Source organism: Chlorocebus sabaeus, chromosome 15 (assembly GCF_047675955.1).
Source record: "Chlorocebus sabaeus isolate Y175 chromosome 15, mChlSab1.0.hap1, whole genome shotgun sequence".
NCBI classification, from domain to species: Eukaryota; Metazoa; Chordata; class Mammalia; order Primates; family Cercopithecidae; genus Chlorocebus; species Chlorocebus sabaeus.
This window is the reverse complement of record NC_132918.1, coordinates 3066886-3583167: the sequence shown is the minus strand read 5'-3', so window position 1 is coordinate 3583167 and position 516282 is coordinate 3066886. Positions and strand designations below refer to the sequence as shown.

The 516282-nt window shown below is 43.3% G+C and overlaps 2 protein-coding genes and 3 long non-coding RNA genes across 18 annotated transcripts; 2 read left to right on the top strand and 3 right to left on the bottom strand.

Annotated features, from left to right (window-relative positions):
* Positions 1–75969: 75969 nt before the first annotated feature.
* On the bottom strand, positions 75970–138615 carry ETV5 (ETS variant transcription factor 5). Of its 2 annotated transcripts, none has more exons than XM_007971836.3 (13): positions 138466–138615; positions 135341–135459; positions 135118–135205; positions 134941–134988; positions 134797–134847; positions 110593–110722; positions 109365–109652; positions 95356–95615; positions 93971–94030; positions 87109–87177; positions 86761–86930; positions 81721–81822; positions 75970–78501 (listed from the first exon to the last, which is right to left on the bottom strand). In XM_007971836.3, the coding sequence occupies exons 2-13, from the start codon at positions 135383–135385 to the stop codon at positions 78280–78282; spliced, it is 1533 nt and encodes a 510-aa protein (XP_007970027.2). In that variant the 5' UTR covers positions 135386–135459; positions 138466–138615; the 3' UTR covers positions 75970–78279. The 2 variants fall into 2 exon arrangements, with proteins under 2 accessions (XP_007970027.2, XP_007970026.3); XM_007971835.3 differs by lacking the exon at positions 138466–138615 and adding an exon at positions 137983–138076.
* Positions 138616–165134: 26519 nt separating this feature from the next.
* DGKG (diacylglycerol kinase gamma) lies at positions 165135–392452 on the bottom strand. 12 transcript variants are annotated; one of them, XR_012095538.1, is made up of 26 exons: positions 391425–392441; positions 349831–350145; positions 337773–337849; positions 329146–329311; positions 328506–328568; positions 319753–319923; positions 315735–315784; positions 311748–311822; positions 310936–311058; positions 306159–306276; positions 302897–302985; positions 299463–299579; positions 298344–298436; positions 295862–295921; positions 292270–292349; positions 291045–291119; positions 288457–288542; positions 283715–283804; positions 282385–282545; positions 273105–273169; positions 242541–242631; positions 219124–219301; positions 195473–195593; positions 192173–192233; positions 166250–166394; positions 165135–166150 (listed from the first exon to the last, which is right to left on the bottom strand). XR_012095538.1 is itself a non-coding variant. In XM_073023373.1 (25 exons), exons 2-25 carry the CDS (start codon positions 349895–349897, stop codon positions 166368–166370), a joined length of 2304 nt encoding a protein of 767 aa, XP_072879474.1. In that variant the 5' UTR covers positions 349898–350145; positions 391425–392441; the 3' UTR covers positions 165135–166367. The 12 variants fall into 12 exon arrangements, 10 of the variants coding, with proteins under 10 accessions (XP_072879474.1, XP_007970018.3, XP_037844405.2 ...); XM_073023373.1 differs by having other exon boundaries at positions 165135–166394; XM_007971827.3 differs by lacking the exons at positions 165135–166150; positions 166250–166394 and adding an exon at positions 174586–180745 and having other exon boundaries at positions 391425–392437.
* Positions 390923–443607, top strand: LOC140713462 (uncharacterized). Its single transcript, XR_012095539.1, has 3 exons — positions 390923–391084; positions 420098–420172; positions 443329–443607. It is a non-coding gene; the product is annotated as an uncharacterized lncRNA (long non-coding RNA).
* Positions 443608–459198: 15591 nt separating this feature from the next.
* LOC103221099 (uncharacterized) lies at positions 459199–465356 on the top strand. 2 transcript variants are annotated; one of them, XR_005237294.1, is made up of 4 exons: positions 459199–459302; positions 459852–459992; positions 460711–460946; positions 465023–465356. It is a non-coding gene; the product is annotated as an uncharacterized lncRNA (long non-coding RNA). The 2 variants fall into 2 exon arrangements; XR_005237295.2 differs by lacking the exon at positions 460711–460946 and having other exon boundaries at positions 459852–460049.
* A 9859-nt stretch (positions 465357–475215) lies between these two features.
* Positions 475216–516057, bottom strand: LOC119620698 (uncharacterized). Its single transcript, XR_005237243.2, has 8 exons — positions 515494–516057; positions 514499–514677; positions 498351–498589; positions 477664–477948; positions 476488–476927; positions 476272–476329; positions 475729–476065; positions 475216–475468 (listed from the first exon to the last, which is right to left on the bottom strand). It is a non-coding gene; the product is annotated as an uncharacterized lncRNA (long non-coding RNA).
* Positions 516058–516282: the final 225 nt, after the last annotated feature.

Here is a 516282-nt window from a genome sequence, read left to right as displayed (position 1 = left end):
AGTGAGCCGTGATCATGCCACTGCACTCCAGCCTGGGTGACAGAGTAAGAACCTGTCTCTAAATAAGTAAATAAATAAACAGGTGCATTGCTTGTGTGTATTGGGGGTGTGGTTCTTACTCCCCCAACAGAACTAGCAACTGCTACTTTTTAAGGGCAAGAGATTGGGCTCTTCTGAGAATTGAGGATCCCCCACTATCCAACGTGTGATGATAGAAGCCCCTGAGCAAGGACAGAGATGGTGGAGCCTGTGTGAGAGCCCTTGGCCTGGAATCTCACTCAGGAGAAGGAGACTTGGTGGTGGCAAAAGACAGCCTTTTCTATTTTAGAGCTCCAAGCGATATGTGTTGAATAAATGATGTTGAAGTTGTTGCAGACAAATTTTGATTCTTGGGGGGCAATCACAATTGAAGTGCATTTGAGGACCAACCCCTCTCCTTTTCAAAATACCAAGCCCCCAGCAATCAATTCAGTGCAACTTAAGTGCTCAGTCCTGGGAAATGGGCCTGGATAAATTTCTAAACAGGGAAAAGAAAAAGAAAAACAAAACCCTAAACTAAAAATAGGTGACTTATTACTCATCTGGGTGGGCCAGATGGGAAGAATGACTGCTGTTCCCTAAATAAACCTCAGGGTCCCCCATGTGGAGAGTGACTACAGGCCTAAGGGTCCCCTGGACTTTTTGTGTGTTTGCTGGGATGGCAGGTTGCTTCTTTTGGACCAGGATAGCTGGGCATGGTGACTCACACCTGCAATCCCAGGACTTTGGGAGGCCAAGGTGGGAGGATTGTTTGAGGCCAGAAATTTGAGACCAGACTGGGCAACATAGCCAGACCCTATTTCTAAAAAACAAACAAACAAACAAACTCAGCCAGGCATAGTAGTGTATGCCTGTAGCCCCAGCTACTTGGGAAGATGAGGCAGGGGAATCGCTTGAGCCCAGAAGTTTGAGGCTTCAGTGACCTGTGATCATGCCACTGCATTCCAGACAGAGTGAGACCTTCCTTCTCTCTCTCTCTCTCTCTTTTTTTTTTTTTTTTTTTTGAGACAGGGTCTAACACTGTCACCCAGGCTGGAGTGCAGTGGTGCAGTCACGGCTCACTATAGCCTAAAACTTCGGAGCTCAAGCGATCCTCCTGCCTCTACCTTCTGAGTAGCTGGGACTACAGGCACACAGTACCATGCCTGGCTAATTTTTTTTTGTATTTTTGTAGGGACAAGGTCTAGCTATATTGCCCAGCCTGGTCTCAAACTTCTGGCCTCAAGCGATCTGCCTGCCTCAGTCTCCCAAAGTGTTGGGATTACAGGCATGAGCCACCATGCCCGGCCTACCCTGTCTCTTAAAAAAAAAACGGGAAGAAAGAAAAGAAAAAAAGAAGACTGAGACAGGCCAGGGCTGCATAGCCATGGATCAGTCCCAACAATTGTTTCTGGAAAGCATGAGAAGTCCTTCCAGGATTTAGAACCAGACTTTACAGTGGCTGATCTGAAATGAGACTGTGCACTTTAGGCACCTCAATCTCACATAACAAAGAAGAGAAAAGAACTTCCAATTAGTCTGAGACATTTAATATTTGTTGACATTTTAATATTTAATAATAGTGGACAAAAGATTCCACCACTATCCTCTCCCATTCCTACCCAACAGTCTCCAGGCCAAGGGAAGGAAAGGATTCCCTTTGCAGTTGTTGAGGGTAGAGACCTGGAGACCCAAGAGAGGCACAGAAGGTGGAAATGGGGCCGTGCATCTCAGTGAACAAGAGCACCCTCTGTTGTCCAAGAGTAGATTAGGGTTGGGGGTGTGGGCGATGGAATAGAAAGGATGCAGATCTCTCCCTGTGATTCCAGGAATGACCCTAGAAATCCAAGCTACAAAGTCAGATAATCCTAGATTTGATTGCCTCTGCCACTGACAAGTTGTGTGAACTTGGTCAAGTTACTTGATTTCTGAGCTTGGTCTCCCCATCCTCACTGGGGACTGCTGGGAGGACTAAAAGATTGAAAGCATGAGAGGCAGTTTGTATAGTCTTTGCCAGGTAGTAAGTGCTCAAGAAACAGCTGTAATTATTCTCTCTCTGTCTCTTTTTTTTGAGGTTCTTATTGCCTAGGCTGGAGGGCAATGGCGCGATCTTGGCTCACCGCAACCTCCGCCTCCTGAATTCAAGAGATTCTCTCCTGTCTCAGCCTCCCGAGTAGGTGGGCTTGCAGGCGCGTGCTGCCACGCCCAGCTAATTTTGTATTTTTAGTGGAGACAGGGTTTCTCCATGTTGGTCAGGTTGGTCTCAAACTCCCGACCTCAGGTGATCAGCCCGCCTCGGCCTCCCAAAGTATTGGGACTAAAGGCGTGAGCCACCGCGCCCAACCAAGAAACAGCTAGAATTATTCTTGAGCATAATTCCTCCCCTTGCCTCCTTCATATGCCTCCCAAAGTTCTGAGGTGCCTCCTGGGCGGTTCCCGGTGTCTGACCTTGACCTCCTGGACTGCAGGTTCATCATGCTCTAACCGCCCCTGCCAGGTGTCCTGTCCCTTCCCATCTCCCTTCTCCCACCACTAGATGGCAGGATGAGTCCAGCGTAAGAAAGGATCGCTCCAGCCTCATCCCAGGTGATTTTTCCCAGGGCTTTTTTGGGAAAAAAAGCCAAAGGAGATAGTTACGCGGCGCATCTTAAAGCCTTGTCGGTTACCCTCCGTGGCCATTTCGACAGACATGCGCTGGTCACCTTCTCTGGAGTGAAGTGCCTTCTCCGTGCTGGATTTGAGATTAAGGGAAGAAACGGAGAACCAAGGGATTATCCAAAGGCTCCAGCACTGGCTCGCTCCACGGCAGAGAAAGGCCTTCAGGCTGAGGGTGAGTCTTCCGCATAGAGGGGTCCCAGGCCCTGCTCCAGGAGTGCAGAGCACAGGGCCTGCCCTTTCTCCGCCTGGCAGCTGGGGCCGAACCTTGCTGGATGCTGGTGTTCCTGCTGCTGGCTTCTCCGCCGGTCACACTGCTTGTCATCCTCTCTCCGACCCAAGGGACCTTTGCAACTCTGAAGCCCCATCAAGACTACACAAGGGGCAGAGACGGTTCACTAAAAGGAAACTGGGGCACTGTTAGGAAGTGCACACTGAACGGCTCTCAAACATTGTCCATTCTCCCAAGTAACAGAGCAGAACACTCTGGCAACGTAGTCCTGTCTTGGACTCCTCATGGGAGTGAGCAGGAAGGCAATAACATGAATTTTAAACCATCTCGGAGTAGAAGTTGCTATAACATTTCTCTCTCTCTCTCTCTCTCTCTCTCTCTCTCTCTCTCTCTCTCTCTCTCCTTCCTTCCTTCCTTCCTTCCTTCCTTCCTTCCTTCCTTCCTTCCTTCATTCCTTCCTTCCTTCCTTCCTTCCTTCCTTCCTTCCTTCCTTCCTTCTTCTCTTTCTCTTTCTCTTTCTCTCTCTCTTTCTCTCTCTCTTTTTTTTTTTTTGAGATGGAGTCTTGCTCTGTCACCCAGGCTGGAGTGCAGTGGCACAATCTGGGCTCACTGCAAGCTCCGCCTCCCAGTTCAAGTGATTCTCCTGCCTCAGCCTCCTGAGTAGCTGGGATTATAGGGACCTGCCACCACACCCGGTTAATTTTTGTATTTTCAGTAGAGACGGGGTTTCACTATGTTGGCCAGGCTGGTCTCAAACTCTTGACCTCGTGATCTGCCTGTCTCGGCCTCCCAAAGTGCTGGGATTACAGGCATGAGCCACCGTGCCTTGGTGCCGTAGCATTTCTGACGGGCTGCCCGGCTGAGTGTTGCAAGAGGATTAAAAATGTACACACCCTTTACTTGGCAAAACTCCTAAGAAACCATCTTAAGTAAATAAACACAAATATAGATAAAATATAGTTTTGAAGATTTTATTTGAAAGCATTTTTTTTATGAGAGCAAAAAAAAACACATAGAAGTAAGCAAAATGTTCAGCATTTAAGAAATGGATAATTAAATTACTGAAGTTTAAAAATTCCTTTAAATTGTAAGTTCTTTAGAACTAGCATTTGTAAAGAATTTTTACTGAGACAAATTATGTTTTAAGTGAAAAATATTGGATTATGTCCAGCATTATATCTAGCCTAATCCCAACTGTGTAAACTACATATATGTAGTAAAACATTGGAAGGAAAAAAATGCCAAAATGTTAATAAAGGTTTTCACTGAGGAAAAATTTTGGTTGATTTCTAGTTTCCTTAAGTTTCTTCTTTCCCCTAGTTTTCCATAATACAAATTGTTACTTTTGGCTGGGTGCGGTGGCTCATGCGTGTAATCCCAGCACTTTGGGAGGCTGAGGCGGGCGGATCACTTGAGGTCAGGAGCTCGAGACCAGCCTGGCCAACATGGTGAAACCCCATCTCTACTAAAAATACAAAAATTAGCTGGGTGTGGCAGTACGTGCGTGTAGTCCCAGCTACTAGGGAGGCTGAGGCATGAGAATTGCTTGAACCTGGATGGTGGAGGTTGCGCCACTGCACTCCAGCCTGAGCGATAGAACAAGATTCGGTCTCAAAAAAAAAAAACAAAACAAACAAACAAACAAACAAAAAAAGTGTTACTTTTATGTTGAACTTGTACGTAAACAAGAGTTATTTAAAAAATTTAACAAATATTATTTATCGATTGTCCTGTCTTCCTTATAACAAATATAATAATTATTTATGAGTGTCTATTATGTCCTAGCCACTCTGAGAGCTGAAGGCATACACTTTCGTTGAATCTTATATCAACACTTTAAGAAAGATTATCTTCTCATTTTACAGATAAAGAAATATACTTCACAGAGTTTAGGTAACTTGCTCAAAGTCACACAGGTATTACACAGGTGGTGGAGTCAGGATTTAAATCTAAGTCTGTCTGCCTCCAAAGTCCATGAGCTTTTCATCACACTAGGACTTCGATCCTGCCTCCTAACCAAGGGATGCTTGCAGCTCTGAAGTCCCATCAAGGACCACACAAGGGCAGACTTCTCAAGTTATAAAGGGATTGGGTCATCAGATTCATTCAGAATTCAGTTGTTTGGAATTTGGACATATTCTCCTCGGAAACAATGTATAAATGCTAATGTGCAACACTGTATAAAGATCAACTCTAAAAGTTGGTGAAACCCATCTACCCATATGCTGTGAAACCACAACTTTCCATAGGATATTGCTTGTTAACCCTGTCTCCCAGATGCACACACACGAGAATAACGAACTAACACTGGGGTGAGGACAAGGCAGTGCTTGGCGGAGCGGGGAGGGGCTCAAAATTCACGCATGTGCAGAAAGAGAAAGCAGAGCCACTGTGTGCTCAGGCTACCAGCAAAGTCGTGGATCCTTGTGGCTAACGGGAGGGGGGGGGGGGCAAGACAGAGGTCATGGGGTTGAGTATGGAAGCTCTGCGTGGAAACCGAGGGAGCCTTCAGGAGGTCTTGGGGGATCAAACCCAAAGGTTTCCAAGAGCCAGGCTGGTAGATGAAGGAAGCAAGCCAGATGTAACACAGAAGGGAGTGGTGGCGACTGTGCCAATAGGAGACCATGCGGCTCACCTAAAGGCAATAAAAATAAATTTAAATAGAAACATATTGACAGTCAAATGTAACTTGTGGCTGGGTGCAGTGGCTTATGCCTGTAATCTCAGCACTTTGGGAGGCTGAGGCGGGCGGATCAGTTGAGGTCAGGCGTTCCAAACCAGCCTGGCCATCGTGGTGAAACCCCGTCTCTGCTAAAAATACACAGATTAGCCAGGCATGGTGGCGGGCGCCTGTAATCCCAGCTACTTGGGAGGCTGAGTGAGGCAGGAGAATCACTTGAACCTGGGAGGCGGAGGTTGCAGTGAGCAGAGATCAGGTTACTGTACTCCAGCCTGGGCGACAGAGCGAGACTGTGTCACAAACAAACAAAAAAAACCCCAAAAAACCCCAAATGTAACTTGTGTCGGTTATTACTAAATGGTGGTTTTCTGACTTTAGGATTAATTCCCGAACCCTCTGATTTTGTGGAAGGGCTGGGAGTTGGTGAAGCTGCAGGTATTGTGAGTGGCTGCATGATCACGAGAGGAAGGATCACCCACAGAATGACAGTGTCCTCCTCTTTGGCAGTGGGGAACTATTGGGTGTTATTACAACAGCTATCATCACCTTAATCAGTATAGTATTTTTATGCCCATTTTTATAGAGAAGTAAACTGAGGCTCAGAGAGCCGAGTGGGTGATGGCTGTGGGGTGAAGGGGTTGAGGAGCTTGTCGGCAGGCCCCTCTTATCTGTATTATTACAAATAAAGCATTCCCTCATTGCTTCTGGCAAATGATTGGCCATGGGGAAAAGAAAGAAGCAAGTAACCAACATTTGTTGAAAACTGTACTGTTTCACAGTCATCATTTTATTTTTTTTGATTTATGTACTTATTTTGGAGACAGGGTCTTCCTTTGTCATCCACACTAGAGTGCAGTGGCATGATCACAGCTCACTGCAGTCTTGACCCCACAGACTCAAGCGATCCTCTAGCCTCAGCCTCCAGAGTAGCTGGGACTACAGGTGTGCACCACCACGCCTGGGTAATTTATTATTATTATTATTTTTTTAGCAGAGGCAGTGTTTTACCATGTTTCCCAGGCTGGTCTTGAACTCCTGGGTTCAAAGGATCCTCTCACGTTAGCCTCCCAAAGTGCTGGGATTACAGGCATGAGCCACTGCCTGGCCTCATTGTCACTGTTTTATTTAAGCCTATTATCTCCCTGAAAAGTTGGTGGATGTGGCAAAGACTAGCTAGATGTTTACTAATTTTGTTTCCTTTTCTTCTTTGTTACACAGCTGGATCTCATTTCTCAGTGTTTTTTTTTTGCAATTACTACAGCTGTAGGACTGTTCTAGACATTGGCATGTGAGTGGAAGTGGTGTGTGACACTTCTAGGCCTGGCATAAAACTCTTTCACTTGCCACAGTCCTCTATCATCTTCCCCTCACCTTTGGACTGATGTCCATGTTAATGACCTTGGTGGAGCCCAGCCACCTAAATTCCCTCTTAGAGGAGAGTGGCTCATACATAGATTAGGAACACCTGTTTTCAACTTTATGTGAACAAGAAATAAACTTCCATAATATTAGAGGCAATTGACATTTTTGAGGGTGTTTGTTTATTATAGCAGCTATCATCACTTTAATTAGAACAGTATTTTAATGCCCATTTTATAGAGAAGTAAACTGAGGCTCAGAGAGTCGAGTGACTTGCCCAAGGTCACACAGCTGAAAAGTAATGAATTTGAACTCAGATTTATCTAGCTTTTTTTTTTTGGAGATGGAGTCTTGCTCTGTCACCCAGGATGGAGTGCAGTGGTGCAATCTCGGATCACTGCAAGCTCTGCCTCCTGGGTTCACGTTGTTCTCCTGCCTCAGCCTCCCAAGTCGCTGGGACTACAGGCACCCGCCACCACACCCAGCTAATTTTTTTTTTTTTGTATTTTCAGTAGAGACGGGGTTTCACCGTGTTAGCCAGGATGATCTCTCAATCTTGTGACCTTGAGATCTGGCCACCTCAGCCTCCCATAATGCTGGGATTACAGGCGTGAGCCGCCGCACCTGGCAGATTTATCTAGCTCTTAAACCCAGGATCTTTTTACAATGACACACTGCCTCTAAACTCAACAACACATTCTGTAGTGCCTAGTTGGTGCTTTTCGTATTCTATTGGAAACCCCACCCCACTCACATCTGATGGAGCCTCCAAAACATAAGCAAACGAGAGAGAAGAGCTGGGGTAATGGGGGGCTGAATTATCTAGATTTCAATTTAATATCAAGTTGCTTAGGGGGAAATCCACAGGCAGCTCCCAAGTCCTTCTGAAAGCCAGGTGGGGGCTGCTGGCAGAGAAAAATGGGGCCTGTAATTTCCCTGCCTGCCATCAGGGACCTGAAAATCCTAGGGGAGTTTTTAATTCCCAGTGGCACTCTTGCTGGTCCTCTTGTTCATTAACATCTGTGTCCCTCCAATTTGGGCTCTGGCTTGAACTCTATGAACTGCTCAAAGAGGCTCTTGCTACCTCTTTGTTCAAACAGACAATGGCTGCAATAACAAAGAGGAAAATCAGATGCAGGTGAAAGTTTATTTTTAACATTTCCGAGGCCAAATGAGGATTTAACATGAAAATCAGAGCCCTCACTTCCGCCTGCGCTCTCCAAAAGTGGCTGGGGTACTTTTGGCTGGCCCAGACTCCAACATGCTTGGATCGCTTCCAAATGAGTACACCACTGATGAGGTAGACAGTTTAGTCTTTCTGAGCCTTCTTTTGTCAAGAAATAGACATTTTGTTTGGAGATGAGGTTAAACTTGAACCTGTACATTGTGATTAGCTTAGGAAACCAGGCTGCCCTGGCCACCCCAAATATGTGAGGTTGTCTTTATGTGTTTTTTATTTTATTTTTTTTTGGGACAGAGTCTCGTTCTGTTGCCCAGGCTAGAGTGCAGTGGCACAATCTCAGCTCACTGCAACCTCTGCCTCCCGGGTTCAAGCAATTCTCCTCCCTCAGCCTCCTGAGTAGCTGGGATTACACGCCTGCGCCACCATACCTGGTTAATTTTTGTACTTTTAGTAGAGACAGGGTTTTGCCATGTTGGCCAGGCTGGTCTCGAACTCTTGGACTCAAGTGATCTGCCCGCCTTGGCCTCCCAAAGTGTTGGGATTACAAGCAGGAGCCACTGTGCCCGGCCTGTCTTTACATTTTAGTCAAATCAGACTGAAGCCTGAACAAAGGTGTAATAAAGTGAAAATTCTTTGAAACCATGAGTCTGAAAGCTCCCTTCGGGATGAGCTCCTAGCCTGCCTGTCTTCTGTGGCTCCTCTGAAGCTTGCAGACAGCAGAGGCCTGTGAGGTTCCTGTGAGAAACCGCAAGAATTACCAGGAGCTGGTGTGCCTGGAGCACCTGCATTGTGCAAAGTACTTAACCCCATTATCTAGTCATCATAACCATCTCCTGAGGTCAGAATCATTATCAGCAGTGTTTGAGGGAACCGGCCCAGAAAGGTGCAGAGTCAGCCCATTCCTTGCAGAGCATACCTAAGATTTTTTGGCTCCAAGGCCAATTTTCTTTCCATTGTACCACAGTGTGAATGAGCATTAGTTTTCTTTTCCCTGATTTCCCACCTACCAGCAGGAAGCAGAAAAGTGCAGAAATGGTCCTGTTTCTTCCTCCTGAGAACCCAACAGTTGTAGTTTTCCTGCAGAAACTCAGAAAGGTGGAATTAGGGGTTCATGATCACCATGATTATTATAAAATGGTTCCAGAAAACAAACCAACAACAACAGCAACAAAAACTGAAATGGCTTGCCCTTCTTCTTATCCTTCACTTTAAGCTCAATCGGCTTTCTGATATAAAATGGCCTTCCTTTCTGTTTCAATTCTTCCATTGGCAAGTCTTGAGCAAAGGGTGGATTGACGAAGAAAGGAAAAAGGGAGCAAATGGTCCTAAGGGCTAAGAGTTGCCCTTCTTTTTTTAAGACACCTGGTGAATATTCCCTCCTCTCGCTTGCGTTTTATTTCAGCCTGTCTGCCCTAGGGCTCCTCCATGGTTCTGATCGATCAGCCCCACCACTATCCTGGTTCTTACCCTTTTTCCAGAAAAAGAGATATTCCTTGAGGTTACCAAATCGGTTCTCCTCAACTCTCCATCTCCAGCCAACACCTGTCACCCAACGCTGCCCTGTGTTACCCCATTTACCACCAGTAACTTTTTTTTTTTTTTTTTTTTTCCTGAGACAGAGTCTTACACTGTCTCCTAGGCTGGAGTGCAATGGTGTGATCTCAGCTCACCGCAACCTCTGCCTCTGGGGTTCAAGCGATTCTCCTGTCTCAACCTCCTAAGTAGCTGGGATTACAGGCCCCCACCACCACAGCTGGCTAATTTTTGTATTTTTAGTAGAGATGGGATTTCACCATGTTGGTCAGGCTGATCTTGAACTCCTGACCTCAAGTGATCCACCCGCCTCGGCCTCCCAAAGTGCTGGGATTACAGAAGTGAGCTACTACCAGTAACTTCTATAAAGCTCAACAAGGGTAAAGTCAAGGGCAAATTTTCTCCCTCAAACCAACTTCTTTCTTTCTTCTCATCTTTAATAGGTCCACTGCCAGCATCCAGGAGCCCAGGCTTACAGTCAACGACTCTTCCTTTCCCGTTAACTCCCATAGTCTGTCATTCATAAATTCCTATTTGTCCTTTCTTCCAAATGCCTCTTGCATTTCTTACTTTTCTATCACTCTCTCAGACGTCATCCTAGCCCAGAGCCTGCCCCTGGGCTGGTCTCCCTATAGACTTTTCCTTTTCTAAACTATCATTCTACTCCATTCATCTATGCCTTCATTCATCAGAAGAGCATTTGTGGAGCACTTAGTGCCAGACACTGCACTAGACACTAGATGCACCCGTAACACAGACATGGTCCTGCTAGGGAGGCAGGTAATTGACAAGCACCTACAGTGTCTTGGGGTGAGTGTGATGATGGAGGAAGCCCTTAGCTGGGACCGTAATCCAGATGGGGAGACGTGTTAGGGGAGGCCTACGTACTCCTACTGGTTTCATTGTCCTAAACACCTTTATCCTGTTTCAACTAAAATTGGCCTTCTCTTACTTTTGTTCCTTTGGGTTCAAACTTTGTAACCTGAGATTCTAAGGCCTTCCTTGTCAACCCAGCCCCATTTTCAGGACCTCTAGTGGAAGAGTTAGTAGTAATAATGATAGTAATGACAGCAAACCTTCATTAAGCTTATTTATCTTAAATAATAGGCCCTCTTCTAAGTACTTTTCTTATGTTAACTCTCCACAACATTCTCTATGAAGGAGGCACAGGTACTATGATTAGCACCACTTACAGAAGGGGAAACCGAGGCATGAGTGCTAAAAGGCACAATCTGGGTTCAAATCCAGGTGATATGGCTCCCAGGCTGGCATGTGACGATGACACCATTGTGTGTCAGTGTAACCTGGCCATGTGGACTTCAGACTCTCTACCATACACCTTAAGTTCTCCCCAAAGACCTTTTTTTTTTGTGGTCCCCTCTCCCCTGAGAACGCCCTTCTCTTTCTTATCAAACGCTATAGAAGGCTTTGTTTACATATAAAAATAGAGCCGCCTTCTGTGGAAAAGGAACTTGGTCTGGACTCAGTTTGATGTTCAAATCTTGTTTCTGGCTGCCAAATCCCTTCTTCTCCCTGACTCTCAATTCTTCCATCTCTGCAGTGGGAATATTACTATTCTCCTCACACAGCCATTCTGAGTATGACGTGAGAATAATGCAAGCGAGTGTGCTTGGAAAACTGTAGTCCCATACAAATGTACAGGAATCAACATCATTTTTTTCCTCTGGCTTCTCAAAATAAGAATGTTGTTATACAGTCTGAATATCACTACAGCAAAGTTTGCTTATACATTCCATTGGGCATATGACTATCTTTCTATACCTCAGCTTCATCATCTAGGAAATGGGCATAATACCAGCTGCTTTATTGAAAACGTTTGGGAATTTAATGAATTTTCTTTCTTTTTTTTTTTTTTTTTTTGAGACAGAGTCTCACTCTGTTGCCCAGACTGGAGTGCAACGGTGTGACCTTGGCTCACTGCAGCCTCTGCCTCCTGGGTTCAAGTGATTCCCCTGCCTCAGTCTCCTTTGTAGCTGGGATTACAGATATGAGCCACCATGCCCGACTAATTTTTGTGTTTTTAGTAGAAACAAGGCTTCACCACGTTGGCCAGGCAGGTCTCAAACTCCTGGCCTCAAGAGATCTGCCCGCCTTGGCCTCCCAAGTGCTGGGATTACAGGCGTAGGCCACCACGCCCCGCCAACAATAGTGTTTTAAAAGAATTAGATGCATAATAAGCATTGAAGAATGTGTGTTGCCTGTCTCCCCCAAACCTTGGCTTTTCTCTAGCTGCTGGGGATGAATCAGTTTTGATTCTCATTAGAAGGGGCCCGTCCAGAATCATGCCTTCTCTCTTCTTCCATTCTTTTAATAAATGAATGACACCTGTATTCTTGGAGCTTCTGATTTAATTCAGCATCAACACTGAAATATTTGTTTACCAAAGAAAAATACTTTCCAAGCTCCTTTGACTGTGTCATCCACATGTGCCACCACCAGCAGCCCAAAGCCAGTTCTGAAGCAGCAGAACATTTTTCGAGCATAACAGCACTCTGTGACCCTCGGAGTGCTTGTTCAGCTGAAATTACTTGTGTCTGGCACAGACCTTCTCTTTTGATTTTGGCAGGACTTCAGGGAGTGAAAAAGCTGGGTTAGTGTTAGGGCTGGGATTAGAATTTGGTACTCAACAGATCATACTGTTAACACTTCTCCTCTTTGCTAACTTTATGAAGTTCAAGAAAAGCTTTCTGGGGAATGGCACCAATTTATTTGCCAAAGCTGAGATGGGCCAAGGAAGATGTAGTCAGCATTTGGAATCTCCTTGCCTTAGGGTTTAACAGCCAAGGAGGGAAGAAGGATGTGCTGGGGAGCTGGGGAATAGGGGCCATGTGGGTAGTGCTGGAAGGATTTGGGATGCTGAACAGGCTTGGCTCCTTGCAGTTCCACCCCCACAACATCTCTCAAGCCATGCGCTGTCCTCTGCTCTAGCACAGCACCCTGTCCTGATCCTTATCATCCTCACCAACTATAGCAATACTCTCTGTTACGCCTCCTTGCCCCCTTGTCTCTCCTGAGCACTGCTGCCAGTTTTTTTATTCTTATGCTTAGAAACATTCAAGGCTCCCCAGTGCTTGTCAAATAACAGCCTCATCTTTTAGCACAATGCTCAAGGCTCCCCACAAGCAGGTCCCAAGCTCCACTTCTGCCCTTGTTTCTTCCTTCACCTTCCACGAAGCCTCTGACACCTACCAGCTAGACATGTGCCATCCCCCAGACATGCCATGTCCATACCAGTCTGTGAGCCTTTGCACGGACTGGTCCCTCAGCCTAGATTCTCCTCCCCTAGTTCCCATCTTTGCCTAGTAGATTCTTTCTCATCCTCGAGGGCCCAGGTCAAATATTGCTTCTTCTGTGAGGCTTCTCTCAACTCTTCCAGGCAAAGCTGATGTTTCAAGCTCATCCATGGGACTTGTGTACTGCACTCATTTGTGTCTGCCACGAGGGGACCTTGCGGATAGAACAATGCCTTATTTATAATTATGTGTCTTCTACACCACATCAAGTGCCTTGTTCAGTGTCTGTTACTTTATCTGAGTTTTTGAAAGCAGATGGGACAATCTCCGTTGATACCAGGGAGACACCTGCTCAGTTTTTGGCTGTGTCAGGTTGACTGGTTCTGCTTTCTTTATTTTTATCTTTAATATTTTTGAGACAGGATCTTCTCTGTCGCCCAGGCTAGAGTACAGTGGTGCAATCTCGGCTCACTGCAACCTCCACCTCCCAGGCTCAAGAGATCCTCCCACCTCAGCCTCTGGAGTAGCTGGGACCACAGACGCACACCACCACACTTGGCTGGCTAATTTTATTTACTTTTAGTAAAGAAGGGGTTTCACCATGTTGCCCAGGCTTGCTTTCTTTTCTTTTCTTTCTTCTCTTTTTCTTTTTCTTTTTCTGAGACAAAGTATGACTCTGTCACCCACGCTGGAGTGCAGTGGCGCAATCTCGGCTCACTGTAACCTCCACCTCCCGGGTTCAAGCAATTCTTCTGTCTCAGCCTCCTGAGTAGCTGGGATTATAGGCGTGCACCACCATGCCTGGCTAATTTTTGTATTTTTAATAGAGACGGGATTTCACCATATTAGTCAGGCTGGTTTCAAACTCCTGACCTCAGGTGATCTACCCACCTCGGCCTCCCAAAGTGCTGGAATTACAAGCGTGAGACACTGTGCCTGGCTTCAGGCTTGCTTTCTTTAATCTCCAGAATAAAGCAGTGCACTGGGTAATGGGTCCTGGATAAACATCTCCTTGTTGGCCACAGGTAACTGCTCCCTACAAATACGTCATCTCTGAGAAGATGTCCCAACTGGCAAGGATTTTTGGCTCAGTTGAGCTCCCAAGGGTTATCCCCATTATGTGGCAGACCTTCTGTTAGGTTCTGCAGAGGTATGCATAATTGTGAGACTCTGTCCCTGCCATGGATGTCCTCACAGCTTAGTGAGGAAGACACACACACACACACACACATACACACACAAGGCATGAACCTTGATGGGGTTCTCAGCTAAGCCTGGGAGCAACAGGGTAGGTTTCTTGGAGGAGGTGAAAACTGAACTGAATATTAAAGGTTGTATAGGAGTTAGATGGACAAAGGCAGTAAGTATAACCAATATAGCTTCAAGCTACCATTAGCATTCAGAACTGAAAGATTATGGTGGTGTAGGGAAGGGGATCAGTTGAAGAAAGATAGAGATATTGATAGAGAAGATGATATATGAGCTGGGCTTTGAAAGATGAGAGGGCTTTGGATAGATAGAGATATGAATAGGATACAGGTTGAAAGACAATCTGGGCAAAGGAACAGTATAAACAAAGGCATAGAGGAGGGATGCAGCTTGCTTTAAGTGATCAGCTCCAAAACAGTTATCACTGGAACATGAGCTGAGAGATGAATCATGATGAGAGATGGGGCTGGAGAGAGGCAAGGGTCTAGGTTATGAAGGGTCTAAATGTCTCCAGAGTAACTTAGGGTGATGTGATGAGCATACTTTTTAGCTAGATTCTGATGATCTCCTATTAACAGTGGTGTCTGCAGAACTGGGAGATAGAGGGCCTGAGGAATTGGTCAGCTCTAATATTAACCAGCAAGACTGCTGCAGGTTAATCACTTCTTCTTTCATCTTCTCTGTTCTTACACTGAGATCATTAAGCTGACTCACCTGTTGGTAGCCGAGTCAATATTAAAGCAACCCAGGGCCCTGCAATGCTGCAATGCTGTCCAAGGACAAAGCATGAACCTCTCTCTCAAAAAATAATCAGTTAAACATCTCTCCCCTGAAAGAACAGCCCCAGCACTCCTTTCCAGGCTAGTTTGTTCTTAGAAAGTAAAGTTCCCCATGTCAAACATTTCTGATGGGTCAGAGACACGTTGGGAATCGAGAGGCCCCCGGAGCCTCCTACACATGGGCTACAGGAGTCTTAGGCCAGAGCCCAAAGGAGAGGGATGTGATATTGTCCTTTGGTCTTGGAGGAAACTCAAGTTGTTCCAGGAATTCTCTCTGCTCTAAGCCCCAGGCTCTGTCAGAAATGAAGATCTATTGGAATGTGGGAATCCTGACAGGGTCTGGCAAACAAGGTGCATGGCAGTCGTGGGGTCCTTGACTTTGGGTTTAATATTGAGCTCCTACGCAAAACATATAAGAAAAGCCTCCTGCTTAGCTGCAAAATAAATAGCTCTTGTGAAAACTGCCGCCTTTCAAGGCCTATTTTCGGTGAGTGTGGGAATTCAGATGGGTGAACCTGGCCTCTATAGGTGCAACTGGAATCTTCAAGTTTAACACTCATTGATAACCCACACTGAGCTTCCCTCATTACCAAAACCTGTGCATCTCTGATGATAACCCAGAGGAAGAGTCCTGGCCTTGCATCAGTAACTGCCTAGGGCAGGCACAAAGGTTCTCCTAGCTACCCCAAGCTCTGGGGCCTGATTAGAAATGCCTTCTGGACTCCGCCTCAAGTTCATCCAAGAAATTCTGCTTCAGTGCCTACTGTGTGCTGAGCACCAATATGACTGTGGAGAAATGCAACTGCAGACAAGATCTAGTCTCTGCTTTCAAAAAGCATACTATCTAATTGCCACAAGAGAGGTGGGGAAAAGGACTTCTCGGTTGTAACTCTTGTCTTTGTACATGCTGAAAATTCTGCCTCCGTACGACTTAAACAAAGAAAGAGGCATCGATAGGCACAACAGGGGCCAGTGGCCAGGGGCTAGCGGCTCAGGACCTAGGTCTTCTCTTTCTGGGTTGATGCCATTCTCAGACAGGCTTTACCCTTGTGGTTGCAAGATGATTCCTAGCAGCTACTGCACTACCTCTCTGGCTCATGTGTAATGGAAAATAGAGAATTTCTGAATGGCTCTGATTGGTGTGGCAGAATAGCTTTCCCAGTTCTTTCCTGGGATTATTGGCAAAAGCTTAATAATGCATCACTAGCTCTAACCAGGCCATGTGCCCATTTCTCAACCAAACATTGTACTGGTTGGGGAGAGAAGATGATGTGCTGACGAGCTTAGGTCTAGGTTACATGCTCCATCTTTGAACCAAGGATAGGATCCCAGCTGAAGCCATGGGCTGAAGACTGGGAAGGAGAATAGGGTTGCGGTTAACTAAAGGGTGAATGGAAACTGGTGGCAAAACATGAGATACTCCAAGGTATACTTTGATATTGGGACTCTGAGGACAATGAACAGCAACCCAATGAAAGTGGAGAGACCCAGAGAATAAAAGGAAAGGTACTAGAGGAGTCATAAGATCAAGTGAAGAGTTGAGTGACAGATTTTCCAGGATAGTCCCTGGATTCTATGGAGATCTTTGTGAATGATTCCGCAACACAGCTCGGGGCTGTGTTGGTTATACTCACTGTCTTTGCCTGTCTAACTCTCGCATGCCCATTAATGTTCTACCCCACTGACTAGACTAAGCCAATCATAATATCCAAATATAAGGGCAGAGTGATGGGAAAAAACCCAGGTCTTTGGTGACATCCTTCAGTGGCTGTGTTAGACAGCCCTGGAACCCAGTTTATTTCAGGTTGTGTGAGGCATTTAATTTTCTTAGAATTTTATTTTTATTTTATTCATGGTTTGAGTTCAGTATCTGCTACTTTCATCTCAAAGAATCCAAATTGGTACAGGCTCAAACAAACACCTTTGGGGCTCTGTATTTTGTCTGAGTCTCTTTCTACCTGCTGGCTTCATTCCACTACAGAAAGGCTCATAAGTGGCCAGCTCCATGCATATAGCTTTCTTTTTCTTTTCTTTTCTTTTTTTTTTTTTTTGAGACAAGACAGAGTCTTGCACTGTCACCCAGGCTGGAGGGCAGTGGCCCAATCTTGGTTCACTGCAACCTCTGCTTCCCGGGTTCAAGTGGTTCTTGTGTCTCAGCCTCCCAAGTAGCTGGGATTACAGGGTAATTTTTGTATTTTTGGTAGAGATGGAGTTTCGCCATGTTGGCCAGGCTGGTCTTGAACTTCTGGCCTCAAGTGATCTACCTACCTTGGCCTCCCAAAGTGCTGGGATTATAGGCGTGAGTTGCTGCACCCAACTCCAGGCATACATCTTAATGTCTCTGAAAGATCATGGGAAAGGGCTCTGATTGGTCTGGGAGCGTTGGACTTTTGGACCAGCTGTCTGCCCAGGGACACACATTTGGAATGGTACATTTTAGGTTAATTATCTCTACTCTTGGACTAATTGACCACGGGCAAAAGTTAAAGGAGGAAGATAATAGACATTAGTCCTGGGGGTGAGTATCCTACTGCATAGTAGGATACCCAGAGTAGCAATGTCTGCATCACTAGGGAAATTGTTAGAAATGCAAATTATTGGACCCTACCCTGGATCTCCTGAATCAGAGACTCTGGAGGTGAGGCTCAGCAATCACCTCTACGTGTTACAATGCACACTAAAGTTTGAGAACCATTGCATCACCATCACACAACAACTAAAACCAAGTATCACGGTGGTTCAAAGAAGCAATAATGTCTGGTCAGAAGATGAGGAAAGTCTTAAAAAAAGAGGAAGTCTCTGAGACAGGTTTTCAAGATTGGGTAGATGACCTGAAATGAATATTATTTCACAAACAATATTGTAATTGCAATAAAGAATTTTCAAAAATCCTTCACACAGACAAATCAACTGTTTCTTTTTACCCATGGTTCTTTTCATTCTTGGTCAAACATATATATGTATTTGTAACTAACATAGATAACATTTTCTATTTTACTTTTTTCACTTAACATTTTTCTGCATAATACTCCACAGTTTCCATTACATATACATTTTAACTATTTACAATAAATTTGAGGAAACTAATTAAAGAAGATTTTAGAAGTTATCTGTGGACCCACCACCCTAGCCCAATAATTATTATAATTTCCTTGTCTTTTTCTTATGTAGATTATTTTTATAATTAGGATAACAGTAGACATATATTATACATATATACTTAACATTATAGTACAAGCAATCCTCTCCATTACTGAACAGTTTTCATGGCCATAAATTTCATTGTGTATAAGAAGTCAGCAAATAAACATCATGATTTATTTCACCAGTCTCTTATTATTAATCATTTTGGTTGTTTCCAGTTTCTGCTGTGATAAATATCTTCGAGTATGAAGTGTCTTTTCCCACATTTTGAGTTATTTCTGTAGAATAGATTTCCAGAAGAGAAATTACAGGGTCACAGGATACACACTTTTTTATAGTTCTTGATACATTTTGCCAGATTTCTTCCAAAACGTTTGTACCACTTTACATCGCCACCAGCAATGTGTGAGAGTACCAGCTTTCCCACACCCTTGGCAGTTTTGGGCCTTTTAATAAAAAAATTTCTTTTTGGCCAATTTAACAGGAAAAGAACTTTACTTTCTTATAATTTGCATTTTTATTACTTTACCTAATATTACCTAATAAATTTTTTCCCCATATTTCTTCAAAGTTCTTAATAAACTCTTTTATGATTGCCAAGCACTTTTATGGTTGAGATTTGATGAGTGAACATTACAGGTAGGGCAATCCAGTAAGAGACCACCAGGCTGGGCGCGGTGGCTCACGCATGTAATCCCAGCACTTTGGGAGGCTGAGGCGGGCGGATCACGAGGTCGGGAGGAGATCAAGACCATCCTGGGTAACATGGTGAAACCCTGTCTCTACTAAAAATACAAAAAATTAGCTGGGCGTGGTGGCATGTGCCTTTAGTCCCAGCTACTCAGGAGGCTGAGGCAGGAGAATCGCTTGAACCCAGGAGAAGGAGGTTGCAGTGAACCGAGATCGCGCCGCTGCACTCCAGCCTGGGCGACAGAGCAAGACTCCCTCTCAAAAAAAAAAAAAAAAAAAAAAAAAAGAGAGAGACCACCATGAGCAGCAAGCAGCACAGGGTCAGAAAAGCTCAAACACAGCCTGTGAGGAGCTGAACTCATTGTTTCCAGCAGCCTCCTCTTCCTGGGCCTCCCATCCTAGGGAATAGCACCCCTAGCCATCTAATAGTTCACACCCAGACCTGGGTGTCACTGTGGACACCTCCCTGCTCTGCATCACCTATATCCACCAAGCCTCCCAAGCTGCTCTTGAAGCTGTATCTCCATCTTTACTGCTACTACCTTAGTTCAGGCCATATCAGCTTTTCCCTAAACAATTGCACGTGCTTCCTGCTGGGTCTTGTTTTCCTCCAAATCATGCTTCACATTGCAGGCAGACCTATCTTTAAAAAACCTAATATGACTCAAGTTTTTTTTTTTTTTTTTTTTTTAAAACAACTTTCAACAGTTTTTAGGATGAAGTCCCCAAATTCCTTAATCCATTTTGCAAGCCCTCTATGATCTGAACTCTTCCCTACTCTTTTCTGAGTAGTGCAATCGGAACGTTGCATATTTCTGTTTTCCCATGAACCAGACGGTGACTGTGCCCCCACACCTTTGGGGACTACAACCACGTTTTCAAAATGGCCGTCTAGGGCTGGGGTTCAATGATGGGAAGCATTACCCAGTTACATGAGTGGCCATATTAAACTTCCCTGTATCCAAACCAACCATCTGGGTGGTGCTTTGCCCCAGAACTCTTTAAAGCAGCTGGTTAGTCTGTGAAATACTTGTTACTGGTACAAGATGGAGTGAATACAGGAATAGGAAGCAGGCGTTTAGAAATAGTTACAGCAACTTAATAAAGAAATTTTGTGTTTAATATCTAATCCTAAAATGAATTTGTATTTTCTATCTTTTAAAATTTCATTTGTTGGCTGGGTGCAGTGGCTCATGCCTGTAATCCCAGCACTTTGGGAGGCCAAGGCAGGCAGATAACCTGAGGTCAGGAGTTCGAGACCAGCCTGGTCAACATGGTAAAAGCTCATCTCTACTAAAAATACAAAAATTAGCCAGGTGTGGTGGTGTGCACCTGTAATTCCAGCTACTCAGGAGGCTGAGGCAGGAGAACAGCTTGAACCTGGGAGGCAGAGGTTGCAGTGAGTCGAGATTAAATCACTAAACTCCAGCCTGGCTGACAGAGTGAGACTCCATCTCAAAAAAAATTTAATTAATTAAAAAATAAAAATAAAAATAAAATTTCATTTGTCTAATAATTAAAAAAATTTTTCTAACATTTAATTTTGTGGGTACATAGCAGGTATATATATTTAGAGGGTATGTGAGATATTTTGATATAAGTGTGCAATACATAATAATCACATCATGGAAAATGGGGTATTAACCCCCTCAAATATTTATCCTTGTATTACAAACAATCCAATTCTTCTCTTCTAGTTATTTAAAAATGTACAATTAAATGAGTATTGACTATAGTCACCCTGATGTGCTATGAAAGACTAGGTCTTATTCATTCTTTCTATTATTTGGTGCCCATTAACCATCCACCCCAACCCCCACTACCATTCCCAGCCTCTGGTAACCTTTGTTCTATTCTCTATCGCCATGAGTTCAGTTGTTTTGATTTTTAGATGCCATGTCTGTCTTTCTGTACCTGTGTATAATAATTTCATTCTATTGTATTTTATCAAAGTATTGGTATACAATGCAATGAATTGGAAATTTTAACATAAAAGCTCTTTGAGCACAGATAGTTTGACTTGCGTTCTCTTGAAAAAGTTCAGTCTGGAATATCTTGCCATAAGTTTATAAATGCACTTTCTGGAGTAAAAAGATGTTTGAATCCCCAGCTGAGAGTGTGTGCTGCAAAAATGGAATAGAATCATAAAAAGAAATCACAACTTTAATTTATATCTTAACGGTTCATGATTTTCATGGAGTAACTGGTTAAAATAGAAATTTCTGGCTTCTGACCACGAAGTCCAGATGTAACAGTATGTACTTGATATACTGAACAGGACAGTAACTTGGAACATTTAAGAGGGGGAATTGGTTTCAAGCACTTCCTCATTTTCTTGGTCTGTAAAATGAAGAGGTGAGACCAAAAAAAAAAAAAAACTTTCAATGTTCTTTTCAGATCAGTATAAAACTGCATATTTTTATAATTCTGTAATTGACTATTAAGTTTAAACTTTTCTAATAAAGATATCTGCTGGTATATGACAAGGAATAACAACAGGTCTTTGAAATAAGTAGAGGGATAGTCATTATTATTAGTCATTGCTATTATTTTTTACTTTCTACAAATGCAACGAATTTTTAGTGTATGGAACTGCCAAATACTGAGTTATTTATCACAGATTTGGTTTCTTTACCATTAACTAGCTGTGTGACTGAGGATATATGACTTCACTTGTTTGTGCCCTCTACTTTGGATGAGGAGATTAAATTCTGTTGCCAGCGTCCCTAAAATGTCAAGGGGTGCTGGGGAGAAGGATGGAGGGCTAAGCAGGTTGGGTACTTCTTGGGAGTTAACCCCATCCTCAGCCAAAACAGTTTCTTTTTTGTGTTTAGAGATGGGTGATATGGTTTGACTCTGTGTCCCCACCCAAATCTCATCTCAAATTGTAATCTCTGCGTGTTGAGGGGGGAACCTGTAATCCACATGTGTTGAGGGAGGAAGGTGATTGGATCATGGGGGTGGTTCCCCCATGCTGTTCTCGTGATAGTGAGTGAGTTCTCACGAGATCTGATGGTTTCATAAGTGTTTGCAAGTTCCTCCTTTGTTCTTCTCTCTCCTACCACCATGTGAAAAGGTCTTTGCTTTCCCTTCACTTTCTGCCATGATTGTAAGTTTCCTGAGCTCTCCCCAGCTATGTGGAACTGTGATTCAATTACACCTCTTTCCTTTATAAATTGCCCTGTCTCAGATATTTCTTTACAGCAGTGTGAAAGCGGACTAATACAGTGGACCTTTGAGTAACATTTTGTTAGAAGAAATACTCGACTCCCGTAAAAAGGTTGGGAAAACTGTTGGGCCATATGATTGCCAATGTCTTTGCTAGCCTTATGTTTGCCTATTGGCATTGTACCATTTAGTGGCAGATGCCTGAATTGCAGGTATATTGTCTAGGTTTGGGGGTTAAAAACTCAAACATATAGAAGACAGGCAAACTATGTAAGTGAATGAAGAGGGCTGGATATAAGCCCAACAGGGAGCAGTGGGGATGTGGTGAATTAGGAAGCACATGCCCTGTCTAAAGGGAACCTCAAAATTCAGCTCCTGCCCATTGTTGCCATGAGGGGACGTGAGCACTGCCTTAGGGGCCATGCATCCACTATGTATTCTGGGAGTTAAATGTGATTCACCTGCCCCCAAACTGTGGTTGACCTGAAATTCTTAGATTTTTTTTTTTTTTTTTTTTAAGCTAAGTAACTAACACACATGATAGCAGGCTAGTAGGCCTAATCATCTTTCCAATTGCTTAGCATGGTATTTGGTGCATGGTAAACAGACTATGGATGTTAGCTCTCATTATTATCATCATCATCATTATTACCTAATAATGATGTAGCAGACTTGGATCTGCTAATAATTGCAATGGAATTGTAAGATAATTATACAATTTTGTGCTATTCAAATTTAATTCCCTTAAAAGCCATATCATAAAACTGGAACATTTTGCAGAATTACTGACAACAGGAGAAAAGAAATAAATGAAGCCTCACTGTGAACTTGAGTCCTAGCCAAGGTAGGTCCTCTGCTGCTCTGCCAAGTGTGACCCTTCCGACTCACTGTGGTTCACAATGAAAAACGTGTGGGTGTCCAGCACCATCGCACACTTCGGTGTGCTTGCTCTGTGTCTGACAGTCAGACCTACTCCAGTGATAATAAAACAACACAGTCACACTGAATGTGAAGGTGTCTGAATGTTTGGCTTCTTTCTCACCCACATGATTATTGCAACTTTAAAAGAAGTTAGAATATCTACAGAATAAGGTCTCTTTTCTTACTTTTTTCTAAAAATGTTTTATCTTGTCTTAATGCCAGATAAACTTGCTTACTTATATGCAATGTAAATGCCCAGAGACTGATTTCAGATACTACTGTGAAATCCTGTCTGAGAATTGACTCTACCTTTAAAAAAGGCTGTAAAACAAAACATAGAAAGAAAATTTTAAAATGCTCTCTCAGTTCCACCAGCCTAACAAAAGCATGATCATTTCTCTGCATTCTCTCTCATACATGCTTTTACATTAAATAAACTAAATAAATCCTGACTTTATTGAACTTGTTAGAGGCTGGTTAAGGGGTGGGTGGTTACAAAAATGAGTTTTCTTATTTTCTGATAGTTTCATAGTTCTCATAGTTTCTACTCTCTGGGGGGTAGGGAGACACTGAGAGGTAAAGGAGAATCTTAAAATGGAATAAAGAGAGAAGAGGATGACAAGTGGGGGTGTCTAGGAAGAAGGAAGCACGAAGGGGAAGGCCTGATTAATACAGACTGTGGAATTCTCCAGTCTCGAGGTTCCAAAACCCCTTTGAAACCTGTTCTCGCTGAGGGTTTCTTTTTTAAAGCAGTTTTTTTTTTTTTTTTACTTCTTTTCTTTTAACTTTTATTTTAGGTTGAGGGGTACATGTGCAGGTGTGTTATGCAGGTAAATTTATGTCACGGGGGTTTGTTGTATGGATTATTTCACCACCCAGGAACTAAGTTTTGTACCCAATAGTTATTTTTCTCTGTTCCTCTCCCTCCTCCCAACCTTCACCCTTAAGGAGGCCCTAGTGTCTGTTGTTCCCCTCTATGTGTCCATGTGTTCTCATTATTTAGCTCCCACTTATAAGTGATAACATGCGGTATTTGGTTTTCTGTTCCTGCGTTAGTTTGCTAAGGATAATGGCCTTCACCTCCATACATGTTCCTGCAAAGGACACGATCTTGTGCTTTTTATGGCTGCATAGTATTCCATGGTGTATATGTACCACATTTTCTTTGCCTAATCGGTCATTGATTGGCATTTAGGCTGATTCCATGTCTTTGCTATTGTGAATAGTGCTGCGAACATTCACGTGCCTGTGTCTTTATGGCCCAATAATTTATATTCCTTTGGGTATATATCAAATAATGAGATTGCTGGATCGAATAGTAGTTCTGTTTTTAGTTCTTTGAATAATTGTCACACTGCTTTCCACAATGGTTGAGCTAACTTACACTCCTACCGACAGTGCATAAGTGTGCTCTTTTCTTCACAATCTTGCTAACATCTGTTATTTTTTGACTTTCAAATAATTTGCTAAGGACTTCTAATGCTGGAGACTCTACTAGATCTGAGGGCTTGAGTTATATGTGTATACATTTCTGTTTTCCTTTGATGAAATTTTATGTTAAGAAGCAGAACATTTATTGTGTTGCTACAGAAAGCCTTCATAATTATTTTTTGTAATCTACTGAAATGTTTTCCTTGTGTTAGGTATGTATGTTAGATCCAGTTTATCACAAATATAAATAACACTGTGACCAATATCTTGATACATACAATTTGTTTTCTTCATTACAGTTATTTCTTTAGGATAAATTCTGTGAATTTTGGAATGTTGAGTTTAAAGAGATTATTATTGTGAGTTGTGTCATATTGACCCATTGTCTTCCTACAGGTTGTACGAATTCACATTGCTACCAGATTAAGTGGGAATTTCAGTTTTCCTGCAGACTTCTGAGAACTGGACTTTATGGATTTTTGTTTTCATTGTTTTAATTTTTGTTTTAATCTTGGAAGGTTAATAGAGCAGAAGATCTTTAAAAACTGCTTGTTGATTATTATTATTACTACTTTTTTTTTTTTTTTGAGACAGAGTCTTGCTCTGTTGCCCAGGCTGGAGTTCGGTGGTATGATCTCAGCTCACTGCAACCTCTGTCTCCTGGGTTCAAGTAATTCGCCTACCTCAGTCTTCTGAGTAGCTGGGATTACAGGTGCCCACTGCCATGCCTCGCTAATTTTTGTATTTTTAGTAGAGACAGGGTTTCACCATGTTGTCCAGGCTGGTCTCGAACTCCTGACCTCAGGTCATCCGCCTGCATTGGCCTCTCAAAGTGCTGGGATTACAGGCATGAGTCACTGTGCCCGGCCTGATTATGATTATTTTTTAATAGAGACAGAGTCTGCCTTGCCCAGGTTGCAGTGCAGTTGTGCCATCATTGACTCACTTGCAGTCTCAACCTCCCAGTCTCAAGCAATCCTCCTGACTCAGCCTCCCGAGTAGCTGGGACCACAAGCTAATGCCACCACAAATAAAAGATAAATTTGATGAATATATAGAAATATATCAACCTAAATTTTTTATTTTTATTTTTTAATTTTTGTAGAGACAGGATCTTGTCATGTTGCCCAGGCTGGTCTCAAACTCCTAGGCTCAAGCAATCCTCCTGCCTTGGCCTCCCCAAAATGTTGGGATTACAGATGTGAGCCATCGCACCCAGCTTTGTTTATTATTTTTATTTTTTTTGTGTGTTAATTGCCTACTTATGTCTTTCACCATTTTGTCTTCTGGGATTGAGGTAATGCTCTCGTATATATATTTACCTACTTTTATATGGTATAAGTAGTAACTTTTTGACAATTAAAAAAAATTATACTGGTCAGGTGTTTCTCCTTTTAAATCTCGGTTTAGTTAGGTTTGTGCTAATCTGACCCAGGCTGCCATGTACTTTGTTCATATCTCACTATGCTACTCATAAGGTTGTGCTGTAATTACTGGTTTATTTGTCTTCTCCTATGGAGCTATGAGCTTGTTTCTATATACCCAGCATCTTCCATAGGGTCTGGTACGTAATATTTGCTCAAAATTGCTTGTTGAGGTTTTACAGGAAAAAAAAAATACATTTGAGCAAAAGAATGAAATGAAAGAGTGTGCTGCAGTGATACCACCATTTTCAATTTCAAGAACTAGAGGGAGACCTGAATTTTCTTCCTTCAACCAGGAGGCCATAGGAAAACCTCTGGCTGACCCTGTAGGGAAGTTGGAGAGCAGGACTTCCTCTCTCCCCTGGGGCCTCACCCAGGACTCTGAGGCCTTACTTGGAGAGCCCCTGGGGGTCTGGGTGGGTAGCTGCTTTCCTTTGGCACCACTTTCTGGGCAAAAGCTTCCAGTGTTTGGATTTTATTAGCCAATAAAATTAGGGGGAAAATGCTGGAAAAAAATCACAGCACACTGTTTTACTCTTGTGAATGAATAACATAACTGGCAACTACACTGTTAATGTCTAAATGGATTTTCTGTGCTCCAAGCCAAAACACATTTCATAAAGTTACACAGAGATGGATAGTATCCCAGTTAATAAAAACAGTTGTGCGTGAAGGATACATGGTCCAACAGAAGGGGCACTGATTGATGCTAGGTTGCTGGAAGTTTTGCATTTAGCTGCGATTTTATTTTTTAGTTTATTTATTTTTTGAGATGGAGTCTCACTCTGTCACCAGGCTGGAATGCAAATGGTGTAATCTTGGCTCACTACAACCTCTGCCTCCCGGGTTCAAGCGATTCTCCTGCCTCAGCCTCCCTAGTAGCTGGGATTATAGGCGCGTGCCACCATGCCCAGCTAATTTTTATATTTTTAGTAGAGTCAGGGTTTTACCATGTGGGCCAGGATGGTCTCGATCTCTTGACCTCATGATCCGCCCACCTTGGCCTCCCAAAGTGCTGGGATTACAGGCATGAGCCACCATTCCAGGCCAATTTTATTTTTAAAAAGTAAACATTCTATTAAATAGTTGAACTTAAATATTATTACCAAATCCTAACTTTAAAAAGTATATTTATTGAGCAAGAGTTTGGAGATACAAACATGTAGGTGGAACTTTAGGAGTTATCTTGGATAATTTCCAACATTGTATTATCAACTACTTGAAATTCGCTTGAAATTGCAGCCACCTCTTCCAACAGGGCTATTTGTAACAATGGCTAGGAAATATGTGGTGCAGGACACAACCTGCTTGGACAAAGTAGATAGCATCCTACATGTATTTAATATATATAGGCCGGATGCAGTGGCTCACACCTGTAATCCCAGCACTTTGGGAGGCCGTGGCAGGTGGATCATGAGGTCGGGAGTCTGAGACCAGCCTGATCAACATAGTGAAACCCCGTCTCTACTAAAAATGCAAAAAATTAGCTGGGCGTGGTGGCACGTGCCTGTAATCTCAGCTACTCAGGAGACTGAGGCAAGAGAATCGCTTGAACCTGGGAGGCAGAGGTTGCGGAGAACCGAGATCTTGCCACTGCACTCCAGCCTGAGTGATAGAGCCAGACTTGGTCTCAAAAAATATATATATATTTAAATATATATTATTAAATATATATTAAATCATTAAATTAAACATTAAATAATCAAATACATATTTATTTAAATATATAAATTTTAATATATTTATATATTATATATATTTAACTTAAATATTTTTAAGTTAAATATATACATTTATATATATTTAAATATATATATCTATAAATATGTATATATAAATAGTAGTCCCTTTATCACACATTAGTACAGACTTGTGTACTGGGTTTCAGATTTGCTTGGGACCCATGACTCCTTTGTTTCCTTTTTTCTTTCTTTTGGAATGGAAGTGTCTATTCTATGCCTGTCCATCATTGTATTTTGTAAGCAGATAATTTGTTTTTTGATTTCACAGGTTCACAGATAGAATTTTTCCCAGTATGTAAAATACCCCAAATCTCACTCATAACTGATTTAGATGATGAAATTTGGGACTTTTAAAGTTGATTTTTTTTTTTGAGGCTGAATCTCGCACTCTATTGCCTAGGCTGGAGTGCAATGGCACGATCTCGGCTCACTGCAACCGCTGCCTCCTGAGTTCAAGCGATTCTCGTGCCTCAGCCTCCTGAGTAGCTGGGGTTAGAGACACCTGCCACCATGCCTAAATAAGTCTTGTGTTTTTTAGTAAAGACAGGGTTTCACCATGTTGGCCAGGTTGGTCTTGAACTCCTGACCTCAAGTGATCCTCCTTCCTTGGCCTCCCAAAGTGCTGGGATTACAGGCGTGAGCTACCTCGCCTCGCCTAAAAGTTGATATTTAGATGTGATTTTGAACTTGGAGTTGATAGTGGAATGGCTTAAAATTTTGGGATCAGGCGGCCAGGTGCGGTGGCTCACACTTGTAATCCCAGCACTTTGGGAGGCCAAGGTGGGCGGATCACGAGGTCAGGAGATCGAGACCATCCTAGCTAATATGGTGAAACCCCGTCTTGACTAAAAATACAAAAAATTAGCCGGGCATAGTGGCGGGCGCCTGTAGTCCCAGCTACTCGGGAGGCTGAGTCAGGAGAATGGCGTAAGTAAACCCGGGAAGCGGAGCTTGCAACGAGCCTAGATTGCACCACTGCACTCCAGCCTGGGCGACTGAGTGAGACTTCATCTCAAAAAAAATTTGGGATCAGGTGAATGTATTTTTGCATGAGATGAACATGAATTTTGTGGTGCCCTGGGGCAGACTATACCAGGTTAGTGAGTGTTCCCCCACACAAATTTGTGTCCTTTCTGGAACCTTGGAATGTGATTTATTTGGAAATAGGGTAGTTGTAGATACAGCTAAGATGTAAGTTAAGATGAGGTCATATTGGAGTAGTGTCGGCCTTAATCCAATATGACCAGCATCCTTATAAGAAGAGGAGAATGACCGGGTGCAGTGGCTCATCCCTATAATCCCAACACTTTGGGAGGATGAGGTGGGTGGATCATCTGAGGTCAGGAGTTTGAGACCAGCCTGGCCAACATGGTGAAACCACATCTCTAGTAAAAATACAAAAAAATTAGCCAGGTGTGGTGAAACATGCCTGTAATTCCAGCTACTCAGGAGGCTGAGGCAGGAGAATTGCTTGACCCTGGGAGGCAGAGGTTACAGTGGGCCAAGATCGGGCCACTGCACTACAGCCTGGGCAACAGAGTGAGACTCTGTCTCAAAAAAAAAAAAAAAAAAAAAAAGAAGAGGAGAAGGCAAACAGAGAGTGATACCCTACCCAGGGAGAAGGCTACGTGACAACAAAGCAGGGACTGGAGTGATGTGTCTACAAGCCAAGGAACACCAAGAATTGCTGGCAACACCAGGAGCCAGGAGAAAAGCATGAAATAGATCCTTCCCTAGAGCCTTCAAAGAGAGCATGGCCCTGTGACACCTTGACTTTGGACTTCAAACTGTGAGACAATAAATTTCTGTTGTTTCAAGCCATGCAGTTTGTGGTGCTTTGTTTTGCAGCCTTAAGAGATGAATACAACTTGTATATGTGCTATTATATTGATATGTATATTATAAAGCATATACCTTTATAATATTGATATTGATATTGAAAAATGCATAAAGATAAATAAACCAATATTTGAAAAATTTTTATCTTGTTTATCTATAGTATATAAAAGAGTTTTGAGAGCAATAATCTTGAATATGTGCTATTTTAAAATAAACTTTAAATTTTGGAATAATTTTATATTTCTAGAAAAGCTGTAAAGATAGTGCAGAAAATTCTCCTGCGCCTTTCCTTGTGGCGTGTGCATGGCGGGGGTGCGGCAACCAGATGGTGCTTCCCAGATCGATAGCATCTGTGATACCCAGGAGAAAGTATTGACCTACTCTCAACATCAAAGCCCAGCTTTGCTTCCACCATCTTCCTGCCTCAGTTTCCTCATCTGGAAACAGGGATGAAATTGTTGTGAAGATGAGTAGATCCTGCTCTGTGCTATGCTAACTAAATGACCCTGTTTCAGGTACAGTTTCCTCCTCTGTAAAGTAGAGAGAGTCATACCTTCCTCACAAGGGTGTAAGAAGAGGGGTAGTTGTTCAGCTCTAGGCCACTGGTCGTCTGATCTTCCCTTTCTTTATTCCTTACCCCATGTTTTCCAGGTTTCTCCTTAGCTCTGTTCTTGTTTGTGACTGTAAAAATGCCAAAAGACAGATCAAATACCCACACGGTATGTTCAGATGCACCATGGAAACTTGCTCTAAATGCACAGCTCACAACGTGTGCATTCGTGTGACCTTGTCTCTGTGTGTGTGCATGTGTGAGACAGAGAGAGAGAGAGAGAGAGAGAGAAAGAGAGAGAGATTGGTGACCCCTTACAGACCTTCCAGTCTTGAGATTCTTTGTATCAAGATAGGCAGAATCTAGGCTTGATGCTTTTTATGCTGGAAGTTGTCTTCAGTGCTGTAGTCCTCTGGAAAATTCCAGGAGGAGGCTTCTTCAGTACATATGTCTGAGAAACGCTGATTTGTTCTAAAACGAGCAAGTGTGTGGGTTGCTACGCACTGCTCCTCAGCACACTCCCCTCGCCCCCACTTCTGCCAGCACCAGCCTTGCCTTCAGCTGAGGAACCTCTGCAACCATGGCTCCTTTCTCTCCAGACTCCCTGGGTGGGGGGAGGGGACACGCCCCACGGTCTGGTCCTCAGCCCTTTTCTCCTCTTGTTGCATGATGACAAAGATCCCAGAACACCCGTTTTAGAGTCAGCTGTTCTTAGATCATTTTGTCAATGTGTCTCAGTCCTGGCTACATTCTGGAATCTCTTGGGGGAGCTTTTAACACATACAGATTTCTGGGTTCCACCCTTGGAGATTTTCACGTAATTGGCCTGGGGAGAGGCCCAGGCACTGGTATGTTTTTAAAGCTCCCCTGGTGATCCTAAAGTTCTACCACGATTAAGAACAATTTCCTCAGTCTAGGATTTTGCAGACCACCTCTTATAGAAAGCAGGGATGTCTCTCTTGTTCAGCACTGTTTCCCCCAGCAATGCAAGTATTTGTTGAATGAATGATCAGACTCACTCCTCAAAGCCCTGGGGAGTCCCTGACCTGGGGAGTGTGGTGATTCTACACAAGAGAACAGGGGCCATGTCTTCTGATGCAGCAGAATGGCCTGAAGAACAAGAATTCCTGTGATAAAATTTCAACGCATGATCATTCGTGAGTAAAGTTATGTAGCTTAAGAATAATTTCATTATACAATTATAGAGTTCAATATGTTACAGCCATTTTTCATAATAGCCTTTATTTTTTAGAATAGTTTCAGATTTACAGAATAGTTGAGATGACAGTACAGAGTTTCCATATACCCTGCACCCAGTTTTTCCCTACTACTACCACCTTATATCAGTAAGGTACATTTGTTACAGTTAAAGAACCAAGATGGATACATTATCATTAACTAAAGTTCATACTCTGTTCAGATTTCCTTACTTTTTGCCTAATGTTCTTTTTCTGTCTCAGGCTCTCATCCAAAATATCACATTATATTTGTAGTTGACATGTATCCTTAAGCTCTTCTTAATTATGGCAATCTCTCAGACTTTCATTTTTTTTATGACGACCAGTTTTGAGGAGTACTGGTCAAGTTTTGAAGAATGTCCCTGTATTGGAATTTGCTTTTCTCATGGTTTAACTGGGTTTATGGGTTTTTGGGAGGAAGTCTGCAGAGGTAAAGTGCCATTTTCTTAGCATCATGTCAATCTATTAATATAGTTTGTCACCGTTAATGTTGACCTTGATCTGCTGGCTGAGGTAACGTTTGTCAGGTTTCTCCACGGTAAAGCTACTTTTCCCATCTCCCCTTGACCTAACTGTGCCCTTTAGAATGAAGTCACTGTGCACAGCCCACACTTTAGGAGTGGGGAGTTACATAACCCTCCTCGAGTGGGCAGCATCTGTGTACATTATTTGAAATTCTTCTCCATGGAAGATTCTTCCTTCCTTCCTTCCTTCCTTCCTTCCTTCCTTCCTTCCTTCCTTCCTTCCTTCCTTCCTTCCTTCCTTTCCTTCTTCCTTCCTTCCTTCCTTCCTTCCTTCCTTCCTTCCTTCCTTCCTTCTTTCCTTCCTTTCTTCCTTCCTTCCTTCTTTCCTCCTTCCTTTCTCCCTTCCTTCCTTCCTTCCATCATTTATGTCAGTGTGAACTCTGGATATTTATTTTATATTTTGGTTTGCAATCCAATACAGGAATACCTCAAAGATATTGTGAGTTCAGTTCCAGACCACTACAATAAAATAAATATCACAATAAAGCAAGTCACGTAATTTTTTTTGGTTTCCTGGAGTGTATAAAGTTTTGTTTACACTATACACATTTATAGTCTAATAGGTGTGCAATACCATTAGGTCTAAAAAATGCACATACTTTAATTAAAATTACTTTGTTGCTAAAAACGTCAGTGATCACCCAAGTCTTCAGTAAGTCATAATATTTGTGCCGGTGGAGGGTCTTACCTTGATATTGATGACTGTGATTAGTCAAAGGTGGTGGTTGCTGCAGGTTGAGGAAGCTGTGGTGATCTTGGGTCACTGCAGCTTCAACCTTCTGGGCTCAGATGATCCTCCCACCTCAGCCTCCCAAGTAGCTGAGACTACAGGCATGCACCACCATGCCTGGCTAATTTTTTGTATTTTTAATAGAGATGGGATTTCATCATGTTGCCCAGGCTGGTCTTGAACTCCTGGAATTAAGAAATCCACCCACTTCAGCCTCTCAAAGTGCTGGGATTACAGGCACGAACCACCACTCCCGGCCAACAATTTTTTTTTTTTTTTTAAATTATACTTTAAGTTCTAGGGTACATGTGAATAACGTGCAGGTTTGTTACATATGTTTACTTGTGCCATGTTGGTGTGCTGCACCCATCAACTCGTCAGCACCCATCAACTCGTCATTTACATCAGGTATAACTCCCAGTGCAAACCCTCCCCCCTTCCCCCTCCCCATAATAGGCCCCGGTGTGTGATGTTCCCCTTCCCGAGTCCAAGTGATCTCATTGTTCAATTCCCACCTACGAGTGAGAACATGCAGTGTTTGGTTTTCTGTTCTTGCGATAGTTTGCTGAGAATGATGGTTTCCAGCTGCATCCATGTCCCTACAAAGGACATAAACTCATCCTTTTTTTATGGCTGCATAGTATTCCATGGTGTATATGTGCCACATTTTCTTAATCCAGTCTGTCACTGATGGACATTTGGGTTTATTCCAAGTCTTTGCTATTGTGAATAGTGCTGCAATGAACATACGTGTGCATGTCTTTATAGCAGCATGATTTATAATCCTTTGGGTATATACCCAGTGATGGGATGGCTGGGTCATATGGTACTTCCAGTTCTAGATCCTTGAGGAATCACCATACTGTTTTCCATAATGCTTGAACTAGTTTACAATCCCACCAACAGTGTAAAAGTGTTCTTATTTCTCCACATCCTCTCCAGCACCTGTTGTTTCCTCACTTTTTAATAATTGCCATTCTAACTGGTGTGAGATGGTATCTCATTGTGGTTTTGATTTGCATTTCTCTGATGGCCGGTGATGACGAGCATTTCTTCATGTGTCTGTTGGCTGTATGCATGTCTTCTTTCAAGAAATGTCTGTTCATATCCTTTGCCCACTTTTTGATGGGGTTGTTTGTTTTTTTTTCTTGTAAATTTGTTTGAGTTCTTTGTAGGCTCTGGATATTAGCCCTTTGCCAGATGAGTAGTTTGCAAAAATTTTCTCCCATTCTGTAGGTTGCCTATTCACTCTGATGGTAGTTTCTTTTGCTGTGCAGAAGCTCTTTAGTTTAATCAGATCCCATTTGTCAATTTTGGCTTTTGTTGCTGTTGCTTTTGGTGTTTTAGACACCAAGTCCTTGCCCATGCCTATGTCCTGAACGGTATTACCTAGGTTTTCTTTTAGGGTTTTTACGATATTAGGTCTAACATTTAAGTGTCTAATCCATCTTGAATTAATTTTCGTATAAGGAGTAAGGAAAGGATCCAGTTTCAGCTTTCTACTTATGGCTAGCCAGTTTTCCCAGCACCATTTATTAAATAGGGAATCCTTTCCCCATTTCTTGTTTTTCTCAGGTTTGTCAAAGATCAGATGGTTGTAGATGTGTGGTATTATTTCTGAGGGCTCTGTTCTGTTCCATTGGTCTATATCTCTGTTTTGGTACCAGTACCATGCTGTTTTGGTTACTGTAGCCTTGTAGTGTAGTTTGAAGTCAGGTAGCGTGATGCCTCCAGCTTTGTTCTTTTGGCTTAGGATTGTCTTGGCAACGTGGGCTCTTTTTTGGTTCCATATGAACTTTAAAGTAGTCTTTTCCAATTCCGTGAAGAAATTCATTGGTAGCTTGATGGGGATGGCATTAAATCTGTAAATTACCTTGGGCAGTATGGCCATTTTCATGATATTGATTCTTCCTATCCATGAGCATGGTATGTTCTTCCATTTGTTTGTGTCCTCTTTGATTTCACTGAGCAGTGGTTTGTAGTTCTCCTTGAAGAGGTCCTTTACATGCCTTGTAAGTTGGATTCCTAGGTATTTTATTCTCTTTGAAGCAATTGTGAATGGAAGTTAATTCATGATTTGGCTCTCTGTTTGTCTGTTACTGCTGTATAAGAATGCTTGTGATTTTTGCACATTGATTTTGTATCCTGAGACTTTGCTGAAGTTGCTTATCAGCTTAAGGAGATTTTGAGCTGAGATGATGGGGTTTTCTAAATATACAATCATGTCATCTGCAAACAGGGACAATTTGACTTCTTCTTTTCCTAACTGAATCCCCTTGATTTCTTTCTCTTGCCTGATTGCCCTAGCCAGAACTTCCAACACTATGTTGAATAGGAGTGGTGAGAGAGGGCATCCCTGTCTTGTGCCAGTTTTCAAAGGGAATGCTTCCAGTTTTTGCCCATTCAGTATGATATTGGCTGTGGGTTTGATAAATAGCTCTGATTATTTTGAGATACGTTCCATCAATACCGAATTTATTGAGAGTTTTTAGCATGAAGGGCTGTTGAATTTTTGTCAAAGGCCTTTTCTGCATCTATTGAGATAATCATGTGGTTTTTGTCCTTGGTTCTGTGTATATGCTGGATTACGTTTATTGATTTGTGTGTGTTGAACTAGCCTTGCATCCCAGGGATGAAGCCCACTTGATCATGGCGGATAAGCTTTTTGATGTGCTGCTGGATTCGGTTTGCCAGTATTTTATTGAGGATTTTTGCATCGATGTTCATCAGGGATATTGGTCTAAAATTCTCTTTTTTTGTTGTGTCTCTGCCAGGCTTTGGTATCAGGATGATGCTGGCCTCATAAAATGAGTTAGGGAGGATTCCTTCTTTTTCTATTGATTGGAATAGTTTCAGAAGGAATGGTACCAGCTCCTCCTTGTACCTCTGGTAGAATTCAGCTGTGAATCCATCTGGTCCTGGACTTTTTTTGGTTGGTAGGCTATTAATTATTGCCTCAGTTTCAGAGCCTGCTATTGGTCTATTTAGGGATTCAACTTCTTCCTGGTTTAGTCTTGGGAGAGTGTAAGTGTCCCGGAAATTATCCATTTCTTCTAGATTTTCTAGTTTATTTGCGTAGAGGTGTTTATAGTATTCTCTGATGGTAGTTTGTATTTCTGCAGGGTCAGTGGTGATATCCCCTTTATCATTTTTTATTGCATCTATTTGATTCGTCTCTCTTTTCTTCTTTATTAGTCTTGCTAGCGGTCTATCAATTTTGTTGATCTTTTCAAAAATCCAGCTCCTGGATTCATTGATTTTTTGGAGGGTTTTTGTGACTCTATCTCCTTCAGTTCTACTCTGATCTTAGTTATTTCTTGCCTTCTGCTAGCTTTTGAACGTGTTTGCTCTTGCTTCTCTAGTTCTTTTAATTGTGTGTCAATTTTAGATCTTTCCAGCTTTCTCTTGTGGGCATTTAGTGCTATAAATTTTCCTCTACACACTGCTTTAAATGTGTCCCAGAGACTCTGGTATGTTGTGTCTTTGTTCTCATTGGTTTCAAAGAATATCTTTATTTCTGCCTTCATTTCATTATGTACCCAGTAGTCATTCAGGAACAGGTTGTTCAGTTTCCATGTAGTTGAGCGGTTTTGATTGAGTTTCTTAGTCCTGAGTTCTAGTTTGATTGCACTGTGGTCTGAGAGACAGTTTGTTATAATTTCTGTTCTTATACATTTGCTGAGGAGTGCTTTACTTCCAATTATGTGGTCAATTTTGGAATAAGTGCCATGTGGTGCTGAGAAGAATGTATATTCTGTTGATTTGGGGTGGAGAGTTCTGTAGATGTCTATTAGGTCTGTTTAGTGCAGAGATGAGTTCAATTCCTGGATGTCTTTGTTAAGTTTCTGTCTCATTGATCTGTCTAATGTTGACAGTGGGGTGTTGAAGTCTCCCATTATTATTGTATGGGAGTCTAAGTCTCTTTGTAAGTCTCTAAGGACTTGCTTTATGAATCTGGGTGTTTCTGTATTGAGCGCATATATATTTAGGAAACTTAGCTCTTCCTGTTGAATTGATCTCTTTACCATTATGTAATGGCCTTCTTTATCTCTTTTGATCTTTGATGGTGTAAAGTCTGTTGTATCAGAGACTAGGATTGCAACCCCTGCTTTTTTTTGCCTCCATCTGCTTGGTGGATCTTCCTCCATCCCTTTATGTTGAGCCTATGTGTGTCTCTGCATGTGAGATGGGTCTCCTGAATACAGCAAACTGATAGGTCTTGACTCTATCCAGTTTGCCAGTCTGTGTCTTTTAATTAGACCATTTAGCCCATTTACATTTAAGGTTAATATTGTTATGTGTGAACTTGATCCTGTCATTATGATATTAACTGGTTATTTTGCTTGTTAGTTGATGCAGTTTCTTCCTAGCATTGATGGTCTTTACATTTTGGCATGTTTTTGCAATGGCTGGTACCGGTTGTTCCTTTCCATGTTTAGTGCTTCTTTCAGGGTCTCTTGTAGGGCAGGCCTGGTGGTGACAAAATCTCTAAGTATTTGCTTATCTGTAAAGGATTTTATTTCTCCTTCACTTATGAAACTTAGTTTGGCTGGATATGAAATTCTGGGTTGAAAATTCTTTTCTTTAAGAATGTTGAATATTGGCCCCCACTCTCTTCTGGCTTGTAGAGTTTCTGCTGAGAGATCTGCTGTTAGTCTGATGGGCTTCCCTTTGTGGGTAACCCGACCTTTCTCTTTGGCTGCCCTTAACAGTTTTTCCTTCATTTCAACTTTGGTGAATCTGACAATTATGTGTCTTGGAGTTGCTCTTCTCGTGGAGTATCTTTGTGGTGGTCTCTGTATTTCCTGAATTTGAATGTTTGCCTGCCTTACTAGGTTGGGGAAGTTCTCCTGCATGATACCCTGAAGAGTGTTTTCCAACTTGGTTCCATTTTTCCCCTCACTTTCAGGCACCCCAATCAGATGTAGATATGGTCTTTTCACATAATCCCATACTTCTTGAAGGCTTTGTTCATTTCTTTTTCCTCTTTTTTCTTTAGACTTCTCTTCTCGCTTCATTTCATTCATTTGATCCTCAATCGCTGATACTCTTTCTTCCAGTTGATCGAGTCGGTTACTGAAGCTTGTGCATTTGTCACGTATTTCTCGTGTCATGGTTTTTTATCTCTGTCAGTTTGTTTATGGCCTTCTCTGCACTGATTATTCTAGTTATCCATTCTTCCATTCTTTTTTCCAGATTTTTAATTTCTTTGCGCTGGTTATGTAATTACTCCTTTAGCTCTGAGAAGTTTGATGGACTGAAGCCTTCTTCTCTCAACTTGTCAAAGTCATTCTCCATTCAGCTTTGATCCATTGCTGGCGATGAGCTGCGTTCCTTTGCAGGGGGAGATGCGCTCTTATTTTTTGAATTTCCAGCTTTTCTGCCCTGCTTTTTCCCCATCTTTGTTGTTTTATCTGCCTTTGGTCTTTGATGATGGTGACTTACTGATGGGGTTTTGGTGTGGGTGTCCTTCCTGTTTGTTAGTTTTTCTTCTAACAGTCAGGACCCTCAGCTGTAGGTCTGTTGGAGATTGCTTGAGGTCCACTCCGGACCCTGTTTGCCTGGGTATCAGCAGCAGAGGCTGTAGAAGACAGAATATTGCTGAACAGCGAGTGTACCTGTCTGATTCTTGCTTTGGAGGCTTCGTCTCAGGGGTGTACCCCGCCATGTGAGGTGTGGGGTGTCGGTCTTCCCCTAGTGGGGCATGTCTCCCAGTTAGGCTACTCAGGGGTCAGGGGCCCACTTGAGCAGGCAGTCTGTCCATTCTCAGATCTCAAATTCCGTGTTGGGAGATCCACTGCTGTCTTCAATGCTGTCAGACAGGGTTGTTTGTGTATGCAGAGGTTTCTGCTGCTTTTTTTGTTGTTGTTGTTTAGCTGTGCCCTGTCCCCAGAGATGGAGTCTACAGGGACAGGTAGGCCTTCTTGAGCTGCTGTGGGCTCCACCCAGTTTGAGCTTCCCAGCGGCTTTGCTTACCTACTTAAGCCTCAGCAATGGCAGGTGCCCCTCCCCCAGCCTCTCTGCTGCCTTGCCCTTAGATAGCAGACTGCTATGCTAGCAATGAGGGAGTCTCCGAGGGCGTGGGACCCTCCAAACCAGGTGTGGGATATAATCTCCTGGTGTGCCCTTTGCTAAGACCCTTGGTAAAGCGCAGTATTGGGGTGGGAGTTACCCAATTTTCCAGGTGTTTTGTGTCTCAGTTCCCCTGGCTAGGAAAAGGGATTCCCTTCCCCCTTGCGCTTCCCAGGTGAGGTGATGCCTCGCCCTGCTTCAGCTCTCACTGGTCGGGCTGCAGCAGCTGACCAGCACCAATTGTCCGGCACTCCCTAGTGAGATGAACCCGGTACCTCAGTTGAAAATGCAGAAATCACCCATCTTCTGTGTCACTCATGCTGGGAGCTGGAGACTGGAGCTGTTCCTATTTGGCCATCTTGCTCTGCCCTCCTCGACTGTCGACAATTTCTTAAAATAAGACAACAGTGAAGTTTGCTGCATCGATTGACTCTTCCTTCCATGGAAGATTTCTCAATAGCACCCAATGCTGTTTGATAACATTTTACCCAGAGTAAAATGTTAAATGCCTTCAAAACTGGAGGCAAATGCTCTCAAACCTTGCTGCTGCTTCACCAACTACGTTTACATAATATTCTAAGGCCTTTGTTGTTATTTCAATGATGTTCATAACATCTTCACTGGGAGTAGTTTCCGTCTCAAGAAACCACTTTCTTTGCTCATCCATAAGAAGCAACTCCTCATCTGTTCAAGTTTGATCATGAGATTGCAGCAATTCAGTCACATCTTCAGGCTCCACTTCTAATTCTAGTTCTCTTGCTATTTCTACCAGTAACTGTAGATTACTTTCTCCACTGAAGTCTTGAACTCCTCAAAGTCATCCATGAGGGTTGGAATCAACTTCTTCCAAATGCCTGTTAATGTAGATATTTTGAGATCCTTCCATGAATCATGAATGTTATTAATGGCATCTAAAATGGTGAATCCTTTCCAGAAGGTTTTCAATTTACTTTGCCCAGTTCCATCAGAGGAATCACTATCTATGACAGCTATAGCCTTCAAAAGATTTATTTTTTTTAAATAATAAGACTTGAAAGTCAAAATTACTCTTTGATCCATGGATGCAGAATGGATATTGTGTTAGCAGATATGGATACAACATTAATCTCCTTGTACATCTCCATCAGAGCTCTTGGGTTACCAGGTGCATTGTCAATGAGCAGTAATATTTTGAAAAGAAATCTTTTTTTTTATGAGCAGTAGGTCTCAACAATGGGCTTAAAATATTCCATAAACCAAGCTGTAAACAGATGTGCTGTCATCCAGTCTTTGTTGTTCCATTTCTAGAGCACAGGCAGAGTCGATTTAGCATCATTCTAAAGGGCTCTAGGATTTTTGGAATTGTAAATGAGTATTGGCTTCAATTTAAAGTCACCAGCTGCATTAGCCCCTAACAAGAGAGTATGTCTGTCCTTTGAAGCTTTGAAGCCTTGAAGCCAGGCATTGACTTCTCTCTAGTTGTTAAAGTTCTAGGCCAGGCTTGGTGGCTCATGCCTGTAATCCCAACTCTTGGGGAGTCTGAGGCAGGAGGACTGCCTGAGCCCAGAAGTCAGACACCAGCCTGAGCAACATAGTGAAACTTCATCTCTAAAAAAGAATAAAAATTAGCCAGGTGATGGCTTGTGCCAGGAGTCCCTGCTACTAGGGAGGCTCCTAGGTGACAGGATCGCTTGTGCCAGTAGTCCCAGCTACTAGGGAGCTACTAGGTGAGAGCATCACTTGAGCCTGGGAGGTGGAAGTTGCAGAGAGTCAAAATCGCACCACTGCATTACAGCTTAGGTGACAGAGTAAGACTCTGTCAAAAAAAAAAAAAAAAAAAAAAAAGAAAAAAAAAGAAAAGAAAAAGAAAGAAAAAGAAAAGATGGCATATTCTTCAAACAGGAGGCTTGGGAGGCCGAGGCAGGCAAATCACCTGAAGTCAGGAGTTGGAGACCAGCCTAGCCAACATGGTGAAACCCTCATCTCTATAAAAATACAAAAATTAGCCAAGCATGGTGGCAGGCACCTGTAGTCCCAGCTACTTGGGAGGCTAAGGCAGGAGAATCTCTTGAGCCCGGGATGGGGAGGTTGTAGTGAGCAGAGATCACGCCACTGCACTCCAGCCTGGGTGACAGAACGAGACTCCATTTCAAAAAAAAAAACAAAGAAAGAAAATCTGTTGGTTAGTGTAGCCACCTTCACCAACAATCTTAGCTGGATCTTCTGGATAAGCAGCTTCTCCATCAGCACTTGCTACTTCACCTTGCGCTTGTATGTTATAGAGACGGCATCTTTCCTTAAACCTCATGAACCAACCTCTGCCAGCGTCCAAATTTTCTTTTGCAGCTTCCTCACCTCTCTTAGCCTTCATAGAACTGAAGAGAGTTAATCCAATTGCTCTGGATTAGACTTCGGCTTAAGGGAATGTTGTGACTGGTTTTGATCTTCTAACCAGACCATTCAAACTTTGTCCATATCAGCAAAAAGGCTGTTTTGCTTTCTTATCATTCATATGTTCTCCGGAGTAGCACTTTTAATTTCCTTCAAGAACTTTTCCTTTGCATTTATCACTTGGCTAACTATTTGGTGCAAGAGGTCTAGCTTTTGGCCTATCTTGCCTTTCAATATGCCTTCCTCACTAAGTTTACTCATTTCTAGCTTTTGATTTGAAGTGAGAGATGTGTGACTCTTTCTTTCACTTCAACACTCAGAGGCCATTGTAGGGTTTTTAATTGGCTTAATTTCAATATTGTTGTGTCTCAGGGAATAGGGAGGGGAGAGAAAAAGAGAGAGAGAGACAGAGAGAGAAAGAGAGAGATTGAAAGACAGGGAACAACAAGCTGGTGGAGCAGTAAGAGCGCACATATTTATCGATTAGGTTTGCCATATGGGCACAGTTTGTGATGCTCTGAAACAATTACAATAGTAGCATCAAAAATCACTGATCACATGGCCAGGCACGGTGGCTCACACCTGTAATCCCAGCACTTTGGGAAGCTGAGGCGGGCGGATCACTTGAGGTCAGGAATTCGAGACCAGCCTGATCAACCTGGTGAAACCCCGTCTCTACTAAAAATACAAAAATAGCTGGGCGTGGTGGTGGGTGCCTGTAGTCTCAGCTAATGGAGAGGCTGAGGCAGGAGAATCGCTTGAACCCAGGAGGCAGATGTTGCAGTGAGCCGAGATTGCACCATTGCACTCCAGCCTGGGCGACAGAGTGAGACTCCATCTTAAAAAAAAAAAAAAAAAAAAAAATTCACTGATCACAGAACACTGCAATAGATATAAAAATAATGCAAAGGAACTGAGTATTAAAATATTGTGAGAATCACCAAAATGCAACACAGAGACACAAAGTGAGCACTTGCTCTTAGAAAAATGGCACCAATAGACTTGTTTGATGCAGGTTTGTCACAACCCTTCAATCTGTAAAAAACAAAACAAAACACATACATACATATACAATGTATGTGAAGCACTGGAAAGTGAAGCACGTGGGATAACCAGCTACCCATATGCATCACATTGAAACTGGATCCATTCCTTACGCCATATACAAAAATCAATTCAAGATGATTTAAAGACTTAAATGTAAAACGCCAAACCATAAAACCCTAGAAGAAACCTAGGCAACACCATACCATCAGGAGCCAGGCACGGGCAAAGACTTCATGAGAAAGGTGCCAAAAGCAACTGCAACAAAAGCAAAAATCGACAAATGGGATCTAGTTAAACTAAAGAGGTTCTGCTAATTTCAGTAAGAAATTAGTGACAGAGTAAACAGACGACCTACAGAATGGAAGAAAATGTTTGCAAACTATGCATCTGACAATGGTCTAAAATCCACCATCTATAAGGAACTTAAACAAATTTATAAGAAAAAAACCCAAACAACCCTATTAAAAAGTGGGCAGAGAACATGAACAGACACTTCTCAGAAGAAGACATACGTGTGCACAACAAACATCTGAGAAAAAACTCAACATCGCTGATCATTAGAGAAATGCAAATTAAAACCACAGTGAGACACCATCTCACACCAGCCAGAATGGCTATTATTGAAAAGTTTAAAAAAAAAAAAAAAAAAAAAAAGAAAAGAAAAAGAAAAAAATAGATGCTGGTGAGGTTGTGGAGAAAAAGAAACACTTTTACACTTTGGTAGGAGTGTAAATTAAACCATTGTGGAAGACAGTGTGGCAATTCCTCAAAGACTAGAGACAGAAATACATTCCACCCAGCAATTTCATTACTGGGTAAATACCCAAAGGAATATAAATCATTCTACCATAAAGACACATGCACAAATATTTTCATTGCAGCACTATTCACAGTAGCAAAGATGCAGAATCAATCAAAATACCTATCAGTGATAGACTGGATAGAGAAAATGTGGTACATATACACCATGGAATACTATGCAGCCATAAAAAGAATGAGATCATGTCCTTTGTGGGCACATGGATGGAGCTGGAGGCCATTATCCTTAACAAACTAACGCAGGAACAGAAAAGCAAATAGTGCATGTTCTTATTTCCAAGTGGGAGCTAAATGATAAAACACATGGACACATAAAGGGGAACAACACACATTGGGCCCACTGGAGGGCGAAAGGTGGGAGGAGGGAGAGGATCAGGAAAAATAACTAATGGGTATTATTAATACCTGAATGATGAAATTAATAGGTACTACAAACCGCTGTGACACACATTTACCTATATAACAAACCTGCACATCCTGCACATGTACCCCTGAACTTAAAAGTTAAAAAAAAAAAGTGAGGCACAATACAATGAGATATTCCTGTACTTGTTAATTTTGTTGCTTAAGTTGTTCCAGCTTTGGCCATTGGGAATTCTTTCACTTAGTTCTTGTTCCTTTGAAATATGACCACCAATTTTTTAACATTTATTTATTTTTTAGCATTTCCTTACTTTCTGGCACTGCAAGATGCTACAGTCTTGTGTTTATTTCCTGCCCCAGATTGTAGCCATTTACTTGTATTGTTCTTTTGTACTTCTTAATTACAGGCTAACGTTGTATTTTTTCCCTCAGAATAGCTGAAAAATTTAAAAAAATATTAGAATGGTGTGTCAGATAGTTAGGGTCTTGCGATATGGGCCAGCTTTAAAGATTTGTAAGTTGTTTTGATTTATTTTCTTGGTTGAAGTAAACTTTTTTTTTGAGATAGAGTCTCTCTCTGTTGCCCAGGGTGGAGTGCAGTGGCATGATCTCAGCTCACTGCAACCTCCGCCCCCTGGTTCAAACGATTCTCCTGCCTCAGCCTCTTGAGCAGCGAGGATTACAGGCATGTGCTACCATGCCCAGCTAATTTCTGTATTTTTGGTAGATATTGGATTTCACCATGCTGGCCAGTTTGGTCTCGAACTCCTGACCTCATGATCTGCCTGCCTCGGTCTCCCAAAGCATTGAGATTACAGGCGTGAGCCACTGCACCCGGCCGAAACAAACATTTTCATACCAAATTTGGTATTCATGATTTTATATATATTTTCATTTATTTATTTTTGAGACAGAGTCTCGCTCTTGTTGCCCAGGCTGGAGTGCAGTGGTGCAATCTCTGCTCACCGCAACCTCCGTCTCCTGGGTTCAAGCTATTCTCCTGCTTCAGCCTCTCAAGTAGCCGGGATTACAGTTGCCTGCCACCATGCCTGGCTAATTTTTTATATTTTTAGGAGAGACGGTGTTTCACCTTGTTGGCCAGGCTGGTCTCAAACTCCTGACCTCAGGTGATCTGCTTGCCTTGGCCTCTCAAAGTTCTGAGATTACAGGCATGAGACACCACACCCAGCCATACAGATTTTCCTTTAAAAGAGACCTTTCCGGCCGGGCTCGGTAGCTCATGCCTGTAATCTCAGTACTTTGGGAGGTCAAGGCAGGTGGATCACCTGAGGTCAGGAGTTCGAGACCAGCCTGGCCAATATGGTGAAACCCCATCTCTACTAAAGATACAAAAAATTAGTCGGGCATTGTGGCGGGCACCTGTAATCCCAGCTACTCAGGAGGCTGAGGCAGCAGAATCGCTTGAACTCGGGAGGCAGAGGTTGTGGTGGGCCGAGATCGCGCCACTGCACTGCAGCCTGGGCGAGAGAGTGACTCTGTCACATATACACACAAAAATAATAAATAAATAAATAAATGAGACCTTTCCTTTGTTCTTATGACTTGGATGTTTGTTGCAAGAGACCTAAAACTTTTATACGGTTATAACTGTATAACTGTATAAACTGTGTAACTTTTATAACTGTGTAAAAGTTTTGGGCTGTAGATATTTCCCTGTGAGCCTCTGCTGCCCCTTGGCTGCCTAAAGTGAGCCACGGCACCAAGGAACGAAGTCTAGGCTTTCAACAGTCATAGTCAAGAGAGAGAGTGACAAAATCGGGACATGGAGAAAAAGCTGGCCCAGCCCATGGGCCAGGACAGCTGAGCCATCCCTTAAGCTGGCTGCTGACCACCGGCCTTTGTTAACAGCCCTTCTTTGCCAATAATGTAACTTCAGTTGTTGTATTTATTATTTTACTAACCATGTGGTACTGGTGATTCACTCAATAAGTGTTCAGCGAGAACATCTGCTATGTGTTAGGCATCTCCCTGGGCATGGCTGGAGATAATAAGCGAGACAGGAAACTAGGAAGCTAGGAAGCAACTCCTAGAAACTTAAAGTGCAGAGGAAGAGGTAAGATAGGAAGGTATATGGATAATTACAAATGGAATGTAACCGGTACTCTGGAGCCATATAGTTCTCTAGGATAGTCTTATTCTCTTTTGGGGTATCAGGGAAAACCCCATAGAGCAGGGGATATTTGGATTGGGTCTTGACAAATGAGTAGAAGTTTGCCAGGCAGAGAAAGGATCACTTCAAGTTGGGAAAGTTTCACCCTAAACTTGTGAAAAGTCCCGCCAGGCACATCAGGAACCCTAGAGAGGTCAGCAAACCCAAAATGTAATAACGATTTAGTATTCTTTCCTAGATTAACAGTTCCTGTGGCAGATTCATCTTCATAACTCTAGCACCCAGACAGAACAGTAGGCACTCCCCAGCATTTGTTGAGTGAATAAAAGAAAACATGCAACACGCATTCTAAGTTGACTTCTTCAATGTATGCGAATATTTGACTATAAAGACATGCAGCATAACATTACATACAACAATAAAAACCTCAATAGACCTTACGCTTTCAGGTTGGTTAGAAAAAGTGGGCTATGTTCACAAGTACAACAGAATTTGATGTAGCCAATAACAATAAATATTACATTTATGAATATGGAAGATTATTTAAATATATTGTTGAGTGGGAGTAAGAGGTTACAAAAACAAAATGTACAATATGAATAAGGTTTGCAATTACATATTGTGTATGTAGATTTATATACACACATATAAGTATATATACACACACATATATATGTATATATATGAACTATCTGAAAGGATTTTTGCAAATAAACTATGGATTATTTTGATTTCTATTTTTGGTTTATTATTTTTCCTAATTTTTCTATAATGCATATACATTAGATATGTAATAGGAAAACTGCTTTTAGAAAATTAAAATTTTGAGGAAAAGTGTTTACTCTTAAATGTTTGGTTCTCAGAAGTAACCAAAAAAGTTACCTATTAAAATGCAAACATGTGTGTGTGTGTGTGAGTTTAGGAATGGTGTAGCTAGATTGATATTTTAACACCTTGTTGTCTCATGCTGAATGATGGTTTCCTAACTGTTGTCTCATTGAATTCTCACTACAGCCCTGGGTTAGAGGCGAAACTGGCATTACTATGAGTGAGAAGTGTTAGTACTGGGAACTGAGGCTCAGAGCCTAAATTCGGCCTTGCCTAAATTCTCACATCTGCTAACTGACTGAGCTGGAAGTCATCCACAGACCTCTCCACTCCAAGGGCCAGCACATTCTTCTTTTCTATTTCAGAGTATCCTGGGGGAGGCAGAAAACAGCCACAGCAGTATTCCAGGGCTTTTTCCAGACATTGCAGCTTTTGAAGATGATACTCTGGAAGAATATTTGAAAACATGCAAAGAGGTCTACAAACAATTTTTAAGTAAAAAAAAAAGCAAGTTACAGAAGTATGATCCCATTTCAGTAAAAACTAATGTTCGCACAAATGTATAAAATAAAAAGCAATAGAATATATTGTGAAGTCAAAAAGCTGAATGCAATGTATGTGATGTGCTACCTTTTGTAGTAAGACAGGTGTAAAATAAGAATTTATGTTTGTACTTGTATTTGCATTAGACAACATTAGGAGGATGTAAAAACAATCAGAGTTTACCTGAGAAGGTGGGAGTGGGTGGGAAACGATGGAGGGGGAAGGGGTAGGGGCAACGCTTCTCAAGGAATATCTTTTTAATGCCACTTTGATTTTGAACCATGCCAAAACCAAAAATTAAAACAATTTTAAATGTGGTAGACATAGCAAAATGCTTATTTTTGGGTAGGAGAGAAACAGAGAATATGTATTCCTTTCTCTTGGTGCATCTATATTTTCTCAATGTTTTACATGTGTAGGAAAGGAGTTATTTTGAAACATTTTATTCTAAACTTATTAAAGTCTTTGTACCCATGGTTGAAAAGAGGAGTTGAAGGAGATTTCAGAAGGATTTCAGGGGAAAAAAAAAGCATCCTGTAGGATACTGTAAAAAGGAATCCTTTTTTTTCACCTGAATCTGTTTATCCCTTCAGCCTGCCAGGCTGCAAAGATGCATTCTGGACCTGGTTTCCATTTTAGGAATAGTCCCTAGAGTTCCCTCTGGAATGGCATTCAGGACACTGCTTGGCTGAAAGGTGATTTCTCACTACAAGGCTAGTCCTCCTCAACCCCAATGTTGATTCAGATAATGCTCAAAAAAGAATCCCACACCACCTACTTTCAGGGAAATGGAAGACGTCCAGTCCAAATATATTCTCTGGGCCTTTAGCATTTTTGATTGATTGTGAATTTAAAGTATTTTTAACTCAATTCAAGTGCTTCTCTCTCCAGAGACTGCTCCTCCTCTGCTTCTCGGCTGTGTTATCTGAGTTGTATTCGGTGAAGTTTGGCTGGGTGTTTGTTGACACATTTTCTGGGCAAGGCTATTTGAGAAACATTGACATTTCCCCTAACTTCCTCTCCAGGCATCAACCCAGTTTGTCTCCTCATCCCTGTTGGTGCTCCAAGTCTCTTTCTTGGAAGCGAAGAATCTGCTTTCGTCTTCACAATCACTTTCAGATTTTTTCTTCTCTCTTTCTTTATTTCCTTCTCCAGACTTGTCTCTATTCCCTCAGCTTGGGCCTCTGCCCAGTCAGCTTCCGAAACATGCTGTCTCCCTAAGCACACAGTCCCTCTGCTCTCAAATTTGGAAAGGTCCTTGGAAATCTTTTTAGTTTTGCAAAATAATCAGGAATCTCCTCTACCACATCTTGGCCAGATGGTCATCCAATGTCTTCTTGAATGCCCCTAATGACAGAGAGCTCACTCTCTTTCAAACCGTTGTTGGTGTTTCCTAAGGAAGCCGAGAGCAAGCTTGAGGTCCACTTGCTTGCTCTTTAGTTAGTGTCCATCTGAGTGAAGAGAATGGCCTGAGGGAAGGAGGAGGATGGAAAAGAGAAGAGATCATTGCCCAGTCGGGACTAAAGGGAGCAGGTCTGAGACTGGCATTTCCCCCAAAGGCAATGAGGTAGCCTAGAAAGAGCTCTGCATTTGGCCTCAGAAGACAGGGCCTCTTCCCGGCTCCATCTTTCACTTACTGACCCAGTAATCTGGGTCATTTGTACTGAGTCTAGCTTCTCTTATTGATAAAATTGGAGGTGTAATTACATCATAGGACTAATGGGAGTGTTGAATGAAATAATGCAGGTCGAGATGCTTTGTAACTAGAAAGAGTCTTACAAACAACAGCATAGTTATCATCTAAGATGCTAGATGCCTAGCTTGGTAAATCTGAACTAGCTCAGCCCAAGGAGGTTACAAAGTGGAGAGTTTGTGGATTTACTCTGCCTGTACCTATGTGTCATTGGCAGAGTCAGCTTGTGGCCACCGTGGCCTCCTCTGAGGGGAAAACTGCAATGTGATGACAGAATCTGGGCAAGTCGGAGGCTGAGGATGTGAGTTCTCATCTGGAATAAAATGCTCATTTTCAAGATGAATAAGATGGGTTGGCGACTTGCCCAGTCCTGTGGCTCACTACGTTGGGCTGGACCGTGACCCTAGAAGCCTGATTTCTAGGCACAGCTGCTGCGAGGCTTCTGACAGAGGTGCAGTTGTTATGTCGGATAGTATAATCTTCATTGTGCAGGACTTCCTGGATCACTGTTGCAAGTTTAACATCCCTGGTCCTCATCCACTAAATGGCAGTTGCAGTCCCTTGTCTTAAGGCTATTAAAAAGGCTCCCATATACCTGCGATTGCTTTTGGGGGCAGTACTTCCCCTGGTTGACAACCACTGGGAACTTTAGTGATACGTCCAGTAAAGTGGAAAGAATATTGGATCAGGAGTTAGAAAATAATGTCTGCCCTTAACCAGCTCTGTGATCTAAAGAAAATGATTTCATGGCTCTAAGCATTAGTTTCCCCATCTATGGAACGAGGGAGCACATCCAGAGGCTCTCTGAGGGTTCTTCCACGCATCTGTGTCCCAGGCCTTCCTCTCTGGACTGCCTGCACCCAAAATGCCTTTATCAGTGAGCTTTCATGTTAGGTCTTGATATGATAGGTGATTTAGGTTCTTTTATACACACCTTTCGATATTTTCTAAATGTTACACATTGAACATATATTGTTTTTCATAGTCACAAATTGATATGGTTTGACTGTGTTCCCACCTAAATTTAATCTTGAATTGTAGCTCCCATAATTCCCATGTGTTATGGGAGGGACCTGGTGGGAGGTAATTGAATCATGGGGGCAGGTTTTTATTGTGCTGTTCTCGTGATGGTGAATCCGTCTCACGAGATCTGATGGTTTTATAAAGGGCAGTTCCCCTGCACATGCTCTCTTGCCTGCTGCCATGTAAGACATGGCTTTGCTCCTCCTTCGCCTCTTGCCATGATTGTGAGTCCTTCCCAGCCATGTGGAACAGTGAGTCCATTAAACCTCTTTCCTTTATGAATTACCTAGTCTCGGGTATGTCTTATTAGCAGTGTGAAAATGGACTGATACACAAATAGTTCCTCATCTGTCTATTCTCGCACTCTTGTTCTCATTCTCACTCTTGTGGACTAGCCTCCCCGCAATCCCCTGTCATTCCTCACCCTCTCCCCTCTATCAGCGGGGATTGTTCCTTTGCTAGTCAAGCTTCTTTCACTAAAGAAACAAGACCAAAAACCTTTGACCAACATATCTCTCTTTTCGTCATTACAATCGCAGCTGTTTTAAAAATTATGTGCCATTTAAAAAATTTTTTTTATTTTTCCATAATTTCATACTTACAGAAATTCGCAAGACTAGTACAAAGAATTCCCACATAACTTTCACCCAGATTTCCCCAACATTTACATTCTACCATATTGCTTTAACTATCTCCCTATCTCTCTCCCTCTCTTTTTTTTTGAGACAGAGTCTCGCTGTGTTGCCCAGGTTGGAGTGCAGTGGCACAATGTTGGCTCACTGCCACTTCCATCTCCTGGATTCAAGTGATTCACCTGCCTCAGCCTCCTGAGTAGCTGGTATTACAGGGATCTGCCAGCATGCCTGGCTAATTTTTGTATTTTTAGTAGAGACAGGGTTTCACCATGTTGGCCAGGCTGGTCTTGAACTGCTGACCTCAGGTGATCCGCCTGCCTCAGCATCCCAAAGTGCTGGGATTATGGGCATGAGCGACTGCGCCCGGCCCCTATCTATCTCTATCCATATAGTTTAACATAAACATATAAATATATATGTATTTTTTCCTGGACTGTTGCAAACAAGTTTCGTCTTTGTCCCTAAATACTTCAGTGTGTGTTTCGTATAAACATAAGTACAATGATCAAAATCAGGAAGCTAACATTAATATAATATTCTCCAGACCTTCTTTCTGACTTGTCATGTGTTCCAGTAATGTTCTTTATAGCAAAGAAGCATTCGGGATCATGCTTTACATTCAGTTGTCACATTTCCTTAGCTGTTTTTGATCTAGAACAGTTTCTGTTTTTTTCTTTGTGTTTCATGACATTGACATTTTTTAAAGAGTAGAGGCTTGTTTTTTTTTTTTTTTTTTGTAGAAAATTCCTCAATTTTAATTTGTCTTATGTTTCCTCATGATTCGAATAAAGTTATGCTGCTTCGGCAGAACACCACAGAAGCGATGCTGTTTCTCTCAATGTCACATCTTGAGCACATAATGTTGATCTGTCCTGCCACTAGTGTTATAGACTGAATGTTTGTGCTCCCCCCAAATTCATATGTTGAAATCCTAACCCCCAGTGTGTGGGGCCTTCGGGAGGTGATTAGGTCATGAGAGTAGAGCCCTCATGCATGGGATTAGTGCCCTTATTAAAGAGACCCCAGGGAGCTCTCTCATCTTCTTTCCATCCATGAGAATACAAGGAGAAGATGGCAATCTCAACCCAGCAGATAGTCCTCGCCAGAACCTGATCATGCTGGCGTTCTGGTCTCAGACTTCCCGCCTCCAGAACTGGAAGACTTCAATTTCTGTTATTTGTAAGCTACCCCGTCAATGGCATTTTTTTTTGTAGCAGCCTGAACTAAGACAACTAGTCATGTTAATTGTGATCACTTTGTGGTGTTAGCCAGATTTTTTCACTGTCAAGTTACTATTGCTTCCATTGCAGTTAATAAGTATCTGTAAGGAGGTACTCTGAGATTATGCAAATATCCTGTTAGTCCTCAAATTTTTCACCTACTAATTTCCATTAATAATACTTAGCTTGAATGAATTATATTATTATGATGATTGAATTATAAATAAATTGTATTATTATATTATAAATGAATTATATTATGATATTATTATGACTTACTAATTCCTTCTACTTTTTAAAAATTATTATACTTTAAGTTCTAGGGTACATGTGCACAACGTGCAGGTTTGTTACACATGTATGCATGTGCCATGTTGGTGTGCTGCATCCATTAACTCGTCATTTACATTAGGTATATCTCCTAATGCTCCCCAACGTCCCCACGACAGGCCCCAGTGTGTGATGTTCCCCACCCTGTGTCCAAGTGTTCTCATTGTTCAATTCCCACCTATGAGTGAGAACATGTGGTGTTTGGTTTTCTGTCCTTGTGATAGTTTGCTCAGAATGATGGTTTCCAACTTCATCCATGTCCCTACAAAGGACATGAACTCATCCTTTTTTATGGCCGCATAGTTTTACATGGTGTATATGTGCCACGTTTTCTTAATCCAGTCTATCATTGATGGACATTTGGGTTGGTTCCAAGTCTTCGCTATTGTGAATAGTACCACAGTAAACATATGTGTGCATGTGTCTTTATAGCAGCATGATTTATAATCCTCTGGGCATATACCCAGCAATGGGATGGCTGGGTCAAATGGTATTTCTAGTTCTAGATCCTTGAGGAATTGCCACACTGTCTTCCACAATGGTTGAACTAGTTTACAGTCCCACCAACAGTGTAAAAGTGTTCCTATTTTTCCACATCCTCTCCAGCACCTGTTGTTTCCTGACTTTTTAATGATTGCCATTCTAACTGGTGTGAGATGGTATCTCATTGTGGTTTTGATTTGCATTTCTCTGATGACCGGTGATGATGAGCATTTTTTCATGTGTCTGTCGACTGCATAAATGTCTTCTTTTGAGAAGTGTCTGTTCATATCCTTTGCCCACTTTTTGATGGGGTTGTTTGTTTTTTTCTTGTAAATTTGTTTAAGCTCTTTGTAGATTCTGGATATTAGCCCTTGGTCAGACAGGTAGATTATAAAAATTTTCTCCCATTCTGTAGGTTGCCTATTTACTCTGATGGTAGTTACTTCTGCTGTGCAGAAGCTCTTTAGTTTAATTAGATCACATTTGCCAATTTTGGCTTTTGTTGCCGTTGCTTTTGGTGTTTTAGTCATGAAGTCCTTGCCCATGCCTATGTCCTGAATGGTATTGCCTAGGTTTTCTTCTAGAGTTTTTATGGTTTTAGGTCTAACATTTAAGTCTTTAATCCATCTTGAATTAATTTTCATATAAGGAGTGAGGAAAGGATCCCATTTCAGCTTTCTACATATGGCTAGCCAGTTTTCCCAGCACCATTTATTAAATAGGAAATCCTTTCCCCATTTCTTTTTTTGTCAAGTTTGTCAAAGATCAGATGGTTGTAGATGTGTGGTATTATTTCTGAGGGCTCTGTTCTGTTCCATTGGTCTATATCTCTGTTTTGGTACCAGTACCATGCTGTTTTGGTGACTGTTGCCTTGTACTGTAGTTTGAAGTCAGGTAGCGTGATGCCTCCAGCTTTGTTCTTTTGACTTAGGATTGTCTTGGCAATGCGGGCTCTTTTTTGGTTCCATATGAACTTTAAAGTAGTCTTTTCCAATTCTGTGAAGAAAGTCATTGGTAGCTTGATGGGGATAGCATTGAATCTATAAATTACCTTGGGCAGTATGGCCATTTTCATGATATTGATTCTTCCTATCTGTGAGCATGGAATGTTCTTCCTTTTGTTTGTGTCCTCTTTTATTTCGTTGAGCAGTGGTTTGTAGTTCTCCTTGAAGAGGTCCTTCACATCCCTTGTAAGTTGGATTCCTAGGTATTTTATTCTCTTTGAAGCAATTGTGAATGGGAGTTCACTCATGATTTGGCTCTGTTTGTCTGTTATTGGTGTATAGGAATGCTTGTGATTTTTGCACATTGATTTTGTATCCTGAGACTTTGCTGAAGTTGCTTATCTGCTTAAGGAGATTCTGGGCTGAGACAATGGGGTTTTCTAAATATACAGTCATGTCATCTGCAAACAGGGACAATTTGACTTCCTCTTTTCCTAATTGAATACCCTTTAATTTTTTCTCCTGCCTGATTGTCTTGGCCAGAATTTCCAACACTATGTTGAATAGGAGTAGTGAGAGAGGGCATCCCCATCTTGTGCCAGTTTTCAAAGGAAATGCTTCCAGTTTTTGCCCATTCAGTATGATATTGGCTGTGGGTTTGTCATAAGTAGCTCTGATTATTTTGAGATATGTCCCATCAATACATAGTTTATTGAGAGATTTTAGCATGAAGGGCTGTTGAATTTTGTCAAAGGCCTTTTCTGCATCTATTGAGATAATCATGTGGTTTTTGTCTTTGGTTCTGTTTATATGATGGATTATGTTTATTGATTTGCATATGTTGAACCAGACTTGCCTCCCAGGGATGAAGCCCACTTGATCATGTTGGATAAGCTTTTTGATATGCTGCTGGATTCGGTTTGCCAGTATTTTATTGAGGATTTTTGCATCGATGTTCATCAGGGATATTGGTATAAAATTCTCTTTTTTTGTTGTGTCTCTGCCAGACTTTGGTATCAGGATGATACTGGCCTCAATAAAATAGGTTAGGGAGGATTCCCTCTTTTTCTATTTATTGGAATAGTTTCAGAAGGAATGGTACCAGCTCCTCTTTGTACCTCTGGTAGAATTCGGCTGTGAATCCATCTGGTCCTGGACTTTTTTTGGTTGGTACGCTATTAATTATTGCCTCAGTTTCAGAGCCTGCTGTTGGTCTATTCAGGGATTCAACTTCTTCTTGGTTTAGTCTTGGGAGAGTGTAAGCGTCCCGGAAATTATCCATTTCTTCTAGATTTTCTAGTTTATTTGCGTAGAGGTGTTTATAGTATTCTCTGATGGTAGTTTGTATTTCTGCGGGGTCAGTGGTGATATCCCCTTTATCATTTTTTATTGCGTCTATTTGATTCATCTCTCTTTTCTTCTTTATTAGTCTTGCTAGCGGTCTACCAATTTGGTTGATCTTTTCAAAAATCCAGCTCCTGGATTCATTGATTTTTTTGAAGTTTTTTTGGTATCTCTATCTCCTTCAGTTGTGCTCTGATCTAAGTTATTTCTTGCTTTGTGCTAGCATTTTAATTTGTTTGCTCTTGCTTCTCTAGTTCTTTTAATTGTGATGTTAGGGTGTCAATTGTAGATCTTTCCAGCTTTCTCTTGTGGGCATTTAGTGCTATAAATTTCCCTCTACACACTGCTTTAAATGTGTCCCAGAGATTCTGGTATGTTGTATCTTTGTTCTCATTGGTTTCAAAGAACATCTTTATTTCTGCCTTCATTTCGTTATGTATCCAGTAGTCATTCAGGAGCAGGTTGTTCAGTTTCCATGTAGTTGAGTGGTTTTGAGTGAGTCTCTTAATCCTGAGTTCTAGTTTGATTGCACTGTGGCCTGCGAGACAGTTTGTTATAATTTCTGTTCTTGTACATTTGCTAAGGAGTGCTTTACTTCCAACTATGTGGCCAATTTTGGAGTAAGTTCAATGTGGAGCTGAGAAGAATGTATGTTCTGTTGATTTGGGGTGGAGAGTTCTATAGATGTCTATTAGTTCTGATTGGTGCAGAGCTGAGTTCAATTCCTGGATATCCTTGTTAACTTTCTGTCTCGTTGATCTGTCTAACGTTGACAGTGGGGTGTTAAAGTCTCCCATTATTATTGCGTGGGAGTCTAAGTGTCTTTGTAGGTCTTTGAGGGCTTGCTTTATGAAATCTGGGTGCTCCTGTATTGGGTGTGTATATATTTAGGATAGTTAGCTCTTCTTGTTGAATTAATCCCTTTACCATTATGTAATGGCCTTCTTTGTCTCTTTTGATCTTTGTTGCCTAAAGTCTGTTTTATCAGAGACTAGGATTGCAACCCCTGCTTTTTTTTGTTTTCCATTTGCTTGGTAGAACTTTCTCCATCCCTTTATTTTGAGCCTGTGTGTGTCTCTGCATGTGAGATGGGTCTCCTGAGAACACTACACTGATGGGTCTTGACTCTTTATCCAGTTTGCCAGTCTGTGTCTTTTAATTGGAGCATTTAGCCCATTCGCATTTAAGGTTAATGTTGTTATGTGTGAATTTGATCCTGTCATTATGATGTTAGCTGGTTATTTTGCTCGTTAGTTGATGCAGCTGACCTAGCATCAATGGTCTTTACAATTTGGCATGTTTTTGCAGTGGCTGGTACTGGTTGTTCCTTTCCATATTTAGTGCTTCCTTCAGGAGCTCTTTTAAGGCAGGCCTGGTGATGACAAAATCTCTCAGCATTTGTTTGTCTGTAAAGGATTTTATTTCTCCTTCACTTATGAAGCTTAGTTTGGCTGGATATGAAATTCTGGGTTGAAAATTCTTTTCTTTAAGAATGTTGAATCTTGGCCCCCACTCTCTTCTGGCTTGTAGAGTTTCTGCCGAGAGACCTGCTGTTAGTTGGATGGGCTTCCCTTTGTGGGTAACCCGACCTTTCTCTCTGGCTGCCCTTAACATTTTTTCCTTCATTTCAACTTTGGTGACTCTGATAATTATGTGTCTTGCAGTTGCTCTTCTCGAGGAGTATCTTTTTTTTTTTTTGAGATGGAGTCTCGCTCTATCTCCCAGCCTGGAGTGCAGTGGCACGATCTTGGTTCACTGCAAGCTCTGCCTCCCGGGCTCACGCCATTCTCCTGCCTCAGCCTCCCAAGTAGCTGGGACTACAGGCACCCGCCACCATTCCCAGCTAATTTATTGTATTTTTAGTAGAGACAGGGTTTCACCGTGTTAGCCAGGATGGTTTCAATCTCCTGACCTCATGATCCACCTGCCTCAGCCTCCCAAAGTTCTGGGATTACAGGCGTGAGCCACCACACCTGGGCCTCGAGGAGCATCTTTGTGGTGTTCTATTTCCTGAATTTGAATATTGGCTTGCCTTGTTAGGTTGGGGAAGTTCTCCTGGATTACATCCTGAAGAGTGTTTTCCAACTTGGTTCCATTCTCCCTGTCACTTTCAGGTACACCAATCAGATGTAGATTTGGTCTTTTCACATAGTCCCATATTTCTTGGAGGCTTTGTTTGTTTCTTTTTACTCTTTTTTCTTTAAACTTCTCTTCTCGCTTCATTTCATTCATTTGATCTTCAATCACTGATACCCTTTCTTCCATTTGATCAAATCAGCTACTGAAACTTGTGCATGCATCACATAGTTCTCGTGCCATGATTTTCAGCTCCATCAGGTCATTTATTTCTTCTCTACCCTGTTTATTCTAGTTAGCCATTCATCTAATCTTTTTTTCAAGGTTTTTAGCTTCTTTGCGATGGGTTTGAACATCTTATTTTAGCTTGGAGAAGTTTGTGTTATCAATCCTCTGAAGCCTTCTTCTCTCAACTTGTCAAAGTCAATCTCTGTCCAGCTTTGTTCCATTGCTGGCGAGGAGCTGCATTCCTTTGGAGCAGAAGAGGTGCTCTGATTTTTAGAATTTTCAGCTTTTCTGCTCTGGTTTCTCCCCATCTTGGTGGTTTTATCTACCTTTGGTCTTTGATGATGGTGACGTACAGATGGGGTTTTGGTGTGGATGTCCTTTCTGGTTGTTAGTTTTCCTTCTAACAGTCAGGACCCTCAGCTGCAGTTCTGTTGGAGTTTGTTGGAGGTCCACTCCAGACCCTGTTTGCCTGGGTATCACCAGCAGAGGCTGCAGAACAGCAAATATTGCAGAATGGTAAACGTTGCTGCCTCATCTTTCCTCTGGAAGCTTCATCTTAGAGGGGCACCCGGATGTATGAGGTGTCAGTAGGCCCCTACTAGGAGGTGTCTGCCAGTTAGGCTAGTCGGGGGTCAGGGACCACTTGAGGAGGCAGTCTGTCTGTTCTCAGATCTCAAATTCCATGCTGGGAGAACCACTATTCTCTTCAAAGGTGTCAGACAGGGACGTTTAAGTCTGCAGAAGTTTCTGCTGCCTTTTGTTCAGCTATGCCCTGCTCCCAGAGGTGGAGTCTACAGAGGCAGGCAGGCCTCCTTGAGCTGTGGTGGGCTCCACCCAGTTCGAGCTTCCAGGCGCCTTTGTTTACCTACTCAAGCCTCAGCAATGGTGGACGCCCCTCCCCCAGCCTTGCTGATGCCTTGCAGTTCGATCTCAGACTGCTGTGCTAGCAGTGAGCAAGGCTCTGTGGTGTGGGACCCTCCGAGCCAGGCGTGGGATCTAATCTCCTGGTGTGCCATTTGCTAAGACTGTTGGAGAAGTGCAGTACTAGGGTGGGAGTGTCCCAATTTTCCAGGTACCATCTGTCACAGCTTCCCTTGGCTAGGAAAGGTAATTCCCTGACCCCTTGTGCTTCCTGGGTGAGGCGATGCCCTGCCCTGCTCCATGGGCTGCACCCACTGTCTGACAAGCCCCAGTGAGATGAACCCAGTACCTCAGCTGGAAATGCAGAAATCACCCATCTTCTGCATCACTCATGCTGGGAGTTGTAGACTGGAGCTGTTCCTATTTGGCCATCTTGGATCCTCTCCTTCCTTCTACATTTATTGATGACTTACATACATGCTCTTTTTATTTTGTCAAATGCCTTTTCAGTGTTATAAAAATGGTCATTTTTTCTTTTAGATCTATTAATATGGATTATACTGATAAAATTGCTAATATTGGACCATCCCCGCATTCTTAAACTTTAAAGTCATTACTTTTTTTTTCTTGTTTCTTTTTTTAAAACATTTTATGTTTTGCAGAGATGGGGTCTGGCTATGTTGTCCAGGTTGGTCTTGAAGTCCTGGGCTCAAGCAATTCTCCTGCCTCAGTCTCCCAAAGTGCTAGGATTACAGATGTGAACCACCATGACTGGCCTCTTTTTTTTTTTTTTTTAGATGAAGTCTTTCTTTGTGGGAGTACAGTGGCTATTCATCGGCAGAATTATAGTGAGCTGCAGCCTTGAACTCCTGGCCTCAAGCAATACTTCAGCGTCAATTTCCTGAGTAGCTGAGACTACAGGCATGTACTGCCATGCCTGGTTTATTATTATTATTACTATTTTTTAAATGCAGCTGAGGTCTATTTTTATTAGGATTTATTAGAATTTTTTGCATCCATGTTTATAAATTAGATTGATTTATAGTTTTTGTATGTGAAAGCTTTGTTATTTATCAGTATAAATGCTATATTCTCTTTATAAACAGATATTTGCAGGGTTACCTTTTTTTCTAAGCTATGGAACAATTTAAATGGCATCAGCATTATCAAATCTAGAAATTATGGTAAAAAAAAATCCCTGTGACACTGTCTGGGCCTGCTGCTTTTGGGGGGCCTCTGATACATTTTTTAGCTTTCTTTTTTTTTTAATAGAAATTGGTCTATTTTTATTTTCTACCTATTTTGGGATTGGTTTGGGGGAATTATATTTTCCTAGAAACTCACCCATTTTACTCAGGTTTTCTTTTTTGTTTGTTTGTATTCTGGTAACTGGTATGCAGCTAGCATTCAGATATTCAAAGTTACTTGCACAGAGTTAGTAAAGTAACATAATGATTTTTTATTTTCTCTAATTCTAGGTTTGCTTCTTCCTTGTCATTTCTTCTTTTGTAAGGTTAATCCTTGTATTAATTTTCTGTTGCTGCGGCTTAGTCTTAGTAGCTTAAACAATACACATTTATTATCTCACATTTCCTTAGGTCAGAAGTCTAACCAGGTGTCACCAGGCTAAAGTCAAAGTATTGGCGGGGCTGTGTTCCTTTCTGGAGGCTCTAGGACAGTATCTTTCCTTGCCTTTTCCAGTTTCTAAAGGCCGTCTGTGTTCCTTGGCTTACAGCCTTCTGTTTTTCATCTTCAAGCCAGCCATGGCAGGTCAGATTCTCACATCACATCTCTCTAACCTCAGCCAGGAAAGATTTCCTAATTTTAAGGGCTCACGTGATTAGATTGAGCCCACGTGGATAATTGAGGGTACTCTTCCCATCTCAAGATCCTGTATCTTAATCACATCTGCAGAGTCCTTTGGCCACATAAGGTATTGTACTCAAAGATTCCAGGAATGAGAGTGTAGACATCTTTGCAGGAGCCACTGTTCTGCCCTTTTTTTCTTTATAAAGTTAGCTAATCTTTTTTTCTTGGAGTGCAATGGTTTGGACTTAGCTCACTGCAACCTCCACCTCCCGGGTTCAAGCAATTCTCCTGTCTCAGCCTCCTAAGTAGCTGGGATTACAGGCACGTGCCACCACACCCGGCTAATTTTTGCATTTCTGGTAGAGACAGGGTTTCACCATGTTGGACAGGCTGGTCTCGAACTCCTGACTGCAGGTGATCCACCCACCTCGGCCTCTCAAAGTGCTGGGATTACAGGCATGAGCCACTGTGCTTGGCCTTAAGGTTAGCTAAATTTTTATCTGAAATAAAAACATTTCATTTTTTTCCTTTAATTTATTCATTGTCTTGGTTTATTCTTATTTCTACTATTTTTCTGCTTTCTAATGCACTAATTTATGCTTTTCTTTCTACTTTAGTTAATTTTGTTGTTCTTTTTCTGAGTTTGGAGTTAGACAATTTGTTTTTCTTCCTTCTTCTTTATTAGTATAAAGATAAAGTTTTCTCTGTACACTGCTTTAGTTCCTTGTTGTCGTTGTCTTCATTATGATTGATTCGAGATATAGTACAATTTGTTTTATTTCCTAAACCCAAGAAGAGTTTAAGACAGAATTTTAATATTCTTTTTATTTTCTGAAGGTAGAAGCGTCGTCTGAAGTTATAGGAACGTCTCTTTACTTTCTGATTTTCTTATTAGTACTGGTTTAATTGTGTTTTGGTCTGAGAATGCTTTTCTGTGACCCAATATTTGGTTAAGTTTCATGAATGTTTTATGAGCCCTTGTGGTGTGGGGAATGTAGTCTGTATTTTCACAGGACAGGACTGAAATTTCATCTATCTGAACTTCCTTGCTAATCATTATGTGTGTGTGTGTATATATATATATATATAGTCTTACCTAGCCTTGCCTATTCGTCCACTTTACCTGTCATGGACTAAAGGAGGTGAATTAGTCTCTTACTAACATGTTTCTATTTCTCATTGTATTTTGTCTAATTTATAGTATATAATGGTTATTGTTATATTACTTGGTGTATAGATTTCCATAATTATTATATCTTGATTGTAGATCTTTCTTATCTCATTTGGTATGGTATTTTTTAATGTACAAAAGCTTTTAGGCCAGGAGTGGTGGCTCACGCCTTGATGCTAGCACTCTGGGAGGCTGAGGTGGGCAGATCACCTGAGGTCAGGAGTTCGAGACCAGACTGACCAACATGGTGAAACCCTGTCTCTACTAAGACTACAAAAATTAGCCGAGCATGGTGGCAGGCACCTGTAATCCTAGCTACTCAGGAGGCTGAGGCAGGAGAATCATTTGAACCCGGGAGGCAGAGATTGCAGTGAGCCAAGATGGTGCCATTGCACTCCAGCCTGGGTGACAATGCTAGACTCCATCGCAAAACAAAATAAAACAAAACAGAAAAACTTTTAAGGTTTTATGTGGTCAAATTTTATCAATATCATCCTTTATGGTTTCTGTGTTTTGCTTAAAGAGGCTTTCTCTACTCCCAGCTTTTAAAAATTATTCAGTCACGCTTCCTTCCAGTACTTTTGTGGTTTTGCTTTTTACATTAAAAACTTTTAAACAATCTGGAATTAATTTTAATGTAAAGAATGAGTAGGTGCCCACTTCATTCCCCAACCTGTTCAAATGGCTTATCAGGTGCCTAAACATCTTTACTGAGTAATTAGTTACAGGAGACATCTGGTGTTTTTGCCTCCTGCCCAGCATCCCTTGCCTCTTCTTTTAATAGTAGCTCCTTTATTTCCCTAGGGGAACCACCTCTCATTATATATGGTTTGTTTGGAACTAACAATAGCTCCTGCTCCAGGCTTGGATATGTAAATCAACCTTGGTATCATTTCCCTGGCCATAGGGATAGGGCATGACCCAAGCTAAACCAATCAGAGTCAAGGAGACTAAGTTCTAAGACCTTTATTGGGATTATTTCAGAAGAGAGAGTCTTTTCCTGTTGGACTTGAAGCTGTAAAAGTATAAGTGTGGGCTTCCAGAGGCTGCTACCATGGGTGTCTCAAGAATAAAACCAACACAGTGAAAAGCAGAGCCTTGTGTGATAAAACGAGACTAGGTGCTGATAAAATTATTTGAGCCTCTGGATCTGACTATGTCCTGCCCTTGGATGTATTGGTAATGTGTGCCAATTTATCTATCGATCATCTATCTATGTAATGTCAGGGGTCCCCCAACCCTCGGGCTGCAGACTGGTACTGGGCACTGGCCTGTTAGGAACTGGGCTGCACAGTAGGAGGTGAGCCTCAGGCAAGTCAACTAATCCCTGCCTGAGCTCCGCCTCCTGTCAGATCAGTGGTGGCATTCGATGCTCACAGAGGCTCTAACCCTATCGTGAACTGTGCATGTGAGGGATCTAGGCTGCGCACTCCTTCTGAGAAGCTAATGCCTGATGATTTGGGGTGGAACAGTTTCATCCTGAAACCATCTGCGCCCCAACAATTTCACACATCCACAGAAAAACTGTCTTCCACAATACCAGCCCCCGATGCCAAAAATGTTGGGAACTGTTGATAGAGTTTTTTACTTGCAAGCAAAAGACCCTTGACTTAAAATAATCCATTGATTTGGAATAATGCTTTTATCATATATAAAATTCTGATATGAACTTGTCCCTCTTATCTGTCCCATTGATCCTTTTATCTATTCCAAGGGTCATAAACTAGAGGAAGTTGTTTTTCAGATGTCTTTTGTTTGGCTAGCTCACTTAAAAACATTCTGAATTTGAATGTTGCTGTGAGTAATGGTCAGTAACAGTACCCAGTTATCCCCCTTCTTCAGAGAATTGCTCTTGGTGAAACAGGAGCCCTCCAGGAACCCCCAAACTCTGCTAGCAACTGAATTCCATGGGGTCCAAAAAGGCCAATCCTCTTGTCTTAAAGGGAGACTAACTGTGTTTCAGAGCATTCTTGCTTCGCTTTTCCTGCTGGCTGGAGTACCGCCTTTACTCCCTGTCTCTTAAGAGCACTTCTCAATAAGCCATTTGAGCAAGAATCCCAGTCGCAGGTTCTGCTTCTAAGGAGCCTGAACTAAGCGAGAAAGGAATTCTTTTCAGGTGGTCATAACACTCATCCCTAAGAGCTGTCACTAACTGGAAGAAGTAGCCCCTCTAACAACAGAAGCAATGTGGACTAAAGATGTTGATTCTTTTAAATGTTTCTGCTTAGTTTCCTGGATCCAAGATATATCAGATAATCAACACTGGGCAACTATCAATGTGTAGTTTTCTTTGGGTAAGAAGATCATCAGTGGGTGCTAAGACCATTGGGTGAAATTTAGTTGGGAAATGGGTTATTATTAATCACATAAGAAAAATAGACTTTTATAATCAAAAGAATTGGCATTACTACCTTAACAAAGTGATCAAACTCAGCATCAGTAATATTGAAGCAAGCCAACATTAGGTGCCTCTCAGAGGGATGATAGGAAATACACAGTAACACTTAAGTAGTATTCCTGCCAGAAATATTTCACCTGAATCCAATCATGAGAAAATATCAAATCAATTCAGCTTGTGAGACATTCTACTAGACAATGGGCCTAGAGAATGTCCTTGTGCTTGGGAGCTGAAGTTCATTAAAAAGTGTATAAATAGGGCCGGGTGCGGTGGCTCACACCTGTAATCCCAGCACTTTGGGAGGCCGAGGCAGGTGGATCACAAGGTCAGGAGCTCAAGACCAGCCTGGCCAAGATGGTGAAACACCATCTCTACTAAAAATACGAAAAAGAATTAGCTGGGCATGGTGGTGGGTGCCTGTAATCACAGCTACTCAGGAGGTTGAGGCAGATAATTGCTTGAACCTGGGAGGTGGAGGTTGCAGTGAGTCAAGATGGCGCCACTGCCCTCCAGCCTGGGTGACAGAGCGAGACTCTGTCTCCAAAAAAAAAAAAAAAAAAAGTTTTTAAATAGATGGGATAGATGAGTTTAAGTAAAGTGTTTACACATGTTCATCATACTATTCTTTCTACTTTTCACAGGTTTGAAATTTTTCAAAAACAAATTTGCAAAAAAATACAGTATTCTTTATAAAGGCACACAAAATATACACTATATAAAACTCTCATGTATTTTCAAATTTGGTGTGTGTCATTCAGTGAAAAACTATTTTATCAAATCATATTATGAAATGTGCATTACAATTATAGTCAATGCTCCTCTTATTTCAGCTTATAATAAGGTTTCATACCTCCTATTAATAAAAAATAAAATTATATGCTAGCTGCTGGACCAATTGGTTTCTTTTTCATTAAATACATGGGAAATTTAATTTTAAGGTCTAATGAAATTAATGGAGCTATTTTGGCCTTTTTAATGCATTACTTAATTGCATTATCCCCAAAAACTGTCTACCAGAATTCAATACTTACATGAACACATATTTACTAAAGGAGTACCTTGCCTTCTGTGATACCCATCACATTAATAATAATTAATAATTTTATCCACACATCACACTACATAATTATAAAATAACGAGAACTTATGTTATCTTCTTGTTTAGGTAACTTGGATGTGACGACTTACATTAGATCCACATGAATTTAATCTTGACCTGGCTGCTTTAGTAATATTTCTTGCAATATAGGCTCCAAAATGCATCATTTCAAGTTTTAAAAATATTATTCCTTACAATTTGTGTTAACACATATATAATATATATTTTTTGAGGCACAGTCTCACTCTGTCACCCAGGCTGGAGTGCAGCAGCGCAATCATGACTCACTGCAGCCTACACCTCCTAGGCTCAAGCCATCCTCCCACCTCAGCCTTCAAAGTAGCTGGGACTATGGGCGCACACCACCACACCCAGATAATTTGTATTTTTTGTAGAAGAGGGTTTTGCCATGTTGCCCAGGCTGGTCTTGAACTCCTGGGCTCACGCGATCCCTCTGCCTTGGCCTCCCAAAGTGTTGGAATTAGAGGCATGAACCCCCGCACGCAGCCGACACTTTATTTGAATTGAAAAATGACATCAGACTCTTTCTGATAGAAATTAAGTCAGAGTTCGATTTGGCTGATTGGTTTGATAATGAGACCCAGCTCTGCCAAAAATGTTCTAGCAAACGTTTCTCAGAATGCTTATTACTGAACGATCTAAATGGAATCTCTGAAGTTTTGGTAAAATAAAGGATGCAATAAAACAAAAGCATTTAAATAAAAAATATTGGGTGATATGGCAGAAGGATTCTAAACTGGCTCCCACAATCCTTGCTTCCTGGTATTCTTGCCTTTGTGTAATCCCCTCCCTTTGAGTGTGGATGGAACCTTGGACTTGCTTCTAACCAAGGGAACACAGCAAGAATGATGGAATCAATGTGATAATGTGATATAAGATTGTAATGCCAGTTTTGTTAGGAGAGTCTCCCTTTCTGGCTTCGAAAAAGCGTGGCCATGCTGGGAAGACCCACGTGGCAAAGAGCTGAGGATGTCCTCCAGCTGACAACCAGCAAAGAACTGAATACTGCCAACAGCCATGTGAACTTAGATGAATCCACTCCCAGCCATGCCTCAGAGGAGACTGCTGTCCCAGCCAACACCTTGACTGCAGCCTCATGAGACCCTGAAGCAGAGAACTCAGCCAAGTCATGCCTGGACTCCTGACCTACAGAAATGTATGTTGTTTTAAGCCACTAGTAATATTAGCACTAATGGATACTAATTAGTAATATTGTGCACTAATGGATGACTAATACAAAATGGCAAAGGTAGGTTGAAATTAATATTTCAATATTTGAACCTCTTTGGAACTGAGCCCTATTAAACGGGGGAGTCCAGATGAAAGAGTTGCAGGTGTACCATAGAGCAGTGGTTCACAGACGAGCAGGCACCAGAATCACTCAAAAGGCATGTTGGCAAAACCCCGATTGCAGGGTCCCACCCCCAGAGTTTCTGATTCAGTAGGTCTGGGGTGGGTTCTGAGAATCTGCATTTTTTTTCTTTCTTTTTTTTTTTTTTTTTTTTTTTTTGAGACGGAGTCTAACTCTGTTGCCCAGGCTGGAGTGTAATGGCACGATCTCAGTTCACTACAACCTCCTCCTCCTGGGCTCAAGAGATTTTCCTGTGTCGGCCTTCTGAGTAGCTGGGATTACAGGCACACGCCACCACACCCAGCTAATTTTTGTATTTTTAGTAGAGACAGGGTTTCACTATGTTGGCCAGGATGGTCTCAATCTCCTGACCTCGTGATCCACCTGCCTTGGCCTCCCAAAGTGCTGGGATTACACATGTGAGCCACCACGCCAAGCCAAGGATTTGCATTTCTAACAATCTGCCAGGGGAAGCCGATGCTGCTTGTCTGGAATTCACACTTTGAGAGCCACTGTGTGGAGTCATCCAGTAGCTAAGTATTAGTAAAGGTTTTCTGGTGTACTGAGTCATTGAGAAAATGATTAGATCGTAATAACTGGTAACAAATCCTTTTGCAAGTTAAATTGTTTTCGATCTTTTATTTTCAATAAAATTAAAGGGGGACCCAATAGAGTTGTCAATTGATAAATCATTACAAATAATTTTTGATGAAAGAATACGTGAATTTTAACAAGTAAACTTGTTGAAAGTTGGAAAGACTTTCAAGAATGGAGTGGCATTTCCATTCAAAACTCTCACACGCAACTCCTTCTATTCCTAAGTGCTTAGTGAACAACGTATATTAGAGTAGGTTAAATTGCTGTTACAAATAGACCCAAACATGGTTCAAACATGAAGTTTATTTCCTAATTGGCAAGTGTTCTCCTGCATGTGGTGAACCAGACACCCAGGTTTCTTCCATCTGTGGCTCCACCATCCCCCCAGGGTCTTGCCATCATCTACACCCAACTAGAAGAACGCACAGAGGAGTGCCTGCTCTCTTAATAGTCCTAGCCCAGAAACAGCGTGTTTTATTTCTGTTTACCTTTAATTAGATTGTATCCATCTGGGTCCAATCAGCAGAGAGAAACCATATAGTAATTTGAATAGAGGAAGTTTAATAGTAAGAATTGTTAACTGTAAGAGGGGATTGGAGTCACAAGGGATTGGCAGTTCAGAAGTGAAGGGATAACATTTATAAAAAGTGGATACTGTCCCTAAAGCTGAGCAAGAGCACTCCCACCTCCTTCTCTTTCATCAGGGCTGAGAGTCATGTTTCATTGAAGAGGTGTATTTGAGGGCCCCAATATTATCCTTAGGTTTAGTGATATGTGAGGACTCAGAATTCAAAAAAGCTTTTATACTCAGGGTTATGCTTTGTTATAATGAAAAGAGAGTTAACATCAGCAAAAAGAAAAGGCACATAGGGCAGAGGCTGGGACAGACCAGATGCAAACTTCCAGTTGTCTTTTCTCGGTGGAGTCATATGGACAGTACTTAATTCTTTCAGCAATGATGTGTGAAAACACTCATAAATTATTGCCAACTAGGGAAGCTCACCCAAGCCTTGGTGTCCAGGATTCGTATCAGGGGTTAGTTGATCCCATAGGCATGGCTGATTGTGCTCACAGCTGACCGTAGTTATTCAAGTCTTCAGCTCTTCCAGAGGCCAGTTGATACCAAGACCCCCACCATAAATCACACCATTAGCATAGACTACCTGGCGTGGTCTAAGGTCCTAGGTAAACAAAGACACTCCTATCAGGCAGGATATTCCAATACTTTTCTTTTTTCCTTTTTTTTTTTTTTCAACATATAGGGCTTGGACAATGTGAACTGAGTTAATCCTTTACCGCACAGCAGGGTATGGCTATTGTTCACTGAAGGGTACGGAAGTGCCTTGCTGGTTGCACTTGCTGGAAATCTAACCTATTGGGTCCAGGGAAAGCTGCTCAATCCACTCTGCTACAGAACTGCCTGGAGGGGTGGGACCAAAAGAAGCTGCAGGCTGCTAGGTGCTGCTGACTACTGTGCACTGCAGTAGATGGACCCTGGAGAGGCTGTGATCCTTGGAGGAGGCTGCACACGGGAACCAGGAAGAAAAACGCTTTTCTCTTTCAGTATCACTCTAGCACCCCAAAGCTTCAGTGCCAGCCACCAAAGGAAAAATGTTTAAAGGTCCCAGAACAACTTTATGGAGCAAACAGACAAGGGTGAATTTGAGCTGAGAGACAATATAACAGGCACAGCCACATTGTGAGGAAATGCTGGGAAATATAGCTCACCCACGTATTTACCTAACAATCTTATTACTAAAAGAGAAGAAAAATGATTTTGGTGGACAGGTAGCACTCTGTGCCACATATTTCTTAGACTTAAAATGGAAAATAGGAATAGAGATGCTAAGCCCATCTCATTCTTGCAGTGAACTAGTGGGAAAAAACAAGAACACTCCCATCTAGCTCATTCAGAGATTCAATTCAGACAGATTTTTACTTTCTATGTTTAGTAAGTATATATCAGATTTGGTGATCTATTTATGTTTTCTGATCAATTGTGAACTAATACTTATAATTGCTCAATACAGAATAATTTTTAACATATATAGCTTTATTGTCAAAGGAAATTATTTAAAATAATTTGCTGTATACAAGTATGATAGAGTAAAAAAAAATTTTTTTTTTTTTTTTTTTTTTGGGATGGAGTTTCTCTCTTGCTGCCCAGGCTGGAATGCAATGGCACAATATCAGCTCACTGCAACCTCCACCTCCTGGGTTCAAGCGATTCTCCAGCCTTGCCTCCTGAGTAGCTGGGATTACAGGCGCCTGCCACCACGCCCAGCTAATTTTGTATTTTTAATAGAGATGGGGTCTTGCCATGTTGGCCAGGCCGGTCTCAAACTCCTGACCTCAGGTGATCCACCCACCTCGGCCTCCCAAAGGGCTGAGATTACAGGTATGAGCCCCTGCATCTGGCTGATAGAGTAAAATTTAAAAGTAGGATAAAGCCTGGCACAGTGGCCCACACCTGTAATCCTGGCACTTTGGTAGGCTGAGGCAGGTAGATCACTTGAGGTCAGGAGTTTGAGACCAGCCTGGCCAACAAGGCAAGACCCTCTCTCTACCAAAAATACAAAAATTAGCTGGGCATGGTGGTGGGTGCCTGTAAACCCAGCTACTCGGGAGGCTGAGTCAGGAGAGTCGCTTGAACCTGGGAAGCGAAGGTTGCAATGCACCAAGATTGTGCACTTCAGCCTGGGGACGGAGTGAGACTTTGTCTCAAAAAAAAAGAAGAAAGAAAAAAGAAAAAAAAGTAGGGTAAAGACTTCCAAGTATAAAAATATATCAGGATAAAATACTTTTGGGGATATACATGGAAATATGGATTCAGGGATAAAAAAAGAATGATATAAAAGTCTGTTAAAGAAGAGATTGTGTATTTTGGTGGTAATTAATGGTGATAATTTGGTGATTGTGGTAATTAAATTGCTATTGTATACAGAATCCGTTGCTAAATTATAATATTTTAATTTAATTAAATTAATTAATTTATTTGAGACAGAGTCTCGCTCTAATGCCCAGGCTGGAGTTCTGTGGCATGATTTCAGCTCACTGTAACGTCTGCCTCCTGGGTTCAAGCGATTCTCATGCCTCAACCTCCCCAGTAGCTAGGATTACAGGTGTGCACCACCACGCCTGGCTAATTTTTATATTTTTGGTAGAGACTAACCATGTTGGCCAGGCTGGTCTTGAACTCCTGACCTCAAGTGATCTGCCTGCCTTGGCCTCCCAAAGTGCTGGGATTTCAGGCATGAGCTGCTGCACCTGGCCATTAAATTGTGATAATATTTTTAAATGTCAGAATTTGTAATAAGTGGGAAATTATTTTTATAATATGGTGGAAATTATTAAGGGTCAACTTAAAATAGTGTTAAAGGGTACCTAGATTTTCAAAATTCTTTTAGAGCGAATGTAAGGAAAAAATGTGAAAACTACTGATCTAATTTATCATTTGTCCTCAACATCTGGCTCAGAACATGGTGCATAATAAGTGCTCAATAAATATTATTTGAATAAAGATAAGAAAGAATGAATGGTAAACAGAGGTGTACATATAAATAATGCCCAATGTAGACAAAAGTTATAAGAACCTTGGCAAAAGAAGTTGCAGGATATTAGTAAAGGTACAAATCCCACACAATCTTTTCTGGAAGGCTCTTTGCAGTTTATATAAATAGCTTTAAAATTTGCCTCCCTTTTGACCAAATCATGTATCTTCTAGGAATTTATCCTGGAAGTCGTAAGTGAACAAAGATACTCATAACTGCATTCAGTCAGTCAATACATATTTCTTAATCACTTACTCTGTATTGTAGATAAAGCAGTTAGGTATGGTCCTGCCTTCATAAAATCTGTTTACTGGAGAAGGCCAAGTAACTAATCTTGCAAATGAAAGGTTAAAAATTGTGAGAAATTCTATAAAAAAATAGATAGCAAGCACGGAAAGAGTATTAAAATGGTGTTGGAGGGGAATGAGAGTAAATCTAGGAAGGCTTGGAAAATGAAATTATTCATCTATTTGAAAGATAAACTGATTGTTTTCCCTGGGGTGCTCTTAGAAATGAGGGTAAAGAGTGTGTGGAGGGTAAGCTGCTTGGAGGCTAGGGATGGATTCAGGGGCAGTATAACATTTCAGCTCCAGGAACAGCTCATGTCAAGGCTGAAACAGGAGGGAGCAAGGTATGGCGGAGACACTGGAAGAAGGCGAGGGGCCGTGGAACACATGTTATAGGGGAGAGGATGGTGCACGGTGAGGCTGAAGAGGTATTGGCTTGGTAAGGCCAAGTTCAGGATTTTGATTTTATCTCAAACAATGACTATAAGTATTTTCAGAGGAATAATTAACATAAAATAAAATGCACACACTTCAGGTGTTCAGTTCAATGAATGTTAACAAACATATACGTATAACTACCACCCAAACCAAGATATAGACAATTTCTATCAATTACCCCAGCATGTTCCCTCTACCCCTTTCCAACCAATACCTGTCCACCCATCCCTTGCTACCACTTTCTATCACCATAGGTTAGTTTTGGCTATTCTGGAATTTCATCTGTTATAGAATCACACAGTATGTATTCTTTTGTGTTATTATTTAGTTTAACATAATGTTTTTGAGATTCATCCATACTGCTATGTGTATCTGTAGTTCATTTTCTTTTATTGCTGAGTAGTATTCTGTTGTATGGATACCATGACTTGTTTATTTGTTCTCTGGTTGATGGGCATTTGGGTTGTTTTTAGTGGCTGTTATAAATAAAGTTTCTAGAAATGTTCTTGCATATGTCTTTTTGTAATACATGTTTATATCTCTTTTTGGCAAATACTTAGAATTGGAATTGCTGGATCATAGAGTAGATGTATGTTTACCTTTGTAATAAACTGCCAAATAATTTTCCAAAGTTGGTTGTGTCATTTAATACTCCTGCCTGCGTTGTATACTTGCCAACATTTGGTGTTGCTGGTCTTTTTTATTTTAGCCACTCCAGTGGGTATCGCTGAAAAGTCTCAAGTAGGGGAGTAACTTGTGCTTAAAAACAAATCACGCTGACTACATCATGGAGAAGGGGCAGGGGTGGGGCAAGAGTAGATGTGGTGAGAACCGTTAAGTGGTGACTGCAACAGTCCGGGTGAGAGATATTGGGAGATTTATGGTACTGATGATGGAGATGGATTTTAGAGATATTTAGAAGGTAAAATTAATAGGAGTCGGTTACTAATTAAAACAATAGAAAAGACCAAATTATTATTTGCCATTTGTTTGATTTTGGGCTGGGGGGAGTGTAGATTACTTGGTTTGGTGGGCATGGGCACATCATATTTGTGGTCCCTTTAACTCCAGCAAAGGGGACTGCTTAAATATATGACGTTACATATCTACTATGGAATCACATGCTGTCGTTAAAAATGGTGTAAAAGAATTTTTCTTGATAGGGAAAGATGTTCAAAATACAATGCTTAAAATAAGTTTAAAGACTTCGTAAAGTGTACAGCATGACCATTTTTAATATTTAAAATACAGTATAGAGAAAAGCCATCTGGGAAGATGTAAAGTGTTAACTGTGATCTCTAGGTTGAGTTTTCAGAAAAGTTTTTAATTTGGGCTATGATTTTTTTCTGGTTTTCTACAAAGAACATATGCTAATTGTGTAATATGAAAAAAGTTTTTTTAAAACACATTTAAAAACACTTAACATTTCAAAAATAGAAATTTATTTTAAGAGCACAAAATGAGAATAAATAGAGCCCCAAGGGGATGGGAAAGGTAGTGATAACAGGATCTTGCTCCTTCTTCCTCTATCCTCAGATACTCTTTCCCACCCTGTATCTTCTGGTCCGGCTACCTGGCAGGGGTTCCTAGCCTTTTTCAGCCTTTGAGGGTCTGAGAGTAGAAGGGCTAGTCAGAGAGGCTGAGCTGAACTCAAATCCAGGATTTTGAAATCCATGGAATCTTCTCTGATCCCTGTCCCCAACCGAGGGTACATTCAAACCTCCTTTGGATTCCAGTAGTATTGATCAGTTCTACTGCCTCTGCCACTCTGGAAATGGCTTCTGCAAGTCATACATGGCCTCCACATTGCTAATCCAGCCACAGTCCTCACCATACTGGACACATCAGAAGCACTGGCCATTGTCGCTCTCTCCTGCCTCCTGGAGACACCCTCCTGGTTATCCCCTATGTCACTGGCCACTCTTTTTCAGCCTCCTTTGCAGGTTCTTCTTTGTCTCTCTAGCCTCTTAATCTTGGATTGTCCAAAGGCTCAGTCCTTGGAACTTTTCTTCTATTTATACTTACTCCCTTAATCATTTCATCCAGTTTTAGCTTTAGATACTCTCTTGCACACTGACAATTCCTAATTGCTATCTGCAGCCTGGATCTCTCCCCTAAACTACAGACTTATATAACCTAATGTGTTCCCATCTGGATTTCTCAAAGGCATGTGAAAGTTAATATGCCCCCTAAAGAATACCTTTTCTTCCCCCACCTCTCTCCAAATTGTTCCTCCTCAGTCTTCTCCCTCTCGGTAAATGGCAACATCAACCTTCCTTGGGCTGAGGCCACAAACCTTGGAGCCATAATTGACTTCTCTTTCGTTTCTCACCTTCCATGTCCAAAACCTACTGGCTCTGTCTTACAAATGTACTCATATATGCTCTCTGTATGCCCTGACCCATGCCACCATCTCACCCCACCTGGATTACTGCAGCCTCCTACAACTTGGTCTTCTTCCTTCCTTCCTTGTTCCCTACGGTCTATATTCAATTTAGCAGTCAGAGTGATCTTTCAAAATACACATCAGATGATGTCACTTCTTAGCTCAAAAAACTTAAACAGCTAGACATAAACAGAGTAAACGCCAGAGTCCTTAAAAAGCCTACCCGGCCCCAGATGATACAACCCGTTACTTTTCTTTTAACCATATTCTGTCTGACTCCTGGATCCAGTTTCACAGTCCTTGTTATTCCATAAATATTCCAAGCATGTTCAAAGCTTCAGGGTCTTGCACTTGCTCTTCCCCCTGCAGGGAATGCTTTTCCTTCCAATATCCATCTGGTAGCTACTTTTTTTGGTCTTTGCTCAACTGAGACCTTCCCTGACCTACCTCCCTACTTAAAATTGCAACCCTCCACTCCCACTACTCACCATTTCCTTTCCCTGATTTATTTTTTCCCATAGTACTTAATACCTAACAAATTCTATCATTTTTTTCCTCCCTTGCCCAGATGTAAGATCCTTGAAAGCAGAGATTTATTTCGCTCCACTAATCCTAGAGCAGTACCTGGCATAAACTAGGCACTATTTATTGGATGAGTAATACTCAGTATGTTATACCTTGTATTCTAGTTTCACCTGGAGGAATGTTTCTCCCACTAGATTGCTGGGTGCTGAAGGAGAGGGCAGGCTTCATTATGACTCCCTTATCTCCACCTGCAAAGTGTCTATTACAGTGTCTTACACATCATAGATGATTGATACATGATAACTCAATGATGAAAGCACAGACTCACCCTTGTTTCACTCTAGGAAACAGGTCATCCAGGAGAGTCCGGCTAATCGTTAAAGGTAGGTGTCACAGACATCACTGATGCCAGCTCCATGTACCCGCAACCCCCTGAGCTAACTGCATCTGAAAACAGTTCCTAGCACACTGATTATCTGAGTCTACTCTCTTCTCTTCCTGATAGGATATATATTGAAGAGTTAACATCTCTGGGGATAACCTCCAACCAATAGGGGCAGGAGTTGGAGGATAAATGCCCCAGCCTCCCCAGCTACTGGTCAACATGGTCTGGATAAGATGGTGTCAGTAGTGTTTAAGTATGACCTGGAAAGTATAGCATTTAAACATGTAAGAGGTTGTCACACAATTACTATATTACAAACAGGGCTTTCGCTTGAAAATGCCGTGTAACTCATTTATGTTTAGCATCCAGCAGTGCCTGGCACCTAGCAGGTAGGTGCTCAGTGGATGACTGAAAATGAAGAAACATGCCCTTAATGGTGGAACTGAGCCATCTTCAGAGCTTGCTTAAAAATGGTGACTTGAGAATGGTGGTTCTTAACTAGTTGTTAACTCTCCTACACACGCACAACCCCCCTTGACTTCCCTAGGAAACTCCTTTCTTTCTCCCTTACTGCCTATGAGATCGGGGGAGTAGTACTTCATCAGTGCCCTCAACGAACCTGGGAGGTTAGGCCAGATGGCCCTTGAGACCGTCTAGTTAAACCCAGTCAACCACTGAACTGGGGCCAGAACCCAAATGTCTATATAGCCTCCATGGGACCAGTCCTCTTTCCACAGTAGCCACTGTGAAAATTCCAAAAAAGAAATTAATTTTGGAGGCTAACAGCCATGGCATCTTCAGACTCAATTTCAACAGTATTACTGTTTAAGAAAGGCTGCCAAAAAGATAATGGAGATGAAAAAGTGCTCTGTAAACTGTAAAGTGCTACCCGAAAGGTTATCTGACTGCCAAGGTCAACAAACCCAGGCTTGGGTGTAGAGCCAGCGCTTAAAACTGGAGGAGCTGAGGCTGGTCATTCAAAGGGCCCCTTCTGAATGGGACACCAGTGTACTCGCTGGGATCAAAAGGACATAGCTGCTCGCCTGGTACCACCCTCACACCCTCCCCCTATTTTAAGTACAATACACTTATGCTGAATAGAATACTTAGACTATGTATTTGTACTAAACAATACTTACACTATGCATTTGTATTAAACTGATGATCTTTTGGACTTCTTTCCTTTCGTTTGTATTTCAGAGGCCACACATTGAGCAGCAGCCACCTGCACCGCTGGGCAATGAACTGCCTCTCCAAAGTTTCCAACCGTCTGGGTGCATTAGTGTTTTTCTTCCACATTAGTTTACATTTGTCCCAGCTGCATTAGAATTTAGATTCTGCACAACCTCTGGCTCTCAAAACCACATTCTTCTGTGCTCACACTACCTCTTTGTCATCTAACAACTGAATACGCATTGTTCCCCTGGCTTGGCTCATGAAAGGGGACCCTGATGAAGAGTAAACTGCCCATTTTCTGGGCTTCCTTATCCTAGCGCCCAACACTAGAAGGGCGGCAGTGTTTGGTGACCTCCTGCGTTAGGTTAACGATCTGGGTCTGGGCCCAGGCTGGATAACGAGCCCGTCAATAATGGGGAGCGGATTGTTAAAGCCTTATCATGGTGAAGCTGAGAGGCAGAGACGGCTTTTTCCTGCGCACTCCTGCCCCTTCTCCCCAAGCATCTTTTCTTAATCTGTCGAAGCTAATGGGGTTTATGTGGCAGACATTCATTCCTCACAAGTTCCAATTCAAGCGGCGGTGCACCGATTCAGTCTCAATGTTTCTACACTTAGAGGCTTGTAAAACAGTAAAGAAAGATAGCAGATAAACCGACAGAAAGCCTTCTGTTCTAGGCTTGAAAAAAGGCTCTACTTTATTTCTCCACTGTAATAGGAGTCTTGAAAAGGCCAAATTAGAGGTGCAGAAACAGGGTGAAATTAAGAGCACTAAAAGCCATAATAATACTGCATCCAACCCAGCGAACTTTATTTTCTTCCACGTATTTCCTGAGTGGTATATATTTCACGAGAAAAAGACAAACTTGGAAGAAAGGTTTTTACTGCTGCATGGCCAGAAACAAACATAGTGGGCAAAACGTTCCTGAGCTTTTTTTGTTATTTATCAACCATTAATTGAATTTTTACTTGTCAAGAGCAAAACTTATTGGGGAAAAATTAGAAAATGAATGGTTTTAAGTTCTTATTGGTTTTCAAAGTATTCACATAAGGGGCTGAGAATAATCCTGGGACTCAAAAGTCCTAGACTACTTTGTCATCTTTTCACACAACCCAAAGCCAAACATGGGCTATACTTTAAAATAAAATAAAAAAAAAAGTTACTAAGAATTGGTGGCTCGGTGGGCTCAAGGGGATGAGGCGATCTCAGCTTACCATTGGCTGGGAAGAGGATCTCTTGACTTTCTACCTCTTTGGATTACATTTTTAGCTGGAGTTTAAGAGCAGTTGTCTATGTCTATTTCCAGGTAACAGAGTTTCCTAAACTGCCCTCAATTCCACTGTCCACTGGTAAGGTTATATTGTTGAGAGGGCTAGGGTGGGGGTGGAGAGAAAGCCAGGGGGCTTTTGCCTGCTTTAAAATTAGACCAATGAGGGCAAGAAAGAGGCAAGTTCAGGTGCTTGGTAAACGAAAAGCAAACTTCTTTATTGTACACAGTACAGAATATAACGCAGCTTGGCAGGATGCATACGGCCCTGCGCAGGGGAAAGTATTTCAAATCAACTGGCAGGTTAAAGCCTTTCTGCACTGTAGACTTTCCACACTCTGGAAAAGAAGCAAACCAACCAACCCCAAAGAACCCCCGAAAAAACCCAAAACCATCCGGGAGGTGCATGAGTCCGATGGGAATGCAATGGTGATGCTGCTGTCCTATGCCCGGTGACAGCACAGGCCACGTAAGTTACAGCGGGGGGGGGGGGGGGGGTAGCTCAGGCTACAGAGGATTATTTTCATATTGCTAAGACAGCATAAATCCATTCAAAAAAAAAAAAAATCCAAACCGGGGTAAGTAAAGAAAGGAAAACCAAATCTATACAGCATTTACAACAAATAAATCTCTAGCCAGCTGGGGGTAAAATATGCATCTATGTATAGACTATGTGTAGGTTAAGAAAGCTATAAATATGGTTTAGAAAGAGTCCTTTGATTAGAGTACAACGCTAATTAAGGCCCAAGCTACAGGTTTACCACCTTTGTGGGCCAATTAGCTTCCAATAGAGGAGAATCTCACGTTTCCATAGCTATAAAGTGCACCCCTTATCCCTGTGAACCTCTTCACAAATGTGCTGTCGGTCATAAGGGGGACAGTTTGAGACTATGGAGTGCTCCATTGATAGAAAAGCAGTTCAAACATGTGTTTCACACTCACGGAGTCAGCACTGCCTCCTTCACATACGAGGAACAGTGCAGTCCTCCTTAATGTGCTAAATGTCATGGGGAGCACAGAATTCTACCAGCAGAGCAGGCAGCAAGGTACCACCAGTAATTTTTTCCTCTACTTTGAGCTCAGCTTTCACGTAGCTTTAGCTTGGTTGTTTAAAACTTTTCCAATATAATACAGCAATGAGAATGATTTCTTTTTTAAAAAAGGCAGGAATCTAGAATGCTAGCACTGTTGCTTACCTGTCAGTTACACACGTAAGTCTCAAACCCTACTGAATCACACAGGTAGGGTCTAAAGTCCAAGATTTAAAGAAAAAAGAAAACAGAACGAACTGATGAAATGGAAATTGTCATCAGTCATGCCCAGGGAAGAATCCCAAGGGCTCTCACCAGGTGACCAGGCTTCCAAAGGACATGACACGTTATATACATATGCTTTCCAGAGAGGGCATGTCAGTGAGCACGGGGAACTATACACAGAGAATCTAAGCTTGTGTCCAGGCTGCCCTGCACACTTCAAAAATGTACAACTCAGGTGCAAATGTTCCATCCGGTTGTCTGGTGCAGAAAGCACAAAGCAGGCAACACGGCAGGCTTTCACATGGCCAAGGGGAAGCCTCAGCAAAGCCCCTCTCAAGCTGCAGTGTCTTCATAAGTGGGCACGGCCCTGGCTAAAGGACACAGTGCACAGTTACCAAAAGGTTTGTTTTTGTTTTTTGTTTTTTTGCTTTAAATACCAAAACTACAAAAATCAGTTTATAAACTGTTTTTCCAAAACAACCACCAAAACAAAACAATCCCCCAAATCAAGGCAAAACAAAATACTGTCAAAAGTGTTAATCGCCCTTCTCCTAAAAGAAAAGTCATCCACACTCAGCCATGTGATTGGGAAGAGAAAGGGTGCTTGCTCTGCTTGGCGACCACATGGCTGATGGTTCCCAAGAGTAGCCATGGTTTAGGATTTTGAGAACCACGGAGTGGGCTACAGCTGTTCTAACTGCCCCCCCTTTTTCTAGACAAGGGGTAGTATTTCAGATTCAGCTAGAAGAGCTTTCCAATGTGTAAGATATATTTTTAACCCTTAATGGTTTGAGCCTCCCCAACTTAGCCTACTTACTTTTCTATGGGTTTGTGATTTTTCGACAAATTGTGCAAATCAGAGCCCTTCTATGTAAAGGCATTTAGTAGTCCATGATCGATGCAGATTGTCACATACTGTGTCCCGTTTTGCGGGTACTAACCTGAACAAGATATTGCTTTGCATATATTGTCCATGGTAAGGAGACTCCATTTTGATCTCTTCCCAGAAACCTCATCAGAATCAGAGTTGAGGCACCAGCCTTTTGGTGGTTTTTTGCCCCTCCCTGTTCCCACTCCCCAGCCAATGTATCTGTCTTTAAGGGTGCCAATCCAGAGACGACTTGGGTTCTCCAGATAATACTCAAAGGGCAAGCTTTAGGAACAGTCAAAAACACAAACAAAACCACTGCCCTCGTTTGCCTGAATGGGAACTGCTAGCTCTAGGGTTTGGCCACTCTGCCACTCAGAAACTTAGTAAGCAAAGCCTTCGGCATAGGGGAGGCTGCTGCAGCGGTCCATGTCCAGGAGGTAAGCAGGGCTGTCTTCAAAGTGGGTCAGCGGCAGGGTGTCCTCCTCGCTGAGGTGGCACTCGGACTCTGCCTTCAGGAACGGACGCTGGTTATCCGGGAAAGCCATGGAGAAGAGGGCATCTGGGTCACAGACAAATTTGTAGACGTATCGTTCTCCAGCCACCTGAGGGAGAAAACACACCTTACAGGGCCCAGTTGGAACAGGGCATGGGATCAGGGGAAGAGAACAAGGTATTCATAAGTCACAAAGCCAGGGACCAAAGGAGCAGCTGATTATCTCCATCACTCAGACTTATTTTTAGAAATCCTGGGAACCTATTATCTGCCAAGTATTTTACTGACAATACAGCAATCAAAAAAGAAGGTATCTGAATTTTGAATTCACACTAGATGGACTCTTAAAAGAAAATTCCCACTTTCTGTCCTCTAGTGACAGCTTTGAAAGCATGGTTATACTGAGCCTGGAGTTTGGTGTTCCAAAAAGGTGTAAGGACTGACAGGTGCAAGGCAGAAGCCTGACCATATTTTTGGTCACCTCCGGAGTTTACAGTCTTCGCAGTATGGCCTTGTTATTTGAAAGGTTAGAAATCTGATGAGAGAGAGCCTGTGCAGAAGCCTTAAGTATGTTCCGAAGCAGAAAAGAATTGCTTTTGGCTTATGCTGCAGTTTTAAATGACTCATCGCATGGCTCTGTCACACTGAGGGAACCGCTAACTACCTTTCTATGGGTTTTCTGCATTATAATATTAGAACCAGAAGGTCTTGGTTATTCAAGGGCCTCATGGTATGTGGCTGATGAGCCATCTGTGTCAATGGGATCACCTTCTCTCTGCTGGTGGTTTAGCAACAGTACAAGAGGCACCTAATACCGAAAATCAAACCCAGTAATTGGCTTCTGTCTGGAGACGCAGAGGGGCAAGGGAAGGCAGCCAAAATTACTGATAAGATAAACATTTTAGATTTAAAAATTCAAACTGTTGAGTTTAATCTTGCCCTTCAGTCATTCTGCTGTGATTCTAAAATCTTTTTTTTTTTAATTGAACAAGTATAGCTCTGCTTCCAAATCTCTATCAATCAACCATCTCTAGTTAGTGTTGTATGCCAGTTTTACCTTAAAGCCCAACCCTGAAAATTAGTTTGTGTGGAAGAGTGCGGCAGAAGAGCACAGTGGAAATAATCCTAGATCAGAAGCCGGGAGCTGCCAGCTTCCAGTCCTGGTTTAGTCACTAATGAGTCTTAACCTCTGTGAACCTCAATTTTCCCTTCAAAAATGGAGGGTATGGCACTATAGCTTTTCTAAGTCTCTCTACACACTGACGGGCTATCATTCGCCTTTTAATCAGCTCTCATTTACTCGTGAGTCATATAACAAAATACAATAATAACCCCTTCCTTACATTGGATGGCACATTATTATTTCTGAAATATTTTCAAATATATTACCCTGTGGGATTAAAGCAAGAATTATTATCTACATTTTTATTAGAAATAGAGGCTTTGGGAGATTAAGTGACTATCTACATTTTTATTAGAAATAGAGGCTCTGGGAGATTAGGTGAGTTTTCTCAAATCATACAGCCAACAAATTGAAGTGTTAGGATCTGAGCCCACGAAGCCTCATTCCTGGGCCTTCCTGTACTCTTTGCCTATTTATTCTCAGAAACGAAGTTCTCTTCTACTCCCTTAGAAAACACAGAAGCTAGTCATAAGGACAGCTCATTTCCATTGGTTCAAGTTACTGCGTCCTGGGTTGCATCTCCCCGTGTTGGATGTGGAGTTGGGAACAGCAAAGGAATGATGGTGGCTCTCCCACCTGAACTTAGGATTTGACCTGATGATGTCAACTCTAAGGAGGACAGGGGACAATGTGGGGTGGCTGCTGATGGCTATGGTTTTTCTTTTTGGGGTGATAAAACGTTCTAAAATTGATTGTGGTAATGGTTGTACAGCTCTGTGAAACCGTCTACTTTAAAAAAAGGAGGGGTAGGGTAGCGGACCACCTGTCCTACAGCATTTAACTCTGTGTCAAGCACTGAAGTTAAACCTCAATTTCTAACCCAAGGGAGCTCATACTCCAGTGGGGGGTAGCAACAAGGAAGGAGTTATTTGAGACACAGTGAGAAGACCAGTGGTAGGAACAAGTACTGGTGCCATCAGAAGCAGCAAAGGGGACCACCTAACCCAATCTGAAATGGAAGGGTGATGACTGAGACAGAAAACAAGGAGGGGTTGGCCAGGTACTGAGAGCATTAGGAATGTTCTAGGTCTTAAGGAGGATGTAGTTTAACAGGTGTTTTCCATTTTATGGTATTCGTGATAATGTACATGTATGTAACATGTATTCTCTGGCAAACAAATACTGCATTAAAGTAAAAGGTGGCTACGCTAGTGAAAGCCGTCAAGTTTGAGTGAAGAAACGAGAGCTGGGTGGTGACCAGAGTGGGAATAGCCTCAGAGGTTGTATGAAGCACTAACAAGTCTAGAGTTTATCTAGAAAATCACAACGAGCTGTTGAGTATTTTTTAAGGTGGCGAGGAGAATATAGGGTCACATTACTACCCACCTATGAGAAAGAGGAATCTGGCTTCTTGTAGACAAGTTCTCAGCAGTTTTGCCCATATGCTTCTGCCAAGTTCATCTCATTGGCTACTGCCAGGTAGACTGCCTCAACATATAAATGCCAGGATCTGGGCAACTGTACATTACGAATCTGGTAGCTAAGAAAGACTTGCCATTCCCATCTTCTACTTCTCCATGGGATGCTGAGACTGTGGCCCTCACTACCTATCCCACTAAGATTTTTGTACTGATTTCCTCAAAATATGCTTCATCCTTTATTCCACAAAGAGCAACCTGCTACCAGGTGACTCTGCTGCCATTCTACAAACTTTGGGTTTTTAACTTGAGTTCCAGTTTCTGTAAGTCTGAAAGAAAAATCAGATGTTCTTATTCCTCTAACACTTCTGAGTGTATCAAACTAACAGATTTGGAAGTCTAGGTGTTTTAACAACTAAAGACTTCAACCAAGCTGTTGAAGTAGAGACCTTCAAGCTGATTCCCTGGAGTCCCTTTTGGATACAACAGTTGGCCTAAGTTTCTGGGAATTCTCATAGATAGAGGCAGTTTCGGGAAAGCAGAGGAGCCTAATTTTCCACTGGGTGTTCTACATGCAACTTCTAGTTTCCACATGCCCAAGAGCATGAAACGTACCCTATATCTCATTTGATTCTTGTCTCAAGTTTGTCTTCTCAAGATTGTTTCCTACCACAGAATCACAGGGCTAACATTTTCTCCTAGTGAGGACCACCAGTCTCACTATAGAAGCGCTGGACTTTTTCCTTAAGAGACCAGAGTGGGCTAAGGGTCTTGTATAATGGCTCACCTTCTGCATGATGCCCTTTTCATAGTAATAGCGGAGAGAGCGGCTCAGCTTGTCATAGTTCATGGCTGGCCGGTTCTTCTGGATGCCCCAGCGCCGAGCAACCTGAAGAGACAGTAAAGTGAAGAGCAACGAAAACGCATTCCCTGGGCCCTGTGTTCTCTCCCAATCCCAGCAGAGCCAGTTCTGTAACCTGATTGCTTTGGTCAATGATCCACTACTCTGACCTGAAAGGGAAGGCATTTAGCTCCTTCCAGACCAAACGTTCAACAAAGGCGATGACTCAGTGACGACTACTAAGAGGTGAGACCTAGAGGTGGAAGAATCCTGGCACTTTAAGATTGCAGAGGGCTTGGCTAACATCCCAGAGGATGCAGGCCCTCTACTGTTTCTCCACGTATGAATTATTGACCAATACCCATAGACCATTAACATGTTGCCATTAAGTGCTATGGTTTCTGTAGCAGTCAATAAGGAATAATTAGAATGGTCATTCCTGAAACATTAGAAACACACTAGTGAGTTGCTAATGGGCCAGCAGAGCAAAAGTTCAATTCTAATAAGATTGGAGGGGGGCTGGGAGATGTTTACTTACTGCAGCTCACGGACTAAGGGGGAATCAGATCATTTCAGCCTGCTGCCATCCAATCCCACGCTCCCAGCAGACTTGCAGAATGGACATTAAAGCATGTAGCACCATTATCCACTTAATGAAAAATTAACAGGGCTTTCCAAACAGTTCTGAAATGCATTATATCCAACCCAGTCCACCTGAGGTGTGCTGATAGGGCAATATAATTGGAGCGCTGGGTAAAGAAGCCTTATATAGCAGGAAAACTTCCTAGTAGAGTTTACCCAATTATCACGGCAGCCAAGCAATTTCTGTACTCAAGCATATCAACTTCCAAAATCCTACTCATGAGAATGGCTGTCAAGGTAGGAGAATAACCCTGAAAATGTGAGTTTTACTCGGAGGTTTTCAAATGTATGCAAACCGTGGGTCGGGGTCATGTTTTGAGCATTTTAGGTCAGTTTTGGAAACTTTAAAAAAAACCCAAAAACAAAAAACTATATTCCTTCGATATTTTATTTTTATCTCGTGAGATGGAGTCTCACTCTGTTGCCCAGGCTGGAGTGCAGTGGCACGATCACAGCTCACTGCAACCTCTGCCTCCCAGGCTCAAGTGATTCTCCGGCCTCAGCCTCCCGAGCAGCTGGGATTACAGGTGTCCGTCGTCATGCCCGGTTAATTTTTGTATTTTTAGTAGAGATGGGGTTTCACCATGTTGGCCAGGCTGGTCACAAAGTCCTGACCTCAAGTGATCCACCTGCCTCAGCCTCCCAAAGTGCTGGGATTATAGGCATGAGCCACTGCGCCTGGCCCCTTCGATATTTTAAAAGCCAAATGTTAGACACGGAGTAGGAGGCAGAGAGAAAACAGCATTTCACATAAACCTTTTCCTTAAAATATCTGGGCAGAATGAAAGCAACACCTTCTAAATTCAGGATTCTAAAATGACCTTTAATAAAAACCAAAAATTATCTGACAAGAATGCATCTCTCTTAATTACAATAATAGCAATGATTCTACTCTGCCTTGCAAGAAGCCCTATGGAAGTTCAATTTCCATTCAATTGCTTCATGTCCCCACAGCAGACACCATGTCTTGGGTCTCCTCTTTTCTCCATATGGTACCCACTCAACTCTACCTTTGAAACAGCCGAAAAGGCAAAATTAACCAAAAATTACATTCTGGTTAGAGAAGATAAACATTTAAAACCAATAGAAATAATGATAAGAAGAGAAATCTGCTAACCTAATAACACACGTCATTGTACACCCTGTTCAGAAATGCTTTATAAACTAATCTTTAACTGCTGTCTGCCACAAGTGACACAGGAAAATTTCAAAGAAGCCCAGCCTCATCATTTTACTATGTTAAGGGGTGGAAAACAATCTTTGAATATTCTTCAACTTCAGCGGCCACCTCTCAGCTGTCACTTGCATATGCAATTGCTTACTGGAGAAAGGTTTGGTATATGCACAGATTTCAAAGCAGCTCTGGTAGCCATAGTTACTGACTCATCCTCTCGGGCCAGAGCCCTGTGATTCTGTAGCCCTCACCACGGCTGTTCCTTCTACAGTAATGCATGGTGCGGCTCAGCTCCAGAGCAGCTGGGAATTAGGGCTGCCCCTCTTCTGGGATTGGGGAGGCAGGCAATAGCTTGTCATCAGATCTTTCTTCTCTCTCATTAGTTACTTTGGTAGCACATATCTTGAGGACTGAGGCTGAAGGAGTTAACGGATCTACCTATTCCTCTTCCCCTTTAAAGAGAGAGCAGCCACAGCCCAGGGAGTGGCTCTTTCTAGCAGCCCATCCCTTCAAACCTCCCAGCAGCAGTTATCTACCACATGTTCAACAAACAACCCTACCCCCCAAAATATTCATTAATGCAGATTCACAGTTAAAATGGCTCCAGATTAAAGCCGAGTCAGTCATAATTGAGAGGGTGCTAAGCTGGATGACTATCAAAAGACATTTGATTAGGGGGCCTGCCAAAACGCAGTTCTAAAACCACAATTTCCATGCATAGTGTAATGGATATTATGGATAATTACCCAGAGTGCACTACTCAGCCACACAGCTGCCTACAATTACGTCCCCAACAGCTTCCTCCTCCGCTTCACCCTTCAAGCTCCCCCATGACGACTTCTTACAGCTTTTTCCAGAAGCTGGTATCTTCCTGACATTAACAAGAACAGGGCCCTCACAGGTATACAAGGAGGGGCGGGGGGGAGGGGGGGAGCTCAGCAAATGTCACCTGTCCTGAGGCTAACATGCACATGTGGCATCCAACTGATCCTGGGTGAAGAGAAAGGAACATCTGGAGCTTAGGGAAAGCTTGGGGACTTCAAGGTGGGGTGGAAAGCACCATTTCCTGAAGAAACAAAGCTGCCCGGTCAACCGAGGGAGGCTCAAGGACACCACAGGCTTCTCACATGACTTGGCTGCCTGGCACTTATGAGCATTCTGTATTAATATTAGTTTCTTTATTAAGTAAGAAAGCAGGGGCCCTCTGCCATCTGTTCATCATTCTCTATGCCACTGGTAGGAGCGCAGAAGATTCAATAACAGCTTTACCAAGGGTCATAACCAGGTTTACCTGCAGCTGGACGGCCTGTGCTTAGGCCCGAGGCAGTGGCAATAAAATAATAAAAGCTCCCGTTTGTGAAACAAGATAGATCAATAAAGGCTGCCCACATGACAGAACGACTTTCAGAAAGCCTCAGTGAACCTAGGTGACATGCTTTTCTCAAACTTCACATAAACCAGGCCACGTTATTTGGAAAGCAGGGAGCAGAGGCATGGGTCCACGTGGGGTGGATGGCTCTCTAGGGGTGCTGGAAGCCTGAAGCATGGCTGTTTCTTCATAGCAGGAAAAAACCACGTAGGCACTAAACTAACACAGAGGCACTCAACTCCAGCTCTGAAGGTAGACTGAACCAAATAGAAGCTGTTTAATTAGTCCATCTAGAGATGCTGACACATTTCCATTCTCGTGAGTGAATATAAAACAGGGAACACATATGCGTATCTTGTTTTCTAATTGCCTTTAATGAAGTCTGCCTTCTATCAATCAGGATTCTTCATAAATTTCCAATCCATACATTCTCCTCCTTTTCCTATTTGAACCGTTAGACCACTTTCTTCTTCCAAACCAAGTCTCAGGTTGCTACCTCCTCCTGTTAACCCCATGCCAACGTATTTCTTTGGTGTGCTAAAGCGAGCCCTAGAGTTAACTGAACACTGAAAACAGCAATTCTCGTTCAAATGCTTTCTAAGAGTGTCTAAGACTGTTGTTCCCAATTTAATTATACCCAACCCAAAGATGCCTTTTGATCTGCTGGTTTAATTTATATGCCTAAGAACATGCTACTAAAAGAAGCATATGTCAGTTTTTTTGGGCAGTTATTTCTGTTCCATTTATAATCTCTCTAGATTCTAAATCAAACAGAAATTAAAAATCAACCCCTTTAGAATATGCTATACTGAGAGCCTGATTTAATTTACTTTGTTATGTGATATTCAGGAAAGGGATTCTAGGGTGTGTCTTCTCCATTGAAGAAATGGTACTGGTTCTGTCAACAGAGTTATTTCCGTTCTGGGCACAAACACAGTAACAACGTTTTCATCCTATTAAAATAATGGAGGTTTGTATCATCTCTCAACTACTCTATTATGACGTCACATAACACACTTTTATTTTATTTTTTTGGACACAGGGTCTTGTTCTGTCACCCAGGCTCAATCGATCCTCCCTGCCTCAGCCTCCCAAGTAGTTGGGACTATAGGCACACACCACCATGCCTAGCTAATTTTTTTTGTATTTTTTGTAGAGATAAGGTTTTGCCATGTTACCCAGGCTGGTCTCAAACTCCTGGGCTCAAGCAATATTGTTGCTTCAGCCTCCCAAAATGTTGGGATTACAGGTGTGAGCCACTGCGCCCGGCCATAACACACCTTTAAAAAAAAAAAATCTAAGCTCATTAAGATTGAGTCACCTCTGATAAATTTCTCTAGGCCACAGCCATTTGTAATACACTGTGGGTAGCTGTATCCTGTAATATATTGTCAAAATGTCATACAATATGTTCATGTAGCCTCAGAGACAGACTATGGCCTACAGGGGCTAAGACCAAAACAAGTCCGTATCATTGAAACAATACTTGAAAAAGACTTTCCAAGAGGGACACCATATCCTATTTGAATATAAGACTTCATGATCTTGCTCCCTAGATTTTGCAGAAGTGTTACAAATACTTTTAATGTATTCTACAGTGGAGAACTCTGCCTGTGCATGCATTATAAACTGTCCCATTAATAGGAGGGATACTGCCAAGCCCAGTGGCCAGGCCAGAATATGAATGAGAAGGAAAAGCAGACTTGACACAATACGAAGCCTCAATGGAAATCTAAACAAAAAACACCATCATCAACAACAACAAATCAAAATCCATCTGAGTTCAGCATCCAGTGCATACCTCTTCCGGTTCTATCAGCTTGAACTCCATGCCTCGGCCTGTCCAGGCAATGAAGTGGGCATTGGCTGGGTCATCAAGAAGGGTGACCAGGAACTGCCACAGCTGAAGGGAACCTCGCCTCTGGTAAGGGGGCCCCTCTCGATACATGGTAGGCTCCTGTTTGACTTTGCCTGTTTAGGACAAGGACACATCACACAATAGCTTAGTCCTAAGTTTCTCAGGTGGTTGGGACAAAAAGGAGTTGTTCATGCTGATTTAATCACTGGACTTGGGAAGAGAGTCATGGCTGAGGTGTTCTGACATCTGCCAACCTCTACCTGGCAACAAACCTTGGATGGGGCTACTTACCTTCCAGTCTCTCAGGCACAACACAAGTGTCGTCAAAGTATAATCGGGGATCTTTTTCATATGAAAAACCTGAAAGAGAATTTAAAAAGAAAGACTACATTGCTTAACAAATTCTGTGTTGTACTAAAAAACTATGGATTTAAGGACTAGAGTGGGATCCTGTCATTTCAGACCCTAAGTCCTACTGCTGTGTCTATGACAGACAGAATTTTCAGGGACTTCGAGAGGGCTCAGGCATTCCGATTCTGATATAATCACCTGCGCCTCAGTCAGAGCCGCATCAATTCCTGCTTTTACAGCTAAGGCTGCGGGGAAGTGCTGAGTCACCAGGACGTTCCTTCACATTTTGCTTCTGAGGTCTGCCTGGATCAATGTTGCTCTGACTAAGCCTTTACATCTGAAAACACATCTCTATTTCGGTTGGCCTAGCTGGATGGATTTGGTTCATCTGTACACAGACCTGCCATTTTCCTTTTAGCTAAAATTAATTTCAACCTTTCCTATAAAGTCATCCAAGCTACTCACATACCTCATTCAATTACGAAAGAGCTTGAAGGGTAAAGAATGTTGCCAAAATGAATAAAGACTTGGGCCTGTAGAGGATTTCGAAAGCAGTATTGGAGGTATTATTACCAGACACAATGGAGAGGATCTGAAAAGACTTTCTAGCAATGAAACAAATTCATTGTATAGATGACAAAACAGAGGTCAAGAAGGAGGAACTGGCCCAACAACACATGCAAAGGAAATAAAAGGCAAGGCAAAAAGTTAAAGGGCTCAAGAAGGAAGGATGGCCTGACAATTTTCCTCCACAAACCCCTAATATACATTCAGTGCCAACCACCATGTCACTACGCACCCTGTCAAGATTAGTTTAAATCAAAGCCAGGTAACAGGTAACTTTGATGGGGGTCCCATCCCTCCTTGTAGTTTAGCCTGTCTCAAGGTGTAAGGTCTCCAGTGTATATTCCTTTACCAGCACACATCTTAGGAGAATGCCCCAGGGCTCCTGTCTGATAAGCGGTGCTTCCCTGTGCTCTGTTTTCCCTTCAGTTCGCCTGGCTCATAGTACAGGTCTATGCGTGTTGGATATGCAGTAGGGGCAGGTAGGTGAAAAGGCTCTGCAATGAAGGACTTTCATTAGAGTCTGAGAAGGATTCACTATGACTTGAAAAATCCGCAAGGCTGGGCATGGTGGTGAGCAATTATAATTACAATTCCATGCGCAATTATAAGGATGACTGCACCTGTGAAGGTTCAAGGGTTCTGAATGAGGATAGGCATAATAACAAGTGCTATGTGGCTTATGGAGGAGTAGGCAATAAGTGATTTTAGATAGGTTTGTTGAAGACAAATAGTCTGTAATCCCAGCACTTTGGGAGGCCGAGGTGGGTGGATCATGTGAGGTCAGGAGTTCGAGACCAGCCTGGCCAACATGGTGAAACCCTGTCTCTAGTAAAAATACAAAAAATTAGCCGGGCATATTGGTGGGCGCCTGTAATCCCAGCTACCTGGGAGGCTGAGGCAGGAGAATTGCTTGGATCTGGGAGGCGGAGGTTGCAGTGGGTGGAGATCACGCTATTGTACTCCAGCCTGGGCAACAGAGAGAGGCTCTGTCTCAAAAGAAAAAAAAAAAAAGAAAAAAAAAAGAAAAAAAAGAAAGAAGGAAAAATCCATGAGTAAAGGTGCCAAGATATAATTTTGCCATTCTTTGTTTCTTCAGTCAACCCAGATCAAGCAGCTTCTTGGCAGGACCAGCACCATTTTTAAGAGGCCTGGGACTGAAGAAACTCTGCACAACTGAGACTGTTTTGAGGTTTATTATTCATTTTTGTTTTCTTAGCCCTAAGCATTAGTTCTCTGTTGCTTAAGGACATCAAAGGAAGTCTATTTTATTGACATTTATATATTATTTAATCCACTAAGTATTTATGCCAGGCATTGTGCTAGAAGGGAGTCAGTAGCCAGGCGAATATAGACTTGGTCCTTGTTCTCATGGAGCCTGTATCTCAACTGGGGGAGACAGACAATAAAGGAGAAAAAGAAACAAGAGGTGGCACAGCACTGATGGACCCCAGTCAGCTGTGCGATCTTGAATAAATTAATCTCTGTACTCTAGTGTCCTCATTGCAGGAGATAATTCCTACCTTATGGTGTTGCTATGAGAGTTTAATTGAGTTAGTATCATTCAACTGATCTATTTCTCTATCTTCATACCAGAGTGCCAAGAGTAGCTCCTGGTACATAAGTGTGTAATAAATGATAGTTAAAAAAATAAACAGTCGTTGTACATTGTGTTGAGTGCTATTAAGAAATTAACTGAATAATGTGAGAGCTTGATCTTATATCCTCCATGAAAGATTCTAAATTCCTTGAGGATAAGGATCATATCTTGGTATCTTAGTGTCCTCATGGCACCTTACACATAAGTACTAAATCAATATTTGAATGAGAGGTTTTATAGTCTTCATTAAAAAATATTAAGAATATAATGCTAACTTTCAAGTCAGGGATTCAATGACTCCTGATAAATTTATTTTCCAATTTGGCACTCAACTGACTTTTATGACAAACTGGTATACTCTGTATTACCAAAAAGACTTTCATAATCCACTATGCTTCAAATATTTTGCCTTGTCTGCCAGAAAGCTATGTATTTCCCGATCTTCCATATGTATTTTGATATTCTGGTGATGTTTTAATGGTCTTATTATAAAGTCATTACAAGTGAACTACTTCAAAGTTTACGTATCTGTCAAACTTGCCATGTTATTTTTAGAGTTCTTCTCCTCTAAGGTAATCACAGTATGTAGAAAAAAAATACAACCAGCTACATCTAGATGACATTCTCGGTTTGGTTTTCAAAACTAATCAGATAAAGGCCTGCCTATAAGAAGTATCACTTTGGCGTATTTTGTGGTTTCTAGTCATCGCCACATGGGGTCCTCTACACCATCTGGAAGATACTATTGGTTTCAGTGAAATTTAAGTCAGTTGAATTTGAGCCAGCAGTTATATCAGTTGTGGCCACAATCATCTCACTCAAATAAAGGTGGCAGGAAGGAAGACCTGTTTGAGGAGCAAACTAGAAACGAATGACTCAAAACGTTATTATGCAAGGACTCCAGGTGAACACTTAAGGCAGGATGGCTATCTTAGCAATCACAGATGCCAATCAGAAACACTTGTTTCATTAACTGTTCCACAGGCATCTGTGGTCAAGCCTGTATAAGGATAGGAAAAGCATGTCAGGGTAATTTACAACAATTAAAAATGCTGGATTCTTTGAAACTAACTGCTTTGATGTGTGTGAAGTCAGGGAAAGGAATGGGAAAGGGTGGAGGGAAAACGCACACAAATGCACCAGATAGTCTGTGTGTAGTAAGCAACCCAATGCCTTGCTAAAAATATTTCCCTTAAGAGCATGCTCTTTCCTAAATGTTGTAATTATGCAAAATGTTTTCCTCCCTCTCTTCCCCGACTCCCTCCTAGTTTGCCTGCTGCAGACATCAACTGCTTTTGTAGAAACATTCAGGAACCTTAGAGAGCCCCAAGCAGCTGTGCCCATCACAGCCAGTGTCCGGGAGACAGCTCTTCCTTTCCAGGGCTAGACACTCACTCAGAACATCACAGGGTACCCAGGGAAACAACACTCGGTCTCCCATCTAACCAAGTAAGTGCGAAGCAGCTACCCATAAAAACGACTCTTATGAACCAATCACTTATAAAAGCCACACAGTGCTTCATGAGTATCAGCTCCTTTGACTTGCATTTAAAATGACAGACCAGTGGTTCCCAACCTTGGATGCACACTGGAATCACCAAGGGAGCTTTAAAAACTACTAAAGCCTGGGTCCCACCCCAGAATTTCTTATTTAATTGCTCTGGATGAAGCCTGGAAGTCAACATTTTTAGAAGCTCCTCAGGTAATTCCTATGTTTGACCAAACTTGAGAACCGTTACTACTCAGTAGTTCTCAAACTTGAAGCTGCATCAGCATCTCCTGCAGGACTTGTGAAAACAACAGACTGCCGGGCCCCACCCCTGGGGGCTCTGATTCAGTAGGCCTGGGATGGGTCCCGAGAATGTACATTTCTAAAAAGTCCCAGGTGACGCTGTTGCCACAGGTTTTGGGAATCACACTGCTTTAAATCTTTAGGGAGAAATGTATTTGAGAAAAAGAAGACATACATCTGGGGAAGGTGTTATACAAAAACTTCCCTGTTTCAATGTTTAGAAGGGAACTCCTCAATCCACCATCCCAAGTTAGCCTTTGCCCAGAAGGGTAACTTTAAGCTCTGAGCCCACCTCTCCAGGCCTTTCATGCCCCGCAAGCATGATCTCAGTCCCTACCAGGGCCCCTTTCCGTCAAATGAGCCCATTGATTTGCTACTGTCATTCATTTATGCAGGAGATTAAAAGCCCAATTATCCTCCCCCAACAAAAGGCTCCCTTCTTCCTTCTGATTCACATCTAATGACTTCTTTAGAGAAATCCTAAAATTAAAAAATCTGTGACAATACGCTAAAAACAACAAAACAGACCCTCACAAAAACCAGCAGCAGATGCCTTAAAAAATGTCATACCCCCTTTTACCCAGAAATTTCAGAAACTTAGCTTCAAGAATCAAGAGAACAAGAAAACAGCTAGATGAATGTTCATAGAATTTCAGAATAATCTGGAAGTACCCACTTTTCAGCAACAGGTGATTAGCTAAATGCATACTCATGCAATAAGTACTGTGCAGCCATTAACGAGGAAATCTCAGGGGAATGTTGGGTGCTATAGAGATGACATTGGCTGTGGAGTACGGAAGGAGATGAAGAGTATGGGCTCTGGAGCCACACGGCTTGGCTTAGAGATCTGGCTCTACTCTTACAGCCACATGCCCTTAGGCACATCTTTTATCCTCTCTGAGCCTCAGTTTCATTACCCTATGGAGCAAATAGAAATATCTATCCCTTGAGAGGTCGAGGAGGGCGGATCACGAGGTCAAGAGATTGAGACCATCCTGGCCAACATGGTTGAAACCCCATCTCTACTAAAAATACAAAAAATTAGCCGGGTGTGGTGGCGCGCGCCTGTAATTCCAGCTACTTGGGAGGCCGAGGCATGAGAATCACTTGAACCCGGGAGGTGGAGGTTGCAATGAGCTGAGATCGCGCCACTGCACTCCAGCCTGGCAACAGGGCGACACTCCGTCTCAAAAAAAAAAAAAAAAAAAACAAACAACAAACAACACCAGAAACATCTATCCTATAGGGCTGCTATGAGAATTAAACAACTGAATTTATGCATGTAAAGAACACAGAACAGTGTCTGAAACATAGTAAGTGTTCAATTTGAGTTAATGACTATTGTTAAAAAAAAAGACTATAAAACAAGGATGTTTTGATGTATGATCTGTATAATTCTATATTTACATATGCACAGCAAAGACTGAAAGACTATGTAGCAAGTTAATGGTTATCTCTGGGTAGCGAGATTTAATTTTAATCTTTTTGCCTGTTTGTATTTTCTGAATTTTGTGTAATTAGTATTTGTTGCTTGTGCTAAGAATAAGCTACAAAAGTTTGTATTTTAAAGAAAACTAGGCCGGGCGCAGTGGCTCACGCTTGTAATCCCAGCACTTTGGGAGGCTGAGGTGGGCGGATCATGAGGTCAGGAGATGGAGACCCATGCTGGCTAACACAGTGAAACCCCGTCTCTAGTAAAAATTTAAAAAATTAGCTGGGCGTGGTGGCGGGCGCCTGTAGTCCCAGCTACTTGAGAGGCCAAGGCAGGAGAATGGCGAGAACCCAGGAGGTAGAGCTTGCAGTGAGCAGAGATCACGCCACTGCACTCCAGTTTGGGTGACAGAGCGAGACGACGTCTCAAAAAAAAAAAAAAACCAAAAAAAAAAACCAAAAAACAAAACAAAACAAAACACAGAAACTAGCTCAAAAGCAAGCTCCTCCAAGAAACTGACATTCTAGCTCCATTCTGACTACTTCCTTGAAGCCATATGCTATGGAACACTTATGCATCTTATTTGTTCCCAATTACTTTCACCCTAATTAGTAGGTCAGCACTAATAAAGGCAAAGTCACAGGCTCAACCTTGCCCACTGCTCCTGCTCCTCATTAGAGTGAGATTATCTCAGAGACTTACTGAACTGAGTTGGTCCCAAAGGGATTGGGCACAAGAACTTGAGCAGACAACATACACCCTTGATATAAAATGATCATTTTCACATAAAAGTAAATGTTAGGATATGTGTCAAGGTTGGTGAACAATACCTTCAATTTCCCTCCCATGTTAAAAGTGGCAAACATTTATCATATAATAATAATTACAATGAAGAGTTACCCATCCCGAGCACTCAAACTAAGTAAAAAACCTAGAGACACATTTTTAAAACTCTAAGACATCCTTGGACCCTCACTGACATAACTATAAAATGTATAAAAACCACTCTCACTGACATAACTCCTAAATTCCAGTTTAAGCTGATATTGTTATATAAGCATAACCTCCATTTCTGGAAATGTGGAAATATGGTGGGTTTGTTTTTTCTCCAAATTGTCCTATCCTCTTAAAAAGCTGGGGTCATTGCTAATGAAAATGGCAGCCCTCACAGGGCTCAGGGGCATGCCTTAAACCCTGCCTGCAAAATAATTGAAGATGGCAACCAATTGGCTCTTACATTCATGAGCTAAGCAAGGTTTAATCTATGATCTCAAATCTTAGCCTGGAAACTGAGCGATTTTAAGCTTGAGTATTATTCAAGGAAAGAAAGAAAGAGGAAGGAAGAAAGGTAGGAGAAAGAAAGAGAAAAAGAAAGGAAGGAAGGAGAGGAGAGGAAAGAAAGCAGGCTCCTTACCTTCATGGCTGCTGGCGAAATAACCCCCTCTCATGTAGGATGACTGACAGTTAGGCACTTCTGAAAGGAAAGCAAAGGTGGACACAATCCTGTCAATAGTTTCTGCAGCAGATGCAGCACATTGGTCAACCGCAGCTCTGTGGTAAAGCCCCTAAATGCTCTGGGGTCATGTCTTTTTGGCTTTGTCCTGGGAAAGAGGTGCCACACCACTAAGCAAGATGGCAAACACCACAACCCACCATCTGAAAGGCGGGCTCTCCTAATCAAGAGTCACGGGAGGAAAAAAAAAGATGTTTCACTCTCGTTGTTCACTCATTTTAGCAATTAGTTAACACCAAATCTGGTGAAAGAGCCAATGACAGTGGAAAAAATATTAGCTTTCAAAAGGCCAAGCCTGGCCTCTTGCCCCATGCTGACTCCTGGGTGTTAGGGTGGGAAAGGGAAGATGACTGCTTTAGAACTTTCCCAATTTGCTCCCCTTTACTCCTGGTGGTCACATCCAATTCTGCTCCAAGAGGTGGGAGTATTTTTAGGCCAAAGGAATGAGCAGACCTGAAGTTAGGAAGCCAGGACCAGCATGGGAAGGGGGGTAGAGGATTGCAGTTTGGTCCATTTTTGCCACGCTGGGACTGTCACATTGAAACCAAACCACACTCAAGTGATCTCTTCTTCAAGCTCATGTTATCAGTGTCCATCGAGAGGAAAGACAGTAAGTTGAGTTGTGTCCATGCGGGATGAGCCATCACCCTGGTAACACAACTCAGATCAAAGAATTACAGATACGGTAACATCTGTTGAGTGTCTTGCTTTAAGGGAGTGGAATGGGGCGCAAAACCCATCAGGACAGATCGAAATGTCAGTCTTAAAGGAAAAAACGTTGCTGTTCATGCTACTCCTGAGAAAAATACATCAAAGCTCTCAGCTGATGGAAATGTTTACACACAATCACTACCTCACACTTGGTAATTTTTCTGTCATAAAGGAACAGGTCTCTCCCTTCTGCCTATTCCCCAGCATTTCCCATAACCGACTGCTGCCTGAATAGATCAATCTATGTATTATCTCAGAGAAGGTCAAGAGCAAATTCCATCCGAAACTGAACCCCAACACTCTTCAAGCTTGGACTCAGAGATGTACTTCATACCACTTCTGAACGCCTACTGCACTTCCTACCACTTACATACCTTTTCCGTTTTGTTTTGTATTCCGTTGTGCATAAACACATCAGCTCTACTAGCTCCTAAATTATTTGAGGGCAATTCTTATAAAAATTACAAAAAATTCTTATAAAAATTCCTGTCCCCAAGGCCCTGCATGTATGACACTGAATAACAAGACAGAAGAAAGCAAGAATGAAGCAACGAATAGCACAATTTGAGGCTGACCTGAATCGACGCAGTAATCCCGAGGCTCCTGCTTGATTCCCATGGGTGACTGGAACCCGTGTGCTGGGGGCCCTGGCATGCCCGGGACCCCATGTTCATAGAGTGGGTCATGGTATTCTTGTTTGAATCCCTGAGGGGGCGGGGGAGCTGCAGGGACAATAGGCTCTGACATTTGCCGATGGTAACTGGGGCGATTATCTCCAGGAACTCCTGGCTGAGGAGGGAAGGGGTGGCAGGGTTCAGACAGTTGTCTCTGAAATCTGTAAGAAGAAAGAGGTTTTCGTGGTGAACAAAGACTTGATGAATACCTACTATGATCGAGCACTGGGGACTAGAAGAAGTTCCAATTAATGAAATTATTTCCAAGATACTTAATAATGCTTATTTCTGGACATTTTTACCTTCTTCCCAAAATTACATTGTGTATTCGAAGCCCTTTTGTCAGGAAGTGGCAAAAAAAAAAAAAAAAAAAAAAAAAAATCACAGCAATGATGTGGTAGCCTCTTTATCTTTCATGTCTGTACACTGTATGCACAGTCTATCTGTACAGATGGGCCAGACTATGTATGTGAATATATGAGACCAATTATTTGCAAATAGCACTAACATATACATAAATATTTGTTCACTAGTTCATCCATTCTCTCACCTACAGATAGAAGGAATTTTTAAAGACTGAATACAAACTAATCAGTTAGAAAATGTAGTTAAAAAGAAAAGAGAATCCCATTCACAGTAGCAATAAAAACCATAACATTCCTAGGAATAATCAGGAAACGTATAGGCCATATAAGAATAAAATCTTAAAATTGTTTTCTGAGGAAAAGAAAGAAAAAAGATCTAAGAGAAGATATTTAGGACTTTGAAGCTATTGATTCACTGAAAATTAATCTGTGAAAGCAAATGCCTTCCCAACTGACTTGACCAAATGATTCTAAACTTTATTTTGAAAGGACAAAAGGACCCACTAGCTATTGACATATGTCATACAACGATACTAATTAAAACAGTAATACAAGGAATTGAGAGAGAGGCAGATCAAAGGAATTTAGTGGCAAGCCAAAAACTGTCAAGTATATTTCAAAATTTACTACTTGTTAAGGTTAGCATTTCAAATTAGTTGGGGAAAAAGACCCCATTTTATACAGATACCAAAATAAATTTCACATGGATTAAAGGTTCCAATATAAAAAGTGAAACCAGGCCAGGAATTATGGCTCATGCCAGTAACCCCAGCACTTTGGGAGGCCGAGGTGGGCAGATTGCTTGAGGTCAGGAGTTCAAGACCAACCTGGCCAACATGACAAAATCCCATGTCTACTAAAGTACAAAAAAAATTGGCCAGGCATGGTGGTGGCTCACGCCTGTAATCCCAGCAATTTGGGAGGCCAAGGCAGGCAGATCAGGAGGTCAAGAGATTGAGACCGTCCTGGCCAACACAGTGAAAACCGTCTCTACTAAAAATACAAAAATTAGCTGGGTGTGGTGGCACGTGCCTGTAGTCCCAGCTACCCGGGAGGCTGAGGCAGGAGAATCGCTTGAACCCAGGAGGCGGAGTTTGCTGTGAGCTGAGATTACGCCACTGTACACCAGCCTGGTGACAGAGCAAGACTCCTTTTCAAAATAAACAACAAAAAAAATCCCCAAAAATTAGCCAGGCGTGGTGTTGTGCACCTATAATCCCAGCTACTAAGGAGACTGCAGCATAAGGATCACCTGAACCCGGGAGGCGAAGGTTGCAGTGGGCCCAGATCGCGCCACTGCACTCTAGCCTGGGCGACAGAGAAAGACTGTCTCAAAAAAAAAAAAAAAAAAAAAAAAAAAGTGAAACCATAATATGAAAGTAAATATATATGAAAACTTACAAAACTTAGGAGTGAGGAAAAACCTAAGTATCATACCAACAGCAGAAATCATCAAGATAAATCTGGATATACCTCACTGTATATAAATTTCTGTAACTTAAAAAGACACCAGAAACGAAACAAAACCAAAAGAAACACCTCAAACCAAGGGGAAAAAAACACATCAAACCAAATGCCAGAAACAAAACCAAAAGTAAAACTGAGGAAAAATCTCCACAGATACAGCAATCTCATTGTTGACATAAAGAGCTTTTAGAAATTAACAAAAGATGAATATCTCAAGAGGAAAAAAATGGGCAAAGGACATAGGAATATCCTTACAGAATAGGAATGGTCATAAACAAAAAGTTTAACTCATTAGTAATTAAAAAAGTAACAAAGTCAAAAGAGAAGTATTTTTTTCCTTTTAGCTTGGAAGATGAGCAGGCAGTTAATAATTCTGTGCCAGGTACCTAAACAGCACTTCAATCACAGATGATGTGTAACTACAAAGATGGTCACCAATGCAGCTGTCTAACAAGGAAATCGGCTATATATATTGTGATACAGTCATATAGTTGAAAGCAACCATTAGAAATTACATAATATGTAAATATATAAGGGCTTGGAAAGGTATTTTTGACATATTCAGGAAGGTTGCTAAACAGTAGAGTATCAAAGCTTAGCAAAAATAAAAGTAGTAGTATGGTGTCATATAAAACCACAGAAAGACTGACATTTAAATATTAACACTGCCTATCTGTGGAGTGGTTATAATTTTAGGTGAATTTCTTTTTTTGCTCATCTATAGTTTGATAATAAATATGCACTGTTTTTATAACAAGATAAAACAATAAAAACCTGTTGCTATTATTTGAGTTTCCTTAACACTCTTCAGTTGTCAGATAGATCCAGATGCATGCCAGCTGCCCTTTCCCTGTTGGGTGTGCAGTGTAGAAGGGAAAGCCTGCCATCCCTTAGTAGGGAAGTGACCAAAGGCAAAGTTTCTTGGCTTTGTTTGCTTATCTGTGACATAGGGATGTATTATCCTCCAAATGCTTCTGAAATGGTGAAATACAATCATGTGTGTAAAGGATGGTTTCTGCCACAGCCATAATTGACAGACTGGGATAGAGTTTAGGAAGGTGGCTGTGGAAGGTTAGAGATGTGTGACCCTCAGTCCATGAAATACACAGGAAGCACTAATCTATGTGTATAAAGAAAAGCATTTATGAATATATACTCTCAGGTAGAAAGTAGGAGCCAGGGTTCAAGGGAAAATAATACGATCCTATACTATTAAGATCTTATTCTCTACTTTTAGCTTACATTCTATTAATTCATAGGGTTCTTGAATAGCTTTAATAAAATAGTTCGAATTTGATTTGAATCAATCTGTGGGAACAGGTGGCCAGCAGATTTCTAGAACATCAAGATTTACAATCTTAAACTGAAGAGATCTGTGGGCAGATAGGACACTGTTTACAGCAGGGTATAGCATAGCACAACATGCTCTGTCTTTACTACTCTACCTAAAGCAGCACGGTAAGATCATTTCATAATATGAAAACTACTGGGAAATTTACATATACTTATCCTTTTATCCCAGACATCAAAAGCCTCAGAATCCACCTGGCCAATGTCTTAAACAAGTTTTACCAACTACTGAAGGTTCAGTGGGCTGACAGCCTTTCACGGGTCACTGAACGCCCTGCAGCAGAACTTCTTCAGGTTGCTGTTACTTAAAGAAACTTTAAAATGGTTTTTAAAGAAGTGTAAATTCCCAACTCAGGTTTACACTTGACTTGACATTTAGAACATAGGCACTGGGTACCGTGTCGCAAACCTAAAGGGAATTCTTTCAGAAAAGAAAGATGAAGTTTTTTTTTGTTTTTTTTGTTTTTTTAAAGACAGAGTCTTGCTCTGTCACCCAGGCTGGAGTGCAGTGACTCGAGTGACTTGATCTCAGTTCACTGCAACCTCTGCCTCCTGGGATCAAGCGATTCTCCTGCCGCAGCCTCCCAAGTAGCTGGGATTTTTAGTAGAAACGGGGTTTCACCATATTGGCCAGGTTGCTTGAATTCCTGGATTCAATGATCTGCCTCTTTCAGCCTCTCAAAAGTTTGCTGGGATTACAGGCGAAAGTCACAGTGCCTGGCCAATGAAGATACTCTTTTTATTTATTTTTTTTGAGATGGAGTCTCACTCTGTCATTCAGGCTGGAGTGCAGTGGCATAATCTTGGCTCACTGCAACCTCTGCCTCTCAGGTTCAAGCAATTCTCCTGTCTCAGCCTCCCAAGTAGCTGGGATTACAGGTGCCTGCCATCATGCCTGGCTGATTTTGTTTGTATTTTTAGTAGAGATGGGGTTTCACCACATTGGCCAGGCTGCTTTCGAACTCCTGACCTCAAGTGATCTGCCCGCCTCAGCCTCCCAAACTGCTAGGATTATAGGTGTGAGCCACCGCGCCCGGCTGAAGATATTCTTAAGGCCTTAGTTTTGTAAAGTGCCCAACTCTTGTGCTACTTGAAAGGAATGGTAAAAACACCTTCCATTTTCTCTCCCTTTCCCCTCTGCCACTATTCCAGCACCTTCGAAGGTGACCTCCATAAATCAGTTCCTTTGATAGCTCCGAGTCGGCATGTGCTGCTCAGTTCTGTAACCAGAGCCTCTGCAGCTGGCAGGCCAATGGCCTCACTTCCGCTTAGTGCTCATCTTCTCACCTTCCACAATGAAACTTTAGAGTTGGCCTAGTATGGTCTCCTCAGGAAAAGGTACTTCCACATGGGCACTAGCCAGCAACCTCATCCCCTCCCCGCGGCATAACTTTAAGGATGCGCAAAGCTTAGAGGCCTGTGATCTGCAGAACGGATTCTATAATTGGGATTGTTCCGTACTGGTTTGTTTTGAGAGAGCGGGAGTGGCCGAGGGGGATCTCAGGGGTAGGTCACAAAGCCAGTGTATTTGGAAGAAAGATTCTCAGAGCTTTCTGCTGATAATGTCTTTTATGTGCAGAGATTAGTAAAGTCATTCAGTCCTTGTCCTCAAAATACATCCTGTGAACTTTACTCACTGACCTTCATTTGAACCCCCCTCCCTTCTCCAGTCCTTTTGAAGTATGTGAGAACGTGTTGTATACATAATACAACCACGACAAAGATGCCTCTAATTTACCAAGGCAGGCAACCACTTTCAGTGAAGGCACAGCCTGGTTCCTACCAAACCTCTTCTTCCTCCCCTCCCTCCACTCCCACCATTAGCCCAGCAGAGCACACGTGTAGGGAACTCACATTTGGTGAGCAAAGGGAGACTTCTGACTCTGAAAAAGCCTAAATTCAATAGGTCACAGTTTAAGGCTTTTTCGGTGCAAGTTTATTTAAAGAACCAGTTATTTATTTATTTGTCAGATTTATATAGCGCCTTTCCTCCCACGAGCTCACCCACACTCCCAACATTTGGTTTACGTTATGAAAACCGTTAGATGCTTTTTCTGCATTTCCTTTTTGGTTTCTGCTGCCAGCACACAGAGTAAACAAAATGCTTACAGGAAAACAAAAAAAAGGAGAAAAGGATCTCACAAAGGCTATATGGTGATTACGGGTGCCAGGTGAAGCAGTGACCGTTTAAAGGCCGGCTGAGAAATGATACATAAAATCTGCCAAGAAATCAACATCATGCACTTAGTACTTCCGTTAAGGCTCAGAGAAGATGGAAAATCGAGAAGCAGCATAGCTGGGTAAGAGGCTCTGGCTGTGAAGTCAGAATATCCTGGGCCGAAATCCAACCTTTACCACTTAGTAGCTGTGTGACCTTGTATGAGTTATCTAACTGCTCTGAAGCCTCAGTTTCCTCTCCAAAAAACTAAGGACAGCCAGGATACCTTGTAAAGATGATGTAAGATAATGTATATTATGAGGCCCAGCCCTGTTACAACACTGGTAAGTTCTCAATAAACATTATCTTCAACTGCCCCACCTTCTCCCCACAACTCCCAAGCTAAAATCAGAAGATATGCAAATATGGCCGGGCATGGTGGCTCAGGCCTGTAATCCCAGCACTTTGGGAGGCCAAGGTGGGCAGATTACCTTGTGAGTTCCTTACATGAAGTTGGGAGTTTTGAGACCAGCCTGGCCAACACGGTGAACTGAAACCTGTAGCCGTTTCACTGTTGACATGGAGTCTCGCTCAGTCATCCAGGCTGGAGTTCAGTGGCACCATCTCGGCTCACTGCAACCTCCGCCTCTCAGGTTCAAGCAATTCTCCTAATTCAGCCTCCCAAGTAGCTGGGATTACAGGCACCTGCCATCACACACGGCTAATTTTTTTGTATTTTTAGTAGAGACAGGGTTTCACCACGTTGGCCAGGCTGGTTTCAAACTCCTGACCTCAAGTGATCCACACACCTTGGCCTCCCAAAGTGCTAGGACTACAGGCATGAGCCTGTTGCAGTGGCTCAGGCCTGTAATCCCAGCACTTTGGGAGGCTGAGGCGGGCAGATCACCATGTGAGTTCCCTACATGAGGTCGGGAGTTTGAGACTAGTCTGGCCAACACGGTGAAACCCCATCTCTAGTCTCTACTAAAAACACACAAAAATTAGCCAGGTGCAGTGTCAAATGCCTGTAAACCCAGGTACTCGGGAGGCTGAGGCAGGAAAATTGCTTGAACCTGAGAGGTGGAGGCTGCGATCGCGCCACTGCACTCCAGACTGGGTGATAGAGCGAGACTCCATCTCAAAAAAAAAAAAAGCAAATAAAAGAGAAGATCTTAAGGAACTGGGAGACTATGACACACACAAGCCACACACAAATCAAAGGAACCCACTGTTTGCCTTTTCAATATCCATTCTCTTTTTCAGAAAGAGAATGGTGATTTTTGTCGGAGGTGGCAATGTGCCAACTTCACAATAATGTTTATTTTCCTGAGATACAATGAAGAGCCAGACACCGTCCTTAAACACACACCAAAGAATTCTGAAACAACTCCATAAGGCCTGCCAACACTGCTGAGACTCAAATGGGCCCATTTAAACTGTGAGAAGACATTGAGAGATAAGGAACAAAAAGCATGTCCTTTCTAGGCCTACATGTTCGTCTGACTTCTCAAGATCAAATATGGGAGAGGGATGGTGATGAAACTAAGACATGTCCCCAGGATATCAGATAGTGAAAGCATTAGTTGTAGATATAACATTAATAACTTTGGCCGGGCGTGGTGGTTCACACCTGTAATCCCAGCACTTTGGGAGGCCAAGGCAGGCAGATCACCTGAGGTCAGGAGTTCGAGACCAGCCTGGCCAACATGGTGACACCCCGCCTCTACTAAAAATACAAAAATTAGCCTGGCGTGGTGGTGTGCTCCTGTAATCCCAGCTACTAGGGAGGCTAAGGCAGGAGAATCGTTTGAACCCGGGATGGGGAGGTTTTAGTAAGCCAAGATCCCATCACTGCACTCCAGCCTGTGAGACGGAGTGAGACTCCATCTCAAAACAAAACAAAAAATATTAGTGTGATGATGAAAGATTAGGGATAAAGGGAACATTACATTTTAAAAACTTAACGTTGAACAATGAAGTTTCTCAGTTTGCGGTATCTACTTCATTTAAGGAAGCGTCCTTTAGTATAGTTTGTGTAAAATAAAAGTGATTTTATTTAAAAAGTAGAATTGTCATAGAAGCTAACATTTACTGAACACCTTCTCTATCCAAGCGTGATTTTATTTAATCCACCCAATGCTTCTATGTGGTGTCTATTATCCTATTTTCAGATGAAGAAACCAAAGTTTGGAGAAGGTGAGTGCCTGCCTAAGGTCACACAATAGCAGAGCAGCAATTCAGCCGCAGATGTGTCAGTCTGTCCCACTCCAGAACCACTGGTCTACAGTATTTCTACAATCATTTTAAAATACTCTCTGGAGGAGATTTAAATAAAAATCATATAGTCCAGGCAGCCAGAAAAATCCCATATGTTTAGAAATTAAGAAACATATCTATAAAGAACTCCAAGGTTGAAAGAAATAATAGAAAATACTTGGAGCTGAATTTTTTAAATACTGCAAATCAGAACTTGTGCAATGTATCTAAAGCAGAACTTGGATAGGGAGATCAAATAACTGATTGTCCAAACCAGGATCCTTTGGAGAGTACAAGAAGCAGCTATTAGCAATCACTTCTAGACAAGGCATAGACAGACCATAAGTGACTTGGCAAACTTCCATGTACAGTCACCCCAGCCTTAACAGAAATTTTATATGGTTTTGTGCTTATATATTATAAAGAAAAAGGACTAAAAATTAGTGAGCTAATCACACAACAAAAGAAGTTGGAAAAACAGAATAAACCCAAAGAAAACAAAGAATAAAGTATTTTAGTGAGAGCAGAAATCAATGAAACAGAAAACACCCGAGAGAGAATAAGTAAGGCCAAAAGCAGATTTGTTGAAAAGGCAATATATTGTCTGCCAAGACTAAGAAAAAAAAAAGGTCTATATAAATAATATCAAAAATGAAAAAGACAACTACAGATGCTATAGAGATTTTTAGAAAGGGCACCATGAATAACTTTATGTCAATTAATTTTAAAACTCACACAAAATGGACAACTTAGAAAAATTTATTTATTTATTCAACTAAATAGAAATCCAGGGCAAAACTGTAAAATGTGAAGACACTGAGCCAGTAATTAAAAATCTTCCTACAAACAAAATGTGAGGCCCATATGGTGTTACCAGTAAATTCTTCAAAAAGTTCAAGGAATAAAGACTTCCAATTTCCCATGAGATATTCTAAAATACAGAAAAGGGAAGACACCCTCTACTCATTTGATGAATATAACCTCAATGCTAAAACCTAGCAAGGACAATATAAGAAAGAAAAATTGTGTACTTTCTCAATCATGAAGACAGATGTGGAAGTCTTACATATTTATATCAGAAAACCCAAATTCAAGGGCCACGTGTGGTGGCTCATGCCTGTAATCCCAGCACTTTGGGAGGATGGGGTGGGTGGATCACCTGAGGTCAGGAGTTTGAGAGCAGCCTGGCCAACAAGGCGAAACGCTGTCTCTACTAAAAAATACAAAAATTAGCTGGGCATGGTGGCACCCGCCTATAATCCCGGCTACTAGGAAGGCTAAGGCAGGAGAATTGTTTGAACCTGGGAAGTGGAGGCTGCAGTGAGCCCAGATGGCCACTGCACTCCAGCCTTGGCCCTTGGCGACAGAGTAAGACTCTGTCTCCAAAAAAAAAAAAAAAAAAAAAAAAAACCAAGTTAACTTTGTCACAAGAATGCAAGGTTGGTTTCATATAAATCAATGTAACTCACCATATTAAGAAATTAAAGGAGAAAATTATTTGATCATCCCAATAGGGGCAGTAAAAATGTTTAATGAATTTCAACCTCTATTCATGTTAAAAACTTTCAGTAAACTGGGGATAAAAGGAAGTGTCCTTTAGCTTGTTAAAAGGTAATAAGAAGCCTACTGTAAACATGAAATGCTAAAAACAAACCCTCTTAAGACTCAGAACTAAGAAAACCTCTGCACTCTAACCATTGCAAGAACATTATTCAGTCTGTCAAAGAAGGTTCCATTAAGCATCCACGAAACTCAGTTTCAGATCCCAAAGTGAATTTGTGCTGCATACACAACATGTTATTAACAGGCGCTTGGAGAAGAGATGCATCAGACACATTCACTTTATTCCAGGCCAGGCTACAAATGTGACTCACAGTTAAGTTCATTCCTCTCTAAAAATTATTGTACTACAAAATCTGAAGGACAAAAATGAATAGCAATTTACTTTAAGGGTAATGAACTTTAAGAGAGGAAGAAAAAACAAGGAAAAACAAGTATATTAAATCTCTTAATTTATCTAGCATCCTTAAGGAATTGGTAGTTTTTGTTAAATCAAAATTCCAGAAAACTTAGCCCATCCCTTTAAGCTTTGAATCCTCAATAATAACCACTGAGGGAGACGTTCTTGACATTCTCAAACAGCTTAGGCCGTTTCCCCCTTCAGAAGACACTACCCAGTTGACCTTTTCCTGATGACTCCAGCATGGCACATTATGTTCTGTCAATGTACAGCGTGCTAGCCTACCACAATACTGATGCCCTTAGGGGCTATCCAGAAGCAGAGGATTCTTCTACTACAAGAGCATTTTCTTAAATGTTGCTGCTTCTTGGGTTTTAACCTCTTTTGTTGATGTCAAGTAAATGACAAAGCAATGTGTTCCAAAATTCTTAGAGATACATTTTTCTTAGTGGAGCTTCTTCAGTTGAATTGTAGGGCTTTCCTCAACACAAGATATAATGAGATACAGTTTAATAAAAGCCAAAAATATATGCGGCCAGTACTACAGGCGTAACATAGGAATATTTTTCCACCCAGCACATGTAAACATCATAAATAATACAATGAGAAAACTCTCAAGATTGGGAAGGCTGAAGGAAAAAATATTTCTCCTCTTCCAGGAGCAGCTAGTCTTTCAGGATAAGTGGAACATGTCTGAACATGTCAAATTACATATCTTTTCCCCTCTCCTTGCGGGGAGGAAATCACCAGTATAAATCATGGCTTTCAAACACAGTATTTATCTTCTAAAAATAAATTGAATTGTGAAGAATTATATGCTAAGACTATATAAAACATTAAGAATGTACTTTTTTCTTTCTTCATTATTTTCTTAGAGATGGGAGTCTCACTATGTTGCCCAGGCTGGAGAGCAGTGGCACAGTGAGATCATGGGAGTTTTGACCTGCTCTGTTTCTGACCCCTGGGCCAGTTCACCTCTGCTTAGGCAACTTGGTGGTCTCCACTCCCAGGAGGTCACCATATTGTTGCTAAACTTAGTGTGGACACCTGATAGATCGGCATAGTGTACTACAGAGCCCAGGACTCCCGGGGTCAAGTGATCCTCCCGCCTCAGCCTCTCGAGTAACTGAGATTACAGGTGTGTGCCACCATGTGCGGCAAGGATGTACTTTTGACTAGATTACATTTTAGTTATTTACGGCACAATTTAGCAAATTTCCATCGCTATCAATAAACATATGGAGGACAAATAAGATACAGGGCTAAATATGGCCTAAAGAAGGGAGCCTAAATCACATTTTTTTATCCTCAAAGAGCTTACTCTATTCAACTGAACAGATACGGCACACCCAGCGAAACAAAAAAGACACATGTTAAGCACATGGGTTTGGATTAAATGATATAGGAATTTATTAAGATTTTGTAGTTGAAGAGATAAGATAGAACTTAAAGTATAATAAAAAAAAGAGATCATGTTCAAGGTCAAAACAAATTTATCAAGGTCAATTACGCAGTTTTTATAGTAGACATTAGTGGATGTCAGCAGCCCAAATAAAATCATAACTGAAACAAATGGCATAATTATACGTCATAAAAGTTTTTGGTTGCTGAATGTAGGACCCTGTATTTGGCTATGTGAGCTTTAGAAAGTCCCTTAACTGTGCTGAGGCCTGATTTCTAATCTGCAAAATGGTTTTTTTTTTTACTCTGCCTGTGTCACAGGGCTGTTAAAAGTTTCAAATGAGACTCTATTTACTTCTATCATGCAAAATACCATGTATTTGTATTAGGGATTTCGTTTTGAAGTAATAGTCCCTCTAATTTTAAGTTCTAAGCCAAGAGACAACCTAGTCACCAATAAAAGTAATCTGTCCCACTTTTCAGCAGGCATAAAAGTTATTAAATGTATGATTATTAAGCTTGATATTATCCATGACTGTAATTTCTATTACTTTTACAAAAATCAAACCAGGGATTTTAGTCTGTCTCATTTTCTGTGTACTATCCAGTATCTAAAAGCAAAATCAGTCATGTTTTTGATGCGCTTTATGTCACACAGATATCACGTGGATGACCATATTAGTAGACAAAGGCAGTAGAAACAAAATTTGGTAATATATGCTTTAAATAAAGGTGGGGTGGAATAAGGATGAGGGTAGAGAGAGCTGCATCACAATTTCTCAAAGTGTGACAAGACTATATCCAAGCCCCACCCCAGGCCCACCGACTCTACCTCTGAATGTTAACAAGGAATCTGCATTGAAAATACCCCCTCCATACTCCCATGGGGACTCCTGAGCACTTTCAACTTTGAGAGGACAGCACTCTTATGTAGAAACCCAAGTGCCCAGTGTTGTTTTTAATTGATTTGGTAGCCTACAGAATACCTCCCCCTTTACCTCAATTATCTCCAGGATAGTGTGTGTGAGAACTTTGAATTTTAGACCCATCAGTTCTAAAGGCAGAGTATAAGAAGAAGTCAGTCCAAAATGCACAGGCAGACTTCAAGGAGGAATCACCCCAAAAAGAAATATCTGCATTCTGGTTCCCTCCTCTCTTCCTTTCAACACCCAAGGGCAAATAACTCATCAATCCCAGGAATCCAAACCTCCTTCCTTCTCAGGAGGCTGGGTGGACTGGAGACAGGCTTATTTCACAGCTGAGACTGGGGCTACCGTCTCCAAATTCTCCAGGAGAACTAGGATACTTGTCTCCCAACTCAGTTAACTGTTAATACAGTATGTTACATAAGCCCCTCGGATAAAGAACAAGGATTGAGGGGGAAATATTAGATAAAGGAATTTTCTTTTATACTTCATGGTACAACAAATAGAAGTTTGCTAAGAATTTTAAATACTGAATATATACCCGACCCCACCCCTCCTCCCCAGTTTCCCCATAACCCTTGCAGAAAATGAGCAAGATGTTGTTTAAAAACACCAAAAAACCATTGAAATAAAAATGATATCTAGGCCAGAGTTCACAAATTGGCAGGCCTGCGGGGTGATTTTGCCCAGAGAAGTTTTGTTTAGTCTGCAGAGTGATGTTGTTTTTAATTTGAATTAGTTGCCAACTTGAAAAAAAAATCTACAATTTTTACACAAAAAACCAAGTATCCAAACTCTCCTGCATAAGTACAGGTTGTTAGTACAAGGTAACAACTGCCAAAAGCTCAGAGGCAGCTGTGTATTCCAGATGAGCCCCGGGTGGCAACAGAGGCCCACTCCTGAGCCAGCCCCCCACCAACTCCATCAGTGCTCACCCCTTGAGCCCTGTGTATAACACGAGTGTTCATGTCCCTTGGCCTAACCAAGGAACAAACAGCAACTAGCCATATTCTGCTGTTCTTAATGGTGACTTTCAGAGCAAAATGGGAAGTGGATCAGAACCAGACAAAGGGACCGTATTTTTTTCCCTGCATTTCATCTAGAAATAAAGTGATCTCCAAGTAAATACTGGCAGGCATCTGGAATGGACCAGGCCTGGGAAAGGTACACTCATGTATTTTCCCTACTCCTGCCCCATTGCCGCCCCCCCACACCATCTTGCATCCTTTGGTAATATTGTTGACAACTACCCACCATGGTTATCTCCTTATCCCAAAGAAACTTGAAATAAAAAAAGGCCCCCAGCACATCTTCTATAAAAGAAGGCCACAAGCATCAGAGATTCTAGAATGCCACAGATAATAAACTTAGAAGGCTGGGACTTTAAGAGGTCAGGTTTGGAGTGCACAGAGAAGGTTCCCTTTACACACTTTTTTGATAAATGAATGACTCTGGACAAGTTACTCCTGATGCCTCAATGTCTGTAGAAATATAAAAACCACCTGCAGTGTAACCAGGAGATTTCTATCTCAAAAGCAGATGTATAAACAAGGTCCTCAGCTAATCTCCTACTGTTAAAACATGTTAAAGTCAGATGAGTAATACTACCTTGTATAACTCAGCAATCGTCCCTTATATGTAAGTGAAATGTTAATAACCAAAGTTCGATTCTATTAATAGTAGGCAGCATCCAATGAGGAGTCAGGAACCTGCCCTCAGTGAGGGACAAGACTATCCTGGCAAGTCATTCTTCCTCTAGTTCTGTGAGAAGGGAGAATACCAGTTACCTCTCCCTTACCCACTTCATGAGGATATCGTAGTCCATCAACCATCTGGTGTACCTTGGGAACAGGGTAGTATATAAACAGTCATATTCATATTGCTATTAGTCTTGCCTCACAAGCTGCCTCAGTGCAATCACAACTTTTTAGGAACCTAGTAAACAAGAAAAACTGCTTCCCTTCTCCCACTAAGAAAGGACAGGGATGAGGGAGGCAGGTAAGGAAGAAGGCCAGATCAACACCCACCTCTGTTCTGATGGATACTGGTTTTCAGGCATCATCTTTGGCATCTGCAGGGGTTGATGTGGTGGTCGGGGGACCGCAAATGTTTGCTGCTGTGGTCCAGGCTCTGGAAGCGAATGGGGGGCGGGGGCGGGGCCCACACCTTGAACAGGGCCAGCTGCAGGGGCGTGCGCTGAGGTGGGCAGAGTTGCCTGAGGTGGGGGAAATAGGGGATTCTGATGGGTGGGTGAGAGGGGGGTTGTAGGAGGGGTTAATGGCTTGAACCCAGAGGGAGGCTTCCTATCATAGGCACTGTAAACAGAAAAAGAGAAGGAACCATTAAGCTGAAATGAAGCCATTAGCATGGTTACCAGGTCCAGCAGAAAGCTAGTTTGCAGCCCATTGTTGCCAGGAAATAACAGCATTAACATAGTTAAATCGCTCGTAGCCCTGAGGGGATATTTGTACCTCCGAAAAGTGACAAACACACTGCGTCACAGGGACTTGTTTAACACTTCTAGTGATTTTTCTCAAGGATAATTTTAGCCTCTGCTTCCGGTTTCCTTTCTCCCTCCTTCTAAAAGAATTCTCCGTGTATGCCTGTGTAGGGTGGGTGGGTGAGGGGAGAATTTACGCTTTGCCAGGTGTTCTCTGGTCCCCTCTCCTAACTATTCCAGGGTTCCCAGGAATTAGTCAGAATCTGTGTTGAAGGTACGTCTGTGCTGTGACATCATTTGAATTAACAACTCTTCTCCTCCCCCTTTCAGGCAAATCTATGTTTATCTTCTAGAGCAAAGAATGATTTAAAATTAAAGCTTCATTCCTGGGGCCTGGATATTCTTAAGTAAAGGGCACAAGCTTCAAGACTTTTTCATATATTCTGATTTGGAGATTACTTCTTTGGTGCTTAAAGTTCACATTAACATATGATAGACATGAAGAAGTATATATTACCTGCCTCAAAGCCACAGATCAAATATCCCAGGATTGAGACTCTTTCCCTAGAAGGACTGGGTACCCTATGAACTTAGTGCCCTGCGGAGCCACAAGGCTTTAACGGTTTTCTTTCGTGTGCAGTACAATGATCCCAAGGGGACTATGCTACACCTGGAGGATGACACTGCCATGAAAGGAGGATGTGTTCTACCCCAGGGTCTGCTGGGTAAGTAACACTGGGAAGGAACATTCAGGTTGATGGCTACTTCCAGAGCCTTTCTGGGCAGCCTTTCTTTGACTCCACTTGCCCACTTACCAATAGTTGTAGAGGCACTTTTCTCCATAGTTAGCACCAAGAGCCTGCTCATGGCTACAAGACGACAGCTCAGAGGAGGGGCTGTGCAGCTCCCGTTTGATCTTGGTTGGAGGTGGGGCATGAAGCACCACTGAAATCAGAAGAGGGATTGGGGGGGAATAGAGAGAGAACAGCTGATTAACAGGGAACACAATGCTTCCTTCTGCAAACCTTCTAACTAGCTGATTGTTCTTGGAACTCATGTCAAGTCACATGTCAGAAAAAGCAAAACGATTAAACACACAACCTCCCATCTAAAGCCAATTAAATGCTTCAAAGTCAGAAGTCATCATCTGACACTTTTAATTAGCCAAGTCTGTTTTCCCAAATTTCTTTGGTCATGGGTCTTGGTTTCCAGAAGCTGCAAAACCGTTAAAAACCTTGCAGGTAATGGGTCTCCACCAAAAATGCAAGTGGCTGCAGACATGAAGAATTTTGTTTCCAAAAAGGACGAAACGACCAAAAATGTGTTGGTAGACATTACCAACACATTTAAGCTTATCAAAGGCTTAAAATTGCTGTGGCAAATACATTTCTTATTCAGATGCATATTTACAAATTAAATATAGAATTTTTAAAAAGTCCTTCCTCAAGTAACTTTAAATATCAGCTCTCAGCAAGAAATATTCAACTTTAGAGGCATTCCAAAAATTTTAAAAGCAAAGGAATAAAACAACAGACCAATCCACTACCTAGAAAAGGCTAATGAATACAGAAAGCAGAAAGCCTGGCTACCTTTGTGCTTACATCTGCTCCAGGCCTGTCTCAGTGACTGACCAGCAAAGGTGGGTTTGTATAACCAGTCCTTTCATAGATGGTACAGTGAATGTTCCTGAATTCATGGAATAAATGCATGGAGCTACTGCTTTTGGTTTGGAAGCCAACTACATATTCCACGTAGGATCCTGAGAGGGCAGAGTAACAAGAATTTTTCAAATCAAGGTGATTTACATGTAGTGGCCAAAAAAAACCAAAAACAAACACAAAAAAAACCCAAAGAACAAAAAACCGAGTTTGCCTTTTCTGTCTTCTCTAGGAGCTAAATTGTTGCAGAGACAGCATTTTAACCAAACTGGAAAGATGCATTTCACGCTATAAGGGCTGCCTTCTAGTTGAGTTAGAACAGTTACTCCTTGTCTAGCTACCTTGGAAGGTGGGGAAGGAGAGCAAGTTAAGCTTCTGTGCTGGCCACTGGCCACTGTATCAAAGGTCTCATTAAATAGCTGACTACAGTCAGTGGTCTCGTGACCCAATAACATTTTCAGTTTGACTCAATGTTTAAACCTGAAACATCTTTAGGAGTTAGGTTAATTCTTAGTAATTATACTCGGTAGAACTAGCTAAACAAATCATCACTTCTCTCTCTCTTTTTTTTTCTGAGAGGGAGTCTCACTCTGTTGCTTAGGCTGGAGTGCAATGGTGCGATCACCGCAATATCTGCCTCCTGGGTTCAAATGATTCTCCTGCCTCAGGCTGCTGAGTAGCTGGGATTACAGGCGCCCGCCACCACGCCCAGCTAATTTTTGTATTTTTAGTAGAGACAGGGTTTCACCATGTTGGCCAGGCTGGTCTCGAACTACTGACCTCCTGATCCGCCCACCTCGGCCTCCCAAAGTGCTAGGATTACAGGCGTGAGCCACCGCGCCCAGCCTAAACAATCATCTCTTTTCTATTAATATCTGATAAGACCGAACAATCTACCAGCCAACTGGCCTCTCAGGTGCCTCTATAATCCCAAATTCTGAACTCAGGAGTGAGTACGAGACAGATGACTCTATCACAGATGACAAGGTTATAAAGCAATGTTGCTGCAAAGCCCTGCCAGTGACTGACTTGAAAGGACAGGTTTTCATAATTCCTTTCTTACATAATGCCAACTGCTTTTCCTGAATACATAAAATAAGCTGAGAACTAGCAGATTGTATTTAGAAGTCATTAGAGTTTCTCTCGTGATTTTTTGATGGTGACATCATGGCAGCCAACACTCAATTGTTATCAATTGTTTCAAATATTCAGACACAGAAAATAGTGAAGCTTGTTTGAATGTTGGTAGTAAATGAGAATTTGACACAGAAATCCCTTTCTCCAACGCAGCAGATAGTCTGGCAGTTCTCAGCACTGCCCCTTGGTCACTGCCTTTCCTCTCACCAGTCTTCTGCTATAAAAGTTTTGGCAAAATAATGAGGAAAGGTAATGATGACCCAATTTAAACAAAAGCTACATGTCCTTGAAAGGTCTACCTTTCTTGCTTTATCTAAAGACAGTCATTTGCAATCACTTTACCTAATTGTTTGGAAAGAAAACAATTAGTGTATTATTCAATGGTCTGATTTCAGGTTTTAGAAGTGTCTTGACATTGTCACAATATTATTATAACAGTTACCAATTCTGCTGACAAGTCTAACACCAGAGGGTAAGCCAAAGTTGCCCAGAAAGAAACATTTTGTATTTGTTTTGGGAACTGCACATATCTAAAAGGATCTAAATTGCCAGCGAATTCTGATGTCTTGATTTCTTCAAATCTAGACAGTACTTAGTGTGTACCACATCATTTTGGCTCTAAATTATATAGTACCTTCTACCCCAAAATGTCTTGTATGTGGAATAGTATACTCTTTATACAAAGGGGGAGTTCAAAAAGTATTTGCGTGAACAAATGGATTGTATTTCCAATTTGTTCTTACCCTTGAAGGCAGGGACCACATCTACCCTACAAGGCTGGGTACAATGTTAGTTATACATACTTTCCCTACCCAGGATAAAACACGGCAGGAACGAGAACGGAAAAAGTTTCACAGATCTACACTGACAGGAAAGCCACGAGGGGCCCTATGAGTGGTGAGGAACAAGGCTCAGCTCCTTAAAGGTCTGTAGGACTAGAGGATGTGTGAAGGAGCCTAATTCTGGCATGTGTTAGTCAGAGATAGTGGTGTATTTAAAGCAGGAACTCAGAAGCCCAAGGAATGCTCCTTGCTTTCAGTCTGTTTCTCCATTTGTAAAATGAGGTATGCGATGCTGCCTTGAGAAATAAAGAAAAGGGCACAGCACCTTGCAGATGGTGCTATGATGTTGTGTAATTATACCCTGTGCTTTCAAAAATAGTATTTACCTTTGCACAGCTGACTTACTAGATGATGACAGAGACCCAGGACTATAAAGGATGGCAACAAATTGGAATTGAAAAGGGATCATGAACTCTTGAGGAAGTCTGAAAAGAAATGCTAAAAAAAAAAAAAGAGTTGACATTTGAGCTAATGAACATCTTCTGCAATTAGAAACTTTGAGTTTAAATTCAGAATTGTAGAAGAGGGCCCACAAAGTCAGGGGTGTTCTGACAATAATTCTTGCTGAATGGGGACTACCCTCTTTGTCATGAAGATCTTTCTTTCCTTCATCATTCATTCATTCATTCATTCATTCACAGAGTATGTTCGATGGGCCAGGTATTCTGGATGTCAGGGGTGTATGATGCTAAGCAAAACAGACATGGTCCTTTGCTTATGGCCTGCAAAATTTAGTAAGGCATCTGACTTTTAGCATCTTCTCAACGATGCAATTAGAGATAGATTAGGGCCTCAGTATGCTGAATTCAAGTCCTTACATTTATAGATAAGGATCCTGAGGCCCAAAGGAACTAAAGGTCTTAGGCTGCTGCTATTCGAGGGGAGAAAAGGCAAGGGCCCCTGCACCGTCACTGTAGTCATCTTCTACCACACTGACAGAAATGCTAGATATTCCGCTCGCTCACTTTGTACATTCAAAATAGAAGGCATAAGCCTTTTTTTTCAACTAAACAAAAATACCACTTACACCTGGTTAAGAGAAAATGCTCTAGAACAAAGGGAAAATAGTTGAGAAGAACTAACACCTCTGGGAAAGAACAGAGAAGGGCGATCAAGAAAGAAGCAGCCAGCCAGACCCCTTACCATTTCCTTTATGCCTAGTTGCCCTTATACACCTAATTTCATTACATCTTCCCAATTTAATGAGAAGGCTATTAATGCTTCCACTGTCTTCATTTTACAAACATGAAAACAAGGCTCAAAGTCACTTGCCACGGTTTCACAGCTGGTCAGTGGCCAGGATTCCTACCTATGCCGTTCTTAGTCTTTTCATTCTATTGGCTCCCAGAAGGAATCTGAGAGAAACAAGACCAATCAAAGAGGGAATAAAAGAAAAAGGGAAAGAGAGAAGGAAGACAGTACAGGAGAAGAAAACAGAAGGATACTTTTTTCCAGCTCTCAGGGCTGTATCCTCATGTTTACCCTACACTCCCCAGTGCGAGCCACACCTCATACCCCTAAATCCACTCAAGGACTTACGCCTTTGTCTGGCTCTAAGATACCAAAATTAACCAGGATCTTTCACCTCCGTTGTCACAGGCAATCACATCCCCGACTCCAGTAGCCTTCTTTTTTTTTTTTTTTTGAGACGGAGTTTCACCCTTGTTGCCCAGACTGGAGTGCAATGGCGCAATCTCGGCTCACTGCCACCTCCGCCTCCCGGGTTCAAGTGATTTTCTTGCCTCAGCCTCTCGAGTAGCTGGGATTCCAGGCGTGCACCACCACAACTGGCTAATTTTTTGTATTTTTAGTAGAGACGGGGGTTTCACCATGTTGGTCAGGCTAGTCTTGAACTCCTGACCTCTGGTGATCCGCCTGCCTCGGCCTCTCAAAGTGCTGGGATTATAGGTGTGAGCCACCGCGCCTGGCAGCCTTCACTTTTTGTAATCCTTGCCTCCCATTCTAGCATTCCATCTAAAAGGTCTCACTCTCCCTTCTGTAGTTAAGCTGATCAAAACCTTCTGCTCATTCAGACAGCTGCCAGCACTTCAGAAGACCTGGTGTCTTCTAGAGCCAGTCACTACTACCCAGACTCTGCACTGCAGCCATGGATGCCGTCTCTCTCCCCAGAAGCCCTGCCCCGCCCTGAAACTGCTTCTGGACAATTGTCCTACTACCACCACTGAGGCAGGAAGACCTTGAGTGAGCTGTCTGGACCCCGATTTGACTATAAGAACTCTGCTAAGGATCTATGCGCAAATATATGTATGACAGTCTTAGCTCGTCAGGGGTAGGAAAAAGAAGGGCAGCTAGCTGATAAGATGTAATTAAGTCCATATCTGTGGGTATGCACAATCAAGTATATGTATTGCCTTGCAGACAACCGTAACACCATTTTAAATTTAGATGTGACGCTCACAAGTCAATCAACTTCATAGTTGTTTTTCTTATTAGACTGGGGAACTCCTTAGATTTTTCTGTCTGATACAGGGATCAAAATCCAAGCCTGGTCCTAGCCAGTGCAATAAGGCAAGAATAATAAACACAAGGCAAATTAGAAAGAAGGAAAGAAATCTGTCATTATTAACAGGTGGCCTGGTTGAGTACATAGAAAATACAAAAATGACCACAAAGTATAAGAATCAGTAAGCAAAGTCATTGGCTATGAGGTCAACATGTTAAAAAAACTTTCAATATACAGTAACTAAAACAATGTGAAATTAAAAGCATACACAATATCAACAAAATCATCAAATATCTAGGAAAATGTCTAATAAAAGATATATAAGATGTCTACACTGGGCCAGGCATGGTGGCTCATGCCTGTAATCCCAGCACTTTGGGAGGCTAAGGCAGGGCAGATCGCTTGAGCCCAGGAATTTGAGCCCAGCCTGGGCAACATTAACAAAATCCCGTCTCCACAAAAAAATACAGAAAAAAAAAAAAAAAAATCAGCCGGGACTGTAGTGTGTACCTGTGGTCCCAGCTATGAGGGAGGGTGAGGTGGAAGGGTCACCTGAGGCCGCGAGGCTGAGGCTACTGTGAGCTGTGATCATGCCACTGCACTCCAGACTGGGCAACAGAGTGAGACCCCATCTCAAGAAAAAACAAAGAAAAAAGATACCTACACTGAAATCCACAAAACACTAAGGAAAATTAAAGAACTCTCAATAAATGGGAAGGATAGATCATGCTGGTGGACTGGAATGCTTCACATTATAAAGATACCATTTCTTCCCAAATTTATCTATAAGTTCAGTGTAACCCCCAACAAAATCTCAGCATTAAACAGAAGGGAGAATGAAGAAATTGCAATTATGCTTAACAACATGGATGAATCTCACAAATATGCTGAGCTAAAAGAAGTCAGGCACAAAAGGGTACCTGCCATGTAAGTCCATTTATATAAAGTTCAAAAAAAGACAAAACTAATCTATGGTGTTTGAAAGTCAGGAGGGAGGTTACTCTCAATGGGGTGGTGCCTGTTAAGGGGGCACAGGAGTCTTCTTATAGTCTGGTAAGTTCCATTTTCTGATCTAAATGCTTACACTGTTTGTGAGAATACATCATGCAGCTGTACTCTTGTGATTTCTGTATGTTACTTTGATTACATTTCTACTTTTAAAAAAAGCAGCCTGGTCCTCATCACATAGCACCACAGAGTTAATACTAAGATTTATCAAATTTTAGAAAATCTTTCTTCTGTGATGGTCTAGAAACAGTCTTCCAAAGAAACAACTCAGTTGTTTTAAAATAGAAAAAATAAACTGGTCCATTCAAGAGAAATAATAATTCCCTCTGCTGACAAAATCTGTTTCCTGCCCACGAGTACAGGCCTGTGGACTGTTCAAGGCAGCCACCCCATGCCCACTGCTAACGGTAAACCTCACTGTTACAGCCCAAGGATCAAGACGTAGGAAAACACTTTCGTTGGATGTTATGATGAGCGACAGTTCCATTCAAAAGGATTTTTTTTTTTTTTTAAAGACAAAACCCATCTTGTCTAATAAGGCTTTCTTTGGTGTTTCATAATCATCAAAGTTTCAGTTTGCCACAGACTTTGTTGTGAATACATAAAACATTTATGTAGCTGCTGAGTGTTAAAGAAATTGCCATTTAGTTACCCTGCGGTTTCAAGGGGAGAAGGACTAAGCACATCCGGATTTCTCCTACTTCACACACAGGCTTTGACCGCCTTCCACCAGTTGCCATGTTTCAGGTTCTGTTTTGGGGTTTTCCTTCTCCCTTCTTCAGTTTCATTTACCTTCATCTGGGCCAGACTCATCTTTCCCAAATAAGGAAGACCTTATTTGGTCACACGCTATAGCCATGATCCTCTTACTTCACATGGAAAGTTGTGTCTCATGACAGAAGTTGACCAGAGCACTGACACGTGCTTCTGAATGGTGTGTCCATGAGGCTGCAGCTCAGGGGGCTGGCCTAGGTCTCCAGAACCTCCCATTACACTTGAACAGATATGATGTGGAATATACACAAATAGTAGTGACCACACACTGCTCAGGGTTCCAGAGCCACCATCCTGAAATGAAGGCCTTCTCCTAAGTCTCCTGGCCACCAGCTTTTTGGGTCACTGCTCCTCTCTCTGACCACTGCCATCTCACCTCCTTTCCCTCTAGAGGAAGAATTACATACTGTGTAGTCCAAGAATGGGGGTGGGAGGGGAGAGAAGTCCGAGACACCTGCCCATACTATTAATATTCTATGGTTGTGGGAGTGAATAGAACACAGGGAAAGGCAGAGGAAAAGATGATCAAGAAGAGGGACCTGGAAATATAACAAGGACACTGGCAAAACAGAACCGAAAAACCCACCAGGGAAGAGCAAGTGTGACCTCTTTTTCCTTGATTTACCCTTAACTTGTCTGAGGACTCCACTGGCAAAGACCAGAGGGCTTTGAGTCACCAGAGGGAGTGTACCTTGTGCTTCCAACATAGTGCTGTCTACTCTTAGCTCTTGCCTTTTTTGATGAATTTTGAGACAAAGCTCAAATACTTAGTTAGCAGGAAAAAAGATGTAGATAGGGTAAGACCTTTTTTTTAAGTTCTACTATATTACTAGAGAGGGTCAGAAATATTTATTTTAGGACTGAGCAGATTAAAAACTCATTTCACACATAAAACCTATTATACCTCAATATTCTTTGTAATTGCTCTAACAGCACTAGTGAACGTCTCTAATAGTAGATAATACGCTGTTCTGGGAAACAAGAAGGTTCACAAGGAGATAAGGTTAAGTGGACAGGTTCTGGCACTTAAAAAAGAACATCTGGAAAAGGAGATGTCTGGATTTCCAAACCAAGTAAGAGGCATGCTCAAACTTGTTTAACATTGATCCTGCCTGGCAACAGTTTCCAAAAATAAAAATCGACAATGTTATCAAATTTAGTTAGGGGACACAAGTTCTAAAAGCAGAACTGGAGTAGGTATGGAAGAATGTGCCGTTTTTCTTTAATATCTCAGACAGCTAACCTGTGTAAGGATAAATTCTCGAATTTAATATGTGAAAAATCACCCACACATAGTAAAATCAACCATCGAGCAAACTGTGCTAAAAACTCTTTAATGAGTCCCCCAAAAGCCCTCTCCTCAAACATGCACAAACCATCTCTGACCCAATTCTCTCCATCTGTGTCACTCTGTTCTTTCACCACTGTTTTAAGGCCAACACAAACACATGAATGTGAGAAGTGAGAGAATCAACAACATTGGAGATTTCTAAGCCTAAGGGCAGCATTTCTGGATGCTATCTGCATTTCTATATATTCTTTAAAAATGGACCGTAAAAAAGTCAATGACTGGCCAAGACTTCAAAAAAGTCACTGTTACAGGGAAAATAAAAAAGCTAGGGAGACTGTTGCATATTAAAGAGGATAAATGGAGCATAAACATAAATGCAATGTGTGATTTTAAACTGAATCCTAGATCAAAACCATTATCAACATTGCTAAAAAGATATCTGGAGACAATTGGGAAATTCTAAATATTACTGAATAAAGGTTTTCTTAGGCTATGTAGCAGAATGTCAATCTGTGGAGATGCACACCAGAGTATTTGGGGTGAAATGTTATAATGCGTGAAACTTGCTTTCAAATGGTTAAGAAAAAACTACACATACACAGAGATGAAGCAAATGTAGCAATACGTTTTAAAAATAAATAAATAAAACAGTGATTCCGTCCCATTTCCTCTGAGATATCTGGAGAAAAAAATCCTTTATCTTATGGTTGACTAACATATCAAAAGTAGAAATGCTAAGAACTTCGAAACCATACGTCGACACATAAAGAAAGCCACCCTTGGCCTATTACTGAATTGGAAGGATAATACACCCCTGGGAATCTAGCCTTACACAAGGATAAACGCTGGTCACACCAATGTCTACGCCAGTGGTTCTCAAACATTTTGTTGGCTTTGGCCCACTTAGAAAGGACAAGGGAACACTCCAGAGACAGCAAAATAAAAACAGCCACTGCTGTTACTGTGACTACTGCCTGCTGCTAATACTTCCACCAAACTGCTTGGGTAGAAAGACAGCAGTTACACAAATGCAAAATGATTAAAATAACACCTATCAGCAACTCTATATTCATATTAATGCATATGTAACAGGAATTAAAATATATGCCCAAGTCAACCACAACCATTCTTGAGAAAAAAATGGAGAATTTCCACTCCTTGTGAATTTATATGTAAAACAGGTTTAGGACAATAGGTTGTCCAGAACAGCTGGACAATCCATTCGATTTCATCCCCAGGGTCTTCAAGAGAGTGCAAGGCAGCTATCATCAACCTTGGAAGGTTGGCAGAATTAAAGTTCTCTTTCTTATGGTTCTCCTTCATTTTCTTCCCTCATAAGCAGCTGGGTTAGCCCCTTCTACCCCTAAACGCTGAGCAGGGCTGGGATCAGGATGAGAGGAAGCTGGAAATAGGTGGCCTAGGCTTTTGCTGCTCTGAGCCTAGGGGCTCCCACTGTTCAGCCTAGTTTACCAGGCTAGATAAAAAGGAATATGGGGCTGAAGACCTAAACTGTATTAAAGTAAGTACACTGCTTTGGAAAATCCCCTATGCATTTATGTCTTAGGAACCAAGAATGGCAGTTGGACCTTAGTGTGGAATCAAGGCCCTCCATACGACTCACGGGGGACATGACAAACACCTGATAAGCCAACAACTGGCTGGCCATACCACATGCCAGGGCTGAGATTTCAGGGCAGGCTCGTTCTGCAAGAACAGCTGCATTTGTCCTGGGCAAAGTCCCACATGAAGAAAGTAAGACTTGTGCTTTGTGCTTGTGCTTTGGGATAGGGTTTGCTATTAGCAGGTACAGGCAAAGAAGCTTCAGAACTGGCACAGCTGTATAGTATTCAGGACTTTAGATTAGCAATTAATCACGGTGGTGGAAGGGGGTTATGATGTTGATGACTCTGGGGTATGTCTGCGATTTGTCCTATTTCTCAGCAAGAACCAAAGGACTGACTGTCACCCTGGTGGTATATTTCAGAGCTCCAGGGTATCAGATCAACCATGAGGTAGCAGAATTCATCAATGAACAGTTATAGAATAGAATCCCTTCCTATAAGGCCAATTATCATCTTCTGTACAATAAATAACGCAAGAGCCAAATTAGGGAGTGGTAAAGCTAGTTCCTGGAACACTTGGCTTCAGGAATCAGATTTCTCCCATGCTGTGGGAAAAAACTACAGTCAGCAGAAGAGAGGCTTCAGGAACTGGTGTGTGGACAAAAACAAAACAAAACAAAAAAACAACAAAACACTCTACTCTTCCTGATTTAGACCTAGAAACTTGGGGTAATACAATCAGCTAAAAATAAAAGGCTTTGAATGTATTATCATGACATGGACTACGGCAAAGACAGATCCAAAAAATGGGGTTAGGGTTACATTGGTATAGGAATAAGACCAACCTAAGACCCAGATTCAAGTTTCTGAAGTTTTGATGGCCTTGCATGAAAATGGCTAGAAATGCCAAGATGAAATAGCAGCCAATGAAATTAAAGCCAGGTCTTGCCACAGTGGGAAAGGAAGTGAGGGAAGGAGACACCTTTCTTGCTCCTGAGAATAGATGAGGTTGTATCAAGTGTCTGGAAATTCAAGAGCCAAGACCTTTTGGGGAAGATTTTTGAAATGCAAGCTGAGGAATTTTGCTGGTGAGTGCTATGTTAAAAAATGCTAGGCACCTTGCTTGAAAGATAGCATAGAGACTATCTCCAGAGAGCTCACTCTCAGTTCCTAAGGGTGGTGGTAGAAACACAATTATTAAGGACACTGGAAGATTACTCTAGAATTCTGAAAATGGCCTTGAGTATAACAGAAACTAAAGGGAAGAAAAGGAGCTTAGAAAAGAACTGAACCAACTTTGAAAATGTATAAATAGCATTAGTAGACAATGGTATCTGAAACATCTCTAAGAGGTTGCCTGCAAAAATAGTGGAATTTCTCCCAGAATACAGGAATTAAGAGTTATTGATAAAATTTCCCCCACCTGGGTTTCATTTTATCTTTGTTTGTTTGTTTTTTTAGAGGCAGGGTCTTGCTCTGTGACCCAGGCTAGAGAGCAATGGCGCAATCATAGCTCACTGCAAACTTCTGGGCTCAAGTGACCTTCTTGCCTCAGCCTCCTGAGTAGGTGGGACCACAGGCGCCTGCCACCACATCCAGCTGATTTTTTTTTTTTTTTTTTTTTTTTTAAGAGACAGGGTCTCACTATGTTGCCCAGACAGGTCTCAATCTCCCGGCGTCATGTGATCCTCTAGTCTCAGCCCCTCAAAGTGTTGGGATTACAGGCTTGAGCCACTGCACCCAGCCTCAAAACTGGGTTTTAAAATAGATGATAGAACTGGTACCGAGAAGCAGTTAAAACCATGAGGCCATTCTCTGTAAGTCTCTCCTCCATTGCTTGTTTACCTCAGATAACCCTAAGCCTCTGCTATGCCCTCGAGCGGACAATAGCAACGTGGGTCTAGGTTGTGACACATATTATGTATTGGGCTTGTAGAACATTGCTTTCTCTGGGGAAATGCTGGCTGTATATAGAATTGGTGCTTGAAGACAAGATCCTGCAGAGTTCTGGAGAGTCAAGTGTTTATGTAAGACCAGTGTTATGATATTTTATGCCCTTATTGCTCCTTGGAATGTGGGCTATATGAGATACAGGATAGATTCAACAACGGAGAAATCCAGCGTATCAGCAACTCCAGCTTAGGGGACCCACAGGTTGTAGCTTCTAGTAGACCCCAGAACAAAGCCCGTCTGGTTAGGGTTTTGTAAAAGCAGGGAAAGATGAAAATGGTGATTTTACACTTACAAAGGAATTTTAATTTCTTTGTGGGAAGGGGGAATGACTTGATAAGGAGGTTACACTTAACAGAAAAGGGCTTTAGTTGGGAGCATTCTCACGCTGTGAAAAATCTTATTATTTGAACTATAAGGTTTATATTATCTAGTGGCTTCATATAACCTTGGGGAAGGGGAGGTGGTTTAAAGGTTTGCTTCCGCTAAGCCTGGCTCAATGATTGCAACATTCAGCAAACAATTGCTTCCCTCCCCTCCCCCGTTTCCCATGGCCGCTTATAGCAATGGTAGCAGCTAGACAGCAGAACCAGCACAGGGTATCTGGCAATCAAATCCCCAACTGAAATACAATTGGTTAGAAGACAAAAACTAAATTCTGCCCATGAAAGTCAGCTTGGGAGGTTACTGTCTAACATAAAATTGTAACCCACAGGTTGGACAGTACAACTCAGGCTGAGCGGCCAAAGTGTGGGGGGCACTCCAAAATCCAGGGGGAGCTCAAGACTTGCCCTACCTCTGTACTCCTTCCAGAGAGAAGAAAAGTGATCCAGTCTAAGATGACACGCAGGTCCTCAAGGACAGACGGGGGAAAGATGGGGTGGGGTGATAGTTTTGGCTAGAAAGAGCAAATGTCATCCTGAACATTGTCTACCTTTTCTGCTGCATGAGGCCGAAAGCTGCTCCCACTCTCCAAAGGCTGAGAAGGCCCAGGGAAGAGCTCAAGGCAATGGGCCTATTGCAGGCCTTCAGAGTAAAAGAGTCATCAAAGGTGACCTATGGGGCACTAGCAAGTTTGCCAAGGTAGAGAAGTTGGCAAGTCATGCCTTTGGTCATCAACTAGGAGAGCTGGCTTTTGGGATACTGGTCTTGTCCTTTCTTCACTTCTATCAGTGAATGACATGGGTGATTTGTAAAGGTTTCTATTCTAACTCTGGCTAAAATACAAGGAAAGAAATTCTTTGTATTAATGCTTCGTCACTCCTCCTCCTCCCAAAAGAAGTGGTCAGGCATGGGAGGAGAGCCTTCCATCCACGGGTGTAAAGTACTAAATCAGCAATGTCCTAATTCATAGATGGTGACCTGTGGGTAAGAACGATTATCTATCACTGAATAGCTGCATCTTATTCTCAGGACAAAAATGCCTCTTTCAGACAGACAGTCATTTCCAAACAGAAAACCTCTGTTATCAAATAAAGAAGAAAACTGAATGCCAATGGTAGTAGAGTGATTTTTTTTGACCCAGATGAACTAGTTTCAGATTTACTTCCTTTAAGCTCATATTCTTTCTACACTTCAGCATTTTTCTTGAAACAGCTTGGATTTGTACAGTTCCTTTTCTTCAAAGGACTCATTTAGCCTAACAATTTAGGACTGTTACTTTAGAACTCCAAAAATGGAAACCTAGATGGCTTGAATGTAAGCGTTAGAAATTAAAGGTCAGTAAAGGAGACTAGAAAAGAATGAGACCAACTTCGATTGAGGTAGGGCTCAAGTATTAGTAGATATGGGGCTCTTCCATTAAAAACATTTTGTACGGGATGAATATTTCTAATTGCGTAAGTGTCGCATCTCAGAATTTGTGGGATGTGGAGAAACCAAAGCATTTAACAGTCAAGTAACATGCTTGTGAGTACAGAGCTGACTCCAGGAGAGTCAAGATAAAAAACAAGAGGTTCTTCTGACTTCTAATGCACCGCCCCCTTTCGACTACCATAGGCTGGGTTCTTTTAGACCTACAGCCACAGAGCTGGCATGTTGGTTACTTTTATGCTTAAGAGACCAGCAGGATACAAATGTGAGGGACTGGCCTGATTACACCAAAGGAGGATCTGAGCATTATTCGAACCAGTGTTCTGCTACTTTCCTTGGGCAGCTAGCTGTTCAAAGAATTTTAATAGTCAACCTGTAGAAATATGATAGACAACTATTGGTTTTACTTTCAAGATTGAGAAAGAGGTCTAAGGAAACCCTTGTTCTCCCAACTCATTAGAGATGACAGGGCGGCTTCCTCTACTGTGCCCTTACATCGATCACAGTGGATTTTACCATGAAGGGCTGCTCTCAGTGGATCACGCAATCAGGATAAGGGGAAACAGGACATTTTTCCTGAAAGGAAAAAAAATTGCAAAACTAAACCTTAAGCTTTAACATTCCTTCTATAATTTACTCCCAACTTACATAATTCTCATCTACACTGGCACTAAAGTGAAATGTTAACAGTACTTGAAATAGGATTTAAGCACTGTCGAAAATCTTATCTTTAATTTCAAATTGAAAATTCATCCGTAAAATCTGACAGAAGAAAATCCAAACCCTAGGGAAATGAGTTTCTTCCCCCAGAACCATTCCCTTCTATCTATAGCCCCACTTCTCCTAAAAGCAGAAACTCAGCAAGTACGTCAAGGGTGCCTAAACTGTGACTTGCACTCTAGCACATGCAGTCTTACTGGGAAACATAGCATTAGCTGCTCAAAGTCTAAATGCAGCCTAGCAACACTTGGCTAGTGTATGTGTTTAAAAGAGGAAACAGAAAATGAGAAATAGCCCTAACTAGCTTTTGTTCTATTTATCTAGAAGGTCATCCCAAGGACTCAGAACTCTGGGTTTGAGACCCTTTACAGTGTTACTTCCCCACCAGCTGGAGGCTGGGGCAGCTGGGATGGGAAGGGCCTGTGGTAGGGAATGCAGTGGTGTGCGGGCTGTATGCGCCAGGTGTCCACAGTGTGCAGAGCAGGCGCTGTGGCCGAGGCGGACATAAACACGTGACAGGGCTCCTCTGCTTTTGCAGACACTCAGAGCCTAAGAAACGTGATTTGTTTCCTGTTTCAATAGGAATAAAAATTGGGAAGCAGGGACTATGATTATTAGTTTTCAAAATACTAAATACTTCTCAAAGCCCTATGCTGTTTCCACCTTCTTCTGCAAGAAATAAAATTCCATGGCTGCTGGGGAAGAAAAAAATGAAGATGGAGTTGAGAAGCAGAAATTTTTCGAGTCAAGATATCCCTCAGCACAGCCAAGTTATCCCCCCTCAATTACTCTCTATTAAAATTCAGATGAGGAAACTAGGGGTAGGCTCCAGGATCTGGCCTTTACTGTGGGTGACCATGTGGAAGAGACATCCCCTCCTCTTCTATTCTACCTTTTCTATGGAAAAAGTATAAAAGACCCTCATTAAGTGCTCTTGCAGGCCATTACAAAGCATTTCCAGGCACTCAGCTGAAAGTGTTTATGTAAGCGAAGTCCTTCTCAGTCCCTCTGGAGAAACACACATATCAGCATCCTCCTACACAGCTGATACCTAGTGTTACCTCCTGAGAGGTTTCAAACTCTCTCACAAAAGGACAATCTGCCCAGGCCTGCTCTTTTTTAATAGGGAAGGGAAGGCATGCTTGCAAGGCCAATTTACAGCAAGGTAAAAAAAATCCTTGAGGCAAAACACAAGTGCAAACTGCCTTATTAAGGTTGTGAGGATGAAGAGTAGGAACTAAGAAAAGCTCTTTAAAATCCTGAGGAAGCTGCTCTGGATCATTACGATTATGTTTTGTTTTGCCTTTTAACTGATTGTCCTTTTTATGCTCATCATACATCCCTGGGCTATCCCACAGAGCACACTGGACATGTATCTGTGAGCTGCCGGTGAGCTACCGGGTAAGATGTTGGAGGATGTTTAAGTGTGGAAGCAGGTGGGTGTGGTGGTTCGAACCTGTAATCCCAGCTATGTGGGAAGATTGCTTGAGGCCAGGAGTTCCAGACCAGCCTGGGCAACACAGCAAGACTACCCCCACCCCACCTCCTTGGCCAATGAATCCCCTTGGCCAATCAATCAATCAATCAAGGGTGGATGCTAGTTTGAGGCACGTGCACCCTTAAAACCTGGCCTAGTTTTGGCATGATGAGGCTACTTTGGTTTGGGGGTTGCTCAGAGGCTGGGTTTTTCTGGTACTTCCAAGGATGTTCATTTTGGGAGGTTTTGCATTTGATTAGTGTCCAGTGGAAGAGTTTACAGCCATAGTGAGATTCCCTCATTGCTCAGTACCAGAGTTTGAGTACGGTCGTTTAAAAAATGATACTTACCTGACCACAGTGGAAAATTAAACAGGAGTGAAGGCAAAGGAGTAGAGAAACTACAACTTTGTCTCCCCCATGTTAAAACTGTAAGCCTAAGCAAGAAGTGTCTGTGTCGCGGCAGGCAAACACCTGGGCTACTCAGGCCTGGAGTAGACTGGAGGTCAGAGGAGAAGAGCAGGCAGGAATCCTCAATGGGGAGCTAAAGCCACAACCCCACGTGAAGGAGATAAAAGGGTAACAGCCTCAGATCAAGTCTCAACACCTCCCTCTCCAGGGGAAGCTAAACCAGCCTCTCCTCTATTATCACTCCCTTTAGACAGCTACCGTCTAAAATGAGAGACAAAGAAAGGGGAGTGGGCTTCACTGGCTTTGTAGGTCAGCAGCAGCTCTTCCCCAGAAACCCAGGCCATCAGCCCGGCAGTTTAAGGGTTAAAGTGAGCACTTAAAAGAAAACTCAAACCCCATTAAGCCCAGGCTTGGAGAACAGGGGAGCAGCAGGGAAGCCAAAGGAAACTAATTTTGGAGGCTCTCCAAGCTGCCAATCACAAGCATATTTCTAACAGTCCCAGTGTTGTTTGAGTTGGTTGTTTTTCCACAGGCTGCACAATGGGGTCTGGTTATTCATTGAAAAAGTCTGCAAGTGAGCCCCGCCCTCCATTCACAACCAATTTGGAATGCTCCATTCAGGCAAGAGGGGGAATCTGCAGCTCTGCTAGCTGGGGCAGACCTAATAGTGCTCAGCGCCCAGCTGTCGCCACAGGGACGCTTGCTCGCTCAGTACGCTGTGTTTATGTAAGAAATTCAGACACGGCAGGGGCTCTTGCCTGCTGTGCACCCTTCCTAGGATTCAAATAGCCAAGACCCTTGTGGAAATCTGAAAGGGTGTGCAAAAGTCCGCTAGAAGTAAGGTCAGAAAGTGCCCTCTGGCAAAAGGGGAAAGGCAAAAGAAAAACTATCATGTGCCACTCGGTTCAGAATCTGGCTGTAGCCACCAGCTGAGAGAAAGAGACTTCAGTGGTATTTCTCCTGCCCCAGGGTAAGCTGGTTTGCATTAGGGGACAGCTTTCTCTGGAAGCCTGCCTCTCCAGACTTTCTTTCCCATTCACTGCTGGTAGCTGCGCCGGGAGCCACCTGGCTTCCTCCCCAGGGGAGGAGGGCTCTGGAGACACTACTAGATTTTCTGGCTGCAGAGGAGGGGACAAGCTACCTATTACAATTTCACAGTTCCTTTTTTAGCTTTGGATCCAGCCTGAAGAGTTCGGAATGCCCTCCTGAATGCTCGTGAGACATCAAAAGGGAAGAATGTGGAGATCTAAGGTTGGAAGGTGAAATCTACACCGAGACTTTGCAAAGTACAAGGCAAAAAAACTGGTTTTGTTTCTTAGGTATTTTTTCCAAACCTTCAATAATCACCCTGAGGGAAAGCTGATGGAGCCGGTCTAACAACCAGACTTTATTTCAAGGAAAAGCATACTTCTTTATGAAAAGCAAATGCAGGGGACACATTTGAGCTCATGGTCGTTTCCTTTTTTTCATCACATATTTGACTCTTTTCAAATGTCTTATGTATACTTCTCACTGCCTGCCCTCATGTCCCCTCCAGTGAGCTCAGTGCCACTGGAAGCATTTCTCTGAAGTTCTTCTGACCACAGAATCCCCAATCCATGCCTTGGCTCTTGAGATCTGCCTCAAACTCCTGGCCTTTTAATAACTAGATCTTATCCTGCTCCCTGGAATCTTGCACTCTCTGCTTCAATTTTTCCCTGGATGTTTCTTTCTTTTTAAACAAGGGAGCGCCCTTTATTTTCTATGCAGAGTCCTCTTATGTGGAATTCTTTTCCCTTTAACATCTGAGTTGCTAGCCCACTGTCATTTGCCTGCCAGGCCCAAAGGTGTACTTACATTATGGTTATAATTTATACATACACCCTTTAACTAGTGTGGGCACATACTAGGGGCCTGGTATCTTGCCACTCCTTTAAGCCAAGTCTAGAGGGACAGGACAATGATAGAAACTGACGACCAAAGCCTCTGTTAAATGAGCTTGATGAGTTCACAAAATGAATTTTTAAAAAAGCAACCTAATCCGGTAATGGCATCAGCATGCCTGGCACTTGTCCAAGAGCTGGGAGCTGCAACATGACAAGCCTCTGAGCTCCTTGGATTCCAAGTGGAGAAGCACTGTGTGCCAGGGCACAGATGGGGCCCAAGCTGCCTCAAGGGCAGCCGTATGCCCGAGAGGGGGCTGTCAGCCTCTGAGGCTGGATGTACTTTACCACCACTAAAACCCAAGAAATGTGTGGAGGGAACAGTTTCTCCGCAGAGAATCACACACCCCACCCCACAAGAAACTTTTTTTTCTGGGGCTGAAATTAAAACAATGATACTACTAGATGGTAGAAATGGGAGACAGTACACATTTTCGGCTTCATTATGCTACCCATGTCTTACTCTTGTAAAACTGAAGAATGCTGAAAGAGGAGGGGATAAATGGTAATTTCTTGATGGATGCCAGGATTTTGTTACTTCTGGCACCTACACAAGTGATCTTGACACAGATGTAACTCCCCATCCCAAGTCTTTCTCACCAAATACAAAGGACTGGTAAGCCTACTGGGTTTTGTTAGATGGCTAATAGCACAGAGACACAGAAGGGTAAGAGAAAAATTCAGTTTAAATAAGTCTAACTGAATTAAAGGTAGACGAAAGCAGATTTTGTAAAACAGATGGCTCCTTTAAGTAAATGGGTACTGTAGGTCTGGGGTCCTTGAGAATACTGAGTCTAGGAATCTTTGAGGCTATCAAAACAGGAAGGATTTCAAATCATTTAGCACCCTCCCAGCAGTAAGGTACTGGGCTAGCTAACAAAGACTTTGAAAGTAACACTGTAAAACCTGGAGTCAGAGAATCTCTCCTCCATGTTTTCCTCAGACTTTCTTCAGCATTCTTTTCTACCTTCAGAACTACTGACTCCTGAAAAGTATAAACCGATGGCCTTGTTTTCCCTCAAACCTCTTATTTTTAAAAGCCCACTGTTTTCTTTCTTACCTTGCCAAACAAAAAGACTTTAGGATGATCCTTTCGAATAAGGTGGCCCAAGCAGGAAAATGTGTTTTGCTACACCACACCTAGGACCAAAGACCAAAATGATGTACCCTGTCCAAAGGAAAGGCACTGCCTCTACTACACTAACCTCACACATTAATAAAGAAATCCAGCTGAATAATCTCATCGTGAAACAGGATTAAGATCAATGTGTTTTAGGCTCAAGGGCTGTCATTAACAGTTAATCCTATTTCCCCAGCCGTCTATTGCAATGTATTTATGAAAAGTCGATTTTATCAGTTAATTAGCTGGTCCTTAGGAAATTACTTGTACTTCCTCCAGTTGTTCCATTCTTTTTGAAACACAGATCTTAAAAGAACACTTCAAGGGGAAAACGGGGTCATCTGGATCTTAAAACAATTCTCTAGGCTATATTTGGTATAGAGGCCATGATTTTGAAATAAGATTTTTATCATGCTCTCTACTCAGCATAAAATATCTTATTCAAGATGCTAACAGGTATATATTGACAATATCATAACTGAAATAAATAAGTGAGATTAAAAATCAGACCCGAAATGTTTATTAAAAAAACTGCTATTTATATATACTAAAATCGAGTAGTACACTCTTTAAGTACCCAAAGAGTTCAGAAAAATGAATGGAACACATCACCTTACCCCCACTTTGAAACATTCTTGAGTTCCAGTCTTATCCAAGGCATAGTTAGTTCTATGAAAATGTGTAGTAAAGATGTACACACATCTATGCACTGACCCAGATTCCCTGGTTTAGTAGCTCTATGTGTTAAGGTACACATTTAGCTACATACACACTTACGTAGATATACACACATGCACAAACACTTCTTCATATGTAGGACATATGTACACAGTTTTATCTGTATACACACTAAAGGTGTCTTCTAGGAAACATGGCAGTTTTTTTTGTTTTTGTTTTTTAGAGATAGGGTCTTGCTCTGGTACCTAGGCTGGGGTACAGTGGTGTGATCACTACTTGCTGCAACTGTAACCTTGAATTCCTAGGCTTAAGTGATCCTCCCGACTTGGCCTCCCAAAGCACTGAGGTTACAGGTGTGAGCCTAAATGTCAGTTTTTTAATAATTTTTTTCTTTTATAATTGTTCTCTCTCTTCCAAATCCTAGACAGAAAAACTCAAAGCATCAAGGTATTGAGTAACTTTCTCAGGATCATAGAAGGAAGAGAAGTGACTGCTGAATTGGACAACCAGAGGTCTACCTGATGCTTTCCTGAACGCCATCTCTAGATATCTGAAATAATGGAGAGCCCTGAATACACTTGAACATGCCCCTACTCCCTGGCTCTGCAGCTTTGTGAGAGCTTCTTTAAGAATATTTATCTTTTTCTTACGTCACCTAACCCTTCCCATTTGCCTCCACTACTGGTCAGTCTCTCCAGCTATTTGGAAATAGTTGTGAAAGGAGGGGGCTGGGCAAGACTGTCTCTACAAGGGACATCCAACTCAAGCAATCTGAGATCTTCAGGGTTACTTCTTAGGACCAAAGGAAAATGAGGTACACTGGTAGAATCCCTATGATCTATAGATTTCTATTCTAATCCCTTGAATTTGACCTTTAGGAGTTTCCATGCTTTACTGATATCTATATGTGTGAGGTAGAGGTGAAATCTGTACAGCTAGAAGTAAGCTGGGCATTTCTATAATATATAAAAGCAATGGTTTCTTTCACTCAAATCAGACTTAAGGATGTATCCCTATGGGCAGGAAACCCAATTCTGAGAAACTTACAAAACATAATCTCTTTAGAAGTTGAACTTTTAGTGTTTAGAGAAAAAAAAAAGGCCATAATCTTTAAAACTGACATTCCAAAATAAAAATATTACCTACATTTCTATTCTCTTTCTTTTATGTTTACAATAAATTTATACCTATACAATGGAAAATTATCAAATCATTATTAATAGGAAAGTCTATTACCAGTGGCCACTAGTAAGAATATTTGTTACAGGCCAGGCACAGTGGCTCACACCTGTAATTCCAGCACTCTGGGAGGCTGAGGTGGGCGGATCACCGGAGGTCAGGAGTTCAAGACCAGCCTGGAAATCATGGTGAAACCCCGTCTCTACTAAAAATACAAAAATTAGCCAAGTGTGGTGGTAGGTGCCTGTAATCCTAGCTACTTGGGAGGCTGAGGCAGAAGAAATGATTGAACCCGGGAGGCGGACATCGCAGTGAGTGAGCTGAGATTGCGCCATTGTACTCCAGCCTGGGTGACAAGAGCAAAACTCTCTCTCAAAAAAAAAAAAAAAGGTTTGCTTTCCCCTGGCAAATCTAAGTTTGGCTTATATTCATTGGTTAAGTAAGTCAAACCAACTCATAAGGTTTCATTAAATTTGAATGAGTTTTTTCCCTCCCCTGAAAAAAATCATGGGCTCTTCCAGAAAATGACTGGAGTGAAGCTGGTCCTGAACTCGAGGCTGTGGAAAGTGCTCATGGAAAAGTAAGTGCATGCAGCCGGCTGTGGGCTCTGCCAGCTCCTCCTCATGCTTCTGGCTGTCAGTCTGAACTACAGGAAAACATAACAGCAAGAATGAATGGCTCAAATATGCACCACCCACATTTGTGTTCTTGCCTCGCTTCTTAGGCAAGTTATTCTACTTGAATCTATCCCTTCTTGAAGCTCTACCTCAAGAAATAAAGTCAGAGGGAAAGAACCATTAGAAGACCTTTTCTAGGCTAGTCAACCATCTTTTATATCCTTAAAAGATAGAAAGGCTCAACCTTAGGCAGTTAAAACAAAAAGTAAGCAAAGTAAAAAAAAATCATACTTGGTAAGCAGAAACATCTCCCAAATTACCTCCATTTAAGGTACAGAATTTTAATTAAAGAACTTAGAACATTCTATTTGCTGAGCAGAAATTATTTCTAAAGAGCTAAAACACATTTATTGATTTCTTCACTTTAGCCTATTCCCACAGATAAAAATCTCTCCAAATATAAATCCTGCTTGCTGACAAAGAACATACCCTTGCTTCAGCACATGCAATCAATCTGAATGCAGCCATCTCATCTCCCTTTTAACTCTTTTGGGTTACAGAGAAACAAACAAAAGTGTCATAAAAGCATTTCAAAGAACCTCTGCCAAGAAAGCCACCTCCCAAACAGACTGCAGTTTATGCTGCTTTGAGCAAGAACTGGAAAGGCTGGGCCAAATTGTCAACACAGAACAAAGTTGGATTACAAACCCTGTCTTTCATCTTGCAAACACACACACACACATACACACACACACAAAATTTGGGTTATCTTTATTTAGTCTTTCAGTGGCAGGCTTCCCCATCACTTGAAAGCAATCAAAGGGCAATAATTAACATGCATTTACTCTCCTATAGAACACATCCACAGCAAGCTGTGACAAAGCTAAGGTAACCATGCATGTGTGTGTTACAGTTTATTCCCTTTTACAGTTTCATGGCATTGTGCCTTGGACATGAGGCCTATCATTAAGGAATGTTTAGTTGCTACCTCTGTTCTTACATTTAAAAGATTTGGAATACCCAGCTTTTTACTTAGAGACAGACCGAAGATACTGTCTCTCCAGTGGCATTTTTACACACATACACCCACCTACCCAGAGATAAAACAAAGCTGGGAAGAATCTGTTGGTCCAAAATGAGAAATTGAGTCCTTGCATGGCTCAGGTGCTTGCTATTATAAACTATGACTAAGAGACATGAATTTCTCTATGATGCAACTCTCAAGAGAGGCAGCATTTTCTCCAGGCCTCTCTTAAACCTGCTCATTCGCCAGTGACTAATGCTCTCTAGAGCAGCCCTGTGCTGCTCAAATTTCATCAGCCAGCTTTGTCCTTGATAACTCCGCCTAGACCATAAAAGCTCCCAAACCTGTTGAAGACAGCCCCAAATGATCAGTGCAAAGTAACCATGCCCCTGCCAGTGCTGAAAACCATCTTTTGAGCTTCCCACTGCATTTTATCTCTAGTAATGAGCGCTTAGTGGCCATTTTAAGGAAAAGTTTCTCTTCTCTGAACAGAAAAGCCACAGCAACTACATGAAAAGTAAGAGTAAATCAGGCCACTCTGTGACCACCCCTTGTCAGCTTAGGAGTAGAGACAAAATTGACAACTGTTGGATGAAGCCAAAGTTAACTGGAGTTTTCCATTAACTATTTTCTGCACCTTTAAGAAAAAGAGAAATATCAGGTTCATGATTCACATCAAGGACTTAATTTATAAAACAAACCCCCAAAAAGCCACAAAACAATGTGTGATTAATAGATGCTTGGCCCAACACCATACATATTACGTCAGTTAATTTGTAATTTTGAGCTTAAAACTTTGCAATATTCTTTTTTTTTTTTTTTTTTTTTTTGAGATGGAGCCTTGCTCTGTTGCCCAGGCTGGAGTGCAGTGACGCGATCTCAGCTCACTGCAACCTCCGCCTTCTGGATTTAAGTGATTCTCCTGCCTCAGCCTCCTGAGTAGCTTGGATTATAGGTGCCTGCCACCAAGCCTGGCTAATTTTTGTATTTTCAGTAGAGATGGGCTTTCCCCATGTTGGCCAGGCTGGTCTTGAATGCCTGACCTCAAGTGATCTGCCCTCCTCGGCCTCCCAAAGTCCTGAGATTACAGGCGTGAGCCACTGCGCCCAGTCAGCTTTACAATATTCTTAAGGAAAAATAAATTTAGAATAAAATTATGTTCAGTAAGTCTTACCTGCAATACAGTAGAAACACTTTAGAAATAATTTTAATAAGAAATAAAAGTTTTCAGGGTTAATTCTGAATTATTAGAAGAAACTAAATGCATACTACTGTCTAAATCTGGCCATAGCTGAAAAAAGCATATTCTAGACATGGATGATCCAAGACCAAACAATTTCAGAACAAATGTGCTATCACCAGAAAGGTACTTACAGTTATCAGACTGAAAATCTGGGACAAACTGTTCATCATCAGGAACTTGTGCTGGAAAATAGATTTTTATTTTAGACCTTTAAGTTTTATTAAAAAGCACAGTAAAATGTTTTATATGGAAAATAGGACATCCATGAAACTTGCCTTCAGCTAACCAAGCCTCTTGAAGTTGACTGAGATCCTGAAACAGCTCTGAAATTGAAAACAGAAGACCCCAGAATGAGGATATTTCTTCTGCTAGGGAGAAGTCAGGGAAGAATCTACATGCTACTGTCACTGGGAGCAGGGAAGCTACAACATAGGCAGGGAAAGCTTTACTACCTTCGGAGTCGTGAGCCAGATCTGTGTCCAAAAACTTCCTCTTTCTGTCAATCACAGGCCGCCCTCTACATTCCTCAGATCGAGATTTCTGAAAGAGGCCAACAGAAAGTGAAGGCTCAAGTGTAGTAAAGAGGTCCAAAGGGGGTCGACTCACTAAACCAACAGGGGGAAGAGTCATATTGGAGAGGGAGGACAAAACAAACCAAAAGCCACATAAACTTACCCCTGGGACCATAAAGGGGACTTGCTGATCATAAAACCCATCCATGGTGCTTTCAGCGTCTCTAATATCACTTTGAGAGGTTTCAGCATTGAGTAATTTCTGGGGGAAAAGGGATCCTCCTGCAATATGAATTTGGGAGATTTTAACTAAGAGGGGGGGAAAACAATTTTAGATTGCCTTTTTTTAGGGCCTGTGCAAAGTTATTACCCTTCTGCGAAGTACTTAAAACTTACTCAAGGTGCAAGCTTTACAGACCAAAGACGGGCTTGATTAATGGTATCAGAGGTACATGATGTACTTCGTGCCAAATCCATTTACCCAGTCATCATTTTTTCTTTGTTTTTTAAATTATTAAAATTACAGATTTGCTACTGTCTGTCCTCTACCAAAACAAAACAAAACAAAAGCCCTTATTTTCATTATAAAAGGGTGATTTCAAGATTCTGTCATATACTCCAGGGCATTTGTAGTAGAGTTTTTAAAAAAGAGATAATTTAATTTTTAACAGAACAGTGTCAGGAAGCAGAGAAATTGGGTTTAAGTATTCCAAATTATTGGCAATTAAACACTTGACATACATGGTGTTTCTAAAAGCATTTTGTAGGTCAGTGTTAAAACACTATATATAGTTCGTAGAATAAATTGATCAGAGGTATATTTATCTTCACACACAACTCTTTATTTAAAAGAGGTCTAAACAGATATAGCAATCTGTAATGTCACAAATATCTCCCTGGTTACTTACAGAGATATTTGTGACATCTCCAACTTCTAAAAGAATAAAATGCCTATGAAAAGTAATGGATTAAAAAAACTAATTCCACTGCATGTGGTACAATGCATCTCTACCAAAGGTCTTTTAAAACTTAGGCTGTTTCTTACAGTGGAGTCATTTTTTCTAGACATACCCCTCACCCCACCCCCAAATGAAACTCATTTCAGGACTGGTTAAGTGTTGAGTCTGGGGAAAAAGGGGTGGGGGGGGTTAGAAGGGAGAAAACTTCTAACGTGAGTGGAATAAAGTAACAATTTTAGGAAGGTACCATCTTCCTAAACACTTTTATTCTCCAAATAAAAACATCGCTAAGTCAACAAAAGGTGGAAAAACATTAATTTCACTTACTCCAGCTCTAAGCAATTCAAAATGCTTAAAGGCTAATTTCTTTTGTTTAACATATACACAAATTTTAAACAGGAAACTTTTCCCCGGTAAGCAATTCCATCCAATTTGTTTTTCACACTATGTGTAGCATATCAAATTTTTCATAAGTGAGCAGGATACAAGGAAACCCTTCACAGCCAGCCTCCTCCTCAGCACTTTGACCCAAGGAATCAGATTATTTTCAAAGTCAAAGGAAAGAGAGGAGCAAAATAGCACCCAGTTCGTAACTTCCTAGAAGAACACTCGCGCCAGCCTGCCTGCGTGCCCCGTCCAAACAGCACAAGAAACGTTCAGAATAATACCTCTCTCAAATGCCACCAAACAGTATACAAAATTTGAGAAACCTCAGCAGTGAGTTGAGGGGGCATGAAAGAGTGTGCTCTGTCGCTTATGAATATCTGTCAGATTAAATCGTGGCCTTAAACATTTTGTGAATGTTTACTAGGGGGAAGGGGACAACCAGTAGGAGACGGGAGGGGGAGATATTTTTCAGTCTCATGATGAAATACTTCACCCGGAAGAGCAAAAAAAATTCGAAAAAAATTAAAAGAAATAAACTGCCATAAACGAACCGAAAAGAGACATTCCAACGTTAGAAAAATTGTATTCCAAGTATAATTTTTTAAAAAGCCTGAAGGAAAGGCTCGAGTTCATCCAGGAGTTTAAACCACTTCCTTTGCCCCCCCCAACCACCCGCGCCCCGGGTGCCCCCAGGAAAACTTTAGCACAGCGCAGCGGCGCGATCCAGGCCCCTCCCCTGTGGCGCGCAGCGGGCCCGGTTTTATGAATGGGAGAGCGAGCCGCGGCCGCCACATCAGGTAGAGGCTGTAACTGGATCTCTCGCGCTGGGCCCCATTCACAAAATAAGACACACTTCCACCCAATTCCCAGCCTTCCCCATTCATGAAAACTCCTTCAGCTGCGCCCCCGCCCCCACTTCCAACGCACGCCCAGCCTCCGACGCAGGCCCCTCACCCCAGCGTTTTAGGAAGAAAGCTCAATGCTTCATTCACAAAAAGGGAAGAAAAAAAAAAAGCCGCAGGGAGCAGCGAGCCAACGAAAGAAACCCGCTTCATTCATAAAGTCACCCACATTCATAAAAACGAGGTGCTGCGGCCGGCGCTACCAACCGCTTCCAATCCCTCCCACCCCCAACATCTCTCCTTGGCACCCCCTCCTCGACCAGGAGTTCAGTTCCCCGCCCCGAGTTTTCTCCACCTTCTGAAAATGCGGCCAGAACCCTAACCCACCGCGAGGCTCCAGCATCTTTCGGTGCTGCCCCCTCCACACCCGTGTTATCCCCACCACCCCCAGGCCGCTGTTCCGGTACTCCCCGATTTTTCTCGAGTCGCAGCACAGCCCGACGCCCTCAGCCTGCTAGGTGGGAGCAGGGCGACTGCATGTCCACTTTCCACTACCTGAAACTTGCAAGGCCTGCGTAAGTTCCTAGTCGACCCCCGCCCCCGCAGGCTGCACTTGCCTGTGTCATTTACCCCCTCCCGGTGCTCTGGGGGGCAGCGCCTCTCAGACATTCGCCTCAAACTGCTTCCCGCCCCCTCCTCCCAACTGCGGAGCTCCGCCAAGCGTCTCTTCTCGCGAGCCTCCAAGTCCCCTCGGGGCTCTCGAATCTCCAGAGACTGTGAAAGCCTCGCAACTCCGCGATCCCCCATCCACTCGGGAGCCCCCGCACTCGCGCTCCCGCGCGCCTCCCCCACGACGTGTGGAAAGCCGCTCTCCCCGCGCTCCGGAACCGTTAGCCGCACCCGCCCGGCGCCTCCCAGGAACCAAACTGGACCGAGCCGCGGGGGGAGGGGGCGGTCAACCCGGGGGGGGTCACCCCAGGTACTGCACCCCGACTTTGAAGATTCTGAATCAACCCGTGAACTCTAGCCAGCTGGGCCTGTCGGACCCGTGGCCGGACGCCCCTTCGGATCTCCCTCCTGCCCCCGCAAAGCCCCCTCACCTGAGGCGGCCGCTCTCCTCCCCTTGCAGCGGCCCCGGCGGCGCAGGCGCGCTCACGCACGCGCGCACCGGGCCTGGGCGCCTGGGCAAAAGGCTGGGCCGAACCGCTCCGAAGACGGTGAACCGCTCCGCACACCAGCGGCTGGACTCTGCGCCGCAGCTGCCAACCAGGCTGGAGCGCTGGCCCGGCCCCCCGCGGCCCGCTGCTCCGCCCGCCGCCATTGGCCCGCGGCCCTAGCCCAGCCTTTTTCCCATTGGCCCGAGGCCGTTCCCGCGGCTGTCCATCACCTCTTGTTTACCCTGTCTGCGGGCAAATCCAACCAAGCCGCCCCATTAACTCCGGCCCCCATTGGCCAACGATGCATCTCTCTCCACCCCCTCAGGGGTCTGTTTTACATAATTTATGCACCGGGGGCCATTGGCCAATCAGCACAGGCTTGTTTATATAATGAATGTAAGGACGTTTTTCATTCATAAAAAACGCGACCTGAGGGGGAAGCTTAGCTGAGTCAGTGAAGCACTTAAAGGGGCCGAGGCCGGGATGAGCCGCCGTTACTTCCCTTCTCGCCGCTCTGCCGACTTTTCACCGAGGCATGACTCTTCCCCCTTACCCACTCACCCCCACTTCTCCATCCAGCAAAGCCCCGACCAGAATTGGGTCGCTTGGAGCCAGACGTTCGCAGCTGCAGCACCAAGCAAAGTTATCATTTTAGAATTCAGGGGAGAGGAATTCGTCATTCCACACAGAGAAACTCGCTGACCGACCTGGGCGTTTAGCCCACAGAAACACAGAAAACGGAAACGGAGCCCTCTAATCTTAGTTACCTTTAAGAGAGGCCTTAATTTCTTTTAACCAGGTTTCCAGTGGGAAGAATAAGCAGCATCTCCTTTTAAAATCTCAGCTCCCAAACAGATTTTAGTTACTATTTTGTACTGGCAAGGCCTAAGGCCCAACCAAATCCCGTTTTCTCTTTAATTGCGGCTCGTAACCTCCACCAGAGTGGGTTCTGTAGTCGAGGTGAGACAGGGTTCGGGCTCTAAGAAATCCTCTCCGGGGACAGCAGCAGCCAGTCCACCGACCTGGAAACCTAAATCCCTCCGAAACGGGCATGCAGAGTTAGACTTTTTGCTTCCCTCCCCGGGCTGCTTGTTTTCCATTTAAGTATTGAATGCAAGATGGTGTATTTGCGAATTAGATCCCGTGCAGCTGGGAACGACGAGAAGCGGCTCTGCTTGCCAAACGATAGGGCACTAACTGCAATTGCTGAGATTCTTAACAGGGTGTTCCAGGAAACAAATAAACAAACAACCCTCTCCCCTCTCCGCCCCCTTACCCCCTCCTGTGAAGGCCGCCGGGCGGCTCTATCTTCTCCCCGGGGATGCTGGGGCCTGTGACGGAGCTCTGTTCTCGTCCTGCTGGAGTGCCCTGCCATTCACGCCGCATGCCATCGGTGGGGAGGAAAGATACTAAGTGATAAAGAGAGCCCCTAGCAATGGGGGTCCTAGGGTGGCCAACTCTGGGGCCACCCCCACATTTAAGTCAAAGGTTGCCTACCTTCTTTCTTATCTCCACTTGTGTCTCTTAAACAGAGTGGACACTTGGTCTGTCGTTTACAGTCTTTGAAATGTTGGCGTGCACCTAAGCAACCTGCAGCACAGGTGTTGAGTCCTGGGCTCAGCACTGACCAGGCACGCTGGAGCTGTTGACTTGGAAAGACTGAAATGGGCATGAGTTGATGGATGGAAAGTGCTCTAAACATGTAACTAGCGGTTCCTTGAGATCTAGTTTCCCGGTAGAACATTTTGCTTCTGACTCCAGTTTTCCCTTAGTGCCCTTTTTCTTTCTCCAGGTGGTACCGTTTCTGTTTGGTGGCTGGAGATTTTACACTATTACAGTTGTGCTCCGAGCTTATTGCTGACGTTCCTGAGAGCTCTATCTCCCTAGCTAGATGAAGGGCTCAGGTAAGCTCCCAGATCCTCCTCCTCCCCAACTTTGTCTACCCCCACTCCCACTCCTCCCCTATCCCATCCCATGACATCCTGCTCTCTAAACTCATTTTTCCAAAGGGGCTTTCTTACTCCTATTCCCTTAAGTCTCTCAGGCCCCAGCCCTCCGGAAGGCTTACAGCCCACAGAGCCACATATCCTCACCATCTAAACCGTAACACATCAATCACACTTTATAACTTTGGCTACAGGAAAACAGTGCAGCATGCTTCACAGCAACTTCCTCACAGGGTTGGACCTGATGCCTGGAGTTTGGCTCTTGTGACCTTTGCCTCAAGCCAAGTCTCTCCATTCCACCTTGGAAAGTAAAGTGGGATAGTTCTGGGTTGAGTAGTAACAAATAGTGGCTCAGTTGGGGCAGGGGAGGATTGGGTGATAGATTTTCTTCAGAAAAGCTTGTCTTGAACGCGTGATCATGTGTAGGGATTTACACCAGAATAGAGTAATTGTCAATTAATTATTTAGATTATTTAGTCATCCAGTAAACATTTATCTGGTACCAAATATTCAGCCAGGTCTCGTGCCAGGCAAAAAAGTTGCAGAGATGAATAAGATCCAGTCTTTGCCTTGGAGGAGCCCACAGTCAACTGTGTATCTTCAGTATCTGAAGTTTACTCAGCACTTTATATATGACTTGTTCATGTTATATACAATTCTTCACAGATTATCTCCTTTAATTCTCATAATAATAGTACCAAAGTGGTCGGGTCAGACTATTAATATCTCCATTCTATAATATATAGTTGAGAAACTAAGGCTGAGAGAGATTAAGTAGTTTGCTAGTGGTCACAGTGCTTGAAAGTCAGTTGCTGAACTTGGATAGGAAACAAGGTGGTCACATTCCAGAGCCCACATATGGGAGACCTACCATGTGCCTCTCTTCATCGACCACCAGGAAACATCATTTCAACCCAGAGTGGTAAAAGACAGAGCTGGTCAAAGTGAAAGCAGGCAGATTTTAGCTCCGAATAGGGTTAGGAAGGACTCTGGGATGTCTGGAGTGGTCCAACAAAGGAAGACTGTATCTGGCCATGAGTCTCCCATCACAGGAAGCGTTTATGCAGAAAGATTTAGGGATAGGGTAGAGGGACTAACGCATTTTCCAGGACAGAAGAACTCCGAGGATTGTTGCATCTCTCAGAGTCTCTGATTCTGGGAATTTGGAGCTTTGTGCTGGACAAGGGGTACAACTCTTGGCACAGCCATCTTGGCCGAAGCATTAAAAGTCAGAGTACAACCTGTGATGACCTGAGCCAGCTCCTGGGCCCAGGGTGGGTTCCTCATTGTTAAATATTTACTGATATCTTCTCTCCACTCTTCTTCCTTCTTCTCTTTGCTTCTCTTTATGATTTACTTCCCCGGCTCCTCTTCTTCTCTTGTTATCTTTGCCTTTATAAGAGTTAAGGGTTTAGAAGTTCTTTGTCTCTTACATTGAGTCTTCCCTCCTAGGAACATTGCTTACATGGGAGGTTTTGTCGAACAAGCATGTGTTCTCATTATCATTCCCTCTCCTCCAGGAGAGAAACAGGATTGGAAAAGAAAACAAAAAGAGAGACCAGTCCTCTGGAACATTGATCTAATGTCAATCTAGCCTTTGTCCTCTGGCAGTAGCAAAACTCAATCACAGCATGATAATCAGACCCTTGTTCTTTAAACTCAATTTGCAATGTGTCTAGAGGGAAACAGTGTAGAAGAATAGAAAAGAAAGACCTTGCCCCACGCCTGAGAACTGTTACCCTTTAGAGGACTGCTTTTAGAATTTTCCCCTAAAATGCCAGAAACAAGTTACCGTATAAGGCAGGCAACCCTGTCTTGAGCTGATCACCAAAATGATGATAGGAAATATGGAAGCATCATGATCCTGGTCTCTCATACTGGGAAAATGCCTCCTCTTTCTCTGTTAGAAATGCTGGGGTGAGTGTAGGCCTGCCTAGAGGTTGGGGTGTGGGCTACAATGTTCCTGGAGTCCTTTCCCATTCTTGTGTGGGGGGAAGGAAGGGATTTGAGGAAAGGGTCAAAAAGGTACTGAAATGTTGACCATACGTGGTGGCTCACGCCTGTATTCCCAGCACTTTGAGAGGCCCAGGTAGGCGGATCACCTGAGGTCAGGATTTTGAGAGCAGCCTGGCCAACATGGTGAAACCGTGTCTCACCTAAAAATACAAAAATTGTCCAGGCATCGTGGTGCATGTCTGGAATCCCAGCTACTCGGGAGACTGAGGCAGAAGAATCGCTTGAACTTGGGAGATGGAGGTTGCAGTGAGCTAAGATCATGCCACTGCACTCCAGCCTGGGAGACAGAGTGAGATTTCGTTTCAAAAAAAAAAAAAAAAAGGTACTGAAATGTGTTTATTTAAGGGAGACATAAAGAATCCTATCTTCCCTTCTAAAATTCAGAAATAAAGGCCCTAGAAACTTAAGGGGGAAAAGAACATCTGTTAGCTTCAATGTCTCTTTAAAAAATAGGGCCATATTGCCTTCAGGGTTCTTCTAGCTGGGGAATAGTAATAGCTGACATTTACTGAGTACTTAATATGAGCCAGACACTTTGCTAAACACTCCACATGCCTTGGCACAGTTAGTCCCAACAACAGCCCTCTGAGGGAGGTACTATTATCATCACCTCCACTTTTCATAGATGAGAAAGTTTAGGTAGAGAAAGGTTCAATCAGTTGTTCCAGGCCACATAGCTAGCACACAGTAAAAAAGGGAGTGTGCCCAAGCAGTAGAGCCTGCTCCCCTAGGGCCTGCCCAGTAGCCACTCTGCTGCCCTGCGGAAGCTGTGTGTGCTTAATGACAGCAGCCAGCACTGCAAGAACACTTCCCTGTGCCAGGCTCTGTTTAGGGGCTTTGCTTATATTAACCCACTTGGTCATCCTAATAACCCTGTGATGCAGATATCATTATTCTCCTCATTTATAGATGAAAGTGAGGCACAGAGAGGTTAGGTAAATTGCCCAAGGTCACACAGCTAGTAAGAGTTGGAGTTAGGCACCGAATGTAGATCTTGAACAGAGTCCTTGCTCTTATTCGCTCTGCTCTGTTGCCTTAGTTCCTGCAATCTCTCACTTTGTTGTCTTGCCCCTCACCTTGCCCTCAGGGCTTTGGCTGCTTGCTTGCCACTCCAATGAGACCTGCTGTGCTTCCTTAGGGACCTGCTTCAGCAACTCCAGCCAGACTTCTGAATTACTGTCCTGGGCTGGCAAGGATTTGTCTTCATGAAAGCCACTTTAGAAAGAGAATGGAAATGATGTTTACTGAGCATCTCCAATATGCCAGGCTCTGTGCTAGACACTTTACATACTACAGTGTTTCATTTAATATGCCCCATCTCTTTTAGAGGTGGTAATAATACCCAGTTTGCCGATATGAAAACTGAGTTTCAAAGTGAGAGGTTTAAAACCATGTCTGAGTTTTCTCAGTTAGAAAGGAGCAAGTCAGGTCTCTGACAGAATGCATGTTCTTGACCCTCAGATCCAGCCAGCCTGGGGGACCTTATTCCTCTCCTGGCTCTTGACTGAGCTTGAAGACATCCTTTCTCCTGTCTCCTTCTGACTTTCAATTCTTACGAAACAGCCACTATCAAGAAAACCTGGAAGAGCATGTCCTATTTAGATTTCTGATGGCTGACAGGTTTATTTCTTAAGCCCACAACTTTAAAAAGATACAACTGGCCGCGCACGGTGGCTCACACCTGTAATCCCAGCACTTTGGGAGGCTGAGGCAGGCTGATCACTTGAGGTCAGGGGTTCGAGACCAGCCTGGTCAACATGGTGAAACCCCATCTCTACTAAAAACACAAAAATTGGCCAGGCATGATGGCGTGCACCTGTAATCCCAGCTACTTGGGAGGCTGAGGCAGGAGAATCACTTGAACTGAGGCGGAGGCTGCAGTGAGCCAAGATCATGCTACTGCACTCCAGCCTGGGAGACAGAGCGAGACTCCACCTCAAGAAAGAAAGAAAGAAAGAAAGAGAGAGAGAGAGGGAGGGAGGGAGGGAGAGAAAGAGGTGGAAATCTTAGGAAACTTCCCATGGCTTCTCCTTGACTTCAAAACTGAGTCCAGCTCTGCAGCAGAATCTTCGCAGCACCCATGGGACCCTGCAATCCCTCCCAGGCCTCCTGAGTCCTTTGGTCTCACCATGCAGGGAAGAGCTCCTAGAGCCAGTCACATGCCTGCATCCTTCCGTACCTCTGAGAAATTTGAAGGACTGCCTGTCCCCCATGAAAGAGCCTCGGGCTACTGGACTTTTGGTGGATCCTGTGTTGGATCTTCCGATTTTTCCTGCTCCCTTTTCAATGTCAGGTTGTTAATCAGAACATCACAATGCATTCAGCACATGCTTCTCTAGCCCCTCACATCTGTTGTAATTTTCTGCCTGTGATCTGCCATGGGCGTGGAAACCAGCAAACCAAGTATGTTTGCAATGGGCATAGAGAAAGAGTCCACAGGTTCTGAGTGGCAGCAAAAGCATCCCCTCCAATGAGGAAGTGGACAAACTTGGATGTGTAGACTTGGCAAAATCTATTTTGACTGCTCAGAGTCCTCTTTTTGCTTCCTTTTATGCCCTTGGTGGTGAGTTTTATGTGACCAGGGGTTAACCCCTTCGGTGCCCTCCTTGGACTTCGGCGCCTACAGCAGGAACAGGCTGACTCAGAACTTGCCTGTCTCAAGCTACGAAAGGCCTTGCTTCAGCCTCTCCCGCAGCTCCACTGGAAGAGACTAAGGGGCTGGCAGGGCTGGAGCGGGGCTTCTTCGTGGGCCTGCTTCAACGTGGCAGCTGGAGAGCGGGTGGTAAGGCGGGTGGTTCTTTCAGCTCTTGGCTTGGTCTGTAGACGCCCACCTCTGCTGAGGCTCTGCTGGGCCTGTGGAGTGGGCTGTATTTATTTTGAGTTGGACAAAGGGAAGATCAACCATGGCCAACTGACAATTGAGCCCCCAGAACAAATGTCCCGTCAGTGGATTTGATCGCTTGGCTTCAAATGGAGGGTCCAGTCTGCCCTTTTCGCCTGAGGCATCTTCCCACTCATGGCCATGTCAAACCAGATAACCACAGTGAGTGTTTAAACGGAAGTATACATCCTCTTCCCTCCTCTCCCCATCATGTTTCTTGCTAATAGTCTGTCTTGCCTGCCTCTTGGCTCTGGGGCAGGAGGCAGCCTCAATTTAAACCAGACCCATCTGAAAACCTCGTCTCATCCCCGCTCCTCTCCCTTCTCTGCCTTCTTTCCTCTCAAGAGGCCAAACTATATGCCTAAAGATATATAATAGGAGAGCAGCATCCCATCCCAGGACAGCCCTGAAGGCATCCAGGTTCTCTGTCTGTTCCTTCCTGCCCTAAGGCTCTACTTGGGTGCAAGACACTAGCACTCATGAAATGATCAGGGGGCACAGTTTCACTGCCATCTCCCTGCTGACCTGTATTTATTTCTAGGAGGCTGGAAGATCAGCATCCAGCTCTCAAGAGGGATTATCAGCTTGATGTAAGGGAATGTTCAGCCATCTCAATCTGGGCCTATTTTGCATGTTTACTTTTTAATTGAAGTATAACATATACAGGAAAATACACAAATTGTAAATATGTAACTCTATGAGTTTTCACAAAGTAAGCACCTATGTGCATTCAATACCAATATTAAGAAACAGAACACTCCCGGCTCCCTTCCTCATCCCACCAAAAGCCACCTTCGTAGCCCTTACCGATTGCTAAATCCCTTTCCCCATGAGGACAGCCACCATCTTGGCTTCTGACATCACCACTCAGTTTTGCCTGTTTTTGTACTTTATATACATAGAATCATACAGTGTATAATGTGGTGTCTGGCTTCTTTTCTTCAACATTAGGTTTGGGTTATTCATTCATTTTGTAGTATGTAGTTATATTTCATTCATTCTCATTGCTGTATAGTATTCCATTGTATGAGTATATTACAACTCATTTACCCATTTTACTGTTAGTGAACATTTGGGCAGTTTCCAGTTTTAGCTATTTTTAATGATGCTGCTATGAACATTGTAGTGAGACTCTAGCACATCTTTTGGTAAACATCAACCTAATTTTAGTTGGTTCACTTAAGATGCAGTCACAGGAATTGTTTTAATCTCTTATTTCTTCGAAAAGTGTCAGAGACTCATGACAGAAATTTCAGCATCACAGAAAGGTGTAGAATGAAAAATCAAAGCCCGTACATAACCTCCTAGCCTGTATCCATTTTCATGCATGATTAACAGTTTCTTGTGTATCATTCTGTTTTCTATTGCCTAAACAACTATATCTATGTGTTACAACCTTTTAAAAATATAAATTAAATTTTATTGTACTGTATTTCTGCCCTTAGGTCCCCTCCACCCCACCCCATAACACTATAGAGTCCCAGCAATAAGTGGGTGAGTGTATCTGACCATGGAAAGTGACTGGTCCTTCCTTCTATCAGATAAGGCTGGGCAATCACTTTTTATTTATTTATTTTTTTTTGAGATGGAGTCTCACACTGTCACCTAGGCTGGGGTGCAATGGCATGATCATGGCTCACTGCAACCTCTGTCTCCCAGGTTCAAGTGATTCTCCCATGTCAACCTCCCAAGTAGCTGGGATTACAGGTGCCCGCCACCACACCCTGCTAATTTTTCTATCTTTAGTGGAGACAGGGTTTCACCATGTTGGCCAGGCTGGTCTTGAACTCCTGACCTCAGGTGATCCGCCTGCCTTGGCCTCCCAAAGTGCTGGGATTACAGGCATGAGCCACGGGGCCTGGCCTGGGCAATCACCTTTAATGGGTTCTTATTAAGGTAAGACACATAGGAGTTTGCACAGCAGTAAATTTCATTTTCACTTCTAGAAGCATTTGTTGAGTTGCTGGTGTCCTCAGCTTAGGACTTGTCTGAGAAAAGGTCACAGTCTAGTGGGAGGTGGAAGAAGGGCACAGGAACAAATAGCTATTGTACAATGTTTACAGGTGTCGTAATAGAGCCCTGTAAATGGGTTCTGGGAGTACAAATGAAGGAGCAGTGAGTACTTCCTGTGAGGGTCAAGGAAGGCTTTAGAGAGGGTTGACATTTGGGACAGCCCTTGAATGATTAATTACTCAACTTTGCTTTGCAGAGCAACTAGCTTTCCAGGCAGAGGGAACAGCACACACAAACATATGGGGGCTTGGCAATAGCTGACGCATCTAGGGACTGTCGATTCCTTATGTGTGTCTAAACTGTAGAATGTTAGGTTGGAGGGAGATATGACTGAGAAAGGGCTAGAATGGGTATTTTAGGGACAGGACATCAAGGGTCTTAGGTAATCATTAAAGGAGTGACAATTCACATTTTGGAATCATTTAATACATCTCTTAGGTACTTAAAAACAATCAACCAGGCTGAGCGTGGTGGCTCACACCTGTAATCCCAGTACTCTAGGAGACCAAGGTGGGTGGATGGCTTGAACCCAGGAGTTCAAGACCAGCCTGGGCAACATGGCGACACCTCATCTCTACAAAAAATTGCAAAAATTAGCCAGGTATGGTGGTGTGCGCCTGTAGTCCCAGCTACTTAGGGGGGCTGAGGTGGAAGGATCACTTGATCTAAGGAAGTAGTGGTTGCAGTGAGCTGAGATTGTGCACCACTGCACTCCATCCTGGGCGACAGAGCAAGACCCTGACTCAAAAAACAAACAAACAAATACCAAACAAACCAAACAAAAAACAAAACAAAAAACCAATCAACCAAAAGATAAAAACCTCTTCAAACATCATAGCCTTTGTGATGTCTTCAATTAAAGCACAGATCACATTATTTGTGCATCTGTATTTCCTGTGACACAAATTCCTCTTACAGGGAACCTCTCAGACTCTTGTCTGAATCCTTCAGCCCCAAATACAGCACCTGGCACTTAGGAGGTGGTCACTAAAGGATGAATGAAAATGTGAATGAGCAAATGAGCAAGTGATTTCTACTGCACAGCAAAACACTGTGCCTGAGAAAGGGGGTGGCTGGGTTACCTTCTCTTTGTGGACGTAAGTTTTACAGGTGTGCAGCTTCTGCCTTGCTCACATGGTGGAAGAGAAATGAGGAACTGGTAACCTGGTCTCTGCAATAGCTCAGAGTGTGTGTGGAGGGAAGCACCGCATTTCCTTAGCAGCAGTACCTGGACCCTGGGACACAGAATTTCATTTTGGTCAGATTAGGAATGGCATGAAGCTCAGTGGGACTCTAGGGTCTCATCTTAGCATTTAGCAACCCAGAAGGAGTTCATACTGCACCCAAATTCCCAAGTCTCCCATTTGCATGTCCTCATTTAAGTCTTGTTCAGAAGGAGGACTTCTACCTCCTCATTGACTCATTCCACCTACATCCCTTTCCCTCCCTTGCAGGTGCCCCTTTATCCACTGGGACTGGGCAATAGTGATCAGGTTGGAAGAACCACTTTCCACTTCTCCTCTGGTCTGGGAAGACTGGGAGGCTTCAGTGTCCCCCCTAAAAAGAGTGTCTCACTCACCCCTGGTGTTCCTGGTCCTCACCATTGTTGCCAGTTTCCTTGTGATACACTCCCTTGCATCTGGAGGGTCTTTAGGCAGCCAAGAAAAATCAACATTCCGAGGCTTTCCTTTCTGCCTGACCATCAAGGAATTTTCTTCATCAAGTAGCATCCTGGTTGGGAGAATTTTGTATACCTTTGACTTGAACTACCTTTGAAATCTTTCTTCACTCTTCTTGCTCCATAACCTAATTGCTTTGTATATTTATCTGGGTTTCATCTAGATCTTCTCACCTAGGAATGTTCATCTTGAACCTGTGAGCTGACCTTAGGCCTGCTCCAACAGGGTCTGTCTCCGTCACAGGGGAATATACCAGCTAAATATGGACTTCCCCTTCCTCCCTATTAGTTAAACTGCTTTCAATGACAAGATGCAATTTTTCATTACAGGATCCATGTTTTACCCATTCCAACCCACACATTCCTGACTGGAATGCGAGTAGCATTCATTTACAACTATGTGTACACCTTGTAAATGTAAATGGTAACTAGGTAATCCATATGGTAATATGGTAATAGCTCTATAGACTCTCGTTTGGAAGAAGCTCTTTATTTATCCAAAGATCTTCAGTGGCGTAAACCACCTCCCCCTGCTTCCCGGATGTACTGTTTTCTCTCAAAGCTACTAAATTATTGCTGTGCTTCCTTGTGGCAGCTGGGGTATGGTGAAAAGATCATGAACTTGGAACCAAACCCTCATATCCTATCTCACCTCTATCATCACTGATTAGGGGACTGTGGGTTCAGGCTATTTTATTTCTCTGCATATGAATCTCCTATCTGAAAAACGGGAATAACTCCTCCTGTCTTATAGGGCTGTTTGACTGTTCAATGAGATAATGTATGTGAGGATGTCCAGTGCCAGGTAGATGTGGGCAGTGGAAACGGGTTTCCATCTTGTGAAGTGGATGAATTTGAGCAAATAATTTAATCTCTCTGAGCCTCAGTTTTATCATTTGTAAAACAGGGATAATAATGCAAACCTTAAAGTTTCCAAAAGGAATAAATAGAATATTTGAAAAGCATCTAGCAGAGTATCTGGAATAGAGTAGAAATGTAATACATTGTGCTGTCTCCCAACTTTTCTGAATGAATCTTGTCGCTAGGAGCTCACCTTTCATGACCACCAGTGACCTTTTCAGTAAGATCCACAATGGTCTTCTCTGGGGTAAATTAAATAGTTCCCACACCTTCCTTCTCAATGTGATATTTCCTCCTTTGTAGATTTCACTTAGTGTTTTCTTCTTTACTACTTTTCTCTGATGTCGAGTGTTTCTGTCTTCCTCACTGATTTCCAAAGAAATGAAAGGGATTCTAGTGGATCTCAGGACAGAAATGAGAAAGCTTTCTTGGAGGATGGGACCTCGCAGAATGCCCAGGTATTCTTTGGCAGAAAAGGGGTCATGGAGACCATAAGAAGAATGGTATGATGAAGGCATAAATGTGTATGAATCTGATATGTTGGAAGAAGAAGAGTGTGTCTGAGGCAATACTTTGTATAGTCACTGAGATGTCCCGGCTCTCAGCAATCACAATTTTCTTAGTAGAACATTATGACTTTTTTTTTTTCTAAAAAAAAAAAGACTATCAGAAAAGTATGTGGTATATAATTCTATCGTATGAACCAAAACAATTTTATTAGTAGAAAATGGGAATTTATTTTATGTGTACATGTAAGATCACAACCATGAGCACGTGTCTGAAATAAACAAGCTGTTGAAGGACATATGATGGGCTGCTCCTGAGGCTTTTCCATGATTATTCACACGGGACTTGTTCCTTCGCCTTGCCATCTGTGGGCTCTCACTAGAGATAGGCAGAACTGTGAGTGCCAAAGGTTTAACAAAAATTGATGGGAAAAACTTAACATTGAGAAAATTGTATCTTTGAGCATAATTTGGACAAGCTTCCACTATTCTATTTTAGTGCAGGAACATTTCTTTCCAACTTCGGAGTGCCACTGAAGTTCAGTCTGCAGGGAGAGCTGGGTTGGGTGCTGGGGGTGGGGTGGGAGTTAGGTGGGATGGGGTGGGGGTGAGGGTAGTCTGGCAGAGGGAGGTGAGTTTGGAGGAAGTTGGGTGGGGGCTGTATATTGGGGATCTGAGGAATTTGGGTCTGATTCTTCAAGCCATGGTAAGTTGTAGAGTAAAGGAGTGACAAATGGAAGGGGGAAATTTGGGAATGACAAACCTGATGAGGGTGAATGGTGGGTTGAAGCGCATCAGAACAGAGAGGTGAAAGAGAGCACAGACCTGGCTGAAGAGATGGGGGATCAGAAAAAGCATTCTTCAGATGCCTTCTTGTCCCGGCTCAGAACACCCCAAAGCTCAGAGGAGCAGGACTGGGTTCACAAGGAAGAACAGGGAAGGCTGTCTGGGCTATCAACACTCTGAGTGTCTTGGAATCAACCCAGCACGTCCTGCTGCTGCTGCTTTCTGCCTCTGCTAGCTTGGATCCGGTAGGAAGAACAGAGTTTTACATTCCTTCAGTGAGTAATTGACTAAGCTCCACACCAGGTGTGAGTGGGGGGCTGGGGAAGTTCATATTTGCTCCTCCCCTGACTTCTTCTCCACCCTCCCTCCCCCTAGGCACACCAGGGATTTGTTCATCAGGGCTGATCTTGAATGGTAGAGATAGATTCAAGCCATTTTGAGCCCAGTTCCAGGGTAAACAAGTAACAGAATCCTGTAGGCTGTTACATTTGTTGTTTTAAAAAGACTTGGTACATTATTTGTAAGGGAGTGCTGTGGGAAGTAAAATAGTTCTTTCAACTGGTAGGCATGCCTATCTGTCATGATACTTAAAAAAATTAAACTTATGGCCTAATTCCAATCAGAGAGGTTTCAGATATTTAATAATCTCACTTGTTACAGTTTCTCCAAAAGCATTTGTTTTTGTTAAGTTTTAAAATCAATCTTCTCAATTCACCCAAATTGGGAGTTATAAAGACACTTTAAATTGTAAAATCATTCTATATCCATTGTATACAATTAGGGAAATATAAAAAAATTAAAAATAAACTAAACATCCATCATTCTAGACATGAATACTGTTAACATTTAAACATATTTCCTCCCTGTCTTTTTTCCTTGCTGTTTTACATAATGGAGATTTTAAAAGATAAAAAGTTTTGTATTTTTTCCCAGTATTATGTCATAGGACTGGCTCTAGGTTATTAAACATTCTTCAGAAACTCAATTTTTAAGGTTTGCATAATATACCTTCTTATAGTTATAATATGATTTGCTTGTTTCCCCAATGTTGAGTATTAGGCTGTTTCCAATTTTTTGAGGTTAAACAACAACACTACCATGAATATCTTTGTGTGTGTGTGTGTGTGTGTGTGTGTGTATGTTTTAGTATAGGTATGACAGCAGGAGATCTGGCTACATTCTGTTGCCTATTTTAGATGGGGATGGGACTGCCCCCTTGCCATTATGAATGAGAGCTGTCAGCCAAAGGGAGGGCTGCACTAGAGACTGTCAGTCCGGCTCCTGGGGGAAGGGATAACACTCAGCACAGGAATGTTGTAAACACATTAGGGAGGTCTTGCGTCCACTTTGAAATGGAGGAAGCTAAAATACAATCCATTTTCAGATGCGGTCGGGTTTGTTCAGGGTGGTATGGCCATAGACAGCAATCCATTTTCAAAGGAAACAGAGGTTTTCAAAAAGCCTTTTGAATGGACTTGACTAGTATTGTGTGATTTTTAAATTAAATTACACATGTTAAAAAATGGGGGATCTAATGAAGTAGAGAATAGAAGTTACTTTGAATGATAAACTAGTGGGAATAGTATTCGTGAAGTTCCAGGCAGGCTGACTTCCTTGATGAGTTCACCAGGGTAACAGGAGGAGTGTTGGAGTTGGAAAAGCAGAATTCTGACACTAGCTGGGCCATATTGGGCAACTTGCTTGGTGTCTCTGAGCCTCAGATTCCCCACTAACAAAATGAAGTGGATAATGACACTAATATTTCTAACCTGCAGTTTGTTGTTAAGAGGATTTAAACACCAAGGAAGGATTAGTAAATGGCAACTAAGGCTGTGCCTAAGGGATGGCTGAGGCTTGTTCTTAACCTAGAATTCAAAATAGGCCTGCCTGACCTCAGGACAGCACAACACGGGAGACTCGCACGTACAGAACATGGATGTAAAGATGGAGTCCTGGGTTATAGTTTCAGAATCTACTGTAGGGATCTTAAACCTTCTCTCTTCAGGCCTTGAATAAATGATTTAATTTGCACACTGGACAGTTCAACACTATTGTTTTTTCTTTTTTTGCCCCAGCCTGTGAAAAGGGACGGGGTTGGGCTAAGGCAAGGTTGAAACGTTGCATTCCTCTGTCAGAAGCTTAAAAACCCTGCAATCAAACCCGAGGCCCTATTCGGAAACCAGTGTATCCGATGACAGCTTATTATGGAAGGTTCTGAACTTCTAAGAATTCCTTAGTAGGAAACAAACAAAATACAAAGATATCCTCCTAATTTTCTGCTACTGGGAATTTTTGTTTTTTCTTCCTCACTTCTCCCATCCATTCAGCATGTTTGTTAAAATGTAGGCACACAGGGTCTATGGTGTGTGATACTTGGGTGGGCAGAAGGCTAGTTCAGCCAGCCAGCAAGGCAGACAAGATGTGCTTCAACACACACATTGCTGGGAGCTGGAACTTCTCCCTCATTAGTTAAACATGGGCATGGAGTAAAGATTTCTGGTGTGTGTGCCTGTGTGTTTTCAAACGGCAGGTTCGGTGCTTCTAAGTACATAGCATGATAGGAAAGCGAAGCCTGTAATCACCTCTCTTGTCTGGGGTCCTGACGGGCCCACAGCAGGTTTGATTTACATATCTTCAAGCGGGAGACTTGTCATCCAGCCTTCATTCGCCCTTCTCTCTGGGCAGGAAAGAGCTCCATTTTTCCCGCTCCACAGAGGACATTTTATTTTTGCAGTTCTTTGAACTGCCCTCAGAGATCTAAGCACCAGGCTGAAGGCAGCTCTGTGTATCTTTGCAACAGATTAGAACATATTCACAATTTATTTGCTCACAGAACAAATATTTCCCTTGGAATGAGACCGAGGCAGTGGAGCAGGACCAGGCAGGACCAGCCACCAAAGACGGCCCCCAGGCCCCACGCTGGGCCTGCTCAGCGCCTGCACAATTGGTTCCACATAATTGCTTCTCTGCACTCACCTCATTTAGGCCTTATAGACACCTATGGGCAGATTAGTTGAGTCATTTATTGACTCAGGAATATTTGTTGAGCCCCAACGATATACCAAACACTATGCTGGTTACAGAAATAAAGAGAGAAACACATTCTGTCCTCAAGGGGCTCCTAATCAAGTAGGGGAGAGAAGCAGTATCTGTATATTAATAAATCAAATCAAGGTGACAAAGATAAGCTTCAGAACCCAGGAGACGAAGTGTTTGAGGTAGGTCATTATTCTGTCTGTGTGTTGTGGGGTATGTGGGCAAGGGTGAGGTGTGTGGGGTGGTGTGGATATGGTGTGTATGGGCCTCTGTGTGTGTAGGTTATGTGTATGTGGTGTGGGGAGTATGTTTGTGTATGGGAGTATGTGGTGACAGTGGTGAATATGTGTGTGGGTATGGTAGTGATGGTCATGGGTGGTGTTCAGTGTGTGTCATGTGAGAAGTGTGTGTGGGTATAGGGATGTGTGTGTGTGTGTGTAGTGGTGATGGTGGTGTTTGTGTGGTGTGGGGGTGTGTGTGTGGTGCAGGAGAGTATGTGTATGGGAGTGTGTGTGTGGTGACTGGTGGTGAATGTGTGTGTGTAGTGGTGGTGGTGTTTGTGTGGTGTGGGGTGTGTGTGTGTTTGGTGGAGGAGAGTGTGTGTGTGTGGTGAGTGGTGGTGGTGAATGTGTGTGTGTAGTGGTGATGGTGTTTGTGTGGTGTGTGTGGTGTGGGCTGTGTGTGTGTGGTGAGTGGTGGTGTTGAATGTGTGTGGTGAGTGGTGGTGGTGAATGTGTGTGTGTAGTGGTGATGGTATGTTTGTGTGGTGTGTGTGTGTGTGTAGTGGTGGTATGTTTGTGTGGTGTGTGTGTGGTGAGTCGTGGTGTTGAATGTGTGTGGTGTGTGGTGAGTGGTGGTGGTGAATGTGTGTGTGTAGTGGTGATGGTATGTTTGTGTGGTGGGGTGTGTGTGTGTGGTGGTGATGGTATGTTTGTGTGGTGGTGTGTGTGTGTGTGGTGGTGATGGTATGTTTGTGTGGTGGTGTGTGTGTGTGTGGTGGTGGTATGTTTGTGTGGTGGGGTGTGTGTGTGTCTGGTGGTGATGGTATGTGTGTGTGGTGGTGTGTGTGTGTGTGGTGGTGATGGTATGTTTGTGTGGTGGTGTGTGTGTGTGTGGTGGTGATGGTATGTTTGTGTGGTGGTGTGTGTGTGTGTGGTGGTGATGGTATGTGTGTGTGGTGGTGTGTGTGTGTGTGGTGGTGATGGTATGTTTGTGTGGTGGGGTGTGTGTGTGTGGTGGTGATGGTTGTGTGTGGTGTGTGTGTGTGTGTGTGTGTGGTGGTGATGGTATGTTTGTGTGATGGGGTGTGTGTGTGTGTGTGGTGATGGTATGTTTGTGTGGTGTGTGTGTGGTGGTGATGGTATGTTTGTGTGGTGGGGTGTGTGTGTGTGTGGTGGTGATGGTATGTTTGTGTGGTGGTATGTGTGTGTGTGGTGGTGATGGTATGTTTGTGTGGTGGGGTGTGTGTGTGTGTGGTGGTGATGGTATGTTTGTGTGGTGTGTGTGTGTGTGTGGGGTGAGTGGTGGTGTTGAATGTGTGTAGTGGTGGTGATGGTATGTTTGTGTGGTGTAGGTGTGTGTGTGTGGTGAGTGGTGGTGGTGAATGTGTGTGTGTAGTGGTGGTGATGGTATGTTTGTGTGGTGGGGGTGTGTGTGTGGTGAGTGATGGTGTTGAATGTGTGTAGTGGTGGTGATGGTATGTTTGTGGGGGTGTGTGTGTGTGGTGAGTGGTGGTGGTAAATGTGTGTGGTGGTGATGGTATGTTCGTGTGGGGTGTGTGTGTGTGGTGAGTGGTGGTGTTGAATGTGTGTAGTGGTGGTGATGGTATGTTTGTGGGGGTGTGTGTAGTGAGTGGTGGTGTTGAATGTGTGTGGTGGTGATGGTATGTTTGTGTGGTGTGTGTGTGTGTGTGGTGAGTGGTGGTCGTGAATTGTGTGTAGTGGTGATGGTGGTGTTTGTGTGGTGTGGAGGGTGTGTGTGTGTGGTGAGTGGTGGTGGTGAATGTGTGTGTGTAGTGGTGATGGTATGTTTGTGTGGTGTGTGTGTGTGTGTAGTGGTGGTATGTTTGTGTGGTGTGTGTGTGGTGAGTCGTGGTGTTGAATGTGTGTGGTGTGTGGTGAGTGGTGGTGGTGTGTGTGTGTGTGTGTGGTGGTGATGGTATGTTTGTGTGGTGGTGTGTGTGTGTGGTGGTGATGGTATGTTTGTGTGGTGGTGTGTGTGTGTGGTGGTGATGGTATGTTTGTGTGGTGGGGTGTGTGTGTGTGTGGTGGTGATGGTATGTGTGTGTGTTGTGTGTGTGTGTGTGTGGTGGTGATGGTATGTTTGTGTGGTGGTGTGTGTGTGTGGTGGTGATGGTATGTTTGTGTGGTGGTGTGTGTGTGTGGTGGTGATGGTATGTTTGTGTGGTGGGGTGTGTGTGTGTGGTGGTGATGGTATGTGTGTGTGGTGTGTGTGTGTGTGTGTGGTGGTGATGGTATGTTTGTGTGGTGGGGTGTGTGTGTGTGTGGTGGTGATGGTATGTTTGTGTGGTGGGGTGTGTGTGTGTGTGTGGTGGTGATGGTATGTTTGTGTGGTGGGGTGTGTGTGTGTGTGTGGTGGTGATGGTATGTTTGTGTGGTGTGTGTGTGTGTGTGTGGTGAGTGATGGTGTTGAATGTGTGTAGTGGTGGTGATGGTATGTTTGTGTGGTGTGTGTATGTGTGTGGTGAGTGGTGGTGTTGCATGTGTGTAGTGGTGGTGATGGTATGTGGGGGTGTGTGTAGTGAGTGGTGGTGTTGAATGTGTGTGGTGGTGATGGTATGTTTGTGTAGTGTGTGTGTGTGGTGAGTGGTGGTCGTGAATTGTGTGTAGTGGTGATGGTGGTGTTTGTGTGGTGTGGAGGGTGTGTGTGTGGTGAGTGATGGTGTTGAATGTGTGTAGTGGTGGTGATGGTATGTTTGTGTGGTGTGTGTGTGTGTGTGGTGAGTGGTGGTGGTGAATGTGTATGTGTGGTGGTGATGGTATGTTTGTGTGGTGTGTGTGTGTGTGTGGTGAGTGGTGGTGTTGAATGTGTGTAGTGGTGGTGATGGTATGTTTGTGTGCTGGGGGTGTGTGTGTGGTGAGTGGTGGTGTTGAATGTGTGTAGTGGTGATGGTATGTTTGTGTGCTGGGGGTGTGTGTGTGGGGTGAGTGGTGGTGGTGAATTGTGTGTAGTGGTGATGGTGGTGTTTGTGTGGTGTGTGGTGTGTGTGTGTGTGGTGGAGGAGAGTGTGTATGGGAGTATGTGTGTAATGAGTGGTGGTGGTGAATGTGTGTGTGGTAGTGATGGGGGAGGGTGGTGTGTGTACACGTATACGTGGGTCCAGATGGAGGCAGAAATGAGGTCCTAGATCTTCCTGACAGCGATGAAGGGGAAGAGTTGTGGTCACAGGGCGTGACGGGGGACCGCAGGCAGAGGGCTGAGCCTGTGAAGGCATGGTGATGAGACAACTCCAGAGGGTATGTGCAAGGGGAGGTGAGTGGTGGGAGGTGAGCTAGGAAGGCATTTTTACTGTTGACCCTTACTTTCTAATCAAGACACTAACAGTTTTGCAGCTGTTCCTTTTCCTAAACTCATGTGAGGATTTTGGGTTAGAATTGCTGTGTTCTTCTCTGTCGGCCAAAGCTCACTAGCACTGGGGCCTCCATTCTGGGAAGTGACCTGTAGGTGAATCTCTGAGTGTTTACTGGGCTCCTTCTCTACCTGGGCTGCTGCACCCAGAACAGTTCTTAGAGTTTCCAGCCTCTTGAGCAGAATAGCAAAGGTGGGTTCTATTGGACTTGGGGCAGAGGAGGTTTAAATATGACGATCCCTGAGGCAAGTGTTAGAAGAAAGGGCAGTGCGGCAGTGCAGGGGATCTCCAGCTCTCTTACAATGCATGGCTGCCCTGGCTAGATCTGCGCTGTGTGGAGCTGTTTAAAGAAGGAACAAGGGGCCAGGCACGGTGGCTCATGCCTGTAATCCCAGTACTTTGGGAGGCCAAGGCGGGAAGGATCACCTGAGGTCAGGAGTTTGAGACCAGCCTGGCCAATGTGGTAAAACCGTGTCTCTACTAAAAATACAAAAAGCAGCTTGGCTTGGTGGCGCATGCCTGTAATCCCAGCTACTTGGGAGGCTGAGGCAGGAGAATCACTTGAACCCGGGAGGCGGAGGTTGCAACGAGCCGAGATTGCGCCATAGCACTCCAGCCTGGGCGATAAGAGTGAGATTCTGTCTCAGAAAAGAAAACAACAACGACAACAAACGAATAAGGAGGCAGATGGCAGGAGCTGGCTTTCTTCCTCAAATTTTGGTTTGCTTTTTATTACTTTCCCCTTACTGAATAGGGTCAAAGCTGCCTCATGATTAAGTTGGCTAGATAAGAATGATTTATTTCCATTTTACTAGACAGGAGCTGGAAACCCTTACAGAAAGTCTAAAGTTTGCAAGATACTGGTCATATTGTCTCAGCTCATTTTCGTGGTTACCTGCGAGGTAAATGTTTTCTGGTATCATCCCCATTTTACAAATGGGGAAATTAGGGCTAAGAGAGGTAAAGTCACTGGGACAAAACCACTCAATCTCTCCGTGAGTTCCTCATCATGGATCGTCTCACTGAAATTTGAACCCAAGTCTGTTTGGCACCAAAGACCATGTTTTTTCCATAATGCTTCCTGAAGTTTATGAGGCAGCATGGTTTGGCTAAATGATGGTGTTTTTGTTTTTGTTTTTGTTTTTGTTTTTTTGAGATGGAGTTTTGCTCTTGTTGCCCAGGCTGGAGTGCAGTGGCACCATCTCAGCTCATTGCAACCTCCGCCTCCTGGGTTCAAGCGATTCTCATGCCTCAGCCTCCTGAATAGCTGGGATTACAGGCATATGCCACCACGCCCAGCTAATTTTGTATTTTTAGTAGACACGGGGTTTCTCCATGTTGATCAGTCTGGTCTCAAACTTCTGACCTCAGGCGGTCCACCCGCCTTGGCCTCTCAAAGTGCTGGGATTACAGGCGTGAGCCACTGTGACCGGCCGATGGTGGGTTTTATCATTACATAGGAATGGGTTTAAACCCAAGTTCGCCTCTGTGCTGGTTAGGTATGTGACCTTGCATTCTTTTCTTCCTTGCTCCCTTGTGAAGTGTTAATTGAGGCCTATTATATCCGTGTCAAGCACTCTGCTGGGGTCTAACTTCACAGTCCTTGCCCATCCAGGGCTTCCAGTCAGATGAATAATTCAGACAATGAAATAGGCAAGTACAATGAAGTTTGAGAAGTGCTATGATGGGAAGCCTCAGGTACTCTCTGTCCAATACAATAGCTGCTAACCACAGCCCAGTGCTATCAGTGTAAAATGCCTGCAGGATTTTGAAGACCTAGTGCAAAAAAATAATGTTAAGCACTTCATTAATAATGTCTTATATTGATTACATGTTGAAATGATTATTTATGGGATATGCTGAGTTTAAAACTACTTTATTCAAATTCAAATTGATTTCACCTGTTCCTTTTTAAGTCTTTGTATGTAGCTATTAGAAAATTTAAACTTAGGCCGGGCATGGTGGCTTATGCCTATAATCTCAGCACTTTGAGAGGCTGAGGCGGGTGGATCATTTGAGGTCTGGAGTTTGAGACCAGCCTGACCAACATGGAGAGACCCCATCTCTACTAAAAATACAAAAAAATTAGCCAGGTGTGGTAGCGCATGCCTGTAGTCCCAGATACTCGGGAGGATGGGGCAGGAGAATTGCTTGAACACGGGAGGTGGAGGTTGCAATGAGCCGAGATCACACCACTGCCCTCCAGCCTGGGCGACAGAGTGAGACTCCATCTCAAAAAAAAAAAAAAAAAAAAAAAAAGGAAAAACAAAATTTAAACTTACATACGTGGCTCACATTGTATTTCTAAGGGACAGCGCTGCTGTGGAAGAATAAAGGCATGCAGATATTTCCTATCTTAATGCAACAATCAAAGAACATTTATCCTGTGACCTCCCCAGGAAGGCACACAAGAGATGCTTAACGAGTAGGAGCTTCTGTCCCTCCACACATGGTTTAAGAGGCTGTTGTTTATTGTGGAACGCTCAGTCCTCTGGTACTTGGAGAAGGTATCAGGTGACATGGCTGCAGAGCTTTAGAGCTTGTTCAGTCCCCTCGAGGATTCCTCTGGGTCCTGTATCTTGAGAAGTAGCTGTCGTAACCCATCTCCCCCATGCCCCCCGAAAAACCCATGACTGACAGTCAGATGAAATAAATGTTGCTTGTTGCCATGGCCCCTAGGTATCTTTGCTTTTCTTTATTTTAGCAAAAGGAAGTCATGTTAAATATTTCAGGAGAGTCTGATTTTCAATATCTTTGTTGGATTGAAAAAGACAAGGCACATTAGGTTAATGATAAGGCCTTATCTGCCCATTAGATTCAAAGAACTGGGAAGGGTCTTGGGAATTGATTAGTCCCACTTCTGACCCTCCTTCTCAGAAAGTGAAGCTCAGAGAGGCTAAGGGGCTTGCCTAGGGTAACAGAGCCAACCAAGGTGCTCAGCGACTGGAACACAGTCTTTCCATCCCCCGCTTCCACATGCAGCCATCATTCCGCACTGCCTGTTCTATTCTGAGATGCTCCGTTTTCTGCTCCTACCTCCCAAAGTCTCCTCCTGTTTGTCCCTATCCTCTTCTGCTGCCTTCTCTCTCTCTGACCCAGTGTCTTTAATATAACAGGCAACAGAAACAGGTGTCAAAAAGAGATAGGCGCCGGGCGTGGTGGCTCACGCCTGTAATCCCAGCACTTTGGGAGGCCGAGGCGGGTAGATCACGAAATCAGGAGATCAAGACCATCTTGGCCGTGGTGAAACCTGTCTCTACTAAAAGTACAAAAATTAGCTGGGTATGGTATGGTGGCACATGTCTGTAGTTCCACTACTTGGGAGGCTAAGGCAAGAGAATAGCTTAAACCAGGGAGTCAGAGGTTGCAGTGAGCCGAAATCGCGCCACTGCACTCCAGCCTGGCAATAGAGCAAGACTCCATCTCAAAAAAAAAAAAAAAAAAAAAAAAAAAAAAAAAAAAAAGGACACCAACAAATGAAGCCAGGGAGATTTTCGGTGGCCTTAACAGTGGTTCAGGGCTGGGCGTGGTGGCTCATGCCTGTAATCCCAACACTTTGGGAGGTTGAGGCAGGTGGATCACCTGAGGTCAGGAGTTCGAGACCAGCCTGGTCAACATGGTGAAACCCTGTCTGTACTAAAAATACAAAAAATCAGCTGGGTGTGGTGGCCGGTGCCTGTAATACCAGCTACTAAGGAGGCTGAAGCAGGAGAATTGCCTGAACCCAGAAGGTGGATGTTTCAGTGAGCTGAGAGCATGTCATTGCACTCTAGCCTGGGCAACAAAAGCAAAAGTCTCAATAAATAAATACATAAATAAATAATCATTGTTCAGGTGAAAAGGCAGCCTGGGTGTGTTTGGAGGAGCGTAGATTTGGAATCACAGGCTCAGGGCTTGAGGGCTGGCCATGAGGCCTTGGAAAACCATAGTTTCCTTCTGTTTAATCAACTTCACTGGGTTGTCATGAGGGGCAAATAGGAGCATGTTTCTGAAAAGGTTTTGTCATCTCTGAGACGTCATACGAGTGGTGGTTATTATCATTCAAACGATGCTAGGAGATTTTGTTGGCTGTGACAGCAGGATGAAATAGCAGAGTGATATGGTTGCCAAAGAAAGCTAATGTGGTATCGAGAGTAAGGGATGCGACTCTCCACTTGACCATCCGTTTCTGGGACACTGTGCTGTGTTCAGTTCCGGGAATTGCCTTTTAAAAGGGACTTTGGCAAACTGTTGTTGTTCCAGAGAAAATCGCAAGAATAGCTTAGGGTTTGAGAGTTATGACATATAAGGGATGATTTAAGGATATGGAGGATGTTTAGTCTGGAGGAAAAAAAAATAAAGACTTAGCTAGAATGAGGTAGGTCTTTCCAAGTATCTGCAAGTTTCCTACGGAAGAGAGGAAAGATTCATTCTGTGTTGCTAGTGGCCAAGCCAGGGCCCAATGATGGGAGTTAATAGGAGGCAGATCTGGGTGCCATTGGAGCCTATCTAAAACTCAGAAAGTTGTTCCCAGATGAACTTCCTGGGAAAGTAGTGAGCTGTCCATAAGTGGAAGTCTTCAAGCAAAGGGGGCTGTTTATGGGGACAGGGTGCTGTGAAGAGAAGTCCTGCTCTGGCTGAGAGGTTGAACCAAGTATTCTCTGTGATCCCTCCAATTCTGAGACCACGATTATCTCCTTCTGCTCTCTCAGATCTTTCTTGCTGATCTGCTTCCCTCACCGTTTTTGATGTCTTTGTTGACTGTCTGCTCCTTCTGAGAATGTTTTAGGGTTTTAGATTCAGAAATATTTCTGTAATCGTTGATAGTCCAGTGTAACGGAAAGTAGGAAGGAGGAACATTTAAGAACAAAGGCAGTGTTGTTACTTTGATGGACACACAGTAACCTGTTAAGTGGGGGTAGAAGCAGAAACATGGTGGTGTGTGTTTGGGAGTCTTGTAAATACTACAGCAAACGAATAGGCATCCCTTATTCTTAGCTATTGTTTAAAATGCAAGCACAACTGCTAAAGGCCTTTGTTCTTGAATGGACCAGCATTCTCCTTGTTTATACAATTCTTTTGTTAGCTGCAGAGATTCAAGAAAATTCTCACTATAAGAATTCTAGATCATAAACTGCTTTGCAGACTCATAATTTAAGTGCTTTGCTGATTTGGTTATATCAAATTCTGTACAGGAGGTGTTTTCATGATTTCTCGACTTCAGAAAAGCCATTTTCTTGAAAATATTTTTTCACGCATAGTTAGTGTTGCAGCTGGGAGAGTAAGAGGCTAGCTGAATCTCTACAGTTGAGTGGGCAGCTGAGCTATTTCCAGGATTTTGTTCTGCCCCCAAGTAGCAATTATGCATCTGTCTCACAGTGCTCCACCTCAGACATCCCAACCGTCATTTCAGAAACCTCCACCTAGACTCTAAGGCACAAAATAGAACTCAGCAGATCCAGGTGGAAGGAGGAGGGCATGGTTAGGAACATTTTGGTCAGGTTCCCTGAGGTCAGAGTGTTTGCCCAGCCCCGAGAATGACAGCAGAGACATAGAGAAAATTGTGGATCAGGACGCGAGTTCCAATACTTTGGGAGCCTTGTTGGTCCACTGTGGCAGGAAGAGCCTGGAGAGACAACAGTAATGGTTCTTCAAATGCGGGAGACTGGCCAGTTGGGCCAGGCTGGGCAGGGTGGTGGGGTGCTGAAGAGGCAGCAGCAATCTGTAGGAGCTGCAGTGTCCATGGTCATCCTCTGAGACTGCTACCCTATTGCAGACCCAGTCTCTGAGGCTGCTGTGTTGAACCCACATCCTGTTGCCTTAGCTCCACTTCAGTGTGCCCTTGAACCCTGGGCTCAGGACAGCCTCAGCCTGGAGACCACCAGGTGGATTTGCTCTTGGATCTGCATTCTGGACAGAGAGACCAGCCAACTCTGATTGAAGCCCACAGCCTTACTCCCCACTCATTCTTTTTTTTTTTTTTTTTTTTTTTTTTGAGACAGAGTCTTGCTCTGTCACCCAGGCTAGAGTACAGTGGCACGATCTTGGCTCATTGCAACCTCCACCTCCAGGGTTTAAGTGATTCTCTTGCCTCAGCCTCCTGAGCAGCTGGAATTACAGGTGCCCACCACCATGCCTGGCTAATTTTTGTATTTTTAGTAGAGATGGAGTTTCATCATGTTTGCCAGGCTGGTGTCAAACTCCTGACCTCAGGTGATCCACCCGCCTCAGCCTCCCAAAATGCTGGGATTACAGGCGCGAGCCACCATGCCTGGCCCCCACTCGTTCTTTTATTCCAGACCTGCTTCCTCACCAGTCTCTTACGTCTAGGGGTGCTCTTCTATAAACTCTGGTTTCTGAGCTTATAGAAGTCTGGGAAAATGGAGTCTGGGAATGGAAGGGACTTCGTACCAAGTCATTTTAAAACCCTGACTTGTCTCTGTCCTTCCAAAGTAGTCCTGCTTTCCCTGAATGGAGTGATGCAATGGTTCTCAAACTTCTGTGGGAATGAGACAGCCCCAGCTTTTAAAATATCAGATGTCAGAGGTCCATTCTCAGAGATCGTGATGAGGGAGATCCAGGTGGGCCCCGGGAATCTAGAACCCAGGTGTTTCTGATGTAAGCAGTCCCTGGGCCATACTTAGAGAAACATTAGAGGAAAGAACATGAATTTTGGGGTCTGAGAGAGACAGAACTGGGTTACTTATTGTGTTATGTGTTGAGCAAGTTAATCACCATTTTTGAGCCTCCTGTTTTCATCATGTATAAATGCTGGCCACGTCTCAGGGGAGATGTCGGTGTGAAGATGTACATACAGTGTTTAGCTGGGGCTTTTAAAAAATTTTATTTTACTTTAAGTTCTGGGATACATGTGCAGAAGGTGCAGGCTTGTTACATAGGTACACATGTGCCATGGTGGTTTGCTGCACCTATCAACCCATCATCTAGGTTTTAAGCCCCACATGCATTAGGTATTTGTCCTAATGCTCTCCCTCTCCTTGCCCCCCACCACTCAACAGGCCCCGATGTGTGATATTCCTCTCCCTGTGTCCACGTGTTTTCATTGTTCAACTTGCTGGGGCTTATTAAATAGGGCTTTTGGCTCTCTCTCCCCTTCGTTCAGCACCAGGGAATTGGCAACAAAGAATTTCAATCCCTCCTAGACATGACACATTAGTGGTGCCTTTCTAGCAGTGTGCACCTGTGGAATGGTCACAGAAGTGTCTGGAGGAGCACGCACATCCCCAGTGCTCTGTGCCTGGACAGCCAATCCTGATTTCATAAACAATGGCATGAAAAGAAATGACCAGGAGGTCAGAGGTCAGCCACCTGCTGTCATTTTTATTTGCAGTAAACCACAGAGTCAGAACATACACAATATACAGTGCATTGCAGAGCAAGTCCACGGCACTCTATGCAGGCAGATGAGCAGGCTGGAGCAGGCGACCAGTGTTACAGAATAACACATCTAGGGTCGGGGAGGCAGTGGAAGTGGAAGAGCAAGGAAGAAAGGATCTGGATCCTGGTCCTGTGCTTCTAGTTAGCTACTGCCCCAGTCATGGCTGGTAAACTCTGCATTTCTGCACTGCAGTTGAGGTGTGTTAGGACCTTTAGCTTCAACCTGTGCCCAGGGTCATCCCTAAACACTGAAGTTTAGCTGAGTTCCGTAAGTGGAAGCAGTGCTTTTCTACGGTGGGACTGAATTCTCTCCCAGCACACTGGCAATTCAAGAGGGCAAAAGAGGTTTGATACATGGAAGGGAAAATACTTACATTTCAGGGTTCATGTATGTATCTGTGTCAGTGTATGTGTATGAGTGTGTGTAGAGGTGGAGAGTTTACCTAAGCGTTTCTTTGTAGTGTTTCTTTCATGTTGGACGCCTCCTACCCCCAAAATTGGCTGATTTCTGAGCAGGATCAATCATTGAGGGAAGGAAAGTAGATTCTTGGCAGAGGGGCTAGGAGTTGCCCTCCTGGCTCAGCAAGGCTTGGAGAAGCCTTGGGCCTGGTGGGAGACCCATGAGGACAAAGACCCTACCTCCTCTCTTATGGCTGCAGCATTTACCCAAGGTGAAGCAAGATCGCTACAGCAGGAAGGTCTTTAGAGCACCACCTTGTTTGACAGATGGAGAAAAACAGGTCCCAGAAACCGATAGGATGTGTGTCCAAGACCATGTAAATGAGACAGGACTGAAGCCCACTCCCTGTGCCGCTCTTATTTACCCAGGCAGGGTTTCAGGCCTTATCCTAACATGGGATGTGGAATGATTCCCTTCCACAGCAGCCTCTATGGAGCATTTGCCAGACTTCCCCAAGATAGAAGGTTCTTACTTGTTTTCTACAGAGAGAGAAAATAATCCATCAGAAACCCCTTAGCAAGTGACTTCTTGGAATTATGACTACTTGCTAATAATAACACTTTCTGTGAGATACCCACCGAACTTTGAGGTCGACGGTACAGAGAAGCATAAAAGCATAAAACTTCTTCCCATTCTATGGAAGAGGACAGCTGTGCTGTAAACTGGGTCAGCAACTTGCTGTGAATCCTCTTCTCTTTAGTTGAGTTGTCTGCCTCTTGCCATCTGAAGGAGGAAGCAAGAAAATGCGGCAGGTTTTGAAATCTGCCTTCTTGTTGAGTGACCTACACACTAGACCACACTGTCTCTATTAAGACTGTAGACTACCTCGGCAGGTTAGCACAGACCAAAAAGGGTAACATCTGGAGCAGCAGGCCCTGTCCAGGTGAACACCTGCCTTGCCTCCTATCCAGGGTCCTGGGAGAGTTGCTTTGAAGAAATTTTTTATATGCTGATGGAAGAACCAGTACCAAATGACCGCCATTCGTTATTCAACTATAATCAACAGAGATAGACTTTGTGCTATGCAGGCTGCCAACTCTGCATAAAAAGTTGGACTTGATAACATCTAATGAAGGGCCTTTCCAACCTAAGGGGGCTATGATTTTAGAATTCCTTGCTTCGTGGACTTTTCATGTTAATTGAGATAGTTTGCTAGAAACTGTGAGTCCAGTAGGGTTGTGCTTGTTGGTTTTTGCTTATTTGTTCTGTCTTTGTTGATTTTACAGAAGCCCAATCCACCTAACTGCCATAGCCTCTAGCCCATTCTGTGTTCCTGAATCTGTTTTTACATTGAAACTATGATCGTTATGGCCTGGGATGTTCCACTATGTCATTGTGGGTTAAACTTCCCAACAGTTCTGTCTCACAAAGGTGCTTTATGTCTGTGATGAGACTCCAGAGGTGAGGAGAAAAAGGAGAGTAGTATTGAACGGAGAGGTTTAAGTTAGACATTGAGGCCATTTTTTTTTATGGGAGAAGTTGTGAGACGCTGGAGTACATCCTGACATTGGGCTTGGAGTATGCCCTCTGATCTTTCCTGGGCCTTTTAAGCACAGGTTTGCCTGGAGGTAACAAAGTGGGCAGATGGCCCCTTAAAACCCTTTTCTAATCCTCTGATTTTATGTATGAACATTCTAAAAATAGAACCATGCTGGGGTGGGGGAGGGTGCAGAGAGTGAAGAAAAATATCATGAGAATAAAAGAAAAAAGCAGAAGAAGCAGGCTCTGGGTGTGGGTAGAGGTTGAGAAAAGCAGAATGTGATGGGAAAAGACGGAGAAAAAGTAAGAGAACTGCATTGCGACATATTAAGAGATTAGGGTGCAGTCCCAGACAGATCGATATTTTTTTTTTTTTTTTTTTTTTTTTTTTTAAGATGGAGTCTTTCTGTTGCTCAGGCTTGAGTGCAGTGGCAAGACCTTGGCTCACTGCAACCTCTGCCTCTTGGGCTCAGACGATTCTCCTGCCTCAGCCTCCTGAGTAGCTGGGATTACAGGCACACATCACCACACCCAGCTAATTTTTGTATTTTTAGTAGAGATGATATTTTACTATGTTGGCCAGGCTGGTCTTGAACTCCTGACCTCAGGTAATCCTCCTGCCTCAGCCTCCCAAAATGCTAGGATTACAGGCATGAGCCACTGTGCCCAGCCCAAATCGACATTCTTTTTTTTTTTTTGAGATGGAGTCTCGCTCTGTCACCCAGGCTGGAGTGCAGTGGCACGATCTCAGCTCACTGCAAGCTCCACCTCCCGGGTTCACTCCATTCTCCTGCCTCAGCCTATCATAGCTGGGATTACAGGTGTGTGTCACCACACCCAGCTAATTTTTGCATTTTTAGTAGAGGTGGGGTTTCACCATGTTGGCCAGGCTGGTCTTGAACACCTGACCTCAGGTGATCCTCTCACCTCAGCCTCCCGAAGTGCTAGGATTACAGGCATGAGCCACTGCACCCAGCCCAGATAGACATTCTTTAAAAACAAAATATTTACTGATGAATCCATTAGTAAGTGTGTGAATCACCCTATCCAGCCCCATTTTACACGTGGGGAAAGTGAGCTGTAATATGACTTGCCTACGTCCCTATTGCCAGTTGGTATCAAGGGAGGCACCGGAGTTGGCCGTGTGGGAGAAGGCCAATGCTGAGCGGAGGAGGCAGAGCACATTTTCCCGGCCGAGGATGTGTGGATAGGAAGTGCCCTCAGGACGCGGCTTCGAAGCTCAGGAAAGAGAATAAGAATGGGCATAGCTAAGGCCTGCGTCTTCCTTCCCTGGCCCTGCCTCAGAGCCCCAGACTTGGAGTGACTGAGGCGGCAGAAGGGAGCCGGACACTGCAAAGGGCCTCATGCCTTGCCTTGCCTTGGCCTTGGCCTTGCCTTGCCTTTCGTCAGTGGCAATAGGAGAACCAAATCCTATCATACAACCGTCCCTTCTCCTCTTGGGAGCCATGCAAAATATCCACTGAATTTGGAAGTTGGGCTCATGCATGGCTTTTCCTTGCTTTTTCTCTTTCCTTGTTTCTCTGAGTTCCTGAGTACAGTCTCCAGAAGTTTCTTTCCTCCTTTAAGAAAATGGAGTCTGGGAATGGATGGGACTTCTCACCAAGTCAGTCGGAGGCAGGATGGATTTCTTGCAGATGACTTACCTTTGAGACTTACCTGACAGATTTCCCTGAATGTCCTTTTATTTCCCCTTTGGGGGAAGATGGGAACTCTCATTGATTAGGTTGGTGCGAAGGTAATTGCGGTTTTTTCCATTAAAAATATAAGCAAAACAGCAATTACTTTTGCTCCAACCTAATATTTTGTCTCTCCCTCTGCCCTAGTCCCTGCTCACAAACATCTCAGAAGGGACCTTCGAGCTGGAGTCCTCTGAAATGTCACAGAGGTGTGGCCCCCAGCTCCCACTCTGTTTCCATCCTTGCTCCCCTGTGGTGACCCATAGCAGTGTGGCCCCATCACAGAAAACAGCCAAGTGAAGGGGGCTCAGCACACTCAAGTGAGCTTTGGCTTTGGAATTCTTACTTTCCCCCTTAGGAAGCTGGGCCACTTTTAATCAGTGGGAAATAGGAAGAAACTTTGTGCTTCCTCTTCCCTACTACAAAACGACTGATGAACAGTAGTACAAATAGGCCTCTCTGTTCTGAGGAGATAGAGAAACAAAAAATCATGTTGCCTAGGCAAGGCAAGCGCAAGTGTGCAGAGACCTAGCCCAGCATCCGTCTCTGGGAACGCCTGCCAAGAGCTCTTATATAAGCTGCAGTGAGCTGATGTGTTTGATCAGCAGATCCTGGGCTTCAGGGCCAGGGGTTAGGCTGGAGGAGGGAGCTTAGAAGAGACTGTGTTCTTCCAAAGAGGGGGCGATCTGGGAAGAAAACATGTTCCTATACTCAGAGTGATGGAGGCAATTTTCATCTCTGTGCCAGTCAACATAGACTTCCATTTCTCGTGGTGTCAATATCAGGAGAAGAGAAGGTGATGTTTGGTGTTATGAACTCCATGGTGTGAGGAAAGGGGTGGCGAAGGGAGGGGTGGTGTTTAATGATTCAAAGGCGGGCAGATGTGCACTTGGGGTATGGATAAGAAAGCTTTCCTCTTGATGTGTAGGAAGTCAGGTAGGTGCCCATTTAGCTCCACCATGCACAGGCTGGGAATCTATCGGACCTTGGTTTCTAGTTGTTGCTTCTCCCTTAGGGCGTGCTTAAAATGGGAAACTCATTTTGCTCATTGACTGAGACAGGCTGAATATTCTGGCACCTGCTGTCACTCATTTTTGCCTGCTTTTCTTTTGTTTGGCATAATCACTGAGCTGATAGACCTTTGCAAGCGAACTCACCACCCACCTTGCCCACCATCTTGTCCGGAACATGTGCAGTCAGCCCACCCTGATCCCAGCAGCTAAGCACAGAGCAAGTGGAATGATACCTGCTTTCCATACATTTTGCCTATTGAAAATTATCTCTCACCCTACGTAAATGAGCCAAAGCTTTTCAACCAGGCTTCCCAGATGTTCTCTCGGGGGTTGACACACTTCCAGATCAGTCCTGCCCTAGTGGAGGGGGGTATCTGAACATCACAGCAGCCTACCCCCTCCCTGAGTCTAGCTTCCTATTCTTCACATGATGCGGTAATAACTATAACTGTTCTTTAGCTGAACAGATAAATCTGCAGACATGATGTTCTATTGTTTTACCTGTTCAAAATAATGTGCCCAGCCACTCTGTAACTACTAATGCTTTAAACAGTCTTTTTATTTCAGAATTAAGAACATGCATTTTTCAGGTGAATTTCTTTTTCTTTTTCTTTTTCTTTTTTTTTTTTTTGAGACGAAGTTTTGCTCTCAGGCTGGAGTGCAGTGGCACGATCTCGGCTCACTGCAACCTCTGCCGCCCGGGTTCAAGGGATTCTCCTGCCTCAGCCTCCTGAGTAGCTGGGATTACAGACGCGCGCCACCACGCCTGGCTAATTTTTTTGTGTTTTTTTCAGTAGAGACGGAGTTTCGCCGTATTGGGGACAGGTTGGTCTCGAACTCCTGACCTCAAGTGATCCGCCTGCCTTGGCCTCCCAAAGTGCTGGGATTACAGGCGTGAGCCACCGCGCCCTGCCTTTCAGGTGAATGTCTAACTCATCCAAGTGTTTTGCATTTTCTCTTTGGCATCATTAGTGCTTACAGCACTTTCCAATTTAGTGTCTTTTGAGAATTTAGTTCATGGGCTGTTTGCTTTCCTGTTTCCAGAAGAATCAGAAATGTTTCAAATATAGCTAAGACCGTCTTTGGTTCCACCCAACACTTTCTCCTCATGAGTGATGGTAAATGTCCTGATGAATTTCTGCTTGGGAACAACTGGACTCAGTCAGTTGAGAAATAACAGAGCTCATATGCACAACACCTTGAAGCCTTCCTTCAGCAATGTGGATGATACACACAACCTTCAACACTTCAGAGAGAATCCTCCGTGATGATGTCGGCTCAGGTATTTTGGTGTGAGATGTCATGATAACTTACTTATAACAAATTCGGCCAGAAAAAGATGAAACAGGGCAAAATGTTAACAACTGTTAAATCTAAGTGATGGGCACATGGTTGCTCATTATACTCATGGCTGCAGTTTTTTTGTATGTTTGAGCATTTTCATCATAAAAGTAATTTATTCCCAGATGTTCTAATTTCAGGAGGCATATTTAACCTGTGGGGGCTTTGGGAGGCTGACAGGCAGCAGATGGGAGGCAGGAATTGCTTAGTTCTCCTAGGTCTATTATCATTACCTTAATGTCTGCTAGTAGCAGAGTACGACAATAGCAAACCCCAAACAGCAATTCCGTGACACCCTCTGTTATTAACACCTTCCATGCAAGCACAGTTCTCTGAGTTAAAAGATGTAGTTCTCAATCCCTTTACCTCAAGGATGTTGGGGAGAGAGGAAATATTCACCAGGAAAGCTTTTCTTTTCTTGAAGATCATGCCATTTTCTGGTAACCAATTGGTACCAGTTTTCTTAAAAAAATAAAAAACACAAAACAATTTCATTCATTACTTTGAAAATACTGTTGTTTAGTCCCTCAACAGAAAATGCAAACTTTCTGGAATCTTCTTCCGGATTGCCAGTTATATTGCGGGGTTTTAAAATTCATTTCAATTTCTATTTTCTAGGGTACAAATACATTATTATTTTTATTATTCCTCACCTTGTAATTCCTCTTAAGATTTCATTTTAAAAAGATTTTTGCTTTTTGGAGAGTTAAAAATGCTCAATTTTTTTTTTGCATTACTCTAGGCAGTATATATTTTTTTTTTGTAAAAGTGTTTTTTAATCTTGGCAAAATAATAAAATTATATTTCACAATTTGCACAGAATCTAACTAAAGGGCAGAGGCATATTACCCTCAGAGTTTAGAATAAAGCCAGATTTTTCAGGCCCAGTTCCACTGTAGAGTTAGTATGCGCTGCAATCCCAAACATTTTCTTGTTCCCTCTAAAGCTAGGGCCAATTTCATTTCAAATGGAGGTTAGAGTAAAAAAATCACTTTTGTGTTTTACCACCTTCTCTAGGCATAATCCCAAATTATGATTCACCCGAAAGGTTTTTAAAAGGCCACTTCAAATCTCCACTCCACCTTTAGAGACGTTACTAAATTCTGATATTTGACTACCTGACCTTATTTCTTTTGCCCCTGATCTTTACTATGGTCTCTGCATATGTTTTAGTAGCACCTTTAATACTATGTGAATACTGTGATCTGGGTGAGTTCTTCACCAGGTATCCACCGTTGTCCATCCTTCTCAAGTAGTGCCTTAGGATATTGCCCAGCTGGTGCCTGGGAGCAAGGACCTGGGAAGGTAGGAGGAGGTTGACATGGACCTCCTGCTGCTCAGGGGTGCTGCCCCACCTCAGTGCGCCCCTGCATCCAGACACATGAATGCTATTTCCACTCCAGCTCTGCAAAAGAGGGAGGAGAGGGACTTGGGTTTCCAGTTTGAGAAGGGAATAAGTCCTACACAGGGGATTAGTTTTGGGGTAGTAAATCCCTGTCCATTCCTGCGACTCGGAGGAATTGGTAATGGCACTGCAGGCACAAATGTGGACTTTGAAGGCAGGTACTGACAGGTCTGACTCCTGGATCTGTCACTGTGAGCTTTGCTCTGTTTCTCAGTTTTCCTCACTTGTCAAATAGAGAACATACAGGTTTTTGCGAAGTTCAAAAGTGTTCGTAAAAATAGTAAGCTTTGGACTAGATAATAAATGATGTTGTTATTTAGTAACAATTTCATTAATGCCTGGGGATTTCTATTTTATCATTTACTTGGCTTTAGGCTTAAATTTTTTTTTGAGGATTTCTCAGTTTTTCCTTCTATTTTTGGGCTATAGTGTTCATGCCCACCTCCCTTGCCCAAATCAATCTGCCAAAAAATCCAGTTCTCTATCTCTTTTCATCTTATGAACCTGAATCTTATTATGCTGATCTCTTACTATGTTGTAACTCTACTTCTGTGCTGCCCTTTTATTCTTTGTCAGTTCTGACCTTATCTCTAAGAAGTGAATTGCAAATATTTCTGTCTTTCTGTCCAAGTCGAATTTCATATTTTCTGAATCACGTAGCTGCCCTCCATGTGACCTAGAAAGCCCTTTGATGATCCATATTTAGCTGTATCCATCACTCAACAGATGTCTGGGTAGTTAAAGGCCCCCATGAGCTCCCTCTACATCCTGTGGTTTCAAGTTCCTGAGTTGTTAGTTAAAAAGCTTTCATCCCCCTGCCCCCACCCATTCCAGAGTAGAAGTACAGATACCCACTTTAGCTGTTCATTCATTTATTCATTTGACAAATACCTACTCATTACCTACTGCATGCTTGATACTGAGTTAGATGTTATCCTCTTTGTTCCAAATTGCATTTTCTTAATCTGACCCATTTAGAGTAGTCCTCCAGGTTTTCTGATGATTTCTCTGGAATCAGCATTGAGCATCCAATTAAGCCGTCTCCTCTACCTGCAGGGTTTCCTGACCCCTGGGAGACTTGGAAGCTTAATCGTAAACTCTGATGTCTTGCTATAATATACCTGCTATTCCATGCACAGATATCAGACTTACAAAGGTTCACCACAGCTCTATCTAGGGGAGTTTAGTTCGCAGATGAGGTTGCAAGGCTCTGCTTGTCGTCCTGCACCTTGGACATGAAGAATGAAGTGGCAGCAAGGGTAGAACGCCTAGCAAGTTAAGTAGCTAATTTCCAAAACCCCTTGGTTTTCTGTGCCCCTGGTTTCCCACACAGATGCCTATGAGGAAAGATGCTTCTCTGCTTTTTGAGCTCTCTGGATCTTCCCATTAGATAGCATCTCTTGGCATCTGAAAGGCAGCTTGCTATTCTGTTCTCCTGTGGAACACAGATGGCCCAGCCCACGCCTATCACTAATGAGGACTGCATACAGAGCCTCCTTGCTGGAGGCTCCCTTCAGCAACCCCAGTGCTCCTTCCCTTTGCTGGCCAGTCACTGTTGACCATGGCATTTAAATCTGAGAAGGCTGTTTGCTGCTCTCCCACTCACAGAGCTGAACAAAAAAATCTATTAGGTGTAGGTCCTGGGAAATGAGTTGCATTCAGCTAGAACATGAAGACATTGAGGATTGAGGAAGGGATGGCTGCTGATTTGATTGCCAGGATTTTGGGATCCAGCTGTCCATGGAAGCTATTGAGTTTAAATATGAACAAGCACTGGAAGTTCTTCAGTAGGAACATGATTAGCTAGCTATACAGAGGTTAAACAGATGGGATATCAATTTGTCAATGTCATATTATTTCAAGTAGAATACTAGTATGGTTGGAAACAATTAGAATAGAATTTTAAAGGCACTAAAATATAGTGGGAAAAGCGTAGATTTTCTTTCTTTTTCTTTTCTCTCTCTCTCTCTCTCTCTTTCTTTCTTTTTTGAGACGGGATTTTCATTCTTTCACCCAGGCTGGAGTGCAGTGGCATGATCCTGGCTCACTGCAACCTCTGCCTCCCAAGTTCAAGCGATTCTCCTGCCTCAGCCTCCCAAGTAGCTAGGATTACAGGTGTGTGCCACCACACCTGGCTAATTTTGTATTTTTGGTAGAGATGGGGTTTCACCATGTTGGCCAGGCTGCTCTCAAACTCCTGAACTGAGGTGATCCACCCGCCTCGGCCTCCCAAAGTGCTGGCATTGAAGGAGTGAACCACTGCGCCTGGCTGAGCATAGATTTTCATATGAGACAGACCCGTGTCAAGTCCTGGTTCTATCACTTGCTATCTGTTGGACAAAGTACTTCACCTTTCTATGCATGAATTTCTATATCTGTAAAAAAGTACAATGCCAATATCTTAGGCTGTTCTGAAGATCAAAAGGGAAAGCACATGAAAAGACCTTGACACCGTGCCTGGCGCCTAGTAAGCAATGAATGGAAATTTCCTTTCTTTTTTTTTTCTTTTTTTTTTTTTTGAGACAGAGTCTTGCTCTGTCACCCAGGTTGGAGTGCAGTAACGCGATCGCGGCTTACTGCAACCTTCCACTCTCGGGTTCAAGCGATTCTCCTGCCTCAGCCTCCTGAGTAGCTGGGACTACAGGCATGCACCACCAAGCCCAGCTAATTTTTGTATTTTTAGTAGAGACGGAGTTTCACCATGTTGTTCAGGCTGGTCTCGAACTCCTGACCTCGTGACCCGCCCACCTCGGCCTTCTAAAGTGCTGGGATTACAGGCATGAGCCACCGCACCCGGCTGGGAGTTTCCTTTCTTATCTCCCTTTCCTGTTTTCTCTTTATAGCAGAAAGTTGAAAGATGCACTCTAATATGGTAGAACATCAAGTTGAGCTAAACTCAATGGCTCCATGTGAAAGTTTGTACAATTCTGCTCTCCTGTTTTATTTAAAACTTGTTTGAATTTGAGATGTAGGATAGTTTCTTTTTCCTTGCTATTGCAAGTCTGATACAGGTCTGATATTTACGATTAGAAGTTCCAAACTGCTAATATGGACCTCAGTAGAAAGGCAAAATCTGTTTGACTTTAATACTATAATCCATTTTTTTAAGTTCTCAGAGCTACTAAGGAGCAATCACAACCACCATTAGCGACCCCTGAGGGTGCCAGTGAGTCAGGTCAATCCTGCCATGTCCAAGACTGGTCTAAATGGTCAGTACTCCCAATCCAGAAATTGCTCTTGGAGTCATTTTTCATTCTTTCAGAAAATAAGGGACACCAAGAAATGCCGTTCAAAAGGAATTAATAGATTTACTGATTTAACATTAATGCCTACGAAAACAGTTTAAATAGCTTTTGGGGTAAGGTAGATTAGTTACTGTTGGTTTCCCATCCAACCAGGTCAAAGCTTTTTCCTATAACTGCAGGTGCATGTTTATTCCCGCACATGGCAGTCCTTTCCATATTAGAGCAGCTCCAGGAGCAGTTATTAAAATGAATAGAAGTTAACCTGTTTACAACTGTGTTTTTCAGACCTGATTCTGTTCTCTGGAGTTACACAGATGAAGTCTGATCTCTATCCGCTATCATGCCTACCCTTTTATTTTTTCTTCTCTTCAATCCCCTTTCCAGTCCCTTCCCAACTCAGGAAACAAAGGGCCTAGATCATTGATTCTTGCTTGAAGATGGGTAGAGGGGAACAATAAAAATAGACAAACAATCTCATAAAGAAACAAGAAAAGGTGTCTTAAGAATGGAGACTTGGCTGGGTGCGGTGGCTCACGCCTGTAATCCCAGCACTTTGGGAAGCTGAGGCAGGTGGGTCACCTGAGGTCAGGAATTCGAGACCAGCCTGGCCAACATGGTGAAACCCCGTCTCTACTAAAAATACAAAAATTAGCTGGGCATGGTGGCACACGCCTGTAATCCAAGCTACTCAAGAGAGGCAGGAGAATCGCTTGAACCGGGGAGGCAGAGGTTGCAGTTAGCTGAGACTGCGCCATTGCACTCCAGCCTGGACAACAAGAGCAAAACTCCATCCCCTACCCCAGCAAAAAAAAAAAAAAAAAAAAAAAAGGAATGGAGACTTCTTGTTCTAGAAATAGCACTTTTTGAGATATTATTGTAGAGGATGGTTACTTGCTTGTTTCCACCTCCACTGAGAACAACAACAAAATAAATGGTGGTCTGAAGGCAGTGTTTTCTAATCTATAGATGTTGACAAATAAAGGACTCTATGGTTCTTTACTAGGAGTTCTCAGAGACTCTCTATGTACTTCCCAGAAAAGATTTAGCACTTGACCACAGAACTCTTTTTTTCATGAAACATTTGATGGATACTTGTGTTTTGGGAGACACATCTTAGGAAGTTATGGTTTCAGATATGCTGTGGGGACTCAGACTGAACATTTGAAATAATTTCTTGATTGATTACTGTTAGATCCTGGAGCTGGTGGCCAAGGAAGACTGTGAAGTTTCCTTCCTTGGAAGGTTGGTAGACTCTTCCTCCTTCCCCCAACTCCCCCTCTTTTAATACTAGAATTAGGCATGCACCTGCCTGGGAGTGCTGAGGTGTAGGCCTGACATATAGGGGATCTGAGCATCTAGATCCTTCCCATCCCCATGATTCTATTTTTGTGGATCCCAATTGTGTAGTGTTGCACGGAAGGCACAGACTAGCTGGGACAGGAGGTAACTGAGAGTTTTGGCCAAGAGAAGAGGGGGCTAGAGATGGGAAAAGTTGATGCAATTATTTTTGGCAGGAGTTGGAACCAAAGCAGCAGAAGAGAGTAAGTTTTAAGACTCTCTGGCAAAGTAACTTCCTAATCTGTCACTGAGTATGTGTAAAAAAGTGATTAGTGGGTCTCTATATTTATCATGATTACTCACAAATATGTAATTTACATAATATATACAGCACATTAAGTACTATGTCACCTTATATAATGTGCATATGTATAATGTATATGCATGTTATGTAACGCCAGTCTGGAGGCTCTTCCAGGTTCTGCCAAGTATTTCCTAATTTATTTGGCAATTTTAACGTATCTTTTCCATCTGTGGAAAGAACTCTCTTGAGAGGAGCTGGTCTCTGACCTGAATATAATCATCCTACTAGGTCTATCTCCACTCTCAACACACTGGGGAAACTCCAAAAAGACTAAGCCATAATGGAACACAATTCCTAGCTCATCAGTTTAGGGACAACACAATGTACTAAAGAGTTCCTGCTTTACAGTTTTTATTGCTATTGGGGTAGAAGCATGGGGGGCAGGTGAGAACATGTTTGTAGCATGGCCAGAATCAGAATAAGAAATAAGGGACTAGGTTCTCCCCTGACTAACCACTAAACCTCTTCTCATTGAGATTGAGATAATAATACCTTCTCGGCTAACCTCAGAGGTTGTTATGAGGGTCACTATGATGAGGGACTCCACAAAAAGAAACCACAGTCATATTGTTTAAAGGATGATTTGCAAGTCACGATTAAACAACACAAGATTTACTAAGGTTACCAAATTGGAAGTGCAATTCCACTGAAGTTGTTATACTCCATGCCTCTAAGAAGGACTTGGGATATGTCTCTCAAGCAACATTGCAAGTCCTGTGCACTAGGGTACAGCAGGTAAGGGCCATTTTCTGCACAGCCCCTTCATGAGACTTGTGAGTCTCTGAGAATCAATTTCACCTGTTGATAGTGCCATGTCTCAATAGTCTCAATCTTGGGGGAACTTGACTGAAACACATGCCTGAACTTCTGTAAATGTCTTAGAATCAGTGACCCCAAACCTGAACCTGCCTCAGTTTCAGAATCAAGTGGCTTCCAAGATAGTACCTGTAGTAATTCTGGAGCTTGTTGGTCCCATCACCAAGAATACCATCATTAAAGATATACTTCAGGTGGCCTGGTTTTCCCCTTAGTCAGCATTCTGCACTATTAGGTTGAGCAGAATGGTCTTAGATCTTGCTCCTAGATGGTCCTTCACAGTTAAGTGCCATTTGTACACACAATCTTAATATTCCCTTCCTTGTCCAAAGCTCCTGTCCAATGCAAGGAGATTAGAGGCAGCTCAGTGGAGTGCTATTAAATGGGTCCAAGTTTCCACTGAGAAATCTCAGAGAGGGATGGAGGCCCAGTGAAGCGCTGAGCGGCCTTGCCTTTGGGAAAGGATGGTAATGCTGGCACTTGCTGAATGAGGCCCACTGAGCTCTGCTGAGACCCCTCTGTCCTGGCTGGCAGTATCTTGCAGAAGATGCCTCAGTCCTCCTTGCGACTCTCCACTGAGGTCATCCCTGCAGCCAAGGTTGTTTCCAAACTAAGAGACTATGATGACCATGATGAGGTGACATGTGGAGAGTTCAATCTGATGATCTGTTTAGTACCTTTGACCTCAGACCAACTTCTTTTCCATTCAGGCCAGAGAGAACCTCTGGGAAGCAGCATGAGGCACTCATTTTCTTGTGTGGGCATATCCCGTCCACGCATGTGCTGTACGTTTGTTCCTCCCTGGCAACCTGGATCCAAGTGGAATCACTTTTCAGTGACCGGAGATGACCCTACTCTGAGATGCATGGGTTCTTTTCTCCATTAAATATCTTTGTAACGGCACCTACTCTCAAGCTGCATTAGCCAAGACACCATGGAAAAGTCTCTGAACTTTTCTGAGACTCAATTTTCTTATCTGACAAATGGCAGAGTAAATCCAGCCCAGCAAGTCTTTCATGTTTGTTTTGAAGATCCAGAATAGGAGCTCTCAGTCTCTTCATGAAAGTAGGGAGCTACTTTCATTCCTCTTAACCCTTGTGATCACCGCAGGGAGATGCGTCCTGATAATGAAACAGTGGAGTGGGGGAGTAAGAACCTTTTTTTTCCTTACCACTTTCTGTCTCATACTACCTCTGTTATTTTTTCCAATCAGGAAAAGTCCGTCAGTAAATAAATATTTATATATATAAATATATATAGGCTAAACATATATATACATACACACGTAAGACCATCAGAAGGTCCTTCAGGTCATACTCTGGGAGTGGTGAGTGCAAAGAAGCAGGAGGGAACCATCTCCCGGTTTCCCCAGCAAAGTTCCTTCCTTCCCATCTTTTCTGCCTTCAGGAATAGTCTGCCACCAGGGCTTGGAACTCAAACAGGAAACACGCTTTGGCTTGAAAAAGAAAGAAGCTGGGGGTGGTTTTTTTTTTTTCTTCCCTTTTTACACAATATTATGACACCAATTTGAAAAATAAATCCCAGTTTCTCTGCTTTCCCTCCCAGGTGTTCACAGAACTAAGAAAATAAATACCACATCTAAGGTGTGCTGTGCAGGCAGCTCTGGGAGCTCTTGGAGCCACCTCTAAACAAACATACAGCCACCAGGAGAAGGCTCCGGGAACATAACAAGTGCCCACTGATGGTGCAGAAACCCCGGAATGGAAATACAGCCTTCCGCGGCCTTTCTGCCTCCTCAGCAGGCTGAGGGAGAAGTTATCACTCAAAGGACGACCAAGAAACCAACGTGCGCCTGCTGAGCCCTGCCAAGGATTATGCTCTGAGAGCTGGAGGCTGTTTTGTCTCTGTACAGAGGGACCTTTGTGCAAATTCTCTGGAACCAGAGCTCTTTCCCTTGGCCACATCCGATCTCACTATAGGCAGGAAACCTGCAGCCTGCCCCTCGCAAGCGTCCATGAGGAAACTTGCAGGGCTGGTAGAAAGAAAGGGGGATTTCTCTTCAGTCTCAGAAAATTCTACTCGAGGCCTGTGGGAATGTGGAGGTTGCTGCATGAGCCCTCACGGGCCCTAAGTCCATTCAAAATGTTTTGTTGGCACTGGCTCTGTTAGGGGTGTACCCACTGTTGAAATAGAATCTATGGCAAGGTGACGTTTTCTTCCCGAAGGGTGGCTTTGCTTCCACTGGTTAGAGAAGAGTGTGTATGTGTGCGTGTGTGTGCGTGTGTGTGCATGTGAGTGTGCACATAAATGTGTGTGTGAGTGTGCATTATAGTTTCTTGTTTTCTCTCTTGGTTTAGCTGGTGTTTGGCACACTGTTTAGTCTTTTGAACGGCTCTTCCTCCTCAATGAGAAGAAGCTGCTCTTCTGGGGAGGCCCCATCATCATGGGCGCTTGGTTCTTGTGAGTAATTTTAATCTAAAAGCAAAGAGGCAGAAATGAATTAGTGGCATGCAAATCTCAGTAGCCTAAGGGAGAGTAAGCCACAGAGAAAGGAAAGGCCAGCTTCAGGCTGGAAGGAGCCCCACGCAGAAGGACAACTGTCCTTGAACGGCTTCAAAATTGGCAACTTGACCCTGACTGGGCCTGGAGTTTGGCACTGCTGGGAGTGAGGGGCGGAAGCACTGGAGAGACAGGTGTGAGCTTCCCACGTGGTGATCAGCTCACACCTGTCTCGTGTCCTTGGTATTCACAGACTCTCAGAATGTCACAGCCAGAGGAGACCTCAGGGACTCAATCGACCCCTCTGCAGGAGCCCGTTAGACTAGCCTAAGTTCACAAACAGAGCAGCAGAACAATTAGAGCCCAGTTTTTCAGATTCCCAGCCTCCATTGCTCCTGGTCATTCCTGCCAAGGCAGTGCTGAGCTGTCAATCAAGTGACCGCGACTTTGGTCTGACCTCTGACTAAGCAACATCATGTGGAGAGTTCCCAAGTGAGTGCCTTAGGTATTTCCTCTTTTCTTGGCCTTCTAGGGAAGAGCCTCAATTCTTTTTAAAACTTTGTTTTCTTCAAATTTTAGGGTTTATAAGTGTTTTCTCCTGTAAACTTTAAGTCAATTGGAAGTGAAAGACACCGATGTATTCTCATTTTTGCCTTTCTTCCCAACCTTATCCTCAGGTCATGACTTTGAAATCGTTAATTCCCACTTGAGTGTGGCCTTGCAACCTTAATAATCTACATTATCAGTCCATCCACAATATTTATTAAGTATGATAACGCTCAGAGTAGGATGATGATGTGGGAACAGGAAGCACTTAGAATTCAAAGACCTGGGTTTGAGTCCAGACACTTCCACTTCTTTGCTGTGAAAATTCAGACGAATCATTGAATCTTCAGAGCCAGTGCTTACTGAACTGCAAATGAGGAGGATAACATTTGTCTTATTTTCCTCACAAAGATCAAATAATAGATTGTCAATGAAAGCCCACTGTAAACTGTAAAATGGAAAGTAACAGTTAGTGAAATCCTTGTCTTATGGAGAAAGAGAAAGAGAAAGATGGAGGTCAAAAGAAACAGAACCTATGAATTCATTCTTGCGGTTTTTACCACATTGTAGGAAATGACAGTGTGACCACAGGGAACAACAGAAGAACTCTTGAACACAGAGACCATCAACGAGTTTAAATTAATCTCGGCTAAACCAAGTGGCGTCCAAAACAAGGTGGGCATGGAATGAGAAAAGTCTGATGGGAACAAGGAGGAAAGAATTTTAAAATTTGAAGGAAGGAAAGGAAATGTGTTGGTGAAAAGGGCGTGGGTAGAGAAGTCACAGATGAGCAGGTTGAGTTCAGAGCAAACTATGAGAAATGTGGTCATTGACACAGGTGGGGCAGCTGGTGTGGGGTTTTAAAGGGAGGCAGAAAGACTGGGTTCACATGAAGAAACGAGGAAGCGTGAGAGATGGCATTCTACACTGCTGAATAACATGACAAAAAAAAGAGTTTGAGGGAAATTATTTAACAGCTGTTGTCAAGGTGAGCTGGGGTGGTGAGTGCCCGGCTAAGAGGGTACTACTGTAAGCCAGGTTGACATTGAAAGGGCTCCAGGAACTGTAATCACTGCACTTTGGGAGGCTGAGATGGGTGGATCACTTGAGGCCAGGAGTTTGAGACCAGCCTGGCCAACATGGTGAAACTCCGTCTCTACTAAAAATACAGAAATTAGTTGGAGGTGGTGGCAGGCACCTGTAATCCTAGCTACTTGGGAGGCTGAGGCAGAAGAATCACTTGAACCCGGGAGGCGGAGGTTGCAGTGAGCCAAGATCGCACCACTGCACTCCAGCCTGGGTGACAAGAGAGAGACTCCATCTCAAAAAATTAAAATTAAAATAAAGGGCTCCAGGAAATGGAAAGGAAGGATGGGACCAAAAGACACTGTGGACAATTAGCATAAACTGGTGCTAAAAGCTGAAAATGACCCTTATGTTGGCTTCCACCAGCCTGGAGACCTAAAAGGGGAGAGAGTCACTGTTTTGTGATAGTCATCAGAGGAGAAAACCGAAAATGCATCAACATCATTTTGTGCTGTGTGTCTTATTGTGGGCATTATGTTTATCCTAGAATGCACAGAAGTGAGGCATAGGCTGCAGACTGGAGACTCGGACAGCAATTATCTGTGGCATGCAATGTAGCATTCTTTGTGGCATGTTCCCCGGTGGTCAGCCATCTCTCAGTCCTGATCTCCCATGCCCATGAGGGGAAGGACTTCAGCTTCTTCACCATGGTACTCTCTGAGCCAGTGCAGTGCCTGTTCAGGGTACAACACATTGTGGAAGTACTGACTGATAAGCTGTACATGCTGGCAGTGGAGATGGCTATGTTTGAGGCAGAGGTTGGTAGCTGGTGCCTACCTTTCCTGCTGGTAGAGCACCCCCCCTTTTTTTTTTAGATAGAGTCTTACTCTATTGCCTAGGGTGGAGTGCAGTGGCGTAATCTCGGCTCATTGCAACCTCTGCCTCCCAGGTTCAAGCGACTCTCCTGACTCAGCCTCCTGAGTAGCTAGGACTACAGGCACTTGCCACCATGCCTGGCTAATTTTTGTATTTTTTAGTAGAGACGGGGTTTCACCACATCGGTCAGGATGGTCTTGAACTCCTGATCTCATGATCCGCCCACGTCGGCCTCCCAAAGTGCTGGGATTATAGGCATGAGCCACCGTGCCCGGCCTTGTTTTTTTTTTTTTAAGATGATACAGGACCCTCGCTTCTCTTTTTTCTCCCTTTAGCTGAGCTATTTATTCACTAGTTAGTACCTCTAGGGCACAGAAGAGGAAGTAAAACTCAAATCTCTCCTGCATGTTTTTCAGCAGCTCTGACAAAGGTCTTGATAGGGTAGGAGTTTGGGGCTCCTGGGTAACATAATATTTTGGGCAGCTTTGTGGATTCTATTACTATAGAACCGAAAGAAGTATGAAATCATATCCTCATTTCCAGTCAAAGAGATATCAGTCCCTTACCCTTAAATTAGGGGCTAGCAGGTAAAATAGTTATGATCCTATTTTAGGAGGTAGTTGGATGTGGCTAAGCCTGCCTTTTCAATCCCTGATAGAAAGAGGTCATCCCACATTTCTGTAGTTAGCACCCAAGCTTCTTTGGTAATTGGGTAAGTCAGGCAATTAACTAAAGTCTCTATGATTTTCTTAAAAACTATTCACAACACTGACAGCACCTGGCCACGTACTAAGATCAGGAGCTTAGTGCATAGTTTTCTGCTCGATCACAGAGAGAATTGATACACTAGACTCTTGCATGATAGTTCGAAGTTCACAAAACTACTGCAGCATGTAATTTCCCCTTTAAAATAGAATAAAAATGTGAACTTCACTAGTGCTGGCAATTGACTTTGTTTGGGGGCTGTTTTCTGCAAACCAACACATTTTTATTACTTCAAGAGAAGCAAGAGATTGAGGGACTTCTCAGGGCGAGTAATTCAGATGATGCCTAGTAAAATGGCCAATAACTTTAAGTGTGAACCCTTCCCAAACCATTTGAAAGGTGTCTGAGGGGTCAGGCACGGTGGCTCACACCTGTAATCCCAGTACTTTGAGAAGCCCAGGTGGGCAGATCGCTTGAGCGCAGAAGTTCAAGACCAGCCTGGGGAACATGGTGAAACTTCGTCTCTACAAAAAATACAAAAATTAGCTAGAAGTGAAGGGGCACCCTTAGCTACTTGGAAGGCTGAGGTGAGAGGATTGCTTGAGCCTGGGAGGTCGAGGCGGCAGTGGGCCATGTTCTCGCCACTGCACTCCAGCCTGGGTGACAAAGTGAGACCTTGTCTCAACAACAAGACAACAAAAAAGAAAAGTGTCTGAGATCTGCTGTAATTTTAACTGGAGATGCATAGAAAGGCACAAATCTGAAAGGTCTCAAATAGTCTCTGTGATATTTTAAAAGTTAAAGAAAACTATGCTTTAAGCAGGAATCTGCTTAAAGTGAGCCTAAGGGAGGGGGGAAGGTTTCCATGGTTTTCAGGTCTTAGCTGTTTCTGGGCCCTCCAAGATCCTAGAATGCTCTGCTTCATGACAGTGTTTCCTGCCATCAGAGGCCTTTGAATGTGACTGGACAAGGCCAGGCGCGGTGGCTCACACCTGTAATCCTGGCACTTTGGGAGGCCGAGGTAGGCAGATCACCTGAGGTCAGGAGTTCGAGACCAGCCTCGCCAACATGGTGAAATCCCGTCTCTACTAAAAAGTACAGAAATTAGCCAGGTGTGGTAGTGGGCGCCTGGAATCCCAGCTACTTGGGAGGCCAAGGCAGGAGAGTCACTTGAACCTGAGAGGCACTGGTTGCAGTGAGCCGAGATTGCGCCATGGCACTCCAGCCTGGGCAACAAAGTGAGACTCTGTCTCAAAACAAACAAACAAACAAACAAACAAACAAACTCAAAAAAATAAAAGAATGTAACTGGACAATGAATCAGATTTTGATTTATTGATGAGTTGGGAAGTTCAACTACATCATTGGTTCTCAAAGTGTGGCTCATAGGCCAGCAGCATCAGCATCACCTTGGAACTTGTGAGAAATGAAAACTCTCTGGCATCCAGACTTACTGAACCAGAAAATCTGGGATGTGGCCCAGCAATATGTGTTTCAGAACCCCTGTAGGTTGTTTAGATGCATACTCAAGTCTGAGAATCACCAGACTAGATAACTAGGATCATCTTTGACTTTGAGATTTTGCTATCATCTAACTCTGGGAGAAGATTCTGAATTTTGAGGCTCAAACTATGCCACCTAACTGTGATGGTGAAGCATGAAAGATCATCTTACAGTGTTACAATAATGAGACAAGTTTTCTTAATAAATATATATATACTTTTGTATATACATATATAAACAAATATGGGCTTCTGTTTTGTTTTGTTTTTGTTTTTGTTTTGTTTTGTTTTGTTTTTGTTTTGAGATGGAGTCTTGCACTATCGCCCAGGCTGGAGTGCAGTGGCACGATCTCTGCTCACTGTAACCTCCACCTCCAGGGTTCAAGTGATTCTCCCACCTCAGCCTCCTGAGTAGCTGGGATTACAGGTGCCCACCACCATGCCTGGCTAATTTTTTGTATCTTCAGTAGAGATGGGGTTTCACTATGTTGGCCAGGCTGGTTTTGAACTCCTGACCTTGTCATCCACCTGCCTCGGCCTCCCAAAGTACTGGGATTACAGGCGTGAGCCACTGTGCCCAGCTGAAACCTTTCCCTAAATGTTAGGCTTTTTAAGGAAATTTTTAGGAAATTTCCAACTTTTTGCAATGATGAGTAATATAGACGTGACATTTTTATATATCAATCTCTCTGTATTTCTGGTAATCTGTATTTTACTTAGAATAAATTCCTAGAAGTATATGAACAATTTTTAAAAGTGAAAGTAAATGAACTAGATCAATGTATATTGATATTTATAACAACAGTTCTTGATACATGGGTCTGCATGCTTTTCAGAATGGCTGTAACTGTCGATGCTCTTGCCTCACTGTATGAGTGTACTGGTCTCCCCATACCTTTGACAGCAATGAATATTAAGACAAACAAAAAAGCTGTGCTCATTGGTAAGTGAAACATGGCATAGCTTTCTCACTGTTTTAATTCAAAAATCTTTTAGTCCTTTTTAAAAAACTTGTGATATTAAATATTATTTCATAGATTTATTAGCCCATGGTACTACTTCTATGAATTCTCTGTTCACTCTTGCATTGTTAGTATTTTTTTTCCACTGGATTCTAATAGCTCTTTTTTTATACCTTGTGAGAATTAACCTGATCTTTGGAATAGCGCTTGCAAACATCTTGTCCTTAGTCTTTTAAAAATTCCATATTGATTTTTTGACTTGTAGAAATTAAAATTGGTTAATAGTCAAATATGCCACTTTTTCCTTAGAAAATCCCTGCCCACAGTGTAATTATGATCATCTACTTTTTTCTGGTAGCTAGGAACATTTAATTCTGTAATTGAATTGGAGGGGTTTTTTTGTTTTGGTTTTGTTTTTGGAATATAGTTTGAGGTGAGAGGTTCTATATAATGACATTTTCTGAAACGCAATTTCTTGGATATTGTATACTAAACTGTTCATTCCTATCTAATTAGTTTATAATCTTTGTCTTTCCTTCATTAGTTTTTATGTATACTAGGGTTTCTCAAGGCTTGCTTCTGTACTATTGATTTATCTATTCAATATCATGCCAATAGCATGTTACTCAAATTATTGTGGCTTTATAATTATTTTAATATCTTGTGAGAAGTTATTTCTCAGCATTCTTTTATAAAACATCCTAGAAATTGCATTGTTTGTAGAGTTAAAAAAACAATTGCATTGGAATTTGGGAATCCCTGTTCAGGAACGTGGGATGTTCTGTGTTAAATCCTTTTTTTTTTCTTTATTGGTTAAATCTTATAGTCATCTTTATTTTACACAGTTCAGTTTAGTATTTTATGTCTTTTGTTGCTTATATAATGATATTTCAAGCTTTTAATTATATTATTTGAATTGATTATTGCCAGTATATAGGAAAACTACTAATATTTGTCCATTTTCCTATAGGGTTTTATTGAAGTAATTTATCCTTTGAGATTTTCAGTTTATTCTATTAGCTTTTAATGTACATAATCTTACCACCTACAACTAATGACAGTTTTGACTCTTTTCTAAATAATTATATTTCTTTTCTGCTTCAAGTATATATTGCATTGGCTAAAATTTCCAATGTTAAAAGTACATGTCTGTTCATGATTTTAGTGAAAATTCCTCTAGTGTTTTACTATTAAGTAAAATATCGGTTATGGTTTAACATATATTTAACAAAGGTGTTCACTAGTGGGGGAGAAGCCTTCTGATCTTAGTTTTCAAGAGTTTTTATCTTTAAAAATCAGAAATGTTGAATGTAATTGAATACTTTTGGGTCATCTATTTTATCATGTAATTTTTCTATTTAAAGTAATATTAGAAGACTTTCTTTTGTTCCTTTGATATGCTCAGAGGGGTGAATGATTCTTTTAATACATTGTTCAATTCTACCTTCCAATACTTTTAACTATAATTCTTATGTCATATTTATATTTGGGAGTGGTCTATAGTTTTCTATTTTTAAGTGTAATTTTTGTTAGGTTATTGCATGTCTTCATTTCACAAAATGGATTCAGTAGCTTTCCATCATTGTCTATACTATGAAATAGTTTACCTAAGTATGTATTTCCTAGTAGTATGGAAGATCTCCCCAATAAGGCCACCTGTTTTAAGATCATTTAGTATGTAATTCTTCGAAATAATTTGATTTCATTAATGGTTACCAGGATTTTCACTCATCTTCTTAAGATGTTCAAGTTCATTAGAATCAAGATGATTATGTATTTTGTTATATATATATACATACATATATATATATATATAAAAATTTTTTTTTTTTTTTTTTTTGAGACAGAGTCTCACTCCATCACCCAGGCTGGAGTGCAGTAGCGTGATCTTGGTTCACTGCAACCTCTGCCTCTGGGTTCAAGCAATTCTCATGCCTCAGCCTCCCAAGTAGCTGGAATTACAGGGATGGGCCACCATGCCTGGCTAATTTTTGTATTTTTGGTACAGATGGAGTTTAGCCATGTTGGTCAGGCTGGTCTCAAACTCCTGACCTCAAGGTAATCCTCGTGCCTCAGCCTCCCATAGTGCTGGGATTATAGGCGTGAGCCACCACACCCAGCCTTGTTTTATCTTTAAATAAAGCCATGGAAACAGTTATATTTATATTACATTTATGTTTTTTACATTTTAATATCTTTGATTCCTTTCTCTTTTAAAAATTAGGTTTTCAAACATTTGACATATTTTAAGAACTAGTTCTAGAGTTTCCTGTTTTCATTATTTAATTTCTACTTTTATCTTTATTATTTTCTTCCTTCTGCTTCTCCTAAGATTGTTTTATTATTGCTCTTCTAATTTTAGTATTATTCATTACATTTTATTTCTTTTTTATATGATGGAAGATTATGAGGCTTTGAATTTACTTCCAAACATAGTTTAGGTTATATTCTATAATTTTTAAACTGGAGTCTTCTTATTTTTATAATTTTTTGAGTAATCAACCATGGTGGCTTTGATCTCCTCATAAATCTCTTGTTTAGGAGAATTTTTAAGTCTCCAAGTGACTAAATTTTGTTTATTCACTTAATCTTCTATTAGTAATTTCTAGTTTTATTACTTTGTGGTCAAAGAAAATGACCTTTATAATTTCTGCAACTGGGTTTTATGGTGCTTTTTGCCTTGTAAACTAGTTTCTGATCTATTTTAGTAAATATGAATGCTTGAACAAATATGATATTTAATTTCTTTATGAGTTATAGAGTTATTTCATCCAAGCCTTTTTTTTTTTTTTTTTTTTTTTTTTTTTGGCTACTGAGCCTCAAAGATGGAAACAAATATTTTAAAGCTTCTCAATATCTGTCTGTCAACTTCTTCTATATCAACCTTTTCTCAGAATATATATTGATATTTTTTCACAGTATATATTTTTATTCTGTTATTAAATATCTAACATTTTATGACCACTATATCTCATAATTGAGTGTACTTTTTATCAAATAAAAAATGCATTTACTTATTCTGCTTTATGCTTTAGGCACATGGGAAGGTTAGTTTGTCTAAAATTAGCACAATTAACATTACTATTTCTTCCTTTTAATTTCTCTGTACCTGATAAAGGATAAAATAAGAAGATATACATTATATATACATACGTATAACCTTTCATTTTAGATGTATCTTTTGTAAGCAGCATATACTTGGATTTTCATTTTTAACTCAATATGAGAGTATTGGTCTTTTAATAGGGAACTTTAACTCATCTATTTTTCTTTTATATATGTGTAATATATGTGTGTATATATATGTATATGTGTATATATATGTGTGTGTGTGTATATATAGTCTTAACATCATTTGACTTGATTCAAAAAATGTTTAAATGTTGGCTCATTTTTTGCTTTCTATCCTGTGCTACATTAATAGAGTTTATATATTTTGAATTCTTCCAGATTTGAAAGGCGTGCGCCCTATTTTTAGTTTCACTAGTGATTGTCTACCTATTAAAATTGTCTTCTGATTTATATGTTTTATCATCAAAGTGAAGAGAGACAATGAGAAACTTCACGTATCTTTACTATTCCTTCAGCAGTGTCTCCTGCGTTTTTGGCCTTTGTTAACATAATCTTAGGTTTGGGATACAGGTTATTAATGTTCACATGATATGTCTTCACTTTCAAAGAATGATTTTTGCCATTAGCATTTAGTTGCATAACCATATTTAGCAGGTTTTTGGAAACTTCATTCTAATTTCAGTGGTTTCCATTTTTACCAAAAGTTCTTTTGGGCTGCGATAGTCCATTCTTAAGGCTTTAATTTTGAATCACTTCTTAGTTGGTGTATACCTTCAAGAAGATGTTTCAACAAGAGGTACATGGGTTTTAACCCTTGCAAGTTTAAGAATGATTTTCTGTTACCTTCTGTTATGGACTAAATTGTGTTCCCCCAAATTCATATGTTGAATCCCTAACCCCCAATGTGACTATATCTGTATATAGGGCCTTCAAGGAGGTAATTAAGGTTAAATGAGGTCACAAGGGTGGGGCCCTAATCCATTAGAACTGGTGTTCCTTTAAGAAGAGAAAGGAGTGTGCAAACACAGAGGAAAAGCCATGTGACGATATAACAAGAAGGCGGCCATTGGAAGTCAGGAAGAGAGGCTTCCCCAGAAACCAGCCCTTCTGGCACCTTGGTCTTGTGTTGTCAGCCTCCAGAACTGTGAGAAAATAATTTCTGTTGTTTAAGCTGTCAGTCTGTGGTATTCTATTATGGCAGTCAAAGCAGATGAATATACCTTTACATATGGATTTCTGGACCTCACACTATGAAATCATTGGTTCACAAATTTTTTCATAGTGAGTTGCAATCTCTAAAGGCTGGTGTGGAGGAAGGGTGGGTGTGGGCATAGGGAGAAGTATTTAGCTACTTCAAAATCCAGTGCTTGAATTTATAGGAATAGCAATCCAGTTTTCAGCTAGGACTGAACCAGGTAGGACAGCATTTGATTTCTTCCACCTTTTTTTTTGTAGGGGGGTCGGAGATAGGAGGAGCTTGGATAGATTCTTCTCAATTCAGTTCCATCAAATGATAAACAGTAGAAACTCCCTCCGTCCGTCCTAACTTCAGCAGGGTGGAAAGCCATTATTTGATAGAGTGTGTTTTCATTTTTTTCTTAGTCTTCATAAGATCGAGGTAAGATTTTTGCAGAGAAATTTCTGTTTTTGATAACCTTTATAGAAGATGCTACCTTTTCTCAGCAGGTTCAGGAAACCCTCTCTCTAGTAGAAGACAACTTGATGTTCTAAAGGGCTCAAAATAGCAGGTGATCAAAGTATCTGAATACTCCACTAGAGTGAGGAAGCTTAGAAACTCCACTTTATCTTTTGAAATTTGCATAGCTGCAATCTTATTGAGGGTATTACACATGTAGTATCCCAGCAGAGGCCCTGAAAACCAGAACAATGATTGCTCTTCACCACAGAAATTCTAGCTGCTTTTCTAACTGAGGACAAACTCTAAGAAGGAAGGATGCATGGCTCCGGTACTGGTGTTAAAAGGAGAGCTAACGAATACAGTAAGTCTGGGAATGGAGATACTCTATTTTTGTTGGTTCATTTGTTCAATCTTTTATTCATCATTTGACATATATTATTGTGCAACTGTTACAAACCAGGCACTGTTCTACGTTCTGGGTGATAGTGCCATAAACAAAATAGATAACCCGTGTGTTGACTCATTCAGTGGAATTTTCAAGTAGGTTATCAGGGCTGTGGGTGCACTGGTTGGGAGGCATGTCTGTGCTCTGCGAGGAATTTTCTCCCGGGAGCTCCAGCAGTCAGAGGAGCTACCCTACCAAATTCTAGGTAAGGTAAGTGTGTAGATTTGGCTTCCACATAAGGAAGCAATTTGACTTGTTCATCAGCAGAACAGTCTTCCTCTTGAGGTACTAAATTCCTTGCCATTGACATGATTCAAGCTGAGGCTGTCCAGGATACAGTAGGCGAAGTCTCAGAATTCACTGACTAGAACTGTGAACTCCTCGAAGTCAGTTCTATGTCTCATTCAGTTTTGTGGCCGGTGCCTCACAGTGTCTGGCATATAGCAGGTGTTTGATAGGAGCTGGTAGGTAAATGAGTGGGTGGATAAACAAAGTGGAAGAGGGGTTGCACTAGATAGTCTTCCACGATCCCTGCAACTCTGAGATTCAGTGATTTCATATTAAGTCAGTGCCCAAAAGAGCTCAAAAATAAGGCTGCTCATCCCCGTCTCAAAGATTGGCAAGACTCACCGTGCAACATGGCTGCATCCAGGGTTCTCCATCCACTTGCATTGGCAGCAGCTTGTTTGTCCTGGAACCCAGAACACCAAGAGAACACAGTGAGCTTTTACAAGTGAGAGAATCAAGGTTGTTCCCACCAGGAAAACAGAAGTAGGAAAACCTTATCTGCCCACCTAAGAGTGGTTCTCTAAGACTCTTTTGGAGAACTTGTTAAAAATAGATTTCTGAGACCACCTCAGGGAGTCTAACTTGGCAGGTCTGGAGCCAGGCCCAGTGGTCTGTGTTTCTGTGTGTGTGTGTGTGTGTGTGTGTGTGTGTGTGTGTGTTTTGTTTTGTTTTGTTTTTTTGAGATGGAGTTCTGCTCTTGTTGCCCAGGCTGGAGTGCAATGGCACTATCTTGGCTCGCTACCGGGTTCAAGCAATTCTCCTGCTTCAGCCTCCCAAGTAGCTGGGATTACAGGCATGCACCACCACACCTGGCTAATTTTTTGTATTTTTAGTAGAGACGGGGTTTCTCCATGTTGGTCAAGCTGGTCTCGAACTCCCGACCTCAGGTGATCTGCCTGCCTCAGCCTCCCAAAAATGCTGGGATTACAGGCGTGAGCTACCGTGCTCGGCCAGGTCTGTGTTTTAATAAGCACTATGGGGGATTCTACTGCCTTGGTCCTCAGACCCCAGTTTGAGAAATACTGCTGTGGATGAGCAGTGAAATCCACAGAAGTCTGGGACACAGTGACCAGTGAGCATGGCAGCACCACCACTGAGCAGATGCTCCTCAAACAATCAGCTAGAAGGCCCGGAGTGCATGCCAAAAACTCCACTCTGAAAGGGGAACTGGCCTGGTCTCTATGTTGAGTGAGAGGTTGCATCATGTCAATGAGGTAATGTCTCCAATTTATACAACATACAGCTCAGGTCTGAGTGTGTCTTGCCTTGCAATCTATTCTAACCTCAATCCTGTTTTTTGTTTTGTTTTGTTTTTGAGATGGAGTCTCGCTCTGCCGCCCAGGCTGGAGTGCAGTGGTGCCATCTTGGCTCACTGCAAGCTCCGCCTCCTGGGTTCACGCCATTCTCCTGCCTCAGCCTCCCAAGTAGCTGGGACTACAAGTGCCTGCCACCATGCCCAGCTAATTTTTTTGTATTTTTAGTGGAGACGGGGTTTCACCGTGTTGGGCAGGATGGTCTCGATTTCCTGACCTCGTGATCTGCCCCGCCTTGTCCTCCCAAAGTGCTGGGATTATAGGCGTGAGCCACCGCGCCCGGCCCAACCTCAATTCTTTCAAAAAATCTCCTGAACAAGTACACTCTGGGGTTGCATGGATTGTGGGCCTGGCTTACCTGGGAAACGGGGTCATCCAGGAATACTCTCCCCAGAGGAGAGGTAAAAGTGTTGCCTTCTTGCTTGAGACAAGGCTTTTCTGGCCTTGGTATATGGATTTTTTAAAAAGCGACAGAGTGTCACTCTGTTTCTCAGGCTGGAGTACCGTCATGTGATCATAGCTCACTACAGCCTTGACCTCTTGGGCTCAAGCAATCCTCCTACCTCGGCCTCCTGAATAGCTAGGACTACAGGTGCACATCACCACACCTGGTTAATTTAAAAATCTTTTGTAGAAGGGGGTCTTGCTATGTTGCCCCCATTGGTCTTGAACTCCTGGCCTCAAGCAATCTTCCTTCCTCAGCTTCCCAAAGTGTTGGGATTAAAGGTGTGAGCCACCACACCCTGCCATAGATTTTAAAAGGAGAGAGATGAAGTTTTCTGATGTCCCTCTGCAGAAGAGTTATGAATTCATACTACGTTGCCTTTGGAAGAAAAGGCAGGCTCTTTTGGAGGCCTCTGGTCTGGGTGAGCAGGGAACAGTTATCACCCATTGACATGGAAGCCCTCACCTGGGTTTGGCAACTATTCTGTTCTTGAAATTATAAAATGGGAGGGAAAAGCTGTCTTCTGATGTGATGATTCTCTGATCAACCCTGAGGGTATTTAATAATAAAAACAATAAATCTACTAACAAAAACAAGAGTAAAGAGTGGCATTTTGATTCTTGAGGCTGGGGATGGTATTCAGGAAATGGCCAGGAGGATGGGGCTCCTGGCTCACCCCCTCTGTTTCTATTTGGAAATAGAGCTACTGAATGTGAAGAAAAAGTCCTCCTCCTTATATATGGCTTTTGGATTCCTCAAGGATCAGGATATTCTGTTCTCTGTGGTTTTCATAAGTTATGGCTTAGATGTGTTAACAGACTAGACCTACTCAGTATTAGAGTCCTGGAGAATGGACAGGACTCAAGAATTAATCTGGAAAACAGGGACTGCATCAGGACAACAGCTCAGAAAGAAAGGAGAGCAAAGCTTTGGAGAATAGAAAAGACAGAAAACAAAAAGAGGAAATGAAGAAAAGGGGTCAATGGAGCAGACCTTCAGCTAAGAGACCTCAGGGAATCTGCTGTGGGGACCTTTCTGAGGAATGCAATGTAGTGCCAAGGGCAGAGTTTCTTCCAATGTGCTCTGATAATACTTGCCCATGGGAGAAAAGGATTCTGTGGTCAAATACCTTTGGGAAACCCAGCATCCTGTGGACTCCTCTAGGCGATCCCCAAGGCGTGTTAATAGATTTGGTCCATAGTAATTCAGTGAAAAAGGAAAGGAATAAAGACTTCTGACATAATCAGGTGGGAGAAGAATCTCAGACAAAGTGTGATGAGCTGCATTCATTAATCAGAGGCAACTGAAATCAGAGGATCCTCTCGATTAGACGTCATCTCTTCCAGGAGCCTGCAGTGGCTAACCTGTGTGGTCCATATCCTAGAGTTGTCATCCTCTCTGTCAATTATGCCAGTTTTGCTGATGTTGATGGCTTAGCATACAAAGACATATAGGAAATAGCATTTCTCAGGTCACTGTCTGAGAAAGAGCAGAGCAGAGCAGAGACATCGTTTTTTCATCAGTGTTCCCTCTGGCATCCCTCTGCCATCTATCTAACATTTTAATTTGCAAATATAAAAATGCCAAGGAGTTGGACCTTTGGTCTCTGGACCATTTAATCTTATACTCCTGTTTAGAGAACTTCACCAGGTCAGTTTAATAGAACAGCAAACTGGTTGTGGCGGGTCCTCCAGTTGATGTTTTAGATGGGCGCATTACATCCTGTTTGGGAAATGGTCTACAAAGACGTTCTTTACAAACATCATCAAGCTTTTGTGCTGCACTCTCCCTGCCCTCAAATCCAAAGATGGCTTCTTAGTTGTCTGCACGAATGTGTAGGGAGATGGGGAGATGCAGAGGCTGTTTGGTGACAAAGAGGCATACCTGATGGTGACAGAGGAGCACTGGGCCAGCCTCCTGCCTGCACTCTTCAGGCCGGTGTAGATCTGCCCCATCTCCATGGCTCCTTCTAGCCCCACCACTTCAAGGAGTTGGTCACTGAGGTCTGCAAAGTGAGACAGCAAAAGTAGTGCATATACATCTCTCTGTTCCTCAGACAAGTTCTGGCCAGAAAGTCTGGTCCCCAGATGGCCAATGTCTGTATCCCTTCATCTCCCACCAAACACCTTTTTCATACTCACTCTGAATAGGGTGTTTCCCCAAAGATCAATAAATGTACCTTTTCATGAGGAGATGGTCAGTTTTAGTGAAAAAAGATTTTGATTCAGATATCATATATATCTAATAAATAGGTTACCATATCAAGAAGCCTCTTCAAATGTAGAGTGACATAAATGACAAACCAGCTATTTCTGATCATTTTCAACCTCCCAGTGCAGCTAAAGATATATTGGTTTGGAACTAGGATAGGAAGGAATGTTGATGAGGGCCATTACCCAAAGCTGGACCAAGTCTCTTTTCTCTGAATGTCTGAATAACATTTGGCCCCACTGACAACGACTGATGGTTAATTAACCTCAAATTTGGCCTGTGGTAAGTCACTGGTGAGCCAACCTCCTTGGATATCCTCAGGAAAACCAGTGACCTCTTTCAGGACACCAGGTGCCTAATCTAAGCCAAGGAAAAGAACATTTCACCAACATCAGAGTCTGTGAGCCCACAGTAGAAAAGGAGGGGCAGGAAGTTGGAGGCTTAGGCTCAGAGTCACTCAGGACCAATGGTCTCCCACAGCGGGATTTGCTTCTCATTCAGAACTTAGATGAGGTCCTTTTCTTCAGCATTGCTGAGGCTTGGATGGTGGCTCCCCAGTTGCTTGTGAAAGCAATAGCAGCATTAATGTTTGATGTTGGGCTCAAAACTCGCTTTTCCAGCACAACTTTCATTTACTTAAAACAGAAGCAAAATAAAAAGGCAGATTTTTAAAAAGCTTCCATTCCTCTGCCTACCAAGACAAAAGTAGCTTTCTCATAAGTTGTGGCTAATCACTAACATCCCCTTAATATCTACAAACTAGAAAACTGTGTCTATGTTAATGCTGTTGCTTATTTAACAGGTGATTTCTATCTTGTAAAGTGCCTCCTGGTATAGTATAACAGTGTTAAGATTGGCAAGGAGATATTTGAGTTTGTCGTTACTCTTGTTTAGAAGGCTAACTATTGTTTAAAAAACAGTCTCTTGACGGATGTATTCCTAGTGAAGACAGTTAAACAAACCATTGGGCTGACCACAAATGTGTTAACATTGCTAGTCTAAATTACTGACGATCACTAATGGACATTAGCTGCCAACAGATACACGGCTTGCATCAGTCTTTCTGTGACAGGCACATAGCTTTTCCCCTCTACCTCTATTGACAATCACATTCTCCCCTCATACTCCTTTCTTCATGTTTGTGAAAAGATACTGTTTCTCCTTAAACACTCCATCTCATTTGGACTTGGAATAAGAATCCATGAAAGGGTAATGTTTGTTTAGGAGAATGCTCCAGGCTCTCTGGAGTTTGGACCTAATAAACAGTGAATGTCTAAACCTCTAGTCACTTAATTAGCCTCCTTCTTACCAAAGAGGGTTGAATAACGTTGGATGGTCTAGCTCACTGTGTCATTCCAATAGTGTCTGTGAAAACATGGGCTATGAATGTGCGTGTGTGTGTTTGTGTGTGTGTGTGTGTAAGGTAGAGAGAGAAGGAGGATGAAGAGGAAAACAGGGAGGAGGAGGAGGAGAGAAAGGTATAGAGTATGTCTAGGGGTGAGGGGGGTTGAGGGTTGATGTTGGGCTAGGAGAGAGGGGGAGAAAAGAGAAGCAGAACTTTTCAGAAGTCTCTTGAGTGGCAGAGACAGATGTCTTGTAAAATGTTGTTCTTTGTACCAGGCTTTGGTATCTGATGGTGCTGTGATAGTTCAATGTTTTCCCTCCTTAAAACATTCCCTGGTAACAAAATGTTCTAAGAAGCAGGGAGCTTAATAGACTCAAGTGTTTCAGCTTTACAATGTCTTGGTCTTTTAACAAATTTTCCCGTTGAATGGCTTTAACTCCAAAGTTGTTATCACTTCCCACACATTACCTTGCAGCTATCACTTCCCACACATTACCTTGCTTCCTGGCTCTAGAAGAGAAGTAATGAAGGCTGATCTCATCAGCATGGTGGGTGGGTGGGGGCAGGGGCTTACACAGATGTGGGACTGAGGAGATTTGTAGGGAAAGGGGCTAGGATCTTGGCATACTGTTTGCCATCCTGCCTTTGAGTTTTCCCTGGCAGAGAGAGGCTGGGATGACTACAACTGAGGCAAGACCTGATTGCTCTTTTAATTCTCTACCATTGCCTAACTGATCTTTCCTTCTACTTCCGAGAATGCCTACAGAGAGGTCTTGAGGTAAAGAAATCTATGTAACGTTGTTTCCCAAAGTTATAAGACCACAAGACCCTTTTCTTGTGTGTGATGCCTATGAACAATCCACAGCTTCCATTTTTTTAGGAATGTATTTTGGGAAATTCTGGTATCACTTAATCCCTTTTACTTCCTCTATCACAGAGATACTCAGGTACAACTTAAATTTGGAATTAAAATGAAAGAGAACAGAATGCAAGTCAGTGTCTAGGCACACAGAACAATTAATGTTTAGATGGAGACATCTGGTATACCGGGTGTCTGTTTTACCTTAAGCATCAATGATTCAGGGTGTGATGTTGGCAATTCATGTCATCTCCATATTGCCTTTACACTCTTCAACTCACCAGTATTTAAGATGGAATGTGTATGCATGCACCTTAGTAAAACAGGAATTCATTCACTCACTCACTCACTCATTCAACAGTTACTGAGTAACAACTCGGTGCCAGACACTGTCTTGTAAGAGTTGGGATGCAAAATGTTCTATTGTTGAAGGGCTCTTAGCCAAGAGGGAGAAACCAAGTTAGGTGTAGAAAATGCTGTAATTGGACTGCAGGATCAAGGAAACCTGAGTGACTGATTCTGCTGGGGCAAGGTACAGAAGGCAGGTGTTCCAGAGCTCTAAAAGAGGTCTTGAAGGATGAATGAGCACCAAGGTAATTTTTGGTTTGAAAAGAGGAAGGAAGAAGGACATTCCAGGCACAGGGATGATCATGGGTGGGGCTGGAAGGTCACAGGATGAAGAAAAAAAAATAATTAAGCAATAAACCCACTTGGCAATTTCATTGTGAAATATAAAATGTATTATTTCCTCAGGAGAATTACTGTCCAGAGACTCTTTTTGGCCAGAGCTAGAGGAAGAGGGTCTCTGGGCCAGCATGAGCTTGTCGCATCCATAGAGCTAGGACTTTCAGTGCTGCTCTCATTTATTTCTTGGTAGCAAAGCCTTGTACAGTGTTTTGCGTGTAGTGAACACATAATATAAGCGCTCCAAGAAAAGAGGATGATAACAAATGGGAAAATAGAAAAAGGAGAATGTGGAGGCAAGGGAGGAAAAGCAAGGACGACAGTAGGGGTTCCAATCTGGCCCATTCAGTTCAGCCTCCAGGAAATGCAAATCTGATTATGTCATCCACATATGAAAAATCCTCAGTGGCACCCGTTATAATACCAAGGGCTGGCCGGGCGCGGTGGCTCCCGCCTGTAATCCCAGCACTTTGGGAGGCTGAGGCAGGCGGATCATCTGAGGTCAGGAGTTCAAGGCTAGCTTGGCCAATATGGTGAAACCCTGTCTCCACCAAAAATGCAAAAAAATAAAAATAAAAAATAATAAGCCGGGTGTGGTGGTGGGTGCCTGTAATCCCAGCTATTTGGGAGGCTGAGACAGGAGAATCGCTTGAACCCGGGAGGCAGAGATTGCAGTGAGCCAAGATCGCACCACTGCACTCCAGCCTGGGCGACAGAGCAAGACTCTGTCACAAACAAACAAACAAACAAACAAACAGAAAACACCAAGTGCTGGAGAAGGGAACATGCAGTGTGCATACTTTCACACTGAAAACGTAAACTGGTAGGAAGGAAAAAATTTGGCCAATTTTACTGAGTATAAAACTTCCTTGCTGCTTGATCCATTAATTTCTTTCTTGGTATTGATCATGAAAATCACTGATAGAAACTAACTTCATACAAATATGTACATTGAGGCATCATTTGCAACAGGAAATCTCCCTGCCTCCATTTCTTCCTGTACAGGAATAGTTAAATAAGTGATACGGTATCTATGTGATGAAATTTTTTTGCTGACATTAAAATATTTATGAAGTTTCAATAACATTAAATATTGTTTATGTTAAAATGTTAAGTGTAAAGGCAAGATATAAACTTACTTGTATAGCATTCTTTCAACTAGGTAAGAATATGCATAAAAGAAAAGGACAAATCCCAACAAAATCTTAACAGTGGTGAGTTCTGGGTAATTAAATGAAAGGTTATTATTTTCTTCTTTATGCTTTTTGGTATTTCTTATTTTCCATAAGTATGCATTAATGTTATAACAAAAGTCATGTACAAAAACGTATCAACTGCTCTTCACAGTTATAAAAATAATGCTCACATTCTCCGGTTTAATGCCCAAGGTCCAATTCCCATCTGGCAAGGGGCTGCCTCTGCAGTTTTACTTCCTGTCTTTGTGGGGCTAGATGCCTGCTGCAGACATACACAACATGTCATTCCCCAGGCAAACCCTACTGTTTCCTCCTCTGTGCTTTTACATATACTCTACATATGCTTTCTCCCACTTTCATTTGTCTATCAAAACTCAGGTCAAGTGTCATCAACTTCCAGAAGTTTAAAAGGAACTTCAAATTCCTGTGCCTGCAGTTTGGATGCTCCTCCTCAAACTCTCCCAGGCAGATATAGTCAAAGAAAGAACAAGGAAGACAAGGGCATTGATGATATTGGCTGTGGGCAGGAGATGGCTGCAGTAATTACTGTGCCACAGGGTCTAGGTTGAATAGGAAAGGAGATGGACTGAATGAAAAGGGAGAAGGTGAGTAAGAGACTTAAGGAGTTCTAGAAACAGCTGTTCTGAGACAGTGAAAGAGAGGGTTGGGGAGAGGTGCTGTGAATAGCACTAGCTGATGACAAATTCCACCTGTAGTCCCAGTGGTGGGCAGCTGAAATGGATGGTGGAGGGTGGGATTAGAGTCAAGGAGAAATAAGGCTAGGCCAGTGGTTCCTAAACTTTGCTGAGTGTTAGAATGACCTAGGGAGCTTTTAAAATCAACAATACCAGGTTGCACCCTATACCAATTAAATCAGAACGTGTGAGCATAGGAGCTAGGCATCAGTCTTTGTTTTTAAATATTTCCAGGCGATTGAAAAATGCAGCACAGTTTGGGAACCGCTGGGCTAAGTTATTGGGTGGATCATTCCCATTGGTCAGTGGTTCTCAAAGTCTGGTTCTGGACCCGCAGCCTCAGCATCACCTGGGAACTTGATAGAAATGCAAATTCTTAGGCCACACCCCAGACCTACCCAATCAGACAGTCTGGAGTTTGGGCCCAGCAGTCTGTGTTCTGACAAGCCCTCTGGAAGATTCTGAGGCATGCTTAAGTTTGAGAACTTGGGCCTTAGGCAATAAAATTGCCCAAAATATATACAGAAGTTGGAGTGCAGAAGAATGTCAACAAGTTATTTCATGACTGCTTTGATCTATTGCTATTTCAATGGAAAATTTGAAATAATAATATTGACCTCAAAATGGGGTTATGAGATTTAAATGGCGGATCTGTATGTGAAAGTGGCTGGCACAGAGTGAGCACTCAAAATACGTTAGTTTCACTTTCCTTTTTCTCCACGTTCACCCTGACAACTCCCAATGGTCAGTCTATCTACCTTGTTAGAGCTGTGTACAAGAGTCCCTAGGCCATAATATTAAGGCTAAAAACATTTTCTTAAATCTTCAATGTTCCTCATAGTTTTACGCTTCCTGTAAAGGTCGGAACTCCAGATGAGCTTAATACGGATGAGTAAAGGCTAGCAGAACACTCTGGGGCACGTCTGACATGTCCAGTCTTTCTTTGGGAACATCTGGAAGCCAAAACAAACAATAAAAACAAAAAACAAAAACAATGTTCAAGTTCCTTAGCTAGGTGTGCAAATATCCCTCTGCTTGGACAACTCCGGTTTAGCCTCCTGGCATGCCCCAGGCACCATGATAGTAGTTCCTTCTTCTGTGCTTAGATAGTGGATCTCACCCAACAACTGGCTCTGTACGTATCACTCTCTCAGCTCCATTGCAGACTGTGTTCTTGTTTTGTTTATCTTTGTATCTCTAGCAACTAGACCAGCCTTTGGCATATAGAAGGCTCTTGATATATGTTTGTTGAATAAACTGAATAATATAGATGCTTTAGAGCCAAAGACTTTGACAAGTTTGGCTAGAAGAAGAAAAGAGATAATAATCGATAATAATAATAACTATAGTTGCCTGCGGTTATCAATGGGGGATTGGTTTTAGGACCCCTGCAAATACTAAAACAGATGCTCAAGTCCCCGATATAAAATAGTGTAGTATTTGCATATAACCAGTGCACATGCTCCTGTTACTTTAAATCATCTCTAGATTATGTATAATACCTAATACAATGCAAATGCTCTGTAAACGGTTGTTATACTGTATTGTTTAGAGAATAGTGACAAGAAAAAATGTCTACACGTGTTCAGTACAGGCATAACCATCCATTTAGGAAAAAAAACCTTTGATCTGCTATTGCTTGAAGCCACAAATGCAGAACCCATGAATATAGAAACCTGACTGCACTTGCCCAGATTGTACTGGATAACAGGTTTTCCATGAATTAACTCATGTAATCTGCATATAACAGTCAATTTCTACCCAGCCTGGTTTTTGCCTCTCTCCTTTATTGCATAATTTTTCTGTCCATTCTCATCCTAGTTGCTTTTTTCTTTTCTTTTCTTTCTTTCTTTCTTTCTTTTTTTTTTTTTTTTCTGAGATGGAGTCTTGCTCTGTCGCCCAGGCTGGAGTGCAATGGCATGATCTCGGCTCACCACAACCTCTGCCTCCCAGGTTCAAGAGATTCTCCCACCTCAGCCTCCTGAGTATCTGGGATTACAGGCACCCACCATCATGCCCAGCTAATTTTTACAGAGATGGGGTTTCACCATGTTGGCCAGGCTGGTCTTGAACTCCTGATTTCAGGTGATCTGCCTGCCTTGGCTTCCCAAAGTGCTGGGATTACAGGTGTGAGCCACTGCGCCCGGCCCCTGGTTGCTTTTTTGCATTAGTGAAAATTCAGTCATTTAAGAGGCAGGGGAATCTCTGGGTGTCCTGATTTGGGCTCTTCTTTTACAGTGCCTTTGGGAAGTGTGGGATATCCTTAGCTTAAGAGGATGCTTTGCTACCCTCAATCCCACTCCTACTCCACTTCCCCTTCCATCAGCACATGAGGGTTCAGGTCTTGGGGCTGCCATGGAGCAGTCCGGGGAATCAAACAAACCTGAAAGGAGGTGCAGGGCGCCTGACTATGTATGGAGCCAACAGAGTTTCTAAACCATACCGCCATAGTGGCAAGGAAGCCTGCCCCATACCTTAGAGCATCTGTGTCATGTGATAAAACCTGTGGGCCCTGTTCGTTTACCTGGGTTACAGCAGCACTGGCATGCTAAGATGTTAGGTGCTATTGTTTGGGCTGCAATCCTGTCAGTTCAGTGGATAACACTAGTTAACCAATGCTCATGTTGAGCTCTGACTGGCAGGGGTATGCATCTGATTCATTAGAAATGCAAACAGGAATTTGTCACTACTTAATACATGGCCGCTGATAGAAAAACTGGAGTCACAGAGGTACAGAAAAAAGCTGGGAAACTCTACACTAAGTTCTTGAGGATGGGACTAATGGCTTAATTGCTGTGTCATTTAGGGTAAGTCATTTGTTGTCTCTGAGCCTGTTTTCACATCTCGAAAACAGGGGCTGCATTAGTCTGACCAGGCTTGCATAAACAAGCAGCCACAGGCTGGAGGGCTTAGAAGGCAGAAATGTATTTTCTCACAGTTCTGGAGGCTGGAAGTCCAAGGTCAAAGTGCCAGCAGGGTGGGTTTCCTCTGAGACCCCTCCCTTTGGCTGGCAGTTGGCTGCCCTCTGGCTGCCTCTTTACAGGGCTGTTCCTCCATATGCATATGGCCCTTGGTGTTTCTCTGTGTGTCCAAATCTCTTCTTATAAGGACACCAGTCAGACTGGATTAGGGCCCACCCGAATAAACTCATTTTAACTTAATCACCTCATTAAGGCTCTGTCTCCAAATACAGTCACACTCTGAGGTGCTGGGGGTTAGGGCTTCTTTGATGCTTGAAGTTTTGGAGGACACAATTCTGCCCATACAGGGATAATCATAAACCCTACTTCGTGGGTTATTCTGAGAACAAAAGAGATAAAGAATATCAAGGTGTTCTATGAAAAGCCATGTCCCTTATCATTGTGCTACTGAGAAGCTGACAAGTGCTGTGTGTGTGGGGGATCTTCTTACCCTCCTCAGAAAGAAAGGACACAAGCCCAGTTTTGCTTGCAGTGGGGCCAGGTTCAGTCCCCACAGTCTAGACAGGTGCGTGGGAGCTGGCAGGCCTCTTTGCAGACTTAGCCCGCTAAGGCTGCGGCAGGCATGTCCTCGGGCTCCTCTCCTGCTTCCAAATTTCCATGGAGATGGGCATGTGTCCTTGGTGGCTCGGGCACTCAAAGCTCAACAAAGCTGGGCACTGCTCAGCTCCTCTGAACCTCCCAGTTGGACTGGTCTGCACAGATGAAACACTGCTCCTGGCAAAAGAGCTTCAAAGCACAGCTCAAAGGCAATGTAGCCTGAAAAAGGCCTAGGGGTGGGGAAATGGAAAGAATCCTGAAAGACTGTTTCCTGATCTTCTACAGGGGAAGGGGACTGGGGTTCCCCGGGAACAAACCAATGAGTAAGAAAGGAAAGCTCTAACTGGTCAATCTCCATTCCCACGTTCCCGCCTGGCCTCTCAAATCACCAGGCCTTCAGGCATCCCGACCATAACTAAGCTGAAGAATACTCTATGATTAATGCTTTCCCCAGAGAAACTGACCCTGCCATAAAGAGAGAGGCAGAGGGCTTATTCTTTGGTCTTCCATGAACCCAGCACAGAGAATGTACCCTCGTGACAGGTTGTGAAACAGCATGAGCTTCGGACAGAGTTGGGTCTGATCCTGTCACTTGGAAGAAGGCTCTTAACTTTTCTGAGTCTGCCTTTTATCTGGAAAATGTATTAATAGATACAATAAGTCACTGGCAGGGTTGTCTCGAAGTTTAGAAGGGATGCCCTCAAGTACCTTGTATGATTAGGATGGGATCAGAGCAGCACACAGAGGGCCCTGAAGAAACACTTGCTCTTACTGCAATTTTATGTTTCTTTACAAAGGGATATCCTCGGGAAGTTCCATCTTTGCCACACAGTAAGTGCATGGCCTTGTGTAGATGGTAATTCATGTAACTTAGAGAAGGTTATGGAGGAAGAGAAGGAGATGAGAGGGAGGGAGGGGAAGGATAGGTGAAAAAAAGGAGAAGGGAGGGGCGGGGAGGATTCTGAGTAAGAGAAAGGCAGAGAGATGGTAAAGAGCAGAGATATTATGACCTTGAGAATTTAGGGTGACTTGCCCTCTGGCAAGTGAAGCATCTCTATTCCTTTTTTTCTTTTTACTCCAAAACAGGGGGGAAACTCACCCTTTTATTTGAAAATGAACTCCCCTCCTTTCCCTGTGGCTGTGTGTGTGTGTGTGTGTGTGACGCAATCCCACAACCATCCTGGTTGCCTTCTCTTGTTCCTGGGCTGAGCAAGGTGGGAGCAGAGCAGGTTCTAGACATCTTTAAGGCATGGGTTGGATACTCTTAGGCCAGTTGGGTACCCCGCTCCTTTGTGCCATGCCCTTGTCACACTGGTTTGTGGGTTTCTGCTCCTCTCAGGGCTCTGTAAGCCCCATCAAGGCATACAAGTGGCCAGAGGGCATCGAGTGGCCTTTGAGTCTGGATAATCCCATTGGGAAGGGGTAGGAAGCAGAAGCAGGGAGAGCCACTGCTTTCTGACAGGCAGAGGGCCAGCAGAGCCTCAGGGAGAAGCGACGTGTGGGCCCAGCAGGCAGGACTGGAATTGTGTCTGTTCTGGCTCTGTCTACTTGTGTGACCTGGGAAAATCACTTCCCTCCTCAGGGCCTCAGTTTCCCCCAATTGAGGGTGGAGGCATCCTATCCCTAAGGTCTATTTGCACTTTTTCAGCCAAGATGGATGCTGGATTTCTTGATGGTCTGAGTCAAGGGCAGATGGGTAGGAGACCTCACCTGTCCTCACACTGTGCAGAAGACGGAACATTCAGTACAGCCCTACACTGAGGCAAGAGAAAGTGTGAGGGCCTGCACACAATGGCCATTGTTGTTGGTTCCTGAAAACCTGCTTATGTGGTGGGCGGGGCAGGAAAAATATGTCCTCCATTCTGTGTGGCTTTATCTTCTGGGATTCCCCAGGGCTCCAATGAAGGTGCTGTATGTTGGGGGAGGTGGGCTTTGAAAGCTCTGTGCATGAGGGTCAGGTGCTTCAGAGTGGGAGGCAGTGCACTGGCAGAGCTGTAGGGTGGGAAATGTCCCAATGGCTCTGAAGCAAGGGTCTGACATGAGCATGGCCCTAAGAGAAGCCAAGGGTGGGGATGTCCTTTAAGGCCTGGGAGCCATCAGAGCTATGGAATCTTGATCTGGTGGTCCCAGTGAGGTCCAGTGCTGGGCACAGACTCCACAGCCTAGACCTTTACAAAGGACAAAAGCAGGAATTGACACATGGGATCTAATTAAACTAAAGAGCTTCCGCACAGCAAAATAAATGATCAACAGAGTTAACAGACAGCTTACAGAATGGGAGAAAAATGTTGGAAACTCTGCATCCAACAAAGGTTTTTCTTTCAATCCTCGTGGCAACTCCGTTAAAAACTACTATCCCAACATAAACAACAACAACAACAAGCCCTTCAGGCTCAGAGGCTAAGAAACTTGCCTAATATCAGAGAGCTGGCATACCATAAAGCTGGAATTCAAACCAAGGCCCGATTCAAAAAACAAGCTCATTTGAAAGGACGCAAGGCAGAGACAAAGTACCTTGGAGTGACAGGGTGTCTGAAGGCAGGGAGGTGAGCTTGGGTGGGGGTGAGCCTCTTCTCATCTCCTCTTAGGGAAACTTTGGCTACATGATCTTATTAAATGAAATGCTGAATTCTTTGGCTTGAAGGTAAAATACTAGTTGCTATATTATCTGGCATTACTTTACCCACTGAGCTCAGGAATCTCATTCAGGGTACACTGTATATAATAAAATAAATCAATTAGTGGTAAGATTTTCCAGCTTAAATCAATCCTGATTCTCAGGCGTGGCATATATAAGGTACATTCCAGAGATCTGCACTGGCCAAACTAATCACAGCTCGACGGGCTGCATACAGCACCTACTATTGAGAGATCATCTCAGAAAGATCTTATAAAGGAACTAATCACATTCACTAAGATCATCTCAGATTCTCCAGAAAGGCAAAGTTGGAGGAAGGGCACGACAGAGAGGGCCTTTTTCTGGTGGTTGGGTCAGGGTTGGCCAGAAAGGGGGAGGTGTGGGAGGGCATTGGGTGTGTGTGGAAAGAATCCTGTTTGGAATACTAGGATTTGGGCTCTAGTCCCAGATCCACCAGCTAACACAGTCTTGGATAGGTCAATTAACCTCCCTGGGCCTTGTTTTTCTAATCTATAAAGTATTCCTCAGGGGTGCTGTAGGGGATTAAAATGAGATGATGAATGTAAAATATTCCTGGCATCTAGTGCTAGATCCAAGTAAGTGCTTAACACATGCTGGGTGAATAGACCTGAAGATGAAAAGAGATGGGTGCTGGCCTCACGCCAGAGGTGCTAAGGGGCAAAGGTCTCTGCTGATGTCTCTGTTCTGCTAACAGAAGCCCCTGTTGGTGGGGAGAGGTTTGAGTGTGGAGGCAGGCAGGAAGAGGCTGAGCTTGTTGGGAGAAGGAGCAGGGGTCCTGCTGGGTGGTTTGTGGGGAGGGAGGAATCACCTGTGTGGCAGTGTCCTCTGTCCACCCCTTACTTACTCTTGGCTCTGTCCATTCTTCCCTTTGGGCTACTAACTCTCAGTTTGAGGTCCTGGAGCTGGAAGCCCGCATTCTGCATTAGTCTCCTTACTGGCCTCGTTGCCACCAGGTTCTTTCCCTTCCTTGCCTCGTTGCCACCAGGTTCTTTCCCTTCCTTCTAATCCAAACTGCACGTGACTCTCAGATCCTATTGCTCCTGGGAAAAACCTTCATCTCTTCTTATTATTCAAAGGATCATGTTCAAACTACATGAACGGTCTCCATCTTCTAGTCTTTGCTTTGCTACTTCTGTGTTTCAGTGCCCAACCCATGTTGCCTTTCTTTTACTTACTATCTTTTCAAATCTTTTCGAGCTGCCAGGACTAACACACATGCATTTCATCTTGTTCATTCATTTGTTCATCAAACATTTGTTGATCACCTACTAGGTGCACTGCATGGTGCTGGGCAGCTGGGGCACATGTTCTGAAGGGGAGGCCTCCTTGCCTCCCACACTCTTTTTTTTTTTTGAGACAGAGTCTCTCTCTGTTGCCCAGACTGGAGTGCAGTGGCACAATCTTGGCTCACTGCAAGCTCTGCCTCCCGGGTTCATGCCATTCTCCTGCCTCAGCCTCCCAAGTAGCTGGGACTATAGGTGCCCGCCACCATGCCTGGCTCACTTTTTTGTATTTTTAGTAGAGACGGGGTTTCACCATGTTAGCCAGGATGGTCTTGAGCTCCTGACCTCTTGATCTGCCCGTCTTGGCCTCCCAAAGTGTTGGGGTTACAGGCGTGAGCCACCACACTCGGCCACCTCCCACTCTCTTACAAACTCGTGTCTTCCATTCCATGGTGCTTGCCCATTATGCCAATATTAACATGATTGTTCTACAGATATTTCTTACATATAAATAGTAGATTGTCAACTACTCGAGGCCTGGACCACATTGCATTTTTGTCCCCTCCTCTGCAGACTTGGAGCACCTTAGATACTTGAAGACGGGTTTGAGTTCAAGCTCTATCACGTGTTATCTGTGTGATTTTGGCCCAGTCACTTAATCCCACTGAGCTTCAGTTATGTCCTGAGACACAAAATGGATTAAATAATTATGCAATGGTTTTGTCCCATAAGTAGGTATTCAATAAATAACAGCCCAACATATATTTGCTGATTAAGAAGATTAAACACTGCTATGGACTGAATGTTTGTGTTCCCCTCCCCCCATATTCATATGTTGAAGCCCTAATTTCCAATATGATGGTATTTGGAGGTGGGGCCTTAGGAACATAATCATATTATGAGGGTGGAGTCCTTGTGAATGTGATTAGTTCCTTTATAAGAAGAGATTGGGAGAGATGATCTCTCCACACGAGGATACAGCAGGAAGCGTCCATCTGCAAACCAGGAAGAGGACTCTCACCAGGAACCAAGTGTGCTTGTGGCTTGATCTTGGACTTCCCAGCCTCCAGAACTGTGGGAGATCAATTTCTGTAGTTTAAACCACACAGTCCATGGTATTCTGTTACAGAAGCCCAACTCACTAAGAAAAACACTTCTTGCACCAAATAGAAACAGACCAAAGAGAATACCAACATTCAGGCTGTGCAGAGCATGTGGCCAGGATGGACTTTTGCTGTGGGATGGATCTTAGGTGGTGCCCAATATTAAATGGTCTATGAATTTCTGCAGGGGAACAGAGACCAGTTTGGGGGTCAAGATGGGCAAGTGCAAGAGGGAAAAACTAAGGTGTCTAGTCCTGCCAAAGAGCCTAGCCTAGAATTTTCTTCTGTATGTGAAAAGTGAAAGGTTCCTTGGTTCTGTGGTTCTATTTTGAGCAGCAAACCTCCTGAGGCAGGAATTCAGTTGGAGTTCAACTCCAGCTCGAACCTGTGTGAGCAAGTTTTTCCTCTGCAGATGCTGAGCAGCCTCCTGAGGCACGTTTCCACCTCTCCAGGCCCTCCCAGGTCTTGGAGAAGGGAGTGGGAGAGGGGAGGAGACACAGCTGGAGTCAGTCTTCCTCATTCAGACATCAGCTGAGAAAGAGTGAATGATTACTTCACTTGAATTTCCAGTGAATTTGAGTTGGGTCAGGACCAGCCAGAAACTGGGAGGCTGGGGTGGGGTTGGGGTGGTTACTCTGGGGTTTGTAGAAAGAATTGTACGTTTGGAATACTAGGACTTGGGTCCAGTACCAGATGCACCAATTAGTGTGACCTTTGATAGATCAATTAACCTCCCTGGGCTTCCTTTTTCTAATTTATGAAGTTTATTCTTGGTATTTGTTGGAGGAGAAACCAGACCTACTAGCGCAGTGCTTCTCAAAAACTTCAGTGTACGTGTGATCGCCAGCAGATCTTGTTGAAATGCAGATTCTCCTTCAGCAGGCCTGGTGTGGGACTTGAGAGTCTGTGCTTCTGACACACACTCATGCAAGGCCAGGGCTCCTGGTTCATGGACCACATGGTGTTCTAGTGCAGGGATTGACTAACCATGGTTTGAGGATCAAATCCAACCTACTGTTTGCTTTTGTAAATAAAGTTTTATCAGAACACAGCCATGCCCGTTCATTTAAATATTGCATATGGTGGTTTTCATGCTAAGTGGACAGAGCTGAGTAGTTGCATCAGAGACTGTATAATGCACACAGCCTAATTATTTTAATAGTTACAACATGGCCCTTTACAGAGAAGGTTTGCCAACCCCTGCTGTAGAGGACTGAGGATTGGTCTGTGTGAGCCAGAAGGTCTGCATTTCTATCTGGGTTTGGCCAAGGGCAAGCCACTTCACCTTGCTGGTACTCACTTTCCTTATCCAGGGAACAAAATAATATCTACGCTTCCTTATCCAGGGAACAAAATAATATCTACATTTCTAGGCAGCCTGTGATTCTGGGATTTCAATATTACATAGAAAACATCATAGTTTCTATAGAAACAGGCATCTGAGAACCACGTTGAATGGCCTGCATTTGGAAGCTGCAAAAACATACCTGGCCTAACCCCGCAGAGTCTAGCAAGGCAGATCCCATCAGATGCCATGAGAGGTCTATGGAAACAGACCACAGCTACTCTCTGATGTTGAGTCAGCTGGGAATAGAAATGGGCTTGAGAGGAGGGAAGAGTGAGAATTGGAGGCTGGCCTCCTGAGCTCCAGTACAGGTGCATGCTGGCAGAGGGGCTCTGGCACAGCGCATGCCAGCATCACTCACACAAAGTCATTCTTGCTGAGAGACCAACTCAAAAACAATTCCCTAACTCACTGCTCCATGTGCTCCTGACTGGGTGCATTTGGTCAACCAATATTAACAAGCCCTTTCGAGGCCTCCGAGACTCTGCAAGGCACAGGGATACAGAAGGGTTTATGACATCTGGGGCCTCCTGGGGGCCTCGCAGTCTGATGGGAGAAACACCATGTAAATAAATAATTATATGAGAGTTCCTCAAGCCAGCCGTGAAGGGAAACACGTGACTCTGGGTCTCCAGCTTGGGCAACAGGTGAGACATCAATAAGGCAGGGAACATGGGTACGGGAAGAGGCAGTGTTTTTAAAAGGGGGAAGGATGTGTAAAGATGGGGAAGATAATGACTAGTTTGGGGCATGTTGATTTCAACGTGGGCTGCTTGAAGGACTAAATGACAAAGCTGTGAATTCCTATGAAAAGCAAAACAGCGTCTCTGTAGGCCTGCAAATGTTGAACGGGAGTGACATATATGTTGCCATGGTTACTTCCCAGAGCTGAGAAGAGTCCCAGTGCACACACCCATAGTACTTCTGGGGCTCTCTGGGGGTTACCTGCCTTGCTCTGTCTCGGCCCACAGGAGAGACCTGGGCCAGAGAGGATCTCTGTTAAATGCAAACTTTTTAGGAACATTTTTATTTTCTCTCAACTCGGAAGAGTGGTGGCTGATCATTTCTCACTGTGACTGTCAAATCTCCACTGAATGGGAAAATTGGGAATCTACAGACCTGGACAGCTCCTGAGCCCCTGAGGCCACATTCTGGTACGGCTTCATAAAGGTGAAAAGAAAGCCATGAGAAACAGTGAACTCGTGCTCACGATTATTTTGGTGTCTCAATTGATCTCTAGTTCCTCACCTGGGAGAATGAATCTGAGATGGCTGGATGGCATCCCATTCCTTTGCTTTGGGATTCAGAGCATAATCCATACAATTAGTGAGAAACCACACAGGTACAGTGCTCAGACAGAGTGAACCATATGTGCTTGCAAAGTAGCAGAGCCAAGGTATTGCCCTTCTCAGGTAAATTGTCCACATCTAGGAGGGCAGATCTGATGACTGCACATATTTGCCTGAAGAGTGCTTGTGCCTGCTCTGCTCAGTTGGTTTGAGTGCAGGCTAGTGAGGCCACATGAGCTACACACTGGCTTGCTGGCCTTGCTTGGGTTCTTTCTGGGTAGATCAGCAATTCTTAGCACTTAGCACAGTTCCTAATTATATGCCTGTCTATGGGATTATTTTATTGAGGCCTGGCTCCCCCACTCCCAATGGCTATAAAGACTATGTTTGTTTTTGGTTTTGTTCACCATTGTACCATGGTGCCTGGCACTTGGTGGGGGCTTTGTTAAGTATGTGTTGAATAAACTGACAGGAAGCCTGTCTCCACTGCTGGGAAAATGACTCAAAGTAAACACTACCGAGGGTATCTGTCTCCCTGTCTTTGTTTACCAAGAATTGCAAAAAGTATTATCTAGTGAGATGCTGGGGAGATTTTGTGCTACCCATTTATAACCTTCTCTAGGGGCTGGGCGCAGTGGCTCACACCTGTAATCCCAGCACTTTTGGAGGCTGAGGCAGGCGGATCACCTGAGGTCAGGAGTTTGAAGCCAGTCTGGCCAACATGGCAAAACCCAGTCTTTACTAAAAATACAAAAATTAGCCAGGCATGGCGGCAGACGCCTGTAAGCCCGGCTACTTGGGAGGCTCAGGCAGGAGAAACACTTGAACCTGGGAGGCAGAGGTTGCAGTGAGCCAAGACTGCGCCATTGTACTCCAGCCTGGGCAAAAAGAGAGAAACTACGTCTCAAAACAATAAAATAAAACAAAATATAAAATAAAATAAAATAAATAAAATAAAACCTTTTATAGGACACACCATTTGTAGTTCAAATAAGATTGACCAAGAAATCACTGAAAGGAAAGTTGCTTTAGTATCAGACAGCCAGAGGGGCCAGGTGTGGATAACACAGGCTCAAGACCACCGCTGGCTTGAAACTGAAGGCTGGATAGGAGCGGGTATGAGGATCAGTGAAGAGGCTGAGAAAATATGCAGGAAGCCTCTGCCTTTATATTTTAGGCTGGGGCCAGAGAGAAACAATGGCATAGCTCCCCAGGACTTTGCTCCTCAACCCCAGGGGGACCGACCCAGCCTTGTGCCATGCCCTTGGTGCTTCCCCAGGATCCAAGACTGGGCACCCTCTCCCTCCCCTTGCTTCACTGGACAGCCAGCTCAGGTGGAACTCCACATGGGCAACAACAGCCAAACGTGTAGGCACAGAGCTGATACACAGCCCTAGAATTACAGGTTGTTAGAGCCACAGGCAATTTAAAAACAATAGATCAAATCCTGAAGCCGTAGTCAAGAGAGTGAAATTCTAAATTTGGCCCCTTTCTTATAATGTTCTAAATACCTTCCCCCACACCTAACAATAATTCTGATTACTGCTGACCAAGTGCTCACCAAGTTCCAGGCACTCTGCTGAGTCTCTACATGGATGATCTCTTTTAACCCTCAAAACAAGGCTGAGGGAGGGAGACCATACTTGTTTCCATCTTGTAAGCATTGAAATGGAGGCTGGAGATGTCCAGCGGCTCATCGAATCCATGGCTGGTGGTGAGAAGCTCTGGGTCTTCTGAATTCTAGTTCAATGGTGAGTACCTACTCTACCCTCTCTCAATTGCAAGTCCTCTAAGCTATATTTGAATTACCTATTTAAAGATGGCCAGCACATCTTACTTATCAAATGAGTTTATAATAGCTCCATGAAATTGAATTCTCAGCCTCAAAAATACTCACATGTAACTCTAAGATTTTTTTTTCTTAAGACTTTTCCACTAAGTGCCTGTTCCTGTCCTGCTCCAGAATCTACTGCCCACTGGCAAACCGGAGGCAAGATTCCTTACCCTCTCTGCCCTCTTCCAACAAATGTTTCTGTAGAACACATGTGCATCAGGCAGGGTAGAAGGCTTTGAAGGGGATACAAAGATAAAAAACACATGATCCTCATTTTCCAGGTAGTGGCAGGGAAAACATATGATGAGAACACACATGCCCCTGACACAGGCCAACTTCGATTAGTGTACTGATGAGATAGAAGGCAAAATTAAGTGCTCAGGGAAATCACAGGCTGGGCTCGCTTCCAGCAGGGAGATGGTCATTAGGTAGGCCTTGCAGAGGGAGCAGAATTTCAACAAGTAGTTGTGGAGCCTCTCCTTGGACTAGGATTAAATACTTACTATTTCCTGAGTGCGAGGCTTATGCAAGACACAGAGTAGGCTCCCTAACACATTTTCTGAACACTAGCCGCTTGGGCTAGGCTAGGAGTCATGGGCTTGAATTTTGGTTCTGATGCCACCACTGAATGTAAATTGTATAAATCCTACCCTTTCTCTGGGCCTTTTATTTTCCCCAACTATGAAATAGGAATATGGAGGAGGCTGGATATATCCTTGCTCATGGGTTTCTGGTTAGGATTATACTAAGTGAATACATGCAAAATTATTTTCAAGCCAAAATGAAATAGAAATACAAGAGACTGTTTCTCACTATTCTTATTGTTGTTACAAAGACTAAAAAATAACAAATTCCGTATGCTTCTCATGTAGCTAAAAGCCTTTTTTGGAGTGGGTAGGGCAACTACTTGAGGCCAGGCACAGGGGATACAAAGATTAATAACACCCAGCCTCTATCCTTGGAATCTGGAAGGTCTAGGAAAGGAGATAGTAGGTACAATTGGTAATATAAGTTTAATGTGCTACTACAAAGGCTGGGCTAGAGTTTGGCAGGAACTCTGCTCTTTCTTTTTTTTTTTTTTTTGAGATGAAGTTTCATTCTTGTTGCCCAGGCTGGAGTGCAATGGTGCGATCTCGGCTCACTGCAACCTCTGCCTTCTGGGTTTAAGCGATTGTCCTGCCTCAGCCTCCCGAGTAGCTGGGATTACAGGCATGCACCACCATGCCCAGCTAATTTTGTATTTTTAGTAGAGATGTGGTTTCTCCATGTTGGTCAGTCTGGTCTCGAACTCCCAACCTCAGGCGATCCACCTGCTTCGGCCTCCCAATGTGTTGGGATTACAGGTGTGAGCCACCGTGCCTGGCCGAGCTCTGCTCTTAGTGGTAGTGCAGGTGGATAGTAATGCTTAGGACAAGAACTTCAAATGTGAATCAACTGGCATTCTCCAACACAAAATAGAATTAAAGGCATAGGGACTTTTTTTTTTAAAGTTTGAGCTTATTATACTATGTTCCAGGCACTTTCACATCCATCATCTTCCTAATAAGCCATGTATTATTATGCCAGTTTTACAGATGAGGAAGCTGAGACTCAGGGTGGTTGGGTAATTTCCAAGATCTATAAAACTAGAAGCATAAAGGCAAAATTTAAACCCAGATTATCTAACTGTAAGCATGGGGCTTTTCCCAATACCCCTTGTTGCTTTCTTATCAGCCAATGTTTCTATAGAACCCATTCCATGCTAACCTTGAATGACCTTCTTACTCGGATTGCTTTTCCCAGGAGAAAGACTAATCTTTGATAGAGTGCAGTGGTGTGATCTCAGTTCACTGCAACCTCCATCCACTGTGTTCAAGCAATTCTCCTGCCTCAGCCTCCCTAGTAGCTGGGATTACAGGCATGTGCTACCATGCCTGGCTAATTTTTGTAGTTTTAGTAGAGATGGGGTTTCACCATTTTGGCCAGGCTGGTCTCAAACCCCTGACCTCAAGTGATTCGCCTGCCTTGGCCCCCCAAAGTGCTGGAATTACAGGTGTGAGACACTGCGCCCGGCCTGATGAGAGAGATTTTACAGTAACCCCTCCCATCATCATTTCCTCTTCCACTTCCTATGATAAACTAATTCCCTCCTACTGTGCTCTCCTGACTTCTCCCTCTCCTCCAACCCCAGCGAAACTGCCAAGGAGTTAAGAATCACAATACATGAGGAGGCTGCAGAGAGAGCACCCTGCCTCCTCAGCCATTAGCCTACAAATCTCAGGACAAAATACACTGAGAGAAGGGAGAAATTTGAATACAATTCTGTCTAAGAAAGAGTTCACATAGACCAAAATCTGACTATGCCTTAATTTTGCAGAACTGTAAGGAATCTTAAAATATAATTATCAGACTTGCTTATTTTACAGATTCAGAAAACTGAGACTCAAGAAGGGGAAAGGACTTGCCTCAAGTCACACACTAGCAATAGGCAGAGTCTGGACTGGAACTCCAGTCCTCTGACTCCCAGGCGAATGCTTTTTCACTAAAATACATTGCCTCTTTAGCTTTTCCCATTAACAACTCAACTTACATGAGATCATAGCCCTTTCAAGAAGAAAGCTCAGTACTGGTATCTCTGCAAAGCCCAGAAGTCAGTGCCCCACTCTGATCAGCTGATGTGCTCATCTAAAGAACAGGAAGTGGTTTCACTTCTAGCTCTGAAAGCACATTGTAGGGGTGAGAAAGGGGGATTTGGGGAAGAGAGTTCCTGTACATGATAGTCAAAAGCAATCAGCAGACACTTTGGTCTTGCTTGAAGAAGGGGAAGATATAAGGTCAGACATGTAAGGGGAAGATAAAGGTTGTCCTTGATCAGCACATGATTTCATCAAGAGCTTCCCCCAGCCGCAGGGTGGTGGAGAGTGGAAGTGGGGAGGGGGGAGGGTGGTGGTGGGGATTCGGCTCTGCTCATTCCCTTCTCTGCTCTGAGGGAGCTAGATACCAGAGTGGGGGCTGAGATAGGAGCACCAGGGTAGGAAAATTTGCAGGAACTTGATACAACCTTCAATGTTTCCTCCACCCTCCCTTAGCACCCATAACTTCCCCTGTCAAGAGAGGAAGAAAGAACACATTATTCAGCTTTACACACTGAAAAGTTTACTGTGTGAAATAAAGGAGACTTAAGAGGTCAACAGAAGCTGGGCACGGTAGGTCACACCTGTAATCCCAGCACTTTGGGAGGCTGAGGCGGGTGGATCACCTGAGGGCAGGAGTTTGACACCAGCCTTGTCAACATGGAGAAACCCCATCTCTATTACAAATAGAGAAAAAGTATCCGGGCATGGTGGCGCACACCTGTAATCCCAGCTACTCAGGAGGCTGAGGCATGAGAATTGCTTGAACCTGAAAGGAGGAGGTTACAGTGAGCCATCATGCACCACTGCACTCTAGCCTGGGTGACCGAGTGAGACGCTGTCTCAAAAAAAAAAAAAAAAAAAAAAAAAGAGGTCAGCAATTCCTGAATCCTCTCTTAAAGGACAGAGGTGTGGAGATGATGTTTCCTGATGACCTGGCCTGGAATATAACAATCTGATTGTCAAATAGATGGGTGTGAAACAAGAGAATAACCTCCCCAACCCCCGCATTGATGTCAGGGGAGTTTTGTTTTCTTCTAGTGGCAGGATCACATCCCACCTTAGTACTAACAGCCTGGGACATCAAAGCACACAGACACAGAGCCATGGAATGCCAGGCACGGGAGAGACTGCGGGCATTTGCCTGTAGCAATGGTGCTCCAACCTGGCAGCCCATCAGAGTCATCTGGGGAGCTCATCAAAATTGAGATTCCCAGGAACCAGCCCAGAGATTGATTAGGTAAATCTGGGCTGGGGTACACAAATCTTCATTTTCAACAAGCAGCTGGTTTAAGAACCAAGGATCTGGTTCAACCCCATCCATCCACCTATCAAAACTTTGATACAAGATACTGCTTTTACAGTAAAGAAAACTGAGGTGCCAAAAATAGGTTAGTAGCGGGACTTGAACTAGAATTTGTTCCTCTTCCTGCTGGTATGGTGTCTCTGCCAGTGCTCTTACACCTGGCTTTCTCTTCCAGCCCACATGTCCATTGAGGACCTGTGAGGACCCGTGAGCCCACAGGGGAATCAGCTGCCAGGAGCTTTGATTGAATCTCTCCATTTAGATCACTGGTGGAAAATGGCTACTTTTGAGGCTGGGGTAGAGGTGGTTTTAAGGACATTCTCAGAAAGCTGTGTTCTGTATTCTGGTGAGTTAAAAGTGGAAGGCCCAGCTGGTGGCCTCTAAAGCATACTACCCAGTTGTTCCAGACAGAAAGAATAGTTGGTTCATGGGAGCAGCCTGCTGTGTTGGAGGAACCAGAGTGGCAGAGGCAGAGTGAGCAATGGAGAGAGTGGCAGAAGAGGAGGTCTGGGAGGTAATGGGAAGCCAAAACATACGGGACCCTCTAGGCCACGTGATCTTTGGCTTTTTCTCCAAGCCACTGCAGAATTTTGAGAAGAGGAGTGTCATAACCTGACTGCTCTGATGTGGTGGTGAGAACAGGTTACCTACGGCAGTGGGATAGAAGCAAGGAACCCAGTGAGGAAGCTTTGCAGTAATTCAGGAGACAGAGGATGGCGGCTCAGATCAAGATGGCAGGAATACAGGTAGTGAGACATGGTTGAATCCTGGATGTTTTTTAAAAGTAGAGTTAACGGATTTTCTGATGGACTGGCTATGAGATGTGAGATAAAAAGGGGAGTCAAGGATGATGCCAAGCATTTGGCTCTAGTGATGGGAAGGCTGGAGTTACCAACTGAAAGGAAGAAGACTGTAGGTGGAGAAGGTTTGGGGGAGGGACAGCAGAGCTCTGCATTGGACATACCAAGTTTGAGGTGTCTGCTAAACACACAAGGGAAGTACCGCACAGGCTGCTGGACACAGGAGCCTGGAGCTCAGGGAAGACTCGAGACAGGCTAGAGGCATCATTGAGTATACACATGGTATTTAAATAAAGTCTTATGACTGGATGAGGTGATCAAGGGATTAAGTACAGGCAGTGAAGAAAAGAGGGTCAAGGACCCTGCCTGGAGACCCTCCAGTATCAAGAGGTCAGAGAGAAATGAGACCGAGAAGGAGTGAGGGAGGAGGAGGGAGGGAGGAGGAAAACGATGAGCAAGTCAAGTCCTAGAAGCCAAGTGGACCAAGCGTTTCCAGGAAGAGGGAGTGATCAGCTGGGTCACATGCCACTGACAGCTGTGGCAAGATGAGGGTTAGGAACTGACGATTGGATTTAGCTATTGGAGAACTGGTAACCTTGACAGAGGTAGCAGTTGACTCTGAACCTCATGGAGCCCCACAGTTTGACAACTGACTGTCATTGAAGACACCCTTATTGTGAATTTTTGTCTTCTGGATTAAGTTGTAAACTTTGCAACATCGGATGACGAGTCAGCATATGCGCAGAGCACAGAGTCCTTGCTGGGCTGTGGGGCCTTATGAAGCCCGTTGACACCCACCTGAGGGCTCCTACCACTGGGCATTGACCTGAAGCAATTATCCTCATTCCTGGCTTACCTTGAACGCAGAATTTCAGTTCTTTGGGGTCAGTGACACCCTTCCTGCTTTCCCGGATCACGGCCCGGTTCTTCTTGTTTTCTCCCCAGAGATTGGTGCCTCCGTACATGCTGGGAATGTTGAGAATGGCAATGCCTTCCAGGAAGATGTTGCTCAGGTCCACCCCAACCCCATCACACTGGAGGACAGAGAGAAAAGGCCATCTGTTAGTGTCCTCAGTGTGTCACAACCCAAGGTGCTCTGTGTGTGTGTGTGTGTGTGTGTGTGGTGGGTACTCTCTTAAAGGATGTGACAGGTCCTCAGCCACCACCCTGCCACTGTAAGAGGAGAAGTCATGGGCAAAGTCGCTCAGACTTAATGCTTTGACCACTGCAGTGAGACAAGAGATCCAGTCCTGGTCAGCTCTGGGGAAGACAGCACAAGGCTCCAGGGGTCATCTTTAGGTCTAGAAGTGCTTTAGGGCTGGTTCTCAAGTCAATTGTCAAACTGTTCTCCAGTCTAATCTCATTATCATCAATCTTGCCCCTTCCTAACCATTAGAAGATTTAGTGGAACTGAATTCAGAACCTAACAAATGACAGAATTTTTTTTTTTTTTTTTTTTTTTAGATGGAGTCTCACTCTGTCACCCTGGCTGGAGTGCAGTGACACAATCTTGGCTCACTACAACCTCCACCTTCTGGTTTCAAGTGATTCTCCTGCCTCAGCCTCCCAAGTAGCTGTGATTACAGGCACCCACCATCACGCCTGGCTAGTTTTTGTATTTTTAGTAGAGACGGGGTTTCACTATGTTGGCCAGGCTGGTCTCAAACTCCTGACCTCATGATCTGCCTGCCTCGGCCTACCAAAGTGCTGGGGTTACAGGAGTGAGCCACCACGCCTGGTCAGAAATTTTTTGTTTTACCCCCTCCTATTTTATCTCTCTGTGAGAAGCACAAGACTTTAAGCTTTGGAAGGCTTTCAGAATCTGCCTGTCTCCTGTATCTGTATCATAAGTGCAATTTTGGCATACGTGTTTGCTGAAGGAGCAGAGTTTCTTTATCCAATCTCCACAACTTGCAATCCCCACCAGGTATGAAAAGTCAGAAGGCTTGAATTTTCATCTCGCATGTCTATAAAGTCAGCCCACTTTGGCATCGTGCTTACCAACACAGCAAGAAATATCAGCTCTGATCCTTGTTCCTCAGGATAGTAGGTAGTTTATTTCACTTACAGAAGCAAACACTGGACCCAGAGAGTTGAGCTAAGTTATCCAAGATTGCACAGCTAATAAATAACAGAGCAGGGGTTCAAAGTTGGGGGCTTTGACTACAAAGTACATGGTCTTTATCTTGTTTATTGTGAGAAAGAAAAAACCAAATGCATACAATAAAAACCCACTGTCTCTGAGGTTATGTACAAACCCAAACTTCCAGAGACTTATCAATAGAGGAGGACTAGAAAGGCATTGTTGCCATCAGAGGAGGACTCGAAGGCTTGTTGCCATTCATAGTGACTCATCTCCTGATTTCTTCGCAGGTCTTACATTATGTTATCTTGTTTCCCCAACTACAAGATGGAATACACTGAGCATCTCTGGTAACTGGGAACTCATTTTTTCACTGAGAAGTTCTGATAATTTGAGAGGTCTCTTTATGTTGATCTGGATTCTCTCTCACTCTTGTTTCCACCGGTTGGTCCTGTTCTCTCTTCTGAACTCATACAGACCGACCCTCCTTCCTCCTCCATGGGCCACCCCCAAGACATATGATGATGATGATGATGATGACGATGATGATGATCACCATCGTGCACATGTATTAAGCACTGCCATCTACCACACACAATTTTATACACATCTCATTGATTATCTTCGTAATAATCCTATAAGTTAGTTACTATGACTATCCTCTTTCTACACTGGGGAAACTGAGGCACAGAGGAGGTTAAATAACTTGCCCAAAGTTCACAACTTACAAGTGGAAGTACATGGATTTAAGGGCAGGCAGTCAGAGCCCAAGTCTTTTATTTCTCCTCCCTCTCACACTACCAGGTTGTGCCACCTCTGGACTGTCAACTCTCTTCATCTTCTCCCATGGGACTTGGTTTTCAGATCTTTTCCCATCCTGGCTGCCCTATTTTGCACACACTGTAGTTTGTTACCCTGCTATTTGGCAAGGTCCCTAGCATTGAAAACAACACCAATGATGGGATCTGATGGGGGCAGGTGGCTACCACACCAGTACTTCTTGTGGCTGAAATTTTATGATACTATCCTGCCCCAGAAATGAGATGACGTGCAAAGCTCATGTAAGAGTTCAGCACGTTATCCATTATCATTATCCTTATCCTTATTATTCAATATGATCAAGGTTGCACTGGCCCTTTTGTTAGCGACTAGATGACAACATCACTTCAGCTTAAATGGGTGGTCATCTTTGTTGCCCAGACCATCTCATGATCCTATTTTTCATCCAATTCTTTGCCATTCTGAACCTGTGTAGATTTAAAAAAATAACATAGACATAAAACTTTACATTTATGTTAATTAATTGCATCTGACTTTCAGCCCAAATTTCCTCTAGTCTACCCAGTTTACTTCCAATCTTCATTCTGTGACCTTCTGTCATAGCGTTCCCATCATTTGGGGATTAAGTCATTAATATGTGTGCATAAAAGGAAAAAACAGTGATCAAGCCCTCTCCTTGGTCAGTTTAACACCAAACATTATGCGTTAACATCCCTAGGGGTATGGCTGCCCTATCGGAGCTGCATCTTCTGGACTGGACTGTCACCCAGCCTACTTTTTATTATAAGACAGACTGATGGAATTCAGAGATGAGAGGCACATAAGGGAAGATGCCGCTCATCTTTCATGCCTCATCTTTCATAAATGAGCCCCAGTGAGGTTAAGAAACTTCCCCGTGGTCATCTAACTTATTAATGGTAGAACTAGATATGTGTCCAGGTCTCCAGACCTCAATCTTGTGTTCTTTCCACGAAAACATAAAACACTGTGCCGAGATCAAACAGCGTTTCCTAAATGACCACCCTGCAACCTCTATCAGAAAAGGAATAAGAAAACTCAATTAAGTCACCAATATCTCTGTGCAAAGCCTAAATACTTGGTTACTAATCTACTCTAGAATCTTGCCAGGGATCAGAATAAAGTGTATCAGTCTGTGGTTTCCAGAATGTACCCTATTCTTATTTTTTGAACACTGAAGCCATATTTGTCTGCCTCTTATTGGCTAGAACCTACTCTGTTTTCTGGATTTGTCAAAGCGGCCCCTAAATGACATCTACAGGCTTGTCCGGCAACTTGGATTCAAATGTGTGTGTGTTTTTCAAAGCCAGTTAGTTCTCCACTGATCTACCTTGGGCTCTAGTATCCACCTTTGGCATCTCTTCTTCCATTTTTAGTTTAAGGCCACTCTCTTTGGAAAAGATGAAAACTCTTCCAGAATGGCAAAGTCCTGTTGAGCTATACTTTCTAGGTTCTTTTTTGCTTCAAATGTTGTCTAGCGTTCAGCTTGGCCTTCAGTGAGCCTGAAGCCAGGCTCGTAGCTCTGAGTTGCTTTTGTGTGTTCCTACCTGGTTGCATGCCCAGGCTCTGCCTTTGTGTGTATGTGCACAGTTCCCTGAAAGCATGGGCTCAACCAGCTCTCTCTGTTGCTGTCACATTGATTGAAAAACAAAAACCAACTCCTTTTTCTTTTCTTTTCAATGTGATTCATGACTTCTTAGAAACTTATTTTGGAATGTCTTCTACCCTCCTATCCTTCATACACACATTCCTAATTAGGGATTTAGGCTGGAGTCCCATTGGATCACACTTTCTTTTCTTCTTTTTTTTTTTTTTGAGACAGAGTTTTGCTCTTGTTGCCCAGGGTGGAGTGTGGTAGCGTGATCTTGGCTCACTGCAACCTCCGCCTCCTGGGTTCAAGCGATTTTCCTGCCTTGGCCTTCTGAAGTAGCTGTGATTACAGGCACCTGCCACCATGCCCAGCTAATTTTTTTTGTATTTTTAGTTGAGATGGGGTTTCACAATATTGGCCAGCCTGGTCTGGAACTCCTGACCTCAGGTGATCCACCCCCCTTGGCCTCCCGGCCTGACCTACACTTTCTTTTATTCTTGTCACCCTCAAGATGAAGCGGCCACTTTCCCCGTCTTGGTTGTAGTTGCTTCTACATCATCTCAATTTATTCATTGTTGGTCAAAACATCCCTTTCCCTTCTAAGCAGTAATAATAATAATATTAGCAACTCATGCTAGTTGAGAGCTTCCTAGGGCACTGTGCTGGGATTCACCCACAGCATCTCTTGGGATCTTTACATGAACATGATGAGGGAGGCAGCATTGCTACCCCCAACTGACAGGGCCTCTTAGGGGTTAAGATGCTTGCTCAAGGCGCCATAGCTTCCCACTCTACAAGATGGCAGAGCCAGGATGCAAACCCAGGAAGGCAGATGCCAGATCCTACGCTGGAGATGAGTCAGTGAGGCAAATCGGGATTTTTGCTGATGCTAGGCTTATAGCAAAATTAAACTTCCAGCTGTTTGAATAATTGAGATCTCCCACTACTGCTCTATCTTATTGAGTGCTTAGAGCAATGCCTGGCACATCAATGTTGGATATTAATATTATTATATCTTGCCTCCACACCAGGTTTGTTTTTTAAAAAAGTACATCACCAGCACAGTCCTTGACAAACAGTATTCCACAAAGTCACCTTTCTTCCGTACTATAGTTTTAAGTGCACTCTGTCCCTCCATCTCTATCCATAGCCAGCTAAGTGTGTTTGCTATTACCTTGGTAAACGTTTACTGCTTCCTGGAACAGCAGACAATCCTCACTCTGCTTTCTAGGTTGTCCCCTTCCCCTATTACCGCAGTGCGTCCCATGTAGATAGGGCAAGTAGAGGAGGTGGGAGAAGCCTGGGGTCTGCTGGACGCTGATGTCCTCTCCTCTTGGAATGCACCTACTTGGAAAGTGAAAGCCAATATAGTGTCTTGGAAAGAACGTGCTTGCCTGGGCTTGGAGGCAGAGAGACATGGGTTTAAATCTTGGCTCTGTCACTTGCCAGCGGTGTGATTCCAGGTTGTTTCCTTACCCCTCTGAGGTTTAACTCGTCATCTGTAAAATGGAGGATGGGGGAATAACATCTGCTTTAAGGGGCTGATTGGCGTCTGGAAAGCAGTCACACTCTGTAACTGCATTATTATCACAGGTTCCCCAACCTCTGTGCCAAGAGGCATTTATCTTCCTGAATTCACTCCCCGCACCTGAGGCTTTGCTGGAAGCATCTTGATGGCCTCTTGGCCCGAGCCAGGCTGGTAAGAGCTTTGGCAAGCGCACGCCTGCGCGCCCATTCTCCAGAGTTCCTGGCCTCGCGATCGTGCCCTGATTTCCTTCAGAACCCCAGGCCCGCTCTGGAAGTGGAAGGTAGCCGTGCTGTCTGGGAAAGTGGAGCCGAGCAAGGGACGCTGTCGGCCTAAATGGAACACCGGCCCCGGGGCCCGCTCCCCGGCGGGTTCCGGAGCTAAATCCTCCAACTGTTCCGTGACGTCATCGGGCCCCCTCCCCCTGCTCCGGCCGGAGCGTCCCCGGCGTGGCGCGAAGGAGGGTGGCGTCCCCGCGCGCACCGTGGGCCATCCCTAACCCAGGACCTGGCTAGCAGGCTGCCCTCCGAGCCCAGGCTGCGCTGGGCGGAACCACGGATTTATAGCCCGGAATGGGGCTGAAACAGCTCCTGGCCAGAGCAGAGAACTTGCGCACGCTTGAAATCGTGCTCCCTGGTGCGCCGGCGGCCAGGCGCCCGAGGTCGGGCTTGGAAGCAGGGCGGGAGTCCGTCCGAACCCAGGCCCGGGAGACCAGCGGCTGCCGCTCACGTTCGACTGTGTCCCCCTTGGGAGGGCAATCCCCCCAGTTCTGGTTTCTTCCTGAGCCACGGGTGGTTGGTTGGTTTGGTGGAAGGCCAGTGCACAGGTAACAGAGACTGGGTGAGGAGGCAGAGCGCATTTATGTGCAAATGAAACGCGCGGGGAACCCGTATTCCTCTCCGCCTCCCCGCCCTTGACGTCTCGATCCCTACAGTCAGAGAATTCTAGGCAGAGGCAGCCGGCTTCTCCGCCCTCGCCGACAGGGACCTGGAGCACCGAAGCTTCCCAACCGGTGCCGGCGTTTCCGCGCCCTCCTGCTGTCCTGCGCCGCGACCTCAAAAGGGCGGCGGGTGGGGGCCCCTCCACTCCAGCCCCGTCGATCCTATTTCGGAAGGGCCTCAGGGAAGGAGATTCCACAATTTATTTGATGACCTGTTTCAGCTTTTAGCAACTAGGAAATTCCCCCTTCTTCTAACCTCGATTCACTGTGCCACAGATTTGGTTTGGAGGCAGATGGTTCTGTTTATAGGCCTGCCACTCGGCTTTGTCTGCTCTCAGGAGTGACCTCCGCCAGGCCAGATCGGAGGTGGAAGCCAGGACTCGGTAGCTCCGGAGGCATATGTCCCCTTCCTGCTGGAAATTTTCTCTTTCTTGGATACCCTGCCACTGAGTTATTGTCCCCCCCATCTTCCACGACTCCTTCTTGGTCTTTCAAAATAAATAAATAAATAAATAAATAAATAAATAAATAAATAAATAAAGGCCGGGCACTGTGGCTCACGCCTGTAATCGCAGCACTTTGTGAGGTAGTTGGATTACCTGAGGTCAGGAGTTCAAGACCAGTCTGGCCAACATGGCGAAACCCCATCTCTACTAAAGATACAAAAAATTAGCCGGGTGTGATGGGGGGCGCCTGTAATCTCAGCTAGTCTGGAGGCTGAGGCAGGAGAATCGCTTGAACCCAGGAGGTGGAGGTTGCAGTGAGCTGAGATGGCACCACTGCACTCCAGCCTAGGGGACAGAGCGAGACTCCGTATAAAAACAACAACAACAACAAATTATGGTTATTTTCAAACATGCAGGGAAAGTATAGAGAATAATAAACCCCTGTGTACCCCAAAACTCAGTTTGGGTAATTAGCACCTCTAGCAACTGGCAGCTAATCTTGTTTTAACTCTACCCCAGTTCACTTTATCACCTCCAGATCAAACTAGTTTATAGCAAATTCTTGAGATTCTATCATTTTATCCATAAATACTTGACTATGTGCCTTTAATAACTCAAAGAAAATTACAATACTATTATTACTCTTTAAAAAATTCTTTAAAAAAGATCCAGTAGTTGTTCAAATTTCCTTGATAGTATCATTTTTTTAAAAAATTGTTAGCTTGCCTGAAAAGTCTTCACATTGCATTTATTGATATATATCTGTGAGGTCTCTTTGGATCTATAGACTCCTGTTCTTTTTTATCCTTGTCTTTTGTTTATTGAAGAAATGGGTCATTTGTCCTTAGAGTAGTGCTTCTCAAACTTTAACGTGCATGCAGATCACTCCAGGGTCTTATTAAAATGCAGATTCTGATTCGGGAGGTCTGGGTGAGGCCCGAGACTGCATTTCTGACCCCTCCTTGGTGATGCTGACGCTGCAGGTCAGTGGACCACACTTTGAGTAGTAAGGCTGTAGTGCTGTGCAGATTCTGGATTTTGCCAACCGCATCTCTGGGGTGTCTTTGAAACATAGTCTATCCCTTGTATTTTCACTAAATTGGTATTTTTAGATCTAGAGGCTTGACTAGATTTAGGGTTAGCTTTTTGGCAAGATTACTTCATTAGTGGGGCTGTATATTTCCTATTGCATCTCATTAGGAAGCACATAATTTGGTTGTCTCTTTTTTGTGATTTTTAGACTGATCAGTGGATTCAGGTGTTGTCAGACTGCACCTTCTATTATACAGTTCTTGTCTAGACCGATTACTGTAGTCCCCTAATGGTAGGATACCCTTGAGGATACCCTAGCACCCTCCCTGTACTTTTCATCCAAATCTCTACAGATGCTATTTTCTCCATAAAGTATTTCCCGTATAGTCTTTTAAAAGGATCTTTCTCTCTTTTTCTTTTCTTTTCCTTTTTTTTTTTTTTAAGACTGAGTCTCACTCTGTTGTCCAGGCTAGAGTGCAGTGGTATGATCTCGGCTCACTGTAACCTCCACCTCCCAAGTTCAAGTGATTCTTCTGCCTCAGCCTCCCAAGTGGCTAGGACTAGAGGCGCCCATCACCACACCCAGCTAATTTTTTGTGTTTTTAGTAGAGACAGGGTTTCATCCTGTTGGTCAGGCTGGTTTTGAACTCCTGACCACAGGTGATCCACCCGCCTTGGCCTCCCAAAGTGTTGGGATTACAGGTGTGAGCCACTGCACCTAGTCTCTCTTTTTCTCTTCTCTGCATCTGTACTCTCATGGAATCAAAGACCTGAAGGGCTTGAAAAGTCACCCAGTCCAAATACTTCACTTTATAGATGAGAAAACTGAGGCTAAAGAAGTTTAGGGAATGGCCCAGTGTTACTTAGCTAATTAGAGTGAGCTGATCCAGAATTAGACCTGTGATTGCTTGGACTGACAACCAAGAAGCCATGAGTGACTTTACAAAGAGGAATTTTGGCTATTGGATGAGGGCTGAAGCATGGAGTCTTAGAATGGGAAAGCAACATGGGACATTAGAGATCATTCCTAATTACCAAAATGAGAACAGTGAGGCCTAAAGTTGTAAGTTGACCTTCCCAGATGACACAGCTCTCTCCTGGGAGAGATAAGGGCTTAACCAGGGACTCTGGGATGAGTCAGGTGGTGGTAGTGAGGGAACAGAGTCAGAGTCTATGTGGTTTGGTGGCACATGGGCTGGAGAGGGAAGATGGGATCTAAAAGGATAATGTGATTGAGGAAAAGGTTTTTTTGTGGATGTTTGAGGCAGAGAAGATACTCAATACATCTTGTTGGATGAATGAATGAGAAGAGGAAGTTGGGATGCCTAGGATGGGAAGTAGATGGAGTGGAAGAGAAGATGCTGAACAGAGTGCTGGGACATTGATCTGGGGATGATACCAGGGTCCTTCCTTTCTCAGTGAGTGAGAGAGTTGGCCAGGGGGTAGGTCTTTTGAAGATGGAAGTAGTAAATGCTGGGCCACGTCCAGGGAAAATAGTACTTCAGTTGTAGTCAGAAGGAAGAGAGAGGGCTGAGGAAGAGGTGGGCAGTATTCTGACACACTTGAATAGGGGTTCTGGTGGGTTGAGAGGGGCATGAGCAGGAGGTGATGGTGGCCTCCCTTGATGCCTGGGCTCCATATCAGAGCCCTAGATACACTAAAAGGCAGAGGGTAGCTGACCTATACCTGAGTGAAATCCCCCACCACCCCACACAGTGCCTCTTTTTTAAGAGAACAGGACACTGGCAGGCAATAGGGAAAGAGAAAGCACCAACAAGCCACCCTGTGCACCTGTGCAGCCCCTGGGGGTCCTGTGGGACCTAGGTAAGAACGAGGCAATGGTGCTCATTTACAGCGAGAGAATTTCTGCTACCATAGGAGGGGAGCAGGCTCTCTCTGTGAATTAGCTTGGCAGGTTGGAATGTAAGTCAGACTATGAGGAAGGCTGGATGCCATAGGGTCTCCTTTGGTTTGGACACAGGAGAGTAGCTGAGGGAGAGGGTTAGCTGACTCTTAGTAAATGTCAGTTGTAGTAGCCTGAATTCTGCATAGAGGCCACAAAGTTGGGGACTTACCTTTTTTTTCTGCTGTCCTAAATTGTCCATCAGCTCTTTTATGCCTGTTAAAAAACCCTTGCAGCTCAAAAGCCTTCTCCCTATGAGGTTCTCCCCAATGCTCTTGCTAGAAATGAATCTTCCTTTTCTCTGAATTTTCACTGCCTTGTTTTCTCCTCTTATATGGATGTATATTCTGCCATGCATTTTGCATATTTGTCTGTCCCCAAAAGACTTCAAACTTATGGAAGGTGGGGACCATATCGGACAGCTCTGTGTTCTTCATAGTACCTGGCATGTCTTACCCATATCAGGTGTCCAATGTAACCATTTGTGAGTTGAAAGAAATAATGTGTGCAAAAATCCTAAAATGGAAACCCAGGTGTTCTTTGAAGAAACATGATAAGGTTTCTTTGCTTCCAGATGAGTTCCCCCAACCTCTCTGGATGAATATATGTGAACAAAAAAAGCGGACCAAATTTCCAGGATAGGGAGAGACATGAAAGGTTAATCCAAGTCTCCATCAAGCAGTCCTCTGATCATAGGTGCAGGAAATCCATACCTGAACACCTGAATAGGCAACAAGAGTAGGGCACATGAGGCATGTTTTACATGAGAGAGACATTAACAGGCAGGAGAAAGGAGTACTCACTGATCCATCAAGAATGATGAGAACCTACTTATTCTGTGCTAGACTCTAGGGATGGAGCAGAAATGGGACACAGTCCCTGTCCTCAAGGTACTTCCAGTGGGTCAATACTAGAAGCAATGGTGTACTGCTAAATGCTTAACAGCAGCCTCCCCTGGAGGAAAAAAAAAGCCTTTGTTATTGTGTTCCATGGTGGTATAAATATTCCTACTATGGCCAAGTTCAAGTGACCATGATGACATCACCGAAAGGCAAGTTGAGAAGAGATACACCAGCAAGCAAGCTTGCTCTAGCACACCTCTGGCTGGAGGCAATGGGGAAGAAAAGGAAGTAGTTATCTGCATGTCTGCAGGGCCTATGGCCATAATAGAGAAATGTACTGGGAGTGAAAGAAAAACAGGGCAAACAACAATATCTGTTTTCCCTAGAGAAAAACTAGAGAGACTGTTTTTATTGTCAATAATCTGATGTGGCTCAGAAGGGAAGAAGAGGTGATATATTGAGTGGCGCTGATGAGTGGCGACAACATTATTGGAAAGACAGTCTAGTATTTTTTTTTTTTTAAGACAGAGTTTTGCTCTTGTCACCCAGGCTGGAGTGCAATGGCGCGATCTCAGCTCAGTGCAACCTCTGCCTCCTGAGTTCAAGGTATTCTCCTGCCTCAGCCTCCCGTGTAGCTGGGACTACAGGCGCATGACACCACGCCAGCTAATTTTTGTATTCTTTTTTAGTAGAGACAGAGTTTCATCATGTTGGCCAGGATGATCTCAATCTCTTGACCTCGTGATCCACCCGCCTCAGCCTCTTAAAGTGCTGGGATTATAGGCGTGAGCCACCTCACCCAACTTTTAAGACAATCCAGTATTATCCACATACACAAACTGGCCTGGCCTGTAGCAACTCTTACAGAACAGTGGCTTCTTCTGCATTCAGAGGTGCTGGTTTATATCATTTTAGGAGCTGATGTCTATTGTGGGCAGTTAGATAAAGATATTAATCCACACATATGTTATATATTATTAATATATATCATTTATTGAGTAACTATTATGAACCAGCACTTTATATATTTTATGTCTAATCTTCACAACCTTACAATGTCAGTATTTGTATTCTCCCCTCTTTTTTTTTTGAGACAGAGTCTTGCTCTGTAGCACAGGCTGGGGTACAATAGCATGATCTCACCTCACCGCAAACTCCACCTCCTGGGTTCAAGTGATTCTCCTGCCTCAGCCTCCTGAGTAGCTGTGATTACAGGTGCACACCACCACATCCGGCTAATTTTTGTATTCTTAGTAGGGATGGGGTTTCACCATTTTGGCCAGGCTAGTCTTGAACTCCCGACCTCAGGCGATCTGCCTGCCTCACCCTCCCACAGTGCTGGAATTACAGGCGTGAGCCACTGCGCCCGGCCTTGTATTCCCATTTTTACAGATGAGGAAACATTGACTCAGTGACACTAAGGAAGGAATATCTTTCTAAATTTGTCAAGGCTCATGATAGTCGTCATGAACCTGCAGGTTTCCTACATGAGATGCAAGTGATGAGATCAAGCAGTCAGCCCAACTTACAGAGTGCACGCACCCGATGCCTCTTACTCTTGTGCTTTGTTACCTATGAGATCACATTTAGAGTATCATAGAACAGGAATTTGATTTTTCATTTTAAGGCGGACCCTGAAAAAAATGGAGTACATCAAGAGAAGAGTGGTCCAGGATATTTATGGGTCCATAAATCAAGTCATCTAAGGAACTGAGGCTGTTTAGCTCAGTGAAGATGAAGAGGAGACACCATGAAGGTACACCTCCAGCCCTATGAAAGGCAGTCACGTGGAGGAGTGCAAAGGATGCTGTGTGCGCCCCTGGAGGGTGAAAAGGGGCCCAGTGGATGGTGAATTCAGTCATGCACTCCGTAAACACTTATTGTGCGCCGATTTTGCTCCAAGTATTGTGCTAAGTGCTATCTAGGGAAGAAGATGACAAGGAATGGGACACACAATCCTTGTTCAACATCAGGAAGAACTTTCTGAAAATCAGAGCTGTCCAGTAGCGCAGCAGGCTTCTTGAAAAGTAGTGAGCTTCCTGTCTTTGGAGTATTCAGGAGGAGGCTGGGTGCCCACTCATCAGAATGTGCTGGGATGAGTCTTTTGTGGAGTGGTAAGTGGAAGTAAATCCCCTTCCAGTTCCAGAATTCCATATCCACGTTCAGCTTTGTTTTGGCAGACTAGCGTGCGCTGTGCTGAAAGAGTGCCATCCTGACCCCCACTTCCACCCAGGCTTGTCCGCCCTGCTGTGTGCTGGCAGTGCTCTGACAGCGAGCCGAGGTGGGCCAGTTAGACTGGAAAGTGGCTGCATCTGTGACAGGGATGATGGAGTTCTGGCGGGTTTGTGTGGGCTCAAGGAATGTGGCATTGAAGCCATGTACACACAACCTGCTTAAGAACATCCCATGGGCAGAAAATGTTTTCTTCCTCTTTAGCCCTCCTCTGTTGCCGTGCCAGGCGGGCACAATGGTGCCTTTGAGAGGGGCAGCTGGAAGGGGGTGTTGGCAGGCAGACTGGAAGTAGAATATTGCAGCTGGGGGTGGGGGTGCCCAAATCCATTTCCAGGAGTGAGCCGGCACTGGGTGCCAGTTTCCAAAACAAAACTGCTGTTTCTCAGAGTTCACAGTGGTGGGTTGCTTCAGAGCTGGACAGAAGGCAAAGCTGTTTCCTATCCGCTGCTCCACCCTGCCCAAGTGTTTTGTTTTGTTTTTTTTTTTTTAACTGGTGTGTTAAGGGATTCTTGCTCTGGATGTAGATTAATAGGCTTTGCTGTCTGTCTGGGAAGCTAAGGCCAACCTGGAGTGGATGGGGCTTTTTGAGGGATCACACTTTCCTGCAGACAAAGCAGGGTTTGATGGCCTGGGGGCCAGCAGGGATCATGGGCAGGTAGGCTTCTGAGCCACATGAGAAGGCTCAGAATGGGGATCCTTTCTGCCCTGCAGGGTGATTTCCACCCTACAGCCACCCGGCACCCTCACTGCCACATGGGCTCTGCCCACTCACTGTCTTAACTCTGTTGGGTGGGAAAGAGGTGGGAGAATGTTGGCATTTCCTGTCCTGGTTCACACTTGTCCCGGACCCTCTGCTACTATCAAAGATACCACCAATAGCTTCCTAGAGATGGGCGTGGGAGGCCTTCTCACTCACCGCGCAGTTAGGAGAAGGCCTGAGTGCCCGCCATCTTCCCCTTTGTGTTACAAATGCAGCAAGGTGGGCCCCTTTTCCTGGTAGCTTCCAAGAAAAAGGCGTGACTTGAGGCTGGTCAAGTGATCATTTCTAATGTTCACACCAATTGTGGAATTTCCTATACTTGGTTCAATTTTACAATCAACAAATAACTACTGAGGAATTAGTTCATTTTAGGCATTGTGCTAAGTCCAGGGGTATAGAATGAATAAGATAAAGTCCTTGCTTCAGAAAGCTGACTGCCTGATAGATATGCCAAGTCCTGAATGGGAGCCCCTTTATCAACGAAATGGACACATGACTTTTCTAAAAGCAGGAGGGTAATGCAGAGGTCATCTCCTACTGCAGGTCCTGGGGCATTGTGAAGGGCATATGGGCCGGGGATCACAGATTGAGGCTTGAAACTCATCTGATCTTGGGAATACTTACTTATTTTGTGAGATGCAGTTTCCTTGGGTAAATAATGGGAATAATACACAACCATGCAGAGCTGTTATAAAGATGAAATAAGACAGAGCTTGCCACGTGGTAAGTACTCAGTAAGTTGCTGCGATGGTTATTCATTTGTTTATCCTAAAGGGCTTGAGATATAACATGTGTGTGTGCACAGTGGTATTTATCCAATCCCTTGTAGATTCTATGACCTTCTTTAAAGATTCAATTCTTCTACCTTCTTAATTCCTCTTCTAGTGAAGACTAAGATTAGTCAGTTTAGGACCTCACAGGATAAGTTAGAAAAACAGACATATCCACTATAGCCAACAAGACATATTTGTATATAATATTCTGTTGAATAACCTGTGATTGTAGAGGAAGAAAAGGGTTGTAATGTTTCTCTTCTCTGAGGCTCCCAAATCTCCTGGGTGTGGTGATGAAGATCATGAATTCCTCTGAATATTCTAAAAAGCCTAGGTCATTTCCCACTGACGGGGCCTCAGAGTTTATTGTTACTTAAAAGATGCATTTGTTTGGTAGACATTGCTTGGGGAAAGTTAATTCTTTTAGTAAGGGACCTTGGTGGTAGAAGACTTATACTTCCTGGGGCTGGGACAGAGGTTGGCTGAGACAATCTTCCTGAAAAAAATGTATTGTGGGAGCACATTCTGACCCAGCATGCTGAATCACATGACTCCCAACTTCGGTCTCCTGAGACTTTCTTGGGCCCCATCTATTAAACATGCTGCATATCCCCCAACAATTACTTTGGGAAAATGTAGGCATAAAACGTAATCTTTAAAAGTTATTCCCAAGTCCACGGAAGACACAAAGTAGATAGAGCCAGGAGTCTGAAGACAAAAGAAAATCAAAGCAATTCACAAAGAACAAAAGAAATGGAAAAGAACAGGAAAATAAAAGCATATGAATGAATAGAGGCTTGAAGTGAACTGTAGGGTGCGCATTAGTATGAAATAAAAAAGAGGGTCATTTAAGAAAGAGAAAAAGTTTTATGTGCCAGAAACTGCAAGCAAACAATGGAATTCTGTAAGGGAAAGTTGACGGAAACAGTTTTTCCTTGGTAAGCTGAACGATTCTAAGCATCGGTGAAGGAAACTTGTAGTCGGCGCGTGATTGAAAGAGACAGAGATGGGGGTGATGGAGCTGCATTTAAAAATGAATAAAGATGTAATAAGCCAAAGAATCATAGAGGTCCTCAAGAGGCCTGATGTTAAAGAAACAAGGGTTGATGTTAAGACTGAAACGAGGCCAGTGTTGTAAGAGTGCTAATTCCTGGTTGGTGGGATTGGGGGTTATTTTCTTTTTTGCTCCTCTATATTTTAAAATGTTCTACCATGAATTTGGATTACATTTGTAATCAGGAAAAGAGGTTAGCACACATATTAGGAGTAGCAGAAAGAAACCAATTAGGAGGAAGCAGAAAGAAACCAAGTGGTGAGAACTGGTGAATGGGCAAGAAGAAGCAACCAGAACTGGCAGGAGCTGCCTTGGATGGTCTCACAGTGAAGGTGGTGCTGGAATGAGGGAGCTGCTGGACTGGATTGAGGAAGGGAATAAACTAGAAGGAGGAGCTCTCTCAGGACCATTCTAGCCTTACTTTTGACTTCAGGGTTTGCTATGTAATCAGGTTGGCCCTCTTATTTTCCACGAACTCAAAATCCCTTCTAATGCTCTTCTCAACTTTCCCTTCCCCATGCATGTTTCCATTTCTGCCACTGTGGCTGCATGGACGGGCTGCCCGTCAGTCAATTCCCACCTTCCTTACTCCAGCGAAAGGCTCTACCTCTGGTAGCTGAGAAGAAGGTTCAGATCATATCAGGAGAGACCAAGACTTGAAGACCTCTTTCCGTCTAGTTTAAGAGTATGCAGCACTGCAGGTGGATGCTAAGACAGAGTAGAGAATGCCCACAGCTGGAGCTTATGAGCTGTGAATTCTCTTCTGCACATACTGGTTTGGGTGAACTTAGTCAAGGTACCTAACCTGTGAAGTCCTTGATGTCTCTCTTTTAAAAATAATGGCACTGGCCAGGTGCGGTGGCTTATGCCTATAATCCCAGCACTTTGGAAGGCTGAGGCAGCTGGATCACTTGAGGTCAGGAGTTTGAGATCAGCCTGGCCAACATGGCAAAACTCCATCTCTACAAATACAAACATTAGCCAGGCGTTGTGGTGTGTGCCTGTAATCCCAGCTACTCAGGAGGCTGAGGTAGGAGAGTCACTTGAACCTGGGAGGCAGAGGTTGCAGTAAGCTGAGATTGCGCCACTGCACTCCATCCTGGGTGACAGAGCAGACTAGTGTGCTTATTAAAAATTTTAAAATTTAACCATTTTAAAGTGTCAGTGGCATTTAGTACGTTCACTCACACTGCCTTTTTAAAGTGTTAGAATAACATAGTCATTTGGGTTGGTTCCATTTTGCCGTAATAAAAAAATGTTGCATTGCACCTCCATGCTCTTGTGTGAGAAACTCTCTAGATCAATGTCAAGAAGAACTTGCTGGGTCATATAGGCTATAAATGCATTTTTGGCTTGGTGTGTATTGACGAACCGCCCTCCAAAGTGGCTTATTCCCACCAGCAGGGTCTATCTAAGAGTTCCCATTTCTGCTCCTTCTCACAGATAGCGGCTGGGTTTTCATGCAACACCATAGAGCAGTTAAAAGTGACCAACCAGGCCGGGTGCAGTGGCTCATGCATGTAATCCCAGGACTTTCAGAGGCCAAAGTGGGCTGATCACTTGAGGTCAGAAGTTCAAGACCGACCTGGCCAACTTGGCGAAACCCTGTCTCTACTAAAAATACAAAAATTAACTGGGCATGGTGGTGGGCGCCTGTAATTCCAGCTACTTGGAACACTGAAGTGGGAGAATCACTTGAATCCGGAAGGCGAAGCTTGCAGTGAGCCGAGATTGTGACATTGCACTTCAACCTGGGTGACAAGAGTGAAACTCCTCCTCAAAAAAAAAAAAAAAAAAAAAAGTGACCAACCTGCTCTATCAGCACTAGCACGGAGTGCTCTCAAGAACATAAAGGTGAGTGAAAAGGTAAGTTTGGAGAATGAAGAGACTGGGGGCTTCAGCTTTATCTGTAGTATTTTATTTCTTCTGTTGAAAAATAGTTGAAGGGGCTGGGCGCGGTGGCTCATGCCTGTAATCCCAGCACTTTGGGAGGCCGAGGTGGGTGGGTCACCTGAGTTTAGGAGTTCAAGACCAGACTGGCAAACATGGCAAAGCCCTGTGTCTACTAACAATACAAAAATTAACTGGGTGTGGTGGCGGGCACCTATAATCCCAGCTACTCAGGAGACTGAGGCAGGAGGATCACTTGAACCCAGGAGGAAAGGGTTTCAGTGAGCTAAGATCACGCCACTGCACTCCAGCCTGGGTGACAGTGTGAGCTCCATCTCAAAAAACAAAACAAAACAACAATCACAACAACAAGAAAAGGAAAAATAGTTGAAGGAAATAAGACAAAATGATGACAATATCAATTCTGAGTGAGGGGGAGTTGGGAGTATTTGATATACTATTCTCAAGACTTTTCTGTATTCAAAAAAACCCTCAACTAAAAGGAGCAATTGATGTGCAGAGATGCCCAAAATATACTGGATAACCAGATTTTTTTTTTTTTTTTTTTTTTTTGAGCAGCTTCCAGATTTGGACTTACTTCCCCTCCATCAAAGTTTATATTAGTTCATATTAGTGGAGCTGGCTGGCCTTCCCTTGTGAATATTGTTTTAAAGATTGGATTAAATATCAAGGAATTGGACCGGACACAGTGGCTCATGCCTGTAATCCCAGCACTTTGGGACACTGAGGCAGGTGGATCACAAGGTCAGGAGATTGAGACCATCCTGGTCAACATGGTGAAATCCCGTCTCTACTAAAAATGCAAAAATTAGCCGGGCATGGTGGTGCACGCCTGTAGTCCTAGCTACTTGGTAGGCTGAGGGAGGAGAATCACTTGAACCTGGGAGGCGGAGGTTGCAGTGAGCCAAGATCACACTACTGCACTCCAGCCTGGTGACAGAGCAAGACTTTGTCAAAAAAAAAAAAAAAAAAAAAAAAAAAAATCAAGGAATTTTGGAAGTTCTTATTTTTAGCCAGTAAAATGAAACATCTCTACAAAATGTAAAATAAGTGCTCGAGTTGAAGCCTGTCTGGTTTGCTCTACCTAACTATGATCCCATCCAGAAAGCTCTGTAAGGTTATTCTGGGCCTGGGGTGGGGGAGGTGACTCACTGTGTGCCCCCCTCACCCCACCCCCCACCTGCTTAATCAGGTGAAATCAGGTTAGAATGAATATTAAGAGCCTCTGGAGGGGAAGAGATGTCAGAGAGGAGCACCCTGAGAGACTGCCTTAGACCAGGGCTGGTGAGGGTGGGGTGCGGGTGACATGCTGGCTTCTTTTTTTTTTTTTTTTTGAGACAGAGTTTTGCTTTTGTCACCCAGGCCGGAATGCAACAGCACGGTCTCAGCTCACAGCAACCTCCGCTTCCCGGGTTCAAGAGATTCTCCTACCTCAGTCCCCCGAGTAGCTGGGATTACAGGCATGTGCCACCACACCCGGCTAATTTTGTGTTTTTAGTAGAGATGAGGTGTCACCATGTTGGCCAGGCTGGTCTCGAACTCCTGACCTCAGGCGATCTACCCACCTCAGTCTGCCAGAGTGCTGGGATTACAGGCATGAGCCACCACACCCGGCCGACAGGCTGGCTTCTTAATGAGAGCCCACGACGATTTATGGAGCACCCAGTTTCCAGGTACAGCACTCAGGCTCACAGACCTTCCTTTGTGGCCTCATAGAAGAAGCATCTAGGGTGAATGTTTGCCATTTTTTTTTTATGCTCCCGTTTTGACAAATGGAAAGAATTAATTCCTGCTTTTAACGTTATCTGAAATGTTAAAATAAAGACTGTGAATGATAAGGAGATTGGATATGCCCAAACCTGGTTAAGAGTCTCTGCTCTAGACTGAGCTTCTCAAGTGCCAGTACTGCCCAAAACTCTCAGGTGTCTGGCAAATCTGGATTTGAAGCCTGACCTGATCGCTCGCAGGTTATGGACCTCAGGTGAGCTTCTTACCTTCTCTCAGCCTCTGTCCCCCTTCTCTGGAAAGGTGATTATGACACCTGCCACTTAGGGCTGCTTTGCAGATTCCGTGAGGCACTTAGCACCACTGCCAGTTACATAAAAAAACAAAAACAAAAAGCCCTGAAAACTTTAATCCTAATAATGGCCTTAGGAGGTAGACTAACCCCTATGCCCCCCATTTTTTAGATGACAATACTGAGGCTCAGATATACAGTTCAATAAGTTGCTTAACCTAAGCACAGACCAGGGCTCACTGCCAGGCCTTGTGACTCCAAGTCAGGGCCCTGGCCAAGTGTCTGCAGGTGAGCAGGAGATTTAGAGTCACCTTCTCCTCCACCTGAGTCACAAGGCCCTAAAAAACAGGGTCAGGGGTGATTTGACTCATGTGGCTCTGCAGGACTTTCTGGATCTAGTTTCCTTAGCACTAGTTAAGCAAGTGCCATATTGAACAGCTTTTGTGTGTTCTGTGGACTCCCTTCAGTTTCTCTCTTGTCCAGTTGGCCCAGTTGGCCACAAGCTTTATTTCAGAGATGAGACCAAGTCTCTTATTCCTTCTCAAACAGCCACTAGCCTCAGAGAAATCACCTGCATATCACATGAATGGCTTTCTTTTCTTTTTTTTTTTTGAGACGGAGTCTGGCTCTGTCCCCCAGGCTGGAGTGCAGTGGCACAATCTCGGCTCACTGCAACCTCTACCTCCGAGGCTCAAGCCATCCTCCTGCCTCAGCCTCCCAAGTAGCTGGTATTACAAGCCTGCACCACCACACCCGGCTAATTTTTGTAGTTTTAGTAGAGACAGGGTTTCACCATGTTGGCCAGGCTGGCCTCAAACTCCTGACCTCAGGTGATCTGCCCACCTTGGCTTCTCAACGTGCTGGGATCACAGGTGTGAGACACCACGCTTCGCCCCACGAATGGCTTTTAATGGAGACCTTCCCTGCAGTCTCTCATTTGAGCTTTAAGTTTCACCATCCAACTTTTTACCACATTGGCAGAAAAAAAAAAAAAAAAAAAAAAAAAAAGAAAAAGAAAAAAAAAGGAAGAACTGAAATAGACTTCACTGTCTGTTCCCCTAAGTTCCTTACAGTTGTGCCCTTCCTGTAATCGCTGAACCCGTCATCCTCAGTTCCCTCATCCGTAAAGTGAGGACATTAATATTGGCCCTGCCTGTTTTGTGCATCAAAATAAATGAGACGCTGTGTGGGAAGACCTTTTGCAAACTTTAAGGCAGTTTTCCTCCTCTCTGACTCTCTCTCCTATGATGCAGCCTGAATTGATTCCTTCCTCAAATGATAAGTAGGACTGAGTCTTCTGTTCTTTGCAAAGCATTTCTCAGCACACCTGCCCAGCTGCATGAGCTGAGAGGAAATCAGCATATTAAGGAGGAAGAAACAGTGCCTCCTGCTGAAGACTTTACCGCTTCTAGCACCTGTTAGGTAAATCTCTATTTATTGGGTTCCAAGCTAAATTCACTCTAAAAGACCTTGAATCTTCTCTCTTATCAGTTTTCAGCAATGAAGTTTTGGTTGAGAAACTGAATGCACCTGAGCCTCATTTTTAAAATGTGACAATACTTGCCTCGCTGTGTGGTCATGGCGTATCAGGACATGCTATGGTTGGCAGTCAAAGCACGTGACTTTTTCTTGTCCCACTGGACTTTTCTCTCCCTTCAGTTTACCCTTTTTTTTTTTTTTTTTTAATTTAAGACGGTGTCCTGCTCTGTCTTGCCCAGGCTGGAGTACAGTGGCATGATCTCGGCTCACTGCAGCCTCTGCCTCCTGGGTTCAAGCGATTCTCCTGTCTCAGCATCCGGAGGAGCTGGGACTACAGGCACCCACCACCGTACCTGGCTAATTTTTGTACTTTTAGTAGAAACAGTGTTTTACCATGTTGGCCAGGTTGGTCTCGAACTCCTGACCTCTGGTGATCCACCTGCCTCGGCCTCCCAAAGTGCTAGGGATTACAAGTGTGAGCCACTGCACCTGGCCCAGTTTACCCTTCTAAATCTCTGTGCCTCAGCTTGCTTCTCCATAAAATGGGGATAATAATCTCTGGACTACTTAGTTCACAGGGTTGGTTGTGTGACTTTGAAATAAAGGCTGTGGTGGGGAACTGAAGATGGTGAAATGTAGTAGCAGTGCCTCAGTGAGGTTATTAGATGGCCTTGGCCTGGTGGGTCATGTGCCGGTTCTCAAAGGCCTGGCCTGTTGTCTGCGGCAACCACATTTAGAAGGTCCCTTAGTATAGCTGCTCTTACCAGCTCCTCCTGAGGCCCCTGACACTCTCCCATCTCCCTGCAAGGCTCTGCAGTCTCCTTACACCTGTTAACCCCATGCCTCACCCCCGTCTGTCTCTCTCAGTCCCCCTCTGGATCACAAGGCACAAAACCATCCACCACTATTCTCTGGATGCAGAAATGGTGCCTGCCCCAATCCTGAGGGCTGTCAGAAGCTGCCCATCACATGACATGCTCAGCCCCACTCCCCCAGCTAACCCTCATGAATAAATACTAAAAAGACTCATTATGGAGAGATAAGGAAAACAGGAAGTGCTTCTGAAAGCTCCCAACAACACTCCCCCCCCAGACCAGTGAGCAACCCCACCCCCTCCAGAGGCCACCAGTGTCTTTAGCAAGGAGGCCCCCTCTGCAGTTGAGGAAGAGCCTCTGTCTTTCAAACCCAGAGGGGACTGTGGGGCCTGGAGCCGGGAGGGCAGGCCAGAGGCAGGGGAGCTAAGTTGCTGTATTCTGGGCACAATTTCAAGGCCAGCTGCAGGGAGAACAAGCAGTCGCTGTGCGCCTGCAGCTGGCTGTGGTTAGGCCAGGGCTGTCCCTCACTTGTGGTATATTTAAAGAGACCCCACCAGACTGCCGTGCCAAGGGGAAAAAATGCACACATAACCCTGTTAGCCACACTCGGTTCCCCTGCCAAGGCCTCTCCTCCTTCCTCAGCTCCCAGCACTGCGTTCACACATCAAGAGAGGAGGACCGTCTTCTCAGACTCTCTGTGTACCACCTGGGGACACACACCCTGGCGCCTGGCCTCTCTGCCCTCTTACCAAGCTGGCCAAAAGTTCAGGGGATCAGCCAGATCGGCGCCTCCCACCCTGGCGTTGGTCACCCAGCAACCGAAGGGGAGAGGCAGGCAGATGAGTCAAAGGCAGCCGCACAGAACCTCTGGCTTCGTGTTTTGTTTGTGAAAACTCCCTGTGAGTGAGGAGCACAGGGGCCCTTCCGGCAGGGAGCGGCAGGGCTTTCCTACACTGCTCCGGGCCACATGTGCCTCCTCCAAGGGAGGCCCAGGCCCCACTGGATTGCAGTGCAGGTTTAGAGGCCAAGCTGGTGGGCCAACAGGAGCCCACCCTGGCTGAACTCTCTGGCTGCCTCTTCCACTTGTTTTCCTCGAGTGAAAACAAGACTACAGGCCTAAATCTCATGGGAAGGTAGGCCCGGTAGCAAGAACTCTGGACAAGAGAACCCATGGGCGTAAAGTCCCACGGAGCAGGTGTGCATAGAAGTTTGGACTTTCAGGTGGCCAGAGACCAAGGAGCTATCCTCAGAGCAATCAATGAGATGGCTTCCGGAGCGAAGCCCAGCCAATGTGGGGTGAGAGGGTGGGAAGTGGGCAGCTTATCAACCAGGGGAGGGGAGCCAGCAGGCAGACTGTCTGAGGCAGGCCCCTACAAGTGCCGGAAGAGTGAGTGAAACACAAGTGCACCAACAGGATTGGCTACATAATTGGTGGGGCCTAGTTCAAAATGAAAATGCCAGGTTCTTTGTTAGAAAATTATCAAGGATTGCAAGAGAGTGACAGAATAGCATGAAACCAAGGGCCCTTCTAAGCACAGGGACATTTTGTGACCACAAAGGTTGCATACCCACAAAACTGACCCTGGGTAACTGTGAGTCAGCTCCTTGAAGCAGATGTGAAAATCAAGGCAGGTCAGCTGGGGGATGTCTGGCTGCAGCTCCTATACTCCCCACCCCTGCTGCCCTGTAACACCAGTTCTCAGACTTTTACCAGGCTTGGGACATTGTCTCTTCGATAGCAGCCCCTCTCCCTGTGCTGACGGCAATGGAGACTTTACCTCTCAGAAAAGAGGCAATCGCAAGGCCATGGAAGGAGGGCTGAGGGCTGGAATGAAGTGTGGCTCAGGGGTATTGGGGCCTCTGAGTTCCAGAGCCCCCCAGGGATTCTCTAGACAGGTCATTGGAGCCTTCTGAGTGAGGGTATGGAGGTGTTTTGGAACAGGATGGAGAAACAACACAGACTACGCTGTGGGTCACCTCTTAAGGTCCCGAGAGGATACATCCTGTGCATGTGTGACCATCCAGGAGCGGAACCAAGATCCAGGAAGCCTTCTCCCCACTTGGGAACTTACCTCCAACTCAATGTGGTCATGCAGTTTCTTGCAGGTCGCTGCAAAAGTCTCCGAGGTACCAAATTCAAAGTACCACAGCTTGTTCTTCATCCTGGACCACAAAGCAGAGAGATGCCTCAATATTCCATACTTGAAATGGTCATGTAAAATAACTACGTTCTTTGGATTGGGAGGTCCGAGCCTTCAGCAATTTCCCCAATCTTACATTTTCTGCACTTGTTAATCAGATGATCAAGGAATAGAAATTTTTACCAACTGTTCTTGCTCAGAACTTAGAGAAAATCCACTTATTTCTTAGACATCACGGCAACCCTGGGTGAACTACCAACTGCTCCCCGAGCTTCCTGGTCCGAACAGGAAGAAGGTCTCTGTAGCTGCATTAAGGAAAGAGTTCTATGAGAAGTCAAGCCAGAGGTGGCAAATATCGATACAGTGCTCTGGTCACTGTCCTTTCCATTACTCAGGCAGAATTCTCTTTTGGGTATGTTTGGGGTGTAAAGGGAAGATTCTTCTAAGACTTGAGGGATGTGCAGTCTTAGGACAGAGGAGGGATAGCCCCACACTAACCCAGCTAAAATGCGTGTTGCATTGTCCAGGCTGTGATTGGGGGAAGCAGAGTGGCAAGAGTTAGATACAGATTTGCAGCCAAGAAAAAAAGAAGGGTTGATTGGTGGTAATAATCACCTCCCCCCTTCCTCAAATGTATTTGCTTAGGCCATGGCAATCCTTCAGTTAAGAGCAAGCCTTGTCATATTTGCTTCATAGTAAGAGTTCACTACTTTAAGCTTTAAAAATTTTCAGCCTTTTCCTTAAGAGAGAGAAAAAAAAATCAATCAATGGGGTTCTCATGTAGCTGGGGGCTTTGCAAAATCAGATGGTGTGTCCTGACACTTGGTGCTTTGGATCAGATGGTCTCACTAGGAAATGTTTCTGAAGGTATTCCATTCCTTCCACCCCAACTGTTACCCCATTATCAGAGGTTGGCTAAGAGAAGGGACACCTGTCCAGTTTATGAGCTGACAGATTTTGCTAAGGAAGGATTAAACAAAATCACATTCTTCTTGGCACTCAGAAGAGAGGATGCCACCTTGCATGGTGCTAATCCTTTCTCCTCAGGTTTGCAGACGAAGGGGAAAGGAGCAGTCTTCAGAGGGAAGAGGGCTCTTATTTTTTCCTCATCTTCCTTAGGTTGTAGCAGATGACTCTCCAGAATAGTAGACACAACTCTTTTCTGCAGATTTTCCCAAGAGTCTACCTAGAACTTGAAGATGAGACTGTGTTTTTCCATTGTATGAAGACTTCTGAGATCTAGTTGGTTGGGAAATAACTTTTCTGACTCTTAGTATGCATGAAAAGAACTAATCAATGATGAAGAGAGTAAGAGTAAGCAAGCTGTGGGAATTATGTCTCATGAACAAAGTTAGAAGAGTTGGGTATACTGTAAGCAGACCAGTGCTTCTCAACCCATGTGCTGTGTGTGGCACAGGCATACTTGGGATGTCAATCTCCTCAGCCTGCAGAGTGGCCAGGTGGGATCTGGGACAGGCTGAGCCCCAACGCCATGGCAAACATTCTCATTTGTATTCCCAGTGCACCATACGTAGATTTTCATTTTCTGTGCACGCCACGATGATGGGAATAATTGCAGGAAACATTGTTCTAGATCACTGATTCTCTGTGTGCACAGTAATGTGAATGTCTAATCACTTGGGGATTTTATGAAGACGCACATTCTGATTCAGTGGTTTAGGGTTAGGGCCCAAGATTCCTCATTTTCAGTGCTGCTGGTCCAGGGGATACTGTGAGTCATGTGGACCTGGAGACTGTGCCTGTGGTTCTCAAACATTGGTATTTGTAAGAATTACCTGGGAAATATGATTAAAATGCTGCTTCCAGGACTCCAATCTATAGAGATTCTATGAGATAGTTGGGGAACGGGGCCCAGGATTGTGCATTTTTGTGTGTGTCCAAGTGATCATTATGCAAACGGTCAGTGGACAGGACTGAGAAACACTGCTGTAGATCCCAGTGAAATGAAAACGTGGAAAAGGACAGAACCAGTTAAACCTGAAGGAGAGGATTCTCCAGGGAGGACAGAATGAGGGTCAGTGCCTTTCCACAGTCAATGATGGCAAAAGACTAAGGAACAGGAAAAACACAGATTGTCATAAATACCAAAGCTGAGCATTCCTTTTTGGCAGCAAGAGGATCTCTGGAGCCAGGAGACTTGCTTGTGATTCCATTTTCAAATATCACTGCTGGCCTGAATCATGACTTTTGAAAGTTATTGCCAGGAGATTTAGAGTTTTAATAAAAGTTTCCGGAAGCCACAGCTATTTTCGCCCAGTAGTAGCTCTTCTGATGAGCTAATAAAGGTTAAGAGGTCATGGTTAGGTCAGCATCGCAGAATAACTGAGAAGATCAAATGGACTACTCATTCACTGCTGGCTGTGTACCTTTGACAAGTGATTTAACATTTTTAAGCCTCAGTTTCCTCATCTCTAAAATAGAGGTAAGAAAAATATCTGCTTCAAGAGGTAGTTGAAAAGTTAAATGAGATGACAGCAAAGGACTTCACATAGGCTTGCTGTATAGAAGGCTCGTCAAGAATGCCAGCTACTTACTTATTAGCTATTATTATTTCAGTGTCTTGAGCTAGCATATTTGGATAACATAGTGAGGCAAAGATGACAGATAAGGATGTGTAGCTACAGATATTATATATTAATATTTTTCTGGGCAAGAAAAATGTGATCATATTTATTACATTATGTGCCTTGACTTTTGGTGAAAAAAAATATGCTCCCCATATGTCTAGTTTAATAGATTTTTTCAGAATCATAGCACACCCTAATCCTTGATTAATTATCTTGACTGGTCACACAATTGGCCAAAGTGATGTTAATTGCTAATATACTTCTGAGAAAGTGCAGGTTTGGTGTGAGACGAAGTATTCATCAATTCAACAGACATTCATCGTGCCAGGGACTAGAGAAGGTGTGCTAGGTACAACAAAGAACAAAATAGCATTCCATGCATTGGACATCTGGGAAAGACAGACAGGAAGCAGACCACAGTGTGGTCAGCCAAGAACCAGGCACCGGGGTTCGTAGCGAGAGAGACACCCAGTTCTTAGAAGGATGTAGAAGGCAAACATGGAAGGTGGAGAAAAAGCATTTCAGGCAGACAAAGAAGCTAGGCCATGGGACAGGCAAGAGAGAGAATAGTCTTGCCGGAGGGGACACAGAACTTAAGGTAGGGCTTGGCCAGGTAAGGCTGGAGGCAGACAGGAGCAAGACTGTGAAGGATGGGCATGCCACACTTAGGGGTTTGTGCTTTATCTTAAAATCTGGTGGGGCGTGACGGCTCATGCCTGTAATCCCAGTGCTTTGGGAGGCAGAGGCAGGTGGATCACCTGAGGTCAGGAGTTCAAGACCAGCCTGGCCAACATGATGAAACCCCGTCTCTACTAAAAATGCAAAAATTAGCCAGGTATGGTGGCAGGCACCGATAATCCCACCAGCTTGGGAGGCTGAGGTGGGAGAATTGCTTGAACCTGGGAGGCAGAGGCTGCAGTGAGCTGAGAATGCACCACTGCACTCCAGCCTAGGTGATAGAGTAAGACCCCCATCTCAAAAAAAAAAAATTCTATTGGGAGTCATGGACCGTCCTCAAGTGGTATGGGAGGGGGAGGTGGTGACAGTATTGACCTGATCAGATTTAGGTTTTTAAAAGATCATTCTGTTCCAGTTGTGGAGAAGGGACTGGAAAGGGAGGTACAGACTGCAAGTTTGGAAAATAGTTTGGAGGTGGTGTAGAAATCCAGGAGATAGCTGGGAAGGGCCTGAACAAGGGTCATGACAATAGTATTAGAAGAGAAGAGCAGGGGAGAGTCACAAGCTAAAATTTAGGAGTTATTTTAGCTTACGGAACAAAAAAGAGGGGTCATAGTGATGGCCAAGTTTTGTCTTAGACAGCATGATAGATGGCAGGTGTCATTTCCTGACAGAGGGGCACAGGATATTGATTCTCCTGTGGCAGTCATCTTTGTAACCGAAAGACAACACTTTTGTGTTTGGTTAATCTTTTCATTCATCCATCCATCCATTGAACATTTATGGACCCCTACTATGGGCCAGGTGCCCCTACTATGGGCCAGGAGATAAGTGATGAATAAGACAAGCAAGACCCCGCCCCCACCACCCCCCCTTTTTTTGAGACAGAGTTTCATTCTGCCTCCCAGGCTGGAGTGCAATGGAACAATCTTGACTCACTGCAACCTCTGCCTCCCGGGTTCAAGCGATTCTCATGCCTCAGCCTCCTGAGTAGCTGGGATTACAGGCATGTGCCACTATGCCCAGCTAGTTTTTATATTTTTAGTAGAGACGGGGTTTCATCATGTTGGCCAGGTTGGTCTTGAACTCCTGGACTTACGTGATCTGTCCACCTTGGCTTCCCAAAGTACTGGGATTACAGGCATGAGCCACCATGCCCGGCTGAGCCTATACGCTTTTAATAGCTTCACCAAGACCTAACATTGAACCTCTGGCCCATGAGGGACGTGGCTTTTACATATGTTCAAAATGGAAATGCTTCTGTTTCTCCTTTTTCAATGCAGGCACTTTTTGGCTAGAAGTGAATGCATTCTATTCCCATGGCCCTTTGTTTTGAACTCTGCTAAACATTTTACACACACCATCTCCTTCTCTGAGAACCTACCAGTTCTCAGAAGAAGCTTACTGGTAGGTTACTCTAGGATTTCCTTATTGCTACAAACAAGGACATTCACAGATGGAAGTGAATTCTTCTCTGCCTCATCTTCCTTTTGCTTTATCATCACCAGCACACCACCATCACCACCCATTTCCAAAGCCTTTAGGAAAAGCCTATAGACATGTGGTACCCTGCAGTTTGAGCTGGGAGATGCAGTCCCCACTCTCCCTGACCACCAGAGAGCCTGAGTGCAATGTTCCTTCTTCTCTTTTGAAGATGTCTCCCCAGCTACTTTACTCTTAGCCCTTGTAGGAGGACCATTGCTGCAAAATGTGGCACTGAGTGTCTGTTTCATCTTCTATTGTACAAGAATATGGCATCTGAGAGCTGAGAGGCTAGGGTTCATGACTGGCTTTGCCACTCACTGGCTGGGCAAGTTATTTAAATTCTTTGAACCTTCACTTCTTCTACAAAATGGGAACATTATTTTCTACTCATAAAGTTGTGAGGCTTATGTGGCAAATGCAAAGTACCAAGCAGGTGTTTAATGCATAGTAAGTGCTCAGTAGCTCTCCTTCCTTGTTGCTAGGAGACACAATCACTGGAAGAAGACGCATTCCCCAAAGGCTGCAGGGGTAAGGGCGGGTCTACTGTGGGGAGTCTATCGTAGGTGGCCGATATTTTTTGAAGAAAATAAAACTAACAATGTTTTAATGGCTGCTGGAATGCTTTTTCTGCATCTCTCTTCCTAAGTTGTCTTTGGCCCACCATTTTTTCCCCTCTTATAATCACCTTTCAGCTGGAAATGACTAATCCTGAACCAGCTGTTCTGAGGCTGATTTCCTGTTCCATGAAACTCCTAGGTTCATTGTCAGGCTCTGAACTACCCAGATGAACCCATTCTTGAGGCAGAAGATTCTCCTGTGTGCTCCAAGGGACTCTCAGCCACATGGAGAAATGGCAAATACAAATAGTGACACCATGGCTCAACTCTGTTTCTGCGTTTTCTTAATTGCCCCCTGGCTTATAAGAAAACAACATCAATTGCACACTAGCTAGTTGAATCTTTTCATTAGACAGATGAGAGAAAAAATGAGACTAACTAAAAATGTTCTTTTATGTTTGTCAGCAATTTAGGGCTGGAATCCATCATCCTGACAGCTATGAATAGCCTGTTTTCAAGGATGTCCACAGTGAAACCCAGCTAGCTGCTGGCCATTCACTTTACCAGCAGAGGCTACGTACTCAGCTTCCTATACCACCCCAAGCTTCTGGGGACCCTTTCCTGAGAATCAAGGAAGTTTTAAGGGCAACGGGCTTTTGAAGTTGTCAAAACATGAAAACATTTATTTGGGCTTAGAAGTCTACACAGAGAACACTACAGTTATTTCTAGAAATAGAAGCCCTTGAAGTGAAGGTATTCCTTTTTGTGGTTTGGACTTTGATAATCAGGTTCTCGGAGTGACTCATGCCTCACATAGTTACTTAGGCCTTGGGTGTCAGTTAGCATTAGGTTGGGAGGCCTGGTGAAACAGATGCCACCCACAAGATGGTGTTCTGTGTTGCACGCAGGGAGGGCAGAATGATTTAGTGGAGACCATGCTGCACCAGCGGGGAAAGCTGCCTCCCAAACCCCGTTACCAAACACACCAGCACCTGAGTTCATGAGAGTCACTCAGCATCCCCAGGCCTCAGATTCCTCATCTTAAAAATGAAGGGCTTGGGGCCGGGCACAGGGGCTCACGCCTGTAATCTCAGCACTTTGGGAGGCTGAGGCAGGTGGATCATGAGGTCAGGAGATCGACACCATCCTGGCCAACATGGTGAAACTCAGTCTCTACTAAAAATACAAAAAATTAGCTGGGCGTGGTGGTGCATGCCTGTAATCCTAGCTACTCGGGAAGCTGAGGCAGGAGAATCGCTTGAACCAGGGAGATGGAGGTTGCAGTGAGCTGAGATCGCGCCACTGCACTCCAGCCTGGCGACAGAGCGAGACTCCGTCTGAAAAAAAAAAAAAAAAAAAAATGAAGGACTCGGACCAACTGCTTTCCAAGGTTTCTCCAAGCTCCCCAGACACAACTTGAGATGACACAATTCAGAACAGGATGGGAGGACTCACGTGTTCCACAACTGCTGCCATGTAGGAGTGTGGGCCCAAGTATTGTCAGAGCTGACATTTTTGAAAGAGAATCCAGAAATATATTTTCATGTAAAATCTGATTATTGGAATTGGCAACTAATTCAAGTTTTTAAGAACCTAAGCCAAAAACTACACATTTGGGAAAACTGTAGCTAGCCAACAGGACATTTCTGTATATGAATTATAAATTTTCATCAGGTTCATCTCAATTAAAAAACAAAACAAATGATCTCAATCCCATTTGGGATTTTCTGGGTTATTAGTGGTGTTATTGCTACTACTACTGAAGATAATAGACTAGCATTGGATTACTAAGGTAAATAATAATTTAGCAAATCAGGTATAACAGAAATGCAGAACAGTCAAATGCAACAAGAGTTGAATTATAATTGACTAATAAATATTAGTAATAATATTGACAGTACTTTGCCTGTTAACATTTTACATTACTTGAATCTCGAATACCTTTGGAAGCTTAGTAACTATGTTAGCCAAAGTTTACATCAAGAGTTAAAAAAACAAACAAACAAAAAAAGCAAAGGCAGGTGGGGTTTGCTCTAAGGCCAGGATGTCAAGTCCTATAAGGGGCCCATGACTGTCACCTCACAGGTGCTGCAGAGGCCATCTGTGTCACCCGCACACCCAGCTGCCTTGGCCCATGAGAGAGTGTGTCACCACATCTAATCCACCCTGCATGCTGTCCCCAGCTCTCACTGCTCATCAGAACAGGCACTCAGTGATCCTCAGGCACGGAGCTGTGGATGGAATCATCTTTTCCAAGAGGGGGCAGTGGCCCCTTTGGTTCAAGGGAAAGTGAACACCCAGCAATCAGGAAGGAGGCTTTATAAATAGCTGTTTTTGTACTCTGAATGTGACTCTTGTGCCTGCTGTTCCTGCCAACAGATTTGTGTTGGCTCGATGTGTTTCAGCTTCAAGGGGCAAGGTATTCCCTGGCTTTTTTCCATACTTGGGACAAGACTGGTGTTCATGGCACTCAGAAAAATCTTGGGTGGTGAATGATGGGAAGACTGGAGGCCAGAGACCAGAAAGGGTGGGCAGAGAGATGGAGAACAGGAAAGGGGAGATCTCAAGAAGGGGCTCAGGAAAATAAAAAGACTGAGGAAGGAGGGAGAAACTTGCATAGGATGTATTTTATTGTATAACTATGGAATCCTCTTAATAACCTCTAAAGACACTTCTTGAGTCATTTTCATATGTGAGAAATTAACTGTAAAACCACAGATGACATACTGTTTGCAATTAAAAGGTCTTCAGGGTTCAGGGACTTATAGCTGGGGGATCACAGGTTCCAAAGAGTCTTCCAAAGTATGAATGGAGTCCATGAGCTGCTGTTAATATTTCTTAATGTAAAATAGTATTTGTGCATTTAATCATAATAAAGACAGCATAGACTAACTAGTGGGTTAAATGATAATTTTTTTGATGGGCAATGGAATTAAATCAGTTATATCAGTTACTGCTTGGTAACCAGAGACACGGATTGAATGGCAATTGAATCCTGAATAATAAAAATGGGGAAACAAATGATTACTTAGAACAGCTTTATGGCTGACAAAAGTCTTATTCAATATGGCACCCATGGTGGGAGGCAGTGGGAGAATGAATAAAAATAGTGCACTATTCCACAGTACAAGGGTACATGTAAAATTACTACTCTATACCAGGGATGCATAGTGGTTCTCTTCTAAGCTATGGCAGCCTTCTCATGGTACAGCTTAGGAAACCAAGATCAGTTCTTGATGATGCAGCTGGGAGGTATGGAGCTGGAATACAAACCCCGTCTTCCAGCTCATACTCCTTACTGGTTTACTCTCCCTGGCTCCTGTTGCTATGCCCCAGAGGCACCTGAGAGAAACGGAAAAGTCAACCAAAGTCACCAGAGCTAGTGACTGCAAAGCTGTGAGTCATTCTCATTCATGCTTGTGGGCTGGGTTTACTCACATCTACCACATGGGCCACCTATATGGCTGTAGGATTCCAGCTTGAGGTAGGCTGGGACCCTGACACTCTTTAGCAGAGTCAGTGATCTGGACCTCCCCATTGGTCTCCAGTCTCCACTCTTGTCCCAGACTAACAAAGGGCCAAACTCATGAGCCTCGTGTATAGAGCAGCCTCCATACCCCTTCAAGGGTAATTCTGGGTCCCTAAGAATCTACTGCCTCTGAACAGTGACCCTTCTCTTCCATATAAGAGAGTGTGTTTCTGTGGACCAAGGACACATTCTCCTTTGATAGGATCTCCGAATTCTGTCTGGCACCTGACAGTATCTCCTCCTAAGGGCAGGACTCCAAGCACAAAGACTGCCAAAGTCTGAAATCGGATCCTTTCCCAGTGTAGCACACAAGGACACACGTGTGCACGTGCGGGCACACACACAGGCCATAACAAGAAGGTTTCTCTGAGACTCATGATCCACTGTTACCAAATGTGCTCGCAGACACTGCCCCTCTGAGGCCAGAGAGTCTCTCCAAAGGCCCAGCATCCTGACTGGACAACGGCCTGCTGTGTGCTGTGAAAGGCACCACTTTGGGGGTGGCCCTCAGGGGAGAATGCTGAGGGAAAGGCAAGGCCAGGACCATGTTGTCAGGGGTTTCCTTTCCTGATGGCCTGGGTCTCCAGGGTGATTGTCCAGTTAGTATCTGTCCTTGCCAAGAGAAAATAGCTCCTTTCCCTCATCCAAAAAGAAAAAGGAAAGAAAGAAAAAACCCTCACAGTTTGGCTGCTGCTTAGCAATCCTTTCTCCCTTTGAAGAGTTATTCGTGGAAAGAAAATCCCCTTCAGGCCGATTTGGCGGAGGCTGGAGGGCACGGAATAAGCTTGCTCTTGGCAGTTATCAGAGAGCAAAGTCAAATACTGGGACAAAAAGAAATCCCTGCCTGGAGGGACGGGGAAAAGGCGGACAGGAATGCTCACTGCTGAGGTTCTGTAGTGATTCCTTAGCTGTGCTTTCCAGCATTTACACATCCATCAGCCCTGGGAACTGGTATCTGAAGGCGAAGGGGACAGTGAAGACACAGGTGGGTGAGGCCTCGTGTTAGAACTTGAGCCTTGAAGGCTTAGAGAAGGTAGCTGCCCTGCTGGAGCTGAGCCTCTCGCTGTGGAAGGCGACTTCCTGGGTCCCGATCAACCAAGACTAAAATGTGGAACTGTCTGGAGGAGCAGAGGCAAACTCTGGAAGCAGGTCCACACCCTCACAGTACCGTGACCGCCAGGTGGGTCCTGAGGGAGCCAGCTGAGTTCTGCCAACCCCCAGCTGTTGGGAGGAATCTCACTTCCCACTTCACAAATGTTGACTGTGGGTTTGACCTGCACTGGCTGCTTTCTACACTCATAGGTCCTGCTCTTTTGATCCTCACATCTACCCCCTGCGGTAGGTACTACGGTGGCTATTTGTAGATGCGTGAGATGGTTGTTCCTTGGCAAACCTACAGCTAGACTGGAATGGGATTGCAGAGTCTGAGGGGATGCAGGCTGGCTGATCCTGTTCTCCCCTCTTGCTCCCCCGCCAGTCTTTCTGAACACGAGGCAGTGCCTGCTTTATGATAGGTCGGGTTACAAAAGTTCCTTGGTTAAACCAGTTGTTTGTCACTCTGAGCACATTTCCCCATAGAAACAATGTTATGTTGAGGTTGGATTCCCAGGCTAACCCACAAGAGTCAATTAACCCATCAGATACCCAAAATACAATGTCTTGTTTTGGAGAGAGCTTACTGGAGTGAAGGAGCTGTGGTGAGAAGGCAGAAAGGCCTGGGTTCAAGCCACAGTTCAGTCATTTACTTGCCATGTGCCCTTGGGGAAATCATTTAGTCTGTCTCTTTATTTCTATATTTTTGAATTGACACAATATGACCTACCTTGCAGGGGTTGCTGGGAATATTAATTAAGAATACACACACATGGTTGGGCATGGTGGCTCAAGCCTGTAATCCCACCACTTTGGGAGAGTGAGGCGGGTGGATCACTTGAGGTCAGGAGACAGATGACACCCTCTCTTTACTAAAAATGCAAAAATTAGGCCGAGCATGGTGGGTCCTGCCTATAATCCCAGCACTTTGGGAGGCCGAGGCAGGTGGATCATGAGGTCTAGGAGTTTGAGACCAGCCTGGCCAATACAGTGACACCCCATCTCTACTAAAAATACAAAAATTAGCCAGGCATGGTGGTGGGCACCTGTAATCTGAGCTACTTGGGAGGCTGAGGCAGGAGAATCACTTGAACCTGGGAGGCAGAGGTTGCAGTGAGCCAAGATCATGCCACTGCACTCCTGCCTGGGCAACAGAGTGAGACTCTGTCTCAGGAAAACAAACAAACAACAACAACAACAACAAAAAAGCACAAAAGAATACACACACATGTATGTCTCATGATATACACTCCAATAAAGGCACAGTAGAACTCCAATGCTGTATATAAAACTGGTTTTGTGGCCTCATGATTCTGAGTTCCAACTTAAAGTACAGGGAGCACATCTTTTCTGCTGAATTTGGATTGGGGATCTTTGCTTTCCTCAACTTCCTGGGAAAGAAACCTGGAGACTCTTCTACCCTACATCCCTGGTGGTGACCCTGAAGTCTGGGCTGGAGTTCTACTTAGGAAGGGAATGGAGATGCCAGAGGGAGACTGTGAAGTAGCAAAAGTGGAAAGGGTAGCAGAGAGCACACACTGAAGTATGTGTCCTGTGTCTTTCTTTTGCGATCATAAAACTCCAGGTTGGTCTGTTTATTTCCGCCTATGTTTCCTGTGCCTTCCACACCATCGGCCGGTTAGAGGCATCTTGTCTAGAATTAAGTCCACAGTAAGTCATTCCCTCATTGTTTTCCTTACCTTTCCCATTATGGAATTGCTAGCAAGGCAAGTCAAAAATGCACTTGATAGGGCAGATGCCTGGATAAATACCCCCCTTCTCTTCCCTATTCCATCTTCTTCCTGTGCCAGTTTAAAAAATCTTAAATAGAAAAGCATGAGCCAGAGCCTCGCTCTGCCTGAGAAGACTGTGGTAGACCCTGCCAGCAAAATCCTTTCTATTTCATCCTTTTGAAAATCTCATCCATATGCTCTCTACTTTGCTTCCACTCTGACGTTTGTGACTTCTTATTCTTGTGTATACATCTTTGCCACCCATTTCAGAGACTACAATTTATGTGAACTTGTCATCCTCACCTGGCCTGATGGTCTGCTGTGCGTCCTGCCCCACCATGTCTCTGTCTGCAATCTCTAAGGTCGTGCTCCTCTCCCCTAAACAACACGACTAATTCAGTTTGGCCCTCTCACTATGCGGTTGGCAAATGCGTCCCAGTTGTAGGTGTGGCCCCAGTGGTCCTCCCTGCCAGTTCCTTGGGAGAGCTGTTTGGCATCACCTTAGCCATGCCTCTTAATTGTAGCTTGCACCTGCTGCCCTTCTGCGGGCTGTGATTTTAGAGTTTAATTTGAACACTCTACTTTATCCTACTTAAATCTCATTTTAAAGCTCTTCTGTTTGGTCTTCAAGTATCTGGCCAAAAATATTCCTCTTGGTTTATGTGATAAGCTCCCAGTTCCTTGCCAGGGTCCTCTCATTCCAGCATCAAAATCCATGGTCCAGAAGAACAGTCGTTTTCAGATGAGCTACAGAGCAGCTCTGTGTTCCCCATATGTGCCTGTTTCTTCTAAAATTATGACTCATGGCTGAGGAAGAGACTAAAGCATTGCCTTTGCCCGTGTCCCTTGGCTTCCTACCCAAGACATCAAAGGTCACTAGAGATACTAATCAGGATTCTTCCAAATGTGTCATTTGCCACCATGCCCGCAGGCAGACAGGAGAAAGAGTCTGTAAGTTATATGAATATGTACACTTGAATGCAGGGGCTTTCACCAATGTGAATTCAGTAAAATATTGGTCTCAAGAGGCTCTGGGGTAAGGGGATGCTGTGGTCAGGTAAATTTGGGAAATGAAATAGTTTCTCTTGCTTTTGTGTGATCTCAGCAGGTTAGAATCTACGTTAAAAGCTCTACAATATCAAACAGAAAAGAATTATGTTTAACTCAATTTTCTAAGTGTATTCAATGACTGACACCCCCCCCTCCATATTCTTGTGAATTTCCTTTTAACATCCTGTGGAATGCATTTTAACCAATGCTACATACTTTAATACATGCTGGAAGAAGACAATCTGGGTAGCTACCTCTGCAGGCTCATCAGGAGTTGAACCTCATGATAAGTCTGTTAGCTGCTCTGTCTCCCTTCTCCAGAAGGTCCAAATTTATCTTCCTTGTGCAGAGACTATACTTTTAGTTTTTTATCCAAACAGGAATTAGGCATTTCCTCTTTATTTCTATATCTATTTATTAATCAGAGCGACTTTTCTTTATGTTCTCTTTGCTTTCCTGAGTACCTTTTCTTTCTGAATCATTTCTTTCTTTCTTTTTTTTAAGTGTATTTTATTTACTTATTTTTTTGAGGCAGGGTCTCACTCCATTGCCCAGGCCGCAGTGCAAGTGCTACGATTATATTAATAGTTCCCTGCAGCTCTGAAATCCTGGGCTGAAACAATTCTCCCCTCTCAGCCTCCCAAAGTGCAGGGATTACAGGCATGAGCCACTGCGCCTGGCCCTGAATCACTTTTTTAAATGACATCTAGGAACCCTTTGTCAATGTTTTTAAATTCTCCTCAAGCCCATTCATTCTCTCCTTCGGCAGAAGACCAGTTCACATTTACAGCACCAATAATTTGTGACCAAGGTCAAGAAAGAAAAATAAACAATTGGCCCCCATCACAACCCTAAGATTATATTTCCTGGGCATCCACGTGACAACTTGGAGGGCCAAGGCTCTTATGGGGCCTGGCAATGTGTTTATTTGGCTTGCACAGTGGTGTTTAAAATTGGAAAATTTTACATACACACCTGAAGCCCAGCTTCTCCTGAGAAATCAGATCTGTTAATACTGGATTGCTTTCCAACCTGGCAACAATCGACTGCCACTGAGAACTGGCTGCTCCCTTTACACAGGTCTCAGGCTAGAGTTCTCACCACTCCCTAGAGCCTCACATCTACCCACTTCTCTCATTTACACGAACTGCCTGCCTCTGCACGCGTTTGGATTTGTGACCCCTCATATAGACCTCTGTAGTTTTCCCCTGGGAATTTTCCTGGAAGATGCTTCAAAAGTGTCTATGCTACTTTCTTCCTCAGAGCCTTCCTGTCTGAGCTGCTGGTGTCTTTGGTCATGAGTCCTAATACATGTCTGATTTCAAGGGTTGACCAGCTGCAGCAGGGTGAGAGATGAGTCATATTGGCATTTGCAAAGATCACGTGCACAGAAATAAAATATCATCCAAATCTACCTCTTCCAGGAAATAATATTGCAGTGGCTCTGTGTTTGGAAGTTAGGGCACAACCTGGTAGATAGATCAACTATTCCACAATTATGGAACACTGAGAAATGAACTTGACTCTAACTATTAGAAAAGTAGCCTAAGCTCACATTTCTCTTTTCCCTGAACTCACTACTTTGTACAAACCATGATTATTGTGAATTTTAAGATTATACCACGAAGTCTTGATTATTAAGGGACAAGTTCTTTAGTAAGTAGATTATCCAATCCTTCAAATTTCTTCTTTTCTCACCCTTTGGCTGTTAACCATTTCATTTTTCTTCAGTGCAATTTTTATCAGTTGTAGAGATGGGGCCAGAGGGGGAAATGAGTACAAAGCATGAACCAGAATGTCAGCTCAAATCAGAGGGCATCCTGTGGTGTCATCTCCACCCCAACCCTGCATATACCCACAGAAACCGTGATTAAGAGCAGCCGCTCCCCCTCTCCCCATCCAAGTTCAGGGGCAAGGTGGTACAGAAGAGGAAAGGGGGAACCTGACTAATTACAACACTGTGTTGAGAGCTCCAATAAAAGTTTCACTGAGATCAACAGTTTGCGGTTTTCATTTACCCAGGACTTTCTCACTCCCTCTTACTCTATGGTAACCCAAAACTGGAGATTACGGACCCACTTTCAGCTTATTGAGTTCAAAGGCAAGAAAGGGTACTTGGCCTGATTGGCAGTTTGGAATGCTCTCCAAACAGGCCCACTTTCAGGATTAAAGGGACACTCCATTGAACAGAATAGAAAACATCTTGTTACTAGACAGTGAAGAATTTCAATCTAAGTGTAGGTTCAATAAACATGAATATTCAGCAATTACGTAAGTCCCTGCTGTGTTAGTAATTTGAAGGTATAAGTACATTCTTGAAGTGAGAAGAGCCCCTCTTTCATTGAAGAGCATTAGAAGATTGGGAAAATGCCTTCTTAGTAAAATGTGAAGTGGTAAGTACCCCCTACCCCCTTCAAATTTAAACACTCCTACAATCTTCAAAGTAGAGATCTATAGTCTTCAAAGTAGAGATTTGATGACCCCCTTTGGAGGAGCGTTTATAGAGGGGATGCTTATACTGAGAAGGGGGTTGAAATCTAAAGTCCTATCCAAATCTAGGAGTCTATAAGTTACTATTACAGACAGGAACCATGACAGCGTGCACTAAAATCAGAGATTCTACAATGGATTCTCATATACTGCTACATGTTCTCCTTACAAATCCCCATAGTAATCAATAGCTTCATACCAATGCCTGATAAACTTCAAATCCATTGACTTATCTACTCTAATTCTTACAGGCACCTTGTCAGGCAGTTGTACTTTCCATTTTACACATCAGAACATTAGGAATCAGAGAAGCGAGTAACCTTCCCAATGGCACACAGTAAGTAAGAGGCAGAATAAGGGCTGAAACTGAGTTCTTTTGATGTTGAATGCAATGAAACTCAGGAATTTGCATCTGTATTTCACATGACGGTGACACGACCTGGTGTAACAGAGTTGTAAAGCCATTTGTTCAGGGTTTCTGTGAAAAACTTACTTATTTCATGGAAGACAGTTACTGCGTTTCCTAAGTACAGTGAAAGCTTGCTTTCGAAATTTCCTTTGGCCCAATAATAAGTGCATTACAGCTTTTTTTTTAGTAAATGCTGATTTAAATGGGGAATTAAAATTAATCATTCGAATCTTTTCTGAGAACATGTATTACCTTTTTGCCTTGTTTTTTAATTTCTTCATAATAAAATGGATGCAATTATGAAAAGTTTAAAGAAAATATGGAGGACTGAATATGCTAATCATATCAGCTCTAAATACAGATATGGACTCTGTTGTATCACCAAAATACCCTTATGCAAAAGGGCAACAATTTTCTGAAGTTTTAATTAGTAAAGTACAATAGAAGGCTAATAAACTCTGACAGTATTTTTTTCTGGATATAAAAACAAAGAGACATGTTAAACTAAGTTTAAAAGCCTCCTAAGTTGCCCTCTCCCTGAAGGCATCTGAAACCGTGGTGGTGAGGAAGAGAGAAAGACGTGGAATCTTTTTTTCAGTATGGATTGCTACTTCACAACCAAATAGCATGCTTTAAAGCTCAGGGTTTATAAGAAAGCTCTGTCGCTGGTTTCCAGTTTTCCTTGCCCTGATGTGTACTGACTTCTCCAGAGCAGCAGAGCTGGCTCCTTCATCTCTCTCCTGATGCCCCTCTTCCTTCTGTCTCCCCACAGGGATTGCCTCTTTTCTGGGTCTTTCTGACTAACACTCTGTCTGTACTATTCTAACATTTCAGCAAGGTTCAGTATCTTAAAGTCCCAGTGTTTCTAGGAGCCCTGAAAGTTTTGCTCTAGAAATACTTTGAAAGGTAAGCCACTCCTTCATTAATCTATTCAAAAAGCACTTACTGATGGATACCCTCACTATCCACTCACCCATTCCCAGGATAAGATGCAAACTCTCGTACGGACCACCGAGATCTGCTGCAACTGCTCCCTGCTGCCTTTTTACTCCACCTGGGAACCTCCGGCCTCTCCACTAGTGTGATGATGGAGGCAAAGATTGGTGTGATTGATACATCTACAAGCTAAGGATGTCAGACTGCTGGCAACCACTGGAAGCAAGGAGAGAGGCACAGAAATCATTCTATCTCAGAGCCTGGGGAAGGAGTCAACCCTGCTGACATCTTTCAGACTTGTAGCTTTTTTTTTCTTTTTTTAAGACAGAGTCTCATTCTGTCACCCAGGTTGCAGTGCAGTGGCATGATATTGGCTCACTGCAACCTCCGCCTCCTGGGTTCAAGCGATTCTCATGCCTCAGCCTCCCGAGTAGCTGGGATTACAGGAGCCCGCCACCACGCCCAGCTAATTTTTGTATTTTTAGTAGAGACGGGATTTCACCATGTTGGCCAGGCTGGTCTTGAACACCTGACCTCAAGTGATTCGCCCACCTCGGACTCCCAAAGTGCTGGGATTACAGGCCTGAGCCATCACGCCAGGCCAGACATGCAGTTTTTAGAACCACAAGCAAATAAATTCCTGCTATTCTAAGCCACCCAGTTGTGGTGTATTGTTATGGCAGCCCAGCACACTGATACAGTTGGTATTAACTTCTGTATGTGCTCATCTTCCCAGCTACACCCACGAACTCCTGAAAAGCAGGGGCTGTGGTGCTCCATCGTCCCTCTCAGACCTAGCATGATGCTAACACAAATAGATGCTCAATGCATTTTGGCTGAATGAAGAAACATGCTTGGCACCACCCTTCTGGATTTAGTTCAGTGGATCCCGAAGAGAGTCAGACTCCTCTCCAAGTGAGAAAGCTTATGAACAAGTTGGAGACATAACAGTAGTTTAGCATCCCAAACAATAAATTATAGAAGACAAAGAGGGTGCAGCAAAGTGGGACAGAATGTGTCAGAAACATTGAAGATGGGCCGGGCGCAGTGGCTCACGCCTGTAATCCCTGTGCTTTGGGAGGCCGAGGCGGGTGGATCACGAGGTCAGGAGATCAAAACCATTCTGGCCAACATGGTGAAATCCCGTCTCTACTAAAAATGAAAAAATGTGTTGGGAGTGGTGGCAGGCGCCTGTAGTCCAGCTACTTGGGAGGCTGAGGCAGGAGGATTACTTGAACCTGGGAGGTGGAGGCTGCAGTGAGCTGAGATCATACCATTGCACTCCAGCCTGGGCGACAGAGCGAGACTCCATCTCAAAAACAAACAAACAAAACAACAACAAAAGAACATTGGAGGTGGAGTCTAAGAGAAAGTGGAGTACAAAATGGGTTGGTCAAGTAGGTTGGTTCAGAATATTCTGTGCTGCATTTTGAAACAAGTGATGACTAGGCCACAAGAGGAGATGTCGTCTAGGTTGAGGGATTGAGGGCCTGAGAGCAGCGGTGTGGGGAAGGTGAGAGTAACGGAGCATGCAAGCAAGAACTGAGGCTGGTGTTTGAAGAGGAGAATGTTACAAAGGGCGCTAAATGCAAGCATGGGATGTAACACGGGATGGGGCTGGGGGAAGTAGGTGTTTGTGTGGCAGCAACAGGACCACAAACGTATCCCAGGGAGACTAACGGGCAGCTCCAGGCAGGGTGGGCCTGAGTGGGAAGGGCTTCGAGATGGGCCAGAGGGTGGCTGAGGAAATCATGAGGGTGGGACATCTTCGGGACCAATTGGGAACCGAGGAGCACAGGGGGCAAGCGGTCTCACAAGTAAAGAAAATTGTGCAGTTAAACAGTGCAGCTTGGTCAGTTGTGGAATGGGAGGCAGAAAGCTCCCATCTGGGTAGCGACCTGGTGGGTGCAATGAGTCCACCCCTGGGCTCAGAGAAGGTGGTGTGTTTTCATCCCAGATGAATGGAACTCTCTGTTTCTGGAAGCCTTTGCAAGAGATTCCAAAGCTACTCTCAATAACTCATTTCAGTCTTTAATATGTCTCCAGGCCAGAAGATTCCTGCTCCCATCCAAAAGACAATTCTTTAATTTTAGAGCACATTTTTTCCCTCTCTCATTCTTTCCTGAACTTGGATGAAGAGTAAGGAGGTGTAGTCACTATTTCCTGTTGTGAATCCTTCACACACTTGAGGCCCATTCCCAGCACATTCGCTGTTTCTCCCCAGGAAAAGTGATTTTGGATGACTTGTGGCTTTCTCATTGACCCTATAATCATATCTGTGGCTCTTTTCTAGTCTTTTTTTTGGGTGCATCTTTGGTCATGGGGCACAAAACTGGGCACATGGAGAGGCAGGGAAGTGTGGCAGGGCAAGAGGAGTTGTGGAGTAGACAGGCCTAGATGCGAATGGCAGCTTCCCTAGTAACTAGTGTGGTCTGGAGCAAGTTCCATCTTCTCTATGAGCCTCACTTTTCTCATCTATAAGATGGATCAATAATACTTACACTTGGTGAGTTGTGCCAGTTAAAAATAATGTACATGAGATCCTTGAAAGCTCCCAATAAATGATGGCTACTATTGTTGGTATGGGTTGGAGCAGAACAACTGATTACAGTGGGAAAACCACCTTTCTAAGCACTTTAATAAATGACATGGTTATTCATGCTTTAAAAACTATACTAGGCCGGATGCGGTGGCTCACGCCTGTAATCCCAGCACTTTGGGAGGCCGAGGTGATTGGATCACCTGAGGTCAGGAGTTTGAGAGAAGCCTGGCCAACATGATGAAACCCTCTCTCTAATAAAAATACAAAAAAATTAGCGGGGCGTGGTGGCGCATGCCTGTAATTCCAGCTACTCAGGAGGCTGAGGCAGTAGAGTTGCTTGAACCCTGGAGGCGGCCATGTCAGTGAGCTAATATTGTGCCACTGATTCCAGCCTGGGTGACAGAGAGAGACTCCATCTCAAAAAAACAAAAATGAAAACAAAAACGATGTTACTGCATAGTTCAGAAGGCAACTCTTGCTATCTGTGATGGTCAGATAAAACACAAACTGGTTCTTTTGAGATACAGCAAAACTATGGACAGGACCCAGAATCGTGTTGAAAGGATAAAATATTTTTCATTACCCTGTGCAATAGTAGAGCTGCATAACATATGAAATAGTTATTTCAACTGTGAAGGGACTTGGATAATGTTATCTTTAAAGCACTCAATGACTGAACCAAAGCATTGGGACTTTTTACTTAGAAAAGACCAATAAAACTCCTACAGCCGATGAACTCACTCCATTCAGTTCCTTTCTATCATCTTCCCTTCATAACCTATAAATGCTACTATGTTAATAATGTTTTAAACTAGTGTTTACAGCGTGATCTCAAGTCAATAAAATTGTGCAATTAAAGTGTTGAAAGAAAATATGTTATAGTGCTGAGTGTTTATTTTTTGGAGGAGGGGATGAAAAACATGATTTTTTTTTACAATGAGCCTCAATGACTTATATAAAGAAAAATTATTTTAAAAATGGTATGTATAGCTTTATAAAAACACTTTATCATAAATATTTTAAGGTATATATATCAAGTTAACTGCTATAATGCACCAAAATGGCAATATTGTGTTTCTCCATGATGGGACTATGAGTGACTGGTTTTTTTTTCTTACTTTAACTTTTCTGAACATTCCAAATTATTTATAATGATATTGCAATGTGCTCTATAATAATACTTATGATGTATTATTAAATCGCATAATGATAAATATATTGATATTTTATTGAAAAACTTTTAATTAAGAGAAATGACGAGAAAAATAATTCCATATATTTCTACATTGATGACTCACACCCTATTTAATATTAAATAGATTTTTATCTGCCTATATTAGATAATCACCAACATTCAGAGTTTTAAGGGCTTCTGAATCATCTAACGTGATTATTATCTGATATAGGATCTCTTTTTAATAAGAATATTAATAACAGTCATAATAGCTACCACTGATGTGCCCGACTCTGTAATAAACACTTTAAGTGCATCGTTCCACTAGATCCTCGAAATAAGCCTATGAGGTTAGCAGGCAGAACAATGCCCTGAAGATGTCCACGTTCTGATCCCCAGAGCCTGTGAGTATGCTAGGTTACGTGGCAAAGGGGGAATTTAGGTTGCAGATGGAGTTTAAGTTGCCAGTCAACTGACCTTGAGATGGGGAGATGATCTTGAATAATCTGGGTGGGTTCAGTGCAATCAGCGTTCTCATAAGTGGAAGAGGGAGGCAGGAGAAAGAATGTCAGAGGGATGCCATATGAGAAGGGCTCGACTGGCCACTGCTGGCTTCAACAATGGGAGGGGGCCAGGAGCCAAAGAGTGGTGATGCCTGGAAAAGGCAAGGAAACAGCTTTTTCCCCAGACCCTCCAGAAAGGAATGTAGCCCTGATACACCTTGATTTTAGCCCGGTGACACCTATTTCAGACTTCCGACCTCCAGAACTGTAATACAGTAGTGCTAGTTTTGTTGTTGTTGTTGTTGTTGTTGTTTTTGAGATGCACTCTCCCTCTGTTGCCCAGGCTGGAGTGCAGTGATGTGATCTCGGCTCACTGCAAGCTCCACCTCCCAGGTTCACGCCATTCTCTCGCCTCAGCCTCCCGAGTAGCTGGGACTACAGGCGCCCACCACCACACCCGGCAAATTTTGTTTTTGTATTTTTAGTAGAGACGGGTTTTCACCGTGTTAGCCAGGTTGGTCTTGATCTCCTGACCTCGAGACCCGCTTGCCTCGGCTTCCCAAAGTGTTGGGATTACAGGCGTGAGCCATTGCGCCCGGCCAGTAGTGTTGTTTTAAGTCACTAAGTTTGTGGCAGCTCATTACAGCAACAATAGGAAACTCATATAATATTATACTCCAGTTTTACAGGTGAGCAGACTGAGGTTTAGGAAGAGTAACTTGGTCAAGGTCACACATGGTGGTTAATGAGGACTCCTGGATTTGAATCCAGGTTGTCTGATCATGGAACCTCTCCTATTGGGCACTTGCTTCCAAAATGATCGCCAGCATGGGCTTGAACGCAAAACATGAAAACTCATCACCTTCCCCAATAGCTCACTGCACTTGAGGATGCCTCTGACCGGTAGAATTGATGTCCTATTTGGGGCTCAACCCAGTCTTGCATTCCAGTCACCTTTTCATTGATTTATTGTGCAAAATAACCCAATTCCTGCTTTATAAGAAAAGCCTTTTAAATATTTGAGGCCAATAATCACTCCTGTCTAAGGCTTCTCTTCTTTGGGTGAAACAATCCCAGATTCAGCCTTTTCTTCGAAGACATCTAAAGTTCTAGCACCTTCTCAACCACTCCCTTCTGGAAAGTATCCAGACTGTCAACTCTCACGTTAGGATCCAGTCCGTTCCTACCTTACTTTGAATTTGTGTGCTTTGATTTTCTTCCATAAGGTTATCGTGCTAGCCTCAACTCTTGTGAACTTGATTACATACTACATCTTGAGCTCTTCGATGGAAATATTTCTAGAAATCAATCAGTCAGTAAATACTGATAACTTTGGGATTATCTGGCCTATAGTCTTGAAAACATAGCGTGCTTTCAAGTTCCTTCTGGTATGATCACAAACTGATTCTACTCTTTGTTGACATGAATAAGACTTTTCCTGTTCTAGCCTGGCAGGGGCTAGAAGAAAAGCTCATTAAGTTACAGAAAGAAACGGTTCTGGCCAGTGGGTAACCTTGTAGGGAGGCTTGAGACGCCACAGGCTGCTGCTGTGCAACAGTTGAGAGGTTGTGCTGCCTGTTCCCATGCGGACTGGGGACCCAGGAGGAAAATGAAGGGATTGTTTTTTTTTTTTTTTTTTTTTTTTTTTTTTGAGACGGAGTCTCGCTCTGTCGCCCAGGCTGGAGTGCAGTGGCGCAATCTCGGCTCACTGCAAGCTCCGCCTCCCGGGTTCACGCCATTCTCCTACCTCAGCCTCCCGAGTAGCTGGGACTACAGGCGCCCGCCACTGCGCCCGGCTAATTTTTTTCTATTTTTTAATAGAGACGGGGTTTCACCATGGTCTCGATCTCCTGACCTTGTGATCCGCCCGCCTCGGCCTCCCAAAGTGCTGGGATTACAGGCGTGAGCCACCGCGCCCGGCCGGAAAATGAAGGGATTGTTAAGAGTCAATGTGATTTCATCATATTATTTAAAATACTGTGAACGTTAGGGCAGAGAGAACTGCACACAAATATTAATAACAGAGTCCCAAAATCTTTGATCATCTACCACTTTAGATGATCCACGTGGTTGCTCCCTTATTTCTGCGAATAAACAAGGCTTAACTATAAACAATCATCGTCATCAACAACAACAACAACAACAACAACAAAAACCCTGGACTTCTGCAGTTGTGTAATGAGCATCTGATGAAAAAAACATGAACCCATATTTCATTCATTTTACTCTCTGCATCTCTCCCAAAGAGGGGTGGGGAGGGTGGGGGACAAAACATTTTTGTGGCTTAGTATCTAAACATTCAAGTAATTAAGTCAGTTGCTCTGTCAGAATTGACTTGAAAGTCAAAGGTTCTTGAGCACAAAACATAAGGTTTGCATTTCTTTATACGTACCTACAGGAATAAGAAAAAACATAGAAAACGCCACAATTAAATTCATTTGGGGCTTTTCTGAATCCCAGATATTTAAGAAAAATAGTTTGCTATATTGAGGGAAGCAGGTGCAGACAGTCTGGACCTCTGGCTACCTACAGCAGGTCTCTTTTGAGGTGCCAAATATTAGATGAAGAGAGGCAAAGCCCAATTCAGGGCACAGAATGAAGACTTTGATGGCAAGGATTTTTAACTTTGCTATATTTGCTGCTGTTGAACCTTTATGCCTTGAGAAAGTCACACATCTGGGTTGTAATAGTGGGCTACCTCACAGGGCGCCAGGAAAGAACAACTTAGAAGGGTTTCATTTTTAGATATAAGAAGAAAATCTTATGTAAATCGTGATATATTTTATGCTTGTGACGGCAGAGCATACCGCAGGTATTCAAGACAGGAAACCCTTCCTTTCATTTTCAGAACTGTATGACTTGAGCTTTGTCAGTTTCTATTTGGTTTCCCACAGAACATCTCTGTCTTTATCTGAGGTCAGGGTTGGGGAGAGGTACGTGGTGGGTGAGGGGAAAGAAGTATCCGTGAGGGAGGGGTAGTCATATCCCCAGCATCTGACCACAGGGCCACTTGCCTACCTGTCATGCAGTCCATGACCTCTGCTAGTAAGCCAGAAGCACCCAGAGAGCACATGGAATCTGTCTTGCCACTATCCTTTACTCACTCCTGCCCTGTTCCTCCCTGGGGTCTGTGACCCCCTCCCTTGATCCTACTAGCCCGGACTTGGCACTGGACTTCGAATCTCTAGTGTTCAGATCCCCAACCTCCGCCTCTCGGACCTCCATGGAGCCAGTGAAGGAGATTTCCTCTAGAGCTTCTGTCCTGCAGAATCCAAACCAACCAAACTGGTGCCATATTCCCAACCCCAAGAGAAGGATTTGGGCAGATTCAATGCATCACTGCTGGGGCCTCCTCCAACTTTTCAGGTTAAAGGCCATGTCAATGGAGCATTGATTCTACGATAACTGAATCCCATTTGCCACTCCATTAAAAAAAACCCATTTATTGTCAATACTTTATTGTCAATTTAAGGCAATGCTTGTTATTTAATGATATTCAACAACAAATGTTTATGGCGAACCTACTATGTACTATGAAAACTTAGGTATTATGTCACTAAATACTTATAGCAACATTGCAAGATTTTCAAAAGAGGCAGCAAAGGATTAAGAAGATTAACTTGCCCAAGGTCACATAGCTAATAAGTGGCAAAGCCAAGTTTTGATGCCAACTTACTCTATACCCTGCTGCCTTCTTCTATAAATAGTTGCTAAGTGCTTGGTTATTTACAAGGTATATTTCCAACCTCTTAAAAACTCAAGCTACATTAGGGCTTCTGGGGAGCCCCTCATCAGTGACTCCATGGGACCTGCTCCAAGAAAGCTAATATTTCAGAACCTGTTAATTACTCAAGGGCTTTTGAGAAAGGTGGTCAGCTTCTAGTAGGAATGAAGCACTGCTTCGGTCCCTTTGAAGAGTCTAACAGGAAATAACTTGCTTCAGCCTCAACTGCTGAGAGACATAGTCAAGTGGATACACTCAACAGGCTTAGAATAACACATTCCTCAAGTACTCTGAGTTTCTAACCAACAATGAAAACATTCCATGCTTAGACTTCTCTTTCTAGACACTCACTGACAGTGACATTAGAATTAGGTGGTTTTTATGTATAGATTTCGTATGGCAAAACTCTTCATGGAGACTTAATCTGGAAACTTCATGGTGGGCTGGGGTTTGGCTATCTGGAAGACTTTGATGGGATTCTTGGCTCCTCTGCTAGTACTGACTGCTGCCTGTTTGTGGGACTGTCCCTCTCCTTCTCTCTAAGTTGAAACCCTCTTTCCTCCATTCTTTTGACTTTATTGCAAACACCCTACTCCATGACTACTGGAAAATGTGTCTTCTTTTTATTAATTCCTCTCTCCTTGCCAGGCAGGGCCAGCTCACAGGTGTGAGATGTGGACCCCGGGGCCCCACACTTAAGAGGGCTCAGTGCTTAGTTTAATGCTTGGCTGTCACTGGCTTGAAATTCATAATAATTTTTGAAGAAGGGGCCTCACCTTTTTACTTTTGCACTGGGCCACACAGATCATATAACCAGTCCTGCTCCTTGCTGTGGACATGGAAACAGGGAGGATACTCACACCATACAATGTATGACTGGATGGTATACCTGTTCTCCTCCCCTCTGGAACTGGGCAGGCATTTTCCCATAGAGACAATCCATAAAGGCAGATGATGCCAACCATAACTCCATCCTCCTCAGCCTCAGTTCCTTCATTTCTAAAATGGGGACCGTGGCACTCACCCTTGCATGTTATTGTGAGCAATGAGTGGGATGATGTATAAAGTACTTATCAGAGTGTCTGGTATACATCAGTGCTTGCTCAATGAAATCCACAGGAGATAGCAGTTGCAGGAAACAGAGCTTGAACTCTGGAGTGAAGAGCTAGGTCAGAAATTAAATTAGCCCCACTGCCTAAAAAATACATGACTTTTGTTAGTTGACTCGGTTTCTTCCAGCGTCAGTTCCTTTATCTGTAAATGGGAATACTAATGTTTATCTTGTAAGGTTGTTTTGTGATTTAAATAATTTAATGTATTTAAAGACCCTAGTTCACCACTTGGCATCTAGGAGGAGCTAAAAAATGAAACAGTTCTTAGTCAGGTTTCCCTTTAACAATATTGCTAGGAGGAGCTAAAAAAATTATAACAGTTCTTAGTTAGGTGCCCCTTTAACACTATTGCTACACTTAAAACAACCAATTTGGCCAGGAGTGGTGGCTCACACCTGTAATCCCAGCACTTTGGGAGGCCAAGGCAGGTAAATCACTTGAGGTCAGGAGTTCAAGACCAGGCTTAACAACATGGTGAAACCCCATCTTTACTAAAAATATGAAAAAAAATTAGCCAGGCATGGTGGTGCATGCCTTTAATCCCACCTACTCGGGAGGCTGTGGTAGGAAAATCACCTGAACCCGAGAGGCAAAGGTTGCATTGAGCCAAGATCACATCACTGCACTCCAGCCTGGGCGACAGAATGACTCTTCCTAAAAAACAAAAAAACAAAAAAACAAAAAAACAAAAAACACGACCAAAAATACCCCCCAAAAAGAAAACAATTCATTTGCAAATGATGTTTGGGATATGACCATTAATAAGTTCTTATATATTATACAACTTCCTGTATACTGTATCACCTGTGAAATGTAACCACCTTGTATGTTAAAATAATTTTGTAAAAAATATTTGAGCACTATTTTTCCTTTTCTTTTGCTAGACTATGAGTTCCTTGAAGGCAGGGGCCATGTCTTATGTGCCCTTTATTCCAGATCACTTTCAAACACTTCAGAATCTCAGTTGAATCGAATTTCTCTTTTGTTCTTTATGCCAACAGTGAGATGATAATCTCCCTAACATTCCTCAATTAGCAATTAATAATTAGCCAATTGATAATTAGGAGGTAGACAGGGCAAAAAATAACCCCATCTCTGCCCTGAAAGGTCTTTTCTTTTTTGTCCATCACACATGGCTCATATTCCTGCCTCCTCGGTTCTGGTTCTTGCTCCGTTAACGAAACTATTCCATCAGGGAACATAACTTGGTTTTCTGGAATCTACTGTCCTCCCTGGTAACAACCTATATAGAGAGGCCATGGAGGAAGAATTTCCTGAAACCCCAACATTTGAGCCATAATTTGATGCCTCTTAGGATTCAAAGAGGCCTCAGACCTGTGACTTTTAAACATTTGGGGAGTATAGGATCCTTTAAGAATCTTCTGATAGTTACGGACATTCTCTGCAGAAAAATACATTCAATACCTTAGTACAATTTCAAGGTGTTCTCAAAACCCCTGAAGCCCTTGGGTCCCAGATTAAGAATTCTTGTTAGAATAGCCAAGAAAAGGGAATCAGCAATGTGAATGATTCCGGTTTCCTGGTAAGTTCCAGCCCTGACTAGTCACTCTCCCTTGCTGAAAACAAAACAAAACAAAACAAAACAGAACAAAACACAGCAATGACAACTCCCAAGATTTAACCTCAAGGTTATCCCTGAGAGTCCAAACCTGGGCAGTAATGGCAAAGGGCTTCCAGCCAAGCAGTAACTACTCTTTGGAGAACCTAAGTTAAGCTGAGTAAAATAAGCCTTGTTTGATAATACCGTTTACATTTCCAAATCCTGGGTATCAAGCTTTCTTCCTATCCCTTGCGGCCCTTCCTAAGTTTAGCCGCTGGTGTAATGGGGTAACCATGGCAACAACCACCTGCCTATTTAAAACCATCTCCAATGCTAAATAAGGAAGCCTGAAGAAAATGGCTGCTTGCCTGCCTCTCAGTGGACAAATTGGGCACTCCTGGGTATTTTAGACACGGGCGAATAGGCAGGGTAGAAGCAGTATGTATGCAAAGCTCCTCATAGGAAGCATTTGGTGACCTGGTGAAATAGGTGCTACTTCAGCCCTTCTGTCTTCAGATGTTAGGCAAGCACACAGGTTTATGTGCAAATCCGTGTGCCTGTCACCACGTCACCCATGCTACCTTGACCTCAATCAGGTGAAGAGTGAGGTGAGAACCTACCCTCAAAGAGTAGTCTTGTTTATGGGATCTTGGAAGGGAGAAGGAAAAACAGTTCTACAGATCACAGTGAATTCGTTCATACTTTGCATTAAAATGCACACTACAATCTGTTTTTTTTTTTTCTGACTGATGTGTCTTTCTAATTGTACTTAATCATGTGGGTGATGGATGATTGCTCTATTTATGTCATATGTTGGCCTGCCTATTGATTTTTGGCATATGGAAAAATTTCTCCCTCCCTCTGCTTCCTTGCTTTCTGGGAATTACAGAGGTTTGGTTTCTTTCCCCTGCCGAGACCATACAACTGATCACGCTGAACATCTTGCTCTTCCACAGTATACTGTACCCTCTCACTCCTTCGTATCTTTTCGTACATTTGCTTCCTTCTCCCTGTGTTGCCCTCCTCTTTTTCTGTGTCTTGGTTCAGTCATCTCTGTCACTGGAAAACCCTCCATGCCATGTTTCATGTCCTTGGTTTTTGCTCCCACAGGTCACTTCTAGTCACATCCCTTAACACAAACCATTCTGCACATCTGCTTGCCAGCCTGTTTCCAGCACCGGGCTGAGTCCCCTACATGGGTCTGTCCAAAACGCCTGTAGAACAGTGCCTGGTGTGCATTACGTTTTCAAAAGATCTGTTGAATGAATGGATGAATGAATGAACAGAGCCCCACGGCTTTCACAAGTGTATGGTACATGTGCATGAGTACGTACAAGGCTACTTGTGTGAGGCCGGGTGCGGTGGCTCAAGTCTGTAATTCCAGCACTTTGGGAGCCTGAGGTGGGCAGATCACTTGAGGTCAGGAGTTCGAGACCAGCCTGACCAAGATGGTGAAACCCTGTCTCTACTAAAAATACAAAAATCAGCCAGGTCTGGTAGCGGGCGCCTGTAATCCCAGCTAGTTGGGAGGCTGAGACGGGAGAATCACTTGACTCAGGAGGTGGAGGTTGCAGTGAGCCGAGATTGCCCCACGGCACTCCAGGCTGAGCAACAGAGTGAGATGCCACTGGGAAAAAAAAAAAAAAAAAAAAAGGCACTTGTGTGGAAAGAGGACTTTAAAAGTCTGAGGAATGAGTCGGAGAGGAGTACTTTTTAAAAAAGTGGTTTGTGTATATCTGGGAGTGCAAAAGACTGTTAGAGGAGATCACCTGAACTGTACGTTTGTGACTACAGTGTCAGGGGCTGGAAGTACACATGTTCCTAGCGTGCAGTGAGTGTGTAGAGTCTGTGCGTGTGACAGCAAGAAGACACTGTGATAGGATGCACTTCCTAAAAGGTTCATTCAGCTACTATCACATCTCATAGATCACTCTTCCTGAAGCTGCAGTGTTCAATATCTGACCTCTGAAAAGACCTCCTTCTTATTGGTTGACCTCTCAGGCTGTGGGGTCAGGACAAAGAGTAGGAGTGAAAATGGCAAGTGCTGAAAATGATGGATATAGGCTTTAAATGAATGTCTTCAGTGAACGCTCTAACCTCTCTTTTAAAGACAATTCTTGCTCGTAATCCCAGCACTCTGGGAGGCCGAGGAGGGCAGGTCACTTGAGGTCAGGGGTTTGAGACCAGCCTGGCCAACATAGTGAAACCCCATCTCTACTAAAAATACAAAAGTTAGCCGGGCATGATGGCACACGCCTGTAGTCCCAGCTACTCAGGAGGCTGAGGCAGGAGAAAGGTTTGAACCTGGGAGGAGGAGGTTGCAGTGAGACAAGATTGTGCCACTGCACTCTGGCCTGGGTGACGGAGTGAGATTCTGTCTCATAGATAAAAAATAAAATAAATAAATAAATAAATAAAGACAATTCTCTGGGCTAAACAAAAGTCAACATCTTCAGGTTCAAAGACAAAGTCCAAATCATTATCCATCCTCCTCCTCACCTACCTAGGGCTGGGGTGGGAACAGTGCCGAAATAGTGGTCATCTTGAAATAGTACAGCAAAGAAAAAGAAAGAATGAAAATTAACCAATGAGAAGAAAGAGAGAAAGAAGGAAGAAGGGAGAAAGGGGTAGCTATATGTCAGTCACAACTCAGTTCTGGCAAATTTTCTCCTACAAGGAAGAAGGGTTTGCTTTCGTTTGCAAATGACCTCGTTTCCTCTTTCCTTTCATTTCTGAACCTAACTTGGCAACTTCACAGAGTGCCCAGGCTGAGGCTGGGACTTGGTGGGTTCCGGGTCTCCGGCCTTTGCAGGTACCTCTCTGCTACTGCCCTCTGCTGTCGGGGGAGGCCAAGGAGACGCCCTTCTGGTCCTCCTGGTCCAAGCCCCGGAGCTGCCACCTCCTCCCATTCAAGACCAACAGAAGTTAGGGTCTCTTCTAGCCTCCCCACCCTTCCACAAAAGAATCATGAGGGGCTGGGATTGGAAGCACTGTACTAGGAAGCAGAAGAGACTCAGGAGGGGGTTCCAGTTAGCCAAGGGCAGATACCCTCCCACCTCCTCCCCTGCAAAAGCAGGCCCTTCATACCCACCTCCTGCTTCCCAGCCCCTCCCTTTGCACAGATCTTTTGGGAGAGGACAGGCAGTTAGCCTGTGCCAAGTTGCTGAAATTTTTTTTTTCTTGGAAATGGAAACCCTCCTTCCGGCAATGTGGCAGGAAGGCCAAGTCCCTGGAGGCCCTGGCTGGGAACATTTCCGGAGAGCAGGTGAAAGGCCTCTGTTCCGCCAGGGCCACACTGGGTGGGTGGCAGTGCAGCCGGGCCTGCAACTTACCTGCTGTTGAATTTTTCAGGGTGTTTCTCTCTCATGACGTGGAATCTGTGTGCAATGGAAGCGTCCTGAAAGTGAAAGAGACAAAGCAGATCCTTGGTGAGTGGTCATGACAGTGCAGTGTGGAGGGAAGGGACACACACATGCCCTCGCTGAGTCATGCCAACCCTGGGACTCTATCGCATGGTGGGGCTCCAGGTCACATCCGCGGCACCAATAGAGGCTCAACACTGCCTCCAAGGGGATGAGCTAGCATCATCATACTCTTACAGCCTGTGCCAGTAGACTCTAGAGTCCTTGCTATTTCACTCTAGCCCAGGCCCGCCGAGAACAGATAGTTCAGGGGTGAGTGGAGGGGAAAGACTTTGCCCTTTGGGGAGACTGAGAGTCTGTGAGCACAGGACCCTGTGTCTGGGGCTGAGCATGAGTCTCTGGAAATGACTTTCCATAATAATTCTTTTTAAAATAGTTTTTACTTTGGAATATTTTGACTCACAGTAAGTTCCAAAAATAGCATGGAGTTCCTAGGTCCCTTTCACTCAGCTTCCCTCAATAATAACATTTTATATAACTATAGAATATTGTCAAAACTAGAAACCTGACATTGGTAGATGCTATTAGATATTAAGTCCTAACCATCCACACCAATAGAAATAATTAGTGGCGTTGGATAACATGCTTAATAGATAATAAAAGAAAACGAAACTCTGGCTTCTGCTTCTTGATCACTTCACTCGAAGGACTCTCTCCAAGACCAGTAAGAGTCATTACTATACAGTGTGGACACTGCCCTCCTATGAGCACATCCCTTTGCCACACTAGCGGCCCCCTTCACTCCAGCACTCACAGTTAGGAGGCTGTCATGACACTGTACCCCTGGGCTCTCCATCCTCTGACCACAACTTCCTAACCCTGGGTTCTACCTGTGGCCCCCACTCCACACTGTGGCCATCTCGTGAGTTCTCGCAGCTGTTATCAGCATCTGAATGGTGATAGCTTCAAAGTCTCAATCTCTAGAGCCAACCCTAAGCCTCAAACCTGAAACGGAACTCGTCTTTCCTCCTCAAACTCGATCTTCCACCCTTGACACTGGTCTCATTTCCCAGCAGAAGAATGTGTAACACCCCTTCACCGCTCACACCCCATGCTGGCACTTTGGGTGCAGGTGCTGGGTTTCAGAAATAAACAGGCTAATTGGACTGGAGATGGGGGGTGACACAGAAATCAGGGAGCTGACTAGATTTGTTTTGCAACGAAAAATATAGAAATCCATTTACTGGAATACATGGCTACAAGACACCAGAAATTCCATGCAGTGAATTTTCATCAAATGCATATTAATTCTGTTTCTTATATAAAAATTTCTGTGTGTTTGGTTTTTTAAAATTTTAAAAATTTTTTAATTTTTAAATTTTTTTTTTTGAGATAGAGTTTCACTCTTGTCACCCAGGCTGGAGTGCAGTGGCGCGATCTCGTCTCACTGCAACCTCTGCCTCCCAGGTTCAAGCAATTCTTCTGGCTCAGCCTCCCGAGTAGCTGGGATTGCAGGTGCCCACCACCACACCCAGCTAATTTTTGTATTTTTAGTAGAGGCAGGGCTTTGCCATGTTGGCCAGGCTGGTCTCAAACCTCAGGTGATCTTCCCTGCCTCGGTCTCCCAAAGTACTGGGACTATAAATGTGAGCCACTGCACGCAGCCTCTGTGTGCGTTTTTAAGCATCAAGAGGTATAGTTCTATGAAGAAGCTTTTTGAGCATGAACTCTGTGTGGTGAGGTGCACCAGGCACAGGAGTCCAGCAGCCCACATCTGAAAGGTGGCAAGGTAAGAGGAGAAGATGGGCTTATTTTGTGATTGGCAAACATTCTCTGCTAAAATGATGTTTTGAGAATTTAAAATTTAAACTTTAGCTTTTTTTTTTTTTTTTGAGATAGAGTCTCACTCTGTCACCCAAGTTGGAGTTCAGTGGCACAATCTTGGCTCACTGCAACCTTCGCCTCTCGGGTTCAAGAGATTCTTCCGCCTCAGCCTCCTGAGTAGCTGGGATTACAGGCGCCTGTCACTATGTCTGGCTAATTTTTTTTTGTATTTTTAGTAGAGACAGTGTTTCACCGTGTTGGCCAGGCTGGTCTCAAACTCCTGGCTTCAGGTAATCCACCCACCTTGGCCTCCCAAAGTGCTGAGATTACAGGCGTTAGCCACCATGCCTGGCTGATTTATTTTTTAGTTTAAGATATATTAAGAGTTTAAGGTCTTGGAGAGGCATCCCCATGGGTGCACAGGTGAGATGTGCGGACCCCAGGGAGGCCTCTGTCCCCAAGGCCTGCCCGTCCTGCACCGCTTCCCTGGGCAGCAGCACTTCATGCTCCCAGACTGTGCCCACCTCCCACTCTCTCAGCAAATTCCAGTGAACACCCTCAATAAGATTCATATGGTATTTGTCAAATACTTCTCTAAAATTCAAGAAAATATTCCATCTACTTCTGTTCCTTTGAAGCACTAATTTTCTTCTGTCAGGAAAAAAAGAGCGGGGAGGGAAGAAAAAAGCAATCACATGTTGCCTGGCACAATTTGTACTTCACTATCCCCAACCCCCAGTACTGCTGACTGACTCCCAGCTCTTTTATTCTCTGGGATACACGTACAGGCCCCCTCCTTCCGTAGAGTTCTGGCTGTCCTTGGTTTTTCCATAACTACGTTTTGCAAAGCTGCTTTTCACAAAGACCAGCCTTTAAAACATTATTAGTGAAGCACGTGGTCCCTAATTTGACAATGTAATCCCTTGGCAAATACACAAAGTAGCAAGGGAGAGTAGAGCAGCTCCTTTTCTAAGTCTTAAAAAGGCTATGACGGTAAAGACTCTGAACACGTTTCTCTACCTGGGGATTAAAAAGAGAGTCGAGATTCACTTTCACTCTCTGGAGCTTCTATGTCAGGCAATGACCTGAGCCTATTTACAATCAGTAGTGACTTCATTTAAATTTGGGAAACCAGGGCTACGATGGTTCAAACCCTTTCTTGGTTATTAAGGTATAAACCCTTTCTTGATGATAATTAAGGCAAAGCGAGACTTCTGTTCTGAAGGCGGGAGATGAGAATTACAAATCCACGGAAGTGATGATAGCATTTTTCACAGCCTTGCTATCTGAGGTCTTTCTTTCAGGTGTGGAGTGAAGAGGAGACGGTGGAAGGTATGGACATAGGGCCTCTTTCCTGAACTCCAAGCACATGGGTGAACAAAGAAATTTGGGCCCCTTCCAAGTACATGTAGCAGTCATTTGGACTCTGAGATATTGGAATGTCTAGGCCAGTGCTATCCAATAGAAATATAGAGTAAGCTACATATGTAAATGTAACTTAACATTTTCTAGTAGCCACATAAAAAAGTTAAAAAAAAAAGATGAAGTTAATTTTTAAAAATTTTTTAAATTTTTTATTTTTTTGAGATGGAGTCTCACTCCACTGCCCAGGCTGGAGGGCAGTGGCATGATCTCAGCTCACTGCACGCTCTGCCTCCTGGGTTCAAGTGATTCTCCTGCCTCAGCCTCCCGAGTAGCTGGGATTACTGGCGCCCGCCACCATGCCCGGCTAATTTTCATACTTTTAGTACAGACGGGGTTTCACCACATTGGCGAGGCTGGTCTCAAACTCCTGACCTCAGGTGATCCACCTGCCTCAGCCTCCCAAAGTGCTGGGTTTACAGGTGTGAGTCACCATGCCTGGCCTGAAATTAATTTTAACTGTATATTTTCATTAACCCAATAAGCCCTGAATATTATCACATGGAATTAATAGAAACATTATTGAGACATTAAATTTTTATATCACATTTTTGAAATGTATTGTGTATTTTATACTTACAGCTCACTTGACATCTTAATTAAGACAAGCCCCATTTCAAGCATGTCATACCACACGTGGCTGATGGCTATTATATTGGATGACGCAGGTCTAAGTCACTTTGGCAATTTATGGAGATAAAAAGATCGAAAGGAGACCATAAGACAGATTATTTGAATTTGGGTTGGTCTGAAAATTATGGGAGATTGGGGAATGGAAAAGGGTGTAGACCCTTGTCCGTGTCCCTCTGGGGAGTCCCACTGTATTAGTATCTTCATGGCTCTCACAGGTGACAAATAAGAACTTGGTGCCGGCAGAATCCATGAATCTCCAGGAAAAATTATGTCTTGTTGAGAAATTCCCTATGTGTAGGATGCTTATCATGGGGAGAAGCTTGTCTAGTGATAGCTAGGAATGATCTGCAAAGTGGAAAATGGTGTGTGGGTCAGTGCGACCACTGTGGCCTCTCCTTGGCCCCTGGGCTCCCCTAGCATCAGAAATAGATTTCACTGAATCAAGGGATTAGCTGTTTACCCGTCCTGTTAAGGCTCATGAAAGCAGAGCTTGTGAGGAGTTCAGAGTTACACATACCTTGGGAATTATTCTGTAGTCTCAAACTTCCTGTCACTGATACCTGGCCATCCTGACATTTTCTGCTAATCCAAAAATAAAGAACAGGGAGGAGCAGGCCAGAGAAGTCAGAGGAAGTGGCATCCTGAATGACTGTGTTTAAAATCTCCTGCCAGTAGATATTGTCGGTTAGAAGGACTGATAAGGCCAACTATCTTAGCTTCTCACTGTTGAGAATCTGATGTGTGGATGGCGCTCTCGAAGCAATGAGAGCACAGTCACTCCTTGGAGAGGCCAGGAGACCCTGCCTTATTTATTGCCTTATCTGTTAAGTGGGTTCTATTGGCATCAACGGGTCCCAGTAAACTCATCAGAGAAAATTCTATCCACAGCACCAAGGGGCACTGTGTCAGGGGTCATTGTCATCATCTTTATAAATACAAAGCAACAGACATTTGATATCATAAGATATTCTAAGTCCTTCAAAAGAGGCAAAGACCTTGCAAGGCTCTCTTTGCCAATGGAGTCCACCTCTATTTGATCATCATAAGGAAGTAAAACTTCCTTGGTTTACACACCTACTTCTCTTACAAAGTTTGGGAAGTCAAATAGGGAGCAAGACCTTCTGCAAATGTCAGCCCCAGACTCTGTTAGGGTTGCGTGTTGGTTACTTGTTTTCTCAAGAATTTCTCTTTTCAACTTTTAAAGAGCGAGCATACAAACCCTGCAAACATTTTATTGAGAGAAAGCCAAGGGCACACCAATGAGATGAGAACAGCCCTGGTTTCTCATTCTTCTGCAATATAATATTAAACATGGATAAGCTAAAGGTGTATGAAAAAAATCAAGAAAAAGATACTGTGAAGTTGTTCATAATTGGAAAGATGAATAGATTGGGTTATTATAAGTCAGTCCAGGGTAGGTAAATTATCTTGACCACTGAGAGTGATGGAGAATCTGTTTATATGCATTTCCTTGGGGACAATTAATTAGCCAGCCAGCAGGCCTTCCTTCCTTCTTACCTCCCTTCTTACCTCCCTTCTTTCCTTCCTTTCTTTCTTTCCTCTTTCCTTTTTTCCTTCCTTCCTTCCTTCCTTCCTTCCTTCCTTCCTTCCTTCCTTCCTTCCTTCCTTCCTTCCTTCTTTCCTTCCTTCCTTTCTTCCTTCCTTCCTTCCTTCCTTCCTTTTTTCCTGCTTTTTTGCTAGAATAAATTAAAACCATGATTACTGAATAGTCTTGGCTCTTGGGTTTAGGGCTTGGCTATTTAGTTGAGGGAAGGCTGTCCATTCCTCTTCATGTGTTAATCCATTTGGTCAGCAGATACTAAGGAGGACCATCTTATTACAGGGCACTGTGTTGAGACAGGGAGGTGTCAGGAACCATGTTTTTGTCAGCCAGAGCAGGGTGTGTTATAAAGGGAAGAGGTGGGGCTGAAGCTTCTGCAGGCAGCTGCGCTGTAACCTGTTGTCTAGAAGTTCCCAGGCAGCTCTGCCAGTCTTGCTCCTCAGCTCTGACTTCCAGCCCATTGCTTAGAAGGGCTAGTTCTCCCCTCCTTCCCTGCTTCCCTTTCCATTTATTTCAGTTTCGGCTTCCGTGCCAGTGAAGAGCCACTTCCTTTGACCATTCTCTGCTCTAGTAGGTTGTCTTCGCTCCCTAAGAACTTGGTCGGGACCATCTGCATCAGAATGATCTCGGGGCTTGTTAAAAATGCCAGTTGCCGGACCTCACCCAGACCAACTGAGTTGGAATACGAATCAGCATCTGTTGTGGGGTTGGAAGTTACATTTCTGATAAGAGGTGGTGGTGAGCCACCATAACTAAATTTTGAGATTCCCCTCTCTCAAACCATGTTACATTTGGCAACATGAAGATGGAGGGGGCTTCAAAGAGGCACAAAGCTCAGTGGTCCACAGCTCAGTTGGCTTTAGAGCTCAACTATTATGATTTCAAGCTCTGCCACTCACCAGCCTGAACTTGTTTCTGTACCTCTCTAAGCTATGGTTCCTTCTTACAAAACACAAATGGATAATGCCTGCATCCACTGGCAGGGAAACTATGTCTGGTGTGCAGTAGGTACTCAATAAATGTTAGCAAGTTGTGTTCTGGTCACTACAGGAACTGTAATGATGGGAAGCCCACGCTCCAGAACCCTGGACCTGTCAGTCACATCTAATTTGCAGGAGCTGAAGGCTGCATATGTTCCTGCTGGGGGAAGTGGAGCCTCAGCAGCCGGTCCAAAAAGGAGAGGGGCCTTTGAGCAGCAAGAGGAGGGAGGGCATCTGCATGGGCCACTGGAGGGGCACCTGGAAGAGGTCTAGGGAAAGCTTCCCCTCAGCTGAGGCTGGGGATCCAGTGGGATGAATCAGATTGGGGCACTTGCTCCCAGTCCACCACCTCCACCCTCTCAGAACCTCATCATGGGCTCAGCAATGCTTCCCTCTTCTGCTTTAGTAACAGAAAAAGAGCACTGGATTCGGAGTCAGAAAATGAAGGCAAATCCCTTAATCTGAGTCTCTGTTTTCTTAACTCATAAAATAGAGATAATAACGCCCTTCAGAATATATCTGTGAATATGGTAAATTTTAAATCCTTCTGTAAATATAAGGGATTATTATTTTTAATCCTTTCTTCTCCCATGGTTCTCTTTTTAGCCTTCTTATTAAAAAAGGAAAACCTAGGTTGGGCACGGTGGCTCATGCTTGTAATCCCAGCACTTTGGGAGGCTGAGGCAGGTGGATCGTTTGAGGTCAGGAGTTTGAGACCAGCCTGGCCGATATGGTGAAAACCCGTCTCTACTAAAAATACAAAAATTAGCTGGGTGTGGTGGTGCATGCTTGTATCCCCAACTCCTGAGGCAGTAGAATTGCTTGAACCCTAGAGGCGGAGGTTGCAGTGAGCTGAGATCATGCCATTGCACTCCAGCCTGGGTGACAGAGCGAGACTTTTGTCTCAAAAACAAAACAAAACAAAACAAAACCAAACAACCTTTCACTTAAACTTGCTATCCCCTCAAGCCACCTATCATTTCTCCTTCTTTTTCCTTTTTAAAAAAATTAAAATACCAAAATTTCAAAACAAACACAGCTGAGCAAGGTTGAGGAGTGCAGGTATCACAGAGTCTGGGGCAGAGAATTGGTCTGTTTCATATTCATGTGAAACGAGGCAGCACAACTCCAAAGACAGGGGAAGACAGCAGAGAGAACCTGGCTCCAGAGCAAGGCACTGCCATGCGAGTCAAGGGTCCTGAAGCCTCATCTGTAGAGTGAGATAAGCGGGATAATGATAGCTGCAGGACTACTGTGAGGACTGGACTATGTACAGCCTAGCACTGCAGAGAGCATACAGGTACTCAATAAATGCTAGTGTCTGTTCTTACTTATAAGTGGGAGCTGAACGATGAGAACACATGGACACAAGGGGCAAAACAACACACACTGGGGCCTGTGGGGATGTGGCGGGAGGGCGAGCATCAGGGAGAACAGCTAGTGGATGCTGGGCTTAGTATCTAGGTGATGGGATGATCTGTGCAACAAACCACCATGGCACACGTTTACCCACATAACAGACCTGCACATCCTGCACATGTACCCCTGAACTTAAAATAAAAGTTTAGGGAAAAAAATTTGATAAATATTTGTTGAAAAAAAGAATAAATAGTTCAATAATTCTGTCACTATTATTATTATTTTTTTTTTTGAGACAGAGCCTCGCTCTGTCACCCAGGCTCAAGTTCAGTGGTATGATCTCAGCTCACTGCAACCTCCACCTTCCAGGTTCAAGCAGTTCTGCCTCAGCCTCCCGAGTAGCTGGGATTACAGGTGCCCCCCACTACACTTAGCTAATTTTTGTATGTTTAGTAGAGATGGGGTTTCACCATGTTGGCCAGGCTGGTCTTGAACTCCTGGCCTCAGGTGATCTGCCCGCCTCAGCCTCCCAAAGTGTTGGGATTACAGGTGTGAGCCACCGCGCCTGGCCAATTCTGTCATTCTTGAAGAAAGTAAATTTCTTTGTTGCACCCCCACCCCCTCCCAACCCCCAGCTTCATTTATAGAAATGATTGATCTCTCCCCTCCCGTTCCCATCCTGTTCACAGCAGCCTGGGAAGCAGTGCCCACCCCAATCCTCTTTGGACCAGAAGTTGAGCTACACTAGATGTGCTGGGGCTAGTGGATGAAAAAGGAACAGAGTGCTGTCCTTGCACTGCGGGAGTGTATGTGTGTGCGTGGGAGTAGGGGGTACCATATAAGTACATTAAACCAATTCCTTCAATCTAATGCAGAGTGTGCATGAAGGGGGTGAGCATAAGGGCTGTGGGAGCATCAGGGAGGCTCATGACATTCAGCCTAAGGGGTCAGTTGGGAGGAGACGCCCCTAGAGGTTTATGAAGCACATGGAGGGAGTGGAATGGGTTGAGAGAAGAGAGAATAGGAGAGAAGGATATCTGAGTGCTAAGCCAGCCAAGGCAGCTTGGGACCACAAGGTCCTCCTTTGAGGATCAGAATTCCCAGTTCCTGAAGCTCATGTGAGAGTTTCCTACCAGTCTTTTCCCCTGGTTATTTCTTGGTGTTGCTTTTCTATGACTGCTACAGATTACAGAAGGAGTAAATATGTCTTTTGAAAAATTTTCAGTCTTTTCCTGTGTTAGTTAAAATGACAGAGGAAAGAACTTCCTTCCTAAATAAGAGATGGGGAATAAAGTGGGGTGCAATCAGGGTGTCCACACTCAGGCCAAATTTCAGAATGCTTGGACCCAAGTCAGGGCTGGGGGGCAGGTAAGACAGGTAGACACTAGGGACCCAGAGGGGACCACAGAAGGCTGGAACCCTTCCTGGGCATTTCTCTTCCTTGCAGAAAGGTGATCCTTGACCAACTCACCACACCAATGGAGAAATAGTTGTTCATGATGCTGTATGGGACCTGGTCCCCGTTTTCCACTTCCTCTCTGGGGATGACTTCCAGATGCCAGCGGTCCAGCATCACCAAGGGGCTCTGCTCAATGTCCTTCAGGATTTTTGTCAAGCTGCCCCCTTCATAACCTGTGGAGGACAGCACTGCTTTTGCCACCACAGCAGAAAGGCAGTGTTCTTGCTAATGCACAGGTAGTTGTCAGGGGAGGTAAGCCCAGGGCATCTGTGACTAGGGGACTCCTCACTGTGTCTGTGGGCTGGAGACAGTAATGTTCCCTGAACCACAGATAAGGGGGGACAATTGAAAATACCAAGATGCTGGGGGCAGGGCAGGGAGTGGGTGCTGGCTAAAGGTTGCAGGCTTGTGTAGCTGAAGCAAACCCTGGAGAAGCGGTGGGCTGGATGGCTGGGAGTCTCTGCATGGGAGAACAGCAGATGTCATGTAGGAGACTGTGTCATGTAGGAGATGGACAGTGTGGCAGGCAGAATTTTAAGATGGCCCCTAGGCCTGGGTCCTGCTTGCTCTGACACTGCCCACCAAGCATGGCCGATCATTGAACACTGACCGTTGCACTGCCTGGTCTTGACTCATTCTCTGAATTATCAGCCATCTGGAGTTCCCACCCTTTTCCTGGCTGGCAGCCTGATCTGTCTGCTCCATGTGTTGAGCTGAACTTCTCCACTTTCTGGCGCATGCCCAACTCCATGGGGGCTACTGCAGTTTGCAAAGTTCTCTGCCCCTTGCCTTATAAACTGGTCATCACTCTGTTTCCTCTTAGGGAAATTTCAAAATGAAGGCCCATGGCCATGGGGCTTAGGATAATCTGAATGCTTCCAGTGACACTAAGTAACTGGAGACGGAGCATTTTGGTCCTCAGTTTTAGTCCTTATTCAGAAGATCAGCCATTTGTGGGAGAGGGAATTTCACACAGAAAACATCTAAGTGAGCATTTTCTCAGATGGGACTCTGGGGATGGGACACATGAGACTTTGTCTTTACTCTGGAGTTGATTGCTTTCTACTGGGGAAAGCAGGCTCTAAGTTGATAGTTTCAGGATGACATTAAACATGGGGGTGAGGGAGCAAAAACTCCCAGAGCCCCGAAGAGGGGCTTTTCTTCTAGATTCAGCATGGGATGGAGGGCAGAGAAAGGGTCATGGGCTTGACATGACTACAGAGTTGAGTATTATGCTGCGGAATGTGATCCACAAAAGGGTAAGTTCAGCTTGGCTCTGTAGAGCATCTCTGTCAACAGGAACACCTGTTCCCAGGGTAGCACCACTAGCATGCAAACTCACCTCCTCCCCAGCGGAGACAGCGGGCAAGGTCATTTCCTGTTCCAAGAGGCAGGACAGCCACTGGTGGATGCTTTGCAAAGTTGGCCTTATCTGCAAGACACACAGAGGAACAGAGAACCATATGGGACCATAGAATGTTTAAGTTGTCTTTTTATCCCCAATCTGATGCTTGAACCCCTCCATAGCATTCTTTGTTTGAATACCACCCTGATGGGAAACACACTACTTCCTAAAGCCATCTATCCCATCTGCAGCATGTTAACCACCACTAATTGAGTTAAATCTGTCCATTTGTGTTTTATATTCAGCTAAATCTGTATCCCTGCAACTTGCACATGTTTATTCAAATTTCATCCTAAATCTGTCCTTTAGGGTGGCAGCATACACCCCAAAACATTAAGTTGCATGTTTTTAATCCTTAATGATAATCAGCACTTACTCCATTTATTCCTCAGCCTAACCTTGCAAGGTATTATCCTCCTTCAAGTAGCTGAAGAAACTGAGACTGAGAGAGGGAAAGTAGTCTCCAACCATTCTGCCCTGAACACGCTCAACCTCATCTGATTGCAGAAGCTAGGCCTGGCCAATACTTCAATGGGAGAGAGGGAAAGTAGTTCCAGAGCCAGGATCCAAGCCCAGATCTCTATGGCTCTGAGTCCATTCCCCTCCTCTCTTCAGGGGCTAGGCAGGTACACAGATTAGTAAAACAGGTGGGGCTGGGACACTAGGGAATAGTGGGACATTGGACAAGCTGAAGATGCTCACCTTCGACTTGTCGCCATTCGAGTTTAAAAGTTGAAACTAACATTAGCTAAACAAACAAAACCTCCAGGTGTTATTTGGCCCCTACACCAGTTTCTCACTTCCACACCTCTCAGGATTGCAATGACACAGATTCCTAATCATTCCTCTTCTGATAGTTGTGAAGGACATCAGATAGAACCATCAGAGAAAGCATAACAGTACATGTTTTCATCTGGCCTCAGATCTACTGCGGCACATTGTCTAGGCTGGGAGAGCTCAAGGGGGCACAGGCGTCCATCAGTTTTGGGGTTGGGTGGGTATTTCCATGAGACCTCAGCACTCATGGTGCCCCTGGATGTGAGCAATGTGATTGTGGGGTTGGGAGAGATGCAGGAATCAGCAGAGGAGGCTCAAGCTAGGGCTGCCCTGGCAAACTGGAGCTCGTAGGTCCTCTAGGTTGTCTGACCTATGTCAGAAATGGCTGAGTACCGGCGAGACCCAGGACTGAGATGGCCACTGGAAGGCTTGAGATAGAGAGCAGAGCAATGCAATGGCCTCTCTCATTGTCCTCAGAACATGTGATTGGAGCACCACCTCCCTGCCTTTGCATAGCCTGCTCCCTTTGCCTAGAAGGCTCTTGTTTCCTGTGTCTGCCCCTTGTTCTGTGTCCCCACCTTGGCAGGTCAGCTGTCCTTATGGTGTTGAGGCTAGAAACCTGTATGCCACCCTGGGTTTTTCCTTTTCCCCCACACATCCATTCACATATCACATTCTATGTGCTGTCTCCTTAACGGATCTCCAAGAAATCTCTTCTTTCTATCCCCATGGTGATGCCTGAATGCAGGTATGATTCCTTCCCACTGGTATCGCTGCAACAGCCTCCTCTTGGCTCTCTCCGCCTCCAGTTCCACCCTCCTAGTGTGTCGCCCATGCTTTCACCAAGAAGGGCAGTCCACGAACCACAGTCTCTTGAATTGGCTCACTGCCTTCACTTCCGGGATGGGGCTGTGTGGCTCCCCATGGCCCCATAGCCTGCCACAGTAGGCCCAGGAACCAGGCTCTGCCTTTCTCCCTAGCCTCACCCTTCTGCACATCCTGCCTCCCACACAACATGTCAACCATTCTCAAGTGTTTTCACTTCCTTAAAGCACAAAGCTCTCTGTGGCTCAGCTCAGAAGCTGCCTTTGGGAGGCCCTCCCTAGTTGCCCCAGCCTGGACCTGGTGCCTCGTCAGAATATTTCCTTAGCACCAGAAATGATCTCATTGTACTCTCTTGTAATTATCTCCTTGTTTGTTCCCTGAATGTATTGTAACCCCCCCGAGGGAGGCTGGGTCTTGTTCTCACAGCATCTTCACACATATCGACTGAAGTCTGCTATGTGCAGATACAGTGTTAGGTGCTTCAGCTCTGAGAGTGGGCAAAAAAGCCGTGGCTCAGGTTCTCATGGTGCTTATTTACTGTCCAGTGGGACAGACAGATATTAAAGAGGAATCCATGGAGACAATGCATCATTTCACATTCACATTGGAAAAGAGAGGAGCACTGTCCTATAAGAAGGTGGCTGAGGCTGGTGGGTATGTCAGGGGAGGCTCCCCTGAGGAAGCCACATGTCAGCTGAGATCTGAAGTGGAAGCTGACTGAGTGAAGGCTGGGGCAGCACTGCAAACACGGTGGCCAACTTGTGCGAAGGCCCTGAGGTACAAGGGAGACTGGAAAGCCCAAGGGTCTGAGAGAGCAGCCGGGACCTGAGTCCAGATGGAGAGGGATGGAGGTAGAAATAAGGCTGGAAGGGTGTGCAGCAGCTGGGTCACCCAGGGCCCTGTAGATTACTTCAAGGGTTTTGTCTTTATTCTAAGAATAATGGAAGCCACTGGTGTGCTTTATGCACACCATGTACCCAGTGACATGCAGGAAAGATTGCTATGGGTGTAGAGAGAGAACAGATCAGAGAGGGGACCATGGAGGGGCACTGGAGAGCACTGAACAAGTGCTTAAATGAGAGTGAACGGATGAGTATCTTACACAGTTATCCCTTTTACTTCTGCTTTTTTTCTCTTTGGGTCACTAACCTGTGAAAAAAAACTAATGCTTCTTCCTCCTTCTGTGATCTTCTTTCTGTTTTGAGCAGCTTTTATCACCTGTGTCCTCTGCGGATGAATTGCATAAAGCTCTCTGCCAAAGCCTACTTTCTCCTTCATGGTGGGGAGGGAGCTGTGTGAGTAGTCCAGTACCGCAGCCATCCACCCTCTGTGGATCAGCTTTTCCTTCCTTGGCTCCCAGAGGACTCCTCCCTCCTCCCACAAACAGCTCCAGAGCCCAAGGTGACAGGAGAGCGTGGGTGGCTGCTTGGCAGGGCTGTGTCCATGGCAACCAAAGTGCCCGGGGGAGTGGCGGGCGGCAGGTGTACAGTCCTGCAGCCTTCTCACCCAGCTAGGTGGTCTACTTACAACCCCTGGAGGCGCAGCTTTCTCTGCCCTGGTCACGGTCTAGTCCTGGCTTATCCTTGACTCCCCTCTTCCTCTCATCTCCCATATCCAGTCTGTCAGCAAATCGTATTGCCTTTACCTTCTAAAGATATCCAGAAGCTGGCCCCTTCTCACCACCCCTCTGTTTCTACTGTGGTCCAAGCCCTGGACATCTCTCTCTTAGATTGCTGCAGTGGCCTACTAACCAATCTCCCCGCTTCTGCCCTCTTCTCTTAATCTGTCATGTTCTTGCTTTGCTAAAAACCATCCAATGTCATGGGACCCTCCCAGTATAAAAGCCATATTCCATAGAATGCCCTATATGTCCTAGTCACCTGGCCCCTCATCACCTCTGCTTCATCCTCTGTAGCTTTTCTTGAATCCACTCTGCTCTGGCCATGCTGACCTGCCTCCAGCAGCCAGGCCTGCTCCCACTGCAGGGCCTTCGTCTTTGCTGTTCCTTCTGCCTGGACTGCCCTTCCTCAGGTATCCATGTGGCTCACCCCTCCTCCAGATCTCCACATAAATGTTGTCTTCTCTGTGAGGTGTTAGATTGCCGCCTTGAGCTCCCTGTGCCTCTTCCCTGCTGTATTTTAAACACCTCCTGACATACTATGTCTCACTTATTTAGTTGTTCATTGCCTGTCTCTTTCCTCTACATGGTACGCTCCATGAAAGCAGAATTTTTGTCTCTTCATTCCCTGCTGTATCTCCAGTGCCTTGGGGAGAGCTTGAGCCATCGTGGGGCACAGGCGGCATTTGTGGAATAAAGAATGGAAAGCCCAGGGCTCATCGCTCAGGGCCCAGTCTCTGACTTTGATGACTGTCCTCCCCAGTGCTCCCCCCGGCCACTTTCTTGTACCTATATTACACTTTGCAGTGTTTGTCTGGGTTCTCTAGGGTTAGATCTTGACTCTGCTTCCATCCCAAAATTTCAGTCAGTTTCCATCACTTACTGGGGCTGATGTGCCCGAGGACCCACAGATCCAGGTAGAGCTGGGTAGAACTCAGGCTACCAGCCTTCCAGCCTGGGCCTTGTTATCTAGGTGTACTGTAGAGGACACAGCTCAGTGTGGTCCTTCTTTGCTTGCACTTGATCTGTACTTTGCAGATGCACTTTCTGGACTCAGGCTCCGGGTGTTCATCTCAAGGTGATTTGTCCCAGGCTATGATCTATGCTTAGTTCTCTTGCAGACCCCAAAGGATCTGCCCAGAATTCCACTCCTGTCCTCCCACCTCCCAAATCTGACCTGTCCTGCCACTGCCCAAACACCAGCCATGACAGATCTGCTTTACAGGGAAGGCCTGAAACTAAACTGTTACCTCTGTATCGGAGGGAATCTTTTCACTGTCTTATTTCTTTATTTTATTTTTTTCCACCCAAAGCAAATATTTAGTCAAGTCTTGGTCCAGGGGAAGATACAAGGATGAACAGACATGGCTCCATGTCCCTTTCTTTTTTATTGCCTTCTGCCGATTGTAAATATACTTACTATAAATAAGCAGCAAAGGCCCTCTCAGCCCATGCTTACCAATGCAATCCAAAATCCAGCCAACTGTCCCATCTCCACCACAGGCCAAAACACGGAAGTCTGGAGTATCATGGAAAAAGTTCAACCTGGGAAGAAGAAAGGCCAAAATGGACTTGTTACTAGGTTGCGGTTGACATTGATACACGTTGAGTCAGAGTCTCCCCTGTTCCCCAGGAGTAGGTTAAGACCTCAGTTCCTTTTGCGGTCGAAAGGGTCACTCAATGTTCTGAGACCAGAAGTTACTATGCAGTGCCTTGAACATGGAGCCAAGGCCAAGGGGCCCATCCTTGTACAAGGAGAATCTGACTCAACATTCAACACAAATGGAAAATGGTTTTCTAGAAATTCTCTACTAGTTATGCCGAGGAGTCCAGAGTTTGTGCATTTTGGCATCAATACAAATAGCCCCCAGTGTTTTCACTCCTCTTGGGCTCTCCCCCCTACTCTGTCCTGACATCCGCCCTGGTAAGCGAGATGCATTGAATTTGCTGGATCTTCACTTCACTCTCCTGTGGGCCACAGTGAGTGGAGTGATGCCCTTCTCTTCTCAGGAGCCTTAACCCTGGAGAACAGGCTGCTCAACCTGGGGTCCATGAACCTCCAAGTGTTCTGTGGGATTCAGAGGGCCATGAAATTGGAGGAGAAAATATTACATTCTTATTTTCCCTAAGCTCAAACTGAAATTAGTGGTATTTCCTCCAATTCAGCATGTAGGCAACAAACCACAGCGGTCTGAACGATAGCCATGACTTTGTCAACGGTCAAAATCACAGGCATGTTAGTGTTTCATCACGGTTGTGGCAGATGTCTCATAGCACCGTCATGCTCACCACTGCTCGGAATTTACAGTAGTTATTAGACCCGCGTCTGGGTCTTCCTATTTAATGTGTTGGTGAAGCTCCTATATTCTCATATCACTAATTTGTTTTACTGTTTTGATAACTATTTTTTGATACGGTTTCCTTGGTTACCTTTTATTATTTCATTTTATGCATTAAGAAATATTCTAAGAGGGTGTCTGTATGCTTCACCAGACTGCCAAAGGGGTTCCTGGCACAAAAAAGTTAAGAACCTCTGCTTTAGAACGAATGTGACCTGCGGACACCTTGGGGGTGGGACTTGGGAAGCCAAAGGTCAGTATTTCCAATCTGCCCAGCCTGGTGGTTTGAGAAGAGCCCCGGAGCTTTCAGAGTCACTGATGCATGTGTAGGCAAATTAACATTCCTTCTCTTCCACTTCTCTTGCAGAACTCTGCTCTCCAACAGGAAGTGAATTCTGAACAGAGGCTCCCTCCAGCTAGGCAACCTGTCTGATTACAGAGTGACAGGCGCATGAGAGACCCTCAGGGCGCATCAGCCCTGGAAGTAGCCAGTTGGCTCAACATCTCAGATGAAAACAATTTAGAATACAGGAGGTTAAGCTGGAGGACGGTCTGCAAGTTTTGGCAGTGGGCTGGTAAAGGTGTCTGTGGGGGGCTGCTCCGTCACAAGGCTGTGCTGTTCAGCAGTAATGGCAATCATGGTGACTGTGAGGGCAACTGCAGTGGTATACAGAGGTGGGCTCTGTCCTGAAATTAGTTTTACAGGCAAATCATGGCAGAAGTACTGAATCTGTACTTACGTTTTCTTTCTCTTTTTAACTGGGCCTTGTACTACCGCTGCCACAAATAATAGCTTTGGTGTCAGTCGACCAAAAACAGGGTCAAATTCTCTTTTCAGAGTCCTTAGTCCAACCTCTCTGAGGGGTCTTGCTGAACCCGGAATAGAAATCCCCATTGGAGGTTGGGCAAAGTGGCTGTGTGCTGGGCAAGCCCAGCCCAGAGTATGCAGACAGCCCCGGGTCCGGGGCCAGCCAGCAGAGGGCTCTCGAGCACTGGCCCAGACTGGGAGGAAGCCCAGGCTTTCCCTGCCTTCTAGCCCAGGTGCTGGAGGGGCCGCATCACAGGAACCTGCAGCTCACCATTAGCCACGGACACAGGGACCACGCCTCCCACAGGGCCTCTTTTCAACCCCATGCTAACAAGCAGAGAATAACCAATGAGTAAGTGGCAGGAGGAGCAAAACAACTTCAAAATCGAATGATTTAGAAAACAAAAGTGATTCCATTGAACAAGTAATTGTCTTGATCCTAAAATGCCCCCACAGTGGAACACCAAGGCAGAACTCTGAGTCACTGTCTAGAATTCCAAACTGCTGACTGACAATGATAACAAAACTTTCTCTTCTCTGATGATTCAGTATGAAGACACCAGCTAACAGAGCCTTGCAAATAAGTTAAAATAATTTACCAGCCTGTTCCTCCTGTCAATCAAATGAATGGTGTGTGTGGTTATCCCCTCTTATAAAATCAATAACTTTTTCTAGGACAAGCTACAGGAGGCCACTTCTCAAACAGAGTTAGCCTTCCTGGGCATCCCGAATATCTCCAGGAGTCAGAGTAGGACGTGAGAAAAAGCAGAGACAGGGAGTAAAATGGCAGGAAGGGACAAGTTGAGAGATGAAAGATAAAAAAGGTGACAAAAGAGGCATCTTCATTGGAGATTAAAAGGGAGGGGGAGAAATAAGAGGTAAAGATTGTGATCTCCATACCCTGGAGTAGGCCCCCCATTGTCCAGGTTGAAAACTTGTTTGGGGTTGAGCAGATAGTGGAATTTCCGAAGAATTCTATGGAAAAAAAAAGAAAAAGAGGGAGAGAGAGAGACAGAGAAGGAATATGTCATCGTGAGAAGTCACATTAGGGCAAACACCTCTGGAGCCCACTGGTGGCAGGGATGAGGGTTCATCCTCATCCCTGGAGGGGAAGGCACTGCCTGCTGACCCTGGAGTCCAGACTCCATCTGGCATCCCCGTATTATCAGCCCTGGTTCAAGGCTGCACTACCAACTTAGCTCCTAAGCCCAGAAGCATCACTCCTTACAAAGAGAACAGGGCAGAGAAACCCAGAGAACAGAACTTTCATTCTAAAGCTTTATCCTCCACAGAGACCTTTCCCCAAATGTTCTGTATGGTCTAGGCAGTGTGATTCTTCCCTCTGCAGACTATACAGAAGCATCACAGGACCCCCCTCCTCCCCAGGGAGAGGCCCCCTGCAGTCCTGGGATCAGGAGGAAATGCAGGGGGCGGCTGAGAGGCCCTGACTGCACCCAGACCTGCTTTCCTGGTTCCAGCTTGGAGTCAGGTCAGTTCAGGAGGGGTGTTCTGCCCCTTGGATGGGGGTGGGGGTCCTCATAGTTCTTGCTTTAACTCTACTAATTATTATTTTTTAACCTGGATTCCAGATCACGGTGCCCTCTGTTAATGATCCTGGAATTGGGAGACAGAGCTGCTTTAACCATTCTCTCTGTCCTCCTGTGCTGTTTAGCAATTTCTAGCCACCACTGAACTGGGCATTTTAGCAAACTGATGAGGTGGATGCCCTGGCTTCTCATGGGTGGTGGTAGCACAGGAGGCCCTAATCAATGGGACCCCCATCATCTCTTAAATCAAGAGATCTGAGAGGCTAGAAAGGCACAGGCATCTCAGAGTGTGGTCTAACCCTGGTGGTCTTAATAATGGCTTACGTGGCAGGCTGTGGGCTAATCGCTGTGCCTATTCTCACCTGTGAGAGGAGGAATGATGATTATCTCCATTTTACAGAGGGAGAAACCGAGGCCTGGCGACTTTAAGTCACTTGGGCCAGGTCATAAAGTGGCAGGTGGCAGTGTTGGGATTTGAGTCTGCTTGTCTCCACAGCCTGCTGTGTTACTGCCAAGGGGAGGAAGGGCCTGAGTCGTGTTGCCCTAGTTGCTCCACTTTGAAACAGAAGAGAACGTACCTTTCTCCTTGTCTCCCTCCACTCTTGGGGTTCACCAAGACCAGCAGGGGGTGGGTACCCGGGGTGGGGATGATCTTATACTTGAAAGGTAAAAGAAAAAGAAATTAGCTCTGCTTCATCCAATAGGGGGGTGAAATGAGAGTTGAAGCCAAGACAGCTTCGGAGAGGCAGATGAGAAGCAGGCGGGCAGGCGGTCAGGTGTTTGTCCACTGGCTGAATTTTCTGAGGCACTAAGTAGCTAAGTGTCTCCAGTTTGAACGGTCTTTGAGCAGTGTTAACGGAAATGAGGGTTTGAGGTCGGGATCAGTGATGGGACAATGGTGCTGTAGCTTCAAATCATTCAACAGTGATGTGGTCTTGTACCTACAGCACAAGAGTAAATTTTGTGGGGGACACAGCTGAATATGATCTTAGAAAGCACAGCTGTCTGATCGTACACGTAAGCGAAATAGCACTCATGGAGTGAGCCACCGCTTCCACCCTGGCGCCTTCCAAATGCTGATTTCTGGCCCCAGTTTCCTCCTGAACCCTGGTCCCACATTTCTCACTGGCCAGTGGGTACTGTCGACTGGACGTCTCACCATCAGTACAAGCTCAACGTGCCTCATACATGACACGTCTTCTCTCCCTGTGGAACTCGGTCTTTCTCCTGGTTCCCTGTTTCTGTTATTCATTCATCCCTCCAAGGAAGGTGTTGTCCTGTCAAATCTTTCCCAGAAATGTCCCTTTACCTCTGGCTGCCACAGCCCCATGCTGCTTTGTGCCTTTCCCACCCTAGGTAAGTCGTGCATGCCATTCCCACACAGTTCCTTCCCAGGACACCAGGCCAGCCATGCCACTCTTGCTCAAAAACTTGTAATGACATCTCATTATTAAAGGAGGATTTGGATTTTGTGGATAAGATGTAAATCTCCTAACCTGGCGTTAAAGGCCTTTTCAATCTAGCCCTATTCTACTGCTATCTCCTAGTTCCTGCTAACCCTCAGCTGCAGGTGCAGCCAAGACCTGCTCTTGCTCCTCTAGTAAGTCTGGAGTATGTCTTGCATATTCCCACCCATGGGTCTGCTCATGCTTGTTTCTTCTCCCATTCCATGACCTGAAATGCCTACTTCCTTGTTTGCAAACTCTTAAAAAAAAAAAAAAAACTTCTGGCTGAGCATGACCACTCATGCCTATAATCCCAGCACTTTGGGAGGCCGAGGCGGGCGGATCACAAGGTCAGGAATTTGAGACTAGCCTGGCCAACATGATGAAACCCCATATCTACTAAAAATACAAAAATTAGCCGGGCATGGTGGCATGTGCCTGTAATCCCAGCTACTCGGGAGGCTGAGGCAGGAGAATCACTTGAACTTGGGAGGTGGAGGTTGCAGTGAGCCGAGATCTCGCCACTGCGCTCCAGCCTGAGCGATAGAGCAAGACTCTGTCTTGGAAAAGAAAACGAAAAGAAAAGAAAAGAAAAGAAAAGAAAAGAAAAGAAAAGAAAAGAAAAGAAAAGAAAAGAAAAGAAAAGAAGACAAGACAAGACAAGACTACCACCACCACCAACAAAAACCTTCTTATCCTCAGGGCTCAATTCAAGAGACATCTCCTATATGAAGTTTCCCTTGATCATTGCAACTAAAATGATTGCACTTAAAACATGTACTATTGACCGGGCACGGTGACTCACACCTGTAATCCTAGCACTTTGGGAGGCCAAGGCAGGCAGATCACCTGAGGCCAGGAGTTCGAGACCAGCCTGGCCGACATGGTGAAACCCCATCTCTACTAAAAATACAAAAATTAGTCGGGTATAGTGGCGTATGCCTGTAATCCCAGCTACTCGGGAGGCTGAGGCAGGAGAATCGCTTGAACCCGGGAGGCAAAGGTTGCAGTGAGCCGAGATCACACCATTGCACTCCAGCCTGGGAGACAAGAGCAAAACCCCATCTCAAAAAACAAACAAGCAAGCAAGCAAACAAACAAACTATGTACTATCTTCTGGAGTTTCTTTTGTTGTTCATTTGTATTTTTTTTAACTTTCTTAGATAAATGACTCAAAACATCAACTGGATTTAAAATGCATTGGGAGCAGAGTGGGGTGTGTGTAACCCTATTACCAAGGACCGTATAGCACCAGACAGAAGAGTGCGTACTCAGCAAATACTTGTGGGTTCAGTGGAAGGATACGCCAATGTGGATGTGCAGCTCTGCTCCATATTCAATATCTAATGCCTGCTTTTCCAGATCTCAAGCTAAAAGTCCAGCAAACACAGTGCCATGTTGTTTGAAAAGGATAGTAGCATTCACCATGATCTAAAAAATTGGTCTCACCTGCCCAGGGTGACTATGTGATGCCCAGAAGCATCTTGGAGGCTAAGGAATAATCCCTCACCTCTGGAGATGACATTCAACGTATTTAACAGCTAACCCTACAGCAGGGACTCTGTCCTATCATAACAGATGCAGCACATCCTGCCGGCTCCCTGCCCTAAACAACTGGCATAAACATATCGGGTGTGGATGTGTGTGTGCCTGTGTCTGTTTCCCACCTTTCTGCCCTTCTAGGTTTCTAGAGCTTTCTCACATATTAAGATTCTTCCCTCATTCTGCCTTATGTTTCACTTTTCTTTTTTTTTCTTTTGAGGCAGAATCTCCCTCTGTTGCCCAGGCTGGAGTGAAGTGGCACAATCTTGGCTCACTGCAAGCTCCACCTCCAAGGTTCAAGCGATTCTCCTGCCTCAGCCTCGAGAGTAGCTGGGATTACAGGCGCCTCCCACCACGCCCAGCTAGTTTTTGTTTTTTTAGTAGAGACGGGGTTTCATCATGTTGGCCAGGCTGGTCTCGAACTTCTGACCTTAGGCAATTTGCACACCTCAGCATCCCAAAGTGCTGGGATGACAGGCATGAGCCACTGTGCCTGGCCTGTTTTACTTTTCACAACACGTGAATCTGTATGTTCTCATTTAATCTTACAGCACCTCTGGGAGGTGGGCGGGGCAGGGATTACTGTGTCCCCTTTGAGCGGAGGAAACTTAAGGCTCAGAGGCAGAGCAGGAGGCCCCGGTTTTCTATTTCCTTTTCTAGTACTCTTTGTTCCTCACCAGACTGCCTTCCCTGCACTCCTTGGAACTCTGTGGAAGGCACAAAAAATGTTCACTGGTGAACCCAAGTGAAAAAATGAGTTCTTAAGTATATGTTTAAGGATTAAGAAGAACTTTTAGATCTGGTTAGCTTCATTTTGGCAGATCATGTTCTGGAGACAGCTTGGCAATCCTGGAAAACCCATTGTCTATTTTTAGGCCACATCTTTGTTATTATTTAGGACATCTGCATATTAAAGTTTTATGTAACTTGTTCCTAAAATAGTAATAAAGCCCAGTAAGACCAGCAATGGGATCAGCCAACCTTGCCTCTCACCACTTGCTGACAGTGTGGCTGTCAAAGGTAACTCCAGAGGCCAGAAAAAAATGCCCTCCTGGGTGGTATAACTGGTCAGACGAGAAGGCAAATGATGAAATGCTTTTCTATAGCACCTGAACCCCATCCTGCCCGCCACAACCCTGGAACAACTTAGAAAGTGCAATCAGATTTAGAGCTCATGAGGTACCTGCATGACAAGTTCACCCTTGGCGGATACGCAGCCATCAGACTTCCCACCTGGCCTGTCCTGTGAGAAGAAAGGAAAGACAAGCATCTTTTGGAAAAAGAAGACTAATACAAAGAGAGAGAGATTAGATGAAAAACAAATGGCTGATATGAAGAGATCAGAAAGCTAGTGTAGTATGGAGACAAGTTTTTCAACATAGGGCTTCTGACCTAAATAAAGAAATGTACCCCTATGACTTTTTCTAGGATTCTCCAAGCCTCCAGTGATGACATCACTGGCTGACTTTACCTTTGAGGCAAGGGACATAATGGGGAGCACTGAAATTGGCAGAATCCCACTTAGTTGATTTAGAACCTTGAGCTCTGAGAAGCAAATTCTTAGACTTGGCCTTGCTTTCCTTCTTTCCTTCTTTCCTTCCTCCCTTCCTTCCTCCTTTCCTTCCTTCCTCCCTCCCTCCCTCCCTCTCTCTCTCTTTCTTTCCTTCTTTCTTTCTTGACAGAGTCTCACTGTGTCACCAGGCTGGAGTGCAGTGATGTGACCTTGGTTCACTGCAAGCTCTGCCTCCTGGGTTCAAGTGATTCTCCTGCCTCAGCCTCCTGAGTACCTGGGACTACAGGCGCGCGCCACCACGTTCAGCTAATTTTCTTGTATTTTTAGTAGAGACGGGGTTTCACCATGTTGGCCAGGATGGTCTCGATCTCTTGACCTCGTGATCTGCCCCCTCGGCCTCCCAAAGTGCTGGGATTACAGGTGTGAGTCACTGCGCCGGGCCATAGGCTTGGCTTTTGTGCTGAGCACTATCTAATGATATGATGTTGTCATTTTTTTTGGTTTTGTTTATCTTGTTTATTTTTCTAATGTTTATTTTATTAAGATTTTCTCACATATAGTAAAATGCTCAAATCTAAATTGTACGACTTGATGAATTTTGTATACGGGGATGGCCTTGTAACTACTACGTCTTCAAGCATAACCCTGTTGTGACTCCTGATACCATATGGGTTTTGCCTGGCTTTTGAATTTAATATAATGGATTCATAGAGCATATCTTTTTCTGAGTCTAGCTTCTTTGGTTCAGCATTATATTTTTGAGATTCTCCATGTTTTTACTCTATGCATAGTTTGTTCTTTCCCATTGCAATGTAGTTTCCCATTCTATGAATGCCAGATGCCGATATGCCTCAATTTATTCATCTATTCTCCTGTTAATGGTCATTTACTTGTTTCCAGTTTTTAACTGTCATGAATAAAGTTGCTATGAGCATTCTTGTGCATGTCTTTTGATGGAATAAATGCTTGGGTTTTCCAGGTAGATGCGCTGGAGGAGAATTGTTGAGTTATGAAGTTTGGTTATTTCCAATACAGTAAATATTGCTAAATGATTTTCCAACATGTTGGTATTTTTCAGGGTTTTTTATTTTTATTTTTGAGACAGAGTCTCACCCTGTCACCCAGGCTGGAGTGCAGTGGTGTGATCTCGGCTCACTGCAACCTCTACCTCCTGGGATCAAGCGAGTCTCCTGCCTCAGCCACCCCAGTAGCTGGGATTTAAGGTGCTCACCACCACGCCTGGCTAATTTTTGTATTTTTAGTAGAGATGGTGTTTCACTCTGTTGGCCAGGCTGGTCTTGAACTCCTGACCTCAGGTGATCCGCCTGCCTCAGCCTCCCAAAGTGCTGGGATTACAGGCATGAGCCACTATGGTTGGCCTTTTTCTCAGGTTTTTAATGAGGAAGAAGTAGCTTGTCAAGTTCAGAGTGAGATGTGAGGAATGAGTGGGACTTGCAACATTTTTAAGATGGGAAGATGCCATGGTTAAGTGTTGGTGTTTGTTGAAAGAGGAGTCTTCAACACAGGTGACAAAGTGTCAGGTGGGGGTAAAGGAGCTTAATTTTGCTGCTTTCATTTCCAAATTGGCTGAGACACCCAAGTGGAAACTCAGGAGGTAGAGGGAGATAGGGTTTGGATGTGGCACGGAGATTGGCAGAGATGAGGCAGGTTGGGAGCCTGGCCATGCATAGGTGGTGTGTGCTGTGCTCTGCCTGCAAGAGGCTTAGAACAAATGTGCTTTCCTTGACGGGTCATTTCAGGGCATTCAGGATGGCCAGCAATTGGAAACAGTTTGGTCAGAGAAGTTTTCTCTCAAAATCTGATCAGTGCGGCGCTGACCTCTTTCAAGCACATGCTGAAAGCACAAACCCCACAGAGAGGAGCAGAAAAGATTAACGACTAGGCACTAGCTAAAAACCCAGGTAATAAAATAATCTGCACAACAAACTCCCGCGACACGTGTTTGCCTGTGTAACAAACCATCCCATGTACCCTCTAACCTAAAATAATAGTTAAAAAAAGAAAGAAAAGAAAACACAAACCCAAAGAGTTGTCAGGGAAGCCCTGGGAGGGATGTGAATGTCTGAAAGCTCCTGCATCTGAAACCAGAACCCAGAGAAGCGAGAGCCCTCGCCAGGGCAGGAGCACTCACCCGGGTGACGGGGCATATGGAGGTGGGCAGCAAGATGTGGTCTCTGAGTTCCCCACCGTCACACAACGTTGCTAATTCACATTTGCGGTGAAACTGCGGGGAGAAATGAAAAAAATGAAAAAGAGAGTGAGCGAAAGTGAGCAAAGAAACATCAAACATGAAGGTAAAGAGGTTTTGGGGAGAGGCGAGCTGTCTAGTGCTCCCCCAAATCCTGATGCACTGCTGACTTTGACAGTATTGCCGTGTGTGTGTGTGTGCGTGTGTGTGTGTGTGGTTAAGAGTGCCAAGTCAGCTGTGGGCAGAACAAGGAGGCCAAGAGCTGCTCATGGCTACTGAAGCAACAGGGTCATGAGCCGGCCTGTGACCCTTCAGTGTGGCACCCCGTGTTGATTCCAGAGCCCCCTTGGATATGTGCTCTCCAGGTCCCGAGACTCTGGGAGGAGGGAGATCTTGATGAAAGAACTCATGGATGGCTGAGAGTAAACCTTGTGATTCAACCTTTGTATTTTGAGAGTTCTGCAGTCTGGTTTTGAGAAATCTACATTTTGAGGGTGATACCTGGGAAGAAGGACAAGAGCTGGCACTGAGTTTTGTCAGGCAGGTCGGCCAGCTCAGTGGCTGCCAGTGGCACTCTGGGTGTCCAGTGGGGCTGTGGACACAGCATGTGGGGTGGCTGGTGGCAGCAGGTCCAAACCTTTGGCCCTGGCAGTGGGGCTGCCCTGAGGAATGCGCCTTCAGGGCAGGCACCCCCTCCTATGATGTTCCTGTTGTCCAATTTTTCTCCCACTCTGTCAGTGTCCCCGGCCCCAGGTGACACCCAGGTGAAAGAAGTTCATAGTCGGGCCTGCTGATCCCAGCTGCCGGGCCACAGAGACAGTGGACTGGCCAGCTTCTTCTTCAGCAGTCCTCACTCCCCTGGTTCGGGGGTGCCTTCTCTCTGGGCAGCTTGGTAATTCACTGGAGCATCGTTAGGCTGAGGGCATTGCATAGGGGCTGTGGGGCTCCCTCGCTCCCCTGGCTCTGCTCATGCCCTCTGGCCAGATGTTCACTGCTCCTGGGCCGCAGCTTGGGCAAAAAAAACATTGAAAAGAAGCAGGGCCGCCCTGGGCACCAACCCACCGTCATCCGGCACCACACGCAGTGCCGCGCGGTGACCCTCTGGTAGCACTTGGTACTTTTGTGGCACCGGTCACACTTGACGGAGGAGTTCCCTTCCACCCATGCGTGCTGCATCACCTGCGGAAGGGAAGCGAAGGATGCCAGGGAAAACGGCAGAACCATGCCCCCCGGGGCCTAGGGCTGGAGGAGAAGGATCTGGGAGGGGATGCCGAGAACCAGAGGGACTGTTTCCTATGTAGAGGATGCTTATTGGAGGTTGGATTGCTTTGCCTAATGGCACGATGTGGTTCCTCCCTGCCTAACTGACATTATGCGAATCGAAGTAGATTAAAAACCCGCTTTGCCACATTTTGAACAGCTCAATCGCCCGGGCAGGCAGGCCTCTGAGCAGCATCTTGTCTGGCAGTCCATCTGTCTGTCTTGCAGAACTCCTTGCAGTGATGTGTTTGTACGCGCCCTCGTGCTTGTGGAAGGCAGCGTGGTGCAGAGGAACTCTGGAGGGGTTGGGTGGGCCACAGACAAATCCGGCTGGAGTCTCTTTGAAGTGGTGGCCGTTGGCCAGTTCTTAGACCTCTCTGAGTGTCAGGTCCCTGACCTGTAGAAATTGGTATAAGAAGCCCCACTTCCGGGGTTACTGGGGCAATGCAATGAGATAGCACGTTTGGAAGGGCCTCCCTGGGACAGTGCTGGCCCTTTGGGGATACCCACAACTGGGTAACGCCCTTCTCCTTCCTCAGCCTTAGCTGCTCATTAGAACCACCTGGGGGAGCTTTTAGACGTCCTAATGTCCAGCGGACACTCCAGAGCAAATAAATTAGAGTCTTTGAGGGTGGGGCACATGATTAATATGTTTTAATGCACTCTGGGTGATTATAATGTGAAATTGAGACTGAAAAGCACTCTAGAAGGAAATCAGAGAAAAGTCAAAAGAAATTAGTGCGGGTCCATTGGTGCTTTTCACACCTGTTTCCTGGAGAGCTGGTTGTATCTGCTCCATGACCAGGAAATACCACGAGGGCAGGCTAGGCATTTGGAAACAGGTGGGAATGGTGGGGATGTTTTTGTATGTGTGTGTCAGTGCAGCTAAAGCAACAGCAGCTGGCTAGTAGCCCCACTATCTGGGAGGCTGAGGAATTCTCATCAAAATTCTCCCTTGAAAATTTTCACCATGATACCACAAATAACAGAAGGAAGTAGACACGGACTCTAGGAGAAGGTGGGGGACATACCCTGAAGCGGCTAACTACAAGCGCAGAATTAAAAACCCACGAAATATTCGTGTAATTCTGTCCAGGTTTGTATTAAATAAGAATAAATGTGATTTTTTGAGACAGTCTCACTCTGTTGCCCAGGCTGGAGTGCAGTAGCATGATCACAACTCACTGCAGCCTCCACCTTCCAGGTTCAAGCGATCCTCCCAGCCCAGCCTCCCGAGTAGCTGGGACTACAGGCACATGCCACCACACCAGGCTAATTTTTGTATTTTCTTTTTGTAAAGACAGGATCTCACCATGTTGCCCTGGCTGGTCTCAAACTCCTGGGCTCAAGCTATTGGCCCTCCTCAGCCTCCCAAAGTTCTGGGATTACAGGTGTGAGTGACTGCACTTGGTCCAAGAATAAATGTTTTAAATTACTTAGCAAGTAAGTTGCTTAAGGCCTCCCCTAAGGATGTTTTTGGTAAAATTATTGCTCCAGAAAATGTGTCGGTTTGGTTGGTAGCTTATCACTTTGTGCCTTGCACTTCCGAGGGTGTAAATAACTCAGTTTGCTAATTAATCTGTCATCTACATGGCCACATTGAATTTGCTCTGAGATTATTCTTTCCATTTTGCAGAGGAAAAAAATGAAGTTTCAGAGAGGTGAACTGACTGGCCCTAAGTTCCAAGGCTGGTGAATGGCCAAGTAGAGTTTCCTAGCCAGGTCTTCTGATCCCAAGTCCAGAGCCATTCCCCCAACACCACGTTGCCTTCCCCATTCTCTTTGGAATCGAGGAGATGGTGAAAGACTGGGGCGCTCCTGCAGGCTGAGAAGGTTGTGAGTGTGCCCTGCCAGCCCCTCATCGGCCTCACTCTGTTCTCTGTGTGACAAGTGGCCAGAGTGCAGGCTTAGGGCCTGCATCCAGCAGGTACACCATGTGTCCCGGTGAATGGCATGGACATGGAGCAGGGTGTGCATGGGGTGGTGCAGACGGCGTGGATGAGACCATGCAGTGTCCATGGGGCATGCACACAAATCCTAGGAGGCACCTTTCTCTCCCAGGAGTCCTTCTGCAGGAGGGCTGGGTACCACTCTCACTGCTAACCATCTCCTGACTCACACTCCTCCATGTAATCTTCCCTTTGCAGGAAGGCAAAGTGCCCTTTCCCTGCTAATTTTAAGGTAAGTTTATTTCCAGAGTTGGAGAATGGCATCACCCAATGGCCAAAGGGTTAGAAACCTGGGAGCCATTCCCTACCTCTTCCCCTGTCTCATCCTCTGCATCCCCATCACCATGTCCTGGTCATGGTGGTGGTACTTCCAAATTACCTCTCAAACTCTCCCTTCATTTTCTCTTCTTTAGCCAGCGTGACAGTCAAAATACCCAATAACCGGCATTGCAAGGGGGACCCTCAGCACAGGACCATCCTACAGCAGTGAGTGTGGATCCCACCACAGTCGGGCCCTCAGCGCAGTACTGCCTTTTGCCTCAAGTATTGGAAGAGTCTCCCTCCCCTGATTTCTCTCCCACATCACACTCAGAGCTATTAACCTAATTCACAAACTCAATCACATCTTCTTGTGCTTGAAGCTCTTCAGTAGCCCCCGGCTGCACAGAAAACGCCTTTCTCACTCAGCTGGCCTCACAAGACCTGCTTCAGGCCAGATCTCACCACTTTCTGAGTGCATCTCCTGCCACTTTCCTTTAAGCATCCTCCACCCCGGCTATGCCAAACTAAGCATGGATCCCGGAATAAGCCACGTCTCATGCCTTTACACACGAGGCTTCCTCTGCCTGGAGAGTCTGGTCCTTCTCGATGTCTCATGAAGTCCTCCCAATTTGTGTTCAAGACACAACTGCAATGCCAGCTCCTTTGTGCAACTTGCCCCGTGCTTGCACTGTACCTCCCACACAGCTGTGTTATTGTAGCACACATCTCACTACTCTGTTCTTTGCGTATATGCCTGTCTCTCCTCCTAGACAGCACAGTTCTTGAGCAGGCTGGGGAGCATCTCTTACAACCCGTGTACCCCCTAGCATGGAGCCTGGCACACAGCAGGCACCAGGAAGGTGCTGGATGGATTGATGAATGAACGAGATGGTTTATAGGTGGTCCTCAAGGCAGAGAAGGGACTGGAGGAAGCTCCCAGCAAGCCCTCCTGCCCAGGAATCCATGTTGGTGGACATGTTTCCTGGATGAGGCATGCAGTAGAACAAGGCAGTAGATATCACCAACCTCGCCGCTCCTTTTGGCTTTTGAGTACGTTTTGACACAACCAGGAATGTTTTTGGACACACAGCGTTCGTGGACAGTGTATTTACAGTCTGAAAAGAAAAAAAAAATCAAGGCAGGTGCTTGTGAATGGCCACGTAGAAGAGGCCCAGCTGCCCTCCCACCCTAGCTAAGGCCTGTACCTCCCTCTGGGTGGTTGGTGAGGGGCAGAGGACACAGGGGGCTGGGCTTTTCTAATGGAAATTCAAAATAGTCTGCAATCATTCTTGGAGGAGAGAGTCCCTGCTTATCCGCTGCGGCAGCACCTCCACCTGCCTCACTCCCTCTGTAGGCAGTGAACGCTGCAGGAACACATCCCCGGAAAGGCGCTTTTTGCTGAAGGGGAGTGTGCAGCATCGTTCTCCTGGCTATTCCAGTGCCACTGTATTGCATGCCCAGGACATTGGAGAGTGGATAGAAAGGTCAGGCCTTTTTTTTTTCTTTTTGAGACAGAGTTTCATTCTTGTTGCCTAAGCTGGAGTGCAATGGCGTGATCTTGGCTCACTGCAACCTCCGCCTCCAGGGTTCAAGCGATTCTCCTGCCTCAGCCTCCCGAGTAGCTGGGATTATAAGCATTATGGGCATGTGCCACCATGCCCAGCTAATTTTTTGTATTTTTAGTAGAAGCAGGGTTTCACCACGTTAGCCAGGTTGGTCTCAAACTCTTGACCTCAGGTGATCCGCCCGCCTCAGCCTCCCAAAGTACTGGCGTGAGCCACCGGGCCTGGCCAAGGCCAGGGCTTTTTAAGGCTAGGCAGACCCCTGTAACAATCCACATGACCTTGGGTAAATTGTTTTACCTCTCTGAAGTTCAGGGTTTTCTGTAAAAAGGGAAGAAAACGGCCTCTTTCTCTTTGCAGGGATGTTGCAGTAGTACATGAGACAGTTTGTGTAAAGCATCATGTATCTGGGGCAGAGTAGCTACTCCATATATTATTGCTGTTGTTTTTACTACCATTATGTGAACAGCAGAGGCCTATGGGCCTAGAACTTAATGGGAATGAGATCTATCTATAAAATGTGAGTGAGAACTGGGTTTGAACTGGCACTGGGGAGACTGGTGCAGCCCCCCCCCTTTTTTTTGAGATGGGATCTCACCCTGTCACCAGGCTGGAGTGCAGTGGCACGATCTCGGCTCACTGCAACCTCCAACTCCCTGGTTCAAGTGATTTTCCTGCCTCAGCCTCCTGAGTAGCTGGGATTACAGGCACATACCACCATGCCCGGCTGATTTTTGTATTTTTTGTAGGGACGGGGTTTCACTATGTTGGCCAGGATGATCTTGATCTCCTGACCTCGTGATCCGCCTGCCTCGGCCTCCCAAAGTGCTGGGATGACAGGCATGAATCACCATGCCAGGCCTGGTGGGCCCCTTCTTCAGCCCGTTGATGCTTGGTCTTTGTGGACAGTGGGTCCAGCTCTGCCAAGGCAACTTTTGTGGCTGAGGTCACTTGCTGCCTCATTCACATGCGCGTGTTGGATGAAGCACTTCGACCTGGATCAGCCAAGGGGCCTCCCTGCAGCAGCAGCTCCCCGGTCTCTGGTGGGTTCAGGCTGAGTGTCACTGTCCACATCATGGGGTGGGTGGCAGGGCTCTGCACCCACATACTCCGGTGCCTGCCATGCCTTCTTGCTGCAGCCCCTCTGCCTTCTCCTCCTGCTCCCTGTGACCCCTTCTTTCCTACTCCTTATCACTCTTTTCTCCATCCCTTTCTCCTGTCCGCCTTCCTAGTCTTCCTCTCTGCTTTTTCCTCTACCACTTGTAGTTTTTCCCACCTTTCCACTCTGACTTTACTAAAGGAATTAAAAAGTGAAACAACTGTAGAGTTTTCATTCCCATTGCATTTACAGAATGTAAGATGATTTTCTGTTTGTTTGTTTTTTGTTTTTGAGACAGGGTTTCACTTTGTCATCCAAGCTGGAGTGCAGTGGTGCGATCTCGGCTCACTGCAACCTCTGCCTCCCAGCACCTCTGGCTTGAGTGATCCTCCCACCTCAGCCTCGTGAGTAGCTGGGATTACAGGCGCATGCCACCATGCCCAGCTAATTTTTTCTTACTATTTTTATTTTTTATTTTTTATTATACTTTAAGTTCTAGGGTACATGTGCACAATGTGCAGGTTTGCTACATACGTATACATGTGCTGTGTTGGTGTGCTGCACCCATGAACTCGTCATTTACATTAGGTATATCTCCTAATGCTATCCCTCCCCCCTCCCCCAATCCCATGACAGGCCCCGGTGTGCGATGTTTCCCGCCCTGTGTTCAAGTGATCTCATTGTCCAGTTCCCACCTATGAGTGAGAATATGCAGTGTTTGGTTTTCTGTCCTTGCAATAGTTTGCTCAGAATGATGGTTTCCCGCTTCATCCACGTCCCTACAAAGGACATGAACTCATCCTTTTTTACGGCTGCATAGTATTCCATGGTGTATGTGTGCCACATTTTATTTATCCAGTCTATCATTGATGGATATGTGAGTTGGTTCCAAGTCTTTGCTATTGTGAATAGTGCCACAATAAACATATGTTTGCATGTGTCTTTATAGCAGCATGACTTATAATCCTTTGGGTATATACCCAGTAATGGGGTGGCTGGGCCAAATGGTATTTCTAGTTCTAGATCCTTGAGGAATTGCCACACTGTCTTCCACAATGGTTGAACTAGTTTACAGTCCCACCAACAGTGTAAAAGTGTTCCTATTTCTCCACATCCTTTCCAGCACCTTAGTATTTTTAGTAGGGACAAGTTTTTTCCATGTTGGCCAGGCCGGTCTCAAACTCCTGGCCTCAAGCAATCCACCTGCTTCCACCTCCCAAAGTGCTGGGATTTCAGGTGTAAGCCACCGTACTTGGCCCCAAATGCTTATTAGTTTTTTAAAAATAAGTTTCCTCTGAACATATCCAGAATAAATATTGACTAGAAAACCCAAATAAAAGTAGTATGAGAAATTTTAAATTATGTGCGAACTTTAATAATTTTTTCTAGCAAGTCAGTGGCCCATAAAAAGCCTCTAATAATAAATAGTCCAAGACCTGTCCATTGGACCTGGGTAGAGTAAAAACAGGACATGAAGGCCTCACTTTATTCCTTCTGTTGGAACAATATGGGTGGTCCCTCAAGCTGGGAAGCAGAAATACCAACATTTTCTCTGGAATGGATCAACCAACCACGTGCAAAGCAAGATGGTGCCTGGGGGAAAGAGGTTTGAAGGAAATTTACTCACAAGTGCAGCACAGGCCTTGCTTGCGGACGCCCATGAGCATAATATGGCAGAAGTTGCAGTAGGTTGGTTTCTTGAAGTGCTTCATGGTCCAGGCGTGCCGCCCATCCCCTTTGGAGCCCTGCAGGGGTAATAGGAGGTGAGATTCCCAAGCTGGCCACCCTGAGATGGATGAAGCCAGGGGCTGCCTCTTGCACGTTCTTCCTTTTCCTAAATAAGACTTTTTTTAATATTTGGAAGATGAGTTATTGATATTTTTTACTGTTTTAAATACAAATAAAAACAAAGTTTTTTGTGTGTGTTTTAAAAATTAGCAAATATTAAAAGCAAGAAACATTTGAATGGGAGTATGTGTATGTGGGATAAAATAAACCCTCTCCCACATGGCTGGCAGAAGCATACACTGAACAACAATCTGATTATCTATCTATCTATCTATCTATCTATCTATCTATCTATCTATCTATCATCTATCTATGTATCTATGTATCTATCATCTATCTATCTATCAATCATCTATGTATGTATCATCTATTATCTATCTATCTATTTATCTATCTATCTTGATCCTTTAAATGTTTATAACCTTTAACTTACCAGTCTCTCCTCTTCGACTTTGTCCTAAAGAAATAATTTTGAAAAGTCAGATGAGCCTTTTTGGGCCCTGCCGGATGCTGAACCCAGCATTATTTAAAATAATGAAAAGCTGGAAATATCCTAAAGGTCTCAAAATTACCAAAAGGTTAATTGCAGTACATCCACCTGATGTAATGTTAGGTGGCAATCAAAAAGATATTTATAAGACTATCTAATGGCATGGAAATGTGCTCATGATACGATGCTAAGTGAAAAAACAGAATGCCATTTCGATGATATGTTATGATTTGAGTTTTATCTAATAGATCTTTGACGGGAATTAATTTCACTAACCTGTTAATAGAGGTTGGCTATAGCTGGTAGCAATATGGATTTATTATATTCTCTGATTTCTACTTTCTTCTGTGTGTTCCAAATTTTTTACAGTATGCATGTACTAGTGTGATAATCAAGACGAAAGTTTAGTAAAAACAATGTATTCCTTCTATCAGCTTTCAGTACACAGATAAAATAGTAAAAAGACAGAGAGAGGGTTAGACCATCTCCTCCTGACTTTGTTCAGAAGTGAAATCACCTCCACCTACTAGGCACACCAAGCCTCACACAGTTACACACCTTTCCTGCAGCACCGCATCTCCCACCTCCCACCCCAGGGGAGCACAGCACGGCTTGAGACTGTGGCTGGAGGAATGTCCCTCCTGCATGTGTGATCCCTGAATCTCTCTCATAGGCTCCATCGCAAGGTAACACTCTTGGGCTGGTTTTGTGAGCAGTAAAAGCTACGGTAAGGTGATGAGGACCAATGGTCATGGACATAGTGTCCAATGTGTGGGACTCAAATGCAATTCAAATGCAATTCTGGGGTGCATATGCATTCGAGCTGGTCACTGCAACCAGACCTCGGCCTGTGCCCAGGCTTCTGTTATGATCTCCAGAGGAGCTCACATTCTTTTCCAAATGCTAGCTTCCTCCTCTGGGACAGAGAAGCTCTTTTCTTCTCATTACCTCAAACCCTGCTTATTCTAGGACATGAGTTTTATAGAATTAAAACCCTCTTATCTAATGGTCTCCACTTTAGTAAATGCATTCACAAATTGATAAAGATTTATCAAAAGACTGATTCATTCATTTACTCATTTGACCAAGGTCTACCTCAAGGGATTTTTGTAAGAATTAAGTGATATCATGTAAGTAAAGCTTCTAGTTCAATGCCTGACACGTTGTAAATTTAAACTTTCATTAAGTTCTTATTTCATTCCAGATGCTGGGAGACACAAAATAAACTAAAAAGTGTTTGTTGACATGGAAGGAGGTAGATTTACTCCCATTCTAGAAATGAGAAACAGGGATTTAGAGAAGTTCTGTAACTAGCCCAAACCCACACAGATAATGAAGGACTGAAGGAGGAGTCAAACTTGGGTCTTTTGCTGGCCAGAGCCCATGCTCTTTCCATCTCTCTTCTCTACTTCGCAAGCCAGGGTTTTCCTGTATGGGTGGAAGGAAAATGATAGTACTCTTCAGCAGACTTCTTCATGTAGCCCAAAGGGCTGTCAATGTATCTGAAAACACCTCTAGTAGCTAAGTCAGTTAGCTGATCCCCCTTTCTCAGCTACTATTTTTATGGATATAAGAAGCGCAGGGACCATGACTAGGGATAAAGTAATGTTTCTGCTTGGGTTATAGCACCATCATGTGGCTCTTTCCTTTCCACATGATAGTGGCTGCAGAATGTGGGAGTAGTCTTCCTTGTGCTCGCGAGGTTTTATGCTGCTGCTACGATTTCCCTGGGAGAGAGTCTGTTTTGCAAATATCCCATTCAGCGATTCCCCAGACTTTTCAGTGATTGTATGTGGGTTTTGAAAAAGCCCAAGAAGCCACGGACTTTTAAGACATTGATGGGGGCTTTCTCCAAAACCCCAAATAGTGTCAAAAATTTTTAAAGTACATATTTAAAAATAAGTGCATAAAACTCTTGATTAATAAAACTAAACTTGCATTGGCCACTTTCCTGATGTAAAATAGAGCTTTTTACAAGGCTGATGTGGCATTTAGGGGAGACACTGGGGAGAACGCTGAGGAAGCAGATGGGCTCTCCTTCTTCCAGTCACAAAACAGTGGGTCTTTTCCATGCAAAGAGTTGGTGGTATTCTGAACCTCAGCAAGTCCAAAGTAGAACAGAAAATGGGAATTGGTTCCCTGTAACTAAAATGTCCCATCTTTATTCCCTAAATGAGAAAAAAAATGGTGTTTTGGAACAGCACCCAAGCAGAACTTCCGTTTTGATTTGAGTATAATCTTGAGTGAGTAAAATCAGCAGAAAGTGTATCTAACTTATCTGAGCCCCTCCAGTTCCTGGATTGGGTTCTTGTACATAAAGCTTCTTGGCAAAGGATCATTGGGTGAGAGGTGTGATATGACCGAGTAAGGGGGATGATCTTTAGTGCCAGTTCAGTGGATGTCCTTGGGCAAATTCCTTCACCTCTCTGGGTCTCAGTTTGTAAAACAAAGGAAATCAACCAGGGACCACAAAGATCTTTTCCAACTTGACTTTCTAGGGTTCTAAGGAATGAGAAGGGGGTCATGTAGATCCTGGTTCCTTGATTTCTCCTTAGTGCTTAGAAAGCACTGGACATGCTATGAAATGATTGTACAATTCTTAGTTCTTTTTTTTTTTTTGAGACAGAGTCTCGCTCTGTCGCCCAGGCTGTAGTGCAGTGGCCGGATCTCAGTTCACTGCAAGCTCCACCTCCCGGGTTTACGCCATTCTCCGGCCTCAGCCTCCTTAGTAGCTGGGACTACAGGTGCCCACCACCTTGCCCGGCTAGTTTTTTTTTTTTTTTTTTTTTTTTTTGTATTTTTTAGTAGAGACGGGGTTTCACCGTGTTAGCCAGGATGGTCTCAATCTCCTGACGTTGTGATCCACCCGTCTCGGCCTCCCAAAATGCTGGGATTACAGGCTTGAGCCACCACACCCGGCCCAATTCTTAGTTCTTGAGTTTCAGAAATGGGGGCTCAACTTTAGTCCTGAATTGCAGAGCTATGAAATGAAGATATTATAGGCAACTTGGTCAACTAGAGGCTCACCCAGCTGCACTTGCTGCTCTGCTCCTCTCTATGGAATAGTGTGAAAGAAGTGTAATCTTTGAGATCTGTAATCTCAAAGTAGTGTTGTCACACCACCAGTGTGACTAGTAAACGCTTAATGTCACCATTTGTGCTTCTACTAGTTTTACTAGCTTCTACTAGCTTCTACTAGTTTTTGTGCTTCTTCCCTACCTCATGTATGGAAGTGAGTTCACTTGGTAAATAGGTAGAGAATGCAGTAACTGGGTCAGATGAAGGTATATATAACCATCAATTTCACATTAAGCCTTTACACATATGCCCTACTCTGATCAAATGGGAGATTTGCCTAACACACCCAGAACTTTCTTTCATTTGTGTTTTTAATCAAGCTGTTCTCCAAGCCATAAACTCTCTCTAGGTCTTTCCACCTGCTCTTTATTCTCAAGAATGGGACATCAAAATCTCATGCATTCTTCAGGGACAAGTCAACACCTTCCAAGGTTTCTTCCCACTGGCCTAACTCTTACATGTGAGATATTACAAAGTGCAATATTTTTGGTGTCAGAGACAAATCCTCACTCCTCCTTTTGCTCCTTAGGGTCAGAACCTCAGTTTTCCATCTGTGTAAATTGGGATAAAAATATTTACCTTATCTGGTTGTTTTGATTGTTAAATAAGATACACTCATGCAAGCCACCCCCACAACAGGTCAGTATTTTTTCCTCTCTCCCTTCTTTCTTTCCTCTCACCCTTCCTTCCCCAATTCTCTTAGCATTTTTAAACCTAATTTGTTGAAAAGACAGAATTCTTCTTTGAAGTTTGTGGCCCTTTGCCTGGTTGAGTATAAGGTTCTTGCAGGCAGATATTGTGTCTGTGTGCCCTCACAGCAGTATTTTTAATGTAGTAATAATGTAGTAAATGTCTGCCAAATGAATATATTTCAGGCAGTAATGGATACAAGATAATGTGAATAGAGAGGACTTGGGGGCTGGTCTAGAATGCATGGCACATCTGTTGGGCAGTCTGGAGCAGAAGCCAAAGCGATATGTTGATATTAACGTGAAGCCCAATGTTCCTGAATGGCAAGAGATTTCTGAACTCCAGCTTGTTGACTTACAGAGTCATCCATCCCCAGAAGGACCAGCAATGGGATGGTGGTCATCCCTCCATGGACCCATTCCTGTAGAGACACAAAGCCATCCCGGTCGTAGTCCATCCCTTGCAGCATCTCCTTCAATATCTGTGGAATCCAAAGGGCAATCATTGTCCATTTTCATCATCAACCTGTCTACCTGCCTTCTGCCTCTGCTGTCTTGTTGGTCTTGCATTATCTGGTTTGTGTTTTACCCTTTCCCCTCCCGTTAAGTGTGAATAGAGCAGACCGGGAGTGAGGAGGTCGGGCTTCCAGGTCTGGCTCTGCCCTTGGGCCTTGGGTCAGTCACCCTGACTCTGTGGGCTCTGGTTTGCTTATCTGTAAAAATGGAAATAATATTGTGTTTGCAACACTGTAGCAGGGATTAGAGAAAATGAATGTAAAGTGAATAATAAAACACCTGACACATAGGAGCCCCCAAATGTAATTATTATAATTCATTTTATCTGGTGATTGAGGAAAATCTCTACAATTCTTTCTAACAGAAATCTCTACAGTTCTCTCCAAATTCTTTGACTGATGAATTTCTGTTATAACATTTTAGCACTGGTGAAAAGATTAGCATGGTTATTTCAGTTATGTCTGCACATTTTCCTGATGCCTACATTTTTCCTATCAGAGAGGTGGGAGGTAAAGTGCAGGACTCCAGAGAAGCTGCCTATTAGAAGATGAGTCTGGGAGCACCTGCAGAGTAAACACTCATTCATGTCCCGAGTGTGTCCCCCTCCCATCTCAGAAGCTCACTCCAAAGCCACCCCATCCTTACAGAAACTCACAGGCCTCAGCTCTGTGGGATCCCACTCCAGGTACTGGGCAATATGCAGCATTTGGTTGACAATGCAATCCATCTCCTAGAAAATAGCAAAGGGAGAAAATATCAAAAGGAGACAACCAAAAGTGTGTCCTTAAGAGCTGAACTCAAAATTAAGCCCAGTGGGAAGAGGGACAGGGCAGGGCAAGAGAAGAAGCTGGTGCAGTAACTGGCATTTTGTGAGGAGCTCAGTTTATTTCTGTCTTGACCACAAAGCTCACGAGAAGCACAGAGCATGCATAAGCTGGAGGTATGCAAAAAGCTCATGAACACTGACTTTCTCCTGGACCCACCTTCCTTCCCTTATTCTGTGCTTTAACTTGGAATGCATAGAAAGCACTCCTGTTTTTATCCCTCTTTGTGATTATCACTTCCACAAATACTTACAAACCAAGGCAGATTTCTCCTGTCACTTCTTATCACTCATCCCCACAGCTTTAGCAACTTGGGATCCATCTCCCCACTCAAGGCCAGTTTCTCCTGCATGGAGGGTTACTCTGTGTGTCTTAGCTCAGGTACCATGATCTTGATTTCTTTTGTTATCTCCTCTGTTTCCTTTTTACCATGGTCCAGCCCTTAGCCCAGGAGTCCGTGAACAGGAAACTCATGAGGAATATGTTTACTTGATGAATAAGCCCTTTGCTACTGAGGCCAGGCTCCATCTAAAACCTCACAGAATTGTTGGCTGCCAATGAGTCAGTGTTCTGAGAGCCCTGCTGAAACATACTAGACTGCAGAGGCATTTGGTGTCAACGTTAGGAACACTTAGGCACCAGCTAAGATGTTCATAGTAAGATTGCTTTGGGAGGACATGTTGTAGATTGAAGCAAGGTTCAAAAGTGTTACCTCCACCAGATAGAATGCTGGGTCAAAATAGCAAGCTAAAACCCAGCAGGGATTTAAAAAAATTATATTTCATTTAAATTAAGAAACAATCCATTGTAAAACTACAGGATAGGCCAGTAGATGAGGGTAAGAAAGTGGGCACAAAGGTGGGGAGAGGTTTCGGCAGAAGCTCCAATAGAAAAGAACTTGTGAATCTGGTTGGGTCCAAGATTTAATAAGAAAATGTAATTCAGGAACCAAGAATTGGGCTCAGTCTTGGGCTATGTAAATAGAAGGAGAGTTGGCAGATTTCAAAAAGAAAAAGTTCTCCTGAGGTCTTCCTGGTCAGGCCACGTTTGGACACTTAAAGAGTCATAGGGGATGGATTCTGTTCTGTGCCACATTTCAGGAATGGCATTGACAAACCAGAGCTTATCCAAAGTGGATATTTAAGCCTGCCTTGTGAGAACCAGCAGAGGAATAGGGAAATTTTAGCTTGGAGAAGATTTTAGGGGAGATGTGATAGCACCTTCAAATACTCGAAGGTCTATTGTATGGGATAGGTGTTCCACTTGTCCTGGCCAGGTACGGGGGACAGAAGGAAGCAGAGGGATGCAGGGAAGGGAGGAGTTGAGGACTGGCTATTTTGGGCTCCCTGCTGGGTTGAGGGAGAAGGGGAGCAGAAGGAGGTTTTGAGTTGAAAACGATTCCCCGGCAGACAGAGGAGTGCCTGTTTTCGGGAAGGAAGCCCTCTCCAGCCTCACCTCCAGCAGTGGAATGGCTGTCTTAAGGTAGTCGATGACCTCCCTGTTACTGGGAGTCCATATGCCAGGGATTCCAAGTGGAAGGTTGAATCAGATAACTCTTTTGAGATTTGCTTCAGTCTACCAATATTACCTTTAAAATGTATCTGGAATTTAACAACTTCTTACCACCTGCAATGATTCTGCCCTGCACAAGTCTACCACCATTTCATGCCTTGATTATTTCAATGGCCTCCTAACCAGTATCCCTGCTTGCATTCCCTCTGTCGCCCAGGTTGGAGTGCAGTGGCACAATCTCGGCTTATGGCAACCTCTACCTCCCAGGTTCAAGTGATTCTCTGACCTCAGCCTCCCGTGTAGCTGGGACTACAGGCACCTGCCACCACGCTCAGCTACTTTATTTTGTATTTTTAGTAGAGACGGGGTTTTGCCATGTTGGCTAGCTGGTCTCAAACTCCTGACCTCAGGTCATCTGCCTGCCTCAGCCTCCCAAAGTGCTGGGATTATAGGCGTGAGCCACCGCACCCGGAATAGAGTGATTCTGTTAAAACATAAGTCAATCACATCACTCCTCTCCTCAAAATCGTCAATGGTTCTCCATTTCTCTGGAGTAAAAGATAAACACTTTTTTTTTTTTTTTTTTTTTTTTTTTTTGAGATAGAGTCTCCCTCTGTCACCCAGGCTGGAGTAAGTGACATGATCTTGCCTCACTGCAACCTCCAACTCCAGGGTTCAAGCAATTCTCTTGCCTCAGCCTCTGGAGTAGCTGGGACTACAGGCGTGCACCACCACGCCCGGCTAATTTTTGTATTTTTAGTAGAGACGGAGTTTCACCATATTGGTCAGGCTGGTCTCGAACTCCTGACCTCGTGATCCACCCGCCTCTGCCTCCCAAAGTGCTGGGATTACAGGCGTGAGCCACACACCTGGCTAAAGATAAACACTTTCAATCACCTATAAAATTTAACATGCTTTGCAAACTCCCCACTCCCCTACCCCCATCCCATGACTTCTCTAATCTCATTCCCTTGCTCTGATCTCATCTGTTCACTCATTCTGCTCCATTCACACTGGCCTGGGGTGAATCTTCTAACATCCTAGGCACCCTCAGGATCCTCACACTCACTGTTCTTTCTCCTGGAAGGCTCTTCCTCTAGACTTACTCCTTCACCTCCTTCCTGCCTCTGTTCAGATGCCCCATCCTAGAAAGGCCTTCCTTGGCCACCCTCACTAAAGCGGCAACTTCTTCCAACACTTCCCCTCCTTTATTTTTATTCCTAGCACCCATCTCTACCTGATACATGTCTCTACTATGCTGCTTAGTGGCTGTGCTTGGACTAGAATGAAAACTTCATGAGGGCATGGAAGTTTGTCAGTTGGCTACACTGCCATAGCCCCAGTGCTTAGAAGAGTGCCTGACATAATGCAGACACTCAGTAAATATGTGATGACCAAATGCTTGAGAATCTGTGATCCTCTGGATGTTCCCGCAGATGACCCAACCCACAGCATTGCAATGTGGCTGAAGAGCCACAGTGCTTCCCACAGAGGCACCCTGGGGTTTAGAGGGAACTGGGATGATTCAGTTGGTCTAGTGGACTTGTTCCCTTCCTTCCTTCCTCTGGTCTGACTCAACCCCTTGCCTCTCAACCTCAGGGCCTTCCTGTTAATGAGCCCTATCTCTGACATTGACAGTCAGGATCACAGGATCTATCTGACTCTGTTTGCCTTCTTCTCTTTCCATCCTTCCTTTTACTCCATGAGCCTTGACTGATCCTTGCCTATTCCTGAAGGAGTAAGGGTGAGTCTCAGGCTTTCTCAGGTGCAACAGGATGGGAACATGACCTGACATTAGAGCAGACAGAACCAGACTCCTAGGCTAGTGCCCTGGAGTAGGAGAAGCAGCCAAGGGTGATGCCAAAGCACATCAGCAGTGACCAGCAGCCTCCTTCCTCTCACATCAGCAGTGACCAGCAGCCTCCTTTCTCATGCCCTTTTCCCCTAGTCTTTTTGCCTCCCCTGCCCTCTCCTCTTGGCCTCAGGACTCCTGCAGGAAATTGCAGGAGGACCTTGTGAACTGAAGGGGAATTTAAACTAGGTGACATGCTAAAGCATCCCTCCATCCTGAGATTTGATGATCCTAGGCTTCGAGAGTGAAAAGGTAAGTTGGCATTCACGCTCTGCAAGGCTGGCCCTTAGGAAATAGCAGGTGGAGAGGTCCTAGTCGGATTTCCTCAGCCTGCATCGAGACATCGTTATTACTATAAAGACAGAACTGAACATTTTCAGATTCTTCCTCTGCTTGCTCCCTGCTCCCCCAGCCTTTCTCAGGTCCGTGAGGGATATTTAGAGTGAGAACTTACCGCTTGGTCCAGGAGACCGTTCTCATCTGAATCATAGAGACGAAACATGACTGTAAGAAACACAGAGGTAAGCCTTGAGGTGTCCTTTAAGAAGCAGGGATGGCTGAAGTTTTGATGCTGCCAAGTTTTTAGATTAGTTCTGTCACCACTGTGACGAAGGCTGTGGCAGCCAGCTCTTCCTCCCTCTGAGCGCAGAGTCTGACTTCCTTAAGGAGAGGCTGGGCCAAGGGAGGAGAATCACCTGGCTTCTGGACCTGTCTAAGCAATACCTATGTGGCTGATGAAGTCCAGGTCATGAGTGTGATTCCCTGGGGAGTATGAACACCTTTCAGTGTCACTAGAACACAACCTAAAGCAAATGCCCAGCTGGGGGTGGGGCAGAGGCACCAGCATTTTGCTTCTATTGAGCATAGAAAGTGTAGAGTTAGCAGATCTAAATCCTAGGGCTGCCCTGCCACTTCTGGGGGGTGCCCAATAAGTTATATAACTTCTTTGAGCTCAGCTTCCTTATCTGTAAAGTGGAGATGATAATAGCTGGTTTCTCCTAGGATTATTATGAAGATAAATGTGTAACTGATAGGCCAAACCAACTGGGCTTAGAACATAGAAAACACTCAACAGATGTCACTAATTTTTATTTTCCTTTTAAAATGAACATTTATATATAACATTTAACATATACAAGGTATTGTCCTATATACTTTCTCATTATTGCTTAATCCTTAATAATGCTGTGAAGTAGTTGTTACAGAAGCCATTTTTTTCCTTTTTCTAAAAGGTATTTGGAAACATGCTATTCAGAAACATCTTCAATCAGGTTCTAACTGCAGGGAGGTGATGTAGGATAAGGAAGTTCTGGGAGAAAATTTTGGACAAGGAACTACACGTTTACTTATGGGACCTGGAAACCTATATTTTACTCAACCAAAAGGCAAAGATCCTGTCTGTGGTCTCATAAGTTGGGATGGTAGGAAGCAGAGATACGCATTTCTTCATTTTCCTGCTTTTTTGTTTTTTGGGGGGTAGGAATTTCGCTCTTGTTGCCCAGGCTGGAGCGTAATGGCGCGATCTTGGCTCACTGCAATCTCTGCCTCCCTGGTTCAAGTGATTCTCCTGCCTCACCCTCCCGAGTAGCTGGGATTACAGGCATGTATCACCACACCCGGCTAATTTTGTGCTTTTAGTAGAGACGGGGTTTCTCCGTGTTGGTCAGGCTGGTCTCAAATTCCTGACCTCCGGTCATCCGCCCACCTCAGCCTTCCAAAGTGCTGGGATTACAGGCACGAGCCTCCATGCTCCCTGGCCTTTCCTGCTATTCTTTAAAACCCTTCATCATGCCTGCTTTCTCTGTGGAGAACTCATTGGGTGCAACACCTCGGGGCAGGTATCAGCCCGGTCCCCTTATTTCTGCAAAGTTGCCCTTGTGTCATCATTTCCTCCTAGATGCTTTAATGTCTCTGTACCTTGTATTTTTTTCAGGGGTGCATCGCTGGCGAAGTCAAAGTCCTTTAAAGGTAGGGTCATGGGCTTTCGATTCTTTGTGATTCCTCAGAAGGCCCCAGTCTGAGGCATGTATCATATGCTGATGACTCACCCAGCAGATGGTTGAATGACATAAACAGACCTTTTCTGCTAGCATTATTCCAGGTCTCTGGGCCTAGGCGACTCTCCAACGCTGACCTCTCTCTGGTCCTACTGTGCATGAACAATAGAACTAGAAAGGCCTGAGTAAGCATCCTAATTTTAGCAGTGTGACCTTGGACAAGTCTTTTAACCCTCTTGTGCCTTCCTTCTAGGTTACGGTGAGGTTAAAATGAGAAGGCATTCAAAGTGCTTAGCAAATATAAGGTGTTTATTGATGATAGTTGTTCTTGTTATTATTGCATTGGCAATAGGTGTGGGACTTCAGACTATTATTTCCAAAAAATACATGCTTGGTTTTTACAAAGAAAAGTTTAACTTGTTTTCCGTCCTTAAAGTTAAGGAAGGATATAAATCGATATGGTTTGGTAAAAAGCAAACCAAAATGAAAACTCTATATGACCAAGTTTCTGCAACAAAAGACTTGCAGGCCGGGCACGGTGGCTCACACCTCTAATCCCAGCACTTTGGGAGGCTGAGGCAGGTGGATCATCTGAGGTCAGGAATTCGAGACCAGCCTGGCCAACATGGTGAGACCCCGTCTCTACCAAAAATACAAAAATTAGCTGGGCATGGCGGCGGGCACCTGTAATTCCAGCTACTCGGGAGGCTGAGGCAGGAGAATCGCTTGAACCTGGGAGGTGGAGTTGCAGTGAGCAGAGATCACGCCACTGCATTCCAGCCTGGGCGACAAGAGTGAAACTCCATCTCAAAAAAAAAAAAAAAAAAATTTGCAAGGAAAAAATTAGCAAAAGATGGAGAGGGATCCGAAAGATTAAAAGAGAGTGAAGACACATAACAACCAGTGGTGATGTATGAATTTTACTCGGATCTTGATTCAAACAAACAGTTAAAAATATCTAAGATAATTGGAAAAATGTGAATACTATTTGATAATAGTAAAAGGAATCATTTTCTTTGGCTGTGATGATGGTATTGAGGTTATATTAAAGAAGAAGAGTCTGTGAATTTAGAGGTACGTACTGAAATATTTACAGATAAAATTATATGATGCCTGGAATTTGCTTCAAAATACTCTGAGGCAGAGGGAATGGGTGGGAGGTACAAACACAAGACTGACCATGAGTTGATCATTGTTGAAGCTGGGTGATGGGACCATGGACGTTCACTGTACTCTCTACTTTTATCTTTGAAATTTTCTCTAATAACAAGTTTTAACGTTTCTTTGCATGGCCATTATAAGACTCAGTTGGAGAGTCATTAATATAAAACAATCTGTCACCTTCTCTTTGGTAGTTACCAATAAATACAATGCCTGAAATTCAAAATCCAGCTAAATGCTGGAAATAATTTGATGTTTCACTTTTAACATTAGCTGGAAGAAAACAGCAATCTGCTACATTTGCCACCAAACTAGCACTTAAGACTTGCAATTGTTAACACTTCGAACCTATGGGAGAGATTTTAAGCTCAGCTCATGAGCAAACTGTTTCATTTTGTTTTTGGCGAGAGTTAACCTTTGGCAGACTTCCCTTGCTTATGTTTAAGTTTTGTTGACTAGTCTTATTATTAACTTGAATTTTGACTTTGGCTATAACGTACCTTTTTTTTTTTTGGCCTTGCTGTCTACTTAAGTTCCCAAGAGAAGCAAAGACAATACAAATTTTTTAACAAGGTCCTATCATCTCCTATTTTTTAAAAGTATGTCTGTAGGCTCACAGAAGCCAGAGAAACCATCCCTGGACTGAATCATCTACAAGACTGCAGTCTGTTTCAGCCACTGTGAACTTTCTGCCCCCAGCTCTTACTCTCCTCCTGAAGACATATTTTTAAAACCTACTTTAGTAGCACCACCAAACCGAGCTCAACTCCTTTAATTAACTGGCCTCCTCGTTCTCTAGCGGCCAATAATCTTGGGGTGGGGCGTAGGTAGAGAAATGGACAAAGCCTTATCAAGACAGAGATTGATGAGATCTCAAGAAAAGACTATTTCCTCATAAAGAGTTGCCTGGGCACGGAATAGGGGGAAGGAGAACAGTTGTTGAATATCTTTCTCTAAAAAATCTACTAAGAGGAGGTAGCAGTTTTCCGAGTAAAGGCTTTCAGGAAGTCCTGCCAGCAAAGCAAGGAAGTCTTGACCGCTTGATGGAACCCCTTCCCCTTTCCAGATTCTGGTTCTCAATGCCTGGGTTTCAGATGCCTTTCCCACAGGATACACAACTGGTACTATGTCCCAGGGTGGATTCTAGGAGTTGTTCATATCACTGCTGGTAACAGGACAAAGAAACCTCCCCAAAGACGCAGGACCTATATCCGTGATACCAGCTCAATCTCCAGTGTGTTCAGGAATAATGGACAGAACCCCAGATCTTTCTCTAGGAAAAAGATGAAGCCCCTTGACAGGGTGAGCACTTACACTCCAGCTTATCCTGAGGCCTCCCCGTCTCCAGCAGGGACAGGTAGCACACAACATCCTTCAGGTACACCACAGGGCATTCCGAGCTTGAAGACCGAGGGACGGGGGGTTCCGGGGGGGTTGCAGCCACTTGGTCTTCAGTTGGTGCTTGCTTCTCAGCCATATTTGATTCTGTGATAGGCAAAATGAAAACATCCAAGGGCATTTTCTGTTTAGTAAATATTAACCCCTCTTTGTTACCCCATCCTTTTCATGGTAGAGGCAAGAATTTTGTAAAAGTGTCTTCAAAAGCTTTGGTTACATAGATGTGATCAAATTAGTGGCCCTAGAAATCCAACTTGTGGAGTTCATATTCTCTGAAGGGATCTCATGCTGACCCCTTTAAGAGTCTATTTCCTTGCAGGAAATTCATCTAAACTCTGAATATTCAGAAAAGATGATGGTGATTATTGGTAATATCAATAATCAACAGATAAATGTCATATGGCCTACTTTTTGGGAACATACCCAACTTGTAGAAGTAATTTTGGCCAGGATTTCAAAATGGTAAATGGCCAACAGTCATTTCTTAATAGACCTTGCAATTTTCTTTTCAAACACATTTAAACACACATAAAGGATGAATATTCAAAAGAGAAAACTGGGATTGATAATCAACGAATCTCCAGAAACTAGGAAGAACTCAAACTAACTGCAGGTCTGATCATTTGGATGAAGAAAATGCAGAAAGTGGATTATTGTACCGCAAGAATGGGGTAAGTTTTCCCTTTAAAATTTCTGCTTTCTAAGGTAGGAAAACACTTTGTCTCTTCCACATTTTGTCCGCTGGTTCAGAAATATAAGATCTATTACTAACAAGAAAATGGGGCACCCCATTTTCCTGTGTGAATTCTACTTTTTGAGACACTTTGAGTGCTCTCTTCCCTCTCTACCTCCATGCTCGTCAGAAATGATCTCTTAATATCTGCTAGGAGTGTACAACTCACAGAAAACAACTAACCAGGGAACAAAGGGAAGGTGGGCAGTGGAAAATCCAACATTTTAGGTGTTGTAATATTATACCACCAAGTAACAAAGTACTGAAGGTAGAGGCAGTGGGAGAGACAGCCCTGATAGTAACATCTGTTGAGGAAGGCAGTGTTACCTGTACATTCTTCATTCGGAGAAATAAACAACCAAGCAATGGAAGTAAATATTCCATTTTAGGCAAGCAGGGCTGTGCTAGATGAAAGCCTTCCAGGTTCCAGGGGTTTGGTTGTGGGTCTGAGAAGGGAGTTAACAATCATCCAGATGGACAATAGGAGAGACCAAAGGTCACTGACACACTTTGTATATTACAAAGGGCCTCATGAAGAAACCAAGATGGAGCCTAGGAAACGCAGCCGCAAAGTAAGGAAAGAAAGCTTCATCCTGAGGTCTCAGAAGACCGGATTTTCAAAAGTAATTTTCTGCTGGACAAGACCCTTAGCAGGATGCAAGAAGATATCACCTTTATTAAACAAAAGCAGAAAGCCTCAAGGTTCGACAAGTAGAGATGAAAATACAATAGGATGAGATAAAGATAGGGATAGTGAGATGGGGAGGTTGAAATAAAATTACATATTTAATGAAGTATTAAGATTGTCAATGGAGGAAAACATGGGAACAGGCCTTTGTACTGTGTAGTCGATTACACCTAAAGTTATTGCTAGGTCCTCAGATTATTCATCAATTAAAACACGATCAATAACTTCTACTTGACTAAATGGATTGACAGAGACCAGATTTACCCTCTCACCTAAAACAGTGACAAAACTGGACAAAATGTATGAAACAATGGTTCATAGGACATTACATTATCAGGGAGGACCAAACACTGACCTCTGAGAAGATGAGACAACTCCTACAACTGCCACATCAGACTGTTTGGAAAGAGCTTCTAGGCTGCAGCACAGAGAGGGGAAGCTAGGCCAACCCTGGCAGTCTCTCTGAGTGGAGTTGAAGCTGGAATCTGGAACCCATGGTGGCTAGGGTTCACAGAGCAGGCACTGGAGAGGAGGGGATGCACAGACAGCTAGCTCTGAATATGTGTAGAAGGTCCCCTTTGAGTAACAGCAGAGAATTCCCTTCAGTTATTCAGCTGAGTAGAATTAGCACACTTGTGGAAGGAAAACACCTAAGGCTGGGGAAAGAACTAGGATTAGAGGGAATAATCCCTGGAATGCAAAGAGAACCCGGAGTGATGCCTATTCCCACCAACCAGGGTAGAAAACCCCCATGATTCATGAACCATCGATAGAGTGTTCAGAAGCATTGTTTCTCAGTAGTGAGAAAATGCCTCTCTGGTCCTGTCCGGTGAAGCTTAAAAGATAGATCCAAAAAGATCAGACTGTTTCCAAGTAACCTAACTGTACCTAAAAACAAAGCTCAGGAGTATTTGTAGGAGTGTGAAAATCCAGAACTCAACATTTAGTGAAGAGGTACCATAAATTCTATACAAATTCTTGCAGAAAATTTAAGAGGAGGGAATCCTATGCAACCCATTTTTGAGGCCAGCATTACACTAAAACCAAAAACAGACAATGACATGACAAGACATGAACATGCAAATCAATATCCCTCATGAACACAGAGGCAAACGTTCTCAATATTTTAGCAAATTGAGCCTCATAATACATAAAAAGAAATTAAATAAGACCAAATAAACAAACAATTAAGAACATGAAAAGACACTCAACATCATTAAAGCACAAGAATATTTATAACACTTTTATTCATAATAATCATTAACTGGAAGCAATCTAAATGTCCATCAGTAGGTTAACAGACGAACAAATTGTGGAATATCTATATATTAAAACACTAATCAGCAACTAAAATATGTGAACTATTGATACATACAAAATGGATAAATCTCGAAATTATTATGTGGAGTGGAAAAAGGCAGACCCAAAAGAGTAGACAGTGTATGATTCCATGTATATAAAATCTAGACAATGCAATCTAATATATACGGCAGAAAGCAGATCAGTAGTTGTATGGGGATGAAGCGTGGGTGGGTAAAGAGGGTGGAAAAAAGGGATTACAAAGAAAACTTTTAGAGATTACGGGTATGTTCATTATATTAATTGTGGTACTAGTTTTACAGGTATATACATATGTCAAAACTTTTTAATTAATTATACACTTAAAACATGCAATTTATGCCAATTTATACCTCAATCCTTGGATCTTGAACCATTTCTCTAGTTTTCACTGAAGTCTGCTGCTCACTCCTGTCATAGAGATGCAGGGGTCCAGGAAGACTGAGAGGCACTGCCATTGTCCCATCATGAATGACAGTGCTCTTCCTCTTCACTCTGCCTTATATGAACTACCCCTAACCTATGGCCATCTGAGTATGTCCCTCAGGTACCACCTGTAAAAAGGCCAACACCCTCTTCCACATCGCAGAGGTTCTGTCCTGGTGCCATGTCCTAAACGCTTTCATATGAGGGCTCTTGGGCAGACCTGACTTGTTCCACTTTCTCTCTTGGTATCTGTGTTACTTGTTCCCTACCAGTTGGGCAGTGTGGCATAGTGGGAAGAGCACCAGGCCAGGCAGCAGAAGACTGTGATTCCAGCACTGAGTTTGTGTTCAATTGTGTGTGATTTAACACACAAAGTATGTGTGTGTGATTTAACACAAGCAGGCTTACTCCACCATACTCAACCTCAGTTTTCTCATCTGTTTAAAGAGGGGATTGCATTAAAACTGATGTTTACCCAAAGTCTTGAACTACAGAAATCATTCAAGTAAATGACTTAACTAAGTGAAGAACAAAACTGGGTCCCAAGGCTGGGCACGGTGGCTCATGTCTGTAATCCCAGCACTTTGGGAGGCCAAGGTGAGTGGATTTCCTGAGGTCAGGAGTTGGAGACCAGCCTGGCCAACATGGTGAAACCCCATCTCTACTAAAAATACAAAAATTAGCTGGACATGGTGGCAGGTGCCTGTAATCCCAGCTACTCAGGAGGCTGAGGCAGGAGAATCGCTTGAACCCAGGAGGCAGAGGTTGAGAGGCAGAGGTTGCAGTGAACTGAGATTGTGCCACTGCATTCCAGCCTGGGCAACAGAGTGAGATTCCATCTCAAAAAAAAAAAAAAGAAACTGGGTCCCAGATTATCTATACAATACAGTCTGATCCCAATTCTGTAAAAAATCTATAGAAAAATCTACAAGGAGATTACACACACACACACACACATACACACACACACGTAATTGCATTGGTGAAATTATGGGTGATTTTATTGTGCCTTTTAAAAAACACAAAAACACACTTTTTAGAGCACTGTAAAATTCAGACTAAAACTAGAAGAGCGTCCAGAGATTTTTCACACACCCTGCTTCCCTACACATGCATAGCCTACCATGCCTCACTCTCCGACCAGAGTGGTACATTTGTTACAGCTGATGAATAAATCAACACATCATTACCACCTGAAGTCTATAGTTTGCATTAGGGTTCACTCTTGGTGTTCTACATTCTGTGGGTTTGGGCAAATGTACAATGACATGCATTCACCATTATAGTATACAGAGTAGTTTCACTGCCCTAAAAATCCTCAGTGCTTTGCCTATTCATCCTTCCTTTCCCCTGACCCTTGACACCACTGATCTTTGTGGTTTCTTTATTTTTTTGTGTCCTTCAAATTTCTTACAATGTGAGTATATTGCTTTTATAATTTGGAAAAACTAACACAAAATATTAGGAGACTTTCCTTGATATTTCAATATTCCAAGTTGCTGAAACATCTCAACAGCCCGAGAAACTAACGAAACACCAGGACACTGAAGTTCTCCTTGTTCATCTCAGTTAGTCCTGGGCCTTCATGAAGGGAAGGGTGGCCTCAGCCTTTCCTGAGCTGACATTCTGACAGTGAGATTGCTCAGGCCTCTGAGCCAAAGTCTGGACCCTGAAAGCCCCGCTCTGTTGTCTTTATGGGCAAAACACATGCCTGCCCTGCTCTGGGAATGAAGTGGTTTTTGCTGGATCTGAGCTTGGAGACTGATGTGATAGGCCTAGACAGGCCACATGAAATAAGAATCTAAGCTCTTCCCCTGGCTTCCACCTGGACAACAGGAAAAGGTTGGTCTTTTCAGCAGATGGCCTGATTGAAGGTGAGTCCAGGACTTGGCTCTTCCTTGCTGGCAGAGGCCCCTTTCTGTGGTGACCGCCTGGCCCTATAATTCTTGTTCCTGGTGAACAGGGGCATCTAATTAAGACATCTGTGGAAGAGGGCCTAGCAGGAAAAGGTTTTTTCCCCTTAAATCTCAAGTGTCAAAAGAAGATGAAAAAAATGCTATATAACTCCTTGGGCCAAGAGTCAGATAATTGCCCTTTCATGATTTTACTATAGGGGGCTGATTTTTCCCATACACGAGGAAAATGGTACATCACAAAATCACTTCTCCAGGAGGAAATCTCTGGAAGTTTCTCTTTTAGACCCAGAATGATACAACTATTGCAAATACATATGGAGGTCAAATAAGTCAGCTAATTTCCATTATCATCATCGGTCATCTTTTCTCAAATATCACATAATGACATATCCCCAATAAATTCTTCCTTGGTAGCTCAGAAACATTACCCACGAAAACACAACCTGCCCAGACAATTTGGAACGTCAATGAATGAATCGTATCTTCTTATCTTCTTCCAGGTTCCTCTTGAAATTCCAGATAAAATAAACCCCATCTCTACTAAAAATAGAAAAATTAGCCTGGTGTGGTGGCATGCACCTGTAATCCCAGCTGCTTGGGAGGCTGAGACAGGAGAATCGCTTGAACTTGGAAGGCAGAGGTTGTGGTGAGCTGAGATTGCGCCATTGCACTCCAGCCTGGGCAACAAGAGCGAAACTCCGTCTCAAAGAAAAAAAAAGAAAAGTCTCTAGGTAAAGAATTTGGGGCAGGATGCTTTTCACCACTGAGTTTCTTGCTGGGAGTTTGAATCTCAGAGCTACTAGTTTCACCCTTTCCTCCCTAGTATGAGAATGATTTATGCCAGAATATGCCTCCTGTAGTCCTTAGAAGATGTAAGAGTTATCTGTGCCTTATGTCCATTTCACCAAGTGGCTCTGGACTAGCATGGCTGAGTGGCATGCTGGGCAGGGCGTGGATGAGCCAGCACTTTTGCGGAGTCCTGCCCTGCTGCTGCTGTCCCTGAAACCATCAGGAAGGCACAGGTGCTCCTAGTCTTTGCTTTCTGGTGCTCTGTGTGTAGCCTGGAGTTTGCTGAGCTTATGATCCGGCGGTAACTGTTTTTCCCCAGCCATGCTCTGCTTTCCATCTATCATGAACTGTTTATCCCACCAGGCCTTTAGTTAAACACTGAAAACGCGATAATCCTTCCAGTTTCTCTTTTTGCTGTGACAGGAAAAAAGATTAGAACTACGTTGAAGAAACTCTCTCATTCCAGGTCCCTGTTGCAATTAGTTCCCCTTCTCTTAGCTGTAGTATCTCTAGTCTATCTTGTTTTATATATATTTAAAATATATATTTAAAATATATATTTAAAATATAGGCTGGGCGGGGTGGCTTATGCCTGTAATCCCAGCACTTTGGGAGGCTGAGGCGGGTAGATCACGAGATTGAGACCAGTCAGGAGATTGAGACCACCCTGGCCAACATGGTGAAACCCTGTCTCTACTAAAAATACCAAAAATCAGCCGGGTATGGTGGCACGGGCCTGTAGTCCCAGCTACTCGAGAGGCTGAGGCTGGGGAATCACTTGAACCTGGGAGGCTGAGGTTGCAGTGAGCCGAGATCGCACCACTGCACTCCAGCCTGGTGACAGAGCGAGACTCCATCTCAAAATAATAATAATAATAATAATAATAATAATAATAATAATAAAAACTGCATTCTTTTTCCCCTGGGCACATCCCAAGAGCTGGAATTCACCTTTGGATATCTATAAAGCTTTTCAATAAAATGATAATGCACAGTAAAAAAAAAAAAAAAAAAGGTCTGACTTTCTGGGTCTTTGTATTGAAAGCTTCAGGAGCAACCTGGGAGAAAGAGAGCCCATGAAAGACCTTTCATGAGAAGAGGATGCCCAGTTGACACACTTGGAGACTGAGGGTGCAGGTTGAAGGAGATAATGGCAGACCATACTGAGTTAAGAATAGAATATACTTCTGTGCTGGGTGTGGTGGCTCATGCCTGTAGTCCCAGCACTTTGGGAGACCGAGGTGGGTGGATCACTTGAGGTCAGGAGTTGGAGACCAGCCTGGCCAAGATGGCGAAACCCTGTCTCTACTAAAAAAGTACAAAAATTAGCCAGGTGTGGTGGCACACTCTTGTAATCCCAGCTACTCAGGAGGCTGATGCACGAGAATAGCTTGAACCTGGGAGGTCAAGGCTGCAGTAAGCTAAGATTGTACCACTGCACTCCAGCCTAGGGGACAGAGCAAGACTTTATCTTAAAAAAAAAAAAAAAAAAAAAAGGAATAAAGAGTACTTCTGGAAGGTGGCCTGAATAATAAATGCTAATATTTATCAAATATTTACTGTATGCCAGGCACTATTCTAAGCATTAACATATCTAACTCACTTAACCTTTATAACAACATTTGTTATCTCACTTGGGGACACTGAGGCACAGAGACAGTGTTCAAACATGCCCACGGTTACAGAGCTAAGTAGTGTTGGCTCTGAGAATCAAACCCCGGCAGGTTGGCTCCTTAAGCAACATGCTCTGTTGCCTGATCCAACTTGAGTTGATAGTACTCAGGACATTTATATTGAATATGAGAACAGAAATTAAGTATAGTAACCTTTACTTCTCATTTTTGCAGGAGCTTCTGGCCTTGGTCCTGGCCTGTCAACAGCAGAGAGGAATGGCTTCCCATTGATAAATGTGTCAGGGAAGATTCCACATCTCTGACAGCCCAACAGTGGGCCTCTGGGCAGCAGGCACCAGTACGGCAGCCCCGCTGAGAGTGCCGCCTTGCTCATTCCACAGGAACCAACCACACCACCAGGACCATTGTGTCCTCTCTTGGTATAGGAAAGACTGCAGGGGTTTTGAGGTTGGATGATTCTGGATTGAATCCCTGGCTCCACAGGTCACACCAGTGGTATATAATTTCTTAAGGCCTCAGTTCCTCATGTGTAAAGTGGTGTGATTGTGAAGCTTAAATGAAATGTGTAATGAGCAGATGCCTGGCAAATACATCTTCAAGACCATTTGAGCTGGCTTCCCTTGCTACCTTATTAGCAACTCTTCAACTTACTCAAAATAGTGTATATATGTTGTTGGAAGTCAACCACGGCACATTTTTACCCTCTTGCTCTGTTCCTCTCCAGCTACCCACTGGTAATCTGCACCTCAGCCTTAGAGCCACAGCCACTTCTCTCTCTCTCTCTCTCTCTCTCTCTCTCTCTCTCTCTCACACACACACACACACACTCACTTTCTCCTGAGAAGGCTCTTCACTTTCTGGGCAGGCAGACATATCAGAGAGAAACATCTAGCAAGCTGTTCCAAGTCCCAACTTGCTCTGTTCTAGGGCAAGTAAAGCAAAAACCTTTACCCAGCCTCAGAATCCCAAAACATTCAAATGACAGGAACCCCAGAGATGGAGGTTCTGAAGGCCACAGGAGGACCAGATCTGCATAAGATTGCACAATTATATAAGGACAGCACTATTGGTTAGGTTTCCCCACTTCTCCCCAGGGATGAGATATTCCCCACTTTACCCACAAATCTTATATTCCAAAGACTTACCAGTATCAGGGGCACAGGCCTCATCTGCTTTGGTGGCATTATCTGCATTCTGTATATTAGTATCTGAGGAACAAAAAGAAGATTTAAAGACCAGACCAGGCCTTCCAGCTTCTTGGAAGGGCAGGTACGGGACCTCCCCATGGAACCTGGTTCACCTGGGTTGTGTCTGTCTCTGGGTTACTGTCAGCTGGGTTCATGCTCACTTATTGGGATTGACTGTGTCTCCCCCATTATAGCCCAAGCTCCAGGAAGACAGGGATCATGGCTTCCCTCTCCTCTAACACTTCCAGGCTAGTCCCAGCCTGGACACAGAAGCTGAATGTGCTCCATCCGTGGACTGTCAGCCTTTCCTGAAGGCTCTCTTCCCCTGCCATACGTTATTTTGTGTCTCCTCTTTCCCTACCCTGCTCTTTGATCTGTAGTGGCAGGAATTATGCCTCCTCTTTATTCCTCTTGCTGAGAGGTTCATCAGGGCTTCCTGTAAAGCGCTCTGAGGAAGGGCGTCCCTGTCTCTTGGTTCATATTCGCACCCATGGGGTAGTTACTATGTTCAGGGGACCCTTTTGGAATGCAGTCTGTGGCTGTGGTAGGGGGTGAGAGCTGCACAAGGTCTGCCCATCTTGGGGAAAACTCTGTGTACCTGGGCTATTGGCCTCGCTGTTGCTGGCCCCCTCCGTCGGGTGGTCAGAGGTCTCCTGTCTGGGCTTCTGACCGAAGGCCAGGAAGAGGTGAGTGCTCAGTGGCTGGGGAAGGTCCACCTCCAGGTATGCCCTCATGAACAGCTTGAAGACATCATAGCTAATTGGCTGAGAAGAAGCAAAAGGGCAAAATCAGTGGAGAGAAGCAAAGGGACAGAGAGGAAGAGAGAAGGAAAAGGAATAGAAAAGCTGGCAGGTGAAAGAAATGGAAAGGGAGGCAGCAGGACATGGAGGAGCTGATGGGGACAGGAATGAAAAGGCCAGGGAAGTGATAGAGAATGAGAGGCACAGGGTGTGGGGGATGGATGTAAGAAAGAGAAAATGCTGCGGTTGCATATTGGGGGTTGGTGGGGCACAGAACCAGGGCAGGCTCCTGTAATAAGAAATTATATTATGTAAATTTAGATAAAAAGGGAGATGTTGGAGAGTGAGCCTTGGGAGTGGAGGCCAAAGTGCAGGGCTCTCCCTTAGTCCAGGCCCGTGTGAGGGATGTGGCTCTAATGAGTGGGGACAAGGTCTGTGCTCTGGAATCCTAGTTAAGATGAAGAAGGATGTAGTTGAAAATATGATGGAAAGAAATGGTTCTTCTGTAGTATCTTGGTTTCCCTCTTGTGCCATGACGGATGTGATGCCTGAGTATTCAGGTCTCAGAAAGTAGGAAAGACCTGGAAGAGAAAAGAACAGGCTCCATCCTTCATTACTTTCATAGTCCTGATCTTCCCTGGAAAAACCCTCAAATAACGAGGGGGTATGTGTTTCTGGCTCAGCTGCTTCTCAAAACATGTCCTTGTGAAGGTTTTAGGCACCAGGAGAAGAGCAGGAAGCCAAGGACAGAAGGTAGAACCAAGAGATATGCCAAGAACTAGACCCTCTTCCTGCTGTGTCTCTCCCGGTACCGCCTGGCTTCTGGTCCCAGGCTGGGAGCAGCTTTGCCAGAAAGGGCTGCTGCACTCAGCAAACACTCAACAACAACAACAGTTTGCAGTGAGTCATCACTGGCTTGTGCTTTGATGGCATCAGATTCTTCATCAAATCGGCAGATGCTCCTGGAAACCATTTGAGGAAGCACTACTCCGAGATCTGCTGTGCAAGCTTTTGTGAATAATAGCAGCCATGAGAATAAAATCCCTTTGCAGGAGTCTACTTGGTGTGCCCATCAAAATGTTGGTAGCATTTAACCCCTTGTCTGTTCTGGGAGATCTGGGGGACTTCCCAGAACCAGAGACTGGCTTACATGTGTATAAACAAGTTTGGGTTCAAAATCTTGACCTTAAATGCAAGTAATGGCCTCCCCAACCCACTGGGGGGCCCACAAATAAATTTCTGTTTAGCACCAGGCTTGACTGTTCTATCGGTCTCCTTTGCAGAGTGAAGGAAGTCTGAATCTGATAAGAGGCTCTTACCAGATCAGGGGAACTCGAAGCAAATGGTAGGCTCACATTTCTTGTGACAGCTATCCATCTCTCTGTTCCTTTTCTGTCCCCGAGTCTCTGTGTCTCTTTATTTCACACTCTTTCTGTCCCTCGCTGTCTCTGTAGCTTCATCGCCTCAGAACGTCCCTTCTTCCCACATCCTTCTCCTTTCTCCTAATACACAATAACAAAATATTTTCTTCCTCCTCTCTTTTCTTTCTTTCTTTCTTTTTTTTTTTTTTTTTTTTTTTTTTCCTGAGAGAGTCTCGCTCTGTCACCCAGGCTAGAGTGTAGTGGCGCCATCTCGGTTCACTGCAACCTCTACCTCCTGAGTTCAAGCAATTCTCATGCCTCAGCCTCCCAAGTAGCTAGGATTACAGGTACGTGCCACCATGCCCAGCTATTTTTGTATTTTTAATAGAGATGGGGTTTCACTATGTTGGCCAGGCTGGTCTTGAACTACTGACCTCAAGTGATCTGCCTGCCTTGGCTTCCCAAAGTGCTGGGGTTACTGGCGTGAGCCACCATGCCCAGCCCCTCCTCTCCAACTGTAACCCACCCACTATGATCCTTGATTCCATTCTCGCTGGCTCTGATTGCACCTCCAGCATTTTCTTTTCATCTACCTGCAAATATGTTAAATGTCCCCTATTCCAAAGAAAGCGCTGTCTACCAGAGCTACTGGCCCATCCTTCTCCCCTTTCCTTTCAAATTTCTCCAAACAGACCAGATTAGCCTCCTCACCTCCCTAATCCCATTTGGATTGGATCCTAGCCCATTACCTCTGAAACTACTTTGTTGAAGGTCACAGATATAATCATCTCTTTTTAGACTGTTCCATCTTTGGCCTCTCTGCAGCATTTCATCCTGTCTTCTTTTTGAAGTTCTCTATTTTCTATGCAGTTGTTCTGTTTTGGTTCTCTTCATTCTTTACTTTGATTTGACTGAATAATATGGCACTGTTCTTCATTAATTTGTTTCTAAAGCTCTTTTTGCTTTGTCTTTTTGTATCACTTTAATTGACAAGTACTATTTTAAAAGGTAGTTTTCAGTTCCATAGTGAACTATTAATCTCTCACAGCTAGCATCAAATGAAAACTATCAGAATAAAATATTTCTGGAAAGCAGACTGTACTAAATGATCTAATAAAAAGAAAGTTTAAACAGTGTAACATAATGCTGTAAAGAACCAAAGCCAAAAGATCATGAAACAAGATCAGCATGAGATTCAGCAAACCTCATGACTGGTCTCAGACCAAGCGCATTTCCCCTCCTTTTCCAATCTGTTTCTTCTTCAGCAAATTGTGAGTGCTGAACTAGAAGATTTCAAGTTCTAAACTTCAATTAGCTTGCTCCCTGAAAACCAGCTGATCTTTCTGACTCCACAATTTCTGTTAATGCCAATGACACCATTATGCTCCCAACATTACAGGCTGAACTTTGAACTGTCAGTTGTCTGAGACTAGTTCTTGTCTCTTCCTTCTGTCCACTGTTCTTCTGCAATGTCTGTCACATCCAGACCTTTTCTATGTCCATTGTCCCTGCTGCCATCACCAAAATTCCTGGATTCTGACTTTTGTTCCATATAATTCACCTGGACCATTGCAATACCCCTCCAAAGCTTCCTTATCCCCATGTCCATCTGTGGGTCCTCCCACCTATCTTACCTATCCTTGCCCTGTTGATCTTCCTAAAGCACAACTCTGATAAGATTGCTTCTCTACTCAAAAACTTTCCATGGGGCGGGCGCAGTGGCTCATACCTGTAATTCCAGCCCTTTGGGAGGCTGAGGCAAGTGGATCACGAGGTCAGGAGATCGAGACCATCCTGGCTAACACGGTGAAACCCCATCTCTACTAAAATTACAAAAAAATTAGCTGGGCATGGTGGTGGGTGCCTGTGGTCCCAGATACTCGGGAGGCTGAGGCAGGAGAATGGCGTGAACCTGGGAGGCAGAGCTTGCAGTGAGCTGAGATGGCACCACTGCACTCCAGCCTGGGTGACAGATCAAGACTCTGTCTCAAAAAAAACAAAAAAAAAAACAAAAAAAAACAAAAAAAAAAAACCAAAAAAAACCACCACCACCATGAACAAAAAACAAACTTTCCATGGTTTCTAATTGTCCATGGAACTAAATTGAGATCAGCTGATGTACTTCTGTGTTCTTGCACTATACATTATAAAATATTTGCAAAACTAAATAGGCAAGTGGAAATTAGATGAATGTAAATAGAAAGTCTAATATGCAGTGTTCTACAGTCCAGTGGGTCATCCTGTGTACTCTCCTAGACCTTTGGAATTCATAGCCTCCGATAATCCCCTCCAATCTAGATTTGTAGTTACTTCAAGCTCTGAGATGATTCTGGTGTTTTCTGCTATTATTCCCCTTTGCATGTAGGCACTCTGTCCATGCTGACCTCTGTGTTCTTTCCCGACCAACCCTCCATGCAACCCTGCCCTGCATGAACTGCTTCCATCTCTACATGTTAAAGTTCCAGTCATGCTTTAAGGCCCAACCCAGATTCCGCCTTTTCCAGAAAGCCTTGTGATCTTCTGTCCCTGAATTTCCATACTTGGCACCTTGGTTCCTGTCTTGTGACACTCATATCTGCTGCTGTGCGTTGATATATAGTGGTTTGTGACATACCTTGGTTCTCTACTTGATCCAGAGCTCCTGGAAGGTAGTGAGAATGTCGTCTTTCATGTTTGAATTCCCCACACCACCTACCACAGGGTTCTTCTTAGGTATTTGAATGGATGATGAACCCTAATCAGTGCACCTCAGGAATAGCCTGGTGTCTGGCCCCTGGATGTCATCAACTATTATGGGATCAACTATATATGAGATATATATATATCTCCACTCACAATTTGCTGAAGAAGAAACAGATTGGAAAAAGGGGAGAAATACACCAGATATATCTATATCTATATCTATAGATATGCTGGGCACCAATGAATTAGGTATTGGTCCATATCTTCAAAGAGTCAGTGTTATATAAGAGGTAAAGATATTGAAATAATTGCAATGCATGGCCATCAGTGGCAAGTGCCATAGGAAAAGAGCTGACAAACCGTTATGAGAACTTAGAAAATAATACTGACGGAACTTATCCAGCCATGCATGTCCCTATCCTAGAGAACAGGATGCACGGAATAAACCTGGAAGCACAGAACTTGCAAGCCAGAAGAGTCTCAGAGAGGACTTGGTCTTCTGATGCCCCCAAGGCTCAGGAAATTGAGTGATGAGCCCCAGCAAGCTAGCAGCAGAGTGAAACCAGAGGCCAGACCTCCTGACCCCTAGTCCAGTGCTCCTGCTTCTACATCTGTCACAGGGTCCAGAACTGGCATAGTGCTCTCTGACACTCTCTTCCAGTATTCCATGTTCAGCAGGCAAAGACATGCAAAAATGTGCCACACTCTCAAGGTGATATCTGGGTTATACAAAAGTTCTTTAAAAGCACAGCCCAGTAACAGAGTAGTTGCTTAGTAAATGCATTATGGGAGACTAACTAGGGAGTGGCTAGGGGTCATGCCCAAACCAGATGACCAGCTACTATGAGGCTTGCTGGCAATTCTCTGAGACCTGGAATAACATCCCAGGCACGCTCATAGTTCAGGCCAAAGGAACTCTGTTTTCCCCCAGCAGCTTTTACGCAGGAATTAGCTGGGCAATTTGCTCCTGCTGCAACATGCTTAAAGAGAGTGTGTTAATCCTTACACAGACCAAGAAGAGAGGAGAACTGGATGGAGAGCTTAGCAGGCATCAGGTGCTTTCATTCTCAGGACAGCAGTGTGGGGAAGAACTGTTACTGTCATTTTGGGGATAAAACAAATTTTGACAACATAAATAACTTGCTGAAGATCATAAAGCACGTGGCAGAGCTGGGCTTTGTGCTCAGGTGTCAGGCTCACAGTGCCACCAAGTCACCTGCCTCTTTTGCTCTTTTGGGTTTTGTCCACTCTCTAGTTGTCTGCCACCACTCTGTTCTCCAGAGAATCACTTGGTGCTGATGGGCAAGCGCATGTTCATCACGGCCAGATGCAGCTCTGCCACTCTGCAAAGTTTTATTCCCATCCTACCTTTGCTAGCAATCTGCCCCTTCCCACAGCTAACTCGTTTCTCATTGAGACATTTTAGCAGCAGTAAGCCATCAAACTCTAGAGAAATTAAACCCTTCTTGTTTCCCTAACCCCCGTGCCATGACATTACACCTACTAGAAGTCAGCTGCACTGTGTGAGAGAACAAAATCAGAGTGGCAGAGCTCCCTTGGGACCCAGCAGTGCCTGGCGTACAAAAAGTGGGGGCCAGCCCCGACAGAGGCGAGGGCGGCTACATGCTCATAGCAGCCAAGCGACTCCCTGCTTCTGAAAGCTCCTGTGGCCTCCACACCCGCAGTGGCCCTGACCAAACTGTTCCTCTCCCACTCATCAGCCCCAGGGCAGACAAGCTGATTAGCAGCCCCCGCCAGGCTTTGTTCCTGTGTTTTGGAGCTGGGGGTGGGGGGTGTGGGGCAGTGAGTTCTTTGCTGGTTCTGCTATCTTCTCTGCGTGGTTTCTCCTCAGGAATGTTCTTTGAAATGGTGCATTCTCAATCTCGCCCCTGTTCTGGCTACCTTCCTCCTGCTTCATTCTCTCTACAACTGGTGCATTTTATCCAAAGCCCCTCTTAGGTGTACCTTGAGGGCACAGGCTCTGTTGATTCATTTCCAGTGTCCAGCAGAGAAGGTGTTGATCAGTTTTGTTCAATGGATGACAACGTGAATAAGAAAGTGGCCAGTCTCTCCCTGAGTTAATCCTGCAGATCAGTCACTTTTCTGTGGTTAGTCTTTATAAAAGGACTCAGGAGCAGGGAAAACGGAATTGAGTTAAAAACATTCTGGGGAAAGGAGATGGAAGAGGGATAACAACAGGTACAAATTTTTAAGTGCTTGTAGAGTGTTAGCCACTTTGCAAAGATCCTCTCATTTAATTCACTCATCCATAAACTTTGAGGCTTTTTTTTGTTATGTACAGTTTATAGACGAGGAAAGTGAGGCTCAAAGATATGAAATATTATTGAAGACCACTTGTTGATGGCAGAGGTAGAAGTCTAATCTAAGACCGTATAATTTCAGGGTCATGGCTGTCAAACCTGAACCGGCCAGTAGGAAATAAGTCCTGGAGGGCAGGAACTGTGCTTCTGTATTTTTATGCCTTCTACAGTGCCCAGTACAGCGCATAGAAGCCCAAGAAATGTTAGATTCATTGAATTTGAAAGTAGGGGGAGGTCTTGTATCCATTTATTCAGTCCACAAATATTTATTGAATGCCTGCTATGAGCCAGATACTTTTTCAGGCACTGAAGACACAGCAGTGAATAAAAACATGCTAGTGGGAGAGACAGACAATTAATTAAGTAAATTATATAGTGTGACAGGTGGTGAGAAGTACTTAGGAGGAAAATAAGGCAGAGGAGGGGGTAGGAAGTGTTGGGAAAGAGGGCTTCAAATATTAGATGAAGAAGGTGATGATCACTGAGAAGGTGACTTGAGCATAGACTGGAAGGTGGTAAGGTAATGGACAATGTGATGTGCTGAGGAGGAACATTCTAAGAAACAGTAACAGTAAGAGCAATGGTGCTGAGGTTATGGTGACACCAGCTTGTTTGATAGCATCAAGAACGCTAATATGCTGAAGATGGGGAGAGTAGCAAGAGACGAGGTCAGAGAGCTGGGGGAGGTGCAGATTGTAATGATCTTCATGTTTACTCTGAGTAGGAATGGGGGGAACCATGGGAGATTGTAGAGTACAGCAGCGACAAGCTCTGACATAAATTTTGACAGATTACTCAGGAAGTGTGTGAAGAATAGACTGAAGCAGGAAGGGCAGAAGCAGGGAGACCAGTTAGGAGACTCTTGCAATAATCTGGGCAAAGTATGGTGATGACTCAGGTCAGGATGCTAGCAGTGCAAGTGGTGAGATGTGTCTGTATTTTGGGTATATTTTGAAGGTAGATCTAACAAAATTTGCCAATGAATTGGATGTGGGATGTGAGAGAAGGACAAAAGTTGATGATGACTGCATAGTTTCAGGTTGAATAACTTGAAGGGTAGAGTTGTCATTTACTGAAATGGGGAAGACTGCTGAAAAAACAGGTTTTATAGGGGAAGATTAAGGATATATCATTTTAGTTCATGTTAAGTTTGAGATCCCTATTTGATTTTTAAGTGTAAATGTCAAGTAGAGGGGTAAGAAGAAATCAGGAGAATGTAGCATCTTAAAACCAAGTGAAGAAAATGGAGGATGACTTGACCAACCATGTCCAGTGATGTTGAGCAAAACTGCTATTGGATTTAGCTGTAGGGAGGCCCTTGGCTATCTTGACTAGTGGTTTGAGTGGAGGAGTGAAGGTTACAGACTGATGCAAGGCAATTCGGGAAAGCAGGAAGAACAGAATTTGGAGGCAACGAGTATAGACAAGTATTTTGTACAGTTTTGCTATAAAACACAGGAGGGAAATGACGTGGTACCTAGAGGAGGAAGTGGAGTCAGGAAAATGTTTTTTAATATAAAAGAAGTAACAGAATGTTTACATGTTGATGGGAAAAATAAAATATACAGAAGAAAGTTTATATGAAGGAGACAGAGGTAGAGATACAGAGAGAAAAGGAGGGAGGCGGAGGGAGGGAAAGGGAGTCTGGGGAAGACGTGTTGCTGAAGTAATGCCTGTCAGTAGGCCAAAAGAGGATGGGGTTGTGTGCACACATTCGGGAGCTGGACTTAGACAGGAGCATGGAGAGTTCACCTCCAGTTACAGAAGAAAAAGTACACATAGGTGGGCATATGGGGTGAGGGAGCTTGTGAAAGATATGTTCTGTTTGTTTCTCTTTTCTCAGTGAAGTAGAAAACTCAGTTGTTAACTGAGGACGAGGAGAGGAGGGGTGAGAGATCTGAGCAGAGGAGAAGTAGTGGTAGTCTTCTAGGACAGTGGGATGAGTGTATGGGCCTGGGAAACACATGATGCCAGGTAGCACAAATGGCTCACTTGGAACTTAGGAGGAAACATGCTGAAGAGCAAGTTCTTCAAGGCAAGTGGAGTCTCCAAGAGTGAAACAAATTATGGAAAGGCTAAAACACAGGGGTTTTTAAAGGCTTAAAATGAAACTGTTCTTACCTCATGTGGGTCATACTGTTTGAGGCTCCCACCCTCATGAAATTCAGCCAAGACATCTTTTATCTTCTTGGAGGAATCTGAAGAGACACAATTCACATGTGAAACACTGGCAAACAGCTAATGGAAGCTGGGCCAAATAAATTCTCCCTGTGTAACCATGTTTATGTTGGAGCTGCCCCTCAGTCCCGGAAAATCTGGAGAAATGTCACCCTCTTCTACCCTTTGACCTCTCACTTCTTCTTTTGGGTCTGATTTCCCCCTTGCATCTAAATTATCTTTCTGAAACACAAATCTGATCAGATCGTATCCCTACTCAAAACCATTCAAGGGCTTTCTGTTTCCCCAGGATAAAGCTTACCATTCATAGCTTGGAAGATAAGCCCTTAACTTGGAATACAAGCCCTGGGTGATTTTATCTCCCCTATTCCTCATTTCCCTATTTACTCTATGTTTCAGACACATCAAGTTACATTTCCAGACATCCCTGAACATATTGTGCACTCTTTCACGGTGTTTCTTCTTTGTCTTGCAAATTTCACCCATTCTTCAATATCCAGCTCAAATGTCAACTCCTTTGTAAAGTCTTGCTTTGCACCAGTCAGAGTTAAGCATTCCCTTCATTGGTTCCCACATGACTTGTACACAACTATGTAATAGGGCTTGTGATATAGTGTTATAATTATTTATTAACTTGCCTATCTTGCTCATCTCCTGCTTCAGTTTTACCTTGAAAGCTGTTAACTGGCTGGTGAGTCTTTGTCTATCATACTGTCTGACGTGTAACTAGGGCTCAGAAAAACAATATGTAGATGAGTATATAAACAACTGAGTGAAAATTTCGAAACATTAAAAATTCATTAAGTATGTAGAATGGGTAGGCATTAAACCCCATGAGGCTCTGTCCTTGGTGCTGAAAAACTGCTGTACACTGCAGGAAGAGTGTTTCTTCTACTTCTGGAATCTTGACACCTCTGTCCCTTTTTTTTTTTTTTTCCACCTGATTTTTATTTTTTATCTTGATGGATAAAACTGAGCTACTCATTCTGACACATAAAACATAACCTCAATTATGTCTCATAATTAGCATGGTTGGTTTTATGTTCCCACGGTATTTCTCACATATTTCTGACAGCCAGAAGACCTTCCTCTGAAAGTTGAGGCCTCCACCCTGCGCCATGATTCCCCCTTAATGTTCCCTCTATGTTGCATTTACATTGAAAGGGGATAAAGAAAGACTCAGAGAATCCATGAAGCACGGTGGTTTGGAAAATGCTGCTTTCCATAGGAAATCATTCAGAAGCAACTGGAGACAAGACTGGCTGCTTCTTTTTGGAATTTTATAAAGGAATTGGGAACCCAGAAAAGAGACTCAATAATTGTTATTAAAAACACATTATGAATTCATCTTGTGTAGTTGTCAGCACTCTAGACATCAAAGCAAACCAGGGTTTCTATGACCTGGGCTCTCCCTCTCTTCCAATGTTGTGGGTAATTAAGAGCTTTCCAAGCTCCGTTATTGTTGCTATTTAAACATCTGAGCCAAAGGACGCTGTTATTAAAAGCTCACACAGTGTTTTTTGTTGCCCAGGCTCTGTGTACAGAGGGTTAAGGTCTCTTAAGCCTAGGTAAAGCAGACTTATTCATAGGCTGGGCTGTTCTCCATGGCTTTGCTGACTTGGATTCAATCAAGCAGAAGTTCTAATCATTTCAGGATTGAGACATATTGAAATACAACAGGAAAATGCTTCTGTTGCCTAAAAATGGAAATTTCTTTCTGAAATTCAAAACAGATGTTGAAAATCTAATAGCTCAGTAAGAGCCAGGCAGCAGATGCTGTCAATTTGGGCTGCTTCCATTCAATTCAGCAAACACTATGGAGGGTAAGATGCGGCAAGATACTGTTAATGGACTAGTGGGAAAGATGATCTAAATAACTGTGGTACTAATAGCTGTCCCTCACTGGAGACCTTCACCTGCATAGTCTCATAAACTCTCCTCTACTAATCCATGGAAGTATTTTCTTCAGTTTACAGATGAAGAAGCTGAAATTCAGAAAAATTAATTCAACTTGCTCAAGAGCCAGAGTTGTAACTCAGGTCTAGTCTGGCTCAAAGTATATGGTCTTTTACCTTGAGCATTATTCACTATAGCTTCCTAACATTTGCTAATATAAAGAAAGGTATAATTAAGGGTGACACAATGATATGAAGTTCTATGAAACACCAAGTGGGGAAGAAGGAAAATTAAGATGAAAGTGGGATGGGGTGGGAACTGAGGCTGCCCTATAAAGGAGGTAGCACTTGAGCTGAGGCATAAAGAATTGGATAAGGTTTATAAAGGCAGGTATGAAGTGGAAAGGGTATTCTTGGAAGAGCCCAAGGGAGCAATAGTGCAGAGATGGGCACCACAGAACGTTTAGGACAAGTTAGAACCAGAGAGTCATTTGTGGCTGGATTTGTGGGGGGTCTTGAATGTAGAGTTAAGAACATTGATTTGAAATGGTTAAAGATTTTTTTGCGTGGTGAAATCTTATAACCAGCTCTCTGTTTTCTAAAGACCACTCTGGAAACAGGATAAAAGAGAAGTTAGAATGAGACCAGAGCTCAGTTAACATTACACATATATTCAAGTTATTCCACAAGCAGCTTAATTATTTAGGAAAACAAATCCTACGCATTAGAATTTATTTTAATGGGAGGTTTTTAACTCAGCTAAAATGTCTAAATTTAAAAAAATAAAAATTTGAGAACATGGGTACCCTTGGTGTGACTTCTGGAAGAAGAGTGTAGAGTTAGCATTTTGATTGAGAACCAATGGAGTAATTTCAATTGAATGTGTGATATTTTGATGTTCTCATCTCATTTTGGATATTACACCATTCATTGTAGCAGAATTCCTTTGATTCTAAAGTGCTGCTGCTCTATTTTCAAAATCCTGTTTTATATTTAAATATGTGATATATATACACACACATAAATTCATCATATGTTCACATAAAATAAACAGAGGTTTTAAAAAGAAAAAATAGAGAAGACATTTATTTTAAGATATCTGATTAATAGCTTGAAATTAAATAAATAAAGAAAGCACAACAACAAGCCAAGAGATTTCTAACTAGCTTTCCATGAGGTGGATTACTTGTCACATATTTACTTCAATTTGCTTTGTGGGCTTTCATAGGCTTATAGCATCAATACCCTTTAAAAAAGGGAATCAACCTAATTCTCAAATTTTGGACACATTGCTTTCTCCTTGGATGTCCTCATATAATTTATAACAGTTTTCTTCTTAATAGATTTCTGCGTTGGATTTCTTTTTCCATGAGGAGTAAGTAGATATTATGCATGACTAATCTACTTCAGTGACAGCTGCTTTATTCTGTTTCATCTTAAGACAGAAAAGAACAATGAGGAAATAGCATTCCTTGGTCTTATTTTAGGTGTCATCTGTGGGTCCAATAGCATAACCTCACAGAAAATTCCTCTGTCAAAGCCTTTACCATAATACCAGCACTAGATTCAGAGGACACCACGTTCCATTTCTGACTGTACAAAATAGGGCCATTTCTACAGCTCTTTGTAACAATTACCATTTTGTGGAGTGCTTGTGATATGCTAGATGCTGTCCTAGTCACCTTGCATATTTTATTTAAATCCCCACAACTACCCTCTAATGTAATAATTATCCTTATTGTAGAGAAGAAATTGAGGCTTATGGAATTTAAGTGATTCTTTCAAGGAGACTCGGCTCGTAAGTCACACTTTTTAAATATTTCTAAATAATGGGCCATGGTTATGAGATTCACTGGATACTTGAACACTGGCAAGTTAGCAGCCAGGACTCTTCCTCTATGAAAGTGGCTCTCAAGCCTGCCTGCATGTTGAAATCACCTAGAGAGTTCTATACACACTGTAACCCAAGTCTTACCCCAGGTGAATTAAGTCAGCATCTCTTGAGGAACCCAGGACACAGTAAAATTTAAAAGCTTCCTGGAATTCAGATGTACAGTCAAGGTTGAGGACTGCCATTCTAGGACATGATTTTATTGTTGTAAATGAGGACTGTCTTAAAAAGCCCCTGAACTTGAATACTTATTGCCAAGGGAATAAAAAGCTTATAACTGCTAAATTTAATATTGCTGTGCTTGGCAGACATTATCTATTGTTTAAGTGGACAACACCAAAGAACTCTACCCAACAGGTCAACTTGTTCAGCTGCTTGGCAAGGTAGAGGTATGTTTTGCGTTAACCTAGACTGTCAGGACTATCCACATGGAGTTCTATCCTAAATCGGGTGTTCAGAAAGTTTTTCTCTTTGATCAAGGTTACCAGTGCCCTAAGAAGTTTTCAGTCCAAAATTGTCTTGTATACTTTATGTGCCAAGAACTCTGGGACCTAAACCAAGCACTGTTCCTAGTGTTCAAGCAAATTCAAAGCCTTTTAAAGGGAAAAATTTGGCCCCACACACAGACACCTTTGTTGCCTTGTTGGTGTGGGACAGGGATGTGTTCCATCTGAACAAGCAGACAAATCAGAGACTTCAGTGTTTACAGCAGAATATGAGTTGTGCTGCCAGGACTAGACCCCAAAGTTTATAGTCTGTTGTCTAGTTAAGAACACAGAGTATTTGAGCATTAGATCATTAAACTGTTAAACTTTGAAAGAACTATAAATCAATATTTTCAAAAGTGAATCTGAAAATCCATATAAGAGAGTGGAATTCTAAGGTACATACATGATAACTCTCCATTCCTCAAAGTTCTCCATGAGCTTCTCAAACTGTAATGTGCATATGAGTCACATTGGGATCCGGTGAAAATGCAGATTCTGTAGGACTGGACCACAGCCTGAGATTCTACATTCTGAACAAGATCCTAAGTGACACCAATTTTGCAGGTTCATGGACCTCACTTGATATGCTCTAAGCAATGTGCCTGTGGATCTGGAGCTGACTGCTGAGGCTTGCCTGTCGCAACCCAGAAAAGACCACGATGCCGAGGACAAAGGAACATATTCCATGGAGTAGAAAGACCATAAGTGGTGGGCAGGGGGAGTCCCTGAGACGAGTGGAAGGGAAAGTTGGCACATGAGCAAAAAAATAAAATCTAGATTTTCCTTCTTCCAGTGAAGGCTGGAATGTATGAATACATTTTCTAATTACTCTAGGAAGTTATACAGTGAGATGCACAACAACAAGAGCAGAGTTTTGTAAGGGTCCTGAAAAATGTCAAAACAGAAGGGCCAGGGCCAGGAGCACTGGATCAAAAGGCCCACCTCTTCAGCCAGCTGGAGTCAGGCCTCAGAGCAGCACGTGGGAAGCACAGGGGAGAAGCCCAGCTTCATAAGCACGGATATACTTGCTACACACATGTTCTCCCACCTAAACTTTGTTTCTTGTTCACTGTTCATCCCCAACATGCAACCCATTGCCTGGCAAAAAAATAGACATTCAGGAAACATCTATTGAATAAATGAAGGCTAGCAAAGGGATTGAGCTGGCCACACTTGTCCCACGTGTCTTATATTCCCAGGGGCATAGAAAGAAAAGGTAGACTAGTGGTTCTCAACCTTGGCTGCTTATTGAAATCACTTGGGGGGCTTTAAAAAATACTGATGCCCAGGCCCCATGTCTACAAACTGTGATTAAATGATCTGGAAGGTGTGGGCAGAACACTGGAAGTATTCAAAGCCTTCCATGTGATTTGAACGTGAGCCAAGGCTGAGGACCACTGACCTGTGGAAGTGATGGCTCTGCCACAGATGTTACATATGACATAATAAGAAAAGACTTTATATGGAGGTAGAGGGAATTGGGGTCAGTAACAAGAAAATGCTTTTTGAGACAACTTTTTTTGTCATCATAAATGATCTGAATGACTGGTATGGCTTATTTGTGTAAGTAAAATTTGTATTGCTAGAACATTTTATCACCTTTTCTCCAAATAATTTGGCCTCATTGGTCATATTTCAAGTGAAGGTGGAGGAGTGGATCAGACAACTTGGGCCATCTTGCAACTGAAAGTGTGGTCCCTGGACCAGCAGCATCGGCATCGCCTGGAAGCTTGCTAGAAAAGCAGAATCTCAGCAGTAACCCAGACCTACCGATTCACAATCTGCATTTCAACAGCTCTCCGGGAGATTCATGTGTACATTAAGCGTTGAGAGCTATTGTTCCATAGAAATTCCTCCCTGTCCATAGATTCTGTGACTCCTGGTGGGCAGAGTCCTCCTCATCTTTAAAGGAAAAAAAGATCTGTCATGCGGAAACACATATTGGTGAGAAATAGTTACAGCTGTATCCTTCCAAGATAGAAGCAATGAGATATGACTCTTCATGGGTCCAGGACTTCATGAGCATTTGATCAAGCCTCACTCTACTGGCCAGCATAAATAGCGAGGTTTTAGTGACAGAACATTTACTTAGAGCCTTCTATTGTTCTACAAATCAGCCCTAAATATGTTCTCTGACTCTAACAGTTTTGTATTTTGAATTGTACCCACATCTTAAAGTCAGAAATTTTGCCATAATCTGATTCGAATGAAATATATTTCCTAATAGCATAATTTATGGATCGACGCTCTTTAATGACATCTTAACATTTTGCTTTAATGTAATTTAATTGACACATACATATCTGCATGCACACACACACGCACACACACACATACACATACACACACTAATGTATGTTTGAAGATTGAGCTCCAGTGGGTACTTTTCGTTTAATTTGTTGTTGCTGAATTGAAGCAAACGAGTTTGTACTAGAATTGAGAGATTTTTGGTTCTAATTTTTATTTTACCATCGATCTTCTGTATGACCTTGGGCAAGTCACTGAGCTCTTCTGGACTTAGTAGTCTCATTTTTAAAATGTGCAATGCTTGGCATTGATGATGGTTAAGATTTTTCCCAACTTTAAAAATTCTGGCCGAGTGCGGTGGCTCACGCCTGAAGTCCCAGCACTTTGGGAGGTCGAGGCGGGTGGATCACCTGAGGTCAGGAGTTCGAGACCAGCCTGGCCAACATGGTGAAACCTCGTCTCTACTAAAAATACAAAAATTAGCTTGGCGTGGTGTTGGGTGCCTATAATCCCAGCTACTTGGGAGTCTGAGGCAGGAGAAATGCTTGAACCTGGGAGGCAGAGGTTGCGGTGAGCCGAGATCACGCCACTGCACTCTAGGCTTGGTGACAGAGTGAGACTCTGTCTCAAAAAAAAAAAAAAAAAAAAAAAAAGAAAGTTCTACACAGTCCAAGTAACTGCTGGCTGATGTAGGAAATGTTTGGTTTAATTTCTTAGAGAATTAAAAATTTAATGGATGCTTCATCAGTTGTTTTTCGTTTTTTCTCTTTCTGAATAAATGAATAGTTTCTGTCCTTGATGCATCATGGAACTTTTAAGGAATTAACAAAAAATTGAAAAAAAAAATACCCAGCCCCTACTGGCCACCAGCAATTCTTGTTAGGAAGAGGGTCAGTAGGGGGTATCCCCACCTGCACACATCCTCTGTGGTAGAAATCTATTTAAATATAGAAACCAAGTATTGGAAGAGTTAATGAAAGTCGTTTAATCAACCAGATGACTAAAGCTCTTATCTCCCCTATAGTGTCTCAACTAACTCTCTGTCCAGACAGTTCCAGGGAAAGGAAACCCAGTCACTTTTAAGTCAATTCGATTCCAGTTTGAGCAGGTTTGACCACTAGGAATTAATGTATTGCACACTTTAAAGACTTCCTATAACTTCCTCCCATTAGTCCTAGGGCTACCTCTTGAAGCCATTCAAAATTAACTTCACACTTCTTCCCACAACAGAACTGAGCTATTTTAATACAACGAGCTCTTCTTCACCTTTCCCTTCCTTTCTCCAACAAATATGCACAGTATCTTCATTCTCCATAATGTGGCTTTGAGGCCTCTCACCAACTCTCAAACAAGTTCCAGGTTGTCCATGTCCATTGTAAACCATAGTGACCATAAATAACAGTCCTCTAGAGAGATTTGATGGTCTATCAGGGTAGGCTAGAAGGTGGATATCAGTTTGCCTTACTAGGCACTATGAGTCTATGAATACAGCCTAAGATTGCAAAGACTGGTTTGGTTAGATGAAATAGTACAAATGTAGTAAAAAAAATCTCTGCAACCGCTAAAAGCTATGCTTCTGAAGAGTACAGAATGATGTGCGAATGACTCATGATTGATCTTGTGTGCTAGACAGTTTCTAAAGATGGCTGCCATGAATTCTTTCTGTCCCTATGTGAGTCCCTCCTCCCTGAGATGTGGAGTCTATTCCTCTACTTCACTGAATGTGAGCCAGGCCTGTGACTGCACTGTCTAATGGAATGTGGAGGGAGTTCCGTTCTAGGATCTCTGATCCCAGGTGCTAAAAAGATCTGACAGCAGCTTCTTTTGTGCTCTTGGAGCCCTGAGTTGCCATGTTAGATTTCCAGATTATCCTGCTGAAAAGAAAGGTCATATGGAGAGGCCCTGGAAGACAAGAAAGTGCTGGAGAAAGAGGTTCCATGAAGGAACACTGAGGTCCCACCATGTGAGTGAACGAGCCATACTGGATAGTCTAAGTCCTCACTTGTTTGAGATCTCCCGCCTGAAGGTCCAAACACAGTGGAGCAGAGATGAGTCATGCCCACTATGTCTGCCCAGGTTCCTCACCCACAGAATCATGGGAAACCAAAATGGTGGTTGTTTCAGCACACAAGTTTTGAAGTTGTTTTGATGTTGCAACAGGTAACTGAAACATATCGTTAAGGAGAAGAAAACAGCATACAAAATAGTACAGCATGCATATTCTCAAGTTTGTTTTACATATGTATGTTGTATATGTGTATATATGTATATGTGCATGTATATTTTAATATTTATGTTTATACTTACATTTATACATAAACATGCCAGTGCTGGTTATCACTGGAAAATAGAATCATGGTTGGCTTTAAATTTCATTGTTTTATAATATAAATTTCTTAATATCACATTAGTTCTTTTGGTAAGTACTTTACATCGTAGACTGACAGCAAACTTACAGTCAGCTATATATGTGTGTGTCTATGTGTCTGTGTGTATATGTATGTATGTATACATACAAAGTAAATATACATGCTTCCAAGAGCAGTTTTAAGATGTCCCACCCCCACCCTATAGAAGGTCACCAGAGAAGGCGCCAACCTTACACTATACAAGTGGAAAATACCAAGAGCCTCTCCTACCTGGTAACCCCACTGGAGAAAGTTCTCAGTTCTCAGGCTGTACACTTCATTATTGTGTTATTGTAGAGCTCCTGTTTATGTGGTTATGGAAGAGTGGTTGCTATGGCAATGCAATCCGACTGAACACCAGAATGTGTCTAAAATTGGTGGGAATGACTTTTTCAGGGTTTTCTCTAAGGATTAATCATTTTGTAAGAATTGTATCTTTTTTTCCTCTCCTGTTTGAACAACAGTAGCAGAGTGCCTCATCCAGTCTCCCGACATGGACAACACGAGCAAGTGTCAGAGAAGGACAAAGGTAAATGTTTAAAGAAAAGGCCCAACCCCAAAAGAGCCCTCTCCTACTGAATACTCCGGTTCCTTTTCATCCCTCTGCCTGCTCAGTGGCTTTGCTGCATCTGGAGCCCCTTCTCACCTTCACGCCCTCCATGCTGCACTCTTTTCCACCTACTTGTCTTTCTGGTTCTTCTCTCTGTGTCTTCTGCTGACCCCTGATAGAGACATACTGTAAGCCTCGTTCTCTAACCTCTTCTTTTCTTTCCTGACATTCCTGCTGTATGAGTGCCTTCATTCATTTTCTTTCTCTCCTTGCCATCTCCACATGTAATTCCCAAGTCAGAGCTATGGAGTGACCCCTCATTTCCACTCAAATCCCATCACACACCCTTCTGGCGCCCGCAGGACATATTGCTTAGAGAGCAGGATTCCCCAGGATGGGGTCCTACTTTCCTTTCTAGTTCTTCCCCCAACACTACTGATACCACCACCAACACAAGCTCTGGGATCCCAGCCTGGGAGTTTCTTGCAGTTATTGGAAGCTCCTATGATGTCCTCCTCGCTGCCCTGCCCTTGCCCAAGCCACGTCCTCTGCCCAGAACACCCTTCTCCCTCCCTCCCCTACAGTTCCTGGAGTCTGGAAACAATGCGTGCATCAGGAAGCCTCCCATTAGGCTGAGCTGGGCCTTCTCCTTCCATGCTGCCCACTTCTGGGCCTTCTCCTCCCACGCTGCCCACTTCTGAGCACCGGCTATACTGCAACACCCTTGCTTGAGTTCTGTTTGTCTTCCTCTGTGAGGCAGTGATCTCTTTGAGGGCAGGAACTGTGTCTCATTTATTGCTGGATCCCTGGAGCCTGGCACATAGGAAGGCATAGTGGATGTGTTATCACCATCTCAAAATCAACATTCCCAAACATTCCCCATCAGCCCTGCATCCTGATGTCATTTTCTACAGATTCAGTCTGCAAGGTATCTTTGATGACTTTCTTTTGTTCTATATGTGTTGATGGTATTTCCACCACAGTTTCCCATGAATTAGCATTTGTTCATGGCCACCCTCACCATCTTAGCCTAGCTCTTTGGCTCAGACCAGGTTTCCTCCAAAGGATCCTGCCCAATTCCCTGGCCTGGAAACTGCCTGATCCAAGCCACCCTGCATACAGTCTCCAGATTCCTGGCTCTAAATTTTGCCCACACTTTGACACGCAAGGCCCAAGGCCTCCTGCTATCCCCATGCCCCCTTATGTCCTCCTCATTCTCTGCGCCTTCTCATCATCCAGCCTAGAAGCTCTCCTTAACCATCCCTGCACACCACAGGAATGCATAGTGGGTGTGTTATTGCCATCTCAAAATCAACATTCTTAAACATTCCTTTTGCTTCCATCGTTCCCCTTCCATCTACTGCTCACATTTTAAACCTCTTTCCTCCATGGAGTTTATCCAGCTAAATGCTCTGTTATCGGTTCAACTGTGCCCCAAACCTCATATTTATGTGTTAAAGTTCTATCCCTCAATAACTCAGGATGTAACCTTATTTGGGTGGTTGCAGATGTAATTAGTTAAGATGAAGTCATGACTGAATAGGGGTGTCCAGGCCAATAGGGTTGTGTGCCTAGGAAAGGGGGATCTTTGGACACAGAGATATGCACACGGGGAGAATGTCATGTGAGGGCATGCAGGGAGAATATGGCCATCCACAAGCCGAAAACACAGCCCTGGGATGGATCCCTTCTCCACAACTCTCAGAAGGAGCCAGCACCACTGACTCCTTGATTGTGGATTGAACCAAGTAGCAAAGTGTAATACAACCCCCATACCAGTTTCCCTTGGTTTTTGATTCCCTTCTCGTTTCCATGCTTAGTTTAGCCAGCTCTACCAGAGCTGTTTGCCTGCAGCCTTTAAGCTGTTCTCTGTGTCACGAGCACATTTCTGATTCCCTAAAAAGATTCTGATTCCTCAAGGGTAGGCATCCCCTTTGTGCTTCTTCTTTTTCTTCCTTCCTGGGAAGGCCTTCCCTTCCCAGAACAAAGTCAAGAAAGAAACACACATCAGCATTCAGCATCTTACTGCAAGAAGGCCTTGGTTCCAAATGCAGGAATATATTACAGTAAACAATTGAGTAACGTAGCCATGCAGCATGCAGCCCTTCAATACTATGCTCTAAAGAGGCTTTAATGATGTGAGAAAATACATACGATACATTAGGTGGGAAATGCAGGCTTAACGAAGGGTGTATACAGTGTGAGCTCAACAGTGCAAGGCAGTATGCACAGCAGGGAAGTGCTCTAAGATGTTTGTAGTGTTGTCAGGGATTTTTAACCTACTCTATTTTTTTCTATGTATATTCCAAATTTCTGTGGTGAGCACGTAGCATTTACTGAGCCTAAAGATAATTGTGTTTTTATGTTAAATACACTAATTCTGTGTTTATAAGGAAATATAAGCCATCAGGCCCGATATCGTTCTTTGTGGCTTTGCAATGATAATATTATTGGGCTTTCCAGAAATGATGTCTCCAGCCAAGAAGAAATCCTGGCCCAGGTCTTTCCATGCATTTACTCACATTCTGAATATTTCTGCAGCTGGTCAAATTCTTCTGGAGTGAGGGAGACCCACCGTTCTTCACCCATTTTTAAACTTGGCGTGAGTGGCTAAAGGGCAGGGATGGAGTTTTGTTTGCTAGGCTGAAGTGGAGGCCCAGCCAAGGGCTTGGCTCATTGCAGATTTGCGATGTAAGTCTTTCAGGAGACTTCTGGGAGCGCTCAAGTGTACACAGCAGCAGCAGGCACCTCTCAGAAGATGAGACAAGATCTCTGCTGTTCCTTAGGCAACATCCTCCTGTCTGTATTCAAGGTAAATTCAGAAATCCTGGCTCTTCCTAGGTAGAAGCAAAAAAGACATTGTAAATGAGAGTGTTAAAAAAAAAAGGCCCGAATTTTCTTTGCTGAAAGATCTACAGGGAACAATGGTTCCATGGTTCTCAAGGATGGTTCTCCTCTTAGAGAGGTCTGAAGAGGGGATAATGACAGTTGTCTGGCTGGGGGTGAGTGTTGAGGGGCAAGCTGTGGCCTGTATGAATAGGTGGGCCATACTACTCAGCTCTGGGAAAAGTTCAATGTGTCACATGAGAGGTGGTATTAGGGCTGCCTAAGGGCATCCTCAGGGCATAAAAATGCCTTAGGCTCTTGGGTGCCTCATGAGTAATTACAGGAACAGGAGCCTATGCAGCCATTCTCTCCTCCACTGATTTCCAAATTCCACCATGATAGCTCTGGTGAGCCATTTGGAATACCCACAAGACTGGCTAACATCTAGTGACTGAAGCAATTCTCTGTCCTCTTAGAGTCATAAAAAAGGGAGTTAGAGGGATGAGCTGCTGGCCTCAATGAGGCAGGGAAATGGGGATGGATTCAAAAAAACACTGAGTATCATTTCCTTTGAGCCTCTCGTACTGTGGGTCATTAAATCAGTTTTGTGGTTGTGAAATTGATGTAATGAGTCACAACAAGCATGCAAATACATGAAACGGAATAGGATAGAATGAGATGGAGTTGAAAATGCTAAAGTGCATCTACCATAGTAAGGGGACGTATTATGTCATAGACTTTTCCTTCAGCTATACACCCATGGTTATACTGATCATATTGTGAAGTGTCTTTCTTATTCTCAGTTGAGGTTACAAACATGGTTGGGAAGCCACCAACCTAAAAAGGTGAGAAATAAAGACCAATTGAAACACACGCTCTAATGCTGCCAAAGAACAAGCCCAGTTTTAATAAAACAGGATCCATCCTGTGGCCAACTGCAAGGCAAGTCTGGGGTACCTGGAGCATATGAGCAGTGCTGGATGAGATGACCAAGTTGGGAGGCATATATGGACCATTCTCTGGGGAAGTGTGTAGACTGGTTGTTTTGGACCTGGAGAGTAAACTAGAGCTGAGGGAAGATGCCGGAGAGAGAGAGAGAGATTCTAGCTGTATAAAGAAGACCTTCCATTAACCAGAATGCATGGCAAGGAAATGAGATACCCACATTCCTGGGGACATTAAGTTCTAGTTTCTCTCCTTGAAAGTCCAACTTTCTCCTTAATCCAGCCAGCTCGACTCTGCTCCTTGGCGCTTGCTGCTGTCAAGGTCATCAGTGACCTAGTTGCCAAATCCAACAGGCACCTTTCAGTCCTTCCTCACCTCCTTTCTCTCTCTGCAGTCTTTGCTATGGCAGAAAACTTCCACCTTGAAACTCTCTTATCTTTCTGGGTGTTTCTTCTCAGTCTCCTTCAGCCTCTTCTTTTGCCATCTTTAAATATTGAAATGTTTCCACAGCAAAGACATAGAATCAGCCTAAAGGTCTATCAATGGAAGACTGGATAAAGGAAATGTGGTACATACACACCATGGAACACTACACAGCCATAAAAAAGAACGAGATCCTGTTCCTTGCAGCAGCATGGATGGAGCTGGAGGACATTATCCTAAGTGAACGAATGCAGGAACAGAAATCCAGATACAGCACATCTTCACTTATAAGTGGGAGCTGAACACTGAGAACACAGGGATACAAAGAAAGGAACAATAGGTCCTGGGGCCTACTTGAAGGTGGAGGATGGGAGGAGGGAGAGAACTGAAAAACCACCTACTGGATACTATGCTTATTACCTGAGTGACAAAATAATCTGTTCACCAAACCCCCGTGACATGTGATTTACCTATATAACAAACCTGCACACATACCCCTGAACCTAAAATAAAAGTTAAAGAAAAAATTGGTGCTTCCAAAATTCGGTCCTCAGCCCTCTTCTCACTCTACATCCCTTCCCTGATGGATCTCGTCCACCTCCAAGTTTTAATGACCCCCTGCATCTTGCGGCAGCCCTGAGCTCTCTCCTTGGTCTGAATCTGAATATTCAGATATTCAGATGTCTTAATCCAGATCTGAATATCCAATCATCTACTGTGACTCCCTTCTGTGTCCCAAACCATCCCTGATCTGCACCTTCCAGTGTCCCCAGCCGCTTGGGTTATGCCCAAGAGAAACCAGTGCCCAGGTCAGAGGCAGGAGGCTCAGCTAAGCTCCTCCCCTTTTCTCTCCTGCTAAACCTAGGCACTAGCCCCAGAGTTTGACTGTCCACTGTGTGCTCCTTTTTGTCCATCACACCATCTCTGGCATTAACTCAGACCTTCCTTATCCCTTGCCTGGCCTTTGACAGCAGCCACCTGCTGCTCTCCCTGCCTTGCACTTTGTTCTCCCCTTGCTCTGCTCTCTAAATTGCCAACCAGATCACATCTCTCTCGGTAATAAAATTCTTCAGTAGTTTCTACTGCTTGTAGAATAAGATGTAATCTTCTTTTCATGAAACACAAAGCTCTTTATGATCTGGCTCCTGATGATCAATTTAGTATGAAAGTGAGGAGTATCCTTTAGAAATCTTTGCCATCATGCCAGGGAATCTAGCATTGGCACCACTGTCACCACTGCTGCTGCTGCTGCTGCTATCAATGAATGGACATGTACTTTACACTGTGCTATATGCTTTATATACATTATCTAATTTAGTCCTCTTAATAACATGTAAATTCAATACTGCTCTCTCTGTTTTGCAGATGAGAAAAAAAATGAGGCTAGGTGTTTAGTAAACACGGTGAGAAGAAAGAAGGAGCCACCAGTGCTTCTGTTTAAGAATGCCTCCTGCTGGGTGCGGCGGTGGCTCATGCCTGTAATCCCAGCACTTTGGGAGGCTGAGGTGGGCAGATCATGAGGTCAGGAGATCGAGATCATCCTGGTCAACATGGTGAAACCCTGTCTCTAATAAAAATACAAAAATTAGCTGGGTGTGGTCGGGCGTGGTGGCTCATGCCTGTAATCCCAGCACTTTGGGAGGCCGAGGTGGGCAGATCACAAGGTCAGGAGATCGAGACCAACCTGGCTAACACAGTGAAACCCCGTCTCTACTAAAAATAGAAAAAAAAAAAGAAAAAAAAGCCAGGCGTGGTGGCAGGAGCCTGTAGTCCTAGCTACTGGGGAGGCTGAGGCCGAAGAATGGCATGAACCCGGGAGGCAGAGCTTGCAGTGAACCGAGATCACGCTACTGCACTCCAGCCTGGGCGACAGAGCGAGACTCTGTCTCAAAATAAATAAATAAATAAATAAATAAATAAATAAATAAATAAATGAAAAAAAAAAAAGAAAAAGAAAAAAGGAAATGATTAAACCATTCACACTTAATGTGGTATGTTTGACCTGGCTTCTGTCATCCTGGCCAACATGGTGAAATCCCATCCCTACTAAAAATACAAAAATTAGCCGGGCATGGTGGCGCATGCCTGTAATCCCAGCTACTCAGAAGGCTGAGGGAGGAGAATCGCTTGAACCAGGGAGTTGGAGGTTGCAGTGAGCCAAGACTGCACCACTGCACTCCAGTCTGGCAACAGAGTGAAAGTCTGTCAAAAAAAAAAAAAAAAAAAGAATGCCTCCATGGCCTGGGCATTCTGCACACCTTCAGAAGCACAGAGGGAGATCTAAGAGGACGCAGAGGCACATTGCATGACAGAACAACACTGAACTAAAACCAGAAGGCACAGAATTTGAATCTGGGCTCTACCCTCTTCTGAGCTATTTCACCCTAGACATATTTTTCATCTCTTGAACTTTGGTTTCTTCATCTAAAATATGAAGGTATTAATTAAAAGGCTTACTGGGTTGGTGTTAGGATGAAGTGGGTTAATATATGCAAAAACCATAAAAACAAGATCCCCACCTGGTGCAATGCCTGCACATAGCAAAGACTCAATAAATCATTGTTATTATCATCCAGTTACAAATACAACATGTAGCAATATGACTTAAACGATCAGCTGAATAAAAGAAACAAACAAAATAACCCCATTAAAAAGTGGGTAAAGGGCACAAACAGACTCTTATCAAAAGAAGACAATACAAGTGGCCAAGAAACATGAACAAATGCTCAACATTGCTAATCATCAGAGAAATGCAAATCAAAACCAAGACTATTATTAAAAAGACAAGCAATAACAGATGCTGGTGAGGCTTTGGAGAAAAGGGAATGCCTACACATTGCTGCTGGGAATGTAAATTAGTTCAGTCACTGTGGAAAGCAGATTGATTTCTCAGATAACTTAAAACAGACCTCCCATGCAATGCAGCAATCCCATTAGTGGGTATACATCCAAACAAAAATAAGTAGTTCCACAAAAAAGACACATGCACTCATGTGTTCATTACAGCACTATTCATAGTAGCAAAGACACGGAATCACCCTGGGTGCTCATCAGTGATGGATTGGATAAAGAAAATGTAGTACACATATACTATACAATACTACACAGCTGTAAAAAAAGAATGCAATCGTGTCCTTTGCAGCAACATGGATGCAGCTTGAGGCCATTATCCTACACGAATTAACACAGGAATAGAAAATACCAAATAAAAATACCAAATACCAAATAGAAAATACGTGAAAACCAAATACCACATGTTCTTACTTATAAGTGGGAACTAAACATTGGGTACATATGGACATAAATATGGAAATAATAGACACTGGGGATTACTAGAGGGGCGAGGGGGAAAGGAGCAAAGGTTGAAAAACTGAAAAATTGGATACTATGCTCACTACCTGGGTGATCGGATCATTCATACCCCAAACATCAACATCGTGCAATGTACTCAGGTAACAAACCTGCCCCTGTACCCGCTGAATAATAGTTGAAATTTTAAAAAATCAGCTGACAGTAGTCAAGTAGAAAGTGTCTAGCGTGGTGCCACAGGTTTCGGAACTTGATCTGATGCTGCTCCAGGTTGTTGTAATATTGTAATTACTCATCAAACTCTTATCCACTAGTTTTAGCATCCACTAATGATTCTTGCCTGGATTAATTATTACAATGATATTGATTTTCTAATTCCATCATTCCCTCTGTATTTGTTAGTTAGGAGTCTGTTGTAAGTAAGAGCTTTCCCTTCTTGTTATTTATATCAATTTATATGTATATTATAAAGATAAATTATAAATATATAAAGAATATATATGTGTGTATAAAAACTGCATTTATATATAATATATATTTATTTTCATGGATTCTTATTTTATTCTGTGGATTACAAATCTGTTGCTACCTCAAATTGTTCCAGATTTGATCAGTGGAAACTCAGTCAAGGTGGTGATTTGTTCTTTAGATATATCTCAATCATTTTTTGAGCACATCTTTATTTTCTAGCTCTACAAAGTGTTTCAGCCTCATCTCGAACTTCCTCAACCCAAGTGCTAAAATCAGTCATTTCTCTAAGGAGTTCCTTTAGTGAAGAATGACATTTGAAGCCAAGGCTTGGATACCAGGTATGCTCATTGCTGCTGAGGTGTCATTGCTTCTAGGCCCTATCAAGGACAGAGCTAGAAAATAGATATGTGTACTGGGCATGGTGGCTCACGTCTATGATCCCAGCACTTTTGGAGGCCGAGGCGGAAGGATCACTTGAGCCCAGGAGTTTGAGACCAGCCTGGCCTACATGGTGAAACTCTGTCTCTATTAAAAATACAAAAATTAGCTGGGTGTGGTGGTGCGTGCCTGTAGTCCCAGCTACTCAGGAGGCTGAGACAGGAGAATTGCTCAAACCTGGGAGGTGGGGGTTGGATGTTGCAGTGAGCCGAGATCGTGCCACTGCACTCCAGCGTGGGTGACAGAGTGAGACACTGTCTAAAAAAAAAAATACGTACACAGATATACACACACACACATTCCTCATCTCTCTCTCTCTCTGTTAAATACCTTGAGTTCACACTTTCACCTCCACCTTCAGTTCAACATTACAAAGCCAATTGTAGCCTTCCCTTCCTTCCGTATTTTTTAACTTTCTTCTCTAACAAGCTTTGTTTCCATCATCTACAACATACTTATTTGCTTAATACACAGAAAGTAGTTCCAGAATTGCTTGTCCACACCTCTGTGAAAAACAAAATAGACTTCAAGATCTGTTTACAGTACCATTGTTTTCAGGCAACAGCATACCCTCAAAATACTACTCTCAAAAGTTATGTAGGTTAGTTCTTTCTCACTCCCATCAGTTTCTGTTTGTATTTCATTTTAGGGTGTTTTCTTCATATACACTGATTCTTTTTCAGTACGGTTCCAAATTCAAAACTATAGAAAGATATATTCAGCCAGGCGTTGGTGGCTCACCCCTGTAATCCCAGCATTTGGGAGGCTGAACCAGGCAGATTGCTTGAGCCCAGGAGTTCTAGACCAGCTTGAGCAATAAGGCAAAACCCCATCTGTACAAAAAATACAAACAAACAAAAAAATTCGCCAGGCATGGTGGTGCGCATCTGTGGTCCCAGATACCCAGGAGGCTGAGGTGGGAGGATCACCTGAGCCTGAGGGATCAAGGTTGTGGTGAACTATAATTGCACCACTACACTCCAGCCTGAGCAGCAGAATGGGATCCTTTCTTAAAACAAAAACAACAAAAACAAAAACAAAAAGACATACTGAAAGAAGTATCCTTCATTCCTCTTACTCTGTTCCCAGCTCCTCTTTTCTATTTTATTCCCACTCAACCTTATAGTATCTAGTTTATACTTCCTGTGTTTATTTTTGCACATGTGAGAAGATAATGAATATCTTATTTCCCCTTTTCCTCCTCCTCCTTCTTCTTCTTCTTCTTCTTTTTTTTTTTTTTTTTTTTGAGACATGGTTTCTCTCTGTCTCATGCTGGAGAGCAGTAGTGGAATCACAGCTCACAGCAGCCTTGAACTCCTGGGTCAAGCAATTCTCCCACTTCAGCAGCCCCCTCCCGGCCCTCCCGGTAGAGTAGCTGTGATGTATGCCACTATGATCTACTAATTTTTTTTTTTTAACTCTTTGTAGAGACAGTGTCTCACTGTGTTGCCCAGGCTAATCTTGAATTCCTGGGCTCAAGTGATCCACCTGCCTCGGCCTCCTAAAGTGCTGAGATTATATGTGAATGTTTGTGCCTGGCTTCCCTTTCTTTCTAATACAAAAGGTAGCACGTTATAGATCATTATCTGCACATTGTTTTTTCACTAATCAATACACCCTATGAATCACACCATACCTGTCCATAGAGATCTTTCTCATTTAGAATTAAATTGGATTCTGACACTTACCTCCTTAATATCCTTCAGAGGCCTCCCTTGGCCTCCAGGCAAAAAAGGACTGTCTCCTTAGCTAGTTCCACAAGGTTCTTTACCTGTGGTAATAACTCACCTCCCCGTTCTCACCCCCATTACCTCCTCCCCCACACTCCACCTTCCAGCCAAATCTATCTTCTGTCTACTGTTAGCACTAGCAAAGTGCCTGGATGTGGGAGGACCCCATAAGCCTTATGGACTGACAAATACATCATGCATTTGATCTACTTGAAATGCCCTTTACTCCTCCCTTCCTATGACAAATCTCTACTCATCTCTTTGGATCCGGGTTAAAAGGTCACTTCTTTTCTACAGCTTTTTGAAATTCTTTGAGCAAATTTGCCTATTCTCCCAGCTGTGTTCCACAGAATTCTATATATTCCTCTATTGTGGTAGTTGACGATTCCTTGTGGGAGACAGACACCCAAACAGCTATTAATAATTAACACACAAGCTGGCAAGAGAAGTGGTGCAGATATGCGCAGAGATTTATGGAGTCCTGTAATGTGTCTGAAGCAGGCACAAGGAATCAGGAAAAGCTTCCTGAAGGAGCTGATATTCCTGCTGAGGAGGGGTGATGAGGTAATGTGGTATACACTGCTATCACTCAACAAATATTCATATTATCATTATCATGATTGTTCCGTTGTAGCTCAGTGCTTGACTTCACAATGGAAAGAGCTATACCATTCTTCTTTTTTTTTCTTGAGATGGAGTCTTGCTCTGCACGATCTCAGCTCACTGCAACCTCCACCTCCTGGGTTCAAGCGATTCTCCTGTCTCAGCCTCCCGAGTAGCTGGGATTACAGGAGCCTGCCACCATGCCCAGCTAATTTTTGTATTTTTTGTAGAGACGAGGTTTCACCATGTTGGCCAGGCTGGTCTCGAACTCCTGACCCCAGGTGATCTGCCTGCCTCGGCCTCCCACAGTGCTGGGATTACAGGCATGAGCCACTGCGCCTGGCCTTACACCATTCTTTACTTCCTTCAAGAAAAGTTAGGGGCCTAAAACACTGCCTGACTTTCCAGGTGGTATCCCACGGGACAGCCCGCCTCTGGCTTCTGCCCTTTGATGAAGGTGACAGCTGATACCCAGGAGGGCTTTCTGTAGCTCGCAAAGCTCGGCACTTCCCTTGCAAAGCTCGGCACTTCCCTCAGCAGCCCGCTCGGTCACTCCCCTCTCAGAGGCTCTTTGCAGTATGAACAATCTTCTTATTACCACCCCAAGCATCTTTTCTGACAGAAAAAGTTGAATAGGATTTTCTAAATAAAACTCAGATTGGATATTGTCTGACTTGGCTAGGAGAAGAGTATTTTATGTCTCTACAGCTATGTCACTCTGAGCAATTGCTTCAGCTCCTTTGGCCTCAGTTTCCTTGTCTATAAAATGAGGGGGTGGGAATAATGGTTTCTAATGCATTTTCTAGCTCTGCAATTTTATATACTAGATCAAATTCTATTTGTTCTGTACAGATGTCAGCATGGAAATCACAAGTCAGGAGGAAGAAGGCAAATTCAATGAGTATTGAATTGCACCCTGGGTCTCTCTATTCATTTGAATGAATCAGCCATACCCAATTATCCAGGAACAAACACCTCCTCATCTCCTCTTTGCTCTCCTAAAAACATTAATTCATGAATATGACATCAGATTGGAGAAGCCTATTTATGTGCATTTGAAGGTTTATTACAAAGCCATAATGAGTACATTTTCATAAGGGAAGAAAGACTAAAAGCTACAAAGACAAAAACCCCTCTCTTCTCAGACTTGTGGAAAGTCACAACTTGACAAGTGCCCCATCTTTGGCTTTTACTCCTACTGTTCCTTCTTCAACCCTGTAATTCTTATGCAGCCTTTGGAGTTTAGTTCAAGTTGTACCTAAAGATGCCCTCTTTAATTGCCCAGATGTGGCTGGGCATATCCTCTCTGCTCTCCAGTAGCACTTTGGGCTTTTCTCCATTATGACGTTTGCTGAGTGCATGTACTTACCACCTCTCTTCCCTACAGGATTCTGAACTCCTTTAGGGCAGAAAGAATGTCCTGTCCACTTTGTAGCCCTAGCAATTACAAGATTTCTAAGAGCTCATTTTTTTGACACTAGAAAAATGATTCTCAACCTTTTTTTGACCAAGATCATTTTCACGGAGTCAAAGATCCTACCACATCTATTTACATGTCCCTATAGAGGAAGAACTGGGTGATAAAAAGAATTCAGGAGGAACAAAAGACACAAGTTGCAGTACAGTTGTTGATAATATTGTTTATGAGTCACTTAATTTACCATAAAATATACATCAATACTTACATTTTAATATTAAAATATAATGACCTACACAAGTATAGGCTATCAGGGTTATAAAGTTATAACAGATATAAACTTACAATCAAGTTTCTTTATTATGTTTAATCTGATAGTATTTTGTAAGTTACATAAGTTGCTTGAATTTATCAATGAACTGTCACTATTGTGGTCATCGGTTACACTGGTGGTCCCCCAAACCATGCTTCCTGATACTTATGCCCTTTCTAGTTTCTTCCCTTGAGTCTGGGCTGCACCTGTAACTAGCCTTAACCAAGATAGTGCATTACAAGTGGTGCTGTGTCAGTGTCAAGCATAAGCCTTGAGAAGACCTGGCAGCTCCCACTTCTGTGTTCCTAAGGGCACTGAACTGCCATGTAAGAAGTTCAGCCATTTTGCTGGATAGATCACATAGAGACCACGTGGAGAGGTCACATGGATGAAGGGAGATCTAACATTACAGAGAGGAGAACTGAGCAACTCAGCTGATGACAAGAACTGAAGCCCAAGATGGAAGACCCCAGCCAAGCCACTCCAGCCAGCACCCAGTCATCTAAGTCTCATCCTAGCTGTGTTGTGGGACAAGAAGTCGTTTGAGATTTAACAGCCTTAGCAGACATCACATGTGGAGCAGAGATAACCCGCCCCCACTCAGCCTGGTCTGGACTCCCAATGCACAGAAACACAGACTAATAACATAAATGTGGAGCAACAACATTTTGAGGTAGTTACGTAATCATAGATAACCAAGACAACTACACAAGCACTTTTAGCGGCAGGTTATGCATGTGTCTATTTAGCAACAGAATCTGCATGATTCATGCTTGAACTGCAACTTACTCATGTCTTAAAATCTAGTAATTGGAAAATTATAGGCTAAAAATACCTTCGATGCAAATATGTATCACTGCCTGCTGTAGGGTTAACCAAATATCCTCCACAAACTACTATGATAATGATGAAGTCAAGTGAACTATAATTTCTAATTAATAAGCAAGAATAGCAGTAGCTGAAAACCACAACCTACCCGAAGCAAGACTGACATGCAATGATAACAACGGGGCCTTGCCTAGGTCACAGGATTCTAACCATCTGCTTAAGTGTGGGGGCTGTAGCTGCTGAGCATATAGAAGCAGCCTGATTTCACAGATAACTGAATTAAAGCCCTTGGGGAACTTAGCAATGATCTAATTTAAGTTTATGAGTGGCAAATATGAGTAATACCTAATAACTCATTTAGCAGATTACCAGCATATAGTCCTTAAACAAACATAAACATAAAAGTCTTGGAATTGCATTCTATCCATAAGAATTCAGAGAGGAATTTCATTTGAGAGGTACTTTGTACACCATTAGTGGCCTCAGAGTGAATCTGAGAATCTCTGCCACAGGATAGTCATGAAAATGTCAGGCTGAACCAAGTGCCCAGGTCAGGGAGCTGGGAGCGGCTGGTGCCCAGGAAAAGCTTTTGGGCTCTGAGGAGAAGTTGAGAACTGCTACGTTGGGGGTCTGTCTTTGGCACAGGCAGACAGTGTTGGTCTAAGAAGAGTGTAGCTCAGGGGCATCACAGTCTAAGGACTGGTCATTCATTCATTTGTTCACCTGCTCAAAAAATCATTGTAATAACAAGCAATAGCAGCAACCTCCATTTATAGATTGCAACACGTCTTGTGCCTTGCAAACTTCATTTGTAATATGCACCAAACCCTGTGAGGAAGGTATGTTTTATGCCCATTTTACAGCTGTAGAAACAGGCCCAGGGTAATTCTCCCAAGTTGTCCTACCAGTAAATGACAGGACTGTATAGGAATCTAAGTCTGTGTTGTTCTAAAGCCCATGGTAACATCTCTGGCTGAATGAGTACTGAGAACCTAAGCATTGGGTCTGTGCAGGTACAGATGCCATTAATAAATCAACTTTGGAGATGCCACGCCCCGGTCCTCAACATGGAAGGGGAATGGAAGCCAGAAGAAAAACCATGGTCTGCTCCTGAAAAGCCAATATTATTTGAGGGGAAAAAGCTATATTATATTAAACATGAGCACAGAATGGAATAGAATGCAAAACATGCAGGAAATTTGTAGGCAAAACATGGGACTTCAGAAAAAAACCCTTGCTCTTGCCCTGGGGCCACCTCTGTGAAACCCGGGAGAGTTCACTCAGCTTTGCCACCTGGGGCCTTTAACAGTGGAAATGTGAAGGAAGCAGGCTTGTGAATAGCAATGGAAAAGTCTGATTCTGAACTCGAGTGCTGAGGAGCTGATGTGGGAAGGGATTGTGAGTGGAGGGCTCCTTTATGAAATTACTACCTGGGGAAACAGCTGCCCTAGACTCATGCCTAAAGTCAGGGAGACTTCTGCCCAGAGCACCAAGCACAAGTCTGGCTTTAGAATTAGAGACCAGAATTCAGATCTTGGCTCTATCCCATACAACTGTGTGACATTAGTAGGTTCTTCTTCATCTCTGAATGGGAATGATGAAAATATTAACACATGCTTCACAAGGTTATTACGAGGATTATTTGTATAACGTTTGCTATGGTTTGAATGTTTGTCCTCTCCAAAATTCATGTTGAAATTTAATCCCCAAAGTGGCAGTATCGACAGGTGGGGCCTTTAAGAGGTAATTGGATCCTGAGGATGCTGCCTTTGTGAATGGATTAATCTATTCATGGATTAATGGGTTATCATGGGAGGGGAACTGGTGGCTTTATAAGAAGAGGAAGTGAGATCTGAACTAGCACCTTCAGCCCCCTCACCATATGATGCCCTGCACCACCTTGGGACTCTATGGAGAGCCACCACCAGTAAGAAGGGCCTCACTAGATGCAGTCCCTCAACTTTGGACTTCTCACCCTCAATAACTGTAAGAAATAAGTTCCTTTTCTCTGTGAGTTACCCAGCTTCAGATATCCTGTTATAAGCAGCAAAAAATGGACTGTTTATGAGAGCATCACTAGTAAGACTTTCTGTCAGTGGTTTTGAAAGCGTGGTCCTCATCCCAGCAGCATCAGCACCACCTGGGGAATGTGTTAGGAAGGCAAATTATTGGAACCCACACAAGAGCTAGAGAAATTCAGGGTGACCCAGCAACATGCCTGTGTTTTGTAACCACTGCTTTACGTGAATGTAAGGAACAGGACTAAGAAGAGAAACTTGGAGTATCTGGAGCTATTTCTTCTTCTTAATGGGGACCTTAAGCAGACAGATTTTGGGTCTGTCAAGTCAGTTCCACTTTCCTGAGGCAGGAAAACATTACAGGGAAGCTGGAGGCCCATGACTGCCAGAAAACTGTCATCATGCCACACTCCTAAAATTGTCATGTTGTGACTTATATTCCCTGCAGTATTTTCCTTTCTTTCCAATCTGGTTCTGTTTTTCATACTCCTTCTATAACATTTTGTGCAAAATACTCATCTAGAGAAGGCACAGAACAGATATGATTTTCTACCATAAAGCAAATGGACAAGAAACAAACCAAAACTCCAAGAAGGTAAGAAAATGACAGCTCTATTAAGGCCAGCAACTCATTCCCACACCAGAAATGGATCTGTCAGCGAAGAGACACTGCAGAGCCCTGGGCATGAGTATGGGGCTTGGGCAGGTCTAGAGAAAGACAGCTCTGTAAAAATGCCCAGGTATTGTGGTGATAGTGGTGTGGTGTGTACGTGTGTGTGTTTTAACAATAACCACAAAAAAAAACCACACTAAAGAGAAAGCGTTCAAGTTTGGAACGGTATGTAAAACCATGCTCAGCTTGGTAAGTTCCCGTGGACTAGGAGGAACTTGAGGTCAGTCATCCAGTCATCATTCGCCACTTCATGAAGCGCTCGTGTTCTCCCTCCCCTCTCTCTTCTGCCAGCGCCTGATCTCCCATTCTCTAATTCTCCTTTCCTTTTCCTCTTCCCCTTTTTGTTTCCCATAGCAACATAAACAGCAGCAGCCGTTTACTGAGAGTCTACTATCTGTTCTGTATTAATGCAATCCTCAAAATAATCTCTTAAGGTAATATTACACCTGGGACTAGGTTCCTTGCGGAAAACTGAGCCATCATTCAAAGCCACGTCTGCCTGAACGCAAAGCCCATATCCCCCCACTCCACTCTGCATCCGTACTGTTTCTCAGACCTACGAAGATTATTAGTACCATCTCTAGATTGTAAACTGATGGAGGGTGGATTTACCGGGTCATTCCAGAAGCCTAGGGTTGAGTTTATGGAAGGCTCTGGGTAGCCAGGTGCCTCTTCCTCCACCAACCAACAGTGTCCTAATGGGCAATCATGCAATAATGATTCAGCACTGTGGACAACAGCATCTAGAGGTGCGTATACCTCATGCCTGGCCCAGACAATGTCCCTGGATGGCCTCCTCTACCCCAGAGGTGTCTGGAACCCAGTTTGAAATAAATACTTCATTAATATTAGGTAACCTTTACAATGTGACAGATGGTCCTAAACATCTTGCATGAATTAGCTGGTTGACTCTTCATAACAACTCTATTAGGCAGATACAAATATTATGCTCATTTTAAAGCTGAGGAAACTGAAACATGGAGGTTAAGTAACTTGTCTTAGGTCATAGAGCTATTAATGAATGAATCCAGGATTCCAATCCAGGCGCTCTGACTCTGGAGGCTGTTCCCCGCCATTATGTTATATGACACAAAGTTAATGGGCATTGGCGTGTGGCAGTACTTGGCATAAGAAAGTCATCAAGAAAATGCAAATATGCCTGTAATAATTTTAAACATTGCCATTTGAATAAAGTACAACATTGAAATCATTTCACAAGGTGCTCATAAACCTCAGTTACAGAAACACCACAGCTTGATGGGGTTTGGAAAACAGAAAGGAAGAAAAAATTAATTTTCTAAAGCAAATAAAAGGTGTCGTATGACCTGGAGCCCTTGAGTCTAATCCAAGTCCTAGTATTTAGTAGCTTGCCCAGGCTGGAGTGCAGTGGTACGATCTCGGCTCACTGCAACCTCCGCCTCCCAGGTTCAAGCGATTCTCCTGCCTCAGCCTCCCGAGTGACTGGGACAACAGGCGCCTGCTACCGTGCCTGGTTAATTTTTTTATATTTTTAGTAGAGACGGGGTTTCACCATATTGGCCAGGTTGGTCTCGATCTCCTGACCTTGTGATCCACCCGCTTTGGCCTAAGCAGTCAGTTCTACTGTCTGTGCTTCAAGTTCCTAATTTGATAATTGTGGTGAGTGAAGTAAGTAATATTTAAGCTCTTTTTAGACAGTAATTTCATTTTCCTTCCAGAAATGTTAGATGTAAACCCTTTACTCTTGCCACATGGTATCTGGTGCCATCATTTTAGGCTGGGAAATGCCTTTTGTTTTCATATTCATTTAAACCATACTCCATTGGATAGAAACAACAGTAAGATACTTTTGCCACCTACCAAATTGTTAACAATTTAAAAATAGTTAATATCCTTGTTGGTAAGAAAGGAAGGAAACAGAAATTCTCCAATGCTGCTAGTGTGGAAGTAAATTAGCCGAGGTAATACTATATGCCAATAGCCTTAAAATGTACATTTCCATGAAATTTTACTTCTACAAGTTTATCTTAAGAAAGCGACTATGGACAGTAATAACAATATTAATTTCGCAACTACTATTATTTCCACAAGAATTCAACTCCCAGAACATTTGTGGCAGCACTGTTTATAATAGCAAAAAGTCTAAACAATTTAAATGCCACACAATATAGGGTTGTTAAATACCTTTTAGTATGTACATCTAAAATATTATACATATTTGTAGTAGGGGCTGAACTGTGCCAATCAGATCTTCCAGATGCTTGGGAGTGGTGCTGGCAGACAACTCTCACCTGTCAATTATTTTCAGGAATTGCCTTAACTCTAAAAAGCTGCCTTGTCCAAGATCATGCCCCCTTCTTGGGCAGCCCACATCCAGTGACCGGATGATACACAGTAGTATGGTATAAAAGCCTGGTCATCTCACCCCAGTGGGGAGAAACTCTGCAGGACCATCCCAATCCAGCTTCTCCCTTCACCAAATTCCATTTCTGTCCCTTCCCTTCCACGAATGGTGATCCCAAGCATACTCCCTAATAAAGTTCATAACACTTCTGCATGGCAATCTCCATCTCAGAATCTGCATCCCAGGAAATTTCATCTGCAACAATATGAAAATTAAGAAAAAGATCCATGCATTCTTAAGTAATTCCATGTTTATAAAAATGAAAATATGAAAGTTTTAAATATCAATGTAGTAGATTGCAATTTGGTTAGAGCAATGCTTAAAGGACACTTTGTATCCTTAAATTTCTTAGAAAACAAGGTAGATGAAAACAAAAATGAATGAAGCCTCCAACTCAAGAAGCTAAAAAAGGGACCCAAAAGAAATCTAAGTGAAGCCAAAGAGGGCAGTAAAAAAGACAGGGGCAGAAATTAATGAACTAGCACCCAAAAGAAAACAAAATTAAAAACTGGACAGCTTTGGTTAAAAGCAAAAGTCCTTTTGGTTGTTAATTATTGTTGAAAAATCTAATAAAATAGGCAATCCTTTGGCAGAGTATGAGACAGAGAGAGAGAGAGAGAGAGAGAGAAGGGGAAGGAGGAGGAGGGAGAGGAAGAAGAAGAACCAGTAGCAATATTTGGAATGAAGAAGAAGACATAACTATAAATATAAGAGATTTTATTAAATTATGAGAGACTACTATATTCAACTTTATAGTGCCACATTCAAGAACCTAGATGAAATGGGAAAATTCTGCAAAAATATAAGTGATCAAAAGTGACTCAAGAATTAGAAAAGCCTGACTAGTTCAATAATAGATAAAACTGAACCAATATTAAAAAGTCTACGTGCCCCACCCTCCTGGCCCAGACAGTATTACAGGCCGTTCTAAGAGTCATCAAGAAACAGATAGTTCTTCTCTTCCATAAGCTGTTCCAGAGCACAGAAAAAGATGTTAAGTTACAATTTATTTTATGAGGCTAGCATAACCCCGTAACAAAAACTTAGCAAGGAAAATGCAAAGACAAATTATAGACCAACCTCGCCTAAAATAGAATAAAACCCCACATAAAATAGTAAAATTCAGTATAGTGTTAAAATAACAATAAATAGGGTTTGTTTCAGTAAGGCAAGACTGGGTCAATGTTATAAAACCTACCAATATACTATATTAACAGAATATAAGAGAATATAAGAGAACTTCATATAGAGAATACAAGAGAACATCTCAATATATGTAGAAAAAATTAACAAAATTATCAAATTAACAAATTAATTAACAAATTAACAAAATTAATTAACAAAATTAACAAATTAACAAAATTAACAAAAATGAACAAAATATATGTAGAAAAAATTAACAAAATTCAATACTCAAATATCACAAAAAACAAAAAAACAAAACCTCTAAGCACATCAGAAGGTAAATGAAACATCCTTTAACTTCATAATGGCTATCCTCCAAAACCCCACAGCAAACTTCATATTTAAATGGTGAAATACTAGAAGCATTACCATTAAAATCAAGGACATGATAAGGATGCATGTTAGAACCTCTACTATTCAACAGTCTCAGTCTATGAGAGATCCCAGCCAACGCAGTTAAATAAGACAAAATTAGAGGTATATAAATTGGAATAGAAAAGACAAATCTGTCATGATTTTTAAATGATATGATAGCAAATCTAGAAAAACCAAGCGATCACATAAATATAAATTATTAAGGGATCTCAGCAAAGTGACTGATACAAAATCAATATTAAAAAATTAGTGGCTTTCCTTTACACTAGCAATAGCCAATTAGGAAATATAGCATAATAGAAAAAATCTTTTTCAAAATTTTAATAAAAAGTAGAATGGGCTGGGTACAGTGGCTCATGCCTGTAATCCCAGCCTGTAATCTGCTCAGCACGAGATGAGCAGATTGCCTGAGCCCAGGAGTTCAAGACCAGCCTGGGAAACAGCGCAAAATCCCATCTCTACCAAAAAATTTAAAAACTGAGCTTGGTGTGATGGTGTGAACCTGTAGTCCCACCTACTTGGGAGACTGAGGTGGGAGGATCCCTTGAGCCCAGGAGACAGAGGTTGCAGTGAGCCAAGAAGGAGCCACTGCACTCTAGACCAGGCAACAGAGTGAGACCCTGTCTGGAAAACAAAACAAAACAAAACAAACAAACAAACAAAAAACAAGTAGAATGTGCACTGGAGTGAATCTAACAATTAATGTGCAAGACCTTCATGGAGAAAAATGGAGAAACCTATAGACATTTATAGCAGGACAATAGGGAAATCTGAATAAATGGATACATATTTTATTCATGGTTAGGAAGGCTCACTTTAGTTCTGGTACTTACTAGCTACGTGACTTTGGTAAATTTTTTGAAGTCTTTGTCTATCTGAGTCCTACTTTCCTCACGCAAGTGATAATGGAATCTCCCTTGTGGAGCTTTTTGTGACTGTTAGAACTAGTAAATGTCAATTTAAAAACCTCTCAAAATTACATGCAATATTTGTAATGGTACAAATATTCTTATGTAACTGTAAAAAAGAGAGATGTGAAAGGATATACACGAAATGTAATTATGGTTACTTCCAAGAAATATATAAAGTTTAGAAGTTGAGGTTTTGTTATCTGTAATATTTTAATTCTTTTTTAAAAAGGGAATGTATTAATGTATTATTTATACTTTTTAAAAATTTGAAGGAAAATCCTTATTTTTACCATCTTGGTCTGCTTCTTTCTATTTTTTTCTGGCACAACTCAATCTTTTCAAAGTTTAACTATGTTGGTTAGAGATGGAGCCTTACGGAACATTGATTCGAAGGCAGACACCCAAGCAGTTACTGCATGGAACATATCTATGTGTACTATATATGAACACGTGTAATGTATGTGGGCTTATAAGATGAACAATATGTATTATGTCTTTTCATTCTTTATGAGTATTTATAAACATGTGAATTTTAGTATCTGTGAATGATACATAAATGTATACCATTGTTAAATAAATGAATTACCTTCACCTGAAGGTCCCCTACACCAGAAATTATAGAGGACTTTTTCTAGCTTGAAATCCTATTCTATCTTCTATTTAGCTTATCCTTTCCTATAAAGTTGGTTGAAATAATGATGTTCAATAGGCAATTATGCTTGTGCATTTACCAAGCTTTTGGTATGTTTAAAATACTCTGCTAGGAGCTATGGGGGATGCGAAGATGAATTAGGATTACCTTAGCCATCAGTAAACTTAAAGCTCATTGGGGATATCACAGAGCTTCCATAAAAGCTATAGTACTGAGCTGTGTGTGCTAAGGGCTGTGGAGCTCAGAGAAAGAAGAGCTCAGCCAGCAACGATGTTGACATGGTTGACTGAGAAGAAAGAGCACAAAAGACTCCTGTTTACTAACTGTGTCTTACATGCCTCCACTGGAGAGAGGAACTACTAAAATCAAAACCTCAAGACTCCTAACTACGTGTAACTTTAAAAGAGGTTTTTTCATGCTATGAGATTATGTTTTTGTATTTTCAATTTCAATAAAAAATATAGCTAATGGGTTCCTCAGTTCAAACTAATTAGGAATGTGCTATTTCATTTCCCCCAAATCTTCCAAAATAATGAGCCCAGCTTACTGAAGCATGTGTGTGGGTTGTGGGGGTGGGTGGCGTGCCAAGAGGCCTGTACACTGGAGCCTGTGAGATATTGAAGGTTTCTCTGGTGCTCTGTTGTACCACTGGCTTCTGATGTGGAGCACAAAGTGTCAGCAGTACCCGGAAATCTATATCTGCCAGGAAACAGAAAGGAGTATCACCCCAAGCTCCAACAGACCTGAGTCAGCATCTCCTCCATGACATTTCCTGTATTTGTGGTCTTGAACATACTATTTATTCCACTTAATCTCTTGAGCCCAAGTTTCCTCATCTGGAAAATGGGAATAGTGGTATCACCTTACACAGTAGGATTAAAGATAATGAATATAGGTTTCCCAGCACCGTGCCTGGCACATAGGTCTATGCAGATGTTAATTCCCTTCCTTTTTTCTTTATCAGACACAGGTAAATGTGCCAAGATTCCCTGATCCCTTGAGTGTCCTCATAAAATGGAGAAATGGTTTAAAATGAGAGCAAGTATGAATTTAGAGATGAAAAATCTTCAAGGAAGAGGATGGGAGGGAAAGAGGACGCTTTTCAGTATCAGCTGTAGAAGACAAAATGTTGTAAATTTTCACCTTCACCTCTAAAAGCTGTTAATGAATAAATAAGTTTAAAAAGCTATAAACTTTATGGAAACATGTGCTTGCAGGGGTTAGGGGTGGCTGGATGTGTGGGCCAGACTAATAACACTGGAGGGGTTGGAAGAAGAGCACAGAGTTAGTCATTTGGCTGAATGTGTTTAATAAATTACAGCCCAACTGGAAGGACTGTCTCCCTGGGTGAGTCACTTTGAACTAGGCAAAAATAGCCAACAGAAACCAGCCCCAACTAAAGAAAAATAAATCATTTTATTTGATTGACTGACATTGTTTTGATCAGAGTGTGAAACCACATGCTGAGTTTACTTTGGTCAGAAAGGCACCCTGTTGCTGGCGGAATCACATGCACACATTCATTCCTCCAACCACTTGCTAGGTGTAACTTTTAAATACATAATTATCTACTCTCAAACTTACTTTTCTCCCACCTCTATCTCCAAAACTAAACAACTAACTTTTTCAATGAAGAAGTCATTCTCCACATTTCCTGGGCTTGATACATTGACTTTATGTACCTTCAGTCTCCTTTCCCTCTCTGATATCTCAATACCAAATCAGACACCAACTCACCAAGTTTTGTCTTTTCTCTCTCAGCTCTGCCCCTTTCTCTCCATTAAATTCTTTGTAATGGCACCTCCAGTTTCTGGGTAGGGGCTTCTTAATGGCCCTAGCATGTCTCTGGTCTCATAACTATCTTCTCACTCATTTCAGTCTGTTCTGCACATGAGACTTTACCAAAAACCACAAGTTTCAATTATTTTCCAGGTCAAGAACTAAACTATCAGTTTGTGTTCAGTGCCTTTTCCAAGTATTCAAGGTACTTTATCTCCTAGGCTAACTGAATCTCCCACTAGTTTGAGGGGTGAGACTGTGAAGGACTTGGGAATAGGGATAATGTCATCATTGTTCTTTCTGCTGACCGTTGCGATTCTGGGATAACAAGGAAGCAGATATCACTAACTGGCTGTATATTTCTGGACGATGATTTATCATACGCTGGAAGGGTAAGTTCCTGTCAGGTCATGAAGGACTTGTATCTACTAAGCATGGGGGACATGTATTTACTACAGGGTGATGAGTAAGAGGATCAAAAAGCTGGGATAGAGCCAGATGCAGTGGTACACGCCTGTAGTCTTAGCTACTTGGGAGGCTGAGGAAGGAGGATGGCTTGAGCCCAGGAGTTCAAGATCAGCCTGGGCAATATAGTGAAACCTTCAACTCAGAAATAAAATAAAATGAAATAAAATAAAATAAAATAAAATAAAATAAAAAAGTGTTGGGATAATACCATGAATCTATCCAGGAACTGCTGCTAAAACAAAGACAAACAAGAGAGGGAAGGTACCTGGTGACACGTACACATATGTATATATAATTATAAAGAATATTAGAAACTACATTGATGGGCTGATCAGTCTAGACAGCAAGAGATTGTTTTGTTACGGGAATTCACGACCCTAAGGATAGAGCACCTAGAGGTATCGTGAGTGAGCAGAATTTGGTAAAGAACACATGTGAGCTCCTTATGAGCATTTTCTACAGGCCGCTTGTCCACAGGAAGAAACGGAGGGTGGATTCCCAGCCACTGGTATTCTGCCATAAGGGAAGTGAGAGCAGTGAAAGTGGTCTTGTGCTGGCCAAACACTTCCAAAAAGCCCTTTTCAGCTAAAAACAGAGCATCAGACAAGTCTCTTTATTTCCCTCGTTGACATGGAATAAAGAAGTTTAACTAGATACACTCCTCTGTCTCCTATTCTTTATTTTTTAATTTAATTTTTTGTTTTGTTTTTGTTTTTTTCTCTCGGTCCCTCATTCTGACCAGCAGAAAGACCCTGCTTGGTGAAGCAAGCAGAAGAGCCATATTAGGAGAAACAAGCCACCCCAGCTCAGAGGCCGTGATTGTCAATGAAGAGAAGCCTGGCTATAATAAATAGCCAAGAAGTCTAGATTTAGGCAGTCTAAAAGGTTGAAAAGAAGACAGTTATGATTACATGAGATTCTGGAATAGAAGTAGACTGAAGTTTTCCAAAATGGGGAAGCATTCAAAAATCATTCCAATAAAAAGGGAAAAGGAATAGTTCCTTTAAAAGATGTGCCTGCAGGTTCACCCATGGGTTCCCATTTGAAAAAGACATTTAGAAAACAAGGAAAAGAAAGGCATACGACCAAGGAACATATAGGAAGATGGCACAAACTTAAACTTAAAAATTATAATGTGAAAAAAATAGCTGAAAGTGATCTGAAATACTAAATGACAATAACAACAAGAAAACCCCACTATGGGCCAAAAAAAAAAAAAAAAAAAAAAAAAAAAAACAGGTGGAGGAATTCTGGGAAGTGGGGCCAGTTCATTTTAGACCAACAACAGCAAAGAACAGCTTAGTCTATTGCTTGGGAATAAAGACTACCAGAACCTCCAGGGAGGCTACTGAACCACTTTCATTGATCTTTGAAGAAGTTTGAAGAACAACAACAAAAAGCCAGAGGACCAGAAACAAGCAAATCTTTCCTCCCTCCCTCCCTCCCTCCCTCCCTCCCTCCCTCCCTCCCTCCCTCCCTCCTTTCTTTCTTTCTTTCTTTCTTTCTTTCTTTCTTTCTTTCTTTCTTTCTTTCTTTCTTTCTTTCTTTCTTTCTTTCTTTCTTTCTTTCTTTCTTTCTTTCTCTTTCTTTCTTACCAAGTCTCACTCTGTCACCCAGGCTGGAGTGCAGTGGCACAATCTTGGCTCACTGTAACTTCTACCTCCCAGGGTGAAGCGATCCTCCCACATCAGCCTCCTGAGTAGCTGCGACCACAGACGCGCACCATCATGCCTTGCTACATTTTTGTATTTTTGGTAGAGACGGGGTTTCACCATGTTGCCCAGGTTGGTCTCAATCTCCTGAGCTCAAGCAATCCACCTGCCTCCCAAAGTGCTGGGATTAGGTGTGAGCTACTGCACCTGGCCTATTCTTACTTTTATTATCAAAGAAAATGGAAGAAAACATATTCCACAAACTATCAACAGTGTAAGCATGATAGTAGTCTTAGCTAAGAATACAAATCATATTTTTAAATGATTTTAAAAGAAAAATCAAATATCATCTCATCCAACTATAATGACAATTAACATTTTGCTGTAAATTCTTTCTAGAATTTATCCATATATATGTAGGCATTTCTTTAAAAAAATTTCAAATTTGTTTTAGTTCTTTTTGTCTTTTTTTTTCACTTAGCAGTATATGGTGAGCATTATTTGGTGTTATTAAACATTCCTCTACATACAATGCTGTTTTCCCTGGTTACCTAGTATTTTATTGTGTAATTACACATAATTTATTGACAGTTCCCTCTGCTATTGTTCATCTTTAAAATCTATTTCTTACAACTCAAAACCACAATGAGATGCCATCTCATACCAGTCAGAATGGTTATTACTAAAAAGTTCAAAAAAACCAAAACAGATGCTAGTAAGGTTGTGGAGAAAAGGGAACACTTATACACTGTTGTTGGGAGTGTAAATTAGTTCAACCATTGTGGAAAGCAGTATGCAGATTCTTCAAAGAGCTAAAAGCAGAACTACCATTGGACCCAGCAATCCCATTACTGGGTATGTACCCAGAGGAATATAATTCATTTGCCCATAAAGACACATGTGTGCAAATGTTCATTGCAGCACTATTCACAATAGCAAAGAATCAACATAAATGCTCGTCAATGACAGATTGGGTAAAGAAAATGTGGTACATATACACCATGGAATACTGTGCTGTGATAAAAAGAACAAGATTATGTCTTTTGCGGGAACATGAACGGAGCTAGAGGCTGTGATCCTTAGCAAAGTAACGCAGGAACAGAAAACCAAATGCTGCATGTTCTCACTTACAAGTGGGAGCTAAATAATGAGAACTTGAAGAACTTACAAACACAAAGAAGGAAACAACAGACACTGGGGTCTACTTAAGTGGGGAGGATGGGAGGAAGGAGAGGAGCAGAAAAGATAACTATTGGGTACTGGGCTTAATACCTGAGTGATGAAATAATCTGTACAACAAACCCCCGTGACACAAGGTTACCTATGTAACAGACCTTTACATATATTCCTGAACCTAAAAGTTAAAAAATAAGTAAGTAAATAAAATTCATTTCTAACAGTTAGAAACTATGACTTTTACTATTTTTGCTTTGAGGAACCTGCTGAGGTTTTATCCATAACCTATAATTAATCTTTAATAACCATAATTAATCTTTATAAACGTTCCACGAGCCCTAGGAAAGAAATTTTATTATGTGTTTTGGGTATTACGCAGCATATAATTTTTTCAGTAGTATTCATTATATTACACAATTCCTGTATATATATTATGTTTGTTTACTTGATATGTGAAAGCCTGAGAGTGGTATTTGGAAATATTCCACTGCTATCGTGTTTCCATCAGTTTGGGGTGCAATATTAATTGACGTGTATATTTCCATGACCATTATATCTTCCCTGTGAATTTGATTCTTCACTTATAGAAAACAACGCTCATTGTATTATTTAATGATATATCAGTATCATGACTTCTGCTTTAGTTTTTGTGGCATCTCCCTGCTATACCTTTTCTCAGTGTGTTGATTTTTGCACGACACTTTGTTTTAAGGGCTCCTATGGTAAACAACATAAAGCTGAATTTTCATTTTTGATCCAATAAGAAAACTTTTATTAAAAATGAGTGATTTAGTTTACTTACGTTAATTGTTATAACTGAGGTGTTTGGTGTCTTCATTTTCACGCTCTATTTTATTATCATTTTAATGCTTCCTTGCTGTCTCCTTTGTTTAATTAATGTTTAGTTTGCTACATGGAGTTTGTTTTCTCAGACCCCTTGATTCAGAAGGTGGGTTATTGAAAACTCTATAACTGTTGTCTTCTAAATTTAAGCGTCAGGAATGAAATGACTCTCTCATAATTGAACCAAGGAATTCAGAATATTTTATTTTTACTGCCTCATCCTTTCAGACAAACACGTCTTTTCAGGCTTTAAAAATTATTATCTGGGTTTTTAGGCCCAAATTTATCTCAGAATTTTTTTGTATCAGTGCATATATGCTGTTTGAATACATTTTACTTTTGCATACAGTTTTTTTTTTGAGACGGAGTCTTGCTCTGTCGCCCAGGCTGGAGTGCAGTGGCCTGATCTCAGCTCACCACAACCTCCGCCTCACTGGTTCAAGCAATTCTCTGCCTCAGCTTCCCGAGTAGCTGGGATTACAGGTTCCTGCCACCACACCCAGTTAATTTTTGTATCTTTAATAGAGATGGGATTTCACCATCTTGGCCAGGCTAGTCTTGAACTCCTGACCTCCTGATCCACCGGCCTCGGCCTCCCAAAGTGCTGGGATTACAGGCATGAGCCACCGCCCCTCGCCTTGCATAGTTTTAAAACCTGATGTCCAAATTATTAGTTAGATGTCTTTTTTAATTGGCTTCAGTACTAGTTGCCTATCTTTTATACTATCACTTCCTTCACCCGCTTGGTTTGACTTTTGATAGAATACACAACTCATTAATTCCAGCTAGTGAATTTTAATTCTGCTGTTGTGCTTCTATTTCCTTGCAATAGGTCCATATTTCATTCATATCTTTGAATACTATTTTTCATTTTCATCTCAGCCTTATTCTTATTCTCTCTCTCTCTCTCTTTTTTTTTTTTTTTTTTTTTTTTAAGACGGAGTCTTGCTCTGTGGCCCAGGCTGGAGTGCAGTGCCGCAATCTCAGCTCACTGCCTGCAAGCTCCGCCTCCCGGGTTCTCGCCATTCTCCTACTTCAACCTCCCGAGTAGCTGGGACTACAGGCACCCACCACCACACCCAGCTAATTTTTTGTATATTTAGTAGAGACGGGGTTTCACCATGTTAGCCAGGATGGTCTTGATCTCCTAACCTTGTGATCCACCTGCCTCGGCCTCTCAAAGTGTTGGGATTATAGGCGTGAGCCACCGTGCCCGGCCCCCTCTTATTCTCTTTTGATTTGTAGAGACCATGCCTTTTAGTGCCCTCTTATGAAGATTCTAGTCTACTAAAGAATTTTTTTAGGCCCAGCTGGAGTATCTCATTTTCATTTCATATGCTATTATTTACTCCCTTATTTTACATTTCCTTTAATTCCTATATGTTTTACTCTTTATTCATTCTTAAAGAAGGAAGCATTTTATAAACTTGGTGCTTGTTAAATAACAGGTCTTTTTGGTCTTGTTCTCACTGAATGCTAAAATCAATAATGGTAAGTGGATGTATACAGGTCCTAGACTTACATCAAATTTGAAAAATAGATGATCCTAGTGTAACTATACTTCAGTTTTATTTGCCTGTTACTGCCAGAACAAGTTCCACATTTTTTGAAATGCGTCATAATTTTTTTTATGATGGGATCAAAATATCTCAATATTTCATAAACATTTTAATTTTTTTCATTTTTTAAATGTAAAGTACTATATATGTCCATTCCATCAAGTTCCTTATAGCCATAAAACACTGATTTGTTTTTGGCACTCAATTTGTTGAAGATTGATAGAGGTATGTTAGAGTTTCCCTCTGCAATTGTGTTTTGACAGTTTTATTTTACCATTTAATGGTTTTCGTATTAAATTCTACTTTTAGCTGTAGTTTAATACTAGTATCACCCTCCTTTCTTTTTGTTTGCATTTTCCTGACATATCTATGCCCTTTCATTTTTTATCCCTTTTCTCTCCCATTTGGTTTAAAACAGCATATATTTAGAATTGGGTTTTGACCAATATGCATTTTTTTTTGTCTTTTAATAGAAATGATTGGCCAGGCACGGTGGCTCACCCCTGTAATCCCAGCACTTTGAGAGGCTGAGGCAGGCAGATCACGAGGTCAGGAGATTGAGACCACCCTGGCTAACCAGTGAAACCCCGTCTTTACTAAAAATGCAAAAAATTAGCCAGGCGTGGTGGCGGGCGCCTATAGTCCCAGCTACTTGGGAGGCTGAGGCAGGAGAATCACTTGCACCCGGGAGGTGGAGGTTGCAGTGAGCCAAGATTGCAGCCACTGCACTCCAGCCTGGGTAACAGAGTGAGACTCTGACTAAAAAAACAAAAAACAAACAAACAAACAAACAAAAAAAGGAAATGATTAAACCATTCACACTTAATGTGGTATGTTTGATCTGGCTTCTATCATCTTATTTTATACTTTTTACATTAACATTTCCTTGCTATTTCCTTTTTAATATATATTTTTTTTCTTTTCTCTTTTTGAGGCAGAGTCTCACTGTGTTGCTCAAGCTGGAAGTGCAGTGGCACAATCTTGGCTCACTGCAACATCCGCCTCCTGGGTTCAAGTGTTCTCCTGCCTCAGCCTCCCGAACAGCTTGGATTATAGGCATCCACCACCACGCTAGGCTGATTTTTATATTTTTAGCAGAGACAGGGTTTCACCATGTCAGCCAGGCTGGTCTCAAACTCCTGACTCAAGTGATCCACCCACCTTGGCCTCCTGAAGGACTGGGATTGCAGGCATGAGACACCACGCCCAACCCTTTTTAAGTGTTCATTCTCGGTTATGATGTTCCAAATCTTCCTCCTAATTTTGAAGTTAAGCATGGTATTTCTAGTTTTATATTCATCTATTCTCTTCTTATTTAAAAATGTATTTAAACCTGTATTTTTCTGTGTCAACAATGAAACAGTATTCAATGTTTCCCACAGTACAAAATGAGACATTCAGCACATCAAAGTTTTTTGCCTTGAGTAATCTGAGTTTTTATCCCCAGATTATTATCATTAAGTTTCTTATGTATCTTCTTTGTTGAGAGTAATTTTTGACAGTTGCATTGTTTCCTGACTATATTAATAACATGTAAATACTAAGTCTATGTTTGTGTGGTTTTATTATTCACCCCACAGTTTTAAAATCACATCTCTTCCATTCCCAAGCTTTAATGTTAATTTCTCTGTTGACCAGAATAGTTTGAGTAAATACATTTTTTTGGTAAAGGATTTCAGTGGCCTACTTGCTGGGTACTTTCTTTTTTTTTTTTGTCTGAGAATATCTTTTTTTTTTTTTTTTTTTTTTTCTGTACAAATTACTGAATACAGAACTCTGGCTCATAATCTTTTTTTTTTTTTTTTTTTTTTGAGATTGGGTCCCACTGTTGCTCAGGCTGGAGTACAGTGCTGTGATCGCATCTCACTGCAGTCTCCACCTCTTGGGCTCAGGTGATCCTTCCACCTCAGCCTCCCGAGTAGCTGGGACTACAGGTGAGCATCACCATTCCTGGCTAATTTTTGTATTTCTAGTAGAGATGGGGTTTTGCCATATTGGTCAGGCTGATTTCAAACTCCTGGGCTCAAGTGACTGCCTGCCTTGGCCTCCCAAAGTGCTTGATTTATAGGCATGAGCTACAGCACCGATTGGCTCGTTATCTTACTACCCCAAAATTCCATGATCACACCTCAACTTCTTTCTTATATTTAGTGTTGCAGAATGTCTGACACTTGCTTATTTTTTCTTTGAAAATAAAACATTGTTTTTCTGTTTTCATACCAACAGATTTTTTTCTTATAATTAATAATTTTCACCAGAATATACTTTTAATTTTTCTTGGTACACATGAAGCATTTTGAACTAATGTCAGGAAAATATTTTTTTAACTTAAAAAATTCTTTAAATCTAAGTTCCGGGATACATGTGGAGAATATGCAGGTTTGTTACATAGGTACACACGTGCCATGGTAAATTAAAGTTTAAAAAAAAAAATATTACAGGCAGGTCTCACTCTGTCACTCAGGCTGGAGTGCCATGTGGTGATCTTGGCTTACTATAGCCTTGACCTTCTGGGCTTAAGCGATTCTTCTGCCTCAGCTGCCTGTATTTTTTATTATAACATCTTGTATTGTTTCTTTTCCTGGAAGTTCTGTATTTATATGTTTAATGTATTGAATAGTAGCCTCCCTTTTCCCCTCATTATTTTACTTTCATATTTTTTGTCAGAATTCTTGCTCGTCTTTAGCTTTCTGCATTGTTCCAATGTTTGTGCTTCCACTGCATGATTTTAATTCTGCAAAATATTTTTCATTTCAAAGCAGGCAAAGTTTCACAATCTCAGATTGCTCTCTTTCAGATTGCTCCATTTTGATAGTTCCTGCTATATCCTCTTAAATCTCTACAAATATAACTTGGAGATTTTTAAGTTTATGTTCTCTCTTTCTTTTTTTAGCATCTATTTTAAAGAGTGACATTAGCTTTGCATTCTTAGATGTCTCCCTCCTTTGGAACTGCTAGATATTGTTTTCATGAGCTTCACAAAATGAGTCCCATGGCCCCAGCACAAGGCACATCTGAGGGACCACTGGATGCATTTGATTGAGATGTGTTTCCCATTGCCTGCCTACCTAGCGTTCCTGTAGCTCTTGCCACTTTTTAAAGTTTTTTTACATGGCAAAATATGCATAACATAAAAGTTACCATTTAACCATCTTTAAGTGTACAGTTCAGTATCATTAAGTAACAGTTACATTGTTGTGCAACCATCGCCATCATCCATCCACAGAGCCTTTTTTTTTTTTTTTTCTTTGAGACAGGGTCTCACTGTGTTGCCCAGGCTGGAGTGCAGTGGTGCAATCACAGCTCACTGCAACCTCCACTTTCCAGGTTCAAGCGATTCTCGTGCCTCAGCCTCCCGAGTAGCTGGGATACAGGTGTGTGCCACTACGCCTGGTTAATTGTTGGTTTTTTTTTTTTTTTTTAAAAGTAGAGATGGGTTTTGTCATGTTGGCCAGGCTGGTCTTGAACTCCTGACCTCAGGTGACCCACCTGCATCGGCCTCCCAAAGTGCTGGGATTACAGGTATGAGCTACCATGCCCAGCCTTCCACAGAGCTTTTTCATCTTGCAAAACAAACTGTGGCATTAAATGATAAGTATCCATTCTTTCCCACCACCACACCCTGGCAGCTATCATTCTACTTTCTATCTCTATGAATTTGACTACTGTAAGTACTTCATATGAGTGGAATGTGCAGTATTTTTTCTTTTGTGACTGGATTATTTCATTTAGTGTAATGTTTTCAAGGTTGCATGTTGCAGTATGTGTCAGAATTTCATTCACATTTAAGGCTGAATAATATTTAATTGTATGCATTTACCACATTTTGTTTATCCAGTCATCCATAAGGGAACATTTAGGTCACTTTTACCTCTTAGCTATTGTGAAGAATGCTGTTATAAACATGGATGTACAAGTACCTCTTCATGTTCCTGCTTTCAATTTTGGGGGGTATGTACCTAGAGGTGTGATTGCTGATCATACAGTGATTCTATTTTCAATTTTTTGAGGACCCACTGTGCTGTTTTCCATAGTGGCCGTACCACTTCACGTTCCCATCAGCAGTGTACAAGAGTTCTAATTGCTCTACATTCTGCCAACACTTGTTATTTTCTGTTCTTTTAAAAAATATACATAATAGCTATCCTAATGGGTATGAAGTGGCATCTCATTGTGGTTTTGACTTACAGTTCCCTGATGATTCATGACGCTGAGCTACTTTTCATGTGCTTATTTGCTATTCATGTATCTTTTTTGGAGAAATGTCTTTCAAGTTCTTTATCAATTTTTGAATTGGGTTTTGTTGTTGTTGTTGCTGTTGTTTAGTTTTGGGAGTTCTCTATATATTCTGGACTTTAATTCTTTTTCAGATATGCGGTTTTCAAACATTTATTCCATTCTCTGCAGCCTCTGATGCTTTACCTTTGGAGATGTTAGTGGAATTCTAGGAGTACTTTTCATTTAATCTCCAGGCCAACTTTTCCTTTCATTCTGATGACTTACAGTTGGTTGGTCTTTCCCTCAACCACTGTTGTGAACACTCTTTATTATGGAATGTTTTCAAAACGTCTGACATGTGGATTATATTGGTATCCTTTGCTAGTTGTCAGTACTGTAACAAAAATACCCAAATATGTATATATTAATTTTGTTATTTCAATAAAAATCATGGAAGGTAAGAGTTAAATGTGTATGCTTCATTTTTCATTTTTAAGGCCTTATTTTTTGAAGGTGGTATCCCCGCACCATAATTACCCTAAGTACTGGTTAAAAATGCTGGTTCGAGGCCCCCTTCCCACACCTCTGGCTCAGAGTCTCTGAGGAGAGAGCCTTGGGATCCACATTTCATTACAAAAGAAATCTCTAGGAAGTTCTAATGCAAATGAAAATTAAAGAACTGCTCGGTTCAGTGGTGATGTGTTAGCAGTTAAAAGAGAAGGGAATGATCCCTTGGAACTAACCAAGGTTCACCAAGAAGTCATGGCGGGTGATTCTTACATCTCCTTGACAGGTACATTAGTTATATAACTCAGGGAAATGTGGTAGACAGTGGATGTACGTGCAGGAGACTTGACAAAGTTTTCATGAGCCTTGTAGGCACGAGGGAGAAATACTCACTGAATACAAAAACAGGGATAACATGCAAGCAAAACCATGGCTGGTGTGCAGACCCAGTTTCGGTTCTGACACCTTAAAGTAGTTTTTAGAGAAACTGTAATGCACACGTACGAGATTTACCAGAGGAGCTAAGCAATTAAAAGCTGTGTAATTTGAGAAATCACTGAATTTTTTGTTTAGCAATGGTTCTTAACTCTTCTGAATACTGGCGTAGTTGGTAGCATTAGGAGATGTAAAAAAGTGCTGAGGCCCAGGCTTTGACCCCAGACCAATTAACTTAGCATCTCTGGGAGTGGGACCTACAACTGGTGCTTTTCAAGGCTCCCCCCCCAGCCCTGGCAATGTTAATGTTAAGCAGAATTGAGAACCACTGGCTTAGAGAGAAAGACCCTGCTTACAAATTTGTGAGCTCTAATATGGAAGATGAGCATAAGTGTTTCTGTAAGCCACCACCCTGCTTGACCATGCACCTGGCAGAAGTGGACATTGGTCTGAGTCAATAAATGGCTGCTGGGACAGCTCAGTTGCCAAGCCCAGACTCTCAACGCTGTGAGACATTTCTTTCCATTATTAGATAGGCATGGACCTCATTGACATGGATCTTTCAGGTACTGGCAATACATTGATCAAGATACATGAAAATCAACTCTCCCCTGATCTCATGAGTTTTCACAGTTTCACCCACCACTTGCACTGAGGACGTCCTTATCTGGGCCTCTAGCCATGGAGCTCGTCTATCCAATTACGTGCCCATCTGGATGTCTCACTGAAACCTCAAAGTTAACATGCCCTGAACTGAACTCGTTACCCAACCCCACACCTGCTCTTGTTCCTAGATTCTCTTGGTCAATGAAACCACTATCCTCCCAGGTGTAGGAGCCTGGTGGCCACCTTTGGCTTCTCTGCCTCCCTCAGCCCCCTCACATACACTCAGTTACAAGTTCTTTCCCCCACTCCACCTGTACTGCCATTGGTTTAGTCTTCATCTGCCTGGAACTCCCTCAAAAGCCTCTCAGGGGCAGCCTCACTTTCCATCTTCTCTCCTTCCAAGACAGCAGCCTGAGAAGTTGCTCTAATGTTAAAATGTGGCCACGTCAGTCCCCACTTATGAGTTCTCAGTGCCCCTCTGCTCATCACTAGCTACAAGAAAAAAAATGCACACTTTAATGTGACAAATGAGACCCTCCATGGCCCAGCTCCTGTCCACATTTCCAGACTCATCTCCCATAACTTCCTGACTCACAGTTTTTGCTCCAGCAACACTGAAGTATAGACAACAAGAACTAGCTTTGCATATATGGTTCCCTTTACCTAGAATTTCTTACCCTCATTCCTTCACTTAACTTCACGCATCCTTTAAATTTCAGTTCAAGCTCATCTACTCGAGAGAGTATTACCTGATTTCCTAGGTCCAATACCTTCCCGGGCTGGGGATGTGACCCTCCCCTGACTCTCATCTAAAATTGACTCTGGCTGGGCATGGTGGCTTATTCCTGTAATCCCAGCACTTTGGGAGGTTAGGAGGGCGGATCACCAGAGGTCAGGAGTTCAAGACCAGCCTGAACATGGTGAAACCCCTTCTGTATTAAAAATACAAAAATTAGCAGATGTGGTGGCATGTGTCTGTAATCCCAGCTACTTGGGAGGTTGAGGCAGGAGAATTGCTTGAACCTGGGAGGCAGAGGTTGCAATGAACTGAGATTGCACCACTGCACTTCAGCCTGGGCGACAGAGCGAGACTCCATCTCAAAACTATATATATATATAGACACACACTCTGTTCCACTCAGCTCCTGGAAACCCAGTTGGTCCTATCCCCAGAAATGAGTCCTGTGACTAGCATGAAGTGGGTGTTGAGCACATATTTACTGATTGAATATTGGTTAAATGATGGAGCATTCTCAGGAGAGCATTGCTATGGTTTGCATAATTTAGGGATTAAAGAACAGTGTGGTCTTTGGGGCACAGTGGGACTTTTCCCCCTGTAGGAACATATGGCTACTGGCTTCCTAATAGTTGAGAAAGATCACTTTGTGATCATCCAGGCCTGCTGGACATGCTGGCATGAGAAAAGGGAGGAGACTGGCTTCCACCCGTGAATATCTTTATGTCAGGTTCTGGGGATCAGGAACATCCTTGTTGATGAGACTTTAGGATGGGGAGTTTGGGGGGCTAGATGAGAGTAACCATTTTGTGTGACTCCCAAGGAAGGGACACTCTGGCCTTATGGGAGTTGGAAAGAGCTTTCTCTAGCTTATTTACTTTAACCTCAAGGCAGGGGCATGAGGGAGCTGGTGAAGTACTATGAGCCACTGTTCCCAGAGCAGAGGGGCGGAGAAATGCAGCAGGAAATGGAAACATTTAGGCCAAAAACATTTCAAGTATTTCAGCATCTAAGGATCAAAGTGGCCTCACTGACCTTTGGCTACTTGGAACTTTCACCCCAGATCAGCCATCAGCAAAGTGAAAATTTGGTTTCTGTGTAGACGACACTGTTTATGCCCCAGGTGAGAAGAAAATTTCCTATGCAAACCACACAGAAAGAAGTGATGGACCCAAATGATTAACTGGGCAGGCAAGTCTGGGTTTTGTCAGCTGCTGTGTGGCCATTGAGTTTTTCTCTTCCATCCGTTTTCTTGCCACAGTAGACTTTTCTAGATGCCTCCATTTTTCACTTGGAGAACGAGAGCTCTTAAGCTCTTTCCTTCTTTTCTCTTACACGTCATGATTCCAGGAAAGAATCTTTAACTTTCACTGAAGCATCAGTGACTTAAGAGGCGAATTCCAAGAGGAGAAATGGATATTTTTGCAGGAAACAAAGCCTTAAGCTTCTTCAGAAAAGAAAGTGAAAAGAGGAGTTATGCCCTGGAGAAGACACTGGTCAGAGTGGCAAGACCCTGGCTCCTGTTCTGGCTGGGTAGCCCCAGGCAGGGCACTTCTTTTGATGGGGTTTCCTTCTTTCTCAGGATGAAGGCTTAGAACCAGATGCTCTCTTGGCTGTTTATCTGATCTCGTTTTCTATGATGCCAGAAATTCTTAGATCTGTCCCAAATTAATATATATCTCTTATCCTAATTGAATAACATCCCAGGGTGCTGAGACAGTGTGCAATTGAGGTAATTAGACCATGCTCCTTAATTTGTTCAGAATCATAGAGTAAAGAAGCCACTACTATCACCATCATCACCCTGCCCCCAACCACCATTATCATTGTCACCACTATCACCGCCACAACTATCACCACCACCATCAATGCCACCACCAACACCACTACCGTCAACTCCCCACACAACTACCATCACCACCGCCACCACCACCACCACTACCATCACCATGATCATCACCGCCACCACCACTACCATCACAACTACTGCTACCACCACCATCAACACCACTACCACCACCACGATCACCACCAATATTGTCACCCCCCACCACCACTACCATCACCACTATCACCACCACCACCAACACTACTCCCACCACCATGATCATCACCACCACCACCACTACCATCACGACTATTGCTACCACCACCACCATCAACACCACTACCACCACCACAATCATCATCACCACCAATATTGTCACCCCCCACCACCACTACCATCACCACTATCACCACCACCACCAACACTACTCCCACCACCATGATCATCACCACCACCACTACCATCACGACTATTGCTACCACCACCACCATCAACACCACTACCACCACCATGATCATCATCACCACAATTACTGTCACCCCCTACCACCACTACCATCACCACTATCACCACTGCCACTACCATCATCACCACTATCACCACCACCACCACCTTACCACCATTACCCACCACCACCACCACCACCACCATCACACCCCCCATCATCACCCCCACCATCACATTCCAACATCATCGCCTCCATCATCACTACCACCACCACCACCACAATAATCACCCCTATTACTGCCACCACTATTACCACCACCACCAACACCAGCATCACTATCCTACCACCACCATCATTACCCCCATTACCACCATCACCACCACCAGCACCAGCATCAGTGTCCTACCACCACCATCACCACCATTCCCACCATCATCACCACCACTACCATCACCTTCATGAGAAATAAAGTTCTACTTTTTAAAATGGGAAAATCTATAAAAATGTCTTAATTTGAGGGACTGATGTTAATTCCAGGAAACATTCTGGAATGGGATTTGGAATGAGCTTTTAGGATTGAAGCTGTGATTTCAAGGAACCAACATGGAATCACTGAAATTAGTTTATGTCAGACCAACAAAATTGCTTCTTTGACAAGATTATTGGACAGAAGATCGACGAAATACCAGTGATGAAGAATATTTGGACTTTATCAAGACCTTTGATAAGATTCCTCTAATAATGTTGAAAAAGAGGAAGAAATATGGGCTCAGTTGTAGTACAGAAAGCTGAATAAATTTTCTAAGTGCTGTTTAATTATTGAATTAGTATCTATGTTTAGGAAACATGCATGGAATGCCTCAGAATCCTATAGTGTTCATTATATTTATTGATGACTTAGATGAAGAGGTTGCGCTCATCAGATTCAGAGATGGTAGGAAGCTGGCTGAGAGGGCCAGTAAATACACTGGATGATAGAATCACGGCCAGAATTATTTGGGCAAGTTGGCAAGGCAGACTGAACTGAACAAGATAAAATGAGAAATAATGCACAGTCTCTATCTAGAGTGACTGTGAGGGAGTGTGGGCAAGTATGGGGTGAAGGCGAGCAGGTGGGCAATACAGTTCCAGTTCAAGAGCAAGTTTAAAAGAGAATTGGGTTACGTCAGGTGCTATTAAGCTCAACAGGTATCAATGGTATAGATTCATAATTAGACCTTAAAGAGTTTTAATAGAAATAGGAAATAGAATGAGGAGGTGGTAATTTCAGTCTTCTCCATGCTGATTAGGACTCCCTTGAAATTTTGCACTTTATTCTTTAAGAATAAAGAAATTAGAGAAAACTAGGACAAGAGTGATGATAATAATAGTGAGGGCACTGGAGCAAATGGCTCATGAGGTACGGTGGAGCAGTGAAAAGGGCATTGGCCAGGGAGTTGAGAGCCAAGTTACCCCATTAACGGGCTGCAAGATCTTGAGAGCTGGTTCAGGACTCCCTGAGGAGAAGCACAGACTATGGTGGTTGACTGGGTCTGCTCTTGTAGGTTTTGGTCCTCCAGTCAGGCCACACTATGGGTGGGTTCCTTTCTCCCTCCCTCACCCATCCAGGGACAGGTTCTCCTGAGACCCTGAGCAAAATTTTGCACTCTTGATATGTCGTTCAGAGTCATAAATTATACCCATTGTTTCTTTTGGAAAGCTTTCAAAAGTCCCCTTCCTCTGATTTCCCAGGAAACCACGATGGTGGCAATCCTCATCCACATCACCACACACAGCAGTTATTGAGGCAGAAATGAAAAAGGTCCAAGAAAAAAGAGAAGATAAATAAAGAGAAAAGGCTTTGAAATCATATAGACCTGAGTTTCAATCTCAGTCTCTCCTATCAGCTTTGTGACCACAGGAAAATTACTGAAACTTTCTGAGACTCAATTTCCTTATCTGTGAGATGGGGTTAATACCAGGTGTATAGTGACGTGAATATCAGGTGAAGCTATGCATGTACAAAACATAGCACAATGTGGGATGCAGAGTCGGGGCCCAATAAGTGCTATTGCTAATATTACCACAACATTTACTACCACCATCCCTCCTTTATCTTTCTCTCCCTCATCTCTTCTGGGCTAGGCACTGTGCTAGTGCTGAGGACACAGTGGAAAACAAGGCAGACAGAGACACACACTTTGCTTGCACCAAACTTACGCTCTAGCACAGTCCAGTTAAACTTTTTGCAATGATGGAAATCTTCTAAATGTGCATTCTCCAATATGGTAGCCAGAAGTCACATGCAGCATGTAAGCACTAGCAATGTGACTGATGTAACTGAGGAACTGAATTTTAAATTTCATTTAATATTAATGAACTAAAGTTAAACACGGGAATAGTCACATGTGAAAACAGACAGCACAGCTCTAGACACCTTTCAGGTACCTTTCTGGGACTGACTAGCCTGAGCAGAATAAGGTACACTGAAAGAAAAATGCACATAAAGCATCCAGTACAGGACCTGGAAAATCCTATTATTTGTTCATTCATCACCTTTAATTGTTGACTATGGATTGGCACTATCTCAGGTGCTGGGGATACAGAAAAGAATTAGACATGGTCTCTGCCTTCCGGGGGTTCATGGTTCAGTGGGAGATATGCAAATAAGCTACTTCACCATAGCGAGGTAAGCTTATGCACAGGTGCTGCAGATTCAGGAAGTCTCTAGGCTGGGCTTCCCTGAAGGATGTTTCAGGACCTGAGCTGAATCTTGCATAAGTTGATCTCAGAGTGGGAGCAACAACAGAATATATTCCAGGGCCACTAAACCCACTGCTGGTGGCAGAGGTGGCTTGGAGATCAATGAGGCTCTAGGAACAACTCGTAGTTAGGGCCAATTTGTTTTCTTCTAACCCGTGTGTGTGTGTGTGTGTGTGTGTGTGTGTGTGTGTGTGTTGTATTGCCTAATTCAATCTCTCTTCTTCCAGCCACACTTTGTTTCTACCTGGGGACTTTCTTTTAAATGATGGGCATAACCCTTATTTTTAAATTTTTTAATTACTATTAATAGTTACTAGCCGTGATTTTTTTTTTTTTTTTAGTCAGACGAACTCTGTTACTTATAAAGTGACATCAGCTCTCACTGTGGTTTGGCTGTGGAATTCTGATACTTGGTACAAATAACAACTCTTTGAATATGGCCAGTGTGTGAAGAAGTTGTTGCTGATGGGTTAAGCTTGCTGAATCTGGCTGTGATCATGATGCGCGTTCATAGGGGTGAGGTTGCTATAATTACTTGTATGGAGAAGTGGGACATTATACACCTTTACATATTTTACATGATGGTTTGATTTGTTCAAAGTTAGTGTGTGACATTTAGCTAGAGAATTCTGCAGCTGATACTTGCTCACATAAAAACAGGTATAGCTTTATGTTGTATGGTTTCCAGAATCCCTCCTGAGTGTGTAAAGCAGGGTGCTATGTGTGATTCCTTCTTCCATGAGACTGAAGAATGCTCATGTGACGTGGCTTTGGTCGTATGAGGCCTTGGCCCATCTGAATTCCTAAAGGTCATCTGCTTTAACTATGGCTGAGTTGCTTCTGGTAAATGGAATCGTAAATTAGTGTACCCTTTTTGAAATGTGGCTTCTCATAGATACTGTGAGCCTTAAAACATTCATGCCCTTTAGCCTGGTGATCTATTTCTAGGAATCTATCCAAAGGAAGTAATGGGAAATGTGTGCAGTAAAGACTTTGCCCAGAGTTATTTGTAGTTGCTAAAGACAGGAAGCAACTTAAATAACTGACAGTGTAATAACATGCAGCCAGGAAAACAATGTTCATGAAAGGTCTTTTGCTACAACACTAACTCAGAAGAAAAGCAGAGAAACAATAGCTACAGAGGCTGAGCAACCATACTTTTGAGTCAGACAACCTGGATTTGAATCTCGATTCTGCCACGTACTAGCCCTGTAACTTGGACAAGTCACCTGAACCGTTAGAACCCTAGAAAAATGCAACCCTAGAAAAATGGGATTGATAATAATAGTATTCACCCCAGAGGGCCTTCTGAGGATTAAAGGACATAATGCATACAAAATTTAACAGCATGCAAAGCATACTTCTTAGGCACCCAGTAAATGCTGGCTCTGTATGGATTGTATGATTTCAAGGCATAAAAATAGATGGAAAGGAAATATACCGGTATATTAATAGTGTGGGATGGGAGTGGTAGGATCAAGGGTGATTGATTTGTTCTTTGCATACTTTTCAACTTCCCAATATTTTGGCAATGAACATGAAATACTTTTATACCAAAAGAGTACATTATAATGATGTAATACAATAAGATAGACATCATAAAAGTTTTAAAGTTTCACCACAAAGAAAGGGTACTTCCCCACCCTTTTCTCCCTTCTCTTCCAGGGGAGGAGGTGGGGTCAGCATCCACCAACTCCCGTCAGTAGGAGAGGGAACAGTTGCTGGCTTCTGGGTTCTTTCCTCGCAGAGGCTCACACATGCACAGCCTTGGCCTCTGGGAGTGTCCGGGTTGGAGGGATCCTTGCCATCTGTTGATGGTGCTGCCTGAGGACTTGGAGAGGTTGGGGGAGCTGGAATAGATGACCTTAGCAGTTACTCCCATCTCTGAGAGTCTAGATTTCAAGACACGCAGATGTTTATCGTTTTCTCCCCATGTCTTGGTTGATCTGAACCAACCACTACATACAATTCTAAGCTAGGAAAGATTCATCTACTAGCTTTCCACTCTAAAGCCCCTCCCAGAAAAATACCTGTAGTAATACCTATAGTGCTGGCTGTAAACGTTAAGTGGGGTGATTGGCAAAAAAGACATAGATCAGGAGTACGACAGGGAAGTTAGCTTAGTTGCAGCCGCTTTATTTAAGGAGTATAATTTATATTCGGACTGGAATCTCCAGCAAATGTAGCCTTTTAATATGACAAACAGTGAAGTACTTTCCTATGTCAGACACATGCCTGGAATGAGAGGGACATAAAACATAAAGGGGTGTGTGTCTGTGCCTGGGTTCATGACCAAACCTCGACATTTGCCCTCTATGATCTAATTTCCTTCACTGACAACCAGGGTGCCCTGTGTGCCAGCAAGTGGCTCTGCCAGCTGTATTTTACAGACAGAGAAACCCAAGCACCAAAATAACAAAGTTGATTCCCCCATCAAGACCAGGGGTCAGTTTCCAGTCCTGTGTCCTGACCGCTGTCTCTCATCATGACACCCCCGGTGTTCACCTCCAGATCCAAAGTGTTGTCCCCCAAGCTCCCGAAATAAAGGAATGACAAACAGCCCTCCCAGGCCCTCCTCCCCACAGAGAGGTCATCGTATGCTAATGAAGTCCGAGGAGGTAGCGGCGCAGCGCGGGAGAGCGCGCCCACGGGTTCACAGCGCTCCCGGGCACCACTGCGGCGCAGCCACAAATCGCCTGGCGCTGCAGCAGACCCTCCCGCCGCGGGGGGCGACTAGGGGAGGGGTCTCGACCGCCGCCCTGAGTTCCGCAGCTGGATCCCTCTAATCTGGGAGGTGGTTCTAGCTCTGGTCCCACGCTTTCCACTGCAGTGATGGTGGGGATGGGGGCAGCACTCAAATCACCTGTAGGGCTTTTTAGAACTCCACAGCCCCTTCCCCTAATTCTATTCCACTAGTTCAAAAGAAGAAAATCTCAGGCTAGGCAAGGGGAGGAGGACCGGTGGAGTCTGCGAAGGCACCACAGGTGACTCTGGGTACGCACCCCTCAGCACAGAAACACACACAGAAACATCTTGTGACTCTGAGACTACACAGATCAACCTTAGATTCTCTTCCTGACCCTTCCCTCCTTTATTCTCTGAGGTGTCCGTGTTCTCTTCAGCTTCGCTTTAAGTCGCCCTGCCCGGGGGCTTTGTGGAGTGCTCCCAAAGTCCTAGAACCCCGCGGGACGGTCGGAGGCTTCGGCGGCCAGACATTAGGAAAAACAGCCCCTGCTTCTCGGACTGCCTGGAGCGCGAACTGGATATCAAGGAGCCAAGGTAAGACCAGAAGGAGGAAATCCGACCAGTTGCTTTCGCAAACTGCCTGGAGAAAGGCCGCCTCCCACCCGCACAGCTTTGAGGCTTGAGGGGCCTCGCAGTCGCAGGGAGAGCCGAGCCCCACCCTGTGCCTTCCCCAAGCCTGCACCCCTCGAGCGGGGCATCCCTTCCTGCAGAGCTTTGTGGCAGGTGGAACTGTCGGCGTGGGCGCCGTGGCTTCGGCTGCAGCCCCTTCCCTGGCCGCGGGACCAGCTCCCCGCTTTGCCCTCCTTTTCCAAGTTGCTGCACCGGGCGCTCCCTGAGCCGGGGACCCCCTGCACCGCGCCGGCCGCCGTCTTACCTCACCAGGCAACACTTGGTTGCGCGGTGGCCCGGGGCGCTCCTTCCTCACGGTTTATTCCCTTACTTGGGAGGAAAGAGGAACCGAGAGACAGAAGGGGGACCGAAGCTGGCGTCTGGGCGTCTTCCCGCCCGCGCAGCCCTCTCGGAGGAGGGGGATGCAGCCCGAGTGGGTGCTGCGGAGACCAGGAGGCCAGGCTGTGGTTGGCAGCGCCGGGGTCTTCACCCTGTGCTCGGGGTTCCGCAGCTCCAAAGCCGTCTATCTCCGTGGCCCGCTACTACGGCACTGCGGCTCTGTGCCCTGCCCCTCGCAGCCTGGCAAGTCCAGCTGCCACTCTTACTGCGGAGCCCTGCCCCCGGGCGCAGAGCCCGCCCCCGCCACACACACCGGCGCGCGCGCGTACACACACGGCACACACAGACACGCGCGCCCACACATGCACACGCGTGCGCACACACGAACGTGGATCCGCTCAATGGGAACCTGACCCCTTTGGCGCAACTTGGGCGCGGGCATCTTTAGGACGCTTTTTTACTGTCAGGGCTTTGGTTTGGGAGGAGGAGTTACAGGCTTAGGGGTGTGGAGAGTATGCAACAGTGGTGGGTACCAGAGAGCACCTGACCCCGGAGGCGAAGGATAACTTTAATAAACACCGACTGGGCGTTTCCTTTTCTCAACTCTGGTCAAGGTTCCCGTAATATCCAGACCAAATCGAAGAAAAAATAAAAATATAAAATCAACAAGTTCTCTTTGTTTCCCAGGAACTCAGTATCTCTAGGCTCCAAATCACCGGCTCTGTCCAGAGGGATGTTTCTGACAGCCTTGACTTCGGTGGCAGTGGATTGGTGGCCGTTCAACTTGAAAAGGTTTTCTCCTTGTAGCCCGGTGGAGACTGGCACAGCCTGCCTGAGCTGGACTCTGATGGATGGGTCGGGTGTCCGGGGGTGTTTAATTCCCATTCTCCTTTGCTTTTAGGTGACCTTGGACAGTATTCCTGCAGAGCAAATAGATCCCTTCTTTTTTAAAAATGTAGAATAGCACAGAAAAGAGGCTGGGGGTGAGGGGGGGAATAGGGGAGCTACATTGGCCGAGGCACTGTGACTTGTTGCTTCTCTTTCCATGACGTGCATGTCCACGTGGGGGGTGATGGTGGTGGTGACACTATTTCAGGCATGTCACACAGCAGGATGACTTCTGTCCATTTCACACCACATTTAGAGTCATTAGGAGTTTAGACTGTCATCTTTAAAATATGTGGAGTTTACTCATTTCCACAGCCGAGAATTCTTTTCTGCTAGTGGGCAGTGAAGGTCCCTGGACCAGCACTGTAGCCAAGAAAAGCTTTCTGCAGAGTGTGGAGGCGCCGAGGGGCTCTGGGTGTCTGCGCATTTGGGGAAGAAGCCTGAAATATGAATGTCAAACAACCCTGACGACTGTGTTGGGTGGTGTTCATACTGGGCTATCTGCAGGCAGGCTGGTGAGACAGATGAGAAACAGAGCTGAGAGATCTCCTCGAGTTTCCACACAGTGATGAAGGCAGAGTTGATACAAGAACCCGGTGTTTGCTACTCCTCTTATCCTCCGGGTCTTATCCATTCTATCACCCTGGGTCGGTTCTCCAAGTTCCCTTCAGCTAGACTGAAATAATCTTGGTGAGGGTGCCTTCAAAGTTCTTCCTTTTTCCTTTCTTGTTTCCTTTTCAGTCACTGACTCATTCATTTTACAGCTATTTATTAAACTCCCACTCTGTCTTCAGGTGCTTCCCCGTAACTCCAGTTCTGGGCCTTACTTGGGAGGAAAGAGGAACTGAGAGACAGAAAGGACTTAGAACTGTCCTCCTCCCTGGAAGAGGGGAGCCCTGAGCACAGGTTTCTTGTATGTATTTTCACTGTGCTAGGTTGCGCGGGTGTGGAAGACACAATCCTTGCTTTTTTTGACTGCATGCTCAATGGAGGAAAATGAACATACATGTCACAAGAAAAACATTCTGGCTGTCTATTCTTAACTCCTTCTAAAGAAGGCTAAACTGAAGGAGACTCTGTGTTTGGCTGAGCAACGTAATGGACTTGGGGTACATGTTTGCAAGTAGGAGTTAGGACAATATTGAGTTGTTCTGCTTATTAGGACAGGAAGGAAACAAGTTGAATGGAACAAATGGGGAAGACATGCAGAGACTGAGTGTGGAGCCTCAGCTTGGTTGACAGCACACTGGGGAAGGGTAATGAGAGGGGAGGAGTTCTGAGGACAGGGTTGCCAAACAACTTTCCTGAGAGCAGGCAACAGGGTTGCCAAGTTGTCCAGGGATTTGGACAGGGGAGAAGCTTGCAAAGATTGGTAAGTAGTTTGCTGTGGGGTGAGCTATGAAAGCCCCTGGTCCTATGAAAGAAATCATTCGTAAAGTCAATATTGTTCACCAATTTGTTTGCAAATGGATTCCTTTGGGATCAAGATGGAGCCAAATGATGCATCTGGGTTGCTGCAGGATGAGTTCAGAGAAGCCTGTGTGGACTGAGTTACATGCTAATAACATGGAGGAAAAGGTGGTAATAGAGGCTGAAGCAATGTGGAAGGCAAAGAGGGATGGGGTGGGAAGAAGCACCAAGCACAGTTAGTGCTAATAGAGGCATCATGGAGGACGTAGGGTTTGGGATCGAATTTTAAAGGGGAATAGAGATCTCACGCAAAGATCAATAGGACAAGGGCAATCTAGGCTGGGAGAAAGCAAAAGCAGAGAAGTAGGACAATTCATGGTGAGTTCTGGGTCTTCCCAGCGGAAGAAAGGAAGGATGGGACAGTATTGTGGGAGTCTCCAAATGCTCTTCCAGGAGCATAGACCTCGGGTTCCATAGTGAGAAGCTATGGCAGGTGTGGATTTTTTGTTGTTTGTTTTTGACGGGAAATGAGCTGGGAAGCAAGCTGGGAAGTAACTGATGCCGGCTTTCCCAAGGTAGGCCTTCCCCATCCGAATGGAGCACTGTGGGGAGGGAGTCCTTGGTGCTGCTTTCACGAGGAGCCAGAGCCTAGGTGGCTTATGTGGTTCGCTGCACAGGGCACCCAGCTAAGGGGCTGAAATCCAGCTCACGCCCCACTTGCCCAGTCACACAACATGTCGGGGTTGTGTCTGGCAGGGTCATCTCTGCCTGGAGAGAGAGATGCCTTTTCTCTAATTTGCATGAGCTGACAGAGGCCTTGTAACTGAGTTCTTTACTTGAAAAGGTAGAAGCTACAGTGAAACAAGTGAGGATTTATTGGGCCTTTGCTGTATGTGCAAACATAAGGTAAAGCAGAAAGAGTCTTGAGGTCAGGACTATCTGTGAGTCTGAGCGTGTCTCTGCTCTGTGGTGACACCCTGAGACATACTATAGGATACAGAGGAGGAAGCTTAGTGCCTCCCCTCAAAGATTTTGCAATCCGTGTCAGTTATAAAACAAACGTTCCTCTGGGTTAAGAAACAATGAATGACAGTATGGAATCAAGTGCCAAATTGTACAGGGCAGATTCTCAGGGCTTGAGAAAGGAGACCTCCTCTGGGCTGAAAGAGTCAAGGCGAGCTTCATGGAGGAGGAGGGTTTGGCAGTGAAGCATGTATATGTTGGTTCTCAGCCAGAGAAAAGACCATTGAACATAGAGCCGGAGGAAAGGAAGCTGGGGGCTTCTGAGCATGGATTTTTAGCCCCCACAGCCACCCTAATGCCATTCCCAGTTGTAGCCCAAGCGCTGTGATGAGTCACCCTTGTTTCTGAGAGACGGGACGTTTTTGGATGTTTAACTGGTTCAACACTTTACATTCCCTGAGACTTCAATGTTGGCAGCTCACACTCACCATGTTGCTCTGGGAACACATCATCCAAGCCAGCAGCTGATGCCTGATCTCCATTGCCAAGGCAAAGCGAGGGCTGAGTCAGGTACCTGTGTCTGGAAATTTTTAGTCCCACTGTCTCTGACAAGCTGAGTGAACAGCACTTGACAGTTGGAGCATAGCTGAGTTCAGGGTCACCAACCGCAAGGTGGGCTGGGGTTGGGGGTTCTGCTTGCCTTTTTAGGCCTCACTTTTCTCATGTACAGAACACAAAGGATTATACCAGATTATCTCTAAGCTGTCTTCCACCTAATATTTTATGATCTCATAATTAATAGGATCTTTCAGTGTTATCAAGCAATGACAGGATGGGAACAGATATTAGCCAAGTCCTAACCTTAACTTTCCTCTTGGCTTTGACTGTGGAGGCTGTGATGGAATGAGACTGTGGTTTGGAAACAGGAGAACCAGGAGCTCCTGGTCACAGTTCTGCCATGAACGGAATTTGGGATCCAGCCCTGGGAATGTAGGCAGGTGATTCCCTCAGTTCAGTTTTCTTCTTAGTAAAATAAGAAGGCTGGAAATGGTCCCCACAACCCTTTCTGGCACTGTACTAGCAACTAAACAACTTTTAAGTACTGCCCCCTTGCCTGGGTGGAGCCCCTCCACAAGGCAAGCTGGGAAAATTCTCACAATATCAACTGATAAGCTTGAAGAAAACACAAAGGAAAAGCCATGGGGTTCAGAATAATAAACAGATCATTTAGAATTAGATGGAGTCGAAAGAGCTAGATCTAAGTCTCTAAGCCCCAATTTCCTCTTCTACAAAGTGGGGATAGTAATACATGCATCTCAGGGCAATGATTAAATGAAGAAGCTTATTTGAAAATGTTTTAGAAGTGCCATGCAAAAGTGTAAAATATAGTTATTGAAGATAGTCTGTTTCCTTAAGGTAGTCTATTTTTTAAAGCTTAATTATGACACTGCTTGCTAATGTGTCTGCTTCCTAAGAAACAGCAATTCAGGTCAGCAACTCTGTCTACATGCTCCTAAATATAGTCATATTTTAACATGAAAGGAGCGGGCGGACTTCAGGACTACCAGAGTGCACATCTGTCCCCTGTCTGGAATTCTACAGTGTCACTGGAGTTGCCCACAGTGGATTTCCCAGGAACTTTGATTGTGTTTACTTGACAGTGAAGGAGACACCTACCCATCCAAGATCCTGCTTTGATGATTGCCTATCAGGAGACAGATGGTGGAAAGAGGGGAAGGAGGTGTGAGTGAGTAGGGAGAAAAAAGGAGGCTTTCTTCTTTCTGTTATATTTTGGGCAAAGGATGTTAAACTTTATGCTTTAATGAGCTTGTAAAAAGGCTAATTTGGGTTCACTACATTACTCCAGGTCTGTTTTCTGCTATGTCTGGTCATAGCAGAAATTCTGTGGAATTCTTCACTGTGGTCCCTGGAGGGGAAGCTTTTCATGGGGAACCCTGGGAAGAGCCACAGAGAGGAAAAGGTTCTAACTCCCTAAATGACCATTTGCTTCAAAGCCTGCCCAGCCCACAAAACTTTTGAAAGGATCAGTCTATTTTTAGAAATCCTGGTCATTCTTTATCTCCCATTAACCAATCTGGGGGGATAAAATGTCACCACATGTTAGCAATTGAAGGAGCCCCAAGTACCAACACCTCTCATCCGTTCTTCCCATTTGCTGCTGCCGGAGTAACTTCTGAGAGTTTAGACCCCAAAGTCCTCTCTTTGTTCAAAAGCCTTCAAAGCCTCAGAGCCCTCATCCACAAAATGGACATAATAATACTTAGGCATAGGCTTTTATGGAAGATAGAAGAAATATTTATAAACAGTCTACAATAGGATTGGTCACATGGTAGGTTCTGGATGAATGGAATTATTGTTATCACTGCCTTAAATAGAGAGAAATAGAGAGTCCCTAAAATGGCATTCAGGGCCCTCCATGAAGTGGTCCCAGCTCACTCATCCACTTGCACGTCCGGTAAGCTTTCCAAGGACACGGTGTGCAGGCTGCCCGGCTTCGTCTTCCAAACACACCTTGCACCTGCCCCCTCCCTGTCCTGCTCAGGCTACTCCCACAGCTGGGAGAACTGCCTTTTTTCTCTCTCTTGCTTCTTCTATAGTGCCTTTTAAATCCACCCAGTTGAAGTTAATTATTCTCTCTCCTGTACTTCCATTGAAACTTGTTTATAATTTATTCCAGTACTTACAACAGACTGCCTTGTATTACAATTACTTGTATATGCTTCATACCCGTTGTCCCGCCCTATCCATGGAACAGCAATTTATCCTCCTTAGACTACATCTTAATTGTTTTTCTATCACCCACAGAGTATTGCACATAGTAGGGAATCAATCATATGAAACTGAATATAAAGAAGACAGCTACATGTCCCTGTTGGCTCTGAAATTCTACAATTACAGGAAGGCTTATTCCCATTTTCAAATCTTGCTAAAGAGCTTCCTCTCACTGAGCACCTATCATGAGCCAGGCACTATTCAGACTTGGACATTAACCCTCCCAAGAGCCCTGTGAGGAGAGAACCACAATCCTCACTTTACACAGAGGCGGGTGGCTGGGAATCTCCCAGCCTGTTGGTGGTGGAGGCAATATTAGAAACCAGAAGCCACAGTGTGCTGTGCACTTCCTCTAAGAGAGCTTCTCTCACACTGAACTTGCCTTAATTTTCATTCTACAGCACTTGTCAACAAATTGAACTGTACTCTATAAAACTGGCTTATTGTTGCTTGGCTATATTTTTTTATGTCTTTGTCTTGATTCTCCGAGTGTATTTTAATATAGTTGCAGGGCAACACAATAATAGAAATAAATACACATTTATCAAGCATTTATAATGTATTTAGCACTTTATACACACACATCCTATGAAGATGTTATGAATCCCAACCCATGGGGAGTTTCACTGGGGTAGCTGCTACTGGCAGGAGGTTACTACCTGCGAGGGCAGTACTCAGGGCAGAGACTATTTTTCCACCCTACAACAATTTTTGGTTATTTCAACCACCCACATGCTGGCTGCATCTCAACCCTCAATGTTTGTTGAATGAGTGATAGGATCTCTTTAATCTCTCACCCATGCTGTTTACCCTGAATCCCTGACTCTATACATAGCCTGTGGAGTGACAGGTCATTACTTGCCCTCTTCTCCCACTGGAGAAGGAATTGGAAGAATGAGAGAGGAGGCATCGTTCTGTACCAAACAGACAGAGGCAGTCTCAGGAGATGAGACTTCAGCCCAGGTAGAAGTGATGTGGCATCTCTTCTGGGCTAGCCGTTCTTTAGACGCGGTCCTCACATCGGTTGGGTCAGACTTTCCCAAGTGCTTGTTAAAATGCATATTCCTGGGCTCTACCCAGACCCAGCGAATATGCCTCCCTAGAGGGAGAGACTAGAAATCTACATTTGGAACAAGCCCTGCAGGTGATTCATCCAGGCCCTGAAGTCTGAGCAGGACGGCCTGGTTTAAGCATCTCCTCAGGTATCCCTTTCAACCTCAGCAGCTACTGCAAATACAACGTGCTTTTTTCTCAAGTAAAAGCATTCATAATAAATAAAAAAGAAACCATTTAAAATTTCATTTTATTGCTTCCAAGTATTGCTCCTTGTCCAAAAGTTACAGTGTAGTTTGACCCATTCCATATGTCTATTTTATGATGTGTAAAAGAAAAGGGTGATTCCACAGTATAGCTTTAGTGCTTCCTATTATTTTCCTTTGCAAATCTCTTGAGTTGGAGCTATGCTGTCAGTTACTGTTCTAAGCACAGTTCTATGAGAAAGTGTATTCTGAATTTCAAACAATAATTTCATAAATAGACTTTCAGAATACAACATGTTCCTATGTAGGGAACTGCCTGTATTTTAACGTTTTCGTAGTTATTTGTTCCTGAGAAAAAGATTTTTACAATTGGGGCCCTACAAGGATGTAGACTGGGGGGGCTCTGAATTTTTCCAAATCACCGTCTCACAGACCTCTGGCTAGTGTCATAACTTACTTTATTCCGTAAATAATTTCTAGATGTTTCTGGGAGCTTTGCCAATTAGGGATATATAAATTAGAGGTATAGAAAGTAGACTCTTTTTTCCTCTCATTTGTGAATTTGTTCATTTAGCAAATGCTTCTTGGGCACTTCCAGTGAGTAGATGCTGTGTTACCCACACGATTCAGACAGGGATGTTGGTTTTTGTCTCTGAGGGGTTCATGGTGGAGCAAAAATTACAAACCACACAGGGGAGAAATGGGTGGTAAGAAGATGCAGTGGGATTAAAGGTCTAAAGAAGACAGAGTTGAACAGTCTGTAGAGGAAGAATGAAAGAAAAGTCCCAAACACCTACCAGAAATTCTATTGATTAATTGTTTGATATGGGGGTCTTGCTCTGTCTCCCAAGCTGGAGTGCAGTGGTGTGATCGTAGTTCACTGCGGCCTTGACTGCCTGGGGTCAAACAAGCCCCCAGCCTTAGCCTCCTGAGTAGCTGGGACCAGAAGTGTGCACCACCATGCCTGGCTATTTTTTTTTTTTTTTTTTTTTTTTTGGTAGAAAAAGAAAAGAGCCACATGGCTCTTTTCAAAAGTTTCCCACAGAAATATTACTGTCAGTGGAGAATAAACTTATGTCTTCCTCCTCAGGTCTTGAGGCAAAACTTGAAGCACATCACTGCATGCTTTAGGTTTTTTTTTGTTTGTTTGTTTGTTTTGTTTTTTTTTTACTGGTACCGTGTTTGCTCATTATAATTTATAGAAATGTGGGCTGCAACTCCATGATCTTTTCATGATTGCTTAATATAGAAATAAACAGTAGACAAACATATAAAAAAATAAAAAAGGAATAAACAGTAGAAATATGCTGTTTATCCTTTTGTGTTTGGGTGGTGAATGGAGACGGAGAAGAGTCCCAAGTTGAACTCCCAAAGCTGAGTTGTGGATAAGCTCAAATTATCGTTGGACTACTTTGTTATAGATGACTGTCTGCTTTTCATAATTGAAACGGATTAAACTAGAAAAACGAATACATTGAGACATTTGTTTTTGCGGCCTGGGTGCTGGTGTTGCCTCATCTCTGCAGCATTAAAAAAAAGGGAGGAATAGGAACTCAGCCAATTTGCCATCAATCCACAGAGTGAGAGTCAGCTCATTTTGTTGGATTCTGGATGCGTGTTTTTCGGCTCTCTTCTGCTGACAATTATATTTAATGATAATTTAAGAAATTGATTGATGTCATTGAGTCCTATGCAGTTTTATAATTAATTTCTAATATTCTCTGGAAACTTGAAGATACAGAGAAGAAAGGAAAGAAGGGAAAGAACGAAGACACTCATCATGTACCTACTGTGTGCCAGACACTCTCTCTTACGCCATTTTAGTTTCGCGATCGCCCTGTAAGGGAGAGAAGACCCTGAAGTGTGGGAAGTGAGATGGGCTCTCAAGGTCACACACCTGGAGTAGCAGGAAGCAGACTCAGTCCTGTCGGGCGTCAGGACCCAGGCTCCTTCCACCTTGCTGCTTCTCCTCGTAGTCACCAGATGTTTTCAAGATCCAGAGAAGCTGATGCCAAACTCAATTTTTCACAAACCAAGCGGGGACCCAGAGCTCATTGTGTGGGGAGATATATCCAGGGGGTGTCCTGCCATCTCTATCCTCCTAGAGCTGTGGGCATTTGGTCAGAGTGCCCCAAAGGGGTGCAGGATCATTCCTGTGGTGGTGAAGCAGGGGGAACTAACCCCAGAGGAGCTGGAAGAGGAGAAATGGAGGCAAAACAAGCAGTGACAACTACTGAAATTAACCCATCCCCTCCTCTGCACTGGCCACCTTGCTGGGCCAGTTCTCATCCTGACCCTACAATAAGGTATTAGTATAAGCATTTACAGACGAACAAGAAACTGAGCCTCAGAGAGCTGACACAACTTGGCCAAAGTCACACAACCAAGTTTTCTCCTGGAATTTGAACCAAAGATGATAGGGCTCTAAACTTTGTGCTTTTTTTTTTTTTTTTTTTTTTTTTTTTTGGAGACAGTCTCACTCTGTCACCAGGCAGGAGTGCAGTGGTGCAATCTCAGCTCACTGTAGCCTCTGCCTCCTGGGTTTAAGCGATTCTCCTGCCTCAGCCTCTGGAGTAGCTGGGACTACAGGTGCGTGCCACCATGCCCAGCTTTTTTTTTTCTTTTTTTTTTTTTTGTATTTTTAGTAGAGATAGGGTTTGACCATGTTGGTCAGGATGGTCTTGATTTCTTGACCTCGTGATCTGCCTGCCTTGGCCTCCCAAAGTGCTGGCATTACAGGCGTGAGCCATCGCGCCCAGCCAGTTTGTGCTCTTTCTGTTGTGCCAAGCCATCCTCTGGAGGTAACTTTGAGGTCCATTTTCTTTTTCTCTCCCATTGCAGACCACTTTGGGAATTTCTTTTTATGTAGGTTGCTCGTCGCGTTTTCTTTTTCTATTTTATTGTCCCTGCGTATTATTTACCTCTTTGCTTTTCCCTGACATTCTCCTCATCATTGTGGTTTTTCCTCCCTAAATAGCAACCGTATCTGGGGTCATCTTTGGCCTCTTTCTGCAGGTGCACAAACCTGCTGCTGTTCTCTTCTGTTGGGGTTGCTGCACTCCCCCTTCCACACCTGAAACCAGTATAGAAAAAGCATATCTGCAACAGACATAACCGCAGGGTGAGCGCCAAATAAAAGAAATGGTAGGTTTTGGTGTTCTGTACAGTGAGTGAGATTTCTTGGTAGGAAACTTAGGAGCTTTTCTAAACCCGGCCATCACTGGTATAACCTCCAAAAGGACTTCCCAGGAAAAAAATGTCAAACTGGAGGGATACACAAATATTGGTCTTGGCTACTCTGGCTGTTCATCTTCCCAGAAATAGGTCCTGGGGAGGTGGCCTCCTCAGACAGGGTCTGCCCAGTTGTTCCCATCATATTGGGATCCACATTACTAAATGGAAAATTTGAAAATAGCACCTCAAACTCAACATGTCCCACATTCAACTTGTATCCTAGTGCCCCACACATTTGCATCTCCCTTGTGTTTCTTTCCTTAGAGAATGTCTCCCACTCTCTGCAAATTCAGCCAAGCTAGGAACCTTGAGGTTAGCTGAGACTTCCCCTCTCCTGGGCCCCCTTTCTCCTCTCCTGGACCCCCTTTCACCCTCAGTCCCTGAGCAATGACAATTCATTTTGCTTTTTTGTTGATTTCCAAATCTGCTGCGAAAGAGGCAGATTCCTCATTGCTGCACTTCCTGCCTGCATTTAGGCTTGCATCCTCTCTCCCTGGACAGCTGTGCTGGCCTCCTGGTCATTTTCCCTGCCACAAGTATTGTTGTGCCAGTCCAGTCTCTTAATCTATACCTTCTGTCCTGCAGTCAGAATGAGCTTCCCAAAGTACAGATCTAATCATATCACTCTCCCATGATTTTATCTTGTTACAATCTCCCTGATGCTTTCAGTATAAAATCTTAGACCAGCAGCCTGTAAGACCCTTTGTGATTTGGCCCCTGCTTACCCTGTTCTGAGCCATTTTTCACCTCTTCACACTCCTTCCTGTGCTCCACACATTTTGAACCACTTTGTTTGGAAGTTTAAGTAGTTATCAGTCCTTGTGGCTTCCCGAAAAATATGTTTTTGTTTCGTTTTGTTTTTGAGACAGAGTCTTGCTCTGTCACCCAGGCTGGAGTGCAGTAGTGTGATCATTGCTCACTGCAGTCTCAATCTCGTGGGCGCAAGTGATCCTCCTGCCTCAGCCTCCCGAGTAGCTGAGCCTACAGGCATGCACCACCACGCCCTGCTAATTTTTGTATTTTTTGTAGAGACAGGGTTTCACCATGTTACCCAGGCTGGTCTCGAACTCCTGGGCTCAAGCGATCCACTTGCCTCAGCCTCCCAAAGTGCTAGGATTACAGGCGTGAGCCACTGTGTCTGGTCAAAATACATGTTTTTATCCCCACTTTTAAGTGAAGAATCTGAGCCTCAAATCACAGAGCTGCTAAGTGGCAAAATCTGACTTTAAAGACAAGCCTCTCTGACTCTGAAGATCAGGGTTTTTAAGACAGAATAGAGGAGCCTGGCGTACTTTGTGGAGTCCACCAGGTCTGTAGTGAGGAAGAGGGGGAGATGGAAACATTGCGACTCAGAAAGCCCTGACATCATCTCATTGTAGCCCTGTCCTTTTTCTCTGACCCACATGATGTTGCAGATGTGAGGGGTGACTGAGCCCCAAGATTAATAATCATTGCAAAACCCACTGGGGCCAAGGAGAAAGCAAACCATCCGTCATGTGAACTGTGCTCAGATTCCATTGCTTGAGTTTAATCAGACTAATGAACCAGCTGGCTTCCTTTCTAAAATGATTTCTGCTGTTTCCATAACTGAATAACAGCACAGCAGGATTTGAAAGGAAGAGAGAAGAAAATCTGGGAAGAAAAGACATCCTCCAAGTTAGCCAGCTGACAAGTTGGCTGTGCTGATAAATGCTGGGCAGAGTGTCTGGGGTATGAGGAAGAACTGTGTGGGACCTTGCTGATGTCTGGTCCAGGTCTATTACCTCCAAGCAAATATTCCCAAGGAAGAGAGGAGATTTTTTAAAGGGTGGATAAGGACAGCTCCAGGGGACTTACAGGCCAGTGTGTTCAAAGAACAGCCAAGGTATTGAAGGAAGCTGAACCCAATGAATACATTCATTTATCTAACATTTATTGATTCTGCTGTGCGCCGCAATATTTTAAACACTGAAAATACAGTGATGGGCTCTGCCTCAAATAGTTTAAAATCAAGGCAATTATTTTCAAATATCTTTAAACCACGAAATCATTTGTTCATACAAAGCCTTTAAGATAAATCCAACACTGAAACAAAGGCAAAGTTCTATGTGGCCCCGATGAGCCCCCTCTAAATGCTAGAGTTAAGTGGACCATGCTGAGGAGCAGGACTCACGGGCAGAGGACATAGAGCTGTCTTCTAACATCTGATGGGGATTCTGGGGAAGAAAGGTCTGACGAATCCATTGTGGTTCCATGTTAGCCAAAACTCTATTAAGAAGAAACAGCAGAAAGTGAACCCAAATCTCTGAATTACCAAGCTGCAGAAAGAACAGGGAAATGAATGGATTTCATGAACAACTGGAACCAGGGATCGCATGTCATCAGTTCTGTATCTCCCCCTCCCCTCTCCTCCTAAGCCCAATCTTATCTCTGCTTCTTTCTGAACTTCAGCCTCATCCTCTCACCCTCCAGACCAACTTTCTGTAGATGGCAAAAAACAATGATATATTGTCTTGGTTCTGACTTTTAAAATCCCAGGGAAGGAATTTGATTGACATGACTGAAGTGCTCACTCTAGGACCAGCCATCTGTGGCCTATGTGGAGGAGAAGATCACAGAAGCTCCAGCTGATTCCATGGGGCTGGAAGGAAGTTCCATGGAACTCCCTTGAAGGACCCAAGAGATAGAATCAGAGACAACAAGCCAAAAGTTAGAGGGAAATACATCTTGGCTCAAGAAAAGAAAAAAGTTATAATGGTCAGAGATGATAAAGAGTTTCTCCTGCTGCTTCTAGCAGAATACAATACATTTTTCATGTGATTCCCTCATGTGATTTACTCAGAGTCAGCCAGGCTGCCTATTTATTTGGGAAAAGTTTTTTGTAGGTTTTGTTTTAGAGTGCACAGGATGTGATCAATAGGCCCTTACAGAATGCCTAAGTATGTCACGTTGGGCTGAACCTCTCCTCGCCCGGTAGTAATAATAATAATGGTGGCTACTGAATATCATGACATTAATTTCATACTTTATCTTACTTAATCTTTGAATAAGTCCCTTAGGATGAGTCTTATTTCATTTATCATAGAAGGAAACCAAGAGTGAGAAAAGTTAGGCAATTTGCTCAAAGTTACTCAGTTACTAAGTGGTGGCGCTGGGATTTGAACCTGCAAAGCCTTGCTATTCATCGTTGCCCTATATTGCCTTCAAGACCCATCCTCCAACACCGACCCTGTCTGTTTCTTTTTTGGCCAGGGTAAGTGCCTGCCTGATATTCAATTGGCTCTGGGGCTTTTGAAATTATGGTTTTAGCATGAAAAATGTCAGTGCTAGAGAGAGAACGAGTGACCGGGAGAGATATCGAGGTGGTGTGGGGGGGAGGGGAATGATTTAAAAGTAGAAGATTGGCCGGGCACGGTGGCTCACACCTGTGGTCCCAGTATTTTGAGAGGCCAAGGTAGGCAGATCACCTGAGGTCAAGAGTTCCAGACCAGCGTGGCCAACAAAGAGAAACTCTTTCTCTACTAAAAATACAAAAATTAGCCGGGTGTGGTTGCACTCACCTGTAATCCCAGCTACTCGGGAGGCTGAGGCAGGAGAATTACTTGAACCCAGAGGCGGAGGGCTCAGTGAACCGAGATCACAGCACTGCACTCTAGCCTGGGTGACAGAGTGAGACTCCCTTTTTAAAAAAAAAAAAGAAAAAAAAGAAAAAAACAGAAGATTAAAATTCATTTGTCCACTCATTCCACAAACATTTGCTGCATTACTAATACTCTAGAGATAACTCAGAGTACCTTCTAGTCTACTCCATACTCTACATTCTAAGGGAGTCCCCACCCAGAGGCCTTACCTCAGTGAGTGGCCATGAACATTCGAGTACCCATGTCCTATGCCATGTGGTAGCCCACATGCTGACACCCTGACTGGCCCATTTGATCACCTGACACAAAGATGGCCAATGAACCTAGAGGTTGGCCAGTGGCTATAACTTGGGCTTGCCTTGAAAAGATGAGCTGGGACAAAAGGATCCTCCTGCTCTGAAAACCTAAGCCAAGAGACACAGAGAGAAATTGCCAGTTAGCTCTGGGAAGAGAGGGACGAACTTACGAATTTGCGTGCTGGTATGGCCATATGGATTGGATGACCATACATCCCAGTTTGCCACGGAGAATCCCAGTCTATCCCAGCATAATTAGGACTGGGACTCCTTTCTCTCTCATAAGTATCCTAATTTGGATGAAAAAGCTATTCAGTCACCCTAATGATAAACCACGATGTGATGCAGAATGGGAGAAGGAGAGGGAGGAGAGATGAGACTGAGGTTAGGCCTTGAAAAGCCCTGTGAGTCAGGCTAAGGAGTCTTGATTTTTATGCTGAAGGCAATGGGGATTTTAAGCATGGAAAGCATGAGTTCAGATTTTTTGCTTTTAGAAAGAGTACTCTGATGAAGTGTGAACAGCTGATCAGAGATGGGTGGAAGTGGAGGCAAGGAGCTCACCTGGGGGACTCATTGAACAATCCAGAGAAAGGCTGACTGGAGCTAGATCAAGTGACTGCAGAGATGAGAAGGCAGATGTGCTCGAGGAATATCCAGCAGAAAGAGTTGAAAGAATTTTGGAGACTGATTAAATTTGGGGGATGAGGGAGAGAAAGGTGTTAGGGGGAAGAGCAAACTTCTTGTTTGGGCAACTGGTGAACAATGCCACCTTTCACCTAGAAGGTGTTGCTAGTGGCAGGAAGATGGAGAGTATAGCTTTGAACACGTTGGTTTTGAAGGCCATTGTGTTAGTCAGAGTTCTCCAGAGAAACAGAGCTGACAGAAGGATGGATGGATAGATAGACTGATTGATATATTAAAGGAATTGGTTCACACCGTTGTGGAGGTTGAGGAGTCCCACAATCTGCTATCCACAAGCTGGCAAACCAGGAAAGCCATTGATACCTGCAGATGTAGTCTAAAGGCTTAAGAGCTAGGAGCTTTGATGTCAGGGGCAGGAGAAAATGGATATCCCAGCTCAGGAAAAGAGAGAGAGAATTTTCTCTTTCTCCTCCTGTTTGTTCTATACAGGCTGTCAACAAATTAGATGGCACCCACCCACATTGGTGAGGGTGATCTTCCATACTGAGTCTACTGATTCCAGTGCTAATCTCTTTGAGAAACACCCTCTCAGACACACCCAGAAGTAACGTTTGCCCTGCTATCTGGGCATCCCTTAGCCCTGTCAAGCTGATACGTAAAATTAACCTTTGTAGCTATCAAAGTGGCAACTAAACGATTAGAACTCAATTAAGGAAGAGGGGTCTGGGCTGAAATGCTGCATGGTGTGTGGTTGTCAGGGAGGTAGTTTCATTCATGGGAATGGAAAGAGCACACAGAAAAGACGAGTAGTGTGAGGAGAAGGAGGTTGAGAGAGGTGAGTGGTGAGGACAACCCTCACAGCTGTCTGTAGTTCTGCGTTTCTTACTCTCCTTTGTATTCTAGTTATGTTTTTTCTTGTCATTCTCCCCCATAGAGTGCAATCTTTTTGAGGTCTGGCACCCTTGTAATCCTTGAGTCACTCAGCACAATGCATTTGCACAGCATGTTGTTAGTATGTATTTGACTGAATGATGGAAGTGTTTTAAAGGCCCGTGAGATTGACCACCAAGAGATCACTGATAACCTTGGGTGGGTATTTTTTCATGATGTGCTGGGGCAGATGCCAGGACGCAATGATACGTGGAACACAGGGTGAAGGGAATGCAAACCAGTAACTCAAGCTATAATCTGGGCTGCCTCCCTTTCCTCTAGCCCATCCTCTTGTTACAGTAGGTAGCTAGTCAGACATGAGCAGGGCAGGAGAGTAGCACCCTCCACCAGAAATGTCAGGCAACCATCAGGTGATGGTCAGGTGGTGTTAAGCTGTCCCTCTAAAATAATAATTGGTCACAGCCAGTGCCAGAGAAAGGGAGTCTCCTGATAGGTGGAAAAAAACTGAAACTGGTGATCAGCATCTTCCCAATAAGATCTCAAGACTTGGGCTCAAGCATGTACATTAAGAGGCAACATGGCGGAGTTTAACTGGTGTGTGACCTTCTAGGAACATTGAACTGGTAAGGGAAGAAGGCCCCAAGTGAGCATGCGTGCTACTCCAGTAAACACGCTGCACATGCAGCGCCTTCCAAGTGATAGCAGGCCACTGTGCATGCAGAGAGCCCACCCTAAGGGAAGAATCAGGGGAGGAGAGATGCAAACTCTGGAAGCATGCCAACATCTAAAGTCCCAAGTCAAAGGTCACTGTGCACTTGATCTCTCAAGTCGCCGGCTTGACCCTCTTCCAAGTGTGCTTTACTCCCTTTTGTTCCTGCTCTAAAGCTTTTTAATGAACTTTCACTTCTGTCCTAAAACTTGCCTTGGTCTCTCACTCTGCCCTGTGCCCCTCCGTTGAATTCTTTCTTGTGAGGAAGCAAGAATTGAGGTTGCTGCAGACCTGTATGGATTCGCCGCTGCTAACATAATTTGGTAGCTCATGACTCAGATACGTTTCCTAGTGATAACTCTCTCCCACCTCACATTTTGAAGGAGGTATTTTTAATCATTCTTGAAAAAAGGAATTGAGTCATTTGGGAGGGACAAGAGCAAATGGAGGAGTCAGAATGTCTATTGACCTGTTTTGTTTTTCCCTAAGGGTAATGCCCCTAGAAAAACAACAGTACCACAACATAACAGGAAGCATTACACTGCGTGAAACCCCAGCTCTGTACTTGGGAAGGGCACCATTCAGACAACCCAGAATCACAGGAAGAGCTTTGGAATTTGAAATCAGATCAACCTGGGGCCAGTATCCACGTCTATTCTTTACGTATCTAATAGCTTTGTAAACTTTGTAAAGTTTCGACATCTCTGAATATTAAGTCACTTATCAGAAAAATGGGCATAATAATGAGTACCTTTCAGTTTGCATAGCTAATCCATGGGTAACAGAAACTGAAAATTACAGAGGTTTTGTTTACATACTCAAGGCACTTGGCTAGTAAGTGATAGAACTGGGATTTCCACCCAGCTGTCCTCAATTTTGGTGCTTTTGTACTTTCTAGGGCACACTGCTGCTTGGCACACAGATGACTTGTATATGCCCTCAACTCCTCTTTGGAATGAAGCAAGGCATAAATAACTAGAGAATGCTCAGATCAAGAGTATATAAAATCCTCTTCCTTACCCTCATTTTCCTTGGGACCTTAGAAAACCTCTGTTATCACTGAGGTTTCTCATCTACAAAAGGTTGGGAAATTATAGGGCCCACTACACAGGCTAATTTTGAGGCTTAGAAGAGTTAATGTCAACAACGGCACCCAGCAGTGTTTACACAGTAGGTGCTAATGAAATGGTAACTAAGGGTGATTCTAACTTTGGGGTTTGGGGTTAGCTCTTCTAACAAGCTTGGCTGATAATGACAGTGATGGTTGCTGTGGTGGAGGTAGTTGTAGTAAGAAAAGCATTAGCTAACATTTGAAGAACACTGGAAAATCTTCACATGCCAGGAAGTAAGTCTCATTTAACTTCACAACAACCCTGTGAAACAGGTGTCATTATTTATTCCTATCTTACAGATGAAGATAGCAAGGCATGAAGAAAGAGGATAAGCAACATGCCCAAAGTCATCTAGTTTGTAAGTAGTAGAATAGGGATCAAATCCAGGACTCAGGATATCAGTGATGTTTCTACTGCCAGTGGATTGCAACACATGAACCCCAGGGTTTGGTCGTAATTTATTACCTTTGTGGGGTCTTTTGTGCTAAAAAGGAAATAGGAAGGTTCCTCACAAGCAGACCCGGCTAGCTCCCTGACTGTAATTCTGGGAGCTGATTCTGGGCTTTCCGGGACAGTGCTAACAGCTAGGCTAGAGGGGAGGCCATCGTCTTGAAGTCATTGTCTCTAAATGGCTCCTTAGCCCCAGCCCATACTTCTGTGGCCTTGTGGCCTGCCAGTGTGCCAGCCTTGCTGAGGCCAATGGGAGGGAGAGAGGCATGGGCTAAAAGCTGGAGAGACCCTCACACAGAGGGAGAGAAGCAGAGCGAGAAAATCCGCTGAGTGGACTGAGTGGACAGGCAGCAGGGAGTCTGACAGTCCGCTCATCTGTATGCTCTGAGGCTGAGAGCTGCGCAGAAGCCACTGCCCAGGCAGTGTCATTCAAATGTGGGCCATGAACCAATCAAGGCTCAGAGGCACCGTTCTGAGCTTCTGGGGGTCCTGTTCCCATTCCCTGCTTGCCCCTGTCCTCTGCCCAACAATGAGATTGGCCTGTGGATGTGGTGTGTACATTCCCATACCACAGAAACAGAAAAAAATGAAAGACTTGGGATCCATCCCCATCCCAGAATCCAGTCCCAGGACTGTGTCCTCTCACTCTCCCTGTGAAGCCGCTCTGGAGTCCTCTCCCCCAGATTGTTGGCAAAGCTGCAGAGCTTCTGATTCAGTGACATTTTACAGGATCACTGTGTTCTTTCTTTAGAGCCATTTGAGATAGAACAGAGAACAGGAAGCCCACTGTCTCAGAGGATTAGATCGAGAATGGTGTTCCCCCAGCAGGCTGCAGGGTCTCAGAGCAGTGGGAGAGAAGAGGGAAGGAACCAACACCCCTTGTGTTCCAGGACTTGCATCACACATTTTCACATATTGTCTTTTCTTTTAATCCTCTCAGGAACACTAGAAAGTGGGCAAAACTGTCCCCATTTACAGGTAGAGAGAACTGAAGCTGAGGGGGATAAAAGTGACTTGCCTAAGATAATTCAGCCAAGTAAGTAGCCTAAAAGGCTTTAACAGCAGTTTTCTGTAATTCTCCATGATGACTCCTCCTGTATGTCATACATCTCCCAAGCTTTGCCACAAGCCAGGATTCCTGGGACACATCGCTGGCTTATAAGGCAATGCTGAATGTTGTGAGTTGGAGTTGCTTGCTTGTGCACAGGGGGTCATTATGCCTTATCCCCTTCTACAGACTCTTAATCTAAGTCTGTCAGAAATTCTCATAGAAAGGCCGAAAATTCTTGGAGCAGGAGGAAAATGTGTAGGTCATTTAATTCAAATTCCCAATTCATGGATTAAAGTTACATTACCTAAAGTAAACAGTTTGCTAGTTTGTGCTTGGAGATTTATAGATTGTAAAGGATTTTTATGAAGGGAGGAATTGTTATAAGAAATAGTAACAAGTGGCTGGGCGTGGTGTGTCATGCCTGTAATCCCAGCACTTTGGGAGGCCAAGGCAGGCGGATCACCTGAGGTCACGAGTTCGAGACCAGCCTGGCCAACATGGTGAAACCCTGCCTTTACTAAAAATACAAACAATTAACTAGACATGGTGGTGGGTACCTGTAATTTCAGCTACTGGATAGGCTGAGGCAGGAGAATTGCTTGAACCCAGGAGGCAGAGGTTGCAGTGAGCTGAGATCACGCCATTGCACTCCAGCCTGGGCAACAAGACAGAAACTGTCTCAAAAAAAAAAAAAAAAAAAAATCATAACAAGTGAGATTTGACCCCCACAAAGCACAGGCTTACACGGCAAACACCCAGAATTATGTGGTGGCAGTGGTCATGATGAAGGTGATGTGGGATTGGTAACAGTAGTGATGGTGGCAGTGATGGTGGTCTGATGGAGGTAGAGGTGACGATGGAGATGAGAATGACAATAATTACAATAATGAGGGGGTGGTGGCCATGATGGTGTTGGTGGTTGTAGTGGTAGAATTGGCAGTGATGGTGGTAAGGGAGGACAGTGGGAGGTGGTAGTGGAGGTAGAGGTGGCAATGATGGTGGTAGTGGAAGTAGTAAGGCCAGTGGTGGAAGCAATGTTGGCAGAGGAGGTAATGATGGTCAGTGATGAAGGTAGTGGTGGTAATGGTGGTTGGAGATGAAGGTAGAGATGAAGGAGGAGGTACAAGGGTGATAATGGTGGTTAGAGATGGAGAGGGAGGAAATACTAGAGGAGGAGGCAAGGATAAAGGTGGAAATTGGGGTAGGGGTGATCTTGGGGGAGAAAGAGTGTCTTACTCTCTAAGATTTAGTGCAGGTTGGAGTCCCCAAAGCCTGACGTGGCAGTGCACACGGGGAAAGCCCCAGGCCCAGTATCGGCAAAGTGTGATTTCCTTCCCAGATGCTACAGGTGGGTTTGTTTGTCCCCTCCAAATCTCATGTTGAAATCTGATTCCCAATGTTGAGGTGGGCTTCATGGGAGGCGTTTGGGTCATGAGCTGGTTGGGTCTTGGGTGGACCCCTCATGAGTAGATAATACCTCCCTGAGTCAGAGGGTAGGGGGCGTGTTGGCTGAGTTCTCACTGTTTTAGCTCCCATGAGAGCTGGTTGTTAAAAAGAGACTGGCACCACACCCCTCTCTTGCTTCCTGTCTTGCCACTTTATCTCTGCATATGCCAGCTCTACTTCGCCTTCTGCCATGAATGAAAGCAGCCTGAGGCCCTCACCGGAAGCAGATGCTGCTGCCACGCTCCTTGTTATATGGCCTGTAGAACCATGAGCCAAATAAATCTCTTTTCTTTGTAAATTACCCAGCCTCAGGTTTTCCTTTATATCAATAGCAACATAAACGGACTAAGACACCGGGACACTAAACAATTGTCCAGATTGTCCCAGGGTAATTCATCCCTGTGAGGAGAATGAATAAATCCATAGCTGTCTCCTGGCCTGTATCACTAAGGGTGCTGCTTGGCTCTGGTGTCTGCCTGGGCTGGAATCCTGCATGCCAAAACCATTGGCCTTCATTCCTATGTGGCCAGGGGACAGAGCCTTCAGGCCTGGTAGAGTTATCTAAGTTATGTGGGAATGCTTATGATGGAAACATTCAGGTCCACACACTCTAACACATTTCCTCTGATAGGCACATATATACTCACACACTCTGACACATCTACACGTACATATCTACACACACACACAGAGAGTTTCTGCAGAAGCTCATGCTCTTTGTCTTTAGAGCCAGTAGACAGACGATGGAGTGTGTGCTTAATGTGCAACATGTCCACCTCCACCATCCTGATCTGGAGTGGTTACGTAGCGCTGGCAGCTTTGCCACTGACTCAGCCACTGAGACACCACCAGCAAGAAAAATTATGTTGTTTGCCTCTCTGAAGTGAGAGCACACCAGATGAAGGCTCACAAAGGGGGGCCTTGACAGCAGATATTGATGGTCCTCGACTTACCTCCAGGCTTGCCTTCTGTTTCGTTCTAGCAACCCTCTCATCTGTCAGGAGTAATATACGGGATATTTGATGAAAGCATCCTCCATTCTGTGTTATCTGTATTGCCTTGTATGGCTCACTGGCTTCCCTTCGGAAGTGGCTAGTTGCAAGGCTGGCTTAGTATAGCCTTGACCCATGAGACTCCTGCTGTTTATTATGCTCCACCGTACTCCTTCCCCACAAAAATATGTGTGGTTCATACTCCATGCCCCCCTCTATCCACCACCTCAAGTGCTCCCAGCAGTACCACCCAAATCATAGATTCACTGAAGTGCCTTTCTTTAATACGATTTCTTACTTCCTTGCATGGAGTGAGTAATAATCTCTAGAGCAAGAAAGCACAACTTTCACAAGTCTCCATCAAGAGTCACTGCTGGATCAAAGACACAATGAGGAAAGAAAACTACAGGCCAATAGTCCTCATGAATATAGATGCAAACTCCTCAACAAAATACTAGCAGACCAAATCTAGCAACACATCAAAAAGTTAATTCATCACGGTTAAGTAGGTTCTATTCATGGGATGCAAGGTTAGTTTAACATATGCAAATCAATAAATGTGATTCACCACATAAACAGAATTAAAAACAAAAACCATATGATCATCTCAGCTGTGGAAAAAGTTTTGTATAAAATCCAAAATTCCTTCATGATAAAAACCCTCAACAAACCAGGCATCGAAGGAACATGCCTCAAAATAATAAAAGCCATCTATGACAAACCCACAGCCAACACCATACTGAACAGGCAAAAGCTGAAAGCATTCCTCTTAAGAACAGGAATAAGACAAGGATGCCCACTCTCACTCCTCCTATTCAATATAGTACTGGAATTCCTAGCCAGAGCAATCAAGCAAGAGAAAGAAATAAAAGCATCCAAATAGGAAAAGAAGAAGTTGAATTATCTCTCTTCACTGATGATATAATTCTATACCTAGAAAACCCTAAAGACTCCATCTAAAGGCTTGTAAAACTAATAAATGACTTCAGTAAAGTTTCAGGATACAACATCAATGTACAGAAAATTAGTAGCATTTTTCAGGAATGCTTTGGGGGATTTAAAAAAAACACAAATCAGTAGCATTTCTATACACAAATAATGTTCAAGCTGAGAGCCAAATCAAGAACACATTTCCATTTTCAAAAACTATAAAAAGAAAAAAAGACCTAGGAATACATCTAACCAAGGAGGTGAAAGATTTCTACAAGGAGAACTACAAAGCTGAAGGAAATCATACACAATACAAACAAATGGAAAAATATTCCATACTCATAAGCTGGAAGAATCAATATTGTTAAAATGGCCATACTTCCCAAAGCAATTACAGATTCAATACTATTCCTATCAAACTACCAATGTCATTATTTGCAGAACAAGAAAATACTATTCTGAAATTCATGTGGAACCAAAAAAGAGCCCAAATACCCAAAGCAATTCTAAGCAAAAAGAACAAAGCGGGAAGTATCACATTACCCAAATTCAGATGATAGTATAAGACCACAGTAACCAAAATAGCATGGTACTGGTACGAAAACAAACCCACAAACCAATGGAACAGAATAGAGAACCCAGAAATAAAGCTGCACACCTACAACCATCTGATCTTTGACAGTGTCAACAAAAATAAGCAATGCTGAAAGGTCTCCCTATTCAATAAATAATGCTGAGATAACTAGCTGGGCATATGCAGAAGATTAAAACTGAACCCCTTCCTTATACGTTATACAAAAATTAACTCAAGATGGATTAAAGATTTAAATGTAAGACTTTGAACTATAAGAATCTCAGAAGAAAACCTAGGAAATAGCATTTTGGACATAGGCCTTGGGAAAGAATTTATGACTAAGTTCTCAGGAGCTATTATAACAAAAACAAAAATTGACAAGTGTGACCTAGTTAAACTAAAGAGCTCCTGCACAGCAAAGGAAACTCTCAACAGAGTAAACAGACAAACTACACAATGGGAGAAAATATTCGCAACCATGCATCCAATAAAGGTCTAATATCCAGAATCTATAAGGAACTTAAACAACTGAACAAGCAAAAAACAACCCCATTAAAAAGTGGGCAAAAGACATGAACAAACACTTCTCAAAAGAAGACATATAGGTGGCCAAAAAACATGCAAAAATGTTCCACATTATTAATTACTGGAGAAATGCAAATCAAAACCACAATGAGATACCATCCCACAACAGTCAGGATGTCTATTATTCAAAAGTCAAAACATAAAAGATGCTGGCAAAACTTCAGAGAAAAGGGAATGGTTATACACTATTGATGGAAATGTAAATTAGTCCAGCCACTGTGGCAAACAGTTTGAAGATGTCTCAAAGAACTGAAAATAGAACTACCATTCAACACAGGAATCTCATTACTGGGTGTATATCCAGAAGAACATAAATCATTCTACCAAAATGACACATACACTGATATGTTCATCACAGCACTATTCACAATTGCAAAGATATGGAATCCACCTACATGCCCATGAATGGTGGACTGAATAAAGAAAATATGGTACATATACACTACGGAATATTATGCAGCCATGAAAAAGAACCAAATCATGTCCTTTGAAGCAACATGGATGCAGCTGGAGGCCCTTATCCTGTGTAAATTAACCCAGGAACAAAAAGTCAAATACTGCATATTATCATTTGTAAGCAGGAGCTAAACATTGAGTACATATGGACATAAAGATGGGAAAAATAGACTCTAGGACTACTAGAGGGGATGAGAGGGAAGGCTAAAAAACTATTGGCCAGGTGCGGTGGCTCATGTCTGTAATCCCAGCACTTTGGGAGGCTGAGGTGGGCAGATCACTTGAGTTCAGGAGTTTGAGACCAGCCTGGCCAACATGGTGAAACCTGGTCTCTACCAAAAATACAAAAAATCAGCTGGGTGTAGTGGCATGTTCCTGTAATCTCAGCTACTCGGGAGACTGAGGCAGGAAAATCAGCTTGAACCTGTGAGGCGGAGGTTGCAGTGAGCTGAGACTGCGCAACTGTACTCCAGCTTGGGTGACAGAGCAAGACTCTGTCTCAAAAAAACCAAAAAGCCAAAAAACAAAAACCCCAAAAAACTAACTCTTGGGTACTATACTCACTAGCTGGAATCAATTATACCTCAAACCTGAGCATCACACAATATAACTATGTAACAAACCTGCAGATGTGCCACCTGAATCTAAAATAAAAGTTGAAATTATTCAAAATAAAACTACTTCTTTGGGAAGAAAGGAGTCACTGCCAAGACCCATAAGCACTGTCCATGGTCTTACTCTGCATCTACTGGTTACCTGTAATCACCATCCACCTGAGTTTCCAACCACTCCCTGTACTGGGCCCCACAGGTGCACAGCCAGCCCTAGTTATCTGAGGGCAGTACCCTCTCTGTCTTATATTCTTGAACAGGTTATTTGTACCTTAGAACCATCAACTCCAGCAGAATTAGGGCTTCTCAACTTCTATCTCACCCTTTCTTTCTCCCGGGCCACTGTGGTTCCCTCAGATTTCAGTAGAGACATGATTGAGAGTGAAAATAGGACCAAACATTTCTATAGATCAAAAGGGATTTTTGAGAAACCTGATTTTCAAGTAAGAGATGTTCATTGTATAGAGCTTGGAAAGTACATAAAAGCATAAAGCATTAGGAAAAAGTAATCATAATTTCACCATCTTGAGTCAATCACTGTGAACATTCTTGTACATATCTTTCTAGTCTTTTCTGTAATTTTTACATAATTAAGATCATAGAATATGTACAATTTAAACCTTGTTCTTTAAATTTATTTTGTACAAATCATTTCTCATATTGTTAAAAATTCTCCAAAAATGTAATTTTTAACATTTGCATAAAATTCCTCAACCTCATATTGATTGCAATTTATAGGTATAATCCACAGGCTGACTTTCCCTTATTCCTCTGGCTCTGTCCTATTTTCTTTGTTCCCTGTAGAATTGCAGAATTCAGCATTTCTTTGTGTCCGGTAAGAAGAATTAGTTCACTCCAAAGCATTGAGGGTAATACAGACTTGTACTGAAGATCCCACAGGGAAGATGTGAGAAAGATTTTACATGGTATATCCTATGCAAACAAATTTAGTAAATACATCTCTTAACCACTTCTGATTTATATTAAATCAGAAGCCTCTATGTGGCCAAAGGCGTTTTCCCCCCATTTCTTCTTTCCTTCTTCCTAGATACCACCTCCACCCCTTCATATTTTTTAACTGCTCTTATAAGGAAGAGCTCCTAGTTTCACACACTTACCTTTGTCTTGAGACTGACGAAAACAGAAAACGTCTGACCACCTAGACCCACCTACCTTTCTAAAAAGGCAGTAGAGGCCAGGTGTGGTGGCTCATGCCTGTAATCCCAGCACTTTGGGAAGCCGAGGAGGGTGGATCATGAGGTCAGGATATCGAGACCATTCTGGCTAACGTGACAAAACGCCGTCGCTACTAAAAATACAAAAAAAGTCAGGTGTGGCGGTGGGTGCCTGTAGTTCCAGCTACTCGGGAGGCTGAGGCAGGAAAATGGCGTGAACCTGGGAGGCAGAGCTTGCAGTGAGCCGAGATGGCGCCACTGCACTCCAGCCTAGGCGACAGAGTGAGACTCCGTCTCGGAAAAAAAAAAAAAAAAAAAAAAAAGTGGGCAATAGAGTGACAGTCATCTGATATTTGAATAGGCCTTCGAAACCCGCCCTCATTCCAATTGATCTCACTTATCGTCATCAAAATGTTTCTTCCAGGCACATAAAATGCTTTCCTAAGAGTAAATGGCTTTCTCAATTTTATTACATTGATGTGTAATAAAATCTCCTTGATTTGTTTTTCATGGAATCAATTCTTTTTAATTTAGGTCTGAATAGGAAATTTTTGTTTTAAAAAAGAAATAGAAAACTGTTCATGAAATTTGGAACCTGTATAAATGAATTCCATAGATACCCCAAAAACAGTTGTACCCATCAACTCTAACCAAAGGAATTTGATTAGAAGAGGGGGAAGAGAGATTACTTACATAAAACAACTCCAGTCCATAGACACTTGGTGAAAGAAGAAGTTGTACCTCACTGGCTGGTAGTCTAAAGAAAATCAGGTTACATTAGCAAATACAATCACATTTCAAAATATTGTAATGTGATTTTTATTTTAAGAGTGCATTATACAAATTGCTTTCATGTACATATTTTGCAAAGCTTACAACTCTACAAGGTAGGCAGGATCTCTGTTTTTCAGGAAGCGAAGATTGTGAAGGGAAGAAAATAGGCATCAAATAGCATGGCCAAGGCCATATAGCCAGAAAACAGCAGAGCCAGTATTCAAACCCAAGTATTTAAAAAATAATAACAATAACTTTAAGTTTAGTGGTACATGTGCAGGTTTGTTTTATAAGTAAACTCATGTCACAGCAGTTTGTGGTACAGATTATTTTATCACCCAGGCATTAAACCTAGTACCCATTAATTATTTTTTTCTGATCCTTTCCCTCTTCCTATCTTTCATCCTCCAATAGGACCCAGCATATGTCATTCCCCATGTGTTCTCATCATTTATCTCCCAATTATAAGTGAGAACACACAATATTTGTTTTTCTGTTCCTGAGTTTGTTTGTGAAGGATAATGGCCTCCAGCTCCATCCATGTTCTTGCAAATGACATGATCTTGTTCTTTTTTTATGGCTGCATAATATTCCACGGTGTATATGTATCACATTTTCTTTATTCAGTCTACCATTAATGGGCATTTAGGTTGATTCTATGTCTTTGCTATTGTCAATAGTGCTGCAATAAATGCATGTGCCTTTATAATAGAATGATTTCTATTCCTTTGGTTATATACCCAGTAATGGGATTGCTGGGTTGAATGGTGTTTCTGTTTTTAGGTCTTTGAGGAGTCACCACATTATCTTCCTCAATGGTTGAAATAATTTTCATCCCCACCAATGCATTCTTTTTTCTTTGCAACCTTGCCAGCATCTGTTATTATTTGACTTTTTAATAATAGCCTTTCTGACTGTTGTGAGTTGGTATCTTATTATGGTTTTGATTTGTATTTTTCTAACGATCAGTGATGTTGAACTTTTTCATGTGATTGTTGGCCACATGTATGTCTTCTTTTGAGAAGTATCTGTTCATGTTCTTTGCGCACTTTTTAATGGTGCTGTTTGGTTTTTCTTTTGTAAATTTGTTTAAGTTCCTTATAGATGCTAGATATTAGACCTTTGTCAGATGCGTAGTTTGCAAAAGTTTTCTCCCATTCTGTTCACTCTATTGATAGTTTCCTTTGCTGTGCAGAAGCTCTTCAGTTTAATTAGATCCCATTTGTCAATTTTTGCTTTCGCTGCAATTGCTTTTGGTGTCTTTGTTATGAAATCTTTGCCAGTTCCCATGTCCGGAATGGTGTTGCCTAGGTTGTCTTCCAGAATTTTTATGGTTTTTGTTTTTACATTTAAGTCTTTAATCTATCCTGAGTTAATTTTTTGTGTATGGTGTAAGGAAGGGGTCCAGTTTCAATCTTCTGCATATGGCTAGCCAGTTATCCCAGCACTATTTCTTGAATAGAAAATCCTTTCTTCATTGCTTGTTTTTGTTAGATCTGTCGAAGATCAGATAGTTGTAGGTGTGTGACCTTATTTCTGTGTTCTCTATTTTGTTCCATTGGTCTATGTGTCTGCTTTTATACAAGTTCCATGCTGTTTTGCTTACTGTAGCCCTGTAGTATAGTTTGACGTCAGGTAGCATGATGCCTCCAGTTTTGTTCTTTTTGCTTAACATTGTCTTGGCTAGTCGCAAACCCAAGTCTTCAGACTGCTTTATTCTGTTCTTTCTACCATGCAGGTTCCCATGGCAAATCCATTAAATTGCCCAAACACAGTGGTGATCAGGAGGCAAGGAAAACCAAGATGGAACAAGGTAAGCATCAATCCCTCCAACCCTCTGCTGCCCCCCAGATGCCTCATTGTCTTTGGGCAGTGAGTCATCAAGCATTGCTCTCCCACTTCTTAAATCCCTGCTTGGTGCCCTACAATCCCTCTTCAAAATGGATTGCGGAAGCTGGAATTTGTGGACGCCTCCCTGGGGGCTGGGAGGGTGGGGTGAAGAAGGTTGCTGGTAGCTGTCCTCCTTCATCGTCCCTCTCTGAGATCATCCACCCAGCAGTTGACTTTAGGCACTAGATCCTCCAAAACACAACTCAGAGGGCAGCTTCCATGACTCCACTTCCCTTTGAAGGGCTGATGGCACCCAAGAAAAACTGCTTTCAGATTGCTAGAGAGAATAGGGATAAAAGCTGCAATGTCTTGACCACTTAGGTGCTGGGCCCCGTGTTGGCACTTTATATGCATTCTCATCTTTTATTTTTTCATGCCATTTCTACTAAGTGAGCATGACTATCTTATTTTACGGATGAGGAAGTTAACTTGCCCACTGTCGCACAGATGGTAAGAAGCAAAACCCAGACCAGTACCAGAGGTCTTGTCTCTCCATCTGGACACCTTTCAACCACACCATATTGCTTTAGAGGCTCATTTTGCTTACTCTGGATAAAAGGGCATGGGCGTGTGGGAAATGAAGCAATGATAACTGCTCAATAGAATATTCCTGCAGATGAACAAACTCATCTGTTCCCACCTGGTGTGCAGCAGATACACACTGAGGTTGAACTGACTGCTAAAATGTTGTCTGGTTGGTAAATTGCCACCCAAGTGCTTCCTCAGCACCCCAGCCTTTCTGGCCAGTCCCCCAGTACCTCTTTACAATCCAGCAACTAAAGGGCTATCACTTGGGCATTTGGGTTGCAGGGTCCTGCCCAGTGCTATGGTCATTGTTTCCTCTGACTGGTTCTTTGCTGCACCAGTATTACAGGTGTTGGCATAATTCCTACCTGACTGAATGAAAGCTGTGTAATGGGGACTGTTGGAAGTTAAGTAATATCTGGCATAAAAAAATCCTGCTTTCAGAGGTAACTTGTGGGTGACAAGGTGTCTCCCCAGAGGGAGGGAAAGTGAGCACCAGTGAAGGTTTGCTCAAGAGGATCTCATGAGAGAGAAAGGATGTGTGCCTGCAAAAGTGACCATAGGGTGAAATTCTTCAAATAAACCCTGTTGTCTTATTGATTCTTATGATAAAAATCAGAATTATGCTTGAATAGTCAGTTTATTACTGAAGAACAGAATGGACACATTTCTGATCAGGCAGGGAATGCGGTGGCCTGTGCTTGAAGCACGCTGGCTTTTGCAATGTAGAATTGCTTTTGCAGAACTTTGCAGACTTGAAACACTTTATTAACCTTAGAGTCTCCTGTCTGCTGCAACCTCTCAGCCCTTTTCAGGACATAGGGAGCTCACTAATTTCTGAGGGTATGACTCAGAGCTTCTGGAACTGGGCTCCCTTCTGTCCATTTCTGACAAGAAATGGTCATAATAACTCTTATTTAATGAACAGCTTAGATCTGCCAGGCACTATGCTAGATGGTTAACATATTTCATCTCATTTACTACTCATTGCAATTTAGTCATATAAATTTTATTATATTATATAAAATTTATAATTTTATTATATTCACTTTATAGACAAGGAAACTGAAGCTTGGAGACAGTTTTAAAAGTTATCTATGGTAACTCAGCTGGTAAAAAACGAAATTGTCTAACTCAAGTACAGCAGACTTCAAATCCCACATTCCCCCCTCTCTAGTACACCGCTTGGTCTGAGTAGTCAGGGCATCTCGCCGAGCTCTAAGGCCGTGACATGGTCTGGCTGCTGCCTCCCACTGTGACCTCGTCCTGGACTCTACTCTCCCCTTCACTATGCTCCAGCCACACAGACCTTCTTTCTGCTCCTCAAATGCACTCAGTTTGTTTCTGTTACTGTGCTTTCACTCTTGTGACCTGCTGTGCCAGGAATCTAGAACTTAAAATCTAGAATTTCAAGTTCTGAGGGTGTAAAGATATATGAGACAAAGTTCTTGCCTTCAAGAAATCTATAATCTAGTGAGGGGAGGCAGATCCACAGATCAATAATTACAGTGTAATGTACTAAATTCGAGAGTAGACTTTTGTATTAGTCTGTTCTCACACTGCTAATAAAGACATACCTGAGACTAGATAATTTATAAAGGAAAGAGGTTTAATGGACTCAAGTTCCACATGGCTCAGGAGACCTCATAATCATGGTGGAAAGCAAAGGAGAAGCAAAGGCACGTCTCACATGGCAGCAGGCAAGAGTGCGTGTGCAGGGGAACTCCCATTTATAAAACCATCAGACCTCATGGGACTTATTCACTATCATGAGAACAGCACAGGAAAGGCCTGGCCCTGTGATTCAATTATCTCCCACCCAGTCTCTCCCATGACATGTGGGAATTATGGGAGCTATAGATTCAAGATGAGATTTGGGTGGGGACACAGTCAAACATATGAAGTTTGCTAAAGACATAACAGAAATATAGAGATAGGAAACTATCCGAAGAACAGCCTGGAAGGCTCTCTGAAGGAGTGATGCTGAGCTGAGTCTTAAAGGGCAAGATGAAGTGTAAGTGAACAAGGCAGAGTGTGAAGGAAGCAGAAGGTCCTCTCACATTCCAGGCAGAGGAGACAATCAGAGGAAAAGTGAAACGATTAGAAACCATGGCATATATGGAAGTGGGTGATTCACAGTTTGGCGTTCTGGAACACCAAGTGTTAGGAGATGAAGCTGGAGAGGCAGGCAAGGGTCAAACTGTGGAAGACCCTGGGGTTAGGGAGACCAAATAATTTGCTGTCCAAATCAGGATACTTTGACGTGAGAGAGGATGCTAGTTAGTGGGACCTCAAGACAACAGGGATAAACTGGAACTGTCCTGGAGACGCTGGGATGCACAGTCACTCTCACCTAGAGTCCACGCTAAGGAACTTGGACCTCGGCCTATGCACAATGAGAAGATGTTATAAGGTTGCAATTGAGAGGTGGCAAAATTAGACTTATTTTTTTTAAGGGTCCTTTGGGATGAATTGGAGGGATGGGTTTGATAAGCTGGGGACAGGAAGACCACTTACAAGGCCCTTATAACAGCACAAGAGAGAGTTGGAAATGGATTGAGGTGATGGTGGTCATAATAGGATAAAAGAAGAAGGGAATATATCAATACTTAAAGGAATACTAAGGAGGTAAGATTTTTGGGATTTTGTGGTTGATGGGGGGAGGAAAGAAAGAAGAATAATTGGCATGCCCTCCAGGTTCCTTAAGTAGGGAACTGGGTAGATGGCAGTGCCACCTAAAGTAATGGAGAGCAGGCTTTAGAGATGTGTACTGAGTTTGACTTTAGACAGGTTGAGTTTGAGGGGCCTGAGAGATATATGGGGAGAGATGTCTAGTAGACTGTTATGAGTCTGAAATATGGAGAAAAGGCTGGAGACTTACCTGGAGCTCATCAGAATGTAGAAGAATACCAAGAAGTTTTAAAAAAAGTCTCACAGAAAGTATGTTCGCTGAGAGGAATGGTGGATTAACACTATTTCTTATTCTGTCTTGGCAATTTTCTTTCAAAAAATAAACTTTATTTCATTAACAGGATATTTAATTAACACTCTAATCACTTGTGAAAATTAATGAGTTTATGATTTTCCCTTGCAAAAACTTGCCTCAGGTTCTCCAAATTTTTAATTATGTTATTATTTTCCACAAACTCTGTTAGTTATGTATGGCATGGTTCAGCATCTACTGTTGGTAAAGGTCAGCATTGTGTTCACTAGGTTGCCACCGGAGCCAGGCAGTGATGACTGGGTTGCGAGAATAAAGCTGGACTAGGCCTTCTGTTCTTTTTGACTTTTTTTTTTTGAGATGGAGTTTCACTCTTATCGCCCAGGCTGGAGTGCAATGGTGCGATCTCGGCTCACTGCAACCTCTGCTCCTTGGCCCAGGCAGTTCTCCTGTCTCCTGCCTCAGCCTCCCAAGTAGCTGGGATTATAGGCATGCACCACCACACCTGGCTAATTTTTGTATTTTTAATAGAGACAGAGATTTGCCATGTTGGCCAGGCTGGTCTCCAACTCCTGACCTTAGGTGATCCACCTGCCTTGGCCTCCCAAAATGCTGGGATTACAGGTGTGAGCCACCACACCCAGCCTGATTTCTTTATTTGTTTTTTTTTTAATTTTATTTTTGAGTATGTAATGTGGGCACATGGTTTATAAATTTAATGTATTTAATGTAGCAAAAAGTCTCCCTCCCACCCCTAGTCCTCATTCACACAATCTCATCCCTGTCTCAGGTAACCATTGTCATCAGTTTCTTTTATAGTCTTCCAGAATTTCCTTAGCATATGTGCGAACATGTAAACATATTCTATCTCTCCTGCCCCATTTTTACACAAAGGGTTTTAGAGTATACTTACAGTTCTGACCTTATTGTTTTCACCTAATATATCTTGAGTACTTTTCCAGGTTAAAACATAGAGACTAACCATTCTCTGTAAATCACAATTTATTTAGCTAGTCCTCTATTGATGGAAGTTTGGGTTACTTCTGTATACTTAAAAATTATAAACACCAGTGCCATAAACCTTGTGCATGTGTTATTTTACATTTGTGCAAATGTGTTCTTTGACATTTGTGTAAATATGTCCATAAGGTATATTCGTGGATATGGAATTGCTGGGTTCAACATTTTATCTTGGTAGATAGTGCCAAATTGCCCTTCGTAGTGGTCATACCAACTTCCATTTCTATCATCAATGTGTGAGAGTTACTTCTTCTCTGCAGCCTTGCCTACAGTAGTACCAAACTGATTATATGAAAAATGGTATCTCACGGTAGTTTTAGTTTGCATTTCACTCAGCTTGACTAAATTTGAGCATGTTTTTATTTCCTCCTTTTATGTAACTATTTGTCAATAATTTTTTATAGTTTGAAGGCTTGCGTCCCTCCACATTGCATATATTTGAACTTAGTCACCCATGTGATGGTATTAGGTGGTGGGGCCTTTGGGAGGTGATGAAGTCCTTAGGGTTGAATGGGATCATGCCCTTATAAAAGGGACCCCAGAAACATCCCCGCCCTTTCACCATGTGAGGACATAGGGAGAAGGCTCCATCTTTGAACCAAGAAGTGGCCCTTACCAGACACCAGATCTGCTGGTATCTTTGTCTTGGACTTCTGATCCAATTGATAATCTCATCCAGAAACACCCTCATAGAAGCACACCAGAAGCAATGTTTAATCTGGGCATCCCATGCCCTCCTTAAATTGACACAGAAAATTAACCCTCACAAACCATACTGTCTGTCACTGCTGAGGCAGGTAGAATAACACAGTGATTAGAGACTTGGGCTCTGGAGTCATGTGGATGTGGACTTGGTTACATCTCCCCCAGCTGTGTGACTTTGCATTTAACCTTTCTGGGCCTTAGTTTCTTAGCTGTGAAATGAGGATAATACAACCTCACAGGATTGTTGTGAGCAGTAAATGAGATTATGTAAAAGTAAAGTAAGTAGTTAACAAATGTTAACTATTACCATTATTGGATGACCCAAGGTCAGAGGATGGCTCAGAGAAATAAACACCAGGTCCTTGAGAGGGCACAGTTCTGCCTACAGCCCTTTCCCACTCCATTGCTAGGGGCAGTAGAGTAAGTGGTAAAGCAGGGCCTTTAAATCATGGCCACTGCGGTCCCGGGTGTATTAGCTTTGAAGCTGCTGGTCCCCTCCCACCCAGTTATGGGGTGGCATCCATCTTGCAGCATCTGAGTAAGGGAGGGGTCCTAGCCGTCACTGGAAAAGGTTAAATACAAGTACATCCTGCCACCCAGTTCAAGATCAGGGTCTCATCTGATGCAGAACTGAGGGAGGCCTGGATTGGGATCAGTGTGCTTCCAAAAGAAAGCAGCTCCTTCTAGATAAACAGGCCACTTTCCCCACCATGACTGCCATGACCATGGTAGATGGTGTCAGGGAAAACACATTTGTCCCCCTGCCCCTCGGTAGCAATCTAGGCCCCTCTATCTGTCTTATTTAGACAAAGCAGATAGTAGTTTTCCCACAATAAAAGCACAGCCATCCCCGAAGAATTCTGTGAACCCGTTTAGGGACAGTTGTAGACGTGTGTATCTAAGCTCATGTCTCGATGTTACTCCCCACAACAGTAACTGTGATTATTTTTGGGTGGTGAGGTTTGGGATGCTTTTCACTCTCTTCACAATGCACGTAAATTATTTTTATACTCAGAGCAAAAAGCCATTTCCATTTTATTTATTTGGTTTTTGAAACAGGGTCTTGCTCTGTCACCCAGGCTGGTGCAGTGGTGTAATTATAGCTCACTGCAGCCTCAAACTCCTGGGCTCAAGCAATCCTCCTGCCTCAGCCTCCTGGGTAGCTGGGACTATGGGTGCATGCCACCATATCTGGCTTTTTTGTTTTATTTATTTTGTCTTGTTTAGATACGGGGTGAGTCTTGCTATGTTGCCTAGGCTGGTCTTGAGCTCCTGGCCTCTAGTGATCATCCTGACTCAGCCTCCCAAAGTGCTGGGATTACAGGCATAAGCCACCAGGCCCAGCCTACTTCCATTTAGAAAAGAAAAGCTGCCCATGTATCCCAAGAAATATTGCCCTCTTTAGCCAAATATTCAGCATTTCAGAGTACTCTATCTGCTGCCCCTCAAATTGATGAGCAAAATTTGATTCTCAGAAATATCATCTAACTCCGTCGGCTTCTAAACTAAATATTGGGAAGCATCACTTCATCATTCTTGATGGCTCTTTCTGGGAGTAAGTGGGACCAGCAGATATCAGGTCTGTCCATGGTCCATTTTGTCAGGACCCTGTGTCATCCCTGACTACTCCCCAACACTGAATCTCTCCCCTGCCAGTGCTGGGCCTCCCTGACCTGAACTCAGCTCTCCTCAGTCTAGTTCTTGGCCTGGATTTCAATTCCATTGATTTATCTTTGTTTTTCCCCTAATTTTCATGGTGACACATCTCAAAACCAAAGTTGCTTCTTCTGGTTGAACGAAAAAATGTGCATGACTTTCTGGGTTTGTATGTAGGGCCAAGGATCCCGGATCAGGCAATATTTCACATGATTTTAGTTCTGAGGTTAACCAGGATTCTTAGGATAGCGAACAATGAATGATGCTTCCTACCAACATGTGACCTGGATACAAACTCATTAATTTACCAAAAGTTGCTCTTTCTGGTGTGTCTGAAGCCTGTAGTAAAGGAGGGAGTCCTAGCCACCACTGGAAAAGGTTAAATACAAGTACCCCCTGCCACCTAGGTCGAGGGCAGGGTCTCATCTGATGCAGAACTGAGGGAGGCCTGAACTGGGATGAGTGTGTGGGGTCCCTTTTATAAGGGCACGATCCCATTCAACCCTAAGGACTTCATCACCTCCCAAAGGCCCCACCACCTAATACCACAGTGCAGTCCCAGGACAGTAGTCCCGACTGCAAAGTGCTTTGCAAAGTATGAAAGATACTGAGTTGCTGGAGGCCTGCGAGCAGGAAGCCAGAACTGACGGCAGGCTGTCACTAACTGCTCTCCATAAAAACAGTGAGGAGGACCAGGAGCCTTTGCCATACGCCAGGGGATTACTCTCTGGAAAAAACACAAGGTTGGCTGCCCACCAAGACACAAGGTTCCCAAATAGAGCCCGAGTCCTGGAGGGAGAGGAGATTTGGCTAAAAATAGCTATGACGTCCCAAAGTTGATCTTCTTCTCCCCCTCGCCTTTTCATTTTTTTCAGTGAGTTCACCTAAAATAGCCTGGCAATAGATTTTTTGCCCTTTAAGTGGAAAAAGAAAACAGCTAGAGAGGTCAAGAGCTGAAGTTAAGCTTCTAAGAAGCCTGAAGTTTCCGCCCAAAAGACGAGGGGGTGATGGCCCTGTCCCGGGTGAAGGTTGCCTCCCTGAGGAGAAAGGCCAAGGCCTGGGGCTTTTCAGGGAATGGCATGAGCTCCCGTGGCCCAGTGGACACTTATGGGGGTGACCAGAGGCTGGACAGGCATCCAGGTCACTGAAGGGCAAATTGGCCTTCAGCTTGAGGGAGGATGCCAGGCTCTGAGGTCCAGCCCCGAGGCTGGCATCTCAGGAAACCTGAGGGTCATTTGTGTTTGGGAGGCAGCATCTCAGGCTGTCTTACTCAACCAGTAACCCTGGTGGGTGTGTGAGAGTCAAGATGTCTCATTATCACCCACAGAAAGAGCTCCAACATGAGGAAGCAGGGTTTACCTAGAGATAAGGCCAGGTGAGGGAGATGGCCCCCACCCCAGGGGCAGTCAACTGCTTAGAAATACCTAGGGAATTCCCTTCTGGGAAGGTTTTCCATTTTTCCACCCTTGCCTCTCAAGGAGAATGAATGTCCCCTTCCTCTTTGCCTCCCCGTCTCTGGCCTGCGGTCCTCACCTCCTTGGGGTAGCCTGACTCAGACTCGTCCTGGAGTTGAGACAGAGCCGCTACCTTAGGGACTCCTTTGAAAGACAAATCCCAGGTCAGGGCTCAAAGCAGAAGGAAAAAGAGACAATGCTGTTCCTTTAAAACCAAAGCAATCACAACAGCGACTTGAGGCTGTAAAATTATAATCCCTTAAATACAAGCAATGCTTTGTATTATGTAAAGTGTTGCCATCTACACTATTTGATTTCTTTAACAACTGCAAAAGGGATGAGGTAGAGGATTCATTCATTCATTGAGCAAATGTTGCCACCTCTATTTTACAGCTAAATAAACTGAGGCTCAAGAAGCTGACTGACTTGTGGCTCAAAGCTACACAACCAGTAAAGCTACACAGTCAACCAATTTTAGACAGAAAAGTCAAATCCAGGTTCCTGTCTCCCAGTCCAGGGCCTCTTCACTACCTTGCAAAATATTTTAGTGGGGGAGGCACACACTCCGGAGAGGGTGTCCCCAGGTGAAATTCACTACAGACAGTGAGGAGAAACATGACACTTAACAGTGTGTGAACTTAGGCAGGAACTTCACCCCTCTGAGGGGGTCACCACACATGGTGGTCAGGATTAAGTCAGAGAGTATATGTTAAGTCTGTAACACAATGACTGGCATAGAATAAACTCTCAATTTCAGCAGTTTTATTACCATTATTTTCATAATGTTCATGGTACAGAGCCTAGTATCAATTTGGCAGACTCAGAAGCCTAGTTTTGCCAAAATGCTGAGAATGAATTAGTCTCCAAGATCGATATTTCAAGCTGGAAATATGTGCACTTTCCAAGGCGCTGTGTTCCCTACACAGTGAAATCTGTGTTCTGCCCAATGCAGGCTTCTCTTCCTTAGTCAGGTGGATTGAAAGGGTCTTGTAAGCTTGGTAGCTGAGCAGGTGCTTGTCAGAACCCAAAGGTTAATGACATTGGGCTAAGTCTGACTCTACCATCTTCACCATATGGGTAACGGCCACCTTTTGCCCACCCACTGAGGCACTCATTCATTCAACAAGTGTCTTTTGAGCTCCTGCTGTGTGCTAGGTACTGCGCTGGCACAGGACAGATGGTGGGAAATAGAACAGCTCCTGTCCTCATGGACATTCTAGGACCAAACAGTGCAGGTCCTTCTCCCTGTCCCCCATCGATGGTGCTGGGAGTGGGCAGGTCTGACATTTGCTTCCTCTGCTCCTCTTACCTTCTTTTGTCTACTCTGAGCAGCCCTCCTTCTGATGACACAGATGTTTCTTGGGATATGTTAATGTCATATGTCCCTGAGGATGAAATGCAGACCCCAGCATATCATCTCTCTTCCTGGCTGCTGGCAGTACTACCTCGCACCAGGCCAGACACAGGAAGACAACCCCTATAGCCCAGTGTTGTGGGAGCACATGTCCTGCACCTGCTCCCCAACTCTCTTCACCTGCCCACGCTGCCCTGCTCTGGCCCCTCCTCAGCGCTCAGCCTGTGCTTTTTCTGGCCTTGGCTGTCCTGTAGCTCTCTCCTGGCTCCCCGTACTTGCAGCCCACACTCTCAGTGCCCAGGGTTCTCTCCCCAGGCGGGCCTTTAGGACCACTCTTTGTCTTCCTCTGCACGCTCCCAGCTGGCTTTCCCTCCCAGTGAGAGTTCTTCTTTCTCTCCAGGCTGCCCTCTGCCCCTCACCTGTTCTCTCCACCTGCTGCAGGCCCTCCAAACTTCTGGTTTTTTGGACCCCTGCCCTCTCACTCTTGGGGGCATCAGTTTCTTTCTGGGTCCAGGATCTTTCTGAATTTTCATACACATATTTTCCCTTTTGTGCAAAAGCTTCCTTTTCAATATTTTCTTAAAAATTAAAAAGTATATGTGTAGGGGGGCATCCACTTAATGGGAAATGTTAAGCCATTAATGGTATAGGGGGAAGGCAGATATTTCAAGATTTGAGAAGATAGGACAAGGACAGAAGCTTGGAGAGCAGAGAACTCATACACCCAATTGGGTTCTGGTCAAATATGCCAGACCCAAGCCCTGGGCTGCCTCTTTGGGGTGGATTTTCCTGCCACTCCTGAGTGGCATCTATCATGAGCTGGTTTTAGGGTGACCACTTGGAGGACCCTCTTATTTGCCTTATTTCAGGTTCTTGAGACACACCTCACGTTGCACCCAGGTACCAACATGTATACCTTCTCTGCCTGTGTGGATAGTTTCTCCTTAAGCCGGACTTTAATCTCCAAGTGAGCTTGTAATTAAACTGGAGCTCATTTTCCTATAGAAACACACAAATACATGGTAACTAAATTCCAGCCAAGTACATACACTGGATACCATATCACTCATAAAGTAGTTGCCAAGAATCCGAATGGTTGTCTAAGGCCCTTGGGCCCCATGAGCACTGCCTGTGCATTGTGACCGCCACCCCAGGCTTGCTGGCAGGACACAGAGAACTGAGGCTCAGAGGTGGCATTAGAGAGGAGTTTGTCCAAGTGTCTGATCTGTGTGTGAGCCACGTTCCTCAAGATCATGGAAAAGGCTTGTTTAAAATATAGGTATCTGGACCTCACACACAACTTGATCAGTTAGAACCTGGGGAAATGGGAGCCCTGGAAATCTGTTTTATAACAAGGTCCTCAGGTAATTTTTATGTTTGTTGAGGATGGGAGAATGTCTTTCAAAACTGATAAATATGTAAATCAACCATTATGCAGCATTTGAACGAAAGAAAGCCCCAAAAGTTAGTTAAGGTGACACCAGCTCCAGTAAGAAATAAACAGCCTGGGCACAGTGGCTCAAGCCTATAATTCCAGCACTTTAGGAGGCCGAGGCAGGCAGATCACGAGGTCAGGAGATTGAGACGATCCTGGCCAACATGGTGAAACCCTGTGTCTACTAAAATACAAAAAATTAGCCAGGCGTGGTGGCGTGCCTGTAGCCCCAGCTACTCAGGAGGATGAGGCAGGGGAATCGCTTGAACCCGGGAGGTGGAGGTTGCAGTGAGCCGATATCGCGCAACTGCACTCCAGCTTGGCGACAGAGACGCTGTCAAAGAAAAAATAATAAATAAATAAATAAATAAATAAATAAATAAATAAATAAATAAATAAACAAACAGATAAATTTAGAGGCTTAACACAATAAAATTTTACTTCTCTCTCACATAACAATTCAATATTGGGTGGGGTGGGAGGGATCTGTTCTGCGCAGTCATCTATGACCCAGGCTGCTAGGGGTGCTGCCATCTTCAACATGTGGCCCCAAGGTTGCTTTGGGCAAGCTGATGTGGACAGAGTGCACATGGGAAGTTTTTATGAGCAGGCGTGGTGGTGACCCTTACCACTTCACTCATTGTAATTTTCTATTAGCGAGAACTTAGTCATATGATCACACCTAACTGCAAGGAATGTTGGGAAATGTTCGTTAGCAGTATGCACAAGTAAAAGTCATAACATTCTGGTTAACAGCAACTTGGAGTTTTCCCATAGATTCTTAGTTCAAAGTTGGGGAGAAATCTGAGGAGGCTTCTTGGAGGAGACGACCCTGGCATGAAACAGTCTGGCACGCTGGTTCAGAACAGCAGCTCTCTAGTTAGATAGAGCTGGGTTTTGCTAGCTGTGTGACTGTGAATAAATTACTTAACTTCTTGGAACCTTGTTTTTCTCATCTGTAAAATGGGTATAAATAAGATTTTATAGGCTGTTGTGAGAATTAATAGATATAATGAGGTAAAATGGAGTTACATAGATAATCTGGCTTATAGTAGGTTCTCAATAAATGTTAGATAAATGTGAACTCAAGTTGGACAAAGAAGAGGGAAAAGTGAGTTCTAGGCCAAGAGAATAGCAAGGAAGGGAGGAGTGGCTCTGAGATGTTGAGGATGAGGAAGCCAAAGGGCCAGACCATGGGGGTGGGCTAGGGGAAGGGCTCTGGGGTTGAGCTGACGCCCACATCTATGTCCTGCTTCTGCAGAACTTCTATCAGACCCGTGACCACATTTCCCCAGACTTGGAGGAAGGATGGGATGGGGCACCGGGGAGACTCCTGGCCTCTGCAATAACCCTCATGTAGCCCAGGAGACAGAGAAACAGCAACCCCACCAGGCTTCCCAGGCCTGAGGAACAAAGAGGGTCAGGACAGCAAGCATCTCAGCAGGAACTGAGACGAACGGTGGCTTGAAGGGCAGGGAGGCCTCCCTGCAAATTTTTCTGTGGTGGAGAAGACAGAGAGGCCTTTGCTGTCTTTCCTGGAGCTGAGGTTTGGACAGCCAGGAGAAGCTCCAAAAGAAACTGAGAGTGGGCTGGGCACGGTGGCTCACGCCTGTAATCCTGGCACTTTGGGAGGCCAAGGCGGGCGGATCACGAGGTCAGGAGATCGAGATCATCCTGGCTAACACATGAAACCCCGTCTCTCCTAAAAATTCAAAAAATTAGCTGGGCGTGGGTGGCGAGCGCCTGTAGTTCCAGCTACCCAGGAGGCTGAGGCAGGAGAACGGCGTGAACCCAGGAGGCGGAGCTTACAGTGAGCCGAGATCACACCACTGCACTCCAGCCTGGACGACAGAGCGAAACTCCGTCTCAAAAAAAAAAAAAAAAAAAAAAAAAAAAGAAAGAGAAAAGAAACTGAGAGTGAATTACTGTACCCATCAGAATCAAGTCTCCAAGTAAGATTTAACTTAATTTAGAAGAAAGGTAATCTTATTTTCCCAGTATTATGGACTGAGCTTAGTACTGTGTACATATGTATAGAAAAATACTAGGTACTTGTATTAATCATGCCTTTTACTTTCTGCACTCTGATGCTTTGGCATCTGGGGCCTTGCTGACTCCAGAGGGACTGCCCCTCCCTGGATGAGTCAACTTCTAGAGACAACCAACAACTTGTCCATGAGTATGTCTTGGAAATGCCAACCAATCAATCCAGAGCCCACGCTCCAGCCACCTCCATGATAAGGCTCTGGGTCACTATTCACCTGCCCTAATCACCCCAGGGCCAGGACCAGACAACAGAGATGGCCCCTATGCACCAGAGCCACTGGAATTATTTAAACCAGTCAATCTGAAGCCTGCTTACCCTGCCTGACCTGTTCCTTCCCACAAAACCATAATAAGAGCTCTTGCCCACAGTTTACCCCTCCTTCTGTTTCCTAGTGTTTCCCCGTGGCCCCCTCCATGCATGGCATGGTATGCCGCCTCCTTTTGGGAACTGTAATAAACTATCTCTTAATGGCAATTGTCAACTGGTCTGTTTGCCTTACTGTACCCCAAGTGTTCTATTAACACTATATATATATAAAATTTTTTGAGACGCAGTCTTTCTCTGTCACCCAGGCTGGAGTGCAGTGGCACAATCTCGGCTCACTACAACCTCCACCTCCTGGGCTCCAGTGATTCTCCTGCCTCAGCCTCCCAAACAGCTGGGATTACAGATGTACACCACCATACCTGGCTAATTTTTATATTTTTATTACAGACAGCGTTTCACCACGTTGGCCAGGCTGGTCTCAAACTCCTGACCTCTGGTGATCCTCCCACCTTGGCCTCCCAAAGCGCTGGGATTACAGGCATAAGCCTCCGTGCCATGCCCGGCCAATACACTATATTTTAAAATAATGCCATTTATTGTTTACCCTGTGCCAGGCAAGAGAACAGCTGATTTAGACACATAGTCTCATTGCGTCCTCACAATCACCCTATCAGGAAGGTTCTATCGTTAACCCTGTTCTAAAGATGAAGAAACATACTCCTAGAGAAATTGGGTCACCTGCAACTGGCATAAGGCAGGTTGTGAACCCAGGTCTGCCTGATTCCAAAAACCACATGCTCTTCACCACTGTATTCTGTTACCATGCATGGAGTGCCTGCTGGGTGCCAAAACATAGCATAAGACAGAAGCAGCCAAGGCCATTCCTAGGGACTCCAGACCCCAAGGGAAATGCCTTCCTTCCCCCCAGCCCCTGGAGAGATGTCCTTGGCTGCCTCCTTCTCACTGTGCTCTTGACCTTGGCTACCCCTGGGCAGTACCCAAAAGACCCGGGGAACACACTTCCCCTATTCCATGTCTCTCAGGACAAATGAGGAATTACAAATAAACCATATTAATTCATCTGTGGAACTCTGAGCCTCTGGCACAGTACCCGGCAATATTTTACGTGGTATATAGCACCTAACAGGCTACAGGCTATGCTAAAAAAATATCAGAGGATGGATGGGTGGATACGGTCACCATGCCAGGCAGGGAATGTTCCCAGGGAGAAGAACTATAGCTGCAGGGAATGGGGCTTACCCTGACTGCCCTGTGAGATCGCTAATTTAGAGCACATCAGTGTGACAGTACATTTCTTTTGAAATGCAACTCAAAATCACTTCCTCCAGGAGGAATGCCAAGTGGCGTCCCGGAACAGGACAAGTTGTACTTCACAGGAGATGGGAAGCTAGAGGGTGGAAACGCCATCATTAATCCACCAAGCGGCAGGGGGGTGGGGGGCGCTTGCTTCCAATAGGCATGGCTGGAAAAATCAACAGCTCTGGGTTGTGCTCCTGCCTGTGTCCCTGCCGATGACTGTGAAGGGCTAAGAATACAGCAGAAAAGGTTCCAGTTCATTTACAAGCCTGGGCTATTCTTAGTTCATCGATCCCTGGGGGCGGTGTGTGTGTGTGTGGGCGGGTGGGGGCGGGGGCTTGCAGAGCTCACGGTTGGAGGCGAAAGCTGGGCAAAGCTTTAGATTTCTTTTCATAGAACAGGTACTCTGTTCACTATGCACCATCCAGCCTCTGGAGACCTAACCGCTTTTCTTGGAGCAGAAAGAAGGAGCAGTGTCAGGGGAGGGAGGAGACTGAAATAAGAAAGGGAACGAGGCAAGAGGCGGTGATGTCCTTGTGCCAATGACCAAATTGGGTCAGAAAGAACAACCTTTTGAATGCAAGTCAGGAAATGTGAATCGCTGCCTCAGCAGGGCCAGGTGCATGCCTAGTGGGTGCCGGCCCAGCCTGGCCAGGGAACCGTAAGCGACTGTGCCTCCTGCCGCTCCAGAGAACCAGACTGATGACAATCTAGAAGTGCACTGGTCTTTCTTCCTTGCCCTGTGCCCTGTGGCCAGTTCAGTTCCTATTATCAACCCCTCCTAAAAGCTGTCAGGGAAAAGGAAGGAGAAGTTCAAATGTAAAGATGGATCTAAATGGTGAAAAAGGTGAAAACCATTGCCTTAAAAGAGATCACCTGTGGATTTTGTGAGTTATTAATTCGATGATCCCTACCCTGTCGATTCTGATTGGCTATATATTAATATAAAACCGGCTCTTTTTTCATATTACCTCTACAGTCCCTGCAAGTAAGAAAAATCATTACCCGGCTTTTCTCCTTCTACGTGTAGGCTGCTTGATTTAAGACATTTTGCAAAATTGTCTTTGTTCCAAGGATTTTTAAGCAAAAAAAGTGAGTCATAGTAGTAACTCAATAGATGTTGAGCTGATTTGTGTTACTAAGAAGTTGTGGGTAAATTGCAGTTTTGAGTTTTTGGAAACGGAATCATATTGCAAATGTCCTGGACAGTTCAATAGTTACCGGACTGCTCTGGCGAGTCCTATGCAGAAACCTCCTCTTACTTGAGTCACTCAGCAGCATTCGATGCAGTCCTACCCATGGCTTTCTTCTTGAAACAGGTGTGATTCCTTGACCCTCACAGTCATCTGGCTTGCCTCCCAGATTGCTGACTGTTCCTTCTCAGGCTCCTCTGCTGTCCTGCCTGCCTCTACCAGACCTCAGTGTACTGGAAGGACCTGCGTTCTACCTTTGTTCCTCCTGGCTTCGTTTCCTCCTTCCTAGAGAAATCTGGAGGATGCCCATCCTGGCACTCTGATGACTCTCACATTTCTGCCTTTCTTTCTTTCTTTCTTTCTTTCTCTTTCTTTCTCTCTCCCCTTCCTTCCTTCCTTCCTTCCTTCCTTCCTTCCTTCCTTCCTTCCTTCCTTCCTTCCTTCCTTCCTTCCTTCCTTCCTCCCTCCCTCCCTCCCTCCCTCTCTCTCTCTCTCTTTCTTTCTTTCTTTCTCTTTCTCTCGCCCTCCCTCCCTCCCTGCCTCCCTCTTTCTTTCTTTCTTTCTTTCTTTCTTTCTTTCTTTCTTTCTTTCTTTCTTTCTTTCTTTCTTTCTTTCTTTCTTTCTTTCTTTCTTCTTTCTTTCTTTCTTTGCTTGCTTTTTGTTTTTTTGATAGAGTCTTGCTCTGTCACTCAGGCTGGAGTGCAGTGTCATGATCTCGGCTCACCGCAGCCTCTGCCTCCCGAGTTCAAGCAATTCTAGTGCCTCAGCCTCCTGAGTAGCTGGGATTACAGGTGCCAGCCACCACTCCTAGCTAATTGTTTTTGTATTTTTAGTAGAGATGGAGTTTCACTATGTTGGCCAGGCTGGTCTTAGGTGATCTGCCCACTTCAGCCTCCCAAAGTGCTGGGATTACAGGCTTGAGCCACTGCACCTGGCCGACTCCCAAATTTCTCTCTCTAGCTGGATCTCTCAATGAGTTCTAGATGTGCCAACACCACTGCCTGCTGGACATCATCGCCTGCCTGTCTGTTAGGCAGATCAAACTTAGCAAGGACAAAATTGATAGATTGCTTTTTATCCCTCAAAATATACCTCTCCCCTAGTGTTCCCCATTTCAGTATATGTGGCGTCTTCAACCCAGCTGCTAGAGCCAAAAAACCAGCAATCATTCTTGATTCCTCTCTTTTGTTCATCCCCCACGCTCAATTCATTTGTAATCCTGCTGGTTCCAATGCAGTGTCTAATCAGGATCTGGTCACTTCTCAGCACCTCTGCTGTTCTGATTTTGCACTACTGCCATCCCTCACTGGACTATTTCACCAGCCTCCTTCCCAGGTCCCTGCTTCCGCCCTTGCCTTCCAGTCCATCCTCCATAGAACAGAGCAATCCTTTTAAAAATATAAGTCAGACTCTATCACTCCTCTGCTTAATACCCACACTGAGAATAATATCCAGATTCCTCATCGAGGCCTTCACCAGTCTAAATCAAAGGTTAACAAACTATGGCCCTTTGTTTCTCTCTCCCACCGGTTTTTGTAAATAAAGTTTTATTGGAGCATACACACCCCCATCACCCCCATCTATAGATGAATTATCTATGGCTGCATCTAAAGATGAATTATCTATGGCTAATTTGGTACCACAAGGGCAGAGCTGAGTAGCTATGACACAGTCGGTGTGACAAAGCCTAAAATACGCACTATCTGGTCCTTTACAGAGAGTGTTTGCCATCCTCTGTCCTACATGGTCTGGCTCCCGCCTCTTCAGTCGTGGCTCCCTTCATTCCCCGCCTGGCTTGTAAGGTTCTAATCACACCACTGCATTTTCCTCCTCACCCGTGGTAAGCTTGTTCTAGCTGGAGCATCTTTGCACTTGGAATTTCTGCTTGCTTTGTCCTCCCCACGGATCTCCACACAGCTGCCTTCTCATTACTTAGGTCTGAGCTCAGACGTTACCTCCACAATTACTATTCTAGCTAACCATCCCACGCCAGTTATTCTCTACCAGAGTATCCCACTTTATCTTCTTCGCAGTGCCTATCGCCAAGGGAAAAAATGTCCATGTCTATGTCAGCAACTATCCCTATGTCTTCATACCTCAATATGTGTAACTGCAAGTATGAAAGTCTGAGTTAATTATCTGTCTTCCCCACCAAAAGATGAGGTGCTTGAGAGCAGAGATTGCTTTACGCACCTCTAAGTACCCAAGATCTTCTACTGTGCCTGGCACATAGTAGAAACTCAGTGCATATTTGTTGACTAACTGATTGAATCTTTGTAAAGCAAATTATTCTAGATGGTATGACCAATCAGATCTTACTTTGTTATGCAAAGTCAGATATTCATGTATCAAATTATCTTGATGTGGTTTGTACCTATATATTTCACTGCTGGCCAAATATTAATTTCAAAAGCTATGTGTTGTTATTTTTATTGTTTTAGAATTACTATCTACCATTTATTGAGTGCTCAGCACTGACTAGATACTTTACATATATAATCCTGTTTTCGTTCTTATGACAACCCTGTGAGGGAGGTGTTACTATCTCCATTTATAGGTGAGGAAACTAGGGCATGAAGCTGCTAAGTAACTTGCCCTGGGTCACACAGCTAGAAACTGACAGAGCCAGAATTTTAACCCATGGCTGTGTGACTCGGAATCCCATGTTGTTACTGTTACTCTAGGCTGTGGGTGTGTGCTTCTTCAGTGCTTCCTCCATAATCAACAAATCTTTAATGCACTGGTGAATTCACTTATACCATCCTGTCAGGCTCTAGGGAACATTCAGACATCCCTGTATCACACAGGGATGTTTTCTTCGGATTCCTACTTCACCAGAGAGTTGACAGAGTAGAGACATCTCTCCACTCTAGTATTCTGCCATTAGTCACCAATGACTAATTTGGGGAGTGTGAAGATGATTTGCTCTTAAGAGTTTATTGCAAAAGGCAAACAGCCTTGGGAAGGGTAGCGCTTTATCAGAGATGAGTTGGCAGCTGTCTGAGCCTGGAGCCCTGGGGAGGAGGACCCAGACAGACAGAGAAGAGAGGAAGAGCTGAAGGCAACATTCATTCATCTTGTCCATTTAGTGACAGAGAAAGATGTTCTCTCTATAATTAGGCAAATAACAGTGGATTATAGCATGGTGTGTACAGTATGATCCATTTTCCATATACACAGGAAGAAGATCGGAAGATTCCATACCTATTAACAATGTTAAGTCTGAGCAGTAGAGTTATGCGTGATTTTTTTTTCTTCCATTTTTGCTTTTGTTCTTTTTTTTCCACTGGAAAAGACATCTCTCTCAGTAGTGCTCTCTTTTCCTCCCCAGGCCACCTCTGTGGTCATTCTAGAACCGGACTGTTCTGGTGGCTGCCAAAGGATCTCCTCCCTCAAAGCCCTCTTGTCTCCAAGATGTCCTGCACACAGCTGCCAGGTTAAAACATAGCTCAGACCATGGAACTGCTCAAGACAGCCCCTTCCCAAGCAGTCACGCTCAAGGGTCACAAGTCTAGGCACACTTCTCAGGTGGGAGAGGTCAGGAAGTGTGAAGAGCAGGTGTGTGAGTGCCAGCTGGTTTCCATGGTCACTGAGTCGTAGCTGGGACAGAGCGAGCTGGTTCTTAGAACTCAGGGAATCTGTAGCCTGGGTTATCCTGACCAGATGGCAGCTTTATGAATTGCTCCTTTTGGCCTGCAGTCAACTGAGCCAAGCAGATAACCTCAAGGTCGCAGAAGTGAGTTATGGGTCTAGGTGAGAGCAGCCCTCTGAGTAAGTAATGACAGTGAGCTTCCCCAGATGGTTCCCAAATGCCTTGAACCCTTTCAGCACCTCGGTTTCCACAGAAGCAAAGCAGCAACAGCAGAGGTAAGGCAGAGGCCGCAGGGAGGAAGGACCACCCCCCAACCCCACCACCATATGTGTAGAAACAGGCCTCTGGGGAGTTGGATGGCACTCTGGGAAAACACCAGGGGCATTTATCTTAATTACCCATTTTTCCTGCATTAGCCTAGAAAACTTTCACTGGAAAAAGACAGTCTGCTTAACATGCAGGCTACTTATCAAATCAGGCTGCAGCAGTAGACATCGGTCTCTCCCAGCCGGGTTCATTTTCAGGGGTGCAGACAGAGAGGAATCTGGGATAATGAAATATCATTAAATGGAAACAGCTTGTTATGAAGTAGGATGAGTCCAGGTTTGTAAAAGAATGTGAAAAATATGGATATATATGCATTTAAAAAAAGAGTGGGACTCATGCAGCAAATAGTTAAAAGATATATTTATTTGTAGATATGTATGTTTACATGAACTTTTCAGTATTTTCAAATATTTTTCTGTGACCAGCGTATATTATTTTTGAAAATATATAAGAATATTTATGCTTTTAGAAATGAAGAGTAATTCAAGGCACCAAAAACAGCGAGGTGCTGTGGTGGTGGCATGTGGCTGTAGTCTCAGCTACTTGGGAGGCTAAGGCGGGAGGATCGCTTGAGCCCAGGAGTCTGAGGCCAGCCTGGGCAATATAGCAAGACTCCAACTCTAAAAAAAAAAGGGTGAGGGATCACAAAACCTGTGAACTTGCAGTGCTAGTGAATTCATTATATAATTTTCTTTTCATGTAAACATTGTTGACATTTTAATATTGCTTATTTTCTTACCCCTATATTAACATCAATTCATACTATATTCAAAAAGCTTCCTAGACAAATATGGGATATCTGTACCTTTGCTACACTTTTTGTTCACAATCAGTAGCAGTAACTTTAACAGGTTTGTCTTTGTAAACCAAGCACTGTGTTTGGCATGAAATTGTTTTAGGGTCTTGTACACTCAAAGTATACACGTTTTTTAAAATTGTATATTCTTGGTAAAGATTATATTATCTGGCCTTATCCAAACCATAGACATGTTCCAGGTGTTAACTATTTAACAACTATTTGAATAATCATAAACGTGGAACGCAATGAAGGTTCTGGCCAAAGTCTGAGGATAGGTGGTCAGGTGGGGTGTGGAGGGGTATCCACTTAGTTCTGGTGTTCCGATTTTAATAACACCTAAATGAATTTCTTAAAATTTAGGAACCTAGAAACACCAAAAACACTTTAAAAAACGATCCAAGACACTTTATTTTAGAAAGACTGGTATTCAAATGTTTTTAATCAATCAAAGGAGAAAAAACACTTTTTTAAAAAGTCAGGTTTGTTGAATATAATTATATGGAGTAAAATGTACCTTTCTAGTGTACAGTACTATAGATTTTGACAAATGCATACAGTTATGCAACTGCTTCAACAATCGACACACATAATACTTTTATCACCCCCCAAAATACCTTTGTGTCTCTTTGTGGTAAGCCCCTCCCCAATTCCCAGTCCTTGTCAACTCCCGATCAGTTTTCTCTGTTATGTTTTGCCTTTTCCTTAATGCCATATATAATCCACTGTGTAGCCTTTTGGATCTGCATGCTTTCGCTCACCATAATTTAACTCGAGATTCGTCTACTTTGTTGTGTGTGTCAATACTTTTTTAAACGTTTCTGATTCGTATTGTATTGCGTGGATGAACTAGAGTTTGTTTATCCATTCACTGGTTGAAGAACATTGTTTCCAGTTTTTGGCGATTATGAATAAAGCTACTATAAACATCCTATTCCAGGTTACTGCGAAAACATAAATTTTCTTTCTCTTTCTTGATGCTTATGAGTAGGATTGCTGCATCGTGTGGTAAGTGTATATTGAACTTTGTAAAACTGTCAAATGGTTTTCAAAAGTGGCTATACCATTTTGCATTCCCACCAGGAACGGATGAGAGTCACAGTTGCTCAACATCTTTGCCAGCATTTATTGTTGTTTTTAGTCATTCTAATAGACCTACACACTAGGCTGATGGTTTTTCAAATGCATTTCACTTGCATTGCCCTCATAACTAATGATGTTTACATATTTTCATGTACTTACTTCCCACCAACATATCTTCTTTTCTGAAGAGTCTCCCGTAATTGGCCAATTTGAAAAATTGGATTGTTAGCTTTATTATTATTGTTTGGAGAGTTATTTGTATTAAGGACTTACCAGATACGTGTTTTATGATATTTTCCTCTATTGTGCACTTGTCTTTTGTTGTTTTGTTGTTGTTTTTGTTGTTTTCATCGTTGTTTGTGTGTGTGTGTTGAGATGAAGTCTCACTCTGTTGCCCAGTCTGGAGTGCAGTGGCCCCATCTTGGCTCACTGCAACCTCTGCTTCCCAGGTTCAAACAATTCTCCAGCCTCCTGAGCAGCTGGGACTATAGGTGCCCACCACCATGCCTGGCTAATTTTTGTATTTTTAGTAGAGACGGGGTTTTTCACCACATTGGCCAGGCTGGTCTCGAACTCCTGACCTCAAATGATCTGCCCGCCTCAGCCCGAAGTGCTGGGATTATAGGCATGAGTCACCGCACCTGACCTTGTTTTTTCATTCTCTTGACAGTATCTTTTGAAGAGCAGATGTTTTAATTTTGAAAAGGTTTATTATTTTTTCTATACTTTTGGTGTTATAGCTAAGAAGTCTTCATCTCACCTACAGACATAAAGATTTTCTCCTATGTTTTCTTTTACAAGTTTTGTTGTTTTAAGTTTTACACTTAGATCTGATTCATTTTGAATTAAGTTTTGTATATAATACCAGGCATGGATCACATTTCTCTTTTTTACATTTGGATGTCAGTTGCCAAAACCATTTGAATGACCTGTACTTGTGTTTACCAGACAGTTAAATGGACGTATAGTTCATTACAATGAGGTTACCAATATGTCCCTGGTGGGTCTTTCAATCATTCAGTTATTCAAAGATTTCCCAAGTACCTGCTACAATCTAAGATACTAATCATGAAGAATCACTGCCTTAAGGTGTTTACTGTCTAGTGCAGGAGAAACATAGGTCCATAGTATGTAACTATAATATGATGCGGAGAGTAACAAGCTGCATATGTTCTGCCCAAGAGTAAAATCTGAATCATTTCATGATTCATGTCAAGAACCTACTAGGGTATTTAGGAAGAAGCTATATGGCAGGCTAAAAATGGAGGTAACTGAGTAACTGGCCCATCCCTTTGGACAACTGGCCTCTGAGGGATTTGGCAGAAATGCCAAGTCAGAATGTTTGAACACTTGCTTATAAATGACAGGCACCTGAAAATCTAAATGGTCACATTGAAATGCTGAAGAGTTGGTGAGAAACTTGGTCTGGAGACAACTCATCTGCAGCTTCAATCAAGTCACTTCAGCATTCTGGGCCTCAGTTTTCACATCTATAAAGTGAGAAGCTTGGACAAGGTAATCTATGTGTTTCTTTCAGGAAAAAAAAATGCAAAAATTTGGAAGTTTGGTGCTATGCTACTGAAACAGAAGGTTACAGTCATGTTAGGTAAATTGATGGATGCTAGACAGAAAGATATAATTATTGAGTTCTTAGGCAAATCTATGGGTGAAAGGCATGAAAGGATATTGCTCATAAGTTAAAATTAAAGCCAGACTTACACACCGTATATATACATATACTTGAGACAGGGTTTTGCTCTGTCACCCAGGCTGGAGTGCAATGGTGCGTTCACAGCTCACTGCAGCCTGGACCTCCTGGGCTCAAGTAATCCTCCCACCTCAGCCTCCCGGGTAGCTAGAACCACAGGTGCACCACCACACCTGGCAAACTTTTTGTATTTTTTTGTAGAGAAAAGGTTTCAACATGTTGTCCAGGCTGGTCACGAACTCCTGAGCTCAAGTGATCCACTTGCCTTGGCTTCCCAAAGTGCTGGGATTACAGGCATGAGCCACCATGCCTGGCCCACACCATATTTTTTTGAGGGGTAAGGAGCACTCATGAGAAAATGAATTAGTAGACATTATTGATATTTTCAAAACCCTATAACAAGATCTGTGAAAAGTCTATCACCCTATTTCCCTTACATTAATGATAACTCAATTTTCCTCCATTATGGCCAGGGACATGTCTAAGAGACAGAAAATAAAAGGCATGAAAATAAAAGGGTAATTTTTCTGAATGAGGAGCTAAAAAGAACAGAGATTGGCCTCAGAATATTTTGTCATGCAGAAACAAATAAAACTGATATTAAATATCTCTAGTTTGTGAATGTCAATTCAATGGGAACAAGCTCTTGTATAATCTTATAAAGCTGAGTATTTTAGGTAAACCAAATTATATTTATAGGGTGATAGGCAACTAAAGGACCAGTTAAGACAAAGGGCAGTGACTTGAGAGTCACCATATTCACAAAAGATAGTTGCCTCTAGACTCTAGAGAGTGTGAGAGCCAAAAAGAGTAAAACAGGCTGGGCAACATCAATTATCCCTAATGGGATGTGGGTTACTTTGAATGAAATATGAATCAGAAACACTATCCTCTCATTATAAAAACCATGGGGGCCTCCAGACCAGGAAGCTGTGAGCCAAATCCTGGCTGCTGAATGTTAAGGAAGACACAATTGAGTTAAAAAGTTTATGTCAGAGGGTAGAAATGCTGCCTCATGATGTCAGGGTTTTAAAAATGGGCCTAGTCTAGAAATAAAAAGGCTTGACATGGAATATGATCAGCTATAAAAGTGTTAACCTTCAGAAGAGAACAAACTGATGTTTGCAAAATGCCAGAAAGTAGAGGAAGACCCAGTGAAGCTGGAAAATACATGCACAATAGATTCTACAGCTATGAATTTCATTACCTCAAGAAGAGACCAAGAATGATAATTTGGACAATTTTCTATAAGAATTAGCTAATAACCTTTTGGGTTCGATTATTCACTGACTGAAAGGATTCAAATGTTTTCAGGGTAATATCATGGGAGGGCTGTGTTTTCATCTTGGTCTTGAAACCAATAGCCAGACAAATTTTCTTTCACATTCAACAGATCATAAAAGGTAGTAAGTTTTATGGTGACTTCTGAGGAATCTCATACTGTTGGAGCAGCTATCTAATGTCAAGTTTAGAATTCACATTCAGAGGAAACAGCTTTCTGCAGATTTACTTTTCCCATACCAACCACCTGACAAAAGGAGCAATCAGCTCCCAAGGTGGTGCCTCCCCTTCCAAGAGTGGTTCTGACTGTCTGTCCAGAGAAAGGAAATCCTAAGTGTCCGGTGCATCAGCTGGACATTGCTGTGCCAATCAGCCTTTTTACCCTCTTGAATTCTTAGATAGTTACAACAAGCATATAAGTGAATCATTACAATCTCACTCAGAATCTAAAATACTATCCTACGTCAGGCAACTAACAATAAAAGTACAATTAGACTGATGTGACCACACGAACAACAGAAGACACTGGATGCAAAGTTTGGTGGCATAATCACTTGAAACGTACAACAGAGGTAACCCAGTGCATATTTAGGCTCTTGTGAGGTAACAGTGATTAGTGTAATTAGGCTTACGGAATGATTGATCAAAAACCAAGTGTTAAAATGAGTTCTTTTGGGAATCCCTTTAAGAAAGCTCTGAGGGTCCCAGACGGGCATAAAGATCAGGTGGCTGGGCAGTGCTTGGTCAGTGGTGGCCATGGCTGCACAAGAGGAGGCAGAGTTCAGTCTTAGGTGGGTCACGCCTCTGTGGTTCTGCTTGGCTGGTTTTCTGTAGTGCTATACTTGAATATACAGCTACAGCTGTCTTGAGAGCTGTCTCTATCTACTTTTTTTTCTCTGAAAAATGAAGTTACTGAAAACAAAGTGTGTTTCTTGAGTGTGTCTTTATCCTTGACGAGTGTTAAGGATATGGAGTACATACAAAATAACAAACCCAGGTCTGCTATTACTGTCTATTTTAAGCTTCAGCAGGCTTCTTGAACTCCTAGAAAAGAGAAGGAAGAGATAGCGGGGGCATGATACAACCAGGTACAACCTAGGTTCAACTAAAGAAGACACAAGGAGGGTAGGTATGACTTTTAGGGCGAACTTCAGAGAGAAGACAATGGCTGCTCTCTTCTTTGAAGGAAAAACTTATGCAAGACTCCCAACTTGCTCACAATCTGCATAAATGCAGCAAAGAAATTGAGTAAATTACCTTTGTCCTCACTTGAGGGATATCTAATAATAATCCCAAGCTTTATTCTTTGGTGGGGCAATACACACAGCCAACACACACAGGCAAAACTGCCCCAGTTGTTAAAAATGATGAAGCGTTTCTGTATGCCTTGGAAAAGAACTGCTCTTGAAACCACCGGAATGCTATCAGCCATCCCATTTGCCCCAGCTCCTCAAATGGGACTCCCCAGACCTCTGCCCACTCCAGCCAGGGGGAATGGCTGGCCCCGAAGGTCACTGCTGCAGCTCTAGAGTGTTCATGCTGACTGACTGGTGTCTGGACTACACTGATTGTGAAATTATCCTGTCTGTTCTCAGGCAATGGTCAGAAGTGACACTGCTGGCTAAGCCAGAGAGTTATTAAAGTAACCTAGTGCAGGATGACAAGGAAGATGGGTAGAGATGGAAGAAGAGACTAGCCCAAGGTTGCCTGGGGATGGGGAGTGAGAGGCTGTTAGTGCTGAAGCCTTCTGGGCTCACTATATGAAGGATTCTCCTTGGTCCTGAGCGGCATATGGCAATACCCATTTACTGCCTCTAGGAGAAGCTGGGAGGAACACATCACAGCTAAGAAGCAACAGGAACCCCGGAGGGGAAAAGTCTTACATAAATATGCAAGAGGATTAAAAACAGAAAAAGAGAATATTAATCCAAACCACAAGTGTATTTTCAGACTGCCAAGGTCCTGAACTTCTGCGTCTTACGCACCTCGGTGTGAATGGTGCTTTTACCAAAGTAAGAGAGAATTTAACTCAACTGAGGGACTTATAAGGGAGGTTAAGGGAAAAGTTCCAGATGGGGAAGTATAAAAATGCAGAAAGAGCATATAATTCCTTTAAAGAGTAAATGCCACCAAAGGCCCCAATTTAGTACATGCCTGTGTATCCTCAGAACTCACTGCACTTACAAAATATCCCTTTGGGGCATGGCATGAAATTTGACTATGCAATAAGATTTCCCTTCATTTAGCATATGTTTATTGTGCTTGCATATTTGGTCTCAGAGCCAAAAATACACACAGATAGGCCCCAGGGCAAACTTTTAAGCAGATGAAAATTTTTATGACTACTTCTTCCATCTTCTTTTTACCTCCTTTTGCTCTCTGGTGGTCAATCTAACCCCCTCTGAGGGATGAGTGCTTTCTGCTCAAGTGGTAATTCCTTTTGGAGAGGAATTATGAAGGGCACATTCCATTCAGGACTCGGAGTGAATATCTACGAGTAGGCTTATCACGAGAGGTGAGAGAACGCCTTTTGGGGGCCGGTTCACAGTAATTCACTTTTTTCCGGGCTTGGAAGGAAGAGTTCCTCAAACAGTAGACACTTTGCATATCAGGTGCCTGGTTGCAGTTGTCCATGCCACCAGGGAGGTCTCTGTTTCTTAGTCAAGCTCCAGCACAAAGGACGGGATAGAAGTGATTGAGCTGAGGAATGTCTTAGCTTCCCAGCAGGATAGCCACTGAAGCAGCAGGTACCCAGGGAGGGGACCATAGAGGAGTATTGATCACTGACAAAGGAACTGCTGCCCCACGATAGGAGGAAAGAGTAAGTCAGCTTTAAGTCAGTTTCATTATTGATTTTAAATTCTCTAGGCCTGGTACAGTGGCTCACGCCTATAACCCCAGCAATTTGGGAGGCCGAAGTGGATGGATCATTTGAGGTCAGGAGTTCGAGGCCAGCCTGCCCAGCATGGTGAAACCCCGTCTCTACTAAAAATACAACAATTAACCCAGCATGGTGGCGGGCGCCTGTAGTCCCAGCTACTCAGGAGGCTGAGGCAGGAGAATTGCTTGAACCAGGGAGGCAGAGGTTGCAGTGAACCGAGATGGCACCACTGCCCTCCAGCCTAGGAATTAGGGTGAGACTCCATCTAAAACAAAACAAAAAAACAAAAAATTCTGTAGAGACTATGTATGCTTTTATTGACTGCACTGGGGGTAGGCCACTTCTACCACCAGCTCTGCCTACAGCCTGCCCAGCACGCAGCTGCCCCAGAGGGTGTTTCTCAGCCCACACAGTTTTCCCTGGGAACTAAAGTCTGAGAAGTTATCTCAGCACAAACTGACAATGGCAAAGTTAGGAACAAAGGCAGAGGTGAGGCGAGGAACTTGGGTCTGTGTGTACTATGAGAACACCCTTCTGCCAGGCGAAAGAGAAGCAGACTGTGGTTCGTGGCGTGGCAGCCATACTCTCCCAGCACCCTTCTGCTCCGTCTCTGGTGACTGCAGCATCACAGGAGGCTTCGCCTGTGTCCTCCAGTTGCTAGGGTGATTTAAAAATAGCTTCTGCAGCTGGGGAAGGGAGCAGGGAAAGAATGAAGATAAGTGGCCTTTTGCAGGAAAACCAAAGTCAATGAATCCTCAAAGGCAAAGACCCTCCCTTGCAGGAAGGTGTCCTATGTTTACTGTGCTTCTTACCTGAAAGACAATCTTTTTGTCCTGAGTCTGCCTGGACTCTTTCTGGTAAGGACCCAGCTGCCTCTGGAGAAGGCCCCGTTCACTCGGTGGACCAGCAGCCGGGAGGACACCGGCAGTCTCTGCACGGAAACAAACAGTTGGTGTTCAGGTTCAGGTTCAGAATGATTGTTCTGTCAATACCAATATGAGGTTTTGCAAAGCAGGCCTGTCAACAGGAGTTCTATTGGGAGGGGCCATGTGCAAGGGAAGAGTGGCTGGGACCATGCTGGGCACAGGGACAGCAACATCCTCTTCACTTTTTGCATTAAGAATTCCCATCTTTTAGTGTCAGTGTCAATGGGCTGGTGCGCTGTGTCGGGTAATGGCAGCCAGAGTCCCAGCCACGTCACCCTAACTTTAGGCTATTTTCTTGGTTCAGTGTGAGTGTTTCAGGCCAAGTATCCCAGTGAGAGGACCAAATGATTTTTGAAAATTACTTAGTGAGTGTCCCAGGAAGCTACTGTGACTTAAATCTGTGTCCATCTCTCCCCTCTCCACTTCAGAGACTCTGCCTCACCATGACCAGGCTTTCAAAAGCAGTTATTTATGTTTTTTTTTCAGAAAAAGATTCAAGACTCTGGCATTAAATTTTATGAGAAACACCCTGGCTAAGCAGTTTTTGATCCCCTCAAAGGAACCGCCAAAATAAAGTCTGATATTCAAAGTCGTGGGATATTGTAAAGTTATAAAAAAAAAATAATTAAAATGTATAAAAATATTCACAGTAAAGTGGAAAACAGATTACCAAAGAGTATAAATATAATCTTAAGTTTTAAAATTATAAAGTATAGGTATATAAATATTACATCTTGCCCCATGTTTTATGTATATATAATTGTATATGTACCTCAAATATAAATAGGGACCAGGTGTGCTGGCTCATGCCTGAAATCCCAGCACTTTGGGAGGCTGAGGCAAAGGGATCCCCTGAGGTCAGGAGTTTGAGACCAGCCTGGCCAACATGGTAAAACCTTGTCTCTACTAAAAATACAAAAATTAGCCAGGCATGGTAGTGGGCCCCTGTAATCCCCAGCTACTCAGGAGGCTGAGGCAGGAGAGTTGCTTGAACCCAGGAGGTGGAGGTTGCAGTGAGCAGAGATAGCGCCATCACACTCCAGCCTGGATGACAAGAGCGAGATTCCATCTCAAAAAATAAAAATAAATAAATACGATACCAGATTGTTTCTGGATTGTTCAATTATGGTTATTTTTCCTTCTATATGCTTTTATTTATATTTCAGATTTTTCTACATAGAGTATTTCATTACTTTACAACTTCCTAATGGAATTTTAAAAATACATCCACATTACGAAGTTGAAAGTTGTTCTTCTCTTAGGTATGGCCAAAGACAGGCTAGTGGCCTGGTGGCAGAAGTGGCCTTTTCTTGCCTTCAGAAACTCCCAGAGGATGGAAAGCAAAGATAAGTCTCCTTGGAGGTGGAGGGATGGACAAGATGACCTCCCTAGCTCTTAAATCACTGCTGAATGCTAATTTGCTCAAAAATCTTCTGGAGGGAGCTATTCAGACCCTTCATAACCCTCTCTCTGGTCTGGTCTCATTTTGTCACGAATGAAAATGTTATCTTCACATTTAACCCAACCCCCCTTCCCTGCCCCCCACAGGACTGTAAAACATTTCTAGTGGGCTTGGGGGCAAACAAGGTTCTCAGGGCCAGGGCGCCCACCTAGAAACAGCCAACAGCCCAGGCACAAAAGCTGCATTCCAGGAGCCTGAGGCGTGGCCTCACTAGCATGTGGCAAGAAAGACAGTGACTTTAGCCAGTAACTGCCTTACTTGTTTTCCAAATATATATGGTGGCTCTCAGCAGGCTGACAAAAACCTCACCTTGAGCAGGTCCTTAGTTGCCATTTTTACTGCCTCTGGACTTCAGCAGGTCCTTAGTTGCCATTTTTACTGCCTCTGGACTTCAGTTTCCTCTTTTGTAAAATGAGAAAGTTAAACTAAAAGTTAAACTTGAACTCTAAGTTTCCGCCTGGCTCTGGGATTTGACAAGAGTTGTTTGGAGGTAAACAATTGCTCTGCAATTTTATGGATGTGCCAAAACCCAATTTTCCCCCTGAAATCTTTGGAGGGTGTGAACTACAAATCTAGGATCCAGGTGCATGCAGGAAACCCAAGGACTGAGTCCAGCCCACAGAGATGTCTTGTTTGGCTCACAAAGTTAGAAGGGCACAGAATTTGGAAAAAATAGTCACTTATCTATCTTTAAGAACAGGGCGATTTTGGCTGGGCGCAGTCGCTCACACCTGTAATCCCAGCACTTTCGGAGGGCAAGGTGGGAGGATGACTTGAAGCCAGTAGTTCAAGACGAGCCTGGCTAACATGGTGAAACCCCGTTTCTACTAAAAATACAAAAAATTAGCCAGGTGTTGTGGCATGCACCTGTGATCCCAGCTACTCAGGAGGCTGAGGCAGGAGGATCACTTGAACCTGGGAGGCGGAGGTTGCAGTGAGCTGAGATGGCACCACTGCACTCCAGCCTGGGTGACAGAGTGAGACTCTGTCTCAAAAAAAAAGGCGGGGGGGGGACTATTTTGAATAAAAACCTTTATTTCTGGATTTTCTTCGCAAATCGTAACATCTGGAAATATTGGGCCTTCATGGAAATAACCTTCTGGAGCTGAATGGTGGCTGCACCTTTGAAAAGAGACATGGGGTCTCCAGGTGCCCCAGCTGCTTCAGTCTCTGCTGTCTCCTGGCCTCTGAGGCTGAATGGTCGTGGCTGTTCTCAGGTTTCTTATATCCAGTCTCTTCACTCAGTCATGATCCCTCTCTGGTTCTTACAAGCATCTGAGTTTGCAATTTCTGATTTCTTGGGAGCAGAGGTCACCTTTGTATCCTCCACAAAGCTTAGCTCGGTAAGAACGTATAAAGGTACTCAATTTATACTGTTTCTAACCATCCAAAATGAAGGGTTTGGTAGACAAAGTGAATCAATCCTTGTGTTCAGAGTTTTACAGTGTTTTTAGGTGAATCGCTTTCCTTCCCCACGAAGGCAAAGGATTTGCTCCTGAGTAAACCTCTGGCTACCACAGGTCCTGCTCTCAGGCAGCCTTATTTCTGGCCCTGGTGTTTCCTTGGAGTGTGCCTAGGGAGGGTTGGCTTAAGTTTGGCTTCTCACTTAGGAAAGGACTTGGCAGATACCTCCATGGAGACAGAAAAGGGATTCCGGGCTCCCCTCGTGTATCACTTTTGACACTCACTGTAAAACACAAGAGCATATTTTTCATTTGCCAGCCATCCAAAGATGGAATCCTCATCCTGTTTATTGACACCATGGGTTTGGATAAGCTGCCAGTAATATGGAGATGGCAGTTTCTAGAGATATGCTGAGGAATAAGAAGTTGGTTTCTACTTCTCTCCTTATCTCTGCTCTCAGCAGTACCTGTTTTATTGTTGAGACGTCTATGACCTTAATATTTCTATTCCCCTGATGATTTTTTTTGTCAAAGTGAAAACATGCTGTAGAGTAAAACAGGTGGTTCAAATGGTAAGTGAAGAGCAGTCAATTAGCTTAAACAACTTGAGGAAGATCATATACATATTTTATTTTAAAATAAAGTAGCCATATAACTTATTAATTTATTTTTTTGAGGCAGGATCTCACTATGTTGCCCAGGCTTGTCTCAAACTCCTGGCCTCAAATAATCCTCCTCCCACCATAGCCTCTTGAATAGCTGTGGTTATAGGCATGAGCCACCACACACAGCAGCAAAAGCTGTTGTAGTGGGGAGAAAGGTGGCAGGCTGTGAGCAGGAAATTTCCAAGTGACTACAGGAAGTCCATAAATTTTATTGTTGTACATTTATCTGTCCATTTGAAGCTTTGTAAAAATTGTCTTTATCTTAGCTCTCACCATTTTTGTGCCCTCATTTTGAACTCTCTGTCCCTAAGTGATATCAAACAGGTTTAAGCAGCCAAAGTATCTGAGATGCTAGTACTTGGCAGTATCTTAAAGGGAAGGTGGCAGCAAGTTGGAGAGAAGGAGGAGCTCTCCTGAAAACTGTAATCACAATTATGTGAGCACCTATTATGTGCTAGACCCTATTCAAAGGCAGAGGAAACTGACCCACAGGATGGATATGCCATAAAGAATTCCAACACCAGCCCTGCAAGGTAAGTTAATAGTTACACTAACTGCTGTAACAAATCCAAAGTCTCAGTGACTTCACAACATTTAATTCTTGTTCATGTCACAGTCCATTGAGTCAAGCAGCTCTCCTGAGCAGCTGTGTTCCAGGCAGTAACCCAGGGATCCAGGCTCCTTCTATCACATGGCTCTGCCATCTCAGAAGCTTTCATTTCCAGCCATGGCCTTAGGGAGAGAAAGAACATGACTGGTTAAACTGAGGTTTTACGACCAAGTCTGAAACTGGTATTTGTCACATCACTTGATTATATTAGCCGTAATTAATCATATGGCCCCAAACTAACTGTAAGAGAGACTGGGAAATGTGGCTTTTTTTGATGCCAGGAAGAGATTAGTGAGCCTCTGGCCAGTATCTGCTGGTAATGCTGTAGTCACGACTTTATTGATAAAGAAATGAAGGCTCAGAGGATGGCAACTTAACTAAGGGTCAAGCAGCTGAAGTGGCAGCATTGGGATTTAACTTAGGTATGCTTGGCCCTAAAGCCCATGTTCTTTCCATTACATATCTACCTCTGCAATCAGCTCATAGGCATCCCCCATAAGCCATACAAAAGGGAAGAACATGTCAGCCTAAGCTCACTGACGAAGCTTTGTCTGCATACTTCTTCTGGTTTATAACTGACTGACTGTAGTTCAGATTTGACCATTTAAGCAAGCCCCATTGAGGCCAGGACACTGCCAAAGAACCAGGCTCCCCCTCCTCCTGTGGGGGTTCTCTCATTTATGCAGGTTTTCTTTAATGTCTCCCAATAGTGTTTTGTGGTTTTCTGGGTATGGATACTGCACATCTTTTGTCAGATTTATTCCTAAGTGCTTCACATATTTTGAACCCTTGTAAATAGTATTTTTAAATTTTAATTTCTATAACATAGAAATAAAGTGGATTTGCATATGTTAATTTTGTATTGTGCAACACTGTTAAACTCATGTATTAGTTATAGCAGCTTTTTGTAGATTCCATTCTTTCTACATGAATGATCATGTCACCTGCAAATAAGAACAGTTTTATTTCTCCTTTTCCAATATGGATACCTTATTTCTCTGTCTTGCCTGATTGCCCCAGATAAAACCTCCCATATGCTATTGAATACAGATGGGGAGAGCCAACATCCTTGTTTTGTCCCTGGTACTAGGGGAAAAGCATTTAATACGATGTTAGCTTTAGGTATTTTGTACTCAGCCTCTATCAGGTGGAGGAAGTTCCTTTCTATTCCTAGTTTTCTAAGAACTTTTTTTTTTTAATCAGGAAGGTGCTTAGATTTTGTCAAATGGCTTTTCTGCATCCATTGAGATGATCATATATTGCTGTTGCTGTTAATCTGTTAATATGGCAAATTACATTGTTGATTTTGGAGTGTTCAGCCAACTCAGTACTGTTTAACTTGTGTAAATCCCATTTGGTCATAATGTATTGTCCTTTCTATATATTGTTGATTGTTTGATAAAATTTTGTTTCAAATTTTGCATCAATTTTCATGAAGGATATTGGTCTATCGTTTTCTTACAGTGTCTTTGTTTAGTTTTGGTTTCAGGGTGATGCTGACCTTAATGAGAATGAGTGGGGGACTGTTTTCCTTTCCTCAATATTGTAGAAGAATTAATGTAGAATTGGCATTATTTCTATATTAAATGTTTAATAGAGTCCTATCTTGAGTGATCTTCTGTATATTCTGTGGGGTCTGAAGCTTGGGGCAATACACGTCTGCTGGGGCTTTGCCTGTCTTTCTCTTTGAAGGCAGAATGCTGTTTCCATCCTTCAGCCTTGGAAGGAAAAAGGAAATGTGGAGAAGGTGAAAGAAGAGGGACAGGAGTGGAGGCATGATATCTCAATGCATACTTTAAAAAAAAAGTGAAATTCATGTAGCATACAATTAACCATTTTAAAGCGTTTAATTCAGTGGCATTTATTACATTCACAATGTTATACAAGCATTACCACTATCTAGTTGTAAACATTTTCATTATCCCAGAAGAAAATCTCATACTCACTACGCAGTCATTCCCTATTCTCTCTTCCCCCTAGCTCCTGGCAACTCCTAATCTGCTTTCTGTCTCTATGGCTTTGGGAATCATACAATATGTGACCTTTTCTGTCTGGCTTTTTTCACTTAGCATAATATTTTAAAATTTCACATATAATGTAGCATGTATCAGTACTTCATTCTTTTCTATGGCTGAGTAATATTACATGGTACTTAGATACCATGTTTTGCTTATCCATTCATCACTTGATGAACATTTGCATTGTATCCACCTTTCGGCTATTAAGAAGGGTACTGCTATGAACACTCATGTCTAAGTATGTGTTTCAGCACCTGCTTGCAGCTCTTTGGGGTACATAACTAGCAGTGGAATTTCTGGATTGCATGGCAATTCTGTTTAACTTTTTGAGGAATCACCAAACTGTCTTCCACAGTGGATACACCATTTGATATTCCCATCAGTAATGTGTGAGGGTTCCAATTTCTCCATATTCTTGCCAAGACTTTTTTTTTAAATTAAAATTTTTTATTGTGACTATCCTAGTGGGTGTTAGGTGGTATCTCATTGTGGTTTTGAATTGCATTTCCCTACAGATTAATGATGTTGACCATCTTTTCATGTGCATGTTGCCCATTGGTATATCTTCTTGGAAGAAATGTCAATTTAAGTCATTTCCCCATTTTCAAAACTGGGTTTTAAAATATTTTTGTTGTTGAGTTTTATGCATTCTTTGTATATTCTAGATATTAAGCCCTTATCAGATATGTAATTTGCAAGTATTTTCTCCCATTCTATAGGTTGACTTTTCACTTTCATTTTTAACTTTCAGCATGCCTTAATTTTTTTAATCAACAGATTTTTAAAAAGTTATATATTTAGGGTGTACAACATATTTTTGACATATATACACATTGTGAAATGGTTAAATCCAGCTGTTTAACATATGCATTACCTTCCATACTTACCATTTTTTTGTGGAGAAAAAATTTAAAATGTACTCTTTCAGCAATTTTCAGATATATAATATATTGTTATTAATTGTAGTTAATAACAAATTAACTGTGGAACAAATCTCTTGAATTTATTCCTCCTGTTTAACTGAAATTTTCTTCTTTCACCAATATCTTTTCACTTTCTCAATAATGTTTTGTGATACATAAAAGTTTAAATTTTTTTTTTTTTTTTGGAGATGGATTCTCACGCTGTAGCCCAGGCTGGAGTGCAGTGGTGTGATCTCGGCTCACTAGAACCTCCGCCTCCTGGGTTCTGGTAATTCTCTCACTTCAGCCTCCTGAGTAGCTGGGATTACAGGCACGTGCCACCACACCCAGCCAGTTTTTGTATTTTTAGTAGAGACGGAGTTTCACCACGTTGGCTAGGCTGGTCTTGAACTCCTGGCTTCAAGTGATCCTCCTGCCTTGGCCTCCCAAAGTTCAATTTATCTGTGCTTTTTATTGTTGTTGCTCTTCCTTTGGATGGTGTATGTAAGAATCCATTGCCAAATCTAAGGTGATAAGATTTGCCCATGTTTTCTTATAAGAGCTTTATAGTTTGAGCTCTTACATTTAGTTTGTTAGTCCATTTGGAGTTAAGTTTTGTATATGGTGTGAGGTGGGGGTGTCCAATGTTATTCCTTTGCATGTGGATACCCAGTTGTCTCAGCACTTGATGCATATTTTTATATCATTCTGCTTTTTGTTTAAGCTATAGGAATATATTAACTATCAAAATTTAAAAGTATATTTTTTAATGGGAAAGAAATAATTCTTGTAAAAAGAGGAGCAAAATGATAGTGTGGCTAAGATAATGAATTGTAGAGCAGGACTGCCTGGATTGGAAGCCTGGCTTCTCCACATACAAGCTGATTGATCTTGGGTGTGTTATTTAATCTTTCTGTGCCTCAGTTTCCTCACATATGAAATTAAATAACAGTAGTACATGCTTCACAAAGTTGTTATGGGAATTAAGTGAATTAACACATTTAAAGTATATAGTTGTTAGTAAGCCCTATATAAGTATTTTTTAAATAATTGAATAAATAAATTTTGAAACTTCTAATGCTCCAACCATTGTGTCCATTGCTTAGGCACCAACTTTTCTGGAGAAGCAGGGCCTGAGTGTAAGGAACCAGAAAAAAAAAATACTAAAAGTTTTCAGCAGCATGCTGGGATGAAAGTCCCAGTCTTCTATCCCGATTCCCTAACACAGAGATGCCACTGGTCCTTGCAATAAGGGTTTCCACCCTGGGCCTGTGCTTTAGTGGGCCCCACGTAAACACAAACACACAACAAAACATATTTATAAAGAAACACATGGCTGCCTCTGTTACTGGTGCAGTATAACCCATAACCCTAACATCCACCCAACAACTCATGTAGGGAAGTGTGTCTTCACAACTCTTGCCCTGTGTTGTTGAAACAAAAGGACACCGTGTTCAGATGATGGGAAGGTATGTGGGTTGTGCTACTGCTGTCATTGAGTCTTATCTTATGATAGACTCACTGCTTTGATATGTGGAGAACATTTTTAATGACAGAAGTGCCCATATAAGAGAAAAGACACGTTGATTAACTTGTGAAATTCCTCCGTTTGAGCATTTTGTATAATGAAGTATCAATTTCCAGTAGTGCTAAGTATCCATTTTCTTTCTTCTTTTTGTGTGCCAATTCACGGTTTCAAAGATTCTCACAAATTAGTGCACTATTCAAAACAATTGCACAAGATGCCTGGGGAACATTTTGCAATATTAAACATTTCACATCACTATTAAATGTGTGTGTGTATATATGTCTACCTATAATACATGGAAGTTTGATAATGGTTCTTTACATTGTCAAGTAGATGGACATTGAACATTAAAATTGTGAATAGTTTTAATTATATAAAAATCTGATAATATTTAGTTAAAATTTAAAAATTAAAAGATTTTTCAGCTTTATTTAAATATTTTATTAAAACACTGATATTCATTCACTATCATTTAGATTGTATCTTTAAATTTAAATAACCAATTTGAATATTTTTTAAAAACTTATGGAAAAATATACAAAAATAATTTTAGTTTTTTATCTTTTATATTTACTGCAATTATATTTTTATTAAGTATACTCAATTTGGGATAATTTCAATGCAATTATATTTTAATTTTTAATCCTTTAGATCAGTGCAATTTAATACAGTTATATGTTGCTTTACAACAGATATGTCCTAAGAAATGCATTGTTAGGCAATTTCCTCACTGCACAAACATCATGGAGTGTACTTACGTAAACCTTGAGTGTAGCCTACTACACACCTGGGCAATATGGTATAGCGTATTGCTCCTAGGCTGCCAACCTGCACAGCATGTTACTGTACTGAACAATGTAGGCAATGTAACACAATGATATTTGTGTATCTAAACTTACCTAAATGCAGAAATGCTACAGTAAATATACAATATAAAAGATTTTTTTAAAGTACACCCGTATAAGGCATTTACCATGAATTGAGCTTGCAGGCTTGGAAATATCTCTGGGTGAGTCAGTGCGTGAGTGGTGAGTGAGTGTGAAGGTCTAGGATGTTACTGTATTCTACTTTACACTTTATAAATACTGTCCATTAGATGACACTAAATTTATTTTAAAATACTTTTATTTCTTCAGTAACAAATTAACCTTAACTTACTTTCTTTTACTTTATAAACTTTTAAATTTTTAAAAAACTTTTTGACTCTTTAGTAATGACACTTGGCTTAAAACATAAACATTGTATAGTGGTACAAAAATATTTTATTTCTTTATATACTATTTTATAAGCTTTTTCTATTTTTGAAATTTTAAATTTTTCTTCCTAGACTTTTTTGTTAAAAACGAAGACACAAATACACACATTAGCCTAAGCCTACACAGGGTCAGAATAATCAGTATCACTGTCTTCTGCCTTCCCTCCTGTCCCACCGGAAGGTTTTCAAAGGCAATAACAAGCATGGAACTGTCATCTCCTCTGACAACAATGCCTTCTTCTCGAATCCTTCCTGGAGGACCTGCCTGAGGATGTCTTCCAGATAACTTTTTTTTTCATAAGTAGAGAGAGTACACTAAAACAATAGTAAAAAGGAGAGTAGATACATAAACCAGTACCATAGTCATTTATTATCAAGTGTTATGTACTATACATAACTGGATGTGCTATACTTTTATTATACAACTGGCAGCGCAATTTGTTTACACCAGCATAACCACATACATGTAAGTCATGCATTGCACTATGATGTTACCATTGCTGCACTATCACTAGGTAATAGGAATTTTTCAGCTCCGTTAGAATCCGATGGGACCACCATTGTCTCTGTAGTCTGTCATTGACTGAAACATCATTATTTGGTGCATGACTGTAGAAATTTAAGCAATGATGAAAACGCTCTACATCTACACTGTCCAATACGGTAACCACTAGCCACTTGTGACTACTGAGTATCTGAAAGGTGACTGGTACAACTGGGGAACTAATTTTAAATTTTCTATAATTTAAATTAAAACAGCCACATTTATTTCATGGCTATTATATCATATCTTATATCATATCACATTTATATATCATATCATATATAGTATGATTATTTCATATTATATATGTATATCATATTGTAAATGCAGCTTGAGACCATTACCTTCCCTAGAACACAAATTCATGAAAATTACGAGTATCATAACGTAGTTACTGATTTTGCCAGAATAAAGGAAAAAATAAATTTTATAAAAAAGCATATAATTTATGAATTATTAATATCTTAATTGATTATTCATCCAAACACCACAGGTCCATCAACGGAACTCCCAGCACATGGGATAATAATTATGTTCAGTCATCTTTGATGTTTTGCCAGCTTTCAGTCAATTAGAAACTTTGAACTTTATACGTATTTTTCTATCTAATCATTATGAAGATATATTTGTCAAGGAAAGAGGATAGAAAACATGCTGTTCAACTCTTTGTGATTTAAAACTGTTAAATGTAGGCGTATGATACGCAGGTTCTGCTTGAATTCTTGCCCTGGCTCTTGGCGAAGGGTCGCCCTGCCTGGATCTGAGTCATCCACCTATAAGAGGGACACCACCACACATTGGTCACTGCTCTCAAGCCCCTGGAATACCACCCCGTTTGGCTTCTCCTGGTAACAGTGGCTCCTTTGCTTGCCCATCTCCAACTCGTCCCAAGAGCACTGTTGACTGTGAGCTGTACCTTTGAATCTGCAGGGGCCCTTCCCATCTGCCTAAAATTTGCTATCAGTGAAACAGAAAAGCCCTTGGGGCACTGTCAGGGAGCATTCTGGTCCGTAAAATGCCTACCAGCCACCACGCCGTTCTCATTCTTGCCATTAGCAACCTTCTCATTCTCTACATCATCAGAAAGTCCTATGTGCACTCATTCTAGAGGGCCGATAATTCTCATGGATCACCAGTGTGGACTCAAATTATTTGTATTATAATCTCACAGTACAAGTAAAAAAGTATATGCCTATGGTTTTTGTTCAGTTATAAAGTTCAAATAAACTTTCTAGATTAAATACAAACAAACTACAACACTGATCAAAATAAAAGCGGCAACATTAACTTAATGTGGCAATGTCTTGTGGAAAGCAAATTGCCAGTGTTGAAACAGTAGAAAGTTCTTAATGTTAGTTTTTTACTGATTGTATTTCCACATTTTAAATTCAGTAACACTTATACAGAGAATGCTGTATGTAAAATTATATATATATATATAAAATCATAGTCCACTGCAGCCTTGAACTCCTGAGCTCGAGTGATCCTCCTGCCTCAGCCTCCGGAGTAACTGGGACAACACGCACATACCACCATGCTCAGCTAATTTTTAAAACTTTTTTGTAGAGATGGGCTCTCACTATAACCCTGGTCTGGAACTCCTGGGCTCAAGCCATCCTCCCACTTTGGCCTCCCAAAATGCTGGGATTATAGGCGTGAACCACCACATCTAGCCTAAAATTATATTGTCAAAAGACTTTGTTTCTCAGTTTGGGATAACCAGAACTCATAGTTCTGATCTCAACTACCAGTTTTAATGAGGTGCTTCTTTCTAACTCCATCAGCTGTTTTGCTATCTGCAGGTAAGGACTCTTACAACATTATCTAAATTGGGCATCTAATTACCTAATTTATCTAAATTGTTTAAAATATCTAAAATGGGCACATAAAATGGGCATCTAATTCCATTAGATTTCTGTCTTAGAAGTGGAAAAGTTTTTAATTGAATATTTTCAAATATCCCTACTGCTAATAAGTTGGGAGCCATGAAATAAGCTCCTCTTCCATGAATGTGGTCTGGTTTGCCACAGCCCAGTTTCTTATCAGTTCAGTCTCTTTGTATTTCCATGCACTTTCCTATTTGCACCGCTTCCAAATGTGATGCCCACAGAGCCAGACACCATGTCATGTGGGCCTTTAGGCATGTGGCACTGTTCAAACTGGGAGGTGGCCTACATTGCGTTTGTACACATATATTTTAGTTTATTATAAAGATGATTACACAAAATTTATAAATTCTCAGGAAACCTCAAAGTGTCCTTACATAAATGATTATCAAAGTGTGGTCTGTGGATCCCTTGGGGTTCCTGAGTCCTGTTACTAGGGTCTACGTGGTTTGCAGTAAAACCAAGATGTTATTTGCCTTTTGCATTCTGTTGACATTTGCACTGAGGGTGCAAATGCAATACTGGGTGTTTTAGTTTGTTCAGGTTGCTATAGCAAAATACCGTAGATTGAGTATTTTATAAACAACAAAAATTTATGGCTCATAGATCTGCTTGCAGTTAATCTGAAGTACAAGATGAAGGCTCTGGCAGAGTTGATGTCTGCTGAGGGCGCATTCCCCAAGGACAGAAACTTTGACCTGTACCCTCCCATGGCCCCCATGGCAGAAGGAGCAAAGCAGCTCTCTTCAACCTTTTTTATAAGGGTGAGAATTCTATTCATGTAAGTGGGCAGTTCTTATGGCTTACTGATTTCCTGAAGTCCCCAACTCTTAATTCTATCACATGGGGTATTAGGTTTCAACATATGAATTTTTGGGGGACACCAATGTTCAGACCATAGCAATGGGTGAAACTGCTGGAATCTGAACAGACACCAAACTGTTACAGAAGGCATTATGTTCTTCATCATCAGCATTTTCTGCAAAGAAAAAAAAAAAAGCCATCTCAGCACTTTGGGAGGCTGAGGCGGAAGGATCATGAGGTCAGGAGTTCAAGACCTTCAAGACCAGCCTGACCAACATGGTGAAACCCTGCCTCCATTAAAAATACAAAAATTAGCTGGGCGTAGTGGCACCCGCCTGTAATCCCAGCTACTAGGGAGGCTGAGGCAGGAGAATCGCTTGAACCTAGGAGGTGGAGGTTACAGTGAGCCGAGATCACCCCACTGCACTCCAGCCTGGGCGACAGGTCAAGACTCCGTCTCAAAAAAAAGGAAAACTGAAAAGCCAATTTCATTTAATGTCCATGATGAAGCAGTAAAAATATACAACTTTATAATATTCTGAGCGACAAAATGGGAATTACATGCACACCACTTCTGCTGCATACTAAAGTTCAGATACTGTCTTGAGGACAATCACTTGTGAAATTGAGTTATGGAGCTAAACCAGCCGCTTTTTTTCATTGAATACCATATTTACTCTTAAGAACGACTAGCACACACAATGGTTGCTCAGACTTAGGTGTTTGGCACACAGCTTTCCCAGAGATGCGTTAAGTGAGCCCAATAGTTTAGGGAAAACAACTCGCAATATTTTTAGCAAATGATAAAATGCAAGTTTTCAAGTAAAAAATAGAAAACTTATACCCATAAGTTTAATAGTTTCTAAATATTTAAAAACGTTTCTGATAAGATGGTAGGGATATTAATGAATTTATCTTTTCATACACTATAAGGAAATGTGTCACTAATTGGAAGATTTATGTCACTCAGTAAACCGATATTTTCCTATTGACCAATGCATATTGTTACAAAATCATGCATAGTCAAAGATCTATTCAAAGTGCAGGATAGACAAATGGATTTTAATGTAACAGAGTATGAAAAGTTTATTGGCATGGTTTCAGACTGTAATGTAATTAACTTTTAAGAAACTATCATTTGTCAAATTTTGAAGAAGTGTTAAGAAATATCCACAATTATCTGAAAAGGCTTTTAAAACACTCATATTTTTACCCTATTACATATCTATGTGAGGCCAGATATTCCTCGTATATTTCAACTAAACAACATATTTCACAGATTGAATGCAGAAGCAAATATGAGAATCCAGGTGTCTTTGATTCAAGCCACCCATGTAACTAAAGAGCTTCTGCACAGCAAAAGAAACTACCATCAGAGTGAACAGGCAACCTACAGAATGGGAGAAAATTTTTGCAATCTACTCATCTGACCAAGGGCTAATATCCAGAACCTACAAAGAACTCAAACAAATTTACAAGAAAAAAACAAACAACCCCATCAAAAAGTGGGCAAAGGATATAAACAGACATTTCTCAAAAGAAGACATTCATACAGCCAACAGACACATGAAAAAATGTTCATCATCACTGGCCATCAGAGAAATGCAAATCAAAACCACAATGAGATACCATCTCACACCAGTTAGAATGGCAATCATTAAAAAGTCAGGAAACAACAGGTGCTGGAGAGGATGTGGAGAAATAGGAACGCTTTTACACTGTTGGTGGGATTGTAAACTAGTTCAACCATTATGGAAAACAGTATGGCGATTCCTCAAGGATCTAGAACTAGATGTACCATATGACCCAGCCATCCCATTACTGGGTATATACCCAAAGGATTATAAATCATGCTGCTATAAAGACACACACACATGTATGCTTATTGCGGCACTATTCACAATAGCAAAGACTTGGAATCAACCCAAATGCCCATCAGTGACAGACTGGATTAAGAAAATGTGGCACATATACACCATGGAATACTATGCAGCCATAAAAAAGGATGAGTTTGTGTCCTTTGTAGGGACATGGATGCAGCTGGGAACCATCATTCTCAGCAAACTATCACAAGAACAGAAAACCGAACACTGCATGTTCTCACTCATAGGTGGGAACTGAACAATGAGATCACCTGGACTCGGGAAGGGGAACATCACACACCGGGACTTATCATGGGGAGGGGGGAGGGGGGAGGGATTGCATTGGGAGTTATACCTGATGTAAATGACGAGTTAATGGGTGCTGACGAGTTGATGGGTGCAGCACACCAACATGGCACAAGTATACATATGTAACAAACCTGCACGTTATGCACATGTACCCTAGAACTTAAAGTATAATAATAATAATTAAAAAAAAATACCCATCATGCTTCCAAAGTATTTTAGGAGAAAACTGGATATATATTCATTAAGTTAATTGCATTTCTAGAGGAATAATTTTTCTGTCTTAGTCCATATTAACATTTGTGAGGAAAAAGGATGAGAGTTTTTGAAATGAAATCTATCTTCTAACCAAATTAATTTTAGTTTTCTTATTTTAAATGCATCTAAGCAATAAAAATATGAAAGCAATTATTGAAACATAAAAAAAAAAAGAATATAAAACACTGTCGTTCTTACCAAGTTTTTGATTTAGTAAAAATGCAGGGGTTTTCTGGTAAAATATGTTATTTATTGTAACATATAATGGGCTTTTATTATTATTAAATTATTCATCCATTATTTGATAACCTCAGCAGATATCAAATATTATATATTTAATAAATCAAATAAATAAATTACTAAATATTAATTAATTTAATTAATAAATATTTTAATTTCCCTTAGCTTTAATTGCTAATATGGGAATATCAATAGATACAACTTAAGTGGAAGCTGAATTCCTAGACACACCAGGAGTCTACAGTCAATGTCATGGCCCTAATTGGCATAAACAAAGATTGTGCAAACTAGAGTGATATCTGGGAAGGCCTGGATGAGCCTATGTTTAGAAGATCCCCAACACAGCTGGAGTTACTTCAGATAACTCCTCGCCATAATATTATTATCATTTGATAGCTGCAGAAGATATCAGATTAATTTATTAAATACATGATATTATTATTTGATATCTGCTGAGGGTCCTTTCCTCAAGGACAATTATCATTTACTAAATGAATTAATAAATATTTTAATTTTTTCTAGATACCACCCACATAAACAAAAACTTTTTGGGAGTCCTCCAGAATTTTTAAGAGTTATCTAAACTATTGCCTTTACCAACTGGGAACTCCGATTTGAGAAGTGTTACCCTACGTTAAGCCAACAGCAGCCTGGCTCCTTCGTGCTGTGCAGTGTGGGACAGAGCTGGGTCCTTGTTGTCATCAGCCAGACAAGCACATATTAAAGCCCTCCTGAGCCATCGGCATTAGAGCTTTAAAATCAGCTCCATCCTACCATGCTGTCAGTCAATCAGGTGATCTTAATGACCAGATCTACATATCCTCCCTCCATGCCCCCACCCCCACCACCCGCCAACAAATCTGGTTGTCTATCTCTGTCAACAGTCCTGCAATGAATTCTGAATGTAGTTTTTCTCTTCCCTGGCCCGGCGTTTACATAGTACTCTGGATGAATCTACACTTACATCCAATGGAAATGAGAGGGATGGTGCGGAGTTATCTGAAGTAACTCCAGCTATGTTGTGGATCTTCTAATCATGGGCTCATCTAAGCCTTCCCAGGTATCACTCCAGTTTTTACAATCTTTGTTTATGACAATTAGGGCTATAACATTGGCTGTAGACATTTGTTGTGTCTAGGAACTCAGCTTCCACTTAAGTTCTGAAGTTAATCAGTTTGTGATCTTGTTCTACAACTCTCTGTAAGAAGAAAAATCACCGGGAAATAGTACATTCCGAAAGTTGTCAAAGTTTCCTTATCCAGCTGGAGCAGTGTAGTCTCAGACCAGAGTCAATTCCTTGCCCAACAGAAGTTACTTTGAGCCATGAGAAGCAGCCTACTTACCCTTACCTGGACACTTCTCCATAACCTGTGAAATGGCCTCTGTCACTGCCTCAAAGCCTCATTCTTGGTGGGCAACTCACCTGGATCCTGAGACCAAAATATGAGAGCTTAATGAACTGCTCCTCTGCGGTAAACCTACTATCCTTTCACAGTAAGATGTGGATATTCTCACCTTGCTCTACCCAGTGACATGTTAATCTAGTTCTTCCTTCCCCTGAGAGCCTCTTGCAACTTCACTGTTAATAGGAATCACTCTTTCATGCTTGCAAAGAACCCCTTTGGTGTAAGGAGTTTATACAAAGATTTACAGGATTGGTAGGGTAACAAGAAAAGCCATCTCCCTAGCTGCCTGCTTAATCTGGATCCAACTGCTGCTATGACAAAAAAGTACAACAAATTTAATAGGAAACCAGAACAAAACCCTAAGAACGAACGCTCAGGGTTGTTTAGGTTACAACCTTAGCTTGAGAGATCTGTCCCTGGCATTTATACTTCCTAAAATAGAGAATTTGACTGAGTCAAGTGGCCACCATCCAAATGAAGTGCTTCAACTGGGAAAAGATTCATGCCAACCTGCTAGGGCATGGTGTTTAGCCTTTCTTATATTTAGTCGATTCATGGGCTCATCATTTTGGGTGAGGTCATCAGGATGGTGCCACTCAGTTCACTTGGCAAGAGTCACAGCAGCTGATGTAGGAAGAAGCCTGTCGGAGTTTATTTTGCTAAAGGGCACCTGGGGGCCAAGGATGCATGGAGCCTTCATGAATTATTGAATGAACCCCCTCAACTGGCTCAGTACAATTATTCTCAGGGGACATCTTTATACACTCTTACAGTTAAAGTCTTGGTGGGGCTAGCTTTTCAAAATAATGACTCCAATTTTGAGGCAGTTCAGATAATTTAGTGAATTGATTTTTCAATATCTCTGTCTGTTACTGATTAATTTGTTGAGAGCGAATGTAGGCATCAGCTCTAATTTCCTTGAAGAGCTTTTACAAGTGACTTACACGTATAAAGGGCATCCTCCAAAACCATTTTAATTTTTAAAGATGCCAAACAATTTGCTAATTAAGTGTCTGTAAATGTGGACTAGTATTTCCCAAACTGTGCCCTCTAGGAAATGCTTCTAGGAGATGTTAATAGATACACAACAAAAATAAGTGAATGAAAGAAAAATTTTCAATCCATTGTCAGAAAACTTTGGGAAGAATTTGTTTACTAGAGGGGATTCTTCTTGGAGATTTACTCTTCAATCAGTATATTTAAAGACCTGATAAGTTCCATTGTAAAGAAATTTGCTTTTAATTAACCAAGCGTTTCCCAAATTTACCTTAACATAGACTTTTGTAAAATTTTTCCTCATGCTTCCCCAGATCCTAATTTTAGGACATATTGATCTATGTAAATTTTAAGTCAAATATATAATTTTGAAGCATGTGTGGAACTTAAATGGAATAGGTTAGGGAATAGGACTTACTTTAAATCAAGTCCTCAGGAAAAAAATTCGAGATAAAAAATTTGTGTGGGGAAGTTTACTGGGTGGTGTTCTCAGGTTCAATTCCTGCAAGGAAGTAAAGACACAGCACTGGGCTGAGGGAGAGTTTGAACTGTGTTCTAGCCACAACAAAGGTCTCATTCTGTCACAGGGGATCACTGAAGCTGGAATGGGCTTTTCGAGTTGTCCTGCCTTGAGGCAATGGGGCTGGGCATTCATAATCCTCCTTACCAAGTTGCTTCCAGGAAGAGGTCATGATCCTGGGCTGGATCAAGAACTGCTATCTTGGGTTGAGGGTAATTCTTGAAGGATTCAGCCAGAGTTCCCATTTCTTAGAGAGGCCATCAACAATTCGGATATTTAGTGCCTCATCCCTAAAGAAGGCCCTGGAGGAGCACCATGGCAGCTCTACTTGGTGCCACTTGGATCCATTTGCTTCGTAGATTAAGTTCTGAGAACATTTCCTCCAGAATCTCGGTTGGTCATTTCTCTTGGAGAAACTTACAAGAAAAAGGAAATGGAGGAACTACAGCCTCACCACTGCAGCTCATATAGAGATTGCAACTGACATTCATCAGCTCCTCCTCAAGTACCATTCCAGATCCCCTTGTCCGCGGGTGGTAACTTTGTTGGTCCAGGTGGCTGACCTGATGTGGTGACCAGACTTTGATCTCTGAGGGGCCTGAGCTTCATAGCCATGACTGCTGTACTTCCATTCATTACCAGAGTTGCTCCCATTGGGTAACAGCAGCTCTATCTCCTCCTTATGCTTCCATTCATTACCAGAATTGCTCCCATTGGGTAACAGCAGCTCTATCTCCTCCTTATGCTTCCATTCATTACCAGAATTGCTCCCATTGGGTAACAGCAGCTCTATCTCCTCCTTATGCTTCCATTCATTACCAGAATTGCTCCCATTGGGTAACAGCAGCTCTATCTCCTCCTTATGCTTCCATTCATTACCAGAATTGCTCCCATTGGGTAACAGCAGCTCTATCTCCTCCTTATGATAGAGCCAGGATGCTGGCTCCTCTCCTTGCTTACTGTTGGCACACGGAGTCAAACGCGACCCACTGATAGCCATAGCTGACATTTAATGGGAGCCTTCCTGGGTCTCCTGGTGGAAGCATTTTTTTTTTTTTAATCTGAAAACCAGAACCTCTAAATCCATAAAGTTGAGAGTTATAGAAATAGGAAATACAAATTTCACAAGTGGGTCAGTGGTACTGATGGAAGCGGGGCAACTCCTAATCACCTCCCTTGGTTTCTGGATTTACCTATTGAGAACACAGAACCATGTAAAGGCAGTTGATTTAGAGCAGCAGCTTTCAAATTTTTGGTTTCAGGACCCCCTTACACTGCTAAAATTATTTTAAACAGAAGCCCAAAGCTCATTGTGGGTGATAACTACCAATACTTACTGAATTTGAAATTAAAACTGAGGAAACTTTAAAACACTTCAATTCATTTGAAGAGAGTGTGGAACACACTGCATGTTAACAGAAATAGCATCTTCATATAATTATTATGAAGTTAGTTTTGACCTCATGGAACCCTGGGATCTCTCCTAAAGTGTCAGATTGTCCCAAAAGATGAAGGAGCATAGTGAAGGACACTAGGCAGGTGAATTTTACTTGCCTTGGTTTGTAATACTTGATTCTTAAAGGAAGCTATGAAATGTGTTGACATTTTAGTGAAGTCTGGTCTACTTTAGTGGAAGTGCTTCCTTGATTTACTCATTAATTTCTTTGCCAACAAAATGAAATGTTATTCCTCACTTTCTGTAAAACCTGCCTAATAGCAAAGCTTCTTTATGTTAGCTTTGTTACATCCTTGATTATTCAAGGAAAAAGTATCAAGTTATAAAAGAACTTACATATTCTTTACAATCATGTTACTTTCTACACTTAAAAAAATGCTATTTTGATTAAGTAGATAACTAAATATCATTTTCAGGCACCCATAATCATATGTTAATCAAATGTCCAAATCTCTTCTGGTAACTTTTTGATTTTTACCTTCTCAAAACCAAATCCAAATATAGAAACACATAAGGTAAAAAAAGAATATTTCAGGATATCTTTTACATCAAAATCCATTTTGAGATTTCCCAGAGGGTCCCTGGAAAATTGCAAAGATTTGTTTTTTCACTTTATAAGAAGAGAGGTGCTAGAGATAATTAGCATTTTTGATATGTTACTATTATAAAGTTTCATGGAAAAAGTTGTCAAATCAGAAGAGACATTCAGTTAAATTTGGGTAGTTAAAATATTTTATTGACATAATGATTTCAGAAATTCTATGGCTCTGGAAAGTCCCTGGAGATGTGTCAGTGCCCTTGCATTCTATGTTTTAACTTCAGAGGAAACGTTGACCTAAACTCTGGATTTTTTCCATATTCACCAGAATCTTTGTGTTACTTTGCCTGATGATACTAGAGAACAACTGTATGCTATTAGTCATAATTTCCATTAATATTTAAAATATGAACTTCATCACATACTTAATTCTTTAATTTGAATTTAACATATTCTATGCCACTGATTTTCTTTTTTACTTTTTTTTTTTTTTGAGACGGAGTCTCGCTGTGTCGCCCAGACTGGAGTGCAGTGGGGTGATCTCGGCTCACTGCAAGCTCCGCCTCCCAGGTTCAAGCGATTCTCCTACCTCAGCCTCCCTAGTAGCTGGGATTACAGCCTGGTGCCACCACACTGGGCTAATTTTTGTATTTTTAATAGAGATGGGGTTTCACCATGTTGGCCAGGCTGGTCTCAAACTCCTGACCTCAAGTGATCAGCCTCCCAAAGTGCTAGGATTACAGGAGTGAGTCACCGCGCCTGGCCTGATTTTCAATTGGGGATGCACCTCAAACTTACTTATGGAGTTATTTAAAAATACAGACGTCTAGGACCTATGCCAAAATTACTGAATCTCTTTTTATTCTTGATGTTTTCTTAGTGTATGCTTGCTGTAATCTTAGTATATTATTATATTATGTCTCAGTTATTGTATCTCAAGGTTTTTTCCTCTCTAAAATTATGTTCTCCTATTCTACAAATCAGATGTAACATTCACTGACTTCTCTAAAAACAGGCCTAATCATTATTCTTAGAGACATATTGTCTGAAAGTTTATCTCAGAATGGCTTTATCATCTTGTTATGTGTGCCACAGAAGCACTCAAATTTCTCTGTCAGTTACATTATTCTTATTATTAACTCTCATTAGACCTTTACTTTAGAAAATTATTTTAATAAATTACCCACAGACACTTTCCATTTTCTCTATCATTTAAGATAGGTTTGTGGTTTTTTTGTTTTTGTTTTTGTTTGTTGTTTTTACTATTTACTCTGATGCTTGCCTGAAGATTCTGCTCTCAGCTACAGGTCTGAGTTTGTGTCTCCAACAAAGAAGAACCACCTCAAAGCCCCACAGAAATGGACTGCACCATATACTTCAAACTATTGACACCTCAGAGAAAAGAGTTTGGGTGCAGGCTTCTGATGCATTCTGAGACACTCTCAGACCATACCAGTGGGCTGGGTCAGAATTTACAGAACTATTTTCATTCCAAGAGCATACGGGCTCGTGAGATTGCTAACTCAAGATCTGGTGGAACAGGAATACTTATATTGGACTGAATAAACTGATGAGGAAAATCTTATTGCATTTATTAGTAGAGAATACTGTTGATGTTTAAATGTTCTCTTTTCCATATTTAAAAGCAAACAAGCACTTTCTTTATCTTCTTAACCTCTCTGTAATCCGTAATAATTTAGTAGACTCTGCTCTTTCTTTTTGTTTTTGTTTTGTTTTGTTTTTCGAGACAGAGTCTCACTCTGTTGCCCGGTTGGAGTGTAGAGGTGGGCTCTTGGCTCACTGCATCCTCTGCCTCCCGGGTTCAAGCAATTCTCCTGCCTCAGTCTCCCGAGTAGCTGGGACTACAGGCACCTGCCACCACGCTCGGCTAATTTTTGTATTTTTACTAGAGGCGGGATTTAACTCTGTTGGTCAGGCTGGTCTCAAACTCCTGACCTCAAGCAATCCACCTGCCTCGGCCTCCCAAAGTGCTGGGATTGCAAGCGTGAGCCACAGTGCCCTGCCTGACTCTGCTCTTTTATACTGAAATGTAACATTTTAAAATGATACCTGATTCTCATCGATTCCTCTGAAATTAGGAATTTTTAAGTGTCCTTACTTTTCACGTCAATATGCTTGTTTGTATATGTTCAGTAAAAAGCTGTCTTTTAAAAAAATCAGAATATAATTGGGAAAATCAAATATACAAGCAAGGCCTTGCCTGAAATGTCACATTTGTGAATAATCTCATTTAATGGAACTTAGTGGGGCCAATACTTAATAAGGTCTTCCCCCGCAAAAATGGCCTGGTGCCTCACTCACACAGAACCAGCCTTACAGGATTGAAGGCTTGACTGAGGCTGAAAGCTTCATGGCAAGATGGCTTACTTCTGCCTGTTGGCCAGAGACCACAGGGCCTCTTCGTGGGCAGCCTGGGTCTGCTCATGACACGGCAGCTGGAATCACCTACATCCACTCATCAAGGGAGGGAGAGCAAGGAGGAAGTCGCCATCCTTTTTATGACCTAGTCTAAAAGTCACACTGTTTCTTCTGCCTTATTCAATTTGTTAGAAATGAATCACTAAAGCCAGGCGCACGGTAGCTCATGCCTGTAATCCTAGCACTTTGGGAGGCCAAGGCGGGTGGATCACCTGAGGTCAGGAGTTCGATACCAGCCTGGCCAACATGGGGCAACCCCGTCTCTACTAAAAATACAAAAATTAGCCGGGTGTGGTTGTAGGTGCCTGTAATCCCATCTACTCAGGAGACTGCGGCAGGAGAATAGCTTGAACCCAGGAGGCGGAGGTTGCAGTGAGCTGAGATCACACCACTGCACTCCAGCCTGGGTGACAGAGCAAGATTCCATCTCAGAAACAAACAAACATGAGTCACTAAGTCTAGTGCACACTCAAATTGGCGTAGGAGAGAATTAAGCTCTACATCTTGAAGGAAGGCATATAAAATAATTTGTGAAGACATTTTTAAACCCACAACCACCACCTTCCAAAGCTCTAGCCCTTTCCATCATTCTAGGCTCCATCCTCACCTTTGGGTAATTTTATGATTTACTGGATGAAGCAGCCTTATAAACAAATAGCGATAAAACAAAGCAGATTATAATTGTGTACTATTGTAGAGGTACAAAAAGTTCTAGAAAGGAGGTTAAATCCAACTGGAATAGTCCAAGGGAAGTTCATGAAGGAAGTGGCATTTGACATGAGAAAATGAGAGGACTTTGAGGGCCTAAGATTAGAAGCAAGAAGGAGGGACTGGCCAGGGGATGGGGCAAGGTGGACGTTGGTATGGAGGCAGGAGAAAGCATATGTCGGGGCTGGGGAACTGAGGACAAAATAGTGTCACTGAAAGCAGTGAAAATAAAGTTGTGGAAGTTTAAAGAGGAGAATAGCGTGGGAAGCCTCACATGTAAGGACCAGGACATTAGAAATCCAGGAAAGGTTTCTGAATGGGAGACTGGCATGATTAGACCTATGCTTTAGAAAGAACAGCCTGGTGATCCTGTGAAGATCGAGTCAGAGGGAGACAGGCATTTAATGTATTAAATTATCTTAATAAATTAACCACAGGCATTTGGCAGTAGGAAGGCCCAATGGGAAGCCATCCTAATTGGTTGAACAAGTGCCCTGTTCACTCCACAGGGCAGCTCAGAGGCACTCCACTGTGGCTGCACATTGGAGTCACCTGGGTGCTTCCAAAACACACCGACGCTCAGTCTCCCCACCAGGATTCTAATTTAACTGTGCAGAGGTGGGTTTAGGCACCCCGGCTGATTCTCATTTGCAGCCCAGTTTGAGAACAGCGTGACTGAGAAAGGGAAGTCAGGCTGATGTCTTCTCAGCTCCAGGCAATTTGTGGATTACTACTCACTCTTGCCTCATTTTCTGAATTTCTCTTCTACCTTCTTCCTTGGGTCTTTGTCCTTTACTTCTGTGTATTTTTATGACTTTTAGGTTTCCCATGGTAGCACCGCTATTTTGTCTGACTATTCCAACCCCAAACGTGTTTCAAGGTCTCACTAAAATGGAAGGAATCTGATCAGACTGATTCACAGTAAGATATAAATGACTGATGACCCAAAACCCCACCTAAGGGTATTTGATTTTAAATATTTTTTCAACCTTAAAAAAAGAATAATTTCACACTTATGGAAAAGTTACAAAAGAGATTTTCTAGATACTCTCTTCTAAAATATATCAGTGTTATTCTCTCTCTTCACATATACACACTCATACGTACACACGCATATTTATTATTCGGAACCATTCAGAACTAAGTTGCAAGCATATCCCCAAATACTTCAGTGTGCATCTCTGCTGTGGTTTGAATGTGCCTCCCGCCCCCCAATTCATGTGTTGAAGTTTAGTTGCCGTTGTGATGGTATTAAGAGGGTAGGAAATCCAATTAAAATTCATATGTGGATTGGAGGTGGAGTCTAGGTAATTAGGATTAGATAAAGTCATCAGGGCTGGGCCCCCTTGATGGGACTGGTAGCTTTATAAAGACAGGAAGACAGACTTGTGCTGACATGCATGTACTTGCCTCCATGCCATGTGATGCCCCGCACCACTTCTGGACTCTGCAGAGAGTCCCCACCAGCAAGAAGGCCCTCACCACATGTGGTCCCTACACCTCGAAATTCCCAGCATCCAGGACTATGAGAAATACATTTCTTTTCTTTATTAATTACCCAGTCTCTGGCATTCAGTAACAGCAACTGAAAATGGACTGAGACAATCTCCTAAGAACAAGAACACTCTCTTACATAGCCTCAATACACTTGGCCAAAATCAGTACCTTAATGTTTACACAACACACTTCTCTAATCTACAGCCTCCACTCAACTTTTGCTGATTATCCAAATAATATCTTTTATAGAAATACAACGAGAAGGCTGGGTTCAGTGGTTCACACCTGTAATCCCAGCACTTTGGGAGGCTGAGGTGGGGGGATCACCTGAGGCCAGGAGTTCGAGACCAGCCTGGCCAACATGGTGAAACCCCTGTCTACTAAAAATACAAAAATTAGCCGGGCATGGTGGTGCATGCCTGTAGTCTCAGCTACTTGGGAAATTGAGGCAGGAGAATCACTGGAACCTGGGAGGTGGAGGTGGCAGTGAGCTAAATTCACACCACTGCACTCCAGCCTGGGTGACAGAGCAAGACTCTGTCTCTCTCTAGAGAAAATAAAGAAAGAAAGAGATAACAACAACAATGCCATCTTTTCTTTACCCCCTTTCCTTTCTGGTTTGGGATGCAATACACAACCACACACTGCATTCACTTGTTATGTCTCCTGTCTTGGTCCTGAGACTGGGCTCTTCACATATGTCTGGCAGGAAAGCCACGGAAGCAGTGTCATGTCCTCGGTGCATCCTATCAGGTGGCACACACAGCCCACTTGACCCAAGCGGTGCTGTTAGCTTCTGTCACTAGGTGAAGATGGTTTTTGCCAGGTTTCTCATAAAGTTAGTAAATATTTTGTCAGCAATTAGTAAGAATTGTATAGGGATACACTGTGAGACCGTATAAATATTCTGACCCTCATTAAACTTTCACTCATTTGTTCCAGCATCCATTGATGATTTTTAGCTGAATCCATGATTACTACGATGGTGACCAAATGGTGATTTTCTAACTTTATCATTTTTTTCTACACCTATTAGATGGATTTCTACTATAAAAGAGAACTTTCCCTTCTCCTCAGCTTATTTACTTATTTATATAAACATAGACTCATGAATTGCTGTTCTATTCAATAGGTTGTAATAAATCAGTAACATTTTTTATTTTGATGCCCAAATTGATACAGGTTTGACCAAAGACAATCCCTTCAAGCTGGCTTGGATTTTTGACTTTTAAAAGAGGGCGATTTTTTATTCAAATATGTCTCCACATAGTAGGAGTAAGGTCTTGGGAGAAAATGAAGTGGAAAGGTTTCGGCAGCGCGCCTGGTGATGGTGAGCAAAGTGGCCTTTACCATGTCAGCGCTCCCTCAACTGTTCCAGCCTCTCACAGCTTCTTCCTCCTTCCCTGTCCTAAAATGGAATTAAATGCTGGATCTTGGAGGCACCTTAGAGATTATCAGGTCCCTGATTCCCAAACACTGATTACCAAGGGCTGTGTGACTACAACCCCTGGAGAGGTAGTTTCTCAGAATAGGTGCCCCTACCTTCACCCCAAAGATTCGGATTCAAAAGCCCGACCTGGTGGGATGAACCCTTTTTGTGTATATGAAGCCACCCAGATGACTCCCATGCTTAGCCAACACCCACCCTACTCCCATAGACACACACACCCTGCTTTCCTTTGCAGGCGAGAAACCAGTGACTCAGAGAGGGGAATCCGCGTGCTCGGGTCATGCTGTGAACGCCAGAACTGGAAGTTTCTTGCTCCATTAACACTGGTTTTTGGCCCGCATTGTGCTATCTCATTACAGTTCTTTGAAAGCTCTGAAATTTTTGGTTGCTAACAATTGTTCTTACAGCAGTAAGAATGAGGAATTTACTTGTAGGATGGACAATGTTTAAGTCAGGTGTTTGTAAACCAGGGGCTGTCTCTGCTCATTTACTTGATTCTTATGTGCAATGTAGTTGGTTTATTTTATGCTGATCCCCAGAGTTTCATCATTTAAACTGAAAAGAATAATAATACTTTATATGGCTGTTATGAGCATTAATTTTAGAGATACTGTAAGCCTGGCACTTTTGCTAACTAAATATGCATTTACCACCCTCCCTACCCCAAATATGCGCGCACACACACACACACACACACACACACATGCACTCCCCTAATTTCACTTAAGGAAGCACTTTCTGTTACCATTTATCTCTCTTACCTCCTGGCCCCTCACTGACAATAACAGCAGTATGTCCTTTTGCCATTGAGAAAGACAGCTGTAAGATAAACAGACGCCATTGCATTGTACATACTGAGACCATTGTCTCAGACCATTGTCAGTACATACTGAGACCAATGGTACCGCTGAGACCATTCTGCACTGTAGCCACCACCCCATCCCCTGGGCTACAGGAATCTGACTATTAAACAAAACCTTTAGACATGTAAACTGTATCCACCCAATAACAATTCAGCCATACTTCCTTACAAATCCAGACACGACCCAGTATGTTAAAGGCTTTGTGGCACTACAGTGAAGGAAGGGAACATCTTTTCAACATGTTTATAAACACAAATAACAGTGCAGGGTGCTCAAGATCTCAAGCAATCCACTGCTGACTTTTTTCATTAGGTGGTCCTTTGTTGAGCTTCAGCTCCCTTCCAATACCTTCCATTCATTTTCTTCATCAAGGACATCTGCAGTGCACGGCAGCATCAGGGGGCAGGTCTCCCAAGCCGCCAGCAGGATTCCGTTTCTCCACTTCCACTGCCATCTGACTGCTGATGCCCAGGCCTCCAGAGGAGGAAGGGTTATCCTAATATTATGAGAACAAATGAAGCTAAGAAGTAGTTTGAGTTGGGAACAGCCAGGCCCTAGAGACAGAGAGAATGGTTAATAAATCTGTATTGTACTGAATTAAATAGAGCATCTTAAGCTACCTACTGGGGATGGACCAATGCAGAGACTCCTGTGTTTTTTAGTAACATTAGCAAAAGAGCTTAGCATCACTGATAATTAAAATCACATCCACGTTTGGCTTCGGAATGCATAAGGCATCACAATAACTCAGCACTGAAGGGGCTTGTAGTGGTTTTAAAATAAATCCACACATTCTTTGCAGTGTGCTCCCTTCAATGCAGCCTCATTCCTCTCCTCTTAAATGTGGGTAATTCTGAGTGACTCACTTATCAGGAGAATGGAGTGAAAATGGTGGAATACGACTTTCAATGATATGTTGTTAAAGACACTGAGCTTCTGTCTTGCTCTCTCTTTTGGATCATGTGCTCTTCAGGGAGCCAGCTGCCATGTCATGCAGACACTCAAGCAGCCCTATGGAGAAGCCACAAGGTGAGGGGCTGAGGCCTCTTTCCCACAGCCATGTGAGTGGGCCATTCCGGAAGCAGATCCTCCAGCCCCAGCCAAGCTGACAGACGACTGCAGCCCCAGCCAACATCTAGACTGGAGCCTTATGAGAGACCAACCCAGAGACCCTACCCAGCTAAGCCACTCCAGAATCCCTGACCCCAAACATTGTGGCATGATAAAAATGTGTTGTTTAAGCTACTAAATTGTGTGGTATTCTGTTAGGTAGCAGTAGATAATTAATACAGCGCTCTTAATCTTTTCCATAGCAACCGTGACAAAAGGTAGTGTGGGTTCAGCTTGCACCTCCCATGACAGAGAGCGTGCTTCTTCGCAGGACAGCCCCTTCTGTTGCTTGGCTGGTCTGTTACCAGTGCTGCTCACACTGAGCTGGTTTTGGCCTCTCTGTAACTTCCATCCCGGTTCAAGATGTGCCTCATAAAGCAAAGGTGAAGCTTCTCTTTTATGTGACTGCCCTTCAGACAGCTGCAACTCGTGATTATGCTGGCCTCCTGTGTGCTCTTGTGCTGGCTAAAGAGAGAAGAAGGGGAGGCAGCACCTTTTGAGGGGCACAGGAAAAGAGACATAGTCTGTGTATAGGAAAAAAAAACTGCTTTATGCGCTCTTTGGTACTCTCGCAACAGTTTTGGTCACCAAAATATGTGGGGTTTTCCCCCACACCAAGCAATTCTCTAATTCTCTGTTGATTTAATTGTAATTGAATTACAATTTAATTCAATTCTGACAGTAGCCAGAGTTAGTGCAGACCACACAGGTTAAGATCCCAGTCCCACAAGACCACTTCTCACTTCAGACACCAATCACGAATAGTAGGTCCCCAGGTTACACGCAACTTCTCTCTGACCTGGCTACACGGAAGGTTCTTGCAGCTGCCTCACTGGGTTTAATCATTTGCTAGAATGGCTCACAGAACGCAGGGAAACACTCTACTTACTTGGAAGATGTTCTCCCCGCCTTCACTGTAGGGCCACAAAACCTTTACAATTTTGGGTGGATTCTAGATGTGTAAAGCAGCGCGGCTGAATTGTTGCTGGGTGGAAACTCCACTGATTACAAAGTATACGACTCAGGAAGAGTCAAATGGAAGAGATGCAAAGAGAAAGGTGTGGAGAAGGGGTCCGCTTCCGTGCCCTCTCTGGGTGTGGACCCTCCCAGAACCTCCACAAGCTCAACAACCTGGAAGCTCTCTGAACCCAGTCCTTTTGGGGTTTTATGGAGGTTTATTGTTTACATCAATAGCTATTAGTTATTAACTCAACCTGCAGCCCCCTTTCCCCTCCCTGGGGGTTGGTTGCGGAGGCAGTGGGGCGGGGGAGGGAGTAGTGGGACTGGAAGTTCCAACTCTCTAACCACATGGTGAGTTCCCCTGGCAACCAGTCCTCACCCCAAGGCTGTCCAGGAGCCTCCAGCCCTTGGTCATCTCACTCGCACACAGAACGACACTTATCACTTATCACAAGGGGTTTATGAGCTATGTGCCAGAAAATGGGGAAGGGTGGGAAGAGGACAAATATATATTTTTTATTATATCCCAATGTCATAGCCTGGAATTAGGCCACAGTCCTTCAAGCACCAATCCAAGAGAGGCTGGATTCTGGGAGATTTTGAGAAATGGATAGCAGCACTCCTAAGCTACGAGATAACAATCATAGCAGTAACAGTAATAATTAGTGCTGACGTAGCACTTAAACAGGCTGCCAGATCCTCTTCCATGTATTTTGTATGTGCTGTCATTTAATCCCCACGAAAGCTCAGAATTATTGCCCCTTTTCACAGAGGAGGAGACTATAGTGCCAATAGGTTATAACTTGCCCAAGGCCACATAGCCAGTAAGCAACAGAGCAGGATTTAAAGTGAGGCAGCCCAGCTTCAGAATACTCCTCCCTAAAATTCAGTAGTCCCTTCCCTTCTGGATCTAGCTCATCTTAGAGCTGCATTGAAAGCCGTTATAGAAACAAAAATTGCAACCATTTATTGAGCATCTGCTATTTCTCAGTACCTGGGCTAAGTGCTTCGTACACACTAGAAAAATTAAGGTTCACAGTCAATGGAACAAATCATTTAACACTTATTTATCAAGCACAGACACTTTGCTGATCCCACTGGGGACACAGTGGTGACTCAGGCTTGGGTCCTGCCCTTACAAATTTTTCAGTTCCAAAGCAATAAATTATGTACAAAAATAGCTATAGTTTGAGGCATAGAGCAAGAGTTGCCCTTTTGGAGAGGAGTAGATAGAGCAATGTTATGTTCTAAATGATCATGTTCTCCCAAAATTCATGTTAAAATCCTAGCTCCCAAGGTGATGGGGTTAGGTTAGATCTTTCAGGGGGTAATTAGGTCATGAGACTGGAGGGCTCCTGAATAGGATTAGTGCCCTTATAAAGAGCCTTATAAAGAGACCCAAGGGAGCCCATTTGCCCAGTTCACCATGTGAGAATGCAGCAAAAAAAAAAAAAAAAAAAAAAATGCCATCTATGAACAAGAAAGTGGGTCTCACCAGACTCTAAATTTGCTGGTGCCTTGATCTTTGATGCCCTAGCCTCCAGAACTGTGGAAAATAAATTTCTGCTATTTGTAAGCCACTCAGTCTATGGTATTTTGTGACAGCAGCCTAAAAGGACTAAGACAAGCATGACACACGGAGAGAGCTGGGGCTATTGGGGTGTTACCTGAGTAGGCTTTATCTGAACTGGTTCTTGAAGGAGGATATGGTTGGGGAAGGTAGAGGTGGGAGAAGGGCACTCTAGGAAAAGAAACAGGACAGGAGTTAAGATGAGAAGAACGAGGCTTCACTCTAACCAAAGACAGAATGATGGGATAGAAAGATGGAAACACCACACTGGGGTGGTTTTTGTTGAATCCTGTGCCTAACATGTGATTTTAGAGAAACCCATGGTCTTGAGGCTGCTGTGGATTTGTGATTTCAGCAAATCTATCCCAGGCTGGAAAAGCAGAGGCCCTGTGAGGCCTTCATCTGGAGCAAATGAAAACTGTCAGACCCTCAGAGCCCCCAGGACACTCATTTATTATGGTGAGAAATATTGATATTGATAAACCCTTCTGCCTGATACAATTTCTTGTCATCACCCTCTTCTCCCACTCCCTGCTGCCACCACCACCAGTTTCCATTTGGAGAATCAAACTGGCCGCAGAGCATCTCACTTCTTGCAGACCTGTTGGATACACATTCATAAATACTCACGGCAATCCTTTTATGTCTAATGAATGGGAGGTGAGGGGTAGAGGTCCTGACTGCCCAGTGGGAGATCTGCAAGCTGTTTTGCTGGGATTTCCTCTCCCCTATGGGAAAGAGGGAAAGACATGACCTTACCAACTTCCTGCATGTGATGTGCCTACATGCACTGGGGGCAAAGTCATGACTCTGATCCCCAGGTCGGGGGGGTGGGGCATGTTTTTGGGAACTTGTGCTTTCTGAGATCTCAGGGAAGAGGCAAATTTTGTGATTTTGGGAGGCCTGAAAGTTGTACAATTTGGGGACCTTTTATAAGAAAAAGAATATCAAATTATGAATACAAAGTGAGGCTTACAAAATTTTTTTTAGAGTCGAGGTCTCGCTCTGTCACCCAGAGTGGACTGCAATGGTGTTATCATGGCTTTCTGCAACCTTGAGTTCCTGGACCCAAGCAATCCTCCCGCCTCAGCCTCCCAAGTAGCTGGGACTAGCAGGTGCGCTTCACCATACCTAGCTCAAAGTGAGATTTGAAAGTCACTATTTATTTAGAATGATTAAAGAAATCACAACAAATTTTAAATCTTAAAAATGCTGATAAATACCATGAATATCACAAAATTCAGAAAAATGTTTTATTAACTGCCTGACGTATGACTAAAATTTATTTTTCTACTTTTCTGGGTCACACACTCTCTAGATCACTTCTTCAAATGGCAACAATTTTGTAATAGTTCTGCAGAGAGAAGACAATTCAATCTGATGTCTAGCATGTTTGGTTCAAATTATTAATATTTTCTTATTGATTTTTTCAGAAGTTTCTTTTAGCTTCACAACTCTTTATTAAATATGCCACTTAAATGTTTAGGATTTTTGTAAATTTGGGGAAAACTTTTAACAAAGTATCTTTCCTGTATGACTGCAAGACTTCTGTAGCTATCTCCTTAAACACTGTTTGAATTGAGAATTACTCATCGATTCATTGACCAGTTAGTCATCCACATTCTCATTGTGGAGATGCACGATGAGTTGTATGTTATCCTCAGAAGTGCCAGGTTCATATTGAGACAGTAGGAAATGTAAATCTTTCTCCAGTGTGTTCATATGCTTAACTTCTCTTCATTAACTGGACTATTAAATGATCCGGGAGTCTATTCACTACTATTTTATTGGAAAGTGATCTCTTCCTTTTACTGACTTACTGCTTTTGATGCGATTAAACAATATTTTATTGTAATTCTATCCTTGGTGTCTGAATAATTTCTATGTATCTCATTTCTTTTCTTTTTTGCTCCATTAACTTTTTTTCTGAAATTTCTCTGAGTTTCTGAATAAATACACTTAAAGATGACAAAAGATTATACCCATCATAAATGCCAAAATTGGGAGTCTGTACTCTCTTATTTCTTTTCTTGAAATGTTCCAAAAGCATCTTTCCAAATTGAATTTAAATGGCTTGTTGAGCTTTATAAACTTGTAAGTAAATACTTTGCTTCTTATTTGTCTTTGAATTTCTCTTCTGAATCTTCAAAAATACATTTTTAAATTTTGTTTTTATTTTATTTTATTTTTTTGAGATGGAGTCTCACTCTGTCACCCAGGCTGGAGTGCAGTGGTGTGGCCTCAGCTCACTGCAACCTCTGCCTCCCGGGTTCAAGTGATTCTCCTGCCTCAGCCTTTGGAGTAGCTGGGACTACAGGTGTGTGCCACCACACCTGGCAATTCCCCTGCCTCAGCCTCCCAGGTAGCTGGGATTACAGGCGCCCGCCACCACGCCCAGCTAATTTTTGTATTTTTAGTAGAGACAGGGTTTCACTATGTTGGGCAGGCTGGTCTTGAACTCCTGACCTCATGATCCACCCACCTTGGCCTCCCAAAGTGCTGGAATTACAGGTGTGAGCCACTATGCCAGGCCTGCATTTTCTCAAAGATTGTTGTTATCTATGTGTCAAGGCTTGAACAAGTTTATAATGGTAGACCAAATGTTACCTGCAAATATTACCTGGGTGCCATAAGACACATTCATGTTAAAATGAAATTTGGGTCCTATACATTTTGAACAGAAGTATTCTTGGAAGCCATTCCTATACCAGACAGCCGGTTGAGCACGTTGGCTCACACCTATAATCCCAGCACTTTGGGAGGCCGAGGTGGGCAGATCATCTGAGTTCAGGAGTTAGAGACCAGCCTGGCCAACATAGTAAAACTCCATCTCTACTAAAAATACAAAACTTAGCTGGGCGCAGTGGCTCATGCCTGTAATTCCAGCTAGTAGGGAGGCTGAGAGAGGAGAATCACTTCAACCTAGGAGTCAGAGGCTGCAGTGAGCCGAGATTGTGCCACTGCACTCCAGCGTGGGCAAGAGAGACAGACTCCATCTCAAAACAACAACAACAAAATTAGAACCAAAACCTATACAAGACAGCTAATAACAACTCATCTATACATGAAAGTGGCAGTGATTTCCAAACACATAATTATATCCCAATAGATGTAAATTAATATGTGCCAACTCAACCTCCCCTTAACCAAATACCCCAAATGCCCATGGACACTACATACAACACTATCTGGCATCAGTGAGAATATGATGGAGGAGAAGTTGCAATGGAAAGAAACAGTGGTCTTAACCAACGGCAATAAGTTGTGTTTACTTTTAAAGAAGTGCTCAAAAAATGATGGAAGGACCCTGAAAAAGCTCCCAAGGGCCAAATCTTGGATTGTATGGGCAATTATGGTAATAAATTGTATTCATTCACTTATTCTATTTAGTGATATAAATAGAAATAATTGATTAAATAAAGAAATGGGGGAGAAGGAACAGTTCTTCCTTATAGAAGATTTCAATTAATACATGTGGAAAGGTGGAAATGGAAAAATCATCATCTGGCAAATACCACAATAGTAATTTTCGTTGGCAACAATCACCAATGAATAGGAAAATCAGTGGGTAAACTATGATGGTAAAGAGCATATTTGTACCAGTATCAATGCACCTCTTCATCTGATACTTATTAATTACTGGAGGAAACCGGAAACTTCACAGAAGAGAAAACTGAAGATACTATCTCTACCAAGTGGTCAAAGTTAACATCCCTAGTAATGACACATATCAACACCATGTGCCACCTGATACAATGCCTGATACAGCCATATAAGTAAAATATTTAGGGATCCAGTGGTTTTGGACATGCAGCGACATCCCCTGAAAATAAATGACAAGTTGTTGTATCTTACCTCTTACCATTAAGAAAGAAGCCCCATGCCTGGGAGGCCTCTTCAGGTTCCAGAGGCCGTACTTAGTGATATTGCTCTGACCCATTTACCAGGTAACATGGAAGGCTGTCAGCTCTGAGTCACAGCAGGTATAAGATGCAATGCCGTATTGCTTGGGCCAAATGATTGAACAGACCCTATTGATATTAGTTATCTGTGGTGGAAGAATTCACCTTGTGAAGCTTATGGCAAGCTCCAAAAGGAGAATCATAATGTAGCCCCGAGTCCTGGAGCAAGGCCATGGCATCTGCAGAGGAGACCTTAACACTACCTGAAAACAGCTCCCGGCATGCCACTTTCCTAATAGAGATGGAGCATCTGACAAGTGACCATGTGGCCAAAGCTACCCAGCACGAGCTAAGTAGTGTCTAACCTACCAAGCCATAAAGTTGGCAAGCCTAACAGCAATCGTGATAATGGAAACAGTACATCTGGGATTAGCTGTGAGCAGGGCCGGAGGGTGAATGTAAGCTGTGCTAATAGACGGCCCAGACCCCATGGCATCTGTCACTGCTGTATCAATGTCTCTCCCTTAGACGAAACTTGTGGCCACATGAAGTGTGCCTTACAGCCAAGCTGCTGGAGGGAAAAAAGGGCTGAGATTGGTTCAAGGAAGTATAAGCTTGGTTTGGGGGTGCTAGCCAATACTGGACTGCTGCGGCACTGTAGTCCCATTCAGGGTGGTCCCAAAAAACAATGGTAAAGAGGAATCCTCTCATTAGACTGAACACACGGTCATTCACTTTGTGTGGGAAGAGAAATGGCCTGAAGCAGGAATACATCACTCAGAGCCATGAAAAATGACTAGGCCGGTTGGCCAGGGGCCTGCAAAGGGGAAGAATGTAAGACTGGGGACTGGGACAGAGCATGTAGTTGGACCTATGGGAGCAGGCATATGGAGTCAAGACCTTTGCAATGCATGTTAGTGCCCACTAGGGAGCACCTACCGTGGAAGAGGTACTTCACTCCGTGAAGATAGGGTTCCTTCCTTTAGGATGTGGTTAACACCCTAAATCAAAGACTTTTATATGACTTGGTATCCCCAGTAGGAAGAACACATGGGCCCAGGAACCAAGGAGTAAGGTTGGGAAAGGTCCTGCATACCAGCATTCCCAGGGTCACACTTGGCAATTAATGCTTGTCATTGCTGCAACATTAGGCTCTGTGGGTCCAAAGGGCCTGCTTCCCAGAGGGAAACACTTGCACCGGGGGACATGGTAAGTGTCCCATCCGACTTTAAGCCTTAGCGGCTTCCTAGTCACCTTGGGCTTCTTGTGCCAAAAGACGAGAAGGCAAGGCCCCCATGCTAGCCAGGATGATTGACCCTGATTGTCGGGGGAGGTAGGGCTGCTGTTCCACAGGGAAGGCAGGGTGGAATAAGGTTGACACTCTGGTGATCTGTTGGGGGCTTTTCTTGGTGCTCTCCTGCCTACTTTTGATGGTAAATTAGTGAGTGTAGCAGCCATGGCTTGAGAACAGCAAAATGACCAGAAACTTGGGGATGATGGTTTGGGTCATCCTACCAGGTTAGGCACCTTGACTAGCAAAGGCAACAGTAAGAAGAGTACAAAATGAGTGACCCTGAGGCCAACTATGGCCACTCAGAGAATACACCACCCCTCTAGTCTTTATCTTGTAAGTGGTGAAGAAACCAACCAGAATTCCAGAAGAGCTGTTCCCAGGTGGATTGGACTTATAAAAAGCCAGTAGATTTGATCAGTGCAAGATATGGACTGTAGAGGATGTGCTGGTGTATCACCCAGATCTCTCCTTTCAGGGCCAAGGCTCCCGTTTCCTTGGCTGCCATGAATGTTGGCTGCTGACTGCTCACATCTGAGCCTTCTAGGAATTGCTCCTCACTGAAGGGAGCTTCTGGCATAAAAGGCTGAGGATCCTTGCCTCAGTTTGGGACAATTCAGAAGGCCTATCTCAGCTCCAGAACATCCTGGTAGAATTGGCTGAGGCCTCTGTTGCTTCTGCATTGCAGCTCAGCTCTTCTCTCTGCTCATTCCGGCTCCCTCACTCCCTTACAGGTGTTGTTCCCAAGAGCAGGCAAACAAACTTCCCATACACAAACACCTGTCACAGAATCTGTTTCCTAGGGAGCCTGACCCCAGGATTCCAGAATTTTCTCCAAGCTCTTGACATGAGTTAGGGGTGTTTGCCCCTACATGCAATGGTTCAACTACGGTAGACGAGGGAGGATGACGTAAAGCAGAGCTCCTACTAACCCTGCGTGAGCATAGAGGATAAGCAAGACATCAACCTTGGTGGTTTAAGTCACCTGAGATCTGATGGTTGTTTGTTACTACAGTACAGTCTAACTCTCCTGACTGATACAGAAACACAATGATTCTGCCTTTAACAATTTATAGATTCTGGTCTCCGTTCAGAAGTGGCCAATCTTAATGCATAAATCAAATGTAGGTCTGCACTTACGGCTGACAAACTAGAGTCAAGCTAGAAAGAGTCAAATAGAGTCAAAGAGGCTAAGGGCCATCACTGGGGTCTTTTTTTAAAAAAAATTTAAATTTAATTTTTTTTTTTGAGACAGTCTCACTCTGTTACCCAGACTGGAGTGCAGTGGCACAATCTCAGCTCACTGCAAACTTCGCCTCCTGGGTTCAAGCGATTCAACCGCCTCAGCCTCCCAAGTAGCTGGGATCACAGTCATGTGTCACCATGCCCAGATAAAATTGGGGGTTTTCTCGAGCCTGACTGAGCGTTGCAGGATGGAACTCAAAGTTGCTTGGGGTGCTTGTTGGACAAGTCTGGAACATGGAGATGAATTACCAGACAGCAGGTCCTGGTTAGAATCGGTTGGCTAATTTACATGTGTTTTCAGGTCACTGCCAAGACCTTTTTGCAGGCAATCCAGATGGGTCTGGACTCAAGTGAGAAGTGAGTCATCAATGCCTGTATCAATGAGAAAAATAAAGATTAGTAATTCAGTGTTGGATTCCATGTGTTTTTTTAGTGGGAGGCATGAATCCAAGACAAAGGTCTTGGCACTACACAGTGCATTCTTTGACAGCAGCTCTTGTTAAGGACCTTTCCACGGAGTTTTAAGCAGTGGTTGTTGCTGATTAAAGTTGACCAGGCAGGGAGCCTTACATTATGGTCCTGTCTGTGTGGGTGAAATGTCTTGAGTCTGTGAATGATTTCTGACGCCCCTGTTAGTGTCCTGCAATACAACACAATGTTATCTGACTTAGGAATATGCTACTGGCCTCAGCTGCCGAGGAAGAAACCAGAGTCTCATCTGCTAATATTTCATGAGAGTTAAGTTTTGCGAATTTGTTTCTTGTCTAATTAGAGCCATGGGCAGTACATCTGACCTCTTCAATCCATTTTCTGCATAAGTCTTGGCCGGTTGATTATTTCTAATCCCGTTTTGATATTTTATTACCTCTGCTGACTACAGACAATGTGGGCATTGACAACACTAGATTCTGTAGGTTTTTACAACTTTAAGAACCAACCTATTGAATACATGTCCCTATGATTGTAGAGTATTTTAAACCTAGTAATGAGATTTTCTGGAGGTCTTTTGCTGGTAACCATTGTGTCAGCCTTGGAACATAGATATGCTTCTACCTATTTTGAAAAGACATATAAATTACTAAAACGTTTCCATACCAATAGCATTTTCTTTATCTGGATAAATTTAGCTTGAATATTAATTATAAGTAGCCCCCAAGGAACAGAAGAAACTGCTTTATTTTTCTTTTTCTTGGCAGTTCTCTCCTTGCTCCCTTCTCGGTTGTGAGCCTGATAAGTAGTTCCGCTCTTACTATACTGTTTGTCCAGACTAGAACATTTTGGAACATACCAGTTAAGTCTCGTGTTTCCTAACATCCCCTCTCTTCATGTGGATTTTGTCATGGGCTACATAAGCAAGGTGGAGGAGGCAATTAATTCCTTTCATGCCAATCAAGATATGGATGTAAAAGACACTGCCATCTCCAAAGGTTCTGTGCTGAGTCTGAGACCTTATCCAAAATCTTCTCAGCTGAGTTAGGAAGAAGACAAATGCAGTCTGAGAATAACCAAAAACCTTAGCTGTGCTCTTATTCGAAGCAAACATCTTTTTAGGTAACATGTCCCCAAAAATCTTAATTCCTCCAGAAATTCCTCCATTGTGATAAACTGCCCATGGACACAATATGGGTTAGACTCTGAAGAACTAAGTGTACTCAGCTCAGGTAAGGGCAGCAAATTTGCTCCCCCAGGAGGCCAAGCACTGGTGCAACCTCCTGTGCAGAACAGATCGCATCCCAGAGATTAGTCCCGTTCTTTTTCTCTCTTACACCAACACTTCCCACAAAGTGTTAGGCACTGTGCTAAGCCTCTCACAACAACCCTGAAGGGAGTATTATCTCCATGGTACAGATAAGAGAGATCACAGAGGCCAAGAGGCTAAGTGAGTTGCACTGACTGACCTTGGATTTAGGCCCCGGTCGGTCTGCCTCCAAAGCCTTTGCACCTCACCTCTCTGCTATAGCCCTTCCTTACTATGCACAATGGCCCCCTTTCTGCAGTACTAGTATGAGCAGGAGACAGGTTTCCTATCAACCTATGCATCTAGGGATTACAGCAGCAGAAAAAGAAATATTTTGTTCATCTAATTGTTTATTCATTCCCCAATCCATCCATTTAACAAATATTTGTTGAATTGTTACTACGTCCAACACTGAGCTAGATGCTGAGGTAGAGAGGTAAACACTGAGGAAATGAGACACTCAAAAAACAAACACACAAATGAATACATAATTACAAACTGTGATAAATTTGGGTAAAGAAAATTGTCTTCCCAGTGCATTGCCATCTGCAGCCGCAATATTGGAAAAGCAATTTCAGTTGTGTAGTTTGTGAATCAGAACTCAAAGAAACTCTGGTGCAGCACTGTTCAAAAGAAATATAATGCAAATGACATATATCAGGGTAAATTTTCTAGAAGCCACATTAGAGCCAGTGAAAACAAGGAAGTGAAATAATATAACTTATTTAACCCAATGTATCAAAATATCATTTTAACAAGTATCTCACTATTAATGAGGCATTTTGGGTTATTTATTCAGATTAGGTCTTCAAAATTCAGTGTGTGTTTTAGGTTTACAGCACATTTCAGTTCCAACTAGCCTCATCTGAAATGCTCAGTAGCCGCATATTGACAGTGATTGCTGTATTGCATAGCACACCTTTATGGATACAGATAGTGCAACTTTTGCCCGTAAGTCAGTGGTTTGCAACCTTTGCTGGCGTGGAATTATCTCAATGCCAGTATCGTAGATTTTCATCTAATTGATGTGGGGGTAGAAGAAGGGGATTGCGTAGATATCAGTATATTTTATGTCTTCCCAGGTGATTCTAATGTATAATGAGGGCTGAGAACCACTGCTCTAAGCAGTGGCAGTTTTGTACCCAAAGTCTTCAAATTATGCAAGGTAACAAGCCTGAAGCCCCTTTAACCCAGGTAGATAATCTGCCCACCATCTTCCCTCCCCGCTGCAAGCTCAGCTCTGGTCCCAGACTCCAGGCCAACGACCTCAGCCTGGGAAGCTAGGTTGAGGAGCTCCAGGGCAGCCATGTTGCCCCATCATCACTTTGGCTGCCGGTCTCACTCCGACCTTTTTGCTCTGGCTCTGAGAAATCTTCTGATTCCACCATTTTTTTTTAAATTTTATTAACAAGAATGAGCTTGAATGATTCTGCCTTCGTCATTGGATTGTGCCCTGTGTCTAAGTCTCTCTTGCCTGCCTTCTGAGAAACTGCGCAGTGTCTCTAGCCTTGTCAGTTCTCTCTCTGGTCCTCTGCTGTCCTATCCACTTGCCTTCTCTAAGACCTACTATGGGACTGTACCCTTTCTGTCACCTATTGGGACACTTACCACCACTTACCAGGTCCTTCTGATGCAGCAAACTCACTGTTCCTCCTTTCCCCCTCTTGCCAGGCCCCATTTCTCCGGATACCAGGTCCCACTGGCCTGACTGTTCTCTTCAACCCCCTCCTGACTTCTCTGAGCACCTGCTCCAGTTTCCCTCCATCGCTCAATAACCCTGCCCTGTCCAGTCCACATCATAGCATCTTCAGCCCAGGCCCCTTTAGCATCCTGTCATAATGGCTCATTAATCTGTATCTAGGCATTTCAACCTGCCCAGGAAACAGGCAGCTCTGCTTATTTCTATTTTTATCCCTCTCTCTTTTACTCTATTTTTTATTTCACTTTCTTTTTTCAGTCTCTTCTCCAGTTGCTTCTTCTCTGGGTCTGCCACCCCCAGAGGAGGGAATAGAAAATCTAATAAATAGTGGCGCAAACACGTTTCCCACACCAAACACAAGAGGTGTTTGTCTCTGAGCTAACTCACTGCTTGTGGCTGCTTCAGGGGCATGAATAGGGCTACAAAGCCAGCTGAGAAAATCCCTCCAGGAAATTTGATTTCAAGCTCACAGTTTTCCCTCACAGCCTCTTTCACAGGGGTCACACAAGTTTTTTTCTCCAAAAGTCCTGAGTATTGCTATCATCAGCCCTGGCAGTTCTGCTATGAGGGTATAGAGCCCTTGGCCGAAAAGTTAATAATTTCCATGCTATTTTGCAAAAGCTTACAGCTGGTGTCCCCAGAGTCAAACTTGTCAGATAAATAAAATTAAGGCTGTGAGGCTGTTAATCTAAAAATCTACCATGATTCTATTTCCAACAGAGACTTAGGGGAAGATGAAAATAAAGAGAAGAATAATTTCTAAATCAGTTCATCACACACACGAAGGCCAGGACTTAGGAGGCTCTTTTGTGTGAGGGAGGGCAAGAGGGATGACTGTCTCAGCTGTGGTGAATTCCCACTGCTCCAGGCCACAAGGTGCAATTTCTGGAGCAGCTGGCCACTCTGGCTGTGTCCTTGGCCCTCTCCTAGAACTATTGTGACATAACTCGGCCTGGCCATTGGACAAACGTCTGGTTTGTCTCTGGGTCATTCAATCCTGTCCATTGACTTGAAATGCTAGAACTTAGCAGCAGCAACGGATGGGGTGAGCATTGCAGAACAGTAACATGAGGCCTATGAGGTCCTGGGGGATGGATGGATGGATGGATGGATGGATGGATGGATGGGGGCTTACTATGCTGACCATGAATAGAATGTGTTCTTCCCTCTTATGTATAGTCAGAGATAATATTTTGAAACATCAATTGATATACTTTTTGTCTCTGATAATATGTTTTTATTTTTTGGCTTTTCCACCTAGTATATTCTTCACAGGATTGCCATGAGAATTGAATGAGATAATCTGGGAAAAGCTGTTTAGCTTTGGTATTAATTTACAGTGAGGGATCATTATATGGCAGCTATTGCCATTATCCTCCCCATTTGACGCTAATAAGTTGGTAGAACCTGCATTAGTCCTGCCCCACTAGAAAGCAGCTGCTGGTGAGTTTCTTCAGACCCTCACTCTTCCCTTTTAGAGGGAGAACAGCACCACTGAGGCTTCCCAGCACCAGTGTAGACCAGCTTTTCCCTCCCTCAAGTGGTCACACAGTCTGAGCTGTAAGAAAAATAGAGCTGTGTGTATGTTGGGGTTAGCGTTATAGAAGACGTCTGCTCTTTTGGTTTTGAAAATTGTAACATATGGGAGAATTCCACTGTGGTTTCTCAAAAAATCTTATATGAATGGAAGCTCTCACTGTTCGTTTTAGGAGTCCAAGCCCTGTGACCCTGATGGTCCTTCAGACAGGAAAGAAATGCAGACCCAGGTGCGTACAGAAGAAGAGGTGGCAGTTTATCCTCCCTCAGCTCCTTTCCTGGAATTCAGATAAACAGACCTGCAGTGATTCTCTGCAAATGGAGGGGCATCCCTTGCTCCCACCACCCCTGTACTCACTCCAAAGATCATTGTTTGCCCCGAATGTCAAATATAGTTCAAAAGGAAGCAGATCATAACTGGAATCTGGCTCTGTTGGACACTAGCTGTGTCTTTTGGGCAAATTAATTCTCCCCTCCAAGTCCCTGAGCTGAGAGAGAAGAAAGACAAAGGGCCATCTTTGAGAAGCGGTGTTATTTGAGTTGAGTAGAAAGACGCTGGGGAAATCAGCCTTTTTGGCTAGAGGCACAGCCAGTAACTCCTCCAGGGGTCTTCTAAGTCCAAAGCCCCCAAAGAAGGCTGAGCTGGGAGCAGACAGAGCCCTCTGTGGCTGTGCAGATGGAGACAGCTTGATGAGAGCCAAGCCTTCTCCTCCCCGTGTGCAATCTGCTGCTGATAGAGACAGCAAAGGCTGGAGCTTGGCAGAAAGGTGACTTGTCAAATAGGCGGCCTCCATGCATGCTTAAGACCTAGATTTTTTTTTTCAAAAAGTACATATACTAACTCCAAGAGGACTGTCCTTGAAAGCAGAACAGCTGCTGCATTTTCTCTGTGAAGATGTCACCTGTAACTCTCACAACTTCTATTTTTCTGATGCTAGGCAACAATCATAACAAACCATTTTCACCAGTAAAAACTTGCATCTGCAATCACAGTTAATCTGCATGTTTTTAAAAACTGTATTTCAGAAAGGGTCTCCAGTCCTCCAACATAACATCCAAAACACTCGTTCTCTTGTGAGAGATGTAAACATGTAAGTGAGATAGATAAGGCATGCAGCTGGGATGAGATTCATTTATTATGAACACGTGGAGCAGTGGTGGGAGCAGTGAAATGGCACAGAAGCCACGTGCCCCTTAAAGAACACCTCAAACATGGAAATTCAGCTTTGGGGAGCAACTAAATTAGTAAAAGTAAGATTTTTTTATATCATAAGATTTTTCTCAGGATTCCCTTTGGTAAAGGGTTGTTCCGGATCGCTTACAATATAGTATGATTTTTTAAAAGCCCATCTGTTTGCAACGTGCAATGTTTGCAAAAGCACAGTGGTTGGTTTGTCTACAAGAAAGCAGGATCTACTGTTTATGTGAAAATGGCAAAGGCAATGTCCAGATGACTTGCAGAAGCACTTTTCCTGGAATTCTTAAGTCTATTTTCTAAGGGATTGTCCCAGTGAATCATTACTATGACCAGTACAACCGAGACAATTGTCAGCTTGTGAGTAAAGTGATGAGGAAGGAACAGGGGATATTTTGTCACATCAGCAACAAAGATGACGGAGGATGTTAGAGATGGACCAGGACTAGTGAAGCAGGCTTGTGTTAGAACAAGACGGGGCTTCGACCTGGAGAGGGGTCATGGGCCAGGAACCAGACAGGTAGTTAAGAACCAAGGAATTCATGGAAGCCAAAGGATAAGGCAAAGCTGTGGTTCAGAATTCAGTAAAGAACCAGGGGCTCAAATGTCCTGAGACTTCATGCAGGCAGAAAGCTGAGCTATAGGTAAAATGAAGGCTGGAGGGTTCCTCAGCTCCAGCCAAGGAACCTCAGGCCCTGTAGGCATGGAACAGATGAACCACATTTTAGAGGTATGGGATCACTTGCCTGGAAGGCAGAGCCAGAGGCTGGGCTGGAGACAAGGACTTACATGTAGTGGTTTATCTTTGGAAGCGGTGATGCCATAATGTCCAAAGAACAGGAAATTAAATTTTATTCTCTGCTGCCTCCCGGTCTATTTATACTCCCAAGATTTAATCTTTCTGTAATTCTTGTTACCTGAGTAAGGTACATAGCCAACTTGTCAGGTATCCAATAAGAGAGATAAGGTGCTTTTTCCAAAGCCATATCTACTGCGTATTATTGGACTGCAGGGAGTTCTTCCAGGAAGGAAATTAAATCTCGAGGGCCTCAGCATTTGACTTGCCTTTTTCCTTCCCACTGCTGCAAAGTTGCAGATGTGGTAACTGGTACCCTAGCTTGGAGAAGACCCAGGTGGTCTCCACCAAGGAGGCACAGGAGACGGCAATAGTCTCTTCTGCCTGCCCCATGACCTTGGGATGTTGAAAACAAGTAAGGAAATAGGAAGAGAGAGAGTGGCCCAAAGCGCTCCCTGCCTGCATCAAGCATTTTACCCAGAGTTACTCCTGAATACAGGTATCCTGAGCAGAATACCTAATAGGGAAAAGATGATTAAAGATCAAGTTCCTACGAGGAATTGTGCATATTTGGGTTAATGCAAGTGGGAAAGGGGGAGAGAGAAAGGAGAAGAGGTCAAAGGCCCCAGCCGAGGCAAACTACTGCAGATGTTTTGTTTTTCTGTGTCAGGTAGCACTGATTTTTTTTTTTTTACTTATAAAATATAATAGGAGTAATAAATAGCAATATATGAATAGCAACATAAATGTACAGATTACAAAATAACTTTTAGAGTCATAGTTATATTATATTATTTATTTATATATTTTTTGAGATGGAATCTGGCTCTATCTCCCAGGCTGGAGTGCAGTGACATGATCTTGGCTCATTGCAACCTCCGCCTCCTGGGTTCAAGAGATTCTCCCGCTTCAGCCTCCCAAGTAGCTGGGATTATAGATGTGCACCATCACATCTGGCTAATTTTTGTATTTTTAGTAGAGGCAGGGTTTCACCATGTTGCCCAGGCTGGTCTTGAACTCCTGACCTCAGGGATCCACCCACCTCAGCCTGCCAAAGTGCTGGGATTACAAGTGTGTGCCACCGCGCCTGGCCTAGTGTCATAATTTTATATAAAACAATAAATACTAATACTTTATTAATATATGACCAATGATTGTAAGATTTTTCTGGCTCGTTTTTCTGCAAACTCATTTATACTTTTAGCAATTTACTTTCCATTAATATCATTGAAGGCAATGTGAGTTGCTCTTGGCAAATGCAAGACTGGAAGTTGATAATTGATTCTTTTTAATTTTGAGAAGGGTCTGATGATGCAACTGGTACTGAGCTATTAAGAGTTTCTACAGACTATGGCAACAGACAAATTCATCAGATAAATTTCTGGTAAATTACTTTGAAATACATAAATTTTAGTATATCTAGAGCTGGTGACTCTCATGAAACAATTTTTCTAAAATGATTTCACTCTTCATATAAATCAGTTTCATATAGTCTGAATTTAATTTTAAAGTAATTTTATACAATGGCATTTAAAATTTTCATCTAATATTTTCTGTAACTTGTGAAAGTCCTACAAGAAACCAAAAGTGGTTTCATGGCTTTATATAACACAGAACACCTGCTTATGCATTCTGTCACCATATCTTCAATTACAAAGGAAATGAGTTATAAAATTGTCCTCATTATATTAAAAATTGGTTCACCTAACACTTTGTATGAAAATTATGTTCCTTTCCATTGAATGCAATAATCTTTAAATTTAATTTCTCTTCCAAGGCTGTGGATATTTTCTTTGCACTGTTGCAGCAGTTTTCAAAACCAGAGTCTAATCTCATTAAATAACTCCTGGCCGGGTGCAGTGGCTCACACCTGTAATCCCAACACTTTGGGAGGGCGAGGTCAAGAGATTGAGACCAGCCTGGCTAACACGATGAAACCCCGTCTCTACTAAAAGTACAAAAATTATCTGAGTGTGGCGGCACGTGCCTGTAGTCCCAGCTACTCGGGAGGCTGAGGCAGAAGAACTGCTTGAACCCAGGAGGCAGAGGTTGCAGCGAGCCCTTGAACCCAGGAGGCAGGGTTGCGGTGAGCCGAGATTGTGCCACTGCACTCCAGCCTGGAGTGAGACTCCGTCTCAAAAAAAAAAAAAAAAAAAAAAAAAAAAAAAACTCCTTGTGATGCTTTATTGCAATATATATGGTTTTATTAATTTACAGACAAAGTTTACTGTCTGAGCTTTGGCATCAACTGGCTTGGCATTCAGGCCACATTAATATTTGTGCTGATGGTGCAGGGATGGTGCTAGGGTTTGAATATTTGTGTCCCCTTCAAAATGTATGGTATTTGGAGGTGGGGCCTTTAACCACCCCCAATGCAATGGTATTTGGAGGTGGGGCCTTTAGGAAGTGATTAAGGCATGAGGGCAGATCTCTTGTGAGTGGAATTATCAACATTATAAAAGAGGTTCCAGCGAGCTGTTCCGCCCTTTAGCTCTTCCTCTCTTTCTCCCCATAAGGACACAGTGTTCTTCCCTTTTGCCCTTTTAACCCCCCTGCAATATGTGAGAACAAAGCAAGAAGGCCCTCACTAGACACCAAATGCTAGCCTCTTTATCTTGAACATCCCAGTCTCTGGAACTGTAACAAATAAATTTCTGTTCTTCATAATTTACCCAGTTTCACCTATTTTGCTGGAACAGCACTACTGAACTAAGACAGAAGGGTTCTGGGGACAGGTAGGCAATGTGGCTGCCACCAGTGGTCCTGGCACCACTCTCGTGCAGAGTCCCCCCTCTCTCTCAGGGCTGTGGCTGTGTGGGCCACCACTGCTGCTCTGCTACTGCTGGACTGTCATCATTTTCCATCTCGGCCTGGGTCCTGCTGCGGGCTGCCAGGCCAACCACTTGGTATGCATGTGCCCCTGCCCACTGTGGTGGGGGACTCAGCCTATGTCACTGCCATCGGGCGTCTCCTCTGCCCCCACACACTGTCCTATCTGACTTCATTAACAAAACACAAGAGTCAGATAAAAATGATAAGATAAGCAAATTCACAGGAGCAACGGCAGAGTGTTAAAACAAGCACAGGGCCCCTTGTGAGGGTGGGCCTAAGTGATGGCACAGGCTACATTCCCATGAAGCCACTCCTGCTTGTGGGACAGGGTCAGGCATGTGATGGGGACCCCATACTGGACTTAACACGTCTGGGCATGCCTAACTGAGTAGTAGGGTAAATCCTCTACATCAATTTTCTGTTTTTCCCATACAAAAAAGCACAAAGAAGTGTGTGCTTCACAAGGGACTGGGTTGGGAGAATAAGAAGTGCCATTCCTGGACCCTGGCCCAGTCCTGAGGATGGGCATCTGACTGAACCCTTTGCAGAGTGAGGTTGCAAGCAGAAGCTGAAGGAGCCGTTTCTCTCAAGGGCCCTGTGAATGTGGAGAAGCCTACAGGGATGCTTGGGGCTCAGGTGACTGCATGGCACAGAGTCTCCCACAGCTCTGAAGAGCAGTAAGCCAGGTACTGGACCACTAAGCACTCCGGAAAGACCCAGTTGGCCTGGTCCCTCAGGGCAGCAGCTCTGGGAGGCACAACCACAGCTTTTCACTGTGGAGATCAGCAGCAGCAGGTACGGCAGCATCCTGATCTCACAGGCCTTCCTGCCTTGCACGGAGGAGCCAGGCAGGAGAGGAGCAAGACCTGTAGAAGCCCAAGGGATAGAAGACTACTCGTGAGCTGGTGTGAGTCGTGCTCAGCAAAGGGGGAAGAACAGGTAAAATGGGGTTAGAATCATTTCTGGGACTCTGTTTGTAACCAAGGGTCCTAGGGAAGACTGGTTACAGATGTGATCTTGGTGTTGAGCACTAAAGGCCCAAGATGGACCGGCTCTATGAAGGTCGGCTGTGTGAGTAAGTAGTGAGGAGATACCTTTTAACCTCGTGGGAAGAGGAGAAGAGACATTCTAACCATAAAAGCTGCCCAGCGAAGGCACGGGCTGCTTTGAACCAGTTCCAACGCAGATTCTGGGACTCTGGGTTATGAATCGTGGGGAGAAGATGTAGGAAGAGGGTGGGAGTAAGGAGAGGGAATGTTTTTCAAAGTGCTGCTGGAGGGACTACTTGCATTGGCAACATTTTGACCGGAGGGTGTTGAAACGCAGACTCCTAGTCTCCGCAGAAATTCTAACTCGGTGAGTCTGAATATGACCTGGGAATCTGCATCTTTGACACACACCCCTGACATTTCTAACGTGCACTAAAGTTTGAGAACCACTCGAAGGTCTTTGCAGCTGTAAGACTTGATGCTTCTATATCTCAGCACTTTTCTTTGTCACATGCCCCTAGCATTTCTATGTACATGAAAGTTTGAGAACCGCTATACTAAGATCTTCGCAGCTATAAGACTTGATGCCTCTGCGTCTCAGCACTGTTCTCCTTGCCCTTACAATAACGATGGCAGACAGAATCGCCGAGTCTATGACCCACTCAGGTCCCCCAAGCCTCCATATGAGATACTACAAAAATGAGCAGGAGACAGAGGGAGTCTCCTACTAATATTTTTTAGCATAAATTAAATTTTATTTTCACGAAATCCTTCAGCAGTTTTTCAGAATCTGACTCTGCAATCCAAACAACCCAGCCACTAAAAGGCACAAGCACTGAAAAAGACTATCTTCTTGACAAAATTTTAGTTGGGTTCCTCTGAGCCTTCTTCTCAACTGGGCTCAACCTTCTGTGTGCTTCTTTCCTGAGTCCCTCCTACCGCTGATACACCTATTGGAATAGTCTTGCATACAGTCTTCTTTGCAGGACTGTATTCAAGTCTGAACAAGCATCAGAATAAATTTTTTCTTTAACAGGTATGGTGTCACGACTCAGACAGGATCAGAGTCATCATTGGATCCCTGGGCCTCTCACCCAGGACCCCAGATGCCCACCTTTGAAGCTTTCATCTTCACTCCTGACTGACTGATTGGGGCTCCACGGGTGAGCCCGACTCCTGATCCAATCCAGGGCTCCAGATGACAGTCTGTTGAAGAATGGGCAGCACGGATTATGATCCTTGAGATTCTGAGTATACTCTCAAAGCTGGGTTAGTGTTCTAGGCTTCTCTGCTTGTAAGAACTGGGCTATAATCCCAGGCAAACAAAAGGCTGGGTTGGAAACTCAGGTTTTTCTGTAAGAAAGAGGCTGAGTTAGATTCCCAGGCTTTTCTGTTTTAAGACATAGAGCTGGGATTAGAGTGCCAGGCTCCATTGCTTATGAGGTATCATGAGTTATGAACATGGGAGCTTCTCAGTTGACCGAACCTCACCCCAACCTGCTTCCGAAACCCCTACTGACTATGTGCTCCCCCGTTTAGGCACTAACTCTGTCTGCTTCCCTTCTCGTTGATATGATTTTACTAAGGACAGTTTGGGACTTCCCTAAAGTGGCATCTCTAAGACCTCTCTCTTCCTTTTGCTTTCATTCCTCCTTCCATTTTTGATATGTCCTCCTTTAAACTCCCACCTCCTCCATATTTTTGTTCAGCCCTGCCAGACTTTTCCCTTCCCACTCCAGGCTCTCAACTACCTACACTCACTGGAGCCCCATTGGAGACTCTATGGGACTCAAGCGCCTCCAAAAGCAACTACATTATCTTAAAAATGTCCCCCATAATATTGGTAAAAAATATTTTTGCTCTCACATTGGTCAGGTAGCAACTTGTTCCATTCACTAAAAACACAATTTGGATAAAAAAATTAAAGTTCTGTAAAGACGAGAGCCAATCTTTCATATAAACCAGTGAGTTCTGTATTACTGTGTTTACCTGACTCATGGCTACAATTTTGGAATGGAAGCTATAAGGTCTCCGTTTGTATCTATCTGTATTTTATATATGAACACATGTATGTTACGTATATGTGATATTTTCCTACCTCCTGATGGCATTACCCAATTAATTTATAAAACCCTATAAAGAAACTCTATTCTGATAGGCTTAGGGACAAATTGCTTATATCAATTAAATATTTATAAAGCTCTCAGAAATATAGGAATTAACCCCCAATTTTTTTTAAAGTTCATGTGACTTTGGGAAGTATTTGTTAGATAAAACTGGTTTAAAATTGTTGATTCAATAAAACAGCTGTCTTCTGAGTTATCACATGTATTAAATTCATGTGAGTAGAATAAAAATTTTATAAATGAACTTTTGGACAATAGTTATATTTTATAATAACTGCCTAAAAATGGTTTCCGAAATCTTTTTGGTAACTTGCAACCTTAAAATTATGCTAAGCAATTGATATTCATTAAATATCTAGAGTATTTCTAAGCCAGATAAACCACTGAAAATTTATTGCTAAGAATAGGTTTAATTTTATATATTTTTGGCTTCTTATTTTTATATGGTATAGAGAGGCTAAATATATTTAGGTCTGTTAATAAATATTCTTTTGCCACATTAAAACAATTGTACTATAAGGAAGTACATACCTATAAAAATTGTGAGATGGTATATTCATAAAATTTGCTGATCTGCTATAGAATGTTGGTACATCATGGACAACTCATAATTGTCTATAACCTAGTTTTTTCTGTTACCAAAAAAATAGGTTACTTATGGGTAAAAATTTTCACCAACATGTGTAAATAAAACTACTAGAACTAATAAAGGTAAAGGGAAATGACTTGCAAGCACAATTTGCAAAGTAGGAAGAAAATGTTTATGGGAAAAATAAAAGTAACTGTCTTAAAGTGAAATGACTGGCTGTTCCAGAATGAGAAAGAGGAAAACATAGAACAAAATGAAATAAATATAAAAAATTGTAAAGGAAATATTGGGTCAGAGCAATTAGGCAAGACAAACAAACAAAGGGCATCCAAATTGGAAAGAAAGAAGTCAAATTAGCCTTGTTCGCAGATGACGTAACCTTAGACCTAGAGAAATTGAAAGACTCCACTAAAACACTGATAAAACTAATAAACAAATTCAGTAAAGTTTCAGGACACAAAATCAACATACAAACTGAATACAGTGGCTCACATCTGTAATTCCAGCACTTTGAGAGGCCAAGGTGGGTGGATTGCTTGAGCCCAGGAGTTTGATACCAGCCTGGGCAATATAGCAAAACCAAGTCTCTACAAAAATATTTAAAAATTAACCATGTGTGGTGGCATGCACCTATAGTCCTGCCTACTTGAGAGGCTGAGTTTGGGAGAGTTGCTTGAGCCCAGGAGATTGAGACTGCAGTGAGCCATGACTGTGCCACTACACTCTAGCCTGGGTGGCAGAACGAGGCCGTGTCTCAAAAACAAACAAACAAACAAAAATGCGAATACAAAAATCAGTAGCATTTATATACCCAATAACGAACAATTTGAAAAAGAACTCAAGAAAGCCACCCCATTTACAGTAGTTACAAAAAATATAAAATATCTAGGAATCCATTTAACCAAATAAGTGAAAAATCTATATAAGGAAAACTGTAAAACTCTGATGAAAGAAATGGAAGAAGACACCAAAAAAAGAAAGATATTTTATATTCATGGATCAGAAAAATTAATATTGTTAGAATGACAATACTCAAAGTAATTTATAGATTCAATGCAATCCCTATCAAAATACCAATGTTATATACCTACTATGTACCCACAAAAATATTTTAAATTTTTAAAAAAAATAAAATAAAACAACATGCTTCACAGAAATAGAAAAAACAATCCTAAAATTTATATGAAACTACAAAAGACTTCAAATAGCCAAAGCAGTTCTGAGCAAAAAGAACAAAGCTGGTGGTGTCACAGAACCTGACATCAAAATTTTTACTACAAAGCCACAGTAACCAAAACAGCATGGTACTGGCATAAAAACAGACACGCAGACCAATGGAACAGAATAGAGAACCCTGATATAAATCCACACATTTAAAACCAAGTCATGTTTGACAAAGGCAGCAAGAACCTACAATAGGGAAACGACAGTCTTTTCAACAAATGGTACTGGGAAAACTGGATAATTATATGCAGAAACGTGACCATAAACTCCTATCTCTCACCACATGAGCAAATCAAAATGAATTAAAGACTTAAATCTAAGACCTGAAACTATGAAACTGCTAGAAGAAAATACAGGAGAAATGCTCCAGGACATTGGTCAGGGCAGAGATTTCCTGTGTAAGACTTCAAAAGCAAAGGGAACTAAAACAAAAATAGGCAACTGCGATTCTATCAAGCTAATAAGCTTCTGCACAACAAAGGAAACAATCAACAAAGCGAAAGGAACACACAAAATGGGAGAAAATATTTGCGAACTATCCATCTGCAAGGGATTAGTAACCAGAATATATAAGGAGCTCAAACAACTCAATAGCGAAAAACAAAATGTCTGATTAAAGAATGGGCAAAAGATCTGAACAAACCTTTTTTTTTTTTTTTTTTTGGGTGAGACAGAGTTGTGCTCTGTTGCCCAAGCTAGAGTGCAGTGGTGTGATCTTTGCTTCGCAGTGAACGGACATTTTTCAAAAGAAGATATACAAGTAGCCAACAGCTATATGAAAATAAATGCTCAATTCAACATCACTAATCATCAGAGAAATGCTAATAAAAATAACAATGAGATATCATCTCACTCCACTCAAAATGGCTTGTATCAAAAAGACAGGCAATTAACAGATGCCAGTGAGGATATTATGAGGAGATGCTCATAATTCCATGGAAAATGGTAACCCTCATACGTTGTTAGTAGGAATACAAATTCCTAGTATAACCACAATGGAGAACAGTATAAAGGCTCCTAAATAAAACTAAAAATAGAATTACTATATGATCCAGCCATCCCACTATCGAGTATATGACCAAAAACAAGGGAATCAGTATGTCCAAGAGATATATGTGTACTCTCATGTTTATGGCAGCACTATTCACAATAGCCAGAATATGTAATCAGTCACAGTGTCCATCAGTGGATGAATGGACAAAGAAAATGTGGTATATATACACAGTGAAATATTATTCAACCATAAAAAAGAATAAGATCCTGTCATTTGCAGCAACACAGATGGAACTATAAGCCATTATGTTAGGTGAAATAAGCCAAGCACAGAAAGATAAATATTTCATGTTCTCATTCATATGTAGGAGCTGAAAACATGTATTTCATGAAGATAGAGAGTAGACCAGTGGTTATCAGAGGCTGGGAAGGGGAGGGTGAAAGAGGAGGTGAAAGGCAAAAAAATTATATATTATATATATTTAAAAACATATATATAAACGTACTTATTACCACTGAACTATACATTTAAGATGGTAAATATAGCAAGTTATATATGTATATTTTACCTCAATAAAAGTAAATTTTAGAAAGGGATATTGGAAAAGAAATCTTATCTTGTGCAATCAAAACTGGGTAAGAGCAAATAGATTTATAAAGTTTTTAAAAAATGGACCTCAGTAAAAGAGCTAAGCCTTTTTTTTTTTTTTTTAACAATTGTCTTTCTACGTATATTTACTTTTGAATTCTTTTACTATCGCTTTGGTTAAATTGGTAACTAAGTATTGTTTCACAGTGGCCTAGAGTTCTGCTTAGTTAACTATTCAAACCTCTTGATATTTTTGACAATTTGGCCTTCCCAAAATAAAATCCTAAATGGAATCTTGATCTCGAACTGACCTTGAGATTTCTCAGGGGGCCCCTGCAAAATCTCAAAGAATTTGTTCTTTCACTTTCTAAAAACAGAAAAGTTAAAAAATAATTAGGTTTATTTGGTATATTGAATTGCATGAAAAGCATTGTTACATAAAGAGATGCTTAACCTTCCCTGTGTTATATTTGTGAGGGTCAATGTTATCAATATAAATAGTTCAGAAATTGTATGAAGTTCATAGAAATCTGTCATTGTCCTTGCTGTTCATAATATGTACTGGAAAATTGTTATCCATCATAATTCCATCATTTTAATATTTAAAATGTTGCATGCCACAGAGACAACTGAATTTCCTTGTCATTTGCATATTTTTATTATGAACTCTCATCAGATCTTTAGCCATGGTCATTTTAAGCCTTTTGCCATTCACAGATAATTTTTGTTTTACTCTGATTCTTCTCTGAAAGCATTTGCAACCAGCTACAGGCCAGCATGCTTCATTTTCAGCAATAAGGAATTGTCTCAGAGACCCATGGAAAGGACTATGTCAAGTACTCTGGGCTACAGGATTCTGATAGCATTGCTCACATAACTTTAAGACCATAGCACTGGACTAAGTAAGAACTTCCAGAACTCTAGTGGAGAAGCTTATGGGTTCATAAAACTGCTAATCTAAGTGCTATGGACTGACGTTTGTATCATATCCAAAGTTCATACGTTGAAGTCCTAATCCCCAGCGTGGCTGTATTTGGAGATGGGGCCTCTAAGAAAGTAATTCAGGTTAAATGAGTCATAGGATGGGGCCCTGATCAAGTAAGATTAGTGTTCTTATAAAAAAGAAACACTAGAGAATTCATGCTCGTCGCTCTCTCTCTCTCCACATTTACACAAAGAAGAGGTCATGTGAGCACACAGTGAGAAGGTGGCCATCTGCAGCCCAAGGGGAGAGCCCTCATCAGATGCCAATCATGTTGGCACCGTGATCTTGGATTTTCAGTCTCCAAACTGTGAGAAGTTTCCCTTGCTTATACTGCCCAGTCTGTGGCGTGTTGTCACGGCAGCCTGAGCAGACCAATACAACTAAGATCAAGCAGAACAAGAATTAATTACATGAAACAGAACAAACTGAAGAAGAATAGTTATGGCTTTTGTTTGAAATACTGTTGCTGGATTTAAGGAAGCCCTTTCTCTTTCCTCTGAAGCTGTCCGTAACTCATTAACAGAGTATGCTTTTGTAAAAAGAACGAAATATTTACCTTTTATTCCTGCCTAGACTTTCCAGAATTTGGAAAGTCATATTGAGTATTCTTATTTTCATGGTAATATAATTATTTGCAGAGATGCAGTCAGAGTCTGCTCTCCTTGAACAGTTCAGAGGCTCCTCAGAAAACTCAAAATAGAGCTACTATATGATCCAGCAATCCTACTGCTGGGTATATACCCAAAAGAAAGGAAATCAGTCTATCAAAGAGATACCTGCACCCCCGTGTTTGTTGCAGCACTATTCACAATAGCCAAAATTTAGAAGCAACCTAAGTATCCATTAACAGATGATTGGATAAAGGATCTGTGGTACATATACACAATGGAGTATTATTTATCCATTAAAAAGAATGAGACCCTGTCATTTGCAACAACATAGATGGAACTAGAGCTCATTATCATAAGTGAAATATGCCAGGCACGGAAAGACAAACGTCACATGTTCTTACTTATTTGTGGAATCTGAAAATCAAAACAGGCTAGGCACAGTGGCTCACGCCTGTAATCCCAGCACTTTGGGAGGCTGATGCGGGCAGATCAGTTGAGGTCAGGAGTTCAAGACCAGCCTGACCAACATGGTGAAATCCCGTCTCTACTAAAACACAAAAATTAGCCAGGCATGGTGGTGGGCATCTGTAATCTCAGCTACTTAGGAGGCTGAGGCAGGAGAATCACTTCTACCCAGGAGGCAGAGGTTGCGGTTAGCCAAGATCATGCCACTAAACTCCAACCTGAGCAACAGAGTGAGACTCCCTCTCAAAATAAATAAATAAATACATAAATAAATAATAAAAACAATTGAACACATGAAGATAGTACAAGGATGGTTATCAGAGGCTGGGAAGGGTAGCAGGAGAATGATGGGGGGAGGTGGGGATAGTTAATGGGTGAAAAAAAAAGAATGAATGAATGAATACCTAGTATTTGATAGCACAACAGGGTGACTATAGGCAATAATAATTTGATTGTACACTTAAAAATAACTAAAAGAGCATAACTGGATTGTCTGCGACACAAAGGATAAATGCTTGAGAGGATGGATACTCCATTTTATATGATGTGATCATTATGCATTTCATGCCTGTATCAAAACATCTCATGTACCCCCATAAATATAGATATATATACACAGAGTATGGACCCATGAAATAAAAATAAAAAGAATATGTCCTCTTTATAAGATGTAATTGGACATATTGGTTATATAACAAAGGCTTTGACTATAATGTTATATTTGAAAATGATACATAGATTCAGATATGACCAGACAGTTTTAAGAAATCAAGGCTGACTATATAGAGCCTACAAAAACCCTCTTAGGAAAACCTGACTTGGGCCGGGCACAGTGGCTCATGCCTATAATCCCAGCACCTTGGGAGGCCAAGGCAGGCAGATAACCTGAGGTCAGAAGTTTGAGACCATGCTGACCAATATGATGAAACCCTGTCTCTACCAAAAATACAAAATTAGTTGGGCGTGGTGGTGCATGGCTCTAATTCCCAGCTACTTGGGAGGCTGAGGCAGGAGAATTGCTTGAACCTGGGAGGTGGAGGTTGCAGTGAGCCGAGATCGTGCCATTGCACTCCAGCCTGGGCAACAAGAGCAAAACTCCATCTCGAAAGAAAGAAAAGAAAAGAAAAGAGGAAAAGAAAAGAAAGAGAGAAAGAAAGGAGGGAAGGAGGGAGGGAGGGAGGGAGGGAGGAAGGAAGGAAGGAAGGAAGGAAGGAAGGAAGGAAGGAAGGAAGGAAGGAAGGAAGGAAGGAAGGAAGGGAGACTTGTCTTGGTACCTGGCTTACAGTGTTTGCAGCCATAGAGGTGAGCAAGGAAGGCCACTTCCCAGCAGACCCGGGAAATTTTGGTGACCTCAAGAAGAGGAATTAACCCAAATCTATAGGTATTGCCAGTAAAATCTGGTGGGGAGTTCCTGGCTTGGCTGTCTGGTCTTCAGAAGCATTTTAAAAGTCTTACCTGAGATTCATCATAGAGATGTCCAACAAAGAAAACTTCAAAAGGTCTATGTGATCAGTTACCATTCTTATTGCACTTATCTAAATAATCAGGCCAAATCTAATAAGATTTGACTTACTTCTCAAGCAAGAATAATCTTAGTTTGGTTATCTTTAATCAGAAATGGGGCTGATCATAGAGACCGTTTTGCGTTTCAGTGAAAAAATAGCACAATCTTGTGGGTTATCAGATTCTGGTCCTGTTTATTGCCTTGAAGGTTTTGTTATCCACCTGTAACTGGATTCTGCTGTCAGGTATGTTTTACACTCTTTCATCCACATCTTTCACCATCTACACTGAGAAATAACCATGACTGTGACCCTCATGTCTATGCCATCACCAAAGACATTCACACTGCAAACAAGGAAACCCGTCAGCTTGCCAGTGCTGTCCTCGCTCCACCATCTAAAGATGTCTCGAGTCCAACATGTAGCAATCTTGGCTGCCCTCTGGGCTCAGAAACTAGGTTTATTGTCTGCTCCAACCACTCATCTTTGTACTGCTTTTTATTTTCATAGAAATTTCACTCTCTAGATATTCTCTCCTATCAAATCTCTACACATGCTTCAGATAGTCCTTAATGAATAAAGGCAACTAAACAAGGAACAGACTTATATTGTTCAGAGGAAAGAAAGATGTCCTTTCCTTGCACAAGAGGAAGGATGGACAAAAACTCTCAAGACTCTCTCCTTATTCAGACCTCAGTGAAGTGCCTCTGAGCCCTCTTCTCAACTAGGCCTCAACCTTGGGCCTCAGTTTCTGCAAGAATCATGGTAAAGTGGTTTAGCGACCATCCCCCATGCTTTTTTCTGGACCCAACAAGTCAGGCTGGAGGGGCACCCTTTGCCACTGGCCTCTGGAGATGCCAGGGCAGCAGGTCATTGGAATGAAAGGTAGCCCAGCTCATTAAAACCTGAGTTTCCCTTGAGATTCCATCCCCTGCAGGAGGACCCAGAATAGGGCAGATAAAATCAGATTAACGCAGATCACAGGGCTGTGCCTGCTTTGTGGAATTAAATATTTTCTCCAGATCTGTTGCTCTCATTTGTGGGGTGAGGAGGAAAAGCTGTGGGGAGCCCTGGGACTCCTCTTTTCCCAGACTTTGTACTAACCGGTTGTATGACCTACAGGCAGGCCCTTTAGGCACAGAGGTTTGGGACATATGATCTCTTAGATTCCTCCAAATCGTTCTTCCTGGGGCTTTGTCTCCCCACTTCTGCCCTCCTCGCCAGCCTCATCAAAAGTTTGTACCATTTGTTGTTGCTCAGACTCATTCCCAGTGGCTCTCTCCCCTAGTGCTCCAGCTGGGCTCTTGCACGGTGTGAAACCTTTTATAAGGTGCAAAGTTTCTGTAGTCAACCAGTTGGCAGGAGGGAGGCAGTTACTACATTTGTTTCCTCCTTCTCCTGCATTTTGCTCAAAAAGCCTCTTTTAATTTTTTTTCTTCCCAGTTTTTCAGATTTTACTTAAAATTTGTTTGATTGTCGCCAGGCACGGTGGCTCACGCCTGTAATCCCAGCACTTTGGGAGGCCGAGGCGGGTGGATCACTTCAGGTCAGGAATTTGAGACTAGCCTGGCCAACATGGTGAAACCCCGTCTCTACTAAAAATCCAAAAATTAGTTGGGGCACGGTGGTGGGGGCCTGTAGTCCTAGCTACTTGGGTGGCTGAGGCAGGAGAATCGCTTGAACCTGGGAGGCCAAGATTGCACCACTGCACTCCAACCTGGGTGACAGAGTGAGAGTCCGTCTCAAAAAAAAAAAAAAATTGTTGGATTGCTTTTCCCTGGAATGGCTCTGATTACTTCCCTCTTTGGTGTGTGAGGAGGCACCTCTTCCGCAACATCTCCAAGGTGCCTGGCTCCTTCCCCTCTCTCTCCCCACTCCTTCCTCCCTGCCAGGCTCGACTCACATTCATAACCTCCCTTCCGTCTGTGGCTACCTTGTGAAGCGGGTATGAAGAGCCATATGTCAGCTATGGACATACTGAAGGAGACTCGGTGTGGCCGGCACATGCCCAGGATTCTGTTGCCTATGATGGGATGTGGGTTATGGTGGGGTCTGTTTCTAAAGCCTGTGCCCTGAAGCCTTGAGGCACCCCCTGTGGAGGAAGCACTAGAAGGCTGGTTCCCTGAAGGCTGGAACCTTTGTCTGATTAATTCAGTGCCCAGTCCCCAGCACCTAGGGAGATGCCTGGCATGTGCTAAACACTCAGTAAATATTTGCTGAATGAATGAGTGATAACCGAAGGTCAAGGTCAGGGGTTCTCAGTCCAGGATGCACATTGGAATTCGTTGGGGAGCTCTAAAAAACTGTGAATGCCTAGGCCTTTTGCCTGGAGATTCTGATTTAATTGATCTGGGTTGAGACCCAGGAATCAATCGTTTTTTAAAGTTTCCCAGGTGATTCCAATGCACACCCCAGAGCAGTATTTTTCAACCATAGGCATGAACCAATGAGACAAATTGTTACCACCCACCCAGGACCCTCCCCTCCCCAGTTCCTTTCCTTCTTACCTACAGCCTTAAGCAGTTCTCTCCCAAGAGTGTCCTGAGGCTGCATGGCAGTGGGGCCCTGGGCCTGGTCCCCCAAACCATTTGTTCTTCCTAAGTCTCTGGGCCTGTGATGGGAGGAGCTGTCCTCCCCTTTCTTCCCATCCTTCACTCCTGTTATCCACAGAAGAGATTTTGAATTGGAAGCTTTCTAAGCCATAGCATAATTTTAACTGGGAAATATGCAGGAACTGGATTACAGCCTTGGTTACTAGTGAAGAAGGCAAATTGGAAGCTTCCTAGGCTGTAGCATACTTTTAACTAGGAAATACATAGGAACTGGATTTATAGCCTTGGTTACTAATGAAGAAGGCAAATTCTAAAAGGCATTAAAGTCATTCAATCCCAAGCTATGAAGAAACTGATTAAGAACTGGCTGTGTTCTAGGCACTGTATATGCCTAAAAATGTCCAGAGCTTGCCTTGAGGTTTTGTGAGATATTTTAGAAGTTTGTCTGAGGACATTCCAGGGAAATAGTCTGACCTTGATGTCAGAAGACAAATCACACCAGGACTTACAATGAGGCATTGCCCTTCTGTTTAGAGAAGACTAAAGGGTGATTTTTATTTTTTTTATTTTTTATTTTTTATTTTTTATTTTTTTGAGACGGAGTCTGGCTCTGTGGCCCAGGCTGGAGTGCAGTGACCAGATCTCAGCTCACTGCAAGCTCCGCCTTCCGGGTTTACGCCATTCTCCTGCCTCAGCCTCCAGAGTAGCTGGGACTACAGGCACCCACCACCTCGCCCGGCTAGTTTTTTTTTGTACTTTTTAGTAGAGACGGGGTTTCACCGTGTTAGCCAGGATGGTCTCGATCTCCTGACCTCGTGATCCGCCCGTCTCGGCCTCCCAAAGTGCTGGGATTACAGGCTTGAGCCACCGCGCCCGGCCGGCAAGGGTGATTTTTAATTCAAAGATTTTCCCATGCCACATAAGACAGCACTTTATTACCCACCATGCTGAACTGATTCCTAATTGTCCCCACGTCTGCATCTTGTGTCTGCAGTTTTAAAGCCTTTGAGGGTAAGGTTGTTAAAGTCTATCCAGGCATAGCTTTTGGTTCAGAGAAACTGAAGATTTACCTTAAAAATAAGTTGGCAAGTTTCTGTAGGTGGCAAGGCGATTTCTAGAAGAAAGGAACCGAGACTCTACTTCCCTTCTTTTGGGAGGTTCAATGTTTCAGAATTCATATAATGGGTTTCAGTTTTAAAAAGCTGATTGACTACAGTTGTTCATTTCTCTGCCCTACCAAAACCTTGCCAAGATGATCGTAAAGAATAAAAATGGGCACAAGGACAAGGAGAACAGGAGGGCAACAGCAGACAAGACATTTAGATGAGTTTTTGGAGGACAAATAGCAAATGAAGAAGTGGTTGCTGACTCAGCGGACAGGAGCAAAGTATAACTTAAGGGTCTGTCATAAAAAAATTGGCATGTCCTCAGACATAATACCACACATCTACATCCATCTTATCTTTTACAAACTTGACAAAAACAAGAAATGGAGAAAGGATTCCCTATTTAATAAATGGTGCTGGGAAAATTGGCTAGCCATAAGTAGAAAGCTGAAACTGGATCCTTTCCTTACTCCTTATATGAAAATTAATTCAAGATGGATTAGAGACTTAAATGTTAGACCTAAAACCATAAAAGCCCTAGAAGAAAACCTAGGTAATACCATTCAGGACATAGGCATGGGCAAGGACTTCATGTCTAAAACACCAAAAGAAATGGCAACAAAAGCCAAAAAAGACAAATGGGATCTAATTAAACTAAAAAGCTTCTGCACAGCAAAAGAAACCACCATCAGAGTGAACAGGCAACCTACAGAATGGGAGAAAATTTTTGCAATCTACTCATCTGACAAAGGGCTAATATCCAGAACCTACAAAGGAACTCAAACAAATTTATGAGAAAAAAACAAACAATCCCATCAAAAAGTGGGCAAAGCATATGAACAGATGTTTCTCAAAAGAAGACATGCATACAGCCAACAAATACATGAAAAAATGACCGTCATCACTGGCCATCAGAGAAATGCAAATCAAAACCACAATGAGATACCATCTCACACCAGTTAGAATAGCAATCATTAAAAAGTCAGGAAACAACAGGTGCTGGAGAGGATGTGGAGAAATAGGAACACTTTTACACTGTTGGTGGGATTGTAAACTAGTTCAACCATTATGGAAAACAGTATGGCGACTCCTCAAGGATCTAGAACTAGAAATACCATATGACCCAGCCATCGCATTACTGGGTATATACCCAAAGGATTATAAATCATGCTGCTGTAAAGACACATGCACACGTATGTTTATTGTGGCACTATTCACAGTATCAAGGACTTGAAATCAACTCAAATGTCCATCAGTGACAGATTGGATTAAGAAAATGTGGCACATATACACCATGGAATACTATGCAGCCATAAAAAAGGATGAGTTTGTGTCCTTTGTAGGAACATGGATGCAGTTGGAAACCATCATTCTCAGCAAACTTTCACAAGAACAGAAAACCAAACACTGTATGTTCTCACTCATAGGTGAGAATTGAACAATGAAATCACTTGGAAATGGGAAGGGGAACATCACACACTGGGGCCTATTGTGGGGAATGGGGAGGGTGGAGGGTTGGCAATAGGAGTTATAACTGATGTAAATGATGAGTTGATGGGTGCTGACGAGTTGATGGGTGCAGCACACCAACATGGCACATGTATACATATGTAACAAACCTGTACATTGTTCACATGTACCCTAGAACTTAAAGTATAAAAAAAATTAATAGTAAAAAAAAAATTGGCATGAAGAGGAACCCAGAGAAATCCTGAGAGGCTTGGGATTTGGAGGCTCTGCTGAGAAAAGGGATGAGGCGTTGGTCTGAAAACAAGAGTCACTGGTTGAAGGTCTGCATAGAGTGTGTTGGGATCCTAGGTCCCCTCTTCATCCCACAAAGCCAGGAAGCTGATATTTGAGTTTGTCCCTGTGAAAATGATGGCTCAGGGTTTGAAAACCCTAAAGAAAAGTCAATCAGCTGACAGCTCTATACACACACTGAAGATCTTCCTACAAGACTTTTAGTGCCTCACTCTTAAAATGAATAGATAGCCAAGGATACAACATACGAGGAAAGCTTCCAACATAGGAGAGACAAAATATCCAGAAAAGAAAAAGGAATATGGGGGAAACAGACAATATAGGGAACATTAGAAATGATATTGTGGCCGGGCATGGTGGCTCATGCCTGTAATCTCAGCACTTTGGGAGGCCGAGGTGGGCGGATCACAAGGTCAGGAGTTCAAGACCAGCCTGGCCAATATGGTGAAACGCTGTCTCTACTAAAAATACAAAAAAATTAGCCGGGTGTGGTGGCACGCGCCTGTAGTCCCAGCTACTAGGGAGGCTGAGGCAGGAGAATCACTTGAACCTGGAAGGCAGAGGTTGAGGTTGCAGTTAGTTGAGATCATGCCACTGTAGTCCAGCCTGGGCAACAGAGTGAGACGCTGTCTCAAGAAAGAAAAAAAGGAAAAAAAGAAATTATATTGCATCATAAAACAAGAACATGATGCTATGACAAAGAACTTTAAACCAGAAACAGTCTCTGGGGAAAAAATACATCAAATTGATGTGGTTAAGCCTACAGAAAATTCAGTAGATTGGAATAAGTTAGGGATGATGGAGCATTTGGGGGGAAAATAACACTGCAGAAAAGCATGCAAATGTGAAACATAAATTATAAGCCCTGGAAAAACTAAGGGCCATATAAGAATTAAAGCATAATATAGCCCACCTCTTGATTCAACCATGAAAAATATTTGTATAGCCAGAATGAAATATGGATGTCAATTTAACCAAACATTGTGAAATAACTATGTTTGGAAGATGCAAGAGACAAAATGAGAAGGAGTATTAGTATATGAAAACTAAGTCCTCATCTACCATGGTAGGAGGTTAGTAGAAAATGGCTAAAAATGATAGGTTAAACATTAAAAAAAAAAAAAATAGAAGCAAATACTAGAAGAGCTGGCTAAAAGTTTTGTGGATAGTTGCCCTAGGCAACAGAACTGGAGAATGGGGTGGTGGAAGGCGTGGTAAAGGCCTTGGGGTTTTCAATATGGGCCCTGTAGCGCCATTTGACTTTCAAGTTATGAACATCTGCTACTTGGACTAAAAATTAATTATTGACAAAAAGTACATTGCTAAGGATTGAGACAGGTTGCTTGAAATCAATGAGTAACAATAAAAGATTCCATAGGCTTCCTATGGCACACAGTAAGAACTCAAAAAGTGTCAACAACTATTATTGTCATATAACAATCAGTGGAGAAGCCAACAGACTTTGCAAGATCATTGCCCGTCCATGACTGGCACTTGTCTATAACTGGCAGGGATTTCTCGTGTGTCAGCTGCAATATTTAGATCTGGTTGGAGAGCTGGGCGCTGAGGCTGAAAGTCAAGAGAAACCCCGAACTTGGGGAAAATAACTTTGTGGCGAAGAACCTTAGCCAAGTGATCAAGGTTAGTGACCCCAGTGATATCATGTGGCTATCTTCTGAAAGTTTAAAATTATTCCAATTTAAAAAGTAAAAAGAGGTAATAGGGAAAGAAAAGGTAAAAGCTTTAAACAGACAATTGACAGAAATACAAAGTGGCCAATAAATATATAAAAATATGCCCAGCACCCCCAATAATCAGAGAAATGCAGCACTTAAAAATTATGAGGTATCACTTTAGCCCCACCAGAATGGCAAAAAGTTGAAGAGAATGAAAACAGCTATTAGTTATGGGGATATTGGGGTGAGGTTCCCCCAAATACCGTCTTTCTTTATAAGTAGAAATGTGATAGTGCCCCTTTTAGAGATCAACTTTGCTCTTCCTTTTAAATGAAAAAATCGACATACTCTTCCCTTCATGAGTCCCTCTCCTTGGGATCTATCTGATAGGAGCAAGAGTCCATGGGCGTTTAATGACCATAGATTCAATATTACTCATGGCACCCTGGTTCCAAGTAGCCACCCAAACCCCCAATTAAAATCCAAGCAAAAGGAAAACAAACAAAGAAACAAAAACCAGAAAACCACTGGAGACTAAGCTAATTAAAGGGTTAGATCTGTTTCAGAAGAGTTGAAGAAATTTCTAGAATATATTTCTTCTTATTTCTTCCCTGCTTCCCTGGTTTCTAGACAAGATGGCTCTACACCAGGTGGTTTTCAGGGGTTACCTGAAATGGGAAGGAGTTGGTGCAGATAAAGAGGCACGCAGAAGGGAAGCAGGAAAGTAAGATAGCAAAAGACTGCATGTTTAAAAATATCTCCCTAAATAAAAACAATCTCATTTATGTTAAATATGTGTATGTATAAAACTTATGTACATACAAAATATTGTCAACAAGTGGCTGATGGGATCATCTCGGGGTGAGTGGGATTTTAAATGGTTTTAAATTTTAATTAATTAATTATTTCATAAAATTCAGCTCCTGTAGGAAGGTGAACTTTTAAGTTATTTCCTACACTTTTATACTGTGTAAATTATTCCAAAGAGCAAGTGTTAATTATATAAACTGAAACAGCAATAAAGCTGTTTACACAGTGAGAGGAAAAAAGAACTTACCAAGGATCACTTATCCATGCACCCACCTGGTGATTTCTTTAAAACAAAATTGTAACCAGCCATGTCCTGGAGCAGACACGGTCCTTTATTTTACTATGTGATAAAGGAGGTAGTGTTTCTTTTGTAAATTCAAGCTCTTGCTCTGAGGAGGGTTCCTTGACATTCTGAGAATTGTTAAATACGCATACATGCCTCGTTGCTAAACCTGAAATCATTTAACAGATTTGGTTATTGTCTGCTCCGTTAATTGTGCTATTCTCCCATTGCAGACCAGTAAGCCAGGGCTGAGGGGATCTAAAGCTCCTCCCAGCATCACACAACTGAGACCTCTCCCAGACACATCCCCTGGGAGCTAGTAGACAGCCTGGAATAAAAATTCTGAGCCTTCTCAGTCTCCCAAGCCAATCTTTTCATCTTGCTATAGCGTAAGCTTCCATGCAAAGCCACCCTCTCCCTCCACTGTTCTCTGGAGCAGAGCAGGTCTACAGGGTCAGGTTGCCGGGTTAGGCTCCTCCGTGAATGCCCCTTGATTAGAGAACCACTATTATTCTCCTCCTCATAGTCCATGGAAAATAAATACAGGAAAGTCAGCAAACTCTCAAGAATGATGATGCTGGCTGTTTTCAGGTCCCAGTCATCCCTGCAGCCTGGCCGTGCCTTCTGTAAGCCTGTTTCATCATAAGCTCTCTGCCAGCAAAACTCCTGCAATAGAAAACCATCTGGAGAAGAGCCAGGCAAAGGCCTTGACATCGGTGTTCTGGGCGCTGGGAGTGATCATGCAGAGACCAGAGCAGTGGCAAAACAGGGACCATTTTCTCCAGCCTGCCTATAGCTGCTGCCCTCGGGGCTTGCTCTGATACCCAATTTTTAAAAGCAGGCTCTTAGAATAATAAAACCAGAGAATCCTTGAAAACAGAACCATTGACTCTTAGAATCATAAGCTATTGAGAGAAGAATCATGAAATTCTAGAATCTTGGCATTGGAAGTTACCTCCCAGGTCAATGGGTCCTGTCTCCCCACCTAAGCAACAGGTATTTCTTCTGGGGAAACTGGGTGCAACGACGATGTGGCCACAACACCTTGTAGATATGGGAAGATGTCCAAGGTGGCCACAGTAAGAATCCTTTTATATGTGGTCTCTACCTTGAAACAGTGCATGAGGCAAGAAAATGTCCATGCTTGTCATGACAAAAACTACGACTCCCTGAAAGTCTCTCGTACTCTTGAACTCTCTTAAAACTTTATTCTCCCTTGAAGAAGATTTCAGGAGAAGGAGGAGGCCCTAGAAACTCTTGACAATGCCCTCAGCACTGCTTCCAAGGAGCTCCAGTCTTACAGACAGACCATCCCTGAGAGAAACAAGAGAAAACGGGAAATTCTGACTTCTCTCTACTTCAGAACTATGGACTATTTTAGTTGGCATTTTTGCCCCCTTCCGACTTTTTTTTGGCTTTGCTATCTAAAACAAATAAATAAAAACAGCTGATGCTGTGAACTGTAAAGAATCTGAGCTAATTTCGTCCTCCCCTTTCTCCCATCCATTGCAGACTTCGGCCATGGTGCGTGAGCATTAGAAAACAACTTGTCGCCCACTCAACTCTCTTTCTCATTCTTAAAGGAAAATATTTATATTATGCCACAGAAAGGGTTTCCATGGCAGTGATGACTGTAACACTGTTGCCTTAGCAACCACTTGAGTCCATCTTGAATGATCTGAATCCCCTTCACAGACAAATAAGGAAAATCTGTCAAAAGTACCATTCCACTGGTGGGAAGTCCTGGAAGACAATTTTCTCGCGCCCTCATTCT

What these genes read in the sequence shown, in the direction of transcription:
- ETV5 (XM_007971835.3), bottom strand. Translation starts at nt 138,034, where the DNA reads ATGTCTGAGAGGCGCTGCCCCCCAGAGCACCGGGAGGGGGTAAATGAC. An exon ending in GGAGGGGGTAAATGACACAG is followed by an intron (nt 135,460 to 137,982) that starts GCAAGTGCAGCC and finishes TTCATATTGCAG; the next exon opens with GAGGATCCCTTTTCCCCCAG. An exon ending in TTTCGCCAGCAGCCATGAAG is followed by an intron (nt 87,178 to 93,970) that starts GTAAGGAGCCTG and finishes ATTCTCTTTCAG; the next exon opens with GTTTTTCATATGAAAAAGAT.
- DGKG (XM_007971827.3), bottom strand. Translation starts at nt 349,897, where the DNA reads ATGGGTGAAGAACGGTGGGTCTCCCTCACTCCAGAAGAATTTGACCAG. An exon ending in AATGGGGGGCCTACTCCAGG is followed by an intron (nt 288,543 to 291,044) that starts GTATGGAGATCA and finishes TCTTCTTCCCAG; the next exon opens with GTTGAACTTTTTCCATGATA. An exon ending in ACTATTTCTCCATTGGTGTG is followed by an intron (nt 273,170 to 282,384) that starts GTGAGTTGGTCA and finishes TTTCACTTTCAG; the next exon opens with GACGCTTCCATTGCACACAG.